General features: G+C 42.7%; 8 protein-coding genes and 1 long non-coding RNA gene across 36 annotated transcripts; 4 read left to right on the top strand and 5 right to left on the bottom strand.

Moving 5' to 3' along the window:
• Positions 1–8,007: 8,007 nt before the first annotated feature.
• On the top strand, positions 8,008–13,416 carry VMA21 (vacuolar ATPase assembly factor VMA21). The gene is made up of 3 exons (XM_038123035.1): positions 8,008–8,135; positions 9,737–9,846; positions 11,319–13,416. Exons 1-3 carry the CDS (start codon positions 8,008–8,010, stop codon positions 11,459–11,461), a joined length of 381 nt encoding a protein of 126 aa, XP_037978963.1. The 3' UTR covers positions 11,462–13,416.
• Positions 13,417–25,185: 11,769 nt separating this feature from the next.
• Positions 25,186–129,114, top strand: PASD1 (PAS domain containing repressor 1). 10 transcript variants are annotated; one of them, XM_038164458.1, is made up of 22 exons: positions 25,186–25,316; positions 95,946–96,037; positions 97,415–97,471; positions 98,790–98,944; positions 99,657–99,748; positions 101,565–101,654; positions 102,735–102,855; positions 104,028–104,141; positions 104,796–104,914; positions 105,677–105,759; positions 109,324–109,430; positions 112,085–112,232; positions 114,332–114,413; positions 115,895–116,018; positions 116,785–116,894; positions 117,369–117,455; positions 118,387–118,545; positions 119,062–119,265; positions 120,068–120,273; positions 120,861–120,953; positions 121,437–121,644; positions 122,881–123,051. In XM_038164458.1, the coding sequence occupies exons 3-22, from the start codon at positions 97,440–97,442 to the stop codon at positions 123,049–123,051; spliced, it is 2,505 nt and encodes an 834-aa protein (XP_038020386.1). In that variant the 5' UTR covers positions 25,186–25,316; positions 95,946–96,037; positions 97,415–97,439. The 10 variants fall into 10 exon arrangements, with proteins under 10 accessions (XP_038020386.1, XP_038020387.1, XP_038020391.1 ...); XM_038164459.1 differs by lacking the exon at positions 25,186–25,316 and adding an exon at positions 25,353–26,429; XM_038164464.1 differs by lacking the exon at positions 25,186–25,316 and adding an exon at positions 72,823–73,126 and having other exon boundaries at positions 104,031–104,141.
• On the bottom strand, positions 124,366–158,235 carry TBC1D8B (TBC1 domain family member 8B). 2 transcript variants are annotated; one of them, XM_038164455.1, is made up of 21 exons: positions 158,029–158,235; positions 152,625–152,735; positions 150,419–150,537; positions 149,573–149,798; positions 148,418–148,658; positions 147,157–147,364; positions 145,372–145,539; positions 144,680–144,829; positions 143,387–143,537; positions 142,538–142,752; positions 141,967–142,084; positions 140,968–141,253; positions 139,559–139,688; positions 135,949–136,047; positions 134,757–134,825; positions 134,313–134,553; positions 133,579–133,644; positions 133,380–133,463; positions 132,482–132,538; positions 132,068–132,165; positions 124,366–131,748 (listed from the first exon to the last, which is right to left on the bottom strand). In XM_038164455.1, exons 1-21 carry the CDS (start codon positions 158,156–158,158, stop codon positions 131,338–131,340), a joined length of 3,378 nt encoding a protein of 1,125 aa, XP_038020383.1. In that variant the 5' UTR covers positions 158,159–158,235; the 3' UTR covers positions 124,366–131,337. The 2 variants fall into 2 exon arrangements, with proteins under 2 accessions (XP_038020383.1, XP_038020384.1); XM_038164456.1 differs by lacking the exons at positions 152,625–152,735; positions 158,029–158,235 and adding an exon at positions 151,305–152,604.
• A 4,912-nt stretch (positions 158,236–163,147) lies between these two features.
• On the bottom strand, positions 163,148–190,116 carry RNF128 (ring finger protein 128). Of its 2 annotated transcripts, none has more exons than XM_038122942.1 (7): positions 189,544–190,116; positions 174,322–174,569; positions 170,251–170,322; positions 169,597–169,679; positions 166,956–167,052; positions 165,965–166,142; positions 163,148–164,590 (listed from the first exon to the last, which is right to left on the bottom strand). In XM_038122942.1, exons 1-7 carry the CDS (start codon positions 189,950–189,952, stop codon positions 164,454–164,456), a joined length of 1,224 nt encoding a protein of 407 aa, XP_037978870.1. In that variant the 5' UTR covers positions 189,953–190,116; the 3' UTR covers positions 163,148–164,453. The 2 variants fall into 2 exon arrangements, with proteins under 2 accessions (XP_037978870.1, XP_037978869.1); XM_038122941.1 differs by lacking the exon at positions 189,544–190,116 and adding an exon at positions 186,195–186,685.
• An 8,477-nt stretch (positions 190,117–198,593) lies between these two features.
• On the bottom strand, positions 198,594–326,944 carry LOC119712855 (serine/threonine-protein kinase PAK 3). 11 transcript variants are annotated; one of them, XR_005259888.1, is made up of 17 exons: positions 269,617–269,748; positions 236,351–236,547; positions 231,067–231,167; positions 226,348–226,501; positions 225,325–225,362; positions 223,967–224,098; positions 223,198–223,360; positions 218,862–218,925; positions 215,155–215,203; positions 213,361–213,473; positions 212,389–212,506; positions 211,929–212,028; positions 211,302–211,498; positions 208,814–208,951; positions 206,449–207,248; positions 205,981–206,071; positions 198,594–205,152 (listed from the first exon to the last, which is right to left on the bottom strand). XR_005259888.1 is itself a non-coding variant. In XM_038164599.1 (16 exons), exons 3-16 carry the CDS (start codon positions 236,523–236,525, stop codon positions 207,159–207,161), a joined length of 1,632 nt encoding a protein of 543 aa, XP_038020527.1. In that variant the 5' UTR covers positions 236,526–236,547; positions 277,821–277,939; positions 326,554–326,944; the 3' UTR covers positions 198,594–207,158. The 11 variants fall into 11 exon arrangements, 6 of the variants coding, with proteins under 6 accessions (XP_038020527.1, XP_038020528.1, XP_038020529.1 ...); XR_005259889.1 differs by having other exon boundaries at positions 206,505–207,248; XR_005259885.1 differs by having other exon boundaries at positions 205,981–207,248.
• A 17,462-nt stretch (positions 326,945–344,406) lies between these two features.
• CHRDL1 (chordin like 1) lies at positions 344,407–383,706 on the top strand. Of its 3 annotated transcripts, none has more exons than XM_038122885.1 (12): positions 344,407–345,346; positions 348,179–348,324; positions 350,040–350,152; positions 354,086–354,179; positions 368,977–369,122; positions 369,878–369,971; positions 372,019–372,086; positions 373,218–373,392; positions 376,633–376,827; positions 378,513–378,677; positions 379,740–379,829; positions 381,103–383,706. In XM_038122885.1, exons 2-12 carry the CDS (start codon positions 348,219–348,221, stop codon positions 381,231–381,233), a joined length of 1,377 nt encoding a protein of 458 aa, XP_037978813.1. In that variant the 5' UTR covers positions 344,407–345,346; positions 348,179–348,218; the 3' UTR covers positions 381,234–383,706. The 3 variants fall into 3 exon arrangements, with proteins under 3 accessions (XP_037978813.1, XP_037978811.1, XP_037978810.1); XM_038122883.1 differs by having other exon boundaries at positions 344,409–345,346; positions 368,980–369,122; positions 378,510–378,677; XM_038122882.1 differs by having other exon boundaries at positions 344,411–345,346; positions 378,510–378,677.
• LOC119695062 lies at positions 376,592–445,403 on the bottom strand. 2 transcript variants are annotated; one of them, XR_005255042.1, is made up of 4 exons: positions 445,012–445,403; positions 443,595–443,746; positions 436,176–436,225; positions 376,592–376,723 (listed from the first exon to the last, which is right to left on the bottom strand). It is a non-coding gene; the product is annotated as an uncharacterized LOC119695062 (long non-coding RNA). The 2 variants fall into 2 exon arrangements; XR_005255043.1 differs by having other exon boundaries at positions 443,668–443,746.
• On the top strand, positions 419,575–517,438 carry AMMECR1 (AMMECR nuclear protein 1). Of its 3 annotated transcripts, XR_005255041.1 has the most exons (8): positions 419,575–420,102; positions 444,363–444,888; positions 478,003–478,113; positions 500,618–500,732; positions 507,979–508,069; positions 509,782–509,878; positions 513,050–513,999; positions 514,389–517,438. XR_005255041.1 is itself a non-coding variant. In XM_038122886.1 (7 exons), exons 1-7 carry the CDS (start codon positions 419,931–419,933, stop codon positions 513,162–513,164), a joined length of 1,227 nt encoding a protein of 408 aa, XP_037978814.1. In that variant the 5' UTR covers positions 419,575–419,930; the 3' UTR covers positions 513,165–517,438. The 3 variants fall into 3 exon arrangements, 2 of the variants coding, with proteins under 2 accessions (XP_037978814.1, XP_037978815.1); XM_038122886.1 differs by having other exon boundaries at positions 513,050–517,438; XM_038122887.1 differs by lacking the exon at positions 419,575–420,102 and adding an exon at positions 443,827–444,038 and having other exon boundaries at positions 513,050–517,438.
• A 1,994-nt stretch (positions 517,439–519,432) lies between these two features.
• TMEM164 (transmembrane protein 164) lies at positions 519,433–555,140 on the bottom strand. Of its 2 annotated transcripts, none has more exons than XM_038122888.1 (7): positions 555,000–555,140; positions 554,250–554,791; positions 542,431–542,534; positions 540,854–540,920; positions 534,920–534,998; positions 525,391–525,491; positions 519,433–524,976 (listed from the first exon to the last, which is right to left on the bottom strand). In XM_038122888.1, the coding sequence occupies exons 2-7, from the start codon at positions 554,613–554,615 to the stop codon at positions 524,770–524,772; spliced, it is 924 nt and encodes a 307-aa protein (XP_037978816.1). In that variant the 5' UTR covers positions 554,616–554,791; positions 555,000–555,140; the 3' UTR covers positions 519,433–524,769. The 2 variants fall into 2 exon arrangements, with proteins under 2 accessions (XP_037978816.1, XP_037978817.1); XM_038122889.1 differs by having other exon boundaries at positions 542,485–542,534.
• Positions 555,141–576,716: the final 21,576 nt, after the last annotated feature.

Genomic DNA, 576,716 nt, shown 5'->3' with positions numbered 1-576,716 from the left:
GTAGAACCCTGCCCAGACTTCTGCACCTTCAGGTCCTCCGAGGCTCTCTGTTCTTCAGCAGCTTCTCACAACACACAAGTACCTACATGCAGACTAATTAGAGGAGCACTAATGTGTTTGCCTGTGTGCTGAAAAGACTAGAGGTAATAAGAAGTCTTTACCTGAAAGGAGGGGCCATCCAGTCAAAAGGAAAGGCTGAGAAACACTGGTTTCTGCAGCTCCCAGGGGGCTTTGCACCCTTCATGTCTCCCTGGGACTGCATCCCATCCAGCCAGGGTGTGTGAAGCAGGGTCCTTCACTGCCTGCCAGAGAGCCACTCCAAGAATCTCTATCTGTCCCTATGTTCACCAAGGGATCTTCAGTAGCAGGCTTGAATTTTTTTCTCTTTGTTGCTAGTTTATGTAAAAAAAATCAGAAAAAATTAGGCCTAAATCCTGAAAACCTTCAAAAGCCTCAGCTGTTTACCCACGTGAGTTTTAAAGGCTGTAACTTGTGGTCATGGTGAGGTCTCCCAGGAGCTTCAGGCAGGGTTTCCACAGGCCTAAGAAGAGGATCATCAGTTCTAGTCTGCAGAGGAACTGGTGACTTTCTCCAATCTTTTTGATATCTTCAGATATGAAAATCTCCAAAGCTTCAGATTTTCATATCCCTTATCCTTCCTGTGGTTAAAGACAAAACAGATCTCTATTTGCATTTTTAAGGTATAGAAATGAACCACCCTCATAGGTATTTGATTACACAGTTGTACAGCAACTGCTGCTCAGTGACATATGCTGCACTCCCCATTTTCCCAGAGCAAAGCTGTCATGGGTGCTTTGGATAACGCAAAGCACTTCACTGAGAGCCTTCCCTGAGTGAGGATGCTCTGTTGATTCACTCTGCAGCATTTCCTGGTGACTTTCTCCTCATTGTGCCTAGTGGGAAAGCTGGGCAAAGAGAAAAGCCTGACTTGCAGCTCTCCATCCTTCTGGTGGAGAAAATAGGAAACATGCTACTCAGTAAATTAAATCTATATATTCATGTGTCCTTTGAGCAGTGTTCATTCACCTGAAAGCCAAACTAAGTCTCTGGCTGGATTCAGATGTCTTCTGGGTGAGTACTGGATCTAAACAAATAACTCCTGTCACTGTAACTGACCTTGGAGAATGTTATTAGTTAGTGAAGATGCCAAATGCAAAGAACAGAAGTGAAGCCACAGTGTCAGTTAAAATTTAGCTACTCTATTAATTAAGTCTGGTTTACATCCTAAGCTGCTGGTATCCTGTATGGCTATAAGGGTACTACCATTCGTTTTACTGGAGAATGCAAATAACATCACTGTAATACTGATGGATGGCTTAGCATGTAACAGGATGGTGGAAAAGCTGGTAATTTTATAAAAGTATAAATTTTGTTGTGTGGATGGCCCAGTGTGCTGGATCTCTGCAATGCTTTCCAGGACACAGGATGAACAAGAACTATTTTTTGTGTCAGCTGCAATGAAAATAAAATAGAGATTTTCAGGAGCAGTGGGAAGGGGAAGCAATTTTCATGTAACTGATGTTGTGAAGCTCATCAGAAATTCTTCACTTTTAGGACTGTTTCAACAATGAAATGACAGGTTTTTAAATCCTCCTACACAATGCAGTCATATAGTAGTATCACTAATTGTTGTACTATGGTATTCTTTACTCCCAAGCACTGTCTTTCTTATTGCTGGTTTAAAGTACATGTGTATGTATGTATTCATATCTATCAATCTTTCTAAACCAAAACTTTCTGCTTTCTGTCTGCAAACAGCATCACCCTGTTTTCATCTGACCCCAAGTGCTGAGGAAGGTGGTAATGTAACCACTTGGTCAACCTGACTGCCAGCAATTTTCCTCTACAACAAAAAGAAAGCCACATGGGCATGGCTATGACCCTGCCTCTGCAAAGGACCCTTTCCCTCTTGTTCTCCAATAATATTGATCTGAAAGCCAAAGGAGAATGCTTCACGCCAGGCCCTACTGAAGAACTTACTGGAGACCCAAGTTTCTTCATGCTTCTTCTCACCTGCAAGCAGGGAACAGCTGAGAGCAATTCTGCTGCTGAGGGCATCTTTTGAAGGAAAAGGGCTGTCAACCCAGAGCTAGCAGGCATAAAGTATTAGAGTTCCCATTGCATTGAACAGCATCCTTTTATGAGCAGACAGTAAGCAAGCCATAAAATCCATGGATGTTTCTGTACTCTGTAAAATATGTCTTTAGATCTGTCCAGGGAACAAAAGCTTTTCCAGTTTATTTGTATGTGTGGAGTTGAGGAATGCATTCAATGTTTGCCGCACAATCCCCTGCTATTGTGACTGAGGGATCACTCTTCCCCTGCTACTCCCAGTGCACTGAGCCCTGGTCTAGAGGTTAATGTGCCAACCCCAAAACCTGCTCTGCTGATCCAAGTTATTGCCTAGTTGCATTTGCTCTAGCCACTCTCTTGCTTCCAGTGGTGCCTGTGAACTCAGAAAGAGAACAGGGTTATTTCTCTGTCACCTGCTGGGGCCTCGTGCTGCCCAGCTGTCCCTACTCAGAGCCTGCAGGGCGCTGGCTGCCACAGGACAAGCCCACTCCAGGAGCAAGCCAGAAAAGGGGGAATGGGGATAGTGACAGGTAGAGCTCATGCCTGTGCTTCAACCCTAATTGGTTTTCCAGTATAGGTCCAGACAGTATTCCTTAGAGAGTCAGATAAGGAAGATAAACACCAAACACAGAATAAATGCAGAAGATACCACATAACCCTAGATGAACAGTTTAGTGCTTCTGTGTTTGTGTATAAAAGTAGAAGCATCCCCAGGTTTTCATGGTTTTCCTGGGCTCTTAGAGCAGTCCAATGGTTCTGTCTTTGTTGAATGTTTTCTTTCTTACAAAATTTTTGTTGTTAACTAGAAAGTAATCTCCCCTTTGTGACCCATTTGGCTAAGGTTGAAAGTGTTCATGGTCTGCCTCAACTAAAACAATAATGTGAAATTTTATCTAATTATCTAGTGTGAAATTAGTCAGATGTGACTTTTTTGCCCATGTGATCAACTTGCAATCAAGAAACAGACTTTCAGCAAATGAACAGGTAGAATTTCTCTAAATTTATTTGTCATTGCACTCTTTTATCCTGCTAAGGTGGCAAATAAGGTAGTGAATTACCCACAGTCCACCCACCCCCTTTTTCTGTCCCACAAAGAGAGTTACACTTATGGCACAAAGATAAAATATAGCCACTATATTGTCTCAGCAGCTGGGGGTAATGAGCTGAGCCTTAGTCCATCCATTGGAAGATCCTGGAAGATAATGCTTTGATCCATAACAACATTCCTGGTGAGAAAAGAGGCACCCACTGAGTCTCTGCACAGCCAGAGTCAGGTGCTGGTTTGATGTTTCTGCACTTCGGATGAGAACAATCCCTCAGGGAGAGGGTGCAATGAAAACAGCCCATGAACTAGTGGAATGAGGTCATGTCTAGAGAGCTCAAAAACAGAAACTGTGGCCATGCAATGTAAAGAATCCACTAGTTAAAGACCCCACTGAAACTCCTGTCATGCCTTACCAATACTAAGATTTCTTCTGTTTCAAGAGCTTTGTTGTGGCCTCCTTTAGGCTGTGAGATTCCTTTCATGTATTGGATATTCCTGTTAATGTCAAAGCTAATTGTCATGACTGTTTTTAAATTGTTTAATGGCCACTGTGTCAGAGTTTCAATAATTCTGTACCATATTGGATTTTGTGGCAAGGTTTTGGTGGAGGTTGAGAAGACACCAGAAGCTTCCCCTTTGTCAGAAAAAGTCAATGTAAGCTGGCAACAAGATGAACCCATCACTTTTTGAGGATGAGGCCATCAGAAACACTGCCCCTATAACTCTCCATCCTCACAAAAACCTTCTGCATTTTCTGCAGCTAACTATAGCCCAAATAGCCCTGGGAAGGGGATGTGTTTTCTGTGCATTTCTGCTGACACACGCCAGTTTTTGGAAAAGTACCCTTCCAAACCTGCAAAAAAAGTGACCCTACCCACTTTGTAGTCAGCACTGTTTGTCTAGGCAGGGGTATAGAATGTCACATACTGGTTAAACTGCATATGACTTGTAAGACTTTGTTTACTTTTGCCTCTGCAGAAAAAGCATCTCTTTCCTTCAGTATCTAGAGTTTCACCTGAACTTGGTAAGTATTGGTTGACTTATATCAGCTGTGGGAATGAAGCCTTTCCCACTCTGTTTGTGTAGGTGCCACAGGTATTACACAATGCACGTGGAAGGCAGCCCTGTGTTTTCATTGCAAAATGACAGCAATACGAGAGAGAGGTGAAAATTACACTGTGAGACTTCCAAGTTCCATTAGCTAATAGGGGTGTCTCAGCTCTTTGCTCTAACTTACCTTGGGATGTGCAGTAACAGGGAATATAGCCCTATAAATGCTATAAATGCATATAAAAGCCCAGATAAATGCTCTCTTTGCCAACCCAAGCATTAATGTCTCTGTGGTTCTATTCCCACAGAGGATGGGTGGCCAACTGTGTAACATGCTCTGTGGTTGTTGGGCTTTCAGCCTGGACTATCATGGAGGATTCCAGAGTTAGCCGATCCATCTTTTCATCTTTCGTGAAACATCTTTCCTGGGGTGTAGAGGTTCACAGAACAGATAAATATTTATTTGTATATGATTATTTTTGATACATTACCATGGAAACAAGTAATGAAAAAATTACTCTCAAGCAGGTTGTTTTGTTTTTAAATACTGTCTTTTCAACTTTCACCTTTCCAGCTCTGCTTCTGTTGGGGGATTGGATTCTCTTTCTGCATCTGCCACTAGATGGTATTGCTTTAACAGGCACCTTCCTGCCTCTTCTGCACCCTTGAGACCCAGACCCCAGAAAAGCAGGGGCTGCCTGTGTTTTTAATATTCTTCAAGCATCTCCAGGCAAATGTTGAGGACACAGTCTTAGAATAGCAGATATTTAGTCCCACAGCTGGCAGCTTCTTGTGCTTGCAGCACAGTTTCTGCTTAAGGACAAGTTTTATGTTTGCTCCATAATCCAGAAGGTAAGATAGGTCTGTGGTCTGCCTGAAATTTCAGAATACCTGATGTATAAAATCTGAAGCAAACAGACAAAGCTTTGTATCCTTCAGGTCTTTTAGCTAATACAAAAATGCAAATTAATGGCTTCTTTTTCTTTCACAATTGTAAAATTTTTCCAACAGTTTTGTATTTCTTTTATGTGCTCACAAAAGAAAAGCAGCTAATATGCAGGAAGTCATTTAGCAAAATTGTTATTATTCTAGGAGATAAAAAAACATCAGTGTGGTGAGATTTGAAGTAACTTTATATTAAAAGTTAATTACTTGGACTGTTCAGCCTTAAATTATTTGTTACTTCCTAATCCTTGATATGCATCTTTATGGTAAGTTTATATGATGTGAGACTTATTCCACTTTTACATTTCCTTTTATATTTCCTTGTTTTGTCGTTCTGTTATTAAACTTTCTTATGTCATTGCTTTTCCTACTGGGGAAACTATCAAGAAAGTCAAACCAAAAGTGGAAAGAACATCCTGTAGTGATTAAATGTTCTCTGTATCCACATTCGTAATTTTTCAGTGATCCAATTTCTATCTTAACTCTAAATTAACTTCATTGATTTTCTAAAAGGATTTGTAATTGCTTTAATTGTTTATAAGTAAACAAAGCCTGTTCCCCCATTTAGGTTGAATGTTGGGATTGGCTAGCTGAAATTTTATTAGGTGTTTTGAAGAACTATTTGGAAGTTTTAAGCTTGAGTTGCACAGCACACCTTCCCTGCATCCCCACCCAACTGAGCAGGGGCTACAAAGGCCCTCCCTGGTCCATGCCAGCCCCTCCTGCCCCCTCATGCAAGCTGTCCCTTTGCTGGTTCAGGTAGCAGTGGATTCAAAGAGGAGGAGGGCTCTTCTGTTTTAAAAGAACATAAAATTTGTTGGTTTACAGTGAAAGCATGACCCCAAGAGCCAGACCTGACCCCGTAAGTGCTGAACAGTTTGAACTGTGCCGCATCTGAACAGACACAAGGGAGCTGCCAGCTGAGCTATGTTCACTGCTGGGAGAAAAAAAAAAGTGCTTTTAACAAAATTCACTTTCTTTCTCACGCATGTTAGAGAAAACAAAATAAAATGCCTCAATATTCGTAATCAGAGTGTAGAAAATCAATGCTGCAGACAGTGCTGCTCCTTGCCTTCCACTACAGCTGTTGATGCCCATTTAGTGTCCTCCAAGCCAGATGAAGGAAACTCACTCTGAGTAAGCTCTGAGAGGCAAGATCACAGCAGGAACTACCAAAACCAAAGTGCTTATTTCCTTGTCTTACTGATTGTAACCATCATCAAGGAGAGCAACCAGCTCATATTTCTTCTCTTCTCGGGTAGCAGGATGCCGTGGTGGCTCAGGAGGGAAAGAACAGGCCCCTGTGCCATGCCATGTGCTGTTTGGCACTGCAGCAAGGAGCAGGGCAGAGGCTGCAGGAATGCTGGATGGCTGCACCCTGCAGGAAAAGATGAAGAAGTAGTCGTGTGGAGTTAGTGACTCACACAATCAAGGTTTGGCGTGGCTGAGTGGCAAGATAACAACATGATTTTACCATAAAAGGGGCAAATATGTAATTACTGTGGCATATGAGATTCAATTAAATGGCAACATCAATTAAACAGCTTCCAGAGCTTTTGTTTGGAAGCTTGCAAGGCTTTATTTCCTGCAAAAGCTGTTCATTGAGTGTCAACAATTAGCTCCCCTGCAAATGAGACTGATTGCACAGCAGAGACTGTAACATTCTGGACTTCTGTTGGAAAGCTGGGTTCAAGTCCATCCTTTGGTGAGTATTTAAGCAGAGTAGCTTCAGCAGGAATGTGAATTAATAGCTTGAACAGAGTGTAACCTTGGAAATGCTTAGTGCTCATCAGGCTGGAGGAGAGTGAGCTCTGCAGGAGTCCTCGGACTCTCATTTGCAGAACCTGTTAGTTATGATGGGGATGGTTTCTTTCAGATTTTGACCAGAATTTCTTTCTTTGGCTGGAGAAGGAATTTCAATTTAGTGGCAGGAGAGCAGGAAAACCTTTAAGTGAACAAGCCTCCCTCCTAACAGGATGACATAGAGACAATTTGCAGTCTCCCTTTCAGAGAATGCCTTGGCCCTGTGTTATTTCATTTGAAGTGTTTTGTACTGATGAGTTCATCAATACCATAGGTTTTATTGGCTCTGAGACCATGGCCATTTCCTGGAGAGCCTCAGCCTTCAGCCAAGACATCTACAGCAGTTTTGCTATACACAAACACTTTCCATATCCCTCAAGGAAAGCACCTGTAAGCAGCACAGATGGCACCACTGTTCCAAGCCGGCAGCGAGCTTGCTCAGGGTAGTTTTCCCTGTAGAGATGATGACTTTGCTGAAGCCCAGCTGAAGCCACTGCTGTGGTCCAGGTCCCAGGCTGCCTTCCATCCCCACATCTCTCTGGCTCTCCTTCACTCCATCCCTCTGTCCCTTCATCCCTCAGTCCCTCTGTCTCTCCTTCCATTGGTCCCTCCATCTTTCCGCCCCTTCATCCCTCCATCCTTCCTGTCCCTTCATCCCTGCATCCTTCTGTTCCTCTGTCCCTTCATTCCTCATTCCCTTCATCCTTCAGTTTCTCCATTTCTCCTTCCCTCCATCCCTCAGTCTCTCTGTTTCTCTTTCGCTCCATCCCTCAGTCTCTCCATCTTTCCTTCTCTCCATCCGTCTTGTCCCGTCTTCCCTCCACCCCTCTGTCCCTCCATCCCTCACTCTATCTCTCTGTCCCTCCACCCCTCACTCTCTATCTCTCTGTCCCTCCACCCCTCACTCTCTATCTCTCTGTCCCTCCATCCCTCACTCTCTGTCTCTCTGTCCCTCCATCCCCGGTCTGTCCCTCCGTCCCCTTGTCCCGCCGCGGGTCCCTCAGCGGGGCGGGCGGGCCCGCTGCAGTACCCACCGCCCACCGCTAGGCCGCGCCAGCCCCGTGGTTGCCATGGCGACGGCGGCGGCGCTCCGCGCGCATGCGCGGGCAGTGCGGCGCTTCCGGCGGGCCGAGGCGGCGGCGATGGAGCGGTTCGGGCCGGGGCCCGTGAGCGCCGTGCCGGTGGCCGAGTTCAGGCCGTGAGTCCCGGGGCGGGCGGGAGAAGGGCCCGGGGGCAGGAGGGCCCGGCGGGGGGAGGCGGCGTGGGGAAGGCTGCGCGCTGGGCCGCGGGCAGCGCGCCCGGCACCCTCAGCCCGCGGTGGGGCTGCAGCCCCGGGGAAGGGCGGGAGGTGAGGGAGCGGCAGCGCGGGCCAGGAGGAGCCGGAGCGGGTGGAGGAGGAGGCCCCCGGTTCCCTTGGTCACGCTGCGTTAAGCCTGGGCCGCCCCGAATGCCGAGCGTGGAGGCTGCCGGCCGTCGGGGAAACGTGCCGAGCTAGGCTGAGCTTATACACGAATGTTTGTTTTTGCCGCGTAGGGAAGCGATGAGAGTATGTCAGTGTAAGAAAAGTATTTGTCAGCAGTGGAGTTTTTAACTTTGGTAATAAGCTGGAGGTCATCTTACTCTTCCGTGGGTAAGTGTTGATAGAATGGTTTCTAATCTCCCCAGGGAAATTTTGAATGCAGTTGTGTCCTCCACCCTGACAGTCCTTCATGCAGACGCTGATAAAGGAAAAGAATTCGGATGTTTTTCTTTTTTTAAGCTGCCTACATGCATGGCAGTACGTGAGCAGCCAGCAGTGCTGTTGGCTGCAGTGTAGAAGCTGTGCATGGCTGCACATCACTGTCAGATGATGAGATAATTTTTTCCCCATTTCCACTTTTTTTTTTCAAAGAAAAACACATATATTTGTGTTTCAACGCCCTAAGGACTCATGTCTTTGAATGAGGCGATCTTTGAAAGTCAGAAGGGTATTGCCTGGCTTACGTGTTTATTTAATCATATAATGGCATAAGTCAGCCAGGCAGAGTGAGTGAGAACTGGTGGAAACACACACAGAACCTGGCTAAATGTGGTGTTTTGTAAACACACCTGTTCTAGCAGGTCAAGTTCAAGGAGACCCTACCAAGTACATCAAATTTCATAAGCCCTCTCTTGTCAAAGGTCTTCTAGGTTTAGGTCTGAAGGCAGAGTTTTGGTGTAGTGGGTCTATGCTGTGACTGTTACTACACTTATTCCAGCTTTCTTAGTTAAAAACTGAGCAATTATTTTTAAATAGAGGAACAAGACCTAATAAAAAGGAACTTGGAGTAGTAAGCTGTTAAATTCATTCCGTGTACTTCTCTTTCTATCCCAGCCTGTAAGATTTGTCATTTTCCTGGACTTGTAGTTACTTTAAAAAAAAAAAAAAAAAAAAAAAGGAACTTGGCAAGTTTTAATGCAGGATACTGTCATATGACATGTGCATATGTAACTAATATTAGATATTTAATAATTATGCAGTAATGCACTAACATAACCCCCCTATGTTATAATGCTGGCAAAGCAGTAACAGGGAAAAGTGTAAAGATTGTTTTTAATTTTGTTTGTGAGCTTAGACTGGCAGAATTATTACATTGTTTTGAATACTCTCATTTTTATTGCAGCCAGCAAATGCATACGTCAAGTCTTTATTGCTTCCAAACAATACACTTACTCAGTTCTTGAAAAGTAATCAGCCTCTGTTTGGAACGAGTTCTTGTCCTGTTTCAGGCATATATATTGTGACTTTCTTTTGTGTGTAACTTCTCTTATTTATTTCAGAAATGAGGGTTCATTAACATCAACTTTAAGAACGCTTCTGTTCTTCACAGCTCTAATGATTACATTACCCGTTGGGCTATATTTTTCATCAAAGGCTTATGTATTTGAAGGTAATTTTGTTTCTGCCAATTCGCATTATTACTGCAAAAACAGAGGAGAAGCACAATCCTCTAATAGCGTCTTTGTTCTTCCTGTTTTGAATATTTGTTTCTGAATATAGACAAAAGGTCCTGTAATGTCTAATTAGAACAGAAAATTATATAAATGGTCAATGTATCTTTCCCTGCATTGTGGTCTGCAATCCAGAATTTGCTGTTTATTATACAGTGGTTTAGAGGTGCATTGTTCCCCTTACCTAAAGGGTTTTTAACACTACCTTGCAGAAGACTTTTGTCAGAAGCATCAGAGATATGATTCCTGCACGTATTGCAAACTAATCATGTGTTCAAGACATAATAATGTTGTTTCTGTGGTTTATATTTTGCTTTTTGAAACATATGTGCATTTAAACAAGTTATATGCAATTTCAAATATTGAATGTGGTTGCTTGTGGAGCTTTCTTTTAATTAAAAAAAAAAAAAAAAAAAGGAAGAGAGATTATGGCTGTTTGTTTGAACAAGCAGCCATGTTGTAGTCCTGATTCTGCAAGGCTTTAATACTTACCTCCTGCAGTTCTGGGAAGTTATCTCCTTCAGAGGTGGGGAGGAGGAGGGGAGAAAGCAGCTGCTTTATGAGCAGTTTATGATGTGTAACCAGGCTGTTCTGAATTGATTGTCCTTTGGTGTGTACTGCTGTATGTAGTACATGAAGGCTCAAAGCTTGTTAAGTAACTTTCAAGATCCTTTTTATCTTTTTTTTTTTCTTAATTTGAGGTGTAGCAAGCTGAGCTTTAACTTCACTATATCAGCTAATGGCAAGATCTGTCCATGCTGAAAGGATTGTTTGCAGGGTGATGGTTTTGGACTGCTGTTATGTGTAGGTTTTGTTTGCTTTTGGGGAGACTTTGTTGAGTTTTTTAAATTAATTAAGGGAAACAATATTTCAGTGTTTGGTCTTTTGATATTTGAAAGCTTATTTTATATGAGAGGCGTTCATGTGTCTTAACTGGTGGGGCATTATTGTTTATAGTCTAAATACAGAAGGTAATAGTCTTATAAATTTAATTGTTCTTCTACTGTTTTCTCCTGTTTTAGTGGCAAATTATTACAGAATCCTCCCCCTTCTTCCTCCCACCTCCCTCCCCATTTTATTGCCCCACAAAGAGAGTTGCATTTAGAAAAAAGGGGGTTGGGGTTTGTTTAGTGCTGGAAGGTACTATGAGAGAAAGTGAATATTGTAGAATTCTAAGCTGTTGATGTCAAATCTAGGTTATTTTATCTTAAATATTGAATAGTGCAGTGTTGCTTTGTTTATGAGATGGTTTGAAGGCCTTTAACTGTCACAATGAATTGTTTCCCGTGAATCAATTTGAGCTCACACTTTTGATACAGGAGTAAATGTAACTTTGGTCTTTAGGGAGAATTGTGACTTGTCAGAGTTCTTAGCTCATAACTAACGTTCTTTACTTTCTTTGTTTTCCCAGGTTCCTTGGGCATGTCTGACCGAGACAGCTATTTCTATGCTGCCATAGTTGCTGTAGTCACTGTCCACGTGGTTCTTGCTCTCTTTGTTTACGTAGCCTGGAGCGAGGGCTCGCGGCAGTGGCGCGAAGGCAAACAGGACTAAGGTGAAGATCGTCGGTGTCTGATGTCCACAGACTGTGAATCAGATTGTTTGTGAGCTGAAGGAAAAGCATTCTTCCAAATGTGTAATACACATGCACAAAGAGGAGGCTGGTGCCTCAGTTGCGGTTAAAATAAGACTTGTGCTCATCTTGACTCTGTACTGGTGTTTTCTGTAATGGTGATGGAAGTTGTTCTTTAGCCAGCTTCTACTATGTTGAGCTGAGGAGGCCTTAACTTGCAATGAAAGTGGAATAATTACATACTTTTGAAAACTCCCGTAGCTACTTTTGCCATGCCTAGTATTTTTCTGGCTTGCTCTGAAAATAATATTGGCATAAAGCAAGCATTACATTTTCGAGGAATTAAATTGCTGTTTAGAAAAAGCTACATTACTTACTACGCAGCTACAGTGTAAAAGATGGAATTTCACTTTGCTGTGAATAGTTTCCTGATTTATACGTGTTGTGGTTTAACTGCAGCCAGCAATTGAGCACCATGCAGCTGCTCACTCACTGTGACCCCCTCAGTGGGATGAGTGGGGGAATCAGGAAAGCAAAGTGAGAAAACTCATGGGTCTAGATAGTTTAATTGGTAAAACAAAGCTGCACATGTAAGTGTGCTGGTTTTCAGTACAAATTCAAACCATAGCCCCATGGTAGCTATTATGAAGAAAACTACCCCTATCCCAGCCCAAACCAACACAGTGGGATAGGTGTAATTAATCTTAATTTCTGTGTTTAGAAGTAATTTCAAAACCAGAATTGTTTAGAAACTCAGGTGATGTCTTTCTAATGTGAAGTACATTTTTTTTTTTTCAAATATATTTTTGTTGCAGTGTAAAATTCAATCTTGAATTTCCTTTTGGGAGGATTGGTATTATGCATTGCTCATCTTTCTCCTTTTCTACAGTTTGTCCTGGTAATGCAAAGGAAAGAGCATAGCATATTTTTTTGTATGCCTTTAGACAGGTATGTATCTCCTTGATATTTGCTGAAGTGTGCACTTGGATTTCCTGTCAGTAACAGTCATAAGCTGCTGTAATGGCTGGTAGGGGAAGGAGCAAGAGAAAACAAGCTGTAGCTATCTGCAAATGGTGTTCTTTTTGAAGCAGAGGACGCAAAAATGGCCACATGGAAAATTTACTTCTCTTCGTAACTACTTACTTGTACACTGTGAAATGATACAGTATGTTGATTGTTTTCTTTTTTCCTTAGTTGCGCATAGAACCTCTGTAGTCAAACCTTAGTGAGATTTCTGTGCTGTAAGATAACATGAATTTCATTCCACTGTTGTGAGCAAGCTTTTTAATCTCTGGCTAAAACATTTTTCCTAAAGTTCCAGAAAAGCAAACTTTCTTAACCCTGATGATGGCTGTTTAGCTGCTGTGCTTGAGATCATTTTGTTAATTTGAATTTTCCAGTTTATTGTATTCGTTTAGCCTTTTTTTGGAGGTTTTTTGCTTAATACAGGGCTTGGCATGGTTTTGGTGCTGCATGTGTCTTTGGTAAAACTTACATATAAATGAGGCAAAAATTGGTTATCTGTGCCCAGTGGCTTGAGAATTATGTCCCCAAGCCTCATTCCTGTCTTGTCCACCCCAGTCCCAGGTGTGCACAAGCGTATGCACCATGGCACACTAATGCAAATCAGTTTTTACACTTTGTTTCTGCCATGTTACCTTTTCTCATCCAGAGCCCCCTTGTCAGGTTGCTGCTGGCAAACTGGGGGGTCTTCTCAGAGTACTTGAAGTGCAGAGTTAGTTTGTAGATGGGCGTATTGGCTTCCTGTTCTCCGGTGTATGACATGTACGTTGTGGAACAAGTACTGCCTTTAATAAAGACCTACCCTGCAATACAAGATCCAGTAAACAATATGTGCTGAATGCCTTTTGAATAATGTCTTTAATATTCCACGTGTAGAGTACAGCTTAAAGCAAATATATAGCCCTGCTCAATAGCTTAGCTTTTTATTTATTTATTCACAGAGGAGAATAAAGGAAGAGTTACACTTATGAAATAAAGAAGTTTATTTGGTACTAGAAGACAGTCACAGAAAAAATGAATGTTACAGAAGTCTAAGATGTTAACTTCAAGGGGAACACACCTGCTATGCTTTATTAGCTGGGTCCTGTGCTATGTCTATTTTATGTTTCATGTAGCAGAATCCCTAGGCACAAAGTTAGTTTCCTAGGGATAACAGGAAAATAATTCCTTACTATAACTGTTGAATTAAAAAAATCTGACAAATTTGGCCTCTGCTGTTCATGCAGGTGCTGTAATGTCTCAGCAGTTGGGGGTGGTGAACTGAGCATTAATCCATCCATTGGAAGATCTTTGAAGGTAATGCTTTGATCCACCACAACATTCCTGGTGAGAGCAGAGGCACTGCCTGAGTCTCTGCACAGCCAGAGCCAGGTGCTGGTTTGATGCTGCCTGTGCTCCTGAGTGGGAGCAATCCCTCAGGGAGAGGGTGCAATGAAAACAGCCTGTGAAGGGTTGTCCCCTTGCAGCCCAGGGAGGTCCATGGGGAGCATTCTCTCCCGGCAGTGGGGAGCCACACTGCAGCAGTCTGCTCCTGAAGGAGTGCACCCTGTGGAAGGAACCCATGCTAGAGCAGTTCGTGAGGGACTCTCGTGAGGAGGAAGGAGGGCAGGAACAATGTGTGAAGAACTGACCACAACATCCATTCCCTGTCCCCCTGTGCCACTGTGGGGGAGGTAAAGAACTTGGGAGTAAAGTTGAACTTGGGAAGAAGGGAGTGCTGGGGGGAAGGTGTTTTATTTTGCGTCATCCTACTCTTATTTGATGGGTAATAAATTAATTTCCTCAAACTGTGTCTGTTTTTTCCCATGATTGTAATTAGTAAATGGCTTCCTTGTGCTTTTCTCAACCCAGGAGCCTTTTCGTTACATTTTCTCTCCCCATCCAGCTAGAAGGGGGAGTGTTAGCATGATTTTGATGGGCATTTGTTGCCCAGCCAAGGTCAATCCCACCACATTTAAACAGATAAAAGTTGTGGAGAGATCAGAATTCTTGTTGGTTTGATTTTTTAATTTTCTATAGATTGGTGATGTAAACTTTTTACCAGTGTGGTATTCTAAAGTGGTACTGTAAGCTTGTTAATTTTACTACTAGGAATGGATTTGAGACAACTCTTAAAAAGACAGCTGGGAAAACTGCATAAGTCTTTCAGTACATCACAGTTGCCTCTCACTTAATGGTCTATCATGTGTTTGCATGGGTTGACAATTAGTTTAGCTAAAGCAAGCAATTGTATCTTACAGTGAGCAAATACCTTGAGACAGATTGTAGCAGAAATTTTCCAGAACATTTTCCAAAAGTGAATAGACAGTGGGGGAATTGGGATGTGGGAAATGAGTGATTTTTCATTAGTTTTTGTCTTCTGTACTTAATATCTCTGTGTTTTCAAATGCCTGCAGGGCACTGTGGTGGTAGGTACCCAGCCTGTGACTGTGCAGGTGAGTGAGCAGCTTTGGTTTGTGCTTAGGGATGCCTGAGTAAACTCATTATTAACTGCCAGCACTGAGTAAGAAGTGTGCAGAGCAAATGGTGATGCTGGTCACAGGAATTATCATTGATTAAGGTATATAACTTGAAACAGTCTTTATAGTACATTTGAAACAAAAGAAAACACTGCCTACCTGTTTCTTGCATTGTAAGAAAGGTCCTAGTAATAACACTCAAAATAACAAAACAAAACCTCAAGAAAACAGCCAAACACAAAAACAGCCCTACCCTCCAGAAGGCCCGAGCTCCTGTGCTATTTGCACCCTCAGGCAGAGGGCAGGCTGTGCTACCTGATCACTCTGATGGGCCAGGGGAAGGTGTGGTGCTCGCTGAGAAATTATGTTCTCACCTAGTGCATTGGTGAACAATAAAATAATAAAATGTGTGATGTTGCTGCAAGTTTGGTGGGTTTTAGCCTGCTGTGACTGCTGTAGTTCCACAAAATGTGCTTAGGCTTCTGACAGCCCTTGCAGCTGGACAGGGTGTACTGAGAGCATCAGGCAGGGGTGTGGTTGTACTAGGTCAGGTGAGGAAGAGATGAGATAGCAAAGGGCTCTTAAATAACCAACTAAGCCATATACTGTGGTATTCCAAAATACCATATTTGGGGTATGACTGATGTAGGTAGGGTGCAGCCCATGGGGCAAGAGGAGAAGGGTCCTGTGAAGCGAACGAGTGACTTGGGGAGGTGGGGTGAGGGCTGGAATGTGCTAGCATGGCTTGATATATGATGGTGCATGCACCGTATGTTTTGTTTCGAGGTGTTTATTCCACTGTTTTTCAAGGGATTGTGCAGAACCATTGGTCTGAAATATTGAATGTAAATAATACAAAATAGTAAGCTAATTACATTTTAAACGTCCAACTAAAATTGTTCATAGGTTGACAGCTTTGCTGTGTGAGATCTGGGACACATTTATTTACTTTGTCTTGTACAAATCAGCATTGTTACTGGCTCTGAGTCATCTCATAGGGCATAGTCAAGCCCTTACAGTGTAAATATTTCTTTAAAAATACCAAAGAGCAACTGTCACTCTAATGTTTCATTACCTCCAATCAACTGTCAGTTTAAGAGTAATACAGAAGCTGCTTGTTTGAAGGTGACAGAAAGCAGAGCTTGTTGTGTCCCTGTAAGAGGAGGCCCTCAGGTGCTTGAATGGGTCTTGCAAGGAGAAATTGCTGTGTGATTCAGGGCCCCCACAGTCATTCTCTTATCTGAAGATACACCAGTGTCTGAATTTCTGAGCTGTTGGCATAGAGCTTGATTCTCTTTGTTAGGAGAAGCACAGTGTTGTGTAACAATGCTGAGCTGTAGTTGTAAAAGAGGAAATGGAGGTAAGCTCTTGGGACTTGAGTTCTGTTTGAACCTAAGGCAGTAAGAAAAGGGATGGAGAAAATACATGTGGATTCCTGTACAAAGCAGCTTTTTTAGGTGCTGGTCTCCCACTTCTGAAACCACAAGGCAAAGCCAATCAAGGTCCTGTTTCAAAAGGCAGGGATACAGACTGGGAAGTTTTGGGGGGAAGGATGCCCAGGGTGAAGAAATTGGAAAATTGAGTAGTTAATTTGGTGACTGGCTGGCTGAATGCCTGGGATGGAGATTTTTTTTAGTGCAGGTTTGCTGTCATGCTTCACAACTCTTTTGTCCTGCTGGTTTTGGATGGTTCTTGCTGAGATGATTCCCCTGTCGGCCCGCTGTTTGGGGGGGTGATTAGGTGCTTACCTGCAGCTGTGCTCTTAACACAGTACAAGCTCACAGGCCTGCAAAAAAAGCTGTTGCTGCTTTTAGTTGCCACATGAGACACTGTGGTTTAATAGTTTAAGTGGAAATGGCCCAGGGCATAGGCATAAGGGGTATGTTATTAATTAAAACTGTTTGTAATTGAGGAAGGATTTATGAGTGAGAGTAATAGCAGTCAGAGATTAAGAACAAACACTTCTGTGGGTGTGGGCCCATGCTGCAGGCACCTTTGCAGTTCTTCATCCTCAAGATGCAGTTTTTCTTACCCTGCTTAAGTCATTAATGTGGCTCTGCTAATGTTAGAGATCAGCTGGAAGTTTGGCTTCACAGCTGGAATGCTGCTTATTTCAGGGGAATGAGTCTTTCATGTGTAGGTGGTTTTGTGTCTGACAGAAGACAGAAGAACCCACTTTGCTCTCAAACCATGTCACACTTTGAGCCCTTTCCTAGAATAATTCCTACAGAATTAGCCAGTGTTGGATGATTCTTAATGTGAAGCATTATGATAGAGCATAGAGTTTCCTTTATAAACTTGTGTTATGTCTGCAATGCAATGCTTTTTTCTTCAGAGTCAAGTATGCCCTCAGCAAAAAATTCAAACCACAGGTGATTTTGATGATCTGGGTGTTGGAACTATTTTGATGGCTGCTTGTTAGGTGCAGCTACCTGTTCAAATGTAGAGTGGCTGTAGCTCATCATCTGCAGGTTTTGCCCGGTATCCCTGAGACTTGGATAGACCCCAAATCCTGGCCTTAATGCTTAGGGGCTTCAACCCAGCTCTCAGTTTTACTTTGTGAAAACTGGACCTTGGGTTTTATATTTGAATTATAATGGCCTCTTACTATATGATAATGACTGACTCATCATTAAGCCAGTTCCTTTATTCCCATCTAGCATTTATTTTTAACCTGTTACAGTTCTGCAAACAGCAGCAAGTCGCTCACTCCTTTTAGTACTTTTCCCTCTTTACCTTAGTAAGTGCTCTCCATGAAAGCAAATATTGCCTGTAGTGAGATATCTCTTGTGATCCCTGGTTAAGATTAGGTTGAACTTTGTAGGGCAAGATGAGTCTTTTATAATACTTGATCGGTATTTTGCTTTCCTACTCGTGTATTTTCAGAATAGTTTATTCTATCAGCTCTGATACTTAAGGCATGAAAACAGTGATTTCAGAGAAAAAATGTCCAGTTTTATAGACAATTCCTGTATCAGTTATCTATTTATTATGGGCCTTTGGTAGGAGTAATTAACAACACCAAAATAGCAGCATTTTTCTGTGTTGTCAGATACCTACTAGGTTCAGAACAGTGGTCAAACAGTGGTTCAAACTCTGTGGTCAAATGTAGTTTTATTTTAGCATATTACAGGACTGAAGAGCATGTAAGTACACTGAGTAGCATTGGCAGTGGGATCCAGGCTGCTTTCATTTCTCCAGCCCTAAAAAAACCTACATTGAGTCTTTAGGTCTGGAAATCTTAGAGATCCCCTCAGGAATATGTGATGGATGCAGCTCTTCAAGATGCCTGCCCATGCCAAAATGCTGTGTTTGCTTTATGTCAAGTTTATGCAAGGGATTCATTAGGAAGGAGAGCTGAGTGGCTTGTGAACTTTCTACCTCAGCTCAGCTGTGCTCTAACTGCGTGGTCCAAATTGCTCTTTGATGGGATAAATTATTTTTGTGTGCTTTTTATGGACTTTGTTCAAAAAGTGAACAAGTAATTAATCTCAGCAGGTAATTCTGCAGAGCACCAGAACTAATTTGCTACAGTTTTATTCAGTTACAGATGAAGCAATGGAGTAATGTGTCTGATTACATAAGCATGAGCTCAGTTGATCATATCTGTGTGTGGGTATAGTACATGAACTGATTGACCAGTAAAGCAGACCCGAGTGATATCTTTTGTGTTGTCTCCTTGATTTGTGACAAGACAGTTTTCCTTCAGTTCAAACTTGGCAGTTTGCTCATCTCAGAGATTCATGTACAGATTGATTGACCAGTAAGAGGAGTTGGTGTATTTGTAGAAGCCAGTGTGCTCCAGATTCCTGTGAAAAGCAGGTGAGGCTTTGCATTGTAAGGGAAGTCCCCTTGCCTGCAATCCTGGCTTTTGGAGAATTAACAAGGACTGGTCCTGAATCAGATGATAATTGAAATGCAGAAGATGAGGTATTGGAGGTAACTGTGCCAGGACTGCTGTGGTTTGGGTGGGTAAGAAGACTTTCCCATCAGTAACAGAATGGCAACTGACTCTTCTTTTTCTCATTTGCATTCCTAGCACTGGGAAATTAGTATAAAGCCATCATTTACTCTTAACAGTCTTTGAAAAACACAATCTGTCTGTAATATTTCCTCAGGAAAAAATTCTGCTTTAAACAAGGCTTTTGAGACTTGTTACAAATTTAAGCTGCTTTAGCCAAAAAAAGAGCTTTTGGATAAAACTGGTGTTGTTGTTGATGGATTTTCCTCTCCAGAACATACTGCATATTCTTTTTGTGTTAAAAACAAAGGTGAGTATCACAGAATACTGTATGTGGTACAGTATCCCGATACCACTTGCCTTGCATGTGCTGCCTGCTCTTCTTGCAGCTGTTTCCAAAGAACAGGGTAGGATGCAGCTGCACTCCATCTGTATGAGCACACAGGAGAGCTGGTCTCTGTCCTGAAGAAGTCACCACACAGCAAAATCAGTCTGGCTAAAGGGATTGCCAACAAACACAGCAGATGTGTCCAGGTGGAAGTGTTTAGTGCAGTTAGCATAGGATAGCTCCTGGAGTTGTTGGACCTGGCCTTGGAGCTATGGCACATCTGCCCTTGGAGAGGTAAAGGGATTCACTTTGCTGGCTGTGGCAGATCACAGGGTCAGAACTGGAGGGCAGGTGGGGGAAGGGACTGGAACTTGAATTTTTTACCCCCTGCTCTGCCAGCAATTTCTGCTATTCATTACTACCCATCCACAGGGATTTTCTAGGGATTTTTTCTGGTGAGAACTTGAATCAGTGGATACCTGGACTTTCACCTAATTTTGCATAATTTGAAGCTTTCTTCAAGGTCTGCAGGCATTGTAGCCCATGCTTTCCTTTCTTGTCAGTTCTGAATATTCCATTAAGTCCCTGTTTCAGTACTTTTTTGCCTTTATTCAGCTGGCTTTAGACTTTTCTGGGTTTCTTCCAGGTATACCTTTTCCCTGTCTCATCATTTCCTTCCATGTCTAAAAACTTAAAAGTAATAAAAAAGGCTCATTGAAATTTGCACTCCACTGGAGGATGGTGCTGCACTTGAATGGTGCCATTCCATTATCTTTTCAATGGTGTTAGGGCTGGGCTTTTGCCCTGCTTCACACTTCAAGAGCATGTCCCTTCATTTAGCCCCAAGGTTCAGCTGGGAATGAGTTCAGTGGTCAGGATGCAGAATATGCATATGGTGCTATCCAGAGTAAGGCTTAGCATGAGACAGGAAAATACAGCAGTGAGCAAATGATAAAGGAATTAAACTAATATACATTCCCTATTTTATCATGTATGCCTTGGGGTATGTGCATGTCTTAGTCTTAGCTCTAAGCAGTGCATTGTTTGGGAAAGTACATTCAAGCATGACTAATCTGCGTTTGTCTCCCTCTCCCAAAACATTGTTTCATTTGAAATGTTTTATTTCTCTGTATTTAAAGAATATTCTTTCATAATGCAAAAGCTATTTTTCATTTTTCTAGAACAATTGGTTGAAGTATTTCTATTAATCTTTTTATTATTTGAGCACTTCTATCTGCAATACACAATAGAAACGAATTTATTTTGTTTGAGACAAGCTTGCTTTTTATCCTACAGAAACAATGACTCATGAGATTCATCCAACCCTCATCTGTATTCCTCCCCCAACTAATAAGTTAAATGTGAGTTTTGTGTTTGTATTAAAGGACAGCCTGTGCGTACCTCACCAGGGAGCTTGTTTGAACATGGAGCTCACAAGAGGAAAATTCCTTGCCACAGTAAAACTGCTTCATTGGGCATTAAGGAGCTTTGCAAAGTTTGCTCCTTAAGTGAAGAAACAGCATTAGATTTAATTCATTGCTCACCCTTACAGTGACCCTAGTCTGGTGTGCACTTCACCAGGATGCCAGAAGGTTCTGATACATGAAGAGACTGCAGTAGGCACAGACCTGTAATGCTTTGTCTCTGGGCCTGTCAGTCCTGCAGATGAAGAGCATCAGGATGTATAAGATTTTACACTGATCTAGGATAAAAACACCCTCAATTTTTATTCTGAAACTGTCCTGCAAATGGTTGTGCTGGTCTAACTAAGAAGGGGGTGTGAAGGATGGGTGCGGGTGTTTGTAGTCAGTGTACCTGCTGGAGCCTTATTTGGTGAGGAGACCCCCTTAGCGGGAGCTGACTCCACATTAATGCAGAGAAGCTTGTTTAAAGCTAAAATGAGGTATGGGCTTGCAACTCCACGGTGTGGATGGACCATGGGGGTTTAGCTGGGAGGAAATAGACCCTGATCTGTACAGTTCACTGCATGAAAAATAGCAAATTTCTCTGCAAAGCTGTGGATTTTGCAGTGGGCTTTTTTAACTGAGCAAAGTCTTCTGGACATCCAAGCACTTCTTTTTGGTGAAATCTGGGGAGGATTGCAAAAGAAGCTTTCCAAAAATAAAATTATATCCTGTACATGAACTTGTTCCTGTTTGGACACTGCTCACAAAACACTGCCTTGCAGATATTGGGATAACTGGTACTTAACTAAGAGAAGACTCCTGAGATTGATTTTCTAGGAACAATAAAAAGCTTGACACATAATTATCTCCTCCCTTCACCTTTCCCTAGGGATGGCCTGTACTTGCAGCCGAGGCTGCACAATAGACATTTCTATTCTCTTTGCCAGCCAGAGCTGAAAGCCTCTTTCTGTATAACCCTAAGGCCAGGCTATCTATGGATTCCTGTTAAAAGGGTTTGTGAGATTTTGCAGCACTTCTGTTTTCCTGGAACTCTCCAAAGCAATTGTGCTTCTGTGAATGGACTTCTTGATAGGTGAATCTGCAGAAGTGCAAGTGACTGATCTGTACAGCAAAGGGTTAAGAAAACATACATCTGCAAAACTGAAAGATAAAAGCAACCTAGACCATTAATTTCACATTTTCTTATGGAGAAAAACGCTTTGAGCAGATGCAGCATATGGAAGGAAGAAAAACACCACCACTGGCAGAACTGGGAAACTGAACTATATGTTGAAGCTCAGAGACTGAAGACTCCAGAGGGTAATTCATACTCCTGCCTCACAGCTCAGTCAGAATTATGGTTGCAAGTGCAGTGGGAACCAGAAGCTTACATGAGAATTCTGCCAGAAATATGTTGGGCAGCTCTGTGAATAGGCAAGGAATGTCTTTGGTATGACAAGTAATACTTACTTTCTCCCATCCCATCTCCAGACAACTGCAAAAAAAAAAATATTGTGACTCACTGCAGGCCAGTAAGCCAAGAGAGATTTTTACATTTCTCTGACAGAGTGGATTTCAGTTGGCTTTGATGGACATGGTTTCATGGGCACTTCAGCACTAGGCCTGACCTAAGTTCAAGTCAGGCAGGGTTTTCTTTTGGGTGGATTTCTCTTGGCTGTTATTGACAGCTTTTATTGCTTTGATTTTCATGAGTGATGTGTTGATTTGACATAGTCCCATGCATGAGCTGAATGTAATATTCCAAATCTAAGACTGCAAGGTAAACAAATTGCCAATCCAAAAGGCAGTCTCAAAGACTTCCAAAGCCTTCTCATGATAAAAGTAATTTCAAAGTAAAAATCTGTGCTCTGAAAAATATTTAATTTCACAGAAAAGTAATTTAAGCAGCATGTATTTTGCAGTTTGATGGTTTCCATACAACACAGTATTAGTTTCCTTGTTCATTTGTAGGTGTCTGCTCATTAAGTAAGATCTTCAGAAAGTGTAGAGGCTGTTTAAATGCTTTAGGGGAAGAGTATATTTATTTTGAGCTGATAATCCTTGTAACTTGTTACATTAAAATATAAATGGATTATATTTCGATGAGAAGCATGAAAGTGATTACTAAACTGTGGAAATAAATGTGTTAGAACCCTAAATAGTGTAATAATCCTCTAAGGGGAAATTGCACCTCATTCATTTATAATGGTATTGTGATTGGCTTTGTTTTAGTCCAACTTTTGAGTCAATGCTTCCATGAAATTCTCATGACTTGCCTTCCAAAATGACATCAAAGACAAAAGGAGAAAAACAGTCTTGACAAAACCAGGTCACTACATCAGCAAGAGCAGAGTGGGCTGAGCAGCTCTGCTTCCTAAATCAAAGCCTTGCTGCAGGAGCACTGCTGTGCTCCCATTAGTGTGTCACAAATGCCGTTCTCAGCAGTGAAGGACCAAAAAGTGTCACAACTGCAGAAAAAAGGCTGAAGGCTTTGGCCAAAGCCTAGTGCCTGTCTCCTCAGAGTGCTGCTACGCTGAAATGCACATGTGGAGGTCCTCAAGGTATGGCTTTTGGGGGATGTCCTGGTCCCAGCTATACTTTGTAGCCAGGAATGCACAAGGAATGATGGGGAGTAGCGAGTCCTTTGTGCTCAAATCAAGCAAAAATCCCAGCAAGGGATCCGAGGTGTTCTGCCAGCCCTGTCCTTCCAGAGGTCCTTTCATAGTCTTGGCCAAACTCCCAGGTGTGGGAGAGACTAAGGGTCTTCTAGAGAATACACATCTGGACTGTGAGGGAAATGTATGGGCCAGAAGCCTACCTCAGTCTGCCTTCAGAGCAAGGAACTGTCCAGAAACCATCATCTCCCTCTCCTGCCTCAGTTCCTGTGTGTCCCCAGAAGAGCTGTCCATCAAGGGACAGAGAGGGGGATTTGAGTACACACACAGGACCACGCAGGCTGCTTTGAAATTGCCATTTCATCAGAATAACTCCATGAACGGTTTGGCTGTCTGCAGTGGTGGGGTGGGACCTAGAGTACGCTCCAGAAAAGGACTTCCCTCCTGGATCCCATGTGGCTGTATCCTCCAGGCTTTTTTGTAAAGGGCCAATATAGTGTCTATAACCAGAATTCAACAAGATAATTATAGCTGGCAGGGCTTGGTAATTAATGTCTAGTACAGCCTACTGTAACATACTGCTGCTTTCCATGTGTTTTGTGCAAAGTGGGAGTGCTGAGGCGTGCTCATTTGCTGCTGTCTGATGGGGAGAGGGTGACAAATCCTACAGGAAGAAGGAAATGTGGCTCCCATCTTTTGGGTTTTTAATTAAATGAACTGCAGTGGCAGAAATGGCAAGGTACCAGGTCTTCTCCTGCGAATGAGCAAGCACTTTGCAGAGAGGGAACCTGGGCACAGGAGGCTCACACAGGTGTCTGTGTTCGAGAACAGCATCTGTTCTGGCTAACAAGCCTCACTCTGTGTTGCGGATTTACTTAGTGAAGAAAAGACCCTTACCTGTGTCTGGGACCACGTGGGTGCAAGGATTTGGTGTTTCCACGTGAGTAGCAGTAACAGCACACGCTCTCTGGCAGGTTTCACTAAAGCCATCCAACAGCATATGGAGCAAATGCTAATGGAAGCCACATGGCACAAGCTTTGATCTTTCTATGGAACCTCAGAGAAGATTTAGCAGAAGCAAAGACCTTTCCTGGGGCTTGGAATGTCACGCTGTGCAATGTCTCCTCATGGAGCTACTACTGCCTGGAGTAGTACTGAAACCTGGAGTCTGCTTCTGCACTTGGGATCCAGAGTTTCCCTGGCTGCACCTTGGCAGAGACATCCCAGTTTCCAGGTGATGTAGCTCACAGAGAGGTTCACATCAGCTGCCTCTCCCCACACCCTGCAAGTGCTGCAGGGGCACGGAGAGGAGATGCCTGGGCATATGGGTCTGTGTCCAAGGGGAGGCTGTGATTGTACAAGGCAAATGCCAAGCACAAGCTGGCATCTGCTCTGACCCAACAGGTCATCCAGAGGAGGAAACTAGGGAAGGAAAAGAGGAACTTACTTTTTTAATGTTAGGAAGACCTGCCTATCTTTATCTCCATGCAAAATAGATTACTTCCATCACCTGGGACTTCTCTGTGTAGGATTTTGAGCAGTGCAAGCTAATAATGACTGAATCTCATTGGGGTTTAAAATGGAATTCTTGCTTCTCGGTGTAAATAGGAAGTGATAGTGTGGCATGTAGGAGGTCTTTAATCTTCTAGATTTACTACATTTTGTAGGATTATAATTTTTTGAAGCTTTTTGTTTCATCTTGAGCACTGACAGAGGCGAGCAGGTAACTGAAGGGACACACAGAGCATTTTAATGGGGATTTTTCCTGAATTCATCTGAAGCCAAGCCCCCTCTGACCACAGCCCCACCCTCTCATCTGCATTTCGTAAGGGTATTACCGCTGTAATTAATAGGACTTGTATAACAGTACCTAATTAAACTCTGATCATATAGTGTAAATTTAACTTGATTATCATTAGCCTCAGTGAACTCTGCAGGAGATTAATCCCGGTGATTCACTCAGCACTGAGAGCAACAGCAGCAGCTCTGCAGAGGACCAAAATATTGGTGAACAGCAATGCTCTGTGCGCCCAAACCCTGCAAGGTAGGTCTGGGTACCAACAGCTGCACCGGTGTCAGGGAGGGGGTGGGACAGGAGTCTCCCCATTTTCAAGTTGCTTAAAAGCCACTGGAATGCCAGCAGGCTTCTACGGCGCTGTTCTTAAAATCACTGAATAAGGAGTCTGTGAGAGGATTATGGCTTACATAAGAGTTTTATGTCTGTCCTAAAGCTACAACCCCTATGCATTTGTCCACTGCATAGAGTGTCTGCCAGTGATTCGTGGATACCAGAATGTCCTGAATTACTATGAACCACATTTTGTTTAGAATTATTGCAGATACAGGACCTGAAGCTGATGAGGTTTAGTCTGTGGGAAGAGAGCAGAGGCAATAATGTTATATTTCTTTATATTAATGCCTGCATGTTGAAATGCTGTATACTTTGCTTCTGCACATTGTGCTAGAGAATGCTTTGCTTAAAAAACAAGTAAACTTTTGGTAAAATAATGGGGGTTTTCTGTTTGTAGTCCTGAAGTACAGGGCATGGGGTTTGTCCTGTCTTTGGCTGAACACATCTGTTTGTTTGCTGCTAATAATAGTTTAATCAATGGGGCTGATTCCTGCATATTCTCTGTCTGACAGTAGCCCAGAAGACCCAGATGACAGCAAAAAAGGTGTTTTGTATATGTCACTTGTTCATTCTTTTTTGTTGTTGTGATGTTGTTGCTTAATTAAAAGCAAAGAGAAAGTTTTACTCCTGTTTGCATGAATGGTCACATCAAATGGTACAGGAAAATCTAGGCCAAGCTGCTTTCAGTGGGCTAAGGAACATTATACCATTGCACCACTTCCTTTCATAGTAGCAATGCCTCTTAATAAACATCAGGCACCTTTTGAACTTTCTTTGAAACCGTTAGTTTTGCTTTCCACAAGTAGCCCGTAGCCCACCTTGCCCCCCCGGCTGGCTGTGGCACCGCTGTTGTTGGGAGCTGTGTCCGTGTGGGATGGGGAGGAGAGGGATGTGCGCGGGGTGCATCCTCGCTGCCTGCAGAAATGGTGCTGGTTATATAACGCCCTCGCTGGGTAACGAGGTGAAACTCTGTCAACTCTTCTGCAGGAGCTTTCAGAGGGTTTGGGGCTGCTGGCTGGCTGAAGGGTAAGTCAGGGACGTGTTCCTCGGGGGGGCTGTGTGTTGGGGTGCGCACGCAGGTGTCAGTGTGTGCAGTGCTGAACAGGGGCTGCAGCATTAGTGACTGAGATGTCGGTGCAGGCAATGGTACCTCGAGCAAACACTCAGCACCTTACCTGAAATAGATAATTTTAGGATATTGCTGCTTTGTGAAACAGCTCTGTAATTTGTCTGTGCTGTTTGTCTGTTTTTGTCTAACATGTCTCAAACACAATTAAAAATAAGCTGTGCTAAAGCCACAATGGCTTTCCTCTAATAGTGGTAATAATATTTTGTGGGAGAAGGCTGTGCTCAGGCAGTGAAAATGCTTTATATCGAATGATCCAGGTGCTGTTACTATTCAAAATGTACCTTGCTGGGGCTTTGCTGTTGCTCTTTGCACTTGCTATTGTTTCTTGCACTTGCAGACTTGTACCTGTTTGCAGCACAGTTGCTGTGTTTGCTTGTCCGAGTGCAAGTGCTCATGTTGACTGATGAGTGCGTGCTGGATAATTGTGTCCATGAGTGCTGGATGTCTGTGTCCCTTTTAAGACTGGGGCTGTAGGTCTGGATGTGCTTGCCACTGTCATGGAAGAGTTACTCATATGCGTAGCACTCTCATGGAGCTACTGTCAAATGTGCGTCTCAGAGCAGAAAGTAACCTTGGTTTGCAGCAAGATGAACAAAAGGAATGCCTGAGCTTTTCAGGGTTATATTGTGGAAGCTGTGTTTGCACTGTGAGTACTGTATGTGCTTCAAGTACCTGAGAGCTACTGGGGGAACTGGGTCTCTTACAGAGACAGAAGCGCTGTGAGGAGGGGCTGTGCATCCACAGCACAGGCAGCTGTGAACTCAAAAGGTTCCAACAGCAAGAAATGGAGCCCGAATGAACCTAAATAAGCAAGGGATCTGAATTATTCACAAACAGAAATGCTTACTCCTGAACAGTCAGGTGTCTGAATCCAGAACAGCCTCGGGCCATGGGACTGGCATTGTGAGGGTGAGCGTTGTCCTGAAATGAACTGTGCAACAGAAAAATCAGTTGGTATGAGATACAGGCTCGTATTCCCCTGAGACTGAGAATCTCTTGTACTCAATTTTTAGACTCTTTTTGTTACTGTCTAAAAGGCACTTGATGTCACAATTCCTGTCACTTTGGCTTTTGCATTTGTTCCTTGTGATATTCAGCTGGAACAGCAGCCTGCCAGGGCCCACATCCTATATCCTATTTCATCTTTGTTCTCTTTCTCTTGCTGTGCTTGAGTCCAGTGGGCCCATAGATCTGGCTGGTCCCTGACTGGTTGAGTGGCCTTTTTGTGAGGAGATGAATGTAAACACAGGGGCTTAACCTGAGGAAAGTCTCTCGCTCCAGACTCAAGGGAGCTGCACAAGGACTGGTTGCCACACTGGACCTCTGGGCTCATGGGTAGTTCAGATGTGTGGTGGCCACTTCTTTTGCATCTGCCCATTTCTAGGGCTTCTGGTGTGTTGTTAAAGTTTTGCAGGGAGATTTTTACCTGCGATGTTTTGTACCCCCACCCAGGAACCTGGGAGGGATGTGGCAGGGACAGCCAGGGCTGTTGGCCACAGTGTCCAGGACTCAGACCCCGGGAGGAGAAATGAGCTGATGAAATGTCATTTTGGTGGCAGATGCGGCTATAACCCAGGGGAGGTGGCTTCTCTGTGCTGCAGAAGCACCCTGTCACCTGGAGAAGATCAGGAGAAGATCCCAGCATGGCAAAGATGGCAATGGGGTTAGGCCATGCAATGCTGCGAGCTCCCAAGCATTGAATCATCAGTGAAGACAGGCAGATTGCCATAAGTGATCACAGGTAGAGAAATATCACATAGCTGCATAGCTTTTCTGAAGTGATCACTGAGGTGCTGGTGGCTTTGTAACTTTTGTAGCCTCACAGCTGAGCTGCAGGGTCCCAGTTGCTGCCTACAGATGGTAAGCCTTGCCCTATATCAAGCAGACTTCTCTGTGCACACGCCTGTGTTTAATTACCATTATGAAATGGTAATAAAAAAGTCTAAAATGTCATTACAATGTGGAATGGGGCTGGGATTTGCAGTCTAACTGCAAGCCTCCTGTTGGCAAAACAGCTCCAAGTTTGTCTGAACACTGGACAGTTGTTGCACTCTGTGAGCTGCTCTCTAAGCAAGCTGATGTGGCTTGTTGTGTTTGTCACTGACTTGCCAGGATATGTTGGTGTCAGCACCTCTCCTAAGTCTTTCCTATGGTGGAAATTCTGCCTGGTTAAAGCTCCTACCAGCTGGATGCCTCAGCAAGAGCAGTGCTAGGGATGCTTTGCCCAAGGAATAACTTCCTTCTTGAAGGAGAGTTATTTTGATGTAGATGAGGGTCATTAGGACTGCACTGACTCCCTGATGCTGGTACCTGTTCTGAGAATGGGTGCTGATCCCACCTCACCAACGTAAAGCCTTTCAATGCACTTTGCAGTGAAATTACTCTCTGCTGCTTGTAAACCTTTCAGGGTATCAAAATAGCTTTAAACCCTATTAAAATAGCTTTAAACCCTATTGTGTTTCTTGCTTTAGCTTTGAGCTGGCCCAGAGCTGGGTTTGGCTGGCAACTCAGTCACTGCTTGCAGTTTAAGTTCCTTGGGATGGGGTGATGGATCCCTGCCCTCTCCCAGCCCTGACCCCCCGCTGCCTTTGGTGCAGGCTGAGCCCTTAGAATTTAGCTCCAAGCTGCAGCCAGTGACAGTCTCCACAAGTAAACCTCAGCAGCAGGATCAGAACCACATTTCTCAAATTGACAAAGAAAATAAAGGCTTTTATTCTGTGGGGAAGAGAGGACAAGAATTATTTCAAACAATTATTTCAAACATTCTAATAAGCCCCTAAAGTAAACACCTAAATGTTCTTCCGTTTCAGTGTTGCTCTTGGAAAATTTCCCAGGATGTCTTTAAAGAGCTCATTGTAAAATAGTGGGGTTGTTCTTTTCCCACAGGTGTATGTTAAAACAAAAACATTTCCCTTGGAATTATTACAGAATTACCTGCTCTTGGGATTACTGTGAGGAGCTTTGGGAAATCATTCACCGGGGCTGTGCTATGTGGGAGGTGCTGCCGCCGTGCAGGTCCATGGTTTGTATAGCAGGGGAGGCGGAGGTTCAGAACACGATCTTGCCTGCCTGGCTTTAAATGGGAAGTTGTAGGGATTCTTTTTCAGCACTGAAATTGGTTTTGTTCTTTGACTAGAAGTTTTAGCATAAAAAGGGAGACTTTACTACAAATAGTATGGTTTGCAACAACCTCATGGACTATGCCAGGTTGTTTTTTTTTTTCTAGCTGAAGTATTTTGTTGCAGGAATCAACGGAGGATTACTTCCAAACTTGTTTTAACATTGTAACACAAACACCTGTACATTAGAAGCAGAGGTCTTCCTCTTCCTTTGCATCCTTCTCTGTCTACCTGGAAGAGCAGTGTGGTCCTTACCTGCTGCCACAGAGCACCTTGGGGAAGGTGCTGAGCCCTGTCAGGGAAAAGAAGATAGTGATTCCTTGGGGAGCTGAGCCCAAGGCACACCAATGAATTGCATTGTTTTCATTGACTCAGGTAACCTTTTTATTAGATTACCATTCCCTTCAGAGACTCAGGGACCAGAGTAATAAAGGTAATGAAGGATGAGTAATAGAGGCAAGCACAGATGCTTATCTGTCCTAGTCCCTCTGACATGCTAGTCCATTGAACCTGTTTGCTGTTTGGACTTCATCTTAGTTAGAATTCAATTTTGAATCTCCCTAGGTTGTGAATTGGGAACTCCCCTGCTCAAAGCCCTACTTCAGCTGTATGGAAAATACTGTGCCAGGCTGTATGGTTATTAATAAGCTGATTTTGTTAGAGAATGGAGCACCATGTCTGAGCTCTTGTGGCAGGCAGGCTAATGATATTGGACAGCAAGCAACTGTCACTTTTGCTAAATCTGTCATATTGCGAGTAATCTGCTTACAGCATGCAGTGAAGGTGGGCAGAAAGACAGGCTAAGCCACCTTGGGGCTCTACCCAAAGTGAAATTTGGAGTTTGCTTTTCTCAAGAACACAGTTATCCCTTGGAAATTGTTGTCTCAGAAGCACAGAGAAAGCTAAAAACCTAAACAGGCATCAATTTAGCTGATAAAACTCCATCTGTGTGTCTGTTCCAGGTCTTCTAGACCTTTATTCCTGAGCAATGATAAAATAGGACTTCTGAGGAACAGAAGTGACATGGAATTTGTCAGAAAACATGTCCTTGCACGTTGCTTAAAAATGCAGCACAGATTTGGAAGCAAATCTGAGGATTTTCTTCTATAGAAAAGGGGAACTAGACTTGGTCAACAGTACTGGACTCAGCAAAGCTTTCATGGATGGGAGCTGTGGAGGTAGCATAAAAGGAGGCTCTTGGTTATCTCTTTGTGTTTCCAGTGCCGCCAGATGCCAGTTCCTAACCTAGAGACCCCACTGGAACCTCATCTGCAGCAGTGTGAGCATAGTCCATGGGCTCTGTGATGGGTTTGGAGAGGCAGGAAGGAGGTGCAGGCCCCCGCTTCTGCTGACACCTTCCTGCGCCTCCTCCGCTGGTGTTCAGCCCTGGGTTGTTCTTCCCTGTTGCTCCATTACACATGACTGTCTCTTCATGCCTCTGTGTAGAAAAGCAGTGTATTAATCCTAGGTTTCTCTCTCTTTTTGCAAGTGAGACTTCACCTGTGCATAACATGTTTTTCAGAAACAATTCCTCATTTTGGTCTCATTTGGCCAAAGTGCGTAGCAGTTCCTTGAATTGGAGTAGATAAATAATCATGTTGATGGAAGTGCTGCTTAATATTAAACTAAGTCTGTTGCTGAATCAAGTCCTTGATCTTTGGCAACCTTTGTGCTACAAAAGTATTTATGCGTGTAAACATTAAATTGTAGATGCAGTTTCTTCAGATAACACTGCAGCATATGGGGCACAGGGCTGAGTTTTATGGGGCAATAAAGCTCAATGCTAAACACTGGGAATTGTTTCCTCTTCACAGGCCTTTATATCCTCTTTTAACAACTGCTCCTCCATGGCATTTTGTAATTCTTAAGAGTATCTTTGTTCCCCTAAAATTGTCCTGTCACCTATGCAGTGCTCCACAGGCAGAAGGTGTTTGCTGGTATTATTGTCTTTCGTGTGGTTGCATGAGAAGTTCCACGCGATTGGAATCTGGGACAGTAGATCATGCATAGGATTTGAAGGCTGTCAATTACAATATGCATTTTGCAATGAGGAGGCTGTACAAAATATGCTTGCAGTGAGCTCCAGCAGATCCCCAACTTTGTGGCTCCCCGCAAGGGAATCCGCAATAGTCAGAGGTAGAGAGATGACTCCTTGACTTAGAGCTTAAGAAATTACAGCTTAGAAAAACAAGGCAGGAAAGTAGGTTTAAATGCTATCAGAAAAAGGAGGTGGGACATAAGCTAAATGGCTTATTAAAATCATTCAATGGCAGAGCTCTAGGTTCAGTGTAGAATTCCTGGCTGTCAGCCCACCAATGCTAGCAATAATCACAAGCCTCCAAGGCACAGAGCTGAGGTCCCTCCATTTCCCGCAGGTACCAGGGAGCATGTGAGACTCATTGATGGCTGTCACAGGCAATGGGTTGTGCCACCGAGGAAAAAATTGTCTTGGGATGACTGTATAATACTGTGTCCCCTATCATCTGTATTATGCCCAGACATGGCTTCTGTAACTTTAAGTTGGGGCAGGGGGGAGCCCCTTCTTTGGGCAGGATTTCGCACAGCTCCCCGTACTCGGCTCTGCAGGGAGGGAGAGTATGCTTGGCTTTTAGCCGGCCTCTTGTTTGTTAGCTGAGGCAGGGGGTTTCCTGGGACTGCACACAGCTTCTCCAGTAATTTCTGTGGCTTCTTCTGGAAATGTTCAGCTTAGCTCAGTCCGAAACACCAGACCATCACCAGGGTCCTGGCAGGGGGGGCTGCAGGGGCGCCACATCCTGGACCTTGGGAGAAGCCGAGCGGGACCCTAATGTCCACCAGCTTTCTCTGCAGCAAGAAGGTTTTAATATCTAACATTATTCATTGGTTTTCCCATGCCTGTGAGCACTCTGTGTGTTAAATAAATCATTTTTTTCATTTTCCTCCAAGAAATTCCTTTGTTTGGTGGGGAGAGGGATGCCAAAACCTGCCTTTTTTTAGAGGAGACATTCATTTCAGGACGTTTCCTCCTAACTTGTCTCAAACTAAGAGGAATACATGAGTAGCTGGTTTAAGACTAAAGAAGGCAGTTCCATCTTCTGCTCCCTGCAATCTCTGATGCATTGGCACAGTAGTGGCAAAGTAGTTGAAAGCTGATCTTCATAAAATGTCTCTCCAAGCATTAGCTTTCAACCTTGCAAGCCTGATTTTTCATGCAGAGGAGGCTGGGAGTAGCAGAAGTGCCTTTTCAAGGGTGACTTTTGCTTGAGCTGGTCATGAAACTGCACCCTGAGGGCTGCTGAATCAGGTTGCTTGTAAAAGTCAAGAGCATTTTGATGTACAAGATATTTATGTTCCTCTTGAAGTGTTATAATGAGGATAGAGTGAAAGCATCAGGGAAATGGGGTCACAGAGCAGAGCCCTGGGAAAGTGCATGCCTAGATCCTCTGGTGCTTACCTGGGGATGTGTTTTGGTTACCAGCTGCTAAACATAGCAAGCTGGAGCTGCAGTATTGCTCTACTGAATGTCAAAAAGTTTGTTGTGCCTTACTGGAGAGCACATCATTGTAACCTTAATCAGATGTAATACAGAAGCTGTTGAAAAGCACAGCTCTGTTACCATCACAGCACTTTAATTTTACATTCAGGAGGAAGTATTTGTTGAAATTAAGCTTTAATTCCCAACGATTAAGATGTTTCTAGCTGGAATAGTATCTATGAGTACATGTAACCTTTTTTGAGGATAGAAAAATGTTTTCTGGTAAGGTTATACATTTGGTGTGTGAGTTCTCTGCAGCCTTCACCACCATAGAATTGGGGTAGGGGTTTCAGATGGTTTTAACAATTACTTAGGAGGTGATGAAAAGTCTAAGGTTTTGAACACTCTTTAGATGATACTTTGGTATGAGGCCTATGAGGATGAGAATGCTGCACTGGCTCTGGAAAGATCCAATGAGGCATTTATCATTGCTAGAAGGTATCTCACTCTGCATGTGTGTTATTGCTGACTCTCACAAGCATGGCTGTTTTACACAAGTCAGGATATTTTCCTGGAAGTTGGAAAAGTAGGCATTGCTCCTCTGGGCACGTTATGAGGACACTTCTGCAGCCCGGCTTCGTCCTGCTCACTTCCCTGTGAGCAGGGCTCTACCAGAGGGTATTTCTGCAGTTCTGACAATCTGACATCCTCCATGTCAGGCTAAAGCTGTTAATTTTATTTGGGGTGGTTTTGTTTGGTTGGTTTTGGGGAGGAGATCTGGTGTGGGTTTGATCTTTCTGAGCTGGACACTGGGGTTAAGGCTTCTTCCTAAAGGTGCTAACCAAGGAAACTGAGCCATGTAAGAAATAACACCTGTACCATTTGCAGTCTTGCTTCTGGTGAGGGATAAGTACCGGAACACAAAACCTATGATTGAATTTTTTCAGTTGTGCAGCAGCACTTTGTTGAACAGGGATGAACCTAACATGAATTTAGTTTCATTACAGCACTTGCTGAATAAGGGTCTAAGTTAATAAAATCAAGTAATAGCTGGTGCCAGAACTGCCTTCAGCTAGGTAGGAAATTTAAGGCTATATTTCTCAAACACTCAAGCCCATTGCACTGCGGTGCCAAGAGGAAAACTTCAGTTTGCATTTACCAAAGCTGAAATTTGGTGGTTGTGATGGATCTGCTTTGCAGTAACAATGCACTGGGTGGCAGTGCTGTTGGAACAGAAGCTACCATTGGTGTTTGGAAACAGCTCTGGTATGGAAGGAAAAAATATGTTATTAAGATAGTCTTCTGTGAAATAGCTTCAGACAAAGCACTGAGTGCACAGCAGTGTGTAGGAGAAGTAAAATGTGTCTACTTTATGTGTTGCATGAGTAATCAAAACTTATGTAAATATGCCTTCTTATAAACTTATAGAGGCAGCAACGGTAATGCCTCTGTCTTTCAGATGTAGGTATGGACTATAGATAAGTAGCATTAAGTGTCCATTATCCCTGTGGATCATGGAAGAAAAGAAATCAACAAAAAGCAATTCCCCATGACCGTTCCTTGGAAACTTTTACAGAGTCCTGGACCCTCTAATCCAGGATGGGAATACTATCAAATCTGTATTTGAAATACAGCTATGAGAGTGTGAATAACCTGTCAGTTTAAGATCATCTTCCTTTTCTTTTTTTTCACTGGTACATTCTGCATGTGCTTCAGCAGGGAGATGATGTGAAGGTTAAGGGGCTTTGCTAGTATAGTTGCAATTTTCTTGAAATGTATCTAAACTGGCCATTGAGAAAAGGATTTCAGATTATGTTGATTCAAATTCAGAAAAGTGCTGTGACAGCCTGCCAGCATGAGTCATGTCTTTTGGGAGTGTTTGTACTTCATAGGCTGTTCCCCAGTTGAAGACACTTCTCTTTTGGACAACTTTCAGCCTTGTGCAATCAGTCCATCTGCTCTAAAGATAAATATATATTAATAATGAGAGGGATCCTAACAGATTGACATTTCTTGGGATTTTGGGGATGAACCTCTGTCTGCTGAAGTCAGAGACAGCTTTGCCATTAACAAGTGTGTTTGGTCACTGCCTAGTCTAACAGTGCAGTTGCCTTTATAGACTAGAGTTATCCAAAGGCATTCTGTAAATGTTGTACAGCATTTGACTGGGGGTTCCTTGTGCATTATTTTGTGAGTAATTGGGGTTTGAAACTAGGTTTTAGAAATCTGTCCATATGTAGAATACTTTAGAAATTCATCTAAAGATAAATGAGTAACAGACCTGATATTCCTTGGTTTCCAGTGCCTGGATTTTGAGAGCTGCAGTCTCTTAAAGGGCTGGCGTCTCCAAAGAAGAAAGGACTTTTTGCTGTGATGTACATTGAGCTTTGGAGATGGTTTCGTATTTGGACCATGCTTTCAACCACTGACACAGCCCCGTGCTATAACCTATAAATCACCCAGGGAAAAGCATGAGGTCTTTGATGTTGTACCAAAGTTCTCTGGTGCCATAGAGCTCTGCTGCCACAGAGCCTGGCGTCAGACTTGTGGGTTTTATCCCAGCTGTTTCCTTCCTGGTGTGTTTGCCTGATGTTTGAACTCTGTGTAAGTTGAATCAGAGGATCCTGGAGTTTCAGCTCTGGAGTCCAGGGGAGCAGAAAGGATGCTCTTGGCTCCAGTTCCCTAACTGGCCTGTCCTTTGTCTAGGATAGCGCAAATTATTCTTTCCAAGCAAATATTTACTGAGTAAACAGCGGGGGAGAGTTCGTATACAATTTGTTGCCATTACGTCAATAAAGATTTATTCTGTTGTGTGTTTTAGAGGTTTAATTAACATGAGCTTTGCAATATGTGCTGGAAAGTAAATAACAGGCTCATTTACTTGGCAGAAGTGTAATGCTTCTTTAGAGAAAGTTATGAAAGCTTTTCCTAGTGCGTGCGACTCTGTTCACTGGTACCACGCAGGCCATTCCTCAGTGCACACACTTTTTAAATCCCCTGTGTATCAGGAGACTAAAGTGCTGTGCAGATCTCACAGTGAACCCTTGCACAGGGAATGAGTTTTATCCCACTATCTGAACACCATGCAAACAAGCAGTGAGACCTGAGACTGAAGAAGATGATCAACTCCCTCAGTTTGGCTGTTGTGCAGAGCTGTTCATGGAAAACATGTCGGATGCACAGGCTGATGCTACTTAGCGGATTTTATCATGTTAGTGATCAAAAATATCCAACACGAGCAGAACTCCCACAACTGAGCTGTTTTCATTTGGAAGCACTTCTTGGCTGAGAACTTGGCTGTCCACTGAATTCTAAATCCCAGCCCGCAACATTTTACAATAGAGTCCTGATATAACCTTTAGCAGAGAACCACAGATGGCAACCATGTGAGAAGGTTACTGTGCTTTTGATGCTGTCTGCCCTGTAATCACCCCCATAACTGATGTCTCCTATCCTATCAGTGATACACCATTCTCTGATGTCTCAGCCATTGCCTGGTTCTGGGACCTTGCAGATTATTTGCATGTGAGGTTTCCATGGGGGATTCCAAGGTACAGGCTGATCAGTGATGAAAAGTCACTGCCAGCAATGGGAGCTCTAGTTAGAGGTAAGAAACCACACCTCACTGTAGCTGTCAGTCCTGTGAATGCCACTCTGTGAGATTTTAGCTCTCTGACCGAGGAACCCTCATTAGATTCCCTGGAGTTGCCTGCGTGTTCAGGGCCAGTTTTAGGTGTACATGTCTTCAGGACTTGGGCTCAGCTGGAAAGGAGGAAAGTCCTGTCCTGGGAGAGCTCTCTCCAACATGATCATATCCTGGGCTCACAGGCAAGGTCTCTTCTTACTAGACTGCATCCCCCAGTCTACTGGAAATGTTCTCATGCTTCTTCTGGTCCTTTTGCTGTAACATCTCACATCTGGGATAATGATGTCTTTGAACTCCCTTTTTTCCAAGACAACTTGCATCATTTCATAAGTAGCCAAAATGTGCATAGGCACTAACTTCACTATTAACATAACATTTATGACAGGCTTGACAAGGAACAGATTTCTTGTTCGTGGACAGCCCTGTTTGGCTGAACTGAACATAACAGTCAAACTTCTCTTACTTTTCTCGATACTTCTATTAGCATGTAACTGACCTTTCCCCCTGCTTCATTCCTATTCTTCTTCCTGTTTTGTTCTTCAAATATCATTTAAATGATGTTTGATGCAAGTTAAATTCTACAGAAACGCTATTGACTGCTCTTCTGTTCAGATTTGTCCCCTCTATTATTCTAAGGCATCAGAGTGATAAACAGGTTTATGACACCCTGAGGCAATGACTATTTTTCGAAGTTGACAATGTAGAAGAGTAGAGTAGAAGTATTTTTTTTCCAAGGTTGTGCAAGAATAGGCACAGTGTTTGTTAATTGTCTCTCATCTCCCCATGTATCTTAGTTGCTCTGCCACTGCCTAGGCTGTCACTGGTTGGTTTGTTTGTTGCCATCCCCTGCACTTTGACAGAGAAATTGCAGCGGGTGATAGTTTTTCCTCTGGACCTCTTTAAAACTCTTCTTTCATCTGCCTTCTGATTTTGCTCTGCCTATTGAAATTTCATGTATTCTGGGGGGCTGGCAGTCCAGATGTTTTCATGACAATGGTGTCTTTATCATCAGGATTTCATAATTAAGCAATTATTTTTTTTACAATACAGTCATTCTGAGATTTTTGTGTAATAAGCAGTTAGATACTATAATTTGCTAGAAATGCCTTTTTTGTGTAAGTATGGGCTAGAATAGATTTTAATTTTACAATTTCAGAGATCTAAATTAGACATTGTAGTGAAGAAAAATTACTTCTTATGTCTATTAAAACATTTACGTTTGTGTTGCGCTTATGCCAGCCAGAGTAAAATAGTTCCATATTTTTAATATTTGAGATAAAACTGCTGGTAGAAGAGATGGTGGGAAAATGGATTGTGATGATGCAAGAAAATGTAGCTAGAATTTTTAAGATACTGCACTGCCCTGTCCCCTCCAGCTCTGCAATGGGAAGTCCAAGTGTCAATAGAAATAAAATCATAGTCATTCCGAGCCAGCTGGAAGGTGGAATAACTTCAAGACACTTTGTTCTGATTTTTTCAGCCACTTCTTTTTGCATGCAGCTGGAATAATCAACCAAAAGCAGTTTTATTTCTACCTCTTCCTGTTTTGTGTGTGTGTGTTTCAGCTGAGAGATGCAGTGGAAGCAACTGCCTGCAAAAATAGGCATATTTTGGTGAAGAATCATTTCCCATCATTTCCCTAAAGAGCTCCCTTTGCAATGTTTCTCACTCTGTCTTACCACTCTTATTTCTTTTGCCTGATGTGCAGTAAAGTATTAATCCTTTCAAATGTTAAGCTTGAGTTTAGTCTTAGTTTATGTTTTACTTCTTAATGGCAAGTGTTTAACACTGATTTCTAAGGATGTTCATAGTGGCAGATAGAGTTGCAAAGAGCACTGGATGAGTATGATTTCGGTTTTGTCTTTGTAGTAGAAAACTGCCTGAAAACTTTATTCCTAGTCTATCTCTTTGATGGGAAAACTCCTGATGGCTTTAGGCAAACAAAATGCTTTGAAGATGAAGATGTTTCGCTGAACTTAAGCAACTGTTAGGCTTAACTCTTAAGCTTATCCGTTTCTTAACAGGGACTGTCTGAGGATGACAAGTGCCACAGGTTTCTTCCCTGCAGTCTGGCAACACTCTGTCCAGGTGCATTTCAACCAGTGATGCCACTCCTGTCATTAAAAAAGAAAGAAGATAAACTATGTATAAGTTGCAGGAGAAAATGCCTAGTAGACCATGAGTTATCCTGGAGAAAAGGGATGCTGCACATCCTTGAGAATGTATCTTTTTCTGCCATATTTGGCATTCCCCAAAATCCTTTACGAGCCTCATCAGAGGTGAAAAAGTATGTGAGCATGGGGTCAGCTTTGCTGATTAAAGGAAAGACTGTGGTGGGGGAGAAATCTGGGAAGGGGGAGACAGATGCCATCCCAGAGGTGGTGGGTTTTGATTGCTGCTGTTGTTGCCCTGTTGAAGGGAGAACAGGTATAGAGAGCAGTTTTGGCTATTCTCAGGGGTCCTCAAGTTTTTTCTGCCTTTTGAAACCAAGCTGTGAGCTGTCTGTGCTCTCATCAGTCAGACTGAGGGAGCTGGAATGAAAACAGCTAAAGCAGTACTGCAGAGGTAAAACAGGGGTCTTTCATGAAGGGTTCCCTTGGACAGTTTCTTTGCCTGTGACTGTGAAGCTGATGGTGGCACTAGTGCTGTAGACAAGATTTAAGGTTGCTCCGTGTGTCAGCATGATGGACTCCAAGGTCCAAACTGCCGCATGGAACATGTGTGTTCAGGTGGTGGCTGTGAATCACTTGAGGTTAGAAACCACTCACTCTGTGCCTTCCTGTCTAAACTAAACAGATCTTTGTGGTCAGCAAGAAGTAAATGATGATCACGTCTCGTCTCACTCTTTCCAACCAGACCCACTGTTTGCCTCTAAGAAGTTAAGTAAGAGGTGACGTCGCAGTCTGAGCCAGGGATGGCTTTCATGTTACGTGGTGCTCAAAAAGTAGGTTACTGGGTCAGGAACAGCAAGTTCTGACTGTTTGCCAGCTCGGCCCTTTTTTTTTCCCTGTGATGTTTATACTGCTGTGACCTGCCACGCTGAAATGAGTCTAAAATGAGCAGGAGCAGTGCTTCAGACCAGCGAGATGGGCTTGATTGAACTCCTTCTTCTGTACCTGCATCCCATTATCAGCCTGCAGGATGCTTGCTGTAAGGGGGCTCCTTTTTTGAAGAGAAAAGTAAAGCTAATTGGAATCCAGTGGCTAGGAAAAAAGACAGTCGTTTTTAAATGATTAGCTTGAAGCCAAAAAAATTTCAAAATTCATTGAAGAGTGGAGAGATGTGGGCTCATAAATTCAGTACTTGGAGAATTTACTCCCAAATCCAGGACTGAGTTAGAGAAGATCCCTTGGGACATCTGGAAAATTTGAATCTAGCTCACGAAAGTGAATCTTGGGATAACTGAGTTTTGATTCCAGTTGCGATCAGTTTGAAATACCTCTGGCTGTTTGCGCTGCTTTGTCCAAATCTGGTCACTCCCTCCCTCACCCTGTCCCTCCCCACCTCCACTCCCTCTCTGTGTTCTGTCCTTTTAAGCCTCCACAAAGCCAGAGCTCAAGACCTGCTGCAGGGCATGGGGACAGAGGGCAGCTGCTGCCAGGAGTCCCTGCAAGGGAGTGGAGTGCCAGGCTGAGGGTGGGAAACCTGGCAGCCTCCCTCCCAGACATAGCACAGGGCAGGAGGATAATGGTTGGAACTCGGTGATCTTAGAGGTCTAAAGGTCTGGAGCAGCATCCTAAGCACTGCTATAATTTTGTATTTCTGTGATTGCCGAGGGGAAGCTGACTCAGGCTGCGTGTGGGTGTGAACCTGTCCCAAGCAGTGGACCCCACAGCCCCATCTGTGCTGGGTGAAGGCAGCCTGGAGTAGATCACTCATCCCACTGCTGCCACAAGCTCCATCACGCCATGAGTGGAGCATGAAGGCAGCAGCAGTGGTTCCTTCGTTTGCAGGGCTGGCATGAGCCCTTTCTGGTCCTGGTCACATCCAGCTGCCATTAGCACCAGCTGCACACAGCTGCACTGCCCCAGCCTTGCAGCTGGACATACAATGTTATATCCAAAGGGAAATTCCTTTGAGTTGGAGGAAGTTTTCCTCTTGCTCAGTGCCTTTGTGCCCAGATTTCTAGAGCATGGTACTGCAGCTCTCCTCCCCCTGGTTAAGTGCAAAGAGTGGGGTACACAAGAAATGGGTGGCCTGGCTTCAAATATTTGAATAATCTCTCCAATGAAAATACTACTCAAAGCAAAGCCTCAAGATGTGTTCAGCAGCTCATTACCAAATCTGACTGAAGAGGAAACTATGTGGGCCATTCAGTCAAGGGATTTGTCAAGCTTTCAGTGCTTCTGAAAACTCTTCTAGAAGAAATTAATGTTAAGAAAAAAAAAAGCAGGATTCAAAGAGAGATTGCACCTCACAGCACCTCACAAAATCTGTCTTAAATCAGAGAGCTTTCTGCTGCTACACCAGATGTAGCAGGACAGAGAAAGAACAGCATCGATTAATGCTCATTGCTGAGTTAAAATGGCATCTAATCACTGTGCATCTGCAGCACTCCCAGAAAATGGTCCATGCAGCCCCCAGAAGCCACCCTCAGCACTCTGGTTTGCACATAGTCTTTATGTTCCTTGTCCATGACTTGAAAATATCTGCAACTGGAGGAAAACTGTTGCTCAAAGACAGGCAAGGTGGGTAATGCAGCTAGTAAACACACAAATCTCCAGATTTTAAAGCAAGGATCAGCTCATCTCCTTACTTTTTAATGCAATGTGCTCAGACTGCAGTATCTCATAGAAGACCTATTATTTATGAGACTACCAACCTCTCATAGCTGCAAAGGTTCCCCACTGGTGATGGCTCAGCAGGGCCCTGGTTATCACTGCTGACTTACAGTTCCCTCTCTGCTGGCAATCAGTTCAGCCACTACCAGAGAATAGATGTTCAGCCTCACCCCAAAGACCCCAGTCCTGCGAGGTGCCAAGTGTTTGGTGTGGGAAGCAGCATTACAAGAGGCAGGAGGGAGGTGAACATGTCACCCCCTCTGTGCCCCCTCTTCTTAGAAGGCTGGATCAGATTCTTAGCTGATAAAAGTAGACATGGCTTTGTTGCCCTCAGTGGAGCTGTGCTGATGTGTGCTGGTGCAGAATTTGGCCAGGTGTTTTTTTAGAAGCTAGAGGGTTAAGGAGAGGTGTGCATTTAGAACACAAATTAAGCCCTTGCTGGCCTTGTTTCTTTGGGGATTGTGTTGATATCAAATTGTCCTGGAATGAAAATCCACCTGTATGAAAATCCACATCTTTCTCTGGTGTGCCATTCTTGGTGGGTTTGCAGGCACTACTCAGCTCGATCCTGCCTTTCCCTCCCTGGTGTGGGGTTAGCAGAGGAAGTGATGGTCTCTTGGTTAGAGAGAGCTGCACATCACGTGTGCTCATTTCTGCCTCTGCCTTTGCACTGCTTTGGGGTGTGATCTGATGCAAAGCCTGTAGCTGTGCCTGCCCTTGATTTCTCTCTCTGGAAAACAATGACGACAGCACCATCGGAATGCTTTTACCTATCCTTTTTTATTTTTCTGGGTGTAAAGTGACACAAACAACCAGAAATCTGTGTCTGCTCTTCATTCCCTGCTGCACAAATACCTTTCCAGCCCAGCTTTGTCACTTCAGCAGCTGAAGCATTAAAACAAAAATAAAGCCTGATATTGGAACTCACAAACCATTATTACAGCAATGGAATTCTCTGGTAATACTCTGCTTCAAATCAAGGATCTGATGGAACTAGATAATCTTCAAGGTTCCTTCCAACCCAAACTGTTCTATGGTACCATGATACTCTCCATGTACAGGATTCTGATCTGTGAATATATAGTTACACTTAATAAGATGTAACAGTTGCTCAGGAGACTGATAATAGGATACTGAGTTCTTTATCTCTGTTCCATGTGTTGAAATCCAGACCAGGCCATTAGCAATTAAAAGGTCTTACCATCTGATATCTGTCCAGTGACCTGAGCAAAAGGAGCCTCAGTTCAGCAGTCAGAGCATAAACTCTTCAGGTTTTAGATTGCTGGATATTTTTTCTCTCTTTTCATTTTTTCTTTTGAAGGGAGGAAAGTGTCTTTTTCAATCCCATCCCTGCCTTGTTTAATACCATGACCAGCTGTTTGTAGGCAGGCAAGGGGCCAGGCAGACATGGGGCTGTGGTGTTTTCCCTCCCTAAAGATGGTGTTCCAAACCAAAGCTGAAGTATGTTAGACCAAGACCCTTGGGAAAGCAGCCAGCACTGGCTCTACTCGTACTGAGTTTGTTTTGGGACTAAATACACAGTTGCTTTTTCTTGACATCTTAACGCTGCAGCTATTTAGACATATAAAAATAATAGCTCATAAAGTAAGATTAATGGGTTTCCTCTCTGTCTATATGAAATATACACCAAATATTTATTTTCAAGGGTATTTGAAAAATGGAAAAGAAATATGAAAACCTTTACTTATTGCTGCATTTTAATTCAGACACATGCATGCTTGTATTCCACTTAATTTATGGTAAGGCTTTATATTACATATTTATATCTTTCCCATTTATTTATACCTGCTAAGCTTTACTTTTCCATCTGAAAACCGACTAGTGTGAAAGATTCCATAGTTACCATTCATTGTAACAAGTGTTGTGGGAAAGGAGGTTTTTTTTCTTTTTCTGTCCTCAAAACAAGGCCATGCTAATGTTCATACACAGGTGTTGGTGTTTGAGAGAGTTTTATAGCAGGAAAGCCCATTGTTACAATGGCTGGCCAAGCACAGAATTCAAATTGTCTGTGAGCTGAACCCAGGTCTGTGACTTCCAGCTGGGGTTTGAGCAGTGCCCTCGAAGTGATGGCAGCTGGGGCTTCTCAGGGGCTGGGCAGCCCCATCGTGGTGCCCATGTGTGACCAGTGAAACTGGCTGGTTCCTCTGCCACCTTCCTTCACCCTGCTGGGAGCACCAGGGAGGATCCATGGCTGTCCTTCCCTGCAGGACTCAGAGCCTGGCACTGACCTCCCCAGACCACAGCCAGCCTCTGCCATGGTCCCCACCAGCTCCAGAGGAAGGTCCCCCCCACCCCCCACCTACAGGCTCTTGTGAAACATCACCAGTTTTGGAGGAAAATGGAAAGCAGAGGAGAGGGCACAACTGAACCCTGACTGCCTGGAAATTTTAGCACAGACTGCCACTTCCAAGATGCTCTTGAGCCATATCTTTCTTGGTGGAGATCTGAGTCCTGGAAGATTCCCTCCGATGGGAAATATTGCAGTGATAGGACATTGCTTCTTTTTCCTCTGATCTGAAAAGTGCACCTACTCCCAAATATCCTAAGGTCCTAAGGAACACTTGCCAAATGGCATGCCAGAACAGCAGAGTTAGGAATCTTCCACTTCCCTTTTCTCAGTATCTCTGAGAATATCTTTGAATTCTTTCCTCACAGTTTACCCTTTTTGGACAGCCACTGACATATGCATCAGCACAGCCTTTATTTATCTCATGGGAAGGAAATGCAGACTCAGAGCCAGGCTGCTGGCTGATGTGCGTTGCTGTTGGTCTGCTGCTGGTGCTTCACACCAGTTGAAATCATGGCACAGCAGTCCCTGCAGCAGTCCAGAAAGTTCCACAATTATTTAGGTGTTACCTTTTAGTCATCCCAGGATCTAAAATTTTGGTCCAGAACCTTTAGTTTCATGAAAACCAAGCAGGAGAACTGGGTATTTCTCCCATTCCCATGCCTTTATAATACATTGTGATGTTCCAAAAATAGGCAAGTGTTTTCTTTCTGTTTTAGCAAGGAGGACCCCTGTTATACCAAGAGAAGGCTGGTAGTACAATCTCCCTAAGCTTGTAGAAGGCAGTTTGTAACAAATTCCTTCAGGTCATCTCTTTATGTAAGTTCTGACCTGGTGCACCTGCCTGAGCTCCCAGATCCAGGTGGAAAGATTAGCTCGTGTGCACAGCACAGTGACTGCTGGAGCTGTGTGAGCTGTTCTCACATGAAGAAACCCTGCCCTACATTAGACTGCCAGAAGGAATCATGGACTCACTTGGAAACTTTTGCAGAAATCAAGGTTGGATCCAGCCTTGCTTATCAAGCTCAATGGTAGCCACAGCTAATCTGTGCTGTTTCTATGCCCAGTGCCTCCCTTACCTCTGCACTGCACCCACTCACTGGTCCTGTTCCACCTCCCCAGGACTCAGCATTTGGTGTAGCTAAACTCCTCACAGAAGCTAAGTTGAACCTAATCCAGATATCCTAGGCAGACCCCAGTTCTTTTGCCTCCATCACTATGGCATGGCTACTCCCAGACCCTGAGGTGATGCTGAGTGATGCTACTGGAGACAGGAATGGTGCTGATGGAGCTCCTTACCCAGAGCCCAGGGGTGTCAGCAGTCCCACTATGTCCATTCCCCCTCTGGTGTTTGAAATGAAAGTCAGCTAACACCTGGAATACCTGTCTGTGACATGGGAGGAGGTTTGCAGAATTTACATCAGGATATGGTTAGTATATCTTCAGGGAGAATTCCTCACTTAATATTTTTGTTTCAGATTTTGGAACTTGCCAAAGGAGAGGAAAAGGAGAATCTCCACGTGAATGAACTAGAGATTTGAATTTTCTTCCTCTGTGGGTTTGCTATCCACCCGTCCATACAGGTGGATCCATACTCTTCTTAGACTGTTCAACACAAAAAGGGAAAAACACAAGAACAGTCTGAGCTGATGATGGACAGAGATGCCATTAAGATAAGCACATGTACTGTACACAGCAGGATCACAAGCATCCTCTTGAATGCCCTTAATAAAATGTTCAGCCCTTCTGAAGGTCAAAGAAGGCTGTGATACAGATCAAATCCGCAGATCAGCTCTTGACATGCTCACTTCTCAGCAGCTTCCCAGATGCTCAGTGGTGCTACTCCAGGTGAATTAAGTGGGCAAAATCAAGCTTGAGCATTAGCCACATTTTCTTAATTGCAGCAAAATATGGGGAGGGTTGTGGGTTTGGTTTTTGTTATGAATAGGAACTGATCAAGGCAAATTAATGCTAGAGTAGGCTTTTTTTTGCATTTTTTTGGCCACCACAGGTAGTAATTAACCTTGTAAATACCAGACTCATAGAAAAGTCTTAAGAGCTCACGGCAGGCTATCTTCATGCCTGTTGCTTCTGGCTATTTAATTGTCCCCCATGAAGCACCACATTAGGGAGGTTGACTGGAAATTGGGAAAATCAGCCATTTTCAGGGAGAGTTTGAGCATAGTTGCAGCATTTAGTCACCTAGCCCCAAGATTTGCCCAAAGACCACAGCGAAGGAGTAGTGGACAAGTGAACACAGTGAGCCCTGAACACCCTCTTTCCTGGGCTGTGCGGCAACAAAAAATCATTTTTATCTATATTTCACTTGAAATTACATAAATTATTTTCATTTCTACTGCTTGTTCTCATGTCTTTCAACTTTGTATTACCTGATAACAAGGTTTGAAATGGGGCTGGCATTGCAGGGGGTGTGTCCAAGGGGGGCTGCCCAGCTCTGGGGCTGCTTTTGGGGCCACAGCTGAGCTGACGTGCAGCAGCTCAGGGCTCTCTGACTGCTTGTGGGAGTTGATGGCTGAGGAAGGGGCACTCATTCCAGCTCCACATCTGAATCCCAATAGGAATAATTGCACAATACCCACCTGCAGAGCTCCCTGTGATTTTGGTGGGCTCTCCTGCACCTCCTGCCCTAGGTCAGTGTGTCCTGCACTTCTGCTGCTTCCCTGCTGCCTTTTGCCCCAGGCTTGGCTGGGCTTACCCTGGGGACGTGTGGCTCTCCATCCATCCGGATTTTTCACGGCCCTCTGGGTCTCCCTCAGATGAAAGGCTCTGCTTCAGTCTTTTAGGACTTTATTTCATTCCTCTGTGGCTTGGGGCTTTTTGCAGGCAGGGCACTTGCCACTTGTGCTCTGACACAGGCAGGCAGGGGTTACTTAACTACCCACATCCTCTCAAAATAGAAATTCACAGCCCCGCAGTACTTAGACACATTTTCATTAGTGTATACAGGGAGCTTTCTTCCAGCTATCCCAGTCTATTAATAACAGCTCCAGACCTTTGGTTTGCCCAGCATTTAGGAAAATTCACTTTTTCCAGACGGGGTATTTCTGTACTCTGAGATCAGAAGTGCCACCCTGTTCAAATGCTTGGTGATGGAGAGTGGGTACGTGGCTCACTCACCCAGTTCTTTCTTTCCTGTGATCTGCTCTTTCCCAAGGAGTATAAAAATACATGTCTTTTACTTATCCTTTAACTAAGAGCTGACCACAGAGAGGGGGACAGAGAGGAAGATTTGGATATACATTAAAGTGTAGGAAATGGCATGGAGATAGAAAAAATAGCAGAGAGATGAAAAGGTGGAAAGAAGGTGCCTTTTTGTTGTGAAGGGATTAGCTGAGAGTCAGCTTTTCAGATGCTTTTTAAATAAGGCAGTCTCCTGGAAAATACAGATCCTGATCGATTCCAAAAGCTTCAGGGATTTTTGAGGTCAGAGCTCCCCTGGGAAAAGGGACAAATTAAACTGAGCAGCAGTGCCATTTGCAAATGGACTTATTGCTTTTCAGTGAGAAATGCAAGCTAAAGGTTTCATAGAGTTCAACCTGAAGTTTCAAGTAAAATGTTCTTTTGTTATTTGCCCCATGAATAAGGAGAGGTTCTTCAAGGGTGGATAAAGAGGCTTGCCTTGGATGGTTAATACAAGGAGAAATGCACGGATGATGCAGGGAGAAATAGTTCTGCAGGGGGTGAGACTCACATGAACCCTTCTGTTCCACACTGGTGAGGGGCTGTTCTGAGCATCCTGCAGCCCCACAGTGCCTGTGGGTCACTTGTCCCTTTTGCCTTTCCATGAGGTTCAGGCCCTGAGCAGGGAAGTTTTTCCTTTCCCTGTTGTTTCACTGACACTTTCATAGAATCACAGAGTGATTTGGGTTCTAAGACACCCTAAAGATCACCTTGTTCCAACCCCCAGCCACGGACAGGGCCACATTCCGCTAGACCAGGCTGCTCAGGGTCTCATCCAACCAGGCCTTGAGCACCTCAAGGGATGGGGCAGCCACAGCTTTTCTGGGCAACTTGTTCCAGTGCCTTACCACCCTCACAGGGAAGAAATTCTTCCAATATCCAGTCTAACCCTGCTCTTTTTCAGTTTAAAAAAAGACTTCCTCCTTGTCCAGTCACTCCATGCCCTTTTCAAAAGCTCCTTTTCACCTCTCTTGTAAGCCTACTGGAAGGTGCTATATTTCCTCTGCATGCTTCTCAGCACTTGCCATAACCCAGCCCTGAGATGTCTGCAATCTGTGAGGTTCCTTCCCTCTCTGGCTTTTCTTATTTCTTTACTCACAGCTGGAAAAGTTTAGTTGACACACAGGTTGATTACTGACAATCCAAAAAAAAGCTGCCCTATTCATTTGTCTCAGGGTCCCACTGCTCATTTGCATTTTTCTGTACATGGTTTTTCCATTTCCACGCATTAACTTCTCTTTGTTAAGACTCTACCCCATGCTGAACAGAGGAGGCGTAAATGGCTTGATGCAGGTTTAGTTTTGGGTTTTTTCTACCCTTTAATTTCTACAGTCCATTGAACAGAAGCAAAGTTTAAGTTAGATAAATATTAAGTATATTATTTTCAATGGAAAGCGCACCCTGCCTAGCTGAACCCTCCCTAGCCTAACCCTAACTACTTGCCTAGTGCTCAAGAACTTTATTCTCAGGTGTGCAGTTGGTTGTGCTGAGGAAGGGATGGCGCTCCTTCTCTGCTATGGAAATCACCTCAGGCTGCTTGGTTCATCTCAGTTGGTTCCCCTGAGGTTAATTTTAGGAGAACCTTTGAAAGTCCTTTCTCCTTGGCTCTTATTTAAACTTATATTTATATTATATTTTTAAAAGCTGGTTAGAGGCCTGATTTATAAAACACAAACCTGTCACACTGACAATGTCGATTTTTTAATATGCTTAAGCTTTGAAATTGTCTGTTTTGACTTTTTCCAAAGTTTTCTTTTTGGCAGCTCAATTGCAGTGCTCCCTACTGGGACTGACTTATGGGGAAGTAAGGACATAATGTCCTCACAAGTGTAAATGGTGTATGTTTATTCCCCTGAATACCAAAATCTGAATAAGATAAGCTCATCAGCTATGTACTTGTAACTTTCTTCACACCAATTATGATGAAGTTTTGTACTTTTGTGTCATTTTTGACATATAATAATAGTGGGTAGTCATGTAGCTTTTATACTAACTGCAGAGAGTGAGGGCACTTATCCCAGCTCTGAAATACAGAGCTCATTTCAATGAGATTGAAGGCATTTAATATCAATTGTTGTATTTTCTATTTGTATTCAAAATGGCCAGCTTCATTATGTGGGGAAAATTCAAAATAGTTCTGTTGAAGTCACAAAGCCCAAATTTACCCCCTCAGAAGCACAAAATCAGTCTCTCCTAAGTGTTCTCGGAAAACTTGAGTTTCTTGTTTCTAGATGAGGTTATTTACATTATTTCAGAAGAAATATTTTTACAAATACAGAAAAAGAGAGGGAAGGAGAGTTCCTCTTTCCTACCTCATAATCCCCAGAGACTGAGCAAGGAGGGGCCCAGAGTCGGACACAGCCCACAGTAGATGGGATGGGTCAGGGTGCAGAGGGATATGGGGACTGGGCACTGGCATGGCCCAAGGTCCCAGTGCTGGCTTGATCAGTCCCTCCGTGCTGCTCATCCATCCATCTAAACCAACAGTGTCCTGCCCACTGCTGCCATCTCCAGCTCTGCAGAGAGGCTTCATGAGAAACCAGCTGTGCTTTAGCCACTGCCTGCTCCTCTGGCCACTGCAGGGCTGCTCTGCCTCCATCCCATCTTCCATTCGTCCCGGCGCTCATCTCAGCCCTTGTGGCACAGTCTCTGTCAGCTTGAACTCTGCTTGTACCCTTTCCCTTCTGAGCTTAGAGATCCGTGTTTTGGCACATCCTCTTGAACGGCTTTGACCAAGCATGAAGGGAGGCATGGTGCTGCTCTGCAGTGCCGAGGGACTGGTGGCAGCAGCTGTGACCCCGCAGGTTCCCAAACAGCTGGGCTTGCATCAGCTGTTCAAAACCCCTTCTGCTAAGCACTGGAGTCCATCTGCTGCTGGGGGATGCTCACTGTGTGTGGTCCAGGCTTGCCTGGGACATGATGAGCTTCAGTCCTCAGTTAGTTTGTAACTGGTCACTGAGACCAGCACTCCCTTCTGGCAGTTTGCAGGAGGTTGTTGGTCACCTAGTGACCAGCTTATTGTGTGGTTTTGGTTTCAGTGCTGAAGGTTTCACATTGGTCCCTGGTTATAAGGATTACAGTCGTCAGGCTCAGGGCTGTATTTTCCCTTCTGCCTTGCCATGAGCACAGAAAATGCGGTGCCAGGGCACAAAGAAGGTGATAATACTGAATCCACAAAGTGCATCCTCCTCCTATTCCCTGACCTGTCTCAGCTCCTCTGTACCAGAGCAGGATAGGATTTACAGGGTGCAAGTGGCAGGCAGAACGGACTGGATCCATGAGGCACAGGGGGACATTCCTCTGAGTTTCCCAGCATGAGATTTAACCCTGAGCCCAGCAGTGTTATAACTCCAGTCCTTACAGCTCTCCCATTGCCAGAAGAAGTTAGAGTTATGGTTATAAGTAATAGGCTCCTGACCTTGGAGTCAATGCTGGCGGAGTTCAGGTGTCCCTCCAAAGGCTGCTCTCGGGGCTGGCTGCCTGCTGTCAGCATGATGCCACTCATCCAGCCCTCACATGGATTAACCACCAAAAAAAATAATGGAAAAAGCTTCCAGAGCCTTCATAGGTGCAGTCCAAGGGTGCTGTAGGTGGCACAGGGATGCTCAGGAATGGTTTCTTCTCCCATTTACAACTCCATGGGACATTTGAGTTGGTTGTTACAATCAGCAGCTAAGAAAAATCAGCTGAATCTCACTTGAGACTTCTTTCATCTTCATGGTTGCAGCTAATATACACTTTTGTCCCTACATAACTCACTGAGAATTTGATTAACTGAAGACATACTTGGATGCCAGACCATTAGAGGGAAGAATTAAGATATTACCAGTGTACTCATTTCTTGTCTATATGACAGTAAGTACCTAGGCTATGCTGAAGCCCACACACTGCTTAATTCTTTTTCCTACCTGCCTGAAGACCTGTCTCCACTCTGAAAAGACAGCCCAGAAGAGGTACACAAATTGTCCTTCTGCCTGCTGAAGCCTAGCAACAGTCTTGTCCTCTTTGTACCTTTGAGAGTTACAAAGGTCTGCATGCAAACTCCTTTGAAAATACAGGGTTTAAAAGTTCATCATTCAGTTCAAGGAATTCAGTTCTTTCCTCACTTTGTTATTTATGTTCTATTTTCCTCACTTCATAATTTATGTTATGTGAACACAGAGAACTGTGGTTAAGAACACATCTTAAACACCAAAACTTAAATAAATGTAACCCAAGAAGGAAAGATCACAACATTCAGCTGGGGCTGAATCATGTCCCCTTTCCCTTTCCCAGTTGCATTTTTAAGTCACCAACAAAATACTAGGCTATTCATTAGTCAGATTGCTTTTCTTTTTCTAGGAAGGCAATGCAGGAAAATAAGATGTTTCTTCCCTTTCCAAATTCCAGGAGAAAAACATGCTGCCTTTATGCAAGCTGACTAATAAAGTTTTGCAAGACTGCTACTTCTCAAAAAGGGTACTCCCAGCTTTAGGAGTATCCTTTTTATATATATATATATATATATAAATATATATAAATATATATTTATTTTTATATATATAAATATATATGTGTGTGTGTGTATTTTATATATATATATAATACACACACATATATATAAAAAATACACATATATATATATCTACACATATATACACACACATACACACACACATTTACATATACACATATACACACATATATATGTGTGTGTGTATTTTTTATATATATATATATATATATAAAATATCTATATGTTTTATGCACACAAGTGCAATACGCATTTCAAAATAAAATGCACCGTCAAAGAACAATTTCCTGCCCATTGTGGAGGGTCTGTGAAGATAATGAAATGAACCCTCTTGCAATTGTTGTTTTGCAGCAAGTGCTGGTACATTTTTTAAGCTACTGACAAGCGTGTTAAATAACTGGCCATCTTTTAAGCTTAGGCACCCTGGAGTGTAGGAGGCGAATAATTCTCAGGGGGGATTTAACACAGTTATGTAAAATAATCTGAAGCCATCCTGGTTGCTCCAGAAAGATTATAATTAAGCATGGGGTTGTTTTTAAATGTCTGCTATCATCAGTTGATTCTCCTTTGCAACAAAGCAAAACAAAAGTCCTTTTCTCATTTGTTTGAGAAGCGGTTTCTGTTCCTCTCCTGAAGAGGAAAATGATTCGGACATGTTGCTGAAGTCTCTGCTGTCAGTCTGGGTATTTATGTCACAGAATATCTTTTGAATAGTAATTTTTTAACATCTGATTAATCTTCCATTCTGTTTGAGCAGAGAAGCACCATCATGCTGGGCGAGAAGCACTGGTACTAACCAGTGCTGTCCTCTGTAAGGGCTTGCAAGCAACATCCCAGGGGTTGTGTTCAGCCTTGCCAGTCAGGAGCCTGGCAGCTGCTTAGCTTAAAGCTGGGGGAACAGGTTTTCTTCCATAGGAGCCTATGGCAAGTAGATTTTACAGCAATCCTCTGGAATCCTAACATTTACCTAGGATACACACAGAGAGCAACCCAGGTATCCTCACATGCTGCATCCCTGTGAAGGGTGAGGAGGAGACCCCTGGACCAAGCTGTACCTTGTGCATTTTGTTACCTTCTGGTTTAACCCATTTCTCTCCTGTGTCCCCTCACTATGTGTCTTCTGTTTCCTTGTTCACATTACCCTGCCCTCCACGTTACAAGTTTTTTTATATCCTGGATAAAATAGCTTTTGAATTAACCTGTCATGATTTAAAGAGAAAATCCATCTCCATGCCAGCTGGTTGGGCTGGGAGTTTGGCTATCTGTGCCATTGCATCAGCTGCCACCTGTGCCACACATCTGAGAAGGAAACCCTCAGCTTGTGTTTGATAAGATCCTAGGCAAGGCAGATAAGCCACTGTGCTGCTGACAGTCTCCCACAGCTGCATGGTTTAACCACAGTGGCCAGAGTGGAGGGAGAATTGTGGAAGTTAATAGCTGGTACCCAGTTTTTTTAATGATGCTGTCATTTTTTTATTTCAATATAAGTGAAGCAGAACTTCTCACAGATGACTGTGTTTAGGGTAATTTGGGTGCCCTGCAATATGTTCACATATTTTCCACTGCTGAATGAAAAGGAGAAAATGAATGTGATACTTGTTGTGGGTGTCTGTCTTGCTTGCGGATGGTCCAGATTTCTGCAGAGCTCCTTTTCTGTTACATGGGGCTTTTGGATTCCACTATTGATTAGAGTGGCTGCTTTTCTAATTAAAAGAATTCTCAAGTCTAACTATCGACTTGGACAGTAAATGTGCCGGGTTATTAAAGATAAGAGGCTTTAGTCAGAAAGTATCGTACCCTCTCTCACGAAAGAGGTCACTGTAACTCGAGCAAAAGAGTGTCCTAAAAATCAGAAAACAAGCAAAGGAAACGAGAAAGTAGGAGCCAGGCAAATGCTGCTTATGTAATCACAGCAAAGCAAGTAGGACAGAGGAGAGAGCAGGGAGCCAAGCTCAGCTTTCGCCTGCCTGCTGCTCAGGGCAAGGCACGACTGCATCTGCGGCTGCTGTTCTTCTGCAGGGGGCTGGCCTCACCCAGAGAGCCTGCATGGCTAAACAGAGAGCAGCTGTACTTGCCCAAGGTGAAGGCGCAGTGATGGGAAAGTGTCTCTTTTTGGGATGAACTTTCGCAGGGCCTCAGTGTACAGCTGCTTGTAGTAGGTTCAAGGGGTTTTGAAGATACACTTCAACTCCTTCTGTAAAATATTCCTTCTCAGCTCTTGACACCTCCCCAAAATATTACAACAGCACATCCATTTCCAGAAAACAGAATTTCCTGCAATGAGGTTGAAGTCACCAGGCAGCCTCCCATACCTTGCCCAATAAACTGCTATGGCAAGAGAAGTTGCGTGCAATGTTCATGCCTCTGAGTCAAAGCCTTTGAAGGAGCCTTTCTCCCTCAACTGTTTCTAGAAACAAGTCAGCACAATTAACTGGGAGTAAGCATTGAGTTCTTAAATAATTCAGTTTGGTTGAGCTGAATCCTGCCCTAGGGAGCCTGAATTCCTTGAGGTAATGCATGATTACCCTTGCTGGAAGTTATTCACACCTCTGGGCATAGGTCTTGTATGTGGTTCTCAGTGTGTTGTGACAGTTACAGGACTTGCAACATTTTATTTGCATACTCACATCCATCACCTGGGGACATGAAATTCCTGCTTATAAGGGTCAATAGACAGGTTTTCACTGCTGGGCAAACAGAAATGTGTACAGTCAGCAATGATGATTCTAAGACCCAGCCTTGGCACTGGGGATGTGATGTGTGGCTCTGCTTGGTCTCAGGCTCATGGAGGCCCTCTTGATGCTGAGCAGAGGAGAGCAGCAGGCAGGACCCACAGCAGTGTGGAGTGCAGGATGCTGCTGGGGGCAGTGGTGCAGCCAGCAAGCCATGGGAGGGGGGCAGGATGACCAGGAGGTGTTGCCAGGGTAGCTCTGAAGGGTGTCTGGGATTTTGTGACGCAGCTGCTTCTGAAATACTCTTTCACAGTGACAGCAGGGTTGCAAACAGTAAGGTTTCAGTAAACACACACCCATACATGTAAGAACCAAATGTGGTCTTCACGTTGTTAACTGGTCTTTCTTTCCATTTTCCACCTCAAATTTTTCAATTCCCCTATGCTTTTAGAGAGCTTTACCTTACATCAGATGATTTTTTCCACTTTCTTGTATAAATTTTACCCTTGTCTCCAGTCCTGAAGTATTTATAGCTCAATGGCACACATAACCATTTGGTATACAGTAATTTCTCTTTGAATACTTTCCATATTTCTCCTGTGTGCTTTTCCACCCACACGTGTTCCATTGCCTCATCCCAAAGGATGTCTTTATTCCTCCTTTATGCTTCTGGTATCTATTGTTTTTTTCATGTCTTTCTCCTTGATGGGTTGAGTGTTTTTGCACATCACACAGCTTGAAAAAAAATTTCCCTTCAGACTCTTTCATTGAACCAAATCTTACTCATCTGATATGCACACAGACTGAAATTCAATCCTGAGTAAAAGAGCAACCTAGCTGCTGCCAAGGACCTATTTTTGAAGAATTTTTGTGACAAGGGCCTCAGATTGGCCTCTGCACAGGAGTAACTTCACCCACAAGAGTCCCTCTTGCCACAGTACTGTTATGACCTTGAGGGTTGTAATTGTACCTCAATTTTCTTGTTGGCATTTTCTTTCCTATGGTATTTTTGCGCCGAAGCAGAAAAATGAATTTTTTTTTAATGATGACACTTTTTTTTTCTGATGGGAAAGCAAATGTAATGGTGATTAAAATTGTGCAGTTATTTTTTTCCTGGTTTTATTTAGCCCTGTAAGGTAATACATAGGGAATAGCTGCCTATGGCAAGCACGTGGGTGCAGGCTGATATAGACTCATGCATCAAAAGACACAGATGGGAAGGCAAGCTCACAGGATTGAAAATAATGACTGGATGAGACTTTGGGAGTCGCAGTTAAATAGTCACAGTGCGTTAGTTAGAAGGACTACAGTCAGGGATATTAAGTGATATTACTTCTGTTCATACAAGCCTTTCATTCAAGGAGGACAATGAAAGTCTGCAGAGGAGCAAGAGTGACAGAGGGATTGGAAAATGCATAGGTTGGTAAACTTCCACCGGCTGCACTTGCCAAAGAGGCTTAGAGCTGATTTGACTGCAGAAAGGGCTAATAGTCCCTACAAGGAACATTTCTGGGCAGACACTCCTCCTGTTTAGCACATAAAGGCATTATGAGAGTCAGCGTCCAGAGCTGGAGTTCTCAATTCAATTTGCACAGATCATTGTGGCTCATCAGAGATCAGATCCTCCTGTGCAGGGCAGTTCCAAGTGCAGACAGACTTTTTAATGTGCTGGTGGCCAGCCCAAGTGTGCCCCAGCCAGAGACACTGGCAGCCCCTCCTCGGGTACCTCCACATAAGGACAACAGGGCTGCCAGCAGTCACGGCCACACAAGCACATCTCATGCTCTGTGTGTGCTCCAGCAGTAGTTCAGGGGGGAGTTACTGCAGACATTGTATGTGCTGCATCAATGCTGAGATGGCCAAGCTGAGATTTAGCTTGTAAGGGCAATAGTCTCTTTATAAAGAAATGCTGCAAGAAATATAACGCTCTTTGGCCTTACTTTTCAAAGATGAAGAGTGCCAAGAATGAGTTGAAATTTCCTTAGCATTTCTGAAAATCAAGGCATAACTCATTAACCCCTGCATGCCATTTGGGCTTAATTATTTTTTCCACTTGATTTAAAAGAGCAAAAGAGAAACTTTGGGCTTCTCAAAACTTTGCAGCAAGTTTGTGGTCAGAACTTGGAAGATCCTCAATTATCACCCCATCACTACATTTTTCCCCTTTCTAGTTGAATGAGCTTTTACCATCACCAGTGCAACCTATTGTGTAGCATAGACCATGTAAGCTACAGGACAAACTCCTGGAATACCCCTGACTGCATTCCCATTCAGAGCTGGGACATGCCAGCCAGGAGCACATCCTGCCTTTAATTACACTGAAGAAGTCTTGGTGATTTGGTGTCCTACATCAGTATTAGGAAGCTTGGGCATTGAATTGCTATAAATCAGGAGCTTTGCTGCTCTCACAACAAGCCCAGTGGGAGTCTGACTTTCTCAAAAGCTTAATTAAAGAGTGCTTATTGTCAGCTCACCCCTGTAGCCCATTAGAGCTCCGCAGAGATTTCTGTTCTCCAACAGAACAGAAAAGTGGGACAGTCCTTGCTTCTGAGGAAGCTCTGTGTTCATAATCACTTCCTCACATGTCAATACAGTCCTGGTGATCTTATAGTCATGTTGCAATTAGTTGGTGATAGTTGTGAACAGGGCATATCTGAATAATTGTTTATGGAGAGCCTATTGGCCAGCCAGTTATCCAACAGAGTCATAATTTTCCTTCTAGCTAGTACTTTCTCTGTCTGTATCTCAGCGTGCTTGAAAAAGTGAAAGTAATGTGTGACATTTCCAAAAACAACAATTTTCTTTCTTCAGAAGCACGTACAACCCTGCCCTCTGAAGGATGCTGCCTCTTGCGATTTACAGAACCCAAGCTCCCCTGTCATTAAGGCCCTTCAAAACATTACTTACTTTTGGCTTGAAATCCATGTCAAGGTAGAGTTGCACAGTAGTTACACGAATTATTCAGACTGTAACCTCTGCTGCTTGGCAGAACCAGCTTCATTTTTGTCTGTGCACAGGGCTAGTGTCCTTGGGCCCCCATTAGTCCCATCCACCTTCAGCAGGCTACTTGTATGCACTTTGCTGTTGAAAAAACAGCTGCTGTCAGACACCAGGATGCTCAGCTGCACAGTCAGGGGAACGGGTCAGAAGAGAGGGGTCGTGTTACACCACCCATGCTGCAAAGCCTCTTGTGGGCCAGTTCCTTCCTGGGCTTGTCCCCCCTGCTTCCCAAGCTGAAACCATCAGGCACAGTCATCACCATGTGTGTTCCAGGAGTGCTGAGAAAGAGTTTTTAAATTTGATTCAGAATGGACACTTCCCCCATTACACAGGCACAAACAGCCACCTCCCTGCACGCTGGACTCGGGCAGTGCTGCAGCCAGGCAATCCAGGGATTGCACAACTTCTGGCTCTGCTGGCTCACCCGTCCCAGAGGAGCTGAGAGGACACATTGATTCAGGTTTGTCCATTACTAAGTATGATTTCCCAATGCATTTATGGAGCCATCCTACCTCCAAATTTCAGCCTGGAGAGGTCAGAGATATTTGAAGGCTTCAAAAGAAATTTTGGACAGCAAAAAACAAGAGGAAATCTCACGGACCTAGACTTTGCAAGTCATTGTTAGAACTTTCACATCCTTCATGATTGCAGCCATAAATACATCCAGTAGTAATCAAACCCTGGGCAACTAAATGTGCCAATAAGATTAAGGAGTAAAATGTAGGCTGTCATCCTGCCAGTGGCTATTCCCAGTGCAAAACTGACTTTAACGGAGCCATCTGAGAGATGGGAAGCTTTTTTGCAGTGATACCACAAGGAAAAGACTTCTCTGACTTGTGTTCTTTGTTATTACAATAGTGTTTCAAACTTGATGAGTTCTTGTGTCCTTCACTCTGGGCTAAGCAATCCCTAAATTGTTTTCATTACATTGTGTCATTGTTGTCTGCCTGATGTCTGCTTCCCCACCCAGGAAGTGTTTACAGAATCCTCATGGAGGACGAGTCTACCCTAAAGAATAAATAAGTGGCCCTGAGAGGGAAGTTTTGATGTGATGTATTGTAATATGTGAAGCTGGCAGCCACTTGCTTCTGGCTCATGGCTCGTGTGGTGGTTTGTCCACACTCCCTCACCCGGCTGTTTCATCATGATGTCTTCTGTGCAGAGATAGATCTGTCCGAACACAAACTCTTCAACTGCCGTGTGGCACAGGTGAAGCACTGCAAACCCCGTCTGCACACCATGCCTTAAATGCCTGCAAAAACAAGTGGCTTTCTGGCATGAAGCAAACCCTTTCCCTCCTTGGCACTCTGCATACAGCAGATGCTGTGCCACAGGCTTCAGCGAGCCAGGTTTGGGAACCAGCTCAGGGTATGGAGCAAGGGAAGTGCCCCCCCTGGGCAGGGACACCTGCCTGTGGCAGAGGCAGGGCCTGAGCAGGGATACCCAGGGAGGCAGGATTTCCCCATGCAGCATAATTATTTTTCTCAGTGGAACTGGGGAGCAAATTTGACTCATCAGAGACAGGGAGATGGAGACCCCTGGAGCCCTGGAGAGAGGAAAGGAAATGCAGCTCCAGTCCTCCTGGCATGAAAGTGGTCTGTTTTTGCGGGTGGGCTCCTGCCTTTGGAGAAGGGATGTTTAGCAGCAGAAGTTCCTGAGCCCTCCAAAGCCCTCTGAAGTTTTGTGTATCACCTTCCACTGAAAATTAGCACCTGATAATTTTCACTGAAAATTCTATCTGATGAACTAACTGAAGAAGTTTCAAACTCCTGGAGTTTAGCTGTTCCTTTCCCCAAAAAAGGATTAACACTGAAAGCTCTGCTCAATTGATTAACCATCGAACACGGAATTAAGATCCAAAAGTTAGAGTACACTACATGTCACAGTACTTCCTATAAATGCACACTCAAAGGTACACCTTCATGCCTACTTTAACCAGATTATCTGTGATAGTAAGTAGGATAATATTTTCTTCCTTATTTACTAATATAATACTGGCAAGGAAAATGTATTTTGCATGATCACTTCTCAGTCTGAAACATTTCTAGGCTAAATATATTCATCCAAGATATGTGCTTTGGGCATCTGTTTTCAAGCTGCATTCTCCCTGCAAGTGGCACAGAAGATGCTGTTCTTTGCCATCACTGTGTGCAGCGTAGGTAGATGTAAGAAGAGAATTCTGCCTGAAGGTTTCTGTTATCTTTTTGTTCAGTTGGAGGATATAGCTCTACTTACTCCTCTTTTAAATTGCACATAATATGCAGTCATACACTTACCTGGCTGAAAAACTTGGTGATACCTTCCAAGTTAATCTTAAAATACAGCTCGTGCCCTGCAGTCCCAAAAGATAAAATCCAGTGCTCCAACATGCAGGGGAGCCTAGGAGAGAGACTGTCCTTCCCAGCCCACAGTCATCTCTCCTAGAAGAGAACTGATAGTGACAAATGCTTATTTCCCTTTAAAATTTTGCCCATTATATGTTTTATGAGGAAACAAAAGCAAAGGTCCCTCCTAAGAGGATTTAAAGAAAATGTGATTAAGTTCTCTCTCCACCGGACTTCATGAATGGAGAGATGCCTCACCCTCTGGGGAGTGTAAGCAATACAATTTTTGTAGTAAAAATACTGCCTGCTTGCTCAGCCTTATCATTAGCAGAGTCAGACTTATGCAAAGTTCATCTTTACTGGGCTCAGTGCACATTACTCCAAAACACTCTCCAAGGCAGCTCTTTTCAGCTTTAGAGGTCGTGTTGAAATGAGCCACCATGAGGAGGCTGAGTCCCACCCTGGCAGTTCGGTTCTGTGAAAAATTCCACATTTGTTTCCAGCGTTTGTGTCTGGGCTCTTGTTTGTCAGGTCGAGCAAAATGCTCATTTGCTTACACATGTCTGAGTGAGGAAAGGCCACGATTCAGAGATATTAAGTCACAGGATCATTGAATCATGGAATAGTTTGGGTTGGAGAAGACTTTTAAAGGTCATCTGGTCTAACTGTCCTGGACTGAGCAGGGACACCTCCAACTAGATCTGTTTGCTCAGAGCCCATCTTAACCTTGAATGTTCCTGGGGGCAGGGCATCCACCACCTCTCTGGGAAACCTGTCAGTGTTTCACCACCCTGTTGGTAAAAAAATTGTAGTCTAAATCAACTTTTTTTTTTTTTTATTTAAAGCCCTTACACCTTGTTCCATCACAAGAGGCCCTGCTAAACAGGTCATCCCTTTGTAACTGTGAACAGCAGAAAAGCCACACAAAGGAGGAAATTTTTCTCCCAAGGATGACAAATAAGCATTATCTGGGATACCTTGGCTCTGCCAGCCAGTCTTAGGATGAAGACTGTGTCCTGTGGATACCCACATTTCCAGCACCCACTCCACAGGATGCAAATGCTTTACATCTTCTTTCAGTTTACTGCGCAGGGTGTCAATGCTGCAGCCGCTGTGGGCAGGGGAGGCTGCACACCAAACCCTGCTTTGGCCTGGGCAGAGGAAAGCTTGCATAGCTCCTGGTAAAGCTTTTGAAATCCACTCTCTAGATGACTTGGAAAGACCCATGTTCAAAAGAATGGGCTCCACCTTCTGGTCCAGAAAAGCAGCCCAACAAAAAGCAAACAGACCATCTTTCATTCTTCTTATGATTAATTGATGGGCAGAAGCCAGTACACTAAGGTCTCTGGGTGTGGAAATCTGAACAATAAAAAGCAAGCGATTGTCATAGAGAGCAGAAGTTCTCCCAGCTGCCTCTCTTCCCCAGCCTGTCAGCACAACCTTAGACTTATCTGGGCTGGGTCACAGCCAGCTTGCCCTCATTCAAGCCCTGATCCTGGCAAGACAGTAGGTAAGCTGATCAACTGCTCCAGCCAGCTCCAGCAGCCAAGACCTGAAATAGAAACATGCAGCTGAATGTTGACCATGCACAGGGACATCTCCAGGCCTTCATGGAGGGCGGAGGAGGAGGAGATGTTCCTCAGGGATCATTTCACGGTTCCCTGGCCCCTCTGTGTTTTGATCAGTGATAGCAATGCACCTGATGTTCACGTGGGCAATGGGTTTTGCCTGTGACTGGCAGGAAATTACAAAGTCAATTGGTTCAGCACATCAAAATGTGAGTCCTTCTTTTAGAGCAAACCTGTTGAAAAGTTGAGGTTTGCCCATCTTCACCAGCACCTGTAACCATAGCCTGTACTGAGTATGAAGATTAAAAAAAACCCATCCAAAGCTGTAGTCCCATAGTCACTAATCTGTGATGAAAGCTGCTTTTCAAAAAGGACTGATCTGACTTCTGTGAGATTAAGAAATGCTCTCCTAGCTCTTAGGGGCTGTGATGAAACCCTGGGACATGTGCTGAGAAGTACAGGAGCTGCATGAGACCATGTGCTGCATCTTCCCACCAGGAGGGCAGGAGCTGCAGGCCTGGATGAATCAGGAGAGCTTTTGCTCCTCTCCAGGCACCAGCAGTGAGTCCCAGGCATACACAGGCAGGAGCTAAAAAGCTTGGGCTTAATCGTGGCTGTGAAAAACTCCTTGTTCCCTCCTAACATAAAGGTCATGTTTTCAATCTCTCTTCTCCTTTGGTCCCATCACTGAGGCTCCTGAGCTCTCAGCACTATCAGATGCACTGAGCAGCTACTGCAGTGCCCATGCAGCACCCTACCTGGGAGCACCCAGCTCAGCAGGGTGGTGAGACACAGGGAGTGTGCTTGCTGAGGGTTAATGAAAGGCACATGCAACAGGAACAGCCTGTTCCTTTCTCACCTTTATAGATGAAAGTGTAATCTGGTCCCTAGAACGAAATACTGATTTTTAGTGGGCTTTTTAGTGGGCTTTTGGGGCGTCTTACCACTTTAAGTATTCCAGCTTGTCTGCAGCATTTTTTGTACTAGCTCTCATACCTCAGTGATTCTTAAGAGGCTTCTTCAATCTGATAAAGACTTTTCACAAAAAGCTTCACAAAAAGCTACACATTTATTTACTGAGGAGAAGACAGCCAGAAGGGTTTCTGAGCAGATACAAATGCATGAACAGTTAGGCAGAGACTCTGAGAACAGCTTGTGTGACAGTGTGACTGATGGACAGGTAACATTTAGTCAGCCACCTGCTTGGGGAGTTGGGATGGAAAACGCTTCACCCAGCACTTTCTGAGGCATGGAAATCACACAGGCTGCTCCTGCCAGGGTTTATAGGTGCCCAAAAGCACCTCTCCTGTCGTCTTTCCTCTTCAGTGCAAAGCTGGTCTGTCCAGGGAATACAGGTTGAAGAAAATACACAGAGCTGGTGGCAGCCATTATGTAAAAGTGCTCCACGGGGAGATGGAAAAAACCCAACCCTTCAACCTGAACAAAGGCCTGAAGTCACTGTTAATTCTTTGCAAAATTTACCTCCCACGCGAGCAGGGAGGGTTAAAGACACCAATCAGGCAGAAACTTCTTGGCCATCAAGGCCACCATAACCAACTGAAATATCCAGGTGATTTATATGGTCCTGTTACTCATTCAGGGCTGCACATGAGCAGTTTTGCCTGAGATGCCATGAAAGGATATGTTGGCTCCTTGCATTACGTATTGGAGTCCATATCTTAAGAAACAATTTCAAGTAAAATACAAAAAAAAAAAAAAAAAATTGGAAAGGAAACTATTGCCTCCATGTGCGAATGGAAATTAATTTAATTATGAAACATAACTTCTATGCAGCACTGCCAAAAGGGCAAACAACTGAGAACTTAACTAAAAGGAGAAAATTGACTGTCTTTCAGCACATAACCATTTTGATCTGAACAGCAATAATTATGAAAATGGGCAGAAGAGTGTTTCAGTGATGATAAATCTGCAACATGCCAAGCAATATTTGAAGATTCATATTTAATTACTGTGACTACACAAATTAAACGTTGGAAAAAAGTTGTCAGTGCTGTTTTTTAAAGCAGGCAAATGGATCCAAAGCCAAAAGCAACATCGTTAATGTCGGTAACTCAAAGAGAGAGAGTTTCCCTCTAGGCTAAATCTTGTGATAAAGGAGAGATGTCACTTATTATGCACTTTTGAACGTGTCTGGCAAGGTTAAGAGGTAAATAGCCAGAATAATTATCATCTGGGTTGGTAATAGTTTTCTCAGTCACATATTTACTCCAAGCACATTCTTGGTGTTCCAGGTTACTCATAACTCTTGATCACAATTTGTTGTTTTCTCTTTTGTTTTTTCCCCTCCAGAAATTACTTTAAGGCAAATAATTTTAGAAAACTCCAAGCTCCACTAGTGGACCAGGCATGGCAGGGCTTCAGTCAGCTCTTAGGATGAAGTAAGTGCAGCCTGGCCACCCAAACTGGTGGCGTTTGCTCGCCCTGTGTCACCGGCTGTGCCTGCTGGCGAGCAGCACGAGGTTTGGCATGAGGAAGCCCATCTGCCAAAGGGCAGTGCAGGTTTGCAGGGTGCTTGGAGCTGCAGGTTGACCAGGATGAACTCAGCAAAGACAGCGTGTGCTTTATTTTAGCTCTGATCAGCAGCAGCATGCACAGCTCCACTGTGTGGATGGGGAAAGATGTTTTCAGAAGCATCTTCTGGAACAAAATGCTACAGGGAGCACGGTCCTTTCTCTGCAGTGCTCTGTCTGGCACAGGGAGGGCCCTTCATGCCTGAACTGCCTACAGTGTCCAGCAGTCATGCAGCCACCCAGGTGCACCCCAAACCAGGGGTCAAGGAGCTCACTGTGGCATGTAGTTCCTGTCTGATCAGAGGCACAGATGCCCTGGGCTCACTGAAGTTTTCCCCAACAGCTGTTCTGCCCTGATGGTGCAGATTTTGGCTGCAGAGTTCATCCCGCCATCTTGCAATGCTCCTGTCACTGGCCCAGGTGATGTGGGTCCAAACACCAGTCCTGATTCTGCTGTTCTGTGGGGACTCGTGTGATTTTTTTTTTTTTTTGCCTGAATTGCTCATCTGTAAGATAAACAGAGAAGCTTTTATAGAGATTACCTTTGCAAAGAGCTTTCAGATGTATTACTGAAAGGGATATGGAAGAACCAGGTAATAAACAGTATTAGACACAAGGAAATATGCCACGGTGAAGTGCAGATTAACCACTGTGCCTGAAAAACACACACTGAATTGCTCTCAAGGACACAGAATTTTGTAGGATGTATGAATGGGAGCGGTTGCTTTGGAAGATGCTCTGTGTGAAGTGGATTATGTGCCACATTCTGCTGCAGTTGTCATGGCAAGTATTCCTATTTTCCATGGCAACAGTACCATCAACTTTTTATGCAGTAAATAACTGCATAAAAAGCTACATTTAGTGACCAGGGCACAAGTTAATTCTCTCACCAGCATCCTTAACGTCAGCCCTTGTATGGAGATGAAACACTCCACTGGAATCAAGTGTTTCCTTCAGCTTGTGACAGGTTTCCTCTTCATAGTTTCATTATGATTCAGCCACCAGCTGCTGTGCTAGTGACACTATCTGTGCCGGGTATGTGGTACTGCATGGTGTCTGAATTCACTGAAGGAGATGATGACAGGGCAGCAAACCCACAGTGAGTGCTGCTTTTGTCGTGCTCTGTGCGAGTGCTGTCTAATGCAGGTCACCCAAAGTGCTGCCGCTGAAAGGACTGAAGCTCCAGAAGAAACAATGCACTTTTAAGCATTTCTTTTTGGAGTCTCTTGCTTGTGTTTTTTCTCAGCTGAAATTACTTATTCTGCAAACTAGCACCACCACTAGGGTTATGGGCAGGCATATGTGTTAAATGGACATGGGAAGGATGAAAACTCAGGGAAACTAGATGTCACAATTACAGCGATGATGGTCCAAAGAAGGACAGCCTTTTGCTTTATTGAAACAAAGTTTGTTGTAAGCTAGTATTTTCCTAAAAGTTGTTTCCAGTGCTCTGAGAACCCTCAGGCTCTGTTCTGCAGAACTGTATTGTTTGCATACTGTGCTTAAATTTAAAAAACCAAACCCTCAAAAAAAAAACCAAACCAAACAAAACAAAACAAAAAAACCCAACAAATTAACAAACCAAAACCAAATTTAAAAAAAAGCAAAACAAAAAATCAAACCCAAAATCTGGAAAAAACAGATCCACACCACAAACCTTATGAGGCTCATCTGGCTCCCTGCAAATGTGCTGGGAAGGTGCTGCTTGGCTTGCCAGACAAGATGGATGCTCTCCTGGAGTAAGAAGTGAGAGGGGGTTTCTTAATAAGGAGAGAACCTGAAACTGTTTCCAAGACAGTCAGGGGTGCAGTGAAGGTTTGGGGTCAGGGTGAGAAGTGTGGCAGTACATAACTGCCCTCATGATCACCCCCATATCTGGGCCAAGTAAAGAGCCAAGTCCAAAGACCAAAAATGCAATTCGTTTTTCACAGGTCTTACTTCTGCAGAACACTTCCTGACTTTCATGAAAACATGCTCACTAGATAGCTCCCCTCTCCAATCACAAGCCCTGACCAAAACTGATCTTGATATTCTCATTTAGGTGAGGAAACTCCAGCTGTCTCGTATACTCATTTTCTATAGACACACAAAAATGCCATTACTTAGAGCTGCATAATGAACCTGATTTCCCCAGGGAAAATCAGAGCCAGAGGTTCATTTCCTCTTATTAGGGATGACTTTTTGCAGCACTGCTTGTAGACAAAATCTGTCACATAATCCTAGTTTCCAGTACCATAATCAATTCACTGATGGTGTTCAGCACCTCCCCTGTGCCCAGAAAAACCATGTGCTTTTCTGCGAGTAGAGTTCAGTAACATCCCACGCAGTTCTGAATATTTTTTGGCACATTTCAGTATCATTTTGTGGTAAAACAGCGATAAAATCTCATAGACTTGCAATTTAACTTGCTTTTGTTTAGGTACGAGCAGAGTGGCACAGCCTCAGCAGCACATGAGGCTTTCAGTCCATCCTGTTCTCTGGGCAAAATCTCTGTTGAATATCAGTCCACCTATTTTATGCATTCAGAAAATTATTTAGGAAGTTTCAGTGTTTTTTAAAAAAGGCAGAAGGAAAACAGTGGAAATTACCCAAGAACCCTGTTGACTTTGGTGCAGGGATGAAGGACACTTTTCTTTTTTTTTTCTGTGTATCCTAAAAGACCATTAAGGAAGGTGTTTGGGGAGCTCTGCCCTGGGGCTTGTGCTTCAGGCTTCTGTCCTTTCCAGTGTCTGGGTTGTGTTGTCAGTGGTCCCTCGATACCATCAGGCTGCTTAGTTCTTCTGAAGAACCACTGGCACAGCTCATGCCTGAAAAGCCACTGCTTGGCATTTATAATCTGACTGTCAGACTCTGCCTGGCCTTTCCACAGTGGTTGTTTGAGGTGACTGAGTGTGCATGGTATCAGGTACATACACAGATATACACAGATATATTTGTATTGTTTTTTCAATGTTTTCCAATCAGGGTGCAGTAGAAGTGTCAACCTCACTGTCTTCCCCACTCAAATGCCCTGTCTGCTTTCTGCTGCATCCTTATCCATCTTAAATAATCTTGATTTTAGTGTCTTCTTGTACAGAGCTGGGAAGGGGCCACACAGGTCACTTAGTCCTGAAAAGGAAGATTTTGCTTTCCTTACAAAGTGAAATCAGCAGTAGCTGCTCTCAGCACCCCACTGCAGGTGGGTCTGCAGAGGGAAGGTGTTCCCACCAGCAAGGCTGCACGGGGGGCAAGCAGAGCCTCTGGACCAGCCAGCAAGGCACAGCCACCCTAATGCCACTTGCTGACCCAGTCACCCAGTTTTGGGAGGAGATTAGGATACAGCTGGGAGCCCTTTGGCCATAGCCCAGTCCAGACACAACAGAGGAGAATGACAGTGGCTGTGAGAAAGATGGGGAGGCATGGACGGAGCAGCTCCTGTACCAGCAGAGCCTTCCCTACAAGGCTGTCCTTTGTCACCCACAGGTACAGCCGAGGTCTCTGCTCAGACCCTGGGCTGTAGAAGGAAGTCCAGGTGACATGGGGAACTTGCCATCTGGCATGTTTGGCCAGAAGCCCGTTGGGTTTTATCTTGGAGTCAGCAGTTGCTGCTCTAATCCAATATGCTGAAAACTGTAAGATTATAATGTTACCTTTGCATGTGCCCTGAGCAAAGGCCCAAGAGGGAAAGTGGAAACCTTCAGTGCAAGGAATAGTTGACCTACACAATTCCAGCTGCTGTGTATGGGATCAAGTAACTAAGATGGACAAGTACCAGAGAGAAGCTTATGAATACCACCTCATATGAATAAATTTCAGCATAAGTATTAATAGGAAATATCAGTGTTTATCAACATGGATTTAGTGTGCTAAGTAGTAACCATTGATTTATTAGGAAGGATGCACTTGCAGATGATGGACAGTAATTCTGCACTGACTTGTCTGTTCTTCCTCTGTGCTTCATCCAAAGGCAATACTGCAGCTGCTGCTGTTGCCTGGTGCTCCCTCTGCTCATTTGTGCTCTGCCTGCTGAATTCAGTGGGATTTGTGCCTTTAACATAATTATTATTAAGTTTCTATTTTATGTCCCTGTTCAAGAGGCTCTTTGGTAGCTGATTATACTAATCAGAGGTGACTTAACCCATATTTGAATGCAGCAGTCTGAGTTAGTCTTCAGCACAGTCTCCAGAAGATATGAACCAAGCATCAAAGAAAATTAATTCATAGGTACATTATCCCATGGGATCAAGCTAAAATGTGGTCAAAGAGCTTTAGCTTTAGCTTGTATGCTCTCATGTAAGGATATGGGCAGGAGAAGGCAGACATGCTCTTGTTGGTGCAAGTTTCCCCCCTCCCTTCTTTGAGTTAGGCAGAATAACAGATCACAAGAATACTTATCAGAGAATATTTTACTGCAGTTAAGACAGAACACTTTATTCCTTTACAAAAATAATAATTATTTTTGGAAGTATGATCAGCCACATGGAAAGTATTCTTTAATCTTTTTCTGGGCCAAAAATATGACTTGGGGACTTCTCAGCTTTTCAAATAAACACATTCATTTATCTGGCCAAGGTATTACTCCAGCACAAGGCAATACAGGACCCGACCTTAAATACACACAAAATTTGGGTACTTCTGTTGCCTCTATAAGAACCATCTTAAACCATTTTCTGCAAAATAAGGTGCTGGATGATGGAAATGAAAAAATGCCAGTTGGTTCTCAAAAGCTTAGGTGGAATTTTGTCCTAAGTTGTGATTAACTCATTCATGTATGTTCATAATCCTTTTAAGCAGTTGCATAATATTCCAAGTGGCCCTCGAAGATGCTGTGTAGGACAGTGAGTAGCTCATTTCAGCCCACAGAAATGCAAGATCTGATGCTCGGGGGAAATCCTGTTCACACTGGAGTAAATGTATTTTTTGTTCTGCCTTTAATGGCGTTTCTGTTCCTTTTTCTGAACTTAATTGAGAATGGGATTTTACCCATCTCCTCACATGATTCTGGCTCAAACCTAGCTTTGAGCCTTTTTAAATGGGGAAAATTAAGGTGAAACTAAACAAGCCCAGTGAACAGATCCATCTCCAGGTGGAGGAGGACTCTGATACCTTCCTGAAGCAGACGTGTGCTCTAAGCAAACAGTCCCTGCAGTGCCAGCAGCGCTCAGGTCCTGGGGAAGCAGCTGTGCCACCTGCACTGCTCCTACAGGTGGGCAGCGTTGTCCCTGGCCAAAGGGCCCTTCCTCCTCCCACAGCAAACACAGGGGATGTTTGAGGTGAGGAGAAGGTCATAATGCCACAGAAGGGAAAATGTTCTATTTCCAGGAACTTTCAGTGAAACTTCAGACTTGCCAAAGATAAGGCTAGATAAGGAATTTCAGGGACAGAGTTCACACGGGTAAACTCTCAGGCAGTATATTTTTATGTTGCAAGTAAGTGAGACTAAAATATTCCATAAACTTTCAGTGTATTCTTTGCATTAACTCAAATAATTAGTTATTCATCTCCCAGCTTTGATTTTGTTAAATAACCAATACCCTAATTCAGAGGCAAGAATTTAATCCATAGAAAATTCTGTCCTGGGAGAAGATCAAAGTGAGTCCCGTGGTGTTAAGCACACACCTACAGCACTTGATCCTGAAAAAAAAATTAGGTGCATGTTTCAATCAGCCTATCCCTTCTTACTGGTTCCCATGCATTAACCTAAGCCTCTGTTGGAGCATTTTTGGTGCCAGGATCGAGGACCCGTGGAGATGCTCACACTGGGAGAGCAGGGCTCTGAAAAGGAAGCAAGCAAAGGGGTGAGAACCCCAGCAGGCTGTGATGGCAATGCCTCCTCATTCCTCTGCATCTACCAACGCTACAGGAAGAGATTGAAAGTCTCTTGGGCGACATAAATACGCACGATAAGCTCGAACAGAAAACACAAAGGTGAAATGGCCCTGCTTATCAGGCACAATTAAAATGAATAGAGGATGACTAATAAAGAGGCAGTTTAAAATCTTTACATGACACAGTGTCAAGGCAACAGTGTTGTGCAATAGCACTGACACAATTAACTCCGTGTCCCTGCCTTGGGCAGAGCCGGGAACGGGGCTCCCGCCGGCCTCGCCCGCACCCTCCATGGCGAGCGCAGGGTGGGCGCTGCCGATCTCCGCTCTCCGCCGCAGCGCCGAGCCCCGCGGACCCCGCGCAGACACAGCCGCTCCGGACCAAGGCAAGGGCGCTTCTTCCTCTTTGTCATCTCTGCTCCTCTCTTTCCTTCTCGTTTGCGTGATCCCAAGCCTCGCGGTTACTACTGCGTGAAAAGGGAAAAACATCACTTGGAATTTCTGGGCACGCTCTGGAGGGAGACAAGGCTGAGGCGCCCGATCCTGAACCGGGGCTGGTTGTTGACTTAGCACCGAGGAATGCAAGCATTTCCTGGGTAGGAATTTTTGTAGTGTGTAATTTACAAGCTAGTTTGGACAGCCCTTTGCTTGGGATGATAGATGGTGAATGGGAGTGTGATCTTCCAAAATACAGCTCAAGGTATGCTTCTAGTTCTGCATTTAATTATGGTGCTCCTTAGTGGTGCCTGTCAGGATCTCCCAGTCCTCTGAGTGAGTGCAGCAGGCTGGGCTTTATATACAAATATATAGTATAAATATACATATATGTACATATTTATATATACATAGATACTATATATCTATCTATCTACATATATATATATATATATATATATATATACACACTTCTATTCACACAGAAGAACATATATAAAAACATACACAAGAATATTTATAAGAACAATGAAGATATATTTTTTTCTTTGATGTTCTTATTTTCTGGCCAAAACCAGCTCTCTCTTGGTCGTATTGCTGCTGGCATGTCTTTGCAATGCAGCACTGTCAAAAACTAACAATATAAACAAATTTGAGGCTATGCCAACCATCACTGAGCACAGCCAAAGCTGCCCAATGCCACAACTTGCTGAGCAATGTGTGAATTTTGCAGTGACAGAAATGTCTGTTTCCCTGTTCTTTCTTAACTTCTGGAAAGATCTTGGTGGAAAGTGTGTTATTCTAAATGAGATAATTAAAGTAATTGATATGAAAACTCGTTCACCATTGCTGCAGGAGGAGGGTTCCCTGTATTTGCCCAGCTCTACCTGCCAGGGGCTGCAGGGGAGTTGATTGGAACACTTCAAATAAAACATGATTTCAGTAAATAATGGTTTTTTATGAGGTGAAGTGGTACTTCTGAACAGTTTGCTTTATTAGAAGGCAGTGCTGATGCTGTTTCCTATGCCTGTCAGACTTGTGGGATGGGGGATGGCCATGGAAGTGTCCCAGCAGTGCCAGCACCCCTGGCCAGCTGCTAGCACAGCTCAGGGCAATGGCTGTGGCACTTGTACCTTGAGGGGAAACCTACCACAGCGTCTTCAGGGCCACATCCTGCCTGCCTGTGCTTCCCACCCATCTGTCTGTGGGTGCTGAATCTTAAAGTGCCTCAGCCACAGAGTTCAATGTTCTCATCATTCCTCATCTACTTCCCCAAATGTGTATCTGCATGTCCAGCAGTGATGGCCACTGCTGGACAGGGCTGCACTGCGGGCTGCAGAGGCACACCTTAATCCAAGTAAAAGTGCAGAGGAACGCTGCATTTGATATCTGTTGGATCTTGCCTGAAAGCGAGCAGGACGGATTTTTACCACATGAATGAGGGAAGGGTTGCTGTGTTTCGCATGACGGGGCCGCGTGCCTCAAAAACCCACTCTAAGTGAGAAAAAGAGATTTGCCACTTGTGGCAGGCAGCGCAACCAAGCTATTTTCTTTGCCTCCAGTAGCAAAGTAAATAAGAAATATTAACTGTGTGCAAAGGCGCCCTTTCACTTGTCCTCATCAATAACAGATGAAGTTCCTCAGGGTTACTGCTGTAACGTCACTTCCCTTTCCTCACTGGCATCAGGTTCATATTAAAAACCTCATAGCCTCATAGCAAAGTCTTTTGTCCACTGTCCTGTTTGTGGGTTCTGCTTTTGTCCCCCATGCTGTGCTCTGGGGCACTGGCACGTGTGGGGATAGGGCCATGCAGGCTGCCTGTGTGCTTGCCCTTTCCTCCTGCAGAACGAGGGCTGGGAGAGGAACAGGGATTTTGGCTGAGCAAAGAAAGCCAGTGGTGAGAATGCCAGCTGTGGGAAAGGGCTACTAGGCAGTAACGTGCTCCCAGAGGGAGAAGGTCTCCCAGCATTGCATAGGTGAAGGAACTGCTTTCCAAGAGGAGCTGAAGTGGAGAGGGGGAAAAAGGACCCCAAAAAATTAACTTGCTGGTAAGGGAGTGTACTCAGTTTTGGAAGCTGCTTGGAGTAGCCCGGGGCCGGAGTTAGGGACTCAGCGATGTTCTCCCAAGCCGTCCCAGCTGTGGCGTCAACCAGTGGTTTCCCACCGCAGCGCTGGTCCCACCCGGCAGTGCCTTGAGAAGGGAGAGGAAGAGACTTCAGAACAGTCTTAATGCCCCAGCTTTGGTACCTACTGCTTCCAGATACAAGAGGAGCATAAACCACACTCTGGCGATGGGCAGGACCGCATGGCACGACTGTCCGGCGACACCGCGGCAGCGCAGGCGGGACCCCGCTGCTCCCGCCGCCGGCTGCGGCTCCGCGCCCGCAGCCGCGCACGGCTGCACTCACGGGCAGGGGAAAGGAGCTGCCCGCGGTCCTTGGAGAGGAGGGTAAACAGTTACATTGGAGAAAGGGAATTAAAAAAAAACAAAAAACCTTTGAGGAAGGAAGCGGCAAATGTTAAACGGGTGACTCACGGTACGGGATGACTAATCCCGTCAGGGCACAGCTCGTGCTGCGCAGGGAGCCGGTGCCGCGCTTCGGCGGGGAGCGCAGAACGGCTGCGGGGTCCGCCGGGGCAGCCGGGGCCGGGCCTCGCTCCGCACGGAGGGAGGACGGGCCGGTCCCGGCAGGGCTCCGCGGCCGCCCCGCGGCCGGTACCCGCGCATCGGCGGCGGTGACCTACTTTCCGCCGGTTCCTCCCGGCGCACGACACCGCCGCTGCCCGCGCCACCTGCCCGGCCCCGTCCGGGCCCCGCGCCCGCGGAGGTGCGCTGCTCCTCCCGTGCGCTCCTCCCGTGCGGGGCGCTCCGCTCCGCTCCGCCCCGCGCTCTGCCCGCGGGTGCCGGCGGCGGGTGCCGGTGGCGGCGGGGCGGGGAAGCAGCGCGCCTGTGCAGTGCCGGGGGCCGGGCCCAGCCCGCCGCGTTACACAACCGGCCGCCGCCACAGCCGAGTTTCACAAGTCCCGCCGCGGCTGCCCGCAGCCCGCGCCCCCCGTGCGCCCACCCCCGCGCCGCGCATCGCCGGCACTGCCCCCGCCCTGCCCGCGCTCATGCCATGTCACCGCCGGGCAGCGGGACCCCGCGGCGAGCGGTAACCCCTGTCGCCGGGGGGGCGCCGCGCCGGGGCTGGGCATGGCACTGAGAGCGACTCCGGGACGCGCATCTTCCTAGACGGTACGTACGGCCGCGGGGGCCGCGAACCCTGCCGGGGGGAGGCGTGCGGGAGGGAGGGAGCGTCCCCGCACTTGCAGCCCGTGGGGACCGGGGCCAGCCTGGGAAAAGCCCCCGCTGCAGGGCCGGTACGCGGCACTCGCCGCTCCGCCCTTCCTTCGTCGGACGCTGCCAGGACTGTCCCAGGTAAGTTCTGAAAAGGAAAAGTGACGGCCGCAAGTCCTCTGTTTTTTCCTTTAAAAAGCCGTGTGCCGTCAAGACGGGCACAGGACGCAGCGCAGGGTGTCCGGGGGGCTCTTGCTGTAGAGGGCAGGCGGGAAGGGGACTCCGGCACCGGGATGCAGGAGCGCGGCGCATCCCGAAGCCGGGCACCGGCATCCCCGTCCCTCAGCGCCCACGGACCTCGGCGCACGGAGCCGCTCGGGAGTAGCCACGGGCTGAGCGGAGCTGAGAGCTGCAGTGATTTGGGATTGAGGGAAGCTGATTTTCAGGAGGCTGAAATGGGTCTGATCGCAGGCTTCTCGCTCTGTCTTGGAAGTTCGTCGTTCATGGAATGTATTTGACTGAAATAGGCTGGAGAAAAACCTCCGAAATGAGTCTTGCACCTAAAGATAGCATCTAAAATCCAGGTTAAAAAGTCATTCTTCCCACCAGGGCTGTTGTGTCATTTGATTTTACAGAATGTTCACATTATAAGTGGGGAATTAAGAAGGCTTTGAAAGTCCCTCACACGTTTCAGCCACGGATTTGTGAATGATAACTCCACGCCTTGGTCCTTAGTGGCAGAAATTGTGAAGTGATTGCTCTGGGTCGCTCGCACTGGAAGCACAGGTCGGAGCTGAGCCCTGTGTGATTCATCAGTGAGGTGTTGCACGCGGTTTGGAGAGCTGTAGTCCTTTGAGAAGTACCACAGTCCCCGAAGGCAGGAGCAGGTCCCTGCTCAGTGGATTTTGGAGAAGTCCAGCCCGTCAGTCCCTTTTCGGAGACAGAACTGGCACCCAAGTGCCAAGTACCCCTGATCCGTGGATGAAGTTGTCCCCTTCAGCCGGGGGGTGGCTCAGGAAATAATGCCTCTGAAATCAAAGCTGTTGAAATGCCCCATGCCTTACCTGCCTGGGGAGGGTAGGGCTATTTATTAGCTGAAGTTTATTTTGCTGTGTGCAGTGGAAGCTGTGGTGCTGATTTCACTAGCGGGATTAGACTTTCTGGTGTATACGTGAGAAAATCTTAGGAGTCACTTCCTTCATTTTTGCGCAGAATGCTGGTGCTCCCCTGTCCTTATTTTGCTGGATCACTGCTGGCTAATCCCTAGCTCTAGAAATGCGAATTTGGCTTAAAGAGACAGCTAGCTCTTCATGGGTTTGATGTGTAGGCTTCACAGTCCTCACAGATCTGACGGATGTTGTTTGAAGCAGCAGACACTTTTGAGAGTACGCAGTGTGCAGCCCTGGTACTGAACGTCTGACAATGTGGTGTTTTAGTTGGAAATTTGTGTAATTTTTATAAACTTCCCAGGCTGCAGTCCCTCACCATAGTTATTCAGTCAGAAAAATACATTTGGATTTTGGGTTTTTAGAAACTGTATTTAAATTAAAAAAAAAAAAAAAAGTAGATCATTCTCCTGTAATGTGTTAATCAGAGTAAGCCAGCGTGTCAGCGCTGCACCAGGGAGGACCAGAACAACTGCACTCGGGACTCTGCGGCTGATGGAGCCCTGACAAATGCAGCAGGCACTAATGAGAACAGGAAGCTCCAGAGAAAGCCAAAAGTTGAAATTTGTGCAGAAGGGAGGCATTCATATCTCTTGGGCTAAACATGTGTAGTACCAAATTTTTAGAATTTTTCTGGAAGAGGTAATAGGAAAAATGAACATGGCTTTAGGAGTGGTTGCTTGCTCCTCACTTATCCTGATTGTTCCAAGTTGTGGATTACAATTAATTGATTTAGAGGAAAAAGTTAAATTTGTTTTAAATGTGTTTATAAACTGCAAACTTCAGTAAGATATGTGATGGTTCCTGGGTTTTAGCCACTGAGACTATATCTGTATTGAATTATTTTTCTGGTTGGAGACATACATCAAGTACACAAAAATAGCTCAGAGTTAAAGATTAAAATTAGCAAATGAGTAGTTCATAATTAAAATTTCACGATAGAGGAAGTGGCATTACATTGCAGAGATACTGATGTCAAATCCAACTTCTCTCATTAGTAGTATCAAAATATTGGTAGAACGTCTTTACAGTTTGGAGCCAGGGCTTGTCTGTGAACAGAAGTTGCTTTGTTTTGTCCTAAATTACTCAACTTCCCAAGATTCACATGTAGTGGTACAAAGGTTTTAATGCCAGCATAGATCATTCTTTCAAGACTGGAGAAATAAGCTGTGTGCCTATATCAGAATAACTGAATTCGGGCTTGTACTGGAACAGTTACAGATCCTGGTGCAATAATATGGCTTTAAACAGAACAGTAAAACTTACAAACACCAAAACAGTGTGAACCAATGCTTTCTGGTATTATTGAAATGATAGACCTCTCTACTACTTCAGTCACAAATCTCTGCCAGGGGAATCAGGCAGGTAAACAACTGTGTTTATTTGTTAGGACCTGCACGGCACCCTTCCTTCGAGTGAGTCCCGGCTCAGCTGGGACCATGCTCTTCTGCAGTAGCAGCTCTGTGCCCACCAGAATGGCCCTGGTGATCAGCTTTCCTGGCTGTAGCTCCACCAGCTCTGTCCCATCCTCAGCCCAGGCTGATGCCAATCTGGTTTTTTGCCTTGTTTCACTGCTACTTTGGTGACCAAAAGTGTATGGCCTATATGCCCTGTGGCCCATAAGCTGAAGGAGCAATGTCCCTGTAGAAAAGTCCTTCAAGACCCTGCTTATTGTTATTCCAATCTCACTTAAGCCCAGATTTAAGGGAGGCTGAGGTGGTGGCAGGCCCCAACAAGAGCTCTGTGCACAGCTGGGCTTGCTGGCTGCACATCTGCCCAGCCTCAGAATCACCAAATTCAGTGAAACCACAAAGGTGTGTGCAATTAATGAGAGACTTTGACCTATTTCATATTCCTTTATTGTCTTTGGCCTTGTCTACATGGGGAAATTACACCAATTTAGTTTAAGTCTGTTTTTAAAGTGATTTGATTAACCTGATGTGACCTTGTGTATGGACATTCTTATTTTGGTTCAAATGAGCTTATTTGGGTTCAACCAAAACCTCCACTTAGTCAATTTGCACAGAACCGAAATTAGACGTGCCTAAACTGGAAGGGGAACTGATGTCTCTAAATAATGACACAACTTTTTCATGAAAGCAGAACCTTCTGTAGAATCTGGAACAGAGTGTAATTACTGACAAATCTGCCGGCAAGTGAAAGCTATTCATAGCAAAGGTTTCAAAAAAAACCCAGGGAAAACAGGCAAAGCTTAAATATCTTGGTGAGACAAATGAAGAGGTGCCAATAATCCCAGTCCTGGAATACTGAAAGCAGTGGCTCAAGGCTTGCATAGCTTGCAGCAAGGCTCTCCCATGGCTCTTGATATGCAGAAGAGGGCAAGCATTCGTGTCCTTTACAGGGAGTCCCTAGAGAGTCAGAAAATAAAAAAGCAATGCAGGAAATGTTAGGCCAGCTGGTTTGAACACAACAGTACCCAGCATCTTATGACGTATTTTGTAGGAAAGAATAATTAGGCATGGAAATAATGAGGAAGCAGGCTAAATTACAACAAGATTTTATCAAAGATGGATTGTGCTAGACTAATCTAACATCTTTTTCATATCACAGATTGTTTAGATGGGGTAGGGTAGGAATGTCATTTATCTAAAGCCAAATATGTGATGCCATGCCCCACAGGATGTTATGGCTTAAAATGAAGATGGTGGTTCAAGACAAGAATTGAAAGGTAGAAAAGAACGTGGCCAAAGAGAAGATACAACCATTGCGTGCAAATAAAGTTCTCTAAATGGAAAGAGGTACTCAGAGAAAGTCATCAGGATGGAGGGAGATTGGTGGTGCTGCTCCCTTGGGACCAGGCTTGGGCCTGTTGAATGGATCCACTCTGACCTGTGTGCAGGGTGTGGGTGTGTGCCCAGGAGCTGTGTGGGATGACAAAAACTTGGGAGGAATTGTCAGTACAGAGGAGGGTCAGATTATCACATGAAAGGTATTTAGATGACTTTGTTGATTGGGAGTGATAGACGTAAAATGGCATTTAATAGTGCTGAATGCAAAGTCAAGTAAAGTCATAAGCATGGAGACCAGTAACAAGAATTTCCACTGTGAAACAGGAGCTCATCAGTTGTCCATGACAGAAAGGGAGAGATGTGGAGGTACTGGCTGCTCAGAAGATACCTGGGAGCAAGCACTGAGATACAGCTGGGAAGGGGACCACTGACATCTTTGGATACCAAAGGAAAAGAATGTGAGAAATTCAGGGAAATGTGATAACGATCATTGTACAGATCATTCCAGGGTGTCAATACGAGAGCTCCACGATGTTTTTGGAGTGGTTTACTGATGTTTTGCATAGTTGCAGACACCCCCGCCAAGAAAACGTTACATTCCAGTGGTAGGAGGGTTAGAGATGTGGTTACACAAACAGACCATCTGTTATACAAAGTGAGGTTAAAGAGCATCATCTCTTTAGCTCTGGCCAGGTGAACTAGTGAAGGGACAGGCTATATGGGGGTATTTTATACACAATTGGCACTATATAGCAAGAGGGCAGGAAAAAATAATCTAAAAGATAGCATCTGCACTAGGTCAAATTTTCTAAATTGGTCATGAATAAATTTGGGTGGAGAATTAGAAGAAAGCTTTATCTACCCAAGGATTGAAGTTGCGTAAGAGTCTTTCAATTAGGGTAGTTTTGAGATAGATCTTGATAATCTTATGAAAGAGGTTATACAATTAAATTAGAGAGTTCCTGGAGATAGGAAATAACATTTGCAGAATTAGTTCTTTGCTCTGCAGTGTAGTCATATTTCTAATGTATGCTTGAAAGGAGAATGAATCTTGTTTGTTTACATTTTTAACCCCATGTATCAAGTCTTCTGCTGTTTTCTTGGGGGATGAGGCAAGAAATATTATTCTCTGTTGCTGCAGGTTTGAATCTTTTTTCGCCCACATCTGAGTTCCTCTCAACACTAGCCATTGAAAATGTACAGTGCAGATTCCTTGTAGCATTAGACAGGCACAATTGACTTCAGATTTTTCTGGCATGCTCCCTGGTTCAACCTGTTCATAAGATTTTGGGCCAGAGACATTTTTCCTTCAGACTGTGTTGCCAGTAACCATATTATATTTCATGGTGTATTTTCTGGGATCTGTTGCTGGTGTAAATGAACTCTGTGTGGCTCCATGGTCTTGCAATGCTGGCAGTGATCTTCACCTGCTCTTTGCTGTGTCCCTGAACAGTTTAATCTTACATGCTTCTTATGTGAATCATAAGTTTACTGTATGATGTGAGGATGTGCTCTCGGGCTTCTGGTGCCTGTTGGCAGGTTGAACAGATGTTGTTGTTTTCCAGCATTGTTTTCCAAGACTGGAGTGCTGGGTTGGTGTTCCCTTTTAACCTGATATTCCTAAAGTAAGTCGGGAACCTGGACTTAGTATCAGCTCTGCTCTGGTGCTGATCAGAGTACAGTTCTCTAAATCATGCAGAATAAAATCTAGAAGAAAGAAATGACCATTAGTGATGAATTAGTAACTTTAAAAACACAGTGTGGTTAGTGTAAAGTTGAATGGATGATGTCCATATTCTTGCAAGAAAGAGAGAAGGAAGTAGATAAAACAAGACAGAAATGAAGCAGGCAAGGAAGGAGGAAAACAGCTCAACTTAGCCTGCAGCAGAGATCGCCTACCTGCCAATGTGCCTGTAAAGGGAAATTGAAATATTGAAAAACGTCAGCGCTGATGAGGGTAACACTGGGTAGAAGAGGAAGTATGTTAACCAAACTCCATGGAGCTGTTGAAATGCATTGAATCATCGGACTGACTTGTATTCTTAGGCAAACACAATTATACAATTGATTAATTTGTCGACATTCCTCTAGTGCATAACGCTATGGTAACCGAGCGGCTCGCTAAACATTGCCGTGGAGAGCGCTGCAAAACATCTTTGTTTGGGGGAGAGGGGGGAGGCAGAGCCAGGCCTTGGAGCTCGGACTCTGGAGGACTGCTGCACACACACAAACGCACACAAATACACACACCTGGGCATTGGAGCTGGGCTCCTGTTGCAGGTGGTGGAAGGTGAGCATCGGGTGGTTTGTGGGCCACACACATGTTCTGGGGCCGATCAAAAAGGTGACCCTGGCTGACAACTGCCTTCAACACACTTGCTACCTGATCTTTGCAGAGCTCACAGACTGGGGCAACTGTACCACCCTCCTGCTGGATCCCTGTCACCTGGTGTGACAGCAGGCAGGGGCTGCAAAGGATTTGGTCTTTCCTGCACCACTCTCCCATGGCGTGCAGGGCTCTGCCACCTGCACATCACCTTCCATCGGCTTCTGGGACCTCAGTTCTTCAGGGCTGCTCTGCAGGCACCTGTTGTGTGAAATAGAAATGTGTTTTCAGTTTTACACTGAGTTCCCAGGTTTTGGCTGGCTGCTGTGTGGAACCTGCACTTGTACCTGTGCTGTTCTCTGTGCCCTGGCTCCTGGCAGAGGCTTCACCCCTCTTTGGGCAGCATCACGGCTCAGCAGAGACCTCCACTGGGCCTCTGCCTCCCCATGATTGTGGAATATTCTGGGTTGGAAGGATCATCGAGGTGTTCCCCCTCACCTATAAGTAAATGTGAGGTGCTTTGTTGAGTGTCAGTTATAGGCAGATTGACTGATTGACTAATAGATAAATGCAAAGATATTTGTAGGTGTGTTTATTCTTGTTTACAAAGTGCCCAAGCCTAGGCAAGATTGTCGAGTATGTAGCAATGGCAGGAATCATATCTATAAAAATGCTAATCTCCTCTCTTGCTTCATCTGTTCAGCCCACAAACACACACATACACACATGCTTAAAAGAAATTAATAAAGTTTGTTAGTTCTTTTCTGGGCTCAGCCTACTTTAATCTTGGTTTAATGCAGAGCACAGTGCAGTGCATTGCTTCTGGACAATAAAGTTTTGATCATAAACAACATACTAAGTAAACCATTTTGTGGGGTAATTAATGAGCAATAGATGAGCTGATAAGAGCTCCCATTGCTGATAGGTATTTTGCATAGATATGGAAGCATTATAGGAAGATCTTCAAGCCAATGCAGAGGCTTTATCTGAAGGGGATGAGATAAACCCCTGGCCCTGATGATGACAAAGGTTGAACTTCCACCAGCTTCTTTGTGGGGAGCTCTCCCAGAGTATCAGCTGAAGAGAAAAATAGGAGTCAGTCCTTGGTTTTAGGCTGTTCAAAGCTCTGCTGCACAAACTGCAAATAGGTGTTTATGTAGAGAGGAGGATGCTGTGTGTTTGGTCCACTGTTGGCTTGTCACAGCAAAGGCAGCAATTAGGGAGGCTCTAATAGCTGGGGAGGGTTACACCCCTTTCCGAGGAAGTTTGACCATAAACCTGTTTGTCCTGTCTCTGAGTGCAATGTACACTGGCTCAATTTACAGTAACTTAAAAACATTCACTCTGATCAAACTGCTTCCAATCAAATTTTATTAAGTGATGTATTAAGTGTGTGTGTTAAATGACTCACATGAGACAAAAAGGTGGAACTTGGGTTGACTCCGCTACTGATGTATATATTAAAGATGAGTATTAATAGTTTGCTTTTACTCTTGAATAATTCTAATGGCTTCCTTTTGGAGCAGGCTTTCCGTGGAAAGGGCACAGCAGGAAGTATTAATAAAACAAACTCTTTGTGCTAATCTTGACACCTACATTTTCTGTTTAATTTTGCTTATGCAGAGGGCTGAGCCTTCTCATTAGTGGAGACAATGTGTCAACATAGGAAAAGCGAGTTACTGTATTTTCTTTCCATCATAAACTCTGGGGTTAACCTCCCACACGCAGCAGTGATGTGCAGCTGTGTGATTGCACAGGGAGCTTACGCTGGCCTTTGGTGCCAGTCCTGGGGCAGACCATTCCTATTGCTCATCCTGCTGCAGCATGGGCTTCTGAGAAAGCACTTCCTTATCTGAGCCATCCTCACACCTCATGGGACTTTGCCTTTCAACAGCAAGACCTCCTGGTGTCTGTGTCTCACTGGACTGGAGCTGAAGTCCATTATTTGGGGAAGGTTGTACAACTCAGGAAGCCTTGCTGAAAATTATTTTGAGTGAAAAAAAATTTCTGCAATTCTGTTTTTCAACTTTCTGGAAATAACTCAGAGTATGGAAGGAGAGACTCCCAGAAGAAGGTTGTTAGAAGGAAAGTGTATATGATTCTACAATAAGCCTGGTGTATTGTCTTGAAAGGGCAAAAATCCATTGGATTTTTGGGATAAGATGGGAGAAGAATAATTGCAAAAAAATGGACTAAAATTGCCACTAAGCCATTTGTAAACCTGAACTGAGGCTGAGTCATAGAGTTTTGTCTTATCCAGGGTACATGTTTTGAATCTGGACCTGAATTCCTTATATTGGATATAGTCATAGCTAAAAGGGCAGGGGGTGTTCAAATGGAGTCTGAAGTGTTAGAATGATGAGTTTGTTGGTAGTACGCTGTTGTGACTAGAGCAGAATTTCTGTTTTCACTTGGGGGATGAAAAAAGACTAATGCCAACAAGAACAGCTTCTGTGTTGTGATTTTTTTTTTTGAAGGAAAGCATGTGAATATTAATAAATGATCCAGCTGGAATAGCATTTTTCTTTTAAACTGTCCTTAGAGAAAGTGTATTATATTAACAAACATGAATTTAGTTGTACAGTAAGTAAAATTTTATAAATATAAATCATCAACTTATTTCAAAAATTGCAGTGCTGAGGAAATTTTTCTGGGATTTTCTAATATAGTCTGGTTTGAATTGTTTGAATAAGAAGAGATATTGGTGAATAAATCAGATAATGGGCTGCTTTACATAGGAGGCATAATGCCTATTTATGATGTATAGAAGTCCTAAGAGAGATGAATTGCCAGTTTAATCTTCTTTGGATTGTGTTTGAAATCTACTTTTATGCAGCATTTCTGACTGCTTTAGAGATTACTCTTCAGACACTTACATAGACTTCATTTCTATTTGAATTACAGCTCTACAAGGTCACTGGCAGGCAAACATTCATTTATTTCACTTGGTTTTTAGTCCCTTGACCTTGAGGTAATACTTGATAAGTGTTGCCAAAAGTTTTCTTCTGGCCTGGTTGCTCTTGTCAGAACTTAGAAAGCCCAGTTATCCCCTACCAGAAGGAGTAGTAGAGACCAATTCTTCTGTCATTGGAGTCTTTGCTTTTATTTGAGAAAAAATTTGGAATTAATTTTTGTCTTTCCTGACATGAACATCATGCTTTGTGAGGGTATAATGTCAATCAGCTTTATTAGCAGCTGATTTTTCTCACAACCTTGCAGCACTTGCAGCAGCTTCCATCAAAGGGCCCTGATGGGGAACCATTGGTGAAAGGATGGCACACAGTGCTGGAGAGTGGAGGAGCAGGATTGCTACTCTGCATAAAGGAAGCAAGCATCTGGGAGATATTAAAAACTTCTGACAGGGATAGGAAGATAATTCTCAAGCTAATTCTGCATTGAGCTCTGCTCTAGCTTCTGTCTCTTGCCAGGCTCCCCAAGCCCAGGGTTAGAGAAAACTGTGGGCTGGTTGTGTCATCCTTCAGCTGCAGATGCAGCAGAGCTTCCCCATTGCAGTACAGCACCACCAGACCCAGAGAGTCTGTTATCACCCTCCTTTGAGAATGATGGTTTCTAAAACATTAACATTCATGTCAGGTCTAGCTAGGGATCAGCAGAGGCTTAAATCATTGTCAGGAACAGATGTGAGACACCTAATCAGTTATTTCCTAAGGAAAATGAGTTTGATTGCATGAATAGTTGTAAATATTTCATTCAGCAGTTCAGCTACTACAGCAATGGTAAACAAGCTTCTGAGGCTGAAGAGAAGCATTTTGTGGCACTGTACTTGATTTCTTATTCATTTTAACTTCAGTGTAGAAGAAATAAGCTTAGGTACTTCGGATTACATTTTGTGGCAGCTCTGATCTGAACCAGGGGCTCAATTTGAAGACAGCCAAAAAGAAGCATTGAAAGGTTTGGGCTGGAAGGGACCTTAAAGATCATCTGATTCCAACCCCTCTGCTATGGCAGGGACACCTTCCACCACTGGTTGCTCAGGGCCACACCCAACCTGGCCTTGAACACTTCCAGGGATGGGTATCCACAGCCTTTCTGGGCAAACTGTGCCAGGGCTTCACCACCCTCACCGTGAAGGATTCCCTCCTAAAATCGAATCTTAAATCTAATCTCAGTTTAAAACCATTCCCCCTTTTCATATAAATATCTACCTATGTAAAAAGTATCTCTCCCTCTTTTTTTATAAGCTCCTTTTAGTCTTTGAATGCCACAGTGAGGTCTCCCCAGAGGCATCTCTTCTCCAGGCTGAAGAACCCCAGCTCTCTCAGCCTGTCTCCACAGCAGAGGTGTCCCAGCCCTCTCATCATTTTTGTGGCCCCTTCTCTGGACTTCCTGCAGTAGGTCCACATCTTTCTTGTGCTGAACACCCCAGAGCTGGATGCAGAACTCCAGGTGGGCTCTCATGAGGGCAGAGTAGAGGGGGAGAAACACAATCCTTAACATCCCTAACCCTGGTAACCATGCAGCACTCGTCCTCGGGATGAGCACAAAGCTGGAGATCCTGCCACTGGGAGATGTTCATGGCACCAGAGTAAATTCTGGCTTTGAGAGGAAGATGACAGCCTGAGCACCCATCCTCTGCCTCAGCTTTTGCAGCTGGTGCCAAGCTGTGGTGGTGAGCACAGCCACTGTGGTGGCTGAGCCAGGATCAGGTGCTCCATGCTCCTTCGGGCAGTGGCTGCCTCACATCTCTGCTGGCTCTTTGGAGGCTTGCTCTACGTAAGCAATAATGAGTGACACAGCTTTAACTTCTTGCTTGTTTTGCACTTCTAACTTGTTAAAACCAAATTAAATTGGAGGAACCTTAGACATTAAATCAGGGCGGGTGTAATACCAGTTTCGAAGTCGATAAGAGTTTCAGTACTGATCTCTTGCAGAAAGGCTGCTGAGAGGAAGGAAAGGAAGGAGGAAGTTAGCTTTTCTCTCTGCCTAATTGAATGTTTTCCCTGTTTGAGTTTCAGTTAAACTGCTGTGTAGTTTGCTTGTGATTTTTAGCAGATGTGCACGTAAGCAGTGCACTAAGGAAGGAGGCTGGGAGTACAGATGATGTTTACCTCTCAAACGTGGTGTGGAATTCTGAGGAAACTGGGACTGCCAGCTAAAGGTCATGGGCATTTTTAACTTCTGCTGCTGGCTTCATGCTCCTGTGTAGATGTTTGTCAGGAATCTTGCTGGTCTTGGTGGTCTTCCATAGTCAGATTATCACAGAAATAAGCTCCATGTGATTTTTATGCCTGCACATTACAATGTGACTCCTTTCATCAGCTGACTTTAATGTGGATTTTCTCAGCCAGCCTAATTTTGTTCTGTTAAATACAGTAACAGGCATTATTAGTATATGCTATTTAAGGTGCTTTAGTCAGGAAAGCCCCAGGTTAAAAACTCATGTTTACCCTAATTCTGGAAGACACAAATACATCCTGCTTCTTTCACCCAAGAATTACACAGATGGTTAAAAATAGAGACATATGCCAATGGATCTGTCATGGATCTGTCTGAATGGAGGGCCAAGCTCTGAATGCTATTTTCACTCTGTCCCAGGTGAAATATGTTCTCACACTGCAGCCTTTTCTGCTGAGCTAGTCTCTTACTTGAAAACCAGGGACCAGAGGTGTCAAACATTCAGATTCACCATCTTTGTCAGTCACATTCATACAGCAAGGATTGCTCAGCAGGATGGCAGTGCCCACTGCTACTGCCATTAACTAACTTAAGTAGAGGAGAGTTATCCTGTGAGAGAGAGGGGCCCACGTATTTCATTTAGTGTCATACTGGAGTGTTGATTTTGGCTGATACTAGGAGGATTCTTAGTACTGGACTATTGCAGATGTGAAATAAATCATATTTTACAATATTCTGCATGCTTGCACAATTGTAATAACCCACAGACAGAATTTAGATGTCCAGAAAAGCACATATGTCCTTAATATCAAGGATGCCCATCCTTGAGGAACGTGACCAGTTCTCTGTCCTGCATCCTCCCTCCACCCTGAGGAGGGGATTTTGGGAGCAATCCCCCTGTCCATGCTGCAGTGGGGAGCAAGGGACCCTGCACCCTACAGCATGGCCAGAGCTGCTGAAGAGGCCAGAGCCTCTTTGAGGGCACGGCAGTAAAAATGTTGCTGTTTGATCTATTCCCCTTCCCCTGACCTCTGTGTTTAATCAAATCTTTTTTACATTAACATTATCTGGGAGGGACACATCTTTTCTGGTCTTCAATAGTTAAAAAAACCCCAAAAAAACTCCAAGAAAATCCCCAAAGTGAATTGGACATTCAGCCATGCTGAGTCATATTTTGTTATTATGACTGATTATCCAGCCAGCCATGCAAATAAAACTGTAAGGGGGAAAAAAGGATGTGTGTGAATAGCTTATCTATGACAGAATGAGGCCTTGGGTCTTTGTGCATAATATGTGTAACAATAATGACCTAGTATGAAAGTGTTCCAGTGACTGACATATTTGCGGTCTAAAAACGATAAGAAAGTAATGAGAGAGAGATCTGTGGATGTTTATCCTCTCTTTTCTTCTTCCTGAAGGAAAGTTTTACTTTCTCATTATATTTCTAGTGCATATCTATGGTACCATGCTGGATGATGAGTATGATTGCAGTTAATTGTTTAAATATTCCTTTATTCCTGAAGCTTTCAAAACAAATAACCATCTTTTAAGGAGCTAGTTGAGAAGTGATGTGGGCAAGATACTGCAATAGGGAATATTGGATGAGAAGTTAAAAGTGCCTCAGAGAAGAGAAAGACAAGAGTGTGGGGGTGTTTTAAAAAAAAAGGAGAAAATACCTCAGTTATATTATTATCAAGCTCAGTTATATTATTAGCAGTACCAGCATAAGCAGCAACAATTCTTCTTGAAAAAAACTTGTAAACTTCAAGAGTTCATCCTTGGTGTACCAGAGAAGGAATTACAGTTGGGCCAACATCTTTTCTGCTGCATAAGTCTTCTAGTGTTACTTATTGCAAATACTACAAATGAGTATGACTTTGTCCAAAATACATTTGCTGACTATATTTATCATCTGCCTTCTTCATAGTAAACAAGAGGAGACATCTGTGGAGAAGGTCTGGTAGCCACAGAAAATATTTTGCATCACAGTCTCTAAGTGGTGCCATTGTGAGCTATTCTCAGCTCAAAGAGCCGTTCTCCAGGGCAGCTGAAACACAGATGGGTATTTGGTGTTGGTGCCCCTTTGCGACTGTATAATATATTTGTAATGCAAGGACTGAAACACTGGATGGAAAGTGCCACTTCATGACCCCGTGAGTGATTTGGGGAATTGCAAGTAATGTAGTAGGTTTTCTCACAGTAATGCTCAAGTCTAGCCCTTAATCATGCACTTGAAAGAAGTGGGCTCAGGCCTTATGAAAGGTGTTTACTTACTCAGCTTTAAGGCACAGGCCAAGAAATAACTTGATCGGATTAGCTGAGTTTGAATAGGAACAGCAGCAAATAGAATCAGATGAGTGTGAACGATGTTGCTGTGCTCTCTATTAGAAAAATATCTGCCAGCTGCCATTGCAGAGAGTAATCCTGCAAGGTGCTGACACCTCCAGCCCACATCGCCCAGGGGAGCTGGACCAGGGCACTTCAGCCGTGCAGCTCCCATTACTCACCTTAGCTGAACAATGTTTTTTCTGTGAAATCCTACTTTTCCCTGTTATATAAAGGCTGGCCCTTCTCTGCCTCCTCCTTCTTGAAAGGCTCTTGATGCTTACAGGGACTGAGTGCGTTGCTGGTTATTCTCAGCTACAAGATTACAGAGATGGCAGTGGTCAGGTCAGCGGGGCATGAACGTGGCTCAGCTGGAGCGCAGATGCGAGCAGATCAGTTAAGGAAAGCAGCTGAAATTCTGGGAGCCAAATGAGGATAAGACAAATTTTGGAAATCTAAGGGCTTTGTTTAAATGCCTTTTGAGTTAGGTACAGATTATACCTGAAATGCTCTAGAATTAAACACCAAGAGGGTAAGGATGTTTCTTATGCTTGAACTTGAATGCATGAAGCCAAAGATGGAAAATGAGGTCAGTTAACTCAGCTGCAGTGAATCCTTTGATATTCATTTAATGGATAAGTAGATATAACTGAGCTTGCAGGGAAGACTTTGAATTTTTACTACTAAAGCTCCTTATTATTCTCTCACAAGTCTTTTACATAAACTGGACATTGGGAAGCCTTTCTTTAAGGAGAAGGTGGTCAAAAACTGAAACAGGCTTCCTGGAGAGGAATTGTCAATTTCCCAAGCCTGACAGCATTTAGGAGGCATTTGGACAGTGCCCATAAAGCCATACTTTAACTTTTGGTCAGCTCTGGTCAGGCAGATGGACTAGCTGGTCATTGTAGGTCCCTTCCAACTGAAATATTCTGTTTTATTTTATTCTGCCAAGCAGTTAAACTGTACAGACAGATAGTGCTGTTCCACTTCTGCTGCAATACCACACAGGTCTCCTCAACTTGTGCTCTCTTTTCTTCTGCCCCTGAACCAGAGGTGAGAGGTGGTCTGGCTCTGGGAGATCTGTTGTTTTTGCAGTGTTTGGTTTGAGATACCGGTCAAAATTGAAAACTTGAACTCTGGATAAGGAACTGGATTCTTCTCTGATATAGGGAGTCTTTCAGTCTGGTTCAGTCCTATCTCTAATCCTTTTGTCGTAGTATTTCCTTTTATTGAATAGCTTCCTTATGTATTGAGTTCCAGAAATTCCAGGTTGGTGATACACATGGGAAACAGATTGCAACACAGGGCAGATGTAATTACTCAGGTCTAGAATTAATGAGGCAGAACATTTTTTTCTTCATGTTGTTCAAAAAGGGAGAAGAATCTTCCTTTTTTTATTTATAGGAAGAAGTTTGAGCTCAAATGACTCTGAGCTGCCCTTTCATTGGTCATTCAGTGATCACTTGAGGAAAAAATAATGAACTAGGTTTTTCCTCACCCTTCTTCATATGAAAATCAGGTCTTACCAGTGCTGGGTGTTATGGGGAGTTCTAAGACTATAGTCTTAGATGCTTCAGGAAGCTTATTTTAGGAGGGAAGACTTGGCTGAATGCCAGTAGACAGAGCTAATCATCAGGACATCTGGATTCACTTCTTAACTCTGCTGCATGACCTTGGGTCAATGATTTAGGTCGGGTTTTTCCAAAATGTTCAGTATTTGTAGGTGCTTATGCTGGATTTCAGCATTTCTGAAAATTGGGCTGTAACTGCATTCACTGTTTCAAATTCAGCTTCCCAAAACTGGGACACTTGTAAAAAGGAGACAGAAGTAAAATGTGTGCCCCTGTTTCCTCATTTGTACAACAAGGATGGATGACTTTGTTTGTACAGTGTGCTGAGACTTCCTGAGGTAAAAGCATTAGACAGGAGAAAGGATGGCAGCAAGCTGCTTGCAAAGAGTCAGAAAAGTAGACATTGTTCAGTAGAAATCAAAGGATGCTGAACAAGAACCAAACTTCCCAGAGTTCACCAGCTGAAGGCTCCCAGGAGTGTGCAGAGGACCAAGCAGACCTAAGGAAGTGCAGAAATGATGGGGCCAAAGGTGGCTGGCTGTCTGCAGACTGACTGTGCAGCATCCAGCCCATCCAGCTGCCTTCCCACCTGCTCCCAACAGCAGCAGAGGAGCAGCTGAATTGCCCTTTCTTGGAAGGGGGATCCAGAGCCATAGGATTGATCACAGTCAGGGTGATGCAGGTGTAGCAAGCTGTGTGCTTCTAACAGACTCTGATTTGTGTCACCCACAGTCAGTCCAAGCATGCCAGAGAGGGCCAGACCTGTTGTGCAGGTGTGGAGCAGTTCTGCTAAACATCTGCTCAGACAGTGGAAGAGCCCTGGTTGTATCAAGCTCCTCTCCTGAGCAGGGCTGGGAGCTGTTGGACTATTCCTGCCTTCAGGGGTGGCAAGTGCATCACTTCCATGGCTGCACCCTGACTCCTGGCGACTGTGGCTGCTGTCAGGCTTTAAAATCAGCTGAAGCACACTTGTAGAGTGATGGCCAGGGAGTAATGCTTGTAGACAGAAGACACTTTTGAAAGAAAATCCTGCAGTCCACAAATAGCTCCTACCATCTGCTGGTCCTGCAGACTGGGAGTAGATGCATCATGAAGCCAAGTCATGCACAGTGGTTTTGCCCCACTGGAGCAGAGCACTTCTGCAGCATGGTCCTGAAACCACCTAGGACCCACTTCAGTTGAAGGCCCCTGATTTTACTGTGCAGAGCAAGCAGCCCCTCAGGCCTTACATTTTATTTTTGCAATATGAGTTCAACCTCCAGCACAAGCAAACACAAGGCACAAGTGCTCATCTCCTTATCTGTACCATCCTCGAGCATCTGAAATGCATTTTATATACAAGATAGAGAAAGGCAAAGAAGAAACAATGCAAAAAATGTATTTTTTGAGGAGAAAAAGAGAACAGTTAAGGACATGAATGCTCTTATTGCCTCTTTCAATGAACTGGTAGTTGCTGGGAGTGTTCTCTTAGAAAAGTAGAGGAAAAGGTATTTAGTTTAATTAAATCACTGATTTTCTTTGTTGTCTAATGATTACATTTATTCTGTGGACAGGGAGAGCTCAAGCCATAAAGGTAGGCAGTTTAATGACACATAGACTTCATGTAGCTCTCTGCTTAGGATGAGTTTCACCCATAGTAAATAGAAGAAGAATTACAAGAGAGATTTCAGGGTGATGCATCCAAACAGGCAGCTTTGACATGTTTGTCCTCGTATCTACCTTGTTGCCAAAACAAAATCCAAAACCGAGAAAGGACCCAGTGACCTCAGTTAATGCCACCAGTGCAGGTGATGCGAGCTGTGTCCTCTTGGTGGGAGCAATGCACAGCACCTCCAGGGAGTCTGGTGATCCCTGCTCCAGCTGGCACTCCCTGAAAATGGAGCAGGAGGGGTCAGGGTGCCCAGCACCAACTTGGCAGGCAGTTCTGCAGAAGATAACCCTGCCAACAGAGCAGAGTGCTGGCTTCTTTAAAAACTGACCTTTGCTGGTTGGCTCTGGTAGTGTTAAAACTGAATGAAACCCTGAAATGAGCCAGAATTTCAACACCAGTTTTGTGATCAGATGGTGTAATTTTCTAAGCTGGAGAATCAATAGCTTGGGAGGAATTATTTTAGCTTGTTAAGTCACTGTTTTCATTGCTGAAATTTATTGGGTTAACCTCCCCACACCCCCCACACCTTTGTGATTTGCCAGAAAAGGGAATATGATAGGAAGTGACCTGAGGCAGGAGTAAGGGCTCTCTGCTCACCTCCCTTCCCATGCAGCCAGCAGCAATGGTTACTTAACTCCCAAGACCAGGAGGTGAGCACTGCAGCACTCATCCTGAATGTCACCACTGCTTTCCTGGTAGAAACTGCTCTCAGTATTTTTTGCAAATTGCTCTGAAGTAAAATATGTGTTTATGCACTCACCCCCACACACATGCATTTGCATCATTTGGATTAGCCAGAAACAGAAACAGAGCTTTAAGAGCTATAAGTTTTGGAGAACATTCCTTTCAAAAGACTTTTGACCATGCACTTTCAATGTTCTTGCCCTGAAAATACACAATCTCAACTGCTGCTGAAGGATTGACTGTGAACAACTACCTTTGCTCTCATGCTACATGAGGGAGAATCATGTTATTATTTGAGGATTATTTGGCTCTTTGTCTGAGTCAGGTATGGTAAAGAATTGTTTCTAGGTTGGATATCATCATTTCATATCACAACATATATTTATTTACCTTTCCTGTAGTAACTGAATGGCAACTAATGAACACAGGTATCTACCCAAGACTGCAGAAGAAATATTATTTTGCTTGTGCTAAAAGTACAATTTTGTATTTCTTAGGGTTGTGAATCAGCTTTCTGCTTTTTGTCATGTTTCGGGAATTTTAAGGGGCCATTAGACAAATTGGTAGAATTAATTAGATGCTTGTTCTTCTTGTTACAGAAACCCCAGAGACATTTTGAATAATATTCTACAATGTTGTGTCTTTACCCTGCAAGGTTCAGCAATTTGCTAGAACAGAGCAAACTCGGACAGCTATTTTCTCCAAGATCTGACAAAAATCCTGGAGAACAAAATGTTCCAGTAATAATCTTTTCAAGTATCTGTCAGTTTTTAATCCTTTTCCACTTCTCGTTTTGCAGAAACATCATGTATTGGTTAAAACCAAAACCAAACCAAAACAAAACAAACCTAACCAAAAAACCCAAAAAAAAACACCAACACACCGCCATTGTTCCTGTATCTTTCATTTCACTTTTGTGCTGAATCACAGTGCTTCATTACAGCCTTTTTTATGGTGTAATTGTTTTGTAAAATCCGTTTTCTTTGGACACTTTTTAGCTTCTGTCTGAAACTATTACTGCTATAATGAATGCAGTGGTAAATCTGTCACAGGTAACAAGCTGAATTTAGAGCTCGATAGACCAGGGCAGAGTATGCTGCAGATAAATAAGTGCTTTGGGATGCAACAGTTACAATAGGAGCACAAAAAGTCCACTTGTGGCAGGTAACAAAGGGGAAACACAGAACACTTGGTTCCCTCCCCACTGACCGCCATCACCCACGTTCTAGCAAACCAAGATGTTGTGAGAATTCGGTACAGTCACAGCAGCCCCAGGGAGCTGCAGAGTGTGCTGCTGCTGTGGACGGCTGTGCTGGGCTGGAGCACTTCCCTCAGCCACCCTGGGGGTGTACAGTGCTGCTTGTGTGAAGCTTGGAGCTGCTCAGCTCTCCCACTGACCTGAGAGAGGTCCCAGTTCCTCCAAAGAAGGTCTGAAACTGGGACTGGGAGCTGTCAGGCAGGAGAGGACCCAGTGCTCCTGGAGCTGGACAGAGGTGTCATTGGAGCCAAAAGCCATCAGATCCCCAGCTTGATTCCTCAGGCAGTGTGTCCCTAAAGGGAGCCTGTCAGGCATGTGTGCCTCAGACTGGGCTAGCCAAGGTCCCCCAGTGAACGGGCTGGGGGATTGTCAAAACTGAGATCATTGTACTTTTTTTCTCCTTTGAGACAAAGAAAGTGAGGAACATGGAGAAGAAAAAGCAGTGGAAAGATGAAGGCAGGTGATATAAGAAACAGCAAGATGGAGAGGAACCATATTCAAAAGTGACCCAATTCTGTGAATTGGGATCCAGGGGATGTTAAGCACAGGAGGGAAGGGCAGAAAAGAGTGAAGAGCAACAGAAGGCAAGGCATGGCAAGGAAAGGAGAGGGTGAAGTAGAGGCAGAAAAAATTAAGCAAGCAGATCAAGTAACACAGATAGGCAACTCCTTTGCCACACCTGGTTCAGTCTTTGTGTTTCTGTGTGATGCCTCCATGCTGGGCTGTGGCACAGCAGTGGTGAGGCCGTGCCCTGGGGGGTGCTCTGGCAGATGGGAATGCCACAGCTCAGCTGAGCTGCTGCTGCTGCTCTCGCCCACTCTGTGACACTGGGGCAAACATCTGTCTCTGTGTGACAGAGGATGGCGGGGAGCACGGGGTGAGTGGCACAGCACTGGCAGCAGGGCTTCAGGGCTGCTGGGCATCGGCAGAGATGCTGATCCTTCCTGTGCTAAACAACCATGGGGACTCAGCCACACTGCTTGGTTTTTCAAATGCCATCTACATAAGCATCTTATAGTTGAACCACCTCTTTACTGAAGAGGTTAAATTCTGCCTTTTAAAAATGAAACCTGCTGTTTTGCTGCCAAACACAGTTATGCCCTCCTGTTGCCTCAAGAATAATGAAACATTGGCATACTGACATGTAAATTCTATTGCTGGAGAATGTGTTATCTCTCTTATTTGTGACTGCATCGTGCCACAAAGTGCTGCATCTTGTAATTGAGGGCTCTCTGATGAATTCATTGCATGCAAAGTCTGTGAAAATTATTATCACAGCACATTTCCATAATTAAGGTGTTTCCTGTGGTATAGATTTGAAGACTCCCTTACTGCCATATGTTACTTTAATGCAAAATTCTATGAAAACTCAAATACAAACTGAACAAAGCTTCTATGCATTGAGAATGTTTTTCATTAGACCAGTTGTTATAGCTGGGAAAAGCAATCAAATCATCTGGGTTCAGGGACACTTTTAGGTGATGGATGGAAGCTTTATTCATTGCTGATCACAAAGAAATGGGCATCTCTCATAGAAATATCTTTGCCTTGCCATGAGTGACATAACCAAATAACTAAAATTTAACCTATAATGAAACATTCTGGAACTGCTGGGACATAGGAACTGTTGGTTTCAGGACACAAGTCTGACTGTTTCATTAAGAATTATCCTAAGGTAATGTTAATATTTTGATGGTTTGCAGCAAGTAAACAAAAAAACCATTTTCTTTACTCACAGGTTTGCAGTTTTAGATAGCTTCTGAAGTCAGATAGTTCTGTGAAACAGAAAATTCCCTCTGCTGCTCTTTCTTCAGTAAAACATGTGCCAGAATATAGCAGATAGCATGGACTAATGCTTTAACTATTAGTTGTTGACTGCAAAGTCCATTTGTCTTGTTGAGGCTGTCATTTGGCTACATTACCCCTTCTGTAACCCTGGAAACAACTTCAAATGCTGTGATATTTGAAAAGTCTGAAATATAATGTACCCTTAAAATGCTCTGAGTGCTTTTTGAGATTCCCTGTACAAAGGAAGGAAAAAATAATTTCCCTTTACAGAGGGCATTAAGTGGTGATGGATGTGCATTGCTTTGTGAGAAAGCTGATCCTCACCTGTTGCAGGTGGGGTGAGAAACGATGCCAGCAGCACTGACAAGTTTCCTCTTTACCTGCCCTCAGGATTCAGGAATTCCTCTCTGAAAGTGTTACAGAAGGGTATTTTCAGGAGGCAATAAATAAATTTTGATCCCTCTGGTTAATGCAGTTAAGGTCAAAGAGATTCTATCTGGATCTATTTAAAATACTCTTAACCTGCAGACATACTGCTGTCAGTAGTGCTAAGTGTCTTAGCTGGCTGAGGAATGTATACAACCCTTATGAAACTATTCTTAAGTATTCTGGTTACTATATTTAGCTCTGTCTTATAACAAGACAAAAAGCACTTAGCTAAATGCAGTCCTGAAGTGCTTAATCCAGTTAAGATTATTTTGTCCTTAGGTGTCTTCTGCTAAGACTTTTTCTTGCTCATCGTCCTGCTGCATCATGCAAAAAGCTGCTCTCTGTGGTCGGGTCTGTGAATTCTTTTATGGATATTTTTTTCTGTGAGCTCCTCCAAGTCTGGTGTTGGCTAAGGGCATTGCTCACTTTCATTAGGAAGCCTCATTCCTCTGTCCCTGGCAGCTCACATCTGCTGTACTGCAGCAGAGTGAGCTCCTCCTGGAGACTGGAGAACTCAGGCTTCATTTCCCAGTTTGGGCTCAGTGAGCATTAGCTGCACTGTTGACACTCTTGGTGAACCAAGACTTCCCTCAGCTTGCTGCTGTTCCAGCTGGGTGGGAGGCCAACCATTCTAATGAGGCAGAAAGCCCACCAGGCTTCCTGGGAGCTTTCAGTTGTTAGACAACCTGTGGGCAAAGTTTCCATAAAATACAGCTTCTATAAAATAATGCTTTGCATGCCAAGTTTGGGAAAAATCCTTTTCTTTAGCTGAATTTTTGCATGGTCAAGTCTGCACACTAAGAACTTTCCCTGAAAAATTTTGATAGATCTTTCTGTGTATCCACAAGCATTTTTTAATAACTTAACCCATTGCTTTAAAAACACTTTTCTTTATACCTGTGTATCTCTGAACTTATCCCCAGTCACCAGCTCTCCTTTAGGAGACATTCTTCCAGAGAAGAAACAACTGAGTGATTTTGATAGAACAGCACTGAGGGATGAGCAGTGGGGATAAGAGCCTCAGCTCAATAGGGTAACAAATAAGATCACATGCTCCTTTTGAACTGGAGTAAAGCATGACCAGGGTAGCACTGCTGTGAGAACAGAGACAGCAAATCCACTGAGTTTAAGTTTGCTATGCAGGTTGTTTCCAGTTGCAGCTTCACTGGGGTGTCAGGAGTTACACCATATTTTCCCTAGATTTTGTGTGACCCATCAGTAGCAAGTATTAAGGAGAGGCCTTGAGTCTGTTCACAGGTGGGTGGTTGTGGCTTGTGCTGGCTTTGCTGATCATGTTTGTCTTGAAGGAGATTTTGGTTGCAAGATTTGATAGATGACGTACAGGTTTTCACAGCACACCAGGTAAACTGTCATATTTGGAAAAACTCCAGTTGATCCTCAGTGTCTCCAAGCCAGTAGGGCTATTCTGCCACCCTGCTGGGTCACACAGCTTTTTGGACATGAGAGGTCACATTGGCCTTCCCAGGTGGCTTCTGTGGCAGTAGGTGGTGCCCACAGAGCCAGGAGCCCAAGAACTTGGTCCAACTCCTATTGCTTTGCTGAGCTTTCATTAGTCATACTTGAGCATGGTTCTAATTTGTGGTGGTAGACTTTTCTCAGCTTGAAGTGATTGCAGCTGTCTGAGCTGTCTTACCTGCAACTATGTTTTAACTGGACTTGCTTTTCCTTCCAGGATTAATTTTTCTCCGTCTCTATTTACATGGTGATAAGAAGTGCTAATCCCACTCTGTCAGTCTGGACTGATGAATCTGAGGAATAGAACAGGTAATTTCTAATTTGGCTTGTGGCTTTTGGTGACTCAGGCAGTGAGAACCACTCCCTCTCTATGGAGTGCATTCATAACAAAAGAATCCATACACTATCTTCTGCCCAGGTCGTCTGCAGGGAGGGAGATCCTTGCCCTGGAGCAGGGAAGGAAGGATAAAATTTTGTAGCTATTGCTGTGAGCAGCATCCTTGACTTCCTGACAGTTGTGGGTGGTTCTGTTTTGTGTTATTTTTATAGCTACCAACTTGTTTGAGCTTGGAGTAGTCTCTAAACAGAGAAAATCTTTTGGATGTATCTATTGAAAATGCCCCTTCAGCTCTGGGCAGCATGGGGTGTTTTGCAGGGAAAGTGCTCGGTGGATTTGGGGGGCAGATTGGTTCTGGTGTGGGGATGGGTGTGATTTCCTCTTTGGAGGTGTCTGAAGGGGTGCAATCCAGCAAAGCTGAACTGGGCAACGTGGTGTGGAGTGATGGCAGCTGCCTCATCTGCACCTCCCTGGCTCTCTGTCCCTCAGACTCAGCCCATCTGAGTCACAGAAAGCAAGGCACCAGTGAAGTAGTTACCCTTGTGTTGAATTTTCCATCATTTAATGGAGCTTGAGAGTACTGTGTCCTTACTGGGAGTTGTTGCCACTCATCTCCTTCCCTGGTTAGTGCCAGGTAAGGATATTTTAAATTGGAGCCTTGGGTATGAATCCCAGGACACAGCTCAGATGATGTGGGAGAAGACCACCAGTGCAAGCAGCAGTCCATGGCTGCCGGGTGCTCTGGATGAACCTGTCTATCATATCATCTCTTAGATATCCTGATAATACACTGCTGTTGCCTAATCCCAATCCTTTAGGGGATTAGCACAGTTTCTTTCTCCGATGTCTTTCCACTGGAAAAGAAATCTCAGATATGTTTCAAGCTGGGCAGGCAGTGATTGAAATCAGCCAGTCACCTATGTGATTTCCCAGAACAGGACCAGCTGTGGTGCTGCCTGCTGCAGACACCGGGTCAGATTTCTCTCTTTTTTGCTCTTGCATTTGGCAGGAAGATGCTGATTCCTGTGCAGAGATGGGTGCTTCAGCAGGATTCCCTATCCTGGCTCAGAGGGCAGGACAAAGGCAGGCTGAGGGGCTGCTTGCTTTTAGATCATTCCCTTTAAAGTCCTTGTAGGTGGATGTTTGGGCATGTAGCAGCAGTCTCACTTCTCATGCCTCAGTAGCTGACTGAACGAGCAAGGAAAGACATACCAAGAGTGGAATTTGGGAAAGGGAAGATTGAAGCATCCAGGAGGTCTTTAAGTACAAACCACTGCGCTCCATGTTTTGACATTCTGAGCAGGATCAGGGAATTTGTCTCAGTAAGTGCTTCTGTCTTTTCCTTGCAGAGCCCTGTGTTGTGTAAACGAACTGATGGATGAAGATGAGAAGGACAGGGCAAAGAGGTATGACAGCATGCATTCCTGGAGGAGAACTCTAAATGCTGTGTTGTCCAGTGCTTGACAATGAACTTGACCCCTCTGATGTCAGAGGCAAAGCTCCCACACAGTTTACAGGCTGTGTACAGCTGACCACAAGCAGCATAGTTTAAGTCACCGTTCAGGCTTCTCACAGAGTTTGGCCCCCCTACAGTGGGTTATCTGGCTAAGTGGTCCTTAAATTACACTGCTGTGCTCTCAGGATCTCCTGCTATCCCATGGCTATTTATTATCTTGAAGCAGGATTCCTGACCTGTGATTTTATTGGCATCAAGCAGTACTACCCACCTGGGGTAGAGTTCCCTTAGCAGTCCTGCTTTAGCTCAGGCCTGAGTTAGTCTGCTGTCAGAGAAGCACTTGGCTCAGTTCTGTTTAGTCACTGTACACTAGTGCCAAAACAGAGATGGCTGTGAACGTGAATGCTGGATCTGAGAACATCCAAATGCCAACCTGGATATGAATGGAAATGCTTTCTGCATACCACCCTCCGTCTGGGTCACAGGAAATATGCATCATCATGAATACACTTGTAAAGCAAATTAATTACTACTGGAAGAGATTGTATGAAAAGTGTTATCTCAGATATGAGCACTGGAAAGAAACCTTTGGAAGGAAATAAATGGATTTGCTTTCTCCTTTATTGTTTTTAATGGAGGGGGAAAGCCTAATAAATATTCTTGATTTGTGAACTGAAAACTAGTTGTAGTTCTGCAGCCAGACCTGTAACATTCCCAATTTCATATATCACAGCAGATTTTCAAGATCACATGCAAGATTTTATTCTGCAGTTCAGTTGCCTCTGCACAGTGCTGTCTCTTGATAGGCTCCTTTTGCAAGTGCAAATCAGAGAAATCCTTCTCATTTTGACTTTTATATGCGTGTGTACTAACTGCAAAACAAAGGTTCATAAAAATTAAGTGAGCAAAACATGAATATGCATGAACATACTTTTCTCTTACTGGAGGAATTTCTCCCATAACACCTTCACTATCACTGCTTTTGAAACAGTGGGAGCTGAAATGTATGAAATGTATATCAGGATATGATCTTTCCCAAATGAACCCAAATATGTGTTACCTCCAGGTGTTCCTTGCTGCTGGTGAGTTCAGTCTTGCTACCAGCAAAATCTTTGTGTGCAAGCCCAATTTTAAACAAATAAAGATTCCCAGCAGAGTTTAGATTCTTGTATTTAAAGTGTTTTGGTGGGGCAGGGTGGATACCTCACCCTGGTTTGTGCTGTAGGTCCTTCATTCTGTTTAGTGGCATTTATATTTTTGTCGCCTAGGGCGTCACGCAACAAATCTGAGAAGAAGAGGAGAGACCAGTTCAATGTCCTCATTAAAGAGCTTTGCACCATGCTGCAGGGCCATGGCCACCCTCTCAAGATGGACAAGTCCACAATACTGCAGAGGACCATCGACTTCCTACAGAAACAGAAAGGTACTGGAGGGTGCTGGCCCTGCAGCTGCCCAGCAGCCAGTTTCCACTCAGAAAGTGCAAACTGTTTTTCCCAAGCATCTCAGATGCCACCCAGAGAGGACATGAGCCTGAGTGAGGGGCAGAATAAGGCAAGAGATGGGCTAGGGCTGACTACATTGCTGACCAGTTAAACATAGATTTGAATAGATGCAGTGCTGTATGCCTTTTACTGTGGCTACATCATTACCCTCACTGGCCTCCACATCCTCTGGCCTTCTTTGTTCCCTCTCAAAAGAAAAGCTGAGGAACGGCACCCATTACAAAGGTCAGGGGAGAGAGTAATCTCTGCCATCTTCCCAGGTCTCTTGGATTAGGAGGTGATATGCCTGTCCTGCTGCCTGGGCACTCACAAGAGCAGCTTGTGAAACAGCTCCAGAATTGCAGACACCCTTTGCTCACAGAGATGCTCCACTACTCTAAAATTAGCCCGTTGATCTTAATTTTTTATCTTCGGGCCACCTATAATATCTCCATTTCCCTTTCTTGATTTCTAATGCATTTGTGTCACGATGGCATGGAAAATGACTGTTGCATGCAAGAAGGCTTTGTGTGCAGAATGATATGAGGATGATTCCTCTAACAGCCTCTTTAAAGAAATCTAGCGTTACTTGAAAATGAAAAAAATATCCAAGTAGCATGACTCATGTTGCTTTTTTGATATTTTCTCTTTAAGAAATCACAGCACAGACAGAAGCCTGTCAGATTAGACAAGACTGGAAGCCTTCATTTCTTAGCAACGAGGAGTTCACCCAGTTGATGTTAGAGGTAAGAAGAAATTAAACAGATTAGTGAGAAATAATCAGTTCAGTGGAGTAGTTCAGGGATATACAGTTCTTTTTCACCTGTAGGTCCAAATGTTAATGATTTCTACTCTGCTGGCACATACAATGCAAACCTGACAGAGACCAATGTGCTAAATGCTTTGCAGACACAGAATTAAAAATAAGATTGCTTCCCCTTCAAGATAAATGGCTTTTCGTTTGGGAATCAAGACTGATTTGGCCCAGATTGGCCTATGAGAGAAGAAAAAGAGACTTTCCTTTTCTCAGAAGAGCCACTAGAGCTGGCAGTTTTAGGAAAAACTTGAAAGGACCTGAAAAAAGCAGAGCAGCTCTGTTCCTCCCACATCCCATTAGCCAGGCAGCTCTGCCTGTGCTGCCTCTGCAGCTGCTGCCTGTGCGCTGCTGTCCTGTCGATGGGAGCGCTGCCTCTTCTGCTGGAATTGCCTTGAAGTGCATTCAGGAAAACATCTCTTATACTCCCACCTCTGAAATGCTTTGCTGATCTAGAAACATCCCCCAAACCTGCATTTCTCCCCTCGTAAGGATGTGGCCCTGGGTCTGTGCTGCATGCTCCTCTGGCGGGGACATCTCCTACCCTGCGTGGGCAGCTGCTGCTCTTTGCCCCACCAAAAGAAGGGTGTATGCTGGGCTGAGCTGGGAGGTGCTGCTGCCTCTTAGTTATTCCTTTTCATCAGGATGTCATGACTCACCTCTCTGGAAAAGTCTGTTCATTCTTTCTGGGAATCTCTCTTGCCAAACAAGCTAGATTATTCCAGCTGAATCCAAACAAATTCCCCCCTTAGATTGGAAGTGGTGGGGGAGAGCAAGCCCCACAATAACTGCTGGCCTGCTGGACTCTGGTAGACCATTGAACAGTTTGCTTAAAATCAGTGGGTTTTTTTCCAGAGAGGACTCAATTTGAGCAAAGGCAGAGTCTGGCAGTGAGGTGGGGGAGATGGGGAATGCTGCATCTTTGGCTCCCTGTAGTTCAGCTGCAGAGCAGCCTAACAGTGTCTTTAGAAGAGCTGGCTTTGTGCACAGTGCTGACCAGATATTAAACCTCCCAGATCTTGATGTTAGAGAAGAATAAGGACAGACACTGCATAAATGGTACAAGGAGATATTGAGAAGAATAGGAGAACACAACATCCAAGGGGAAAAGCACAGGCAGTGACTTAAAAGGGACAGAGAGGTTTAACTCTGGGACAGAAACCACTGTGGATGAGAAAGAAGAAACATAACAAGCCTTAAAATTGTTTTGTCGCTAACCTTAAAAATCAGTGCTTTAACCAAAATAAATAAGGCTTTAGATCCTTTTCATATTGTGCATAAACTGCTAAAAATACATAATTATATAATTTTTTCTGTCTCTGCTTATCCATCCACAAAGCTGGATTTGCCATAATGATATCTGGCATCTCCTTACGCACTGAGTTTGTTAACTATTGTGTAATTCAGAACACATAATGAAGTGACTGAAGTCAGCAGGATTGTGTGGGTGTTGAAATTCTAAGCATCACTGTCTCACTTCATGTTAAATAAATATTCACTGGGTGAAAAATACAAGTCAATTTAATAATAATGAGAATGAGAAAATAAGAATATAAAAAGAATGTTGAATTAGACAGCATATGTAATTTTTATTTTTCCACATTGAACTGTCATTTCTTTGATTAATATCTGCTAGGTTTAAGCTGTTAGAAGCATCATTAAAGAATCAATGAATCTAAAATATTTTAAGCTTTTCCATTGCATAATTATTTTTTTTTTATGTATTTTTTTCTGCCTGTTGTCATTAGGCACTAGATGGCTTTCTCATTGCTCTTACCACAGATGGGATTATTATTTATGTGTCTGATAGTGTTTCGTCTCTGCTAGGACACTTACCGGTAAGTTCTGACCATGCAATGCACTGAGGGCTCATCCCCCTCCTCAGTGTAAATCAGTCAATGCAGGGCTGGGGATTGGTTTTGTCCAACCAAAGAGGGGACTGACTGTGGGTGGGAGGTCAACCAACAAACTCTTGTGAAGTTTCTCAAGTTCCTATGAATAACAGATTCTCTCCCAGGGTCTATGAGTTAGCTTAAAAAAAACCCCAACTATGCAAAATCACTGTACTCACAGCTCATCACTTGGCTATCCATCTAAAGATCTGGGAGGTATTTGACCCACCAGGTTAATGGAAAATCTTATGATTGTGAAATGAGTGCTGGAGCTCTTCTTAGATAATGTAAATATTATTTCAGAACTGAAACTATGCTCTTTGAATGACATTGGGTTTTTCTACTTTGAGCCCATAGTCTTTAGTAAAAAATGCGTAGCCTCAGAGTTTTCTGGGAGAACTTCTAGAAACTAGTTAGTTGTCAGGTGCAGAAATTTCAGCTTGGCCCCTCAAAAACATTTTTCTCTTTATCTGGTGCCAAGCATGAAGCACCAAGGATGCCCTAAATGAGGGAAAATTTGAGTGCACAGTTACCTGAATGTCATGTGTGCAAAGAACAAATCATTGCTGACATTTTGGTAGAACCCCTTTAGTCAGGATGTGTGGGTTGATGAGCACTGAATCACTTGCAGGTCAAGCTGATTTTGCCAGATGTTCAGCCTAGAAGACAAATGGAGGGTGTAGGGAGGAGCTCTCCTTCTTCTGCATCGTGCTTTCAAAGAAAAATGTTTCACTTCTCATCATGTTATATTCCTGGGGTACCAGGGTTTCTTCTCCAGCCTGTATCTGTCTAAACTGAAGGGCAACCTCTGGGATTCATTCAACCTTTTGCAAATAGATAGTAATCCTGGGGTGAAATAGTCTAAGGGTTACATTCTGCCCTAGATCCATCTGCAGATTGACTGGGCTTCCTTGTCTTAGGCATCTGCACCAGACCTGCAGTGTCTGTGCTCTGCTGAGGGGTGAAAAAGCATGTGATTGTGTCAGGCTGTACTGCTGAACATGACAAAGCATTCTTTTGTATCAGTCAGATTTGGTGGACCAAAATATATTAAACTTTCTGCCTGAGGGGGAGCAGAGCGAGGTGTACAAGCTACTTTCTCCACATGTTCTCATGACAGATCCTGTTGCAGCTGATTTTCTAAATGGTAAGCTCTGCTTTTGTCTGTTGGTCAGAGAGGTTTGCCAAAGGTAAACTGCTCCCAGGAAAGTCTGCACAGAGCTCTCCAGCTGGCTCTTGCCTGCCACTTCTGTTTTGCTGCATTTGTGGGTTTTAGTGCATCACATCTAATGTTCCTCTGTGCTCCCAGTACTTGCTCTTTGACTAGGACAGTCTTTGTTTTACCATCTGCTTTGCCCCTTGGATGGTAGATGCTTTTCCCCAGATGGGATGCTAGACTAACCCTGGAAAGGAGTGAGGGCTCAAGGGAAAAAAAATTGATGGAATCCCAAACAGATTTGGCAGAGCCATTATTCCTTAGGAAGCTTGCATGTCTCAGGACACAAGAGAAACCCTGATGTAACTTGAGCAACTTCCTATCTGAACTGTCTGTCTGGATCTGTGCTGCTGGCTGCTGTCCCATGTCCCTTCTCCTCAGAAAAAGTCCCCAGGACCAGAGCAGGCGCAGCATCTTCCCAACACCTGTGTTTCATTAATTAGTGTTTCAGCCTGTGCTGAGCCCCCACGCCTTTCCCAGTGGGTTTGGCAAGGCCACTGGGCAGCACTGGGCTCCCCTCCCTGCTGCCCCATAAGCACCAGTGGGAGCTGAGCAGCCTGATGATGCTCTGAGTAGCCTGATGATGCTCTGAGCAGCCTGATGATGCTCTGCCTGGGGGTGGTTTCCCTCAGGCTGAAGGCCATGTGGTCTAATCCATAGAGTTCAGACTTGGGGCAGAAAACTGGATTAGAGCTTGGCACAGTGCCCTCCACTGCTAATGGAAGGGCTTAGGCTGAGTTCAGTGCCCTTTGGTTCTACTGAGCAGTGCCAGAGCAGAGAACTGCAATACCCTGTCACTGCTCTGCATGAAATCCTACATCCATGAAGTCAGGGGAAAATCCTGCTGACCAGTGCAGCCAGGGCTTCACACTCAGCTTACTGGGGTTACTGCAAAGACAGGAAAAAAGGGTGAGAATACACTTCCTTAAGCAGAAACAGATGATAATTGCTCCTAGTAGTTATATATTTACTTCTGGGTATCAGAAGCTTCCCAGCAGGGTGTGCTCAGATACCGCTTGGTAGATAAATTAAATATGTGAGCGAGCTCAAGTGCAGACTTCTAATAACATTGTCTGTGTCTCTCTCTCTTTCTCTCATTTCAGCAGAAAAACAAATAGAGTTTTGTTGCCATTTAGCAAGAGGCAGCTTAGATCCAAATGAACCCCTGATGTATGAATATGTGAAATTTGTAGTGGATTTTAAATATTTTACTCATGGTAAGTTACTGTTCCAGCCTACCTTTGTCTCTCCACCTCTCTCCTTTAAATTGTCTCGATCTGTAGCATCCTAAAGACTCTGTTTCTGCTGAAAATGCCCTGTAATTGTCAGGGATGGAATGAGCTGTGCATACATTGGATATATTTTTCATACAAAAGTGGTGGGGAGTCTGTTGATCAGAAGAGTGCACTCTCCTGCCTGTTGTGCCTAAAGCTGATACCAGACTGAAAAGTGCCTCTGCCACTGCCAATTGTAAAGCAGCCCACTTATTCAAATAGCCAGTAAAATACAGTATTCTGTTTCACAGTGAAAGCACACTTCACAGAGATTAAGTACTTTGAGGTGCCTGTAAAATCCTGAATCTTGCAGATGTTGACCTGGAGAAAGACTGACAAGGAGACTGCAGCTGCCCACTGTGAGCTGCTCCGAGCTGTCTTACAAAACTGCCCTGCAAGCCACAGGCAGGTGGTTACAGCTGTGTAACTCGGAAGCCTAAAGAGTTGTGCTTTAAATAACACCAGCGTGGAGCAGTGTGGCATCACCCTGCAGGCAGGAGGAGTTTGTTGCTGGGTTTCTCCAGTCACTGTACCTGTCTTAACACGAGAAGAAACCTCTCCTTCCTCTTCTTAAATAAATTGTCTGGTTGTTTCTAGTGCCTACACCCTCCTGTAATGGCTTTGAGTCAGCTATTGCACGGGCTTTCAGGTCAGCCACGGAGGAGCAGATCTGCCTGGTAGCGACTGTTCGCCTGGTCACGCCGCAGTTCCTCAAGGTGAGCCCGGCGCCCGCCGGCAGCAGCGGCAGCAGCACAGGCTGCCTGGGCACGGGGTTTGGAGAGGAGAGAGGACGTGGCTGGGGCTGGGAGCGGGAGATGACCTAAGTGTGTATTTTGGAAAGATAAGGGATGAAGCAGGAGCTGCTTTTGAGAAGAGGTGGTTTTGTAGTGGGGCGTCTTGGAGGGGGCAGCCTGGGAAGCTCCAGGACAAGGTGACCAGCTGCATTACTTGGGAATTTGCAGCCTTCAAAGACAAGCATCCACCACTCCTTTGTGTAAGGATCTGCATCTTGAAACATTGAAAATGTGTGTCATGGCCTCTTGCTGCTGGTGTGTAAATGTCCCATGGCGCTGATGGCAGGGATAACAACCCTAGGTGCTGCTTGCCCAAGAGGGCATGAGCCAGCTCAGTTAGAGGCTGGGCCTGGAGCTGTCATCCATATTCAAATGCAAATTGAATTCAATTCAATTCAAATTCAATTTGCAAAAAGCTGGGGAACTTTGCCTAGAGAGTCCAAGATGAGACTCTTTGACTATTTATCCTAGCTCTGAAATTCAGCTCAGGGTAAACTATTCAGCCATTTTTCATCAGTTCATGCATCTATAAAACAAGTCTTACACATTCCTTAGAGGAAAATAAGTCAAGTGCTTTAAAAGCACTGTATTTTGCTATGGTTTATTATATAAACAAGATGCATGCTAGGTTTTGACAGCAGGTTCCTTTTGTCATTTCACAGAATTAAATCCATTCTTTTGCAGGAGCTCTGCAATGTTGAAGAGCCATGTGAAGAATTCACATCCAGGCATAGTTTAGAATGGAAGTTTTTATTCTTGGACCACAGGTAAGAGATTTGGGTTTAGTCACTGAAGAATACATAAACTGTAGTTTAAAAATAGAAAAGTTTGTATACCTGTTGCCTGAGGTCTCAAATGGGATAGTTCTAATTATATGCAACTTAGTAAGTTGCAGTACTCTGAACTCAGCTATTAGGCATCCTTAAATGCTTCACTATTTTCCATATTTTAGGCAAGTAGGAAACAATGGAAAATGTCTAGAAAAATGTTTATCTCCTAACCAAGATAATAAGTGATTGAAAGTGAGCAGTGTGGATCCCAGTACATTCCCCATATTGGTTTAGCTCCTCTGGAGTTCTACAGCTCCAGCTTCCAGGAATCCTTTTAAATCTTTTGCTGTGTCAATAAACTTTTGTCTTTTCAGCTTGAGAAAGGATAGAATTTCTAAAACCAAAATAAAAACCAGTGGATTTTATTATTTAATTGTAGATCAGTTTTTGACAATGCAATAAGGTGGGCTAGAATTCAGCTTGGTGAATTAAACAGACTGGAACCAGTTTATTAAGCTGCTTAATTTAGGATTAATTTTCTTCAAAAGAAGCTGGAGGGTTTTATTCACTCTCTTACTCCTCTGTATTTGACATATGTGCATAAGCACATTGCAAAATCCTACCCTCTTCATTATCCCTCCCCTTGTGAGCTGTGCAAAGGTAGTCATTACTAAAAACAGAAGACTAGTAAATAAAGCTCCAAAGAAAAAAAATATTGGTGAGGAAAAAAAATCTAAATACCATCTCCACATTTAGAGCAAGAAAGACAAAAAGAGCAAACAAAAATGAGTAATAACTTTAATTTATATAGAACAGAAGGCATGTGCCTCACATCATACCTTGAAGCATGGAGGAACTGACCCTGCAACACCCCTACAGTTGATTATGTGTGGTTTGGGACAGTCAGATAATTTTTAATTCAGATGAGATCTTGTTGGAGTGGCTTTGTTAGACTTTAATTGGCCTGTCTGATAATGCACATTTTTAGAATCAGCTGATTAATGTTAAGATCTGTAAAAGAGCCCTAAGCCCCTCACGTCACTGATGAAGTGAGCTGCTTTTCCACAGCGCTGTGTTCCAGCAGCTCCTGTGAAAAAGCTGAGTAGGAGCTACTTTGAAACTTGTCAAAGAGTCTTTTGATGAATGTGGGTTATGACTCAGAGAGGAATCTCTGTGCTGGGTGCTTGCAGGCACTCCAGTCCCACTGATATCCCCAGAGAGGAAGCCATTGCTTCTGAGAGGAAATGAAGATGATGCAGATGCTGAGGCAGAGTTTGTGACAGGTCCAGATGCAAGCAGTGAGCTCAGACCCAAGAACGAGCAGGAGATGGTGGGAGTTGTCTCATTTAATCACTGATTCCAAGCTCTCTCCAGTACAATCTGCAGGACACTGGGAAATGTTGCTGTTTCTTGTTGATTTGCATCACCACAGGCTGCCTGACACTGAGGTGTGCTATCAGCAGGGGTACCCAGCAGATGCTGGAACCAGGACCTTTGCTGTCATGATCACAATTCAAATCAGAGTAAAGATAGATGCAATAAAAATGTTCCATAGATGTGGATAAACATGAGAAAGATAGGAGAAATCCGTATTCTGGGTCTATATGTAAATATGTGTAGAGGAAGAGAAACCCATCAACTTTGATAATGATTTGTTTCTCTTCTGCACTGTGGTACTGTTCTTATTTTCCCTTCATTTATTAAAAGACTGGACCCAAAAGACTCTCTAAAGACTGTGCATTCCCATTTGCACAGCAAGCTGCAGATCTCAGGACTGGAACTTGAGCTAACAAGACACTTTTAAATTGCTCCACAAGGCACCTCCTTGTTAAATGACAGATGAGGAGCATTTTGTGGTTTCTTTCTTTTATGAAAAGCTCTGGTGATATTCAGGAAATCATAATACTTTCCTGATCAGCTCAAATGTTTATCTGATGTGCATCTGAAAGACACTATTGTCTTGAATATAAGCATGTTAATAAAAGTAGGAGAAACAGTGATGCATTCTGCCAAAGAGACAGCAAGGACACTTTATTAAATACACATATTATCATCATTAACAGAAGTCTGGGTCACATGAGGAAAAGGAACAGAGTGCTATGAAAAGTTACTTAAATAAATAAAGCTGTATTGTGACAGAGACCACCATGTGCTCAGCACATTCTCTTCCGAGGGATTTGCTGTCAGTGGGAGGCCTGGCTCTCCCAGCTAACTCCTTGTGCTGGGACTCAGGAGCTGCTGCTCACACCTTGCTAAGCAGATTGTCCTTCTCCCCCATTTCTTGGTGCCAGACTGCTCACAGCTGTGGGGAGGAGGGAGGTTGTAGACCTGCCTGGGCTCCCTGTGGCTGAAGAACCTATGCCCACTGTGTCTCTCAAGGGGAAAAATATGGAGCTGGGTGGCTCAGCCAAGAGAGAATTTCACACAGTGATAACCAAGAAACTCAGGACTGATCCATCCAAACACATGGGTAATACACTGGAATAGCTTTTTCCTCATAGTCTTGGCCACTTTATGGCCTTCTTCCTTGAGAACACTCAGCTGACCAGGGGCAGCAGGAGAGGCAGGTTGGATAGGCACCATCACCTTCAGCCTGCCCCATTTTGAGTTATTTACCATTTTGCCCTATTCCTGAGAAACACACTGAACGTGGCAGGTGAACACTGTCAGCACACCCTGCAGCCACATTAGCACAGTCCTGCCTCACCGAGTGCTTGAGTTGGTGCAGGCAGGGTTGGACCTGAGCACTGGGAGATGGAGAGTGATGTGCTGATACAGGGAGCAGAGACAAAAACAGTGGTTTTCTCCCCACATTTCAGTGTTGTTTCATAATCATAAGCTCTCAGGCTCTATGGTGAAGTCTGTGATAGGGTACTTGCTTTAAAAAAATCTCATGTTTTGCCTAGAAGAAGGAACATCTAGAATTGATAGCAGTACAGTAAGTCATTGCAATGTGCCTGTCTAAATACTTCATCAATTCCTTCCCTACCAACCAAAGCACAAACAGCCCTAAATCAGCCCCATGCCTATTGCTGTCTGTGCTACCAGCACAGAAAGTTTTGTTGGCTGTAGTTTCCCAAGCTTTTCCAGAGGAGCAATTACTTTTTCCCAAGCTGGTCCTGACACACACTGCAGCTTCCCACTTATTCTCTCTTCTACAGTTACTACCCAGATGACACTTACTTACAACCTACTGGATAATTTTACTCTAGCTGCAAGTTGTTATGTGCAGGATCAGCCATAGCATTTCTCAAGCTGTGTCTCACAAGCATCCTTAATGAACTGAGTCACTCACATATGTACATGCCTTTCTCTACACCCACATAATGAATAGGCTGTGAAACAGTAAACACACACCTTTTCATTTTCTCAATTTTTACCTCTCCCTCACTGTCGGTTTTTTTGTTTGTATGTGAAAATTCATCACTGCCTATATGAAAACCCACTCCAGGCTTCCCTGCCAAGAGAATGTTGGTGTTTGTTGCTGTATCACAGCTTATCTGCCAGGATGTCAAAGAGTCAAGTTTTGTGCTCACTCCCTGCCCTTTGCTTCCTTTCTAGGGCTCCACCTATTATAGGATATTTACCCTTTGAGGTTCTGGGAACGTCAGGGTATGATTACTACCACGCAGATGACCTGGAGCTTCTTGCTAGGTGCCATGAACACTGTAAGTTGCCCTGCCTCTGCAATGTGTCTGTCTCTGATCTCCTTTGTCACTTGAGCAAAACCTTTCACTGTCATTGCAAAAGGCTTCTTCTTCAGGGACATGTGGGAACCTCCCTGTCCATGTCACAGCTGACACTTACCTGGGAGGTTGGAATCTGCAGAATTCCCTCAGATCAGGCGCTGTTAGTGCAGGTTTCCTAAATGGACAGACACCTTGTTTGAGCACAGGCTGTCTCAGAGTGAAATGAGATTAAAAGATTGGGAGTCAGAACTATCCCCCCTCTGCCCTGTGAGTTTTGTTGATTTGTCACAGTTCATGGGGTCTTGCCATTCCCCTGGGCTCTGGAGTTAGCCAGGAGGCTCAGCTCACCAAAACACCTTTTGAGAGCATCATTTGGATCACCTCCCTGTGCAATTAGGTGCTCTGAACCTCACTTACTCATTAGTAAAATGCTTCTGGAGATTCAGAATTATTTTACATACAAAAGCACTGAACACAGTTTCCCCGTGGGTGAAGATGGCTCATGTTTGGTCAGCCTAAAAGGAAAACAACAAAGCAGAAGAGTCAAGTTCAGGCCAATGTGTGAACACCAATGAAGGTCCATGAAGTTTATTTTCATGCAAGGAGAAATAGTGTGGCCTGTCAGAGGCAGGGCAGAAGGAGAACTCGCCTGGCTTCCACAGCAGTGCAGCCCAGTGCTGAGGAACCTTGTCCTGCTGAGGGCTGGGGCTAACGTGAGGAAGGGCAGAAGGTGTCTGCAGGTGTGGTCTACTCTTAGTCAGTGTGCAGTTCCTAGCATATGTGAGATGCTTTATCCCCAGGACCCAGATTTTTTCCATTTTATTGGGTGTATTTCAGACTGAGATATTGAGCCAGAGTTATGTGTGTCCTGTGGTGGTTTTGCATTGCCAAGCACTGCAATGAAAAATAACTACATCCTTTGTAAAATGCATCTAGATAATCAGGTATTTTGCTAAGAACTATTACGTACAGGTTTCTTGTGGGGGACACTGTCTGTGTCTCTGCTATCTCCACTTGAGAGCAGAGTGTTTTGTTCAAAGGAAAGAAGGACACCCCAGAGAGTAGAGCAAGCAGGATGCTGCAATTGCTCTGAGATGCAGAGCAGCACGAGGCTGGGACCAAGAAACTCCACCAAGAAACCCCACAGCCCACTGGAGAGAGGCTGAAAACCACCCTCATCTCTACCACAAACCCTCTACCACTTACATATATGAGGAGCTGAGGGACCTAGAAGAGAATGGGGAAGAATTCTTCTCTGCATGTCAGGTTTCCCTGCTCCACTTCCCTGCTGGCTGCTCTGCCCTGTCCAGGCAAAGCACTGGTGCAGCAGCTGCCAGGGGAGTGGGTTGCCTGGCTGAGCACGTAGAGGAAGCTGGGACAGGGGGACACACAAGTTGTGTCAAATGCAGCAAACGTGAATATTAACAGAGTATTTTAACTGCCCTCCAGTACAGCGCTTCTTAGTGCTGTTTGCTTAAAAGACAATTCAGATACAAGTGAGAGCCTCTTGGTAATGCATGTGCAGTTTGGTATAGACACAAACTGTACTGAGGGTGGGTCCGATCGTTCAGCAGAGAATCAACTTGATGATTTATATTCTACATCTCTATCATCCAGGCATTCTTCTTACCTATTAGAAGAATATTTTCATGACACACCTGTAGGAAAGGATTTTTTTTATTTTATAGCACAGGGAAACAAAATAAAGTGCTGGCAAGGTGACTTAGAGAAGTTGGTTCAGGACATGTCTGCCAGGAGTAGGAACTGAGGGATCCCCAGCATGTCATGTTAGCCACAAAATCTCTGCTAAGTGCTTCATCTAAAGCCCATCACTGTTAATGGTTAAATGTTAAAGAAGTCAGTCCTGATATTTTCACAAATAGAGGTGTGCAGATGAGTAAGAAACCACCTGGGTTAGTGTGGCTTGCTAGGTTCCTGTTTGTCATGTCGACACTTTAGGCAGACGTCTTGCCGACTGTCAAGTGAAATGGGTTTGTTTAAACCATGTTTGTATTTTACTTTGCATTAATTGTGGGTACTTTAAATGAACATGTTTCATTTTGTACTCCCAGCAGTCTGGAACAATTAGTGTGATTATTTAATGTAGCTCCCCTCACTATTTTCCAGTTGTATTACAGCACCTGAGGTTTTTCTGGACATAGCCTGATAAGACATACCAGGTTGGAGTAGGCCACATCTCAAAACAAAGCTCTCAGTTAAAACTCCACTATCTTGTTGTTTTGTGAAGTAAGAATTAGGATTCTTACTTCACATCTTCAATCTTTAAAATGCATTCTCATATACTTATGAAAGGCAAATAATTTGTTTAAATAAAGTTATTTATGCTTATTTCAGGGAACCCATAAGTTATAAAAATGTACCTAGTTATATAGTTATATCAGTTATAAGAGAAATCTCAAAATGGCAAAGGGCACTCTTGAAAGTCAGCAGGAATGACCCCAAACAAGAGCTAAGTACATGGTTATGTATCATCTGTCTTCTTTATAAAGCTCAAGAACCATTTTAGCACTGCTCCAGTCTGGGAGAGGGGTATGGGACTGAATGTGGTTAGATCACCTTTGCACCATAAAATCCCCATTTGCTATATCTCGCTTTCTCTTTTTGTTAAACAGTGATGCAGTTTGGAAAAGGAAAATCCTGTTACTATCGGTTCCTGACCAAAGGGCAGCAGTGGATATGGCTGCAGACACACTACTACATCACCTACCACCAGTGGAACTCCAAGCCTGAGTTCATCGTCTGCACTCATCTGGTAGTCAGGTAGGAGCAAGCACCAAACTCTTCACAGAGTGTTGTGTCTCAGTGTTCAGCCACTGCTTTTTCTAGTTCTGTTCCATGTTAGCCAAATACTTGCTGTGCCTACTGACACACTAAAATGATATGTAAGTCCATGAAACTATTCTGATAGGGAATATGTGGGTTGGTTTGGGGTTTTTTTGGGTTTTTTTTTTTTTTTGGCAACTGAGCCAAAAGCCTGGAAGCCAGCTTTGGCTAAATATATTGGTGTGTTCATTCCCCTTTTGTCTCTAGTGATGACACGGCCAAAGAAAGAATTAAAGCTGTTGGGAATCAGACATATCTTTCTGGGCATGAATGAGATCATATAACTCCTACAAAACCTTTTGATCAGAGCTTTAAATATTTATGACTTAAAGTTAGCTGCTGGCTTGCTGGCCTTATTCCTCACCCAAATCCAGCCCTGGATCCCCCCCTAGTGGGAAGCTGCTTGTGCTGAGTTCAGCCCGTGCTGGAAGGCAGTGCATGTGTAGGATGCTCTGTGAATGCACCTTCAGGAGGGGAATATGCTGGATTACCACAGCCATCTCAAAAAAGACTATGTGAAGAGTAAAAATGTATCTTCTGAAGGGTTTGAAAAAACAGTGACACACTGGTTTGCTCTATTAGCTTGAGTAAACTTATTACTCACTGTATTTTTGTAGTGTCAGGAATCAATTTTTTGTCTGGTCCCCCTCTTTTTCTGTCAAATGTCTGGAAGAGCACACACTAGTAAATGTGAAATATATGGGTCTGTTGGAGTGAGCCAGAGGAGGGCCATGAAGATGCTCAGAGGGCTGGAGCACCTCTCCTGTGAAGACAGGGAAGAGAGAGCTGGGATTGTTCAGCCTGGAGAAGAAAAGGCTCCAGAGAGACCTTTAGAACTTCTTCCAGTGCCTAAGGGAGCTCCAAGAGAGCTGGAGAAAGAGTTACAGAGTTGTAGAACAAGGGGGAATGGCTTTAAACTGTCAGAGATAGGTTTAGATTAGATCTTAGGCAGAAATTCTTCCCTGTGAGAATGGTGAAGCACTGGAAGCCCAGAGAAGCTGTGGCTGCCCCATCCCTGGAAGTATTAAAGGCCAGGTTGGCTGGGGCCCTGAACAGCCTGGTCTAGTGGAAGGTGCTCTGCCCACGGTTGAGGGCTTGGAACCAGATTATTTTTAAGGTCCCTTTCAGTCCAAATTCTATTGATTCTGATTCTATGACCTGTGGTATAAACTACATATGAAGTGTTAACATAAGCAAATGTTACACAGAGAGATTACTTCTCAGTGGTCTTACTTCTGCCATCCTTCAGGGAATTCAGCTTCACTTTAAGGGCTGAATTTATTGTGCATGAACTTGTTTCTTCTTTCTGCTTCCAGTGCCTCTTAAACCTAACAATGTAGTCCTAAATAGATTTTGAAGTTCAATTCTGTCTCAGATAGTTAAGGCTTGAAGTATGTTACTGAAGCACACAAGTTAAAATGTTCTTTCAGGATAATTCATTACCCCAATGATATAAGTGAGGTCGGTTCAGCAACTTCTCTTGCCTCCCACGAAGAGTGCAGCTCATTAATATTTCATCACCCTAAAGTCTGGCACCTCAGAGTGCCCACGATGCATGAACACTCAGAGAGTCTTTGAAACATCCTCTCCAATTTATCCCAGTGGTGAATCATGGGGCATTTGCAAATATTTCATTATTTCAGAGGGAAAAAAGTAAGGAAAGAAAATATACAATTCCAGAGGCGCTTATAGGGGTTCCTGCACTTCACATTGCACTTGTGTAGCTGCCTATTTGTATTTGGAGCTTCCACTGGAGTGCAGGATGTTAACTCTGATGCATGCAAAGTTCTGTGCACTCTCAGAAGGAGGGACCTACCCAAGGCACTGTCATAGGGATCACTCAACTACCATGCAAAAAAAAAAGATGCTTGTTCATCATCATCAGGTTAGAAAATGAATGTACATTTGTTGTGGGAGGATACCTGCACAGATGCGATAAAGTAATTTTTTGTTGTTTTTTGGGGTTTTTTTGTTTGGGGTTTGTTCTTTTTTTGTTGTTTTTGTTTTTTTGGTTTTTTATTTTTGGGTTTTTTTAGTTACGCAGAAGTTCGGGCTGAGAGAAGACGAGATCTTGGCCTTGAAGAGTCATCAATTGAACTGGCATCCTCTTCTCTAAAGGTACCATGTTCCTTCACAGTTGAATGAGGAGATGTTTAAACCAAACTGAGTAATAGCGTACCAATCTGAGGGAAATACCTGTTCTTCTCCATTTTCTTTACTCCCATCTCATTCCAAGCCTTGAACTGGGTCATGATTCAGGCAGGCCCTAAGAAGCTTTCTGGTGGAATTCTGGAAGCATGGCTCCAAATTGTCCATGTTGGTTTAGGACAGGCTGGATGAGCTGTGAACTGCCTGATCTAGTTGGCATGATGGCAGGGGGATTGGAACTAGATGGTCTGTAACACCACGTATTCTCTGATTCCACAATAACTGTGAATTCAGCAGTTGTATTGCTCTGTTCTGCTCCCTGTAATCTTTGTGGGACCTGGACGCAAACAACAGGTTAAAACATCTCAGCTCAGAACCAGAGAAGTAGAGCTGGAGCTGGTTGCCAGATTGCTGTACCTGTCACCCTTAGTAAGGCACAGAGGATCCAAGAGTAGGGCAGTACCACAGGGTACCTGTTTTGCTTGTGCCAGATCATCACTGATACTTGCATGAAGACGGGAAGACAAGGGAAAACACTTACCTAGACTTCAGCTCAGTTGCTGGATCACATCAAGTGTAGGATTGTGACCTATAACTTCCATGAGCAATAATTTCCACGGCTTGAGTCAGTCTGGCATCACCACACATCAGCCCAAGTAGCAGGGTCATTTTAACTACTTTTACACTTCTCCTCTTGGTAGTTTACAAATAAGACCAGCAATCAAAGTAATTTCAAGTGGGCTGTTGGGTAGTTGTCATTCCATCAGCCTCATTGCCTTTCAGACATTATTTTATGGGGGCTCAGGCTGTTCCCATGAAACAGGAACAGAACTGCTGCCCAGAACAGGCTGCTGGAGCCACTGCTCCCCAGGGAGCAGTGAGTGGGATTGCAGCTCTCAGCACTTCCCAGTACCTGTCCCCCTCAGGAAACATTTGCTGTAGGTCCTCTTGGGGCTGTAGCTGACGTCCCCATGGCACTGCTCCCTCTCCCTTCCCAGTCGTCTCCATCTCTTCGAGGGGTAAAACCGTTCCCTCTGCCACCTTCACTCATTCCTCCTGCCACCGCCCCAAGTGCACCACGGCCGACCAGCTGTGACATTCCTGAAGAGACCGGGCAGAGAGAGGCTGACAAAAGCTCATTTCCCGCTGCCCGCGGCTCTGTGGGCAGGGGAGGAGCAGGTGGGCACAGCAGAGTGCGGGCCGTGGGCAGCAGTGCCCCGGGAGGAGCAATCCCCCGGTGCTGCTGGGTGCCATCGGGGGTGCCCAGGGCTCGAGCGAGGCTCGGGGTGCCTGCGGGCTTTGGCGTGGGCGCGGAGGGCGAGCAGGGCTGGCTGGAGTGCGCACCCAGCCTGCTGGCTTTGCCTGCAGACAGCGGCTCCAGGGGGCCAGCTCCCTTCCAGGGCCATTCCCCGCTGCTGACGGTCTCCCCTCTTGCGCTTCGCTCCCCGCAGAGCCACAGCAGCTACCTGGACGTGGGGCAGTGCGGCAGCAGCCAGGACGCCAGCCGGGAGGGAGTGTCGCTGTCCTCGCACAGCTCCCGGCGCTCCTCGCACACCACCCTGTCCGACTCCACCTGTAGGTGCCGGCAGCGCAGCGCGGGTGCGGGCGGCGGGCGGGAGAGCCGAGCAGCCTCCGGAGTACTGGGGTGCGGCTGGAAGTGGCCAGGTCGGGGTGGGAGGGGAATGCTCAGCCCTGGGACTGACACAGAGCGGCAAGAGAGCCACGGCCACCTGCCGCCTCCTCCGTCTTAACCCACCCCCTGTGTGAGAGCCAACTTCCCCTGGCTTGTCACCAGCTGAGGGTCACGGCTGTTTGCTGTGCTCCCGGGGACAAAAGGTGGCTCGCTAGCTTGACTGAAACCAAGCTCACTGACGAAAGTTTTATGTTGGGATAATATAATTTTGTTATGGGATCTCTCCTGTGAAATCCCTGCAGAAGGAGCACAGAAGGATGCCTGCCGTGCTGGCAGCTTCATCCCAGCTCTCATCAGTGCCCTCCTCCCCCTGGGGGAGGCTGCAAGATGACTGGCCCTGTGTGGGGCCATGGGTAGGGAACTCAGGGGACTTTTCTTGAGATACTTGCCATGGGGCGAGTGATCTCATCTGGATACACCCATGGAGGGCAGGCTGAATAGGGGGTTAGCATCAGGAGGGAGCCCAGAAGTGAGGTGGGGAGCCAGAGGGACCACGGAGGGGCAGAGAGCCAAACTGCCAGCAGAGGGGCAGATTGGAGACCCACTTTGGCACTGTTTGGGTCAGGGCCCATCTTCATCCGTGGATTTCAGGCTTAGCCAGGGTACCAGGCAGAGTTTGCTGTATCTCAGTGAGCGTCTCTCTCGCAGCCACGTCATCCATGCGGCGCACAGACACCAGCACTCCCACGCGGCCCGCGGCGCCGGGGGCTCCGGGGGACAAGGCAGCCCTGCGGCTGGCAGCGCCCAGCAGCACCCAGGTCAGTGCTCCTCAGCGGCAGGAGCCTTTCTGAGGCTGTGGTGAAATGAGCACAACAAGCATTGATCGTTGATCTCAGCCTCAGAGATGCTGGATTCCACGCTCTGAGTGTGCCGGGGCTTCCTGGGGAGTGCCATTGGCTGGCAGAGCCAGTGGAGGCACACTAGAGGCTCCTCTGCTGCCTTCTTTCAGGATCCAGTTTGCTCCTCCAGGCTAAATGCCTTTTCACGGCACCAACCCTCTTTTCTTGGGGTTTGTACACGTGACCTTCATCCAAAATGGGTGCTGACTCCAAGGACTTGAAATTATCAGGGGTGTGCAGGAGCCTAAATTCTCCCTTCAGACTTATCCTCAGATCTCCAATCTCAGTTGTCCAATTCCCTGCACTTGTTCATCCCTGGCATGAGCTGTTGAAGCACCAGCTCTGCACTAGAGGTGCTATGGACCTACAGTAAGGCAAAGTTTTCATTTCTAGGCCATAGCCACTCCTCAAGCCCGTGGTGAGCACCTCTCTCAGCACCCCGTGGCTCAGCTGGCAGTGCCCTCCCAGCACCCTGTGATGGTATGTGGTTTGTTTTTGTTCAGTGCACTGGTGTGTCCTGTCAGCAGGGTAGCCGAGGTGGCTTTGGTTCACTGCCCTCAAGTCCTTGCTGGCTCATCCCAGAGTGGGGACAAGGTTTCTGTGCCCTTTCTGTTGCTGGGATTTACCTGCAACAACCTTATTGCAACCACTTCTTTCAGAGAGCAGAGAGAGCAGGTGGGACACCCAAAGAAATAGCATAGGAGAAGGTTTACACTTGTAAAAAGTGTTGTGGGCTGCTGAAGGCTTCTCTCTAAACCTCTAGCAGCTGCCTACAGGCTGATACAATGATGGAGAGTTTTAGTAGAGGAAGGGGATGTCATGGAAGGTTTGAGTTATGCCAGGAAAAGAAAAGAAAACAAAAACCCCAGTAACAATTAGTCATAAACCATAATGACAAGGTCTGTCCTTACAGGGCTTTGATATCAGTGCAGTAAATGTTCAGACTATAAAGCAGAGATTGAAAATGGTCAGTGTAGGAGTGAAGGATGGATCCCCAGGTGGGATTGCCGCCTATCTTGGGCCTGGCATCTGCCAAATATCATTAGCAGCACAACTGGAAGCCCAGCCAGGAGGTGTGGCAAGGGTTTGGATGTAGTGTCTGCCACAAAACACAAGTGGGCCCAAACCAGCAGGGAGTTATCCTGAGGGGACAGTAGAGTCCCATGTATAGACACTTCATCTGTGCAGAAATTATAGAGACCAACACTTTGAGGAAGGCACTGCAGGTAAGCCAGATGTGCTGCTGCTCTGGAACTACGGTGGCACTTTGGTTAAATATGCAATTGCCATTTTTTGTCAGCATCATATTTTTTATGGCAAAAGCTGAAAAGCAGTCATTTTCTGAATCCAGCATTGCTATGGATGTGAGTAGCAGGACTGGTTCCACTGTGTGGTTCTTTGTTCTCTGCAGCCAGTGTACCATTTCCCCGCCCAGCTGGGGATGATGCACCAGCTGAAAGAGCAGCTGGAGGAGAGGACTCGCATCCTGCAAGCTGACATCAAAACACAGCAAGAGGAGCTCCACGTCATCAAGGAGCAGCTCCAGCTCGTGCAGGACTCCAACCTGCAGGTACCTGCTGCCCCTGGTGCCCCCAAACTCACCAGCCATTTGCTTTTCCTTTGAGCACACAGAGCAGTAACAAAATTGTCTGAGGCAAAAGCATTTGGGAATGAACTCTTGACAAATTGGTAACTTGGTTTCAGCTGTGGGAGTGGTGTTTCCTGAGAGATGAATGATGTCAATATCTGGCTGAGTATTGAATCAGTAATTTCTGTGCTTTAAAAAAAGCAATCCCAAATTAATCCAAAGTCTCCTATGCACAAAAAAAGCTTGGTGATTCCATGTCTGGTTAGTGCTGCTGGATCCCTACTGCCAGTCCTGCAAAACACAGCAGGCACAATGGAGCTGGAACGTTCCTGGGTCTGAATAAGCATTGGACACTAGCTAACATTTGATTTTCTGTTACTTTTTTGAAAAGTAACAAAACGTTCATTTTGCCCCTGGATTTAGAGATACTGCTGCTGCTGCAGTGTTATTTCTGCCAGGCAGTACAACCAACATCTCCTGTGCCTCTTTCACTTAAAGATGCTGATGCAGCAGCCGATCCCCGTCATCTTGAACGCCGTGCAGCAGCCCAGCCCCCGGAGGCCACCGCCGCAGGGCACGCCCCGGCAGACCACAGCCAAGAAGGCACAGCAGCCAGCCCTCACGGGGACAAAGCACTACTGCAGCACCCGCCTGCTGTCACCGCACCCATTCCTCAGGGACCCCTGTGGCACAGCCCCCCAGGTCACTGGCTTCTTCATTGCCTTCATCATCCGCTTTTCCAGCTTCTAAACACTTGTCTGCCGTGTCACTCCTCCCCGTGGTGCCATGCAGCCCCTCTGTGTTGGTTTTACTGAACAGCTGGCATTGAGGAATTTGTGTCAGGGGTCGCTTGTGAACAATGTCACTCAACTGTAAAAATAAAAAACAGGTAGCCAAAAAGCATTTAAACCCCAGAGACTGCTGGAGCTCTCCTGGTGCCTGGGGAGGATGAGAATGGGAGGTCTGGGCTCTCATCAACACGGTGCTCATTATTCATAGCCAGTGAGAGTTGTGGTTCATAACACAGGAGTAGGTATCATTTTAAAAGATTACTTTTGCTCTGCCTGAGGAGTCTTGGAAGGCAGCTTTGAAAAAACAGTTTTGTCATCACTAGACCTAAATCCACTATTAAGATGGGAAAGACTTGAGTTGTTCAAAAAAGCCAAAACTGCTGCTTTAAAGGACCGATGAGACACTTTCCTTGGAGACTTCAGATTTGCACTTCCCCTCTTAAGCTGTTCTCTTCCTCCTCAAGACTTTTGTGCCTTACTCTTGTACTCTAATTTCTCAAAAGGCTGTCTGGGGATGCCAACACCTGCTCTGTAGGGACAATAAATGCTAATGGGTTGGTGGTCTTGAATAGATACATTGTTCTTACCGTTGTGTTCAGGGCCAATATCCTGTTGTTCCTTCTCCTTTTCCCATCTGCCCACTGTAAGTGGTTATTTTATCCTTCCATTAGGGAGCTTTAAAACTGAGGTGGGTACCTGTGTCTTCATTTCAGGTACAGCAGCAGAAGCAGCAGCACCCAATGAGAGGAAGCCAAGGCCAGCAAACGTGTGTGCCAGGGCAGGCAAGCATTTCAGTGCCCTTCTACAACAACCCCATGGTGTTCTCCCAAGCACACCCCATCACCGTGGCTGCCCAGGTGCCGGCTGACAGCAGCGAGAGGCAGCCACCAGCTGACTACAGCCAGGACAGGAGCCTCAGGTACCCAGAGCCCTGCTGGGACCATCCTGGGGGCACTGACAGAAGACAGCAGTACTTGGGCAGCAAGGAGGGCAGGCATGGCTGGGCTCGGGGCGATGGGCCTGGGATGCCACAGCCAGCATATGGATGTTCCCTGGGTGAGGGTGGGCCCAGTGTGCAGGCAGGCAGGGTGCTGTGCACATCCTGCTGTATCCTCAGGGGCCTTAAATCCTCTTCTCACTGTATTTCCATAAATTAATCTAACCCTACCCTCTGTCAGTTTAAAGTCAGTCCCCCTCGTCCTGCCACTCCACGCCCTTGTCAAAAGTCCCCCTCCTGCTCTCTTTTAGCCCCTTAGGCTAAAGGTGCCATAAGATATCCCTGGAGCCTTGTCTTCTCCAGTCCCAACAACCCTAATCTTCTCAGCATGTATTCGCAGGGGAGATGTGAGGTGATAAGAAGCATCCTATTTCATTAGCTTGTTTTCAAGGTAGTGATTTGCCTGCTTTCATGGAGGATTTTCAAGGAGTTGTTTTTAGAGACTGAGAGGACCTTGAACCCTGGACCTCTCCCTTCCCTGACCATCCTCTGTTTTCCTTACACCACAGGATGCTGTTGGATCAGTCCATCCAAGCCATGATGCCCACAGCCAACAGCAGTTGCCAGCCCGTGCAGAGCAGTGCCAGCAGGCAGCAAGGAAAGTGAGTCTCTGCTGGCCCTGATTTTCCTGCAGTGTCTTAGCAGGACACTTTATGGCACTGAAAAAGACATGAAAAAACTTGTGCCTGGTCATGCAAATACAAACAGTCTCAGTCTGAAGTGAAACAAACGTTTAGCCAGTTAGGAGAAAGATGAGAATATTTTTTAATTACAAAGAACTTTATGATAAATAAAGTGCATTTTTAAAAATTAACTATTTTCTGGATTTTGCAAAGCATAAAATGCTTGAGCAAGACATGGAGAAAATGTACAACCTTAAAAACCTTGATTTTCAGTAAACCTACTATTTTCAGTAGCTCCAGTCTGTTCTTTGTGGGCAGAGGGGAATCGGGGAGCTCCTGGGGCTGCATGGTTTGACCAGCCCTGCTCCAGGCTGGTTCCTGCAGCAGCTGGGCTCCCCAGTGCCCATTCTGAGGGTGAGTCTGGGTGTGTGTTCTCATGCCTGGCTTTCCTCCTTGTGGCAGGTTTGTTGCAGAGCAGCAGACCCTGCCTCCCCCGGCACAGGTGCAGCCAGCCACCTGCAGCACGGCCCAACCTGCAGCCCCGCCGCCCATCTTCTCCCCGTCTCTGATGATCCCACACACCAGCTTCCCCTCCCACCAGGCCAGCACACCGGTTCATCTGCACCAGTGGCCGCAGCAGCAGGTTCAGCAGCACCGCCTCTACCTTCAGGTATTGGAGCAGAAGCAGGTTTCTGAGGAGGCACAGGGATGGCTTTGGGATGGGTTGGGGTTTTTGGAAGAAACAGGGCTTATCTGGCTGATCAAACCTGGTCAGGGCCTTTGCACATCCCCTATTCCCATTGGATCTCCACATAGCCAGGTGCTCAGCCTTTCCAGGCTGTCTCTGCACCCACTCAGGGCCATACTTTCCAACAAATTCCATTATCACACAGTGCACAGAAGAAATACCCTGTTTTTCAAACACAGCTTTTCATCCAGATGAGCTCTGGTGGGAAGCTTGCTGTAGTCGTGAAAAATGATAAGAGGGAAAGTCTTTTGGAAGCATACCTCCTGCTGTTCCATCTCATCAGAGCAAGGTTTTTATCAGCTGCCATCACAGCTTTCTTTTTAAAAAAGGGTATTTCACAACACACATCTCTGGACGAGGTGATTTTGGTTTTTTAGCACACAGTTTACATCAGTACATGCTGAACTAGTGACACCACCAAGGAAAGGGGTTGTTGAAACTAATAATTCATCAGTAACACACTCTCCAAGCCTTGCCTGGATGGCAGAGGTTAAGTTACAGTTCTCCAGGCAAAGATAGAAAAGAAAGCAAGAGAAGTCAGTTCAGCTGAAAGCAGCCACACAGCAGGACTGGATTTAAAGTGAGAAATGAATCACCGTTGTCAGGAAATGTGGGCAGGAGCTGTCCCTGCTTTGTGTGAGTCCTCCTGGGCTGCATTGCTGTCCTGAGGACCAGCAGTGTGGACAGCAGAATGATGATGCTGGGACAGATAAATAGCTCCAGGGCCACAATAAACCAGAGCTTGATGGCACAGTGCCTTTAACAGGGGGTGAAACAGCAAGTGCAGGTCTTTGAGGTACCAGCCATGGGTGGGTACATGGTTACTCTAGAACCTCTTCCTTGGTTGTCTGAAGAGCTTTCCTGTGAAAGATTAAAGTTGCACATCCTGCAGATTGTACCTCCAAGTAGATTTTGGAGGTCTCCATTCCTACTGGGCTCTCCAGGAGCCTGTTAGGACAGATGGGTCTGTGCTCTCCAGGCATTGTTGGTTTTGCTGGCAGCAACAGCATCTGAGGAGCACAGCTCATACCCTCACACCAAGTTTAGGACTTGGTGCACACACTCTGGGGCATGAGTCTCAGCATCAGCCCTGCAGCAAGAGAGGCACAGCTGGGTGACGGGGCAGGTCTAACTGCTCCGATTTGTGTCTCCCAACAGATGCAAGGCCCTGAGCTGGTGCCTGGGGCTCCGACGCAGCGCATTTTCCAGCCGCCCCACACGCCGCAGCAGAACCCCTTGAGCTACTTCCTCCACCCGCAGCAGCAGAGCCACCACACCCAGGGCCAGCCCTGCAACCTGCCCGACCTGCCCGAGATGCAGCTGCCCTGAGAGTCGCTTCTGGGAGACGAGGAGCACACGGCTGCAGCCGCTGCGCCCGGCGCGCGCGGGAGAGCACGGCGCCATCAGAGCACGGCACGGGAGAGGTCGGGCTCCGTGGGGAGGTGGTGCCTGGAGGGATTGATGATCTCTGACAGGGATGCATGGCTGCAGGGGCCTCGTTTGTTGGGATTTCCATGCAGCCAGATGCATGGAATGTATTCCGTGATGCTGTTCCGGCAGCAGGGTGTGCCCTGGCCCAGCGCCGTGGTGCCACTGGAAGTGGTGGCATTCTTGCTGCAGGGAGGGGAGGTATCAGGCCGTCATGAAGCTCGGTTTGCAATGGGAAAAAACCTTTTTCCATTCAGGACTTCAATGCTGAAAGTCACTGTGAATTTAAGCCCAGCATTTGGAGCACATAGACTGTACCAGTCCGCAGGACACCATTGGATTACCGTGTACATAACTCGTTTTGCTGTAGTAGGTCCATTGTGAATTCTTTTTCCTTTTTCTATACCTCAGTCCCGCAGGTTTTTTTTCCAGGAGTTTGGATAATGCTGCTAATTTACATAACACCACTTTTGCCTGAATTTCTTACTGTTGTTATACCAGCTCACATCGCAGCTAGTTCAATATTTGTCGTGTTTTATTTTTGGTTAACAAGCGAAGATAAATTTGTATGGTTTTTACTCCCTGTAGCCAAACATTTTTCAGGTTACAGACAAAGAATCTTTACTCCTTTTTTTTTTTTTTGTTTCAAGTGATGTAGTTGTAAATGTTTCTATTCATAAAAACAAACAAACATGCATAGAACAGCATATGACAGCAAACTTTGTGGTTTTGCTAGGTCATGTTTCAATTTGGCGAACCCAAAATGTATAATCACAACACACGATGTTACAAGCCCATAGGGTCAGCAATAAATTGTATTTTTGTAAATTGTCACTTTTTAACTGTAAGTTTATATTTATGAATTGAAAAGCCAGTTTATTCCTCAGTGGGTGTATAGTTAAGTGTCCCTACTGTTTGTGTCTTTCCAAAGGAAAAATTTCAAAGTACGTTTTTGGAGTGTTAGTAGCTGAGTACTAACTTTGGGCATTGTTAGAGCCCAAATGTAGATGGGTTTGGCCATTACTATAAACGTTGCAAGGCAGTGGTTAGTTAGGACCAGGTCCATCTAGCAGTAAAGCTCTAGCTGGCAGACAGCAAGGTTTAGAGAGGTGTTAGTTCCTAATGTTTAGTTTCTAATGTCTGTTGAAACCAAGTGAAGAATACTTGGTTTTGCCTTTTTTTTTTTTTTAATATGGTGTTTTGGGGTTTTTTTTTTTTCCTTCTTTTCCTTCTGCAAGCCTCTTTCTGGGCCCCTTGCAGCGCTGCAGCAGCTGGTGTTCCTGACGTTACTGGTGGAGCAGCTTGTGGCACAAGCAGCTGCCCGTAGCCCTGTGTTTAAAGAAAAGGGCACAGCAGGGCTCCTGCAGCCCTGGTGCACCAGGGGCTGTTCCCAGCAGTCCCTCCTGAGGAAGGGGATGGGGTTTTGCTGTGCCACACTGCCGGGGGGAGTGGCAGTGGGAGGATAGGCTGCTGGAGCTGGGCTCAGCCAGGAGCTTTCAGGGACTGGTGCGAGGCCCTAGGGTGCTTTGGTGTTTTGACCAGGGCAGAGGTGGATTTGTGAACAAAAGCTGTGCCAACCCCTGGCTATTCATGGGTCCCCTCCCTTGGGCACAAGCAGCTGCACGGGTTAGCTTTGACTGGGACGTTGAATGCACAGCTCCCGGGGCTCCCAGCCACGATGGATCCTGGGTTGCAGAGCTGGCCACATGCAGCATTCTGGGGAACGTGGCTGGCCACGGAAGGGAGGCAGCGAGATGCCCGACAGCCTGGGGTCTACTGCTGGGGCTCGTGCCTTGTCAGCACAGACCCTGCCTGGGCTCACACAGCCCGTGCAGCCCCTGGGTGCTGGGCAGCTGAGCAGCTGCTCTTGGACACAGTCTGAGCCAGCCCCTCCATTTCAAACCAGGATAAGAAACCGTGGCTGCAGCAGAGCCATGCAGGGCCATCTCACTGCTGGTAGTGGGATTTGGAACACCTGCCTTTGGGGCAATCTGGGGCTGAAATATTAACACCTGGGGCTTTCCTGCTCTGCAGGTTTGTTCTGCAAGAAGGGCCAGCACAGAGCCTTCAGGGTAGAAACATTTGTTTTCAAAGCACTATTAGTTTTAGGGTCTCCTTTTCCCCATTCTAAGGCAGCCGGGTTGCTCATGAGGATGCAGTAGGAGGGGGTTGTATTTTTGGGAGTTGTTTGTGGGATTTTTTTCCACCATAGCCTTGGCACATAACATTAGAGGGGAGGCAAACATATATCTGTGTTAGGGCTCCAACATTGCACAGTTTGTGGCACAGGAGGGCTGGCTGGAGGGAAAGGCTGTGATTTCCCTGGCTTCCCCATTAAACCTGCATCACCCCGAGACATCCCCATGGCTGGTCTGCAGTGTCCCACCACCACACAGCCCAGCCGTGGCAGGTGGCAATCATAGATCTCAGAGGTGGTGGTGGTTGGGGTCAGGGTCTTGAGGGGTGTGTTTTTTAACAGGGCTTGGTAGGTAGCTGAGGCAGAGCCATTGCCGTGGCTTTGGCAGTGAGTCCAAAAAAAAAAAAAAAAAAATAGGGTTGGGAAGGGGTTCTGGGGGAGGTGGGGGCAGTGGGTGTGCCAGATAGGGCCGTGCCCTGGGCACAGCCCTGCTGAGGGCAGCCCTGGGCTGCAGGGACAGAGGGCTGGGGGCACAGCCCCTGCTCCCAGCTCCCGGCGAGGAGCACAGGAGCTTGGTGAGGATGTTTACGTGTTAGACCAGCCTCGCTAAAACCAGAGACCTAAAAATGCACTTTATCATGTGCCCCCCTTATTCTCAGAGCCCCCCCAGCCGCTGGCCTCGCTGCTGGTGGGTGGGGGCTGCACAGTCCCAGGCACTGCCTCATGGGTAGGGCCTTGTTTTCTCAACATATTCCAAAGGACAAAATCCCACCGACCCTTTCTGGGGCTTGCTTGGTCTTTGCTCAGTCTGCCTCCAGCCAAGGGCAAGGCTGAATCAGGGCCAGGGGGGTTTTGCCTTATATTGTCACTCTCAAAAAAATAGATGGATAAAAGATCTCTTTATTCAGGTTGATTTGTATTTGTTTACCTCGGTGTTAGCTATGACCTGTGCTTTTATGACTCATTTGGAATTGAGGGTTGCTGGTGGGTTTGGTTCATGCCCCCCCAGCCTCCTACAAGGAAACATAAGTGTGACTTGGTGATGAGCAGAGGGCAGGGACGTGACTGATGGCAGCAGGGTTGGCCTCCAGTGTCGGTGTTGACCTATCAGTCATAAATGTTCTGAGGTTTTCTAGTACACAAGTACCTATATACCATAACTATATATATAGATATACATATTTTAATATACACTTATATGTATGCAGATGTATATCTATATATAAATATATATAGGCCACACAATTCCAGACCTCTGAAAACACAGGCAGCTTTAAATAATAAAGTCTTGCACTTTTAGCATATTTGTACATATAAGCTAAAGCCTGGTGGGTATAATCAGGCTGATTTGACAAATACAATGAGAAGTTACTGTATATATTGTATATAGTCGATGCGAGAAAAAAAAAGAAAATAAGAAAAATTCTAGAATTGAGTATAAATCTTGGTTTATTTTATATGATGTTGAATATAAATACATTTATAAATGTTACTATTCTTAAAAGTATTTTGTAATGGGAAAAAGTAAGTGTCTTATGAAGATGAACAGTAAAGATTTTATTCTTGTTTTGAATCTATGTCCCTGCACAGCTCCATTGAATGGGAGCCCATGCATTTTGACAAGCTTTAAACAGATTGTACATAGTATTTAAAAAAAATTAAGAAGAAATAAAATAATACTTGTAGGACCTCTTACACACTATGTACTCTTGTTATTCCCTGGGTGGTGTGGGTCTGTTAGGGATCTGATCCCTACACTCCAGGAGAGACAAGAGCAGCAGCCATTGTGTCCATGTGCATGGACAGCTGAAGGGACAGGGCTCAGGACAAGGACTGGGATTTCCGTGACCAGTGCCAGAGGCAATAGGAGCAGCACATGAATTAGAAAGAACAAGGCATCAGGGTCTGCACACTGTGTTTGAATTTGGATGGAAAAAGCAAGTGCCAGTACGCAGCGGCTCAGCACTGAAGCCAGCTCGGGCTTCAAAATCTAGGTCTCCATTTTTCCTCCTCTTCTGGGAGGCTGCTGTCCCAGCAGGGGCTTTGGCTTGCTCCTTGTTTTGCAAAGCACTGACTAAAGGTGGCTTCAACATGAGCATCACTCTTGAAGGAACTTCCACAGCAGGCCATCACAGGAAATAATAATGCTTCAAACACAGGGGTTTTTTACTTAAGGGAAACAATATTTTATTTAACACCCCATTTGTCTTACAGTACCTCTGCATACAATACATTGTATAAAAGCCAATCTGTCAACACAAACATGTGCTGCCATCTTGGTAAAGTGACAAAGCTATAGCAAAAAAGACAAAATAACCTATTTTTCAGGAAACAAATCAGTATTTCCTTCTGTTTTAGTCCAGATAACAACAGCAATCACAATCAAGAACCTTGTATGGTACAATTGGATGAGAAACTTCTGATAAAATCAACACACAGCTATTTCTTAGTCACTATGGTAGCAAACTCTTCTATAATTACATTATTATTTAGCCATTAGAGTGATGAACAAGTGGCTTGTTTTAGAAATGGATGGAAACAGAAAGTGATTATTCTGTATCACATGGCAGCAGCCACTTCAATGTCTTGGAAAATGCTACCGGTTTAATTACCATCAGTTGTCCCCCATGGTGGAAAGAGCTGGTATTTTTATTATTTGAGCTATTCCCTCCCCTCACCTGCCCAAGCCCTGAGCTGGGCACGCAGAGGCCAAGCATCCAGTTCCTTGTGGGGGTCAGGGCTGTCACTGGTTACCCAGAGCTCAGGGAGCAGTCAGGCTCCAGAGCAGCACATTCCTTATGGCAAGACCAGGAACGTCCCAGCTCCGCTGGCTGTGTCCCCAGGCTACTGATTAGCTCTGACAAAAGTCATCTTGGCACACAGCAACAACGGCCCAGCCACAAGGAGGGACTGTGCAGTGTCCCCCACAGCCACTGCCAGTGTTGCAGGGTGACCATGACACAGCTGCCAAGTCACACTGCAGCAGGCACTGCAATTGTCAAACTGGACAAACACAGCAGTAGTTGTAGCAATCTACAGCTGTCTAGTTTGTACTGAATGATGCACCTTCATTTATTTCCTATGACTGAACCTGAAAATAAAGGCAGAAAACTTCATGGAAGCTTACAGAAAAAAAAAGTAACACAGGTGAGTGAAATGACACAACAGAATTCACTAAACCAAGCTGCTTCCTGTTCATGGGCACACCTAGCACCCTCAGGTGATGTGAAGGGAGTCTGGGGCCATCTCTGTATCACCAGCTTCACCTGGCCAAGAAGCAGCACAGCACAGAGATCTCTGACTGTGCAGGGGTCTGAAGTCAGGGCATCACTCTCCAGGAGTGAAGGAAGGGAATGAGCTGCTGTTGTTCTAGTTCCACCAGTCCCAGCCAAACCTGCATCTATTTGCTAGCCAGCCTGTCTGGAATAGGGATGGAAGGAGGTGAATAGGAAAGGGAAGGAAAGAAGCTAGACACTAACTCCAGAGTTCCTCTGTCAGAGCTTAGCTTATGGTGCACTGAGGTACTAGCTCAGCAAATACACCCCTGGGTGGACACTCCTTGGAAATCACTGGCACTTGCTACACCTCTCCCCAAACAATCAGCCCATGATCCAGAGGTTCCAAAAGGAAGAACCTGCCAGCTGGGCCATTGCCCGAGTGCTGCCAGCCTACTGGAAGTGACCTCACTCCACCTTCCATTCTGCTGAGACTGGATGCCTGGTCACTGTGACTAGTCCTCGTGGATCAGCCTGCAGGTGTATTACAGGAACAATTTAAAGACACCACCTCTTTTGGGAAAAAACAGAAAGAAATTTAACAAAAAAAAATCCATGCAGTTAATAAAAGTTAGTGTTCCCCCCTTCATCATTGCCTTAAATTTGATATATATGCTCTTCATACATGGATATGACCTCTGACAAGAGCTACTACCCAGCTGGCAAAGGCTCTACAGTCTCTTGGGTGGGGACTAACAGAAAAGGGCATTGTACAGACTGAGCACCTTTTTACAACCAGGTAACAGAAGGTTGTTGTACTTTGCAAGTTCCTTCACCTTCTTCTGCACTTAGATCTTCACATCTTGGCTCTCAATCAAAAAAGTCCTTAAGTTTTAAGACTTTCGTATCTCTTTTACTTTGATTAGCAAATAGTTTACAGCTTTGACTACTTGACATAAACAGTATCTCTCATAAACCTACAAAAGCTTTTGGTATGGGCAGCTGTACCTCTTCTGATGAGGTTCCATTAATTTCATCATGACTATCTGCAGAATTACTCACTGATCAAACCTTATCTGGGTACATCCTGGACTAGAAAAACATCATCTGCTTTGTATTTCTGAACAACTTTGTGAAAACATTTTTAAAAAGTAATACGGTGTGGCCCTATCCATATCCACATAAATGGATAAATTAGGGTTTTTTATTTTATACATAAAAATATAAATCAGCAGTATATTGTATCAACTGCAATCACTTTGTGAAGGCTTCTGAAAAAAGCTTCCTCATTCTCCACATATATGATACAGCTTTTGGACTTCTTCAGTAAAACTTTATTTTATATTCATTTATACTTTATACTATTTAACTGTATTTATAATACCTGAGAGCATTGAGGAGAGTGTAAGACATAATTCATAAATTTAACACCAACTCCAATGATGGCATTTCACAAAGTGCCTGTAACACAAGTCAGAAATTTGTTTTATTCTTCATTCAGACTAGTATTGCACAAAAAGCCTCCAAAATATACCATCCCCATTCTGCTTCTTTAAAAAAACATGCACAGTATAAAAATAATGCTGCTCTGCAGAGAAAGATTGTCATACAGGCTTTGGAAACAGATGTTTTAAACTAGTTTAGCAAGACTCTCCACTTACTTTGCTGTTGTTGTTAAAATACAAGCTCTTACCCTCCTTCTCTAAGTTCCTTCTAGCACCAGCTACCAAAGATTCAAGGCCAACATTACTCAGCTTTACACTGACAGAGCTTTCCTCTACAGGATCTCTACTATATCATATTTTATATATTAAACACTTCAAGTCAGATTCAAGGGGATCTTGTTGTTGCCTTGAATCCTGACAGATGGAAAATATTACAGCAGCAACAATCCAGAGTGCCATAGAAAAGCAATAGTAATTACTGGGTTGAGATATGGGCTCAGGGTAGGCAAAGAAGCAACTGCAATCTGTCCCTAAGCAGCTCAACAGTCAACACTCAGCCACAGATGGCCTGTGCTTGGGCTTTCCAAACACCAGCAAAACTCCACATTTCATCAACATGCCCCTAAGATGCCAACAATGTCTCCTTTTGCCAGATAAACTACAACCACCATGTGGTCAGACAGATTTCGCCTCCACTTTCCCTTGAATTTAAACAATCAGTTTCTGCATCCTTGTGCAGCCTGGATGACCAAATAAGCTTCCATCCTTTTCACCTTTTCATTGTAGGAGGATTGGCATGAAAATGAGAAAGAGGGGCTGGAATGTGCTAGAGTCCAGACCCATGGCTAACATCAAAGCAGAGGAATTGTGAGCAGGGCAACTTCCTTTTCTAATCTCATGGTCCTGTCATGCTACCACAGCCTCTGTTCTTAGTTTTCACTTTGCTTTGGCCCCAGTCCACAAGCAATTTGGAAATAACTAATTAATGTGGAAGACAACCTCCAAGCTGTTGACACTCCTTTAAAGTGAAAATGACATTCCTTTTATCACAGTAATAGAAAAGAACCTGGAGAACACCTATTCTAACAGTGATTCAGACAGGTTTGCAACAGGTACACATCCAGTATCTCCAAGCAATGCTGCATGTTTTAATAACATGGTAAAGGCAGTTCATTATTCAGTCCCTATTTTGGAGTGAAACTTATGAACAATGCAAGAAAGTGACTGTGCTTCAAACTATTTTTATTTACATTACATACCAGTAATCTGATACTTGAAGCTAATTCTTCAAACTTCATTTCCTATGTTAACACTAGACTTGATTTCCATAGTTACAGCCTTCATTTGTAAGCACTTTATGTGATTAATTCCGAGTCAAATGTAAAGAAAATTACACTCTGGTTCTTGCTTTAAGTTGTAAATTTTTAGCACTCTCTATTTTAGCTTTAATGTTATGAGGTTTTTCAAAAAATCTCACAAAGGCTGGCTCATTTAATAAGGATGCCAGAATCTGTTCAAAGGCAAAAGACCATTCATGGTTTACTTCCAAACTCTGTGCTCTACTGCTTTCAGTCTGCTCAGAGCTGCTTTCCTCCTGCCTCTCTCTGGGCACTTCAGCAGCCACTTCTGTAACAGCAACTGGACTTCTGACAGGTGACATGGGACTCTGCAGCCTTCTGCCAACTTCTTCCATTTTCAGCAGGAGGCTGGTGACCACCGCGATAGCCCGATACAAGAGCTCCTCCTCAGGATCCCCATGGAACAGATTGTAGAGAGTTTTTGAGAACTGGATGAACTGAGACTACAGAGAGATATAGAAGAGACTGCTCAGAAAAGAGCAACACAACTGTTCTGTTTCACTGCCTGTTGTGTTTTCAGTCCAGTCCCTGCTGTGCCTGGCACCTGGTGCAGCTGCTCTAACGGCAGCGTGGACTAGCCCCGAGACACCTGTGTGTGTCTCACAGTCCCTCTCTAGATACATTACAGCAGTTTTAAAAAGCCACAGGCTAATGACTGATGTGAAGATTTGAAATTAAAGGGATCCTACAAATCCTTCAGAAATATTGTAATAGGACTTAAAGGGTCCTAAAATAGACTTAAATGAGACTCAAACAGTTTACCTGACTCATTCTTGGCAAATCCTTGACAGTTTCTTCTTTTTTAAGAAGTTCATCTTGCCATTGCTTCAGATATGCCTGAATGTCAACCTTACCCTTCCCTTTTGAAGGAGAAGAAGTGCAAAAAAAAAAAAAAAAAAAAAAAAAAAAGAACAAACAAGAACTGAGACCTTCCCATGAGGGATGATAAGCAAAAGAACTGGCATCTTCAACATCATTCCTTCTCAACAGATTGGTGGGGCTTACAGAGGACCAGAGCTTACTTTTGCCCTTTTGCTCCCATGACGACACTTACATAAGAGGACAGAATGCTAGCAGCATGCTAAGGTTGATGTTACTTAATATACTCTGTCACCACACACTTTCCCAGCTCTACTCCCCCAAAAGACACAAAATGCGCCACCAGGATTCTTTTACCTTTTTCTGGGCTGCTCTTCAAAGAACCACTTCCAAGATGATCCCCAACAGATGAAACTACAATTTAGGGGGAAAAAAAAAGTTACTTATTTCAGAAAAGAGGACCAATGTTTCATTTCCCTTATCTAAAATTCCTTCCTTAAGGCACAAGACCCCCAGTGTTCTCAGCACAGATTAGGTCAAGAAGAAACCACATGGTAAAATCTGCATACTTTCTATAAAAATAGAAGCCACTGTGACGCAGAAGATCATCAATGAAACTGCCATCAATTAAATAATCTTTATAATGTTCATGGTGCACAACTTGAAGAGCAGTGGGAACAGTACCTATATATGGTCTTCTTTAGGTAGATTTTAAAACCAAAAAGGGATCTATCTTCCCTATAAAAATTCCACAGGTTTCAAGAGTATTTGAAACAGATTATTTTATCAACTCCATAAATTTACTAAAGCTTTTTCAGCTCACCTGGTCTAAAATGAAAGCAAAGAATTTTGAAGTGCTTATGTGCCTCAAAGTAAGTATGGATTTGGTATTTTAATTCTTGAGGCAGAAAATACCATTCCTTTATGGCCAGGATGCAAAAATGAAACAGCCATCACTTCAACACTGCAACAGGCTGCCCAAAATGCTGACAAATGCCAACCAAATACACTCCCCTATTTCCATGTAAACACCCACGGGCCTTTGAATTCAACCATCAGATGAGCTATCCACAACTTCTGCACAAGTTTATTAAATTGTAACTATCTACAGAAGATCTTCACAAAGGATTCTGTTAACAGGGATATGATTTACTGGATTTGCTCATTTTCAGAAGAAAGCTCCCCATTTTTCACAGGATCATTAACAGATTCCTTCTAGTATTCTGCAGGCAAAACCTCACACTCTGGAGCTTACCACTGAGTTGGCTGAAGTGCATCAGTTCTTCTTTTGAAAGATCATCACCTTTGGAAGGGCTTAGAGATTCTACTTCAGTAAAAGCTGCAATAAATGATTAAATAAAGTGGGTTCATGGTGCCTAGGCATTACCAAAGCAGTGATAACGATGACAAAACCCAAAGACAGCTCTCCCCAAACGCCACAGTTTCTCACTTACCTGGAGGGATGTGCAACTTGAAAAGAAACTTGAGTTTGTCAGTGAAGCTTCCATTATACATCGTATCTGTTAGGGGAAAGGACAGTCTATTCAACTGGACCAAACTTTAAAATACCCTCTTAACTTAAACAAATACAACCCAGAGAGGCTGGAACTGGACATGTGCCCTACCTTACAGGGAGTATAATTAGATATGAAGCTTAAAGAAAGCTCTATCACCTATGGCTGAGCCTGGGGTTAGCCTACACTGATGAAGGAACACTAATAATGTCTATGACTGACTAAAATAAAACCACAGCACCAAAAGAAATAAAGCACTAATGTCTCAGCATTTCCCTTAAATTTTTGTTTCCTGAACATACCACTTTGAAAACAAGATGAAAAGAACAGAGCAGTGAGCCAAGAAAACCTGCAGTTTCCCAGAGGAATAAGGCATTGGTCATCCTACACAATCAGTGTAAAAGATGACTTAGTATGAAGATTTATCGTAAACCAAAAAGGCCGGGCAATGAGATCAGGCCATTCTCCATTTGTGGATATACTGACGGCCAAGACATATTTAAATTTAATCTCCAAGAGGAAATTATTCTGCCTGTAATAAAAATCACATTATTTGACCCTGTGTTAAGAGACTAAATCTCCTTAGCTTTTTGTATAGAGTATGGAAGGTGGTACACCCCAGGACTACTCCCAGGAGCCTTGGGAATGTGCTCATGTATGTTTTGCTGCCATACCAAGAACACAGGCAAATTGTTTGAAGTTTATAAGGCAGTTGGTACTCTCATCCATCAGTCGGAATGTCCACAGAGCCAGAGAGTCTCTGTTTGCACAGTGTGACCAGGGGCTCAGGAGATGGCAGAGAACCCTGAACTGTTGGCAATCAATGCGGTACTGGTCAAGGTAGGGCAGGCTGGCATCATGGTGTTGCAGGACAGGACTATTTACACTCCAGTAACAGGAAAGAAAATGCTCCTTCTGCAAAGCAAACATAAAACATTAGGTTTCAGGAAACAACAAGTGTCTCTGGGGGAAAGATGTGAGGAGTTAACTATATAATGAGTAGTAAAGCTGGCATGTAAAACATACATTGAGTCCAACCTTTATCTCTATTTACTAAAACCATTTCAAAGTCTACTGTTAAGATGGCTGTTTGGTAAGTGAGGAAAATGACACATTACCTTGAATAATTCATAAAGCTCTTCAAGATCACTAGGACTGAATTTTACTTCTTGAGACACAACCCGTAGCTGAAACAAAGTCAAGAAAAAATTAATTAATGTGTCTTCCCTCTTTGGAATAACATTATGGGAGACCTAACACTACATTAAGAGACACCATTTGCGTATTCCAGGTTTTGGCACGTTACAATTAGAAGAATAGCACTTCTTTTAAAAAGTAATCGGAAGATTATATATTAAAATAAATAATTTATCAAAAAAAAGACAAGCTTAATGCTAGTCACGTTACTAACATACATGGAGCCTACACTATGAAACCCAGGAGATAAAACTCAATTATTTATAATGACATAACACATAGCTTCCTTTAAATGGGCAAACGCATGTTCAGCTCTCAACAGTGAAGCTGAATCCTCATTTTTTTAAATTTAAAAAAATTTGTTCACAGCTTTTAAAAAACAAAGTTTGCTGCAAGACCAGCTTCTAACTTTACATTATATATGTTTTGTAAAATTAAATACAACAATACCATCTTAGCATAACCACCAGCATTTAGTTTCTGTTGCTACAAGCCACATTTACTACAGAAAGAAGCACTAGGCGGTGGACGGACTAGTATTATCATCAGGTATTGGAAATGAGCCACTGAAAGAACCAGGCAAACAAAGGAAGCTCCTCACAACCTCCACCTTCACTGAGCAGTCTGAATTGAAAGGATGAGATAGGCAGATAGAGAGCTGCCACATTACCAGACATTCACACACAACACAGACAAAAAGCAACCCCTGTTGAATGCACTGCAATAACCTCTTCAGTGCTGCTTCCTGGAGTAAAAATGCAGGTGCTTAATTGTTTTACTGTATGGTGCTCTATGCCTCTAAGAGAACAGTATTAACATCAGCAGACAGAAATATAGGTCAGCCTGTTCCAATCCACACAAAGTGTGAGAGATGCTCCAGCCTTTTGAAGTGGTTGGCAATGGTGCTACTTGTAACGAGACCAGAAGGTCATGCTGTGATTTACAGGCTGAAAACATCACAGGCCAAGACTCAGTTAACAGACACCCTGCAGACACGAGGGGGTTCAGTATAAAATCATACATTTGGCCTGGAAACTGCAGCTCTTCTCAGAACCTTCCAAAATGGAATGAATTTTATCAGGGAGAAGGCTGAAACTCCTGCAAGTCACTCACCACATTCTGCTTGGTGGTAGCTTCCAGGGTCTGGATCACATAAAGCCTGTTCCTGCAGCGCAAGCTCTCAACGTCCTCATAGCGAATATCACCGTATCTCTAAGGAGAAAAGCACCATTCCCTGTAATCAGCTCTCGGGAGACACATCTAAACAAGTGTTTTTGTCTTTCTTGCATCTAAGCACAACATAGACATGGACACAAAGGAAGATCACAGAAACTCTGAGGAAAAAATAATTTATTAGAGCACTAACACTCTCCTTAACCAGTGTAACTTTTAAAAGGGTGTTTGAAAGGGTGTTTCAGAGACAGATGGAGAAAGAAGAAACTGGAGTAGCTCCCTGTGTGGGAAGAAAAAGGAAGGGATTTTACTGTGTGTTGGCTCTATACCCAACTCTGTTATCACATGGTGACTACTTCTGCAAGGCAGCAAAGTCTAAGATGTGCATGTTTTCAGGGATTGAAGTTCACTCTAGTGAAATTAAGAAACCAGTTCAGTAATTTCTGAATCATTCCTGGCTACTTGAGTAATTTCTGAAGGGCATGAAAGGTGTCTGAGCACCGGAGTGAATAAATGCATTTATCTTTAAGGAAAAGTGGGATAGGAGGCAAGAACTAGAAACAAATTACCAGAGAAATTGTGGAACAAATTATTAAACAATTAAAATCTTAACAGAAACCAGTTGATCAAAACAGGACAGCATTCCTAATCAAGACCACGTCAAATCGATTAAATTTCCTTTTATGAGGAAATTCAATAGATTCAACTTATCTTCTGTAAGTTTTTTGACACTTTTCAGCAGCATGGGCCATCAGGAAGACATGGCCTAACCATGACCACCATGCACCATGGGCAAAACTGCTTCTGATAACAAACTTTGAGAACAAATGAGTGATAAACAACCAAATTAGGTAGGACTTGCAGAAGTTCTTCTGCAGTGAGTCTGTCCCCTTATCAGCAATGCCCTTTAAACAAGATAGGAAAAACTGCAACACAGACAAAAGAGTCTGAGCACATTAACTTTGATGAAAGGTTAAAGGAACTGGTTGTATTAGATCTAGAATAAGAACAGATCTGGCAACTCCCTTTTAGGAGAGCAATCTGTTAAAACTCATTCTTCCCACTTAGAGTCATGATGAGGCTGGACTCCAACTGAGCAGCCTGATCTAGCTGTCCCTGCTCACTGCAGGGGGGTTGGGTAAGATGGTCTTTAAAGGACCCTGCCAACCCAAACTATTCTATAACTGATTCTATGACCAGACTTGAAAGGGTAAATGATGAACAACCACCTAGCAGCAACAAGGAGCTACGGAGAAAACCACAGCCAACTCTCCTCAACAGTGCTTTACCAACATCCGAGAGAAATTAACTCGATATTTTCCCACAGGGGCAGACAAACCCTATGATGGACTAGAGTTCGTGCAGATTTTCTTTTGTGGAACTGTTTTAACAACACTAGACTTTTTAAAGGATGATTTGGGAGGATGCTGGACAGGAAGCTGAACTGGATATGCTGGATAAACTATTCAAGTACACAGTTGAGTAGAAAACTCCACAACTGTCTTTCTGTGCTCCTGGGGAGACTGCTACCAGCATCCCTCTGGTTTGAAACAAAGTGGAAGCAGAGAGAAATTGCATCCCTGAATTGTAACTCATTCACTGGTCTGGCTTCTGAGCACTGGTATTGGGCAATGGCCGTAGTAAGAATATACATACAATACATAATGAAAATCTGAATTAATTTAAAGTGATAAAATGTTACACAGCCTTCCACTCTCTAGGTAAACATGACTTCTTCATGCCTGATTAGACTGCCAAAGAATCTGCATTTGTGCAAGACTAAAAGGAATGAAACTGAACTAGATTTTAAAATTCAACTCCATACTTTTTCACTTAAACTCATTTCTCTCATGAACACCTGTATAAACAATAGTATCACAGAGAGTATCTCTGTTCACTTCTTCATAATTTGTAACCTATTTGTAGAATGACAACTCTCCATTGCAGCAATCTTCCCATTTCAAAATTTGTTTTATTTTATTTCCACAGTGGTATGAAAATAAAACCCTTCACCAGACCACAACTGTGTTGAAATTAACTGTCTGGTCAAAATTGAAAGAAGGGAACTGACTCTTACTTTGTATGAGCAGTTCTCAAATATGAGACACTTGCCAGCACTGAAGACTTGAATTTGAAACTGAATTTGCATTAAAAAATGGGTTGTGAGATAGAAACTGGGATATGGGACTAAGAAGGGCTGTCACCTTGGAAGTGGAAGATTCAGGTTCAAAGATCTGCCCAAAACAATGTTCAAAAGCCATATCAGATACTATTGATTTGGTGCCATCTCCTGCAGAAGAAAGTGAGTTTTTGTTTTTCAGTCATGATTCCATCTCTGTGAAAGCTTCAACTTACAGTTCTGAATGCAATATATAGCACTTCATTACTTACTACCTCTGGTCTCTACTCTGCAAAGTAGAGTATTCACCCTCACTTTGAACTCTCAACTTTTTTTCAAGAATCTTACAGGGTTTTCCAAACATGATTCTTCACTATAACATTCTTTTAAAACAATAGCAGAACAGATTTTTTTTCATGATTAGCCCAGTGCCATAGAGACAGTTTCAAGAGAAATTGAGTTTCTGATTCTTGACCCTGTGTCTCCCCATTAAAAGTAGCATCCTCTTCTCAGAAAAAAAAATCAAAGAAGAAATTTTCTAAACTGTACAAATTACAGTTAGTTAATCTTTTCTGAGTCAAGGCCAGGACACTCTTTCAAAAGAGATGTACTGTGGATTTTTTTACTAAAAACACGACTGTGAATCAGAAAACAAAATAAGTATCACACAGATAAAAGAAAGCAGTTAACAGCAAGAGCAAAATGTGAACGTGTTTTCTCTCATCTTGCCTTTCACTTCTGGTGAGCTGAGCAGAAACCTATCTACAAATAGATTAATACTCTGATTCACATCATGGCAAGGGAAAAAAACTGTCTCTTGGAAATCTGGGGACAAAAAGGAAAAACTGGATTTCCTCCTCAATGCAGAGCTCCAAAGATTAACATCACAGAAAGTAAACTTGCAAATTGAAAGAAAGTACTTAAAGAGCATAGCTGCTCTTCCTCACCCAATACATCTCTAGATGCCATTTAACCCATACCATAAACTACTCAAGTACACAGCTTCCCATATGCATTGTTATGTCAAAAATTACCAGTATCTGCAATGTGCAGTAATCAGTCTCAAATTAGCATAACACAAAGGCTGTTTCTGCTGTATTTTATCATTTAGTCAACATACTAATAGTATGAATGAGGGATGGTAATCCATGACCTGTGATGAATCTTGGGAACTCCATTCAGGAAAGACTAGAAAAACACCTTCCCAGCACTTAAAAACCCAAAACAACAGAAAAGCAAATCTATCCCATAACCTGTAAGGTTTTCAGTGAGGCTCAACGAAGTAAAGAGCCAAATTTCTACCAATCCAGACAGATTTTCTACCCTAGTTTGTACAACTAGGGTAGAAAATGCAACTGCACTGTTTCAAAGTAGCCCATGAAACATTAACACTGCATGGGATGCAACAACATGCCCACAAGAAACACATACTTCATTTGACTCTCGGATCAGATCAGTGATGTCCACTTTTGGATGGTCACTCTTTGTGTCACTGAGGTTGGAGCCCTGCTGCACAGCTGGAGGTAAAGGACTGTCTTTGTTAGTGACACTGTCAAAAAATCTGCACAAAGCAAACACATGAGAAATCAGCAAGAACCAGTTTATGACAATAAAACAATTACATTGGCATCAACTGAATAAAAAGCAGAGAATGGGAAAAAACAAAGAATATCAGAGTCAGTAGCACAAATGTGCTATAATAGTAACAAAGATACACAAACATTGAAACTGCCCACCCAGAGAAGGCTGTAGAACTCCTAGTCTTGCGAGTTTTTAGGACTGAGCTTATGTGATCTAGTGCTAGCAGCAGTCCCCTTTTGAGTGGGAAGTCAAACTAGACTCTTTCCAAGGTCCCTTCCATTTGGCAATCCCCTAGTTTTCTAATTCATATAGCAAGGTTGTGCTAACTGGGACAGAGAAAAAGGCTTGTCCTGAACTGTGAACAAGACAATCTTAATTCCCCCTGATGTATAAGACAAAGACATGCCTGATCTGTACCTGCTTATCTCACCCACACAACCAGCCTAAACAGACCCAGTGGAGAAGCCAGATTTTACAATAAACACCAGACTGCATGGTCTCATAACAAAAAATACATTTTCTTCAGTAATTCTGTAGCTCCTACCCCATTCAAATATGCAACATGTAAAAGCCTCACTAAACAGAAATTCTTATTATCAGTTCTTAACAGTCATAACTCGTTAACTGCTATAGCACAGTAATTTTGCTGATCTAATACTCCATGATACACAACCACAGCATCAACAAGAGAATTTAGTTAGTGAAGAAAAAACAGTACAAGTTTTGTTAGCAGTACAGCTTCAAGTCAGTTAAAAGCACTCTTCACGTTGCTAACAAAGAACAAATATCTCATCATGACTGATGAGCTCATCACATTTTTTTGGTCTTATTTCTGTTTTAAATCATTAACAGCAGAGGATTCAGCAGCCTCAACTACAAAAACTAAGTTGAAGAACTTGCTGCTGTAAGTTGATGCCTGAACTGATGTCTGGAACAGTCATAATGGGCTTTAGATATTCTCATCAAGGCAATCTGCCTTCTATACATGATACAAATTCAACATCAAAAGCACATAGCTTTCTCTTTAAAATTCACAAAATAGTTATGGTTTTAGTAGAACTTTCAGATGGGATGTTCAGAGGATTCAGGCCCACTTTCCAGGCACCTCTTCCAGAATTTCAGCCTGAGATGAGCACTAATTCCTTTGAAGCCCTTAGAAGTCTTGGCTAGATGTCTTCTCAGCTACCTCAGAATGACTTATGTACATGCAATTATAGCAGCTGCTATGTAGCCAAAAAGAGCAACAGTTACACTGATACCTGTTGAGAACAGTGACTGCTTCTGCATCATCCTTACAAGTGAGCAATTTCTCCATGTTGTATTCCAGCACCGCAAGGCCCAGCTGCAAGATTGCCTTTATTCCATCATAGAAGAAACAGTCCACCACATTGACTGCACATTCAATTGGCAGCACACTGATAAAAAGGGTAAGGAACCAGGAGAGAGAGACCGAGGAGAAAAAAGTCATGTCCGTCATGTGGTCTGTCAACTGAGGCAGGTGAACCCTGATGAGCTCCTCAAACACTGCCTGATCTACCAAGGCACCTGCAGGGAAAGGATAACAAAACCACCACCCAAATCTTAACACAGAGAAGCGCACTTCTGAGAGCACCAGCCAGAAACAAAGTTCCTGTCCTAGTGCAGCATTGTTGTACAAGCACACACAGGCCCAGCTGCATGGAGCCATTGGCTCCTTCCCCCACGCTGGAAGCTGTGTTCTCCACGCCTGGGGCCAGAGCCTTGGGCATGCTCGAAGAGTGTTGGCACTTTGGTGAGTACATGGCTGCTTCCAGTGGCTCTCCTGACAGCCAGTACAATCCCTCTACAACAAGAGAGAAACTTCACACCCCATTTTCTTCTAACATATGCACCTGTAAGAACTGCATTTGAGATCAAAGTCCAAGTCCGGATCTGAAGTAACTCCTTCTCCTTTATCTAAACTGGCTAAGTTTCAAGTAAATAGCATGAATTGCAGTTATAATTCCAAAAGAACAGTATAATAGTCTAACTGACTATTTCCTGAATAAGTATGCCTAGAACACTGACAGTATCTGAAAATCACATCCATGCCTATTTTAAGGAGGAGTCATGGGATGTTCTCCATTTTCTACTCCACAATACTGAAACAAATGCAATGGTTTCTCTCCACTGGTCAGTCTTCAGCTCCTTCCTTACATCTGTACTTAATGAATAACAATTGACATTCAATACAGGTAGACATTCAATTCAAGACAGATAAAAAAGCAGATGGATGTTACCAATGATTCGGCGATTGAAATAATCAGGGAGCATCCTTTCACACACAGCAACCAAAAGCCAGAATGCTTCCTCCTCTTTAGCATACAGCAGAAGCACTGATGTCAGAATATTCATTGCCTGCAGGATTCAAACAGGAAAGGAAACATTTAAGAGAAAAGACAGTGAGAACACAACTGGTATTCTTTCTTAGAATTTATATTTCTGAAAGCTCTTTACAGCACATTTTTAAAGTGCTGGGATAACCTACAGCCATATCCAGCACAAGAGCTTTACTTCTATGTTATTAAATACAGAAAAGAATATCTAAAGTACATAAAAGTATTTTAAAGTGCTATATGTCTTGTTAAAATGCAAATGCATATATGAAGTGGACATGACAGCATTTATAAACTAATCCAAGTACAATGTGAAAACTCATTTTACACAATGGCATGAAATAAGCAAAGTAAGTGAGCCACTAAGCAAGAAACTATTCCACATTTCTGTGACAGATTTTATGAGGTGCTACCATACTGCCATCATGAGCTAATATTTCAACAACCAACACTAAGAGTCTCAAATCTTCTATACCTGACAATATCCAATTTGTGGATTCCTGAATGCATAAGCTGTAAGAACTCTCCTGAGGGCAGAAATTCCTGTGTCACTTTGAAAAGCAGGATGCTCAGGTAAGGAGCGACGTAAATCTCGTTCAATTTCATCAGTAGCCAAAGTGCACGTTCCTAAGGACTTCTCCACCAGCTCAGTGTAATAACCAGGGTTGGATGCCATATCATTTACAGCACCTGCCAATACATTGCATTGCACAGTATTAGAGGACAATAGTAAAGCAGCAATAATGTGGTGGTCTTCAGGGCAGTTAGGACTTGGTGAAGGGAAGGAGAGATCTCGACTCCATTTCAGAAGGATGGTTTATTATATTATGATATATATTACATTAAAAAGACCACACTATAACTATACTACAAAGAACAGAGAGAAAGATTCATCAGAAGGCGAGACAGGAATAGAAAGGAATGAATAACAAAGTTCTGTGACTCCCAGAGAGTCCGAGAGCTGCTGCCTCCTCGATTGGTCACCAAGTAGAAACATCCCACACTGACCAATCGAGGAAGCACCTGCTGCATTCCACAGTAGCAGATAACAAATTGTTTACACTTGAAGCTGAGGCCCTCTCAGCTTCTCAGGAGAAGAAAATCCTAGCAAAGGGATTTTCATAAAATATCATAACTACACAGCAATTTGATTGTTTGCAATTTGTATAAAGATTTTGGTGACTACTGAGGTACCTGATGAATCTCCAGATATTACTGAAGTAATGTGTCAGAGTAATTCTACTGGAATTAATGGAAACACTCAGCAATGAAAATTGCCAATGATGACTCCCAAAATGAACCAATTATACTTGTTATGCAATACCTGAGAAGAGTAGCCAGAGTTCTCCTCTTAATGCCTCTGGGATGCCTCTTACAACCAGGTCTCGAGTCTTCTTTGTTCGAAACATACTGACCCCATGGCCCCGTTCTGCAAACAGGATGTTCCACGACTGTTCCTTCATTTTTTCTTTCAACTACCAAAAGCAGGAGATAACAAGCATTAAGTATACTGGTAGATTCTCCTCAGGTTTCAGAGAACAGAAGTAAATTTTGCTCCCAGTTATATTCATATAAACTGGAAACTGCAGTGTTGGCATCCATATTGATGTGTGAAATGAGTGCTGAAGCAAATCAGAGCAAAATCCAGCCCATGTAGAGCACAAATTTAGCATAAAATGCCATCTCATACATGACCTACTATTCTTTAAAGTATGTTTAAACAAGATGAGACAGAAAGTAGATCTAATTCAGTATCCCATCTGACAAAAACCAACAACTGCCACAGCACAAGAAGGTCAAACAGACATTTCTCTGAAGCAAAGCAATTGTTGCTCGGGTGCTCCAGCTCACGTGAGGCTCCAGGGCTGAGACAGGGTGAATGTCACCACTACAATTTCTGTGCATGCAGCACTAAGATTTAACATTATTAAAGCAATTAAAGGTACTAAAAGGAAAAGTGGATTTTGTTCACTTTTGTTCACCATACTATAAAAAGCAGGAATTAAAAATCTGGACTCCCTTTTGTCCTACCCAAAGGGTATTTGTTTTCTGGTATTTCTAAAATAAAAAATTTCATATCCTAATTTACTCAGTTCTGCTGGAAGACTTATTATGAAATAAAACCTGTCTTCTTTCAGATACTATGGAGAAGCAAAAATTGGACGATCTGCTGCAAAAACAACTACATCAATATTCTCCAGAGCCTAACTTTGTTAGACAGTGGTGCAGAAGAAAGAAACAAGGAAGAAGCTAAATCAATTTCTTAGAACATTCTCCTTGCTCCCACAGAGTTTGTAGTGACTTTGTATCTTGAAAATTCAGACAGAAATGCAACATGTTCACTATCATAAAACAAACAGCCAACTCTTCCCTGAGGGGTAGAAGAGCAGGAGAAACTAATTCCATGAAGATAAGGCATACCATTATTAAACAAAATGAGCAGAAAATTGAATGGAGCTATGAAGAAGCACCCTGTGGACTCCAAATACAGAAAATGCAGATGAAAGAATACTGGCAAAGCCCCTGAGGAAATCAGCAGCCTGGCTGGAATTCATTTTGATATACTTCACTCCTTTCCAATTCAATTTGAAAAACTGTTGGCCATTTGATCCCTTACCATTTTAGAGTCAAGGTTCTCAGCATCCTGAGGATGGTAGACAGTCATAAGTGCTTCTGTACTGACAGTTTTGCTGTTATCTCTCTGGCCCACCTTTGACTGTCCTGCACCAAAATCCTTTGGACTGTCAGTGGCAGAACCAGCTGCAACCTTGAAAAAAATGTAACAGTGGTACTCGTAAATAACAAACAATCCTGCAAGAAGCAGCACTGATACCAGACCATCATTGTTCATTATATTAAGTTACAGGTGCCAGATACAGACTTCTAAAATAAGTGATAAGCAGCAGTTCCTGCTCTGCACAGCTGGGCTTTCAGGAGCTGCACTTGGGGGAAAAAAAGCCATCTCTCAAGCAAAAAAGCTAAATTATAAAAGGACAAATATTCATAATGCGAACTGAGAATAGGAGGATAAGGAGGTCTGACCATCCATCACCACCAAAAAAACCCATTCATACAGTGAAAACCTGAGAGCACTTAAAAACCAGCATTACAGCTGGAGTTGTTTTTCAAAACCTGATGAAAAACAAGGTAAAGGAACCCAAACAGAAACGCATTCACAGTAGCACCATTGTCTGACTCATTCTCTTTCACATGGGCAGAGTTATTTATTTTTCTAAACCTTAAAATCAGAGGTTCATGACTTATTCCTATGAGCAAATTTCAAGAAATTAGAATTGCCAGAGCAGTTACCTCAGTACTTATGATGTGTTGTGGACTTGCAGTTGCATTGCATTTCATCCTGAGTTTTGCCACAAGCAGTTCAAAATCTCTCACCTCTGTGAAACGAAAAGCTGTTTTCCCTTTGGTACTAATGCTGACTCCTCTGTTGGCTGGATCTCCTTTATCCACCCCTGTGACCTATGGAACCCAGGACACATAAATTGAGCAAGGAATTTTACCTGCTTACTTATAAAAGAGAAAACTTGTTAAGAATACATGTGTAAATGGAACAGTGCATGAAGCACACAGGCACACTAGGCAGCAGAAGTCACAAGCTGAAAGCTCAACTGCCTGTAGCTATTTTAGCAAAAGGCACTAAGTATTATGCAACAGATTTTTGACAGAGTACCAGAAATCTTCAAAAAGGTTTTCCCAGCTGTGAATGCTCAGCTTCTTTGAAAACCTTGTCACCCTCTACCCACTGAAGCAATTGCGTTTTTTCTTACCATCCAAAAGCAGAGAAAACATGACTTTTGTAAGTAATCAAATAAAGCAAGTTTTACAAGACTGAATTTCCACTGAGAATACCCTGTCAAAACAGCTGTCATAACACATGACAGCTAGAGCTGACTTTAATTGCCATGATGGAACAGTTACAGACTAGAGCAGTTAAAACAGTTTAATCATGCAAGTTCAAGTGTGACAATCATGAGAATCTAGACTGACTGGCATTGCTGATGTATTCATGTTGTTTAAGGTAAAGAATGGAAAGCCACTGAGCACATTGTTAAAGGTAAAGAAGGAAAGACCTCTGAAATGAGGTAACTGCAGTCCTGCAGAACAAATAGTGAGGGTCTGACAATTCATAAGAATAAATTTAGAGCCAGCTCCTTTAACACAGTCTCTTATGTTATGGAGGTCTCTATTGCTTGCAGTGCTACTTATAGGTAATCAAATAAATTGTTTTATGTAGGTGGGGAACACCAAGTGTACTGCTGAGATTAGTACAGCTCACCCCCTATGGCAGGTGCCTTATGTGAGTGTGTACACAGAGCATGTAAAGCAATTACAGAGCAATTATAGAACCTGGCTTATTTGTAGGCCATTGTAAAATGTGTCTGGTGATGATGAAAAGCTTTTAACACTGGACAACCAAAATGTGGTGATGTCCCAGACCACATGAAGTCAAGACAGAAATGAAGAGGGTTAGCTGTTTAGAAGTCACTCTGCAGTATACTATAGTTCTCTATTGAAATTCCAAAGCTGTGCACTTTGCTATATGGTCTTTATTCTGTCCTTATAGCCTGTTGATATTATCAGCTGTAATGGCATTGCTACTTGCTCAACAACTGGATTTTCCTAGGCTTTTGAACTGACAGCACTGCTCAACTGCTGCAAAAAACTGCACTACTGAGATAAGAAACACAGCAGCATGATTACTGATCTTCAAGGTCCTCTACTCACTACAATTCTTTACTTCTTACCTTGAGAATGTCTCATTAACTCACCTACAAGTACTCAGAAAAAGATTTTTCATTTACTTAAAAAAAAGTATTAAAAATTTTGGATTCTATACCAAGCTACAGAAACAAGAGTAAATAGAAAAGGGAAAGAAGACAGAGAAACAAATCTGAAACATGAAAGGAGTTTCAGAAACCCACAAATGGAATTGCTACATGTGGTATCCAGAGTAAGGGGAAATACATGACATCACATAAAACAAGGAGATTCTAACGAAAACCTGCTAAACTGGCATTAAACTACACAAGTGCAAAACTGCTGGTATAAGTGACTCTGATTTGTAGTTTGCATTACCTCTCTCAGTGGAATGATTACACTGCACAGGCTGCCATCCTGGCTAGCAAAGCAGATGTAGTTTTCTGAAATGCACATTTTCCCATGGGTGTTATAATGACTGAAAGGAACCCATAAGAAGCACTCATGAACTTCCTTCAAGGACTCTTCTTTAGGTAGCCTGAAGAATGCACTAAAATGCTTACTGTGGGCATAGCTCTCCAAGCCTCTGGATTAAAAACATAACACATTGGTAGGAAAGAGAAAAGAAAAATTAAGTCAGCTTTAAATGTCTTCACAAATACAAAAGTCAAAAATCTCTTGGGAAAATACAGTAAAATATCATGCTCTCCTCTCCCATAATCTATGGTATCAATTTGGAGGGTTCGATGTTTTCTTGAAGAGGCAGCAAAGGGCAAGACCACACCAACCTGTACATCCACTTAACAAAATATTTAAATATGTCACTAAACAAGACCAGATTCAATAATGTTCTTACACAGCAGAGCACTACAGGGCCTACAGGTAGTGCAGAAAAGATACTAATAGTATTATGTGCTCTCTTTCCCCACACACGAGAATAATGTATTTAAAACTAGAACAAGTTTTGGCTTGATGGAGAGTTAATTAGCTGGAAATGTAGCACATGTTGTAAACATCTGCCAGAGGCTAATTTTTCACAGATAACTGCAGCCAGAAACAGTATTTTGGTTGCAGAGCAGCCACATCTCTCTCCAGCATTGCTACCACACTGAGGAATCAAAGGAAAAGGAAGGACCTTAACCATTAGGTTACTGGTATTCATGTCCTTCCCACCATGCAAAATAATGCTGTACCTCAGGAAAGCGATGCACACATCAGTTAGCATTTATCATATGACTCATGCAGTTATCATTTACACATGTCTATTAAATGATTTCTTCCCCACCTTATCGTTCCTCATCAGGTATCTCTGGAGACACTGCAGCTCTAATTTGAACTTTCTAAGCCTTGATGCTGCAAGAACACCTTTTCAAAATTCAAACTAATATAAACCTTCTAGTTGGAAGGCCAACACTGAAGATTTGATCACCTCCTGCCTTCATACAGACTTTGGATCCTGACAAGTACCGACAAATTACAACGCCTCACATGGCTTTGGTCCAACATTTTAATGATTCGCTTGGTTAAGAAAATATCAGCTTTGCTAATATTTACAATCTCCTTGAGACAAGGATTCTCTTCCTCTTTTGCCTAAACAAATACTGGGCCCAGAACAGATAAATCATAAGCAATGCATTACCTCTTGGTGATCTGCAGAGGGTCGTGAAGGACAGGATCATTCTCAAATGTCTCCTTGTCAAAAAGCCTTCTAACTGCATAGTTTGCCAGCTGCTCCATGAGCAGGAATGTTTCACTAATGTGCAAAAACATTGAAAAATAATGATCTTCCCCATGGGAGCACACATGAATGCTCTCTGTCAGAATCACATTAGAAGTTTTCTCAAGTTTTGATATTTCATCCCAGGAGATAATAAGTTTTACTGAAAATAAAAATGTAAGGACATATGAGTCAGTTCTCAATATCTGCCTGTATTAAAAAAGAAATGCAGTAACAGCAGCTCTAATAGAGTATAATTAAACAACACAGTCAAATGATTACACATTTGGAAAGGACTACAAATTAATAAGCACAAAACACATTCTCTTCATGTTTCCTAAACATTAATTCCATTAGAAAGAATTGCATAGAAAAGCATTAAAACACAGACCGTGTATGACAACACAAGTTTACATCACCTTTTCCTTGCTCTTATTTGCTGCAAACAGCAAATAAATACCATCATACAAGCCAACCCCCTTCCACAGCTCACCAATAGGGCTTCTTAAATTAAATCCATCATGTACTGGCATGTAGAGGAACTGTGCCTTTTAGCTATGGCATTTCTCAATACAGATCAAAACCAGCTTTGAAAGGATCCTGTTTTCTGTATGTTTTCCATTTTTCACATAAATACATTTATAGTACACACTCTTAGAAGCATCTGTTTGGGCATTTCAAACTAATGTTACACAGGGAAAAAAAGAGTTATGTGCAATTATCACCAGTGTGTACTGCAGCCATGTGGAATATTAGGCCTATGTGTGAAGAAATAACTGCAATCCTCATAGAGTTAATAGTGCAGCATGAACTAAAGATGATGGACAACTTTTAGCTAACAGTCAACTTCTGGAAGTCTGCCTTCTCTCTGAAGCTTGAATTAAGGAAGCATAATAATGGATATTGAGTAGTATGTTACACAAACGTATGCATTTCCATAAATTATGTTGGCAGTTTCTGCTCATCTCTGTAGACATGCCAAAACAGCACCTTCAGCACACAGGAAGAATTCCTCCTAATCTGAAAGATGAGCAGTGCAGCATGAAGGGACACAGCTCAGCATCAAGGCTTACTTACTTTCTGCTCCAAGCAAAAAAGAGTAGAAGCTAAGGAAGTTGGTACTAAGATAGAGCCATCCTTGACAAGGCACTCTGCCCTTCCAGTAACTGCACGAGTAGTAGGTAATCAACTTCTCCTGCTCTGGTAATCCAAAGCACTTCTCAAACTTCATAAGACCTTCACGAAACTTCTCAGGATCATCTTCTCTTACAAAAGAATATTTTCCCTCTTCAGCAATCAAACCCTACAACAAAAAAATCACATTACTTTATGCATGTGTCTGTGTGGGTGGTTGTCATATATACACCTGCATGCACACAGCACAGTTCCTGTTCTCCCAAGAGGAGAGTAAGTTTTAGAAGGGGAAGAGTCTGAGGATCAAATCATAGGTCACAAATAAAATGTGCTATTTCAGACTCATCCACCAAGTCTCCGACACAGCTTAGGCAAGACACACATTCCTGTGTCTCCCCCTCTGAAACAGACATGTTTTCCTCACTTAATCCCAAGAGTTCCTGGGCTAAATATTTAGCATATATGGAGAAAAAATATATAAAAAAATAGACCATATGCTTCCCAGACACAGTTAAAATTACTGTGAAATAATTTATCAACTGTTTTAGACCACTATCTAAAGGCATTTGATGTGTCATTCAAGTGGAGTTTATGTCCAACAATCTTGCTTAGTTGTGGGGCAGAGACACAGGAACAATGGCACATGTTAAAGTGAAGAGTCACATACTACTCAATCAGAATAGGCAGCATTACAATGCTGTCCTTGAATATTCTATAGAGAACATATTATTTTTGTATAGTTAAAGGAAAAAGGATACTTAGCCTTTCCCAATTATGCCGGTTACTTACTCTTATCTTTCCCTGGACAAAGCTTGTAATGTCTTCATTTGAATCAAACACTGATAAAGTCTTCATAACATTGTGTTCTAACCACTCCCAATGTTCTGTTATTTCTTCTCTGCTGGATCCTATTGAAAAAGAAAGTATTACTTTAAATTAGGACAGACTTCAATCATTTCACCAAAACTATTCATCAAGAGAATACTTAGCAAATTCCCAAGTCACAGAGCAATTTAGATACACAAGTCAAAATCACAAGTCTTAAATTTCTTGTTACCTCTTGTGAACACTGAAAATGTATTCAGTGTACATGAAACATAAGCACTGCTGTGTTTTTATCTTTTACGTCCTTTATGCAGCTCTATTTCTGGCCATTAAATCCAAAAGCATCTCAGCTTTGCCAACATGACGTGGCCCAGCGCTGAGGCCTGAGTTGGACTGACAGTTCCTTCCTGTCAGCAGCACCTCCCCAACACAAGACAACACCACTGCAACAGTCCCAGTTTAATAGGCCAGAATGTGGGAAATGTGAGACCAAACCCATGAGGCTCAGCAGGAAATTAAATCTGTGCCTTTGATATCCTCAGCTTTGATCACTGGCCCACAACAGTTTCCAGAGCAGAACATCAAGACTAAGGCCTGCTGTGCAAAATCCTTTACACGTGTGAGGATGTAAAGCAAACATCACTGGAACCAGGGAGGCAGCAAGGACTGAGATGCCACGAGTGAAACCACAGAGTTTCAGCAAATTCAAAACAGAGTCAGCGCTTTAAAGACAGTGACTCCCCATCAGATGCTGGGGGACAGGGAGAGTGAAAGAACTTACAGAGGTTTGAATAAAGGCATTCTAGAATATAAATTAATTGGCAGTTTCACCCTCCACAAGAATGCTCACCAATCAAAGCAGGCAGAGTGATCACATACTGTTGATACCCTCAAGCAAGAACACACCTTGAACAATTGCTTTTTTCTCAGTTTACTTTGTAAAGGGCAATTAACCAACTTTCAATGGACTCCACAGAATTAAAGTGGCCCTGTGAATGAATAGAAATTGTTCTAAATATAGTTAAATAGTCAGACTGCATTACACTGGGTGGATTTGCAGTTACACTTAACAAATTATATGAAGAGTAATTAACATAGCAATTACATCTCAAAAGTAATTCTTTTTCTCAGACTACACATGTAGGCCAATTATTTGAGTCACAATGTGAATCAGAGGCACAGAGGTAACCTAGAAATAATGAAACCTTTTTGTAATTGTTAAAATGGTTTAAGACCATCATTTCAGACCCTTAATATGTAATAGTAGGAATAAAGTGTCATCCCTTGAATTTCTTCACAGAAGAAACAATCTAACACAATTAGGACAATAATATTATGCAGCTTTCTGTTGTAAAGCATATCTATGCAGCACAAAATCTACATAAATTCAGTCCTGAAATGAAGATTACCCTTTGTATTTTCCCAAGGGCTGACCTGACGGCAGTAGAATTCCCCGGAGTACACTTCCAACATACATATTAAGGTACTTTTTTGATAGCCTATCACCAGGTCTGATTTTCTCAGAAGTGGCCCTGAAATGTTATTTTTTGTCAATTCACAAACTGCTCAAATTCTTTAAGGCTGCCCTTTTAAAGTGACATGCAATTACATTAAATTAAAGCTACAAGAACAAATCTGTATTTACTTTTCCATTCCCTGTTGATTAGTAACACAACATGAGAAAGAGACAGAACTCATACTACAAGAGCAACAGCTACAAGGAAGCTCTGACCATGACTGTGAACCTGCATGCAAAGACAAAGTAAACAGAAATGTTAGGATAAGCATCTACTGTTATTCCTTCCTACAGCACACTTTGGAATAAGCTGACCCTGGGAGTCCATCTTGAACTGTGTCAAGTTATCCTTGCACCTTTCAAAAGAAAAGATTGTGCCTCTGTCACTGTAACAGTGCCCAAAGGCTTTGGCATCTGAAGGGCTCCTGCAGAAAGCAGGCAATCAGAAGGTGTAATAGGAAGCGTCCATAGATCTATTCTGAAAAACTGGAACCACACTCTGCTGTCAGGCTCAGGCTTGCAAATGCTTTTTAACCACTCAGAGGTGATGAGAATAAGTAACGACGTGAGAGGATCAAGCCAAAAACGCGTCCCATACGTGGCAGCCTCCCTCTGCACTCCCCGGGCCGGGCTGGCTGCCCGCGCTGCACGTACCGCACGCGATGGACCAGTACACCTGCGAGTCGGGGGTCTGGTGCAGGATGCGGAACGGGGCCACCTTCGACGTAGAGTCCAGCACTGCATCCAACGTTCCCACGAGGAGACCTGTTGTGTCCAAGAAAATGTACACAGCACAGTGAAACTCCAGTTTTGAAACACACACTCCCCTCTGATTCGTTTCCTGGGGAACAGGAGTGCTGCCCAAGTAAGCACTAATGAACTCTGAGAAAATAAGAAGCACAATTGAGAAGAGCACAAAGTATTCCCAGAGGAACTTCTTTGGGATGTGATATTTTGATCCAGTAAAAGCCACAAGGCACAAATGAGGGTGAAGAAGTTACTTGAGATGGCCCCTGTGGAAGCGACAGCCATGCAGTACAACCAGAAATGTAACAAGGCAGTCCCAGCCTTCAGTGAGCACAACCAATAATTGAACTACCTCTTAATTAGTCGTTTACTGTTGTTCTGTTTTCCAGGCACAGGAAAGAGCCCTTCAAGACCATAATTGGCTGTCACCTCCCTGCCTTAGTGGCAGTAGTATTGAATTAGCTCCCATTAAATAGAGTTCAGATGAAAAGATACTAATTCCACTAAAAAGACAAACTTCATCTCTCCAGAACCAGGACAAAAGCACTGTCTGGGAAAATGATTTAGAGTCATCATGAAATGCACCCTCATTCTCTCTCACTGTGCAGTAATAAAGATATTAGCCCAGATATCTTACTGATCCTTTAAAATCTAAAAATCTGGAAATTCTAAAAGAAGAAAAATCAATACTGAAGAAACAATTGAAACTTTTGCTTCCTGATGCACCATAAAAATCTTTTCTTGTTACAAGAGAAACAAAAATACAGTCAACAGGATCTTATGCTTCTTTTCTGCATTTCCTATGTTTGCACCCTTCAAGCATGGCCACAGAAACAGAAAATTCAATTGAAGCAAAGTTACCAAAGCAATCACACTGGGCTCTTAGTCTCCTACAGAACAGAAAAATAAGAGATGAAATTACCCAAAAAATCATGACACAATTACTCAGAGAGCCGCTGTAAAGTTGGTTTTAGAAACCTGTTGAGATCATGGAGGCAAAGCATTCCCAATAAATGCCAGTAGAGAGCTGGAATACAAAACTAACACAGCCCTTATAAAACCTTTACATCTTTAAATACTCGTCCCTGTTTAACAGAAAATGACTTTTTGATTTCGCTTTTTAATATTCTGTAGAAGCACTAGATTTAGACAACTTCAAATGCATCCCTCAAAAGTTATTTTGGAATTTTTAGGTTGGCTGCTTTGGTACTTTGGGTTTCACTTTCTTTCCATTAACCCGCTCCCAAATTATGAAAAATATAAATTTTGAAAGAATACAAGGAAACAAAATAAAGCAGAATTTATAAGTCTAGACATTCATCCTCAGAGCATGGTTTTCCTGAGGATACACTTTCAGCATAGAGCCTATGGGACTACCTCACTGTGGCTATTCAAGTTTCAAATGTTTTTGCTTCTCCTCAAAAACACGGAAGTAAATAATTACAACAAACCACAAAATAAACCCCAAAACCAACAACAAGAAAAATAAAACAAAACCACACCAAAACAAAAAAAAAATAACAACCCACAACCAGAGCGGTACACCTCTGGTCTTGTCTGCAATTAACAGATTGTAAGTTGCTGTTGGAAAGTAGAATTATTTTGTAGTTCCTGACTGAAGACGGACATTGAATATTTTACAACACTTATGTCTGTTTAAGCAGCTTTTGCTTACTGAATGAGTCATGACACTGAGCTGATCTCAAAGATGGCTTTGCTTCAGCAAACATTGCATTATTTCGCTCCCCAATCTCCTAACAGCATTTCCTGTTATAATATACAGTACAAGGATATTATGCACCATTTATAAGGCTAACTCAGCTTGAGGCAACGGTTAGCACAGTGCACTAGAAAGGAGCACTCCTCAAAATGCCATCACAGCTCCTGTCTCCTTGGAAGATCATCAGATTTCAGACACAATGAACTGTACCAGGTGAGTATCCATCACCTCAGCACTGCCACAAGTCATGAATGGGATCCAGACCACAGGTTTGAGCCTAAGGCAATGAACAGCCCCTCAGTACACTACAAACAAACTCCATGGCTATGGACACTGGCATAACTGCGAGGAACAAGCAGAGGCTCACTCATCTTCTCACCCTAGTCCTGGAAGTCCTCCACGAGCTGCCAGTGTTGGAATACTGCATTATTGGTCAGGGTTGCTATACCCTCAAGTTTTTATGTGTTTCTCCCCAGGCACTCCCTTGGATTGCTATTTTCCAATGGGAACCAAGGGACAACTTACAGAGGGTCCCCTACTTTCATCTCTGCTTAAAACTAGAGTTTTTCCTGGGGATTCCACCTAATCATCCTCCTGCTTTGCTCAGAGAATGACTTCAGCTGTATCTATGAAAAGTGGTGCACATTTATATGGAAAAAACGCTCTGCTTTTAGAAAACATTTTCAGTTTCATAGCTGCCTGAGTAAAACTACTGGGAAACACCCTAGATGTTTCACTAAATAGGGTAAAATACTCTAGAAACCAAAATAAAGGGCAAGGATCCAGAATAGCTTTGAAATACAGAAGTATCATTAACAAGATGTCTCTAAAAAACTTCGTTAGAAAAATATCAACTTTAGCTCAGAGACATGCCAGAAAAAACCAGCACTGAAATTTCAGTGAAAGGTTGGAACTTTATGACACCAAATACTCATTTGCATCACTACTCCCAGCACACCCATCTCCTAATCAAGGTCCTTCCTAAACTAGAATAAAAGCTAGAGCTCTGTGACCAGCATGCTTAATCTCACTAGACCTTAGTCACAGCACACAAATTGATAACTATATTCTTATCCATCCACTCTGGAAAACCTGATCTGCTCTCCCAGACTGGCTCTACAGGAGACAGAACATCCAGAGGACATGGTGACATGGTTGCATTGTCAGACAGCACACTTCGGGACAGCCCACTGCATGATGAATTACCCAGTGGAGCACCACTCAGACAGGGCACAGCATGTGAATCCCTCAGGAGCCCTGAAACAGAGAATGAAGTGTAAAGCTAAGCAGGCAGATATCTGCAGGGAGGGAGGCGAGGCTGAGCACAACTAGCACAAGGTATTTCCGGACCTGTTCACAAGTCACCCACACAACCAAACTCAAAAGGGTGGCGTGTGTGCACACAAACCACAACGGCTCCCTGTGTCACCTACAGACTACAAACTGGTCCTGCCCCCGTCAGTCCAGAGGGGTCACACAAACAAATCCAACTGCACACTTCATTCTGATCCGAGGACAGCACCAGAATTCCCAGCCTTCCTCCAGGTAGGCACCTCTGTTGACATCTATCTTTTGCTCCTTCATCTGTACCTTTCTCCAGGTACTGGCTGCTTCCTCAGAACTTCCCTCCTTAGAGCCTGTCTTACCAACTGTACTCCTGTATTTTTGGGAATCCTTTGTCACGCCCCCATTAGTGCTATTCAAACCCTGCAGCACCGCCCATCTTTGTTTCCACTCCTGTCCTGAGGAATTGTTCCCCTCTTCCCTCGTGACTCTTGCAGAGCTGCCTCCCTCTTTTCACTCCTCAGTGCAGCCAGTCACCTCGGGCCTTGTCCCTCCAGCTGCAAAACGCTCTTCAGGAGAACAGGATACTACATTTGGGATGATTTCATAACACAGCAGCTGTGCTTTGCTTTTTCCTAAAGAAGGGCTAATTTCCTCAAGTGACATGCAGCAATATCAAATTAATGCTGGCTTATACCTAGGAGGTTTGAATATTTCCAAACCTGCAAATATAAATGTAATTGCATTTTTATGCAACTGTTCTGTTACTCTTTCTTAATCAGAATTTTAATTCAAGAACATCTCACTTCTTTTGTTTCTGTCCAGAGAAAAAGGTAACTTGCACAGAAGAATCTGTAGGAATTTACAAGAAAAGTTACAGAACAAAAATATGCAATGCCACACCAAAAAAAGCATACTACAGCAACTATCCCATCCAAGTGTTCTTCCCACACTGGCAACAGCCACCAAGAAGAGGAGAGCAGTTACAGAAGCCTCACCTTCACCAAAACCCAAAGGGCACTTGCAGGGCCAGCTGCCTGTCCAGCTGTAAGCCTATGAGGAGGTTTTCAGAAGAACAACTTATTCCAGTTCTCATTGTTCCACTTTAATCACAGTCCATAAATTAATTTTATCATGCAGAAAGCCAACCTTCATAGGAACTTGGTTTCCTTGGCTTCCAAATATATCAAGGTAGAGAACAGACCATCAAGCCTGATCCCCACAAGACTCCCAAGCTTGCAACATATCACCCTTAGTTCTAAGCCAAGGCCTGACACCACCTATCTGCTAACAATACTATGATATGCTTAGCAACCTGGGATTTTGGGATGCTTTCTTTTACACTTTTCATGTGCCCTGCCAGTGGTTCAGGTGCCAATGAAGGATGCCCTACCTCCACCTGCAAGGGCCATTTCTACATCTGAAATTCACCAGCCAGAAGTTTGAACCTTGTGGTTTTATTCAATAAAAATAATAAATGTTCCCACATGACAATTATGCCTTAGGTTTAACATAGCTTGCTTTAGGATGACACAAATTAGAGAAAGCCTAGAAAAGCTACAGAAATGCAAAACACTCGAGAACCACATCCCACTGAGGAATGACTCTATGCTGATTCCCTGTAGCATTTCTCCTTGACGGGGTCAATGACAGACGCCACCAGTCTATAAAGGAGTCAGTTCTAGTCAGAATAGCTGTCACCATCACAGAGGTCTCAGCAGTAGCTGGGGCCCCTGCAGCGCCTGATGATACAAACAGGCAAGAATTATAAATAGAAACTCAGCTCCATACCTTGAAGTTCTCATGGAATAAAGTTTATTATACGATGGTGAATTTCCTGACCCACCACTGCTGACAAGCCCCATCAAATCATGTGCTTGCTTTTAAAACAAGCAATCCGAAATGCCTGAGCAGGAGTTCATCTCAGACGCAAGCAGAAAAAGGGATTTGGAAAGGAGCATTCTGCCAACAAAGCAAGACAGATCAGTCCTTCTTCAGACGCGTCCCCTTCCACCGAGCTGCCCAGAGCTGTGCCGGGGCAGAGGCTCTCCCGCCCGTGCCGAGCCGGGGCTGCGCTGCCCACGGTGCTCGGGGCACGCAGCGCGCCAGCGCCGCCGGACCCTGCTGCCCCTGCGGCCGCGCTACCCAGGGAAAGGAAGGCGAGAAGAGCCCCGTGAGAAGCCCAGGAAGGTCCGGGGCTCCAGAACTAAAGCGGGGCCCCTTCCTGCCCCTCTGGCTGGGAGTCCCGGGGCTGACAGACCCCCGTCCTCCCGCCCCAGCCCTGCCCCGGCCCCACGGGGGCAGTACCTGCCAGCCCGCCTCCGCCCTCCTCGCCATAGCCCCGCCGCCTCTGCAGCACGAAGTACTGGTTGGAGCGCTCCTGCACCCACAGCTTGAGGGCATTTTTCAGCAGCACCTCCTCGGGCTTCAGCCACATCGCGCGGCCCCTCACGGCGGAGCGCTTCCAGCGCCGCGCCCGCTCCGCGCTCGCAGCTGCGGCGCCAGGCGGGGGGAGGGCGGGGCTCCCAAGGCATGCTGGGAGCTGTAGTCCTTGCCGCCAAGGGGCCGCGCTGCGCTGCTGTAATAGGACTACAACTCCCGGCGGCTGTGCGCTCCCCTGCCTCGGGACTACAGCTCCCGTCGGGCCCTGCGGCTCCGTGCCGTGTGGCGGGGCGGGGCTGTCCCGTTGGCCCCGGCGGCCTGGTCCGGAGCGGGGCCGCGGTCCCGGCTGTGCGTGCACCGGAGCGGGGATCGAGGGTCCCGAGTCCCGGCTGTGTGTGCCCCGGAGCGGGGCCGGGATCCGGGCTATGTGTGCTTCGGGGAAGGACCGAGCCCCGCGGATGCCGAGCCCCGCTGTGCGGTGTCCCGGAGCGGGGATCGGGGGTCCCGGCTGTGCGGTGTCCCGGAGCGGGGGCCGCGGTGCGGAGCCCCGCTGTGTGGGCCCGGGGAGGCTCCTGTGCCGCTCCCGCACACGGCTCTGCCCCTCTGCAGCTGCCCTGGCCCCGCGCGGCTGAAGCCGCTGTGCCCGCTCTGCCCAGGGCACAAGCGCCGTTTCCAGCTCTGGCCGAACCTGACCCCGTTTGCAGTCCGCGGGACGGACAGACGTCTGTACGGACGGGGTTTGGCGCCCAGGGGTGTTTTCCACTGCAGGCGGGGTTTGGGACGCAGAGAGAGGCTGACAAAAAGCACGAACCGAGCTTCAGAGGGCTGGACGCCCCACTGCCTGCTCTGCTCCCGTCTCTGGTGCCGAGCTCTTCCCAGGGTTAGCATCTTGTCCCACCTCCATGTAAGATTCACTCCTGCTCCTGACACAGTCTATCATTCAGTACAAATGGAGTGACTAGGACTTCCTGATTCCCAAGAACTTCTGGGCACTTTCCTTAGCACTCTATTTCCAGCATAATTGACCTTCCCAGGATTTTCAAGGATAATGCTTTATTGATTGTGTGTCATACAAAAAATTCAGCAGACAGTTGTTTAAATTCAGCCTCTGCTTTGAGCTCTTTCTAAAAAAAAAATGCCCATAATGCACTAACTGTACATTGCAACCTTGGCACTTTTGCCTTATACTGCCTTCAATGCTTTGCAATGGTACTTCACTACCAAAACCGCTGCTGCTAGCACTGGGCTATTTGTGAGCACAGGCACAGTGAGGTTTTGCCAAGCAGTCATAGAAATTATTTGGCAATGCCCATCTCCTTCCAGCTGCACAAGCAATCACCTACGAAAGGACCAGCGTGAAGGCAGACCCAAGTGTGCAATCACATTTAACTCACAGGAAGCTTCAAAACAAATTGCACTGGCATAAGACTTTTTTTCCTTTTCAGTCACTCATTGCACCACAGCGATGGAAGCTGTAGAATTGAAGAGCCGTACTTTGGGGACTGACTATAGATTTAACTATTACAATTCTTTTACTTGTTTTTATAACAGAAGAGGAAGCAACAGATTTCTGGTGGTCTACCTTTACTAGAAAGGAAAGACAAAATAAAAGTCGTTAGCCAGCACGTGGTAACTAACACAGATCAAACATTAATGAGAGTCCCTGATACCCTGGCACACAGCTCTTCGTGAGGCAATGTCTTCAATCCCCCACCTGGAGCCACGAGTAACAGACATTGCTGGGGATTTACCAGCTGAACTGACTGAGTGGCTCCTGCATGGATCCTGCTCCTCTAAGAGCATTTCCAGAGAGAGTGTTTACCATTTAATTTTCCCCTGTTAGACAACCCCCTGGATACAGGAAATTAAGGACCTAACACAGATCTTCTAATTCTGATGCCAGTTTTAAGGAGAGATGCCCTTGGCATTTCCTACCCACAGCTTGCCTTTTGGTGACTCACACACACACTGGACACGTTAGGACATGTGTTACTTGCTTATATAACATTCAAACTTTGTTAATTGGTTAATATTTAACAGTAAAATGCTACTGCTTGGAAAATGTCTGTTTTGTATTTCTCACCATGTTTCAAAGTCTTTTAATGTCTTTCTCTTTTCCAGTTCCCTCAGGCACTGGATTCTTAATCAAATACTGTTCAGGTGCAAAGAGTGCTACTCTGTGGGCATGGAGGAATTTATTTATAGCCACTTGAAAACCTTCTTAATCAGTGCACAATCCTGCTGCAGTGTAATCAATGCCTTCTACAGCAACACAGATCTATTTAGTGCTGCAAAATTTTTCTTTCACTTATTTAAGACTTATCCTAGAAATTGTAAATTATTTCCCTCAAATAATCATGTCAAGATTACATAAATAAATAGCTATATAAATGAATGTTGCCTTCACTCTGTATAACCAGCAGTTGAACAACCAGTGCTGAGTTGCTCTAGGAGTATTACATAATTTTTAGTTCACACTGCATGAACACTGCAATTTGATTTCAATTTTCTCTTGAAATCTTGAAAATCTTGAAAAATCTTGAAAATCTTGAAAATGAATTGCTGAAGCCAGTAGATTTCCTTTGATCTCTTCCAAACTGCAGACATTACACCCCTGCAGGAGAGGAGCCCCATTCACATCTGCACAGGAAAGGCATCAGTCTAAACTTGAGGGAAAAGACAGGGCTGTCGTCTGTGCTGGTGTGTTAAACATGGAAAGAAATTACATTAAATCTCACAGGCAAGGTAGATGTCTTTATTTATTATGTCCAACTGTTAGCTCACTTGAGAAGTGCAGAATTTTCCCTCTGAAGACTGAGAAGGATTATATCTCTCCATTTTATGGAAAGAGTCTGACTGCCCTGATGACTCAAACTGCTCTTATATGTTTGCAGCCCTCATCACAAGTCCTGCTTAGGGACACCTGAAAGTTTTCCTCAAGATGAGAAAATGGTATTATTTTGATTTGAAATTTAAATTAAGCCCTGCTGTTGTAAAGCCTGAATTACAAGAGAGCACAGTAATCCAGCACAGGCAACAAGGCTTCCTCCTCTGCAGGGATAAAAAAACTTTCCCAGTCTCCCCTTTGAGAGCACACAAATGTTTGACTGAAGTGTCTAGATCAGAGCATTCCTGAGGGACAGGGGTAACTCCCTCCCTTTCCCTGGAGTGAGCAAACACTGGAGTGATGCCAGAGCCTGGTCAGTTTGCTCTTTGGGGACAGAAAAATTGACAAGTCAGTGTGACTCAGTGGGAATATCAACACAGTCAACAGGCAGACATTTCAGCAACTGTAGCACTTGTGGGCTCATTATTTCCATTTTCTTACACATGAGCAGTAGCATATCCATAGAAAACCCCAAAACTATTGCACAATAACAGCAGGTTTTTATTGCTTTTCAGGAACAAACCTAGCCCCAGGCACACTCCTGTTGCCTTCTTGCTTAGAGGAGAGTCTGTCATGCCACAGCACACACACACACACACACACACACACACACAAACATATATACACATGACCCAGAGACATTCTAACCTGTGGCATCACCAAAAAAATGCACATTTTGCTGCACAGTCCTCTAAGTAGGGTTGGTAAAGACAGCTGCTATCCATGGAAATTTGGAAATACAAAAAAAACCGAGAGTGGATCTTTGAAATTCTTTAAGGCAGTCTGACAGCAACAGACCCAAGTTTAGTATTAAGATTGTGTTCACAACACTTACACTTTATTTTTAAACCAAATCCCTTGCACAGCTACTAATTACAAACAAATCTGCACAGATAAGAACATGGCAGACTTGCAAGTCAAGCTGCAAAACTGGAGAACCATTAAGTTCTGCCCAGCATCAGCTCACACACTGCACAGGTACTGACCCTGCATGTGTTCCTTTAGCAGTGGTCACATTTCATATGAGAATCCCTCTGAAAATGCCCTTCTGAAATAAATCTCTCTCTGAAAATTAGCATAAGTGCCTTAGGCAAGCCAGCCTGCCGAGAGAGGTCCCACAGACTCCATCTGATCCTGGAAGGTTCATCAATGGCAGCTTCTGCACCCCCCAGTTCTCCACTGGTGCATCCCTTGAGAAAGGGCTGTGCATTCTCCTTACCCTTAGAAATACAAGTGCTGGGGGAAAGGCAGTTTGTTGCTCTAAAAAGGCAGTTAATGTAAAGCTTGAATTCTACAAACAAAGCAACCCAAAAAGTGCTTTTCAATGTACTGAATTGATCTGAATCCCCTCCCTTTTTCTCCCTTGAACATCAAGTTTTGCTCCTATTCAACACAAAACTGCCACATGATTTCATGAGTCTCTATTCTCATAAGATTCTACTATATTGCAGCTTACACACCACAATAAATTTATAAATTTACACCAACTTTGTGAAATGGAAATGGAATGAAATGATCAGGGGCTGTATATTTACTGCTTGGCTGTTCCTTTAACTGCTCTGCACTTCAGAGGTAGAATAAAAAGGCAATCACAGCAAATGACAGCTTCAGAGTGGAGTCTGATTATAGTCAGCTTTGCAACTGGAGCTCAGAACCAACTGGTATTTTCTAGACTAGACTTGGAACTGAGCTATAAAGAAATACAAGACTTACCTGCACCCAAACCAGCCAGAACAGAAAAAAAAACGACAAGAAATAATTTTTAAAATGTTTTTTCCTCAAAGCAAACACAGACTTTGGAGTAAGGAAGGCATGCTGAGCAACCTGACAAAGGAAAAGTCAGATGCAGCCAGTCTGGTCTGAAATTCACATGGCAGACTGCCTTGTGCTGAAGATGCCTCCAAGCACAATTCAGCAGCTCACTGAACACAGCCTAAGGTGGCTAGATTTTCTTCACAGCTACTAGCTTTCAGCACTCAATACAATTTCAATCCATGTAACAGTTGCATCCTGCATGTAACAAGCACTCCTTATTTCAATTACTTTGAGCAAACACTGCTTCTTTTTGGCCTCCCAAAAGAAGGATGTGTTTCGAGGTTGTGGGACAGGGCTAGTTCAGCAGCTGCTTCCATGAGAGCTGGTAATATTTTATGTCAGTCAGGATCATCAAAAATAGTGTTTTATTTACATTTACATTTTCATATTCAAATTCAATACAAATTACGAAATATTTACAACCATTTCTTTTGTACTATAGCTAAGAAAATGCATTGCTTTCCCCCCCCAGATTCTTAAGGTATTTATTGGAGGCTCTAAGACAAAATCCTACTAAACAACAGAAACTAGTCAAAGATGCAGAGGTAAAAAAATAAAGTGCATTTATAAGATGTCCTTAGTTACCTTCACTGGACAAGGCCAAGTCACTTACTATTGAGACACTCAGTGTTCATACTTGACCCCATCTCAACTCTACACAGAGGACAGACAGCTTCTCCAACCCTCTGTTACACTCACAGGACATCAGCTCTCCCTGCAGCTTGTGCACTTGAGCAAGACAATGTACAGCAACAGTCAGCATTTTTCAGAGACTGGATCATCTCTGAGCAAAACACAGCAGATCCCTTTGTAAGAACCTATCTTTTCATCTTCAGCTGAGTCTTTCCTGAAGTCATCCCAGACTCCCACAAAGCCAGGACTCTGGCATATTGCTGGTGCTAGAGATGGTTACAGCTCCTCAAATCACTCGAGGATCTTTCAGACTAGCAAACTAACGTTCACGAGGTTTGAAAAGTTCCTGCAGTTGTTCCCTTTACAGTAAGTGAGATTTGGCCTGTCAGCTTGCAGCTCTCTTTTCTTCCCCTTTAGGAATGTGTGGTTGGCAGGCTGGAGTTGAGAGGTAGAGAATCAGTCGGTTACTAGAGAACCAAAGACACTGTGGACAAAATCCAGTTTGACAAGCATTAGTTTGCACTTTCTCCTATCAAAATAGTGCACTGAAACATTAAATACCATGTTGCTTTAAACAAAACTGTCTCATAAATAAGTATCAGAGCAGATCAAAATAAATTTGTTTACAATGAAAATCCACTTGAATGAAAATAACAAATAACAAAATAACCCAACTCAAAATGATTCCCAGTGGACACAACTATGAAATGTAAAAAATCTTCTCACTTAACTCAAACATGGTAGAGAAGCTTTGCTGAAGATGGAATTTTTGTTTTAGTTAAAATCTGCTGGTTTTCTTTATATTTAAGACAGCTTTATCTGGAGAGTGTTAAGACTCCTGTAGGAAATACAGTTTTAAGAAAGGCAAACTCTACAATTACAATTTGGACAAGTCTATTTATCTGAACATTGCCAATGCAGTATTTTCTGCAACAGTCTTGCAACTTTTGGTTTATATGGAATGGCAGTAGGCAGCTCCTTGCAGAAGGCTTGCACCACGTTGCTGGGCATGTTCTTAGAACGTGACTTCACAAACAATTCTGCTTTCACAAACTTGTGTTTCATCTCCCTCAAAACCTGGGTTGTCACCACGTGAAAGGACAGTCACAGTGGAGGGCTGGGATTCTTCACTCACAGGATGTGTGTTGTCACCTGTCCAGAAGAAAACCAAGTCAAGACAAGTTAAAAAGTGCCACAGCCAAGCGTTACCATCATAAAGCAAACCACACAAACTTGATTTGCACAAGCTCAACTGCATTTTCCTGCAGAGATGGAAATCCAAGGCCATGCTCCCACTACCTCTCTCCTGCTGCCCCTTGTTAGTTTGGGATCCCATTCTTGCCACTGCCTGTCCTTTCTGGAGATGCCTGCTCAGCTCAGTAGTGCTGAGCAAGCTGTGTGCATAAGCCACAGAAAGCTACAGAGTCCACCTAGGAGGATATTAGTGGGTCTTGTATCTTAAGGCTGCTGAAGGCAGGCATCAAGAGCAACTCCTTGAGACCAGGCTCAGGATAAACTGAGGGGGGCCTGTGCTGATTTGGAGAAGGCTTTCTCCCTACAGACTAACCTTGTCTGGCTGATGTCCCTGTGTGTCCTTCCCACTTCAAGTCAGAATACATGAGAATGACCCAAGTAATTTAATGGCCCAGCATGCCTTGAGTTGCTTAGAGGGATGCAATTTCAGCTTCTGATGTTTAACTCACAGGAAGTGTCCTTTTCTCTACTGGAGTGCTTCAACAGGGCACTCCCAAATACACACCAGTTGCTGTAGCAACACATCCTGCAGGAGACAGGCAGCAAATCCCAAATTTTCCCATCAGCTAGGCTTCCCATGGGAAACAGAGCACCCCCTTCCTAAGGCCATACCACAATTCAGGGGATAGTTGCTTTCATTTCTTTACCTGCAACCTTTTCATTTTTTAAGCCAACAGCAACACTGAGTAAGTGTTGGTAAAGCTGAGCACTAAAAAGACATTTTCAATTTGTTTGCTCTTGTTCAGAAAGAGAAAGTATTTGGAAAATCTGATATTCTTTACAAATTAACACTCTCTAAAGCCAAGTATGACTCAGCCTTGGCAAATATAAAAATCAATTGAAGTATCTGTCTTCTCTATCTTGCACCATCTAAGCTAGAGCAAGACTGACTCCACACAAGCTTTTTGTAAGTAACTACTTAAAGCAGACAGATCTAGTAGGAAAGCAAAACTCTCTCATCTCAATGAAATCTCCAAAGAGACAAAGGGATAAGGGACATCTTTGGAAAAATCTCTTTGCTCTTGAAGTAGTAAGCCTGTGACTGTGAACTATTCTTTCATAGACTTTGGCTTTTAATTCACATTAAGATTGTGTTTCATTTGAAAACCAAGTGTCAGAGCCAAGGGCTAAAACAAAAGGGAAGATTAAGATAACCCTGAAAAACAAAGTATTCAAGCCCTGTGAGATGCTATGAATGCAACTCCCCCTAATTCACAGCCTAAGCAGCCAAGTGCAAATGATCTAGCAAGGCAGATGAAAGAGCAGACATACTTTGTGATGGTGCCTGTGCCTCCTGAGCAGATTCATCTGGTCCCTGTACAGAATCATATCCAGATGATGCTGTTTCACTAAGATTGTCCTCTTCATTAACTATAGTGACAGTGGATAGAGGTCTTTGGCCACTGGATCCTGGGGCTTGCACAGGCTCAGACCGTGGTTCTACATCCATCTTTGTGAAAAAAGAGAAAATGGTTAAATTACAACTTGGCAGGAGGGTCCATCTTTCTGGGAGAACAATGCCTGCAAGGACTGAGTCCGGAGCACTTTTAAGCAGAGGGAAAAACATGAAATGAAATAAAAGCTCTGCTGTTATCAGAGGTGCATCAGAGGTGAAATCCAGTTACTGCCCGATTTAGTGGGAAGCTCAGACACAGCTTCTGCATTGTTTGCCCAGTATCAGGCAAAGTCTTCCTTCCACTCAGTGCAGATCTGTCCCCCCAGGCAAACCCTGGCTCACAGTTTAACTGGTCCAGGCAGCATCAGGCACTGCCAACAGCATCTTCCTCTGGCACTTGCAACAATGAGCAATAACAGAACACATCAGAAACTCCTGATGTATCCTAGGAAGTCATGCAGCTCCAGAAATGTCATACCTGCTAACACATTCACTTTTCAAAGGCTCTGGGTACTGAGCAACTAAGAGAAGCTGGTTTCAGGAACAGTATGAGCTGTCAAAGTCTGCCTGAAGATTTGAGAAACACCCTTAGCTGTAAGCACAAGAGTTAAAAGCAATTCTGTCAGGCATGAGTCAGCTCTGACTGACATTCTGCCCAAGCCTTTAGGTGATAACTCACACCAGGTGACCTGCAGGCTTCCCCAAAAGGGACACCACAATTATTCCTATAGCACCTGGCCACAGACATGGCACGCCTGTGCTTATCACCTGCACTCTAGAGGCAGCATGAAAAAGCTGAAGGAATGGCCACAACAGCAGTGTAACACTGAGACTGGCAGCTGCCACCACGGCAGGCTGCTGGCTTACCTCAACACCCAACACTTTGAGGATGTCACATTTGCACAGAGGACACGTCCCGTGTTCCAGAAGCCAGGGGTCAATACAGGTCTTGTGGAAGACATGGCTGGTGGAAGAAGGTAGCCAACAGGTTAGGTTTCATACTAGGAAGATTGCTCATGTGCCAGCTATGAAGGACCCTTTTGTAACACCAAGAATTTATTCCTTCTAGAATGGATGACCTTATTTTGCCACAAGTTTCAGCTGAAAGTTATGGATAGTTGATCTTTCAACCTGTAGCTGGTTTGTGCTTATTAGTATCCCAATACAACCTGCTAGAATTCAGCATTAACATTTTTGCCACACCTCAACAGTCTAAAGCTGTTTTTCCAAAAGTGTGTACAATACATTCCCTTCCCAGCTGATAATTTAAATGACACAGCTATGGACATCTCAGCCTTAGCTTTAAGGTTAACTTCTGTCACACAGATGTAAACTAAATAGCATTTGTTTCTGTTGTAATTACATAGGCAAATCATCTCACGGAGTTATGTCCTCAAGATAAACTACTCCCACCGATTTACTGAGTCTGTGCAATCACTGTGTATTCCAAGTGGATATTTGGCAGGCTGTACACTCAAGAAGGTAAATATAGCTCAGCCATCACAGATGCAAATGTGTGCTTCTATTAAGACACTCAATTCCACAATGGGTTTAAATTAGGCCACAGATTTAGGAGGATGACTTGAAATCCTGTGATCTGCCTGTTCCCTCAGCCTGAATAGAAACAGCAAAGCAAACAAGCACTGCTCAGTATTAATCAACTCTATTATGAGGTAAGTGCAAAGATCACCACATCCAGTGCTCAGCAGCCTACACTCCAGCAGGATCCAAGGATTCTCCAATTCAGCTCACATCATCAGCACTTCCTTCCAGCTGCACCCCCGTCATGTTTAGAATAAAACCTGAAACTTTCTTAATGCCTGACTATTTTAAGTCCTTGAACTTAACACTGGACTTGTCAACTCTGCAACTATAGATGCCTTCAGTTTGACTCTCTGGGCAAGAATGCCCTTGGCAAATACCCACACCCCAGGGACTCAGATACCATCATTGTGATTCATAGGAACATTCCTTTGATTGGTTCTTTCACAGATACAGTTAAATGCTTTCAACAAGGAGGGTCTCAGTGTTGAGGTCAACCACCAAAATCAAGCATGTTCTTGCAGTAAATATTAGTTTATAACTCACATGAGGGAAAATTTAATATGGCTGATACTGGCAGATATCACCACTCGTGAGGATTATCAAGTCCATGAGTCATTTTAAGCTAGCACGCCTCTGAGAGCTGCATTTGGGCCACAGAGGAAGGAAACATCACAAAGGTATGTAAAAGCAGTCTCAGAGCAAACGCAGCAAATTTGTGTATAAAGAACACAATCAAAAGATGTTACTCCACTCTTACCCAAATTAGTCATGCTTTGTTTGCAGGTTCATACCAAGATTAGCAGGGTTTATAGGGAAATAATGACAAGTCAGGTCTCAAAGTGTCTGGAGCCTGTCTACAAGTTTCTGTACTCATGGCACTTAGTCCTTTACTAAACAAAACTACCTACGGGCATAAAACTGGATTATCATTAACATACATGCCTGAAAGGTTATTCGGTTTTGGGGTTTTTTAAAGTATTAAGCATTAGATCAAGGGAGTTGGTTGATAACACCTTAGCAGACCAACTTTGTATTACCAAAACAGCTTAGAGGTCCTACTGCTTGGGAGTAGAGAAAGCCTTTGCAAAACTGTAACCTGGTGCACAGCTTACTCAGGCAGCTGAGATTTGCCAGTGTTTGACAGCACTGCTCAGCACACAACAGCAGCTACCCATTTTTCTGTTCTTCAGAACTTCATTTTCCTACATCAAAATGTTTCCAAGTACTTTCTGTAACCCTCCCTGAGGGTCACGACACCTCTTCCTTTGCACAATTCAGGCAGTTCATGTGGCAGCCCTCTGATTTTAGAAGCTTGGCCAGAGCAGTCCCAGTCAGCAGGCACAGAGGGAAATCCCACAGAACAAGTTTCCTTAAGCCCTGAGGCAGCTTCATTGCTCACCTTAGGAGCAATCACATTAAAGCCTCAGTGCTTCACTCATGGGCTTCCACAGCAGCACAGCAGCGAGATGCAACAGGAGAGAACTGTAGAAAAATAAACTGCTACAGCTCTATTTTGGTCTCTGTTTCAGAGGATGCCTACAAGAATAGAAATGCTTTCTTCTAAACTACAAAAGCCAGCATGTTTTAACACATTTAGCAGAAACACAACCCTCGCAGTAAACAGTAATTAAAGGGACAAGAAATGGACAACATTTTGCCAATTACCTGCAAGTTAGTGGTAACATTCTGATACACCAGCAAAGGAAGCAATCCTTAAAAAGTCCTGGCGTCCCTCTAAGGGACACTGTGGCCTGCCAAGTTATGTGTGTCAATCCACTCACAGGGGAAGTGATGACCACAGGCCGATGGGGCACACTACAATTGTGTATTCACACTGTTTCTGCTGTACAAAACATTGTTTTGATAGATAGTCAAGAATTCTCACTGTACAACAACTTGAGGAAAGTTTGTTAACAAACATGGCAGAATTTTGGATAAAGGGCCAGTCTGGAAGACAACTTACTTGCAAGTCAGAACACGCATTACATCATTCGGCTTGTACTGCTCAAAGCACACAACACAGGAATCTCCATCTGGACCAGTTTCCTAAAACAGTGAAATGAAGTTACAGCTTTAACACACTTTGAAAGCTTCCTCTGAACTCCAGTCAGATTTGCTGCAGACAAAGGGGTCTAGCTAGAGTCATCCATAATGCTCCCAAATATAATCTTATATAAACACACTTCGTGGATTACTCACAGTCAAGCTGACACTTCAAAAGAAGCACTGAAAATTTAAACCCATGGTTTAGAATTCCAGCTGAAACGGTTATTGGATTACTGGAGGCACTAGTGTAGAGGTTTAGAAACTGCTGCCTCCAGTTTTAGTTACAAGAAGAGCTAGGGAAGCTGATTAGATACTGGTTTAAGCCTTCATGCCAGCAAATTAGGTCCTCTCACATCAACAAGACTACAAGCAAGCAGCTAACAAAATAAACTGATTTCTATTGAATAGAAATCTTGAGGCTTGGAAAAGGACCTGATCTGAAAGAGGAACTGTGCCACCATGAATTACAGCTCAGAGAGACTTCTGCCTCCTGCTCCAGTACTAGGGAACTGCCCAGGTTTCATGCCAAGGCTGTGCTGCAATGCAGGGGAGGTCACAGGGTCAGTCCTACCTTGTCCCCTTCCTTCAGGGTGCGCAGCTGCATTTGCTCAATGGCCTTCTTCGCCCTGGCCCTCAGCCGCCGCTGCGACACAAAGCAGTCCTGGTCAGACACAGCCACTTTCCTGTTCATTTACTAATACTTACCCAGGTGCCTACTGCAAGCAAGCAACAGTTTTAAACCCCAGATGTTATCAAAATAAGCCAAGTAAGCATGACCATACTATTTGGAGTCAACATGAAACTGAGTTTTGGGACATACTGATGCAGTTCCTGACTGGATGACATACCAAGATAGCACTTATGTCTGCTTTGGTTGTACCTAACCTTTTCAAAAAGCACAGGAATTATAAGGGTTTTTTAAGTTTGAGAAGATGCAAGATAATACCTTGATCCCATTAGACCCAGCTAAAACAAACTGAAGCTTTCAAACTGTCGTGGTACAGAAGACTGAACATGGAGTTCCACAATCAATTGTTTTGTTATACTCACTTTGGGACACCTTCCTGCCAATGAAAGGGACACCCATCCTCATGAAAGGTGAAGGATTCTTTACCAATCAGCCCACTCAGCACCAATGCACCCTGAACCACTCCTGTGCTTCCACTGCTTTACAGCTTGCCTGGCAACTGTTGCTGTCCAGCTGTCACTGCAGGACCTGGAACCAGCCCAGGAGCCAACCTCTGTGTAAAGGTCACAGGTTGGTGCTGTTGCACTGACTCAAACAATGGCACTGTCCTCTCCCTACCCGGAGCACTTCAGGCAGCTCTGGCAGTGCCATCCCCAGCACAACACCAACCTCAGGGACAGACCAGACTCGAGTTTTGCAGCTAACCAAAAGCTCTCTTTCCAATTCCACTGCTCCGTGCAGGAGCCCCACCCTGCTGCCTTTCCAGCATTCCATCTCCTTAGGGATTTGAGCTCAGTTACATGAAACTTTTCCAAGTGCAGTACTGGTGGCACAAGTACAGAAGGACAAGTGGGACAAGGGCTGTTGCTGACACCTAACAATCTTGTAAGGACTGGCCATTCAAGTCTGCACAAGATTCCTTGTGCTAAAGCAGTTAATAGCAAACAAGTTGATTCATACATCCCCCTGAGACACTGTCAAATAGGCCTAGCACAAAATGAGCTATTTTTGTATTAGTATTGGTTTTGTGCCCTAAGATAAGAGTATCCATGTGCATGCTTTAGGAGTTTAATAGCTGGCAGCTACTAACAGCTATCAAGGAAGAGACACATACAATCCAAAGGTGAGGGGTGCAGACATGCACATTTGTTTAGAAACAAGAACTACTGAGGTTTTCTTGTAAGTTTATGAAGTTCTGCTGAAGACATCAATATATGTTTCTGTATGTCACTTATGGATAACTTTGAAACGATGTTGCCCTTGTAAAGGTTTGAGACTGAAGCTGCAGGGCAGCAGCCACATGCTGCTTACTGAGGCCCCCAAAAGTCTGAGCAGCAAACGTGGCAACATCAACTGAGCAGGAATGCAGCAATACAAGCACTTCTCATACACAGCCAGAACTGTCACCACGACTTGTTATTAACTGAAAACTAAACTTTCTAGGAACGTACTCCCTCATACAGTATCTCATCTACACATCTAATGTCAGGCCAAGCATATTAGACAGGACCCAACTGGCTGCACTGTTAATAATTTACTTGAAACAATATTTTAAGTTTTGCATGGGCACCAGTTTAATTGCTCCTCATTAAATGCATCAACGACAAAGTCACCTTTAACATTGATTTTGGCAAGTACAGCAGAACACCCCTCCAGGGCATGGAGAAAGGTTGCAGAAGAAGCTTTATGTTGAATAGTCTACCAGGATACTCGAGCCTGGAATGTCAAAGCATTTTGTGAAGCCATGTTTTTCAAGAGAATGTGAAACACGAACTGTGTTAGAACTATAAAAGCCCCAACACAGAAAAAGCTAGGAAAAAAAGCTAAATTGAGGAAATAGAATCAAGATACTACAAAACACATCAGGTCTCAGCTCCTACCCAGGCCCTGGCAGGTAGAAGTAGTGAGGTACCTAAATGGGAAAATTAGGTTTGGAGTCACTCAGTCCTAAGTCTTCCTTGTTCAAAGCTGCCAATTTTACCTCCAGCCCTTTCTGCATAAGGGTGTCTTCCCAGCACCCTGTGAGCATGGCCATGGCAGTGCAGGCCAGAGAGCTCTGAGGAGGTTGGGAACTCCTGCTTTTCTCCTGTAAGATAAGGAAGTTCTTCCCCACAGGTAACTATTGCCATTGAAGCAGTTTTGAATTGTTGAAAGTTGAGCAATTTGCCTCCTCCAAAGCCATTAATTAGGTAATTTCTCAGCTGCAACATCTAATCTTTATGAAATCAAAGGAAGCAAAGACTTGAGCTGAAATTAGAAACCAGGCCACAGATAACATCATGGGTCATTTTGCTCTATTAAGAAAGGTTACTATATTGAGAACTGAATTTGTCAGTACTCCACTGACTAGAAAGGCAGCAAGCCACCTACCACACTTGCCTCAATTTTCCACCTTCCTGCTTACTGACCTCCCAATGCAGGAATAAACTGCAGAGGTGGAGACTTGAATTTCAGGCCCAGAAGAAAAGATGCATTCAAGAAGGAACTAGCAGGTTGCACAGCATAACTTGCTCAAGAGGAAAGAACTACTCTGGTTTAACTGTTAGGCTAGGACAGATGTGCTACAAACTTCTCTTTTCACTTGGATCAGAAGCTGACATGACTGGCTTTTCTCAATATTCACTCAAGTCCAAGCAATCCGGATTTTCAAAGGGCTGAACAGTGACAGGAAAGCCACCAAGATGTACCACACAAGCCAGGAAGCTGTTTGACTAATATTCAGTACTTCCTGGAGCCAAAGCACTTAAAACTCTCAAACTCTGGATCTACACTAAAATCCAATCAGCAGCTAACAGGGCACATGGCAGCATCACCTTTTACTGGTTCACCTGAACTAACAAGCATCTTCTTGTTATTCTGTACTTACCTAATCACTGTGAGGTCAGTCTGAGATGCCAGGGTATAAAAACAATTGAAAACAATTCTGGATTGTCTTTGAGTTTCACTTTGACAAAATAGTATATTTTTACACCCTGACAGCAGAGAAGGTTTCTTGTATTCTTATACTCTTAAACTCTACAAAGCACTTCTTGGGGCTCCTTGATTTCAGTTCTGCTGAAACCATGTGCAACTGCCATGTCATTTATCAATGTTATTTATTCAATCTGCAGCAAGCTCCTTGTGCACATGGAAACCAAGACTTCTAGCCAAGCAGACTGGATTCTCCCAGTACCAGCTATCACTGAGGCATTAATTACACTTGCAGTTTCTTGGAAGCCTTATAGCTCACAACTGCACTCTTAAGTACCTTCAAAGGAGGAAACATTTAAATTTGATTTAATGAGCAGTGCATAGGGCACCCAGATTTTCCTGCCCAGATTTATTTAGCATTGTTAAAGAGAGCTGTGAGACTAAGGCAGATGGCAGGGAATTGAAGGAGGGATTCATCAGCAGGAGACTGCATCTCTGTCCACAAATGTCAGCAAGAGAACAGCATCAGGTTAGAGACAACTCCACATTTCATCCAGGAGTGGCAATGCTCCATCTCACAGGCAAATGACAACTTCCAGTATTTTTCCCTGAGTCTGTCACTATAATTCTCAGAAAGCTTTCAACAAGCAGCAGCCTCTCAACCTGTAGCTAAAGTCATGCCCCATTTGCAGACACACTCCCAGTCGTGTCTCCTGTTCTGGCAGGCACGTAGGCAGTGCTATGTGGGAAGGATGAGGGTAAGCTAAAAGCAGTTTAGCTCTCTCACAGCCCCCATTACATCAGCATTAGGGCTACATTGCAGTTCAGGGAATATTTGTAGGAAACCCAGTTAGCTGAGCACAATCAACTTTTCTCCACACAGTTTACTCTTGGCTGTTCTTTAGGAAAGTTTTAAGGTGCACAAAGATGTATCTCTTAGCACTTTAAAGATCAAACAAATTCAGTAATTTTGGTACTTAACCAAAACTTACAAACCTCAAGATCCACACCATGGAGGGATGGGGGTATAAAGCACAAACTCACCTGCTCTCTGGACTGAGCCCTTGCCATAATGAGTCTCCGAGCAGAGTAAGAGACATAGCAGCCCACAGTTGCTGCTGCCACCACAAAAAAGGACACAGAGATGAAGAGGATGGTGAAGATATTCATGGAAAGACTGCGCTTTTTGCCCACTTCGATGACCATGGTGACTTTCAAGCCGCTCTGAATCCGGTGCAGGATTTCCATGCCCTTCAGGTTGCCAATCATAATTGCAACGATCTTTTCAGCACCTGCAAAGAAGGGGAATCCATGCTCAGTTCCCAGGTGTTGTATCAGAGGCATTGTCCTAGATGTCCTGCTTCAAGTGCTAAAGAAATGGCTGTGGGAAGTTTCTAAATAGTATTTATAGAGTCAATATGAACCAACGGAACAAGTGTCACCACTGTGTGTTTGTCCAGCTGAAAGTGTGTCCCATTACCTATGAGTAGAGTGAACCATGTTTAGGATTCATTCCTCTCCACAGCATTCCTCACTCCTATATAGGACACAGACTGTCCTATTTTAGACACAGCACTTTGGTGATTTACATTTTAACGTGCCTTTGAACTACATGAAGTTAAAAATAAATTCTCTGCAGAGTAAGGTCACTGGGATTGTGATATCTGTATAGGAATTGCTTCCTGTAATGGATCCAACTCCCTCCCTGCCCCACTGCTGCTTCTTAGTACCTCTTTTCTAAATTTGACAGTACTTTTGAGTACTTCCTCAGACAGTGAACAATCAAAGACATAGATCACCCTTCACTTCTGTATTTTCAGCAGCAACAGAGAAATTATTGAGGGAAATTGCATTGTGAAGTCTACTTATCTTTATGAGTTTCTACTGCAGATTCAGAGGGAAGCAAATATGAAGGGAGATGTGTTCCACTTTTAAACAGTTGGGGGCAAGATGCCAAATGCCATCCCAATTTTAACAATAGATTTTATTGGCTTAATTGAACACCACAGCAAGTCAAAGGAACCAAGGTGTTTATGGTAGGAAGAAATTTCAAGGAACTCCAGTCAAGCACAGACCAGAACAAACTGGTTTCCTTTCAGTGACATGCAAGGGCTTGAGGATACTTGATACCATTTGTAGAAACATTAGAAAGTCCCAATATAACAGAGAGGCTCTTAAGAGGGGGGAAAAAAGGGAGAAAGGGTGATGAGTAAATTATCACTGCTTCCTCTAAAGTAAATACAAGAAAGGTAGATTTGAGACCAGCTAATCAGGAGTCTCACTGCATTAAACCATCACCTGCAAAACATTCATAATAGACATTGCATGGGGGAAGAATAAAGACTGTTACAAAGTGCTATTTTTAGCTAACCCCCAGGCCAAACACTCTTTAATGGGAAGACCAATTGTTTTTCTCTCTGCTGAGTTACTCAAGTTCTTTCCCTCTGCTGAAAGTTATTCAATTTTCAGCTACCAAAAAACCCTAGGATTGGTGTTAAACCACAAAGGCTGTCATTGGAGAAGTGTTTATTAGTTTTCCAGCTTGTTCACATAATGCTTGTGATCCAACACAGCAAGCAACTTTCCTCAGTGGGACAAAACTCATATTTTATTCAGAAAGCTCCTCGTAAAGACAACGACATCACACAGAGAAGAGAAAAAAAATAAGTCTCCCAGACTGCAACTACTCTTAGGGATGAACTAGGGCTTATACATCACATATAAAATGAACTGGAGTCAGGTGCTAGCAGCAAGCAAACAAGTCAGAAGTTGAGACTTGCTTTCATAAGCATGGAAGAAACTGTGGAAGAACAGGCTGCAGTGATGAGAAAATAAAAAGGCTGCCAAAAATAAAAGAAGCAAAAAAACCCCCTATTCTCCTATATTTCTGCATGTCTCACAGTAAATCTATCTTGTAACCACACATGCACAACACAAGACACAGAATAGCAATTCCTATTCTATTAATGAAATGTCACCATCAGCCTGCAAAACCATTCCAGCTACTAAGCCATACTTTTTGAAAAAGTTTTACCCTTAAAGAAGGAAACATTCCATTTAAGTTTCAGACTCCATAGTTCACAAGGATGTCATCAGATGACAGCTTCAATCCTCACTGACTCTTCTCAACTGCAGAGATTCCTGCTGCAATTTCAGCTCTGCTTTAGATGAACACAAGCAAGTGGCCAGCTGGTGGCCTTGACACTGGCACACGGGGACAAGTGAGCAGCCATTTCCATCAGCACATGTTTGTGACAACTTCTGTGCTTCTATAACAAAAGCAAGAGGATCACCCCACCCAATACTTCCTGAGCTGCTACTTGGGTCCCATTATGACAGGTACTGAAACATGTTATGGTGGCCTTGAGACCACCAGCCTAGACAGAGGTCTGCCAGGGCTTGGCCATCATGCAGGAAACGAGGTACTGGAGGGGTGTCTTAGGTTGCAATGCAAGATGTAACCAAAAGTACATATTCTATTACCAGCTGTTAAAACCAGGTGGGGCAGTGTTCTTCATCTCCTTCACCACCCATCCTCCCTCCAGGGATATCTTCTGGAATGGGCCAGTGGGTCTCACTGCATGACTGGTAAAGTTACATCATCCCCGTGTGAGATGCTCCACCTGGGGGAGGAGCCAAGCATTCCTACCTGGATAGAACCTGACATTTGGAACAACACAGGTAGCCTTTTCCCACTGGATTCCCAGAGGAATCCCATCTACACCACCACTGGACCCTCAGAGGAAAACCACACCCTTCTACAGCATCACTGCTTCCACAGAACCACAGCTGTCACTCCAGGAGGGCTGCAGCCACCACTAATCAGACACAGGGTGTCAGGTTGTATCCCGACTCTCTCAGTGTTTTTGTACTACTGCATTTATTTTAATTTTCCTATTAAATTGTAGTTCTGACTTGGGATCTCTCACTGGTTTGCTGTCAAACCAGCACCAGGGGACATCTGCAGAGGCACCTCAAGCACAGCAGCTGCTCCCAACTGTCAGCTTCTTCCCCACCCAGACCCCACCAAAGCAGAGGGAAGACAGCTGTGCACAGCAAAAACCTCACAGAAACCCAAGTTCTTTGCCCATGTGTCAGCTTTTGTGTTTCAGCTGAAGCTTCTGGAACAGTTTTTAAGGGACACTAGAAGGTGAAATTATTCTGCTGCCTGTTTAGCTGTTGATGGGCTCATTGCTAAACAGAACCAAGACCTGTTCAGTTAAACATTGCCCAGCCTCTTTCCCCTTTCCTGTGAAACTGGAGAGGGAAAGTTACTCAACTCTTTAGGGAAACACAATCTGCCTCTTTGGGCACCTCCCAAACTACAAGGCAGCAGCTGGTCAAAATCTGAAGGAAATGGGTTGATGAAGCACACAAACCCCAATGGTTTGAGGCAGGGAAGTGCTGGGGCACAGCACATTGGGCCCACAAGGAGAATGCATGACTGGGAATCAAGCTTCACCTTCCTGGATCAGTTTGACTTAGCTGTAGAGTGCAGTTGCATCTATTTATAGCAGTATCAATACCTATACAAAACTGTGCCCTGCAAAGATTTCACTTGTTCTGCCAGTGCACTTCTGCTCCTAATCATGAAGTTACAGTTTGACAATTCAGTAGAGAAATGAGATGTGCAAGGGGGGCATAGAGCAGGGAGCTTTAACTTTTGCCTAGTACACACCTGCCTTTTCACATTCATTTAAGGTGATTATTGTAATCCAGTGCTACATTTTTGAGTGCTACAGATAAATCTATCCTGAACCAAGCAAGCTGTAGGGTCTGGAGAGCACTTGCCCCACAGCATTTAGAATGCAATGGTACCTAATCTGTGCCTTAAAAATCCTCACTTTTAGCAATAAAATCACAATCTATTAGTGCATTAAAACACATCAAGGCAAGGTACAGACCTCAAGGCCAAATAAATCCACTGGCCAAAGCCAACTCAAGAACTCCAAGTCACTTCCTCTACTCTCACTCAAAACCAACTTCTCAGCTCATTCAGGCATTGCAACCATTTTGCATTGTTTAAACCAAAAAAAATCAGCTTTAATTAAGTTACAAAAGACCCCTTCATTTTGGTTTTAAGGCTTCAGTGTAACTTTGGGCAAATGCCATAGATCTTTCTCTTCTTGGAGAGTGAGAGCCAAACCTCTCTAATGTCTCTATCACCATTTACCAAGGACAGGATGTAAAACTTATGGACCCTTTTTCTCTTTGGAAACAGACAGAGCTACAACACAATTTAGTGAAAATATGTGAGGAAGGCAATCATTTTGAGGGCATTTTTAAGAAAGAAGGTATAAAATATTCTAAGTAGGCAAGTTGTTTCAGAACAAGGAAGAAGCTAGCATGCCATACACAGCCTCCAACATTTTGGATCCCATCATTTTTTCCCCCCCAGTTTTCTCAAAGTGAAGTTTTGCCTCATCTTTAATCAGACTGAAATGAAGTGCCCACGGTTTTACCAGTATTCCTGCACTCTGTCCAGAGAGCACCTTGTGCAAACAGTGCCTCTGCTATGGCACAGCCACGCTGCTCCTCCCCAGGAGCAGCACAGCTCACCCCAGTGTTCCCAGCACTCCACTTGGGAATACCCCCACCCCATCCTTGATGCTGGTGGGATCACCAATCCACTTCAACAGCCCAGCTGGCAACCACATAAGCCACTCACACAGAAAAAGCAGAATGGAAGAAATTGCTTTTGATTTTGAATGTTTCATATATTAAAAAAAAAAAAAAAAAAAAAAGAGAAGTGCAGACTTTGGAGTTTGAATTCTCAAAGAATGAACAGGTTCTCCTTAACCACAGCACCAGAGCAGAAATGCTATCTGAAGGTTCTTTCAGGAGATCAAATACAACTCCAGCCTTGGTGCCTGGATCATTGTTTTTATCTACAAGATATGCTGCTTGCAGCACAGAGCAGTAATACTTGTGCCTTATGCCAAAGGAGCTAGAGGTATTCCCCTGGCACCCCTCCAACCCACCATCAGCAAAAAAGGCATTAGGAGATCAAGCTATCTCCTGTTCTTTAACATGAAAGTCACTGTCAGTTTACACTCCAACCATTTTGTACCAGTTCAGCACACCTGGCTCCTCAGGCATGTAAGAGGAGTACCCGATAGCCTATCTTTCATGTTCAGAAAAAACAAAAACACAATGTCTTGAACATTGCTTATCTCACTGTACTTGAATAGTAAGAAAAAGGATTTATGGTGGTTATCAAACAGGCTGGTACAAGCTTACTGTTATCTGTTACAGTAGGAGGAAAAATAAACTAACAGTGTACACAGGCTGAGCTGGTATTACCAACCTTACGTAATTCACCTCAGATGACAGGCCAGCACTGTACACAAAAGCCATCGAGTCTCAGCAGCACTCCCCACTCCAGGGACACGAGGGCTCTCCCTGGCCTCAGACACTACAAAACCAGACCCTGCAGGCCAGCTCTGCTCCCATCCACGGTACAGTGTGGATAAAAAAATAAAGTGCTGGTTGCTGTCATCCACACAAACAAGGCAAAATCTCATCAGGAATGTGCCCAGGCCTACAGTCATCCTCCATCCCAGACACTGTCAGAGGAAACACCTTTATTGCCCTGGGATAAGCTCTCCCCTTTGCAAGAGGGGAAGGTGACTGGACTCATATCAGGAGCAATACAAGCCTGGATAAGCTGACATCGTAGGCTTGTTCCTTCTTCCCCTGCTTTGCATGTTCTGCACAAACACTACCTGGCACCAAGATAAAAGAACAATTTACATGCAGCTTATTTTGCAGTTATTTAAAGCTATAGCCCCTTATGCTCTAAACTGTTTGACTGGACTGCCTTTTTCCTCACACTATTACCTAAGCTTAATTAAATCTACTTTCAGCTTGCTTTACTTGGCATATGGCACTAAGTCTGATCTCTTCCTCCTAAACACACAAGCCTTTCCATATACAGTGGCAAACATTCACACAAAATCATGGAATGGCTGGCGTGGGAAGGTACCTCTGGAAATAATCTAGTTCAACGCCCTGCTAAAGCAGGGTCACTCAGAGCAGGCTGTGCAGGATCACATCCAGACAGGTTTTGAGTATCTCGAGACTCCACAACCTCTCTGGGCAGCCTGTCCCAGTGCTCAGTCACCTTCACACTAAAGAAATTTCTCCTCCTATTCAGATGGAGCTTTCTCTGTTTCAGTTTGTGCCCACTGTCCCTTGTCCTGCTCTGGACATCAATGAAAAGAGTCTGGTCCCATCCTTAACACATTTGTGTCCCCTGATGAGATCTCCTCTCAGTCTTCTCACCTCCAGCCTAAATAGGCCCAGCTCACTCAACCTTTGGTTGTATGACAGATGCTCCAGTCCCTCCTCATCTTCACAGGCCTTCTCTGGACTCACTGCAGGTGTTCCACGTCTGTCTTGAACCAAGGAGCCCAGAACTGCACACAGAACCCCAGATGAGGCCTCACCAGGGCAAATCAGAGGGGCAGGACCACCTCCATTACCTCTTCCTAAGGTACCCCAGGATCCCATTGGCCTTCTTGGCCACAAGAACACACTGCTGGTCATGGGCACGAGTCCCCCAGGGTATGAGGGGTCTTCTTCACAGAGCTGCTTTCCAGTAGATCAGCCCCAGCCTGTATGGGGGTATTCCTTCCCAGGTGCAGACAGTTGCTAAACTTCATTAGGTTCTCTGTCCAGCTCTGCAGCCTGTCCAGGCCTCCCTGAACGGCACCACAGTGGAATACTGGAGGTGGACACCAACCTCCACTCTATTCAGTTTAAACAGTGTTATTATTTGTCAAGTGAATTCAACAGTTACCAACCCTTTTTTTCTCCCCCCCTCCCCTTTTGAGCCTAAAGTCTTAGATAAATGCTCCCATCCCCTAAATCTTAGAACATTTACAACATGAAATCATCCTCTAAAACAGCAGTCAGGACAGTAATATTTTTCAAGGGCAAAGAAATGAATGAGATCTTGTAGGACAGCTCTCTTCACATGCTGTTTGGTCAGTGGCAAGACTAAAGTACCACCTTTCAATCTAGCAAACAGCATCTAAAACCTCCTGGAGAAACAGCAAGCAAAATTCCTAATGAAAATTCTTTGGTGACTTTACTCAACAGTTTTCAGCAGTTTTGATTTAGTAAATACATTGCTCACCCTCTCTGAACGAGAAGGAGCTCACCACTAATATCCCTTGCTCTCCACATGCTGGTGGCAGCTCAGTGTTCACTGGGAAGAAGTGAGTTTGAGAAAGCTAATGGTAAAATGATGTAAATGGGCACAGTCTCAGCCAGAAAGCATCTGTCTGCGAAAAGATGACAGGTCACAGTGGACACAGTGGGGAACTGTGCTGAGCTGACTGCTGTGTGCTCACCAGCACATTCAAGGCTGGAGGCAAACAAGCTCTGTCATTGTTTTAGCTACATGATGTCCCTCACAATGAAGCCTCTGCTACCACAGCTGTCACTTAGGATTTTAATTCATCTCTTCACATTTCAGCAGCCCAATAAACCCAAAGTGCAAGGGCACTTCACAGACCTATTCCAGGCTACCTAAGGGATGATGCCTACCCTGCAGTTTTCCACGGCACAGAGGTACCTAGATTATGTCCTAAAGAGCAAGAGCAGGGATCAGAAGCCATCAATAGCACCAGTCAGTCTCATCCAGTTTCTCAATGCTCCTCCTGTTTGCTCACAGACTGCTGTGCTGGGGGCAGCCCCAGTCACGGTCACACCCCAGCATCCCCTGAGGCTGGGAGATCGGGGTCGCCAGCCAGACCCACGTGCTACAATTGCTCCTCTGAATGCCACTACAGCTGTGACATTAATTTATTCTAAACCAGGCAGCCAGGAGAACTAAATTGAGGTTGAGCACATAAAGACAAAGTTCAGCACATGCACATCAAAAAGCTATTTTCAGATGCAAAGAACTACAAACTCCAGACACTACAGACTGCAAATACCATCCAGGTACAGCAGATGCATGCAAGGTCCTTCTCAAAAAGGAACTGTAGCAAAGGTTTAATGATCTGCAGAAGCTCATCTGGCTGTGGCCAAGGAACATGAGAGAGGAAGCGTCATTAGTTAGATCCTCCATCCTCACATGTTCTCAGCACAAGTCTTCACTCACTGCAAAGAGAGGTGCACTGTTTGTTTACACAAGCCTTACAAAGTCTCAGCACAGCCTGCCTTGGGATTACCTTCTGACTCAATCTTTAACAGTTCAACAGCTCCCATCAGCCTTTTAATACCTTGGCAAAGTTTTAGCTTGTTTCTGAAGATCATACCTCACAAAAAGCAGTGGAGCACAGCAAGACACTTCTGCCAGACACTGTTTGCTCTAAGCATATGGAGGTAAGGCTTCACCTCAGTGAAATTCCTGCAGAATAAGTTAAGTAGCAGAGCTACATATTTAACCTTTCCTTCCCCTTTCACCCACTGATGCATGTTTACACTTGAACCAGATCTTGTTAGCCCGATTCACGCTGTTACTGCTTGAGGCAGAATCATGCAGTTGTGATCCCCCAGAATAAGCCCTCTGCAGATCAGGTGATGTTCCTCTCAAGTCTAGAGTTACACCATAAGAGAGAAACCAAAGAAAATTATCACAGCTGCCTTCTGACCTGCAAAGAATCCTTTTTCACCAGCTGCAAGGAAATACTGAACAGCAAAGAATGGTTCCCACGGGCACCACCATGCCCTCAAGGCAAAGCCACCCACCAGCCTGGTTCTACCTTAAAGCAAGGTCCACCTTTAATACAAACCAACTCTTGCCCTGCACTTTTTTCCCCACATGCTGCTGGTTTTCTCCAATCAGATGTCTTTTCCAGAAGGTCAATAGAGATTACAGAGAGGTGCAATTATAAGCACACAGAACTGTACTTTGAAACCCTGCTCAGCCTGACACAGAGCGGTACCATCTCAAAATGTGCATAGTTAAAACTCAAGTTTGCTAATTGATATGGGTTTGTGCTTATAAACCACAAAGTAAATTTTACTTTGGACTCCATTAAATTCTTCACATTCTACCTGTTAGAGATGATTAGGCAGGATTTGATCATATCTGATTTGGCTATTCACTGCATTCTATTGTTTCAACTGCCAGAGTGGCTGGCTTTTGTTGGGTTGTTTTTGTTATTTCATTTTTTTAAACTTGGCACACCAAAAGGTTATATGAAGCACTGATGCAATGAAGAATCATCAGACTAAACATGATGATTATAAGAAAAAAAAAAGTCTCTGGGAGCAGGATGACTAGGACAAACACTGCTGCAAATACAGGCCCATTTAAATCTGTAAACAAGAAAGTTGCTTCAAAAGCCAAGTCTGAAGGCCCCTTTTACTACACTTTCAGATAAGCTTCTGTTAATAACTGTGTGTTTTGTTGCTACCAAAGTTCTTTGAAGAAAAGTGTATTGTGCCATACAGAGCCCACCCACAGAGATCTTCCTTCTTTGCCAGGCAGATGACAGCTCCACAGGTGAGAGGAGGGTACTCAGTACTGCTGGTTTGATTCCCACCCACCCCAGCAAAGCCATCTCCTGCTACTTCCCAGTGCCTCAGCTTGGAGGAAGTGCTTGGCCTTGCTTGGTTTCATTTGATGGCATATGGCCCCAGACAGAGCAGAAATGAAGCCAAATAGGAAACCCAGACTGCAAAGTCACCACCAGCACAGCTACAGCCATTGCAGGCATGGTGGGAGGTGTAGCTGCACAAAGCCCATCCTTTAATGAGCACAGCCACCTTTCCCCCTGGCTCCAGGAGAGTCAGAGCACCCAGTGCCACCAAGGAGGCCAGGAGAGGGGAGCCATCCCAAAGCACAGCTCAGCAAAGGGCACTATGACCAGCTCTTACCTCCTAAGGTTGAGGGGCAGTGCTGTGGCTGAGCTCATCAGCATTACACAGGGAATACCAGCACCTGGCAAACCAAATGAGGCTGATGACTTGCAGCCAGCTCCGTCTTGGCCACGCTGTGTTTAAAGCCTGCAGTGTTCGACCAGAGAGCACTGGCCCCCAGCAGGGGCAGAGGGCAGGGGTGGCCCAAGCACAGCGTGTCACCAAAGCCCCGTAAGCAGAAGGAAGAGCATCACTGTGGGAAGAGCCAAGAACAGGGACTCACAGACAGACACAGGGATAGAAAAAGAACTCAAGTCCAGAGAATAACAAAAGGGAGGGTGGAACAGGAAAGAAAGGGAGGGACTAAAACAAGGACAAGCAGTAAAAGCAACAGCAGCAACAAGCTTAGCCCAAGCTTAGCTTAGCAATTGTGTTACGACGTGACAAGGAGGAGTCAGGCAGATTAAATAAGTGGTTTGATGGAAGCTGTCTTCTCCAAGGAGTCCCTGTCCTCTTTGTCTGCAGTTCAGCTGGGAAATTTCAACATGCCCTCGAGTATCCATCCCATCATGCAGGATAACCAGGACAGTTAGAGCCACTCTGACATAAGTGCCTCAGCAGAAAGCTTAAAGACAGCATAGGAAAGGAGGGAGCTCCTCTTGGAGCAAACCCTGCCAAGAGCCCCTGGCTCATTTCGAGAGGCAGCTCCCAGCAAGGTTAAGATGCTGTAAGTCTCCCAGCAGCCAGGATGGAGGAGGGGCATATGGTCCTTCCCCTCAAGAACAGGTTCAGCAGTGACCTACCCAGGCCAGCAGTGCCAAGGGAGCTCCTCCAAGAGCTGCAGGATTAGGCAGGCACCCAGTGAACAGGGCTCAGGGCAGGGACGCTCTGTCAGTTCAGCAGGAGGAACTCGCCCAGCAATAGTCAGATCTCAATAGCATTTGTCAGCTGATGATTTGATTACATAAGAAAGCCTTGCCTCAGAACGGCCAGAGCCTATCCAGACTGTATGTTTTGAATTCTTAAAGCAGAGCAGCAACAGTCCTACAGCTCATTAAGACAGCAAACCTCCAGAGGCAGCTACTGTTTTCTTGTCTCACCAGAACACTTGCCTCCACTGCTAACAGAAACCTTCTAAGGGGGTTGCTGCAGGGATATAATTATTTTTCAAACCACTCAGAGCTTTAAAACACAGTATTCATTTTCATTGTTCAATTTCTCTCCAGAAGATGGGGCTTCCCAAAGCAGTGTCACTTGACAGAACTCCAACACACACACAAGGGTGCACATCTGTCCAACAGCTGGACAGAGCCACCAAAGCCACTCACCCAGTCAGACACAGGGCACCTGCTTGGACTGTCACCAGAAGGCATTTACACAGCTTTCAGCCTAGGTCTGTTTCTCAGGTAGCATTAACCTAAAACACAGCCAAATCCCATTCTTCATTTGAAAGATAGGCAGGTCATGATAAACCTTCCACTAAGTAGGAGAGCGTCTATAGCAAGAGAAGAGGAGCTCTGTTATCAGCCTGTGCAAAATGAAAACCAGCCTTTAAAGACCTTCAGCTACTTGCATTAGAAGAGGCATTTTGCTGCTGAAAAGTTACCTACAGAAGAGTCTCATACTTTGCTTATGTCTGAGCTGGTTACTGTGCCGGGCACAGGGAGAAACATCACCTGAGCATAGAAACCCAGCCTACTTTACAGCCCCAATCAACTCCACAGTCTTAACAGGCATTAAAAACCTGAGCATCCATCTGGCGACTACAGGCTGAGGCCAGAAACCCAGGGCCCGGCCCGGCCCGGCCAGAGCCCACTCGTCCTCATCCCAGCAGCAGCCGCAGATTTCGGACACGGTTACTCATTAATCAAAGAAAAAACAACACCATCAGCGCCTGAAACAGCACTGGCCGGTCCGGGCAGAAACTCGTGCGGTGCGGGGAGGTAGCGACATTCCCGGCTGTCAGCGAGGAGCCGCGGCCGGGCCGTGCCCCGTTCCCGCAGCCCCCGACGGGAAAGAGAGAGGGAGGGAGGGAAGGGGCGGCTCCCGGCGCGGGGACCCCTCTCTTTGCGAGCCCCCCGCCGTTCCCCGGCGCTCACCGTGGTGGGACATGGGCAGCACCTCGTTGCCGGTGCCGCGGTAGTTGTAGATGACGGCGGCGGCGGCGCCGCGCTCGGCGGCCAGGCGGATCTTGTCGGCGAAGGAGCAGCCGCCGCCGCGCTCGATGAGGGCGAGCCAGCCCGGGGAGCCGCCGCCCGGGGGGGCCCCGCTGAAGTTGGTGAGCGCGCTGCAGGCATTGAAGGCGTCGGGGCTGTCGGGCAGCACCAGCAGCCCCTCGGCCGACTGCAGCGGCGAGTCCAGCCCGTACAGGCCGCTCTCGCCCGCCTCCCAGCCGCTCCGGTTGCGGTCCGCGCCGTTCTCCCACGACACGTTCAGCCAGGCGGTCCACGCCGCTGCCGCCGCCGCCCCGCGGGGACCGGGCGGCGGGACGGCGCAAAGCAACGCGGCCAGGGCCAGCAGCGCGGCCCCCGACGGCATCCCAGCACGGCCCGGCCCGGCCGCCCCGCCGCCTAAAGCCGCGCCGCGGCTGCCGGGGGAGGAGCGGGGCCGCCCCCGCCGCGGCACGCCCCCGGCACCGCCGGGACCGCGCACCACCGCACCGCCGTGCCGCCGTGCCACCACACCATCGCACCATCGCACCGCACCGCACCACCGCACCGCACCATCGCACCGCACCGCCCGCCGCTGCGGGCACCCCGCCGGGAACGGGCCCTCACCGCTGCCCGGGGAGTGGGGCCCCGGGCGCTGCGGTGCTGCGGGGGGTGCGCACCCGGGCGTCCCCCTCGCTGTATTCTCCCGGGCGCAGTGCGCCACCAACCCACGTTTCTCCCGAGGGGATGCGGAGGGTCACCCGCTCCGGCCACCTCTCAAAAGTGATGGCTCCTCCTGACATCGCCTCTCGCTCGGGGTGACGGGTGATCCCCCGCATGCCACCCAGGAAGGGTGGCTCACCTCTTCATCACGCCCCGGCACAGCGGCCTCCTCCCCCTGCCCGCCCCGGTGCCCGCAGTGCACGGAGCACGGGGGGCGGGCAGCGGGGCTCCTGGAGATGCCGATCTCCTGACACTCCACAGCGGCCCGGAGACACAGCGGCACCAGCACAAGGTGCTCAGCCGTGAGCCAGCCTGCTTCCAAAAGCTGAATGCATGGCGTCAATCCCGAGTGATGCTGTCTTACAAAACACTGGGTTAGCACTGTGCCCTCACTGGACTGGCCATTGCTGTCCTGATCATTTGACAGATGATACAAACCTGCCACTTCAACCAGCAACCCTTTTTTCTACTTATATATTAGTTGTGTTTGCATCATTAATTATTATTTGATCCATGGAACTCACAACAAAAGTCCTGTTTCTCCAGGGCCCTGCAGTTATTTTTGGGGCAGCCAGTTTGCATGCAGCAGTCCTTTGCTCCAGCACTTACACACTTTTGCCAAGTTGTCCTGCATCAGGCAGTGCGATCAGAGTGCTGGCAGAGTCATTGCAACCACGAGTGTGAAATGCTGTAGAGCCCTGCCAGGGAATTCACAAAGGAAAATAACACGAGAAGGAACATTTCAAGCTCCTCTTCTCCGGAGAGCCACTCTTTTGACTGAGAGGCCTTGCCTCCTATCAGCTGCTCTGCGGGAATCGCCCCCAGCCCCGGGAGCCTTTCAAACACATCCCAAACAGCCACATCACTGTGCACAGGCTGGAGCTCTGGGTGAGAGCCCATCACCGAGAAAGGAATATTCGGGGGCAGGGATTACATGGCCCAGGATCAGCTGCTGCCTATGGAAGCAGCAACAAAGACTGGTGTAAACAGAGTTCAACCCTTTCTCACCCGAGTCAGCACCACTCAGTTTTTACCCCAGGCTTTGGGCTGATAACCAGTACGTGTGTCATCTGTCTGCGGTGCCATTGCCTTTCCCTTCCCTGAGCTAAGAGCAGCACACTGAGTATCACACAGCCAAACCCAGCTCAGGTTTGAATTCCCCCCGGGGACAGGGGCTTCGGAACCAGCCCACTCCCCCTGCCAGCCTTCAAAAGGCCCTTCAAAACCAACCCCTCCACCAGCATCCGCCCTGCCAGCACAGCAGCTACAGGTTTTGGCAGCTCAGTAGCACAGGGAGATTGGTTTGGTTTTGCTACTGCAACAGCAGCATGCAGAGCAAGTAATGAAGAGCAGATGAAGCAATTTGCTCAAGATCAATATTGCTTACTAAGTGAACACTTTTGTCCTAACCTAAACAAACCTTCATTTTCCCATTGCACATCTAAGTAGACAACTTATTTCAACAGTACTAGCTCCAGCTATAATGAGAAGTAAATCCATAAGCAATAAGAGAAACGTGCTTTTGTTTTGAAACCTGTTCCATGTAGGGGCAGAGAAAAACTTAACACACCTCTGAAAACACAACCAAGCTTTATGCACTCAACAGCAGCCAATCTGCTCAGACTCAAATGCCTACAAAACTTTAAGGATGTTTAGCTCTAGCATTTTCACTCAGACAAAACTGAACCAAAGCCAAAGGTTGGAACCTTCTCAGAATACAAAATTTCCTATAGATCTGGGGATTTTGAACACAAGGCTTAGCCCACAGTCTCTTACACATGCACGCATTACAGTACATCATATGATTAAAAAGCACTAATGAAGAAACGTGAAGAATGCATTGAGAGCAGCCCTGAAAAGGATTGGTGATGGAAGGAAGGGTGGTGATTGAGGAGAAGCTCAGCCAGCCTTGCTTGGTTTGGCAGGGAAGCCAGTTGCAAGGGGCCAGCAGCCCCTGTGCATCCCAGCCTGGCCAGCAACTCCTCTGGGCCAGCGAGGAGTGGCTCAGGTGGCTGGGAATCCCAGCAGAGCTGATATGTTTTAAAACCCACATGCCAGTTGTACCTGTTTCCTGTTTGAAGCCACATATCTCACACCGAGAACTTCCTGGCTCTCAGAATTAGGAAAATTCAGGGGGGAAAAAAAAAAAAATTAGACAAGATCTATCTTGCAATCTGCAAAGCACAAACCTATGCTGCAGATACCTGTAGGTTCATTTGTGTCCTCTCACCTCGAAAAATAAATAATAAATACACTGGTGCCTTCAAAACAAACACTAAGTGCTGCTCCGCATCACTGTCTAAATTAATTTGCAATTTGTGCAGGTAAAAAACAAGACTAACTTCAGACACTCAGCCCTTTGCCTGCACTGTACCAATCAGAATGGGACAGCAGGGTCTTGCTGACTAAGCACTGAAGTCGAGATTCAAATTGCATAACATTACTTTTCTAATTGAATCTCTTGATCAGAACAACAATCACCCACAAACACCCCTGATTCCTCAGAGCCTGGCCATGCTGCCCCGAACCCAACTTCAGAGGAAGAAATGCCGGGGTGCTGCAGCCTCTCACTCACCGTGATGCGCCATCAGGAGCGTGCTGTTGCCTCTGCCCCGTGAATTGTAGATCACGGCCGCTGTTGCACCCCTTCTGGTTGCCACCTGAATTTTTTCAGCAAAACTGCAGTTGCCTCTCTCGATCAGGGCTATCCACGGTGCTTCCGTGACAGTGAAGTCGGTATTTTTGTCGCAGGCGAAATGATCAGCAGCATGTACTGGAATGCCCACCACCCCCTGAGCACCAACGTAAGGAGAATTAAAGCCATACAGGCCACACTCACAGCGCTCAAACACAGTCCTGTTGCTGGTGCTGTTGAAATAGAATAAACTGAGAGAGGCCATCACAGAAATTGCCTCCGTAGCGTGGAATGAAATTAAAAAATCCATCAGGAGAAAGAGAAACCAGAACTTCTTGACTCGCTTCATTGCTTCTTCCCAGCTGCAGGAAACGGAGATGTCCAGAGGTATTTTCCGCTGCTGGTGACCACAGTGCGAGCACAGAACGCTGCCGAGCCCCAGCGGGAACCTGACACCGGCCAGGTGAGCTCCCGCAGTGCCGGCAGCTCAGCGGCGCCGGGTCCCGAGCCCCGGGGACACGCCCGCCGATCGCGGGGCAGCGGCGCAGGAGGAATGTCCCGCGGCCCAAACTTCCTGCTGCTGCTGCCACACAACGCCCATCCTTCTCCTCCTCCTCCTCCTCCTCTCCCTGCACGGCACAAATTCCACCTCCGTGATGCCTCCCCGGAGAGCGCTCGGGCGGCCCGCTCCTGTTTCCACCCGGGTGTCACTGCGGAGGAGCAGGTCATCTTTCACGCAGTTACATAAGCCCGCGGGTCCCGCTTCGTGGGGAATCTGCGATGCAAATGGCCTTGTTAAGAAGGTCAAAAGCAAAGGGAGTGCATTAGTAATTATTAGAAAAATTACCCTTCTTCCAGGCAAGGTTAATCAAGTAATTTCCGGCACTTTTCAAATTCTTTCAGTTGTCTACTCAGAGAGGTCCAGCTCGTTCTGGTGCTTCGAATGAGCTGGTTGTGCTCTTGATTGATGCACCAACACATGAGATGTGGAATCATCTACACTGAACTCGGAAACAAACTGCTTCTGTCAGACCATTTTCACATTCCACCTGACTTGAAAGATGTCCACTGAGAGGTTGGAATGATTATCACCCAACTCTCCACTTCTGGCTGCAGGCTCTGGAGATTTGTTCTCCGTATTCAGCCAGGCTTGTATTCCCTAACAATTCCTGGTACCACCTCCTGTTTTCTTAGCGTAGAACAGTAACAATGAAAACCTTACCCACAGCACACCTCCCCAGTCCAGCAGGAAAAGAAAGGACAAGTTGTCAAGTTCTCCAAACCTTTGTCCTGCTTTGCTGCAAGAGTCCTGCTGCATGCACAGTGTGGAAAGCAAGAGAAGCTGCAGTTGGTGGCACATCTTGTGACAGGAGCTCGAGCTAGTTCTCCAGAAAAGGGTCTTGAAAAGAGCAAACATCACTGTGGAGAAGATTCTTGGAAAAGCCAAACAGCTCTCCAGGGGTGAAATGAAAATGGAAAGAAGGAATCCAAGATGTTCACATCTACTATTAATTCCCTTCCTTATATGCTCCCCTTTCCTGTGTTGCACTAGTTCTACATCACAGACATTCCAAAGTCTTACCTCGAAGACCGAGGACTTAGCAGTTTTCTACACTCTACAGTATCATTAGCTACACACAGCTTACCTTCCCTCTGTTTTGCTTTGAAAGCAATGGAGAAGACACCAGACAACTGCAAATGAAAGATTTCAGAGCACGGTGCTTTGGTCAGCCATGGGTCCTAGAGACAGGCCATGTGCTCCCCCAGTATTTCACCCTCAGCAGTGACAATCCACAGCAGCAATAAAGGTGATTCCTGGGACACTGTGCAGGGGTCAAGACTCCATGTCTGGGCTTACCATGGCAAAGTTCACCTGTTCTGACAGACCCGGGATCCAAACTAGTTGGCTTTTCTAGCTGTGTCAATGAACAGCAGGAGAAATAAAGCAGCCAGCAGAGAGGGCCTTTGCTCCAGGCTGAAAGTGCTGGATTGGCAGGGAGAAGGCAGACAGGCAGAGTGGTGAGATCACAAACTAACACTGCAGCGCTTCACGAACTGAAGTCATCATATCAAGTCCAGCATAAATTAGGGTGGTGGTGCCTCCATAGACTGATTAGAGTAGTAAAATGTCAAGTTCACTACAAGGATTGGATATTGTCCATCTACATACTGCAGGACTAATTATCTCTCCTTCCCAGCTTTCACCATGAATATTTCAAATAACACTTGAGCAAAATAACATTAAATCATTTGAGGTCTTTAGCAGATTGTCTATATTCCGCACCATTCTGATATTTCTTTCAGAGTTAGGATGTCCTAACATGTAAGATGAAATGTTCAGTGCTACATATTTTAAATGTACTAAGCAGTGCAATGCCTTTGATGCATTTGTATGACATCTGCCCAGGGAGAGGTCTACTCACAAATCAACTTATTTTTTTTTAGGTACCTGCTGTCCTGCTTCTACCTGAGCACCAGTCTGGGAAGGTCCATCTCTGCTTTCCTGCCATGCCACGAGCACAAAAGACATCTTGTACACCAGCACAGACTGAAGCTCAGGGATGTTCAAAGAAGTGAAAAAAAGTTACTTCTTATATAATTCCTTGTTTGTGCCCTCTGTTGGTTTCACTAGGCACCAGTAAAAGGAGTCTGCTTCCATCATATTTATCCTCCCTGGCCCCCTGGGGGATTTGTATACGTGGATGAGAACCCCTCAAGCCCTCTCCAGCTGGTCCCCGTCCCCCAGTGCTCCCAAGCTCTCCCGGCAGTGAGGCTCCTGCTGCTGCAGGGCTGTGTGCTCTGCCCTTCCAGCTCTTGCCCTCCCTGCAGCCACACCTTACCCTCACCAAAGACGTGCAGACAAGTGGGTAATTCTCTTGGGCAATAAATGGAAGAATTTAAATTACACTATGAGAACATTGAGTTCATGGAGGCATCTGGATGACTGTTAGCCAGGTCACTGACTTCACAAGAAGTCAAGAAAAAGGGAAGTTCATGGCACCTGTTTTTACATGGATGTTCTTGGAAGGTAATTTGTTTTCACATGCAGGTCCCACAGACTGCGTTCAGAGCGCGAACAGAGTCCAGCTCTTTCTATAGGAAATAGAGGAGTTGGTGCAAAATGTCCTCTAAAACATAAATTACTCTGAAGATCCCCTAAACAGTATTTCAGAGAGGTGAGATGGGGAACCTGACCAAAATTTTAGACCAGCTTTCAAAACAAAAGATAAACTCAAACTCCTTTGTCAGGCATTCAGCCCACAATTTTGAAAAACGTGTTGCACGAACAGTTAATAAGGTCCTACTTCAAAACGCTTCTGAGATAACAAAAGTTAGACTTGGAGAATGCAGAATGTCCCGGAAACAAGCTGGAAGGAAAGGCAGATCCACAACCATTTCTTTCGGGTATTGTTAGGCTCGCCAATGATTCCTGTCGCACGGCAAGCAGGTACCAGCCTGTCCCCTGCTGGGCGCTGCTCCTCCCGAGCCGCGGTGGCTGTAACCGGGAGAGCGTTCCCTTCCCCCGCGCCTGAGCAAATCCCTGGGAGAAATTCCCACAGAACGCACCGGGCATTTCCGCTGAGCTGCTGCTCGGCCGCAGCCGAAGGGCAGCAGGGATAGCGGGTTCATCCCGTGGTTTATCCGCGCACATTCCCGTGGTTTATCCGCTCCCCGCGGCCGGGAGCAGCAGCGCTGCGGCAGCACAGCGCCCCCTGGCGGTCCGTGCCGGAACAGCGCTGGTATTCCATCCTTCCCGAGAAAATGGGCTGCGATTGCTGAAAGCGATGTTCCTCTACTCGCACGAACTCAGCCTCTGCAGCGCTGGGTCAATCTAACTCCGTGCAAATAAGACACGAAACACCTGCAGAAAAATCTTCCGGATGACAGCGGTGATAGGACAAAGGGGGAGGCTTCATACTGGCAGAGGACAGGGGTAGATTAGAAAGTAGGAAGAAATTCTTCCCTGTGAGGGTGGTGAGCCATTGGAACCGGTCACCCAGAGAAGCTGTGTCTGCCCTAGCTCTGGCAGTGTTCCAGGCCAGGTTGGATGGGGCTCTGAGTAATCTGGACAAGTGAAAAGTGTTCCTGCCCATGGCAGGAGGGTCAGATCAAGATGATCTCTAAGATCCCTTCCAAGCCAAACCATTCCATGACAATTCCGTGATGTTTCCACCAGTGATTTCTCTAATCAGAGAGGAATGGGAAAGTTGTTATGAATATCTTGACCTCTAAAATTTTCCATAGTAAAAGCTATTAATATATCAGTTTTATCTTAGGGGTGTGTGTGCGGCAACAAACCAGTAACAGGTAAAACTGATAGCAGGTAAAAGGACTTGTGATAAAGGATGAGGAAGGAATCATCATTAGGGAAGTTTTTTCTCTTTGTTCCTTCTCAGCAACTATAAATTACCCGTTTTCCTGCACATCTGGACTTTGCCCAGAACAAACTACTTCATTGTTGTAAGGGTAAGTGGGTGTGATATGATGTGAAAACATACCCAGTGTTGTCCTGTTGTATCAGAAAATAAGGTGGGCTGGAAAGTTCTGTTGATTTTATGGTAAAGTCAGCAGGAAGAGAGGAGGATGGAGGGAAATTGTGACCAAGGCCTGAAGGCCTAACACACAGCCAAAGTGCTACAGTCCCTGTAGCCCACACAGTAGCAGAGAATACAGATTATGGCCAGGGATGTCTGGTCTGGCCCCAACCAAGACTCATCTGATAACCCTGGAGGCTGCTGTTCCTGCTTTCCTCATGAGCCCTCAGACTGCTGTCAGCAGCAGCACAGATTTTTCTCTTACTCCTCTGCCAACAGGGCATCTCATATGCAAAGATGTCCTACACAAATGGCAGAGAGGATTAACCACCAAGTCTCCTCAGACCTCTCTGGGAGATGCCACCAGAGCAGATTCCAGCCAAGAAGGAGTCTTCCTTCCTCAGCCCTGTGAACAGCTCTGCTCTTCCTCCGTCCCCAAGCACTCTTGGCTCTTAGCACTGTGCTGCAATCACCACCTCTCTTCCTTCTTGCTTTCCCAGTTCTGCCTAAAGGACCTACAGCTCCACACTTTGCCCTGAGGGAAATAGAGACAGGATGCTCTTTTGTGCTGATTACATGAAAAACTCATCTCACTGAAGTATTTTGTCCTCACTGTGTATAACACAGGCAACTGATTTATAAACCTTCTTTGCCACCAAATAAATCATACTACCCACTAAGGTACTACAACACAACTATGGGAAATAGTCTTACAAAAATCACAATCTGTCTTTGAGAAAACTAAATGAATTTAGAAAGATGGGATTTCATTCATGTCTCATGAAGTACACTCACTCTCAGGTGATACATCTGTTGTTTTCAAGATTTAAAATATCCTTTTAGTTCTGGAAAAAAACCCAAACAAATGTGAAAAGTTGGGGTCTGTTTTCAGAGCTCATCTAGTTATCTTCTCTCTGGAGCCTAGTCTAATGGCCGAGTTGGTGACATCATAGTCACCAAGCATTCCATCCCCAGGTCCCAATTCCCTTTTCCTCAGCTGACCTCCAGAAGAACTGGCTGCCCTGCTGCCTTCACCTTGGGCCAGCTGGGGCCAACACTGATTGCAATTAATGCAGCTGGCATCACTTTTGCAGCGACATAAACCCAGTACAATTCTTTCGTTTTTCATCCAGTGTTTGTAAACTCCAAAACCAAATTTAAAAAGCAAGTTAATCTGAATTGTGACGTGCCAGCTGTTGTAGTCAAAGTCACTTTCTCTAGAGGTAGAACAAAAGCTTTGGTTCCTTTGCTACACATTTCCAGTAACACATTTAAGCACCATGTGCAAGCACTGGCTCTGCCATGGTATCAAGAAGGTCCAGGCCGTTGTAGTAGAGCAAGCCATTGCACTGCCAGTACCCCACAGCTCATTTTTTATTGTGCTGTGTGATACCTTTTAGGAAAACAAGCCTTGAGCCAAAGGATTCCAATGCAGCTCCACCAAAGTACAGTTCAAGGAAGTAGCAAAGCAGACATGAACTTTGTACTGAAGCACTCAGTAGACAGGTTGACATAGAGGAACTCGCAGAAATAAAAGCTAAACAATACAGTATCAGACCAAGGTTCTCAGAGCTATGCTGGAGCTGTGTGAAAGTGATTGTGCTGGGAATCAGGTTTTACAGGCAAGGTGGAAGGTCAGTGTGTGCTTTCTGTCCTGGCATACCTCTCAGTCTGATCTGAACTGGAAACACCTCGCTGTAAGGATGGTCTCTGCTGCCTTGAGAGAATGTGAGGGTGCTCTCGATCCAGCTGAGAAGGAACATGCATCTCTCCAGGGAGCTGGATGCAGTTCAGTGAGCGAGTGTCACATGTTAAGACAGTAATCACAGAAAAGGTTCTAAAGAAAGAGGCTGTGCTAGAACTGCCTTTTCTTTTGCAGCCTACAAACTGCAAAGCCAACAGTGAAACGGCTCCTCTTTCTTCTGTGCCGGATGCAGGATCCGATTCTGTCGGTGCCCGAGGGCCAGGATCACAGCGGAGCTGCTGCCCGCCCTGCTCCCGCACGAACGGGGCCGGGCCAGGGAAGCGCCGGGCTTGGTCCGGGCACTGCCCGCGCTCATGGAAACAGCCGCACGATGGTGGTGTCGGCTCGCCAAAGAGGGAAACGCGCCGAGCCCAGCTCGAAACCACCCCCAGGACACAGCCGAGTGGGAAACGTCCCTGCTCCCTAATCAAAGGTGTCAGGACAAAAACATTTCCCCAATCTTTCCCTTCCAAGTACAAAGCCTTCTTTGCACCCCACTCAAAGAGCAACACGAACTCCTTTGCCCTAACAAAGCTTTGCACTCTCCCAGAGTCCGGCCACCACCTTGAAAACATCTGGCAAAAACAGAGCTCAGGGAGAAAGCTGCCAGCTGAGAAAGCTCTTGCTTCAAGGGCTTTCAACTTCAACTGCATCCATCAATTTACCAGCACGCACCCTGCTGTCAGCACTTTCCTTCCCAGCTCTAGGTACCATCTGAAGCCTTCAGTCTCACAGAGTCTGGATCCAAAGAGAACGGCACCAGGAACTGCTCACACACTGAAGGTCCTAGGAAAAAACCTCAAGAGCCTGGCGTATGCATTCCCCCTGGCAGTTGGAAAGCTCTAACCCAGAGAACTGCCTACTGGGAAAAGCCTCTAAATTCACTAAAAGTACCTAATGTGTGGCTCCAAACTTGCTTTCCTTGCCAAAGAGAGCAACTACAAGCCCATCTCACAAGAAATGGCATCCCCTCCACTAAATTACAAAACATCCAGGGACTGATCCCATACAGAAGTGCTGGAGCACTGTTACTGGGCATTACCTACCCAGGGCACTAGACCAGCTGCACACCAAGACTCTGTGTCGCTGCTTACCTTGTCCAAAAGATGTGTGCTGCCAGAATTTCAGAAGACCACCTCTGAGAAGTGGAAGCCACATGCCAAATTCAATCTTTCAGGAGACCACCTTCCTAAGATGGATACCTACTCCTTAATTGTACAAACTGAGGCAGTGTTTCCACACTGACTATGCCAGGCCAGCTCTCCCCACTGCTGAGTTCCCACTCCCTTTCCTCATCCTTCCAGCAGGATGAGCTCTGTGAATCCCCTTCACCCTCCCCACTCTTCCCAGTCCACCCCCCCACATCAGTTAGGCAGAAGCTGAAGCCTCTTTGTCTCCTCTGGCACACCAGTCCAGCCCCCTCTGCAGAGAGCCCCAGCCCCAGAGCAGCACAGACCAGACCTGGAGCAGCTCCCCTCCACCCATGGCCTGGCTGTTTGTGGCAAGGGAACGCTCCCTGTTTCCAGCTGTCCCTGCAGGATGGCCCCAGGGCAGAGCCCAGCCGGGTCCCACTGCAGCCCCTGGGGCTTGGGGCAGACAGTGCTCCCAGAGCTGAGGCTCATGGCGAGCACCATTGACTGAGGCTTGCAGTCAGTGCTGCCAAGTGTGTTCTCATCTCCTGCAGCCTGTGGGGAAAACAACCTGTGCTGCCAGGCCAGCACTGCCCCTCTGGGCAGGGACAAGGCTGAAGGGCTTTCCTATTGCAGAGGAGCCAGCATGAAGCCTGAGCAAGGCCTGGCAGGGCTGGAGCCAGGTCTCGCTGCTCACCAACCGCCCCCACGCACCGTGCCCTGTCCTCCAGGGACAGAAGGGTCTGTGTGTGCCAGGGCCTCTTGGGTGTCTCTGTATCCATGGACAGAAGGGTCTGTGTGTGCCAGGGCCTCTTGGATGTCTCTGTATCCATGGACAGAAGGGTCTGTGCGTGCCAGGGCCTCTTGGGTGTCTCTGTATCCATGGACAGAAGGGTCTGTCTGCGCAAGGGGCCCTTGGATGTCTCTGTGTCCATGCACAGAAGGGTCTGTCAGTGCCAGGGTTTCCATAATGTCGTTGTACCCATGGGTATGGAATGAACATGGACAGTCAAAGTGTCAGTCACATTGCTTGCACACTCCTTCCTTTGTATACAAGACACGTCAATGCACACGTATAGATATATTCAAAGGACAGGGATGGACAGAGATTTCCCCCAGAGCTCTAACTTTGGCATAACTCACCTTGAAAGCAGGCAGCCACAGGATTTTTTTTCCCAGCTCTGTGTGAGAAAGTGTCCAAGAGCTGAAGGAGCAGCATTTGGAAGCAGTTTCCAGATTTCTAGGCAGGAAGCAGAGCTGACAATCATCCACGTAACTCGCCGTAGTCATCAGGATGAGCTGCTGGTTCTTTAGGAATACAGCCCAATGGAGACAGGAGACTTGGGAAAATCCCAGCTCTCTGTGGATTTGTGCAAAGGGGGAGCAGCAGAAACTCTTTGTGTCTGCTTGTGTGGACACAAGGTCCAAGGAGCTGCGGCGGCGGAGGGTGACCTGGGCTGGCAGCAGGTGTCATGACAACAGAGAATGGCACAGAACAAAACTAAAAGCATGCACAACCACACTGATGAAGACTTTCTGATGCTGCACATCCCATAGGAAATGCTGCTGTCACACAATCCATTGGAATTTATAACTTTTATTTGCAATACTTTAGGTCCAAGTTTCAAACTGCAATATTTTTACACTCAAGACACAGTCATGCACAATCCATATTTCAATTTCCTATTGCTTCAACCACAATTTAAAATAACTTAATATTGGAAACAAAACCCAAAATCTTTAAAAAAAGGATGCTGAGGTCAATAAGATGGATCCATGCCCTCAGCACATTTACAAAGTAAATAACTTAGTTCTCCTTTTAAAAAGATCAGTTACCTCTTAATCCAAAGTTACAGAAGATTTTTCACTACACATTTGTTTTTTGTTTTTCTCTTTCATATTTTTTCTGTTTTTTCTTTTCTTTTTTCTTTTTTTTAAACAGATAACACGTCCTAAAAAAGGAATGTACAGCAAAATGAGATACATTTCTGATAAACAATGAAAATGTAGGCTCCTCCTCTGTTTACTTTTGTCTGGATACCCTGAAGAAAAAAATCTAGCACACACCAGCATAGGTGTAAACTGGTTGCTTTGGACTAAACTGGAGTTTAGCACTGGTGACATCCTGATCCAGTCAAGAGTTGCAGAATTCCTTTGCAGATCTCAAACCATGTGTTTGCAGGCACAGCACCTGCAGTGCTGACGCACCAGTGCACGAGAATAACTCTGTGAACGTTCCCCCCCAGAATCTGGGCTCTGCCCAAGAAGGAGGTGCTGCAGTCCTTAGCTCCTGGCTCCCGTGTGGAGCAGCTCCCTTTCTGCTGGCTGAGCTGCTCAGGCAGCTCCTGGCCCTGCAGGGCTGAGGCCTTCCCCCCTTGCTGTGCTACAGACGCATTTAGCAGCATCGATTAACGTGGGGATACACAGAGGGACCAAAAGCAGTTGCCTTTGTACAGCTTAAGCTCAAAGGTTAAAAATCTCAAGAGACAAAGTGGAAGAGGCTCACAGGCTGCCTGTTTGCTGTGCTGACCCACTTGTGACCGGCACAGTTTTGTGTGAGGCAGACTGAGAAAAAGGGGCAGCTCCCACTCACCCAGGCAGCCAAGGGACCCATCCAGCCCGGGGCTTGGGGCACTGGCAGCACCTGCTGCTTCAGCAACCAGTTCAGCTGTCACTGAAAGCAACAACCGAATTTTCACTGGCTCCAGAGGGAGCAGCAGCAGTGCTTGAATTTGATCCCTAAGCCTGGGGCAGGGCTGGACACACACAGCATGCAGCAGCAAACAGACCTTTCAAAACAACCTCCTGCCACTATTCCCTCCCATCTGCAGTGGTGTCACACCAGCCTGAGGCATCTGGGAGCCCTCAAGGCACTGACTTCAGACGGCAGGCCCTGGGCTCCTGGAGGTTTTGCAATGAACACAGGTGGGGGCTCCTTCCCCATATTGAGTTTCCAGATGGAAAAGGCTGCTGTGACCAGGCAGCTCAAAGGACAGAGAAATGAGGGTCTCAACCACTTTATCTGTGCCAGTTACACAGTCTTGGGTAGCAGCCACTGAGCACAGAGGGAGCAAAGGGCACAGAATGGGGGACAAAACTAGTCAACTGCAGAGACTAGAAAGAGTGAGACCTGGGAGAAGTAACATGCTGCTTAATTCCACCCTTTTGGAAAGCTCTTTCTTGCTTCAAACCCCTGAGAGGCATGAAGGGCAGAGAGGAGGTTACACATAAATGATACTCATGTTTTCACAAACTCACCCTCCCAGCGTTCTAGAAGAAACTGGATGAAACGTATTCTTCTTCCAGAGGCATCTCGTTTAGCATGAGCAGCTCAGCACTAGGAGCTAAAGGAGCTGAAGCCTTAGGCCGCAAGAGCTGACCATGAAGGAACTTTTTGATCAAAATGAAGTTGCTAACATGGACCTAGCTGAATCCAGCAGACAGAATCACAGAACTATAGGATACTTTACGTTGGAAAAGACCTCTGGATATCAGGGTCGGAACCTGTTCTAGTGGCTGGCATCCATAAACCTGTAACACCAAGGAGCTGTGATTCAAAGGTGTGTGCACATGTGTCTGACAGCTCTTCTGACTGCCAACCCAGGCCATGGTGCCCAACCCTGCTCCTTTTGGCTCTGTACCTCAGTTAGGCGAGGCAGGTGCTGCTCACCAGCCTCCAGCAGCTACAAACACGGTGCCACCAAACAGAGCAGAAGGTACCTTACACACAGGTGCTGAAGCTGATGTGTGGTCTGCTTGAAAACTGTGCAGGGCAAAGTCACTGGCTATTAAATCAATGAGCAGTTTTCAATATTATCAACTTTAACTAATGATATTGCCCGCAGTTTCCTCAGTCAGGGTCAGATTCTCACAGAACTCAAGTGCTTGCCTGGAGGAATTGTTAAGCAGCAAGAACAAGGTTTGCAGGCTTGTGCCCACGTGGCAGCCCAAAGGGCACTCATACAGAGCATATGGGCATCCCTCCTCCTTTAGCTATGAGACCATTTCTCTTTTGAGATAACTCTTGTAACCAAAGGTCCATGCAACTGTTGGTAGGCTCAGGCCAGTGATGGTTTGCAGGCATGATGCACACCTAGGATTATGGCAATCAGCTCTAAACTGCATCCAAAGAGAGATGGATAAGTAAGATTCTTCAAGTTTCAGTGAGAAAAATAAAATTACCCTGTCAGCTCAAGGACAGACACAAGCAAAGAGAGGTTCTAACGATCCCTGAAGTGCAAATCACACTCAAAAAAGCTTGGATGGTTTCTCTTGAAAGACAAAGGTTATCCTTTGTCTGCTTCCTGAAAATTTGGGATAAAATTGGAGATATTTACCTGGTATGGGGAGTGGAGAGGGAAAAAATAAAGGGGATGAACACTTATATTTATAGGTCTTCATCAACCCATCGTTAAGTTGCTGCACATCTGGGTATGAGTGAACGGTCCAAGAGGAAGCAGGAACACCACAAAGGTGTATGAACTCCTGACCTGGCAGCACTTAGCAAGGCAAAGCTGGCACTTGAGTGCATGTCCTGGGTGTCAAGCAAAGAAACACTGGCTCCTGCCTTTAATGGTAGATGCCACAGGGCTCTCTCTGGCTCTTTGCTCACTGGATTTGCTCAGGACTGGATTAAGAAATACATATATTTACATGCTCAGTGTGAGGAATAGTCAGTAGCCACACCAAGAATTACATATTGGAAATAACTGCTGTATGGATAACAGAGTATGGTGGCATTTCCTACAGCTAGAGGACAGGAGACAGGTACTTCCCTTCTCATGGTGACTGGAGTGTGCTTAATTTTTGGTGGCAGGACATAGGGAGGAACTGACACAAAGACCTGCCAAAGTGCAGCCACAGGCCTCGAAGAAACTCAGCACAAACCCTTGAGTTCTTTTGTGTGTAGTGGAGTGGCCAACCATTAGCCAAAGATGATGAATAAATATATTTACAAAAGCAGTGGACACAAGAAGTGAGAATGTAACCCCGGTCCAAGTTTGGGATCCAACCCTGAGAGCACTGTAAGATCCACCCCTGTGCAGGTTCCCAGGAGCGCATGCAGGAGCTGTATGGAATTTTACATAGGTATGGTTATCTTTTTAAAATTTTTTCTTAAATAAAGAAACTTTTCTGTGCTTCGCAAACTTCCCTGACTTTACTGCTACCATGCTTTTGTCCCAAAACACATTTAAACCACAGTGAGCTATCGGCTCATTTTCACATGTCCTCATTGCAGGGATGGGAATCATAGCCAAGTTCTTGGTTAGGGTATTTCACTGTTTAATTTAAAAATGAAGACAATTAAGAATCTTTTAAAACCTTGGAATAAAAGTGTCGGAAACTTTTAGCTTTCATTTTGCAACAGAAACAGACTACTTCTAATACTTCAAAAATATATATAACTAGTTGCTTGATCTGAGGATAGCAGTCAGAAAACCCAAGGTGGCTCCAGAGATTTTACAGTATTTGTCTCTTTCCTTTCTGCCAGGACAATGCTATTGTCAATCCTAATACACTCTGTGAGCCTGTTAAGAAAAAAATAACGTACAAGACTTGACCCCCTCAGGACTGTTTTTTTGTGGGTTTGTGTTGTTGGGTTTTTTTAAAAATACTTGTGTCTTTTCTACATGTAATACCAGGCTGGGAGGATACAAACAGAGCTGCCATCAGTGAGTGTGAATCAGCACCACAGACTGCCCCAAGCGCGGAGCCACAGGGATACTGGAGGTACGTTCCCTGCCTGTCACACAGTCTCAGCTGGGCAGGTACAGTCCATGCTGGAAACAGCCACAGGCAGAGATTATTTCTGCTGAATCTTGTCTGCCTCCCAGGAATTGGTTTTAAAAGCAAAATCTCTAGATTTGCTGATGCAAAGAAAAAGGAATATAGTATTTAATAAAATTAAAAGTAAGGCCTCTTAGGACAGCAGCTGTCTTTAAAAAGTCAGTGCCAACAATATTCTGTATGCTGAGGCATACACTGATTAAAAAAAAAAGCGCTACCATTTGATTTGCTTATTTTTCATACCTGCTGTCTTCTGGAAAGTCGTGGTGGTGGGGTTTTTTTTGAAGTAGAGATGCTGAAATACTTATAGGTAAAGGAAAAAAATAGGAATTTCCCCCCTTCCCCAATCAAATAGAGTAGTTTGTCAACAGAAGTATTTAGACTCTATGTCCAGCAAACATGTGCCATTACAAAGTGCTTTCCTTTTAAAGGATGGTTGTCTGCTCTTTTGTGGATAGGAAAAAATAAAATACATACTGGAAACAGAAACTGTCACTCATTTCTTCACTTCTTACAGGAATACAAACATATTTCATCCTGCTGAATGCTTTACACATTAAGGGCAGCCCATCTCCAGCCCAAATTACTCTTTCACAAGGAAGCTTCTCCTACAGACACAGATCTTGAGCTGACAGACAAAAATGGGACCTCACAAGAGAAACAAAGTCTTCTAAACAGAACAGAATCATTCATGTTGGAAAAGACTTCTGAGCTCATGGAGTCCAACCATCAACCCAGCACTGCCAAGCCCACCACTAAACCTGTCCCCAAGTGCCCTATCTACAAATCTTTTTAAATCCCTCCAGAGATGGTGACTCAACCACTGCCCTCCCCAGCCTGTTCCAATGCTTGACCATCCTTTTGGTGAAGAGATTTTTCCTATATCCAATCTAAAGCTTCCCTGGTGCAACTTGCAGCCATTTCCTCTTGTCCCATTGCTTGTTACTTGGGAAAAGAGACTGACTCCCCCATTGCTCCAACCTCTTTTTAGGTAGCTGTATACTGCTGGCTCATGCTCAGCTGCTCTCAACGAGCACACCCAGGTCTTTTCCCACCAGGCATTCTCCAGCCACCCTTTCCCAAGCCTGGAGCTGCAGGGGGTTGTTGTGACCCAAGTGCAGGATCTGACACTTTGCCTTGTTGAACCTCATCCAATTGGCCTTGGACCAACAATGCAGCCTGTCCAGATCCCTCTGCAGAGCCTTCCTGTCCTCCAGCAGATCAACACTCCAACCCAGCCTGGTGTTACCTGAGGGTGCCCTTGATCCCCTCATGCAGATCACTGATACAGATATTGAACACAACTGGCTCCAGCACCCAGCCCTGGTGCACCCCTACTGACAGCCCCAGCTGCATGCAACTCCATTCCCCACGACGCTCTGGGTGGGCCCAGCCATCCATCCAGGTTTTTTTCCCAAAGAACAGTGTACCCATCCAAGACATGAGCAGCCAGTTTCTCCAGGAGAAAGCTGTGAGAGACATTGACACAGGGCTTACTAAATTCCAGGGAGGCACATCCATAGCCACTCCCCTCATGCCCTAGGCAGGTCATGCTGTTGTAAAAGATCAGGCAGGTCAGGCAGCACCTGCCCATCACAAACCCACTCTAGATGGGCCTGATCCCGTGGTTGTTCTGTATGTGCCATGTGATGGCACTCCAGACGATCCCAGCACTGAGGGCAGGGTGACAGACCTGTAATTCCCAAGATCCTCCTTCCAGGTCTTCGTGTAGATCAATGTCACATTTGCCATAGTCCAATCACCTGGGATCTCCCCCTTAGCCAGGACTGCTGGAAAATGATGGAAAGGGGCTGAGTGAGCTCAGACACTCGTGGCCCTATTTACCTCCTGCTGTAGCTCTGGCCCAAAGTGGAGGAGTTCCTCTCGCTGGGCACATGTCCCACAGCTGTACTCACACTGCTGCCACCAGGACTGGCCTAAGAGCAGGGCACAGCCCACAGCTGACACCTGGCTGGCAGCCCAATCCCACCAGAGCTCTGTCTGGGTGGCTGCACGGATTGTGGTGGGTGCAGGGCTTTGAGAAGCCAAGTCTTTCTGATGGGTGGACACCATTGCTCCCTGGTCAAGCTGGCAGGGCTTCAGCACCTTCATGCACGCTTTTCTACACAATCTGCTGTGCTATGGCCTGTTAGCCTGTCCTGGCCACTCTCACTCCCCAGGGGCTTCTTTTATGGGGGGAAAGCTTGGCTGCCATTGATCCAGCTCCTGTCAACCACTGTCGCTCCAGCTGTGGGCTTCTGGCAGCTTCCTCAGCTCCTCCCGACGTTCCCCCAGTCCAGGAAACCAGAGCTGCTTGCCTCGGTGTGTTATTTGGCCATCTGAAAAATTGGACCTGTTGTGCTCCCCAGGAAATGAAAAAAAAGTTAATTTCTACTTAGCTGTGGTAACTCAAGGAGGGCTGCCTCTGCCGAGGACACTGCGGTGGCCAGCGTGAGCCAGGGGAGCAGCAGTAAGGACACTTGCCACACAAAGACTGCAACCAAACAGGATGCCAAAGCTAGACATGCTCCTGGCCTGATTCAAGAACAGCCCAAGCATCCTTCATTCTTGCTGGCCAGACATAAAGGCAGTGAGCACCTTAAAGGCTACTTAACCCTTGGCAGGACCAGGCCAACGTGAAGATCTATTGCAGAAAGCTGTTTTACTGTGGGGGGGTTTTGCTCACTGGGTGCATGTTGCTTCAGTTGCTGTTTTGAAGATCTTGCATGAGTTGTACTCCTAAAATACAGCAACAAATATGCCATGCAAATGCTTTTACTGAGTGAAGCCACACTATGTCTTTCAGAAACAAATAAATAAAACACAAATTGCATACTGAAAGTATTTTGCTCCCTTCCAAATCTGCTGACTAGTCAAGCACAATCCTCAGGCACATCCCTAATTCCATCTCTTGCAGGAACTCAAGAGCTTCATTGCAGAGTGCTTGCCATAGAAGGACAGCAGAAAGCAGGCTGGCCTGGTGCCTCCAAGTAATTCTGCAATTAATTTCACTTTGTGATTTCACACCTTTGTTCTTGCTCAGTGCACAACTCCAGGTTTTAAGGCGCTTTCTTCCCGAGCTGGCTGCCGCACTGGCTCCTGCAGATCTGAACTGTGCAGGTTGTTCCCTGTGTCAGCCTCGGTTCCCAGGGCAGAACTCCTGTGCCTAAAGGATGCTCACCTGTGCAGGAGCCTGCAGAGCAGCCTGGTCTCCTCCCTCTCTGCTGAGAATTCCGCAGACACTAGGAACCTTCCCAGGAGCTACAAGACAGCTGGGAGAAGAACAGGCACCCTCAGAAGCGACACCACCGCTCTGCTCTGTTTGCTCTTCTCTACTCCTGCAGAGACTCAGGATGGCCAATCCCACCAGGCTGTGCACTTCTCAGCATGGCTGAGAAGTTTCCTGATTTCCCTGGAGAACAGCCCCCACCCAGTTTGGCTCTGAGACGGGAGGATTAGTCCTGTCCCAGGAAGAGGCACCCACGGCCAGGCTGCTGCCACTTGTCATTACCAGCGCCTCCTTCCAGCCTGGCTCTGCCAATGCTCAGGTTGCTCTGGGCTCCGCCAGGGCTCTGCTGGGGCTCAGCCCCAGGCACGGCTGGGCCCACTCTCCCCTCACATTGCTCTGACAGCTTTGCATCACACAAACCTGTTCCAAGCACACCGACTGATCTTTTTGCTGTTTCAGCTGAGTAAGACTCTCACCCGGGCAAAGAGATTGCAGTCAGGGGTACAAATGCAATTGGCAAGAACCGAACCACTACACAGTCCCAGCTGAACGCCTTATCTCCACAGGATGTTTTGTCTGTCCCACTCTTCATTCCTTTTTGGCTGGAAATGCAATTGCACTTTCTTCCTCATGTAGAAGTACCACAGCTGGGCAAAAACTGGCAAGTGGGCCGTATTCAAAAGGCAGTCTGGAGTTGATGAATGAAGAATTGCCCTTCTCCAATTCCAAACCGTACCAAAAACCCCATAAACACGACTTTACATCGTTAAGAAAGAACTGACAATTTAAAAGTGAATGTACAGCTTATTCACAGGGTGAGAAGGAAGGGAATCTTCCAACTGAATTTGCTTTACCTTGGAAATGATTGAGGCAGCAAAGCATTTTCTGTCATTACCTCTCTGTCCTTAGCCCCGATTCATCTTAAAAATAAATTAAGGAGCCAGAAAGCAGGAAGAAGACAAATGATAATTTTTTACTCCTTGAGGAACTGGGGTGGTCCTACCACCATGACTGTGACCGTTGGTTTGTTCATCCATCCATCTGTCCCGCAGCATGAGAGTTGAGGTTTTACAGAGTTTGTGTTCTCAGTCCTGCTCTGAGCTGGCAGGGCAGAAAGCCGACCTGCAGTGCTAGCGGCTGCTGTTCTTAATTGCTTCCTTCGCTGCAATGATCAGAGGAGTCAGGCTCGAGAGCGGCTTGGCTAGTTTTAAAAATGGATGCTGCCCAAAGGAAAAGAAATAAGAAAGGTACTATTACTTTCCAAACTCAGTTCCTCACAGGCTCAACCAGGATTCCACTCGTTACCAGAAATACTCAGAAACAGGACTGCAGGGACCATCTGCACTTCCACCTTCATGTCCAGGGCACTGCTATCACAGGCAAACAGGGCCCACACACCAATCAATCCATTTTTCCAGGTGTCTTCAGCTTGCTGGGATTTTTGCCCTGCCAGTGCTCTGGGAATGCTGCTTGCTGCCCCAGAGCTTTGTTCCTTTCAGGAAACTGAAAAGACTCACTTAGGTTCCCTCTTTCTAAAGGCACAGACTGTGTTAATTGTCAAAAAAGGTATGTGTAAGTCATTCCTTAGGAAACTCCAATACCTCTAAGAAATGTGTAACCCAGTAGGATTTAGGCTCATGTGTTTTCTGAAGACCTGTACTGAGGTACAGGTTTTCAGCAGCAGGTCAAGAGCAGGGACACAAGTGGCAGAGTACTGATGGACTCAGCTCTGGCTTGCAGGGAGAGCAGTGTCTACTCTTCCATCCCCTGACCCTCCTGTGCTGGCTGGCACCTTCCTTCCCAGCAGGGACAGTCAAGTGGCATATTCTGCAGCTCTCTCTCTGCCACAAAACCTGGCAACAAACCTCAAGCAGCTTGACTGTGCCAGGAAGCAAACAGGGCTGAGACAAGTTCAGCTTTACCTGTTTTGGGGGGCAGAAACTTCTAAAAATGGAGCTTAGTGACAGAAACCTCTAAGACAGGAGCAGGAGGGACAAGCTGGGGCTCCCTCTGAGGCTCACAGTGATCTCTCCACAGCCTCCTCCTTCCCACAGCCAAATCTCTGACAGCTTGGCTGGGACTGCTTTTACTGGGGGTAAAGTAAAAAAATTGGTGGGGGTTCCTCCCCCACCAACACCATTTCAGGTCTCTATACCTGGTATCATTCTCCTTCAGTTCTTTTGTCAAAAATTAAAACTGAATTTACTCCCAAAAGTGTAAAACAGAAATGACCAGGAGATGGAACATATCTCCTCTGGGGAAAGGCTGAGAGAGCTGGGCTTGTTCAGCCTGGAGAAGGGCAGGTCCTGGGGAGACCTCACCTTGCAACTCTCCAGTACTTCAAGGGGGCTTGTAAGAAAGCTGAGGACACATTTATTAGCAGGGCCTGTTGCAACAGATCAAGAGGGACTGGTTTTCGACCCAAAGATGATCAATTTAGATTTGATCTAATTAAGAAATTGTTTACAAGGACAGTGGTGAAACACTGGTACAGGTTGCCCAGGGATGTTGTAGGGGGAAGTCCATCTCTGGAAACATTCAAGGTCAGGTCAAATGGGGCTGGGCTCTGAGCAACATGACCTAGTTTAAGAGAACCCAGCTCAGTCAGACTAGATGACCTTTAAAGGTCTCTTCCAACCCAAACCATTATAGGAGTCGACTTAGGTTTCATTTGAAAGCACCAAGACTGGAGATTAATATGTGGGGGAGCCACCTGATGCCGTTATTTGACAAGAAAACTGATCCCCTGGACATCTGTTTCAGCTGCAGTTGCTTCCCATCCTACCTGCAGAAGTTCCTTGGCAGACCCTCGCCTGTCCACATCCATCTCCAGGCAGCAGTTAAGGAAGTCTCGGAACACGGCCGAGAGTCGCTCTGGGTTCTGCAGCTCCGGTGTCCCGTTTGTAGCTATCAGATACAGTGCCTGGAGACAAAGGAAACAGGAGACTGTTTCATTCATACCCAGAAATACTCACACACCCCCTATTTTTAAGCTCCAGTCTCCACTGGCAGTTTCTTCCCTAGCAGAGGGCTGGAGATGACTTTCATATATCAAGAACAACAACAAAAAGCCCCCAAAAAACCCTGATGCAGTCACAGCTATTCCAGCATCAAAATTATCTTGCCTTGACAGCTGATTTCATTGGCTGCTTTGGTTAGTAGGAACTACATCAGCACATTTTACTTCTCCAAGTTTTTACTCAGCTTTACAGGCCATTTTAAAGAGTCAATGTGGTCTAAATGTATTATTTCGAAGGATTATTACACAAAATGCAACTGTGCAGTGCTCACCGGTCCCTAAAGTATGGCTTCCATAAAACAAAATTAATAAAGTTTTTTGCTCTGTTCTTGATAAAGAATGGTTCTGGGATAAAAAAGAAAAAGAAATCCGTCAGCTTATACCTTGGATAAAAAACCAGAAACATTTGCAGTCTCATGTTCAACAAACATGTCAAGTTGCATGCACAAATATATTATGATGGAAAGGCATAATTGGGCAGACAGGACCCACCTTCAACTACCTTTCAGCAGTCTCTAAATTCCAAGTCAGCTTCACTTATGTGGTAAAACTTTTAACAGTCTCATCAGAAAAAGGAGTAATTCCATCCCTATGGTAACCCTCCACTAATTTTAATACTCAAGTAAATGCATTAATGACATCCCCATCCCAGAAACTGCCAGGCAGGAAATAGGAGGTTTTGGCAACTGGACTACTGAAGGCTTAGTGACATGGAGAAAGTGGCTTGGGCTAGGAAAGAAAAATGTTCACTATATATTACAAGAAATCCAACAACCAGTGTGAGCTATCAGCTAAAACAATTTTGCTGTTAAAAGCAGTCTTGCTTTATAAGCTCTTCTGTTTGGAGGCAGCTGAGACCTCTTACACAGATCTCAAGCATATCTGACTGTGAATTTGGTCAGAAACAGGAAATCCAGTTATCTTTCTAACAGCTGACCTGAGGCTTCTTGAGAAGTCCTATTCAACATTTCAGATAAAGAAGCAGGGAATTTTCAGCATCCAGATCGACAACACTAATTCTTTTCACCTGCTTTTACTGCCTTATACAAGGCAACTGCATTTTTTGCAAGTGAAATATGGGTTCACAGGAAACAGAAGCGAAACTGTGATGTGCAAAACTCTCTGCTGCTACAACAGGGCTGCAGTGACAGAGGCCTAATGCCACCTTGCCACTACAGTGCACTCTGTTTATTCAGCACTACTCTGAATCCAAACCTGTTTATTTCTTATCCACCCTAACGAGGTGACACAGTGCAACACTCCACATGTATGCCTGGAACCAAAAACCCCGGGCCACCTATCAAACCAAAGGAAGTCTTCCAAGAAAACTCAGGAACCTTCTTCAAAAGTGGGAAAGACTTGTATAATTGAAAGAGTGAAATCTGTGTAATTGGTGTATTCTTTTCTTGAGCAGCTGGGAAATATGTCCTGACCCTTCTGTAGTTTCTTCTGTCAGTCTACAATACACAGTCTGGATGCCACAAATCAGAGAAAGCACAACCTTACAGCATGGAAAAGCTGAAGATCATGCTCTATTTTAATTCTAGCCTTAACAAAACATATGTATGTATACATATAGGTAAAAATTAATTTTCTCATAAATTCTCCCAGGAATTAACTGTGCAGCATTTTGTTTCAGCTGTCAGTCATGAGGTTTTATCCTGGTATACATTCCTCCACTATTACACACACTTGGTGTAAGAACTGGCCATTTCATTTTAAGATATTAGGATAAAACTGAAAACTTCAAAATACACTAGTTTACTACAAGTATCTATGCTAAACGATACTTTAAGAAATGTGTTTGATAATAAATAATAGCATTACTAGAACCGGTGATCTTTCCTGGAAGGTTCAGGTCATCAACCAGCACTGATCTGACCCTGAAGAGAGTTTTGTGCCTGCAGGTACAGCTCCAATGCTTATCATAAAAATTCCCCAACTGGAGAAGCATGGCACTTAAAAATTTTGGCATTTGGAGATACAGCGTAAAAAAAAAGAGTTCATAAAGGGCATGAGAAATTTCAAGCATCGCTGAAGGCTGAAGTGGCAAGTTTCTGCACATGTCACTTTGCCTCTGAGGTTCTCACAGTGATGCAATCAAAGTTACAGCAGATGCTGATGTGCTGTAGGAACATTTTTAGAAGTGGGCCTTTGTAGAACTAGTTCAAGCTGATGTGAATGGCATTTTATCTCATGGAAGACAAACGGATGACAAATCGGAAAGACAACAGTATCTGATATTTCACCCTACCCTGAGAGGATTTTCGTTAAGGTAAGGAGGTTCTCCTTCCACCATTTCTATTGCCATGATCCCAAGTGACCAGATGTCCACCTTGGGGCCATATGCTTTTCTTGTTACAACTTCTGGTGCCATCCAGTAAGGAGTCCCCACCATTGTGCTCCGTTTACTCTGCTCAGGGGTGATCTGAGCACAGAAGCCAAAATCAGCTGAGGAGAAAAACAAATACTGTTAAAGCCAGCTTGAATTACAAAATCAAGCAAAAGAACCCCCACTTTAAGTCTGAGAATGCACTGTGGAATCTAGCTGGAAAAACAGCCATGCTGTGTTTCCTCAGGGCTGTAGCCAAGGTAATATGGAACTGGCCACTTAAAGAAACCCTCATGTTTCATCCACTGGCTTTTACTTAATCACTTGGAGTTTTAGACTGTAACTCCCTCCACTCTGGAAGAGTCATACACAAAGCAAAGCCACTCTTGACACCCTGTTTCTCTCTAGACCTCTCTGCACATTGCAGCTGTGCCCTCATAGCAGGGGTCCAGGTGCTCCCACCAGCACCACTTTTGGAGAACTGGCTGTCACTCAAAAGGAATCCCCCACCCACATCCAGGAATGCTGCATGTGACCAAGAATACCTACTCAATTTGACAGATCCGTCCATCCCAAGAAGAATATTGTCGCTTTTGATGTCTCTGTGGATCACTTGGTTGGAATGAAGGAAATCCAGGGCTTGCAGGCACTGAGAAGAGAAAAAATAAATGTAATGGTAAAAATTCATGACATGATTTCATCACAGGAGAAAGGAAATGGGTTTACAAGATTTCCTTTTTAGGGGAATGGTGAGGAATGGCAGAACACAGTGCAGCCAAGGGAAGAGCTTGCTGCTCCAACACTGTTAGAGTCCTGTCTCTCTAGGGGAAGGCACATACTAGCTTTTGAAGGGAAACATCAATTGTTGCTACAGGCTGTCCCCTGCAAACACAGACTGAATGACTGCACTGCAGTGGATCTGCTCTTTCTTCTCCATGCAATGACAACACTACAGGAACAGAAGCATCACCATGTCCATGCAGACAGAAGCACAAGTGGGATCTCTCACCTCCCGACAGACAGCAGCAATCTGTCCTTCATCCATACACGTCTCGGTGACAACATCGGTCAAAGAGCCTCCAGCCAAGTACTCCATCACCACCCAGAGCTCATCACCAACAAGGTAGCTGAAAGGAGAAAACAATGCTGTGGAGATGCATGTGCATAGCCCAACTAACGAATAATCATAATCTAAAACTGATTCTTGTCTCCAGGTCACTTGCAAATGAAGACAGAACAAAATGAAAAGGATGTTCCTTCCAGCTACACAGCTCTTGGAATCTGCGCAGTGGAAAAAGGAGATATCTTAGGTGACAAGCAAATGAAGAATGCACTTTAGTAAGATAAGCAAGCAGAGATAAATCTGGAACCAGGACACATGCCACCAGCTAGCTCATCATCTTAACTCATGAATTCCACCATTAACCCCAGGAATGAGGCAACATAACTTTCAAAGTTATCCATGGCAGGAGGGTGTGCACCACTGAGGACAGAAGTTGGTCCAGTGTTTGGAAAACCTTGCAAAACATACATTCAGAAACAGCAAAGGCCATTAAAAAACTGTCAAATTAGGTGTTTCTGGAAACAAGAACTTAGTCTTCCTGGCATCCCCAGCAATGGAAAATAGTGGAAACCACCCAAAGGAAAGAATTTCTAGGATGGTTTGTCAGCACTTTGCACAAGACACAGAAAATCTGATCAACTTTGAAAAAAACAAACACCAGAACAAAAAAACAACATAGAAATACTTGGGACATGATGCTGACAGACTGTTGTTTTAGTAAGATATGGCTGGTCCAGGTTTTTGAAAAGTGACTTCAAACTATGTACGCCAGAAAAGACGAGCCAATGCAATCTCCTCCCATCCACTGGAGATGAGTAGAGAAAGAATAAAGAGCTCCATACTCTGCAGTGATCAAAGGGTTTTTTTAACCTTTGGCCTGTAAACAAACACTCACATGATAATACCAGAACAACTTACCTGTCTAAATAGTTAACAATATTGGGATTCTTATTTTCCCTCATGACCAGGATTTCATTGATAATTAGTTCCTTTTTGGGCTGCTGTTGGAGATTCATTTGCTTTATGGCCACCTAAAATGACATTAAAAACCATTAACCTGAGTAGACTGTTGCACAAGATCAGACTGAACATGCAGTGGACAGTTCCACGATTTTTGACTGTACCACCTGCTATTCTTGATTACATAACAAAGCAAACACAGACATACATTACAGATGTTGTTCCACAAGAAAAATAACAATCCTAGCATTTCCCAACTTCTGAAATTTTGATTTGCTCCTCTAAAGAACACTCTTTAAAACAGTTTACATTTGCAGTTATTGTCAGGGTCTAAAAAGAAATCCATGCACTGGTAATTTATGGATATGCTCAGGGTTATAAGGAAGGCTTAGGGCTTTTGGACCCCTTGGAGACTCCAATTTAAGTGTGGTTACCAAATGCAGCACGGCAGGTGTATAAGGAACTACCAGTAAGATTCAGATCTGAATCTCTTCTCAGAGCCAGAGATGAGAATTCAGGAATCTGAAGCTGGATCCCCAAAGAGCAGTGGGATTCTCTGAGACATGACCTCGTCTGTTTTTTACTAGTATGATCACTGTAATGGGCTGTCGCTGAGACCAGACCAAAACACAACTGACTTCTTACCAGCTGCAGTGGGACTGAAAAACAAAACTGAGTCCACTACATGATTTCTCCTTAATTATGTCTTGCATTATAGTTTATGGCCAAACACATGATGGAACAAATGGCAAATCCTGCAACTGTCTGAACCTGGGATTGAGATAAATTGGGCCTGAATGATGGCAGTTGCCTTGAGCTCATGGATGCCTTAACAGATTTAGTAATTAAGAGCGAGACCGTGTCCTCCTCAGACAGATACCACGGCCCTCCTTTTTTCTGGCAGTTCTATGGACAAATTCTTTCTGAAATCAAGCAATGTAACAAAGCTATTTATTTCTCACAGCAACAGGAGAATCTGTGACCACCTCCAGCATTCTCCCAAGGCCTCTAATCATGACAGATCTTTTGATTTTACAAGTTGCATTGCTAACCAGTCTGTGGGCACATGCACAGGCAGATTTTATGGTAAAAAGGTACAGAGTTAAATTGTGTGTCCAGATCAACATTCTCTGAAAAGCACAACTTTATGCCCAATGGGGAATTGAGACAGAACAACTTCTAAACCAATACATTTATATTGGCAATAAAAATTATCTACTTTTTATTGGCACAAAAGCTTGTTGGGATTTCTTAGCAGATTTCTCTCCATTAAAAAAAACATTCAAGGATAATGTAACGTGGTACCATGGTGGGATCAACAATACTGTGGAGACCACCAACCTATTCTGAAGACAGAGCAAGTAGAAAAATTAATCTCTTAAAATTAGACTTAAAAGCTATGGGTGAAGCATCCAGCCAAACACAGAGAGTACCAGGGGTCTTATTGATTCTAGGAATTCACAGGCACCTTTTCAGGCACTTATGAAAACCTCAGATCCAGCATTGCTGGAAAGCATATGGCCACAGTAAATGTTCAGTTACTAAGGCACAGAACCACGCTGTCCTTAAAGACCTTTCACTGAAAAGCTAAAGACAGCACATGATGGATTTTGCCAGTTGACATTTGCCCATGCTTCAGAAGAACAGCCTTTGCAGGAAAGCTCTACTGGCCACCAAAGCTCCAGCCACAGCTCATAGCAGAGGGGAAAGCACTCAACAGCTGCAGAATCTGCTGGGATTTTTGATACTTACCTCTTGTCCTGTGGCGATGTCAATCGCTGTATAAACAGTTCCTGAAGCCCTAGAAACAAAACAGCAGGAGAAACTGAGAAACACTTTAGTCCCTGGAAGTGAAAGCCAGCCCAGACAGGAGAGCTCTGCTGCCTGGAGTGTTTATAAGGGTTCACCCACTCCTCAGCCAACAACATGGCAGCCCTCTGCTATGCAGAGAAAACTGAGGTCCTACATGAAGAAGAAGGGCTGATGCAAATGTCCTGTGTACACGTCACATTACTCTAATTCAAAACCTAAGGAGAGGGGGTCTACAAAAACTGAAAAACAGTACATTCAATTCTTACCCATTTTGCTGTGGTGAATTTAGTTCCCCCCCCCCTTTTTTTTTTTGTGTGTGCCTGAGAGTGTGTTTTCTCCATGAAATGTAACACACAATCCAGCTGGGCCTTCTCACACCTTTAAATTGAATCCATCTGCCAAACTCAGGCAATGTCACACAGTCACTCTGAGAACCCTGAACATATGACAGCCATTTGAGGAAAAGATCTAAATACAGCTTTCTCCAGCATGCAAGTAAACAATTTTCCAGCCATTCTGCAAGGTCACAGCTAGAGCAGGTTAAGGCATCTATTATTTCACACATAAATTGAGGACTCAAAACAGAGGATACTTAGGGAGCTTCTTTGTGTGTCAAGAACCGTAGGCAGCTGCTTCTGTTGAGTGCACCTAACATGTGAAGGACTCTTCATGGTGTCCATGTGTTGCTTCTGTGGCACATAGAGGTTGTGTTGGAGAGCCACCAGAAATAAATTATGTGCTCACCTGCAGACTAGACAGGGTGGGGTTTGGTTTGCTATCTGCCTCTCCATCAGAGATGTTCTTCCCCATAATGACATGAAGGGCTGAAAAGGCCCCAGTCAGAGGCAATTCCTTTGGGTTTCAAAGCAACTAGGGGCTTGAAAACCCTTCCTTCTGAGCTAAACCACAGCTTTACACTGCCATCACTTAAGAAGCCCATGTCTGCAGGAGCAGTGAGGCAGTGGAGAGCCAGGGAGAGAATTTCTACAAGCAGGAATGTGCATCCTGCAAGTGTCCCAGTGACTGAAAGTGCCAAAATGAGTTTGCTCCTTCTCACATGATGCCCTGGCTTGTTTGTTTACCTGCAGGCTGAAATATTTCAGAAGCAGTTCAATTCAACAGAGACCTCACGTCTGCATTGAGAGCAATAGTCTCATTGGGCATGCTACGCATTCTTTTAATATAAAGGCAAATACATTTTCCTATGACTAATTGACAAGATTAATCCAATTTGTTTTCATAAGAAGTCAACAACATTTATTCAGAATTGCTAACACTGTGATGATTCTCCTGAGCAAAGTCGTATCAGGCTTTATTTCAAAACAACTCCTGAAATTAGAATGCTTTTGGAATGCTCCAGGCCACCTACTTGTGAGGAGTTTAGATAAAGGTAATTTAAGTAAAGCTGTGAATTAATTGCAAAGGCTTTGCAAGTCTGCATTACAAACTTTTACTTCTAAGTAACTCATTTCTGACCAGTAACTTTTAATCTGCTCTGCAGCACCTGGTCTTTACTGCAGTGAGGCAAGTGCCAGGACTCACCATTAGATCTGTGTCACTGTGATGCAGTGCAGTACTAACCAGGCTGCTCATGGCTCCACACTAATTTGTCTTGCTACAAGAGCTAACACTGCTTGAGCAAACACAACCTCTTTATCAAGTGCTAGTTAAAACTAAGTTTCCTCTGGTGTCAGCAACATTTTCAGTCCTCAGCTGGAGACAGAGGACAAAACAGGGACTCAGCACTGACCAGTTCTGCAGCACAGGCCTGCTGACTACTATTCACTGCAAAGTGGCTGTAAAACCATCACAGCCTTTATTAACTTCCCAGCTGTATGAAGCCACGAAGTGCAATGTGCTGGCCAGTTGCTAAGCAGCTGCTCTCTACCTGCAGTTCTCTGAGCAGCCACACCTCTCCCTGCCTTGCAGGGCTCTCGTTAGTAGGTACTAAAAACTTGCTCACTTCCAACACTACAACACTTGCCTTTAGCACAGCTGCACCCAACTCACTGCACAGGTGGCAGCTCAGGAACTGGCACCTGCATGAACTGAGAAAATCACCTGCCAAGGCAGTGCCACAGCCCAGCACTGCTGCAGACACCCAAACCCCAGCCATGCAGCACTTTGGGTGCTCCTGATCATTCTGCTGGATTACTTTTCTGATCATCTTTCTCTTTAGGATCTTTTCCTATCACAGTAAGCTGGCCTGCAGTGTTAGAGGCATGAGTTAGTTATGGCAGCACACTCCTCTCCAAGGAGGCTATGCAATCTTCAGGCTGTACTAAAAAGCTGGAGGAAATCCATTTAGATACCCTTTTAGGCCACATACCAGCCACTTGTCTTTCCACCAGTTGTCAAGGCACCTTTGTACAAGCTCGCTCCTAGGACTATTGAAATAAGAGACTGTCAGGGTGATGGTCACATTCTCACAGTGACAGCAATAATCTGCTTCACACACATGTTTATTCTGCTCTCACTTGTTCAGCTGACACCTCTTTTTTAAGAGACAGGCACAGCTTGAAGCTTCCACTGACATTTTACAAATGACAGTAAGAACCAAAGCTTTGGATAGGAAGCAAGTTGGAATTTGAAAAAGGGTTTTTATACAATGAATGGAGCATAAACACCTTCCCACAAGGGCCCTACAAAATCACAGAGATCTTAGATAAAACTTGCCAGAGAAAGAGCATGGGTGGGTCAGCCTTATTGCAGTACATTAACTATTCCAGGTTAGCAACAGGCTACTCTGAGCTCAGACCTCACAAACAGTTAAGGCAGAAAAATATCTCCTGATGCCAGTGAACAGCTTCTGTCCTACACTGACAGCAGTGTCCTGGCGTTACACAGATGGTGCCAGTCCTCCTGGAACAACAACACTGCCAAGGAAACGCCAATGGTGCAGGCAGTCCATATTTAAAATGCAAGTCAGATACCTAATTTTGAGGTAAGTTCTTTTGTTCTCGCCTCCTCACATAGGAAATATTTAAAATTGATCCAATTTACCATTAGCAAAGCTGGGTTTCAAAAGGGAATGGCTTGGGTGATTATTTTCAATAAATGCCTAGAACCTGCAGGATCCACAAGGGATCTGCCATGAGGCAGATGATGTATTTTCTTCTGAAGTGCATTAGCACTGTGTCTATTACTGAATTTTTGGGTTTTACAACCCCTGCTAGAAAAAAAAAAGCTTATTATTTCATCTCTGGTTTCAATTTATAAACTATGTGGTTATAAACCTGACCACTGAATATTGTTTAAAGCAAATATTTGAAATAAACATTACTGAGAGCTGTCAGCTGACAGCTATCAGGTGGTAAGTTATTCTTTTAGGTAATAATGTTTTTTCTCCTTTCTTCAGCATGGTCGCATTATTTTGAGACATACAAAAATGATTTCTCTGAAGAAAATAAACAAACAAGAGATATTTCAGGCCTTTCTCCTTGCTGCAGATGAGATTCTGTCAGCATCAAGTTATCTTTCAATTACCTTTGACCACAGTTATAAATTCTGACCAGTACTGAGAGACAGGAGGATCTAAACCTGATCATATCTGAACACGTTTGCAGCTTGCCTATCTGCATGCTTGATGCTCCACCAGCAAAATACCTGGCCCATGGTTCTGCACAAGTAACTGGGACATGACTTACCCTTGGCCAATTTTTTCAAATCGAGTATATTTCTTCTTAGGATCTCCCACACTCACAATGCTCCCTGAAAGAAACAAAATGCAAGATTCTCACTTCAAAACAGAGATTCCACCTTCCAGCAGATCCAAAATGCAGCCCCACTGTCTGGGGCTTTGAGCCATTTATGGTCAGCTGGGTAACAAGAACAGCAACAACAGAGGCAGCTCCACAGCACAGATGGCCTCCATAAACACTGATTTGCTACAGTCCTTTAGGGTTACCCTGACAAGAAACTAAACACAAGGAGAAACACTCAGACAGAGATCAGAAAACAAGAGGCACCACTGCAAGCATTTGTTCTCTACAAACATTAAAGAGAGATGGAACAACAGTCCCTGTATTTTCTTGGCAATAAACACTGTGATTCAATAAAAGGTTTGCTACTTCTGAAGAGTAAACGTACTTTGTGTTCACTTTTTTACGAACAGGTACCATTTTTGGAACAGGAAGAGTATGGCAAGTGCTTCCAGAAGAGGAGGAGATCATCTCAACCTTTCAGCAGTTTGCCAAAAGCATGCCTTCATGTTTGCAGTGAACAGCATCTCATTTTACCATCAAGAATGATGAGGTTTCAGAACCAGGGCCCCCATCACTGGTTTCCAGGCTAAGTTCTGAAGCCATCCCTGCCCTGTGCCATTTCAAGAACCACACTTTGGTTTTCAATGTGACACAGCCCCATCACTCACACTGGACTCGCCCTCTCACCACCACACACGCACAGTGTTGATGTTCTCCTGAAACCAGCAGGATGGTAACAAGGACAGCAGTGCTCCTGGAGCGCTGGTGTGACACAGACAGCTGCCCAAAGGGATGCTGATCCTGAGCACAGCTGATATGATGCAGAAGACAGACCAAACAAGGGGCTGCTGCCTCCTGGAAGCTCCATGCTGCAGCAGTGGGATGGTCAAGCTCCACAATGTGAGCAAGAGGTTTATACCTTCTCATCTCCTATCCCTCCTTCTAGTCAGCTAGAAGGGAGCCCCAGAGTCCTCTAGTCATCTTCTTCTTTACTGAAGAGTTATGACTGACTCCTGCAGGTTAGCACAGCAGGGCACGACCACTTCAGGGCACTTGAGACTGTGTGGGCATCCCAGGGAGTTGGCAGGCTCACCCTGCCATCAGCCCTGGCTGGCATTCCCAGAGCACTGGGCAAGGGGAATGAGCATGTGGGGCAAAGGAAACCTCTTCTCCTGCAGCTCCCATTAACACTCTTGCCAAGGGCTGCACAATTGCTTTAGCAGGGAGTGTACCAGATGGTGCTGATGCCCTGTCTTCTCGCTGTGCTGGCAGGCAGGATTCCTGGCTAGGCATCCAGTCAGATGCCCATTTGGATGCTGAAGACCTCTCTCTGCTCCATACAAATGGCCTGGACAGGGGGAAGAGGAGTTTGTGACTGCTAAGAGGGAATGGCGCATCATCTAGTTTTGTTTTGGACGCACAGATAAAAAAATATGTGTGTTTGTATTTGTAATACAGGGATACAGCCAGATCAGTCACAGGAAATAAGCTGCAGATCACTGAAGCCTTTCCTTCTGAACTCATCTTCTTAAACTAATTCTGTGATGTAAATTCCAAGGTAAGTCCTCAGAAGGCATTTGCATTGAGCCACCTCCTTAGGCTTCATTGTTTGCATTCTATCAAGGAAACTACTAGACCAGAAAAACCGGTACTGATTATTTTATTGAGCCTTTCGACTTGTTTGAGTCTATCAGATATTGGCTCTTTCATTAGACACAAACAAAATATCCTAATTACTGCTTTTTTCCTTCCCATTAGATTCCTGACATCTCCAAATGGGCAAGAAGGTGTCAAGCAGGGCAAGGTTTAACTTCAGCTGTCAGTGGCATGAAGTCCTCAACGGGTGATGGGGCCAGACTGTCCCACATGGGACTGTCCCACACCCCGTGGCTCACAACCCCATGAGCTCTGCAGCAGTAAATCAAACACTGCTCTAACTCTGTGCTGGGCTGGACAACACTGTGCTGCCAGTGCCTGGCTGGCTGCTATTTTCAGCAAGTTAATGGAACAGTGTATCTACTAGAACAGATACCAGAAGTTCATGGAAGTTCATTCACTTCAGAAAAGAATACAGAGAAGGACTGAAGAAGAAAGATTTTAAAAAATAATTTTCCAAATTTGCCACTAATTTTTAAGTTCAGATTTCCAGAGTTTTTCCTCGAGACTTGAGCAGCTGCTTTTCCAAGGCAGTTGTTTATGGCTGGTTCCCTGTACTTAAGCCAATGTAAATCAAACATTACAGCATTAAAATCAAGGAAATGACAGGTACACATCTCCTACTGAGACAAGCACTCCCTGCTCTGGACAAAAGATAAACCTATCAGCTATTTTGATGTCTTTAAGCACTTTCCTTTATCAAGTCCTAAATTAAGTGGATAAGAAAGCTGAATTGGGCCAGTTCTGTTTTAAGTTATCACTGGAACATAGTCATGATTTCATTACAGACAGAATTTTATTTGATCTTATCTCAATATTACAGTCTTTACTCACTAATAAAACTCTAAAAGCTCTAAAAGAACTCAAGCTATTTCAAACAGAAAAGAATCATGAAAGTAATTTTAGATAAAAGAGGGCAGGGGACATCTTCCTAAAAGTAGCATAGAAAGAGTTGTGAGAGAAGTAGGCAAGGTGGAGCAGTCATGCGAGTTAAAATAGAACAAGCGCCACACTGCTTAAATATAATTAGTTCAAGACTCTAATAAAAAAGCATCATGCCTGTTTTCAGACAGCTTCATGAAGCACAAAAATATTTTCATTGTCCACATCACAATTTGCCCAAGGCAGACATTCAGACCTTGTTCACTTGGTAGCAAATTGTTAAGAAAGAAAAAGCATGAAAGCATGTAACATTTCAAAGATATAACTCCCCAAAACTCCAGGGCTCAGTCCCAACCTGGCATATACAGCAGCTTGAATAAATGATAGACATACTTGAGCTCATGGATGCAGGGTACCTGTAGATCTCAGGGGGGGAAAGCCCGCCTCAAAAATCTAGCATCAGCTGAAGAAGCAGAATTCCTCTCTTTATAAGCTGACATAACTGCAGGTAACCACCTGCTCTGGAATTTATTTCACTGTGCCCCCAGCTAAAGCTATTGAATTTATCCTTTGGATACTCCCTAATGTCACTGAGATTCATGTCAACCTGGTAAGGATGCAGGAAGCTCTGCAAGCAGCTGAAATCTCACAGCAAAGGAAGGCTTCAGCCTGTGCATTCACAGCAGCCATCAGTGGCAGGGCAAGTATGACAAGAAGGTTGAGCAATGGCAACCACTGAGAAAAAGCCACAGCCACACAGCACTCTATTGCAAGCAGTTGCCTCCATTAAAGACACATTATTGGCTTTGTGATCTGACAGAAGGATGTGTAGATCAATCTGCTTTTTTTACTAACAATTAATGGTAGACACAGAATAACCTGGGCTCTGTTCTGAACCCAACCATTTAATTTGAGAACACTGCACTGGCAGCTATCACATGCAAGAAGCAAATTAAATTGGTTGCACTGCAGAATCAGGAAGGGCTTGATGTGCTTCAGCAGAGTATGATGTGCACAGGGGCTGGAGCCAACAGTCAGGATTCTAATAGTATTAACTGGCTGGGAATTAGCCATGAGAAAGTGCCATGTTGTCTAAGGAATATATAGTGGATGTTCCGTCCAAAGGAGAGCTCACTGACAAAACTGTAAAATTCTCACAAAAACTAACTGTATGAGGAGCAATAACAGTTATGAAAAGGACAGCAGGAGAATACCTGGAAAACGTGTAACTGTCTGAAGGAGAGCTTATTGAGGCTGAAGGAGCCAGCTTAGTGCTGCAGTTGTCTACTGGTAAAAAACCCCACACCAATAAAAAACCCCCACAAACAAAAACCCAAAAACCCAACAGATTTTTGCAAAGTATTTTGACTCTGATGAACCATGATAAGTTAGGAGTCTAGAGAGAATTTAGGAATCCAAACATTCTGTTTCATTTGGCCATTAGCACACAGGAGTTCCCTACGTCATTTACTAGGTCACAGTCTTTTGCTCAACCAAAAACAATCTCTGCTTTTGCCTTAAGCACAGAAGGAAGCTCAGGCAAACCCAGCCCAGTCCCAGCTGCCCTCAGAGGCAGCAGGAACACCCCAAGTGTTCTCTTGCTGCCTCGAAGCACAACAGTTTCTGCAGGGAGTTGTAAATGACTCTGTGACACTAAACTGTGAGAAACATTTGGTACAGCTAATGCTGACACATGCAGGAAATACACTGCTCTAGCAGACTCAAAATACCCAATACGTACTCAGTTTCTCTAGGATCTCCTCATCTGTCATCTTGGATTTTTTTCGCTGCCGGTCTGTGTTTCTGTACAGGGTGTTTGTGTTTGAGTTTTCAGGCTGGGGAGTGGTGGCTTCTTTAGCTGGTGCTGGTGCAGCGGCAGGTTCAATAACAGAGCGTGTGTAGATCTGTGACAAGAAATTATTTTGTGTCAGAAATGTGGTTGGCAGAGATCCCCCTGACATCATATTCCAAGCACAAACCCTTAGGAAGATCGTGTCAGCCACATCCAGGACTCTAAAACTGGTTTTGCTGTCCACTTCTCAAACTGAACAAGCAAAAATGAAAGGTAATAAGTTCTTGGCCAGTTTCATGTTCAATTTTCATGGATTTGCTGATACAGTCCATGGAGAGGGGCAGGTACCTCCAGAGGACAGTGTGTCCTATGTATCTTGCCAGGATATGAACTGCATCTTTGGACTGCTATTGCTGCTGACAGAGAGCCTGCACAGCTGGAAAAAGTGGCTCATTTTCACACCTGTAGCATTAAAGGACATGATGGTACCTCTTACCTGATATAAGAAGAAAGCCATGGCCCTCACCAGAATCCCAGGAAACCGACATGTGAATATGAAAGTTCAAACCTGATTTTCCCAGTGTCAGTGGCTGGAATGAAACTCTGTGTCATGACAGGACTCCAACCCAAGCACCTTCAGCCCCTTCAGCGCTATCTGATCACAAACTTGCAGCTCTGCACTGCACCAAACACAGACCTAACCAAAGCTGGCACTTACTGATTTTGTGTGTTCAGGCCGTGGGGCGATAACAGGCGGAGGTTCATTGTCATCTTCCTCCTCTTCATCATCTTCATCCTCTTCTTCAGACACAGAGGGAGCCAGAGGAGGTTCTGATGCTGTTTTTGTGCTCTGTGGACAGACAGTACTGTGAGTGACAGTCTCTATCCTGGCACTTTGAAGCTTTGACAGCTACACCCTCAGTCTTCCTAGACGTCAGAGGCCAATCTAGACATGCACATGCTCCTATGGGCCTAAGTTCTAAGTTAAACTCAGCACAAACTCAGCACAACACTCAAAGGTTTAGGTGCATTGAACTCCACCAGTCCCAGCAGCTGCTCAGAGGCAGGATCATGTCATCCCAAGTCTGCTGGTGAAACAAAAAAATGAAAACACACCTTCTCAAGTTTTTACCAACTGCTTTAAAGCTGGCTACAACAGGCCACTTGGAGAACTGATGCAAATCAAAGGCATCATTCAACATATTCACATCTGACTGTCACTCTTTAAAATGACATCCCTTTGGTCAGTAGAAATACCAGTAAGGGAAGCCCATAGCAAACAGGGAGACCTGAGTGGATAATTTTGGAAAGCTGTCATGCTGACTGTCTCACTACTGCCTCTGTCTGCTAGACAAAAATACTACAGCATCTGCCAAAGTGTCATATCCACTGGAAAAGCTACTGGGACGGCTTCCTCTGCTCTAGTGAACACCACACTTCCTCTGAGAAGTGTGTTTTATTAAAGATAAGGGAAGTGGCATTGATTGAAAATCTGAAGTGTGAATATTCAAAGATGATTTTCATTTCATTATACACAGTTGGCTGTGTAATCACAAACCTCACATGAAGCTGCTTAACACTTTAAAATAAAAGCCGAATCCCCATTCAGTCACTTGCTATTTAATTCACTAACAATAACCCTAATAAATTTGGTCAGTATTAATGTGTATGTCACTCCTACATCTCTGGGATTGCTACTGCAATCCAGCATTAATTAGAGTGGATGGTTATTTAAAACTTTCTTTCAACGGTTCCACTGAGTTACATATCAATTATAACCTTATTTTTATTCACTTATATATCCAGCAGTACTAAAGAGAAATCATGAAACTCGATAGAAATGGCATTCTAAATTTTTAAAACTAAATTAAAATGGGCTCATTAGGTGGTGCTGCATATTATTGTGAATGATATACACCATGGCTAAACCAGCCAGCAATCTTCAGTCTGCTAAACCAGACTTCCACCTTTTTAAAAAGAAATTGAATGGAAAATCTTAAATCAGCCAGGGAAAGCTCATGGCTTGCTCCACAATTCTTAAACATTAAGAACATCAAAGGCTACTTTCTCACTCACCGAGGGATGGGCTTCTATGTATCCATGGGCGCTTTTATCTGCAATGAGCAAAGGAGAATGAACCAGATGTTGTTAGGAAAAAACTCTGCCTGTTTTGGGGAATCCCACATTACAAGTCAACCCAAACAGAGATTTTCTTCCACACCATCCCCTCAGGAGCAACAGCAAGGAAGAGATCTGGACAAAATTCCAGACCATGTCTATTTTTTGGCCTGTTTGCCAGTAAATAAAGTACAAAGAAATTTGGTCAAGAAAATGCAAATTTTTCTTAAACTGTCAATGATTCTGTTCCACCCAAGAGCTAAAGCAGCTTTCTTTCCTCTTCTTCCTTTCTTTTTTCTTTTCCTTTTCAACTAATTGCATGCAACCATTCTCATTAGCTTGCTGACAACATTTCCACAGAAAAGCTTCCTCAAAACTCCCCTTAGCCATGGCAGCTCTATTCTGACAAAGCATGAGAACAGCTCCTGGGTTCAGGAGCACACATGAACTTAACAGGAAGTCCACATTTCATCACAAAGGGAATTGCTATTTTAGCACACAGTAAGCATCAAATGAGTAAAATCCTTTAATTATGAGATTTGGGGGAAAAAATGCTTTCTCTCAACCCTGGAGATAAGTGCACAGTTTTTAGAAAGATTTCTGAGAAGCTTCAGCATTTTGGAAGTTGTCTTGGTTGAACCTTCAAACTGAGGGAATGACAAACTCCACTGCCACTCCATTTCTTCCATCCTGTGGAAGAAATGGAACCCCAGCAGGTGACACTTGACAGGCACTCTACCAAACTAATGCCATCTTAACGGTATTTTTTTACAAAATCCTGGTTAGTTCTAAAAACCTGCAACAAAGCAAGGTCACCATTTTAATGACATTTGGGGGGACAAAAACAAGAAATTGAATTAATTTCTGGAGTATTCCACAATGAAGAATTCGTTCAGGTTGCCTCCTGACAACTTGAATGTTGAACTTTGCTCTGACTCATTTTTGGAGCCTGACCTCCCCTGTTGGGAGATGTCAACTTACCTCCTGACGTAAAGCTCATGTATTTCTGGTTGTTAACTGTTTCTTTTGAATCATAAAATTTGAGAACATCTAAAACAGCCTGTGGGTTCTTCTTCTGCTCCAGTTTTGTTATGTTGGAGGTCTGTAGTAGCCTGGCCCACTGCTCTGGAATGCCCTGTAGACGTCGAGTGGAAACAAAGTGCGTTTAGAATATTTAAAATCTGCAGTCTCACAGATCTTTACCAAGATCCCATGCTTGCTGTAAGATTACTTGCAGAAATTTTGATTGACACCTTACAATTAAAATCAGATGCAATCATTTCTTCTCTATCAAAAATCTAGCTAAAACCAGGACCCAACTTTATAAAAATAAAGTAATGACTGTGAGAGGAAAAAAAGGGGATGAAACTTCTCTGGAAATCAACTCTGCTCTTCCATGGAGTAATGATTTAAGGCTTAAGCTTGTTTGCCTGGTGATTCAGGGCAGACATAAGACTATTCTCTATTGGTGCACAACACCGTGTTTTTTAGGAGCTTTACACTGGACTTCTCATGCTTAGGAATGCAAACACATTTTGCTGAAATGATCACTGCTGTCTGATTCAAAGGCAAACCCCACCCTGATACAACTCATTTTCAGTATACCAGGGAACACTGCAGGGTAAAGAATCTGCCTTTCAGCTCTCAAAATCATGACACTGAGGTATACCACAGCTGCAAAGGATGTCTCTAGATTCTCTACTGCAAACATACACAAACCAGGGATTCATAAAACAGGCTGAGAGTTCATCCAAAGCTTTGGATGAATTCTTGGACATCTTATGGATGAGGTGGAATTTGAAAAATCAATCCAATCACTAAAAGCCCCAGCTCTACACTAAAATTCTATTGATGAGAACTTGCTTCAGTTATCCAGGATAATTGCAGCATGTCATTTCCCCCTTTACTGCATAGCTGACACTGACCAGAGAATTTCAGGGCTCACTGAAGGAAAAACGGGCCACCCCAATCTACCTCCATATAGCTTCTTCTCAGAAATTGTCCACAAAACAATGTGTGACATGGGCCTCCAAAGTTTAGGATTGATGAAAAAAAGTGGGAAAAGCCAAGCAACAAATCTACTGCACACACATCAACCTGCTGCTGCAGTGCTATGACATCTCAAAGAAGCATTTGGGGCCTGTGACGCACCTCTGGGAGCTTCCCTGGGCACATCTGTGAGCCATAGAGATCTGGCTGTAATGGACGTAAATAAAGAAAGAAAAGAAAGTTAAAACAGAATGTGGGAAAACTTAGAAGGTGGTAGGAGGAGGAAACCAATGGGCCAGAATGGGCAAGGCCCATCTAAAATGGGAGTTACGAAGTGGATACCAAATAGATCAGGTGGTAGACAGGCTACAGGAAGGCAGATTTAGGAAAACAGAAAAATTACAACTGTTCCAAAGTTTGGAAGCATCATTCCCCCTCCTCTCGCTTTTAAACAGTTTTTCTCTCCTCATAAAAATACATTCCTCAGAATTAATGGCAATTGACTAGAAAAATTACATGTGATTTCTCTTGTCAATTTAAAACTAAACAAAAAAAAAAAAAAGAGAAGGATCTGGGATTTTGCTGTTTGACTAGTTTTGAAGCCAGATTACCATTTCTGAATGGCTCTATAAAAGTTTTTTCCAGGCTTGGGTGTTCTCCAGCCCTGAGATCACCATTTGACCAGTGAAGAGAGCAGATGGTCAAAGTCAGATTGTGAAATCTGGGAGGCTGTGAATTGCCACAACACAAACAATCTGTGTGTGTCAGACTGAAAATCAGGACAATTGTAAAGAAATGCTTGATTAGATTAAGAACAAGCAACTTCTTTGGATCTACAGCCACAACTTTTCCCACTTACTAATGTCATAATCTAGAAGCTTTAAAAGTTTGGTGGGTAACCACATTTTCTTCTTGGCTGGGGATGAGGAAATGGTTTCAAACATGCATGCCTTAAAAAAAAACACGCCCCAAAGGCCTGCTAACCACGCTGTCCTTCATTCAGAAAATGCAAATCCTTTTTCAAATAAAGGAACATAAAGCTCTAGCAACATGCTCCCACCCAACAGTTCCAACCAATTTTATTCTCTGCTTTAAAAGCCCTATTTCTTAGCAAATGTGGTTGCTCCAAGCACAGTGAAATGGAGATGTAGTATTTTTTCATGATGGACAACACAGGTTGGTGCTGAAGCCTGAAAGCCAGAACTCAGGAGCCCATGCAACTGTGCATTAGGATGCATCTAACAGCAATCAGGGGATGCAGCTGGGGGTGATGGTTTGGTGTCAGAAAACGGCCCGATGCATTGCATATAACCAGGAGAGCAGGCACTACTGGCACGACAGCTGCAGTAATTCAAAACAAAAAAAACCCTGTACGTTTGCACATTGATTGGACACTCCCATGGCACTTCCAAACTTTTGAAAGAGGCAGACAGTGTGACCACTAGACAGTGGGAATATCAGAACAAGGTACGGGCTAGTGGCGGTCCCTCTGCAGGACGTACTAACCACATGAGTACCCAGCTGATACACAGCTTCTATCCAGGTTGGGACAAACCAAACATGCCTAATGTACTGTGTCATGCAATGCCTGCATCTGGGATTAGCTGGGACCAATGGCTAGTTCTTAATGGTGCAAAAATTCCCTTCCTTTGATTGATGCTGGACTCCACTGAGAACTACAGCATTAAGCCCTGAGCTGGCAAGCTGTGCACAGGAAGTCACCTGTCCCTTTTGTTAGTTTTGAATTGGTTACAGCTTTCTCAGACTGCAGCACTGCACTTCCACACTTCAGGAACAAGGGTAATTGCAAACCAGCAGACATCTCACGTCCACTGTTTGGAAAGGGAAAAAGGTATTTAAAAAGAAACTGTGCTGTAGCAACAAAGCTGGACCTATTTAGCCATGTAGAATTGATTTGCTTTGTGTTGGTGGCATCTGACAGTGAGAAAACCCAAAAGGTCTCTGATGCTAGAGACTGTTTTGAAACACTGGTAGATAATAACAACATTCAAAATTATCTAAACCTTGATCCCTGAAATACAGATAGTGAGTGTTTGTGCTTAAAACTGAAGTGTGTTAACCCTGATGTCCCTCCTTTCTGCTCCAGCTGGCAGGGACATGAACTAACAGGACCCTGACCACCAGTCAGATCGAGAGAAAATGAGTGTGATCCATTGTGTTTGCCTGGAGTCAAAAGCAAAAAGTCTCAAACACAGGATAGAAATGAAGGTAGAAGGCTGAAAGGAAGAACAGATATAGAATAAGAACAGCTGAACATCCAGTGGGAAGAAAAAGGAAAGTGTAAAGGTGAAGACAGACAAGTGATGCAAACACAAAAAGGAGAGAAACAAAAGCATAAAGTAACATATGATATGAAGATAAGGAGAATGGCACTGAAGATTAACCTGAATAATAAAGTGGCTACAGGGAAAGAAAGAGAGGGAAAAAAAGGAAAAATCAGGATAGACAGCAGGGAAAACACAATTTTAAAAGCTTTATGCAAAACTTCTGATCAAAAATGACCACATCTGGGCTTTTTAAACATGAATTTAGTCAAGCCCTAGGGTTTGGCACAGAATAAAATTCGAAGTAAGATTTTATGACATCTATTTTAAAAATCCTAATTAACTAGTCCACGTATTTTAAATGTAGCTGTATTTCATAATTACTACGGATAATTCAATTTCACTACTCCTTTGAAGACATGCTGTAATTAAATGTGTCTTTTTTCTTCTACTGTTATTCCTATTGTTGCAACTGCTACTGTAGGACACAGAAAGTTTCCAGCTTTCTGAAGCATCTTTGTGAAACAAAAGTAGCAATCAAAGTAGAAAATTATGAATAAATCACATTTAGGGCTCAAATTCTGAAAATTAGCCACCCTTTGTCCAGGCAAATGATTTGTCCCATCCTATTTGGTGTATGCAGCCAGTCAGCACTAGCACAGTCCACAACAGTGATTACTCAGTCTGACCACTCAGCTCATGGGGCACTACTGGTGGCAGCAGAGTTGCTAATGCTCCCTCTCACCTCCACAGCTTAACAAAAGGTAAGCTCACTGCCATCTATCTCAGCTTCAAGGAACAATGGTTTCAGTACCCTACTAGTTATCAGAGAAAAAATGCTCTGAAGCCCCCTACACACTTCAAAGAGCTTCCATCAATTCTTTTTTCCCAACATTTTGTTGATATTCAAGAAGCAAAAGCTGACAGCTATTTTATTAATAAATAAAGGCTAGAAACACTGATCACCTAGTGTATAAACATATTTTGAAGGATACTAAATTAAAATGAATGGACTTCGACAGTGCTGCAGCTTTCTGAGTGTTTCCAAGGGTTACCTGCAGAGCAGCTGGACTTTGCACTTGAGGCTGGTTGTCTACTAAGCATTTGGGGGGAAGCTTTTTATGCTTTCCAAAAGACACTGAATAACCAACCCTTGTAGCAGCTTGGGGGACTGGTAAAAGCATACACCTACATTCTTCCTAGTTTTCATTTCCCACAGACACTCTGCTGACAACCCTTGAGAAAAAAAAAAAAAAAGGCAGCCTGAATCACAAGTTAAACACTCCAAATCCTAAGCCAAACAAATAAAAGTCTCTTTCTTCACAGCCTGGCTGCTGTGCTCTGACGTTTCTGGCAATAGGAGGTTATTTTACCATCAAGAAACTAGAAGTTCTGGTAAGCACAAAAAAATACAGCAATTACTTACTGTGAATTCTCCAGTGACGGCATCAAATCCCACATGAATGGTGTGTTCAAAGTCTGAAGGAAGAGAGATCTCAGGACGTTCCTTCTCTTTCTTCTTGTTGGCTGGAGGCAAAAATGTTAACAAGCACTTATTTTCTGAGCAGGTTTTCATTTAAAACTTTTAACAATCAGGTGTGCTCAAAACAGTGTTTTAAAAGTGGAAAACAAATCAATTAACATCCATCCAACTTGAGAAACAGATCTAGGTTAACACAATGCCAGCCTGTCAACCCCTCTTAGGGAAGGTCTACAAGGTGCTATTTTATTTTGTTTTTCTTTCAGCCAGTGTGACTGCTGCCAAGCAAGCTATTCATGAAGTAGTCTTCTTAGGCTATCTCTAAACCAGTATGATTTGTATTTTCAGTTCCTTTTTTTTATTGAGTTTTCACATCTAGAAACTAATTCCTATTTGACTTTGCAGTTCCTGCAGAAGTAAATCACACAGGACACACCATGTGTGTCTGCTCTCCAACATGTGTGTATGTGTGTCTGCTGTCCAACATGGTTTGAGTCCATTTCAAAATCAGCCAAATCAGCCAAATCAGAGGAGAGGCTTTTTTAGATAACCATTTTTTTCCTACAGGTTCTGTGAAAACCAGCAGCTCATGCGGTGACTCCTCTTCCAACTAAAAGGCTGAAACAGCAGCTCTGTTTCAGGAAAGACAGAATCTGCCCAGCAACAGAATCCATAAATGTCTTTGGAAAAGCTTTGAGCTCTCAATTAACTAAGACCTATGATCATAAAATGCAGGCTTTATTAGTCTCCAGATTTTTTTTCTTTTCAAATCACTCCACCAGTATTCCCAGAGTGTGGAGTATCTTATTTAAGCAGGCAGACTTGAAAGTCAGTCAACCTGCATTTGCTTCTCATCTCTCTCCCTCTTTACAACATTTTGAAAGTAACATCCCCTATGGTCATCCATCTCCTGCACTTCTGACTACTGACAAATGTCACTTCAGCCCAGTTTTACTGACCCTGATAAAGAATGAGTGGAATAGAGGCTGAGGGAAGCTGTCTTCACTTTCCTGCAGTGTTTTAATATTATGTTTGCCAGCTCCATAGTTCATCTAGGGGTCTCATCCAAGGCTGGACTCACTATGTTCCAGCAGCCCTCCCAGCCCAAGTTTGTCTTTGCTCAGGCAGTAGCTCCACGAGGCCTCGAGGCCTCTATTTGCATATTTCTTATTCTACCTTACAGCCTCCTTTAAGATAAAGATGCTCTGCTCTTTGTATTTACAGTCTATTTGGAATGCTTCTAATCTTTTCTCTGTACTGCTGCATTTATCCTCATTAAATAATTGTCATCTTTTGTCTTTGCTGCACACCATTACACATTTTCCCCAATGAAATATTTTCATTTAGCATTCAGTAAAGTTGGCAGCAATATATAAAATACAAATGCAAAGGCTCTCCCCTTCTTTTATCACTAAGATGATGTTGTTTAATTTTCAGGACAGACACTGCCAGTTAGAAGATGTCATCTGTGTGTAGATAACAAAACTGGCTTCTTCTACCTCGTCATTTGCAAGCTATTGCAGTGAAAATTACATTTAAGGACTATCAAATTCAGTTCAAAACAGCAGTCAAATCTAGAAATGAAATAAGGGATTATATAAAAACATTCCACCAAAAGCAGCATTTGTCCATTCTAGGATTCTCCTGCTGGAGGACTACTGATCCAGCTCATTCCCCAAGATCTGGCTCATTTGCTTCATGGACCTGTGTTTCAACACCTATGGTCCAAATGCTGATACACTATAAATGAATTACAGAATTAAACATCTCTTTACTACACCCTCACCTCTTCCCAGTGCAAAAACTTCCATGTTTCTGTCTGGGCTCTGCAAATCATATCATTCCTATTTCACACAAGCTGGCAAAATGATATGAAAAGACATGACTTTTTGAAGCACCCGACTAACTCGATGCAGGGGGTTTATACTAAACATTCCTTGTAAATGCCCTTCACAATACACTTCTGCTGCACAAAGTTAGCCGTGAGGTATGCCCTCCACACCACCTCAGCACCTGTGACAGGTTAAAATAGACTAAGGAAAGATTGTTCTGTTTTCCACAGTCCGCATCACCATCATCACCAATATGTTAGAAGAGCAGTTTGGGAGAAAAATGTGACTCAGCTAAGTAGCAGCTTTTCTCAGAGAAAAAGGAAGGGTTTGACCCCATGCTTATGCCTTCTTGTTTGTTCGCCTCCTCTTCAACTCACTTTGCTATTTCCTCCATTCCCTCCTCCTTCCACTGCCTCTCACAATTGTCCTCCCATCCTCCTTCCTAACCTGCTCCTCCTGTAGCCTTGTCCTCTTTTCTTGCTCCATTGATGTTTACTCTGCTGAGTTTTTCTCCTTCCCTCTTTTCTTGTTTTTCTGTCCAGGAAGTGACCAGATGCCTAAAGGCCAGATTCTGCTCCCCTCTGCAGCTTCAATGGAAGTGGCATCATTCACTCAGGAACTCAACATGGACAGACATCTGAAAGGGGCATCTAGCTGTGCAGGTCAGCCTCCTCCTGACTCCCTACAGTGCCCTCATGGAGTCCCCAGTGCACACACAGAGTGAACTTATTTCATAGCATCACAGGGGGTTTAATGAAAGAACAAGCCTGTATCAAACAACTGGAAGAACCAAGCCATTTCTGCTGAGGTAACATCTCTGCTGAATGAAGCACTACTGCTGTGGCTCCACTGTGGCTCCCATCACCATGATGATCTCTGAGGCAGGAAGGCCAATTTCACAGCTCCAGCAGAACAACTTCAGCTCCTTATTCCACACAAATTGCTTGCATGACACGGGAAGCTTATTTCAGTTCTCTGCCTTGGCTTCCCATCCTCAGGAACTGAGGTACCTTAGCCCAGAGATGGGAGTTAGAGGAGCTATACAAGGAACACAAGGAGGTCAGGTGTTAGGGGAAGGGGCAGGACACTACTGCCTAAATGGTTTATTTCAATTCCAGATCCACAGAAGGGTTCCACAGAGCCATCAGTGGCTTGCCAAAACAAGGTTTTAAACACAAGTGCTCAAACGCTAACTGAAAATGCTGCACTCCAGCAGGGGAGGGACTGCCAAAGATTCCTGGTGCCCAGGCACAGCAGTCCTGACACACACAGGAGAGAACACGTTGTACCATATCCATCCTCACATCCCTCCTGTCTGGTGAGCAAATGAAAGACAACGAAGCTCCTGCAGGTTCAGGCAGAAATACCCTGCCATGTTGTTTTCTTCACATTCTAGTAACTTGCAACAGTGATGAACTATGGATTTAACACAGTGATGCTGCACAGCACTGTACTAGATGAGAGCAGACATATCAATCACATTCTGTTTTATAAGCAGGAGTCTCAAAAATGTGTCACAGAGTCTATGAAGCATACACAGGCCAGCTGATACCCTGACCCACAAACCAACCCTGCAATGAAACTACCTCAAGGGACTTGGCCAGTCAAGCTAAACTTCCTTCTTTTATTATTTCACCCCACAAAATTAAGCTATAAATCTTACCTGACTTTTCCCCAGTCACATTTAAAATCGTGACACTTGTATGTTCCCTAAGATTGCTCTGACTGGTAGTTAATTACATTTTTAATGTCACTGATTATTTCCAGGAGGGGTTGTTTCTGGGTCTCCCCTTCTCTGCATGCATTTTACACAGCATCTCCTCATTAAGAAATGCTTCCTTGGAAAGGGATAATACCATCCTGCTAGCACTTAGGGGAAGAAGCGATCCAAGTCTTTCCAGGAATTAAGCAAGCTGGGAGAAACCTTCATTTTGACCTTTAAAAAGAATCAATTGAAAATTAATTTTGTTCCCAGAAGGGGACATTTGGGGGAACAATCTGCAGAGTGAACTGGCCAGGTCTGTTTAAGAAATGGGCCCATCCAGTTACAGTCCTCACATCAAAAATGTCATCAGGATTGCCTGTGGCTGAGGGGAGGAATGGGACTGCCACTGTGCTCCTGTGAGGAGTTTTGAATGCCAGACTATCTCCAGCTGCTCCACACAACCTCATGAAGCCTCGTGAATGGGGCAGCCCAGGTAAGCTGGAGCTCCAAGGGAATGACCAGAGTTCCGTAGTTCTGAGCTGTCCTTGGAGGGACACTGAAGACAGAATCACTCCTGAAATCCAGCTGGACTTCATGCGGCTGACCACAACCTCTGAGCCCAGCATTTCAGCCAGTTTTCAGTCTACCTTACTGTACACTTACCTATGCTGTACCTCACCAGTCTGTCTGTGAGGATACTGTGAGAAGCTCTGCTGAACACCTTACTAAAGCAGAACTAACAACCACTGCTGTCCCTTCACCACCAAGCCTGTCGCTTCGAAGTAAAAGGCTGTCAGTATAGTTCAGCATGAATGCCCCTCCACAAATCCATGCTGACTATTCCTGATGACGTTCTTCCTTCATTTGCATGGGAATGGTTTCCGTGGAGGATTTTCTCTACCACCTTCCCAAGGACCAAGGTGAGACTGGCTGGCCTGCACTTCCCCAGATCAACATTTGCTTTGTTTCCATGATCAGGAACATCCCCCAGTGACCCCAACCCTCCAAAGATAATCAAGAGTGGCCTTGCACTGACATCAGCCTTGCAGGTGCAGCCCACCAGTTCCCATGGGACTAGAAAAATGAGATCCTTTCCCTTAAACCTGTAAATTAGCTAACTCAAAACACACTCCTTTCCACAAATGCATTTCAAAGAATGCAACAGAAATGCTGTTTGCTGCATGTTTAGAAGACTCTCTTGCTGCATCCACACCTAGCAGGTTATAAACCAAGCCATTCTGTATCCACTTTCACTGCAAAAGGAACAAGCAAGAAGAGCTTTGTTTCTGTTCTTGGAATGTAAGTGCATTAAAAGACCCCAAAGTGTCAGGCATACTGCCCTGTCACTTCTGTGAATGTATTTTCACAAGGACACATTCTCATCTCTGTATTTACTGCTAATGCAAAGCAAAGTCCAAAGGAAAGGATTCCCCAGCATAACTATAAAGTTATTTTTAAAAGGCAAGTTGCACAATGCGTGCACATTTTAGTGCCTTTTCATAGACAAGAAAGTAACTGACTGAACACCTCCTCCTCTTTTGCAATGTGTTTCTAGAGTAATTGGAACGGAAGGCTTTGGTACCATGGCCTGCAACTGAAACAGAAAGAAAACAGGGCAGAAAATAAACACGAAAACCAATGACCACCAGAAAGCCCAGAGAAGGAGCCCCCATCTGCACTGCTGATACTTTACTTTTATCCCCTCCTCCTGGGAAGATGGAGCGCAGCCTGGCTTTCTTGTTCTTCTCCTCGGGGGCCATGGGAAGCGGTTTGGAGCTGTGGTTTAACGCTGAAGAATCGCGATTGTTGCTGTTCATTCTCAACGGTGGAGCTGGAGGTTTCTCTTCAATATCCAGACTATCGGACATCTTCAGCAGCCCTCACAGCCTCCTGCAAAGCACAACACAAAACATCCCTGTCAAGAGAGGCACCACCTTGGGCAGGAAAGAGGGCAGGAAAAGCTTTCTAGTGGCATGAGAAAATCTCTCTGTTAGAAGCCTGCTCTGAATAAGTCTGCTGGTTGCTGTAAATAAATTAACTGAGTGGCTAATTCCTAAAAAGCAAGGTATTATCACTAAAATACAGCTTTTTCTTTATTCCTGTTACACATTTTTGCAGTTTTTAGCTCTAACTATTTCCCTGTAGCTGTTTGCAATCCAAATTTTCCTCTCAAACAGACTTCCAAAGTAAAAGTTAAACAACTTACTGAAACTACCTGGCATTGTAGTCAATAATTTTTTATTATGTACAAAACAAGGTCCTCGTTGAGGGGATATGGGTAGCCAGCAACACTTCATAAAATTAACTGTTTTAAGACCCAAAAATAGAGTATCATTTCAGACAGATCAGAAGTGATGTGGGCTATACTGCATTTTTTTAAAGGTTATGATTCTATAGCATCTCTTCTGCTGCAAAGGCAACTAGCCTAGCTGCCATCAGTACCCTCGGGGCACAAGAGAGTGCTCCCCTGCTGCTGGCTGCCCCGGGGCTGCGCCCCCACCATCTGCTGCCCCAGGGCTGGCCGGGGATCCTGAGAGGCTCGCAGAGAGACAGAGACACCCCAGCATGTGTCTGGTTCCCAAGAGAAGGCCCTGCTCACACAGTCCCAGTGTCCAGGTAAAGATGTGCTCTGGTGATGGAGGAACACAGCTCACCCTCCTTTAGAAGCACATACACAGGCCACGAAGTGCTTTGCATCAGCCAGAAACAGCTGTAATCGTGCAGACCAGAGCTTGTGCCAGTGAAGTTTACAAGTACAGACTAGCCTACTTACCTAGAGAACTAAATGCTTTTGTAGATTGAGGTCAAAAACAGTTACTATTAGTAATATTTGTGATTTCCATCCTGAAATGGAGAAGGTTTTCTAGTAAGGAACATGTCAGGAGGGAAGCCAGTAATGAAAACCACTGTATGGTACCAGGGAGATCCACACATGCTGTGTTTCTTATCCTGGTGAAGGGAAGGTCCACGATGCCCAGGAGAGGCATCTGGACACAGCTCCCTGTATCTCCAATTCTCAAAGTCTAGGAGCTTATGCAAGCAAGGCTTTTATTTTCTCTGAGCCACCTACAAATAGTTTCCCAGTGCCAAACACAGCCTTCCCTCCCAGGATGATTAGTGTGAAGATGACCACAGGAGCACCAAGGCATGTTTTCAGCTTGTTATCAAAAGCAAGGCAGTTGAGAAGTCCATTATAGGCCACAGTTTCAGTTGTCCCTCAGAATGGGACAACTGTACCTGTCACTGCATCTATTTGTAAACAATGCCAGTCTGCTGAAATAGGTCCTCCCATGGGATTTCATCCCACAAAGAATACTATTAACAGTTTCTGGCCCAATTTGCCTATGATGTAATTATTTCCAAGATTTTGAAAGGAACACTATATTTTGTTCAGAGCTGTTTCAGGCTCAGTTTCAAGAACTGTACAAAGCTCTTTTATTCACTTCTAAACCAGAAAAAAAAAAAAAAAAAAAAAGCGGGGGAAGATAGCCTAGAAGGTTTAACGGTTGATATTAACTTTCTAAAGCTGGTCTAAATAAAGACTAAAGCAAACCACAAAGCAATACACACCAAAAGACTTAAAATTTATGGTTTTCCTGATCAGAAGAATCTATCGGCTTTTCCATTAATTCTAATTTTGAGATTTTTCATGTACCACTGCCTCATGACAAAAGAACATTCACTATCATGTAAGACTTCATATTTTAAGTGTTCTGTACTGATTTACTCCAACCCAAACTTAGAGAAAACCTGTAATGAATGGAGGGGCAATAAGATATATTCAGCTGGGAAAACTCTCAGATTTACATTGCAGAGAAATGTCAACAGCAGACAGCTCAAGTTATACTCTATTCTGGGGCCAGGTTTTCCTGCCATTATAACAAGTCCCTGGTCCTGCTAGTCTACTTGTGACTAACTCCATCAAAACACACTTTCTGTCTATTGGAAATTACTACAGCATATCCATTTATTCAGTCCATCAAATTCTGGTGTTATTTCTCTTTTTTCGTTTGGCATTTTTTTATTGCTTGGCAGTTTTGGAGTGTGGATTTTTTTTGGGTAGGTTTGTGCTGGTTTGTCGGCTGAAACAACACAGCTACCAGAGCACTCTACCATACCCACTAGGGCCATGAGAGCCACCCAGGCTGTCAGCAGGGACAGCTTCTGGAGAGGCCAGCTGGTGCTCACCAAGAGCATGGAGTGCACAATCAACAGGATTTGCCTCATCTCAGTCCTCATGGACCCCATTAGTGCAACCAAGGCAGTGCTGGTAACCCTTCTAAAAGGGATTTGTAAGATAATCACACTTGTGGAACAAAGAGGACAGGTAACCAACAACCAGAGAAAAATCTTGTCACTGCCCATTGGCTTTAAAGAAGTATTTAAAGAGACAGAGCGTTGTACCAAAATACAACAGTGTATTTGAGTGTGTTAGCTGGAGTTTCCCAGACAAATGGCAAAAGCTAAAATTAAATTCTCAGCCAGGTCAGTTGCTTCTGCATAACTACTACAGGGTTATATAAGATGACCCAACATCCATTTCCTTCCTCCTTACCTCTTCTAATCATCAGCTTTGTTAAGTGAGAAGACAAACATTGACTTTAAATACATGGCATTCAGCTTCTCTGTGACTCAATTCCCTCTTTGCAAAAGCCTGTCTCATAATATTTCTGCATCTAGTCCTTGACAAGCTAGGGAGGAGAGGAAGGAAGGTATCTGAAGCACTCAAATGTCTTCAAAACATAATATACACACAAAAGATTTGTTCAATTCAGTTCAAGTTCAGAGCAGAATCTCATGCTGGGCCTTGATCTCAGTAAACTCTTTACCCCTGTGTATCTGGGGAACACTGTGGATAGATCTTGAATAGCCTTCTTAGGTTAGCCCTGCTATTTCAAAGTGTGCATCCTTCAAACATGACTGGTTCCAATTAAAACTCACAAATAGCATGTTGTTTGCAGAGACACTGGTGTTCATTTCCAAAGCCTCAGAGATACTACTGCAGCTTGTGATGCAGCAAAACTGTCTCCAAGATCACTTGACTGGAAGGAACCATGCCAATTTTCAGGCAGTAGCTTTGCAAATGTAACATGAAGATCCAAGGCTCACTCTTTGTTTATAAATATACTTCCTCCAAAAAGATATTTATTACTTAGTTGTATGGGCCAAATTTTGCTCCCAGTGACACTTATCCATTTCCAAAAATCAATGGTGATGTAACTGAGAAGGATTCTCCCTAGATACTGAGTACTGAGACACTCTATTCAGGTATTTACAGAGTATTTCCCAGCCCAGTTCAGACCTGTATCTGCTCTCCTATATCTGCCTGTTCACTTGCAGTTTTCCTACAACTCCTTTAAAGAGCAGACAGTGAGTTGGACAGAACAGATACAGTCATGATTTCACTACTTTTGTGGAAGATGTTTACTGTCTTCTCTGTAAAACTTGGATAAGTTAAAATACAGTACTGAGACCTTTTTGACAAAAAATGGCCATATTCAGTATCAGCTGAAGCAGAGACAATTCTGTCTGGGTACTCAGGGTCTGTAACACCCCCAGAGCAGTCTGTGCTCAGCTGCTTCCACCCTCGGGTGCCTGCAGACTGTGCAGGTGTGTGCGGCTGGCTCTACAGGCAGGGCACACATCCCTCTGAAGTGAAGCCATCTTTTGTAAGACCTCCCCCACATGCACGTGGTGCAAAATAACCACTGCATCCCTTCTTTACACAACCCTGAAGAAAAGGCTGCATTCACACAAACTACAGAAGAATTATAACCCTAGAAACAACAAGAACGCTTCCCTTTCATACTGCCTTTCATACAACTGTCTCAAAGCACAATACAAACATTTGCCAATTAAACTTCCCCATTCCCCTCACAGCCAGGTAAACATGCTCTGAGCTGAACAAATTATTCAAACTCAGTAATTTCTTTGATGAATGTACTCTCTGTTCCTGTTTGCAAACACCCTGTTAGCAGCTTATGATTCCCTCCAATATATTAATTTATTCAGAAGTTATCCTCTGTACTTGCTACAAGCAACTTTTGGCCTCTGAACCAGCTGCTCATAAGAAGCTCTCTGTGTGGAGGGCATATTTGGAATTCAGGTTGTACCCCAGTAGAACTACCTTGGTCCCAAGTACTTGAAATGGAAACATCCATTCTGAGATGGGATAAACAAACTTCTGTTAGGAATTGCAGCATTAAGAGTTTTACATAGTGACTTAACTAAGATTGGTTTAAAATTCCCTCTTGACAGTGTACTTGCAGCAATAATGAATACAGAATGTCAATGAATACAGAAAGTATATTCAAGCAGTAGCTATGAATTTAATGCTTTTAACAAAACATTTCTTCAAATTTAAATTATTATGTCCTTTGTCTGGACATTGAATCACCCATTTTAATTGCTAAGAGCTGGGAATTAAACAGTGGAGCTTGTCACAACTGATGGAAATAACCTGAAAATAAACCTTCCCCCCTGCTTAACTAGCATTCGACAGCATTCTCAGTTTGTGGCCTTCAAGGATCCATCTCCCCTCTTCAAACACATAACCTACCTAACTACATTTCTTTCCACAACTCTTCAACTCTTTCTCTGCAACTGCCACTGCAACCACAGGCAACACTTTACAGAATAGCCCTGGCTTTCATCTCTGAACGCCCCTCAGCGCACCCACTTTCCGCGCCTCTTCCCACTGGCGAAGCTGCTGCTCTGCAGAGTCCCAGCAGCCCGGACCTGCTCCCACTGCAGAGGCTCCACAGCTCCTCACACAGCTTCACTCTTCCAAGTGCAACTAGTACTGGGACTTGCCCAGGTTTTCTCACTTTCCTCTTCTGTACAAAGATGCGGCCGTTCAGGCCATGGCCCCAGAAAAGCAGAACAGAATTACTTTTGCATAGTAAAGCCAGCAATGTTTAAAGTTAGGTGTATATTTAAGGGCTGTGCTTAACCAGTGCCTAATGTGAGATAATATCAACAAGGGTGCTGAGGCTTCAGCATAGCTGCAGGACACTATGAAAGAAAAACTGGAGAGAGTTCCTCTCCACCCTGCTGGAGAACACCCCTAACCCAAAATATTTTCTTTGTGGGTGTTTTTTGATCACATCAAAACAAAAGCAATCCATTCAAATCGTGCTCCTGCTGGAATCCTGGCCACTTATTACCCGATTGAGCTTTGGGATGGTTACATGACCTGGGAAGGGACGAAGTGTGAGTACAGAGGGTGAGCAGCAGGGAAACAGCTTTCCCCAATAAAACTTGTCCAGGCATTCAGTAATGGCACATCATCACAGCACAGCAAGGAAAGGAAGTACATTCCTACAGTTACAGAAGTGAGCACCTCGCACCATTGTAAACCGGTGACTATTTCGATAGAAAAAGTGACTTCACTTCATATGACAAAGGCTACAGACACCCTGACGATGCAGAAAAGCCAGCTGGATCACAAGGATGCTTCTGCCACCCAGAGAGAGCAAGGGGAGAGCTTCCGCTCTCCTGAATGCCTCGGGAAGAGCCACCAACACCTCCATCCACTCATACCCAAAGCCAGACAGCTACATGGGTATTTTTGTCATGTGTTTTTGAATCATGGTTTGAAACAAAAAGGTTGTGCTCTAAGTTACTGAATCTGGAGACACGCCAAGACTGACAGAGCAATGGGCACTCCAGAAGCAGCCAAAGGAAAAAACAGTGAAGGATACCACAGACCAGTTTTTTTTCTAATGTAGTAGGAAACACTTCTCTGGGATAGATAAGAAACTATGAAAAAGTACCTAGAAAAGGCATTTATATGCAAGGAAAAAAAAAACCCAACAAAAAAACCCCACTCCCTGTTATGCTTTTTATTTACACAGCTGAAGGGCTCCACAAAGCTGGAAAAGATGTCTCAAAATCAACTGTACTTCTCAAATATCCCACATTCCACAGGATTGCATCCTTTGCCCTTGTCTACACATGAAAGAGACTGTGTGAAATGAAATGCGGATTTAAACCATTGCAGATAGACTGAAATAATTCTCCATATGGACCTTATTATTCCTAGTTCAGAGCTTAGGCCTCAGGTTCACTTTTGTTCTCCAAGAGGACTCAAATGTAAACAAAAAGCTACTTAAGAGACACCAACATCACAACTGCCTCAATAAAAATTTCATTAACTTAATTCAGATTAAAAACAAGCAAGACAAACGGTTTGAGTTCTGATTTGAATCAGCAACTTGGAGCTAATCTTGAAGCACTGTCCAAGATCAGGTATGAGACACCAGTCCTTACTGTAAGCTACAGACAATTAAAATGGACCAGTCTGATTCCAACCTACCTGATGGGCAGCAATCCCTCATCACAGGAAGGCTCTGTAACAAATTGCTGGACCTTTGGCAGCTTCAAGCTGAACACTTGTGGCTCACTTAGCTGATCAGTCAAAGCCCCAAAGTGGTCCAGGAAACCCAAATTTGGGCCTGCTCCTGAAAACAGTTAAGAGTGCAATAGCACCTTGAATTATTGATCTGCCAGGGTTAGAACAATACTCATATTAATATGGTGGGAAGCAGACTCTCATTACATTCAAAGATCCCAACTGTTGCACCTCAGTACAAAAATTTCACCCCTTCTCTCATCTTCTCTGGTAAAGGCATGTTGAAGCTGAATCTACATTAGCCCAGCAAGGCAGCAGGCTATGCCACATGCTCCACCTATATGTGAGAAATGCCCAGGAAAAATCATGCTGTGATATTGCAATCATTCTCTTTTACCCATCCTGCATGTCCCTTTCTGCAGAAGATACAAAGCTCCATTACACTGATGTATCTGGAACCACATAAGGACCATGCCATCACTTCATGCTGTCAGAAACACTCTGCTTTCTTCTGTCAGCACAGCTTTAGGATGTGCAGGTTGAACTGTTATTCTTCTGCTGGCCTTTGCAGCTTGTGAGTCTCTCTACCATGTTCTCCTACCTCCTATCTGCTCTTCTCCACCTCCTGTGCTTCCCCAGTGTGGATCCATTTGGGCGCAGGGTTTGTCTCCAAGTTCCATGCACAGGACCACACAGGGGGCTCTGTCTACACTCTCAGAAGAACAACATTCACCCACTAACCTCACAGAATCATCTTAAAACGGAGCCAGAGCACCCCAAGACAGGCACCTCATGTTTTATCCACACAGCCTGTCCCTGTTGCAGCACAGGAAAGGCTCACACAGCACTACAAGCCACCAGTACAGGAACTTGAATTTGGTCACTCTCAAGCAGAGTTTTGATCCACAGCTACACCCATGCTAAAAAACAGCAATCAGGGCAAAGCAATCAGAGAGCTTGGCAGATGTAAGCTTGCTCCCATCACTGTTCTCTCTCTTATCTTGTAAAGAGTATCAAAGGAACCCCCGTCGTGCCTGGACTTCCATAATCAAAATTAGATATATAAAGAAGTCTTTTAGTTCGTATTTTTGGGCAGCCTAAACTCCTACTGAACTCCAGCTGGTGCACTAAGGCCACTTTTGATAAACCACTTGTCATCTTGCCTATTATGTTCTTCATTTTGTTTACAATAACCAAAAAAATCAAAGTTTGGAAAAAGAAGGAAGGGTAAAAAATATAGGACCAGTTTCCCTGGTTTCTCCGCAGGTGTTGTTGCTTTCTCTGCTTTTCCACAGTTTATTCTCTGCTTGACACACTTCCAGAAGGTGTGCCATGAGAAACACGACCCACTGAAACCCCAGGCTAGCACCACTCCAGCCCACACTCACAGTGCTCAGCAGAGCAAGAGCCACGGCCCTTTTCCCTGCAATGGTCCCCACAGGCAGGGCAGGAGCTGGCTTTGCCTCGAGAGGAATGCAGCTCTCCAGGAAGGCAACAAGAGAGAAGGCAGCCTGTCCTGACTACAACTACATGCTGATAAACCACTGGCCCATGGCTCAGCAGACACATGCAGGCCAAGCCAACAATTACCACTGAACTCTGGAAGAGACAAGGAAGCAGCAATATAATGCAATAATTGAAACTTATAGACAGTTGCCATTTCTAGCACCTTCCAGTCACCTTTTAGGTCATTTTGCCTTTGCAAAAAATTAGCTGAGGAACTTGCTGTAGTAAAGAACACTAAACCCATGTACCAGAGAATGAATCTGATATGTAAGACTGAATTCAAGGCCACCCCAGGACTGCTATGCAGAGTTGGGAGACAAATCACACTGCAAGAAGCAAAAACAAAGAACGGGGAATCCTCTGGATACAGTTACTGGAGCTGGATAACAACCACTAATAAGGAGAGTACAGGATGAACTTGAAGCCACCAAATCCCACAAGCAGTGACAGAGACCAACACCACACAAGAAGATTTGCTGTACCAATCTTCTCAAGGCATTATGGTACGTTTGGAAGGACACAGCTCCTGCCTCCAAGGAAGGAAAAGGCAAAGCCCAGGCTGCCACATGTCTTTCATGTAGGAGGTGAATATGGTCCAGATCTTGCATCAACTCTTTAGGGCACTAGGGCAGGAAGGCATCATATCCCAATTTACTTCCTCAGGGACAACGTTTTGCCTTTTATTCTTAGCCAGGCCTTTTATTTACAGCCGACTAACTTCATATATCTAATATTCACCTGCTACGTTAGTGATCTTATTGTGCATAATGGCCTATCTACCTTGGGGGTATCATGGATCTGGAGCAGGCAGAGGGGGAAATGGAGCAGTCACTGCATGCACTTACTCATTTTTAGTTGCCAGCAAGACTTTGCTTCAGAGCAGCAGGATAGGACGATTAGGAGAACAAATATAAAAATGCTATTCTTAAATAGGTCAGGGAAAAAATGACACCTATATGCAGAAAGCAAAACAAGATCCACATACAAAATCTGTTGTTTTCTCAGCTACCACAATGGTATGGTATTTTTAAACTGCTTAAACAGGGATTCAGCATTTATCGCTTCATTGCTCAAAAAATCATCTGCTTCAGAGTAGTGCAGCAGTGGAGATTCCTTCCTGCCTCACTTCACATTACAACAGGAAAACAGTTCACTGTCCTCTCATGGCCTAAATGAAAAAATAAAGGTGTTTGGGGATCTAGTCACAATTCCTCTGTACTTATCCATAGCCTCCCGCAGAGAGTCTGCAACCACCAAGGTAAGGACACCAGACTTGAAATGGGACAAAAAGCCCCCAAAGGTGGCGGCATCCAGGACACCTCAGCCTCAGTCCCTGTACGGGACAATACTTGAGCCAGCAGGGACTATTCTGGTTTTGGAAATCATACATGCTACAAATTCCAGTTAGAGCAACCAGCAGGTATTCACACTTCTGGGATTCACTCCTGTATCCTGCAAATTTTTGCTAGGACAAGCCACTGACCTTCTCTGTACAGCCACAGATGCCTTGTCTACAGAAAGTGGGAGCACTTTTCCAAGTCGCTGATGCAAAAGGACCCAAAGTTTTTTAAATAAGCAGACAAGAGCCAAGACATTTCCATTCCTAACACAACAGGGTACTCTCAAGATCTCTGTCCAAAATGTGTAGAACCATCTGCAACAGCTCCTGTAAAAGGAAACTGCCTCCATTGCTCAGTAAGTGCTTCTAAAGCAGCCTTAGATCCTACTGCAAATCTGTACAAAAGTACCAACTCCCAGAGCAGCAGCTGACACTAATGCAATCTTGTATCAAGTCAAAGGTGGCCAAAATAAGAAACCATCAAAATGCACAGAAACAAGTAAACAAATAAAAGAGCAAGGGAAGAGGAAAGGGAACAACAGCAGGACCCAAAATAGATTCCTTGTGCCACACATACATCAGATCTATGGCATAAAAACTTTGCAAAGAAACTGCATCAACACTCTGCTGCTGGCTGAAGTTTACTACTGTCTGACACCCCTACCTACTATTTACAGCTTCAGGCTTTAAAGAAAACTGAAGTACATTAATTGAGGCTTTTATGAGGCAAAAAATGATAGCTACATTGTTACATGTTGTAGAAGAAGAAAAGCAGGCTGAGAAATGGGGAGGACATCAGAGAAGCAGCACCCAAGGAGAAAAGTTGCCCAAGAAAACCTTAACAGCTCCTCTGCTTGTCTTTATTCCTCAGTCAATACAAACAAGGGCAAAGGGTCTGGAGGTGCACTGCTGTCCCAGGCACAGATCCCAGGAGGAACACAGCCTGCTGAGCCTGTGTGAGGGCACTGACACAGGGCACAGCCAGAGAGGACCAATCCAGCTGCAGAGACACAGCACCGAGGCATCGATGGCTCATGACCCTCCAGCCTGGCCAGCACACAGGATGAGAGGTCTCCAGGCTTGCTTCATACAGAACCACAGCTGGAACCTTCAACAGGCCTGTGCCCCAACATGTCCCACTCCCATGACAAACTCCAGCTGATTTTTGGAACTGTAATGAGTATTTCCACGAGCACACAGACAGCAGCAAATCTGCTGCTCCTCAAATGGGTACCTGGCTACAAGATGCCAACACCCACAGTGAACAGCACAGGCATATTTCTTTCCAGACCCCACTCCAGAAGTAACAGTAGAAGCAATGGGAAGATGGGACACACTGCCAACCTCCAGGCTCACAGCACCCTCAGCTCTGCCTCCCGACAGACCAGTGCCTGGAGCTGGTCTTCACCAGGGAAGAGGAGCAGCCTCTTGTTTTGTTTCCTTGCAGAACACATTGACAGGCAGAACCATGTGCTGAGAGTACAAGCATGTTATACCTGCCACAGACTTCACACATCACCCATGTTATACCTGCCACAGACTTCACACATCACCCCAGACAAGTAACTCACTGTCTTTGTGTGTTCTTTATGGTTTTGTGAGGAACTTGGCTCTTTCCCTTGCTGTTAATGTAGATAAGAGGTTGTTTCTATTTTGCCACATCTATCAGACTTTAAAGAAATATAATAATTTAAAGAAAGATAATAAAGAGCCAGGTTAGTTTCAGAAACCTGAAAGCAATAATGTTGTTAGTCATCAATACAGTGTCCACAAATTGGATAGCAAGTGAAGAAGAGAAAAAGAACAACAAAATATCTCCAATAAGCTGAGAAAAGAGAGGGGGAATACCAAACCTCTGGAAATGCTAGATTGCTAGGAATAAAAGGTTAACAGGCATGAGAACAGAGCCTTTACACTGATCTGTCCTTGAGGAGGAAAAGACAAGAAAACTGAAGGTAAAATAATTTTACTAAGTGGCAGAAAATGATGAAAAATGAGCAAGATGCTGTCGCCAGGATCACTATCCAAAAAAAACCCAACCCAGAACAGCTGATATATTGTCTGATCTCAGACAAAATGAACCTGTCTAAAGGCACTACTGTTTAGGCAAAATCATGAAGCAAAGATTAAATGCTCTGGTTACAAAGCTGTGCATCACCCTGTCTGTGTGTGACTGAAGGGATACCAGAGGTCTCCCAGTGAAATGGGTGACAGCCCCATGCACTGTAAGAATGTGACTAAAGGAACCCAGGGCACAAGGAGAGGCTGCCTGAAAACCCAGGCTCTGTGGTCTGGAGAAAGCACAGTACAGAGAGAGATGCAAAAAGAGCAAGGCTCAGCTCAGAGCAATGGGGTAAACACGCATAGGAAACAGAATGCCTCCACTGAAGGCAGTGCCTGAGGATGATCCTGTAGAAAGAAGGATCTCTGCAATAACACCTCAGGAGACTCTCAATAGCCAGGCTCTGCACAAGAAGCTGCCAACCATTCTACAGCTACATTTGCCGCTCTGCCATTAAATCAAAGATGATTCTGATTCCAGCTGGATTATAGAGCCAGCTGCAGCGATAAGAGGCAATCTTAGACGGGAGAAATGCCACTGAATGCTGAAGATGTAGAATAAAAAAAATGTTCTGAGATCAGTGGGCTGTTGATAAAAAAGCCCCTCACAAAATCAGAGGTATTATCATTTTAGCTTGCTAGAAACTGGCAGAACCATCCACTGCTTGGTAGCAGGACTGTGCAAACATGAAACGATAAACACATTTGATAAAGAAATAGTATCATCTTTGTAGAAACGTATGTCCTGAAAGGCCTTAAAAAAGAGGTTTTGATTAAAAAACTGTAACATAAAAGGAAAACCACAGAATACACTAAACCAATTAAAAGCCACACTAAATCACAGGCCACAAAGACCAACCATGATCTAAGAATCATCACTGAATGAACTTATTCTCAGTGAGATTAATTCCTGGCCTGTATTTACCTCTGAGGCCTTTAAAGAAATTCTTGGAACCAAAGATATGATGAGCATCTTGAGCTGCAGCAGCTCTGCAGACTCTGAAGTCTGGGAACATCTGAGGCCATCAGCACACACTGCAGCGCTCAGAGCCAAGCACCTTCATCCCATGGGTTTCTCTGCAGCAGTGGGTGGGGTCAGGGCCACTGCAGGGACCTGGCCAGACATGATCCCACCCCAGCCATAGGGCTGCTCATCATCCCTCATCATCCCTAGTCATCTCTCCTAAGCAGGGCAAGGCTGGAGGCAGCCACAGCCAGGAGCTGGGGACACAGCACAGCCCCACGGCCTCTCCCTGAGCTGGAGACCTACATCAGCCCTTGTCCCTTCAGCCACTCAAAGAGGCTGGCATACAAGAAGCTGTTCTGCTACTGGCTTGATTTTGTCAGCTCCTCCCTAATTGACAGCCTTGGGCAGATCCTTGCTTTTCCCTGCCCAGCCCTGAGGTACTAAAGTCCTACACAGCAGCTCACAGCAACACCAAGATGCCTCAAGCAGCAAACCTAAGAAGAGCGAGTATGGAAAGCCAGTGTCCCACTCCATTTACCAGCTGATGCCTTAGAGCTCACAAAGTGCATCTGCTCAGACAGAAAAGGAGCCAGGAGCTACACTCCCTGGAATGTGACACGTCCATGCACATTTTACTAGTCACCAGCACTGTCTGGGTCACAAGCCAGGAGAAAAGACCATGAAAACAACCCCATGAAGTACTTTCAAAGGATAATTGCCCCTGCTCTTCAAAGAGCATCAGCCCTCAGCACTTCCTGGTGGTCACTAATGGCAGCAAAGACTTGCAGAAAGTGAAACTTTACAGAATGATGTGCCCATGGCCCAGTCGAAGAGAGGGCATTAACACACCAAATGATCACCCAATTATAATAGGAGACTCCAAGTGATTTCAGAGTGTCACAGACAGTAATGCAATACCATCGCCTTGATAGGCCAGGTCACTGCCTTCTATTTGCAAGACTACATGTCATGATACACCAGCCAGCACCATCCTCAGAACTTCTGTCAACAACGTGCACCATTAGAGTGCCCCTGTCCCCAGCAAAACAAGTTACAGCAAGAAAAAGTTACCCTTACTCCCCAGTCTTTTCCAGGACTGCTTGACAGATTAGAGATCCACCCCCTCATGGAGATACACAGACCTAGGATAGGAGAAAGCTACAGTGGAAAACCAGCCAAGGATCCACTACTGTAAATGTTCAGAGTTTTGTTTCCCCCTTGTGATAAATTTCAGAGGGAAACTTAAGAGCAGACTCTAGGACAAGGCAATGACCACCCATCTTATTTGCTTAGTCTTTATACCTGAATGAAAGCATCCACTCAATTTTAAGAGAGGAACAGTTTTTTTTCAAAATTAATAATTTCTTGCACCTCAAACAGCTTTTATTTGTCATCAGAAACAAAACAAACCAATAAAACCTTAATGCACTAGAAGAGAGAAAATATTTACCTTGCATTGAGTAAAACTTTTCCCATGGCACAGGCACAACGGTAAACAGGAGGAAATTTTAAGAGCCATCATAGAAGCTGTTTGCAACTACACACTTCAAAGCCAAAAGGGATAAGAAACTGGATCTCCTTCCTTCAGGAGTAAAGAAAAATTGTCACAAAGAAACACAAATTATTTACTAAAGAGAGTATGATACCACAGGGAAACAATCAAAACCTGAAACAATCTAGATGCAGACACTTCTAGAGACTCAAGAGAAACCAGGTAACAGCACAGGGAAGACAGCTCTCTCTTTTATTATCTTTAATTCAATTCTGCTTATCAGCATCGTCATTACAGCTAAAAGTGCAAAGACTTTAGCACATTTCAAGTCTTATTCAATTTCCACCAAACTATGTGAATAGACTCCAGTAATGTTGTATCAGATTTCTATGGACCCTTCCAATCTGTGAGCCAAACACTCCTTTAAGAACTAAATGAATTCAGCTTCCTCGCCTTTGTGAGGAAAAGCCCTGGCTGCCTGCCCTTTCTGTGACTCAGACACACTTGGCCCAGCCATGAGAAGGGCTGCATTCCCTCTGCTCCCACCGAAGTCAAGGGCATCTCTCAGGCTCTGCACGCTGAAAACCAGGCTGCCTGCCACGGGAGCCAAAGCCAAGCTGCCAGCTAATAAATGCACAAACCCTGGGAGGACAGAAAGCGTGAAGGCAAAGCCCGTGGCTCAGAAGAGGCAGCCCTGTATCATTTTCTGGGCATGCCAGGCACATGGAAGTCCTGCTGAACCAGTGGGCACGCTTCTCCATCTCATCCTAGGACCTGCAAGTCTAATCTGGGCTGATGCAGGATGGTGCACATGGAACGAGCCTCTGCTGGAAAATGTGGGCCATCACATCATGGATTATTACTATTTCACTATCTTCAGATTCTGTTCAGCCTGCAACAACTCCTACATAAATTCAGCATTTACAGATCTTGTTCTGATATTACTTCCTGTGTTTTAAAATATTTTATTCCATTGTCTAGAAACTATTTTTATGGAATGCTAACATTTTGGGCATCTGAAGTTTATGAAGCCCTTCACCAGCTACAATTAAGTAATTCCAGTAATCTCAAAGGACTTCTGGAGTAATCAGTGACCTCTTCTTAGACAAATCACATTTGTCTGTAGAGCAAGGGCCAGAATCCGAGGCTTTCCACCGCTGAAAGTCTCAGCCTTTTAGCCTAAATGAGAAAAGGTACTAAGGGCAGACCCTGCAGACTGTACACACAGCCCGCGCCACACAGAGCTCACCCTCAGCATCAGAAGCTGAATGAAGCTAACCTGAGCCAGGCCAGAGCACAGGCACCAGTCTGCAAAGAGCTTACAAATCAGGAAATCAATGCACAGAGATCAAATTACCATTACAAACTGCCCTAATAAATCTATGGATGCAAAAATTATATAAATTAACAAACAAGCCATCATCACCTCTCCCTGATATACACCTGGAAAGCCCAAACTCCTCCTCTTGCAACCCAGCATTCACCACCAGCAGTTGTGAGGTCCCCAGCTAAGAAATGCAACTGAAGTGCTCTGGTTCTGCCTCCTGTACACACAGCAGCTAAGACATCAAATTTCTATTCTGAATTAAATTTTACAAAGCATCTCCTGTACTCCACGGAATAGCAATCACTGTCAGTTTAAAACAATGACAGCAAAACCATCTTTTGCCCTAGTGTACTGCTGCACATGTTCACCTTCTTATTCTGACATTTAAGTACTAGCCTATAGGTGTAGGAGCAAATGCAGCTGGTCACATTCCTTACTGAATACTCTGCTGCTATGTACATTGATCACATCCCCTCTGCATGTTTGCAGACTGACACCCAGTCCCTCAATCTTCAGCTACATCTCTTTGCAGCTGATTTCTTTCAAAAAATTAATTCTACTATTGACATCCTCATAATTTCTTAACGGGAGCTAAAGCCTTTCAAACAGCCTTCAGTACCCAAATCAAATCCCAAAATCAGAAGGACTTTTCCCATCCTGCCTCCCTGTGCAAGAGCACAGGAGGAAATGCCAAGAATCAGATGTTCTCCTCTGCTCTGTAACTGACTTATCATGGGGACTCAGGCCAATTGCATAATTACAATGTGCCTCCATTCCCTCATTTCTCCGTGGCTACAATTATGCTGTAACAAATCCCTGGTAACCTGGGACTGATCCTGTGCTTCAGATTCTGCCTCCCTGAAGGCATCTGATAGTTAACAGGCCATGCTCATGGGAAAGGCAAGGTCTCTGACAGGAACTGGTCATTAATTTTTCAGCAAGTTACATGTCAATGGCTTGAAAAAGAACCTTTTCATGGGAATATGCCACTGTTTGGGAAGGCTTCATCAGAAGGATGTGTCTCTGGAGAAAACAGAGAAGGAAAAGCATTCCTATTCTCTTAAAGAGCAGCTGAAGGAAGCACAGAGTTGGGGCTGGGAAACCTGGGTTCAGCACAGCCACCAGCACTGTAGGTGCAAGGCAGGAGATCCAGATTCCCCAGAACAATTTTTACAGTCCTCCATGAAATCTTAATAGCATGTCTTCTTTTCTCAAAAGCTTTAAAAGATCCTGGTTCCAGGGAGATACCAAAGACAAAACTATTTCCTACCTGGCCTCACAACGGGGCGAGCTCAGATTCCACTTAACTATGAGTGATGATGCTGTGTATCCAGACGTGTATCACAGATGAGCTCTCAGGAGACCAAGGATGTCAGATCTCCACTCAACCTCCCTCCAACAAAAAAACAACCTGCTGGCCACCTCCCAGGGATTCTGTGCAGATTATTAATTCATTAATGACTGGCGAGTGCTAAAAAACGTAGAAGGTGAGGGACTGCTGTTCTTTCCCATTGTTATCATGGCCATCTGACACACACGCTACAGGCAACTTGAATCTATCCTTTGTAGGAACCTGAGATGCTGGACTCAACATAAATCAGTTTATCCAAGCACAACATGTGAGTTATAACAAATGAATGATGGTCTTGGCCTAGAACCTTTTAAAAGAGCTCTGGAGATGGGCACAGGGCCACACACTCTTAACATGCAAAGGCAGACGTGTGACATTGCTGTGTCCCGTGAGACTCTTTGAAGCAGCCCTTCTGCCAAAAGCTCCTGTTCACCTAGAAACACTGGCAGATAGGAAGATGTCTCTGTACTAAACCATTTCTGTGTAACATCTGCTGACTTAACTTAAAGTGCCACCAAAGGGATTTGGGATAACTTTCCTACTCCACAGCAACAAATGCTGAGGCAGACATTCTTGCAACTTGGCTCTAGGGATGAGAACTCCCACCAGAGGGGAGGAGAGGACCACCAGGACTTTGATCTACTGGAACTCATCAGCATTTCCTTCAGCTCTTTCACCCAGCTGACAACACGGAACACACTGGCCAGACTCTCGCTAGAAAATTACTTATTATAATCTAAACTGCAATGCAAACACATCTAAACTCCATACTAACTTTCAGCAGCCAGTACTACTTAGTTTGACAATCCAATTGCACAAAATGGATCAAGGCAAAGGCTGGAATTTGCACAAGCATGTTTACACTGGCTGTCTACAACACTCAAAGCAGGGGACTTAGAAGTGAAACAGTTAGGCTGCTCCCATTTTTCTGACAAGCCCAGAACTTCCTTCCAGTACCTAAATGGGTTACAAGAGAGCTGGAGAGAGATGTTTTACAAGGACATGTAGTTATACGAGGAGAAAGAATGGCTTCAAACTGATAGAAAGTGGGTTTAGATTAGATGTTAGGAAGACATTCTTTACTGTGAGGGCAGTGAGGCCCTGGCACAGGCTTCCCAGAGAAGCTGTGGCTGCCTCATCCCTGGGACTGCTCAAGATCAGGCTGGATGGGGCCCTGAGCAACCTGGTCTAGTGGAAGGTGTCCCAGATCAGGGCGGTTGGAACTGGATGGTCTTTAAGGTCCCTTCTAACCCAAACTATTCTATGAGCCTATAATGAACGATTCCTCCTCCCACACTGACAGCATGGATCACCTTCATTTTTTTTGTAAGACAGAAGACCAAAGAAACATCTACTCTGCTGCCAAAGCTGTGCTAGCAGTTCTGAAAGGTGCTCCCGAGTTTGCCTTTCCAGCTGGCATATCAGCACAAGACACAGACACCTCCAGCAACAACTGCCCTATCAAGCAGCTGACCCACGCTGACTTCTGTGGAGAAGCTGGAGGAGAGATGCACTCCCGTCCAGCTGCAGCATCACCACCTGCCCCAGCAGAGAACACTGCAGCTGTTCTGGTGCCCCAGGAATTGCACACCTCTACACTTTACCTGTTGACCCTCAGAAAAAAAACTTGTTTTGATGGTTTGCTGGCAACAGCTGCCAAAAATTCAATTTATGTGTATGTATGTGCACAAATCAAAATCAGTGTTTATCATTCAGTTTTCTCACTAATCTCCTTCTTACCAAACTCTGTGGATGTAGGACAATGTGACATTAAAAGGACTCGGCAAGATGATCAGTATACAACACCTTTACCTCTAGATGTGCAGTTGCCCACAATTTCTGATAATGCACCTTCCCAAAGGCTTTGGCAAAATATCTGTCTGCACTGCAGAACATCAAGAGACAGTGAGACAGTAAATCTGTCCTGCATTCCAAGATATTAACAACTTGGCAAGTTGAGTGATAAAGAACCAATACAATTATGTGTCATTAAGCTGCAACTAATAGTGGTAGGGAATGGATAAGAGCCTAATGATCAGAAATGCTATCAAGGAAACTCTAAGATGTGGCATTAAGGCATGCATTGAAAATAGAAAACATTTCATGCGTCTCCTAGAAATTATTAATTCTATTTCAAGCCACCACCTCTTGTTTTACTTGGCATGATCACTTTCCACCATAAAAAAGTTCTTTCCTCCATCAAGGATTTTATGAAGCAGTCAACAAATAGCATTTACCACAAAACAGAGAGCCTCTCTGTCATCTTTGTCAAAACAAAGCTTTTCTCACTCCTCCTTCAGAAAGACATACCAGCCTGATCAGAAAACACTTCCAGACCTCACTGCATAGCTCATTTGCTCTTCATGCAAGGCCTCCACCTGAATCCATATCTGGACCTCCCTGGGACAAAATTCCTGTGCTAAACATCTTATCTATAATTTCCTAAAGTATATGATGGGATTCAGTAATACAGCAGAGAAATTACTGCCCATTTCAGGTGCACATGGAAGGCAGTGCTCATCTCCCATGGGAATCTATCTCCAGTTGCATGTGCCTCATCCATGTGGGAAGCAAATACTTCTACTCATCTTCCAAGCAGAAATTACTTAGACTTACTGAGGACATATACCTGGCACATAACCCTCAGAACCGGGCCAAGATTAACATCTTCACTACCAAGAACCCACCTAAATTCATGAAGCATTCCCTATTTTTAACCGGTTGCCCAGAAAAGTGGATGTCCCTGTCATGGAAGCGTTCAAGGCCAAGGTGGTTGGGACTCTGAGCAAGCTGCTCTCCTGAAAGGTGTCCTTGCCCATGGCAAGGAGTTGGAACCAGATGATCATTAAGGTCCCTTCCAACCCAAGCTATTCTCTGATTCTGTGACACTACATGACTGAGACAGCTCCTGGTGCTTCCACAGACCATTCAAGATCACCACAGCAGTAGGTAAACAGTGGTTCTGGTATCTGCAATGAAAAAACTGGGAGCTGCTGAAGGATTTGGGACTGCATTCCTTTAAATCTGAAACAGGATTCACATCAGATAATACAAATCTCTGATGACTTGTGAGCTGAAGAGGAAAGCTGCTCTGCCCCTTTGGCTCTGACTAGTAGTTCCACTGACATCTATGGCATAGAAGTCTGAGGGAAAAAACGCATAAACCCCGTCCTAATCTATCTTCTGATCCCACAAAACATTTCCATGTGGCCAGTATCTGAAAAGCCACCAAGACAGAATCTGTGCCAGTTTTCTGGGCTTTCACATTCCCAGCTCAGCAAAGTCTCACAACGGTTGCAAGCTGGGCCCTTTATCAGAAGGTGAGTGCTCAGCGTTTCTGATGGAACTCAGCCATGATTATCTGGGTAATCATTATACTCTTTCAGCAATTATCATCAGCACTAATATAACTTTGGCTGCTGCAAACTGTAAGAGTGTCTTGATCTAATTTACATTCAGGGGCGTCCTACCATAAAGTGCAACATATGATCCCAGTCTGACAAAGCTGATACTGAAGACTGTGTAAATGGAGATGAATATGGATCACTCCCCAAGTTTTGCAGAAGGTTTTTTTGCCCTCAAAATCAAGTTTCCATTCTTCCAAAGGCTGCATGGAGAGCAGAACAATGTATTCTTTCCTCTATCTATAAGGAAGCACCTCCAGAGTTGAAGCCCTATTCTGAGCAACTGGCCTATGCCTGTGGTGATCTGAAAAATGTCTGTCCCAAGAACTCTCGAGAAAGGAAATCTTGTGAGAGGGAAAGGACTTTGAAGGTAGCTACAGAAAGGAAGAATGTGTGCTGGAAAACAGTATAAATCCTGAGACCATGTTCTGATTGCAAATGCCATCTAGGATGTTACATCAATGCAAGAATTGATGTGTTATTAAACACAGCTATTTTATAAACCCCAATTCTGTAAAATAAATGAAAAGTTGAGGTCAGACCACATAATTGAAGGCAGAATTTGGCCAATAATCATCATTTTTTCATAAGGACTGTCCTCTAGGCTAGAAGGTGTGTCATGACACCCCAAGGTAGTTAACTCAGACTAAGAAAACGATACTCACAGACTATTTTTTTTGCTGACAGTAATCTCTGTCAGGTCCTCTCCATGAGAGCTCTGACACAGGCCTGGAAATCCATTCACATCCCAGAAGTTTAATTGCAAAACAATTCGACATAGGGCAAGACACACATCCTCGATATCTAAGACTTAGCTGGGATGCTGCTTAAAGTTTGTTTATTTTCCCCTGCTCTCTCAATTCTAACCTGGTTATAGGCCTAGAAATTAAAGCTAAAGGGCAGAGAGATAATGGCTTTCCCAACATGACTGAAAAAAAAACCCACAGAAAACCTGGCTTCCTCTGAAGTATCAGGCCAGAATTGCAATTGCATTTTCACTTGTTTTACAAGACTCATAAAACACCACTTGTGTTAAATGGTTGCAGGGGGAGACATCCCAAGTACTGCTCAAACTTAACAAGAGCATGGGCAAGCCCTTGAGTTGAGAAGAACCAGCCTTCAGGAATGCCACCAGCACAAGCACAGTGTGGCAGTAATTCAGGCCCTACCTTCTCTCTTCAGAGTGTGAGGCTCAGACATTAACACAGAAATGCAGCTCCACAGGCTGTGGGATTCTGGGTACCAGAAATTCTGCTCAGGCAAAGCACAGGGAAGGGAGAGCCCACAGGAAGAGTCTCTAAGATGTGGTTCCAGCATCCACAGCTGGCCTAAATTTTACTCCATGCCAGGAACAAGCTCCTTTCTCACAGATGGCTGCTGTTACAGAGCACTGACACCCACCATGGAGCAACTGGGCATGCAATATTAATAGCATCAATGAGAAAATTAGGCACCCACATCAAAGCACTGAGAGTTGTTTTTATAATATTTGGCTTTAAAACTAAGTGCAAAAGGAAAGGTGTTACTCTCAGCTAAGCATGTTTAGAGGACTTTGCTTTTAAGATGTGATTCTGCAGCTTTTAAACACACACACATATGCAGAACGACCCCTTAAGGATCAGGGAAAGCTGCTGTCATCTGTAACTCAGCAAATCACAAGTTACATGGAGAAACAAAAATCAACGCTGCTCTGAAATTCAGCCTGACATGGAAAAAAAAGTCAAAACTACCGAAATAAATGGCTGCTGAAAAGTCAGTCAATGGGAAGTGCTGCTTTGGCCATGGTTTTTCTCAAACATGGCCATCACCACAGAATTTGAGTCCCAACATTCTCATCTGCACTACACTGACACGCTGCACTGAATACAACAGATGCAAAACAATAATCCAAATAAATTAGTACACACTTATGTGCTAGAATTTTTCTAGTAATAGAAAATTATAAAAGAAGATAATCAATTAATCTAACTTATAAATCTTCCATTCTCCATTAAAACATTGACATTGGACCAAACTACACAGAGCCCACCTGCATCAACAGTCAGTATAGATAAAACATGGATACAAATACTGTCAGCCATGTAATCTCCATAAGGAGACTCTTGCATTTGGGGGTTTAATAAATTAAGGACAAGTACAAAGCATAGAAATATTATCTTGAGGATATAGTGGTTATTACTGGTGTCCCTTTTGACTGGAGCAGGGACTGCTCAGCCACAGCTAAGTCTCCACAGATGGGCACAGCCTGATCTGAGCTCTCTGCCTGCACTCTAAGCAAGCTGATGCACGTTGCTGCTCTGAGAGCTGCAAAAGCATGTGAGTGCAGCACTGTGCCCACGCCAGCATGACCTGCAAGGGGTCCATCATAGTCCTGTCCTGCTGACAGCTACGGGTGTCTATCACTTCCAGCCTGGAAGACACATGCTCTAGCACTGCCATAAACCTGGCATGATGCTAACAGTGAAGTCTTCATGTGATTTTAGATATGTTGCTCTAATAGTTCTGCCACTTTAGCATCCACCCACAGAGAGGACCTGACATCTTTTTAAGTAGTTTGTTGAGACACTACAACTTGATGACTCAACTTAGTTATTTGTCTTAATCTGCAACAGACACAGAGCTGTTCAGTAAAATAAGCACGGGCTATTTTCCCTCGGAGCAGGTGGAAGATGGAGTCAACAACTAATACGCCTGCTCTACTTTGCTCTGTTACCTGGTTTCATTTTGAATTAAACTCTGTCTGTCTTCTGCTTCAGCCTGTCTTACACATGTGCAGCCTCCCTGCCTTCACTGGTGCTCAGGCCAGACAGTCTGAAATTACATCACTGGCATCTTGCTGCAGCTTAAATGGCATCACCTCAGGTTACACAGGACTGGGAGAGACCCACTAGGTCACCAAGCACAGCCCCTGCTGTCCAGGCAACCACGTCACCTAATCCCTTTGTAAGTGAATCAAAAATAGTTATGAGCCATACCTCACTGGGCACACCCCAGGCTAGCCATAAATGACATATTGTGGTGTAAACTGACTTGGGAAAAAGCGCACAGACACATCCAAGACAAATTAGAAACTGCAACAAGCAGGGAGGCAGCTTAGCCTAATGGTCAGGGAATGAGACAGGCAGCAAGATGGTTGGGTCCTGCTGGCTCCTGTTCTTCCCTGTTCCACCCACAGTGCCATTACTCCATCCCTCAGCTTCCTCTGGGCTGAGACCAAGATAACAACATTGTCCCTCTTTCCTTCACAGATTGCTTTGAGCACTACGACAAAAAGAGGAGCACAAGAACTAAATATTTTTATCCACTTAATCTCCCCAGCAGGTTTTTAAACCCCATTTTAAAGCCCTCCTTTGCAATTCAGTCTGTGGATAATTTGCTACCTGCATCTCCATAAAGTTTAACCTGTCATAGCCTGACAAAGGTGTAATTTCATCCCCAGGCTCTTCTGACTTGAGTCTGTGGAGCTTCTCTTTGTGGATAAAGTATCAAAGCAATAGCTCTGAGACAACAGCCCTTTGCATCTCACAAACCACATATTATTCTCACTAAACACAGTTTAACTGGCCAGAATCAAAACTTTTTCTCTCCCCTCATGCCTCCTCCCCACCGTGCACATAAACATAGATAAAAGCAGCAGACAGAGACACAGAGAGAGGATGGTTTATCCCACAGACAGGATTACTGCATCATGATGTAATGACCTTGTTCAGGAAAGAAAAAGGTTAGTTATATATCAGCTTGAGCTGTAAAAATACCAGTTCCTTTTGAAAACGGGGTAAAATAATGTCCATTTAAAGTTATTCTTAAGAAAACACACAACACTTGTCCAGTGAACTGGAGAGAGAGAGAGCACAGCCCAGCTGGCCTCGGGATAACCCCTCTGCAGTCACATGTAAGGCATTGAATCAAACAAGTAGGAGTGTTCCTCTGCAAAGCATGCATGGAAAGGAGCATGCTGCTTTCTACCTGTTTGTATCTTCAAACATCCAAGAGTTCTTTCTGTACCCTACAAAGGCACATGGCAAAAAGAGCCATTTCTGTTTCATTTCAGGTGCAAAATGCTACAGAGCCAACTGATTCAGCTGCCCCTTGAGAAGACTTTACATTTGTACCTGTTATCTTCCACCTCAGAACAACTAGAGGAAGGAAGGCCATATGCTGTCTGCATATGAAGCAATCCCATGAAAGAATAATTCAAGGCCATTATTCTCTCTTTTTAGACAACATTTAGTGAAGCTTTGACCATGACTAAAACTCCAAGGCTGAGATAATCACATTTGTGACAACAGGTTCCTCAAAGGGACTTATTTGTAATGAACTTCCAAATGCTTTGAAAATAATAGGTACAGTATTTGCCACCGAAAACACTAAAAGAACACTGATGTTACTGCCCCAGTACAGCACACTTCTTTCACTGCACTGCTGATATTCTGCTGAAGTGAAATGCATGTTATTAAAGCCAATATTTACCAACAGATACTACAGTTGTGAAAGTAATGTAGTCCTTCGACATAAAAATAGGCTTCCAACAGGAAATACAAGGCATTTGGCAAGTCTTAGCCTGCCAAGGGCAACTTTTCCATGTCCTGTTTCCAGGACAAGAAAGCCCTCCAGTTACTCCAGATTCTTCCAGTAGTGAATGCTGAGCTTGTCTGGTAAGTTTTCCAAGCCCAGTGGAAATCCTAGAGCAGACACAGAAAGCTCTGAGTCTGAATTGGCACCAGATGCTTTAGAAAACAAGTGATTTTCATTTTGTTACAGGAATATGAGAAGGCCAAAATGCTTTATTTGTCAGCACAGGAACAGCCACTCATCTAAGAGCATGAATATTCTGTTGAAGTTGTTATAAAATCAGACTCTTCCAAGGAAACCCTGCACTGAGTAACAGTCCCATGTGCCAACTTACAGTGCTCTCTACACGTGTATGAGACAGGAAATGTATTTTCTATAGCAGATGAACAGCAATGACAGCCTTCAGACTAGAGTATGGAATATCATTAGCATCAAATTCCAACCTCTCAAGGAGCAGCCTACAGTATCTCCCTACTAGCTCAAAGACTCCATACAAAGGCCAGCTCAACATCATACATCTACTGCAGTGTATCTTCTCAATTAACTAAGGAAAAGTGTATTAGGCATACATCAAAACTGCATTGCAGCTAGAACTGCCAATTACTTATGGCAAAAGGGAGGCTGATTCATCCGACTGTATGTGGGCCTTGGCTGGAGTTTTCCCAAAACGCAACAAGAAAAGAAGAAAACCTCGGTGTACCTCCCCCTCATTCCCACTCCTTCCTCCCCCACAAATCACAGTCAAGAGGCCTGCGCTTGCAAAAGCAGCATTTCCTGGAGGATTCTTTCTTCAAATCACTCTTTTTCTAAATTCAGACAAAACACACAACTCAAAATCCATTTGCATATGATATATACGCATACGACACCTCTCCCAAACACTTACAAGCAAAAGGCAATGCAAAGGGTCTAAAGCACCTTTAAATCCCCAGTACCCAGGGATCCCTACATCTTCCACTCCAAATCTCACAGCATTCTGAGACCACCGGTGTAGAGTGCAATGGCTACCTGACAACACCTGGCTTGGCACCAGCCTGTAACAGCTGAGCAGGGGCTGGAGGGCCTTGTCTTTCTGCTCACAGCAGTCACAGAACAGAACATTTGTGCTAAGCACAAGCACATCCTGAATCCAGACCTTTTCACAAGCTTCCTGTGTCAGATGCATTTAACACCTAACATATCACAAGTAGCAATTCTCCATCCAACATGTCCGTCCTTCACTTTGTGTCTCTCAAATGAGCCTTGTGGCCTCAGGGGTGCCAGGGCTCTTCTCTCCCTGGCACTGCTGGATGGCAATTGTTCTTATTAGTTGCCATGGACCCATTCAGGCACCTACTAGCCTAGGTTTTAGAGGTCCCCAGCCACACCAACACCACTATTCCCCACAGTGAGTTCAGGACACAAAACCTCAATCATGTTTACTTTTAACTGCAATCTTTCATTGCTCTGACAGCACCCTACTGATGACCTTGGGCATCTGACTCCATCCTTTTGTTTCCAGTGTGTTTGACATGAGTCAACCTGGCACCCAGCCCCCCCCTGGAGCAGTCAGCCTTAACACATCTCTGATTTTTTTTCCAGGCCTGACTTTTAGGCATTTATTGCAGATCTTTACAACAGTTTTCACAGAAAATATGCTTTGAGATCCTCAGAGTGCAGAATACTACTAGATGCATGCACCTACTGCTCACTGCCTTCTGGCACCAACATTCAAAATTCCAGTGAGCACACAAGGGAGCCTGAGCTGCCTCTTCCATGGCAAGAGGGAACAGGAGTCAGACACAGCCAGCTCCGTGCATCACAACACCACAACACAACACCTCACCACAACACCCAGCACTGCAGGGCAGACCAGTGCAAGGTGTCGTCTGCCCAAGGACCCCACCAACAAAAGCCATCAGTCTGATGAGAACTTGTGCTTTAGAGGCTGCTGGATTATGCAAGAGCACAACTTTTTCCTCTCCTTGCCCAAAAGCCAGTCCTTTTATGGGCTGATTTTGGGATTATGTTTACCAGACTGCTTGTGGGTACATAGACAGCTATGTGTAATTCCTGTTTCAGTACACAAGCAATTACAGTCAGGATAGATGCAATCCTCAAACAGAGTCACATGTGCTCAGGTATACCCATGTGGGCAGGCTCTGCCATTCTGCTGAGATCAGCAATGCAAACAACATGAAATGCAGCTCAAAAAGTACTCAAGAATCGGGTAACAGACCTGTGTCATGTGTGGGCCTGGGAACTTCATCCACAAGCTGCTGAGTTCACTAGGGGAGAGGAAAGAGAGCTGACCAAACCAAGGACTTAGAACTGGAAAACTACCTTTAACCAGATTCTTATTGCTTCTCCTTGCTACATGAAGAAGACTGGCATTCACCTTGAGTGTCCAGAGTGCTCCACAGACCATGGGAGAAGACAGGGCATGTCCTGAAGATCAGGCTGTTCAAAAGCTCTGTTCGCATTACAACTTATGGCGTAGAAGTGCCCCCTAATTAGAGGTGCTTTGTGGACAATTTACTTCAGAAACACACAAAGAGAGCAGAAGTTCCAGCATTTCAGTACCACAACAGTTTTCAAGAATGGTCCAGGACACAACCTCTGAGTGTGATCTGTCAATATACTGCAGAAAATAATAAGACTCCACTCTCAGCTTATTCCTTCTGAAATGCTAACCATTATTCATCAGGGCATCTAAAGAGGAGGATTCTGCATTCCTCTAGTGCAAGAAGAAGTGGAGAGAGAAGAAGAGTAAGGAGAGAAGTTGTGGCACAGATCTTGGGGCAGAAATTAAAGAAGACTATCCCCACAGAATGCCACTCTAGATACTTCCAAATATTACCCCACCTCCTTCTGGTCCATGCATCCTACAAAGTGCAAGGCACCTTCCTCAAAAAATCAACAAATCAGGGAGCAAATTCTGTCTGTTTTAGTCTTTTGCTAGAAATCTCACTTTTTCCCAGCTTGAATTCTCTGGAATGAAGAGAGTCATATAGCACAGCACAGCTGATGCACCCCATATCTGTAGGAAATGCCACCCTGAGCTGCCTAGGCTTGCTAAAGAGATCAAACGTGGATGTAAGCAGCTCTTTTCTGGAGCAGGCATCATTTCAGTTGTTAAAATATTCATGCACCAATAGGAGCTGTGGTATCAATGTCTGTCCCTGATACAAACAAACCTGAGCTTAAAGCCTGACAATCTGTGTTATGCAGAGTGGAATCACAATTAAAAGCATTTCCCAAGCCTTCATTTCTGCAAACACACATATGACAGCTTTTCTGGTGACACATTAAGAACAACCCAAATCCAAGTCCACAATCTTCTGCCTGTGAGGGCAGGAGACATTCAAAACAGCTTTAGCAAATGCCCAGGATTTTAATTGTGTGCCTTCAGTTTTTCCCTCTCAGGTTTACCACGCACCAGCAGCCCTGTGGTTCATCTGGGGAGTGGCTGGATGCACCTGATAAATATGAGCTGGCATCTGGGCACTGCAGGTTGAATCAAGATTCTCTGCGGGGAAGCGCCTAGAAAATTTCTGATCTGGAGGATTTTCTCCTTCACAATAGGGAATAGAGAAGTAGCAGACAGAAAATGGAAAACATTAGGCCTTTCACTCCCCTCAAGAGACACAGAGAAGTACCTTCCAGTGCCCTTTCTAAATACGGAAACTGATTTTTTGATGCCAGCAAATGGAGAGAGGCTGGGGGGGTACAGCTGCTGCCCCTTCAACAATTCTGTCTGGAGAAACAAGTCCACCCAGGTGACATGGCAAGAAAATGTTTTAGTACTGCCCTCGTCACATGCAGCGAACTGTGCATACACCCTGCAGAGCAACATTGGAGCCTGCTAAGGTGCCAGAGCACTTTCAACACTCGAGGATTAGAAAGGAAATGAGAATGGTTTGGCTCTGGAGTCTGTGCCGTACTGCAATGTTGAAATGGCAGTTTCTTTCAGGTTATGAGGATCTATGGCTGGAAAAAAATGACACTACAGTAGGTTGAGTTGTGGCAAAGCGAAGCATGTGCATGAGCAGCAAGCTGGACCACAGCACAGAGCTCAGTGGTCCATGTGCCAGGTGTCACTTTCAGAACTCAAAGAGTCACATCCAAATCTTCGTTTCCATTCCCTGAGAAAACACACTTTTACCACCTGGACAATAAACAAACATGAAATTACCCAAAGATTCTCCAAGTATGTTTTGGATCCAAAATACCTTAATCTGCTTCTGATGGCAATAAGACAGTACACAGTATACACGACCAGAGCAGAGCAAAGGATGTGTATCCAACCTCACCTTTGCCATTCCCCAACTTTGACCCTTACAGAGCTGTACCAGAGCACCACACCGAGCCCCAAACCCAGCACATGGAGGCACTGAATACTATTCCAACTGTGGAACTGGCAGCACAGACTCCAGGGAGAGAAATGCTTTGCTCTGCATCACTCAAGACTCAGTCACATCTGTCGGTACACTACTAAATAAGCAACTGACAATAAAACTAATGTTGGGAAATGAGCACACTGAATATATAACAACACAATTTTACCCTTGAACACTTAATGCACACAGCCATAACAGTAAGCCTTTAGAGCAAAACAAAGCAACATTCGTAGCAGAGGTTTCCTAACTGAGCAGGACATGCCCCTCTTTAAGAGGAACATGATTTCCAAGTCTGCCTCTGGAAAGAATGATACAGGACAGGACACCAGAGTACCTGGAGGTGCACCTAGCCCAGTGCTCCAAGAGCCAGACTTGCAGGTAGGGCTGGTGCCATATGCTGACACAAAGATCCTCCCAACCCAGAAGCCAACAACCTGGAGCACTTGTAGGCCTGTCTGTCCCCTGCCCAGGGCTTCCTGGGATCAAGAGCTCCAGAAGGGGGACATGAGACTGCATCAACAACATCACAGGCTTCCTGGATGCCTATCAGCAGCACTGCCATTGCGGATGCCATGGCGCTTGCCCAGAGCAAGGTGCACCCAACCTGCCACATCCCACACCACCTGAGGCAGTGAGTGCCACCTTGCAGCCTGATTCCCTGTCTCCGAAAACCTAGGAAGCCAACTTATAAACAGTGCACTGTCAGAGCTAAGTTGGAGCAGTGAAATTGAACATGCAAAATGAGATGTCCCTTGGCTATCTCCAACAAAGCACAGTGACACACTTGCTGTTCAATGCACAGCTGCTGATGTTCACCTGGAAACAATCTCCAGAACTCCAAGCACTGAGACTATCCACTAGCAAACCACACAATTTTATCATATTTTTCCATTATAAAAATACTGCTAGGAGCAGGAGACAACCAGCGACAGCAGTTCTGAGATTAGACATTCACATCAGTGTCTCTATCTGTGCTGACCCCGGCCCAGTGAAACCTACTAATTACCACTTGGCCTAATGCCATTCTTCAAGTAACGGGAAAATCAAAGCCAACATAAGGGGAGATCCACAAGCTCAACTATTTGTGTCTGAAAGGTAAAAGGCAAAACAGAGCTACAGGGAGAAAATGCTAGCTAAACACAAAATAGCAGTAGTGAATGAAAAAAGTTTATTTCTGCAGGTGAAAGTTAACTCATGTTCTTCTCTCTCCTTTCTACCACTGCCCTCCTCATTAAGTTCTTGGAGAAAAGCTTCAAGCACCTTTGGCATGAGCCAAGGATGGTAATGAAAGAGGAAGGTCACAGTGGGCTTCTGCCTGCCCACTGTGCAGCACAGCAGGAACAGAAATCAGTACTCAAACCAGAGAAGCACAAAGTGACAGCATTGTTAATGTCCCAAAGTCACAGGGAGTCCAATCAGAGAGGCAGCGGAAGCCAAATCTGGCAACATCTCCCCTGCGACCGGTTCTGTGCAGGCATGGCTAAAATGAAGGAGGAGCTGCAGGCAGATCTGAAAGACTTTCAGATTCCCAGCTGGTTTTGATCCCAGAACACAGGCAACTCCAGGGACACTTGGATCCACAGTCACAATTAAAGTATTAAAAGAAAAAGAGAAGAAAGCTTCAGGCAAAGGGAACAGGAACTGAAAATGGGACTATCCCCACAAACCAGCTCTCCTCAAGGAACAAATGCTGCCAGGCCAGAAGATGGCTAACACAAGAGCTGGATTTGCTATGGCCAACAACATGTTGCAGAGTTGAATGTGTCTGATCTATCCCTGTAATTGTATGTACACAACTTACAAAGAAATACAGGGGGTTGGAGGAAGACAACCTCTTGTGCCCAATTTTGTTTTTCTAGTCTTTGTGAGTCAGCTCAAGACACACAGGACAATCTAAACTCCAACTTCCATGTGTTTTCTGAGTTTCAGTCAGATCCTTACAGAGGAATTGCCCTGTCAACAGTCTACCTGGAAAGGTAAAGTTCTCTTCCCTGTACTCAGCAGTAAAATGCTCTCCAGCTTCTGGGAAACCCTTCTACACAGTCTCGCTGGGCCTGTTAGCTTAGAAGGCACAAAGCCCCTGTAAGTCCCTACAAAAAGGCAGCACACTTGTGTTGGAGCCCTGAGGTGAACGAGGCCCAAGCCCAGGGCCTGTGACAACCAAAGCAGCTCACCCTGGCTATTGCCCCCCGCAGCACTGCTGCCACAGCTGTCTCCCAAACTGTTGCTGTTGCAAGTGGTGGCCCATGAGGCCTGAAACTTAATCCTGTAACAGGAGCTCCTGAGACTTACTTTTAGTTATCCAGAGACACTCAGTGAAGAAATGCCATCCATGCACATCTTGGTTCAGAGTACAACCTCCTCTGCAGCCCAGAGAGGCAGCTGCTTGCAGCCCCTCGCCTATGAAGCCAGCCAGCCCCCAGCCCCAGCCCCAGCAGCGTGCCTGCCACCGGCTCCTCTGCCCAGTTCCACACTCAAGGAATGCAGCTCCAACCCATGCAGCTCCATACACCCACAAGCATCACCCTCCCTCACCAGCCCATGCTCACCACACAACACCCGGCTCAGGGCAATCCTTCCCCTCCATGCACACGACCTGCCTGCCACGGCAACCTTCACTGCCGGGCCTCGAACAACGCACCTGTCCATGTCCCAGACCTACAACCCATAACCGCTGACCCCTAATTTACTCTGCATTCTGCTCACATCGTCGGGTAACCTGTGACTGGAAGGCCGAGGCTCCACTGCAGCCATGTGCCACACTTCCCCCGGCACAGCGTCCTCCTCCCGGGTGGCTCCGGAGCCGTGCCCGAGCCCCTCCTCCCCGCCTGACAGCCACAGAGAAGGTGGATTCACACGACAGGAGCCAGGAAAACCGCACTCATCGCCCCTCCGGCCGCAGCGTCCTCTTCTCTCTCCCGCTCGGGCAGGCAGGCAGCAGCCTGGCTCCGGCCCTCCCGACAGCCCGTCCTCCTCCCCCTCCTCCTCGCTCCGAGGCGGTCCAGGTCAGCCCGAGAGCCGCCCAGCAAAGCCCGTGCTGATCTCCGGCCTCCAGGTTCCCTGTGCAGGCATCCCCGACCGTGCCCGGAAAGACAAGAGAAAGCAGCGTCCCCTCTCGGGCGGCCCCGGCGCCGGCTCGGATCCGGGCAGGTGGGGCATCAGCGGCACGGAGCCTTTAAGGGGCTTTGCCAAACCCTCCGCACGGATACCCAGGCTGCTCGCTCCTGGCCCACGCTGTGCCCACCCCGCCAAGGGAAGGGCGAGGGGAGAGGCAAAACCCAGCTCCTCAACACCCCTGGGGCTGCAGGGCCCCAAACAACCCCGCTCTTCCCAGCCTGGGCCCACCATCGCTTTCAGATGTTGCTCGCTTTGAAGCCACGGCTTCTCCTGCCTGAATTCCCTCAGCCTTCCACGTTAAATACCTCGCTGTGTTTAAAACAAGGCTCGTTTTCTGGCATCGGTGAAAACTGGATCTGAAAACTGCCTCAATGACCAGCAAAAGGGGCCACCCGTGCCGAGTGCACCCCCCTGCCGGAGGAGGGAAGCCTGGAGCGGCCAGACATCACGCTGGAGCACTTCCTCGGCTGGCTAGTGTACAAGTCTGGGACAAAGGGACAACCCAGCACAGGGACCAGCTCCAGTGTGGCATCAGGCACCACCATGCACGCACAGAGAGAGACCACCCTTCCCTGAAGGGATTTCGGGAAAAAACTTGGCAGGTGCCAAGGTCAATCGGATGCGCGTTGCCAATAACGAGTATCAAAAAAAAAAAAAAGAAAAAAGAAAAAAAAAGGAAAAAAAAAGGCGCGGTTATTTATAGCCCAGAATTTCTCACTCCTCTGCAGAAGCGCAGCCCAGAGGCGGCATTGTTGGGAGATGGGGAACACACGCACCGCGGCCGCGTTAATGGCCGGTGCCGGCGCTGACACAACTTCAGCTGCGGCTCTGCGGCTCCGGGAATCCTTCCCGCAGGACACCGGGCTCCGGCCACCGCCGACTGCCCGGCAACACACGTGTCACTGACGGCAGCGGCACCCCGGAGACGCAGAGACAACCCCGCCACCGGCGCACCCCGGCCCTGCCCGCGGCGTCATCCTCCCATCGTCGGGAGGAGACGGGGCGCCGCAGACGCGGCCACGGGCACCGCGCTTCGCCGGCGGCCGCAGGGCCCGGCCGGGGTTATCTGGAACCGCCCCGGCCGAGGTTACCTGGAACTGCGGTCGTTCATTGCTGCGCGGCCGGGGTTACCTGGAGCCGCGGCGCTCATTGCCGCCCGGCCGGGGTTACCTGGAGCCGCCGTCGCTCATCGCCGCCCCGCCCGTCCCCCGCCGCCGCCGCCGAGCGCCCCCCGGGCGCGGCCCGTCCCCCCGCGCCGCCAATCGCCGCGCGCGCGCCCGCCCGCCCCGCGCGTCGCGGGGCCGCCGCAGCGGCGCTGGCGCAGCCAATGGGCGCGGCGGGCGGCCGGTGACGACACGCGGGCCGGGGCTGGGGCTGGGGGCAAATCTCGTGTTTCAAGGCAGCGCGCAGGGAAAGCGCGGCGCGGGGGGGTGCTCGCCCTCCAAGCCCCTTCCCCGGGCGCCCCCGCGGAGCTGTGCGGAAACCTGGGAGGCGGCACCGGCGCCGGTGCGAGGGGTCCTGAAAGGCATCGTCGCGCTCCCTGGTCTTCGTCCGCTGGGAATAGGAAATGCACCGTGAAATTCGGGGCTTCCCCGGATGACGTCTGCGTGTGATAGCCTGTGGGCTTCTCCTGTCCGCATCCAAACGTGGGAGAAGCCCAGCGGGAGTGAGGCTGGAGCAACCAGCTCCTGCGACAAAGAGGGCACTTCCTTGCAAACATCTCCCAACGCACCAGAAGAAAAAATCTTATTCACGGTCTGTGTTTTCCATTCTCCTTCATTCTTTTAGAATTATGCTTCCCTAGGCAACGTGTGGTCCTTCTGCTCCTTCTGAATCCACGAGTTCAGCTCCTCCATGAAAGGTATCAAACGTAGAAACAGCCCCAGCTTTGATGAGGATGATCTCACATTCACAATATTTCCAGGAAAAAAAAAAAAGTGCCGATAAAGGTGACCAGTTTTACAGTCTCTGAGGCAGAGCCCGCAGGGCCCTGGGCATGGAGCCCTGCTGGGGCTGGGAGCACCAGCCATGCCCTGAGCTTGGGGCTGTGCCCGCTCCCAGGGCTGGCAGGAAGCTCTAGCAGCTCCAGGTGCCACCAATGGAAAGGACTGTGCTGTTACATACCAAAGTGAGCATACCTTTGACCATTTTTTTGTTTGATTTGTTGGAGATTTTTTCCTGATGGGGATGCACAGATTATGTGTAATAGCACATTATGGAGCAGCCAAGGGCAAGCAATGAAGACTTACCTTCTGCTGGTTGCTATTGCCAAAGGTAAGGCAGGCCACATGTATCCAAGAGGAGACAGCAAACTGTCCCAGCCCCACCACACGACATGTGATCTTCTCTGACCACAAGTGATCAGGCTGCTGCCTTACAGCTCGTTCAAAGGACCGGTTCTCCAGAAGCAAGAACTCACTGAGTCACCCAGTCCACACTGACGTGACAAGCAGCCCTGACTGAATCACTACCATCCCCTCCTGCTGTAAGCCGACGTCTCACCAAGGTTTTCTTCCCCAGTGTGAGTCAAATCTGTCACTTCGCTGGCTGGTTCTGCAGTGATTACAGTCAAGCCATAGAGCAAATTGTCAGTGTTCTTTCCACTCCCACAGAGAATTACTCCGGTGGATAGATGACTTTCAGGATCCTCTAAGGTAAGCAGGAATTGTGAAAATCTGCTGTCTCTCAACATTGGAAGAAGAGGCCTTCCATTTTCTGCTGCATGCAGTGTTCACCCCGGTGACAGCACTGCACGCGTCCAGGGGGGCTGGGACAAGCAAAGGGGTAACTCCAGCAGAGGACACACTCTTTCTTGTTGAGCCAAAGCAGGTTAGTTAGCAGAGAGTGCAGGTTTTGGCCTTTGGCTCTTCTCCCATCAAAGTCCATGTAAAGGTTTAGGAGGAATGTCCTGTGACTGCAGCGAGGAAGGGAACGCAGCCGAAGGAGCTGTCAGGGTACCTGCAGGCTTACCCAGCCCTGCAAACCACACTGGCTGCTGCAAACTGCTGTTTACAACAGCCCAGAGCTGGAAAGGACTGAGCAGATGGGGGACCAGCAGTACCCAGCCACCTTCAGAGTAAAAATCATTCCCAATGGCTTTGGAAAGACTGGTGGGTCATTTACCACGAGCTGTGGGAAGTGCAAGTCCTGCTCACAGGCTTCCAAAAGAGGGAGGTAGCTCAAGGAAAGGCTGCAGATAGAGCATGAAATCAGGCAATTATAGTTGTTAGGACTGAATCTGTGAGTGAATCACTTCCATTCCTTTTTAAAAGTCCAACTAAAATCTAGTTTTAGCATAAACTTTTACCAGAACTGCCCTTAGTAGCACCGTAAGAAAACTGCAGGCTCTCTGAAGCACCAAGCCCAGGTCAGGCTGCCCTTTGCCAAAGGCTGAGCAACAACAGATGAAGGAAGAGTTTCAGTTTCCTTTCCCCTGTGAAAGAACAGAAACTTGACTCTGTGACTGCACGCAGTAAAAAAGCAGATCAGATCTCTTACGCTCAGTCCTGTCCAAAGCTACAACTCTCCTGGGAGCCAGAAAATTTTGCAAGCATTGACTGTGCACAGTGGAGTTTTGCCTGAAAATCAGAGGGTTTTTAAATGTCTGTGCCTTTCAGGTTGGCCTTTGGAAACCACAAAGCCCTTGAAGCTGTGTGTTTCAGCCTTCCGGGGTTCTCCAGCTATCTTTAAGCTGTTAAATGGAAGCCAGCTGTCCCACACCTGATAGAAAGCTGACTGTGCACGCCTGTCCCATGCCTTCCTGGCAAAGGAGACAAAGAGTGGCAGCAAAAGCAAAGGCCACAAAGGGGAAATTGCCCAAACCGCAGAGCTCCGTTGCTCCTCATGGCAGCTGTAATGAGGCTGACCCTGTTGGAGTCGGAGGGCTCTGCTGCACACTATAAGCAGCTGCATGTGCTGACAATGGGCACATTGCTCAAGCACATTGCTGGGAGAAGAAAAAAAGAAAAAATGAGTGACTGCATGGTCAAGGCACCTACACAGTCCCAGGGTGCCAGGTTCAGCAGTACAAGCTGAACTTGCTCCATGGGTCCACCTGGGATGGTCTGGGCTGTGCCAGACATGCAGAGTGTGGCTGGGCCCGACCTGACCCAGACATGGACATGGTGATGGCTTTGTCCTCACAGGGCATAGGAAAGCAGGTCAGTCCCTGCTAAACGTCAATTCCGTGTGACTGTCACATGCATGTCCCAGCGAGTTGGAAATGCTTCGAGAGTCCGCACGCCCACCTACGAGGTCCAGCCTCCAAGACCTGCAGGGCCTGCCCAAACCCTGTTTTTTCAGGAGCCATCTGGTGTCTGAGCAAGAATCTCATCCTGCAAAAATAACTTCAGAAGCTGCCCTAATTTGAGCCCCAATGCACAATGCTTTAGGTGTCTGAGAAGCAGGAGGAAGGATCTGGCTGCACCATGTGCATCACCCCAACAGCTCCTTTCTTGTGTACCAAAATAGGCAGGATTGGCTGTATCACAACCATCTGTGCTGGAGTGTCTCTGTGATGGGCTGTGCACAAGCTTGCCAGCCCTTCCTTGGGGTATTCCCAGCCAGGAGTGGCCCAAGGGCAACTCCTTCTTGAAGATGCAACCCCACGGAAATTCAGGGCCAGGTAGCCAACACCTAGCAAAGCAAGAGAAAGCAATTTTAGCTCTGAGCAACAAATAGCCTTCTTGTAGCCTCCAAAATGTGCCTGAGGACTTCAAAAGCCCAGTGCCAGGTAACCTCACCTCTTAAATATAATCAGCTAGAACCTCCCAAACTGACTGCAGAGCTGCAGACTTGCACTGCCTGACCAGCAGCCTTACATGAGCCAGAGTGCTGTGCGAGGCTGAATGTCTCAGCAAGGGACACCAAGCACCAGATTTTCAGAAATCAAAGGTACACTCATCTGGGATGGCCAGTGAGTTAAGAAAGTCCTTCTTGAACAAAAAGAGGAATCCTTTCAAAGAGCTGCCTGATCCTGCTTTCACAGGGAACGCGCTCAAGCAGGGCAGGAATTCAGGAAAGCTCTGCAGATACGCATCTGCTGGAAGCCTTGTTGAGTGCTATGCAGGATGTAACCTTAATGGGATACAAGGTTCCAGAGGTGGCTCAGACATGCCCTAGCGAAGGCACAAGGGCACAGAGTAAACCCCTCTGCTTCAGCAGGGCAGGAAGGTGGACACAGCCTTCATTTGCACCAGAACTGGTCCTGCCACATTTATCACACCTTGCTGGCAAACACGAGCAGTCTGAGCAGTAAGTGTGATTGCTGATGAGGTGTCAGTAGGTTTTTATGGGAAGAAGTTATCCCGTTAAGGATCCCAATAAACCCCCACACTAGTTGCCAGAGAGCTCATCTTACAGATAAAATTAACTCTGACCATCAATCCATCTCCATCAACAAAACCCCAATAAGAAGAAACCTATTCTGTCCCCTAAGAGCTGTGGGTATTCCAGTCCCCTGCAGTTTTCCCCCATGCCAGACTGCTGAGGCACCAGCACTTGGCCCCACGGTCCCACTCCTCCCCGAGGCTGCATTACATGGGGGACTGTGGGAGCCCCTGTGCCAGCCCTGCAGAGACCAGCCAGCTCCAGGGGGGTCTGAAGTGGCACAACAGCAGCCCTTGATTAACTGTGCCAGGGGCTGATGTGGAGAGCACTGGGGGGAGGGGACACGGAGGGACGCTGACAATTAAATTTGGAGGCCTGCTTGGCCCATGATGTCATGGCTTCCCAGCGCCCCGGCGATTGGCTGTGGGTGAGCATCTGCTGGGAGCTGGGGATGGTTATTTGCCTGAGGTTCAGACCTTTCCCAGCGGCTCTGAATCAAGCTGGTTGTCCTGACAACCTGCATAGTGGCAGCTTCTGATAACCACGTAATGAGGTTGTCACAAAAAGGAGCCCCTCCATCAGAGAGGTTTAGGGATCATTAATGTTTCCGAGGGAGTGTGAGAGAAGAAGAGGTAAGGGGACCATCTGGCGATGCTGGAGCACGTCAACAGCCTCCCTTGGAAAGGAGCTTCATTAGACAGGAACCACCTACCGACACGTAGCGATGGGAACAGGCAGGCAGCCTGCCAGGAGCCAAGGGTCCCAACTGCTCAGCTGGGCAGCGCTGAGATCCACGCAAAGACAGAGCAGGGAGGATGCACAGGGGCTGCCTGGGAATGATTCAAGTTCCTGAGCAGTGGAAGTGCCCAGGGCTCACGTGGGATCAGGACAGTAACAGCCTGGGACAAGTGACACAGTGAGGCTGGCACACAGAGGCCTTCCCACGATGCTGTAGCTCTCACATGCTGTCTCCAGGAGGGTAAGGCACTGAGAGACTCTGTGCCTTAGCTTCCCCCATTTGCAGGTAGCTTCTGTGAATGGTTAGAATACTTCCCACTCCTGTCCTGCAGTCTTGCTCAGGGCAGGGCACAGACTTACAGCAATGCAGCTCATTCAAAGAGAATCCACGCATGACTCTGCTGTCCTGAGGATCCCTCTCAGCTCCGGTGCCAGACGTCCCCTGAAAACTGAAGCTGTGGGATCATGCAAGGCACCAAACACCGTGCCTTCCCCTAGGATCTTCTCAACCCAGGAAACTCTTTGTCCTTCACCATGTCCTTGTGAAACATTCAGCCTGTACTCAGACCTGCAAGGTACCTCCTGTGGCTGCAGTAACAGTGGATTGAGGTGCTGCAGTGGGAAACCTTTGTGGATGGCAGTAACACCATAGCTTGGAGAAGCTCAGTTGCCAAACTACTGATCCCCACGACCAAGTTCCTGGAGAAGAATGCCCGCCTTCATGTTAAATAACACACTTTTTAAAAAAACTTGCCTGTAAAAATGATGAAGTCTGAATCTTTCCTAAGAGGAGACAGAAATTACCTCCATAGATAAGTCCTTATGAATCTTTCAGCAATAATTGACAGAATGTGTCTTTTATGTAATTTTAATCGGTTTTAAAAACATCTACTAAGTGTAAACACTTGCTAAAGTCAGTATAAGACTTTATTAATACACTTAACACTTCATTTAGTAATAAAGTTTTGATATTAAAAACTGCTGTACTTTTAGTACATATTTTTACCTCAAACCATGATTTCCCCATTCAAAATTAGTGCTTCAACTGTGGATTTAACTGAGCTCTAATAGGACTATTAACACATGTCAATTAAATACCAATCAGCTACTAAAGACTTTAATAGATACATTTCTTAATATACTACTGCTATACCTCATTAAAATTGTGTTGAATCTTCACAACTGTTGTAAACAATCAAGTGGGATATAATCCACCTCCAGGAGCTAGTAAAACTGAATGTAGTGCTCTCCTACTCTGGGGATGCGTGTGATATAAAATTCAAAGCTAAACCAAAGACCCAGTTGCTAACACATAACTGAAGCACTCCCAGATTAATAGTAAGCATCAGGTTCACAAATCCTGCCTCTCTCAGAAAGGACAGGAATGTCTGCAAGGAGATCCCCAACCTGGGAGAGGGTTTTGCCAGAGGGAAACAATAGGAGCTGATACTGCTCATACTGGTACTCTGCAATCTTACCTGAGCTGGCTTTAGTGATTCTTCCCACAGCATTGCTCCTCCAGTTTTGGCAGAGGGGAAGCTGAGGCAAAGAGCAGCTTAGGCTGGGCAGTAGCTCAGTGGCAGCTGTACAGTAGCTTTGCCTCCCATGGATCCCCAGTGTCACTCCCAGCCCCCTTTTTGTTTTGTGAATTGCAATTTAAATCACCTTCCAACAGGAGTAGCAGGACTAGCTTGAATGTATCGAGCCCTACCTTAACACAGCTTGTAAACAGAACACATCACAGCTTCCTGCAGAAACACCAATGGGATCCAGAATTTTTCAGGAGAATCCTTGTCAAGTCCAATCGTGTCTGGCTTGCACTTAAACGCCAACCATGCTCCTTCATGGGGAACATCCCGTTTGACTGAACGCAAGCAAAGATGATCCACCTGCCTGCAGAATTTTATCTGCTCAAGATGCTGAATTCAGTCTGCTCGAAGGATTGAGAAAGCCAAGATCCACCCTATCTATCCAAACAGCACAGAATGGTTTCCAGTCCTTCCTGGCCCCAGAGAATAAGATTCTTGACCCAGAGGAGTGTGGGCAAGGGGTCACAGCCCAGCACAACACCAGATTTCCCAATACATGACCATGCCCAATCCCCTACACCAGAAAATCTCAGCAGAGGTGAGAGACCCCTTCCCCTGTAGGAGCATCTATACATGACTATGGTGCAGTACACTTTAAATGCACAATCTGACAGTAAAACCACCACAGCAAGATGGGCAAGTGCAGCAAATTTATCTTCTCCAAAAATAGTAATTCAACAGTGATTCTTCATTGGAACAGCCACACATCACCGTGCCTCTGTTTTCAGCTTGCAAAATGTCTAGAGGTGGGTGAGACATAGAAAAAACATTCTCCAGGCTGTTTGTTATAATATGAAAAGCATTTGACAACATACTAGGTTTTTACACAAGTCATTCTCCATTTTCTCCTCAGCTACTTGTGAGCAGGAATGATACAAATTTTTGTGCCTGCCAAGAGACATCAAAATAGAGAGGCTCAAGAGGTGAAATGTCACCATTTTACAGGCTGCCACACTGTGGCAGTTCAGGCTTAACCGTGCTATGGCAGTGTCTGTGTCTGGGGTTTTAATTTACATTCACCTCGATGTAATCATTAAGACTAATTAATGAAGCACTGAGGTGGAGCAAGTGTGAAGCTGCCCTACCTGCACAGCCCTCAGCTTTTGATAGCTGAGCTCAACTCTGTCAGTGGGAGACCTGCTGAGCTCCCACCTTGATGTACAGACTTGAAAAGGGTAAACCATTGGTGGTACCTGGCATTCTAGAGTTTTAGAAATGCTGAATATGAAGGCCAGTATTAAGTCTGTGACTGTCCAGAGCATCTCAACATCCCAGACCAAAACCACATGAGGGTAACATCCAAGCAAAGGTATGAAAATGAACTGATTCAAGCAAATCAGGCTGAAAATTAAATGGAATTAACTGTTTTTACACTGGGGCCTCTATTGAATCTTTTTAAAATGCCTGTTTCTTGGCTAGACATGTTTGCAATAAAAAAAATCTTGCTCTCTGGCTCTTTTCCACTGAATGCAGTTATGATTCAGGAGCAGAAAGGGCTTAGGCAGGGATTCAGAGCTCTTTTTTGCACTCCATCACCAGAAGATTTCACGTGGGGATGATTCTGGCCTGAAGATACTAGAGTGCTGTTTTCTGTGGAAGGGAAGCAGTGTTGAACAGCTGCTAGGAAAACTTTGCCATACCTCATCTCCCGCTGCCTTCAGGGTATTCTGGTGAAAGCAGAAAAGTCTGTTGCCATTGAAGTCCACGATTTCCCTATGAGCCCTGAGACAGGCTCCATGGGAGCAGGAAGGGAGCCAACCTGTGAAGGAAGCAGCAAGGCACTACAAAACAGGGTAAAGATACAGACTCATATCCAGAAACCAACAAGCTGAAGAGGAAAGACTCTATTTTCAATTCATCATCCCATAATAACCCAGTCAGAAAGACTCCAGGCCTAGGCTGAGTTACCTCTGTCTGGCCTGTAGCACAGACAAACTCATAAAGGTTTGCACCCTTCACAGACCCTAGACCTCCAGCTATGGTATCACAGGGGAGGGTCTGAGTTAATCCTTCAAAGAAGATGAGACACCTGAGGCTGCTTTCATCTCTGGTGGTTCCTTCCCCTTCCACACATGAAAGTGGATCCTTATGTCCATGTGCCTCCTTCTGCTCATTCAGCTCTCCCTTGAAAATCCACTGTTCCCACAACAAATGTTGTGAATCTGCACATTAACCTCACCCTAGATCAGTATGAACTCTGATTTCACAGCTCCACGGGCGTCATGGGCGAATATGAACAAAGGTGCAAACACACAGCTCTGCACCACGGCTTGTGAGAGCTGGAGAATGCAGGTTCCCAGCAGGCTGCAATGCAAAGGTACCACAGGCATCAGGATAACAGCAGCCCACAGGGCCTGAAGAAGAGAAAGGTCTTTATGTGGCTCCCTTTCCACAAAGGAAGGCTTCATTGCCTGGAGAATATCCCATGACAGTTAGAGTTTACTACTAGGCTGGCTCAGGCAGTGCTCTCCCAGCACTAGAAGACCAGAGACAAGGGTTGTCTGTGCACTTCCACACCAGCCTGAAAGATTGAAGCCTTACAGTTAGCAAAAGCATGATAGAGAATGCCTATCTTGACTTAGAGAATACCCTTCCCAAGCTTACTGGGTTGTGACCTGGAAAATTAAGATGCAAGAAACTCTCCAGCTGCTGACCAGGCAAAGTGGTTGATACTGGATTGGATTAAAGATTCTAGGCTCTCTGCTGTAGCACACAGGCACCAACTGCACTGGCTGAAGTGCCCCTCTCTTCTTTAGTGTGCCCAATACCAGCTACAGCAGCAGGACTGAGACTGTCTTTGTGATATGAACAATTTGCAACAGCTGAAGAGAAAGATTCCTCTGAAACCTGATTGAGACACTTCAAGCAGCATTTCAGAAAGCTGGCCCAGAGGAAGGACTACTGACTTAGCGAGACTGACCACATCACCATAGTGGTAAATGGAGAATGTGCCAAAAAGCAAACTTACATGTACAGATCACCTCAGTGCACTTTAGAGGAGACTATCTCCTGCTTCTCTAGACTGTGAACCCTCCAGCACCTTCCTTCCCTTTCTCCCCTGCACACACTTGCAGCTCACTTTACATCAGGACACAGCCAGTAAAATGCGCGAGATTTGTCCATGCCAAGCAGCATTTCTACTGTTTGTCTCCAAACCCTTGGTTTTGTTTGGCCACAAAGGGAACTCCATAAGCAATAGTGAAGGCTAAGCAGTGTGTAGGTACAAACACAAAGGAGAAGTTCATTCCATAGATTTATCTTCCATGACATTGGGACAGCTACAGTCTGCTTTGACATAGCACAGATGGACCCAAATATTAGTTTGAAGACAGAAAGCCACTATCCCAGAAATAATCCTTTTATCACAATTGTAGAGTCCAGAAAGCAGTGCAGCATGAGTTTCCTGACAAAAGTAGTTTTTATTTCTCACGATTCTTAAATTATGCATTTCAGTGTACAAAACAACACATGTTTGACAAGTCTTACCAGAACAGTAGAAGAGTTTTGAACCCCAAGATTAAGAAAAAATATATTCCTGAGACCCTGGCCACATGACAGTCTACAGGAAAAGGGTAAGACCTGTTGGACATCTTTTCAAAACACTTTCAGTGACCAGCTTCTTCAAGAAGCTCAAGGAAGCACCAATTTCAGCGTGCATCCACAGGCTGCAAGAACACAATTCCTGGAAAATCGGTGAAAGTTTTATTCTCCATCCAACATGGATCAAAATCAAACGTGGTAAGAAAAATATTTCAAGAATTGTAAGTATGACCTTTTGGCCATCTTTAGTCAAATGTACAAAACATGACAGTACATTTCAACCCTCACCTCTGACTGTGAAGGTAGGGTGTATAAAGAATACAGTCAGTCTTATTAATCTGGTGCTCAAAGATGTCACCTAATCAAGAGATGGGGTCAGGAAGACATCCTCAGCTGACATGAAAATGTTAAATGCAATGGACTGAATCCAATTATTATTTCTATTGCAATTGCTAATATATGAGATGGGGCTGGAAGGTCTGATTACCAAGATAAACAGGTGCCATCAATGCCACTAGGAACAGACTGATTGAAGCTTGGACTTGTTCTGCTCTGCAGTGCCAGGTCAGACTCTCCTTCCACTCCAGGCCTGCTGATATTTGGGAATCCAGTAAGCTCCCATGGGCTCAGAGAATCCCTGTCACAACAATAGTTTCTGGGTGCTCTCATGCATCACAAAGGCTACAAACCTGCATGGTTGCCCAACTATTCTGCTAACCTCCATGTTCCATGAGATATTTCCTTCTTTTGGTACCCATAATATTCAAAGTTGAGAGATGTATGATCCCTGGTAAACCCAGCATATAAACAGAGAAATCATCTCTTTCCATGAGCAAGTTAATTTCTCTTATAAGAGATCTCACATCAAGCCTTCATATCTTCAGCCAAGGTACCAAGACAGCCTTCCTTGTCATGGAAGTGCCCTTGCAGTCAGCTGGTAAGACTCCTGCCTGTCCAAGCTCTTCAATGCAAAGATATGTCATAAACCTTCCTCGCAAAAAAGTCCTTCACTGAATGAGAGGAAAATGACTGGGGTGCATTGACAGCTTTCAACTATCTGAATTGACTTTGTGAAGTTTTATAGGGACTCAACCCAGCCAAGAACAATCACCCTTAGAACAGAAATTAAAATTAAATATCTTTATTTTCTCATGAAGGAAAAAGCAGCATATTCTACTGGAGCACCCACTTCACCTCTGTGTCACTGTGACACCTCCACTGACAGTCACACTTAGCTTCTGCCAGTGCCCCATGGAGCCCACCAGGATGGGGCATCACACCCGGTACTCACCTGCCAGTATTGTATGGAGCAGGTAATGATTCCATACAAACAGTCTTTTCAATGACAGGTCCCATCCCACATGGAGGCCACTGTCAGAGAGGAACAGAGCCAGAGGCCAGTGATGGATTTGGTGGTAACCCACCTGCTCTCCTGATCCCCTGTATCCACACTGCACTCCAGCCAACAGGATGCAGCCAAATGTACTAGGTGACTCCATGACATTACTCCAGACTGGGCTCCTGCCCTCCCTTTCCTGTGCTACCAGTGTGGCTTCACTGTGCAGCTGCAGTCTGAATGCCAACCCACGCTGCCTCTGGCTTTCTGCAGGACTCACAGTCTCACGCTTCAGTGCATCCTTGCAGTTGAAACAAGATGTTTGCTCATACATATTTTTAATCCTGCTGCTACCCTGGCTCCTTGTTAGTGGCCGTGCACAGCCATTGGTTCCACACCAGGGGAACAGCCCAATTATCTTGCACAACTCAGGGGAGAGCCACTGCTCCAGGAGAAGGGTGCTTGCCCCAGTGGGAACAGCTGCTGTCCCGTGGTGAGAGAAGGAAATCCCAGAAGTTCAGAAAGTCTCAACAAGGCAAGGGAAGAAATGCCAGATAAATTCCTCATCACCAGAGGAAGAGAAACACCATCCTTCTGGCACATGCTGTCTTTGTTACATCTCAGAGGGCTGTGCAGGTAAGGAGTGATTTCTGAACAGAGCAGCTCCCTGGTGCAGAGCTCCGGGGGTAATGTGGGCTGGGCAACTCCAGGGCACACTCATTCTTCACAGGGCAAAATGACACGTGGTCACAGACTCAGAGCTGGCCAGTAGAGACATATGTTGCTGAACAGGAGGGGCTTACCCATCACCAATATTTCAGCTATTGTTAACTTGGACTGAAGCTCAGTCCAAGCCCAGGCACACTGACCACAGTGTCCCCTAGGAGCTGACACCTACAGGTCAAGCTACAGTCAGGGCTATCAGCAGACAGCCTCATCCCACTCTCCCTGTGCACAGGGCAGACATTTCAAGCCTGGGTTGCAGTATGAGGCTCAGAAGAAGGTAAGACAAGCATTATGCATTTCAGCTAAGCCAAAATCTCTCTGTTCACTTCTCCACACAGACATCACCACAGAGACCCAGCGCTGCTCCTTCAAGCTTGTCATCACATGAGACATGGGCTCCACCTCCCGTAAGAGACCTGATCTGTCATCTCAGGCTGAGGCACGTGAAACCCAGCTCCTTCTCCTCCAAGGAGATAAGTGACTGTACAGCCTTAGCTACACTTACTGGTGTCTGTAGTGAGGGAACAGGAGGCTGACTCACCCTTTGGAGGTCCAGTCCCTTCACCACCTGCCTTCCCCAAGCTCTGCACCAGCAAAATGGATTTTCCCTCTCAGTCCTGGACCCAGTCTTGGGTAATCCCACGTGATTTTGTGTGGCAGCCGTGCTCTTTTTGAAATACTGCATGGTCCAGAACAGATTGACTGCACAGCAAGGTGAATCACAGCTGTGAACAAAATGTCTGGACAATTGCTATGGCAAAAAGACTGGCATTGCTTCATACTACTGCTGCCAATTATCTCCTGGTTGTACAATGAATCCCTTATCACCTTCTCTCACCAGTGCTGGGCAGGAGGAGCTTTACAGCCTTTGCTTTTGCCTCACTAATCTTTGTTGGACTGACAAGTCCCATGGACCAGGAACAGACTGCTCTTCTGGCTCAGAAACAGAGCCCATACATTGCCTTCACTGACTGTTGAAAATGTGCACTCAGATGTCCTGGTGTGCCCTTTTTGTCTTCTAATGAAAGCTGAATGTCACTGCTCACCCCACCAGGAACAAATGCCAGCAGCATGAAGCCCCAATTCTGGCCACTTCTTGCACCAGACAGCAGCTGGACTGACTGTCCCAGGAGAGGGCACTGGGCAGGAATGTGCCACCCCATCTGATGCCAGCATGCCTGGTGCCGTGTAGGCCATCCTGTAGTCAAAAACCCCAAATTTTGGTGGTGACACCAGTCATCACTGAACTAGCAGGGCTGCATCACTACATGCCTCCATTGTCCTTGTACCCACCAGGCCTAAAAATACGAGCTGCCCCGAATGGATACAAGGTGTAGCCAGCCCCAGACTGTGCTTACTGCAGCACTGGCCACCTGCCCTGCAGCAGGTGAATGCTGCCCTATTCTGCACTTCTTGCTACACACGCCAGAAGTGATTGGGGCCCCTGAGACAATGTTGTGCATTCATGAGTGCCATCTGCTGGCACCTTCTCCTTTAACCTTTCCAAAGCCACTTAGTGGAGTGTGGAGCTCTCCAGACCCAGAGCATACAGGTACCATTGGCTCCTGTCCTCTTCCTAGCAGGGGAAAAATTCTATGCCTTTTCCAATATCCCAAACTTTCTGGACTCATCAGCTGCTGGAAATAAATCAGGTAGATCCATTCTACAATCTGCTACACTAATTGTTTAAGTAAAATGAACATGTTTCCTGGTAGGGTTAAGCACAAGAGCTAAGGAAACACTTGAGACCTCAAGAGATTCTTAGTGATGCTTCCACTATCTGGATAACAAGGCATCAACACAAAAAATGTCCACCCAATATATATGTGTACTGGCTTCTTCCTCAGAAGACTGCCTGGCCCTCTGGAAATTCAGTGTCTAAGGATTGTAGCTGCAAAGAGAATCTCACAACTCAGAAAGCCAGGAACCTTGCAGAGTGCACTGAGGGCCAGAAAGAATGGCTCTGCCCTGAGTGACTTAGAGCTTCTGCATCCCCACTGGATGTCTGTCTAAATGACCTGCTCTAATATGAGCAGAAATAATGAGCTTGAAGTAGAAATCTTTGGATGAAAGTTTGTGATCCATTTTGCATGGCAGGTCAGACTAACTGGTCAGAACTGTCCCATTCTCTTGTGACCAGGGCCATGATGGGAGAGCTGGAATCTGAGAACTGGCAGCCAAAGAACAGCAGGCCACTCTACGAGTTTCCCTTTACCTGGGATCACAGTACCATTAAATCAGTACTTTAGGAGGGAAAATATTAGTATTTTTCTCAGGCAGCAATGAAAAGTTAAGGAGATATATAGTATGATTGATATGGACTGTGTGCAGTAAACAAATAATGAATAGAATATGCAGTGTGGGAACTCCTGTACCATATGCCCTATTATTTATTAATTATATTCCCACAGCAATATACATCTGCAGCACGCTGTAGTCTAAAGCCCCTTCCTTTCTAAGTGTTAATTAGGGCTCACAATCAATGCTGAGAAGTGGAGAAGTGTGTTAGTTTCTCTCCTATGTTTGTAAAGCCCCAGAAGCAAAATCCAAACAGACTTGCACAAAGTCACAAGTGAAGCAATACACTGCCACAAACAGAGCTCAAAAGTCCTGGATTCCAGGTTCTTCCCACAGAGAGAGGAAGAGTGGTAACAAATCCCCATAGAGGTGGGAATGAGCAAGAAAATCACAGTGTGCAGTCTGCCTGTTTTCACACATGAGTTAATTAGATTGTAGCCTAATTAAAATACAGCCTTTGCATCTTGCCTTTCTTCCTTGATGATGCTGGTAGCAGGTATAGGTTGTCCATAGTTTTAAGCTGCAAGCTAGGAAACACCTCCTAAGTGTGGAGAGCGTGGAACAGCCCAGTGATGGGGCTGGAAACCCAGCGACTGCAGTATGGCACCAACTGTGCTCATGGAAAGCACCACTGGATATAGATGCTGGCAAGGCAGAGGGAGAGAAATGAAAATACAAAAGGCTCCTCCTCCTAGTGCTTCTTTCCACAGTAAACTTGGTTTTAGAAGCCCCAAACACTTGCCATTTCACATGAAGTTTCCAGGTGTTTGGTGCCTCTAGAAATCAGCTCCTACACCTTAGCAATTAAAACCAACACGAGTTTAATGCTTTTAGGGGCTGGAATTAAAGACTGCTTCTGCCCAAAACAGCAAAAAAACAACTGGCTATCATGTATCTCTGTATCACGGGGAAGCTGGAAAAATGAGGGCATTACTTGTGTTCTGGTACCTCTCCTCCCTTTCTGCCAGGAACATGGTAGGAATGGAATGGACACAATTTCCAAAAGGCCATAGAAACGAAACATTAACCAAAGATTTGACCTTCACAGACAACACCTCACAAATGGGACAGCTCTGCCACAATGAAAAAAGGGTGTTTTGTCTACAAGTCATTTATAGAGGGCAATGGTCTGGTCAGTGAAAAAAACCTGGATTTAACTTGCTTAATCTCCAGGGAGGTCTGATGAGGAACTCACAGGAAAAACCCAACTGTTGCCACCTTTGTGCAGAGGCAGATGTGTCACAAGCACAGGCTGTCACTGCTGGGAGAACCAGGTGTTCAGGTACCAAGCCCAGGTTCTTATGGAAGCCTGCAGTTCATGTCAGGATGAACTGTTACAAAATAAAATACCAAAATCTCCCACTAAAGAATCAGCTCATGAGTGACCAGAGGTGAAATGCTAAAACCAATACAAATGTGTGGAAGGGCTGTCACCCAGGCTACATGTCCAACATAATTCCCTGCCAAGACACAAACTCCAGATGCAGACAGTGCTGGAAAGTGTAAGTATTTGGCAGATGAAAAGGCAAAAAAACATCTGTAAGCTCCAAAGGTAAAAGACATGACTCTCACCCCTAATAACTTACAGATGTATTTTTCCCTATCTTGTCTGCAAACATTTCAAACCAGCATTGCAATTCTTACTGAACTGTGATGCCCACGGAAGGGAACTCAAGTAAGATGATACAGTACATTGAAGATGAAGTTTCCAAAAGCATTTGAGATAATGGAAGAGAAAAGAAGGGATCAGAAGCAGTAATGAATGAACACAGAGACAGGATTTTGCTGTACATCAGAACTCTGAGCTTCAAAATCACATGGAAATCCCAGCTTTCCTAGTTGTAACAGGAAATAGCTCAGGAGACTGACTGAAGGCTCTGAGGCAATTCATTTTTCAACAAGACAATGCAGTCTGCAGCCAGAGCATCACACTGCAGTCATGCTGCCTGTTACTCAGTGTGAAAAAAAGATCAAAGAGCAAACAGGAAATAATCCAACAAGGCGCAGTAAGAAGCTGCAGCCACATCACTGTTCTCTTACAGCTCACCTCCCTGAACACAGGGAGTGCCTGCACTTACACAGAGAAGAAGCTGGCAATGCCAAGCAACCCTTTTCCTGCTTGCTGCAGTGCTCTGCATACACTTGCTCAGAGCCCCCCCACAATCCAGCCCAGCAGCACTGCTGGGCAACTCCAGCACAGCAGGGTCAAAAGAGCCAGAACTCCAGAAATGTCTGGCTGGAAAAAAAAAAAAAAAAAAAAAGCCAAGGAAGTATATGTCTTTATGAACTTTGATCAGCTTCCATTCCCTTTTCTCTTCTGTTTTGCTGTCACCTATCATTAAAATTAAATAACATTTGGTCTTGTTGCCATGTTAACCAAGAGACACTGCAGACTCAGAAAGTCAAACTCAGTCCACCCTGCTGGATACTTGCTCCTGGTTGATGGAGAAGCACAGTATAAGATGGAGAAAACAGGGGATTCATTCCTGAAAATATATATGCCTGATGCCCACCCAACTCATAAAAGAAATATTGCAAAGGGGATGGAGACACATTAGATTTAAAATTAGGATGATTCTATGCAGGTGTATCAGTAGCTACTGTTAAACAGTGTGAAAAAACCTGATTTACAGATCCACAAAGGATCTGGGACACAGAACAGCAGCAGCACAATGTCCCACTGCCTTCACAAGGAGCAGTCAATATTCCTCCAAAGGTGCCTGCTTATGTTTCACATCTGTGTTATCTTCCATGCCCATTTCGGTCCTGATCTTGAAAAAGTGCTGTTCATTTCTTCTTCCCAAATATCACCTACCAAGTTCTGCACAGCCATGAGTCGATCATATATTTCCTTGCCTTGAGAAGTCAGGATAAGGACACTCCAAAATCCTAATTAAAATAAAACAGTGCTGGGTGCTCCTCAGATCATCAAAAACACAGGGCAGTGCTGTAGCACGGGCACAAAGCTTTCTGCTAGTGGGACAGCATTTTAGGAGGATTTCTGATTTTCTTCTCTCTTCCTGATGCTTCCTTACAAATCAGACTCTCTCCCTGCCGAGGTCTCCTGTGCTAGAAGTCTCATTGCAGCTGCAGGGAAAGACAAGCCATTTTGCTTGCATGGCTGCCTCTGCATTTCAAGCTGATTTGTATGAGACACTGCCACCCAGCACGATTTGCATACATACCAAAATGTGAGACCTGCACAAAATGAAGCAGGAAAACCATTTGTCTCTCCTCTTGGAAAAGGTTATGGATTCTTTGCAAATGTTTACTAATAAGTGTTTTCTAAGCCTCTGGGCTATAGAATTTGTACATAAAAGGGGGTTCACCCTCTTCTCCCAGTCCCACAATCCTATTTGCTTCAGATTAACATGAATGACCTCTACTTCACTTGAGCTTATTCACTGCCCACAGAGCAGGGTCTGGTTGTACTGAATTATTTCCCTGCCATCATGAAATGCTATTCAGCTGCATAGGAGGGGACAAGGCTGCAGATGCAGGTGTTAGCTTTCTGGAATGTTAACTGTTCAACACCCAGACAAGACTCCTATTTAAACCTTACTCAGATCAGAAGGGCTGCAGAAAACCATGATATTAGTATGAGGTACCTGAACTTAACACAACAGAACACTCGGCCCAAACATGTGATAAAGAAAACAGGGGTGAACTACAGCCTGTAATCCATGCAGGGGACAAAGCAGCCCTGCCATGAGAGCTTCATCTCAGCTCCTCCTGCTGCTCCCTCCCTCTCTGTCCTCAACTGTGTCAGTCACCCAATGTGCCCCACACTTGCTGTCTTAGGAGAACATCAGAGGCTCTGGGGTGGGTGCTCTTTGAAATGGCTTAATTTAAATTGACATATGAAGTGTCACCTCCAAATTAAGCCAGGCTGAAGAAACCCCTTCAGGACCTTTATGTCCCTTTTCTCTCTTTTTCTTCCTTCCCCTCTCATGCTACTTTAAAGAGAGCTTGCACATCATTCACCATTCTGGTCACCAATAGGAAACAACTCCTACCTGAAAGGTGTCTTCAGGTGCATACTCTAAGGGCAGGGAGGATATGTCCTCATTTCCCCAGTCCTCCAAGAGTAACAGCCCAGACTGAAGTCCCTCCACAAGTCAGATCTCCTGTCAGACATAAACCCAAATTATTCTGGCATATAAGCACAGATCTGTGCTGAAAGAATGGCCATTGGGCAATTAAAATCTGTTTTGCTCCTTTGTTCTCTAGGCAGGCTGCCTGACTGACTAGACCCTTTTACTTCGGAAAACAAATATTAGGCCCAATGTACAGCTGGCAGAAAGCCACACGGTGCCATCAATTCCTCTGCTACCCTGACTGAAATTTTGACCCATGGCACACAACTACATTGAAGCTCTTAGTGCCTACCTGCACCTCCCATAGTTTCAGATGGCACAACAACTCCCCTCACTAATGTTTACAGACCAGGGACTGATTTTCTCAGACCTCAGTGCATCAGGCTCACAGTGGTTACCCTGTGCAGCACGTGGGCTGCCTGGCAAAACTTACTCTGATATGGACTTTATTGCATTGGGTTTGGGAGCTTTTGTGGTGATTTGCAAATAATCACAGAGTTCAGACACAACCAGTAACTACTGTATTTAAATGTTCCATTTATTACTACAAAACAGGACCCTGCCTAGAGAAGCAGAGATTGAAACTTAAAGTAGAGCAGACAAGTGTAAAGGACTGATGGCAATACCTGTCCTGCTCTCACAGAGCAAGGCAATCAAACTATTTAAATACTTTCAGCACCTGGACTGTCCCAGCAAAAATTCCATCCTCAAACTCACTAAAGAATTACACACCATTCCTTAGTCTGCACAGGCAAGAATTTGTTTTTTCATTCAGTGAATGGTGGTTGGGGCTTCAGTTTAAAAAAACAAAACCACATATTTACTGAAAATCACATGTGACTCTTGTGATGAGCAAAGCCATTTAAAACAGTCAGAACCTGGGGGAACAGCCAGGACACAGAGGTGTTGTGGGGGCCCCTCTTCAGCACACACATACTGATCTTCACTACGTATGTGTTGTAAAAAAAAAGCCAGAGTCTGACAAAGACTGGTAGGATAATCAGAATAAGGCACATTCCTCTCTGAGAGACCAGAGTAGCCAGCTTTTTTTAGCTTAACCATACAGAGGCTAAGAAGGGTCATCACTGCAATCCAAAAATAACTAAAAAGCAAACACCAAGGAAGAAAAATAGCTAGTCAAGATCAGTGACTAGAAATAACCAAAGAAGAATAAAAAGGCCATGAGCAAATTTGAACTGGAAATTATAATGTTTCTATGACCAGAAGGATGAAGCAAAAGCTACTTTTCAATAGAAATAATGGGGGAAAGAAACATTTACCCATCTTTGGGCATTTATAAAGCAGACTCTCGGACATGATACCTGCCATCAGTAGAACTGAATCTGACACCCTTGAGCTTCCTCACTCCAGTGTGTGCTCAGTCAAACCCAAAGAAGAAAAAAAAATAAAATAGAGGAAAATGTCAACATTCACAACTATTGTAAAAATCTCTCATTAAAAATAGGCCACAAAAACAGCAAGCTGTGCAAGGAGGAATGCCCAGAGGAGAAAAATGGCATCTTGCTGAATGCAGGCTCTCAGAGAATTTGTGCCTCTCCATCACAGACACTTGCCCCACACTTGCTCTCCAGCATGAATTGCCAGTTGGAATTTTCCTGTGGTATATCTACAGGGAGGCATCAGGAAATTCTGTAAATGCTGGGAATAACTACCCAAAAGCACTCTCCTGCAGTGAAACAAACTGTTAGAGAGGAAAAGGAGAAGGATTGTATGCTGGATTATCTGATGGTTTATGCAGACATTCTCATTAAGGAAATGGTTATCTCTGCCTGTAGATCTCTCCTCTTCTGCAAGCCTGGCAGTGCCACTGAAGGACTATTTATCGTGATCAAAACACTAGTGAACTCATCCTTGTCTCCATGCAGGCATGGAGCTTGTGATGATCGCCTTACTTGCCTCATAAGGTAGACATATAAAAGGAAAATGAAAGGAGAGCAGGAAATCAAGAAAATGGACAAAACATATGTGGGGAGAGACACAACTGAGAAGAACTCACTGTTCAAAGCACACTGGTCAGCAAAGGAACAGATCCTCTAAAGACATCTGTAGCTCATTCCTACTACTATCACCCCAAGAAGGAATTAATCAATGTATTTGTTTCCAGGCACTCACTGAGGGATCACAGCAGCATTCTGTATGAACCAGCAGGAAAGATGCCTGCCCCTGTCCTCCACCACTTGCAACCCCAGTTACTGGCAGCATACCCATAAAGGAGATGAAAGGACAGAGAGCTGAAGCAATGGAGAGCCCAGCAACTCAGCCTCAGTTGCTGTCTGCCTGATGCCAGGCAAGTGCAACGTGTCCACTTCCCAGCTGAGAGGGGTTTCGAGAAGCGTCAAAGGAAAACAAGCATGGTGGTTACCTCACCAATTCATATTTGGTGAGGTTTTCAGAGGCACAGTGATGTGACCAGAGAATCAGCAAGTGGGTTCCTTGGGACTGACAGAGCAAAAATAATGGTGAACAGCTTGATCCAGTCACAGGTGAGACTGCTTAGAAGATACTCCCTGTTGAAGAGCTCGAAAGACTGAACTCTCACTTGAAGGAGGCAGCTTTCAAAGGGCAGAAGCCAAAAGCCTGTCCAAAAATATGATCAACATCCATTTTAGTTTAATCACAGGAGCAAACTCAATTAACATGGCTGGTATAGTAAAAAGTTGTGCAAAATAACTTACTGGATTTCTCTTTCTTCTTTCCAACAGAAAAAAAAAGTTGTTTGTCAGTCCCATCGGAATGCCTTTGATCTCAACACTGATCTAAGCAAAAAAAACCAAGAAGAAATCAAAGAAAAAAATGAAAAAAGCTCCCTGCAAGAGAGCATCAATCTTCTCTCCACACACTGCTCCGCCTCCCCAGGCATGAGCAGGTGACTCCTGAGAGCTGGCAAGGTGCAATGCAGAGAACAGCCTCACACACCCCACTGTGCCCTGGACACTTTTGAAAGGCTCTGCCAGATCCTCCATTCTGCTCTGGTTTTGCTAGATATGTTAATAAGTGATCAAGGTTTATTGTGCTGTAGTTACATTTGACAGTCACACATTGTGCTCCTCTTAACAGCCTTCTCCCTCTTTAAATTCCCAGAAGTAGGGAAGCACAGTCCATACAGTTTAAGGATCTTCTGTATATTGAATTTTGAAGCCATCATCATTGCTAGATTAACTGAATAGGCTGGGACTATCTACAAAACAAATTATCAGCCCTCCTCCATGGCTTGCAGAAGGTCAGGGTTGCCAGGCAGAGAAACCTAAAATTCAACAAAGGCTGTCTGTGTATTAGATCCTAATTTCGGCATGATTTGGGAATTTCAGCACTTTCTGAAGGTTAGACATGCAAATCCTCTCCCTGAAGTCACAGGAGCTGTTAGTGAGCTCAGAAGTTAAACACACATTAAGCATCTCCTGACTTGTGGCCAGGATCATAACGTCTGTGGAGCAGTCTGATACTGCCTTGTGCAGCCCTTTCTTTACAAGATGATCTTATCTGCTCAGGGATCTCAGAACCACTGTATAATAATTATTCAGTTTAAATTACATCAGTTAACATCAGATTAGCCTTATTTTGGCTTTTCCAGGAAAAACCTGAAAGCGTCCACACACGCACATTGCCTCTTCTGATGTCAGCAAAAATGTTGCTATTGATTTCAGGAGAACTGGGATTTCATTGCAACATTTAGTGCTGAGTGTCACTAAGCAAAAATGGGACTGCCCCAGATTTCCCTACAGTTGTTAAACAAGAGAGCTATCAGTTCTAAAGACAAAAGCAGAACTGTAAACAGTGCTACTTACAGTGATGATGATAACTGGAGGAAAAAAAAGAAGAATTAATATTTTTCTGTGGCACTGGATGTTCCTAGTAAATGCTAGAAATTGCAACAGTGTTCAGTGACAAGACATAGTTTATTGTTCACAGAAGTCTTTCTCACAATCACAATTCTTTACCTCTACAGCATTTAATTACCAAAATTTCTCTCTGGGGTTGCACTGGCCCTCTGCAATCTGGAAGCTGTTCAGGTGATCCCACTGCAGCAGAGAGCCTGAGCCCTACCCCTGAGACCTGGGAAAGGTCCTCAGTCTGTCAAAACCTGTTGCTTCAGAGAGCCCAGAAAACCTCCTCCATGGCAGGGCTGCCATGCCTGGCTGGTGCAGGAGCAAGCACCAAGTCCAAGAAACAGGCAGACAGTTTGTGATCCTTTCGGGAAGAACACTCCTATAATTCCTACAGACTCAATAGGAATTAGAACATTCCTGTTAGGGGGAATGGAAAGTTCATCTACAGTCACTCCCAATGAGGGGCTGTTCAGCCACCCCTCCTGCTGAGCATCACACACCCAGGATCAAACCACAGGCACTGGATTGGTAAATCACAGAAACTCAGTCAACCTATCCAGTTTTGGGTCTCAGGAGAACATTCAATCTTGAGAGTTTCCCCAGCCCCCCTGAAGCTCTGTTTATGATTGATTAATCTAGACATACAGCAATGGCAATAACTTGATAAATCTCCATGTGCAGGAGGTCATTTTTAAAGCATCATTATGTGCATTAGAAAGCTTTAACACTCATGACACTATAATTATAATCAAGCCTCATCTAGCATTACCTAGCACTGGGGAAGAGTGTGGTGGGGGATAGTTTGCTTTTATTCCCAATCTAATTAAAATTCTCTTTTGTTCCAGCAGCCAAAGCCATCTTCCTTTTTAAAAGCATAGCAATGCCTACCTGCAATTATGAAGTAAGTAATTTCATTTAAAAGCAACTACTACCTACAAGAAACTCCTGCACCTTGGATATCCTGGTGGAAAAACATGAATTACACATCTTTATCACAGAGCTGGCCATTTATGGCTCCCTATAGCCCAGTATTACTGTAAAATAAAAATTTATAAAGATGGAAAGCTCATAGCTTCGCAGGGCAAAACCACAGCTGTATTTCATACCTCACAAAACCTACTCTGTGCAGCACAGACCTGAAAGAATATTTTTGCCTTAAGGCTAGGGGAGGATGCTTGGTTCTCTGCACAGCTGGCTGGTTCAGTTACGAAGCTATTACCCTCAGTGTGAGAATTACAAGGCGAAACACCACATCTTGAATAATTCAGGAAGTCAGCTTGAAGGACAGTAGCAATTCCTTCTTACTTTAAATCCTGTCCCCCCTCTTCCCCACACTGATCTCCTGGGACTCCACTAAACATAAAGCAGCAGGCAATAAACGAACCAGCAATTACCACAGACAGATGCATAAAGCCCTGCCCCCCCTTCTCCCCTTATGTGCCCATCAGAAAGGACCCTCCCATGTCTCTTCTTTTCTGCTGAATTGGGAGTGAGAAAGGGAAAGCAAAAGATTATTTATCTGATCTCCAAACTCAAAAGTGCAGAGCATCCCCAGGCCCCAAGAGAAGAAATCCCTGGTAAGGTCATGTCAATAGTGTCCTCTGCCTGGCAATACTTCTCACAGCTGACAGAACTTTCAAGGTGCCCAGCATCAAAGCTACAGGGTGAAGTCAGAAACTCTGACTGGGTTTGTAAATCCCAGTTTAACACATGCTCACTGCGATTTATGAACATGGTACATTAATGGCTGGGCTCAGCATCACTAAATCAGTCCCTCCTGCTACAAGTAAGCTGGATAAATCAGACCATTTTATTTAGGGTGATTTATGTTGCAGATAAATCAACATTCATCTCTGAGCGATTTGTTAACACATTACAAGATCTTCTAATCACTTTCTGGCTTTCCATCAATCAAAACTTTTGGAAATTACATCACTAAATCCCAGACTAGAAGGGCCAGGGCCATGAATCAAGTCCTGGAGGCAGAACCAAGCAGGCTTACAGTGCGGAGTGATGGTTTGGTTAGGCTGGGCTGGTTTGGTTAGGACTCACTGCACAAACTGGAACCCAAACTCTGCATGAGGTCCGCTCTCCGGTCTTGTTCCACAATTCCTCAGTCCCATGCTTCCAATTCTCAAAAATGAGATGAGAGCATGTCCCCCTGAGGGTTGGATCATGAGAAAAAACACCTTCAGAAGAGCACAGGGTGTTCAACGCTATTCATGTCTACACTGCAAGGCTAGCAAGGAGATGTCAGAGGGATGCTCCAGAGAGGGGAATGTCCCAGCCAGCACAGAACAGGCAACAACAGCACTATTCCCAGGGCTGGGCACAGCTGCCTCCTGCAGCCAAGCAGGATGCATCCCTCCGTGCCAGACAGACCCAGAGCTCATGGCACCCCAGGCAGTGACAAGGGCACAACCACCCCCTCTGCTGCCCTCACAAAAGCATCCCTGTTCCCTTCCTCACCCTGCTCAGACTGGGAGAAATACAACTGCCACTCAACAGTGCTCTGACTGTTGTAAAATTTATATAAGCACACACACAAATACACTTTTATGTATACATATATGTGTACATTGTGTTGCTACATCCGTGTACATATACATACACACACATAGAGAGATAGAGAGATTCTGGACATAAAAGCAGGAAGTGAAAGAGCTCATGGTCAAATGCTTTAGCCAGAGACTCTTCCAAACCCAGAGTGTCTGGTTGTTCCTCCCCTTACTCCCAAAGCCTCAGCCTCTGTAGTCTGGAACAGCCCCCTTCAATTCCATAATTAATTTAACAGTTTGGCAATCTAGCTGGATTTTGCCAGTTTCAGAATGATTTTACGATCCAGAGATGCTGCTGAGGACAAAACAGAACCATTTTAAATACAGTTGATTAGGTAACTTGTGCCTTTTAAGCAGACTGCATGACTATCTGCACATGAAACACCCCAGTACTGACGAGCTCTGGTGAGACTTAGCCTTGCATTAACTGCAGGAGCTGCAAGCCCAGAACCAGTGTGCTCTGGCTCCTGGCTACAGGGCAGATTCAAAACCTTAGCAAGTGCTAGCACAGTTACAGCACCTTATTTGTGTAGTCTCGCTCCCACACTGGGGACTTGAGATCTACCCTTCAAATATTTACACACACACACTTCACACACCAGACTAGACACTGTGGAAGCAGAGCTGCAGATATGCATAATACACCTTTTTTTCCCTATGATATTGTTATGAAGTAGGAGGTGAGATTATTCACATATTAGGCCTTCAGTCTCCAGGGAACTGCCTGTGATTTCTATATTTATACCTTCAGTGTTGTCACAGAAAACATTGCAAGAGATTTTGATCTTGAATACCGATGCAAATTATGAAGAAAAAATCTGGCATTTAAACCTCATCCCCAAAGCTCAGGAAGACATAGGCTCTCAGATTTTTGCTCTCCTCTTTCTTAAAACAAAAGGACAGAGTAAAGCAGCAGGAGGCCATCCCACAAATGGCAATCATAAATCGATCAAGCTATCAAACAGCTGTCATCAAGAAGCAGAAAACAGATTAATGAGCATTCATTATTGACTGGTCAAGTAACCTGGCAACAACTTCACTTCAAAAGCTGACAACAGCAGGACTCTCTAATCACTTCCAAGCAGGACAGGACCTTTCCTATGCCACTGAGCAGCACAGCTCTGGCCTTTTGCTCTTCAGCATGTGGGGGATATTAAACAGGACTTAGATACAATACTGGCTGCTAAGCAGAAATATCCCAAAATTTGAATTCCCAGTCATGTAAGCACTTAGACAAATGTGCACATCTAGATCAGGAGATGCATAAATAAATATTTTCGACAACCTATTGTAGGTTGCTGCCTAATAGTGATAATAAAGTTTTAAAGATGAGCAACAAAGAAGTGGTAAGAAAATGTAAGGGTTCACGTGGTGGACATTTATGTCCCTGCGCTGTCAGCCCCACTGTGGTCAATGTAACTGTTCAATCTGGCTCAATGTTATTATAAGGAAAAGGTCTGCAGGCTGGGCAGACTCTGAGAATATTCCTGCTTTCCAGTGCAGTGCCCAGGTCTCTTTTATGAGTCTGGGCTCTGAACTACCCTAAATTTACATATAGCCCAGTGAATGTAGTATACATGCAGATTACCTGTTCTGTATCTGCCCAGTTCAGACAGGCTGCAAACACATTCCAGGTCATCAACCCACGTGCTCGTGGCTCACTCCTGGTCAAAACAGCCCAGCTCCAAGGACCTTTGTGGTCCTTACATTCTCTTACCACTTCTTTGTTGCTCATCTTTAAAACTTTATTATCACTGTTAGGCAGCAACCTACACTAGGTTGTTGAAAATATTTATTTATGCATCTCCTGATCTAGATGTGCACATTTGTCTTAGTGCTTACATGACTGGGAATTCAAATTTTGGGATATTTCTGCTTTGCAGCCAGTATTGTATCTAAGTCCTGTTTAATATCCCCCACAGAGCAGAGGATATTTCTTTTATCAAGTTTCTGAACAAATTCAATTTTATCAAATTCTGAACAAATTTTCCATAGGGCAGTGAAAGGGGTGGACAGCACCTTATGTCAGCAGTTAGCTCAAGACACATGGAGTTGATGGATTGAATGGTGCCAACACTGGGACTGTGTTGCTCTTGTGCAGCCGATGAACTGAAGCCTTGCATACAATGGGTGCCGGTGGCTATGTTAAGAATGTTCTTCAGCAACAAAGGAAAAGTGGGTGGCTTTTTTGTTTGCTTGAGGGACTGCTTCAATCAGGTAAAAATAAACAAAGACTCCTCTTCTATGCACAGTGACACCACAGACTCACGTTACTCTACCGCATGTGTTACACGTCTGACTCCTTAGGTACAAAATGGGAAAAATGAGTGTCAAAAGGTTAGTGTGGTCCTCCATAAACCTCTCTGTCCTCTCCCCGGTGCTGCTGCCCCTCTCCTGGAGGAACTGAAATACACAGCAGAAGCAGGTGGCACTAATATATATAAAAATTCATTAAAACCCCGCTTTGCCTTCATGGGGATCCACCTCTTCTCCCCTGCCCCACATTTCCTTGTTTCATGATTCAGCAGGACCTGTGAGGGACAATAGCACTAGTGGTGCATGTTCCACACAGTAAGAAGCTCCCTCAGCCTCCATTTCTCAGGTCACTTTTCCCTTAGTGAGATGTCCCATGAGCTGTCCTCCAGTGCCAATGTCAAACAATAATAAAGGGATGCAGGGCACTTCTGTCCGTTTCTACCATTTAAAGATCTACCTTGCGGGTCACATTTACTCAGGAACTTTACTGAAGTGATCTGGAATATGGGTCTATATTTAATGTCTCTTGATATTAAAGAGATTGATTGTAGCAGGGGGAAATTAACAGTGCAGAACATGCAAGTGTGATCCAACAGCAGCAAGTGCCTTTTCCAAAAGAGCTGAGATGCTGCTGCACAGAAGGAACCAGCATTTATCCAAGTGTCCATAATAACTGAAGAATTCTCTACCTTTGTCAGCCAACTCTAAAATAAACCTTATCACCAGTATGGCAGCAGGGCCTGCAAGACTCACCTTCAAGACCAGGACTGAGGGCCAAATGACAACAAGCAGCCTTCCCCAGAGAGCATGAAGGAACATGTGGGTACAGCTAAGGATGCATAAAAAAATAACAGGAAGATTTGGGTCAGAAATGGAAACGGTGCTGCCCACTGTCAAAAGAAGCTAAAGAATACTCTTTAATAAATGCTGCTGTGGAAGACAGAGTTTTGAGGCAGGATAAGAAGGGAGAAAACAAAGTTCTGCTGGGGATCTTGGAAGAACAGCTTCCCCCATTAGAGTCAAAGTCCACCAGTCAACGGTCAAAGACCCCCCCATGAGACTAAACAGCCTTTATGGTTAGTTCAAGTGAGATAATGGGAGTGATGGAGTGAAGTGGCTCCTCACTGCTTCCCAGCTGCCACTGCCCTCCAGAGTGGATGAGCTACTGCCTAGTGTTGGGCAGGGTGGCTGGAAGCAGCTTCAGGAGAGTGCACAGGTAGGAATCAGGGAAAGGACGATGAGCAGTTGATGTCTGACAGAAAGGAGAAGGTGGAGACATCTTCAGAGAGGAGGACATGCAGCCATCAGTCTGGAGAGGTGATGTCTGCACTACCAAGGGAAGTGAGGTAAAATGAGATTTGACAAATTTCACTGCTTTCTGGGAAGGATGATACAGGGAGCTGAGAGAGAAGAGAGTGGGGACCTGGCTGGGAGAGCTTTACTTGTACCTCACCTTAAAAAACCATCCAAATAAACCAAATCAAACCAAACCAGCAGCAGCCTCTCCATATATTCTAGATGCATTTGAGACAAATATCAAACTAAAAATGCATCTGGAGATAATTCAAGCACAGATCATAATTTAATCTAAGCCAATATCAATTATTCAGGTAACTCCAAAGCTCTATCTTCACTGAGATAAAACACCATTATTAGCACAGAAAATTAAAGCCATTTGCTCTGATCTCACTGATCTCAAAGTATGTGAGGAGACTGAGCTCTGCTATCTCCTTTTAATACCACATATTTTCCTAAACTAATAAATCTTCATGCTGCAAACCGCTATTTTCTGCAAAGGGGGCAAAGACCTTCCCTTCATCAGTTCAGTACTTCCTACCTGCATCTTTCTTACCAGCAGCATATTTTTTCCTAAACTTTTAAAAGTAGAGGTAAAAATACCACTACCAAAAAGAAAACCAACCAAACTTAAACAGAAAATCCCAGCTGCCACAAGGAATCACTCCCAAAGAGAAGATGTTCTGCAAAGCTGGTATTTCAGTGTTATGAAGTTCTGTCTGGGACCAATTTGAGAATAACTTTTCACCAAAGATCCAAAAAATGCCCCAGGATAACCTTTAGCCCAAATTATCATTCGAGGTCCCAATGGCTCACACACAGAGTAACCTCTTTCCCTGCCAACACCCTTCTGCTTCTGGCTTCAGATTTCCACAGACAAGAAATTAAAAAACCCAATCCCCACAAGCCATTTTATTTATTAATGGGCAAAATTCTCTCAGTTCCTTCACTGCTTTTCCCATAGCTACTAGACAATGTTCAGACACCCTTCTGCTTGTGTTATCCATGTACAGCTAAATTACATTTAATTCAATTATAAGTGAAAGCCACAGGAAGCCAATATAACAACTCCACTAGATAATCTTCCACTTCTCTGCCACAATTTCATCTATAAGGTCCTTTTCTCATTTTTTTTTCAGGATTCCTGGCTGCCTCAAAGTCTGATTTGTTTATTTTAAGACAAAAGCAATAATGTGTCTTTTTAGAAATGTCAGAGATTTTAAGTGTAAGTAGAGATAAATGAAGTCTTGAGAAACTACCTTTATTACATAGTAAAACAATTCCTTTTTATACAGTTAAATTAGAAAAAGTAACTGGTTAATTTTCAGCACCAGGAGGGCCATTCCTCTTGCTGAGTGCTTCTAACAGAGATGCATGCACAAAAATCACTGCGCATTGCCAAAAATATAAATAACTAAAATAAAATAAAGCTATTTAATTATATGGCATTTTAATGAGATTTTATAATTATATTGCATTTTAATGGCATTTGGACAATTAACTCCCTACAGCTCTTTGCAAATCTCTGCCTTAGGCAATGACCCTGCACCAATGTCCACCCCAAATCAATGTGTAAAGCAAAGTCCAGGGTAGCTTATGTCTCTGCTGAGGTACAGTGACCCCCAGAATGAAAGCAGCCACTGTGGCCAGCACACAGCAGCGTGCTCCCTTTAGCCACAATGGAGATTTTGCCACACAAGATGAAGCACTGGGAGCCTGGGACAAGTAGTTGCATGCCATCCATATTCCTCTGCTCCACAGGCCAGCAAGGCTGACTGACAGGGAGGAGCATCATCTCATCAGACACTAACAGCACAACTTCAGTGAATGTGGAGGGGGATGCTGTCCCTGGAATCTCCCTGGTGAACATTAACCTGTGCCAGCCTGTCTCTCTTTTAACAGCTGGGAAGGAAGGACAAGTTCACAGATGCAAACTTAGGAACTTATGGGTCAGGAAATCTAAGTTCTCCCTGGGAGCTGCATTTCTAAATAAAACCCATCCTTTCAGTGCAGTGCTATTTATAAGAGCCGCAAGTTTATACTGCTCTTTCCCCATTTAGTTTAGCCTTTCTCTAATATTCATTATCTCACTCTCGACTTCTCGCTGTCTGCATATCCATTGTCACCTCTCATTTAGGAGTGACTCATTCTTAAAAGGATTTAGTCAGCTGTGAACAGCCAAGCTGAGCACTGTGCATGGCATAGCCAGGGAAAGGGAAACTCTAGAAATGTCTGGACAGATCTATTCAGATAACCTCCTCTGCAAACAGAGCAAGAAGGCAGCCCAAAATAACCCACCTTGAGTCTTTGGGAATTTCACTCCAGAATTTAGGCTCAAATTATTGCTGCTGTCATGCAGACTTTAGATGGGTAAAGGAGCCTTCTCCTCCACTTCATCACTGCCCATCACACCCTTCCAAAGCAGCAGCTATTTATCTCGCTGTCCTTTGCATGCAGGAAGCGAACCAGAACATTTCACCATCTGTCCAGCAGCAGTGTTAAAGAGCACAGATTTGACCCACTATCCTGTTCTTCTACATGCCATAGAAAGCCTTCCCTGAGGAGGTGACCACCTCTGCCCCTTGTTGGGAGCTGCTGGGACGGAGCTGCCTTCTAGTGGGACACATGGCTCTCATCTGAACACATGGCTCTGTTAGATCTCATCCCCAGTTTACAGCACCTTCTCTCCTGATGACCTGGCTGGGTTGGTGGCTCACAGGTTTGCAGGGGAACTGGGTGGGGGAATTGCAGGTCCACTCAGGAAGCTGCTTATGACACAGGAGATGAAGAGAAGCCAGCAGCTCGGCTGGGGCTTCAGGGAAGGGCATCCTGTGCAACCCTTACATCTGTGGGAAATGACAAGGCAGCCTTCGAGTCGAAGATAGCTGGGTACTGCACTGTACTGACTTGGGAAAGGAAAAGTAAGCCCTATATTAAATGAGAATTTACTTTCAGGTTTATGAGTGTGGCTGAAGATCACAGAGGTGTCCAGAATGCTGTGCTAGCAAAATGCATCCAGCTTCCTCTTCAAATGAGCCTAATAAACTGGGAAAACCCTGTCAGTCTGAATATACTGTAAGTTAGTGAGGCGCACATTTAGTCCCTGACAAGGCTGATTTCCATGGTGCAGTCATGTGCAGCTCAACCAGAGGATGACAAGTTATCCCAACACCTCACCTCTCTTTGGCAAAAGTGCCCCTGCTTTGTCTCATCCTGCTTTTGGGGTTTTGTTCAAAAGGATAAAGTAAGTCCACCTCTTTTCTTCATCACCCACACCCCCTGCGCCTGCATGGGCTGGCCATGCACACAACTCAGCTCTGTCACATGAGAACAGCTTTCTGAAGCCATGGCCATTACAAGGTCAGCTTGCCCTGGGATTCTTCTGCCAATTATTGGGACAGAAAAGTCAACCCTGTCTTTCAAATTCCAATCGGCAAAACAAAGCCATCCCAAAAAAACCCCAACAACCCCCCCCACGAAAAAAAAACAAAACCAAAAACAAAACCCCAAACAAAAACAAAAACAAAAAACCCAAACAAAACCAGAGAGAGATAAAGGACTGAAAACAACAAATATTCACCCTGTTCTTCTGTCCTTCTTACCAGAAAAGGACAAAAATCAGAACTGGTTTTGATCAAGGCCCTGTGGCTGAAAGTAGTACATTTGCGGGAAGGAAAAGACAGGCAGATAAATGGTTCTAATTTTGGCATATCCTGCTAACAAATGCACCACACAGTATATCACCCCAACCAAAGCAGACACAGAACTGGTGTCACAAGAGCAATGCTGAACCCAAAGCCTGGTTTCAGTACCCACACCCACACAGAACAAACACTGCTCACAGATGTCCACACCAGTACCTTGCCTGGGCTATGCTCGTGTCCCTTTCACGTTCCCCTTGCTCGTGTTTCCTGGCAAATTATATTCCTCACCAAAAAAACCCAGCCTGCTGAAACCAGAAAACTGGAATGTTTGCTGAAACCAGATTGTAAAACAATGAGAGAGTAAGTGTTGCATCTGCAAATATGAGCATTTCCCTGCAGAACTAATTCCAGAAGCCATTTTCATCCAATTAACAGGGTGAAACAAACTGCTGCTAGGCCAAAGGAATCTGGCTAGCCAATCTATTTGGACCTTGTTTCCACAGCTTTCACTGTAAGAAGCTGGCAACATGGGTTCTTTTTCCTGAAATCAGTAGGATCAAACAAGAAATAGCCTCTCATGGATCAAAACCACACATGATGGCAACTGTTACTATCCAAATAACACAGAACTGGACAAATACAGTCAAGCAGACCGTGAAACTAAACAATGGGTTCTGTGGATGCAATCCTGTTCAGATTACAAATCCTTAAGAATTTGTCACAAGGTTTAGCTCCATAACACTTAAAAAAAAAAAAAAAAAAAGAAAAGAAACAGGAAAAAGAAACAGAAAAGAGAATGGAGAACTAATTTCTTAAATAATAAGAGTTCCCCAAGACAGGTTCAGCTGACTCATTTGCTCCAGTAACAGCTTAGTATGTGACAGGCAAATCTTGTTGATAAGCGATGGACAGAACCTAGATCAACCATTCTTGTTCTCCCCATTTAAAGTAAATTTACTTTCTACATCATAAGTATGCCAAATTTAAAAACACTGGCCAGGATGCTCAGCAGGGAGCCCCCATTCCCGCTAGTGCTTTTCCTGCTACAGTTTGTAAAGGCCTAGGAGAGTACCAAAAGAGATGAAAAATCTCTTCTCACTAACCTCTGCATTATAAGGAAATGCTTACCAGTCTGGGGTGTATGTGACGTAGATCATATCACAAAATATAGCAAGAGCTTGCAAGAGGAGTGCTGTGACTCCCCATGGTGGTTGCTTCAGCCCAGCATTAAGAAACAAATTCATTTGCACTGATCTCTTGCAAAGTTGGAACATTTAGATGAGTATCTCTTTTGCACCAAGCAATCCAGTTGCATCTTGAACCCTTCCCACATCTTGCAACATTGAACAAACAGCCCTAAGCAGAAGGGACTTTTGCTCCTAGAGAAACTCTTCACCCCTCCACCCTGAAACGATACAGAGAGTCTGAAAAATAAGCATTGTAATTAGCAACCCAGTCAAATTAGATTCACATTGTTTCTCCTTCAGCTCAACCACGCCTGCAATGCTCTCTTCAGCTCCACTTAACCACTGTTTTCAGTCAGGCCCGGCACTCAGATGAAATCCCAGCAGCCTCTTCCCCAGTGGCATCATCAGCCTGGATGCTCTGCTTCCTCTCGGTGCTGCTGGAGGAGCCAAGGCAGGAGCGCACAGCAAACTTCTTCCCAGGAGACAAAAGCAGCCAAGGTGCTTCTCATTAGAGCTTTCTGAAACTCACACCCTTCTCTTGTCTTGCAGCCTTCCTCCCTGAAAGCATCCTGAATACAAAACATATGAAAAGCACATGGGGAGGCAGGAGGAGGGAGAGGAGTGGAAGTTAACATTGCTATAATGAAAATTTCTCAAAGCTCCTTCTCTTTTCTGTTCCTAGATACAAAAAATAGAAGTAAGGAGATTGATTTTCTTGTCTTTTATTGTCCCTCCCTTTTTGTTTTCTACCTTTCCAAGCCTCTCCGATTTTGGCAAAGTTACAGAGTAACAAAATTACACAGCTGCCGCCTCCTTCTCAGTTTCACTTTGGAAATTTTACACAGAATGGGTTTCTTTGGTTTTGGATTCTTTTTCCCCAGAAGAATGGGGAAAGGAAAATGCTAAAGAAAATATGCCTAAAATTACTCTAAGCTTTATTATTTATTCGTACTAGGAGTTCAAAAATGCTGAGGGTGGGGGAAAGGAGCATTCAAGAAAACCCAACGTAAGGAAAAAAAAAAGTCAAACACAAAAGAAATGCTCTCTTTATAAATAAAACTAGAGGTTTGATTGCTTTCCACCTGTCTATCAAAGAACAGGCAAGTATTTTATTTAAATTATGCATAATTTTCCACCAAAACCTTTTGGGGGGTAATAAAAAGTAATTTTCATTCTGCTTTTTCAAAGCACAGCTGCTTGACATGCCTCACGAAAGGTGCCTGGTGTGCCATTGCCAAGGCTGTCTACTGTGTCACATGCTGAATGTCTGTCCAGTGCACTCGTGGCTAGAGGGTACCTCCAGTTTTCCTCTACCTTGTGAAAATCATGGGACTAACAAATGGCAAACATCCCTGTCCTTCTCAGGCAGACAGAACTGATCAGTGTGATCACCACACACAGTAAAAATACTGCAAGTGCACTAACAGTTTTCCCCTGAGTCCCTGAATTCCAGTTAAATAACCAGTAAGTTCTGCACTGGACTGCTGTGCACACAGGTTCTATCAGAGTTTGTAACCAAGTCAAGATTTTCAAACAATCCAGGGACCCATTACGGAAGCCAAAAAGCAGATTAAACTTTTAGATCAAAAAGTCCTGTTCTACACAGGAAAAATTTTATTACCAACATGCTCACTTTCCTAAAGGAGCCCACACATGCCCTAACAGTTCACCTTGAGTTAGGAAATTCCCTTTCACCAGCACTCTGAGCACACGTGCTGCTTGCTTTCATCAAAAGAAAATTCAGCAGCCAGGAAAGGTATTGGTGTTGGGGAAGTTTGTCAGCTGCAGAATCAGAGAATAATTTCTAAAGCCCCCAACACTCGAGCAATAAATGTGTATTCCCCAGGAGGTAGAGGTCCTGTCATGGCCTCTCCATCCACGAGGAGGCAAAACCAGGCTTGCTGAAGGACAACCAGGAATGGGAATTCACCTGGCAGAGTGCACAAAACACAGCAGCTAAACAAAGCTTGGTATGGAGACATCCTGGGATTCGTGTCGTAACCTGGGCACACACTCAGCCCCCAGCAGTGAGGAGCAGGGCAGGGCCAGCCCCACACTTGGGTCACATCCCAGACCTTCCAAGCAAAACAATCTGGTGCTGGAAACCTCCCTCCAGCACTCACAGAGGGTAAGGTACCAAATCCAAAGCCTTGCCAAGTGAAGTGTCCAACAGGGAGAGCTGGAAATGGAAACCAAAAGCCAGGTTTCCAATGAGCATTTGTTTGCAATGTGGCAAAACCAAGGCGACCCTCAACCCCTCACTGCTCCCCCTGGTCACACACCTGACCTCCCACCAGGTGCCTCTTTCCTGGAAGAGGATGGATTGAAGACTGAAGACACCCCCGCTTTTCCTCCCTCTGCTAGAGCACAACAGCCTCTAGAAAGGCAGCAGAGAACCAAGCAGAAAGAAGTGACCTTTAGTTTGCCCCAGTACTCACTGCCAGCATCTCCTGCAGCTTCCCACTCCACCCCTGGGCCAATCCAGAGTACCCAGTGCCTCAGCCAAACCCCTGCTCTGGGAGCAGCCTGCAGCTCCATCCTCAGGGAGTTCTGAACTGAAGGTCTAATCCAAGTGCCTTTCTTCATAGGCAAATTCAGATCCAAATGAGCACCCAAAGTCAGGCCCCACACCCTGTGCTGGTGTGGCATCCAGGTGTGACAGGAGGTGTTTGGGCCCAGGCTGCTTTGGCAGCTCTCCTGATGCCATGAGTGAAAAGCCCACAACCTGAGGAGCTGGTCTGAGAACCTCCCTTCACCCCACTGACCAGAGGGGGTTCGCAGGAGGTTAAGTGGCCAGAAAACAAGGACCTGGACAAAGGAAAATGAAAATCAAATGACAATGAAACATAGAAAGATGGGGAAAAGGGAGACATGGGATGCATGACTAACATTTTATTGTCTCCACCTCACTTTGCTGTCCCCAAAACCCTTCATGGTGGCAACAAAGCATTTATGGCCCACTCCAAAGCTACCAAGAGCAGTGGGAATCCTGTCACTGGGTTTGCAGGGCTCAGGTTCACAAGGCAGCTCATAGTTGGGTTTCCCTGAGGGTGTGGGCAGGATTGCTGCCAGATCTCAGAACTTTACCCCTTTCCCTGCTGGAGGGCTGGGGACAGCACTCCCCACCAGAAGCCTCATAAGCCTTATAAGGTTCTCCTGGGAATGGCAGATCTTTCCCTGTGGATGTCCAGGAGCATGGACTATCCTCCTGATAACAAAGCCATGTCTTTCTGCTTGAGACATCCTAGGCATTTCCCAGAAGGCCCTGTGTAGCTCAGAGCAGTTACCTTTCAAAGTAGTATCTTTTTAATTTGCTCAAGGATGCTTTGTGGTGCCATTAAAGTTTCTCTCCAGCAAACATGCTATTACACAGCTTGGAAACTTAATTAATTAAACAACATGCACAATTTCTTTCAACTGCTAATGCAGCACAGAGGAAGAGATCTGCCACGCTCTTGGTTACTTCACTGCCACTTCCAAGAAGCTCTGAAGTCTCTGGGCAGAGAAACAGCCCTGTCCTGCCCCCCTACTACATCTGTTATCACCATGCAGAACAGTTCTGTGCAAAAGGAGATCCTCTCAAATAGCAGATGCTGCAGCAAACAAGTCTCACAACTTACTGCCCTCCACATTGTCTTTGCTTCAGAGCTGCCAAAGCTGTTAGCACTGGTAAAAGTTTACTGTGTCCTCAAATCCCATTATGTGGTTTTCCTTGAAAATGCCTCTTGGCAGATAATTCTTGTAGTCCAGCCCCTCATATGGAATAAGGTCTTTCCATTGTTACTCGTGGCACACTTTTCAGTTGAAATTCCCCCCTTCTTTCTCAAGATAAAATAGAGAAGGAAAGAACTGATCAGGTTTTCTAATGAGATTCTTCAGACCTCCTCTATTTCTCTGTGAGCTTTAAAAGTAGGCAATGAAAATATGAAAAATTAGCAAACTGCAGTTAATTTGCTACAATTTTCTGAGACTCTAAATACCCATTTCCATTTTATCCTCATTTGGATTTCTCATATCATTACTAAAAACAAAGGGTTAAACTAAGTCAGAGTTTAATCCATTCGCAATCATATTGCTGAAATGAGCAAAAAAAAAGGTCAGTCTTGGGGGGGATCAATGCTTTGCTTCCATAGCACAAGCTCCACTCAGCAGTTTGCTAATTTATCATCGTTCATTTAAAAAGAAGCTTTATTGGAAGTGCGATACCTTTTGTTTCCCTGGAAATGCAGGGTTTGCCTTTCCTCTCCTACACAGAGTGAGAGAGGAGAGAGAGCAAATTCACCCAAAGTGATCTGACAGCTCTCAGTGTTACTAATAATACTTCAATACAAGCAGCTCCCTGATTGTATCACCAGAAGAAGTCACTGATAAAGAACACCAAGAGGCAATATCCCCTGTGGAGATTGGGAGCATCAGGTAAATTCCTTCATTCTGGCTTAAGTGCCATGGGCTTATCAGTAAGACCATGAGGACTGTGCTACCTTGTCAGGAAAGAGTCTGGACCAGCTAGGGCAGAAAACAAGTGAATCATTAGAACTGAGCTGAGTAAGTCATTTAACAGAAGCCCAGATAGTTGCACTACATTAGTCACACAGGAGGTTTCCTCTCACACCTGGAGCTGGTGGAGAGCACAGCTGTGGAGGATCTCTGCTGGGATCACACAGCTGGACCCCCACACTACAGACAACCAGCAAGGCAGATGTATTTAGTAGTCACCTTCACACACCTGATGAGATGAATCCAAAGAAAAGTTTAAAGTCCTTAAGGCTCCACCTCTCCCAGAATCCTCCCTCGAGTTTAAACAATGCTGCAGTTCAGCAAAACGTTCAGCACCGGTTTGACACCAGCCCTGTCTGCAGTGAGCAGGTACAGCTTCCCTCCACCCCTCTGCCATGGCCGAGCCTCGTCAGAGGCCCATGGAAACCCTCTCAGGGAGCAATCCCCAGCTGTCCTCCCCACCCCTTGGAGGGGCTGGGAAAGCAGGAAATCTTCCTTGCTCTTCTTTCAACAGGCTCTCTGTCACAAACCCATATTCCAAGGCCAGGGGGAACACTAATTAAATGAGCAAATATGCCTTGGTTTTGAATGTGCAGGGGCTCAGGGACACAGCCTGCATTTCCAACCAGCTGGCTCCTTGTGGGGCAAACAGCTGCTTGATTTTTCAGGCTTCATTGCCTGTCCAGCCCAGCACACTGAAAGAGACTTCCACCAACACATGCAAGATGGGAACTTCTCCCTCAAGCAGGCACAGAAGCCATCCCTTTAAATGGGGTCAGTGTTAATTAACCCACTTTAAGCCCCTTTATGCAAAAAAAAAGAATACTTTTCACTTTCTGTAGACAGTTTCATCTGCCAGCTACCACTACGTTGTACAGAACAGCTCTCTTCTTTCAGTTGTAGGAAGAGGGGGTTTGTGTACCCTCAACATTCAGAGAGATCCCCAGCAAACAGAGAAAGGACTCCTACAACAAGAGAACACATAGGTGGAACTATCACCTTATTTCACTGGAAAGCATGAGTACAATTGTAGAAGGAAAGGCACTTATTCAGAGGCACTTATTCAAGGCTTTGGCTTGGCACTGTTCACAGAGGGCCTTTGGGTTTGGTGTATAAATATTAATTAGAAAAATCAGCAGGTAGAATATACAGCATGCACCCACAGGACTCTACTGCTATTTACACACACACATTTCTATTGTCTTCACTCAAAAAGCAAGTCATCTTTTTTACCCATCAAAAGACTTGAAAAGTCCAGTGAACATGCTGGAAAAAACGTTTCTATTAGCATCTTTTAAACATAAAAAGTAATTCAAAGCAAAGACTGACCATGTGACTTACTAATTTCTTGCAAAAAACTCAAACATAGAGCCACATTTCACAACAGGCTTACCTGTAAAAAATACAAAGAAACAAAATACACAGATTCCCAAAAACTTATGCTGGGAAATTTCTCCCCTTTTACTTCTGTTTTATGATTTTAGCTTATTTTAAAACTACAGAACATTCGAAGCTTTGAGTACTTCTATTATCTCCGGTTATTTGATGGCCTTGAACCTGAACTTTCAAAAAAGCCTGCCTTCACTGTAAAAAGACCAAGAAGTGTCATTACAGGGAAGTGTTATCCTTAGATTAAAGTGCAGCAGAGATGCAGCACTGCCATCCCAGCCTCGAGTGTGCTCAGTGAGGCAAACTCCACTGAGAAGAGTACAAGGTTCAGTCAGTGACCTTGGGATAAAAACTGGAATATCACTAAGCACAGACACTTGAACATCAAGAGTCAGGATTAAAAATAAATACACACAAACAGCAGTCTTGGGGTTGGGGAGAGAGTGTCTCCCCTTTGGTTCAAATTTCCACTTACTCTTCCATGGATGGGGAGCACAGGAAATTACTTCCTTATGGATGCTGAGAGACACCCCTCAATCCGAGAAGTGAGACCTTAAGGAAAAACCCAAACCAGCAACATCTGTAATAAAATAACACTTCAAGATGCACAAATTAAGACCTTGTACAAGTATCCGCACACCTCCTTTTCCAAACAAAGACAAAATTCCCAATTTCCTCAATTTTACTTCAGGATATTCCCCAGAGAAAGAGCCTTTCTGACTTCCCTTTGCTATCAATGTTGTTTTCCTCTGCTTCCCCCTCCCTTTCACCTAATTTGTTCTTTAGATATAAATCTCAGCTCTGCTGATTTCATAAGCAGTTCATAATACTTTCACATTAATGTTTTACATTATAAGAGACAGTGAAGAAGCCTCTACTGTTATTTCTTGTTTCTGCCTAAGAGACAACAACATTGCTTAGCCCAGTGGACATTTCCACACTACAGGGCAGGTATGGTACAGCTCTGCTTGTGCTCCATACCTGCACTTCTCCTCTCCACCCCCTGTGGATGTCTGACTGCTGGACCCCAGGCATGATTTTAATGGGTGGTTTTTATAGGTGTGACAGCTGGAGTAAAGTACTTAGCACTTGAGAAGAGCAGGTCTCTTGGCTCCAAAGCCAACCTGGGCATTGAAAAATCATTACTCAGATCCTAAAAAGTAATGAGATTGGCTTAGCAATAAAGATGGGTTTAGATATTAAAGGTTTTATTTGCCTCATAGTGTTTCTGCCTTTTGCATCGTCTAGCTTTTTTTTTTTTTCTCAGAAAGGAGAATTGGAAATTGTCTTTTAAACGAAAACAGAGATTCTTCCCATAAATCACCTGACTTCTGGAGCTAGGATCTCAGGAAAAATATTCAGCCTCATCAGACTGATGGCTCATAGAAGTGATTAGCAGTGCATAGAACCTCATTAGAACCTCATCAGAAGGTTCCTTCCAGGTAAAAAAGGTATCAGAATTGTCTTTTCTCCTTGTGGATACCGTTACCCAGTCTCTCAGAGTTATCACAAAGGGGATACCTACATTCAATAAACAGGCACATGTGCATTTGGACTTACAGACCTACACAAAATATATTTCAGAGGAAACCTCTTATTTCATCAGAATTGTCACACTCACTTCATGCAGCCTGAGATATTAGAGGACATCTGTACCCTCTGGCTGTATGAGAGAGACATCAAGGCTCTCCTAAATGTACATCTGCCCAAGTTCTGGATGCAATGATCATCAAGGATTCTGAAGCCTGGCTCAGTTCATGAGGCCTTGATCCAAAAATTTCCAAAGCTCTGGGGAAAGTCTAAGGCAAGATTTGGCTTTGTTTCTTACACATTGTGAGGGTGGGAGATGAGGGAGTAGAACATTAACTGTATGTATCCCAACCCATCAGCAAGTCTAAACCAACTTCATCCTCCAACACTTCCACAGAAAGCAGGACAAACCAGCCCTAAGCTGATGAAAGCCTACCAGACATCAGAGAGGCTGATGAGTGGCACACTATGGATGGACTTGCAAGCTCCCTCTGGAACTAAAAAATGCAAATTATTCTAGAGAGAGGGGGAGATTTTAACATACATTAATATATTTCAGACTTGCCACATTCTTTGAGTTCCATTGTTGAATTCTTTGCTGGGAGAAGGGGGATGGCAAAGTGACCTATTGGTGTAAATAATCAAATACAGGCTTGGCATGACGCAAGACTCCATCCCCACTCTCAGGATCTCAAACTAGAAGGAAGGTCACACTTCCATCTCCTCCCTTATCCTTCAGAAGGGACACCCCTGCACTGCTTAGCAGTAGCCTGGCCAAATGGCAAGACTTGGTGCTGCCACATCACCCTGGAATGAGCACTCAACAGGTAACTAACCTGAAAACTTTCAAAAGCCACCGTGGCTGTTTCCAAGCCATTCTTCCAAATGTACCTCCTCTTCCAAGAAGCTTTCCAAGAAGTAGAGCAGCCAACATCCCATTACCATGATGAGGCAGAGGCCCACAAGCCAGGCATCATGACTTGGCAGCTCTTTTATGATGCTTCACTTCCAAAACTATTACCAGCGTCAGTTTTGGCTGGAGGTAGTATAGCTAAGGACTTGTCATGTTCCTGCTGAAGTTAATGGAAGCTAATTTCCCCATCATTTTCACCTGTGTTGAATAACTTAAGGACATTCAGCTATCAGTGCAATCACTGATGGAGTCATACAAAGATGGAGAAAATGGGATATACAGCCCAAAGAATAATTCAGGAGCAAAGATCATCACAATCTATCCTGCTTAAGATAATTTGAGAGGCCTACCTTTACGTCACCTGGTTTGGGAAGAGATAGGCACACTTACTGCCTCCCTTTCTTCCCTGCAAAATCCCCATGCTGCTCTAATAAGAGTCCCCATACAAACTAAACACACACAGCTTTTCAAAGAAGGCATCAATGCCCTAAAATAAATAATCCTTTAAACCCTTGTGCATTGCAGCACTTGCTGGGCCTTAGGCAGGGAGAAAACAAGACAAACTGCAGCTGTGAAATATGAAGTAGGACAGGAATGAGAAAACATTCCTTTCTCCTGAGGAAGCAAGTGTTTTGATCTACCAGTTTAAATGAGGCCTTGCAAATGAAGAGCCTCACACAGACCCAGAGGAGGAAGAGCTCTTGCTGAGCTCATGCAGTACGGAGCTGCCAGCGGAAGGTGTCCCAGCAGCACCAGGAGAGGAACAGAACCAGCAGGAGGTGAAGAGCAGCCCGGCTCTTCCCAGCTCCTCTGCTGTTACTGTTTCATTCAGCTCTCCTCCTTGCCTGTATTCTGCTACGATCTTTTCTGCTTAGAAAGGAACCACGACTGTGCACAAGCGCAAGAATATAAATCCCGTTACAAGATGTTTCTTAAGGTTTAAATATGTTTTAATCTGCAGGTATAAGGTGAGTACTCACAAGAATTCTGGGAAAAGAGAAGCTGGTCATTTGGGAGTACATAGTGTAGCTCTCATTTTCCAGCCAACTCACCCCAACATGGCCAGGCACACTCAGCTCAGGTGCTCTATTGGATGCACTGGTTTTGCAAAGTAGGAGGAAGGCACTGCCACTGCTGTTATAATTAGTAGCTCCCAAAGCCCACCCACTGTATCTAGCTCTATGTGATGTCTGAAAAGGGATGCAAGAACAAGATCCAACTTCCTAGTGCCAGTTCCTGGTTAACCATGAGGCTTTGAGTCCCAGCTGGGACACTGCACCAAGCAGCAGCAAATGTCACTGTGATAGGAGAGAAGGATCATTTTTCAAAGTATTTGTGTAACACTGATATCTCAGCATATCAAAACACCTATCTATAACCCAAGTATCTTGTTCAGCTTAAATCAAGTCAGAGATACAAAAACAATTGTAAGCAAAACCGAGCCACTGTCAGCATCAGTGTCTCTGAGAGCCATTCCTGTCCTCTGGCCTCCCCAGCTGTCTTTCCTATAACAAGGGGAACAGAACACAACCTGTATCTACTGCCCAGGAACAAATAGACTATACTGCAGCAGTAAGTTAACTCAGCTCAAAGGAACTGATATTAAGCATTCCAAAAGCAAATAATTACACTCCCTCTAACTAAAGTTGTCACTCTAGAGAGTCTTGCATAGAAGAATGAAGACTTGTTCATTGTAGTCCTGTCATCTCTGAATGTGTCTCTCTTCACAGCTTATTTTTAACTTCTTTAGACACAAACTTTCACTTGCTGCTGTTTGTGTCCAAGAATAAACAGGATCTTTCTGAAGATGGAGTCTTCCAGGCTGTGACCAAATCTTGGAAGGTTGTCTAGCACTGCTGCAGTCTCTCCAAGAGCTTATGCAGAGTCCTTTGCAGAGATGTTACTTCACAACTTCTCAAAGCCCCTCAATAGATTTTGACAGATATCCCTACACCTCATGTTAGCACCAGCATGCTAACAGGACTGCTTTTCATACCCAGTCAACAATGAAAACATAGGGAACACTGCACTGACATGTGTAGACACCAGCTCTTAATTTCTAACAATAGTTGCTTCTGGTCATTTCTGATTTCCCTCACTCATCAGAACCGAGTTATTGCTGTCACTTATCTTCCAATGGAGTGGCACATGTTATTTCTAGGGAAGAAACTAAAAATATATTTCAAAAGTGTTCAATCAACCCTGTCAGTATCGTTTCTGTCAAGAGAAGAACCAAGTAAGAACACCAGAACTTGAAAGGTTTACTGTTTCACGCCATGTACTGCTGTAATTATCAGAGTACACAGGCAAGGTACAAGCAGAGCAGAATTCTTCTGCCAACCACTAAAAGAGATTGGCATCCCAGATGATAAACATTTCTTTAAGTCCTCTCTCCTCTGCATTTCCCCATGCCCTGCAGATACTCTTCAGTCCCAGCTTGTGTGACCTGAAGGTATTACACACAAGACTTGATAAGAAGACAATTTTGCTTCATGGCACTTTATGAAGCTTCAGTAATTCAGTGCCTTTTATAGTGAAAACAAACCTATTCTGGTAGTTTAACGCAGCAAAATCATTCTGAAGCTCCATCCACATTTAAATGGGAATCTTTCCAATCAGGACAGGCAAACCCAGAGATTATTGTACTAAACTGAAATGTGACAGATTCAAACACTTGTCCCTGATTTCGTGAGACGAAATTGTCCTGACAATGAGGAATTCTGAACCTGTCATACCTGGTTCAATGCTTGCACTAGCTCAGCATGGCTCTATAGGACCACATTCTTAAACAGATGCACCTACGTGCTGAACAACTTTGTGTGTGCAGCTGCCAGAGCAGCAGCCCCTGTAACAGCCTGGCAACGCTCCTCTGGTCAGGAAGGGCTCTACTTCACAAGGATTTGATTATCCTCAGTCACTGAGAAACAGAAGAATAGCCAGATAACTGTAAGCATGTCTGATGTACTCAGATCTCTGCCCAAGTTCAGCACTTCAAATAAGAAGAGCCAAAGGGGACATTGTTGTCAGCTTTCCCTCATTATTCTGTAGAAGGCCACATCTCCCCTTTCTTCACCTCTGTTTTACACCAGCATTCCACTAAGACCGTGTCCTAAACAAGAACTCAGAAAGTAAAGAAGATGGATTCTGTGATTCTATTGCCCAGAGTGATTTCTAGGACAACCTTTCATATCCCAATGTTCCACTTCGTTCTCGAGATATAAATATTTTTTCCTCTATGCATGTCTCAGGGACTTCCTTCTAGATTTTACAGCAAAAACTATTGAAATACAGATTCACCCAGAAACTTCATGAAGTGCAAACACACACTGTTCTCTCCTTTCTAAACTATACACATAATATGAGATCCACCTCTGCTGAGGTGAATTTCACTTGATCTTGGCATGACTTACACAAATGCTGACACCAAAAAGAAGCCTGCTCCCCACTGTCTTCATTTAAGGGAAAGAGGTTCAGCTTTGTATTTCCAGTGCTTCCAAAATAAGCAAAAGATATACTGAAGAACTCTGCTGGCTTTGCTGTACTCCAAAGCACCTGAGACAAGGATGGGAATGAACCAGAACTGTGCAACAATCCCGTTCCACAGTGTAATTAACTCTCATTTTCCCTGGCCCTGGAGTGCTTGTCTCCTTCAGCCATAACTGAAAGAAACAACAGAAAGCTCTGGAGGCAAGGGAGGGGACAAAAGCAGCTGCTGAAAGTTGTTCTCCCTGTTGGCTGTATTGCTTATTAGGTATCTGGCTAATTTCTTTCATCACAGAGGTCATCATAAATAAATTCTGCATACAGATCAAGTTGAAACAGAGCAATTAGGAGTCAGGAGAGTCAGCCCCCAAAATTACACTCTCACTTGATCGCCCAACAGCCTTGGGGGACCTGTACCATGCCCATTCTGCCATAAAATGCTATTTTACTGGGATACCACAAAAAGCCTGACATCAGCTGAGACCCAGCCTGTCCCACTGTTCACCATGGCCTCACTGCCTCCCCATACCCTGAATACCTCCAGTTCCCCCTGCACCCCCAGGGAGGGGTGCTGAATCTGGCACAGCCCCAGTGCTCCCAGTGCTGGCTCAGGCTTGGGGACACAGGACACAGCATTAGCCGTGCCCCACTTCCCTCACCTGGTAAATGGAAAGAAGCCACAATTCTATTTCCTAGAGAAGGCTGTGGACTGGTGTCAACTCAGGAACTGCCCTGCACCCCTGACAGGGATAAAGCAGGAGATGTGCAGGTTCTGAGCTTTGTGTGCTCTGCTCCTTTCCAGACTGCGGGCCCAAGCAGCAGGGCAGGAGCACATGGCTTGCTGGCTACCAGTTCAACTCTCCTGACTTGTACCTGGGCAACTTTACAATGCAACGTAAAGAATTGTTTTCTAATTAGCCATGCACAACGAAAGAAGAACCATGTAGCTAATAAGCACAAACAGAATCACCATTCCATGAGACTTTATTAGGTACTTACAACTGAGATTGTAGCCATTTGTCCTGACAATAAGCTTTGGCAAAACTGATGCACAGTGTCCTTTAAATCTCAACTGGTTTAATTAGACTAGTTGAGGATATTTGATAACCCAGCCCTTTAGCCCCTCTAAAAAGAATCACATTGTATGCCCTATTTATTAATTTTTATTTATATCAAGATACTCTTCTGTTTCTCTAGGGGGCATTTGCAAAAGTTAAAATGCAGAGCCAGACAATAAATCCATCAAGTACCTAATGAAATGACCTTCCAAGGAAGTAAAACCCCATCACCCTGAAAAGCCAGAGAGGCCTTTGTTGAATTTGCTGAAGGTAACTCCAGCTTGAAAGATGGCATCTCTGCCTGAGAGGTTGGAAAAAGTGGTGGCTATCATGTTTGAGTGAATTATTAAAAGTGACAGTTATCTCTGTATGCTTACAATTGGAACTTCTGATTTCACAGACTATAACAAATGCACTGCTGCTGTTCTGAATGGCCTAGCATTAATAAAGCAAACCAATTTTGAGTGCCCAAGGCCGGAACCTCAGGGACAGCAGATGGTGACCAGGACACCCATTCTCACATTAGCATAAGAACAGTATGGAGTGGGTCACAGATTGCCTTTAAGCAAGCTTTCAGTTGTCCACACAGTCTCTGCTTCCTACCAAATGAGACAACAGCATTGTTTGGGATTTTTAATTTAGGTAATCGGTGCTTCCTGACATAAAATGTATTTCACAAACAAGGCAAGCAATAAAGAAATCTATCTCCTTTGTAACTACTTGCACTCCATAAGCACCTGATTTAAACTTTGCACATGCAACAAAAGGAAATTAACAGTCCTTGTTCACATGTGCTAAAATATTTTGGACAAATTACTTAAGAGCTCCTAAAATTAGACCTTTCTTTCCTAAAATTCCTTCTAATTTTGTGAGCAATTACAATTGTAATTTCTTGTAAGCACAAATGGCATATACATTGATTTCCAAATTGATGCTCTCATTGAGAAGCAGAGCAAATCCCAAACAGAAAATTGGAAACTGTGCCTCAAATTCTTTGAAGAGTATGAAACCCATATGCTTATATGCTTACCTGGATTCAAAATTAAGACTGTCCTGATTTCAAAACAGGCAAAACTTCACCCCATTCCTAATTTAAGCCTCAGAGTTTAGTAAAATGCAGCTGAGGACTGGACTCTCCAGAAAGAAGTTCAGAGTGAGACTCAGGATACCATATGCAAAATGTTATAAGACATTTTGTCCTTTCTAAACACAGGTAAGCTCCACTTTAAATAAAGTCTCACAGAATGTGTGTTTGATACATTATCAGTAATGAACAAAGCCTTTGTGTTTACATGTCTGTCTTCTTGGCTGTGTTAACTCAGATTTCTGAAATAATAAATTAATAATTAACTCCAGATTTCTGCAAATATGACTCTGTATTCCTCACACTTTGTGCTCCTTAGACAGGGATCCTCAGCTGAGTTTGTTTCCCGGCTGTTTATTGACCATCAAGAGAATGCTTCAAGTCTACTCATCATATGCATCAGTCAAATCAGATCTGAAAAGCCTTGAGGAAGAACCCCATTTTTGAAAAAACAGAAAGCACATTAATTGAGAGATTCCCTACTACCTCACAAGCTCTCTGCAAGAAAGATACAGAAGGGCAGAGATAATTTCTTTATTTTTTTCCCCTCCATCTGAGAAACAGGAAGGAAAAAAAAAGGGGGTGTTACTTCCACTCCCAAACCTAAAGGATTAAAGATGAGTTAAAACAATCCACACACATACTGTGTGCCCACATACCCCCTCCTTAGCACTGCACTTACTCTAGAAATTGCAATCATGGCTTCACCTGCCTGGATCCCCTTTGAAATCCCCATGATGGGAACTTCTGAAGCAAAGACTGGTATTAAAAATCTGCAGGATGCCCAATAGATGGTCAACCTCATTCCAAGTCAAAAGTGCAAAGCTCCAGCGGTGACAGTGCCATGGGTTCCCTAGAATGGATCTTGGCAGGCTCAGCCAGCCTCCAGCTGCCCAAGCTGTTCTCCAAAGCGAGCCCAACAAGGAGCTAGCAAAGGCAAGTCACTCCACACCACAGGCACACCCCAGATTCCAGACATGGTTGATGGTAAGGCAGCTGAGAATTACAGATTTACACACAACACAGACTGGCACAAGGAACAGACGAAAATCTTTTGTTGATGTTGCTGTTCTTGTTTCTCATGTAACACAGTTTTCATTCCCTAAAGCAAATGTATTAATTGCCAACTGAAAATAAGTCATCTCATCATCTTACTTGAATAAATACCAGTAATTCTGGAGCTTGACTGGAAAATTCAAGAAGCCATATCTGAACAGTTAAAGCAAATATTTATTCCTGTGTCTTGATCAGCACATTTTCTTCTCTATGAACTACTTGAAAATTATGAATTCTCTAGAAACTTCATGGAATTAAGGAAAACTTTTTAATAAACTGGAAGATATTTTGGGTCACATGATCACTGGACTCCACTGAATTATGAGGGTCCCTTCCTGGATGAGGTGCTCAGAAGGTGCCTGAGGATTTTGCAGTTGATAGACGAACTATGCAAAAACACCAAGGAGAGGGACTAAAAGCTGGGTCATTATGTAATCTTGAGCAGAGCTGCTTAGGGCTTAATTTTCTGAACTGTTTGGCTTCAAGAATTTCAATTTTCATTTAACTTTCTTCCAGATACTTCTGGGGATGAAATTTCCAAAAACTATACCAAATGAGAATTTACAATCATGCCACTGGAACTTGGCCCCCTGATAAGACCCTCTGCTTAACACTCAGTGTTGTTTTACAGAGAGAAAATGTAAATCTAATAGCATTTCTTGATTCTGCCTTTGGGGGAAGAACTATCCACTGCTGCAGGTATCTCCTGAGTGGCTCTAGAAGGAGAGGGAGAAGAAGAGTGATAGTAACTTGTGCTGGAGAGGAAATGTCATCTTGTCCTGTCAGTGCCAAGACTCCTTACAGTCATCACAGAGTGAGAATGAGTGAAAGGAGGAAGACAAACATAAACGTTACAGTAAAACACTACAGAAATATTTTACACTGCTTTCATGATGCATATCTATAGCCAGAGTAGGGATGTGACTGTAAAAGTATTATTTTAAAATGTTCTCTAATATCTAATATATTCTGCTCAAATTCCATTGGGGTGGTCTACAGAAAAAAAAAAACCACACTGTAGCCAAAGCACTGCAGGCAAGTACTGGATGTTCTGTAAAAACATTAACAGTTTTTTGCCTGCAAATCTGCTCTCCATCATATTTCTCATATTCCATTCCTCAGTTCCCAAGATACTAGAATTTCCTCAGTTCTGTGGTTACCTAGAGTTTTCTCATGGAGACAAGCCTCAAACACATAATGAAGAAAATAAACAACTATCAAAAATCCCCTAAAAACAACCCTTTAGCTTATTATTTCCTTATTCTTCCTGTGCAGGCTCAGAGCCAAAGACACTGCAGCCACTGCTGGGGAGATCAGTGGTAAACATTGTTAGCTGTTAGCAGAGGAAAAATCTTAAAATAAATAGGTCTTCAAGGTACAATTTTTCCCCTGATAAACATTAAAGAGGGGCAAAGCCATCAGACCTCTTTATCTCTCCTCTTCATTAAGCACTAAGAAGCACTAATCTGAAAATGAAAAGGACAGTTTCTTTGATCCTATGGGAAAGCCCCACAGAATAACCAAAAGGCTCCTGCCCCATTTGTCACATGGCTGCCACGATTTGCAGGTGGTATGGCAGAAATGAAATCCCACACTGATGAAACCTGATGTGGGTATGTGCTCTCCCAGTGCACTCTGTGCTGGACAATGGCCTGGGCAGACACCTGCCTGAAGTGCCTTTCTGAATATGCAGGAGGAGGATATTCCATTTCAGTTCTTGCAGCTATTAAGGAGTCACAGTGAAATGGTCATTACAGACCTGTCAGGCCAAAATGTGCTGCACTTACAGAGCTTTTATATGATTTGCCTCTAGCTGACTATAAACAGTGAAGATGATACATAGCATCCTTTTTACAGAGATCTCAAAAGGATAAATAAAAATAGTTTTCTATCTGGAAGATGCCAAGTGCAGGTAGGTTAAGTGAAAAATCCAGTCTCTCACAGCAGGGCAAGAGAAGAATTGGGGCCAGAATCCAAATCAGCTGACAATAGTCCTGTGACCTCAGCACTAAATGGGGATCTTGCTGTACTTAAAGCCTCTTTCTCAGAAAAGTTTGTCCTGCTGAGGTGTTCTCCAAAGAGTACCACTGGTCTGGGAGTCCTGCTGCAGGAGCCTGTGAGGATGAGCAGAGGAGGCTCCTTCAGTAACAGCCTTTCCAGGGCTTCTTCCAGAGGTCAGCAATCTTACTGCCTTCTTTGGTTTTGGGCACTTCCTGACTTTTAATTTAATCTGAAGGCTGTGATTCATTGTTACTCAGCAATAAACTGTTTTCCTTAAAACGGCTAATCAAACTTTGATGAGGCCCTTGAGCAATGGGAAGATTGATTAGATACATTAAAGGTTAGGTGTAGAGCAAAACTGAAGACTAGGACATAAACTCCTACTGAGTTGAATAGAATTACTAACTGGTATTTCTACACATATCTTTTTCCTCTGCTCTATCCCATATTTTTATATATTTGTGTAACTACCCCAGCATCCTGAAAGAGGGAGGTAACCTCTCCCATGCTTTGCTTGGCTCCACACCTTACATTTTGTGAACTAGTTAACATGGCAGAAAAGCTGCAGTGCCACAGGCTCTGCCCTGCCTGTCAGCCCTGAGCTGTACGTTCACCCACAGGTGGGATGAAAGGGATGTTTTTGATGGCAAGGGCTGGGAGGTGGGCAAGGAAGAGAGGTTGTCCTGCAGACATCCAGGAGTGACCACCTCTGTGTGAAACAGAAGCTCTCAGCAATGTTTAACTGTTTAAACTGATGTTTAACCTGAATCCCCCACTTGAATACTTATGTCCTTAGCAATGCTTGCTTTCTTACTCCCCAAAATCTTCAGCAGAGAAGATGTTGCATCCTGCCTAGGTAGCCTGTTGTAGAATTTACTGTAACTGCTGCTGGAAAGCATCCTTAAATTGATACGGATAAACTTCTGAAAAACATACTAATCTGTGTGCTGATCTATGAAGGCAAGAAAATGAGCTACAATGTGGGGAAATGAACTGACCAGCAAGTTCCTGTTGTATGGTCTTTATACTGTCACCTGAGCCACACAGGACAAGTCATATCAGGCTAGAACAGCAGAGCAGGTGACCTTCAGACCTACTCTAATATTGCAGTCCTTATGCTACCACAAAAATAAAACATTCACACCAACTGTCAGACAGCAGGTCAGTTTTTCCAGCTGATCCTCTGCCTTATTATGTAAGAGACATTGTTTGGTTATTGCTCTCTGCTAACCTCTGCATAAATCAGCCATTACGGACTAGAACAGAAATTGTTACTGAAAATTCAATCATTGTTTCACTGACTTTTTAATACACCACCATTGTGTACATCAAAGTGCATTAACCTGCTTGAGCCTATCAGAAAAGGTTTTATTAATGAACTCCATATTACCTAACAAAAAAGAAAGGAGCAGTGGTCCAGGACTTGGGAGGGATGGCAAAAATTAAACACAAATTTCTCAACTTCAGAACTCATAAATGGTGTATTTAGGAGAGGGCATTATCCTTTATTTCACCTACAAAGGTGTTTTTATCTCCTACACAATTTAATTTCTGTTTTGCTTTGGCTGACACGTGTTCAAGAATCACAAAACCACAGAATATCCTGAGCTGAAATGAACCCACAAGGATCATCAAATCCAACTGGCCCTGCCCAGAACAACCCCATTAATTCCACCATGGGTCTGAGGACGTTGTCCAAATTGAATGTTGGCTTCTTGAGCTCTATCAGGCTGGTGCTGCGACCACTTCCCTGAGGAACATGTTCCAGTGCCCAACGCCCTGGTGAAGAACCTCTTCCTAATATCCAGCCTAAACCTCTCCTTCACAGCTTCATGCCATTTCAAAGCCCTTGTCTATGAGACCTAGTGACACGTGAGGCCAGCACAGATGATCCATACCTTCTCTTTCCCTTTCCCTTTCCCTTTCCCTTTCCCTTTCCCTTTCCCTTTCCCTTTCCCTTTCCCTTTCCCTTTCCCTTAGAAATTTGTAACTCCACAGTGTTTGATGCTCATGGGCACAAGCTGCCTTGCAGATAATGCTGCCACTTGATGGTACCCAAGGTTTAAAATTTGGGAAACTGCTGACACTGGTCAGTGACTTTGCTTGGGGCACACTTGGTGTCAGGGAAGGAAATATCTTACACCATACAAATATGACAGGATGGATCCATCCCAAAATCAAATTAATCCCTTAGGGGAAAAAACATGCCAACAAATGGGTTTCATTACTGAAACTGCAAGAAGCTCCTGGAAAACCCCACAGGTACAAAAGGGGACACATGAATTCAGCACTTCAGTCCAGTAACACAGCCCACAGTCTGTCATTTTAATGCTGCATTCAAAGGCAGGATTTAGGAGACAGGTTCATTTCAAGGCTACAGCTGTGACAATCTTAACTTCACATCAGAGTAAACTACAAGGAAGATCTTAGCCTTAGGAAAGCTGCCTGTAATGAAAAGCAGCTATGAAAAGGCCCTTTTCACATCTCTTCTATCCTCACTCTCTCTATATATCAATCTATTTACATATATACTTCTGCCTACCAAGAAGGTATAGAAGATGAAACCAGACTTTTCCAGGAGGTGTACAGTGAAAGGTAACAGACACAAACTGAAACATGAGGAATTCTGATTAGATTTTTTTTTCTCATGAGGATGGCCAAACACATGAAATTGCATCAGAGAGCTTGTAGGATCTTTATTTTTGGAGCTATTACTAATTTAACTGAACCAAGCCCTGAGGAACCTGCTAAAAATTGGTCCTGCTTTCAGCAGCAGGTTGGACTATATCAACCCCACAAGTCACATTCAGCCTAAATTATTGTGTGTTTTTTCTTGGGTAAATTTGGAACCAGACCATAGGTCCTTAGTAAATATTAATATATTTCTATAATACTTAAACTGACCCTCTGCACTGCTCAAGAATGGAGAAAGGCTGCCAGTACTCAGCTAAAAAAAATAATGGCACTACCCACAAAACACCCACAAGGGCCAGCACCCACACTGGAGATCTCTACATTCAGAAACCTCCTCCAGTGCACTCAATGAACACTTCATCCACCATGGGCTCAAAGTGTCCAGGGAGATTCTATAGATACCCTGCTGTGCTCAACAGACCTGTGACTACAGACCCCTGGTTCCACAGTGAAACCTTCTAGAATATGATGCACTGAAAGAAAGATTACTGGGGAGTTTAAAAAAAAATCCTATAGGATCTCAAAATGTATCTTATTCTATCTGAAGGGCTAAGGCTTCAACTAGGAGGATAATTTCAAGGCACTCAATCTTAAGAGAGCACTGTGAGAGACTGAGAGTATTTACATATACTGAATTAGTTATGATCTGATGATTTAGTGATATCTATTGATTCCCAAAGGTATTTTTGGGCCCATACTTTCTTCACTGACTGTTTTTATGTAGTTTGCCAACTACTGACAATCTGTTCAGAAATATCAAGGAACATGAAATCTGGAGGTGTATCAGTGTGTGAGCGTCCACTCCAAAACCTCTGTGAAAATAACCTTCAGGGATGGCAATCGGCCAGAGAAGCTGTTTGAAGCCAGCTAAGATAAGAATAAATATTCATGGCAGCTAAGGATTTTGCATTTAATACCATTCTGCTAATGCAGATAAATATTCAGATTTCCCTGGCTTCTGGAGAGTAAACCCGGTTTTAAAGAGAAATCCACACAACAGCATTCAAATAACACTACAACTGCTGGTAAGGGTTTTGGGTGACGTGTTATCCTAGTTTTTACAGACCAAATAAAATCTCAGCAATTTAAACATCTACATCAGACAACAGATGCAGAAAGATTCATGCTCTGTATCACTGCTGCCAATGGCAGAGGGATGGCTCTACCTGTACCATCCTGTGCACCACCACACTGTGCTTCTACCTTTCAGAACTGTACTCCATTCACAGGTAAAGCACCTCTCACTTATTTTGACATCTTTGCACTGAATAGTATCATCCAAAGCTAATATTTTACTACTTTTACTCCTATCCATTTGTCTCTGTGCTAAGGCAAATGTTTCTGCTGTATAAATCCCAAGATCACAGTTGAGTGTAACTAACTCTGAAGTGATGACTACCTTCACAAGACTGAGTTTACAGGGAAGATACACAGCTGAATTAGAGTTAACCATGCTATTGCAGCTGTCAACCATGTTACAGCAGCAGATCTACAGAACTTCCTAACCAGGAGGAGGTCAGCACTTTCCTCTCCAGATGACCAAGAAGCCAGAGTTGCATCCTGTCTCCACCACAAATTCAAGTTACATCACATGCAGAAAATAACTTAGAATAAATTATTCAAAGGGAAGCAGAATCAAAGAAGATTATTTCCCTTCCTCTGTAGATTCACAAGCAAAAGAATAACTTTCTTCTACAGCCCATTATTAAAAGTCTCCACAAGTAACCACACCACAAGACACTTGCACCCCAGCTGGATGCTACATGACCACTGAGAAGTCACTCCACTTTCTCAGATCTAAGTTAGGAGTTTAACTGAGAACATGATCTTTAATCTGTTTTCAATGCACCTTCAGACTTCATGAAAGGAAATGTGCAAGATGACGGATGGACCAGTTGTTTTTTATTTTTTTCAAGAAACAGCTCTCAGACTGCTTTAGCTTACTGCATCTTATTCCTTCTGTGCCATACCTTCATTTCTGGATGTCTCTTTAGAATGAACAGTCACACTTTCTCTTCCCTCTTGTGACCATAGTTCTTGTAAGAGGTTGTAAAGGAGGGCAAGTAGTTCCTAAACAACTCTAGGTGTCACACTTCTGGCTGGACAAAAAAGGGCAAGAGGAATGGAATTGTAAGCGAAAGTGCAGGCACAGGGCAATGAGAGGGCAGGGTTTTTCTTCCCCAGGCTTTCACTAGTCTTAAGCAAATCACTTCCCTTATACATTGCTATACAATAAAGTAATAGTAAATTGTGCAGGTTTCTGGCAGGATTTCGAAAGTACAATGCTCAGCTACTAGTGCACAGGTTTGAGGCATCAAAGCACTCTGGAATTCAAGATGTTCAGCTCTCTTAGACATCAAACACAAATTTAAAAGAATGGAGATAGATATAAACAGAATCAGCACATTTATGATTCCCAGTTAAGAAGTTACCTTCCGCATCAGAGCCATTGGAATAGCCCTACCCATTGAGCTTGTCAGCCTCTCTACCTTTTAAAAGGATACCAGAGATCACAGCAGTCAATACTGCTTTGTATTTATTCTCTCATTTATTCTCTCATTTAACATATACTTATCCTAACCTGAATCGTTGCATGATCCTGAGAATTCTCACTCCAGTGAGAATGACTTGAAGACATCCAGACCATGGGTTTCACCTTTGTGAAGAAAACTATTTACATGCAGGGGTGCAATATTTTACTACGGCAGCTACTTTTTAAAAAATAATGGGTAAAGAGTGTTCCAGCTGCAAGAGTTCCATCCCTTCTGGGACTTCTGTCAGTGTTAGAGACTTTGCTGCAGCAAAGTTTTTACAGGATCTCGGTGCTCACTATATCTGTTAGACAGAGTATGCCCAAAGTGTGCCAAGAGAGAAAACCTGAATGCTACACTGAAGTGACAGTAACAGGATAGAGGGGAGCTCTGCACCTGACCCAAGGGGAGGATGGCTAATTTAACCTTCTGTCTTGTTTCAGTGGAAGTCCACAGTGCTCATCTCCACTTCTAATATTGTATTTACCATCACCAGTCTCTTAAACTGCTCAGCCACTTGATGGTGATCCCTTAAACTAGGGCATCAGATCCAAACCGAGAATGGCTAGACAGGCAGATGGACTATGTCACTGGCAAAATGAGAAGTTTTAGGCTGCGATTGGCTTCAAAGGCAGCGTATTCCAATTACTGTCTTCCTGTAAGTCTGGAAGTGACTCGTGTAAAGACACTCAAGAACATCCCGCTGAGCCTCCAGATTAAAAATGATAAGTTAAAAGTTGGGGAATGTTTAATATGTGAAAAGCAACGATCTTAAGATATTTGAATTGCAAGTTACTGAAGGTGCATCTGTCATGGGAAGGTGCATCTATGGCACTCAGCTCGGCCCAGCGGGCAAGCAGCCCGGCTCGCCGGCGGCTCACACGAGGAGCCTGCAGAGCTCTTGGCCTCCCCTCCCCTCCTGCCCCCCGCCAGGCATCCTGCGCCTGCCTGCAGCGCCAGCCGGCAGCGCGGCATCAGCATCCCGGTCCCGCAGCATCCCGGTCCCGCAGCATCCTGCTCCCGCGGCATCCAGGCCCAAGCGGCACAGCCAGGCACATTACAGAGCCTTTTCCATGGAGCCACTTCTCCCTGAAGCCTCAAAAACCAGACCTCCAGCCCGAGGACAGAGGTCGGGGCGGTTAGAAGGCACAGATTTGGGAATCACCGAAGAGAGCCGGGTGCTGACAAAGAGCTCGGGGCTCTCCCCAGCCCCCCGCAAGCTGCAGCCCCGCTCGGACCGCCGGCTGGGCTTTGATGCCCGGCTGGCTGCAGGGGGGCCGCGGGCTGCCAGGAGCCCGCCCAGGGCACATCCTGTTGCCGGGCACGCTAGGTACAAAGGCAAAGCACAGACCTTCTCCCTGGCCTCTCCACGGGGAGGCTACGCTTGTCCTGCCGGCCGCGGCCGCGGTGCCGGCGGGGAGCTGGAGCCGGCCGCGGTGCCTCACCGGCTCCACATCGATCCGCCCGCCGGCAGCCTCGCTGCTCTGCTCTCCACCCCCTCCTTCCAGGGGGACAAAAACGGGGGTGGGGGGGAACCTTTCTATTATTATTATTCTAATATATTCTGGGGGCTTGTGGTTCCTGCAGCCAGGCGGAAGTGAACCCGCTTTCGCCCCCCTCCTCCTTCCGCGATGCTCCGGGGCTGGATGCGGGCGGCCCCAACAGCCCGGGCTCCGGTCCCGGCTGCCCGCAGCCCCCGGGCAGCAGCGGCGTCCCGGTCCCTCGCTCCCCGGGCGGGGTGGAAAGGCGGTTCCGTGACGAGAGGCAGAGGTTACTTGGGAGGCAAAAATGAGCGAATAATTTTCTCCACCCCAGTGATGGGAGGGCTGCCCGGTGCCCGCCGGGGCGAGCTCGGCGGCCCCAGAGCCCGCCGAGGGCAGCGGTGCCCTCAGTGACGCGCGGTCACAGCACCAGAGGAAAGGCTACAAAAAGCACCGAAATAGAAAGGTGTCCGCTGGCTCCTTAGTGACATCCCGTGGTGCGCGGACACTACTGCCGATGGCAGGCGGGGCCCGGGGCTTGCCCAGGCCCCCGGAGCTTTGCGGGGTTCGGCGCTGCCCGCCGCCTCCGTCCGGAACAGCGCGGGGGGTTCCTGCAGGGCCCCAGGCGGCGGCCGTGGCTGGCTGGTAAAGCGGCCTTGAGGCGCTGCTGCAGAGCGGCGCTGCTCTCGGGCGCTGCGGGGGCTTGTGCCTTACGAACGTATCGCCTCTTCCACAGAGCTGCGGAGAGCAGCGAGGGCTCCGAGCTGAGCTGTGCCGCTGTGCCCAGGCTGAGGGGCAGAGTGAGAGACGCCAAATGAACATCCATCTAACTAAGGCAAATGTCAATTTCCTAATTCAGCATGTGCCATCATGTTGAATCAGACTTGCAGAACGTCTGCCCTAGCCAAGAGGCACAATAGAGATGAGGTGGTGAAACTGTCCCTCCCTAAGCCTTAGCTACTCTAGAGACCTCTCCTATCCACCTTCCATGGTCACACAGCACAATGGGATGTTCTGATGGCCTGTGGCAGAAAAGGCAAGAGAAAAGACAGTGAAAAAGACCTGAACTCGGGGACCAAACCACCACAACCTGTCCACAGTCAGGAGGAAAGCATGAAGCCGGCACTTAGGCACCGCTGAGCTGAATGGATTCCCACTTTCAGGATGCTGCTTGTAATGAGGACGTGGTGGCATCAACCTACAAAGCCCTTGGCAAGCTTGGTAAGATCCATGCCATATGCGCAAAGCTCAGACTGCCCAGACCAGAAAGATTAAGGCTAGCCTAGGCAGGCCTGAACACATAGCAACTGAAACTCCTGATAATTGTTCTGTGGCATATGGGTGCAGGGTTGTGGGTATAGATGGGTTGTAAAAGGCTCTTCTAAACTCTGCTGCAGGAGTAACTCACATCAGATGATGCACATGCTCACAAGAAATTACTGGGACACTTTACTCAGATCTCAGTTGTCCCCAGAAGTCAACTGCTCTCAACACCATGGTGGAACTTAAACTCTATAAAATTCTGTCTTGTGGGAACAATGAAATGGTCGATGAAGCTGATTATCTCTTTGGTCCAGTGTCTTGTTTAGGACTTGCCATTCTGGACTGTGCAGATTCACCTCTGTGCTCAGTTTTGTGTTAAACATTTCCTTCACATCGCAACAGTGGCAGAGTTTCTTAGTCAACTGCTGCATCTGTCTCACAGCCTCAGGGGGTCTGTGTCCTCCACATTGCCAGTGGATGGCTGAACAACCATGTCAGCAGAAATGCCCTCTTCCAGGTGGGACTGGCCAGAAGATTGCACTTCATCCTAAGGAGTGCACGCCTGGACACACTGGTGCATAAATCGTGTCTTGCAGCTTAATTACTGCAATTCTCTGTGCTTTGAAATAAACCACAGCAGGTGTAAAATACAGCAGATGTCTGCATAGCAAAGGAGAGCAGTGTGGTGCTTTGCTCATTCCAGATTCTTACCAAGTGCAGACTTTGGTCTTCTTTTCTGATATTCAAAGCCTTTCATAATCTTCCATAGCCAGCTCCTGCTGGAGCACTGCCACCATTGACCAAGGGGTGAGAAAAGACTGTGGGAGTTTCACATTTCCCAGGCAGTATTTATGCGCTGTGGAACTTAGTTTAGAAATAACCCAGATCTGAATGCAGTCCGAAGCAAATGCAAAATTTCTCTCCTGAGCTCCATTTCTTCACACACAATCATGCAAAGGAGGCTGGTAGCCAGCCCAACAAATCCAGTCCCTATAGTCTAATCAAGCTATTCCTATTAGTGGCTAGATAGAAAGGTGAAGGAAAGGATTTTTTTCTGTTTTAAAATACTTGGGAGGCACACAAGTCCTACAGAGATGGGAACCATCTAAATATATATAAAGACACAGTGAGATAAATTAACCCATCTGTTGTAATCTAGTAGTTTAATAAAACCAATTTTAAAAAATAACAGTTTCATGAAGCCACTAAAGCACTATTGATATTTCCAAGTTTTTAAAATTCTTCTCCAAAGTGTCTGAATGTAGGAAATCAAGCATCTCCTGTCAGATTCCTGAACTGCATGAAAAGGAACAAGGCTGTGCATGAAGCTGAAGCAAACAAATCGTGGTGTTATTAAAGCAAATTGCCACTAACACTCTAACCCAGACCATTGTGAATTGCTCCTCACACCCCAAGACACATACTGATTTCCATGATATGTCAGCACACACATCCATCACTATCCTTCTTCCATCCCAGAGATCTCAAAGCACCTCACAGATGGTGCTTAAATGAAGGCCTAAAACACCTTCACTCTTTTTCCACTGTGAGCACAGAGATGTGCTCGTCATCCAACAGGAAGTATTAAAATGACTGGAAAGATGAAAGTGTCCTGCACATATGCCTTGCTCTTCCAACTAGATGGCACTTCCAACACATCTGCTCATAATTAGAGAAAATGGTTTCCTCGAAGACTGCCCTGAGCCATCCACTGACAGCTTTACAGGCAAATCAGGGCACAGAAGCAGCGTTTTGCTACATCCCGATGGACGATGCCATTCAGTTCCGTGTCTGCAGAGCCACACAGCAGCTACAGAGCAGCACTCAATATACTGGGAATTCACACAAGCTTTTGTTGGTTTTGAATGCTCATCTTCTGGTACAGCCAGGTGACAGATACAGGATACAGTCAAAGGTCATCCATCAGGGAATCCTACAAAACATACAGGAAGAGAACATAAGCACCCAGTGTATCAGCCATCATCTCACAGGCATGTTGTGTGTGCTCTGAGACCTCCCAACAAATCAGGATCATCTGGGAAGTGGAAAAACAAATGTGCACTGGCCAGAGAGCTGTAGAAGGCCAGTGAAGTACCCTTGGAAGAGTCTTCCAATAAATGTGCAGGCAGATTGAGCTTCCTCTCTTCCCTTTCCTCTTCAATACATGCACACAACTAATCTCAGTGTGATTTCTGTTGTCATATTTCTCTGGGTAAACCTCCATGCCCAGAGTACAATCTGAGAGCAGAAGTCTGAGGAACAGGCAGAACTGGAGATTTGATTTGACAGTTCAGCCCTGAAAAATGTCTTCAATTAAATTACAGAGATACCCCACAGACCTCAAGAGGCTACCAAAACACACATCCAACAACACTGTCCATTAAAAAGACACCAGCTGTGCTACTCAGGGTGTTTGGTTACTGTCTTCCTGGGAGAGCAGTGAAACTACCCAACAATCAGTCTCACAGCCCATGAGGCAGCCCTGCCCTGGTGTGAGGGTATGTGTAGAGCATTACATATTCCTGTAATTCCTGTACAGGAATACCTGTGGCTATGGGCATCATGAATGTTAGAACAAAAGAGAGAGTTGGCCATACCTGCTCACTTCTTGAGATCGTGTCTGGGTTACCTCTGTAACATCCTCTTCTATGTTTCTGGTTTTGTTTGAGTTTATCTTCTAGAACCTGGTAACTGATTCTCACTGTTATTATCAGTAATGCTGCCAGAGTCTATAAATAAAATACATATTTCAACTGATAAATTCCACAGTATGAAGAAACAATGTGCTGTTAATAAAATGCAGATGAATTCTCAAAGGAAATGAATGGTCTTAAACCCCACAAATTTGAGATAAAAATCCATTCTGCTGCATTTCAAGTAATTACAAGAGAAAAATGCTGAAGACTGTTTCTTCTCAAAACTTGGCAATTTTTATATTATGCTACTATATTCTTATTGAAAAATGGTGCTTTTATTCACTACCACTTTTTTTTTTTTTTTTTTTTTTTTTTTTTTTTTTTTTTTTTACCTTGTCCAGTGCTGCAGCCAAACATCTGCCTGTTAATTTAGCAAAGTAAGTTAATGGTTAGTAACTCAGGAGTTTCCAGAGAAGATCCCCACAGATATTTCCTAAGGAAAATTCTCTCTAAAGCTTTGTAAGGATGCACTTAGGAGGGGAGAAGATTGAAGAAATAGAAAGATCCCGACAAAGCATCCATGTGATTGTTTGGATAAGTTGGGCTCTTCTCCTGAAAAGCCTCAGTGGAGGATTTGGGACAGGTTTTCAGCTGAAGCCAATCAATAGCTCAGTGTGCAAGTTTCACTCTGAATATGCCACTGTGACTGAAGAAAGCTGGGAGTGCAGGAAATGAGGCTAAAAGCAATTGTGAGGTAGCAGATAGTTCACTGCTCAGAGGATTCATTCCTTCCTGTCTTTAGAGAGCTACAGAGAAAAATTAATCATGCTTATTACAGTTGCACATTCTGAGCCTCTTCCTGCTCACATGTTGACCTGTCTCTATACCAGAAAAATTCTTAGGAGCCAGTCCAGCTTCACCAAATATATCCCAACAGACGGAATCCTGTATATCTGGGATTTAAGAGACAAATCCCCCAAAAGCCCACTGTCTAAGCAGATACAACCTAGGCAGTCATCAGCAAGCCTCCCAGATCCCTGGCTTACACTGTCTCTGCATGCTGTGCTGGAGTAATGGAGCAGTGTCAGGCCTTGGGACTCTCAGGTGCAGGTACAAAAAAGGCACATTACATTGCTAGACTCCAACAGCAGCACTCCCACCAAATGCCCTTTCGTTCATATTGTTGACAATCAGTTATCATGTACCAGGACTGAGACAAAAAATTACTGCTGGCAAAAATGGTGTATTGATAGAATGATTTTTAAAAATCTGAAAGAAGCCATGCAGATAAGTGTGTAAGTAATCTTACTATCCTTACAAGGCAATTACATCTGTTAAGCTGAACAGATAAATGCAGAAAATGACAAGTCCTCATTTTTAAGTGATAATGAGTTTCTTGCAGGCAAACTACCCAGCTCTGGAGACTGAATCCTCAGACTATCCATAGACCATGGCTACACAGAGAAAAAGGAGCAAGTTTCTCCAGAGCAGTGCCTGAAGCCCAGGAATGCTTATCCCAAAGGCAGTAAGGAAGCCTGGGTGCCAAGAAGAAAAATTTTGTCTGTCTGTGACATACCTGCCCAAATGCACACCAGCTTTTTTTCATCCACACTAGGAAGTGAAGGTGTGTCATAAGGGTGTCACACAGTGAGCTCAGGACCACTGATGTGAAAGTGAGGCACTCACTGGGGTACAAATTATGTTGGGATCAAATTTTGTACTTTTCAGCCTATTCTGGAAATAAATAACCTCTGAGTAGTGCTGGCCTTCTTTTTCCAGACTCCATTAGTTTATGTACAATCTCAGGAGATAACCCAAGGCTTTGCATGCCCTGTGCTGTTATTAATTGCCAGCAACAGACATTCACTACAATGTACACAGTAAGATGAGCAAGTAGTTGTGCAGCTATTTCCTAAGCAATACTTCCTCACCACCACTAAGGGACAGTGTTCCCTACATTTCTACTAAAAAGAATGCCATATCTGCAAGTTCAGTTTTAATTAGCAATGGTTAATGCCTCCTTTTAGTGCTTCAAGGGTTTTACATTCTCTGTTAGGTTTGTTTAATAAGTTAGTTCTTCACAATGCAGTGAATTACAGGCCCATTTAATGTACTTTCACTACAACTGATACACTGAAAAATAAAACAAAATGTATTTAGTGAAGGTAATTCCTCCTATGAGCTCCTAAGCCTAAGAGGATGGCTAGTCTAAAATAAATGGTTAACAGTAAGGTGTCAATTAAAAGGCATAAACAGCTTTGCAAAACACATCCACTTTTGCACATTATTTTTTTCCAAAGACATAATTTGCATCTGTGAAAATCTCCTAAACTGTTCTTATCTGTGTTGCCAATGCAAATATTGGAAAATCTGCAAATATTATGCTCTTTGATAGGTACTGCTTCCTATTCCTTTTACACCAGAGACACTTCTGCCACTGACTTCACTCAGAGTGAAGATACTGTCCACTATATTCAGAGGCAAAACTTCACTAGCAGTCCCATTTCTCCAGGCATATTTTGTGTTCTGGAAAACAGTTTAATCAGCTTGAAAGACTCTGCTAAATTGCTTTCTCTCAATCTGTGTTCCTGAAGAATACTCAGAGAGTCCCACTCTCATCAGAAAGTAATTTAAATACGGTAAGGCTGTGGCTTATTTACAAAAGGCCAAGTTTTTACAGGGCAATATAGCAGAGGTACCTGGTTATCTTTATTTTCACACTCACACAATTAAGAAATGTCCATGAAGTAGTTGTTACAGTGATAACAAATGACTGTACCAAGCTCAATGCTGTAAGATTTCAAGACCACATTCCAGTACCTTTTTTGGTGTCTCAAACATTCAAATTTGTTGGCTACAAGATCAAGAGCTGTACACTGAAGTTGATAGTGTAGCTGTACAACCAAACTTCATTCTCTCTTTGGTGAGAGAAAGCACAAGGCACATCATATCCCATTAATAAAGAAAAATTTTAAAAAAAGAAATCATGAGTCCCATGAACAGAAGGCTTCCACGAGTATGTATTCTTCTGAACAGTACATCTAACCTTATCTGTGCAGATAATCCAGTGCAATTAGCCTCCACTGGTTCTAGCAGGCAACAGTGGCATAGCCAAGAAATAGATATTTTTAGTACCCACCCTCTAACCTTGCCCTGTAATTAACTGCAGAGCCCCACAGATTTCTGCCTGATTAGCTGTTCAGCTAATGAGAGGGTCCAGACTCAGCTACCATGAACCTTGAATTACCTGCCATTCATGGACGGCTCTTTGTGACCCCCAGAGCAAAGCACAGGTGCAGAGCTGTGCTGCAGAAGGGACACAAAGAGGAACAGGGGCCCCCATGCAAAGTGTGCCCAGCTCCTCCAACTCCAGTCACACGTATTGAATGTTTTGGATGGTTACACACATGGGAGCTAAACCTGGCAGTTCCTGTATGGTCATTACCCAAGATATAAAATGTTTGGCTTTTAGTTAAGATCTACAATATCAATGTCACAAAATGAGTCTGAAATTACAAGAGCCGAAGCTGATCTGATTGTAAAAAAGCTCAGCTATTCAATTGAAGGCCAATGCTTGGTCATAACCAGAGAAAAGTTGAGGTCAGGAGTCCAAGTTCAGGAGTGGAGAAAATAAGAAGCTGAAGGAAACATTATATCCTCCAATAATCCTTGCAGGAGATATGATTTCAGCATGAAAGGATGCAGTCCAGCTTTCAAGTCTCTAAGCAAAAATCATTCTACTATAACTCTGCTGTGAGATAAAAGCAGACATGTGATCTAGTAATACTGGCCTTTCCCTGGTGTTTTTATTGGTGCTGCCTTCCATATTAAAGAAAACAAACACTCTGCTTTTAATTTTAAAGACAACTCCAACAGGTCTGCTTTACAGAACTTTTCTGTTTTAATCCATGCCTTGTAATATAGTTAGCCTTGTGTAAGTTTGGAAGATGGCCTGTTAAAAAAAAAGTAAGCAGAAGATTTGTTTTTAAAAGACTTTTACCCCACTTTTGGGGGCTTTGTTTTGAGTGTTACTTTTTTTCAGTGTCAGCTGCTTCTCTTTTCTCTTTTAAAGGGTCATCGTAGAAGAACAAGGGGTTCTCCAATTTCTTAAGTGAGGAAAAGGGAGATTTGAGTCCTCTTGAGATCTGAAATACCCAAAGCAATGAGTAAATACATGAAAGAGCATGTTTTTTAATAGAAATATCACTCAGCACACTAGGCCAAAACTTGAGACAAGATCTGTTGTAATTCTGCTCAGAGCTGATGGGTACCTCCACACAAAGCATTTCCTCTCACTGTGTCTCAATTTCTGTTTCTAAAAAGGATAACCTGAAAATTCCACAACTTTTAAGGTTTCTTCAGATAAGACAGTGCAGTATAAGAGCAGTGCCAGCCATGAAATCACTGGATGAGCTAAGGCCTGGTAGCCCTCTTGTCAGCAGAGCCTCTGATGAAGCACCTACATTTGGGCAGAGCAATACAGAACTGAGAGCTGCTGGAAGTCCTGTTCCCTTCTCCCTCTTCATGCCTCTGGATTCAGGTGTAAGGATTAGTAGGGATGCTACAACAATAACAGTTCTGCTCCGTACTGCATCACTGTACTGTCAGATGGTAACTTTTGTAGAATCATAGAATGGTTTTGGTTGGAAAGGGCCTTAAAGATCATCTTTTTCCACCCCTCTGCCATGAGCAGGGACACCTTTTAGTAAACCAGGTTGCTCAGAGCCTCATCCAACCTGGCCTTGAACACTCCCAAGGATGGGGCATCCACAGTTGCTCTGGGCAAACTGTGTCAGGGCCTCATCCCCCTTACAGGGAAGAATTTCTTCCTAAGATCTAATCAAAGCCTGTTCTGTGTCAGTGTAAAAACATATCCTCTTGTATTATTAATTTTCTTGTACTTAAATCAGATATTGTCACACATTCCTTAAGCCAGTTCTGTCAGGCAGTCAAAAACTGCAGCACAGAAGAACCCGAAAGTAAGTGATTGCTGATGTCAATGAGTGCAAGTAAATTGAACTGGTGCTTTCCTGCCTGCTTCCTCTAGCCATGAATTTGGCCTGCAAAATGTCTCAGGAACGATCAGTGGTATAATGTATCTCTGAATGCACAGAGTAGCATGGAACTCTTTGAGGATAGAATCAGGACAGAATTTTCCCCTCATAAAGCCTGAACACACTGACTGATATGTCACTTTTGTTATTGGTATAATTCTGCCAAGAGTTTAAGTTATTGAGTGTTATTGAACAGAAACCCAGGAAGTCTTGTTAACAGTTATGGAAAACAGTGTCAATAGAAGAAAAGAAAGGTGTATTTGCTGAAACAGAAGTTAGAAATATCTTCATTTCTCTTTTTGATGCATGCTTGTCAGCTGCTTGTAACGATGGACATCACAATTTACATCAATGATGAATCCTTGGGTGAGCTGGATCACAAGACAGGATGCTGTTGTCCCGATCATTTCTGTGACTAAAGCAGGTCACATGTCACTTTGCAATGTTAAGGACATCCAGATTCCAGTTTTCCACAAGGGAGTCCTCATTACTGCCTGAGGACAGAATTTAACACTATGTATTTGCTATCATGACAACAATCTGGGGAGAAGGCAATGAATTAAAAGTGAAAACATTGAGGAAACCATCTCTTCTTCAGAGTTCTACAGAGTGCCACAGCTGCTGCCCAAACCATAACCTCCTACAGGAGGGGGACAGTGGCCTTGGCAGTAACCCAGACATCAAAACCTTCCTAGGGCACTCCTCCTCCTGAGAGACACATGCAGATCAGGACAGGCTGTCCAAACACAGCGAGCCTCCTCTCCCTTGCTGGGTTATTTTTCTTCTCCCTAGGGAGCTCCAGCCAGGGGAAACTCTATAACAGAGGTGGCTTGGTTTCCTCCCTGTTTTTATAGCAAGAACAAGCTACAAAGGCACCCTTTTGATAATGTCCAGTTCTTCAAAGTCAAGTTCCCTGCAGTACTGAAACATATGAAACTTCATTTCTGCTTTCACTGCAGTTTTATCTAGCTACTGTATTTCTAACACAGCTGGAACACCCGTACCCCAATTTGAAGTGTACAGATGTCAACTAGCAAGAGACACCTTATGACTCCAGACTCTCTGCTTATTCCACAGAAATGCCTAGATCCTCACTCTCACAGCAAATAACGTATGTTCAACAAGTCAGAGATGCAGTGCCAGTGGTGACTAGAGACAGACAGGGACCCAAAGGAATGAGGGTGTCACCTCCTGGGACTTGGGCTCCAAGCAGCTGAACCCCTGCTCACTGCAGCTCAGATGCCAGGCCTGAAGGTACTTACAGGGAAATTGTATTGGCATTAAAACCATCAAAATTGGATTATACTTGGACACATGCTGGCAAAGTATTTGCAATGGATTCAGAATAGCTGGAAATTGGCCACATCCACACAATATTCCTAAAGTTGGATAAAATTTAACAGCAGTAAATTAGGAAACTTTGCCAGCTCCAAAGCACTACCTCAAACTTGGGCCAAAATGATGCACAGGCACCCAAATGCTCTAGAGGGATTTTTCCCTTCTGCCAAAAACTGTTGATCAGATAAGAGCTGGGCTATGAACCACGGGGATAGGGATACTGTTTCTCAAGAAGGCTGGGCTTTGGAAAAGAGCCCTTTTGGCAAAAACTAAGGAAGTTACAATCAAAACCCTAAAATATTTGCAGAGCTCTGTGTAGAGGGCAAAGGATTGTGGCTGCTGAGGCATCTCTGTCAGGGAAGAGCCCTCCAGACCACGAATGCTCTTCTTAGTCACCACTTTTGTGTCTCTCCCTGATGAGTCTACAAAGGAAAACAGAAAACTGAATTGTTACAGAACATAGAAACATTCCTTTCATAGAGATATTTGGAGCACAATAAGAGGTGGGAGGGAAAGGAGAAGACAGAAAGAACAAAAAAGTGTTAAAGGGGTGAGACAAGCTGCTAGTACCTCTGTCTTTTGAAACGTCTCAGCTCTAGTGCCTGTTGAGCTGAACTGTGAAATCTGTATTTACATCACAGAGCCGGGAAGCTGCTCACAAGCAGCAGTGCTCCCCCAAGCACTTACACCGTGCCCTGCCTGGCCCCTGGCACCCCTCAAACCTGGGAGACCCTGGAGAAGCAGCACAGCCTGTGAGAACCCTTCCCTCCACTGCAGGATTATTCGGTGTGGTATTTAAAAGATTCTCCCCATGTCTTAATAGTGAAGGGGGGGAGGATCTGTCTGATTGTGTCTCTGACCCTGGCAACTCTTCACAAGCAGAGACAGCTGAGTCACTAATATTTAGAAAAATAACATAATTGACTGTATTCAGGCCTGTGGAGGACCCCTGCTGGGTATTCACAGTTAAGCACCAGCAACTCGGTCATTCCTGGCAGCCTTTGTGAAGGGTTGCCAGGGCTGTAGATTCAATTAGATGACCTCCAACAAACTGATTTCCACTGCAAATATCTTTTAAAAAATACATTAAATCCCCAGTAAATACAGTGAAATTGGAGGAGACAGCCCTTCCTACCTCATTGAATGTCCCAAATCACCCCAGAGCCCCAGCTAGAGGCTTGCTGGGATGTTCTGCATGCCCAGGCTCTATTATCACTGCTGCCTAATGTGATTTAGCCCTGTCTGTGGATTGCACTCTTTAAATCTGAGAATGTGACAGTGTCGCGCTTGGATGCAGATCAGGATATAAAATGATGTTGAAAAGGTAAAATATTTTCATGTATCTTTCTTCTCCTAGTCACTGGGCAGGGGTGACAATTCTATCACCACTAGTTTTTATCTTTAGACAGCTTTTTTTCCAGTACTAACCATTTAATTATTTTGATGTAAGGAGAACTAAGATGAATCAGATCCTGTGTTTTGTACTACCCATTACAATATGCTGCAGTGGTACATTACACTGAGCTGGAATACTTTTTTTTCTCAGTTATCTATACTAAAGGTGATTCATGTGCCACTAAGGCATCTAGGAATGAGATTTTTAAATTCTGCCTTATGCATAGACTTTTATGATAAGCCTTACAATAAAACAAACAATGTGGACACTATTTGTTAATACTGTCATAATAAAATCAGCTAACACCTAAATTACACTTTGTAGTTACTTTTCATAATGTCTGCCTCCTCAGAATCCAGGATTTCATTTCAGTCAACATACTCTGCCCTGCTAAATTGCTTCTCAGCCCAACTACTTGTTTGCTGCTTTTCTATCCTAAATAATTCTGAACAACTATCAAACACTCATTTTTCTTGCACACATGCATATTTGAAGAAATATGAAAGAAGGGAACAGAGCAGTGCTGGATTCTCAATGTGTCCCTCCAGAGAGAAGCTTAATGAAACAACGTTTTAAAATAATATATCCTATTGTTGGGGTTACAATGAGATATTAATTCAGTAGCAAAAAAATATGTAACAAGATAACACCTACTATGAAATTATTATCCAGATAGCCAAGCATTTTCTCACATGGCATTGTAATTATTCTTTCTACATGATGCAAAATAATAAAGTAAGGGTATTTACAGAGAAGAAACTTTTCTTTACATATAATGTAAATTGGTATATGGAACAGAGAATTCATGGAGTGTCATGATTTTTTTTTTCTCAATGTTCCCTGCTGAGCAGTGCCACAATTAATCAAGCTTTCTAGGTTTTAGTTAATTGCTGGACTCCAATAAATTGGTTTGTACTGGCACTGGTCCAGGTCTGATAATTTCACAGCCTTGCAAACTGCAGCATGTTCACACAAGAACCTTGAAAGCAGGGAGCTGGGATAGAAAAGAATAAAAGAAACTCTTGTTCTGTGACGTTCCATTAATACTTTAAAAGCCAGCCTACTAGCAACAGTGTCTTCACTGTTTGTTTTTATCCACGTATTTTATACTGATGTTTTTAATGATGAAATTAAGTCTCCCCTTTCCTCACTTTAAACTTTATTTTGTAGCTGGTTATTCTCAAAGAGCCATTTCGAATTTCACCATTATCCTCTTGGACATTCCCACTGTTCCCATCCTCTGTTGAACAGTCCTTGTGAATTTTTGACACAGCTCAGCTATTTTTTCTGTCTCTCTGCAATTTTGTTCATGTGAAAGGATCCCCATCTTCTGGTGAAGGGAAGTTCGAGACTGGCTTTATGAACTAGAAAGGAGTGGTGTTCCCCTCTGGCCCAACTCAGTGCTGGTGAGTGCCCTCCCAGTCAGTCAGACCCTGAGGCAGAGCCCAGCTAGGATTTTCCCAAGCCTGCAGTCAGAATCAAGCAGGCTTCACAGTTTAGTGCAAGTCAACATGTTAGGGTCTGTTATAAGTACACACCAATGTTATTAGAGGGAATGACAGCTCCACAGCCATTAGTTCATTTTACAACTGAGCTCAGTTACACCAAGGACTTTGTGTCCTCAGCTCTCTCTGGTAGCAATAGGATTTTCAAGTCCTCAGCCCCTGGCAGACTCTGGCTCCATGCTGGCACATATTTGACGTTGCTCTCCCTAGAGAAGAGATCAATCATTTGGCAACTTCAGTTTTACTAATGGGTTTCAAAAGCACTCTCACACCAGCAAATTTCTAAGCAAAAGAATTACATAATACCCAAGGTGTTCAGTAACTTTGTTATTGTCTTTGGCTTACCCCAGTGAGATTAGCAGCACTAATCACAGTTTATAAAAGTGTATTTGAATTGCAATTGGAGCCTCATTCAGCCTGCCTTGACTCCTTCTGTCATGCATTGGGAGACAGGACTGACTGGGTTCATCTGGTGGATGCCAGCTGCAAAGAAATGCCTCAGCAAGTAGATCTTTATCATGGTATGAATAATCTGTGAGATTTATTCCAGCATTTCTTGTGCATAGCAGGACTAAGAGCAAATCACTGGGATTCTTTTAAACTCCTGAAAAATTTTACCAAGTGTGATTCTAGTCAACAATTGCAACAGCAAGAAAGAACATATGTTGTTTTTATGTGAACTATGCCACCTTCTGCTGTTTTCAAGAATGTGTGGTAGTGAAAAAATAATGAAGGTGAAGCTCATCCCAGAAAGAATCACTATAATCACTTATACAGATTCTCTGATGTTGCTTTTCAATTGCTGAAAATAGTCTCTGAGATGCATGTTATATGGATTTACACTTTTCTGGAAGCACTAATTGTGCTTCCTGCCCACAAAATGCTGCCCTTACAGCAATTATAGATGAAAGTTTGAACTGAGGATTTGAACTTGCTATTCATCCATCTCATGAATGTACCAAAGAAATCTGTATTTCTGCAAATTGTCTTGAAGTTTTGTGACATGACAGATATAAGAGAGAATTGTAGGATCATAATTACAGCTGCAGACACACTGTGGTGGTAATAGGTATCTTATAAATATCTGAGATAGATTAGATTAGATTAGATTAGATTAGATTAGATTAGATTAGAAATATTTGCAGATTAAGACTTTGAGGAAATGATGAGCACATGCAAAATTCAGGAGGGCCTCACCTCTGAGTGCATGTATTTATTCTACACATTGGGATTCCCAACACCCCACCTAGCAAAGTGTCAATTACTCTAGGATGGAGTAACATTGTGTGGTTGCCTTCTCCTGCATTTTCTTTGCTGCTGGCAGGTTTTGTGAGTCTCTTCTCACTTGTGTATTTGGAAGTTAAATTTAAAGAGATATATTTTATTTGCATTTTTTGACAGAACAATGAAAAACTTTCAGCTACTCTTCAGTCCCATCTGAATATATCCACAGCAAGGTAATGAGGAATTGGGCTGCACTTTGACATTTTGCGTAATGCTGTCATTGTTTAGCAAACTGAATTGAAATCTCAGGCTCACTACATCCATCTGTCTCACTGGCAAATAAATAAATTAATTTCTAGTGCTAGAGGACCGAAAACACACTGTGGATGAAGTCCATGCTACAGAAAAAATAGGAGGGTGGAGAATGCTCATGACCATCCTATGCCAAAATCACAAAATCATGCACATCTGAAGCCCTTTTTGTTGAACAGCATATGTGAATCCTACTTGGTGAACATCCAGATTGTATTCCCAGTATGATAACTGGGGGGGACTGATCCAAACCACAAGATGTAATTTAGAGATTTTTATAAAACCCTGGGAATAATTTTTAGCATCTTAAGATACTTTTTCCAAAGGGCTTCACTGAATTTGTGGGAATGCAAAAATCAAAGGACACTCATCATTACACTAAGAATTTCCTTTCATACATTTTTAGAGTGAAAATTTGACCGTAGATAAACAGAAGAAAAAAAATAGACAGGGGTATTGTGTCATGTGTCTAATATCTCTCAGAGCTCCATGTCTGTTGCAATTAAGAAAACTCCACATGGTGTGTAAACATGTTAGCATTGGCATGAATCTTTTAGCCTGTTTTTTTTTCCCCTCACAAGAAGAGAAATAATAGCAGGATACCTTTATGCTGCTCTGTCACTGTGAGGCACAGCACAGGGACATGGACTTCTTCTGGCAGTGCCACATTATTTATCTGCTTAATTTCCATTATCTTTAATGAGAATTGCATGGATAAATCTCTGTGCTTATAAAAATGTAGGGCATCCTTCAGTCTTGAATGCTCACTATCAGGAGCAATTCTTTCCTGTCTGGACACCAGAATACAGAGCATACTCAAGCAGTGAGTTCTGCTTGGCAGCATGAAGGGCAACACTGTGGATCTGATGCAGTAACAGCCCGCTGCTGAGCAAGAGCACAGAGCAAGGGGCTTGCTAAGTTGTCAGTGCTGTGTCAGCCCTATCATGGGGCTGTGTTAGATGTGAGACAAGGCAAACCATGGGGCTGTGTTAGATGTGAGACAAGGCAAAGCATAACAGGCTGTAGTGACACACAAAGAGCAGTGGCTTGTCCTTGTCCTTCTTGGTTAGACTTGGCCAGAGCTGGGAGAAAAAGACCAGCTCGGACGTAGGTGAAGCACTCCCAGGATCCAGGGGCACTGGCAACCTTGCCAGCTCAGAAGGGTCACTCACCAAGAGACCACCTGTGAACATTCTGTTCATGCACCATGTCCAGCATGTGCCACATTCTCCTGTGGCCTAACAACCACAACCCTTGCTGCAGCACTGTGCCATGGGAAGATGAAGGACAAGAAACAGATGTAGCCATTGTATGGGACCAAGAGAGATGTCAGACTGCACCTTCAGTCAAAAGTCCTCAGGGACGTCCCAGCAACTGATGAACAGCTTGAGCAGCAGGACCAGGACTGGGAGTCAGACTAGAGCAGCCTGCCCTTGGGTGTCTGGGTTTCCATCAAGTTGCCAGTTCAGTGAGTCCCAAAACCTCACTTGAGAGAAAGGCTTTTTCAGCCAATTCTCTACAACCTAAATCTGCCAGAATGGATAAAGAACTCCAGTTCAAATATCAAGATGTTCAGCAAAGGTCTTGCACCTGAATTAGTGTCTCCAGAGACCATCAGACAGCAACATCTTCTGAAACAGTCTTACAGAATGCAGTGGAAAGTGCTGGCATCTATAGCAACTTTCCCAAAGCACTCTTCAAGCCAAATAAGGAATTTATTTTCAAAGAATCCCTCTGCAAAAGAATTCAGGTCACACAGTCTATAGAAAATATTTAACTTCTCATTATTACTACACTGACTAGGCATAAAGACTACTGCAACAATTACTGTTGTCTTTACACACACTGGACCTTGTATCAGCACAGAGAAGAAAATGCATGGAGAAAAAATATGTAGAGAACACTGACCCAGTTTGGTGGACTGTTCTGGAGGATGTCTCTGCAGTAAAACTGAGCTCTGCCCGGGCCCAAAGCTGCCTTTACTAAAGTCATGTAGCTGCTATCAACCCAAACTATTAAACCTGTCTACAAAGACCTGTGGATTCCTACTCACCAAGATTTGCAACAGGGTCAGTTCAGTCACACATCTGAGTGTCTATGCTATTCAGAGGCAATTTATCTCACAGGCTGAGCCTGTACAGTCTAACCCAGCACAACACCTAAAGGAAAAACATTCCTACAGCCCCACAATTTAGAAGCACACACATGTGCTTAACTCTGCTCCATGAGTATGGGTATCCCTGTGTGGGACTGGTGCTGGCACAGAGCAGGTTCTCTGCTTCCATCTGCAAGTTACAATCATACTTCTGATTCAGAGTTACTGTTTCTTCCTCTGTTTGCCCATCCCTGTTTCATACAGTGGCTCTCCCTAAACTATCAGTCTGCAACTGTAGGCATCACATTGGGAACGAAGAGCTTTAAGCAATGGTTTTTCCTTAGGAACATGGATGTGCACAGCAAGACAGAGTGGCAGAGTGACAAAAAAGTAGGCATGGAGCAGTGTTTTCAAAATGCTTAGCTCCAGAACTTTCTCTTTCCATTATTTAATATTAGAAATTATATAGTTGCATTTGACTGACACACAGCCTTGGTTACTCATAAAGTCACACTACAAAAGCCTTAGCAAGTCATCTATTCTTTCCTCATGCTAGTTTAAGGTTTCACCATACACTGTACCTTCAGTGTTTTGTCCAGCTAAGGTACAATGGGAGAAACAAAAGTTCTGCTCAATTTTCAGCCTTCTGAAAATATCTACTAAGCCTGTGAGGTGTATGACCTCCCAGCAGTGCTTCCCAAACACCCTGGTCCCAAACTAGGGGAAATAGGTTGTAATTTGTTTCTCCACATGATGTCTTTTCATACCTCACCCTTTTTCTCAGATCATTTGTCAAGAGTTCACTGATCTCTTCTTATTAGTTACAGGGCTACAAGAAGACAGAAAAAGAATGTTTGACCAAGCATATAATGAGTCATGGGTTTAATTTAGTTCCACCAGAATCTCAATGTGACCTTGAAACCTTCTAACACAATAAATCAGACCAGAGGGTATCAGCAGAAGGTGTGGGGCAGATCCCAGTGGATGCTAACTCCGTAGGGTCTGCTTCGGGGGGCACCCCGCCTAGGAGAAGCCTATTAAAGAGCCATCTTGGTGTGGAGTCCGCTCTCCAAGAAAGCCACCGGTGGGGCTCTGTTCCCGCGGAGGAAAAAGTGGCCCCGGTCACTCAACCCGCAGCTGATTTGAAGGCACCGGAGCATGGCCCCACCGCCCGGGCGCGGGTCCCGCGGGCCGCAGCTGGCTCCGCGGGCGGGAGGGCAGCCCGAAGGGCGGACGGGCTCCGAGCCCCCGTCCGGTGTCGCCCCTCTCGGCGGCCCCCCACGGCGGAGCGGCTCCACCCCAGCCGTGTCAGTCACGCCGCTGTGCCGGGCGGCGGGCGCGGGGCGCGGGCGAGGAGGGGGCCGGGGCGGAGGCGGACCTGCTCACCCCGCCTCCCGCCGCCGCTCGCTGCCGGCGGGGCTGCGGGGCAGGACCCGCCGCCGAGCATCCTCCGGCCGCGGGGCCTCGCTGCGCTCCTCGCCGGGGCGGCAGGCGGTGGCAGGTGCCCCGGCCCGGGACCTTCCGGAGCGCCCACCCCGCGGCGGCCCGCGGCTCGGGCGTAGCGGATCCCTCCCTCTCCGCTCCCGTCCATCAGTTGGGGGTCGAGGGCTGGCGGTGGCGGCGGCAGGACCCCGTCCGTTCCCTGCTTGCCCCCCCGCTACCCACTCGAAGGGGACGCCTAAAAGCCGCGGGAGAAGATTATGGCAACGTGAGTGAGCAGCGGAGCCGCCCGGCCGGACCTCCCCGTACCCGCGGAGCGCGGAGCCGCGAGTTGCCCCAGCCCGAGCGCTGTTCGCGGCGGTGTCCGTGCGGAGCGGAGCGGCCTCCAGCCCTGCCCCAGGTTTGTGATCTTTGCCGTCCGAGACGAGGCCCCGGGAAGGCGCGGTCCCGCTGCCGGAGCTACCCCCGAGGCCGCGGCGCGGGCAGCCCAGCGCGGGGACTCGACGCCTCCCGGCCGTTCCGTCTGTCCCGTTTCGCCGCTCCGCGTCCCGCCGCCCCTCGGAGCAGCGCCGGCACCTGGCCCGGCCCGGGCAGGGGGCAGCCCCGAGCCGAGCTCCCCTCCCGGCCCCGGGCGGGGCGGCGGGCGCTCCCCGGGCCGGCGACCGAGGGGCGGCTGCGCTGTCAGAGCAGCGGGAGCCGGAGCCCGCGGCCGCGGCGCAGCGGGAGAGCCGCCCGCCTCCGGCCACCTCCCGACGGCGGCGGGCGGACGCGGCGCAGGGATGAAGGCTCGGGAGGAGCGGAGGGAGAGGGTTCGCGCCGCGGGTGATGCGGGGAGCGCGGCCGTCGGGGCTGAGCTGTCCCCGCCGCTGCTGCCCCGCGCCTCGCAGCCTCTGCCAGCTGCCCTCGGCACTGCCATTTTTGGATTTTGCTGGTTTTTTTCTCTAATCGTAAAACGTGGCGAGGCCGGACATAGCCTCTTGTGGTTACCAAACCGGGCTTTTTGGAGGGCGAGGCGTTAAACAGAGCCCCTTCTGCTTTATTTCACTAAGTAATTCATGTAAGATGTGGATGACTTTAATTGTTTCTACAATGCAGAAAATACACCAATAATTAACAGGTTAATACTAACTGAGATTATTCAAATCCAGGAATATTTTTAGGACATTGCCCTTTGGGGAAATAAAGGGAGTGTCCTAATAGTGAAAAGTATGTGTTTATATTTGGAGTAACAACAATACAGAAATTAAAGAGAATTAAGAAAGACATCAAAAGTCTCCATCCCATTTCTGTTATTAACTCCTCCATCTCACATTACTGTGAAGCATTTCTAAAAACAAGCAGTCCAAGTTTTGTAATGTTCTTCCTTTTGAAGACCTGACCTTTAAAATGTGTCGATTTCCGAGCCTTTCTATTCCAACTAACCAACCTAGCTAACAAATAAGGTGCTGCACAAAGGGTAATTGTGCACCATTTATAATTATTGTTTGCTTAAGCAATCCCTAAGAAGGCTGAAATATTTAAACATTCACATTTCTGCTAGTCCCAGTGATGTGCTACTGTTGTTCTGAATGCATGCATGATGTCCTGGGACTAAATTATGAGGTTTTAATGTTAAACAGGTTTTTAAAAGCATGTTTGGCTTCAAAAATGTCCTATGTGATTTGAATATTGGAAAGGGAAAAATTACTTAAACTCTTCTGAAATTGAAACTTTATTCTCAACTAGAAAAACAAATGGAAAGTTATGTTTTGATTCTGAATAGGGACTGTGCTTTAAAGAAGGGGTTTCTTTAAACATTTTCAGAGGCAATTTGCATTGTTTTGAATGAGCTTACTGAGTAGAGAGTAGTGGCACAGGTTTAGTTAGTTAAGGAAGATGTCCATTGTGGTTGTGGTTTGGGAATACAGAGAATTCTTGAACAGTGAAGGTAATGAAGCTGCTGATAAAATCAGATCTCACACCCTTTGTTACAGTATCCTAGGTCTCAACAGTCTTAATAGGAAGATCTTCATTTTAAGGACTTCTTAACTCACTGTTTAGTTTCTTTAAGTTATCCATCACTTTACTAATACATATATAAATTATTATTTTTCCTTGATTATCTGTAAGTTTGAACATATTATGTACAGTTCTATTATTTACATGAAATCTGAAGACGCCAAATTAGTTTACAAAACTGACTGCTCATTTTTCCAATAGTGACTCTTTTTGGGTTTTTTCAGCTTCTGTAAAACTCATGGTGAATCCATATCAAGGCTTTTTAAATCACACCCAAATATTTCCAACATTGTAAATTATGGACAAGTGCACTCTGGGAAGATAACACTTTTGCAATGAACACTTTTGCAATGAACATTTTTGCTCATAAACATTGGAGCAGCAAAATAGTAGAATCTTAAGTTTGCTGTATTTTTAAAAATCTACTTTAGTTAATTAGTTAATTATTTCTGTAAAATATTCACTTTCTAAAACCCAGAAAAAGATAAACAGAATCGCACATGCAGCAAGTACAATACCAGCTCTGCACCACACAGAGAAGAACAAATTAAGCTTTGCCCCACATGCAGGATTTTGACATTAAAGATCCACAGGAATGAAGATGACAAGTCATTCCCCCACTCTGCTCTCAGCCATCAAGGCAGCAGAAGGGTTAACTCTAGAAAAATTAATTATACACAGTGCCAGAACAATAGTGGTGGGGAGAGGGGCGAAGGGGCGAGCTGAATAGTGCTGGAAGCCTATTAGATGTGCTAAGGAAGACTCCCACTGGCTGCAGCAGGGCCAGGGCTCTCCCTGAAAAGGGATTTCCACAGTGCAGGACCTGTTCTCCAGGGAGACCCAAGGTTAACTTTAGGATGAAGCAAACATGTTGCAATTGACACCAAAGATACATCTAAAGATGATGCTCTACAAGAACATGGCCCAAACTAGTTTCTTGGGAAAGAGAACTTTTAAGAATTTAGATTGCTTACTTGCCAGATTGCTTTGAAAAAAAATAAGGACATTTTAGAAGGAATATCCAGTTTTCAGCTTTCATGAATAGGAATGTTGCCCCATTTCCAAAAATCAAATTATCTGAAGACAAAGCTGTTTGCATGAAAGGAAGATGCATGATACAGATTTTTTTTTTTTTTTTTTTTTTTTGTTCTGGCAGTTTAAGAATTCTGTGTGCTGGATGAAATAATTGAGTATCTTACAAGATTTTACTTTAATTAATCTTTTTTCCCAACAGCTCAACATTCTCTTCTTGGAGGCTCTTTCTTTTCCTGTTGATGATAAAGATGGAAAGAAAATGGATATTGGAGGATTTCCATTTTATCTTTTTTGGTGTCCTCTGTCTCCTTTTCATAGATGGAGGTAAACTAGAACAAGTAAAACGTAAGTAGACTTCAAACAAAGCTGTCACAGTCACCTAAATTGGACATTTTCCTTCTATTTTCAGATGTGGTTCAGAAAAGAATGTCCTAAACCTTCTAACGTTCTTCCTCCTTCTAATCCTGTATTTAGTGGAATCAGGCCACAGCCACACTTGGGGTACATCTTCCTAAAGCTGTACAGGTTATAGTGCATCATAAAGAACATAACACATTTGGAGAATCTGTTTTATTTCAAATATTCTGAGTCAAGAGTGTGCTTAATTCTATTTAGTAACCTCTGTAAACATCTGACAGATTATCTGGATCTGTCCCATGTGTAAGACTATGGTGCTGAAGTTTTCAGCTAGTGTAAAGCTTGTCCAAGACTGTTCTGTTGTGTTGTAAAAACAACCTCACATGAACTGGATTATATTCTCAACATCCTTTGAGAAAATCAAGAGTCTCTCTCTTAAAAAATTATCAAAAAACTTGATGAGAAGAATTGAAAAGAATACAAACAAAATAAAGGGAGCATTTCTGCAAAGCCTGTCATGCGTGGGAGATGTTAACATATTTCAGAAATCATGGCAAGGAGGAACAGCTACCCAAATAAGTCTAGGAGTTATTGACTGCTTCAGCCTTGTTAGTAGGTCTCTGGAATGCTCTCCCTACCTGGACAGGTTGGGTTTTGGCCTCCTTCTTACAAAAGACAGTATTTGCCCTTAAAAATTTTTAGCCTCAGCATCAGCAGGTTCTGTTTCCAAGGAAGATGGGGGAAAAACAAAAGGGGGTGAGTTTCAGAAAGGCCCTCTGCCCCATTGAACTCACTCACAGGAAAACCATGTGTAGGAACCTTGTTCAAAGAAAGAGCAGTGAGAAATTGCCAAACTCCAGCTGTCTGCTTTTTCGCATCCTGTGTTTCATTTGTCATGCTCCTGTGTGAAGGGAAAGCAGATCACAGCTTCTGCTAACAGTCCCTAGCTCTGGCTGCTTTCTTCTAGCCCAGTGAATGTGGAGACTGTCCCTGGCTTGGATTAGCACATGGAAGATGGGTATTTTGTTAAGATATCCTGAAGTATCATCTATACTGTGGGTAATGAATTAAACTGAACTTGGATATCATTAAGATAACAGAAAGGAGGTCCCACATGGAAACACATGAGAAAACACCCTTTTATTGCAGAGATTTGAGGTTTCCATGTGAAACCATAGTGTGACAGAAGAGACAGGACAATAATGTCTGACCTGCATGTGGATTTCTGCAAGTCTGTAACTGCAAGATCAGAAGTGCTTAGTGAAGAAAAGATCTTAAACTATTTTGAAAGCTGATGCATAAATTATTTCAACATCTCTCTGTGGTACAACGTGGGATTTTCCTGAGTTGGACCAATTGCTTTGGTTTTGCAGTGAAGAGGTTTTGTTTCCTATAAGCCTGTCTGAGTGATCAGGCACTTAAATTTTCTTACCTAAACAGGTGAAAGGATAAACTTACCTGTATGAAAGCCATTTTATCATCATTTCAGGAGTTGCAATTTTGGAAAAATGGGAGGCCATGTCATTTATTTTGGTTTGGAAGTTAAGAAAAAACAGCATGTGGAATTAAGGGTCTTTCTGTTGTGTAATTCTCCAGAAAAAGAAAAAGTAGTTTACAGAAAATTCTGCACATCTAAATATACTTCATAAACATGGAATGGAAATTTTCATTCATAGCTCTTTCAATTCTTTACTGTTTTACAGATTCAGATACATACTGTGTGTTTCAAGATAAGAAATACCATGTAGGAGAAAGATGGCATCCTTATCTAGAACCGTATGGCCTTGTTTACTGCGTTAATTGTCTTTGTTCAGAGGTAGGACTGCTGAGTTATTGATCCTATAACTCCTGCTTGCTTCATTGACTACAATCCTTTCTCATGTAGCTACAATTTGACAAAGCCTAAATCTATTTTCACTAGTGGGTCCTGGTTGTGCTGCAGGAAATAGAGGCAGGTGATCCTAGTGAAAGGAAAATACTAACAGAGAAGGCCAATACTGGCAAAAAATACTTGCATAGTGTAGATAAAACAACTCCTTAATTAGCCAGAAGCTTTGTGGATGCTGGGCATTACAACTCAATTGATCAGGCCCCACTACCTAAGTATAATCCTTGCAGTTCCACCAGTATGGATGATTATGCTGAACCTGAATTTGGTACTTTGATCTATGTACACTGCCAACATCTTCCAGTCAAAGTATCTGCTGCCCTAAAGTGCTGAAGGAACAGGCTTAGATATCACTGTTAGTAAAAGTCAGTCAAAGAAGAATGAGATGATGAAACATGAGAAAAGGTTGTGGGGAGCAGAGAGAATTGGATAGAACATGAAAGGGCTCCCATCAGTTGATGGCTGATGCAAAAACACAGCAGTCAGAGATCCCCACAGAATGTCATATACAGCTGGGAGGAGGCACAAAAATGAGGGCAGTTTATGTCCGTTAGAGTACTTTAAAATAAACAGTAAGGGATCCTAATCACTAACACATGAGACACTCCAGATGCTGAGTTCTGTCTGCTATATTTAATGAAGAATAAAGTATTGCTCGCTATTTTCCCTCCCTGCAAGTGTAAAATATTGGGCCCCTGTGCAGCATTTGCTTTGAGGGAATCTGCTACTACAATTCAGTACAGAGATGCACAAACAGTAGTCCCACAAGTTTAGCTGCAGAATGCAGCTGTGAGAGAAAAAACAATGTAGTAGGAAGGAAAGGAAAAGTCTTTGTTTAGAGCAAAAAGGAGTTTCCACTCTTGCTGGTGTATATGCCAAGTTGAAAACTCCCTCAGAGTTTGTATGGAGTAAAACACTCATTAAATCACTGGAAGAATGTGTCTTGGGTGGGGAAAAAAATTAACTGGAAATCCTAGAGATCTGGATACAAATAAATGCTCCATGGTTTTTAGAGAGATGTTGGACAGTTTGGAGGGATGGGAAAGTGCCTGGTCAGCTCCTCTAGACAACAACATTGCTGGGACCCAGACACACCCACACACTATGAGCCTCCAAAAAACAGAGTCTGTTTTGTTTTTTAACTTGGGTGTGGAAGACAAAGTGATAGTTCAGGGCAGCAGGTTTAGTAAAGAAGGAAACTGCTTATGGTACCTTCCAGTACATGCAGCTCAGAAGTGGATTGGACTTTACTCCCTTGTTTGCTGTGTTTTACCTTTGGTGTACCATGAGGCCGCAAAATGTAACCTGGGATCATTTCAACAGTGAGGATGCTGAGGGATCTCATGGATGTGACTCTTGTTGTCTAGAAGGAAGATGATTGCAAATAACAACTGTAGCATCCAGCCACTCATTTGATCTTTGTCCTGGCCAAAATCATGCCCTCAGAGCACTGATCTACAATAAAAGCTCCTGAAGCTTCAACAGTTTCATGAAGTTTCCTTCAGGAAACCCTCAACAATTCATAATTTTAACAAAATAAAGGCATTAGAAAACATATCATGACATAGCACAAGCACAGACCATAAACTGAATATGACAGCATAAAAGATAAAAGGAAAGTGTGTCACAAAATAGCAAGTCAGAGAGATCTAAACCCCATATGAGTCCCTGGCAGGTAGGCAGAGGATCTGTAGAGAGTCTGATGCAGCAGCTGATTCCCTCACACTGCAGAGAAAAGCAAAAAAATCCCCAGGGGTCTTTATGTCCAGTGTATCAAAATGTCTTCGCTGGCCACAGACATTGTGATCCACGTGTTGTCAGCACAAAACAAGTCACATCAGCCAGGCAGCAGACAGAGATCTCTGCTCTGTCTCCAAAGTCTGTCTGTCCATCCCCCAGCACACACGCTTCTGATGTTTAAGAAAAAGGCAAGGCAAATTAACTAAACAGAGGCCAAGTTAAGACAGCCTGGCACAAAAAAAAAAAAAAAAAAAAAAAAAAAAAAGCTTTTCTGTTTTTGTGTGTGTATAGTATTGTATTTTTACAAGTTATAAGTTACACACTTAAACCAGAATAAAACTAAACATAATTCAGTGTTCTCACCCTGCTCCCCCTTCCTTTTACAACCCCTCCTCCCCCTCAGTTCACAGTGGAGCCTGTTGACTGTTACTGTCAAGTAAAATAGAGCACTCACAATTTGTCAGATCATTATTTTACTCCCTAAAATACAGTTTTTTAAAGCAGTTTTTTGCTTTTGCTTGTGTTCGCAGTCATAGCTGCAGACCTCAGGCTAAATGACTGCTCTCCACCCCCAGCACTGATAGCCCAGCTTTGGGAGAGAGATGCATCAACACTCTCTGGTACCTGATGCAGAAATGTGACCTTGGCCCTGGCTTAGAGACACTGACCAGCACTTGAGTCCTGCTCTGGCCAGGGGGGCTGTTCTCCCAATTATCACTGTGAATGCAGGTGCAAGATCAGTCTCACTAAGCACAAGATCAGTAAAATAGCTCGGTCCTGCAGCAGACAGGGGAGGCTGGCTGGCAGTGTGGAGCAGCAAAGTTGGCCTGCAGAATTTTATCACAGCTGACCATGCACAGAAAGTAAACATTCACCTCAGGAGATTCCACAGGACCTAAAATGAAAAACAGTGAGGCCACAGAATAGGACAAGTCAGCAACATGGAGACAGGTCAGCAGGCAGTGCCAGCCTTTCTTCTCTAGCAGTGCTTCTCAGGCTCCTGTGTCTGCTGGGCAAGCAGCTGTGCGGACCAGGGACAGTCCCGATCTGTGGAGATCCTACAGTCTAAAATTTGCTCCTCTTCTACAAAATCAGTATATTTCATTTCAATTCTTATTGGAAACAGATGGTGATAATCATTTTTAGTGTCTCTTTCCAAGGCAGATGCACGACTGTAGTTTGTGGCTAGCAGTGATCTAACAGTGGGATTCCAGCCTGTGGTCTGCAAATATTTGTCAATGAATTATTTTGAAAGGGATGAATAGAAAAGCCTATACATCTGCTGTCTAGGGAAGTCTGCACATCCACTGAAAACATTTCAGTGCTGCAGAAGGCATATGAAAATAAAGTAGGTTTAGTCCTGACACCACCTAAAACTACAGTCATAACTTAGAGTCAATGTTCATGCTGAAAGATCTTTCTTGTTATAAATATGAGCAACTCAGAGGTAAATTAAGAGGATGAATTATAGATGGGAAATGGGAATTTGAAATGGATAGTCTTTTCTGTTACAGACGCTGGAGAATGAAAATTCCCTGTGTTTTAATTATAAATCAAACTTAGATGTGGTCAAATAGAATATTATGTTAATGACATGAATAATGATCCCTATTCCCAAGACTTAACTCATGTTTCTTAGAAAAATGGCTACTTACCATCTGGGTTTTTTTGTCTACTGGGAAAGCAATAAAAGGAAAACAAAAGACTCTCCACAGTTTTCAGGAACAATTACAGATGCTATTGTCTCTTGTGGTCTTGAACTAACCCTCAGTAGGGGATATCGCAGAGATCTACCATTTATCCACGTCTTAGTTTTGGAAATGCAACTCCTAAGCATAATCTGCTCAAAAGAAAAAGACAAATGGATAGAAGAAGAGAAATGGAGATCGTTGCTATCCATTTTTAGACACTTCCTCCGATTTTAAAGTTTTTAAGGATTTCTGACCTCCAGCATGAATTCAAAGGCAGTGGAAGTATCTGGGCATATCTCGGTGTGAGTGAAACCAGAATGTTGTAAAAAGGCTTTTTTTAAAAAAAAAGTTTGGATGTAGAATAGAGAACACTGAAATTTGTAAGACAGCGCATTTCATTAAAATACTATGTACTATGTTCCATCTGCAGAATGGAAATGTTTTGTGCAGCAGAATAAGATGCCCAAGTCTACACTGTGCTTCCCCTGTGCATGTACCCCAGCTGTGCTGCCCACGATGCCCAGGTAATTCCTATTAGTGACAAATAGTCCTTTCTGAAATAGTTACTTAATATGCTGAGTAACAACAAAATTAAATATTTGTGCTGGAAAACTTCTGTGAAGTAAACATCCTCCTGTATCCATTCAGGTTATGAGAAGTTTGTCCTACAGTAAGTTACAGTATTTCCCATGGTGTTTTCTGTATAGGAAATCAGCAGAATAGATTCGTGAAGGGATCAGGTAAGCTACCAAGTCCAATCCCCTACAATCCAGGTAGAAAGCAGCAGTCCTTTCATTGACTGTCCATTCCAGAATCCTTATCTCTAAACTCTATCACAATAAAACACCATCCCACAAACTTCCTAGGTTTCTGGTTTTGGTGCTTTTCATAAGAGCACACCAAAATATATGGTTATTTGCAATGGCTGTCTGTTAACAAGGAATTCAAAATTGCTTTGGCAAATGTGCATTTGTATAGTGTCACTGTACAACCAGTCTGGTAACGTTTACCTTCTACATCTCAGGTCCAGGCATAGCTTCATAATTAGTAGAGACTGTTGTAAATCATGGAAGCAGTGCTGTAGAAGTTTATGACTATATAAATCCAATTGGATACTGTATAGTAAATTCTCCAGACTGTACATTTATTATATGCTCATTATTAAGAGCCACTGTATGAAAGAGACTAAGCAGGATCTTTCACGAGCCTGTTCCAGCATTCCCGACATGGCCTAACGGCTGGCAGATTTGACTGGGGCTTTTCCCTAAATGCCTGTCTTAGTGGCACCCCACATTTCTATTTATAAAAGAGTATTCATCCAGCATCATAGAAAGGGGTTTTATTTGGCTTTCTCCAGAGAGTTTAATTGTCTGAGGAAAGCAGCTATTCCCTGAGCACAACCTGTCAGCAGGAGGCAGTAAGTGCACAACGGCACAGGGACATGGGTGCACAAGAAGGTTGCTGTTCAGGTGGGACTGGTGTGTTGACTGCACCTACTGGATAATAAATGGTATCCACATACCATACAGTGGTATCCACGCATCAGTTTTGGGTTGGAATTCATCTGCCCTGACAATTGCATATTCTCTCTATCAGATATGCATATCAATATCTGATCTGGGTATCTAGAATCCTCTTTTTAAAAAGTGACAAGGAAGAACCATTTTGAGCTTATAACTCATGTGATGCTGTGATGCTGCTTTTGTGTCTTACGATGAGATTGAGCCCATTCAACTTTAAATACAACTCTTTGGAGTTGGAACATCCAGTGGAATTTTCTTAAAACATCCATTGGAATTTTCTCTATAACGGTCTACTATGTAAGAAAGAAAATTTCTAAGGCAAAATGCTTTCTTTGGCAAACTAGAACTTAGTAAAATAGTAAGGTGCTGGGAACACAAACCCCTCTTTTGTTTCCAGATCAAAGGAAGGATTGGTGTGCTGGTGTGCCCAAAATCTGGTCTGTTTTTCCAGCTAATCTAAGCTTCAGTTGGGAAGACAATAATTTAGATACCCTTTACAGCTGTTGGAAACATGAGGGTGATTCATCCTGTCACCCAGAATGAGAAGACTTTTTTCCCTGGAGATGCCATAATCACTTTCCACTGATTATTGAGGGAACACGGGAAAACTGGATGCTTACTTTTTGACAATTTAAGTTAAATCACAGAAGTCCTACTCAATAATTGGCATTTGCAGTCAGGAACTTTTTCTATTATTTTTTAGTATGTCTGTATTGTATTTACTATAGAAACATAAATGCTTCTAGATTGATTGGTTTACTTCAAGCGCTCCATGGCAATGAACTCTTTTGGCTTTTTTCTGTTCATGAGCTTGTAAATGTAGTGATACCTATGAAGATTTTAAAACATTCTACAGTGATCTAGTAAGGAAGAGTAAGACCCCATGTAAACTCTCATATCCATTTTATCAAGTTAAGTTCTTCCTATTCATAGTCTTCAGCTGGAATATTGTTGTACTCCATGTTTAAACTGAGAAGTATGGGAAATTATCAGAATGAGCCTTCCTTGAATTGTGATCTGTTATCTTCTCGCAGCTGTTCATAAAATCTATTTTTAATCAATCTGCCACAAATGATGGGCTATTGCATTGCTAGCTGTGCATCATCTCATTAAAAACATGAGTCCCACTAAGGTCTGTTTTTCCCCTGATTTGATCTATAACAGTGTTAGGTAAAAGAGGACTAGGATTCTCCTGTGATTTCAGGGGTTATTTACATTCTGCTTTCTGCAGTGATCATGTGTATAATACTTAATGCTCTGTCTTCAGTGGTAATTGTTCATGCCTGATCTGAATAGGTATCTCAAGCATTCTTGCAGATCTTGTGCCAACTTTCCATTCCTATGTGCCCGGCATGCAATGTCTTTTGTGCGACATCCCATGATATGCAGGAAATTCACTTCTCTGGTTTTCCTGGTTATTTTTTAATGGAATGTGTGAGAACTCTGGCCATTGGCCATGCATGTGAATTTCTCTCATAAATGCTTGTTTTATTCTGTCACATATGTTTCCCCTCCATTTCTCAAGCTGCATTACAGAAATGAGTAATGCTAGTCAGAGCGACCTGGGGCTCTTCTCTGGCCTCTCTGCAGGCCTTGTGGAGTGTAACTGCACAAATCACTGTCTCCTTATTTATTGAAGCAGAGGTAATGCCAGGAGGCAGCATCTTTCATTGGACATTGAACTTCTTAGCTACCTAAGTGAAGGAGCTGTTGAAAGGATTCCTTTGAGAAAAGTTGGCACTTCTCTCCCCCTGGAATTAATGTCTTCTGCATCCATAGTGACACTGGACTCAGTGACACAAAGAGATGCAGTGTTTGTATCCTGTCTCCCTGGCACCAGACATCATGAGTCTTAAGTAGTTTTCAGACATACGTTATGAAGCATCTTCTACTTCCACCAGTGGTTCATCAGCTTCTACCACAGATTCCCTGCTAACCTTTCTTTTTAAAAATGTATTCTTTCTACCACTGGCAAAATCCAGACCTTGTTTCATATACAGATCCAGATATTTCTTCCTTTTGCAGCTCTGAAAAGTATTTTACCATCTGAACTGGATTCTTCTTATCATCACACACATGTAACCAAAAACCTAGGGTCACAGGAATTGAGACTCTTCTTGCACAATAGTGAGACTCAAAGAACATCACATGCTTCTGAGCTTGATCTTCTTCCTTCCACCTCAGGATGCTCCAGACATCATCAGAGGAGAGGGGATTTGTAGTCAGGGAGAGAATTCATCTGGATCAGCTCATGACCTAGACTGGACTTCTGAGCTTCTGCCTCCTGTCATGAAAATAAACTTCATGTACAAGTTCTTTAAGCATTTAGCTGTGGCTGTCTTTTATGGCACTTCTATGGACAGTGCCTTTAAAGCTGGAACATTTATTGTACATTTCTACATTCAACAATTATAAATCAAAGTATTTAGAGTCTAGTTAAAGATCAAATATGTAAACCTAAGAAAAGCTTACATCAGAAGCAAAAATTCACAATTGTGGGATTCAGAAAAGGCTTCCACATTCCACTTGCTGGTTTGATTTCTCAGCAGATAAGGCTGCATGCTGATGTATGAATCAGCCCATCTGGCTCCAGTGTTTTCTGAGCTTGCTGCCCCGACTAAACACACTGCCTTCCAAGAACATTCAGTATTGTTAACATGTTTAAGTTTAAGCTCCTTTGGTACTATGGTTTCTCTTTATCAAATTCAAACCACTTTTCTGCTGTACTTTTGTTCCTCTTTAGATGCAGAAATGCCAGGTGTCACCTATATACATAGCTGGTCTAAAGATGTACCAGATGAGGCATCTCGCAACAGCGGGCTGAGAACATCACCTAAAAACGAGTGAGGCTCTGTCTGCATGGTAGACTGCAGCATGGCCCAGTAATACCTGAATCTTTGAACTGGCTATTTTAGATCCTGGGACAGTGCAGAACTCACTGCACTGCAAAACTCACTGAAGAAGCAGGAAAAATGTGCCTGCCATGAGCTCAGTGCTACCTTCACTGAGCTAGTCCAGGTGACAGCCTGCACTCTGCAGTGTAGACAAAGACTGAGCATTGCAAGGTGCAGGGCATGTACAGCACCTGTTGACCTGACAGACATTACAGAACATGTATGTAGTGCAGCACATCTTGCACTGAATTACATTCAAAATCTTCAACCCTGGCTGTTGGAATGCTCTGGTGGAGTGGTTTTTCCATTGCAGAATGTGCATACATTAAACCATTTGGTGAAGAAGCTTTGGGTTCTACCCGTCTCACATACCAGAGCTGCCAGGCTCTCAGTTGCAGTCTTACCCTTCCATTCATAAACATTTTTGGGATGGAGGAAGGGATACTGTGCCCAGCTCTTCCATTCTCTATGCAACTCTTCTTGCTACCACCTACCCTTCTCATATCAGTGAGAGTCCTACAATGGGTAGTTGTCAGATAGTTATAATTAATTTTTTTGTTTGGAAGTAAATTTGGTTTAGAAATATGGTATAGGCATTCCAGGGAGATCTCTAATTTTTTTCTTATTGATATGTGCTTAGATAATTTTATTTGGTTTGTGATTTGCCTTTGTCACTACCTTCACAAGGAATGTTTGCTATCACAGCCAGATTGAGGTTGTTGCTCGTTTCTATTCTGCTTTTTTGACCATAAAAATTTTTAAAAATCTGTCTTTATATCAGCATCCAAAACGTATGTGAAAAAAATACGTATCTTCCCACATGGATGACAGAACTTCAATTCTTTGGACTGACATGATAGGATAGGATAAGCTGCTCAGAATTTTTCCAAGCTAACTTCCAAGACCTTCAAAAAGACTTCAGAGAGAATTCAGAATGCACCAAAGCTTCATTTAATTTGTTTCCTCAGTGGTAGAGAGATTGGTGGATTCATGTAATATTTTAACTTGAGAGCAGGAACTAAACTAGAGCAACTTAGAAAGTGTTTTATGAGCCCTTCAGAGTTTCTGGGCAATTGATAGGCAATTTTTTTTGCAACTATAAAAGAAAACACAGGAAATTAATCTGTAGAAAATATATTAAAATGATGTGAAGTGCTCGACTTTAGCCCTAGAAAGCTAAAACACAAGCAACAGTCTTTTGAATGCTTAAACTCTAACTACATCTTTGCCTTGAATCTGGATGGAAGTTCATAGTTTCTAGATAAGGTGCTACTAGTTCCTTCAAGCAATGAATTTCATACACTTTCTACAGTCTGACCATATTAAAGACTAGCTGTGGTGATTAACTCCAAATTACCCTGGAGTTTTTAGAGCTTAACCTGGTCCTTAAGGTTATTTTAATGTAAAGCATTTTGTGGCTTAATATCGTTGACACCTGCACCTCCAAGAGGCACATATGGATTTTATTTAGAGCTGGTGTTTGCAGTTTTTGGATAGTGAACAACTTTTCCATCCACATTTATTGTCAGCCTCCACCACTGCTTGAAAGACAACATCAATGCACAGCTTTGGTTGTTTTTAAAGGAACCTGAACACATCATTTTAATTTGTAATATTACAAATTTACAAAACATATTTATAATAATATGGATTGTGATGCATGACTGAGGGAAAAGGCTAAATGCACATGGACTGAGGTTTGATCCACTTTCTACTGTAGTCAATCAACAGATTTCTATTAACTTTGATCATTCTTGGACTCAGTCTTCCATGAGAACAGATGCAGTTCCTGATGATGATATGGTCCTTCTCTCTAGAAATCCTAAGGAATATGGTAGAAATATGAGACAGAAGATGAAAGGGGAAACTGCCTTTTTGCTGTGCCACACAGAGTAGGTGTTTGGGCCAGGTTCCAAATCTATGTAGTTCAATGAACTTCAGATCAGACCTCGAGGTGACACATTCATGTAGAGTGGAAACAAAAGCAGAGGGAAGAAATTAGGCAAAAGAATTTTTAGTAGGAAAGAAATCCATTTGGTCTCAAATGCTGTGCTACAATTCCCCAAGGAGCTCCAGCCACAAAGATTGTTTAAAATAATCCTAGCTGACCCCTAGAAGCTAACCCTGCACTGAAATAGTGTAACAGGTTTTCTCTGTCTGAGGTTCCAGTATTTTCATGAGATGATCAATCAGGGCTTCGTTCTGGTGATGAAGTAGCTCTAGAATATTTGTGTTTTACCCTACTTGATGTGACAGTGGTAAAAACTTTTTTACTACTGTAAAAAAGTCTCCTGTCAGCAGTTGGTGGTTTTGACCTTGAAACAGTCAATTTGCAAGAGCAGTTTATTCCCCCATGTGCTGCTGGCTCTCTGGGCTCAGTTTAGATATCCAGCTCTGAAGCTGCACTAGGAGCAAGTCTGGAATACACAGAACTGAGTTAAAGGTGCTGACAGGTTTCCTGCCTTTCCAAGGCAAAGGTATGCAAGAGGCTTTTACAGATACTGAGGAAAGTTCAGTAGATAGGAAAATTTCTGGAAAAAATGGAGCACATTTTATCCCAGGTCACCAAGAAACTTGTGCTCCACGATGTCCCTCACTGCCTGGAAGACAGAGATTCCCTATCTACTCTATTTTCTTTAGCACCTCTGCATTTGGCCCCTCCCACCAAGTAGCCCCAGCACAGCACCTCATACTCAAGTGGCCAAAATATGGTCATGGAACATTTCCTGCACTGAGGGTCTTTCTGGGGATGTGAACCACAGTGGCAGAATGAGGAAATCCATGTTCCCAGCTATCTGCTTTTTTTGCACTGGCCTTTCTGGTACAAGTGGGTCAGCAGACAAACATTAATTGGATCTCTGAGTACAAAGCAAACCTACTGTTCTTACTGTACCTTAGTTTCACTGGAACTGCAGGAAAATAAGCAAATGCTCTGTGTTATATAAAGTACTACTATTTCTGCATGAAATGCACTGTATAAACACAGAAGAATATAATTTATGTGATTTTTTTCCATATACACATAAGGATCTTTTTTTAAAGAATATTTTAAAAATACAGTTTGGTTTGCACACATAGCTTCAAGGTTAGTACAATCAACAGAGTTTTTCCAGATTTATTCAACATAACTATGATGAAAATCTCACTGTCACTCTCCTAGCAAGCTACATAATCTCTGCAGGATGCTTCCCTCACCTCTTTTAAGTCTTAGGCTGCTCTGTTTTGAATTTGTAAGGATCAGATTATAAACACATATTTATTCCTCCGTTCCAAATATGTCTCATACTGAAAAGCTGTTCCTTACATTCAATAACCATATTCTATTGTCTTGTGCTTAGGAGAGGGAAGAGCCTAACATAGAGGATTTTTGCCTGGAGACAGGCTTCTTTATCTTTTACTTGGAATGTTACTAGAACCTCGATTTCTCCAGGACTGGGAAGAGCTTTGGCTGAAGAAGTCAAAGGACTCATTACCACTTTTTCAGAGCTCTCACTCCTTAGGTGGAAAAAGGCTAATTCAGACATTGTTAATCTGAGCAGCTCAACAACTGTTCACATCTTTACATGCTTATCTAGCTGTCAAAGTGGCTGTTCCAGCAACCAGAAGAAGCATGTAGCATTTTAAAAGCTGGAGAGAGGACTTTAGCCCTGGACCCCTCACAAAGTGAATTTTGAAGTCCTTCCATTTACTCTGTGCTCTCCTCTCCTACATGAGGGTGGCAGAGGCTCCAAACATGTTTCAACTGTCTCTGCAATCAAAAGTAACTAGAAAAGTAAATTTACAGAATCATAGAATGGTTTGGGTTAGAAGGAACCTTAAAGGTCTTCCAACCCCCTGCCATGGGCAGGGACACCTTCCACTAGACCAGGCTGCACAAAGACCTGTCCAGCCTGACATTGAACAGTCCCAGGGATGGGGCAGCCACAGCTGCTCTGGGCAACCTGTGCCAGGGCTTTATCACCCCCACAGTAATTCATTTCTTCCTAATACCTAATCTAAACCAAATCTCTTTCAGTTTGAATCCATTTGCCATTCAGATTCTGCACATGAATAAGTTATCTTATTACTGTTATTCCAGACTGCTTCAGTATTTTTGGGCCTCCTAGAATTAATCTTTAGCAGTGGAGCATGAAGCCTATTTTGTGAGCCTTTAACTCTGCTATGAAAAATACTAAGAGACTTAGTACACAAAAATCATCCCTGTATCTTTCTATGTGTATATTACCCTACAGAATAGTTTGTTTCTAGGGAAAAGACCTGGACTCCATGAAAGAGGAAATTAACTATATTTTTTTTAACTAAGAGACCTAGGGGTATGTGCAACCCCTACCTGAGCCAAGTGTTTTCCAAAAGCAGATGTCAGGTAATGAAAGTACTGCCCACTTGTGTTGGGCAGTGTGTGTGCCTGAGCTGATTCAGGTTTCACAGAATTTTCAATATGCAAAATAGGAAGAAGTACTTTGATATTCAAGTCCTGTTCCCCTCTGGCATTAGAAATGCTTGTGGTGTGCATATTTCCAAGAATTGCGTTTTATTTCGTGACTGCTCTTTATGTGTGGCTTCTGAATGGGTAACCTATAATTCTTAGGCAAATTTTAAGTTACGAGGAAAGTAATGCAGCCTTGCATGGTGCTTGTTACAGTTTGAGGGGTACAGAGAGCAGCCTGTGAGATCAGCTGGTGTCCAAGGACAGTTTCCTGCACCAGGATACAGCCCAGAGAGCTCTAGAGTCCCTGTTGAAACTAAACTGACACTTCCAGTTGTGTACATTAAGTAGCAGAACTCACTGGGAATACTAGGAAATGTGCAGAAGAGATGTCAGTGCAAACAGTTGTCCCAGAGTTACAGCAGAATCCAATTGCTTCTCTACTGAATATGGTTCCAAAACAATCCTCAGTCTCTTGGTCTGTACATGCTTATGCTCTGTGTTGATTCAGAAAACATATTTCATAAAATCCTCTCTGTATTCAAATTCATAATCTATCATCTGTCTGCTTTAAAAAAACCCCAATAGACTATCTGCAAAACAGTTCCCAGTATGGTAAGTTTCTTAAGGCATTAGACCTTGTGATTAATTTCATATTGTTTAGCACTAGATTGTTTTTATAAGGGTGGTTAATAAAATAGACAAACTGTAAAACCCAAGCCAGGCTGGGCACCCAGCCTTTCTGCTGGACACTAAAAGCATATCTTTTTCATTAAATGACACTAGGTGATTCTGAATGTTGCAGTTTAAAAATAGTTTCTAAGTCAGCAAGCCAAGAGTCTGTAGGATTTTTAAAAAATGTTCTTTGCCAGATGTTCTGATACTAAAATAAGCAATAGTGAGAGTGTTAAGTACTAACACAAACGGACAGAACATTGTAGGAGAAAGCACCTCACAGAGATGCAATAAAACCCCACAGACCCTTGCTGAGGTGCTGTGCAGGGTCCCAGCAGACCCTGCTGAGGGTTAGGAGTGGCATGAGCTTGGCCAATGAGTGCAATCTCCATTTCAGGAGGATGCTCACTTCAACCTGCCACTGGCTGCAGGTCAGTAGAGCTAAGCACAGTGACTGTCACAAAGCCAAGATGTCTCCTTGTCCCCAGTGGCAAGGAGTGCCCAAAAGCAGCTGAATTTTTTGTCTTTCAGATGTCACATCATAAACACTTCACTGATTACCGTGCCATGACTGTACTGATTCTAAGGTGGTTTTCCCAGTTTGTTAGGTAGTGTCCTAAATTGTTCATTAGTAATTATACCTGTAGCTCTTGTCTTTATCCAGAAGGATCCAAGTTCAGCAATTAATTGATTGTAGTGACGCCTGGATCCTAAAGCCATTCCTCCAATAAGTCATCTCCCATTTCCCAAAAGGTTAGATTGCTCATAGCTGGTTACTGCTTTTCACTCTGCACATAAATACTTTTGCAGAAATTACCAATGTTTTAAACATCAGGAACTGCCCATGGAATTTGTCTAAGCTATTCAAGGGATTAGTAGCAAATGACTGATGCTCTTCTGTGTTATATCCAAGTAAGGGTAAAGCATCTCAGGACCAAGTTTTTATAACAATCCAGGAAGGAATAGAATTGTAAACATAAAAAGCTGAAAGATGGTGTTTCCAAAACTGACTGTGATCCATGTGGTACAGAATCTGTTTCTCCCAGAAGACTGGAAAGTTGGGTATGTGTACATTTTTGACTCTTCCCTCAAACCTTAGCCCTTGGACATCTCAAGTATGGGCAGAGAATCAGGAGTCCAGACAGGCTTCCATGAAAAAATATGTGATTGGAGCAGATTCCATTGAACCAGAAAATTTCCATTAAATTTCTGTGGTTTATGAAATTCATATCTAATACTGTTTTGCCAGACTATCACTGGTGCTGCAGTTCACACTGAGGTAGCATCCCTTCATGGCAAAATTTTTGCCATACTGTTTCTTTGCATGCTCTGTCAAATGAACCACAGTTCATGGAATCTGTGAACTATACCTGTATGCACTTCTAGTTCATAGTTGACTTTCACATCAAGTTGTACTACAGGTCTTAGTTGATACAAATCCTGTTTGTACAGATCAACAGTTCCACACAGTACAAACATCAGTCTCAGAAAAGCAGCATTCAAGCACATATATTGGCTGAATCCTGAAGGAAACCTTTCTATTGGCTTCATCAAGCCTGGAATTTACCCTGTGTGTATGGGACATCAGTGAAAAACAGCCCAGGCAGACAAAAGAAGCTGGACAGAATCCCATGTTTGGAAGAGAGGAATGTTTGGATACAAGGATTCAAGCATAGCCACTGTATTCTTCAGTTGCTTTTTAAAAAATAATTGGTTTGAATGTAATCCATTTTTGATACAGTTGTATTCTGTTGTCTGTTTGTAAAATCTGAAGGATTTCTTCAGCCAGATTTAACCTCTAAAGTTACTGACAGGATAAACTGAAATCTGTATCAGGTCATGTGATGCCCAGGTTGTACATCTTGGCTCCTGCCATTACCTCATGCTAATGATGGTGATAAAGCACTGCTATCCACATTGCAGACTCATGGTCTTATCTTGATCACACTAAAATTGTAGGCAAATATAAGCATGACCTCTCAACTTCTATACAGAAGTCTGAGCCCTTACAGAATAAATGCCAACCACAGAAACAGAGATATTTCCTTTACAATTGATGCTATAACATCTTTACCCTTTACATTGTATGTTGCTTCCACTGACATGCTAAGAATGCCAGAAAAAAACCCTTAGATTAATTAACCTAGTTAATTAAAAGGATTCACACAGATGGTTTGCCTGGTACTTTACAGAGGCAGCTAATTAAAGCAATGTTAGTCAGCACCATTAAAATGCCAGATAAAGCTTTGGGAACAGTCCTGATTAGGAAGCAAGGTTTACAAATAGAGCTTTGAGCAATGCAGTATATTTGCAGTTAATTAATCTGATTCTAACCTGTCTTTTCTAAGGCACCGAATAATGTATGCTGGTATCAGTATAAATGACAAAATTTTTTAAAGCTCAAATGTGGCACTTATTAAAACAATCCACAATGACTCTAATTTCACATTCTACAGGAGAATATGATATTGTGGAGGAGTCTGAACTCCTCTAATTAGCCATGATTTTAAAAGCATTAGAAAAGAAACCAAGTCTGAGTTAAGAAAATCAGTCACACACCAGCAAAGTTAGAGAGAGAGAAAAACTGCACCAGACAGAAATTATATTTGGACACAAGAAATAAACAAATCTTCCTTGCAGCTCCAGGCAAATGCTGTGTTTGGAGAGGATCAGTTGTGCTCTTCAATATGCCATCTCCAATATATGACTGTATATATTTTTTTTTGCAATAACAAGTAATGTGGTCTTGATCTGAAGACTTTGAAGACCTGACTCTTTGCAATAATGAAATATGTCCAGTCACTTAATGTGCTAAAAGATGACCATATGGATAGGTCTGAGCAGAGGACTTAAATAATGGTCTTATGTCCTGTAATTGAAACTGACTTTTCTTAAAATTATTTATTCAAATAAGACTTCAATTCCTTGAAAGGAGGTTGTAGCGAGGTGGGTGTCAGTTTCATCTCCCAGGTAACAAGTGATAGGATGAGAGGAAATGGCTTCAAGTTGCATCAGGGCAGGTTTACATTAGGTATGTTTAGAATGTTTTGACGGACAGGGTTGTGAAGCATTGGAAGAGACTGCCTGGGGAAGTGGTGGCATCCTCATCCCTGGTAGTCTTCAAAAAACATGTGGGTATGGCACTTGGGGACATGGTTTGGTGGTGAACATGGTGGTGGTACTAAGTTGAAAGTTGGACTTGACTATCTTAATGGTCCTTTCCAACCTTAATGATCCTGTGATTCTCTGGTTTAGAACAGCCATAAAATTTCATCCCAAATTCCAGACAGGCAGATGTACATGTGTTTTGGGCTGCATGTAATGATTTAGCTGTCACAGGCCCACCTTTGTGATCTTAATGATCCTTAATCTTTGTGATCCTTTGTGTTTCTAAAAGAAACACAGATGAAAACAACTACGTAGTGCAGCTCTCTCTGCCATCATTTTCCAAGCAATAAAAGTTTCACCGTCCTCCTTCCTTATTTATAAGCCACCGTTTAAGGGCATTTGGTGATTTCCTACAGAACTGAGGGATGTGGCATATAGCAAGATAAATCTGCAGTAAAATTTACTCTCTTCATCCAACACTCTGAAGAGTCATGGTGAGTCATTCAGGTATTGGTCTTAGCAAAATGTCAGACCACAAGCCACACACTGCTTTTGGACAGGCGTCCCACATGGGCACAGCAATGTCCTGCAGAGGCTCTGTGAACAGGGCCTTGTCTCCAGTCAAGATCATCTGTGTTATCCTTTCATTTCTCCTTCCATTTTAATTTCTTTCCAGTCTTCTGCTCTTCCAGTTGCTCAAGGGGCAAAGGGATAACTAAAGGTTTGTCAGTCTTTCCTCCATGCTTTCCATGAGACGACTCTCAGAAAACCCAAGAGATTTAAGTTTTGGGAGGCATCACAGTCCTGAAAAGTGCCTCTTTATCCATGTTTTCTAATATTTGTGCCTAAATAGAGGCTGAATTTGTCAATTGAATCTTTTGCTGATGACTTTTGAAGGATGTCTTAATTAGAGCATACATCTTGCCATTCCAGACTGTGCATTACCAGCAAACCATACAGCAAGTGCCAAAAGCAATGCATTTCTGTGCCAAGCACAGATGTTGTCAGGACTCTGTACTCTTTATAAGATTTTGGAAAGGTGTCATTCGACACTCTTGATTCCTTTGAAATAATGATGAATCCAGTGCTTCAGCTGTGGAAGTGCAAATACCAAGTGTGTCAGGCAATGAAATGTCAGGCAAGGAAACCTGACTAGCTGTCTTCTGCCAGTCTCCTACAGAATGGACTTAGCTGACCCCATACACTCTCAAATACTGTAGTGCATGTATGTTCCACAGACAGATTTCACATTTGCCATTTAAAGCATTAATATTTGATGGACCAATGTAGTTAATATATGTTTTTATGGAAAACTAAATGACTGTATTTAATGGCAGTGCATACCAGCAGATAACTGCTTTTTCACTTGAGCTCACAGCAGAAAAATGTACATTCTGTGGTGTCATGGTTTCACAGAAAAATATCTCCAGGTTTATCTGATAGGTAATGAAAGGGACTGTCAGAAAACCTGAATATTCAGGTTTCTTTTACGTGAAAGCCCAAACCCACTGATTGAAATTTCAGCTGCATTCTTAGAAATTTGCTGTGATTTGGGCTCCAGAGAACAAACACTCCATTGTTATTTCCACAGAGCCCTTGCTTGAAATGTCTTTTCCCATGCTGAGATGCTAAATTCATGTGAATATAAATATGTAGTGCCAGGTTCACTGCCCAAGCAGTATCAGATAACTTACATTTCATGGGTAAAGTGTACTCCCTTTGCACAGCTTTTCAACTGCTAACAGCTAAACAATCTAGGGGATGTTTTAGCATAAGGTATGGATAGTTTTATGTTTTAGAAAAACATTTAACCCATGTGGTGCAGAACTCAATATGATCCTGAGTTGAAGCAGGAGGTTTCAGAGTTGAATTGATGCTGCCATATCAAGCACTTTGTCACACGCACCAAATTCTGCAAACAAAGTTCCTTCATCTGCACATCTGACATTAAAATGCATGTCAGAGAAAAATCACATTTTGGTTAGCTTTTGGCATCTGCCTTTGACAAGTTTTGCCCGCTTTGAAAACAGCAGCAGCAGTGAATTGTGAAATCCACTAGAAACAAACACTTAGTACATAGCTCTCTCTTGGCAGTCCCATCATCATTACTGCTGCTCCTCTCCCAAAAGGTTTGTGCCTGTGGATGGCAGAGAATCACCCATGCCCTGTGGCACAACTTGCTAACCTGCAATTAAGTACTTTCTGGGCTGTAATACTAGAAATCATTTTTAAAAAACCCCTGTATCAGTAGCCAGTACTAAGAAGGGGGAAGCCCTGCTAGAACAGTGCTATTGATAGTGGGATTCTGTGTGCACGCAGTACCTAATGCCTTTTACATTAAAGCATGAAAGAGCCACGTACATGTAGCAAGTAGGCACAAAATCACACCCTTCTGTCCTAATACCAAATGCTACAGAACAAGGGCAAACACTGCAGCCTGAGACAGGGCCGTTAGTGCTGGCATTGCAGTTGGTTGTCAGCATCCTAGGATTAACTGGGACAGTCATCTCAAAGTGTCATTTACCAAAGTTCAGCAAGACAGTAACATATCACTTGTACTTTGCAGCATTACAGAACTTGTCCTTCCATAATAAAGAGAAATTAAGGAGAAGGGAAGTTTTTCCTGCCCTGTATTTATGATATTGTGAATTTTCAAGAACATTTTCGTGAAATGTTCCTTTCCCCTTGCTTCCAGAAGATTCCCTTTTCTCTGTAAGCAGCAAAATCACCGGGAAATCCTGTGAATACAATGGCACCACCTACCACCATGGAGAAATGTTTGTGGCTGAGGGGCTTTTCCAAAACAGGCAAGCAAACCAGTGTGCCCAGTGCAGCTGCTCAGTAAGTAACACGATTTAACAGATCCCTGCTCTGTCTATGCTCCAGTTCTCCTTTCTAGAAGATATGACACTGAAATATAAGCAATGCATAGCAAAGGCTGGGAATTGAGAATTAATGATGAAACTCGTGAGAGTGCTCAGAGTGGTGAGAGTGTGCAGTACTTGGTAAATAAATGCCGGATGACCTCTTAAACACAGTGCACAATGCATACCCTGCATCTGCTGTGACTGAGCTTAGTGTGCACAGGCAGCAGGTAAAATATTGCTGCTTAGCATATATAGAATATTTCCCTTCAACCTAACTGGAAAATATAGCACTAAACCAAAGACTGATTTCATTTAGACTGAGCTGATAAGTAAAGAGCCCGAAGGCTGGGAGGGGACAGCACTGAGCTGGCACTGGGCCACAGAGCCATTCCTGAGATGTCACAATTCAAATCCAGTATATTTGAGCAGTCACCCAGTGACTCTTCAGAGCGTGTCTGAACCAAAACATCCCTCTCAATCCAACCAGCTCTCCAGTATCAACTACTGGCAGCTCTCTACTTCCTCTCATAAAATCATCATCATAGTCTTCATGAACTAATAATTTCATAGGCCAAGTACTGAACAGACTGTTCTAATCTAATATTCTGCTTTTTGCATAGAGTGTCATTTATGTAAACACAGATTTAAGCATATCCATAAAAAAAAAGAATATACAGCACCAGACAATCAACAACTCCTTCTAAATTCCTTTTTGTATTTTACTGGCAGGAAGGAAATGTGTACTGTGGATTGAAGACTTGTCCCAAATTAACTTGCTCTTTCCCAGTTTCTGTTCCGGAGTCCTGCTGTCCAGTTTGCAGAGGTACGTTCAAGCCCAGTCGCAGAAAAACGGGCTCTGAATTGACTCTTCCCCTTTCAGAGCCTCGTCTGTGTACCAGCAGTGTCACTCAGGACACTTTCTCCAAGTTGCCCATGTAATTACAATCCAATGCATATTGGTAAATTACTCTGTGAGTGCCAACAAGGTAACATTGCTACCTTTGTTTTCCTAAATTGAAACAAGGTGAGAATGCTCTGATGATAAAGTTACATCCCGCTAATGAGGTAAATCAAGGCTTCAAATGATGTATTGAAATAGCTGCCATTAGTCTGGGTAGAGAAGCTTTGTAATAAAAGATGAGTTCCTATCTGACAAGTTAGCAGACCTACTCAAGTTGTGTAGACATGAGAATTTCAATTCAGAGGCAAGGGCAATTACTCCAATTTAAATTAGGTGTCAGATAGTACTCAGGTGATTTCAGTATTTTACTAGCAATTGCGTTTTAGATCTTGTACCCACAGGACACTTGATTCTAGGGGCCTTCCCAGCCTCTCTGAATGTCTAAACCTAACTATCTGTCTAAAACCCCAAAATGTCTGAGAATTTCTAAATGTATTTCATCTCATTATTAGTATAATGGCACTTGAACCACCACTTTCAGGGTATCTAAGCATCCATGGCCTGTTCTCAAAGATGCAGATAAGCACTTAAAGGTACCTGTGCTTTTCAGAAGAGCCACTCAAAATATCGGTGATGCCAGGATGCTTTGAAAATCTCCCCTTTGTGCTGTTGCATACTTTTGATATTCTGCTTGTTTGAACTCAGTACTATTGCATGGTAAAAATAAGGAGTATTATCTAGTTGGTTGTATAATTTTCCCTATGGTGCAAGAGCTGCGAAGCACAAACCAGCACAGTCCCACAGCCCCTGACCTGAGGAGTTGGCTGAGGGCACAAACTGAACCAAAAGCTCTGAGCCAGCAGGAAGGTACTTGAGAGTGCATCAGTGCTGATAAAGGATGGAGAGAGAGCCCTGCGCAATTTGAAGGACGAGGTCCTGCACAGAAGCTGTGTAGTCCTGTCAGTGCAGCGGGGTGACAAAGCTGCTTCCTCTGGGGACCATGCAGTGGTAATTAACTTATGTGTGCCACCATGGAGGACCTGAGCTGAACTCTCAGGAGGGCAGTGCTCTGTGCTGTATGAACACTTCACCTCAGACAGAACAAGGGTGAGGATCTCTCTGCAGTTCTCCTTTGCACAGAGATTGCTCCTCATTCTTTGGCTTTGCCATGTTACTCCACAGTATCTTTACAAGTCTTGAAACTTTCTGCCAGGCAAACTGCTTGTGAAGCCACCAGATCTCAAACGAGCAAAGTGATAGTTCTGTTCCCAGGAGGAAATACAGTGATATACTGTTTTAAATGTAATACACTGACAGTTAATTAAAGTAAATCCTTGTTAATTGTCTGATGTCAGTTACCAGGTAGTTATTTGAGCTATATCTGAAACCAGCCTCTTCCAGTTACAAAAATCAATCTGTCTTTCAAAGTACAAAGTATCAAACATAGCTATGCAGTAAACCAGCCTTACACTGGAGAAATCAGTCACTTCAGACACAGTCACTAATGAGAAACTGGTTCATTAGCATTTCCATATGAGAGGTGAGATTACATCAGATTATGCACTAGAGGCGGCCCACTGTCTGCAGTGATCCAGGGCTTTTTTTAATGTATTCTCCTGTCTACTGCTCTTATTTAAAAATGGTAAAATGATCATTTATCTCATAATCTACCTTTTCCATATGGCAGAAGCTCTTTTATCTCGCTGCTGTGTTTTCTACGAAATGCAAACCTAAACAAAATATTTGCAAAGATCTAGCACAGCTCACTGGGAGGAAACTGTGAGTCAGTTTCTGCTCCCTGCATGGCCAAGTATATTACTATCAAAATTTGCTGATTTTCATATTAATTCCTCTGCTACTGACTAGACCCTAATACAGCTGTAAAGCCAGGTGAGACTTTTCCCCTCTGTATCTCCCAAGGTGTTGCACAGTTACTCCTCTAATGGATACTGTTCTGCTTCATGCACAGGAGATGGAGAATTATCATGGGAACATTCTGATGGAGACATATTCCGGCAGCCAGCCAACAGGGAAGCTGTAAGTGGGACCTACAGTTTAAACACATACTTTCTTGCTGTGCTGTGCATGGCAGTACATTGGGGAAAAGGAGAAAAGGACGATAATGGGTCTGAATACTTACTGCCTCTGAGTTCTGTTAATCTAGCCCAAAATAGGTTTCTTTCACTCAACCTGAATTCATTAATAATGCTGAATTAGAGCAAGAGCCCCTGAAGTCTCTGGATTTGTTTTTTTCTGTATATGCTCTATAAGAATAAAATTTGACAGTATTGGTTTGCTATGCAAGAATTGTTTCTAAATAATAATTGCAAATACTTGCTTCCCAGTTCACATACACACATATATATTTACTATAGGGCTTCACTGTCTTTGGTGGTAAAAGTATCCATTAACAACATACTGCTCAAGAGATCATTTTTGTAAGAGCATTTGGAAAGAATCTGAAGCACTTTGAAGCATTAGGTGCACTACTTAAATACATGAACCAGCGGATCTTTGGGTGAGGGAGAAGAATCATGTCTATAAAACAAGGGCTCTAATATGAAACCTTCAGGAGTCACCACATTTCTCTTCACAGAGAAAAGCAAGGCACAGTTCTTCCCAAGAATATTTCTGGGTTTCACATTCTCTGAACCTCAGAGAAAGGAAAAACAATTCTTATCATTTGCTGTGCCTGTGTTTGTGCAAAAGTAGAATGCAATATGGAGATTGTTTACCCAGAGTGATGGTGTTTTGTTTCCTTGGCCTGTCAGGGCCAAGTGTGTGTGTGTGTGTCAGGACTGTCAGCTGACAGTCACAAGATTCAGTGCAGTGGTGTGCAGAGTTGAGTGCTTGGCAGATTTAGTTGAGATGTAATGTCATATGGTGTAGTATAGTGTAGAATAATATAGAATAATAAAGTAATTAATTAGCCTTCTGATAAGATGGAGTCAGATGCATCATTCTCTCTCCTCACACGGGGCTGCCTGCGAATACAATATTGAGGTTCATGGGCATTTTGGAAAATGATTCTCTGAAAAGAAGCAGTGTTTTTAGAAAACATGCTATGCACTACTACACCTGCTTTTACCCAGCAGTACTCGTTCCCTGCTCGTACCCCTTGTTGATTGGAACGAGACATTTACTCTCCTGCTGTCTTTCTGTCTCCAGAGACACTCATACCATCGCTCCCATTACGACCTGTCACCCAGCTCTGCTAGGCAGGCAGCCAGCGTGCCACGATTTCCCAGTGCCAGGAGTAACCGCGGAGTCCTGCCGGACCCCCAGCAGGCCTCCGGAACAATCGTACAAATCGTCATCAACAACAAGCACAGGCACGGACGAGGTAAAGACGAGCCCTTCTTCCACTATTGCTCTGGGTCAGGAATCTGTCACCTAGAGCTCAAAAAGACCTCTCAAAAGATACAGCAGAATCTTGAAAAGTCACACTGGTATTGAGAAATCCAACGCAAATCAGGGAAGGCAAAAGCAATAAGCTATGGAGGATATGGGATTCCTTCTTAACTGAGATCAGGTCTGCCTACATGTACAACATTGCATTTCACTCTGCAAAAGTACTGTTGCTCTCTGAGTTACTTTGTGGGATTTTGCCCCATAATTCTGAGATCTCATGTGGTGGCTGGCAGGGAAGTGAGTGCTTTGTGTCACAAAGGACATCACAATGCCTTTAGATTCACTAACTTGTGACTTGTCCTGGAGGAAATTATTTGTGGCTATTTTCTTTACATTCTCATTTTGTAACTTTTATAGCTGCAAACAGCTTATATTTCAACTGCCCTGCAAATCTCAGACCATAAAGCTTTGCCACAGTATCAGGAGGTTCTCTGCCTCCGAGACTTAGCAAATTATTCTCATGAAAGACAGTCTCATGTCTTCCCCCACCTTAAACAAGTTTCCTGAGACAGTGGGATGCAAGGGATGATCTCCCTCCCCAGTGACTAACACAAGAGACAGAGTAGGCAATTAGCCTGTAGTGGATGCCCGAGCTGTAGAGAAGCAAATTTAACCTGTAATGAATCTCACCCTAAGACTATTTAGTGCCTTCTGCTAATAGAATATAGGACATGCTACATTTTGGGGACAGCAAAATTTTAAGCCCATGTGGCAAACCATATTCAAGTCATATTCCTCATGCACTACAGGAAGGACAAAAATAAAGGGAAAATACCAGTTCACTTAGTGGGACATCAGGTTTTGTACAGTAAAAAGGGTGGAATGCTCAGTTCCCACAGGGAGTGTACCTCTGTGAACAGAGGTCTGCAGGAACAGGCCTAGGGAGCTATAAAAGAAATAGCTGTAAAAACACATGCTCAGAAGAGCATCTATCCATAAATACCAGTCAGCATACTTAGAAACTACCACAAAGAGTTAAAATCCCTTGTATTAGGGCCAACTAATCTTTTAAGGTATTAACTAACAGAAGGAATGTTGGCTATAGGATCTTTATTATCCACCTGAACAAGCATGAAAAAGCATTCAGATCATGCCAGTGTTTTATGGTGAATCTAGGAGCAGGAATCTCCACACAGTGCAATGTCTTTGACATGTAATTTGCACATGAAGACATCATCAAAGCAGTTTCTAACTGACTTGTTTCAGCAAATAAAGGACATACAGACGAGCAGCATATTTCTGGATGCAGTATAACTTCAGACACTCACTGCCTGGAGAGTGTCTGAGAGATCCCCATGATGGAAACAGGAATGCTGACCATGTGTTTTCTTTTGTTCCTGTGCAATTAACAAGTGTTTTAGTAATTAATGCACTTGTCCCTTGAGACACATTTCAACAAGTTACTCACAGTTCTTCTGACATGCAAATACTATGTGGTTGTGTGGATACAGATTTCTCACTCTGAGCATGAAGAGCACTAAAAACAGGGTAACTAGAAGTTATTTGCCAGTATTTGGCTTCTACCAGAGTCTTCATCTCCTGCCTCGGAGTATTTATTTAATTGTTCTGTGTCAAAAAACCCTTAAAAGACAGAGAGTATGTATCCATACAATGTCATGTATTATCCCTTCACCTATCAGGGAGAACTCAGGAAGTATTTATGTCCATAAAGGATCTGGAGAACTCTGGCTGGGGAAAAAGAAGTCTGTGGAAGCATACAAATTTGCCATATTATGCTATTTAAGCACGTAAGAAACCTGCTGAGAAGTTGAGTACTTACTAGTTTTTTCATTTATAGTTCTTTCTCCCATGCTCTTAGTTTACAGATAAAACTTCACTTTTAAGAAACAAAACTGTTTCCTATCTCTAAAAAAAACCTATGTCTTAAAAAAAGAGCTAAAAAGTAGCAAATTACTAACCAAATGATAGCATAAGCTCATGGAAGACATTGCAAAAAACACTCCCTGTAAATCTCAGTAACTCACTAAAATATATAAACCAGTTGGTTACATCTGTTACCAGTTAGATATAAATTTCAGATTACAGATAAAATTTAAATTGCTTTTGAAAGTTACAGGGAAAATAGGAACATATTTTACAAATAAAAAACATTAATAAAAATGATGGCATATTAGAAGAATTGGAAATATTTACAACATATCCCAGCTTCACTTTTGTTGCTTTTAGAAATCAGGCAGTGCCCTTTCTTTCACCTTGTTAGGATTAGTTTGCATTTTTCTTTGTGTTTATAAAATATTTAAAAAGAAAGAAGTAGGATTTATAGGACAAATGGAAACATGGTGTAAAGTGATTTAATTCCCATCAACTGCTGGGTGACCCAAAGTGGCTTCTACCAGGCATGGATTTTTCCACTCTCTTTGTGTCAGCTGTATTTCTCTGACTCCCAGGGGCTTTGATGAATAAATATTCTGAAGTTCTTAGAAGCTTTTGGAATGAAATTTCAGTCCCTAATGAATCTTTTCATGTTTTCTAGCGATTCCAAAAGCCAAATGAATTTATATACCTATCGACATACATATTTCCACAAAGGGATTAAACTTCATTTTGCAAGTATTCTGTGTTTTTTTCTGTGTGCTAAGTAGCAGAACTCTCATGTACGAGCAATAAAAGGCCCAGGTATCACTAATCCAGCCAGCTGATAGCATTGCTCTCACTGCAAAGGCTGTGTTCAGCAAATGGCTGGAGCTGAGCAGATGACTCAAATGCCATCAACCTGTCATCTCCAAATTCAATTCAAATGCAGCCAAAGCCACTGTAGCAGGCTGTGTCCTGTGTGTGGACTGAGAATATGAAGGGAGGGAGTGAGTTTTCTAAGTTGGTTAATGCATAACTGAAATGCATGAACTGGGGTGGGGGGAGCTAGTCAGACACTTGACCTTCACTGTTTTCCTCCAAACTTAATGGACATCAGCGCCAGCAGAGCTGGCATCAAGGAAAAACTGCTCGGAAAAGGGTGACCCTGGGAATTTTAAATAAAGGAACTACAAGTTAAAATTAAAAAGCAGAGAAATGGGCCTGAAATGCTAACAGATGATGTATAGAGACACTACTTTAAATAATGTGCATGAATCAAATTAATAGTTATAGACAGGTAGGAAGTGAACATATCTTCTCCACTTGAACTTCTTCTTCTTTTTCTTTTCTTCTGTAGTTTGTGTTTCAAATGGCAAAACATACTCACATGGTGAATCTTGGCATCCCAACCTCCGGGCCTTTGGAGTCGTAGAGTGTGTGTTGTGCACCTGCAACATCACCAAACAAGAATGTAAGAAAATTCACTGTCCAGAACAATATCCCTGCAAATACCCTCAGAAAGTAGAAGGAAAATGCTGTAAAGTCTGTCCAGGTAAAACAAAGTTGATCACAGACCACCTTTTTGCTGTGCATGTTAAAGGGCTTGGCTCAAGCCTCCTGATCACAAGCTCTGATGTGAACAGCAGCAGCTGTGCCATGTTCCAGCGTGTGTGCAGAGGCCTCAGTGTGACACAGGCAGAGCTGCCTGCCACCTCTCCTCTTGCTGCTGCTCCTAACACAGGGGACATGCTGCTGGCACATGTCCTTAGCAGTCACTGCCTTTCTCTCTGCTGTTAACACGACTTCCTGATGCTCATTTCCATAGACAGTATTACAGAAATGTATACAGAAAGTTCATTACTGCCAAAAGACTCCCATCCTGCCCCCATCACAGTGCCAACAGAACCTTCAAATATTTTCTAGCTTGTAAAATCCACATGGAGATAACATCATTTCTGCTTTTTAAAATGTACCAGAAGGATTCATAACTCTGATTGGTGTCAGTTACATAACTTAATCCTTAAAATAAATACTAACTTATCACAGATTTAGCATTGTGTCTATGCTGCACTAATGATAAAACTTATGTAGACATTACTAAAATAAATGCTTACAGCTAGTGAAAAATCTCCTAAAAGGATTCTGCTGGTTTGCCAAATGAAAAACCATGTTTCATGTAATACAAATGGTAAAGGACTGTCCAGTTCCCTTATGTGCCTTTAAACAGTTCCCTCATGTACCCATTTATGTGTTTGTTTGGTGATGTACTGGCAAGAATGCTCTGGGGAAATGAGTTGCTCAGCCACATACAGAAACATTTGTAAAATGCACACTTCCCATCCCCTCCTGCTAATCTTGCTTACTGGGAAAAAACCACGATGCAGAGGCAGTAGGCAGGCAGGAGGTGTATATCTAGGTCTTTGTGAAGCAGAGAACCACAGATTTCACTGGAAGAACAGCCAACAAAGCCTGGCTAACAGGCTTCAATAGAAAAATTAATGGCAAAAAGGAGGTTACTGCCTTGGTTTTTGAGATCCTAGGTACCCATTTTTAAGAAACCTGAACCTTTTCATGCAATCTGTCTTGTACATGTGGAGATGTGTTAATTGTTAGATGTTTCCACAAAAAGTGGTCTGAGCCTCTAAGTTGCATCATCTCTCTTATATTCCTGCCCAACTTTCAATTGCAAACAGAATAATTACAATTTCTACTTATGCTCTACAACTTTACCAGGTGGGCTAGAGACAATGTCTGCTGTGGCTGGCTCAGGTTTGTACTGGCCACATGGCTGCTGCCAAGCAAAATGCAAACCTCATAGAGTCTTTTCCTCAGCAAAACATTAATTTGTGTCTCTTTACTCTAACCAACCACCAATTTTCATTTAGTTCTTTTATTACCCCGAGATTTCTAACATAATTTCAAATATGCTTGAAAAATTGACAACAGGTTCAAGACTTGTGAGGAGTCTCCCAGACCACATTGTTGCACACAGCTCATTCCCTTAGAAAACTGGATTACAAGTAAAAATACTGTCTTAACGCTATGGACAGGCTACCAGAACCTGGAAGAACACTGTTAAGTGTCTGTGTTAACAGCTGGAGAAGGATTTGTGTGGCCATACAAATGAACATTCTACTTTCAAACTAACCGTTCTTGGCTGTTGATGCCAAGTAAATTCTGGAGGACTTGATTATAGCTGTAGTACGTGTTCTGTCCTTTTTGTTTTTTAAACAGAAGATGTGCCAAGTCAAACCTTTGACAACAAAGATTACTTCTGTGGGAAAGAGACATTTCCTGTCTATGAAGCCATTTTCACAGAGGAAGGAGAAACCATCAGGAAAATTGCAATAGAGATTGAAAAGCCACCTCAGATAGAAATACATGTGTGGACAATTAGAAAAGGTGAGTTGAGAAAGTTCTTTAAAGTAAACAGTGCATCACTTTCCATTAAAATCCCAGGACAGTTTACAGATCCAAGCATTTTGCTGTTCTTTTGGCTCTTTAGGATATCACTATTACAGCCACCTCCAACATATTCGAATTTTTCTGTACAAAACTCATTAGAAACAAAGCTGTAGTTCTGCTAACTCCTACCCTTCACTGGGAGCAAAAGCACAATGACAAACAGGTTTTCAGTATTACTCTGTGTAATTTATTTCAGATAAATGGGTAGCAGGGTTTGAAACGAGTTCCTGGAGGCTCTTACTTAGGATGGACCAAAAAACTTTCCTTTGAAATCAGTCTGCCCTGTCTGCCATAGTGATGATACACCCATGGAAACAATATATTTTACTAGACTAACTGGTAAAATTAGAACAAAATAGAGAAGCATTCAGAAGCCCAAGCACTTGTGCAAATTGTGAATTTTCAGTGTAATAAAAATTATCTCCAGCCTCATAAAAATCATCTCTATCTACTTTAAGCAAAGAGCATATGATCCTCATGGGAAACCCTCACACAGTGCACTCTTTTGCATGGAGATGATACATCTCTAGATGCTTTAAAGGAGAAAGCCAAGGCCAAAGTGGGAGCAGAAAAGAAATCACAGAGCATTGGGTGGTTCACAACTATCCTGTGTGTTAAAAAGCTAGAAAGCCTAATAATGATTTGACAGTCATGTTGCCTGCTGGCTCAAAATGGTATCTGACTGCAGAATTATGCTGTTTTTCTCCAAGACACTGGGACTTTGGACTTCTGTTGTAATCTTACATTTACTCATAATTAGGAAGGATTCAGTGTTTTGGAAAAGAATTGGCTAATTCTCACACCCCTCACAAACTCGCTGCAATCCCAGTTTCACAGGAGAATAGTTTTACAGGGGAATAGCAAAAAAACGGAGGGATGGAGAAACAGAATTTCAAAAAAGAATAGACTGAAAATTTTACGAAAAGGCAGGACAGCACTCCAGGTTTAGAACAATGAGCACATTTCCAGTAACATGCACTTCTCATTTCTTTGCTGAAGGGATTCTGCATCACCTCTATGTTGAAAAATTGTCTAAGAGAGAATTTGAAGGACTTCCTTACTTCAAGTTGATAACAAGGACAACCCTTAGTAAGTAAAATTCTGACCTATTGAGGTTTCTACTCTCCATATAATCACAGTCATGAAAAACATTCTCTGTTACTCATCCCAGTCAAATGGATGTACTGAATTTTCCTCTAGTATATGATAACAATATTTGATAAGTTGAGATTTAAGTAATCAAAATATAGCAATTTAGATACAAATATAGATACATATAACAGTAGTTCATGTACATGCTATCTTAGTCTCTTGTGTTTTGATAAGGTACAATATAGGATCTTTTCTGCCCATGCTAGCATGAGTCTGAAATATGACTAATGTCAGCACAGCTGCAGAATTTGGATTTATTTATGTAACATGTCAAGTTACCCCAGTGTTTTAGAAAGTAATTTAGAAGGGGAAAAAATCAGATCTTTTTAAAGGGGTTCAACATGCCCTTATGTTGTATTTGAAAGATTACTTTCCTATGTTCTTAACAACACCTTCATTATTAAAATGTGTTTTATGAAAGGACATGTACTACTTTTACACTCTTGACTCAGTTTAGTTTTTGTATTTCATCCAGTTTGGGATTGTGACAGTAGTTAACAATATGTAATTCAGCTAATTTGCTAACTGAAATAGGATATAGATATTTTTAATTCCTAGTTCTTTTGTATTACAACTTGAAATTTTTTTTCTATAACTTTTTTCCTAGTTAAAAAGTCTTTTTCCCAGAAATAATATATTCTTAATTGTTACAGACCTATTGAGATACAGATATGTTTTCATATTGAAAATGCCCTAGTTTTTTGCTGTCAGCCTTCCATAAGCTTGTCATTGTTATCTGTAACATATTCTAGTAGGCAGTAGTATTCTAGTTACCAGGACAGCATGCATTTCTGTTACCACTATCATAAATGTGTAGAAATATTATTTTCCATCACACTTTGTATTAGGCACAGGTAGGAGGAGGTCACAGAACATGAAACATTTAGCTGTGTTGCTTCCCAGCTTTTAAATACTTTGGTTTACCAGGGTATCCAGTGTCATAAAATGGTTGAATAAATAGAGCCAACTTACAGGACTACTTAATTAAAGAAAATAGTATTATTCTGATCTGTATTTTTTTAACAAATTTATTTTGCATGGAATATGTTACATGGTTGTAAGATGCTTTGCATATTTTCCATGGGAGGATTGGACGTTCCCTCTTTGACCATTGTGAATCAGTTGGTTTGCAGAGTGCTTGTAAATGTCTTCAATGTCCCTGTGCCCTTTTCTAAGTCAGTATCTCTCTCCTTTGTGTTTTTGTTTTCAGGCCAGTGGAAAATATTTAGCGAGGGAGAAGCTCAGATCAGCCAAATGTGTGAAAGCAGAGTGTGCAGGACTGAGCTCGAGGATTTGGTAAAGGTTTTGTACCTTGAGAAGTCTGAAAAGGGTCACTGTTAAGGGAGACAGCACTGGAGGGAAAAACACAAGAAAACTTCTGAAAACTTGGATCTGCAGCTGGACTGCAGGCTTATTTTGCTTAAGTCAGCAGTTGCCCTAAACCCCAAAACTATAATGCAGTAATTATTCACATCATGCACAGCAAATTTGCTGCTTTATGTGTAGTGGTCTGTGTCAACTGTTCAAATATATCCTCCAAAAGACTAGAAGTCTCTGTGTTACTGGTGGGGGAAGGAGAAAGAAAGACTGTGCTTTCCTAGAGTTGCATTTCTTTACAAGTTAAAAAGAGAAAACACAATAGTTTTACTATTATTATTTGGCAAGTTATTCAAACTAATGAAAAGAAGGACACCTAATAAATGTGCAGGAGCTATGGAGAGCATTATATCCTGTCCTGAATTTATACCATTTCTGGTGTTGAAATTACTCATGGATTTCTTGTAGTAGTGGAGGAAAAATAGGAGCGATACAATATTCATGTTGGAGACATAAAAACCAGATTTAAATGAACAGACTCCTTAGCAGCCTGCCTTTGGGATGATGTCTTGTAGTTGAGCAAACAAAGTCCATAAACTGAACAGCAGGTGTTAGTGGCAATCAATGTATTTTTGTAGCAATTGGAGCAAATGTTGGCTTTCAAGTGGTTTTCACTGTTTCTTCCACCCACTTCTCTAAAAGTGTTAGCTGCCTATCATAACCCTAATAACTTCATTCTTCTGGGCCCTATTTACACATGCTCTTGGCTGGTAAACCACCTTCTGAAGTGACGTGGCAGAAGGTGGTGAAGTACTTGCAGTATTTTCAAAACACCTGAAGCATTAAAACTCACGATTAATAATAACTTAAAAGTTGTGACAGAACTTAATTTATTTGTTCTGGTTTGTTACAAACATAATCTTCATTTTTCTGAGGGTGACCTCTCAATTCTCATGTTCCAAGAACAGCTCTCTCCCATGACAAACAGCTATAAGCTTGTAGAGCACAACAAGCAGCTGCTTGTTGTGACAACTGTTATCTTCAGGAAAAAAACTCAAATCTGAGAGATTCTGTTAAATGTAGTATGGCACGTCTACAGTGTGTTTAAGACAGGTGACTTTCATTTGCAGAGTAATTGTAACAATTTGAAAACTGTTTTCACCAAAATCCTGCACTGCCCTGTGGCTGCAGTATTGGATTAAATCCCAAGATGCAAGTGACTCTGCCTGCTTTTGCTCCCATTTTCTACTCCACAAGCAGACAGGAATAGTGCTGTTTAAACACAAGCTAGGAAACAAAGCTTTATGGAAATGGCCTGAGCCAGGGGCTGGGGCTTCACAGGGAGTGAAATCATCAGTGACAGCAAAGATTTTGAGGTTTGTCGTTCTGCCAGTGACAGCACTCAAGGGTGTCCACATTCCTAAAGGGATGAAGTTGTGGGAGAGGCTGGTGTTGAATGCCAAAAGCCCCTTCAGGCAGAGCTTCACCATCGTGAGGGGATCCTTGGCTTGGGCAGCAGACCCTGGCAGTCTCAATCAGCAGGGCAGGCCTCAGGACCTTCTCCATGGCACCCAGGGCCTGGCCGTGCTGCCTGAGCCTCAGGGCTTCTCAACAAAGAGGAGCAAGTGAAGAGAACAGACATGAAGGTGAAGGAAAGGCTGAAAGGAATTAGGAGAAAAAATACAGGGTGATGTCAGGACCACCCTGCTGTCCCTAGGCCAGGACAGAGAGCAGGTGAGATTTGGGCATACAGGCCATTTGAAAGTGCAGCGAGTTGAAATGCAGGAACACCTGGCTAAGAGAAATCCTCTATCGCTGTTCATGAAAAGGAGAACTAAGTGAACTGTCCTGCCACCTTTCCAGGGGACTGTAGCTTCCATAAGTCCTGTCCTGGTGTTGGAAAGGGGTGTAGCATATCTAAACAAAGGCCCTAAGACCTCACTGCACCAGAGCTGCAGTGTAACTATAGAAGAAGCAGTTTGGCATGAGAAGCACTGATTGCACATGGCAACTACTGGGTTGAAATGTGCTGCAGGACCGTAACATTATATTATAAATCTTTAGGAAGAGGTTCTGAGGAATTGTAGTGTTCTGGTGAGAAGACCAGCAGTTGATTTCTCACCTAACAGACAACGTCTGTTTGTAGCAGTAGCTGGTGGCAAAAGACTAAGTGGAAAGTGTACAGTGTTTGTAATTTTTTTATGAGGAAGGCAACCTGCTATTTTGGATTTGTGACAGGAATGGTGGAATCCAGATTGTGTATTTATTTTATAATAAACACTTCTTAAGAAAAGCAAAAAACAATCATAAGCATCATTTAGTAAAATGCAGTGTTGCATTCTTCCGGTTTCTGGTCACTAAAGACAACAAAATACACAATGTCATGTTTTGCATTCTCTTCATGAGATGTATGTCTGTTACAGTACTTATTTATGTACTTGTTGTATCACTTTGACCTGGTTTGATAAATTAATAAACTCTGAAGTTGATAATAAAATAAGATGGTTTGCCTAGGGTGGTGTTTGTTCAAAATGTTTGGTTCCATCTCTCTGTTTGCAGATGGCTGCTGGCACCTCAGACAAAGTCTGAAGCCATGTGCCCAGCTGGGTGCAGTGCATGACTGCCTGCTATGAAATCGATACTGAGATATGGAAGACTCAGACTAGAAAATACCCAATTTAATTCAGCTTTCACCTACCCAGCAAGATTAAAGCATTGACATCCATATATGGAAAACAACCCAAGAGGAAATCAAGCATTGCCAACTGAGAGAACAGTACAGGACTTACTGCTTTCTGGGCAAAACATATTCTGAAGCTCACAGTAATTGGGAGAATGTTGATGGAATCAATCTGTGCTAATGCGTAAAAATGAGATGGTTTTCAGAAACATAAGGGAAAAAAAGTAACTCTTACATGGCTAGCAGTGTTAACTAAAATGGAGATCATCAGCCTTGGCAAAGATGAGTGTTCAAAGTAAATCACTTTAAATCAGTAGGTACATCAAATCTGAAATCCAGAATATCTCTGGGAATTTCTAATGAGACTCGTTGTTGTTTCATCACATCCTGTATATTCATTTTGGCCATCTTTTAATTGTAGAAGAAGTCTGTTAGGAGAATCCTTTCCATGAGAACACACTCCAGGCACATGGGCCTGCTCTGCTCTCCTAACTCAGTCAGGGGCATTCACCTTCCTACTAGCTGAAGACTGAAAGTCATCAACTGTCAGGGCTGCACAGCTGCATCCCCATTGAATGTATTCTCTTGATTTCATAACATCCAAATGCTTTTTAGCAGCACACTAAATTTTATTGCTCACTTCACTCCTATTCCCTTCTCACGTAACAGGATCATCTCTGGCTCCACACGATTCCACAGGTCAGGAGGGGCTGGGTATGGAGGCAGGAGCTCTATTCACTGCTGTGTTCTTCTGAATACTTTGAAATATACCCACACAAGTACAAGAGAAACAATGTGTCAGCCTAACTAATACTCTCTTCTTCCTACACTCTTCATTTAAAAAAAGGTCAAAGCATTTCACAATTCAGATGATGACTCCTTCCAAAATAATTGATAGCACATGAAGTATTTGCGTAATGTTGGTATGCTCTAGTGCCTATTGTGTTATCCATCTAAGATAAAAGCCAAGATTTTAGTGATTTATTGAGGGAGGGGTGAAAATTGACAAAGTTAATCCTTATTTCCATTTATTGCTTTTGTTAGAGGTTTAAAAAATGTCTTCATCTTTTGATCTGAGGTTTTGGACTGTTTTACTTTTTGGGTAAAGTATGTCTGCAAACTACATGAGTATATGAGTAGGAACCCACAACCCTCCCTTCTCACATAGCACCAACCCAACTGTGAGCAAGAATGCAAAGCATCCAAAGCAAAAACAAGTAATTGATCTTAACCCTGCAAAACACTTTTTAGTGTAGGCACACTGGATGATAGTTCATTCAGTAAATGCAGCGAGCCTGATTGCACTACCACTTAAAGTAAAAACTCCCAGTCCGTCCTCAAGTGACCTCAGCTCAAGAGACAGAGACAGTACATCACACTAAGCATAACATGTAGCTAACTACTACAAACAGCACCCATAGCTAGTTATCTCTCCACCAAGATCAAATCTATCTCCTATAGATTTACATTCCTCTTTCTCTCTGCTTTGTTCCAGAATCACAACACCACAAAATCAGATGTGTTAAGGCCACAATAAATTAAAACTGCATTCTATTCCCACTGATGGAAACAGAAAATCCCAATCTCTTTAAAAAGGGGTCATACTGCTACATTCTGTACTGGCATTAAACCCACTGTAGTATAGTCTAGAAATTCACGTGTACCAAAGGTACATTTTATACTTTTCACAGATTCCCAGTCACTTCATGTTCCCTGGACAGAACTGTTGCTCTAGTCTGGTTCTCCCCAGCTAAGTTTTCTCCTCTGCCAACAGCTAGGATGGGACAATGAATGTGAGTTCTAATTATAGAGGTATAAATAGAAGTCTAGTGATGCTTAAGGTTTACTGGGGTATTTCTGTTCCACATCTCTAAAAGGGAAGAGTCAGACTTCCCAGTTAACACATCGAGCTTGACATTAACATGGCATTTATTTCCATTTCCTGTACTGAAGTGTTGGGCAGTGTGGCCAGCTTTTATGCTGCTAAATGCAGTTTGTGGTAGCTGCAGCTCAATAGAGACTGAAATAGTTTCTACACAAACTTTTCTTAGTGTACTGAGGGTGGAATGGGAAGTGTTATAGAAACATCAAACAAGAAAAGTGAGCTCTTGGGCCAGCTTTTTCCTTAGTGAAATAAAAAGACATTATGTAGAAGCATTTATAGTTATGGCTGCACAGCTATCCATAACCTAATAGACAACAGTCACCAACTAATCAATCTTCACAAAGGTCTTTCTAGAAAAAGGAAGATTAGACTTTAAATGTGGTTATTTTGTTAACCAAAAAAATATTCTTAGAGACACATATACTATTCCAAGTGATGATATGTTCCAGAAAGCTGAGTTTTCATATCTGAGATCATGTTTTCAATTCTGTGCTATTAGAAAATATTTCCTTAGCTTTGAGTGCCATGTTATAAATCCACATAAGCCAGGTCTCACAAAATCTTTGGGTTTAGATCTAGCCAGGCAGTGGCGTCCTTTCAAAAATGGTCCAATGACAACATTAAAAAGCATTAGGGGATGTTTACAATCAGAACTGATTATCCACTAAGTTTAACTTCATTTATATTAACGCAAACCAGGTGTAATATTATGCAAGCAAATCCTACCAGTAGTCCTTCTCACTCACTTCACACTACGTAAATTATGATAAAAAATAAAAGGAAAAGAAAAAAAAAAAAAAAAGAGTGATTTTGAGCTTCAGCAAATGTGCCAGAATTCTGGAAAGAAAACTCCTGCTGCTGTTTTGCTTGAAAGACTAAGTTTATAAATTATGGATTGTTTTCACAAACAAAATTTAAAAAAAAAGAAGCAGGTTTTCTTATTAATTTGGCCTACAGCCTCTTTCATTTTGCAATCATAAGCAACTGAAAGGTTCTATTGATAATAATGGTCAAAGCCCACAGAGACTTAAGAACTTACACCAGCTTTTCCCACCCTGATTTTTCTTCTTACTTCAAAGTCAGATGTCTTTTAGAGACCTTTATAAACTGATGAGTCCCTGCTGAAGAGACTAGGCTCTTCCCATGACATCAGCCTATAACAAGCTCCCAATGTCTTTATGGTCTGCATGTGTTGGGAATTATTTACCCCATCTAAATGATGTCCATGATGAGATCACTCTTATTAAGACAAAACTATCATAACCGCTGTGCTCATGATGATTGCAGCTCACATTAATGCACTGAGTGTCTAGGAAAATATACTTTTCAAGCAAGAAGTTAAGCAAACCCTAGAGAAACTGAGGAGCAGAGAAACTCTTGACAGCTGCCAAACTGCATTTGAATACTGATCATTGCAAACTGCAGGTCTTTTTCCTGGCCTCTCCACCAAGTAGTGCATTTCTTAAGAGACATGTTTTTTGCTGTGATCAAAATATTGTAAGGAGCTTCTGCTAGAGCAGTACATCTAGAATAAAGCTCCAGCAAAATCTATCTGCTGGAAGACTTTCAAAGCCAAGAATTCACTAACAGGTAAATGAGGTCTCCCATTCTTAGATTACACAGCTCAAATACAGCAGAAACTCACTGCCTGCCACTGTTCCCTTAAAATACATTTCTCCATAAATCTACATAATATTCTCTGAAGGCTTTTGTGAAATTTAAGTAGAAAAAGATACATCAAGTAGTATTTCAAAGGAAATTATTATATCAAATTCTGTGCAAATCTGTCTGTTTGCACATTAGAGGGACATCTGACCCAACAAAGGAAGGAGCACTTCAATCTGGACAGAAGGCACAAAAAATTAGGGATAATATGACATTGTCTATTATAAGTGTAAAGGAGAAAGACTTTTCTCATCTTCTCGTTCTCATTTTAAATTGCAGTTTTCAGAGACATTGCAAATCATTAATTGGTACTCCAGAAGTTGCTGAACAACTTGTGAAATCTTAATAGATTTCCAAACAGAGGATCCCAGGGGACTGCTTAGCCCAGAGGATTAGTAAAGAGAGTAGAGCAGTTGTCACTTTGAGTTTTACTTCAGGGTAGTGGGCTGAACCCAGCAGACTAACTTTTATTTCCATCTTAGAAATCACACCCAAAGACCTTGCTTGTACAAAAAGATTGCTCTGGTCTAGTACCTGAAAGGCAGTCAAGGTGAGCCCCAGGATCTGCCTCCATCAGCCTTAAAGCCACTGCTACTGTTCTAAATTCAACAAATTTCTAAAATTTGTTGCCTAACATATTTTAACAAAAAACAAAAAACAAACAAAAAAAATCAAACCAAAAAACCAACCAACCAAAAACCAACCAACCAACCAACCAAACAAAAAACCAACAAAAAACAAAAAAAACTATAGACTGCTGGCATCAAAATAACCTGACTTCTATCAGGTATCACCTCTCTATCAGCTTCCCTCCCATCCCAGAGCTAGGGACACCTATTCCGCTGTGAAAAAAATTCTGGTAAAACAAGATTTTGTGACCCAAAAAAGCAGAAGAGCCAAAATCTGCTTCCTAAGAACTTTTGATGACCTTGCTTGGAGAAACTCTGTAAAATTCCATCTCTGCTGCCCGGGAACTCACAAAGGATCCTGGCCCATTTCTAAAAAAGCTTCTGAAAAGTTAGTCTGCCCCTGCCAACAGCATAACTGTTATTGTCAGTAATTGCCATCTGAAAGAAAATCCCAAAAGAAAGTTGGCAATTAGTCTTAGGAGAGCTCAGAATGATGTAATGTTTGACAATAAGCTTTTGACTTAAAACAGGTAGTCCAATAAGTTGAAAGAGCATTCAAATGAAATATTTTATAGATCAAAGGGTTTTTCTTTCTGACAAACTTTCAGGTGCCTCATAAACTCTTCAATTTGAAGATTTGACTGCTGCATAAGAGATAGCAAACTTGGGGAGGAAATGGGAAAATTTGACATAACCCCTTCAAAATGAACTTTTAAGTAAGTTAAAACAGATTTTGTGCTTTTTTTTTCACCTTTAATTCTGCCCTATAAGCTAACTACTTTGGATATGCTTAGATCTTTTTTCTCCATTATAAAATCTCAGTAACTCCTCACCGAAAACACGTCACCTTCCACTATCCTAATACAACTTATTTTTCCAAAATAGTAAATAAAATAGGGTAAAATCAAGCTTAAGGTAGTGATGGAACTCTTTTATGAAGTGAATAGGTGCTGTGTGTGCCAATACTGTCTGTTTAATCACAGACTAACATTTTAATTATGTATACAGCTAAGGATTTGCTTGCATTGGCTTAATTATTCTGCATGATAATATGAACAAAGGGCCTCTGTTAAAGTAATCAACAAGAATTTTAGCTGGCTGAGTTTCCTCAAATGTTCCAAGAGCAATGAGAGATCTGATCATTAAGCATTTACTGCCCCTGAGAGCTATTTTAAACCTGTTCCCTTCATATCACAGCTGGCCTCAAATTCTTTTTATCTGAAAGCCCTAGTGAGACAGAACAAAAGAATGTTTCTCATTTGGAGTGAGCTGTCTGTGTCATCTGTGTGATGTTCACTAGCAGGAGATGTCTATCTTAATGAGCTTTTGGCCAGGAACAGCACTGCCACTTTCTAACTTTTGTCCAGTTCACAGGGCTCCTGATGCAGGGTGCTCTGGATGTGTTAGAATTGTAAATGAGCCCCAGAAGTGCACATTGCCCAAGGATCCCACAGTGACAATTAAGCAATAGTCTCTGCTCTCGGGGGCCTCTCCTGCTGGATAATTGACCCCCCTGATAATTGACCCCGACGGGAGCTATGCAGAGAACCCACGCTGAAGGTGAGGACGCAGAACAGAAGTGAAGGTTCATTATCTTTCAATGAAAGGCAAGTTAGCACCAACAGCAACTGGCTTTTAAAAGACCAAAGGCTCAAACCTTTCACTTTTTGAAGGATTTACCATTAATTTCTCCTTTGCCCAACAGAACCTGACTGTTTTGAAATACACCCTATTTTAGTGGGTCCCAGGAATCAGATAAATGGTAGCCAAGTAAACACTCCGAGCCTACCCACATATATGGAAAAACAGAGTCCAAGAATCCTAGAAAGTTGTATAGAATAAGACACAATAATAGTAATGACACAGTTTAAATAGTAATGTCTTAGTTTAAAAGCTAAACATTCTACCACTATAAAACTTTTCCATGTAAAATCTGGAAGCACAGGAAGAAAACCAACAGTCAACGTATTACATCAGGAGAGGATCTCTGTGGTACCCTGCAAGAGCTGAAGTCCAAGGATTTTATGATCCTGCTTCCCTCTCTAAGTCTCCACCATCAGATCACATTGCCCATCACACAGAACCTGCTCTCGCAGTGGTGACACACTACAGGAGCACCTGTCCATGCCACATCTGAAAGATTCAGCTCACCTACCCCACCAAGATCAGGGATGGGGGGAAGAGAGCTACAAAAGTAAGCCAGTACCATGGTGGACATTAATGTAATTTCTATGTTGTTTTTATTCAAACATTCATTTTCTCAATGAAACAGAAACCTTCTTATCAAAATACACCAAAATGTTTGTGATAAACCTAATAAGAATGACTTCAAGAAATTTTAAAAACTTGTTAACTTATTATATGAGAGGCAGATGTACTGGGGGGAATAGGGGGACTACTATACTTGAAGGCAGCCCTGTGGAGTATATGTTTCATATGACTTAGCAGAGGCTGTAGCACTATAGAATCCCCATGTGTCCTAGGGTGACTTTATGATGCCTGTATCCCCAGCTGTCTGTTCTCTTTCTGCTGGATATCAAGTTCTGTACCTTTCAGACCAGTTCCAAGAGTGAAGGGGGGCAGAAGAAACATGCAGATTGTCTGCAGAAACTGCACTTGCTCCCACACATTCCTGCTCCTGGACTGTGCTGTCTGCAGCACAGACAGACAGTGGGACAGAGATCTCTTTTGCTTTTTAGTTAGGGTTTTTTTTAGATAGCTGAAGCAGAGAATTTCCCTGAACTATGGCTTTTCTTGTTCTTGGAACTGTTCAACCCTGCTCTGGACTGAAAACCCAGGAAAACACCGGGAGCTCACGCCTGTGGGCCACCAGGACCCGGGATGAGGCATTTGCCAGCACAGGAGGGACTGATAAGAGACTGAGCGAGCTCAGCTACATCCCACAACAAGGACTTTCTCAATTTGCCATCTCTTCAGAACAGCGAGAGGTTTTATTGTTTAATATTATTTTTTTATGCTTGTGAATACTTTGCTTGTTAAATAAAGAGGTTTCTTCCACTTTTCTCCAAGGAAAACTTTTCCCAAACCAGTTGGGGGAGGGTTGAATCTGCTTGGGTTGGGCTGCTTGAATCTGCTTTCTAGAGAGACCCCTTTGGAAGTTTCCTCCCAAATTTGCCCTAAACCTAGACACCATGTCACCACTGCAGCTAATTCAAGCCCACATTCACTGTGGATCAATTTGATATTTCTCCTATTCAGTACAGATTACTCCTGAATCTTTGTTCTTGTTTGGCACTCAGCCTGTTGTGCTGCCCAGCAACCTGAGCCCCATACCATTCAGCCTCATTCCCTGCCCTATCACTCCTGCTAACAGGCCTTATCATTTTCCCTGGGTTTATAATTTCTCCTTGCTTTTCAATTCCTCTGCCCCTCAGACTATAATGCACATTCTTTTTCAAACATCTTATTTATGCAGTTGACCATTTCAGTGAAAAGGCAGACCACTGCCTGATGGATTGTGGTGGATGGTCTTTTTGAATAAACTTGTGCCAAAAAGAATGAGCATAGCTGAGGGGAGAAAGTGTGGTGTCACATTGTACAGTGGGGAGGCACCAGTCCCATAAGCCTGTCCTGCTGTTCAGGAAAGTGGCTCGAGGTGATAGTTATATTGTTAACAAGTTACGTCATTAAACAAGGTGATAATAAATAGGTATTTTTCAATTCCCACTCATTAAAAAAGTAAAAGCCATTCCAGAGCTGTCTATTCCCAGGATCCTACTTGCTTCATCTATATTCTAGTCCAGTCCCTGAAGGTTTTCCCTTACCTAATCTGCATTTTTCCTCATTATTTTCTCCTTCCACAAATTCAATTAGTTTTGGCCACCAACTCAGAAACGCCAAAGGCATTAGCAGAACAGTGTGGGGCTTTTTGTCTCATCTGATTGGCAAGGGCTGCTGTTAAAAAGCCTGATAAATAAAAGGAGAAATAAATTGAGGCAAAACAATGACTGAAACTCCTACAATGCACCTGTGGTTTTAGAGAGCTGGCTGTTTGTAAGTGGTTAGTCGGCTTTCCTCAAATCTGCCCTTTTGTGACATGAACATTCACTCCTGATAGGAGATGGTGAGAAGGAAAGAAGCAAAACTTTTAATAGTTGTGCAGATGGCAAATATGAGGGAAGGCTCTGTAATGGAAAGGAAAAGGTAAAGAAACTACCACACCAGTCTTGTCTTGTGTCTTCCTGCACACGTATGGTTGATTTACTTTGCACATTCTTGAGCAGTTTCCTTGCAGCACTTTGTTGCTTGCTTTCATGCAAGCTGTGGTCTTAGCTCCCATGTTTGGCACAGTTCCTCTGTAGCATGAACCTGATTTCCAAACATACTTCCCCCACCACAGCCATTAGAGTGGACTACGAAATATTCACAGCTGCACAACTGGTCACAACAGAAAAAGCTATTCCCTAAACTGTTCACAAATGCCAATATACATGGCACAGTAATGGAATGATGCCTTTGGGGAGAAGGGCAGATATCTGCCAGTCCTACCATAAGAGCTACACTGGGCCAAGCCCCAGCTTTCACAGCTCACATTTCACTGTTGTTGAGCAGATGATACCCAGAACATGCTGAAAAAAACAAACAAGACATCTCAAACCTCATTGTGGTTTCCAAAAATGCAAATCCCAGATTCTATCTGGATCATTGGATTTCATTTGGGGATCCAAAATTATCCATGGAGCTCTGTAAACATCAGAACATCACCAGAAAATGCACAGAAAAATATTTTCTCATACCGTCTATTTCTCTGGCTTGCAAATTTCAAAAAATTTTGGCTAATGGAAGAGTTTCCCCACTGAAGTTATTTTTATGTAATTCACAATCATTTATTAATCCTGGCATCTGAAAATACAGCTCTCTATTAGATATGTTCTTAGATATTAGATACATACAGCTCTGCATTAGATATGTTATTAGATTTTCATTCGGAACCAATTACAGAATGAATTGCCTTTCATTTGGGAGGAAGAACAATCCCAGTTCTCTATAGTATGGATTTGCCTCAGTACACTGCAAAAGTCAGCAAGAAAATCCCCAGGACAACAGGTATGGATGTGATGTAAGTGTCTCACTATGTTCAAACAGTTAGCACCAGGAACTATGTACACTCTGAGATGTTAACAAAACCGTGCCTTTCTCCTTCTCTGATCTAGAGCAAATTCAAAACTGGTTCTGCCAGCAGTCTTCAAAACCACTGTGGCAGGAGACCACACACAGGAATCCAGAGTGTTAAAAATAGATTAGAAACTTATGTGAATAAGAAAATCAGTATTTAAACCCCTAATCATTTTCATAATGTGACAGCAAGAAAGAAGAAAACCTGAACTGATTTCTGGCAGTATGCAGTGTTAGCATTCTGGCATCAGTTTCCATACACAGATCTACCAAAATAGAAACAACTACCATTAAAACAGTTTTAAAAAAATAAACTTGCTTTCATTACAGATAATAACACTTCTCCCCACCCTGAAAAAACATCCTTTTATTTGTCAAGTCGGGAAAAAAGGTCATGATAGTTTTCATAAAATTTGGATGATTTTCAGCCCAGCTCCAATGACAAATGACAGCTGAGAGCCTTAAAGCTCTTAAAGTGTAGGAGGAAGGGAGAGCTCTGCACTGAGGGATTCATGCTTTCCTGTATGTGCATTTCTGTATTATTTCTATTTTACATGTTTATAAAAGAATTTATAGATGTAGATCTCCATTCCTTAATTTATGCCTGTTTTAAGGAAAGTTTTATCTCTGTCTTTCCTGCCTGCCCTTCCAGTTCTCTCTCTTAATGCCTCAACCATCTGTGTTAATTTCTGAAAAAGCCCCAACTGCAGTTTTCTGACAAGAAAAAAGAAAAAAAAATGTTTTTGAGAAATATTATATCAATTCTGCTTTTCTCCACTTAGCTCTCTTTTCTTACTGCCCTGGTTTTGGCTGGGGTAGAGTTAATTTTCTCCATAGTAGCTGGTATGAAGCTGTGGTTTGGATTTCTGCTGGAAACAATGTTGATAATTCAGGGATGTTTTCCTTATTGCTGAGCAGCGCTGACACACAGTCAAGGCCTTTCCTGTTCCACACCAGCAAGAGGCTGGGGGTGCACAAGGAGCTGGGAGGAGACAGGGCTGGGGCAGCTGCCCCCAGCTGATCCAAGGGATATCCCAGACCAAATGGCACCATATAAACTGGGGGCAAGAAGTAAGGGGGGCAAAACACACCCACACCTGAGCTGCCTTCTTGTGTGTAATGCTTACAGACAAATGGACTCTGGGCAGCAATGACCTGCAAGAACCAATTATTTGGAAGCCAACCACACACCAAAGTTTTGAACACATCGCCCAGTGCAAAATGCAGCCTCTTCTGATGGAGCATGTTGAGTAGCACAAGACAGAAGCGTTGCCTGCCATGCATGTAAGCAGGATCCTTTCTGCCAAATGGGTTTTTTCAGAGTTGTAAGATGGTGGGTACACAGTTCATTTATGGACTGTTGGAGCAGCTGCTCAATCTAGCTGTGAGATTCTACCAACAACTTCCTCCTAAGTGAGGAGAAGACCTCCATCAAGCATGGTTAGATCCACTCCATCCCAGCCTTAACAAAGCTCCAGAGCCGAGTAAGCCAGAACAACGTTTGCAGGAGTTTTGTCCTACACTTTCAAAGTGGGATCTGGCTGTGCAGATTCAGTCACCTGGCAGAAATCTCAGAGTACCTGTTCTTTAAAAAGTAATCTTTCCCTGGTATCTAAAACTAGACACCCAAAGAATAAACAAATCTGCAGCACTAATATTCAACTTCCTAATTTCACTAGTAGCAGCTTTTGCAAGGATAATTTAATTCTTCTGTTTCATCTGGGATTGCAGCTTGTAAACTCCTTTGAGGATCCCTACCAGGAATTCATCAGCATGAAGGACATATACTTGGAAGATCATAATCAAGTCAATCAAGGGGAGAAATTCAAAAGCTTTGCCACTAAAGGAGTCAAACATAAAAGCCTCCCTGAGGGGGGTAGAAGTTTATGCACCATGCCTGGCCTATGTTAAGAAAATTAAAACTTCTTTCACAACATAAAAGAACTAAAGTGTCAAGTCACTAAAACCAGTTTCCAGTACAGATACCCTGTTTGAGACTGGTTTATGAGGTAAATACAAATTTATAATGCATTCAAAGAAACACAACTGACAAAAACATAACTAAGGGATATATACAAGGCAGACAGCACATAACATAAATTAAACAAGGACAATTTAAATGAAATTTAGCAGCCATCCATGTTGTTATAACAAAGAACACTTCTATTTATATCCATGGCAAACTTCTTACTTTTTTCAAAGGAAACATTTGCAGAGTGGATTTTTCTAAGTATCTGTCTAACATAAGAGTTAAGGTTTGCTCTTATTATTTCCCAAAATCTTTTCAGATAGGGTAGCAGGGCTTGAGAAAGGGAGCCCAGATTGCTGCTGGGGAATGTGTGTCAGTGAATAGAAAATGGGTTTGGGTTTGCTGCTTTTTGGTTCTGTTGGATAAGGTGATTCTCCTCTTCCCTCCCACTCACTCAGCAATTTTATTTTGAAAGCCTGCATATTTAAGGTGACACATGTTCTAAATACATCATTCATAGAAGGATGGAAAGAAATCAGTTTTCTGAAGAAGGCTGTCGGTGTTCTCCAGGAGAGAGCAGGTTATAAACTGATTGTTACAAGGCACAATTCAAAAAACAAGGTATCATTTTTCCTTGCATGCAAAAATGATAATCCACTAATCCCTTTGAAACTGTGTCATTTAGAGGACCCAGTAGAAATGAAATAGAAATGTGGCTGTATAACTAGGTAAACATTTTGTTGCCTCCAAGAAGACCCATAAAGAATCTGGTGGGTATTTTTCAAAGCTGCCTTAGGGAAAGGATGTCTAATCCCCATTAAAATTAACAGAAACCGGCTCCTCAAACCCAGGCAATGAATGGCTTTGAAGAACGAGCTCTGTGGGGGTAATACATAGTATCAAAGAGCAGGGATGAGTTGTGTGGCTCCCTGCATCGCATGGGAGTCACCTGTAGGTTTGTTTGAATGAAAAGGCAGTGAGGGGAAGGAAGACAAAAACAACAGCAATAGTAACAATAATAACAGCAACAACAACAACAACAGAAATAATAATTATAGAGATTGAACTAAAAAGCCAGATAGAAATTCCCAATGGACTCTAGTAACTTCAAACATTGTGGAAGGTTTTATAATGGTAACTGGAACTGTCTGACTGAACTCAAGACTCAGATCTGTTTTGGTATGATGATACAATTCAACAAATCATTATTGGAAGAACCTATTTTAAAGTTTGCTCATTTTCTTATTTAAATCTCTTAAGGTTAAAGACAAGCTAGACAGTCATTGGAAAGAAAAACATTAAAATCTGAATGTAAATGGTGAGAATTTCCAGCTCTCCAAATGACAGACACATTAAGGTCCCTTCCAGTCCAGCCTATTCTATGACTCGATAACAAAATTTAGAGATAGTAACTTATAAAATTATAAAAGGAAAATATTTAATGCAGAACAACAATCGCCAGAACTTACAGGCACAGGACATGGTTGAAAAAGCTTAATTTGATTTACTGAAATATTAAATAAGTGAATAAAAATATCAACAAATAAAAAATATGAACAGTTCCATAAGATTGGATCAACAGTTCACATTTAGGAATTTGTCATCATTTATTTAGGTAGGATTCACAAAAAATGCACTGATAATGGACATCACATTTGCCTCTCTCCCTGAATCCACCTGCACCAGCCTTTGGCAGTGCTGAGAAAAACAGGCCTGGTTTGAAAAAAAGCTTCAGCACTGCTGCAGCCAGCTCTCCCAGCCCCACTGAGAGATTTAAAATGAGCTCTAATTTAAAAATCACATGCTCGTACTTTTTTTTATGGTAAAAAACCGTTCTCTGGAAAGACTCCCACAACAGAAGAAAAAATTACTTGTTTTGAGATTATGTACAAAATCTTTTTCCTTTAGCCTCTCTCAGTATTTGGAGGTGGTGTTTGTTGCAATGCAGAAAAGCACACAGGAGTTGAAATGAGAACTCTGACATTAAGTTTCCCTTTCAACTAAACAGCCCCTGCCTTCCAGACAACTCACACTTGGTTGGGAGCTTTTCACTCAGCTTTTCTCCTGACCTCTGGCTTAAGGGGTTTTATTTCTACTGAGTAAAATGAGAGTGGGTCCATTCTTAGGTGCCAAATTGGGGTGAAAATCACCACAAAAACATCAATAATGCTCAACATTACCAGAAGTAAATTAAGTCTAACTAAACAAGCCATGGCAAACAGAGTAAACTCACACTCTAAGGTGGACTTTCACACAGAAGGCAGCTATAAACTGAGTGTGGCCTGCAAATCGATCAGCCCCCTGCCTCTACCTAATGAGACTCTTTTCTTTATTGCATTTTTATAGACTTATAAAAGCAGCATAGGATGGATTATATGGGCTGTCTGTCTACTCTGTCCATCTGTGGCTCTATTGGTGTTCACTCCCATAGACCACGATAGTACCTGGCAGGGGCTGGAACTTAAAGAAATACAGAAGTGATTGAGAGACTTCTAAAAAAATAACAAAACAACAGACATACAGCCACTTCCCCAGTAAAACACTGATTCCAACAATACCAGTTTGTAACAAGGACTGTAAAATCAAAATGAGTCAACAGGAAAACTTCTCTACAATTGCAGCACAACACTTCAATAGCCTTTGTGTGAGATCCATGTGAATGTCAGTCCTAATTCACGTTAAAAACACAGGCAACTTCTCAGAACTCTAAATGGAACATAATTATTAAAAAAAAACCAAAACAGGTCATGTCTATTTGGATAGACTTATTTCAAAGTTCTAGGATAATGACTTCATTTAATATGCATTACACAAGACATTTTTGGAGCTATTCCCATAGAATCAAAGCCTTCCTGTTCACGTAACTCAATTTTGTGATTCTTTATTTTGTCAGTGTTGCTGTAAACAATGTGCTGCCCATGGCAGGGAGGGGAGAGAAGAGATTTCTTTAAGGAAAAGTAGTCATCTCTGCTCAGAATTTTGTTGTTACATTTACCAGCTGCATAAGTGTTCTGATAAACTGCCAAAAAGAGTCACTATAAAGCAACACTCCTTTAAAGTTTTAATCCTTATTAAAGGAAATTATCTGGACTCTCTCCAGAAACATTTTGAGGGGGAGAAAGGGGCAAAAGCTTCCGCAGAAGATCAAATGTTGTTGATTATAAATTCATTACCAGCATAACTGCTAACTTCAGTAAATTAACAAGGAACTTTTATTATATCCAATCAAGCTCTTGTTAAAGATAACAAGTTCTTTTCATTCCTCATATATTTGTATAACAGTCACTTTTCTGGAACACATCAAGTTTGTTGCAAATCCATGTAAATGTACCACTCTGTCTTTGAACTCCTTAAAAATAATAATGAAACCTTATGATCAGAGTAAAAATGCACTGGTTACATTAAAATATTTCAAAATAAAAGATTGGGAATTACAGAAAAATTGGGTCCAGTATCAGCAAAGAGACTGATATTCTACAGCAGAAGCATCCTAAAATGATAAGTATTTCACACTTGGTTTTTATTGTTTTGTTTGTACAGAAGAAGCTTAGTTAAACAGTCTTTTTAGGAAATCTGATAGTGCAACAAAGATCCATTATGGTTTCATTTTAGAGAAGGCATTCACTCAAATATTAATTACTAAAAAGCTATTTTATATAATCAGTTCAACCATATCATTATGTTAAGAATCCTGTCTTTATCAAATAACCAAAAGTGGGAGGGAAGAATGTTTTGCTTTGAAGCTTTTCACTAATAATACATTTTACAGCAAGTTAAGTACTTTCTAAAAAATAACTACTTCAAAAGCAAATATCTTGGTGACAGGCTGTTGCACTGAGATCCCTTTCTTACATGCCATGCTCTAAATACATATTTTTCATCCATTTCATTTGTCTGCTGTCCAAATTTACGAGTGATGAAAGAAATCTTTCTGGAAACTATTTAAGAAAGTTCCAATGCCCACTGAAATCAATGTCTAGACTGGATTAGTCTAATATGAGAAGTTTTCCTAAAAACTTCAAATTATCCCTCCAATTAAGCATGATAAAAGCACACAAAATTGATGAGAATAATTTTTAAAAAGGCAATGCAAACCAGTTTTTCTCAGTCCCTCTTCTCTAACAGTACTAAAAGAAAATAAAACCTAATGCATAAACTGTGCATTTTTACATAGATCAGCTAAAAATCTGCCCAATTCACAGTAATGCATTTCCACAATTGTAAATGTTTTTTTCTGACAATCAGTCATTTATTGCTTATTACTAATATTGCTCAAAGCCCTTTGTTCTAACAGGCTAAGTAGGAGCTTTTACTGCAAGTGTCGTTCTTTTGTTTATTTCTTTTCCATTTCTGTTGGCCAGAATGAAATGGTGATGCACAGAGAACATGAACATGAAGATGGGCATTTCTTCTCCTCCCAGTAGGACACAAGTTGTATCTGGGCAGCTTTCCATTGTCTGATGTTCCAGGATAGGAGTATTTGAAAATCATCTGCAGCAGCACAGTCCAAAAGTCAAGAGGTGGAGCAGAGAGAGCAGCCACCTGCAGTCTTTTTATTTCTGTATAATATCAAATATATTCAACTTAAAATGTTCTTGGACAACTCTATCAACTTTTAACTCCCATGTAATTTATCCCTCCTTCAAAGTAGTCTAAGGTTCATTGGCTCTGATTAGATGAAAACAGTCATTGCTACTAACATCATGTAATGAGCTTAGGGAAGGCCTATGAAGCAGCACTGTGGTTTGCAGCACAGGCACTCATTTGACTCAGCAGAGTCAGTGCTCAATGCTGTCACTGATTTTCTGCAGAGTCTCAAGCAAGTCACTTCATTTTTGTGACATCTTTATGCTGTGCAGATCAAAAAGGAAGGGTTCTAGCATACTGCTGCTGGTTTGGGGCTGGTTTGGCCCTTGCTCTTAGCCAAGGTCTCTCACCTTCCTCAGGACATAAACAGAGCAGTTTTTTCCTTGGAGCCAAAGTGCTAAAGCACAGTACATCTTGATGTCTTTGCCCTCTATCCTGGCTTGTTCCCCTTCAGAGTCTGTTGGTGCCACTTTAGTGACAGAACAAGAGGCCTCAAGCTGTTCCAGGGAAGTTCCAGATGGACATCAGGAGAAACTTCTTCATACAAAGAGTTGTAAAGTGTTGGAGTGGACTACCCATGGAGATGGTGGAGTCATCATCCCTGGCAGTGCTCAAGAAATGATTGGACAGGGCACTTAGTGCTGTGGTCTAGAGGACAAGGTAGTGATCAGTCCAAGGCTAGACTATGTGATCTCAGAGGTCTTTTCCAACCTCACTGACTCAGTGATTCTGTGATTCATGAAACCCAAGCAGTCTACTTGGACAATGACAGGTACAAGGATAATTCACCTTGGTGCAGGAGGAGAGAAAAGTCCTGGATACAACGTGGGATTTAAGAGGTGAAAACTGGTGTCCCACATACACCCCACTGTCCCACATTTTTCATTGAGCTGGAAAGTCCTAGCTCAAGCTGAACTGAGCTATGTTGTCCCAGCATCTCTGTAAGATGTGGTTTCCTTGCAGAAGCAGGACATGACATGCTGCTCAGTCACCACAGCACTGCTTCTCTCCCACAACTGAGAGGTTCTCTGCAAAATACATCAAGGCAATATCTGTATTCACTAAGTGAATGCCCTAGGGTGACTTTATGATGCCTGTATCCCCAGCTGTCTGTTCTCTTTCTGCTGGATATTAAGTTCTGCACCTTTCAGACCAGTTCCAAGAGTGAAGGGGACAGAAGAAGCATGCAGATTGTCTGCAGAAACTGCACTTGCTCCCACACATTCCTGCTCCTGGACTGTGCTGTCTGCAGCACAGACAGACAGTGGGACAGAGATCTCTTTTGCTTTTTAGTTAGGGTTTTTTTTAGATAGCTGAAGCAGAGAATTTCCCTGAACTGTGGCTTTTCTTGTTCTTGGAACTGTTCAACCCTGCTCTGGACTGAAAACCCAGGAAAACACCGGGAGCTCACGCCTGTGGGCCACCAGGGCCCGGGATGAGGCATTTGCCAGCACAGGAGGGACTGATAAGAGACTGAGCGAGCTCAGCTACATCCCACAACAAGGACTTTCTGAATTTGCCATCTCTTCAGAACAGCGAGAGGTTTTATTGTTTAATACTATTTTTTTTTTACGCTTGTGAATACTTTGCTTGTTAAATAAAGAGGTTTCTTCCACTTCTCTCCAAGGAAAACTTTTCCTGAACCAGTTGGAGGAGGGGCTGCTTGAATCTGCTTTCTAGAGAGACCCCTTTGGAAGTTTCCTCCCAAATTTGCCCTAATTCAGGACACCACCCAAGGATGCACAGTCACAGTGAGATCTAGGAAGGAGGAAAACAGCAGATACCTAAGAAAAGACAAAGGAGCTGAAAAAAAGCTGTCCAGAAAAGATGAGGGATTGATGATGGAAGAGAAATTGTAGAGAAAGAAGACAAAGTGGACTTGATTCACAAAAATCTCTCATAAACAATAGCAACAATAAATTGGCTCTGTGTGCCAGAAATTAGCTACGACTCTTCTTTATATGTGTTTAAACAAATCTGCTGTAATCTAAGTTTGATGATACGTGATCTGTAACACCAAGAAAATTCAGTCAGCCTTCCCTTTAGAAGCAGACTCTTGCTCTAGCAGCAGCCTAGGTTCACAGGTGTTCTCCTTGGGTTAGGGACTCTTCCATTCTTTGAAGCAGGCAAAATGTCAGGAAAGCTACTCTGCCACAGTTAGCACATAAAGAAATACCTTGAAGATTTTTCTCACAGCAGCAGGCAGAAAGAAACATTAACAATATCTGGGCAATTCCCCAGACCAAAGACAACATAAAGATTTGCTTGTGTATTAAAAACTTTAAAATGCAACAGCCTATGAACAGAAAACATTTAAAAATTAGGTATATATAAGATAGGTAACAACACCCATACATACATTTTTCTTCTTTGGACCACAGATTTATTGGCTGATGCAGGTTACACATGTACTCTACACCTTGTACAATTCAGAAGCAACAACCTCTGCCAATGATATTTATCATGTGTTGAAATGATGATTGAGATTCGAACATTTAAAACTGTAAAATGACCTTAGTAGGTAGGGGGAAATGTTTCATTATAGTACAAACAGCAATTACACATCATTAAATATAAGCTAAAGCTTCTACATTTCTTTTCTCTTGTCTTTGTTTGCTTTGTTTCTGCACTTTCATCTCATTAAATTCATTGGCCAAGTTAGTCACTGTTATGTGTTTTAATAATAATTTCATAATTAACCAAATGGAAAAAACCCACCAAACCAGAATGTTTCCAATTCCCTAAAATCCAGATCTTATCCACCCACTCCAACATCTGCAGATGGTAAGCACAGTCTGTCTCTTCTTTAATATCAATAATGTTAGCTGCTAATATCTACATACAATAATCTTTTGATCTATACTGGGACTACTTGTCTGGCCCAGTTCTGCACTCACTGCTCAGGCAAAGCTAACCCTTGAATCAAAGAGAACTCAGTTCAAGTAAAGGCTAAAGGAAAGAGTTTTTGCTTTGCTCTTGGCAGTAAGTGCACTGGAAGAGTCCCATAAAACACAGCAGTGTTATGGGGATATTTGCCTTTGCATTCAGCAGCTGCAAGAAGGTGTCTCAACTCTGAGTCAGCCCTACTTCAGTAAAGCAAGCCATGGAAATACATGAACAGATTTTTTTTTTGTGGAGCCAACAGGTTTTAGTAGGAACTGGTTATGTTCTGCTAGAGTTTCAGTATCTCTTACAATTTTAGAATTTTAGAAAGGACATAATTAAGCAGCAATGAAGTGTGAGAGATACTAAGGACTTTCAGTCTCAAGCATTTAAAAAACAAGTCAAATCCAAATACACTTTTTCATTGACCTTGGACTTTTAAAAAACAGATTTGAAGTCTTTGAGGTTTGTGTTTCTGAGTTTTTCTCACAAGGGGCTAGAGAACATTTTTTGAAAACCAAGATGCTTGCAGAATCAAATTATTCTAGGAGCTGAGGCTCTAGGAAAAAAATTACTGAAAATCATCAAAAAGCCATTAGCTATTTCTGTTGGTGAGTTAGCTATTTCTGTTAGGTAGTTTAGTGACCTAGTTCCCTCCACAGATGTTCTTTTGAGGAATGTTGCTGCAAACATTCCAGACAAAAGAGATGCAAGAAAATTTGGGGTTTTGTGACCAGAGTGGTGATTGCATACATGCACTGAAGGCTGAGCAGACTGTATTTCACCAGTTGATGGTTATTCCCAGGACATGCAATTAAAATGCAGCTGTTCATTAGAAAAATGATACACTATTCTTGCATAAGTAAGGTGTGTCGTGAGCAAATAAAGGGGTCATTTTTGGTCCAAAGCCAGTATCTGAATAAATGCTGCATAGGAGATTTGAGGTACAATTTGACAATAAGTAATAAAGAGGCAAGAGTTGAACCAAAAGCAACAACAAGCCTTTGAAAGTTGAAAACATCACTTGGAAAACATCTTCAAAAATACTTTCAATAGACAAGAAAAATCAATACTAGCAACACTTGTAGTAAATTTATCTAGTCAAAGCATCACGTAATTCTAGGAACTTTTCTTTCTTGAAATAAATACCAGCCCAAATGGCGGCTGATCTGGTTGTTAGCTAAAAAGAAAACCACTTGCTGCTATGCGCTGTATTCATCTTATTCATCACTGACTCACATTCCTCCAAGCATTTGTACCTGGGGGAAAGACATCCCCATGTTTGCGGTTTGGTATTAGCAAATTCTGAAAGGGTGCTATATAATCAAAATTGTACAAAACCGGCAGGATACTCTGTTCATGGGACACAAGCAGCCATTCTCCTAAGATCTGTGGATTTATCCACAAGTAAGCTCTTTCCAGTCTGGGTTCCCTCACCAAGGTAGCAGGTGTGTTTTTGCATTCTTCGTTAAAACTTTTTTTGACTCTGTAATTCAAATATTCATCAGTATGTTTAGAGAGGAAAGATTGTTCAATACACCCTCTTATGGTCCGTGATAATCACAGCTCACATGCTACAATGAAATCCATTTGAAGGCATCAAAACAAAAATCTGACTTTAGAGACCATCAGTCACCTGCATCTTACGTTGACTTCAGTATATTTTGCAGGCACTCATTTCAAATAAAGACTTTCTTCAGGTGTACACAACTCCAGTCAGCCAGAGTGCCTTCTCTTTTGAGTGTTTTTGAAAAACCACGTTGAAAAAGCATGTTCCTTCCACCTTCCAGTGAATGGATTCTTTGAGGAAATGGGAGTATTAACTGTGATACAGCTACCCTTTTTGTCAAATTCTTTCACAGAGAGATCACTGCTTCTGGGACCCACAGGCCCACATATTATTCACAGACCACACACTGGGAGGAGATGCATTGACCTCAGGTCTGTTACATCACTGTTAGTGTTACTCCACCCAGGATCTGAATAGTTCATTTGGATGAAGTGTCAGAAGTTATCAAGAACAGCCATGAACTTGGGCTGATTCAGTTTTGAAAGCCCAAACAGTGCTCAAGGAGCCAGAGAGGCCAAATTTTCCATAGTTCTTCTAGTGTTTTGTGTTTGGATTTTTTTTTTTTAAATTCATATTACAGATTCACTACTTTATTGCTCACTCCCAAGGAAACAACAGAAAACTTTCATCTGTACTCATTTATCTTCTCTGTCATTTAGGAGAATCATACAAACATCCCTTCTGGATGACATGGCCTCCTGAATTCTACAAGCTGGCTGTGAGCAAAGGCCACAGTCTCCAGGGCCAGACCACAGGGCTCTCCTTTTGTGCAGCTGAAGAAACACAGAGCAAGTGCGAAATTACCAAGGATTCCTTCCCTTGACACAGGGGATCCTTTGGGTGGATGGATGACAGGGTAACCCGCTTTACTCAACAAATGCACATGCTTCCCAGAAGAGGCTTGTCAGAAGTTTTAAGCAACTAAATGGATTGGAAGCAGACATAATAAGGTAAAAAGTTTTTGGGCAGCAGAATAAAGGACTGCAGCCCAGCCTTGAATGTGTGCTAAATTAGACTAAAAGACAGAATCTTATTAAGCCTGAGGGAACAGAGAGACCTAGCTTCCATGTCCTTCCTTCTTCTGATGTACTGAGCATAACCCCAGCAAGAGAGAGAACTGTGCTTTTGGGTTTTCATTTCTCAATCTACTTAGCCTTCCATGTGCCCATAGGACAAAGCAGGGAGAGTAACAGAGAGGGTTAATGGCTTCACAACAGTTGACTGGTGTTAAAGCCGGGGCAGATGTGGGCTTTAATTAGAAAGCAGCTGCACATACATAAACCACAGCAATCTTAATCCAGAGAGTGACAGCATGAATACAGACCCCTTGCAAAAGCACATACCTTTAATCCGCATTTGTCTGTGGTTTTAGGGGGAAGGGTTTCAGCAGAATTCTATCCTCATAGGAGAGAGAAGGAAAAAGTACACATATGTCTAAAAATCAGAAAAGGGCACTTAAAATGTAAACAGAAAAGAATAAAAATAGATCAAGTACCTCAGCACCAAAAGAGAATATTGTTTTCCATTACCTTCCACAGAATAGATCTCTCCCACTCTGAGCATGGCTCCAGCTGTTCTCATGGCTTTCCCTCGAGCATTGATTATGCTGGATATCCTGTGAGCCCCCCCACAACCTGGTAATTATATCTAGAATTGAGCCTTTTAGGAATTCAGATACCAAATTTGATAGGAATACTGCCAAGGAGGAAATAATGAACATCAAATTCACTCTACTAATTTTTACTATGGTCCACTGGGCTGAATGTGGAGGTTTCCTTGTTGGGAAGCAGGTCAGTGCAGAAGAAGCAGTGCTGCTGGACAAGCCAGGTGCTGCATACTCCTTTCCCTGCAGGCAGCAGCAAAACTGTGCACAGCAAAACCCAGTATAAAAACTGTGTTACCTACTGAGGCCCAGAAGTCCATTAAGTCTGAAGCCCACAGGCTTGTTCAATCTATGTTTCAGGATATGCCCAAGTACTCCAGACAGGACAATGTCTGGTTCTTCCCCATATCCACACAGGAGTGTTCATAGCTTGACCCATCATATGCTCTGCACATCCAGTGTCAAGGGGTGCAATGCACTTCATGCTGTCAGCTCCACTCAGCTCCAAATGGATCTGAAGGTAGAGGGTGGTTAAGCTGGGAAGTTTTATGTCTCAACATATACTACAGTAAAACATTTCCCTTTCTGTCTTGAGTGATGGTCCATATGCAGTCTTAGACTCTATAGATGCTTACTATCCTTACTTTCCCACTCCACCAGTGTAGATTACTTGGATGAGAAGTTCCTGGCCCTCAAAAAGAAATAGACAGAGAAGGGGACAATCCTCAATCCTGTCAAGAATTGCAGCAGCCTCAAAAGCTTCTGTATTAGGACTTTGGGTACCGGCAGGACCTGTGGATATGTGGAGAGAGGAACGCACACTGGAGCAGGTTTGCTGGCAAGACTTGTGACCCCATGGAAAACCCATGTGGGAGTAGTCTGTTCCTGAAGGAATTTATCCCTTGGGAAGGATCACACAGGTGTAGTTTGTGAAAAACTGTAGCTTGTGGGAAAGATCCATGTTGGGAGAAATCCTCATAATCAGTTAAAAAAAAAAAAAAAAAAAAAAAAAAAGCAGGGCAGGGAAATCTTGTGTGGGATCTACACAATGTCTAGGCAAAACTGCTTTATTTCTAAATCCACATTAGGGCCCATCACTTGAGTAACCCTGGTACACATACACTGACAGCATGACCTTGAGTAGCCCTGGTACACATTCACTGACAGCATGACCTTCAGCTGACAGATGAGAGCAGTCCAGAGTCTTGGACTCTGTTTAAAATTCATCAGTGATTCACTGCCAAAAGACAGCTCACTTCTGGCCTGGTTCAGTGGGGAAGCCACTCAGGCCCTGAAGCTGGCTGGGTAATACAGGTGACAAAGCAAGCCATGATATGACACAGAGGGGCAAGAGGGGAAATACCTAGTAGTAACTCCAATACTAACTCTTTTCATTTTTCAGCTGTAATTAAGTGTCTATGCATCCATATGTAACCACACTAATGAGGGGCCTGATTTCCAGGAACACTGAATCTCCTGTTGTTTCTGTGGAAACTGCTATACAGAATCTAGTTTTACAAGGGACTACAAATGCATTTGCACAGCTGAAGCCAGGCCACTGTTATTAACAAGAACATCTTGATATTTTGGTTTCCATATCATAACAGCTGGGGATGGCATAAGGCTGATCAGCAAACTGAAGTGGGATTACAACATAAACCTAGTATTAATTGTATAAGCAAAAGCCAAGGTTGGCAACCTTTTATGTGGAGACTGTGCATACAATAATAAAGGGGAAAAGCTCCAGAGAAACCTGACAGACATGCTTTGCTGCAGCCACTTGAGGGTGAGAAACAGGAGAAAACAGCTATTCCTTTGGTTGACTGATAGGCTGAAATAATTCAGGATCAGAACATTTTTAAATTCCGCACAAAGATTTACATACACAACTCTAACACAGGAAATCTTGGAATCATATAATGGTTTGGATTGGGAAGGACCTTAAAGACCATCTTTTTTCAAACCCCTGCCATGGACAGGGACATCTTTCACTAGATCAGATTATTCAGGCCCTACCCAGCCTGGCCTTGAACATTTCCAGATATGGGGCATCCACAGCTTCTCTGAGCAACCTGTTCCAGTGCCTCACCACCCTCACAGGGAAGATTTTTCACCTAATATCTAATCTAAAGTTACTTCCTTTCAGTTTGAAGCCATTCTCTCTTGTCCTGTCACTCCAGGCCCCTGTAAATAGTCCCTCTCCATCTTTCCTGGGGACTCCCTTCAGGCACGGGAAGGACAAAATTCAATCACTCCAAGGCCTCTTCTTCAGGCTGACCAGTCCCAATTCTCTCAGCCTTTCCTCACAGAACAGGTGTTCCATTCCTCTGATCACCTTTGGTGGCTTCTGCTGGATTCAATTCACCAGGCCTGTGTCCCTCCTGTGCTGGGATCCCCAGAGCTGGGTGCAGCACTACAGGCGGGGTCTCACCACAGCTGGGCAAAGGGGCAGAATCCCTTCCATCCCCTGCTGCCCACAGGGCTCTGCATGCAGCCCAGGACACATTTGGCTTCCTGCACTGTGAGTGCCCGTGGCTGGCTCATGCGCAGCCTCTCACCCAGCAGCACCCCATCTGTTCATCCCCCAGCCTGGACTAGTACCAGGGGTTATCCTGACCCAGGTGCAGCACCAGAACTTGGTCTTATTAAACCTCATGAGATTTCCATGGGCCACTTCTCAAGCTTGTCCAGGTCCCTCTGGATGGTATCCCATCCTGTAAGTGTGTCAACCACATCACTTAGCTTGGTGTCATCTGCAATCTGGAGTACAAGTGTAGATTTCATGGATTTGGAATTCCTGATGATATTGTTACTGAGATTAACAACTCTTCAGAAAGGCAGATGAATCTGAAAGTACTGGTCACCCACACAGTCCTTAACTGCGCCACTGCTTAATGAAGGTTATGATTTGCTCCCATCTGTGGATATGTACCACATTTCCTTAATTCTCCCAAAATCCCAGTAGTGACTGCTGGCATTTCTGTGCACAGAAAAGTAACTAGCAATATATATTTAATACAGTGCAGCTTCTTCAATTCAGCCTAGCTGCAGAAAACACCCATTTTCTCTGTCAGTGCTTCTGAGACCAATTGCCAGCACCTGACAAAATTCTGGGAGACCTCAGAAGCAGCACAGGAGTTACCAGCACAGAGTGAATAATCTGTGAGTGAATTGCAGTGCCTCCAAATGAAATCTTTCTATCCCAATCTTCAGCCATAAAATAAAGTGCTGCAGTAATTTCCTAACCTCCATATTATGCTGCAGCTACTTTTTCATGTATCTTCTTTCGTGCAAAGCACATTGAAGTGGGGAGTGATGTGAAGGTCAGATTTGTTTTGGAAAAGCCCAAAAGCTCTTTCTGCTGTTATTAGGAGAGCTGTGAGAAGGCCCAGTGGCAATGATATGTAGATAAACATCTGCATTCCTTACATACCACAATCACTTGTGCTTCAAGCCGAACTTCACACTTCCAATGCTAAGCAGATTGTGTATGTGCCCATTAGACACCCAAATGCTCTCTTCTCCATTTGGTGTCAGGTATCCATTTGATAATTTGCTTTTGCATTATGAAGAGCTATGACTGATTCAGTGATCCTCTAGATTTGTGAAAGCTCTCTTGCGTGCTGAGCAAACAGTTAGTCCTTTTACAATACTGTATGAACCGACTCTTAAGTCAAAAATATTCCACTACCGTACAGTCGCATTGCAAAGATCCTCAACTATTTTATGCACTGCCTACTCAAAAAATAAATAAAGATTGAATTTCATTCCTGAGCCCAGGATCCTCTTGCACTATACAAATGTAAGTATTTAATTTGGCTTCCCTGTTTATGTTAGTTTGTTTTAGTTGCTCTGTGTCTTACTCAAACGCAAGAATGCAGTATAATTTGACTTACTCAGAACTGTGTGTTTTTGGCTGCTTTTTGCTTCACAGTAAAAAAAAAAAAAAAAACAACCAGGTTTTAAAGAAGGTCTAAAAGTGTTTTTTGTTCTTTAGTTGTGAAACTAAAAACTAGACAAACAACCAAAAGAAATTTCATACTGAGAGCCTGCAAATAAAGGCCTTGACTTAAAAAATGAACTGTTTCTAGTATTGGGGAAAGGAAGCAGATTGCCAGCCTGCAGAGACTGTTGCTACCCCCTACAGAAAAATGTTGGAGGTTGGAATAGTGCAGTATCCACTCCAAAACTCTCTTGCCAGCATAAATTGGTTTATGGCGAGTACAGGGGAGAACAGGACAAAGCTACATAACAGTGATGGGGGAACTTTCCCTGGGAAAGTTTATTCTAACCAAAGAGATCTGGGAAGTACCAAAAAGCTGTTCCAGCTCTCACTGTAGGAAATAGGAGGAAATTAGAGCTGCTGGCTGTAGAAGGAACTGCCACAGGTCATAGGAGGTTGTCTCAGCACAGCAACACTCACGCCCAAGCAGCAGGACTGACAATCCCAGTCACGGAGTCACAGAGTCAATTAGGTTAGAAAAGACCTCCAAGATAATCATGTTCAACTTTGGACTGACCACTACTTTGTGAACTAGACCATGGCACTAAGTGCCATGTCCAGTTGTTTCTTGAACAGTTCCAGGGATGGTGATTCCACCACCTCCATGGGCAGTCCACTCCAATGCTTTACAACTCTTCATATGAAGAAATTCCTCCTGATGTCCAACTTGAACCATGCTGGTGCAGCTAGAGGCCATGTCCTCTTGTCCTGTCACTTTCTGCCTGGGAGAAGAGGCCAACCCTACCTGTTTATAACCTTCTTTCTCAGATCATCACAGATCTCAAAGGCATCAGCGGAGCTTAAAGATGCAGGGACAGCATCTGGGACAATATGGAAGAAACTTTGTGACTGGTGCTACTTCTGGAATCTTCACTTAGATCCATATTAGTTTACAAGTACATAAAGTTTCCCTAAAAAGACATTGAGGATTCTCCTATGAAATGTGGTTTTTCTGGCAAGGTAAACTGAGCTTAAGCAATCACTCACATCCAGGTCCACATCAGGCTGGAGAGCTGACAGCTTTTCAGTGCAAAGTGCACGGTCAGGGTCAGGGCTGGAATGTGAAGCCCAGCCCTTCCCAGACACAGGGAGTGTCCCTGAGAGCCAGCCTAGCTGAGAGAAGCTTAGGGCAGCCCTGTAGATGCTTTTGCCTATCTCTGTGAATTACGTTAAATGAATAACAACCAAACCAAAATAAATCTCCACAGGAGGCTGAAAGTAGCAGCATCCAGAGCAATTACAGTCAAATAATCAGAAGTAGCTCCCAATTTGGAGATGTTCTTAATTTTTAGATGCCTGAGAAAGACGTACCACATAGAAGCCCCGCTTGCCATATTTTAAAACACTGATTTTCTTATGCTGACTTCTACACCTCAAAGAGCTCTATCTAGCCATAAAAAGCTGAATAATTTTACTGAAATTGCTGGTGTTACAGATATTTACATTTCATAATAGTTTACAAATGAAAATTGGGTCGTAAAAGTATTTGAAATGAAAATTTATTCTGAGTATTGTTCTAATGATTGGTTGTTTATGAGCACTGTGCAAAAAACTGATTCTATACTCAGTTTTAAAATGCATGTACAGCAAGCGCTACATTAGCAAAATAAGGAATAGTCAAAGAGGAGCAACATAAAGCAGAGGCACACCCTTCTGAGACAGAATGCAAAGCAACACCCATGAGTAATAAATAAATAATTGGTCACAAATTTTATACCATACAGTTTTCTGTTTCAGGGGATAATACATGAATATTATGCAGATGCCATATACAGGGGGAGTGGAAAATCTTGTAGTAAATAAAATAAATAAGGAAACAGTTCTTAAAATCTCATCATTTCTTTACTTATGTTAGCTGTTGCAACAGGAAGAGTGACCAAGTCAACTGTCTCTTAAGCATTTATGAAGAGCCAAAAAGAAACTGGAGAAATGTGGACACATGGATGTTAACATCACTGAGACATAAATCAAAGTAGAAATAGGGGTTTCTTAATTAGATACTGATCATAGAACTAAGAAGCCACCAATATCCTTGAAAAGTACCCCGTTTAAACTCCGAGAGGTTACACACTCACAGACCATAAGGTCTCATACTCTTATTATTTATACCAGGCTGCCCTCTAGCAACGAAAACCAGTGCACAGCATTCATGAAGGGCTTTCTGATAACACAAGTTGTTTTTCCATTACAAAAAAAAGTTTGCTATTTGCCTCTACTTTAATCTGCATTTTAAAGCTCTTATTTGGTAATTGTTCTCATTAGTTTAATAGAAACAGCAAAATTGGCTGCTTAATTGCAATGGTTGAAGCTAAACATATTTGGAGACAACAACTGCTTTATAAAGATATATATATATAGATAGATAGATAGATAGATAGATAGATAGATAGACAGACACTTGACTGATCTTTGCTCCATTAGACCACCTTAATGCCTGATGTATTATCAGGGAACCTGGCTCCAGCCTTTTCTTACTCAGTGCAAAGTGCACTGTATGAAAAGCAGTCTAGTGCTAGTGGAATCCACAGTGGCTCTCCACATCTCCAAAAACCTTGCAGGATCCCTTAATTTTTTCTAGCACAATTTGTACAGGGTATATTTCAGTTCAAGACTGGAACTATAAACCCCCCCACACTAGACTACACTCATGGGGTCTGACACATCTCAACCCATTTTGCCTCTCCCACACCTTTCCCAGCAAAATGTATTGTCACTGTCTGCTGCTAACTCAATCTACCTGGAAAATAAAATGCCAATAAAATACATAGTCATTGAAATAAAATAAATTATTATTTTTTAAGGGAAGTTGTAAACCAAGTAGTTGGTGCTACATTTCTTCTTCGGCTTGATAAAATACATGAAAATTCCCAAGCCCTGTGTTGATATTCAGGCCCTAGGCTAGGAAGGCATTGCAGAGCATATTCACCTCTAAAGCCACCTTGAATAGAAGACAGTAAGAGCTAAAGACAGGCTTACAGACCTTTCCAAGTACCTGACCTAAACTGGAGTTAAGATTCTGATCTCTAATTGAGTTGAAAGCCACTGCAAAAGGGCTTCATTTAGAAAATCTTGTTCAAATTAAAAGTACTCCAAACTGGCTCCAGTCCTAAACTGGAAGCATAGGTAAATATTCTGATTAAATGGCTTCTATTATTACAAACAATAAATAATCACAAGTTTTCTGTTAAAAGAAAAAAAAAAAGACTATCTGAGGGAAAGCACCAGAAATGCTGACAAAACAACAAAGGTGAGCTGGCAGCCACTGGGCTAAGGGAGGCTCTTCAGCTACCTGCAAGACCAAACTGTTCTTTGTAATGATGCACAGTTGGAAAGTTATAGCAAAGTAAAGGTCAGACATCAACAGAAACATAATTCAAAAGGCAAAGAAATTTGTATTTTACAGAGTATACTCCCTAAGGACTTAGCAAAAGATTACTGCTGTCATATTGAGCTGAGGAAACACTGAGAGGAAGACATCAGTAAGATGCATTTGGCTCCCTGCTTCTCTCCCTGCCACTACCCCAAGCTGAATTAGCTGCCACGGCTATAGCACCCACAGGCTGGGGGCCTTGGGATGGCCAAAGTGACCTACATGTCTTTCTTCCCCTCTTTCCTTTCAGCATCTTTTGTGGACAGCTGAAGTGGAGGGGTTACGACTACCAGAATAGCACTTTGCACTAGAATATGTCAGCTGTGTGTTTGAGGAGGCTTTTGTGTTACCCAAATAGGACAGCAAGGTTGATCACTACATATCCAACATTAAATAAACATATGAGGGGTGAAGGCATGGTAATGTGCCTGTCTCAGGGACAGCAATGTACTGACACTTCCTTTTAGAGTAAACTGCTGCTTTGCATCTGCTGTGAACTTCATATTAAACTCAAAGCATTTCCATTAACCTTTTCCCCATAAATTTAAACCTTGGGAGGGGTTCATACGTGACACTATTGAAAAGCATGTTGCAGTAGTGGAAAAATATGTTACATGGAACAAATCAGTAGGTTAAAACCTCCACTCTATTTTTCCAAAAAAATACTCTTTTCCATTAACCATGGGACTGGAATCCTGTACCACAGTCTTTCAGGTTGATTATGTGGAACTGCTTTTAAATATTATTTTTGATTTTATATTTTTAACTAACCAGTGGGACATCCTTAAAATGGTATTCTTAAAATACCATCAAATTATTTCTCTTGATTAATATAAATAACGACAATACTTCTTGAAATGTTCAGCTTCTTGCCCACACCCAATTTCTGAGAATTACATCCACTAGGGATTCACACTGGATAATTTTTCAGTGTGTTATAACCAATAATTGTCAAATAGCACAGTTAAATCTTAAAGAGGATTCTACAGGCCTCAAGCAAAATTCTTACTGAAGTCATGAGAAATCTTTCTTGAGAAAAGACCAAGGGCTAAAACTGTTGAAGGAAAGAATAATTTTATGAAGCCCTGCTGGCCAGTTTACACATTAGATAAACTGGTGTTGGAACAGGCAGGCTATTTGGACAGGAATGGAAAAACTTACACAATTAGACCTTATTCAGCTACTGCAAAATCTCTTCTCTGGAAATCAAAAGTCTGCATATATACAGGGACACAAGAAAGTTCTAGTACTGCAAAAACTTAAGAAAATTACATTGATTCAAAATAATGATTAAATATAGTCCTAATAGTCCTGAATGAAGTCCTACTGCAATGTATACTTATCTTCAGGTAAATGCTTCAGTTCTTTCCAGATTCAAGATATTAAAGAACACAAAGTTTTCTATTAACATTGCTTTCTAAACTGAGAAATACAAAACTTCAAGAAGACCTGTAGCCACAGATGTTTGACAGTCATAGGAAAAGCAGCATGATCTGATAAAAATACCACTTCCACAGAGACATCAGATGCAGAGCAAAATGCTCCAGATGACAGAAAAGGTAGCAAGGAGTCTCTGAGGTAAATGATGGTACACACCATGAAACCCTAATTTTGAACACTGCATTTTATTCCTCTTAGTTTGCCTTTTTTTCTTATTCATAAAAACTCTACCCTATCTCAAAGGCCTAACATCATACTGCTTTGCTATGCATACTTTCCCAGGATATGTAGATAGTCTGACTGCAGGCAGCAGAGATACAAAAAGTATGTTTAAAGAAGAGGGACCTCTAAGCCATCTTAGAAGAGAATCACTGCCTGGAAACAGATAATGATGGTGAGGGAAGGGAAGGGAAAGGCAATGCAGCAGCTGCAATAGCAAATTTTCCCCACAGTCAAAATATCAGACAGAATGACACTGATGGGCTTCAGGCTGCAGCTGACTTTTAATGGAACCTTTCCTGATTTGTACACTTCAGAGAAAAATCAAGTTCAACAACAAAGCCATAACTCTTGTCACAGAAGCCTGTGCATTAGAAACTGGGTTAATCACCACTCTGAAAAAAAGATTCTTTCATTGTGTAGCTCATCTCAAGAAAGGATGTATCAATTACAAAACTTACCTTCCTCACACATCTGAAATGTGTAAGTTGAGAAATAATTACTTGGATTTATCGCTGTTCAATGGATTAGAACCAGGACTATTTTGCTCAATATTGTCACTACCATTTGGAACAAAATTTTTGGTAATGGAGTTGTTAGTATTCAGGAGTAGGTTGCTTTGGACTTCTCTAGTTTATCCTATTGTACATATAAAACTGAACAAATACAGTAAGGCCAAATTGAACATATCATAGAATGGGGATAAGTGTGGATTTGATGGTTATAATAGCAATTTCTTAATATAGTGTCTTATTTTGCTATGTCAAACCTGCAATTCTTGGGCCAGACAGAAGCAGAATGTATCAAAGCAGTACCTTAGGGCAAGGAATACAATGGGATGTTTCATTATAAACTCAGGGAAGCAAACTACATCCTTGACATACTCTGCTTCCAGACATTGCTGAGGTAATTGATAATTCTTAATGTCTCATGAGAGGATCACCAGAGGAAATCTCTGGAACTAGTCATTAATCAAAAAAAAGCATAAAACAGAGCTAAAATTTTCAAAATGGTGCCAAAAGCATTTGTGGAAATTTGCAGTGACAACTGATGAGAAACTCAATGCCTAGAGGGAGGGAGGGTTGTGGCTTTCCTCTGGTTTTGTTTTGGCTTTTTTAATTTTGTTTTTTTACTGATTGCTATAGAATCGTTACGGGGAAAATCTTCCAGTCAATCCTTTGTAGAAAAGAAAATCAATTTTACAAACAGTTCCAATTATACTGGCAATTTTCCTGTAGTTATACAGAATGAGATTTATCCATTCCAACAATAGGTTTCCAACTAAAGAAGAAAACCAAAATATAAGGCAACAGAATGGGTCTGGAATAGAGTAGGGTGGTATGAGCCACAATCAGAATGCACTTGGCAAGAGAAAAAGGTACTAAATTTGCTTTAAAATATGAAGGAGAATGTCCCAGACAGTAGGGCAAAAAGGCAAAATATAGGAGAGAAGAAATGAGTGAAGAAACTCTGGTAGATAGCAGCAACTGCCTATGTCTAATTAGCCTTAGCTAAAATGGGAGAAATATATTCTACCAAACTCTTGCGAATCAGCTGGCAGGTACAAAGAGAGACCTCACTTCTCAGGTACTTGGCATAAAATTATATATTTTGCACATTTTTGTACATTGCCTAGAGAAACAGGGCTAGCTATGCGACACTGTACTCTAACAGGAAAAAAGACAGTTGCAGTAATCAAGGCCATTAGTCTCAGATTTCCCTATGCTACCAAACCCGGATCCTTAGTGTTCAAAAAATCCAGTCAGACACAGTCTTCAAGGCACTAATACTCATTCTTATGATACTCCCTAGTTGTTTTTTTAAATTCCAAGTTACTTCAGGTAAATTCATCCTTAAAGTTTTCACGCTGCAGTGTCAGGTACAGTGCTTTTTCTCTTCCCACTGATTTTACCAGGGCTGCCATTCAAGGCCTAATTTCAAATTATGGTGACAGCTTCGGATAATGCAAAGTGTCATTTTTGAATCAGCTCTGTTATTGTGATAAAAAGATAATTATCTGCCAATCCACTGGAAATCTTCCAACTTCAGTGATTTATATGTGCCAGACAATTTTGAAATTCATGCTATAAAGAGCTCCTTAAAAAAGAGACTACCTTATAAGAAAAACAGTTGGTGACGTCCTGCCTAGTGAAGCTCAACAAGTTTCTGTAATGGAATTCCCATCTAAACCCACCAGTCTGGTGACTCGACTGCACTGGTGGAAACAAGACTTTGTTTTTCCAGATCAACCAGTACTTACAGGCAAAGACTCTCACACATTCCTGGATGCTCCAATTCAAACCCTGATGTGCAGACAAACACAACCAGAGATGATTTATGGATCACACTAGAGTCAGGATAGGCTCACTGATAAATCAGTCCTGGTAGGACAGGACTAGTTCCAGGTACTTTGCCACTTCTTTCCAGGGAAATGAAAGACAAAAGCCACAAAAGCTTACACTGTGTGCTCAGGCAAAACTTAACTCATATGATATCAAAGAAATAACTGAGATGAAGAAAAGAACAAGAACATTCAAACATTAAACTCTCAGGAGCACATTTAGATAATTTAGAGGAATCATGACCTAAAGTATCATGCTTAGGGGAAGCTGTGTCTTCTCCATCCATCTATCGGATAAGCACCATAAGCATTAGCGTTTCACTGTAAGGGCAATGAATGTATGCTGATACCTTTGCTTCCACGCCAAATCACCCATTTGGTCTCTGCTCAGAATTCTATCACACTTCTTTCTTTTCATTTTTGCCCTATGCTATATTTAAGTCAAAAATACAAAACTATGCATTATCACATGCATGTGATTTGTGATCTAGACTCTCAGAGTTAATGAAATTCAACAATAACAAAGAGAGAATGGTTTTGAATACTAAGATTGTTCAAGATGTAGCACTGTGTTATTGTGTTCATTGTGTTATTGTGTTGCATTAGCAACCTCTTCATAACAAGGAGAGACAAAAAGTGTTTGAATTAATTACCTCATTGGCAGAAGGGAAAAGAATCTCCTTTTTTGATGCATAGTTCATTCATCTGCTAACACATGAGACACTGATATTGTCTCATGCTGATATATCACTAGCACCACCATACATGGTAAGTTACCTACTAGCCATCATTACTACTGGATTTAGGTTTTATTGATTTATTATAAAGGTGCCTACAAAGTCTTTTGTATTATCACTTGCTGTTTCAAATATGGGAATAGAAGTTTGCATTAGAAGTTTTTAGGAGATTAGTAATCAGACTTCCTGCACTCACCACGAAATTTATGTGATATATTTATAAATTGGCACTAGATGCGTGTAAGTGCTTCCTGCCTGTTGTCTGAGAGTGAATGCTGCAACATGAGACATAATTATCCACACCATAATTTATGATATTCTACATTTCCTTTTGGTCAGCAGAAGTACTTCAGAAAGGCCCTGCTGGGGTATAACACAGATGAAATGACCAGCCTGCTTCAGGGATTGTCTCCTCTTCTAGCTTCTAGGAGAACATTTATGATTGGATCAGTTGGAACTGAAGGCAGATGAAAAGACCTGATAATGGGCCTTTTTCTCCAAAGCACCTACAAAAGGGACCTTCATAGTTGGGCATTCTCAGCTGCCCTTGTACACGCGCAACTTTAATGGCTATTTATTGTCACAGGACAAATGTAGCTCCTTAGCCCCAGAGAATGTGATTATGTGTGGGAAACTACAGCTATCAGTATACAAAATACATTCACATCTTCATGGCATCTTCAAGATAAAGTGCTCACACACTCTTAAATACAGCTTCCTTGCATCAAGTAGACAGTCCCATACCATGATGATTAAGTGATTACACACCATTATGGTTGAAGCACAGTAAATATTGTGTTCTCCCTATGAGTCCATTATTCTTTTGCACATATCAAAAAACTGATGTTAAACCAAAAGCACATCCCGAATTAATGGTGATATTCAGCTCTTTTCTCAGATGCACAATTGCTTTCCAAATAAGTAGCTTCTCACAATCCAGTCCCATGGGGCTCGAATCTAACCCAGTTACAGCACTGAAACCTTTTCCCTTTTCAGTGTCAGTATGAAGAAAGCTGGGGACTAGCTCCTAGTCCATGCTCTGGCAGCTTTAATACTGGCCTAAATAGGTTACTGAGGATTACTTTTGGCACTGCTTGGGAAACTTAACTGATGTTAAGCCAATGTACCCCACTTTCTGCCAACTGCTTCTTGTTCTCTTCTTAATCAAGGAAGTACCATTAAAAAGCGCCAGGGAGAAAGCTGAGGACTGGTCTAAAGCATGCTATGCTCTAGTGAGCTGGGTAAGCACAAGGGATCCACAGGGAGCACTAACAGATCAGAACAACCTGGAGTAGCCACTGTAATTTGTTCTGGGCACCATACAGAGATGCCATTGTCTCCTCCAAGACTGTGCCAAATACTCTGGCAAATCTTGACATTTTGTCCTTAAGTCACTGTTTGCAGAAAAGTTCCTAAATGTTGTGTTTTCCTTCCTTCCTCCCTGCCTCCATTCATTCATCCATCCCTCCCTCCCTCCCTCAAAACTTTATCTGAAATCCATTCCACTCTGTGGGACCACAAACAACTTTGAGTATTTAGCTCACACCTTACACCAGACTGAGCTTTCCAGAAGTCAGAGATCTGCAAAACCTCAGCTTCCCTTACTGCTATGAAATTTCAGAAATAGGGCACTGCTGCAAAATACTGTCACTACATTACAGGTGAAAGAAGGTTTTTTTGGATCATATTTCCTTTTCCATCTGTTATTGAAGAACTTTCTTCCACTCTGAACTCTTAAGGGTTAACTGGCACTGGGTGGAGGAGGGGGAAATCAGAGGTCAGCTCATGTTCTGATATCAGTGAACTCACAAGTTACTCCTTAAGCATGTGGTTTCATCCTAGGTTCTTCCTGCCAGCAATTTCTCACTTTAATCATACACCCACAGCAACCCAGATCTTTAAATTCAGCAATTCTTTCTCAGGTTTCAGCAAGTCATTGGCAGCCTGAGCTATTTTTGGGATATTTTCTCTACTGCAGATGCAGCTTAGGAAAACGCAGGGAGCATGCTAAAGACCTGCAGCTATTTGCCTTGTACAATTTGTTCATTTCTCTTTATTTCTCTGTTTTCCTGCACTCATCACTTAAAGGACAATCTTTCTTGCAAACAAAATCCCTGGAGCCTGATTAGAGGGACTGAAGGCTCCCAGGCACGGATTGCCTGCCAGCCACAGCACGGTAAGGACATGGACACTTTTGGCTAGCCTTGCATTGCAGCTTTTTAAGCTTTGCTGAATGTTTATTTGTGTCCATCGCTTCCAAATCAACACTGCTGGCATGGCAGGCAGTCTCCAGCTCCCGGTCTCCATTTTCATTCCCTAAAATCCTCAGCACTTGTAAGTAACACATTTATACTCACCGTCTCTTTGTGTGTTTTAGAAATCAATGACTGACACTAATTTTGATCAGTTCCAGGGGGCTGGGATTTTTCTTTACATTTTACTATCTTTTGGACATCTGTAATTTGCAATCCTGATTGAAACTGTGGATATCTTATTGCCTGATCTTCCCTGTTGAAGGTATATTGTTAATTTTGTTACTTAGCTCAGCAAATTATTCAAATCAGGGAATGGTTTTATGTATGGTAGACGCAAATGTTATAAAAAAGCCCTGGTCCTGATGATTTACAGTTTTATACATTGCCTTCCTGTCTTGTGCTCTGGCTCTGCTTTAATACCTTGAGGCTGCTAGAGCAGTACACTAACACTACAAAGGAATTGACAGCATAAAACCAATGCAGCAGACAGAGCTTTACTAAAAATGACTCAATTTTATCACGCAGTAATTTTATTTGCTCACAGAAATGCACCAAGTAACCTCTGCAAGAATGGTGAAATTTCAATATATTAATGTACTTTAGATTTAGCAGATTCAGAATCAGGCTCTGGAGGTGGTATTTTTATTTCTAAAAGTCTCTTAATAATTTTTAGGCAATTTCTATTATAATGTCAATGTTGCTTTGAACATAAGGCTGATACGTGAGCCTGGGTCTCTCATGCAGCTTGTGAGTCTGCCTCAGTTTCACTGAAATCCCTAAAACTAAATTAGCTGAATGATAAATAGGCATCAGTCCTTTAATCCTTAGTTCAGTTTTATACCCAATCCCAAATGTTAGTACTCAGGTTGCTTGAAATCTTGAGACTCGGCACATTTCCCAGAGACCACGGGAAGAAAGATGGATGTGTTTTAGTAAAAGTTAGCAAAGCACTCAATTGTTTACGGTTAACAGAGAAACTGTTATGTCATTAGACAAGTTACAGAGCACATATATAAAGCTAGATCACACATTTCTCTCTCAAAAAACCAATGTTGCTCTCAGCACAAACAGAAGTCAGGTGAAGGAAGTTTCGCCAACAGGACAGGTCTGTGCAGAATTGAGTCTTTTGGGAACTCAGTGAGATAAACCCAATACAGGAATTATACCTGTACAGACAACCAGTGGTGCTTGTTGGGGCTCATTTTAGAAAATGTTGTCCCAAATTGTGCCACTGATAAAAATTATTATTAAAAAGACAGTGCTTGTTGTCACAAGATGTGCAGAAAGAAAATAATCTGAATAATGAAAAAAACACATGACATATAACTGTTTCTTTTGAAAACAAACTGTTGCATACAGGAATTCTCTGAAAATTTAAAACCTTGTCTTTGTTAGAGGAGGAATATGGACCATGAAGATTAGCAACTCTCCAGACCTTCCCAACTCAGCATACACTCTTACTATGTTAATACACTCAATTTTTGGCATGCGTATATACCAAATCAGCCACACACAAGATACTGAAAATTAATTTACTCTATAAATGAACTAATTTATAATTCAGCAGCAGCCCTGCACAACTCATACTTGATGATCCTTGCCTAGAAACCAGAATATAAAAAAGACTAATGGATATCAATAATGGCAAAGGCTGAAGTGGAACCCATGCTGACGTAAAGTAAAACTTGTTCTAGAGTCAGAACATGAGTCTAAAACTTGGTTATTCCTCAGAATATCACGGAAGTGGGTCCCTCTAATTTTAGTGACATTCTCAGACACACTAAAGCTGCAACGTGATACTGTACATGAACACAGCCATGGTAATTGGCCAGTTATATTCCATTCAGCTTGTTTGGTTTTTTTTAAGTTTACACTTTACAATTGCAGCTTAAAAATCAGTTTAGAAAAGGTTCATTGGTCCTGTACTTCTCTGCAATTGGCTAGACTAAAAGCACCCACTGATATGCAGTAACTTACTACACTGCAACAATCTGATCAGATGGTTGAGCCCTTCATTAAAATTGAAGGGACAGTTTAATTTTTCCTGTCTGTCACTTTGCACCAGAAAAATTCTATTAAATCCAGTTGAGGATCTGTATTGAAAGAGGAATCATCAACAAAAAGTGAATAGTAAATGTTCTTCAAGGACTGGGTCTTAATTTTAATAGTCATGCAAAGCAGGGCTCTGCAACAAAAAACTAACAAATTTAGTGGTGTGCTGGTGTATGTTGGGAGGCAGCATCAGTTTAGAGGAGGAATAACACAGAATTGCAGAAATGAGAAAAAATGTAGTGGGAAAATAGGGTCTAATTGGAGGCAGGAATAAGCAGACAAGGGGGCAGCTGAGGTGACAGGCTGCAGACTTGTATGTGAAGGGGCAGGAAGCACTTGCTTGGGGAGTCTGAGCAGCTGGCCATTGTCTCCTCTGCAGCTGTTGAGCCCTGGCAGCATCAGCACTCCCCAGCCCTGTCCCAGATGGCAACAGCAGGATGAAAATGCTCTGCAGCCTGTTTCTCTTCAATCCTCCCATCTCCATTTCTTCCCACATCATCCCACAGCTGGAGTAGGCCTTGGCCCACTTCTGGATCTCATTTCAACCTAAACCTCAGCCTGATAACAGTTAGAGAAGCACCAGGGTAATAAGGTCTGCTTGGGAAGGATCAGAGAGAGGCTACAGGGCCTGGACAGCAGGGAAGTAACAGAGGAATGGAGAGGTAACAGACATGCTGGAGGACTGTGCAAAGAGACAGGCAGACAAACAAAAGTGCAGCTGCTTCCACCTAACACTCCGAGTGTAAAACAGCCAAGAAAAAGACAAAACCGTATTAGAGTACACCATTAAAGATAGAGATACTAGAGACAGTACAGCACTGATGGCATCGTATGGGTCAGTCCCTAATTAAAACATCAGATAGTTTTTGTCACTCACAACACAGAAAGATCAATGTGTATCCTAACAATGAGGCAGGAGTATGAAGGCTATTGGTTAAGACATTGTCATGGAGATTAATTATTTAAGATGTATGAAAATGTTGGCCCAAGAACAAACAGATATAAATCAAACAGAGCAATTAGAATTAGGAGAATACAATCAAGCAGTGAGATGGGAGCAAGAAACCTAATTATCAGTTTTTTATGATGAAGAATGATCAATTACCAAAAGCAATGTCTGTTTCTGCAAGTTGCTGCAACATTATAATTGCTCCAGGACTGTTTCTAGGTCACTGTCATACATGTTAATTTAAGTGAGATACAAATCAGTCTTGGGATGTGATGAATGGATAGGTGCTACAACTTACTTTAGCAATGTTGCTCCTATTGACGTAACTTCTCTCTCTGTACAAAGATTAAGATAACAAATGCAGTAACATCAGCCTCATTCCGATACTCAAATAAAACTAGCACTTAAGGAAGAATGAATGGAGCAATCTTGGTTCTTGTTGATATTCTGAAGAATCTTGGAAATCTGTTATGAGACTGCACAGATTAGGGTATTATTAATGTATTTTAAGTGTAAATAAGAACCAAAATATAACTTCCATGTTAAGTTTTTCCTCTATTTTTTTGAAAACCAAGTTGGTTTGACCATTGTCATTAATGTTACATGAATTTCCATGATAATGCTTTGTAGGCTGCAAGTTAAATATAATCCCTGACACCACCTTTTGGCATTTCTAGATATTGGCTTCAATTAAACATAGCTGCAATGGATTCCTTAGCTGTCCCCATCAAATATGTCAACCCTTTATTCAGTTCTCATGGGTATTTCTATAATCTTGCTGATTCTTGACTGACTTTTGTTTTACTACATATAATGATCAAGATAGCGATCATAAGAAATAGAATAACTAGCAAAGGCACCCAAAATTATATTTATAATTGAAAGTCCAAGTCACTAAGGCAAGTCACTGACAGATACTAACAATATCCAGCAGCTCCTAACTCCAACTTACGCAACTTATTATGCAACATCTTTTCCTCTGCCATGTCCTGTTAGTAACTGAAGCCACTAACTTTACGTAAAGCTAGATAAAATATAAAAACTCAAAGAATATAATCTAACAATGCAGGAATGGTCTACTAAATAGAAATACTCCTTTTATCAAGGATAGAAATGCAAGTAAAATTTGGCTCTCATTAACACTGCCTCACATTGATCCCTAAATCTTTTATGTTATGACTGTCTTTTTTGACACCAGATACAGTATTAACCTGTCAGTACTCAAAATTTGAAGGTGAACAAATAATTTTTATGTTTGGGAAAGAAAAAACAAAAGGTCTCAGTCAGGAGGGAGGAAAGAGATTACTATCCTTAAGTATGAGAAAGCCTTCAGGTAAGATATTGATCCAGTCATATTCATGTCCAATAATTTCACCATTTTAGAGTTAGATGGAAACAAACAATATCTCAGTCTTGCAGAGCATGCTGACATCACATGGCCCCCAATTTTAGTTCTTTAATGTAGTTTGTCTGTGCTGGTGTTATTAATAGACACACTAAAATGGGAACTTCGCCCTGGCTCAGCTTTGACTCACTGCATGGCCTTGGGCATCACATAACCTCTGTCTCCAGTTCTCTATCTGCATAATGCATTTGTCTATCTAGTGACTTTGCAGAGTCATGGGTCAAATAAATGAGTCACTTCACAGAATTTTTAAATTGAAATACACTGGCTTCTCTTCTGCACTTTTACAATATATTTCCCTGAATTTTAACATAAACTCGCCTTTTTCATAAAGGTAACCAAAGAGTTTAAATAAACAGAAAGAACTTTTTAACACTTCCAAATTAAAACCTCCTTGAACTAAAAGAATGGAACCACAGCCACATAAGGCAGCTTGTCCTCTCACAGCCCAAAACACCTTTATCTGATGCTTTCTATAAAGTTCTTTACTGTCCAGGGGAGTGGAAAGAAAGAAGGAAGCCTAATTTCGCACCATGCAAAGAAACAGCAGATTACACAGTTAGTAAAATCCACACTGCAAAGTATGGTCTGGGAATAACAGATGGAAGAATCTATCAACCAATCTCCTTTATTACACTGGCAGTCAAAAGATCTGTATTTTTTTTTAAATCTAAACTGGTTCTGAGTGCAAGAGAGTCATATTCATTTGACTGCACCAGGAGATATAAATCCTCATGTGGCTGAGATGACTTGCCCAAAGCTAATCAAGTTAGTTATACGCTTAGTTAATTTTTTTGCTTGTTGTCCATTGAAACTAATCAAATTTTCTCTCGAAAATAACTTCTCTGCTGCAATTCTAACCCTTTGTGTCTTAAGGAAAGAAAAAAACCCTTCTGCCAAGGCAGCCCCTGAGGGGACTTTTAAGGCATTGACATGCAATACTCAGATGTTCATTTGTTTGTAACGGGAGTCTAACCTAGATGCAAAACTGAATTACAGAGTCATCTGGCATTACTTTAAAATGCAAAGATGGACAAAACGAGCACATTAATTATCACAAGTTGAAAAGTTCACCACTGATTATTGCTTCAGTGGATGCTGCATCTTTACAAAGCCCAGACATCCAGAGAACAACTGATGTCTCATTAGATACAAGCAATTGTATCTTTCAAGGTGGTTTTTTCGGATGCCCACTTGTCCATTGCTGTCTTATTTTTTTCTTATGATTTGGTTAATTCTTTGCTTGGATTAGGGTCGAGATCAAAAAGGGACCTTATATAAAGGAATGTGTATAATCTGGGATACACGAGGCACATGCTGACCAGTGTTGTTGTACTCAGCAAGCAGTGAGGTGTTCCCAGAGTTAATCCCTTTCAGTTCTGCTAACCAAGAGCATGGATCTCATGATAGCACAGCTACCAGAGAATGGTAAATGCCATTTCATTGCTAATGATATCCCGACAGAACAGTGAGAAAAAATAATATATTGCCCAAATGTATGTAGATATGTTCGTATGCACAGCAGGTTCCTGGTCTTGGAAGTACCTTGTCCATTCCACAAGAAAAAAGAATTCAGAGCCCCAACCTAATTCATAGCTTGTGTCCTCATGGAACTTGGCAACAGGACAAAGAATAAAAAAACCCTCTAAAGCTGATCTAATCACTAATAATGACATAATCATTATGACATAACTAGAAATTTATGATAGATCTAGTCTGACAATGATATTTGAGGACAACAGGTCAAATGAGGATGCAAAAAACCCAAGGTCTAATTCATTCCCAGTGTAAATTGGCAATATTCCCTTTGACTTCCATGACAGATTTACTTGTTCACTCCAGCTCTAATTTTTAGTCAGCATCTTCTCAATATGTATGATTGAGTCGCACCAGCCAAAAAAAGTATTTACTTTTAAATCCAAAGCAAGAACCTCCAGAGAGTTGGGAAAAGGCATATTTTCATATAATGGTCTTCATTTGGATAGTACATTTACATTTACAGGAGTAACTTTCCCATATAAAGAGAAAATTTATTAAGAAAAAATTGACACATTTCAGAGGCACAGCAGCAAGAGCCAGTCTAAAATATCTATGTTGCTCTTTTATGTCCAGATAACCAAAAACTAACATCCAAGGAGGAAAGAATAGAAGGAATCATTGAAATAGAGAATAATGAGAAATAATGAACAAGCAGATACATGTAGATACACATAATCTTGTATTGTTTAAGCAGCAATAATAAATTCAAACATTAAACCAGAAAGAGATGATTCTATGTTTTTGTTTTGTGGAAAATAGGATTTTTGTTTTCATCGTGACACAGCTATTTGAGAGTTTCAAAACAGCAAATTTTGGTGAGGAAGGGAAATGTTGAATTGTGCAAAATGAAACACTTGAGTCACGTTAGTGTATAAATTGCAGTAAAACACAGAGAGATACTCCATCCTTCTTCAGCTCAAATGGTATCAGCAAAGAGGCCAGAGGATCAGTACTAGTCCACAGTCAACCCAAAAGTATTGCCACAGAAAATTCTTTATTCTGGAGAAAACACGTCACCATAGGTTGGACTGTGATGATAAAGTGTATATTTAAATTCTTCACTGTATTACCAGAGGGATTTTGCCACAGCATAGCCCTGAAGTAAAAATGAAGAGAGAACTGAGGCAGCCAAGTGGTCCATTATGTCTTCTCAGAAGACAAAACAGTGAATCATTTATGATAAGTTCAATCAGCAAAACCACTTTAAAACCAGTGGTTTTAGAGCTTATCTAGAAATACATTTTTAATGTGGTTATTGATTTAGCATTTAATGATGGTTGATTAAAAGATGAGGTTGCCCAAGATCTGTATCCATTACTATTAAAAGATAAGTGTTGAGGACTTGTGGATAGGTGCTGTTTACTGTCTTCCACATATTGTATAAATATCATGGCCATGCCTCAATGACTCAGGTCAGGGTGTGCTGCTCAAAACTCGGTACAAATGTCAAGCAAGCAAAATTCCTGATTCAGTAGTTTAGCTATCAAAATATAAAAAAGAAATGTAAGTTTTATAAAAGCACAGCTCTTGAATGGCAGTTTCTGAGCTACCACGTTACTTTCAACACTGATCAACTAAATTTTCATCCAGGGTAAAAATTGCTTCACATCAAAAAGGAAAGAAATTAACTGGGCTCCATTGTCTGAATGGCACTGCGAGCTTCTGCCACTAGAGTGTGTCAAGGCATTTGTGAGGAATAAACCTCTTCACGTGCTGTATCATTCAATTCAAAGTATTACTACAGCCCTGGACAAAGACAAGTAGCTTGAATGTACCATTTATTTTTCTAATTTCCTGCTTGACTGCTAGAACTTGTCTTAAAGATTATACTACTAAGAAAAGGTCTCACCTCATTAGTCTGCTTATGCTGTGCAGAGGGATTTTTGTATGGATACTCAACACAGGCATCCAGAAAAAGTCCCAGCCAATTTTAGGATCCATTACACTGTGCCTATATTTTCAGTTCAATGTCAATGAAACATCCCTTCCAGGCTAAGACTCTTACTTTGATGCAGTACAATAACCCTGCTATTTTGTATTGAAAAGTCAGCACTGCCAATGTATGTAAATCTGTCCTTTCCTGCTTCTCTCACTGCTGGATGTCTGCAGTTTGCAGTTGCACTAAAATTGGGGGGGGGGGGGAGGGGGGGGGAGAGGAAGGGGAAAGGGGAGCCCACACATCTATAAAAAAACTGCTGAAAATCTGAAAATACACTGAAAATCTGTGCTGAGAATAGAGATGCTCCAGCATATTTAAAAAATCAGTTTGAAGAGAAACTATAAAAGCCCCTCTCTTTGATAGTAAAAAAATCAGAACAGTTAAAATTAGAAATGCGTAGGCATAAAGCATTTCCAGGATCAAACAGAGTATGTTGAAATGTACACATTTGGTAATGCTAAAAATCAGGATCTGCCTCCATACTTTTCTGAATCAAGGTTTGTCCCCTTCGCCATCTGTAAAACTGCACCAACAGCACTCCCTCTCTCTTTTGGCTCACTTTTGTCTTTTCAGATTGCAAACTCTTATTAGCTGTTTTGACTACAGAAGTTCTTAGTAAAAGTTTTTTGCTGTCCATAATGTCATCTCCATGCTGAAGATTTTACCTACTAGACCAACCCTAATAATTTTTCTTTAAAAGACATTAAAAACAAAACAAAAATTAAACAACATCCAAACAACTACTTATAAGAGATAGGAATCATACACCCAATCTGTTGTCATTTACATGCTCAAGTGATGTCGTGAATGGAGACACATAGTAGCACTTTATTTCATCACCTGCTTTACTTCTCCTAGGAAAGGTCTGATAAGCCTTTTTTGGGAGATTGCAGCAGCTTTCTGAGCTTCCAGAGGTTGACACTGTTAGAGTGACAATGACGACTGAGCAAAGCAGCTTCTGAAATCCCTAACCATTCACACAAGTCAGCCATATAGGGTCAATGGGAGAAGAGCCACAGATCAGAAGATTCTGCCTTGGAATTGCCCAGACCAGCCTGAGAAAATGAGAGTCTGATAGGGCATCTGGAGTTCTCATCACCTGCTCTGTAACTTTAGATGAACATTTTGAACATCATATCTATTTGAAATGAACTGATGGCTGACAAGAGAACAAGGAACAGGAAAGAAAAGAATAGAAACACAAAGTAGAAGGAAAAGATCTGTGACCAGGTCTCTTTTACTCAGTGTATGCTGAGCTAATGATACCTCATGCAGCTATCCCACAATCACACTAGAATTAAGAGATCCTACTTTTCATGAACAGTCAGCTGAAATCACAGATCCCTACCCACTGTATTTTTGTCCCAAGGAATCAGAGCACAGCACAGGAAGAGCATGAAGCAAGGCTCAAGGTTCAGCATGGGCACAGTACAGGGAGGAGCTACACCCTTATACACTAATAGTCACCTGAAAACACACAGGTCACCTGAGAACTCCCAGGACAGTGTCTCGTGAAGATTTCATAAACAGAATCAAGCAAGTGAAGTTTCTTCCAGTTCAATAACAAAATGAAAATGTCAGGAAAATGAAGCATAAAACTCAGTTCATACAGAATGCACACAATATTTTTTTTAACAAAATAAAACCCCAGCAATTTCCATTTGGGGTAAATCTGAAATAGTACATGTAATTAAAAATAAAATTCTTTGTTACTTTAAAAAAAAATACACATATTTTACTATTTAATTTATATTCACTTGGAAGGGGAAAATGTTATTTCCGTTTCAAAAAATGAAAAACTTCATTTCAGCATGTTAAGATATTTCCTTTAAAAACTAAGAAAATGTTTCATATTTTTCCTATATTTCAGTTGAAACAATTTTAGCTCAACCTAATCTCAAGAATGGTCCCAGTCCTTTCAAACCTCTGTTATTCTAAGAATTTAAAAATCATTCAAAATTTTTGTCCACCTCTATTCATAAATTTAAGCATCATTTTGGCCCTAGAGTCTTGGGAAAGGAAATACGCAAGAGCCTTTCTAAAATATCTTTCCATTTCCCACCATTGTGTCCCTAGCTGATATTCCTTGTATCCTCATGCAGCAATAGCTCTACCTTCACTGTGGCAGTCCCTCGTAAAATGTTTTCTAGAATTAGAGTGTGAAGGCTGGAGAGTGAACTTGCTGCTTTCATAAAGAGAGAAGAACACCCAGGAGAAGGTATTTAAATTACGGCCCGAGGCAGAATGAAGTTGATTTATGTCAGGGATTATTTTTATCTCTCCAGTCAACTAGAAGTTATGCAGCAAAGCCTGCAGAGGCACAGCCATGCAGCATGGTCTGTACCAGACTCTGACGGTGCTAGGGAATCAAGGCAGCTCAGCAGCAGGCGGAGCTCTGCCCTTGCCAGCCCTTGGCAGGGCTCTGCGGGAAGGGCTTCCCCGGCCAAGCTCCCAGGGCTGCTCTCCGCTCAGAAGGGCACCCCGGGCCCTCTGCAGCACCCGGACACCGCAAAGCCGACCGCACCCGCAGGTGGCCCCTGCAGCTCTGGGGACTCTTGGGTTTGGCTCCTGCATTTAACACTCCACTCGTGTCCCGGCGTACCGCTGAGGGAAAAATGGGATGGTTATGATGGATCCCCATGCCCCATTCTTCAGTTACGTACTGCCTCTACACATCTCTCATCTGTGCTGAGAGCAGGTGATTTCAACCATGGACACCTGGGACGCTTCTCCTTCCTTTTTCTGGTCTGGCTCTGACACAGAAGTGAATATATTCTTCCATGCCTGAGACCTCAATTCAAAGCACATGACCTTTGCATTGATTTCAGAAATCCTTACATAGAACTCCAACCAAGTATCCCTGCAGAATATCATTAGGAAAACAAAGCAAACCCCCGCGACTGTGAAATTACCTCTGGAAAAGAAATGTCTATTTCCTCAAGATTTTTTTTTCTCTGAAAAAGGCAGCATATTTACTGAGTTCTTAACATGTAGATAGATGCATGTATGCAGTTGCCTGAAAGCACATGCTCTAAAACATTAAATCTCTGCATTTAATTTTCATGTGTAAGGAAGGAAAATCAGTAAAAATTTTGAATAAATAACTCTAGTGTTTAGAGTAAAAAAATAATTTTTTCCAGGAGCCTGCTATAATAAATAAATTACTTGGATTTTAAAATTCTTTTGCAGTGTTTGAAATTAAAACATTGCATCACATTTCCAGTGCTTACCAGCAAGAACAAATTCATTATAAACTAACATATAACTACATTTTCCTCTACCACTGGTGAACAAGCAGCAATGTGCAAGGTCATAAATAAGAAATGTAAATGAATTTGTATGTTAATAAATGTAATTATGGATCTATCTGAATTTTAATCACCTAATGAATGTAACTCCTAAATTACACAGGGAAAGAAACTAATTGGATTCTCTGTATCTTTTCTGTTGTGGCTACAAGTAGTGTATTGTACATTTCCTAGCACTGAAAAAGGACAATGCTGTGCTCTGGAAGGGTTCCATCCAGAGGCCAGCAAGTAGCTTGAACTTTACAATGTGCAGCTATTTATTCTTTTTCTTCTTTTAATTTTTCTAAGTAGAAATACCACGTTTTAAGAGGCACCCCCCCCCCCATCCTTTGAAACAAGTAAAACTGAGGATCAGTGAGATACGTTATAAAGAAAAAGATAATGATCAAAATAGTAGCTAAAAGGAATAGTTTGGAGCTACTCACGTATTTCAATCTCTTTAAAATTTCAAACAGCACATCTTCACAAGAGCCAAGCAGTGATCTTACACTATTTAATACAGTGTAGAGATGCAGTGGATATATGTGTTTTCCTAATAAACCTGCCTCTGAATTCTCAACATTTTGGATCAGAGCAGCAAAAAGCACTGCATGGGGTAATGCAAAATTTAAAATAAATTTCAAAAATTCTTTACGCTTTTTCTGCTAAGTATACAGTATGTCTGAATATTATGCTCACAAGCTTTATTCCTTTCTTGGTATGAATGTTTATGTCAACATTACTTGAAAGTGGAACAGAAAGCTTATAGCATATTACAGATATAATATATAAAAATAAGATCCTGTCAATTAAAAATCCAAAAATTCATATAAGTCCTATATTATAGTTGGTTATCTTTTCTTCTGTTATGAGAAGAATCTCATATAATTCCTACAAGATAATGACATCTAATAAAGCAGATTAAATTTGCACAGCAGTTTGCAAGCAAGAGAACTATTTTTTAATCTCCATCTGATATAAACAAAGCTGATAATAGCAAATCTTCTTGTGAATAAATTATTAGCAATTACACCTAATTTTGGTACCATACTGTCAGAACTTTTCAGCAGTAGAAAAATGCAATTTGAGTGAGGCTTGTCTCTAGCAGTAGAATAACAGGCTGAGGCACTTTAAACAAATGTTTGAAATGCAGCATGTTATTAGTATTTCAAGCACTGCCAATTGTATTTACTTACTATAATTATTGTTTCATAAGATTTAGAGCAAGCATGTTTTGCTATCTGCTGCAAGATACCATACCACAAATTGAGGGGATTCAGATTAAGACTTGTCTTATTGTAAGTACATTCTGAAGCCTAGACTTTAATCTTTATAAATTATTCATTTCTCCTCACGACTGTACCTGTTTCTTTTAAAAAATAATCTTGTATGGATTTTCCCTTTCTTCTCAGAGATGGCTGTTCCTCTGATTATCTTAGTCAGGACTCACCCATTCCAGGTACTAATTCTTTCTACCACTTTTCCTTTCTTAATTTTCCAAAAGGAATCCTAGTGACCACAGTTCTCTGATGTGAAAGAAGTGTCTAATTTTACAGATTTCTACAAACTTTGTGGAGTGAATTCCCTTTTTCCACAGAAGGGTGGTGCAACAGGTCACCCTGTTTCACTCAGTAAATAACAAGCAAACATTGGAATAACCTATGTGCAATCTAATGTGGTGGTAATGAACAGGAACCTACCTGATAAGGCATGTCATGCCAATTTTTTGTACGCTGATGTTGGATGATGACCAGCAGTGGCCTTGTGAGGGAGCATATGGCCGGAGAAGTCATGATGTGATATTGACTTGTGTGATTTATCCAACATTTTGAAAGCAAGCTGTCTTCTGATGTCTTAACTTTAAAATGGCTACAGTAAGATAATGCAATCTGATTTTTGTAAATAAAAAAGTACATACACTTTCCCTTTTCATCATCTGCAGAACTATCACAGCATTTCTCTTATTGCACCCTTGTTTATAATAATGATTACCTCAAATGTCGACAACCATAGATACATTATAATATTAAAAGCTGTATAAACAAATAACTGTCTTTCTGACAGATGTTAAATGTTTTAAAATAGAAACTTTAAAAGTTTTATAAATAATAGATTAATAATATATCAGCTTGGAAAAAAGCCAGAACAAACCCACCAAACAAAATACCCTCAAACAAATCTCCAAACTTGGATTTATCCTTCAAGGAAAAAAAGTTGTATGTAGCATAATCAGCAGTCATGGCTTATGTCCTTAATTATCTCCCAATCCCTTGAAATGCAGACTCATGTATGATGTGAATGTATGAATACAAGAGTTCATAGCCCTCACTTCATACATCACAGAACAGCTTTCCTGCATTGCCCTCATGAGGCCCATAAGAATTGAAGGTCTGCATTAAGGCAATAATCCTAATCAAACCACATTCTTCACCCAGCAATTCACAGGGCTCAGGAAGGAGTTCGTCTCCCTGATGCACAATTAGTTTCTCTGATACACATTTCGTTTTTATCTGTTGGATTTAGGTTGGGTATTTCTCACCACCCTCTGAAGCATCAGCTCAGACCTATCATCTGGACATACATCCAAACTCTATCCACACAGATCAAATCAGAAATTAAATCAGACAGAACCAAGACTTTTAAAATTAAAAGCAATGTAATTCAGCCGCGCATAAATCATGTTCCTCTATTGGCAGCCATGCAATTTCTAAAGCTCATCTGGTAATTCTTGTTCCAAAGCAGAAGGACATAATTTTATCTTCATTTAAGTTTCTCAAATAATTGCCCACATTTTCCCACAAGCTTAGTATACAAGTATAGTACAAACGGCTTTTCTGATATTTTGATTAAATTTTTCCCTAGTAGTAACAACTAAATAATTGGACTAGAAAAGTATATGATTATCTTACAGAATTCTGTTATGGCAAATATATTTCTAGTCTTCATGACCATTTTCATGACTCTGCAGCATGTTCCTCACCCTCCACAATCCTGAGACCCTTCCTTCCCTACTTCCTCCCTGCTCTGCACTTTTTGGTTTTACAGCACTTTTTCTCAAGCCCACAGCCTAGGCCTCTCATGGAGTCCACCTAATGGCAGACTGCAGCTTCAGACCTCTGAGTGAAAGAAAACATGAGCACATCTGATGTGGCTTTTTTCCCCTCCTGATCAGCATGACAACATAGTCAATGGCAACACAATTGTGTTAGAGTCTTGGCTGTTGCTAAGGAGAAGGGAGCTTGGAAAAATGTGGGAGCAATGTTACTTTAAAATCTGCGTGTACACAAGGTCCTTCATACATCTCCTTACCTCTATACTGGGAAAAGCAACATGGCATTATAGTAATGATGTTAATATATCTCATATGACATTATTTCTCTACTCCCTGGATAACCAAGGAGGGCTACCCATGGGGTCAATATTTATACAGAAGATAACTATCTCCTTCACTCATCAATGTTACTTAGATCTATGTAAGATTTCGGGGCACAAGAATTTTGCATCTCTTTGGGGCTGACAGCACTTGGAACAGTCTTAACTTGATCTACTTCTCATCCTTTTCTGTTTATGTCCTTGGTGCAGGCAGTACAAAGAAAAGGATTTTACTTATCCCCCTTCTCTTCCTCTGCAAGTTCTCTACGCTGTTCTCTTGACTTTGTTCTCAGAAGCTCTTATTTTCCTCTCTGCCTGGCAGACAAGGCAACCTTTGGGACCCTGTGCTGCTCATGTCATCACAGGGCAGAGGTTCCATTCATGGAAGAGCTTTTTCCTGCCTGGCTGTGAGCTGTATGCTAATGTGACAGCCTGGCAAGTATTTGAGAATGTCACTTTTAGCAAAATAACTGTCCTGAATGGCATTTATCATACATAAAACCACATATATATCAACAAAAAACCCAACAAAATTCAACTCTAATACATATTTCAAATGAGATGCCCACAGGCACTTACAACATGAGTACATGTCAGTAGCCATATGTGCTGTAATCCTCCTCTTTATACATAGACCCAGCATAATCCTTTCATGCACCATGTATCTAATCTGTATTCTCTGCTTTGGGAGCAAGATTAATCTCAAACTTTCAGAATTAAATCAAAGGCATTAACTAGCTTTCAAATCTTCATTATTTTGGCAACCAAGTAGTTAAACAATGTGGCAAATGACCAAACCATTTCTGGTACCACTTCATTTCAGGTTCTTTAAAGCCCTGCAGCTGAACCACAGCTGGGTACTTAATACAAGGTTTTATCTTTTGGGGGAATGTTACTTTTAAATGCTTAATAATTATGAATTCATTTCCCATTTTTTATAAGCAGGGGATCATAATGAACTCATTTGTTATTCATGTGAATGTCAAATGTGTTCCCATGGGAGTTTCATTCTAATTCACTATTAGTTACTGGACTCATAAAATAAAATGTTATCCATTTTTTACTTTGAGCATGTAATGCTTGGTAATTGTTCATCAAAGGGCAAATGTAATATTTTCCTTTGATAACTTTCAGTTCTGATTTAACTAGAAAGAGAACTAGTTTTACAGTAAGGGTACCTCTAGAAGCAGAAGTAGATTTGATAAGCTGTGAGCCTTCCATTTCAAATGCAATGAATGAGATTATCATAAGCTAGTATTTTAAAAAGCAGATGTATTATACTATAAATGTACATGTTTGAACTACATGGATTTAGCATAACAAGACAAGCCATATCCAACATATATTGTTTAATGATAATTCAATGAAAGTCATATTTCAGCATTCCACAACAATTTTCAGGCAGCTGTTCTATTGCAATAGAACAGAAAATTTAGAGGTGAGAGACTTACAGGTCATGGCAGAATCTGAATGTGAGGACACTGGACAGCTGGACTTTAACCTGTGAAAACAAACACAAAGTAAACAATAGAAAAACAGAGAATCCACATTCTTAGGTATTTTTTAAGAGTTAAACACATAAGATTTTTTATTAATTTATTTTTAAATTTCTTCTATGTCCCTAATCTAAACGGAGCATTAGCTGGAAGGACCTGCCCCATGTACAGATAGCCCTGAAATATTTCAGTGCCTTAGATCTGATATGCTGTGCTAGGATTCTGCACAACCGTGTCACAGGGATACTTCCAATCTTGAAATGCTCTTCAGAAATGCTAATCAAAACAAATGAATTATTATTGAGATGCAGTTTCAAGGGAGATGGTAATAAATCCAGAATCTCATTTAGAATTGGAGCCTGTAGATCAAAAAACTTATATATTTAAAACACATATTTAAATATCTAAAATACACAAGAGAGGTCCTTTTTTTTAATTGAAGTAACAAAGATATGCTTTTTAGTATTAAGAATGGAAATAAAAATTTCCTCAAATCATATGTATGGTATTTAAATCAAAATATGTTATTATTGTGCAATCTCTGGCAGTCAGTAGATTATTAGAATATTAACCATGAAGAAACCACTGAGAAAAACAAACATGCAAATCAAAGCTCAGATACAAGTCTTGATCATCACAGATATTTCCAGATGTTAAAACTGTAACTTCACCTTTTATAATGGTTAGCAGGAAACATAATAAGCAACAATGCTTCCTGAATGCTATGAGTTCCTTCATAGTTTAAGAAATAGTATTTATTTTAATCTTCTAAAATATGTTTTACTTTATTTAAATAATGATCACGTTAAAAAGAAAAGGTCTACTTTTACTTGCTGTAATAGCAGACTGAGTATATGGAAAATGTGAAAAAGGAATATCAGAATTAGTGAATGAAAGGAAAAGAGCACAAGACAGGTAACACTTCTGAAGCTTGCACGCTTCTCAGCTGCTTTTAACTCAAAATTATTGCAATTTGTTTATTTTACACATTAAACAACTATGACAGAAATGATCACCACCAGCAGGCAGCCTGAAGGCCCTTCCCTAGAGTGAGAATACAAATGTGGGAGACAAGAAAAATGGGAAGACATAAAGTTTTGTGGCGATGGATATTGATCTATGAAAATATCACTTACCTTAAAAACAGAGGATAGCTCAGGACACCTAGAAACTGACAAATCCTTCATCAATTTACAAGGGGACCTACCAGTTTAAAAGGCCTGGGTTTGAATTCATCATTCTGTAACAGTGAAATTCTACTTACCTCACTGAAGTAATTTGATTTACACATGTCTGAAAGGACAACTGACTTTGCTGTTCTTTGACAACAGAAAGAAATGAGAAAATATGTTGGAGAACATGAATTCTACAGAAAGGAAGCAATAAAATTAATGAAAATGTAACTATGAATAAGTAAGGCACTGAACTCTACCACTTCCAACAGACCCAATTTTATTCAGAAACTTGCAGAAGTTGGAGATCAGGATTGCTAGTCCCCTCTAAAGCCATAAAGATATAAGAGTTAGGATTTGGTGCTCATGAGTTGTTTGGGTTTTCCTACCCACTTGAAAGAAAAGAAGAATTTGCAGGACTGAATATGAGAAAGCAGATAGGGGTGGGGGTGAGGCTAAGCCTCAGCCACACTGGGGCTGCTCTCACAAAGTGTCAGTGAGGAAAGGAACAACTGCAGTGACAAGGGCTTTTCCAGAGCCCTGCTGGCTTTTTGCCAGAGAGGCTAACAGCTGCTCTTAACTAACATTCAATTTGTGGCAAGTCTCTTTCAAGACAATATATTTAGTGATTTTAGCAGTTCATAGTGCTGAGGACCAGCACCTTTATGGCAACACACTGGCATTTGTCAGCTTTTACTTTGCACAGGAAAAGAGAGAAGTGCAACAAAGCGACATAAATGGTGATTTTATTAAACCAGTCACAGAAAGGAGGACCAACATATCATTCAGGGTGACATGTACAGATCAGAAGTACTTGAAGATACAAGGGCAAGTAATTTAGGCATTGAGTATAAAGAATGCTAAGACTTCTAGGGAGAAAGGAAAAAAATACAGTTGATAAACAGTAATGTATTACAATAACAAAGATGGAAAAATACTCAAGTGCCCCGCTTGCATATTTTTAGAAGCCGCAATAGTCTACCAATGAACATACTTTCAAAACAATAGCCAGAATATTACACTAGGAGAAACTAAACCCATCCAATATCAAGTGACTAGATGTTTCCACCAGGAACAGTGGAAGTAGTCCATGGCCATCTTAAGACTCACAGATTCTTTTATAGAACAGAGAATGGTAAAGGGCAGCAGATGGATTCGCTGAGTTTTCACTGCTCACAAAGATTAAAGAAAAAAGTTCTTCAGTCTCTGGAGAACAGTATATCTCATGTCTTTGAAAGGAACAGAGACATGACAGCTCCAATGCTATCTGAATAGTGTAAAATACCAGGGCAAGGGAGCATGAACCTGAGCTAAGAACTGGACATTAGAGGAATGGAGGTGGAATTCCTTAACACCAAAAGCTAGATAACATGTGCAAAAAGATAGCAAAAGCAGCAGCCAGAAGAAATCAAATCATTTCACAAGAAAATTAAATAACACCTGAAAAAGGAAGCTCAACACAGTCTCATATTAAAAGGAAGATCAGAATTTATGCCTGTTGGCTTCCTCACACTGGAGCATTTCTGTCATCCTCATCAATTAACACCATTAATAATAAATTGGTATTGTTAACATTCAGCCCTTTCCTGAAATTTCTGCTCCCTGCATTAACTAAATTTATATTAAAGTTTCATATTGGTATTTTTACATGAGATACAAAATCAAGTGCTGGCCCCTTGGGACGGCTAAAGGAATAAGCAGACTTGTAATTGTGGAATCCTGATCAGATTTTAATTCTTAGCATCCCATCATCATGCATCTTATCCTCCTAATCCACGCACACACTTGAAAATTAATGATTATATTTTTTCCTTATATTCCAACACTTCAATTGTTGTGTCCTATTTGACTGTTGCTGAGGTTCATTGGTGGTGTCTGTATAACTGCACTGGATAAAGAGACACTGATATTGTTCTAATTAACTTACAACTCTCAAAGCTCTCAGTCTTCAGAATGGAGAAATGCTATTAATACAAAAGGTTCTCCACAGCAGTGGCAAACCTTTTGTGAAGGAGGCTAACTACAAACAGCCATGTCAAAAAATATATCCTAAGGCTTATTATTAATGTATCAGCCAGCATAAATCACTGTAGCTTCACTGACCTCAATGTAGCCACGGTGAATTTATATTGAGAATACAGCTATGTAAGCTACATCTCCTTTTATCACTGTACAATGGAAAAATACATTGCAAAAGGATAGGATATGGCATTAATATAATATTTGAGAAACATTCCAGCTCGCAGAATTAGTTTAAAAGAATTCCATTTAAAAGCTACTACTAGTCTCACCTTCCATTTATTACAAGTGCTTTGAACTTTAGGTTTTTAATTAAATAATTTTTCTGATTCCATTGACACATTTAATGCTTTTATCTCTAGTTCAGAAACCGTTCAGTCCTAGATTATTTACTTTGACAAATAACATTTTAGAATGCATGGTTATTTTTTGCTTTACTTGTTTGTTTTGGAGGGTTTATTTAGTGGAGTGTTTGTTTGGTTTGTTTTGTTGTGTTTTTTTTTTTTTTTTAATGCCCAAAATAATGCCCAGTTTTACAGTGCAAGTCCATATGGCTTAACAGGACCAAACTCTAAATTCATATTGGAGTGAAAAATGCCTGTAAACAATGTGAATTGTAAGATAATACAGACTGGATTCACAGTATGGTAAAATTATAACATAGTCCAAAATATGAAACAGTACCAGGATTCCAGTAAAATAACATGTGAGGACCTTTTGTCTGCTGGCTGTTATCACATCCGGAGATGATTTTTTGTACAAGATTTTTTAGAAGAAACTTCAATAGGGGTTTGATATATGGAACAATAGCAGGATATGGCCTCTAAATGGTAGGAACAATTGCTGATCTCAGACATGTGCAAGTTAACTTTCATTAGCTTTGTTAGATTTTGTGCACACTTTCTGGCCTAGATTCAGAACTGCATCTAATTTCTCCTGGGGACAGCTGAGACACTGAGTGTAAGTGAAGAACAGTAACTATTCTGTCTAAGCAGAATATACTGAGGAAAACTCACATGAGCCTCAAGACTGTGATAGACCAGTTTGGGAATAATGTGAGAAAGTAATACAAGCAAACCCACTTTCTTTCCAGCTACACCCTTGATGCCTTGTAGGCTGCAGAGCAAGGGAAGAGTTGCCTAGACTGGCTCTACAATGGGTGGGAACTCCTCAGACCAAAGGAATTTTTAGCATGTAAATATTCCAGTTTTATGGCAGGCCCATCCAAAAAAAGCTCATCAGGATGGGAAGATAGAAAGATAGAATTTAACCTTTGAATTTTGGAAGATGTACGTACAGACTTTTCTCTAGAACAGTAACTAACAACTCCATAGACATGGTAGCTGTTTGCACGGTTCAAATTTTGAAGGGATTTTCTTTTTACAGAATTGTTTGTAGTACAATATTTCCTTCAGTTCTCACAAAGTATATTCTGTATTTTGAAAAGAGGGCTTTCTGTTTCCCTTTCCTTCATTGTCTGCCTCTGACTTTTCTACAGTCCCAAGCATAAATGAATTTCCTCCCCATTCAAGGCCCTTTATATTTCCTCGACTGGTTTTCTTTACCTATTATTTAAAATTTAAATATTTCTGTGATTTCTGACAGTGTCCCCATAAATATGTGAAACACTGCTTTAGGCTGTATCTTCTAATTTTTCACCAGTACTGTTTCAGCCGCTCAAAGCCATTAATTCTCAATTTTGTGTTGCCACTCCAAGAGGCCAACAGAGATTTTTGTGCAGCCCTCTGATAAATCAGACTGGAGAACTGATTTGGCTGAAAAATAATTGATGGAAAAGTGTTTTTAAACTTTTATTAGTGTTTTTAAACTTGATCTTCTGCCTCACATCTGCACAAACAGCTGCATGACCACATCAGAATGGGTGGGGCAGGAAAGAGAACAATTAGCTGAGGTAGAACTGCTTAAACCAACATTACTACTCCTGCAGAAGTGCACATGGAGCCAAACAGCCTAAATGTGCTATTTTAAGTACTCTTTTAAATCCCTCACCTGTTCCAGTGCCTATTAAAAGAATTGATACTAATAAGGCAAGGATTATATCACTCCTGCTTACTGGAGCCAAATTTTGGTTCATTGTTTCCTTGTTCTGGTTGATTTGTCTTCTAATTAGATTGTAGGAAACATAATGGGGAAACATAAATGGTCTTTTGGCCAATTTAACAATAATCTGACTTCTACTACAGTCAGTGCAAATTTTACCTCAGATTCAAAAGGAACTAGATTGTGTCTGCCAGGATATCATTTCCCCCAGATATTAATCATTCTGATTATTTTGTTTAAGAACGGCAATCCTTCAGAGCAGCCTCAGATTACTGAGAAATATATTTCTGCAAATAATTCTAAGTTTACTATAATATTTTACAGCTCTTTTCAAGAATAATGAGCTGTGTTTTTTAATTAAACATTAATTTTAATCTGTTACTTGGAATAGATAACTTTTCTGAAATCACTGCAGCTTTAGAACATAAGGTGAGCAACAGTGCTAAACAACTGAAGTCATAAAGGAGAGCTTCATCACTCCTAAATTGCATTGACCTAATTGCACCACCATTCTGATTCTTTTGCTAAAGAGTTTGTTTTTCATCCGGTGTTCACTTAGGATATTTGACTGCATGAGGCACAGCACTGTCATCAACCAACAGGAAAGAATCTGCTAAAGTTTGCAGAGTATAGAAGTACATTCAGGGTTTCTTGTAGTAAGAAATGTAAAAGGCCTTGATACTTAACTGAAGCAAAGGACCAATGAAACACATGTTGCAGTTAACCAAAGCCATATTATCCAAATAATAAATACTCCTTCAAATAGAAATGGAAAATTTCCATTGAGCTATGAAGAACATTTTGTGAGGCTGCAGTTCTCTGCACTTCAAGATATTTGATAATGCAATTCTGTCTTCCTGATTCCACTAGTTTCCACAGCTGTGTTTGTGTATTTGTTGTTGTCTTTACCTAGAGATTGGGTATGCATTACATGCACTGAGGTAAAACAGGAGCACAACTACAGGCAAATACAGCAGAAAACATCAGCAGAAGTGGAAAAAGGAAGGGTTTTTTCTAATTATTAAGTAATATACTTAGTTTACCCTTTCATTCAGGGACCATTTGCAATACAGTATTTCATCAAAAAGTTATCACTATTCATTACCAGTAGTCTTGATGTTGCATAAAGGTATCAGTCCTAGCTCTGAGCCTTACAATGAATCTTCCAAATATCTGTCCCAGTGGCGTGAACAATGAATCTATCTGCATTGTAAGCTTTGGCAGTTACTGAGTATTTTTATAAATATTAGTGTTAAATAAATAGGATGTCAAAAAAAAAGAGAAAAAGACAGAATTCAATACCTGGAGAAACTATTTTCCCAAAAGCAACAGAAGGTGTCACTGCTAACTGATTTTAAACAAATGAATCCCTCAGTAGAAAACACTGTCTTTGTTTTAAAGAAACTTGAACATCGTTTGGGAAGGTAACTGGGTTCCCTTCTCAAGTAGTCGCCAGCTCCAAACATAAACATTACATTTAAAAATGGAAAAGACTGCTTCACACCATCTAATTCTCCTTTCTGTTTGCTATTATTCCCTGCAGCTGTTTTACTTCAGGCTATGATTCACAGTCAAAGCAAGAGGAGTTTAGCCAGTATCTGGACAGAAACCTCCAAAGGGCCTTTTAACCCATGAGTATAGGAGATCTAGTAATTGGGGATTTTCTCTTCAAATACATCATTGAAGATGCTGCCAAAATTAATATGAGGATGCTGGAGAAACCATTTCCATCAAGAAATGTAAAACTGAGTCTCCAAGTAGTTTGAGACTGAAATCTTTCTGTATACTGCATTACAGCTTGTGTAATGGCTGTCTCTCTAAACTTGTGATATTAACTGTGTGGTAATCCTCACCCCCTTGTCTTCCTTGACACTGTAGTGTTGCTATTCTATGTTAAGCAGCTGTTACATCCCATGCCAGGGATGGCTGCATAACACTGACGGGTGAGGTGTTATTTTCTAAATATACTTATAGATTTTGAAGCACTTGATGGCTGTTTGCAAGTCTCTCCATCCATTCAGATATATCTATATGTGAGGCTAACGAAAAACAGTAATATAAAACAAATTTTCCCTACTTAAAAAGCTTAATTTTGTGTTTTTGGAGAACACCAAGAACTCACATCCTTTTTCCTCTGGACTTCCCTTCCCTAGAGGTCCCTCCCGCGCTGCCCGCACCCAGGGCCGTGGTCTCACCGGGTCATGGCTGCTGGCTCTGCAGCTGCGGGCCTATGCTCCAAGCTGCTATTTACTGGTTGTGAAGTAATTGCCAAAGCTGTAATTTAAAAAAGATATGTTTTATATACTTATATATATATATATATATATATATATATATATATATATACACATATACATATAAAGCCCGTGGCTTTTAGCCATCACGATTGCATGCTTAATAGCTGCATCCAAGCACTCTCTTCAGGCTCCCAGCCTGGCGGCTCCAACACAGCCCTCCCCTTCTCTTCCCCAGAGAAAGGCATTTCAGGTCACTTGAATTATTTAGCGGGGTGTTTTTAACCATCTCAAGGGCTTTGCTCCTGCCGTGCGGCGCCTGCAGAGCTCGGGTTTGTGGGTTTATTTTATTTTTTTATTTCTCTTTTTTAGCACGCGAGGTGGAGTTGCTCCACTTCCCTGGCAGAAGGAGGAGATAAAGCGCGGGGGGAAGGCGAGAGGGGCGGCTTGGCGTGTGGAGGGGAGGGGAAAGGCCGCCACACCTGCGGGCCGCGCTGCCCCCTCAGGCCCGGCCCTGGCCGCCGGGGCCGCTCACCGGGTCGCTCTAACGCAGCTCTCTCTGTCTCTTTCCCGCCCCCCCCCCCCTTCCCCCGTCAATCCTCCTTTCCCTCCCGCTCCTCATTCATCCTCCCCTCTCCCGCCCCCTCCCCGTGCAGGCGAAGCGGGCGCGGCAGGAGGCGGAGCGGGCCGCCGCACGTCCCCCGGCCGGCCGGCCGGCCCCCCCGCCATGGGTCGGAAGCGCTGCGTGGGGGGAGACGGCTCCAAGATGGCGGCGGGTTGCTGCGGGGTGAAGAAGCAGAAACTCTCCAGCTCCCCTCCCTCGGGCTCGGCCGGCCCGGGTGGCGGCGGCGGCGGCTCCCACTGCGGCGGGGCGGCGGCGGCGGGGGGCGAGCCGGGGGCGCTGCCCCCGCCGGGGGGCCCCCGCCTGAACGGCATCGGGGGGCTGGCGGGGGGCGCCGCCGGCTGCGCCCTGTCCCCGCCGCTGCCGCCCAGCTGCGGCGGGGGCCCCGCCGGCCTCTCCCCGCCGGCCTCCTCGCTGCTCGCCTCCCCCGGCTCCGGCGGGCCCGGCTGCAGGAAGATGGTGGTGTCGGCCGAGATGTGCTGCTTCTGCTTCGATGTGCTTTACTGTCACCTGTACGGATACCAGCCCCCGCGGAGCCCCCGCTTCACCAACGACCCATAGTGAGTATCGGCGCGACCGCCCGCGTGGGCGCCTCGTGCGCGCCCGTCCCGCCCGGCTCCCCCCCGGCCGGGCGCCCTCCCTCCCTCCCCGCCGGCTGCCGGCTCCCGCCTCCCGCCCGGCACCTTCCCCGCTGCCGCCGCCCGGCCGCTGTCCTCGCCTGGCCCCACGCCTGTCCCCGGGCCCGGCCCGCGGGCGCCCCCGCTCCCCGGGAGCCGCGCTGCCCTCCCGCGCCGGGCTCGCCCCGGGGAGCGCCGCGCTGCCCGCCAGCTCGGTGACTCCTCCCCGGCCCCTCTTGGCCCGTCGCGCACGGGGCTCGCTGGTGACATCTCCCCCGAGATTCCTCACACCTCTGACAGCGCCCTGCTCCGAGCGGCCGCCTTTGTGGCAGGCTCCGCGGCCACGTCCGGCCGCCGCGCTCCCTGGGCAGTGCCCTGTCCCCGCTGGTGGGCTCTGTTCAGCAGCCCCCGAGTAGCTCGCTCCTCGCTCGTTTCACCAGTAGTCCTTACTGGGACCCCTTCACTAGGCAGCCTCTCGCTGTCCGTGTGTTCTGCATGAGGGCGGGCCTCTCCTTCACCAGTGCTGGATGGTGAGTACCCAGTGTAAGAGCCCTGTCGTGCGAGTCCCGGATTTGTGAACACTGGTGTACCTGTACATTCCCCGTGCCAGGCACTTGTAACGCTACTTTGGTCTCATATCGTTCAGAGTCCTTGCTTTGTAATGACTCCTGAAGATCACCCAGTGTTAGACATCCCGAGTCCCTGAGTAATCCACCACATCAAATTCCCAGACTTTTGAACAGATCACATAAACACCTGTTACTCCCATCCTCCCTCTGCCTCCCAAGCTTCCTTACAAGAGTGTCCAACAAGGGCCTGTTATATTCCTGTCCCTGGCCACTCTTGTTCAGTGTTTGTCTTGAACCCTGTGCCACACTGCCTTCAGAAGTGACCTGCCAGGACCGTCTTGCCCAGCATGTCAGCACCCGCAGCCTGCCTGTGCTGGGGAGCCGGGCATGCTGCTGCAGATAGAGCTCAGACACTTCAGGGAGTAACTTCTCTCTGACAGGAAGTTCCTTCCTCTCAGCCGGGATGAGTTACTGAGTTGCTGCATGATCCAAGTCCGTTTGATTGCAGAGTTAACGTAAGGGGTTGTTGAAATTGAATTTCCGCTGTTTTACTTTGCTTTTAAATGGAATGGAGCTCATGTGGTGCATTTTCAAGCTCCAGCTGAGACTTGACTGTGTTGGTCCACCAGAGTGCATGTCACTTTTTTCCTCTTATGTATAGCATGACTATCAAGTTTGTGAGAACCTGTGCTTTCTCAGTACTTAATGAGTACAAGTTTTCTGTGTATGTCCTGGACCCTCGAGCACCTTCACCAGTGCAAACAGTTATCGTGCAGTCTGTGTTTCATTAATGAGATGTAGTGTATGCTTCTTGGTGTTTAAAAATGTAATGTATTGATAATCTTATTTGTAGTCCTTGCTGTTCTAACACCCAGGATCTATACATCTCTTGCATACTTTCAGCTGCTGTCATGACAACCCAGCTCTGTGGATTCCTACTTAACCTGCCACCCCAGCAAGTCTTCCCTATATGCTCTTCATAACTCCTGTGTGATTTCACCAGAGTACCAATAATGAAAGGAGGGCAGGGAGACTCCACTGTGAGTTTCTTTACCCAGGTCTTTTGCAAATCCATGTCTGTCCTTTTGTAGATACCAACTGTTCAGCAGCTGCTGCTCTGAGTAGCCATTTTGCTGTGCGTTGTCCTGTGTCTGTTCTTCATCCCAGACCACTATAGGTTGCAACATCAGCTTTGTGCTCTTTCACTTTTTCATTGCTGTAAGAGAGTTGAATTTTGTCTGTGTCTCTGTAATAATATTACATTGGTGTTATGGTTTTTATCTGTGTTGCAGAATGATTTGTTGAACAGGTTAGTTCTACTGTGTTTTATTAGTAGAGGAAACTGAGGCAGGGGGAAGGATATCAGTGCTAAAATGTTTCCCAGTAAGCATTTTGATTCCTCTTAGTAAGCAGTAGATCAATTTACTTTTTTCCTCCTGCTTTTTACTTTAAAAACAACACAATTGCAAACTAAGTAAAATTATTTGAATTTTTCTGAAATTCATATGTATTCTTCAGATTTAGTTGCTAGACCTGGTGAAAAGTTGCTGCATCAACTTCTGAACTTCTAGACTTCAGAAAGCGGCACTGTCATTAAAATTAGTAATGTAATTTCTGTTTATTCCCATGCTTGTGCTGGCATGCATGGTTGTATAGATCAGGAAATGATCTAACAATAATTTTATATTTTTCCCCAATTGGTTACAGAGTTTGGTTCTCTCTGGATCATTGCATGGCTTCACAAACATTTGTGCCTGCACAATTATGAGGTGGGAATAAGCAGACAGATGGCAGAACTGCTGCTTTCAGCAGCCTTGTGAGCTGATTATGTTTGTGCAGTTGGGGAACAACTTTGAAAAAGTTGTTCAGTATTACACGTAAAATTTTAGGTCGGTGAATAAATTGCTATTGCTAAGTGTTCAGAGGCAGCATGATTTCTAGCATTCACAAGGTTTGCAGGTAGTCTTATTGATAACTGGGTAACTCACAAAGATGAGATGTTGGCTTTGAAGCTGGGCTTCATCCTGTACAGCAAAAAAAATCCTGAATGAGAGCTGGTGTTTTTCAGTGAATGTGTGTTGCAGCTTTCTGTCTCAAATTCATTTGAAGGTTTCGTCCATGGACTGAAATATCTGGTGAGCAGTGAAAGAGCAGTGGCCTAAAATAAGGGTTTGTATGTAAATTATAGAATTATTTTTTAAAGTTATGTTAATTACAGGGAGGATGAAAGACCCGTGAGCAGGTATCCTCACACAAACATGACTCATGTTCCTTGCAGGTCTTTGAACAATGAAACTGGGCATGATCAAAGAAAAGCAGGTGGCTGAATCACTTGGACGAGGGGTTCTGGCATGTTGTCTTTAGAACAAAACCTGCTTGTGACACCTCTCGATTTTCCTGACTTTCTGATGCCAAGATGAGGACAGCATCAGGGCAGCAAATTCAAGGCAGTAGCAATGAGTCGAAAAGCTTGTTTTGAAAGGGTGTGGGCTTTGAACTCCAGGGCAGCCCATACATGGATGAAACAGTTGGCATTTTCCTATCTCTGGAGTTCTTAAAGCACAGAGAATAGGGAGTCGAGGGTATTGCTGGGGAGGTGTTGGGTTGGAGGGGGTGGTGACTCATGGAGTTAAAAGAAGATAGCTGGAAGACACTGAATCTCTCCAGCAGTGTTTTGTTGAGAATAGGCTGAGCAAGTTCTTCAGCCATGGACTTCCTCTCCTCTTGTAGGCTCCATGGATGTGCTGACGCTTTATTCTGTCACTCTTAATTGAAGAACTTTTTCATACCTTTAATTTCACCTCACTTTGGGTTGCTCTCTAAGCGACCCCTGCCCTTCTTCACAGGATATGTCCTGCAGGGCCTGTGCCTGGCTTCCACCAGTGTGGTGGCTCTCAGACCACAGGTGCTGAAGGCATGTAGAAATTACCCTGGCAGTGTGAAGACTGATACAAAATTTGAAAATTGCTGACCCAGACAAAATTGCCTCTAGGACTGAGTGTCATTTAAACATGGTTTTTGAGACTCAGTTTGATGGGTAAAGTTACAAAACACTGAACTTGTCCATAGAAATGAACTGTAAGGGGTTGCAGAAAGAATTGTATAAGTATTTTAGCCCACTCATTTATGGAGAAGGAAATCTGAGTAGCCTTTTTTGCTGTGTTTCTTACCTTTCTGACAAGTAACTCCTATCCCTTTATTGCTTTTCTTGGTCTTGTTTGGTTTGGTTTGGTCTTGTGCAGTACACAAGATGGGCCATTATGATTAGTGGAAGCAATACCATGTCCTGCCTTCTGTTGTGAAAGTGGAAAGGAGGTGTCTACCAGTGTGAAGGGGCTCAAGGTTTACACTGTTGATCTCTGCTGTTTTCCTTCTAGTAGGGAAGTGTTTGAGTGGAAGCACAAGAAGGTTGTGACAAGAGAGGGAGGGTAAGTGTGTGAAGAGGAGTTCAGTTGAAGCTGTGCTGTGGGGAGTGAGGAGGACTCTTTTCTTAGAATCTCACATCTGTGCTCACTGTAATGACTTCCCTTGGCACACAGAAATCATCTTTCTGAGTTTTTGTCCTGCACAGTGTCTGCTTCAAGCTCTTCATCTTGCCTACTTAATTTTAATGTCGGCATCTTTGTGGAGAAGACATTGTCTGACAGTCCCTCAGGTTAACTCCTTTGCCAGTTGTTTGGTTTTTGTAGTCCGTTCTTGAAGGTTTCCTGCTAGTGAGCAGGATTATTTTAGTGGTGACCACCTGTACTTGATACAATTTGTAAGGGGAATCATTTTTTCTATCCCTGTCGTCTGGTACTTGGTAACCAAGAACACGAGTTTGCAGCTGGAGTGAGTGATGGGACCTGTGCCCTGCTTCCCATCTGTCTGAAAAGCTCTTTGGAAATTGTATTCAAATGCCCAGGTGAAGACTGGCTCACATCTTCCTCATCTGTTGGAGACTGTGCTGGCTCACATCTTCCTCATCTGTTGGAGGCAGTAGGTGGTTCCTGTAGCTGACCTCTGTACCTGTGGTGGTTCTGGTGCTTTAGGGAAGCTGACAGCCCCATGCACATGAGGAAGTGTTGCTGGCTACCACGTTCTTTGCTAGGAATAGTCTGTATGGCTTGACCATCTTCTGTGATTGACGACCTCTGGATTAAAATATTGTCCAGGTGATAGCCAGTTTTGAGCTAAAGACTTAGCTCAGAAATTTATCTGTTCCTTCCTTCATTGATAACTTGTGGTATTTTGCAGCAGCTGTTTGTTTGGCTGCAGGACAGAGATGCAGATCTGCAGCCATGTTGATGACTGACTTCAGTATTACATTGTGTTTTCAGGTCTAAGATCTGTTAATTTACATACTCTGAAAGGGTATGGGGTAGCACTACTACACTACCTTAATATTTTGTTGGTGAAGTTTGGAAACATTTCAGTTCAATACAGTTTAAAAATACAGAGTTAGCTAGTCTTGTGCCCATTAGTGCCCACTCAAAGACTTAAAGTTGTGATTCTACTCAAAATGAGTGTAACTTAACCTTGTAGTAAAGAGACAGTTTGAGGGTTACTGGATATTCAGGATTTTTCCTTAGTTACTGAGTCTTGGTAAAGCATTGGTAATGGTGGAGAATTGCTGGTAATTTAGATTGAAATAGCTTAAAATCTTCTGTACAGCCCCAAAGCTGATTTTCTTGCAGTGTTTACTGTCCAATGCTTTGTATTAAGGCATTGAAGAGAGATGAGACTTGCTATAGGTGTGTACATATGCTTACACATACATGTCAATAAAAATGTTATGTCTTGCAGTTGATAGGATTTCATGCTTTTCTCAATTTCTTGTTTCTTGGCTGCAGCCTGACCTCCAGCTTTAGTCTCTACAACCTACTGTATGTTGGAACATTGCACTTAACTCCTTGCTTGCTTTGGTATATGCTTCTTTACAAGCTTTTTTTTTTTTAACTTTGTCTCGAAACTTAGAATTTCATATTGTCTTAAAAACCCAGCAGTGTTCTTTCTCTGCAGTCCCTACACAGAGTTGAGCTGTACTATTGTCATTACTGCTCTTGATGCCAGGAATATGAAATTTTGTTGTTTCTCTGCAGGACTTGGTTGTATGGCAGTGGAGACTAAGGCTCTTTTGTGGCAGACTCAGTAATAATTTATATATATTGTTACACTCCAATATTACACAACAGCTATAATGATTGCTTGGTGATGGCCAAAGATCAACAAGGAAACACACAGGGAAGTGTTCTTTCACTTCTGTGTGTCTGTCTGGCTTCATTCTGGTTTTCATGTGCATGTCACGTGCATTTGTAGAAGGTTCAGTATTTTCTTCTGAATTAACAGGGTATATTGTTCTTTACTGTTGAATTTTAAGTGTTGGAATATGAAGTAGTGGTTCTTTCAGAGTGGCATTCTGTGATAGATGCTTTGGAAATATAGTACAGTAGAGAATGTGTATTTTGGCTGGCATTGGCAGTGCTCAGCAGGGAATTCCCAGCATATTTGAAAGCAGGTCTGGTGAATGCATCTTGGTGCAGCAGAGGGGCAGAAGGGATAAGGTTGCATGGCTTCAGAAAGAAGCTGCCTTTGCCAGTAGGCTCATCCTCTGATAGGGTTGGTGAACTGAGAAAATAATGCTATGATGAACTCCAAATTAAGTTATCTGTAATTTGAGAACTTTTTCCTTCATGAGTTCACTTTAGTGAGCTGTTCTTGCATACAGATGAGGTAGTTTCTATTAATACAGTAGATCAAATCATTGGTAGTCTTAAGGATAGACCCTGGTTTTGTTTCTTTAGCTAAAAGCAGTCACCACAAAGTTGTACTAAGTGCTCTGATTCTCTGCAGTACTAGTTCTGTGGAAGTTAATTTTTCTCATACTTGTAGGGTGAAGAGAGGTCAGCAACAACCTCTCCTTGTGTCATCAGTCTGGTCATTCATTTTTATTGCCTCCTTTGGTTTAGTTACATTCATATAGTTTGTAATATTTTCTTTATTCAATTTGGTGCTTTATGTTCCTGCTAAAGATTTTCATGAAAATTCAAATTTTAACATTGTTTTTGACATTTAAACTCTCTGACTCTCAGAAAAATGTATTTTGTGTCTAGATTTGGTTTACTTCACACGTACATCTAACTTCAGTATTTTTTAGCTAGAAATTGTTGAAACATTAATGATTTAGGAATGCAAGTATTTTATTTGGAGCTGCTGAAAGAGTATGCAGTTCTGCCTTCTCTTCAGTTTTGAGTTGAATATAATAGTAATGTTATCTAGCACTGAATACTATAACAAGAGAAATTTAATGTTGGCACTTTTTGATTGCTGACAGTTAAGAGATAACCAGAAAATAAAAGTTTGGGACCCTGGGCTAGCTCATTTTGCTTAGTTTACAGATCTAGACTGTGACCAGTTAATGAATGAAATGTAGTCTTTAGTTTTTTGTTCTCTCAAAACTCATGCTACAATTAATGGAGCAAGCTCAGTCTGTTAAGTTGTTTTTGCATTAAGTAGCTGTTTACAGTTAAGTGCAGGTTTTCTGTAGCATCAAGTTATTGTCTTCAGAAATAGAAGTGTTAGTTGTTTGATACATGCCATATACTGGTGATTTGTGGCAAGAGTCTCCATGGAAGGCAGGAAATATGTAAATTATTTAAAAATAATAGTAGACTCACCAGAGTTTGGCCAATACACAAACTGTTGCTAGGCTGGAGGCCAAAACAAGTCCAGTCAGGCCCTGACCCTCATTAGCAAAGCATTATGAAAATGCTTGACTTTTTTTATGATGTTTATGCTCCTAAGGAGTGGGTTATTAAGATTAGTACTCAGCTTAGCATTGCAAAGCTTGCATTTAAATAACAAGATGGGGCAGCTCTACTGTGGTTAATTGACAAATTCTCAGAAACATGTCCTTGCTGACAAAGCATGCTGGGAGTGCAATAGTTCTCAAATGGAATATGGCTGTTGAGTTGCTCCTAGTGCTGTTCCTCACTGTGTAATAGTACTGTGGTATATGCTGGCTGACCAAAAGCTGGGCGGTTTATCAGTCCAGCCCTATAAAAAAAGTCAGCATCTTTCCTGGGCTATTTTTGTGGCCTTCCAAAAAGCCCTTCATTTTCATGACTGGGGTGTTGGCTAAAGCAATCAATGTAAAGAGCTTCATTTCTGAAGTGGCACACCTTCCTGTTCCATTGGTCAGAAACATATTTGCTGAGATTGTTTTTTATTTTTGCATTTGTCATCCCTTCACATCTGGTGTCCACTAACAGACTGCACCTCTCTGTCTGTGCCTTACAGGATATGCCTGAAGTTTTTGTAGTCTGACTGGGCTTTGATAACTTCCTGGAAGGCAGTGCTTGTTGTGAGTACGTGGATATTGCTTTGCCACACTGAGTACTTGCAGCCAGGGTTATTAAAGTGCTAATTTCATGAGAATGACATCGTATGGAATGCACAACAGCTCCATGGAGTTGTGGCAAGGTCACTGGGACAGCAGCCATATCAAGATTTGTATGTCTTCCCAGAGCACTCTTGTGTTACAAAGATGGAGTTCTCACAATCCTTAATGGTATATAAAATCTCACTTTATGCTTTTATTTCCATCAGCTTGAAATCTGTGGCACCTTTGGCAAAGTTGAACCTAGGGCTGCAGTGGTTGTAATATATGTGCTATAGACATTCTCCTGTAATTTATCTTTTGCCCCTCTGCCACCAAAGATGACTCCTCTCCAGGCTTTGTTGGCACACCATGGATTCTAGCATCTGGGAGGCTGTCTGCTTTATTTACTGAGTGGTACTTGGGGGCCATGTTTGAGACAGAAGAGAGAGGAAGAGGAGGATCCTTGTCGTAAGTTTTTTATCTTTAGCATCATTAATGCTTATGCTTTATCTTTTCTGAAAGTTAAAACACTTTCCCTGTTTTCCATGTGATGCTCTGTACAGAGATAAGAATTCTATGGGTGAAGCTCAAGAATTCATGAGTTTTAGGTGTATTAAGGTAGAAAAATGTGTGTGATTCTCCACTGGTGGACAGCAGTCTTGGCCTGTGTAAATCTGGTTGCTTCCAGTCCCTTTTTCTAGGTGACTGTAAGAATATAAGGGTTGGGTGCCACACTGTTTTCCTTACTCAGTAAGTGAGCACAAGGGTAAGTTCAGCTGCCAAGGAATGGCAAGTTTGCAAGGCTTTTCTTTTCTGTATAAATAAACTTGCTGAAAGATTGACTTTTGGGAAAGATGATGTGCCAGGCAGAGATCCCTTGTAAGAACCTTGATGAGGAAGAAAAAACATATTTTTGTAGTTTTCTGTCCTTTGACTGCCACATTAAGTAGGCAAAGAAAGTGCTGCACCAATCTTCTTGTAAGTAGTGTTTCTGCAGAGAGAGTGCTGGGGGCTGAGCTGGTGCTTGAAAAACCCACAGACAAGGTGCGGTGAGGAAAGAAGCCCTCTTCAAAGAGTGCTGCAGTGCCTGAAGGGAGGTGGCTAACTGCAGTTGAAGCATCTCGTAAGCATGAGAGGAACAAAACTCCAGCAAGCCACTGGCACAAATTAAAAACTGCCGGCCAAGCAGTAGTAGGCAAGTTCTCTTGGTACAGTGTTACAAGCAGTTATCCAAACTCTAGGAAGACCCAAATGGTAATGGAGTATTAAAACTGATCCCTAATTAAGATGCTGATAGAATGCACAGTTGTAGTAATGAGGTCACTCTTCCTTAAGAAATAAGAGCAGGATTCTGGCGCTGATTCAGTTCAGCTAAAATTGAAAAATAAACAGGTAGAGAAGAGGCAGGTGGCAGAAATCTCACATGGGGTATTTCTCACCAGAGTACCTGAATTCTTCTAAAATACTGGGACTAAAATTTGAGAGAGTATATGATTGGGGCTATTCATTGGGAAGAAACACTCAATAAACCCAAGCATTAAAAATGAAGTGTTATAAAGAAGGATAAATGGAACACATATTACCTTTTTCTTAATTCACAGGAAAAAGGTTCATGTGAAACAAGTATTCCTGTGTACATTTAACCACTGTGGTCTCTTTACACCTCAGGGATGAATTATTGCAGTTTTCTGTACTTGGACAGTTTGAGTTTTTAAGGTAGAAAATTTAAGCCACTGCACAAAGTAGCTTCCAGCAGTAACTCTTTTTGGGAGAATATGAAATCGGTGCTTCAGGTTGTTTAGTGCCAGCTGCTTCTTTTTTTCCCTTCCTTTTTTTCCTTTTGCACAATTTCAAGGTGCTAAGTTTCATCACGTATGTAATGTAAATGTCTTGGAATAACCCGCTCAAAGACTACATACTACTCTTTTCCATCTTGCTAATTTAAGAATGCCTTCTTCTTTTTTAAATGTGTTGAGATGCTCAGCAGCAGCAGATTGGTGCTTGTCCTGAGCTGAAATAGTTACACTAGACAGGGTAGATGAAGATAGAGGAACATGATGAACACTCTGCTGCTACAATGTGAGATATTACTCTTTCTCTGTCCAGTGGTCATATAAATGTATGGATGACAGATATACATCCAATAGTTAGGCAACAGAAGTGTAATATACTTTCTTGGTTGTCGTTTTATGTAGAATGTTTAGTGGAAATTGCTCTGGAGGGGAAAACTAGGCCAGTTCAGAGTGGTCTCTGACATCTTGGCACTAAATTTTAGGGGATTGAAGATGCCAGAAATTTCTTGGAAGAGGCCATTGCAGAGAGATCAGTAATGTTCAGATGTTTCCACTGGTAAGACCTCTACTTGTTTTTAAGTGATTGCATTAGTCAAAAGAAGAGAGAGAGAATCTTACATAAAAACATGGAATGGCTGTTGGACCTTTGAGTGCTTCTGGGGCTTTGCAGGTTCTGTCCAACTTCTCTGTATCCAAGTTATTAGAGGAGGCAAGTGGGACTTAAGGATGAATCACTGCAGTGGTGTTTGGAAGGGTTATGCTTTGTTCCTGGCCATGTGATTACGGTGGACAAACCCAAATGAGGTCTTCAATCGCTCTACTTTGTTTTCTTAATGTAAAAAATAAGGCACCTCAACCTACTTTTCCTTGTCAAGTTAGTATAGAGAGAAATTGGCTGTTATTGCAATTGTTTTTTCCCTTGACTGGATTATCCTGCCAAGAAGCTCTCCAGACTCAGCTCAGGATATTTTTGCCTAAATTGGCAACTTGGAGGCATTCACTTTTTTTTTTCCTTTTTTTCCCCTTCTTTTCCTTTTTTTAAACTGTAATCTACTATATCTGAAATGAATCACAGTTGTATTTGTGTTAGCTTGACTCCTTTAAAGGCTATTGTTGCTTCTCAAATAAGTCCCAGAATTTGCATGATTTGTTTTTCAGAATAGTTTTTTTCATTTGGGGTTCTCATAGTCACAGTATCCTCCTTCATAGTTTAGGGTACTGTTCAGTGAATCCTTTCCCTGAGAATAGTTCAGACAGTTTAAATTCTGCTAGTACAAACTGAGGACAAGACCTTCCAAAAATCCTACTGCATCTTGTGTTCTGTTCAAGTTGCATGAACACCATTGCTTTATGGACATTTTGAAACTGTGAAGAAGGAAGATGTGGTTACACATTCCATGCCCTGCTAGAGCCAGTAAGTTATGGTTGTGTAGAGAGACAAGATCTCTTGATTTTACAGAGTGTTGAAAGTGGAGATGAGCAGAAAGAAAAGGTAGGATGGCAAGGAAGTACAAGCAGTGACTGTATAATGATACTTCCCTAAATATTTTTCTAGTCTTCAGGAACTAGTAGTTTAGGACATCTGGAGCCAGAAGTGCTGTCTTTCACCAGTAATTCTTCCTAACACCCCACCCACCTAACTAGCAATGAGTAGATTATAAATGAAGTTTTATGGAGGAGAAGTTGGAAGAAAGATGAGACTGTTTTGCAGGAATGGCTGAAGTACTTCAGGGGCTATACTGTTAGAAATGGAATGAAATTCAGTGTGTTTTAGAACAATGCCATGTACTTCAGGAGTACATAAAACCTGATTCTGTAAGTTAGGAGGTTTTTTCTCTCCTTAATGGTATTCTGGTATTACCAGTTGACTGTCAGATTGCTTAGCTTTCATTATGCTATAGATATATATATATAAAGGTAAAGTGGCTATTTTAAAGAGTAATTGTAAGCAAGAATAGAAAGAGTAAGAACAGAAAAGTATTAAATACAGTTTCAAAAGGGAGTGGCTAAAAGCTTACTTGTAAAAGTTTATGGTTCTGCTGCTCTCAGGAGAAGGACATCTTGTGTTTGCAAAGCAGGGCAGCCAGAGTGCTTGAAAGTGTGAAACCAGCTTGCAAAGGAAGATGAGAAGGGCTGGGCTGCTTTAGAGGATCGGAACAATGACTAAAAGGTACAAAATTTGATTGAGGGGAGGTGTGTATGTGTGTATACATACTGGTCTGTCTATATATATATATATATATATATATATATCTCTTTGTGTGTGCATATGTATGTGTGTATAGGAAGAGAAAGACAAAGGGACACAAATTAACTCTTTAAACCAAATGCCAGTACTGTTAGAAGAACAAAAGGATATTAAAAGACTGAATTCATTTTAGCTAGAGCGTAAGGTTTCCACTTTCTGGAGTAATGCGGCGTTATTGTAGCTACTAATAGGATTACAGGAGGGAAGCAATCCAAATAGTTTAGATAGATCTTGATTACTTTATGATAAGATATATGTGACACATTGCCTTCGGTAGTAAGCTTACTAGATTTGATAGTTTAAAAGGTCCCTCTGAGTTCATTGGAGTGGACTTGGGCTTTAGGCATCAGTGTGGCATTTTACCTTCTCATGGGTCCCCTATGGAAGGGGATGGAGAGATGGCATTAATCCTGGTCCTTGGTTGTTTCTGCTTTGGTAATATGTTCTAGATTGAGAAATCTTCTGATGATGAAGTTCTCAAGAATGAAGAGAGTAATTTTGCCATTGAAAGTCTCAAGTTATCAAGATAATGTCACAAAGCTTGTCTTCTCAATATCATCTTATTGTCTTTGTTTCTTGTCTGTAAATTCTTCTTTTGTTTTTTTTAATTGACACTGGCAATCATTGCGAAGTGGTTCATGGCCTCATGTGCAGCCATGGTAGTTAGTAATGATCCACGTGTGCTCCTGACATGAAGTTGAATGCTGTCACCGTTGAATTCTGTCTCTGAATATAGGGATAAGTCACAGCTTTAAACTGTGGCACTGATGCTTTTCTTGTATAAGAAAGATTGGTTTTGGAGAATAGTGATGATAGATAAAGTTTATTTAATCTCTGAGGACTGTTAGATGAACTGTCTTTAGGCAGCTTTTGGTAGAACTTGTTTTTGGACAGATTACTTGTTTCACTGTGGGTTCAGAGATGCCCAGGTTGGTGCCCTCTGATCTGGTTGAGTCTAGCAGCATTACTAACTTACTTAGTGGAGGTTGTTGTCTAATAAATTGTTTCGCATTGACGGAGAAGCTTTTACCTTTCTTTCCAGCCTGCTTTTGTTTTCAGTAAGATTTATGGTTTTCTTCAGGTGGAGATGAATAGAAGCAAACATTGGTCAATAACAGAGCTCTGTGGAGGTAATGAATTTGGAGAATGTTATGTGTATAAATAATTTCCCACTAAATTGGAGCTGAACCATAACTCTGCTATTGTTCATGTTGAACAGGGAATGGGGTATTGGTTTTCTGAACACAGTATCTTTTGCTCTTAATATGAGTGGTTGCCAAAATAAAACTCAAGGAAAGGATTCAAATGGCAAACAAAGTATATGTTAAGCAGTAAGGTTTTTTTGAATAGTGATACTGGAAACTTTACTGCTTGAATTCAGCCACCTAATAAAACGGATTTTTATTTGCACACCATTTCATGGCAGCAAAGAAATGGAGCACTGTAGGAGCACAGTTTCTATGAAAGGGAATAACAGGGAACTGAACCGACAGGCTCACCCTGAGGTGTCAGGGAAGGTTGAGGCTTCCATGTTTATGTTGAAATGTCACAAGACTTCAAGTTGATAATTTTGAAATTGTGGTATGTGAAGGACTTTTAAAGCAAAGCTGCAGTTTGGTGGGTTGTTTGTGTGTTTTTTTGTATTTTTTTTACCAAGGCAACAGACAATAAACTGATATAGTAGGTGATCATTGCTTCTAGAGCTGGTAACATGGCTGTTTATCAGTGTTTTTATATGGTCATCCTGCTGCTCCTCCTCATATATCAGTTTAGGTTTTCCCCATCAGCTGAAATATGCCCACTACTACTGTGTTTTAGGGTTGGATGCAGTTGAGGGAATGGCAGCCTCTATGGAGCTAAAACTGGAAATGATGATCAGAGGATGTCTGACTTCACACCGTGAGGTAGAACATGGCACCAACTCATGTGTGATCTGGCACAGAGCTCAGTGCTTTTTATGGGGTGAATGCTGTGCAGTGGCTGTATCTGAGCAAAGTCCAGTGTGTAAATCCATGCTTTAGTTTCAGTAAACCTTGCTGATCACAGTGCAGACCCACCTTTCCCAGGTTACTGAAAGAAAAATTGGTGTCAACCTCCAGCTACCAGATCTGAGGTTGCAGCCTGAGGTCAAGGAGCAAGGTGCCACAAGAGTGGAATTATTCTGCCTTGGAAGAGGTGAAAATAGGAGATCTGGCACCTTCAAGCATTGCATTGGACCTCTCTGTTGTTTTCAAAGGATTTATAGTGTTTTTCATAGACCTTTAAAAGCTATCTAGCCTTACCTGTGTTGGTTAAAAAAAATAGGCAGTAGGATGGTTGAATGTTTAGAGCAGTAAAGATTTTTGGAGTAAGATAAATCTTTTTTGGAGTAAAGATAAATCTTCAGTTGTTTGACCTTTAGAAACTTCATTGATTAGCCAATATACAGATTTAATAACAACAAAGTAATACTCATCTTTAGATCAGTGATTTGGTCTGCAGCTGTTTTATTTTAGTTAATTCCTAGAATGATTGAATCATGGTCGTATGGGATCTGCTCATAGGTGGTGAGTTGATTTGGGGCTTTTTGGTAGTATACCAAATACCTGTTTTTAACAAAATTAGAAAATTGATATTAAATTAAACACTACACATATTTTTGTGCTTTAGTTGTAGGATAAAGTATTTTCAGAGAACTCCAGGTACTAATTTTGAAAGTCTATATATATACATATATACTTTTCTGATGTGCAGTGTAGTTGTATTTTGTGTTAGCTTTAGAAGTGTGTCATTTTCAAGGTTAGTTTTGAAGATGTCATCAGCCTTTTGCTTTCAAAAAATGCCTAGTGAACAAAACCAAAACATGAAGACAAAGATTTTGGTGCGTCAAAATTAAAATGCTCTCTGGTTATTTTCCAGAGTTTTCAGTCTGATAGGATGCTTTTTAAAATTCAGCTTTGACATTTGAAGGGATCTCACAGAAGGTTTCTCTACATAGTTATGAGAGGCTGTTTGCATCTCATGCAATGTTTGAGAGAGTATTTAATTTTTAAAATAAGTATTTAAGCTTTGTTGTGGAAACATTGTAGTGTCTTTGAGATTAATTCTGGGTCTTTCAGAATTTTTTCTTTAGTCTTGTTAGTGTTGAATAGCTGACTATCTCATACAGTGTATTTGTGTCCTGCAAGCCACTTGAATGACATTATAGAACTGGAGTGCAGTTTCCCAGTCTGACTTCACTTACATACCAAGACTACTGCAGGCATAATTAATGCTCTGACTATAGTTTACTGGTTTGGGGAAGTAATGTGGGTGGAATGCAGCATTTGGATGAGACTCCAGGGCAAACAAAACAGCCTCATACATGTGCCCCACACCCTCCCTTGAACTACTTGCATTGATCAGTGCATGCTGGCTGTGCTGTTTCTGCTTGATAAGTCAGCAGCAGATACTCTGCTGCTTTTTGCTGGGTTATTTTTTTGCTGAGTTTTAAGACTCTTTTTTGCTGAGTCTTTTAGCATGCTAAATGCCAGAGCTGGCTTAAGGGATAGGATCTCCCCATGTGGTCTGGGGAAAGATGGGACCTTGCAACCAGCCAGTATTAATTTTAGGCTGAAAAGAACTGTAGCTCAAGTTGTTTCAACCTGGATTTTTCCTCTGCTCTGAGAATGTAAATGCTCTCCTGGTTGACACTGTAAGCCCAGTGCTGTACCCAGCAGTGCTAAAGATTACAGTGAAGGGAATTTTTTTTTTTTTTTTTTTTTTTTTTTTTTGTGGACTCATTTCAATTACTTTTTCCAGCTTTTGGCACATTGAGGAGGTAGGTTGGTGCCTGCAAGTACATCCAGAAGCTGTGGAAGAAAAAGCAATCACATAACAGATTTCCTTTTGTGATTCTGCTGTTAACAGCATTGCCTGTTGTTTGCCCTACATCTAATTCCCCAGTCATCGGAACAAAGCTTACAGACTAGAATATAAGACTAAACAGGGATTTTTTTTCCCCCTTGTTGAGTTCATCTGGGTACATCATAGTGCTTTTATGTATGTAGTTGCAAGCATTGCAATGTACAGCAAACCTTTGGATTGTGATTTTAAGATAGTGAAGGAGCCTGCAGTATGTAGCAGAACCATGTGCAGGCTGTCACAGAAAGTCTTGATCCCATTTTGGGTGGCTGAGGATTACATTTACAAGTTTGTTTTTTTTTCAAAATAGTCCTGATGGATTGCTTCCACAAGGCTATCTGGTGTTTAGCCCAGTAACTCAATGGATCCAACAGCTGGATGCTCTAATTCAGAGGGATATATAAGTTGCCACCAGCATGGGGGAGAAGTATTATGGCCTTGGTAGGATTTTCTCTCAGAGAAGCTGTGTGCACTCTTTCCAGCAGGCTGTTTGGCTGTGCTCAATGATCTGCTGCTACTTTGCAGGGATGGAAATTGTGTTTGATTTTCTGTAGTGTCAGTTCCTTTAGAGTCTTTAGTGTGCTCTGGAATTACACTGGCAACCTGTTGCCCAGCAGTTCCTCAGTGTCAGGTTTGGAACTGTCCTGTGCTGGCCCCAGTGAACTATGTCTGACTTGTTCAGCCAAATGCTTCCCCTATACTTAATTCAAATTTACCTCATCCCTCTGACCTATATACTATGAAGCTAGGTGTGAATGTCTCCCCAGTTGCTTCACTGGTAAGTACTGGGAATAGTGTTCCACTGAGCTTCTCTGCACTGGTGTTGTCAATCCTCCATTCTTTTCTCATTTTGGTCTGCAGGAGACCCTACTGTTTTTTCTAGTTGGTTTCCTGCTTTTGATGTAGTTAAGTAACTTTGCAAGGTGCTACCCAAACGTGTTAAGTTCTATTTCCTGTTTACTTTTGACTAACCATATATCTTCTAATTTCTTCTATTCTCATTAAAAGCTGACTTCTCAGATTTACTTCCTGACTTCCCCATTTAATCATGCAGTATGTAGGCTTTTATTGCAGGGGCTGATGTATTCCTTTGACTGCTTTTGTTCCAACTCTGAGGAGTTTTTACTTGATCTCCTAATACAGAATTTTGTCTGCTTTTTTTTGGTAATTTTTTCCCCTCTCTTCAGGGTTTTGTGGTTTTGGGTTGGTTTGTTTGTTTGGGTTATTTTTGAGGGGAAACAGGTTTGAGAGGATTGCTGATTACTTTTTTTTTTTTTTTTTATACTGTTCCCTTAACATTAATTATCCATGTGCCAATAGTTTTTTGTCTCACTGTATTCAGCTGTGATGTCGAAATATAATTGCATTGCAGGCACAGTTACATAGCAGCATTCTTATCCTTTAACTAGATCTTGTGTACTGCTAAAACCAAGCCAAAAATTGGATCTTTTCATGTAGGTCCTAGCACTAATTTTCAAGGTAGAAATCATTATTTGCGAAAAAAAAATCTGCGTGCCATTCTAATGAGTCACAAGCTTCACTTTACATCAGGAGATTTCAGTTGCCCATTGTTATTACCTTTCTTAAAGTTGAAACTCTGTAACCTTTCTGAACTGGTAGTGTAGTTGATCATGCATCTTTATTACTTGATTGTGTGACTTCTAGCATAAGAAGTTAATTGGACTTCTCTCCTGTAACACTTTATGCCATTAAATGTTTATGTAACCTTCACAGACAGTGCCATTCCCCACCTGCCTGTTGTTTGTTGCTCCTGTTGGAATTGCTGAGTAAGCTGGCAGGCTCTCAGCATTATCCTGTTTTGGTTTGTCCTTCCACCAGGTCTTGGAGATCCTTGTTACTTTGAGGGTGTCAGGTGAGGCCAAGTATTTGGGCTTCCCATGTGTTACTTATGAAATTCCGACCAGTAGTGTAGAAGTGTCTGTAAGTTCCAAAACTCTTATTAGCATGCCAGTCTGGCTGACTCTGGCATGACTAATGTGCATGCTTAACAAGTTCTTCCTGTTCCCATCATGCCTGAATCCTTGCTGTCTGTATCACTGACTTCCTTTCTCAGCCTCACATGTGAATCTGGCAGCACTTAAGAAAGTAAAACCATGGAAATCCTGAGTGTAATGCTTCTGTCCATCAACCTGAGTTTACTTTCCAGAGAATCCATCCTGTGATTCCATACACTGCTGTTACTAGTGTGGATTCAGTGGACTGCTGGGTTGTTTGGTTGGGTGGTTTTTTGTTTTGTTTTGTTGGTTTTTTACTGATTCACCAAGTAGTCACTGTTTAGTGTAGAAGTCCTGTGAGTTTGCTCCCTTTCCATCTGCTGGCTGCTGTGCCAGCCAGTTGTCAGATGTCACAAATACAGCAAGCTGTGTGTCGAGTAAAGTCATCTGATAACCACACCTGCTTCTTCCCACTCCTAAGTCTGTCTACTCCAAGGAGGATTCCTGTGTCAACAGGAAGCAGAGGGTGGATTGTTCCAGAGATTAACTCTGATCCATCCTAGGTCTATATGAGTGCTAGGGATGGCAAAAGGCATGATGAAGAGAAAACAAGTAGGCAACACGAGAGCCTTTTTCAATGGTACTGCTTGTTATCTATTATAAAACTGCAGTGACATTCATATAAGGTAGCGGGCTTTTTAAAACTTTTTAGATTTGTTCCCTCATTATGAAGGCATATGCCTAAAATTGTCAGTCTTCAAATAGGACGAAAAATGCATTTTCAGGAAGCAAAATTGCAGACAGCATCTCTGTACTTTTATGAACTTGTGTTTGGTAGAAGACTGGAAGAACTGATGTCCCCAGTGAGGATCTGCTTTATTACTGTCCCAGGGACTGCCAGTGGAAGATTCTGCTGGAAGAATGTAACAACAGGGAAAGCCTGTAAAGCTGCTTCTGTATCCTCCAGTAGTTTTCTTTACTAGAGCTGGTGTCTTTGTGTTTATGGTTTTCTAATTGTATGGCTGGTGATAGAATGTAGTAACCAGTATACTTGCTCAGAAAATGGTGCTCTGTTATCTTGGATGTCTGAAAGTAACCCATATAATAAGCAGCCATATATAAGCAGCCATATATATTGCCTGCTTAAAATTGTAGCCTCAGTACTGGCTCTGTGTATTACTGCATCTTTGTGTACTAACTGCAGTGTATTCTCTTCCAAAGGGATCAGTGACTATTCACCAGGCTTATTGCTAACACACCTCTCTGCTGCCTGAGTGCTTACTGTGTTCTTTTTCAAGGTTAGCATGGTTATGTTTGCCTCATGACCAGTTTTGTTCTGCTTTGTGTGTTGCATAATCTGCTAAAGCAATGTGTCTGAAAGCTCCTCTGCTTTTTCCAGCAGTATAGTCTGTCCTCACGAAAGTAATTACCTCTCTTTAATAATCTTACTGCTGTTTCCTGTTGTTTAAGCTGTACTGCATGTGTTTCTTCTTGTCAGATGCAAATGTTAGCAGTCATCTCTGCCCTTTTTTACTGCCCCTTTTGCGTCTCCTCTTTTTGAGCTGACATCCCTGTGCATGCCCCCACACAGAGAAACAGAGGAGAGAAGCACGCTTGGTTTAGGCTAAACTGGCAAAAAGGAGAGAGATATTTTTAACCAGATCCGTTCTTCTATCACACGTGTTCATTGCAGAGCAAGAGAGGAGGCTGTCTGGGGATGGGAGGTTACAGCGAGTCTGTATTTATTTAAGCAACAGCTCTGGACTTCGCTGTTACTCATACCCCTGGTGCAGTCATCAGTGATTTAAGGAATGGGAAGACAATGAGAGATCATCCAGTGCATCTGGAAGCATGATATCCTGTATTCTATACCTGTGCTGTCTTCCTTAAAAGCACCCAGTCTCCATAGATTTCCAAGCAGTGAGAACTCCGTGGATTTGAATCATCTTTGTGCGTCTTAGAAGTGCTGTCTTTTGTTACATCTTTATCAAAAATATAAATGCCATTTGGCTCCAATTCCAGCCCTGTATTTAGACTATCTTAAAAATGTCATTTCATTGCTTAAATTACATGGCTATGTTCTATACAAGCGGTGCAATCTAGAATGCATTGATTCAATAGTAATTAATTTATTCCAGCTGTTGAGTTAGTGAAGTCTGAATTAGAGGGCAAATTCAGATTCTTCTGAGGCTTGTGTTTTTGCTCCTCTTGCATTATTGTGAGCTTCTTGAAACCACTTCCAAAATTATTGAATGTTTACTAAATTTTCAAAGTAAAACATTTTGAAAATAAATTCTAAAAACATGAAAGTAAATGCTAAGGTATCTTCTTGTTTGCGTCCTCATGTTTCAAGTCTCCTGCAAGCTAATGTTATGCAGTGGACCTTTAAAATAAGTAATTTAAAATAAAAAAGGAGCAATGATTTTTAAAGGAATAATTTGGAATGTTTGGCTGAACTGTAGTCTCTCCTGTCAGCTGACACCTTGGCACATAAGTTTTATAATTTATTATTGCTATAAAAAATCCTGTGTAGTTTCAATTTTTTCCTTAGTTTTTTTTAAATCTTTCTCAGTCCTTTGAACCAAGTTCCACTTAAACAGAAAACTCCTGTGTGTTAATTTCTCACAGGCTTGGCAAACTCTAAGTTATTGGCATAAATTGTTTGTTCATCTGTTTATGTTGTGCCCTTAGGTGTTTCTGTCTCAGCATGCATCATGCATTTGGCAACTAACAGAAAGCATTCTAAAGGTCCAAATGGATGCCTTTATGACTATACCTAGTGTCTTGTTTGTATAAAGTGTCTGAACATAATTAAGAAAGTTATTTTCCAGAACAAATTGCATACATTGCATCGCCTTTTTCTACTCACTGATCTAATATTTTGAATGAACAGTGTGTGTCACAGTTAGCTGAAATTCATTAAAACTTAAGTTATGATTCGTCTGTAGCAGGAGAATCCCAGATATATTTCTAATAAAATTTTGTGTGACCTTTTGTTAACTGTAACTCCTGATTTTTCATTGATGGTTTGAGTAACTCCTTCAAGTAACATTTCAGCAGAACAAAAAAAAAACCTGTTTATGAAAATCCAGTGGTCACTGGCAATTTGGGTAAAACTGGCAAGTCTAATCAGAGTGAAATATTCAGTATCTTCACTGGCAGTGAGAACAGACTCTCTTTTAAGGTAGTCTGTGTAGGCTCTGAAGGTAGGAGTAATTTGTTAAGGTGCTGTTTGAACTCTATGTAAAACAATGTTTGCTGGCTCCTGTTTGTAGCAAATATGCAGCAACTACTCGTGAGCATGGAATTGTCTTCCCTCTTAAAAGAATGGAAATAATGTTGTGGCACAAAGCTTCCAGACTTTTAGTGCTTGGAGAATGCTTTTTCTCTATCAATTTTAAAAGTAATCTTATGCCTGCATCATTCTGCTAGTGATAGAAGGGGAAACATTATACCAGTGCCTCAAAACTAATGTTTGCTGTATTCTTGCTAGTGACTTCTAAGGAAATAAAAATATAGAAGCTGAAGCTATTTTTACAGATTTCCTTAGCGCTGTCTTCTGGTGTTTTATGGGGTAGAAGTTCTGGGGATCTTACACAGCTTTCTAAAACATGTTTCATGTGGTGTTCTTAAAACATGTGGGTTTGGATACATTCATGGAATTTTGGAAAAGTTTTCAGCTGAATCCTTTCATAGTATTAATTGTGAAAAAGTTACTATGGAAAGGAAAATACTTTCAGTGGAAATATTTTGTCTCAATTCCAGTCTGTACCTAGAGTGATCACAAACTATATTTGAGATCTTTGACGGTCCTGAAATTGCTTCAACTTTGACTTGCAAAACATCCAATTATGTTACTAGGCTGACTATTCTGCCCCCTTTAAAATGCTTTTCTTTGACATGTCAATCTCTAATTCAGGACTGTTTGGTCCTTCTGGAGAGGACACTCCAGAGTGTTGCTTTGGATAAGTAGTGCCAGTCCTTGATAAGTGGAAGACTTGTTAGTTTGTTAATGGGTACGTGTGTTAGAGCTAATTTTTAGATATAAGAGCTGCTTGTGGTTTGAACTTGCCCACTTTCTTTGAAACTTGGGTGGGGAGGTGACTTTGGCTGGAACCTATCTACCTTGAAAAATTTCAAATGTAGCCAGAGTTTCTTGATAAGTGTTTTCCTGGTGTTTCTGTTAACAGCTACCTATGGCAACATAAAATAGTGTCATGTTGTCTGAGGAATGAGAGAGGTGGAAATACCAGTTTTGCTTTGTGAATAGTTTTTCTTAACAAACAAGAAGTTTCAGTGTATAATCTGAAGTTTGGTGTGATTTAAAGGAGTATAATGGATGACTACTTATAAAGGTATCAAGGAAACAAAAACATATTTCTTCAGAACATTTTAAAGTGTCCCATAGAAAGACATAATTAGGTGACTGCAGATTCTGAAGTAATAATTTTAATAATTTGTAATGACACTGAATTGATTTATTAACTTCATAAAGTCTGATTTTTCTGCTCTGGTTCATAATTGTGCAATTGAGGAAAAAGAATTGCTTAAGTAGGTCAGAGCATAAATGTGAAGAGTTCTATAATGTGTATATATATATAGTTACATAATTTTATTAAATATTGCAAATTATGGTGCCTTAATAACCTGGAATGTGGTGACACTTGTTCTTGGGTGGTTTTGACAGTAGAGAAGAATTGTATCTGCTCTGGAGTTACAGTTCTTACCCTGGATGTGTTTAATAAGCATGTGTACTGTCTGGAAAGATTAGGCATTACTTTGGTAAGAGAAGTTCCAAAGAACCTGAAAGTCTGCATTTCAAAATTCAGACCCTGCTTTCTCATAACCTTTTGCTGATTTTTTGGGGGAACATGCTGAATGCTCCTGAAGTTTTAATCAAAATGAAAGTTCCAGAATTTATGAAGCAAATAGAGACTTATTTAGTGAGGGTTAAGAACTTTCTCCCTGACTTGTGATGGGCATGTGATGGGCACATGGAGTGCAATTTCTTCCCCCCCCAAATCCTTTTTTAAAAACTGGTTGCAAAGGGAGATTTAAGTGTGAAAAAGATGGAGGACAGAAATGGAAGAGGAAATTAAAGGAGTGGGGGTAGGGAAAGAAAGCCTAAAAACACATGGAATAGAGAAATGAGCACAATGAGCAGAAGAGTGACTTTTGAAATGTAATGAGTTCAGAGTATGATGGAGGAGGCAGGACTACACGTTTATTCTGTAACACCTTGTCACATCTCAAATTGTGTGAGGGTGATAATGTTCATCAGAGGAGTGTTACATGTTAATGTCTTTGTTACAAAACAGTGTACAGTTCAGCAATTCCTGATCTAGTGCTTAATAAGAGCCAGAATCATCTAGGCCAAGTGCAGAGCCATCCTATCTGCTCTCCCACATATGGCACTGTGCTGCTCAGATAAACACGCTTGCCTGGAAATAGTCAAGGGATGTCTGTCTTCAAGCTGCAATGCCCCAGACCTGTGCTGAGAGACTTGTAGGCACCTTTAATGAAAAGAATATTTATGGAACAATAAGCCTTTTTAAAAAGCAAAGCTGATTAATTGCTGTATTTTAATTTTTTGGTGTTGACATAGAGATGGTTGGTTGGTTTTGAGAAATGGGTTTCTGTGTGTTTATCCTGCTGGTCAGGACTTGGATAGGATTAGCAGAAGTTTGCAAGATTGTAGGCTAAACCTGGCTAGTCAGAGGTAAATATGGAAGAGCAAGGAATCATGGTGTGCATGATCACAGAAAGTACTGTGAAAATGCCCTGGTGAGGAGCCTTGGCATCACAAGTGCAGTGACGTAAAGAGGCTGTAACCCTTTGTCCCATTCTGGTAGCTCTAGTCTACACTGTTAGCTTCTGTTATTTAAAACTAAGAGACGTGTTCTACTCGACATTCAGAGGAAGGTGAAAAACTCTTCTCTTTCCCCACAGCTCCTTCACTTTTGTAGTCTTTTGAGGAGCATTGAGTTTTCCATTTTATTCTTCCTTGTTTTTTGATTCCTCCTATCTGCTCTCTAATCATGTCCTCCCTCCCCTCCCTGTTTTGTGTGGGTGCCGGCTTCATGCCACTGTTCTTCGTCATTGCAAAGAGTATTTTCAATTTGAAATGACTAATGGTTTCCCTGTTGCATGGATGATTCTGACAAGAAATAGTAAACATAAAGGCTGTGCTAACATTAATGTTGCTAAGATCAGCAGCCAAGGAGCTGAAATAACCTTGTGATACTGCATTGGCTAATACTTGGGTCATACTTGGAAAGCTTTCTTCACAGCTGTATGGGTTAGAAATATTTTTAAGGTTTGATTTATTTATTATTGTTAATTTAGAAAAAGACTTCTCAATTAAATAACAGCCATATTTACATGTATCCATTCTGGCCTAACTGCAGAGGATCTCCATTGGATACTTATTTTAACTGATCTTAATTTCTTGGAGATACAAATGGCTTTAGTGACTAAAGTACAGCCCTGGGCTTTGATGCTCTAAAGCTACTCAATTCTAGATTACTTCAGTTAATGGTTTAGCATCTTTCCAGATGTATAAAACTGATACCTGCTGATTGAGGTATTAAACAGCTTGATTATCTTGGAGTTTGTGGTAGAAGAGAGCTGTGGTTGGAACATTGTTGAGGTGCTGTAATTTGAAGCAGTCTAGCTGATGAACTGGTGTGTCTTCTTGGTTAGTGTGTGCATACTCAGCTGTGTGACACATCAGTCCCTTGTACAAACACAGTTTATATCCAGTTGAAGTTATAATGTTGGGAATTCTGGGAAGATCAACATTCCATTTTAGAGGACAATTCAAGTGTCTTACCTTAAAACAAGTTATATAGGCCTAAAGATTCATCAGTAACTCTGAGCAATGAAGTGAGGAATTAATTCAGCTATAAGGAAGATGCCATCCTGAGGAATTTCCAGGTGTGCTGTGACCTGTAGGACTGCAGACCTTAAGTGACTGTACTGGCTGGAGAAATATCACTGTGGAGAACATTATGATTTTGAAGGTTGTTTCTTGAAAGTGCAGTCTGAGGAACTGTAGATATTCAAACTTTTTTTAGTAATGCTTAATAAGCTATGCATAACCGATGTGTGTGATTTCTGAGGCACTCTGGGTTTTGTTACATGTAAATACGTATTTCAGCAAAGTGAACAGCAAACTTAGGAACATATGTCAGAGAAACTCAATTTGTTTCATGAACTTGGGTTGTCTTCTGAGAGTTAAAGGGAGAAGGTACAAAATAATGACTTATTCATTTGTTTTGATGTTTTGTTGGTCATGTCTGACTGAGCATTCAGTCTGAGCATACCTAAAATTTCTTGTCACCCCCCTATAAATTGTTGCTTGTACCTCTCTTACCTGGCATGCTGCCCATGTTGCCTGAGCTCGTGTAATAGAGTGTACAAGAATAGCAGCTCTGATGCTGCAGCTGAAGGAGCAGACACATATTCTAGCTGTATTTGTGAATTTATGTCCTTTTTTGTCCGTTTTTAATGTGACCTTAATTAAAGTGTTGTAGGTTTACTTTAGAAAATTACCTACGAGGCAGCAGTCCTTTTATTTTTAACCCTGATTATACTCTTGTTTAAACTAGATATTCTTAAAATAGTAGCTGCTTTCCGACCTTCCTTAAGATTAGCTGCTTAGATAAGCAGAACTTACTAACAAATTCACACCTAGCAGCTCAGGTTTGAGGCTGATCTCTCTAGGGCACACGATCATTTCAGGAAAATCACCGAATATACTAAGTGGTTTATATGCCTAAAGAAATCAGTCTCTAAATGTTGGTTTCTGAAATACAGTAGTTGGAAGAGTGGCTCATTTAGTCCTGAGAATGACTGAAAAAATATGCTGTACCCTCAGAAGTAATTAATGACCTTTCCAGTAATTGTATAGTATTTTAAATTCAGAAATTGCAGTTCTTCTGACTTCTGAAGCCAGTAGGTTGTGATTGTCTTTGGATCACCATGCATTGGCAGCAATGAGCCTTCTCCATTGACTAAATGTGTTGAAGGAGTAGTGCAATGCAGACTGTTTCTAAGAAGCTCAGCATGTTTCTTCTCATGGAAGAAAAATATTATCATGGAATAAATTTCCTTCTGTTTGGGGAAATCTATGCTTGATGTGCTCCAGTTTTTGTGGATTTTGCTGTAAAAAAAAATTTTGCTGTCCTAGAAAATTGAGGTTTCTTACATATATGTGATTTGACATAGGGAGGGGGATGGGTTTGAGACTTTACTCAGCAGCTAATTATTTTTTTGATTGTGTAAAACTAGTCAAGCAAATTGTGCTGTTAACAGCTAGTGTCAAAATACGAGTTAAGTGACACTGTAGTGAAAAAAACCCCAGCTTTTTGTTTGCAGCTAGCCCAAAAGGCTCTTTAGAGCCTTTCAGGAAAGGAATAATTGACTTTCAGAACAGGAAAAATCTAATATATGGACTTCTCTAAATTTTCATTTTAGAATGTTTTTTGGACTTGAGATGAGGAAACTGGTTTCTGTTCTGGATTCAGAAAAGTTAAAGAGCACCTTGAACCTCAAGAAAGCTATTGTGTTCTTCTGTTCCTTGAAGCAATAAATTATGTTTTCTGATCTTTGAAATATGGTTAATACTGCATATCTCTCTTTGTCTGCTCAATTCTGCAGTAGTGCTACATAGGAAGAAACATACAGAAGTATAATATGAATGTGGGTTTTTCAGATTTTTTTTTTTACTATGGGATTTGTAATGACAGTTGTCTCCCACAGTTTTACAGTTTCATGTGGGAATTGTCCCTCTGTTCTCTTACCTCACATCATACAAAATTAGAAAAGGAGTCTGCAGTGAACATCAGGAGGCCATTTGATCTTTTCTCTTGTTAAAGGATGGAATCAAATATATTTACAGCATTCCTGACAGCGGCCAGTTTTTGGAGGCCTTTGAGGATACACTGGTGATGGCAGCTGTACATCTTCCAAGGCAGTCAATCCTAACATTCATGTTTCTTGCCATTAGGACTTTCTTCAATTGAATATCTTACAGTGTGGTTTCTTAGCATCTTCTGTTGCCAGATGTTCCCCTAAGTTTCTGAGTAGCTGGCAAACAATTTCCTTTTCTTTCTCTTTCTTCTCATAAATGATATTGTGAGGAGAGTGGGGGTTTTCCCTTTATACTCATTTATATTCATACATTGCAAATTGATTGTCTTAGTTGTGCCTCTTCTTGTGCTTTGCTGTTTTTCTGTCTGTCTTCTCCAACTTTTCCTAGGGGATATATTGCTGTGATTGTCAGTATTTATGCACTTGAGCCTTTTTCCTTTGAGGAAGAAGCTTTGGGCTCCTGTGAGAAGCTACTGACTTCTTCCTTTTGTTGCTTCTCTCAGCTTCTGGAAAACTGTATGTATTAATTGTCTGCATTTACCAAATTCTGTCTTTATAAATGTGGATGGAAGGCTGTTGCTATTCTCTTATTATCCATTGGAGATTCGTGAACTCCTGTCTTGACTTTCCTTGTGTCTTAGCAGACTTTTCCTGGAATGTATCTGGTGAGCTAAAATGTCTATGCCCCACATTGTGTGCTTGTATGATGATGAATGAGAAAGACAGCAGATGTCTTTGTGTTTGTTGACCAGCTCTGTAGTTTTATTCACCAAGTTTCCCCTTTCATCACAAACGAGGTACTTCCAGCATACCTCAGAGGTCTGCAGATGCCATTGATTAAAGCTGCTGGGGGAGGTGTGCTGCCTCCTTCACTCCTGAGCTGTGTGCTCTGGTATCGAATAATGAGAGCTCACGAAATTGTGACAGCTGGAAATGCCCCAGCCTGGAGAGTGCTGCAGTTGAGTGCATCAGTTACAGGAGGGAGGCAGCTCTCCGTGCTTCCAGGAAGGGCTGGCACTGCACCTGTACAGGAGGGCTCGCAGCACACTGTTCCAGTGACGGACTCAAATTCCTTTTCCTCCAGATGCTTCTAGTTGGAAATAGTATTATGGGAAGGTTTAGTGTTACTAAAAGGTGTAGCATGATCACAAATAAGACAGAGTAAGCTTCATGTGAAAGAATATAAATCCTAAAGTTTCTGGAACTGTGGGGCAATAGCTCATTCACTTGTGTGAAACAAAAAGGAAAATGCTGGCAGTGCCACTTTGCTTGTTCCAAGTGCTTCCTGGGAGTGTGAGAGCTTGGAGATCCTCAGAGCTAAAGTGGAAGCACTCCGGTCTTACAAAGGGATGAGCGTGCAGCTTTTCCAAGTGTCAGATCCTACAGCTCTGGGTGTCAAGTAACATGAGGGCTGTAGAGGCTGTCTTACCTTCTGTGGATATAAAAGGTAGTGGTTAAATAACTGTAATTAAAGTGTCTGTCTAAATATCGTTTTACCTCCTGGTTCATCAAGTTTAATCCTTTTCACTTCAAAGTCCTCTGAGTTTTTTATTACTTGGAAGTCTTCAAATTAAACAAATATTTCTCAATCATCTTTTATAAAAGTAAAGAAATATTCTTTCTCTGTTACCCTTTCTTTCCCCTTTTCTTCTCACCCTTTTTTTCCTCCATATCCACAACAAGGAAGAGAAACTTTTTATACTGATGGTACCAGGACAAGACCAGTTTATTCATGGTTCTTGTTTTCTCTCCCGTACCCAAACTTAAAGGATCCCTTCACTTTTTTGGTAAATTAGAGGCAGCTTGTATCTAGTGCTGCTTTATATTGAAAGAAGATATTTTTAACAGTGCATTCTGCATGATGTCAGTGTAAGTTATTGGCATGATGACTCTTAACTGTGGTAGCTGACTGATTGCTAAAATAGCTTGCAGACTTCTGCTTTCAGTCTAAATATTTTCAGTAACATATAGCAACAGGTGAGTAATTGGTTTAGGTGATTTTGACTGTGAAGCGTTACTGATGCCCTAAGCACACTTTTTAAGCATGATGTATCAGAGAATATTCTGATACTTGCTTTCAGTGTTTAGATAGGTTTATACACTGTGGCCTGTGGGGATTGTTCCAGTTGTCCAGGAGCTGTAACAGATTAATGCTCCGGTGAAGTATAGGGCTGTCCTAGTTTTTTCATTAATAAGAGTATGGTAGTTACTGGAGTCTGACATGGGCAGCAATTATTGGGTGACCCAAGCACCTGGGTTTCAGCCACACATTTTCTGGCTTGCCTTTAAGGTCAGTGTTCAGGGTGTTGGATGTGTTTTAGAATCTGACGAGGAGACAGACTGTGTATGTATGCCCCTTTTGATGACTGCAGTTGTATATAAGGAATATAATTTTAAACACACTGTGTTGCAGCAGTCTCTTTAATTCAGTATTGCCACTGAAGGGAAAAAACAGTTTACATGATCAGCTGGTTTTCATGGGGTAGTGCCTGACAACCACTATAGCAAATATCTGAAACAGTTCCTGCTAGTTAGATTAGAGCAGAGCAGGACTTTTTGATAAATAACAAGTCATGCAATGTCTGGATGATGAGTTTATAGTCTTCAGGTTGCTTGTGAATTTGCTGTGGCACCTGTAAATATTTTTGGATAGAAATACTTTTTCAGTTTCTGGCTCTCAAACAAAAAAATCAAAATGTAGATCCTTATGAAGGAAGATTGATTGTCATGTTTACAGGGGCTTCAGGGGGTCTGGATTTGGTCTCTTCTTCTGTTTCTTTATGGTTTGAAACATCTTCCACCATCTTTCAGCTACTGATACTTGGTGGTGCTCTCCAAAAGTCTGTTAACATTGTCAGCAGCATGTTAGAGGTTCCTGGCACCACAATGAGAAGCTGAACAAATAAATTTCCGAGTCTGGTGGTTCAAGATAGCTTACTCCCAAGCTTGGAGCTGTTTTGCTTTTATGCTTAATCCTTAACTGAGTAAGAGAACTGCTTAAGGCTGATTATTAGAGCACTTCCCAGGGAAGTGCAAAGTCTGGTTTTGTGAATATTTTTTTTAAACTAACAAACAACAACATCTGCAGCTTTCTGACTACATCAAGAGGCAACCAGACAGAAAGGTGAGAGCACTCCACTCAGTATGCTCTTTGATTCTTGTGGGATATGTGACTTCAAACTTCCTTAGGCAAAAAGAAGACTGATCTCCAGGATGCCGTGCATATCCTTGCTATACATCATTAGATAACAAGGAATCCATGCATGAGCCATCTTTCCTGCTTCTTACTAAAGATTTTTAGATCTAACAATGTGTTGCTCAAGAAACTCTTGTTTTTATTTTAAGAAGAACAAGTAACAGATTAAATATTTTTTTTCTAGTTGAAAATGAACCAATTTACTTAGCTGCTTTTGACATCAATATCTGTAGAGTTTGGGATTTTAGCTTTAAATTTGCAGTTATGTCAGATAGCAAGTTTATTTGTGGGTTATTGGCTTGAGAACACAAGAAAAGAATTGCAGCCTTGAGGAAGATGTGCTGGCAGCTGAAGCCAAGAATGCCAACAAAAAGCAAAAAACACCACTAGTAAGAAAAGTACTCTTTTCTCTCTGTAGCTTGTCCAGCTTCGGTGAGCAGCTTTTCTATGGTCTTTGTTTAGTGTAAGACTAGAAATGCTCTCTGAAGGTTTTGTATTAGGCTGTAAGAGTTCGTACTAAAAAGTAGCAGTCGGTGTTTCTAGTTCAGAGATGGAGGCATCGATTCAGATGCAAGACCTTCCTCTGTAATTCTGTCTGCAGTTCCAAACATGGATGTTCCAGAAGGCAAATTTAAACTGGAAAAAAGTGTAGAGAAGAGATGTAATGGTCAGAATGGAAAGGTTCCCTTTGAGAGGAAACTGAATGAGCACATCCCACTCAACTCAGCAAAGTGAAGTCTGAAGAGGCATGTGAATTATTTCTATAAATACTTTGGGGAATAATAACCAGGAAGGGAAAGAACTATTTAAACTAAAGGACAATGTTGGCACAAGAATAGATAGGTACAAGCTGGCTGGGAAAACATTTTTCCATGTTTCCAGAGGTTCTGAACTTCAGCAAGGTTTTGAGGCAAGCTTCAGATTTTTTATTTTGGGGATTTTGTCTCCATTATTTCTACTGCTGACAGTAGAACGTAGATCATTTATGAACAGAATTATATAGTAATTTCTTACAATAGCAGGAGGCCTGAAGGTCTCTTTCAGCCTTATTTCTTGAATTTTAAGAGTTAGAATCCTCTTGGGTCACTGGCTGTTCCGAACCTGTGGTCCATATTACGCTTTGAAGACATCTGTTAAGGATAATTGGGTAATTCTGTTCAGTAGGCTTAGATTTCCTGTGTAGACATCCTCATACCTTTAGTGGCTCCTGGGGAGCAATACAGAAGTTGAAAGGTTGGAAAAACATCTATAGTCAGACTTTGTGTTGTATGGTAATAATGGCTACCAGTGGTGGTTCATTTACCTAACTCAGTTGGAGCAGTATGTTTATACTCCTACTACCAGTAGTACAAAAAAAAAATATATAACTTTTACATTTTGTCTTGGTACTCATTGACAAGGAACTTGAAAGTGTATGCAAATATTTCAGTGTTATTTGACATACAGTGTTCTCTGGTCTTCTCTTGTCCTTTTGAAGTAGCAGTAATGATGCACCTTAGAAGAAATTTGGTTTTGACAGGGAAGTAAATATGTATATGTTACCCTGAATTACAACCCTCCACTAAGTGTATTACAGCTAATAAATCTCATAATCCAAAGATAAAGGTCAAGAGAATAATCCTAAAGTCCATTTTGAGTCTTACTCATGCTTATTTCTGTTCAAGGGGAAAGACTGGTTTCAGTGCCATTACAATCCAATAATTTTGTTGGTAGCATTAAGAGTGACTGGAATACCTTCCTTGAAAATGTAGTAAAATGCCAGTTGTTGATCTGAATGTAAAATAGTGCAATAACCCACATTTTATTAAATGTTTGGTAATGGACCCTTTTGGCATTATGCTTTTCAGTACTTACTAAACAACTTTTTAAAAAGGGAGAGGGGTGGCAGTAAAAAAGAAATAAAAGGAAATCCAAAAGAAAACTATGACTTCAGCTTCCTCTTTTATTCATCGTCATTGAAAGAAGGGAACTTGTCCAGCTCAGTCAAGGAAGGAGGAAGTTGCTGTACCAGCAGGTGATAACAGGTTTTAGCAAGTTAGGAGAGGACTGGATGCTGCTGTGTTAGTGCTGCACACTGAGGCATATCCTTTTCTGCCATCACAGGACAAGTATCTTGTGCCACACCAGACAAAGCTAATGATGTGGAAGGAGAAAAGGGATATGGGCTGTTCCTTGAGAGTCCCAAAGTGCACCCATCCCTGTGTTTGGATCCCCAGGACAGTTACACCCATTTCTGCTACACTGTGCAGTGGTGCAGTCACTGATCTCATATAATACAATGCACTCTTCTCTATGTAATGCACTTTGATTTGTCACCTTTCTAGAAAAAGAGTAAATTTTGCATGCTTTTCTTCTCTGTAGACATCCCTGTTCATCTCAGTATTAGAAATCTTTGTTAGAGTTGGTATCCAGATGCCATGTGCACTCCCTTGAGAAATTCAAATTAGTGCAGTTTTCTCTTGCTTGTATATTGATTACTGCAGTTCTCTAGAACTGCAAGGAAAGGTTTGGTCCCCAAGACTGTATGGTTCTCCTCTTTCTGATTAATTTAGCATATGAATTGGTTTGTTATTAGTATTTCTTTGTAACTGTCATGGTCATGTGTTCAGCTTAGAGATTTTGCTCTGCTTCTGGTCATTTTTGATAATTTTAAATGCTAACTTGGGATTCATGGAGAAATTACCCTTTCCTCTGGTAGTTCTTTAAGTTCAGAGCGTGTTCCTAAATTTTGTTGTCTTCTAAGGATTTCTGTTTCTAGCTAGCACTATTGGGACCAAAGTATTTGTGTTCAGGAGGATGGATGGCTAGTGTGGCAGGGGTACTTTTCTCTTCCATAAAGGGTTCCTTATATACAGATCTCTAAGGTGAGGCTTTTGCCATTCACAGAAGAAGGTTAATGGGTAAGGTACACTGAGCATATTGGATCTGTTGCCAAGCAGTTTCATTCTGTCCCTAAACTATTCCAGTAATCTTATTTTCTATTATATCACACGAACAATGTTTCTAGAACAGTCAAAAGAACTGCCAAGGACATTTCTCACTGCTATGTCCTGTTCAGATACAGTCATTTTAGAGATTTGCCCCCTGTTGCCTGAAATGGAAGGGCACTGTTCCTGAAATTTCACACCAGCTGTCAAAATTGCTCCTGTGATCACGTGTCTCTTTTCCTCCCTACCACAGCCCACTGTTTGTAACGTGGAAGATCGGTCGAGATAAGCGATTGCGAGGATGCATAGGTACTTTTTCCGCCATGAACCTGCATTCAGGACTCAGGGAGTACACACTTACTAGGTAAGAATTTGTTTTCTGTAGCCTTGACTTAGATATTTAACTAGTCTGTCGAGGAGATGATAGGTGTGCTTTGGTTTGTTTTGGGTTTTTTGGCTGTGTCACTGTACGGGTCAATGAAAACCTGTGTCTCCTTTTGATGCTGAGAGTATTGTCTGGATATTTGACTGGTGTCACGAGGCCATGCTTGCAGTTAAAAACCATAAGTTGAGCCTGTTCTCATTTTATTGGTCTGTAAACTACTCTCCAGTAGCTTATTGTAACTGATTATTACAATATTTTTCCAGTGTTCAGACAAATTTTAACCATAGTAGTTAATGTCAGGCCAGAAGACCAGAAAGTCAGATTTGGGGATTATCCTATTCACACTTCTAAAACAGCAGGTATTCTCACCTCTTCTCCATCAGGTGCTTCCAATCAGCTGCAGTTAATTTAATGCTACAAATTTCCATTACATGTTACTCTTCAGATACATCCCAGCCCCTGAGTGGGAAGCTTCTGGATGAGGGAGGTAAGTGATGATAATCCTTCACTCCCTGGCAGCATAATCTTCATGTTTTGATCTACACCTAAATTCATTCACCTTAATATTGTTCCATTTCCTTTGCATAGAGTGAAAACTAATAAGTTTATCACTAGAGCTAGTAGCAAGCTTTCTACTTGTTTTTCTAAGAGTTTTCTTAAGTTTATTCTCTAAAGAATCAATGGAATTTTGTTCCTTTCAGTTACAATAGACTTTATTGTGCTTTAAAATAGAAGCTGCATTCTGGCATGTGTAGACCTCTAAAATTGGCATCACTTAAAATATTTAGTGCTTCCAGATCACTTTAGATATGAGGCTTTTGTCCACTACAGGATCTTCCTCTTTGCTGTTAAAATGCCTTGTCCATCCTGGCATTAAGTAATATTAGAATGGGAGATGTTCTTTCTTACATGTCTCTCTAGTTAGTTGCAACCTGAAGCTGATTTCATGCTTCTCTGCTGAGCTTGAAGAAGATAAACTGCTCATCTCCTGGAGCCCTTACAAACCTCTGAAAGACCTAGTTACCTTTATTGTGTTCAGTTTATTTATTATGCACTCTGGAATGTTTCTGCTTGTGTCCTTTAAAACCTCGGCATTCAAAATGGTCAGTGAGAAGAACCTTTTGATAAATTCAAAGCAATTTCTTTGTTGAGGGTTAAAAGGCTTAAAATCTTGAACATTAGTGAGCCAAATTTAATGAAAAACAACTTTCCCCCTGTACTGGAGAGTGTTTCATTTAGGTGTATGCTTTACAGTGCCTGATCAGGAACAGTGAGCTTGTACAGAAAATTTCCCCCTGAGGCTAGGAATAAGGTGATAGCTCAAGAAAATAGTTTTTGTTCTTCATAGATTTTTCCATTCTCACAAATCAGACAGGGCTGTACTCTTAAATACCTTTAAAACTGTTTTTATAATTCCTGACTGCATTCTGACTGTGAAAGCTGAAGTCAAAATACATAAAAAGTGATGAAAATTAAAGGGAACTGAAATAATTTCAGCACAGTATTTACAGGATGGCCACATGCTGTGGAAGTTTATACTTGGCTATTTAGAGGACAAATCAATAATTTTCAAGATGAGGAAAATGGAACTGCATACCAGCCTATTTCTTAAAAAAAGTCTTCAGAAGCACATACATTGCTTTAAAATAAAATATAACATTTAGTGCATATTGGATTTTGTTACCTTTTATGGTAAATCTTTTTTATGCTTATGGTACCTAAAATGTTTCCAGGTTGCTTTATTTTTTTAAATAACAACCAAACTTCAAACATGATCACTGAAATGTAGAGTTCATATGGGAAGGTACAAAAAAGGTGTTCACTTCTATCAGTCATTATACAAAAAATGAAAGAGAGGGTTACCTGTGATTAGTTTCCTTCTTGTGGTCAGTCTTTTCAACTGTGGGGCTTCCAGAGGACAGCATTTGAGGAATAAAAGAAGCGCCATTGAAATGTCCATGGGCTTTCAGAGTTTGGAGCTCGACAGGCCTCCCTAGGAAGGATTAGAAACTAGGACGTGATAGCTTGCTCCAGCAGTATCTGGTCAATAGGCTGCTGCAGAAGACATGGCAATTCCTGAAAGGGAAAAACTTCTTCAGGAAAGGCAAAAATTAATCAACAAAGTAGGTAGAATGAGAATGGGTTCTACTGCAGAAAATGGAACTTGACCAAAACTTTCAGTTGACAAATGCTGTCAGATAACTGCTGACTTTATTTTCCTTTGACACTGGGAGGCACTTTTCTTCAGTTATTTTGAAGATACAACACGGATAAACAGAACCAGGTTGTTTGTCTAATTCATTCTTACTCTTTTCAGTACCTTCTGTGTAATTGTGGCCCAGCTTTCAGTCAGTAAAATGGTACAAAAGAACAGCTGTTTTTAAATGCCCTGGTGCTTAGCAATCAAAATATCCACAATTCCCTTCACACATGATTTTATTGCAAATCGGCTGAATAGTCCTTAGGATCACAGTAAATAAATCTTGTTATTTGTGGTGATCTCTGGCTGTATATCATATCCAATGTGTAGCATACACACCTCTCTCTGCATGCAGTAGTGTAGTTCCTTTGAAGCAGCATAATGATAGTTCATCTGGGAATCTGGAGTGAACAATTTGTTTCTTGGGACACCCCCACCCTACATTTTTTTGGGTCTGGAACCAAAAATGGTGGTGATCTGTTACCATTTTGAGCTCTGTAGGTTGTTGTGCTGATATTGCCAGTATGTTCTAAACAGGAAATTTATGTGGAATGATTCATCGTTAATTGGATGCATCTGCCAAAGTTCTGAGGAGGGATGAGAATACCCATAGTTAAAAAAACTATTACTGCATTCCTTATAAAATCTACATGTTAAATTCAATTTTCTCTGCCGTTATATCAGTGAAACACAGGGGAAAGGATGTGTAGTATTAAAATCTTCTACAGAACTTTATGGAGAGAGAGATTCAGACTTGGTGATTCGTATTTCATTTTACTAGGAGGTAAACCATGTCCAAATGTTCTACAGTGTTGAATATTACATTTTAGAATGAAGAAATTTTACCATGGCTAAAATAGTCCTTTAGACTGAATGTGTTAAATTGACTATCCCACCTGAATGCATAAAAATAAACCAGTCCGGATTATGAAAAATACCTTATGTTTTACAGCTCCTTCAAGAAAATGCTCTGAACTTGGAAGCAGGTTACCACAGAATTTCATAACAGGTTGATAAATTACTTTTTCACGTATTCTGTACAGCAGTAAGATTTAGGTTTTGGCACTGAAGTTTTAAACTCCTGCTTTTAGAAACTTGAGATATTGAACAAAATGGTTTCGGTTCTTTATTTTAGTTTTAGTTTTTCATCTATTTCATAGAATTTGAAGTAATATTTTATGGCTATTGGATGTAAAAGTATAGGTGCATAAATTTTTAACTCTCTGTTGGTTTAGCCCATCAAGGCTAGAATATGTATCTGGGGAGGGAGGTAGTAGAGAACAGGCAGGTGAAGGGACATGTTACATGGCAGAGTTTGCTGTCCCAGAAGAAAGTAGTAAAGAGACATTGGAGGACTCCAGGGCTTAAGTGTATTAACCTAGTGGCTGAAAACTGGGTTTAACCCTCCTTCCTTTAACTAGCACAGACCTGTCTCTCCTGACTGTATGATGTAATCAGTTTTTTTGTTGTGTATTCTACTTACCACTCCACCTGAGGGAAATAGGACTGCTGTCAGACACTCAGATGTGGCTGATCAACAAAAGAAAACAAAGAGAAGCTGGGGTTGAGAAGCACAAAATGGAAGGAAATTAAACCTTTGACCCAACTTGCTCATAACTGAATTTGGGCGTACATTCCGTATGAGGATTTGGCTACTGCTGGCATCAAGTAATGCTCTGTCCTTGTCAGCAATTTCAAGAGTCACTCCTTGTTGCTACAATACAGCCTGCTCTCTCTGTCAAAAACACTAACCCTTTCTTCCTGTTCCAAATTTTCCCATCCAGCTGTAAAAGAGCAGTACAGCAAGCTAATTTAAGGGGTGAAATTGAAAAATATTTAATAACTGATCACATTAAGATTGATGCTGGCTGTACTTGCTGAAGACTAGTTTTCTTGTCTGTACAAGCTTTTGTACAGACAGGACAACTTCCTTTATGTATTTAGATGAATTTACTACTCTAACCCTGTAATCAGTCCCACGGGTCAGCCCTAACTTCCCAAAACCTTTACTGCTAAGCAGTGTTGCTGTGGGTGTAGGTAGTCATTACCATTGATCCAGGTCAAGGCATACTCATTCATCTGACTGCAGGTTTTTGAACTGTATAGCTGGGGTAATTACATGTTTTTGACAGCTGTTGTGGCCTTCGTTGTTGACAGAAGTCATAGGTTGAATTAATTTGTGCAAATAGCACCTCATGTAATATTTCAGAGCATATTGTTGCTTCTGTTTGCCCACTGATAATACTTTGCAGGCTGTCTTGCTTTTGGCTTTAATTTATAGTATACCACTGCTGAAAGTTGGCTTTTTAAAATTCTGTTAATACACTGTCTGGTGGCCATCAGTGGGAAAATGCCTGATAATTGTGAGATGAAGCTTACATTATCACGCTTGGAATTAAACTCTGCAGAGAGCAGTGTAGGTTCATGACAGCCTGCACTCACCAGGGTTATGCTGTTCTTCTATGTTTAATATTGTTTTTAAAGTCAGGGAGCTTCCTTTCCATTTGTATGTGTCTGAAAAGCAGGTGCCTGCTGCTCTCCTCTGAGTTCTCAGGGTTGCCTTACTGAGGTGGAGGGCACAGATCTCCGAGTGAGAAGAGGTGCTTAGGGCCATATGTGCTGACATGGTTCTGTGTCCAGTTGAGTGAACAGACAACCACTGTGTGCCACAGAGCATGTGAAAAGCCAGTGACAATAACCCTCTGGAATGAGTAACTCCTACCTACCACTTAACAGCAAGTTGCAGTCATGAGGGGTAAAATTTTTAGGGGGGGGTTCAACCTATAAAATCCACTAAGTTTTAAGAACAAAAATGCCCTACATGCTGTCAGCTGGGACTCCTCAGATATTCATCTGTCACATTGAATCATAGAATTGCTTACATTGGAAAACACCTCTAAGGTCATCAAATCCAGCCATTAACTCAGCACCATGAAGCCACCACTCCAACATGTCTCCAAGTGCTAAGTCTACATGGCTTCTAAATCCCTTTAGGGTTGGAGACTCCACCACTTGTTTGGGCAGCCTGTTTCAATACTTGACAACCCTTTTGGTGAAAAAGTGCTTCCTAATAGCCAGTCTAAATGATGCCTGGTGCATCTTGAGACCATTTTTTCTTGTCCTGTCACTTGCTGTTTGGGAGAAGAGGCTGACCCCACCTGCTACAGCCCCCTTGCAGGTAGAGAACAGTAAGGTCTCCCCTGAGCCTCTTCTTCTCCAGGCTAAACATCTCCAGCAGCTCTCAGTTACACCATCATATTTCCTTACTGTGTTACAAGGTCCTGGAGGAGTGATTTCAGAGCATCCTACATTCCTGGGGAGGTACGAAATGGGGTGCCAAACTGACACTTTAGAGTGTGTACCGAGTGCTTTTCCCTCAGATCAAGAATGGGGGCTCCCTGGCCTAAGGAGAGTTCAGGAATGCTGAAGAGGTAGCAGGACTGCTGTTGTGCTAATTTGGGCCCCCCTGGGTTGGTGGTTGATAATGTTGCTGTGACATGGGCATCACCCAGTGCCCACTATAAGGCAGGCTCTACTCACCTGCCAGGCAGCAGCAGAAGGAGGGGTTTATTCTCATCACTAGAACTCCTTAGGAAAAGAAAGAGATGTCTGAGCCAAAGCTGTGCTTGAAAGACATTTGGAAATATATAAGTACTGAACACATTTATTATATATGCATGTGTACTTGTATATAGGATATAATATTTAGCACATATGTCTGAGTCAGAACTGGGCTGAAGTATATTAAGGCAGTTCAACATTCAACTTCACTTTACAAATTAGAAGATGTATATAGATATGTATATATTTATGATGGTGTTGCCCTCCAGAGGTATTAATAATGTTGTATCTTAGAACTCCTTTTTGTTTTCAAAAATGCTTTTGTTAAAATATAGAATTAAGGTATTTAGCACTGTGATCTTGAAGTATTTACTGATTACCTCTGTTGAAACTGAGGCAAAATTATTTTAACATATAGACATTTTGTAGTGGCTCATGGATTTGCCTGCCATATCATCTGTATATAGATGAGATTTTACTGAAACTGGGAGCTGTTCATATTTCTAAATTTTATCCAAGCCAATAAAAGCAAGTTGCTTTGAGTCTGCTTGTAGACACTGACTTTACAAATAACAAGCACTTCAGTTTGGGTACATCCAAAGATCTCTTCTAGTGGAATATATGTTTATTAGTAAAATGGTTTGTGGTGTAAACCCACAATAACAGAAAGTCCAAATGAAGTATATAAATCTGAATTTATTGAGCCAGACTTAGTTACTCTGTGTGAGTCAGTTCAGTAAATAGGTCTGTAATGATATTGTGCACACAGTGCCAGGTTGTTACTTCAGGGATCTGTTGTTTAACAGAGCTGTTTGCTGCTTTCTCTCAAAGGGCAAAGCTAAATAACATGCTGGCTCTTTAAGTGGAAAAAAACCCCAAATTTTTGTTTTAATGATGGGTTTGATGCTTCTCCTCATTTTGTTAGGAAAATCTTGTTGTTTAGAAGAGAGGAGCATGCCCTAGGGAATACGTGTTTTTTGCATATTGCACATGTCGAGAATGTAGTCATTCTGCCTTAATTGTTTTCTTTATTTAAAAATAAGCAGTCAAAACAAAATTAAAAACCCTGGTTTTGTAATTGTTACTTTTATTATTCCTGAGAAAAACCTTGCTAGACCCTTGGACCTAATGGTAGATGAGTCTGTTTCCTTAGCAACACTGCTTGAAAGAAAGCAAAGGAAAATGCCACAAATGGAAGGACAGTCCTTAGATTATTATCTTTATGAAAGGAGGAGAGCGTAATGATGCTCTCCCAAAGCTTTTTCAATAGAACCAGAGTTATCAAATATTGATAACCATTTTACTGTTTTGCTGGGAAAACTGAATTATAGAATATGAATGCTTTGGCACAGGAGAATGCATTACTGTGTTTTGTAGAGTGAACTTACTCGTGGAGCTGTCTGTTTACAAAGGTCTCTGAAAATCAAGGAAAAATAAATTTTATAATTAAAAATTATTACAAAATTGCTGCATGTGTATAAAATGGCTCAATGACGTTTAGAGGGCATTTTACTGAGACTTAAACTTACTGTCGTGAGTTTAAGGTCTCAGCAGTAGAATTTGGTGTAACTGAGGAAATGGCCATATTTGAAATACTTACTTCATCATCTTATTTAAAAGACATGCATTAAAAATTGGGAGTTTCAAAAATGTGCTTTTATAAAATGTATGCTTAGAAGCTCAAGCAAGATAACTTTCATTAGTTAATGTAACTTGTGGTATTTGGAATAAATCAGATGTTGCTGGAATTTGATTAAACTGGCACTATCCAGCAGTTACTCAGACTTCCCAGATAGGTTTCAGGGAGGAGCCATGTCATTTGTGAATCCAGTCTTTCCCATGATGATCTTGCATTTCATGTTCTTCCCACACAGTCTCCTGTTATGTGAACAAAATGATGCATGCCCTGTAAGTTCAAAGACAGAGTTCTTGTTGAGTTGAAACACTAGTTTGGTTCTAAGTCAGATATTTATTTGTCTTTGGATATTACTCGACAGAAATGTTTGGGAGGGACGGTGGAGGTAGGGGGACTGGCCACCCTGGCTTTCCTAGCAAAGCTGTATATTGCCATAACTTACTTTTCCTTTACTAGTACAGGTAGTTGTTGGTACTTTCATGGGTTTTAGTCAACTTTTTAATCTCTTTATATCTTTTTAGGGGAACATCATCAAAACATTGCCTAAAAACCTTTTGTAATGACATTTGCTTTCTTTTGAGACTCTTGGTGACTTACTGATTTCTGAAGGGCTACAAAGGTGTGCTGAGCTGTGGGCCAGTGCTGCAGAATACGAGATAGGACTGCTCACAGCACACAGAGGCATAGGTGGAGTGCATCTCAGAGCACTAATGTTGTAAAGAAAGGATTTGTCTATTTGGAAACAGGACAGAATGGAAAAAGTTAACATAGAAGTTACCTGCTTGTGGGTGAGTTTTTCTCTCTGGCTGTTGTCAGCTTAGCAGGTGTTAATTTTTAATATAGAGCAAGGGATGTTTTCCACAACTTTCTTGTGAGGGTAGGGAAACATCCCACTGCACAGAATGGCCAGTGCTAAATTTGGACTAAATATGAGACATCCTAAGGAAGACTCTGGGAATTGAGGTACAGCTGTAGTGTATTACATAGCTTGCCCAGTAGAAGTACACTTTGGCTCAAGGAACTGGTTTTTACTGAAATCTGATGTTTCAATACCAGTTAGCAGAGATTAGGCAAGGTCACAGGAAAAAGAATTGTCTCATGCTTACAAGCTGTTAAAATCTTTAAACTCTGCAGCTTTGTGTGGGAGGCACTGTGGGAAAGGAGTCTCTATTAAAGTTTTCAGTCTGTCAGCACCTCCTCCATTTAGGTGTTTTCTGATGCTTCCTTTTAAGACTATAAAGAAGAAATAGCACAAACTGGGTGTGGGGAACTGGGCTCCAAAAGCCCTTGTTATCCCTGTTCACTTTGACACAAAGGTGTTGAAGCTTTTGAAATTGTTTTTTACCATTTTCTATAGATCAGAGTAATGAGAGTTAGAATGCTCTTATAAACTGTAGCAGTGTTTTCTGGAATTTTTAAACAGTACTGACAGATACCTGTTTCTAAAATTTGTTCCTGTTGACACCAGGAAGAAAGAAGTTATGTCCTTTACAAGAGCTGTGCAGTTAAGATGGTGGAAAAGCTCTTGGAAGAAGAAGAAATAGCCTATCCACTGCTGGAAGACAGGCAGCCATATAAATGCTGAAGAATGTCTGAAGACATCTGAAGTTAAACACATTTCTGAGGTAGTTCCTAAAGTCTTAGAGGCCCAATCACTCTGCATTATTTCAGCTTGTATCATGTGTGTATTTGTGAGCAAGTGACCTCAGAGTGGGGAGGGAGCAACAACACGCAGGAAAGTCTTGAAAGATTTCTTGAACTTCAGAGTTAACAAGTGGCTGGAGTTTTACTCCAGTTCATCTCCAGTTCATTGTAGGGGGTATATGTACTTACCTGAAAAAAAACAGGTTTTTCTTTAATTTAATTAACATATATTATATATAAATATAAATATTAGGAACAGAAGCACTCCAGGTTTGTCTCTTTTCTTTGACTTGCAGATGCACTTTTCAGATTCTGCCATTTTCAACTGTGTTGGGGTGCTATATACACTCTAAATGAGTGTATACTTGTGATAGCCTTTTTTTTAGAAACAAACTGAATGTACTTTGATTATTTTTTTAGCTCTGTAAATAACTGTGTATTGATGCAGTTCACAAAGCATCAAATGCTGTGAAAGTATGTAAATAAACCATTACCTAGGAATATTTGTTGTATAACCAAAATATTTCTAATCTCAAAGATTCCTACTTTTCAGTTTTCAAGACTTTAATTAAACTTTTCTAGATATAGTTGTAATTTACATGTGGAGAATAGCTTTTGATCATGGTGGAGAAGGGCTTTTTTTGGCCATCAGTACACATTTCTTTAGGACTGGTAACACTCAGTTTTTCAAGCAAGGATATTTTCTGTGGGGGAATGGTGACATGTGCCTGTGTCGTAAATATAATACGTAGGCTACAAAGTGTCAGCTCACATGCTTAAATTTAGGTTCCCTGTTCCAGTGCAATGGTATAATCTTTATTTCTTAGTGCAGATTACTTGTATTAAAGGGTCAGTTGTCAGGCAAGCAGTCTCTCAGGTTGGAGAAGTACAGTATATAAATAACTCCCACGAGAACTTGGGGAACTGGTACAGATGTTAAGAAGTGCTCTGCTGAGCCTGGGTACAGCTCCTGGGAACTTCTCATCTGTCAGAAGCTGCAACCCCAGCTTCAATGAAAGAGCCCTTTGTGATCCTGGCAGTTACTAACAGTTGTGGTTTAAGTCTGTATATGAAATCAGGTATTGCAAACTTTTACCAGCAAGGAAAGGTGACTTTTTATTTTTACTGTATTTTACTGTGTTTCATTGGAATTCCCTTAGTTCTGGTTTTACAGGGGAAAAGAAGAAAAGCTCCTGGGATTTTTTTTGAACAGCACAGCTTTCTAGTACTTTCAAGTAATTTTATGACTTCTGTAATATCACAAACTGAAATAGGTGTCAAACTTCTTGCAACATGCAAATAATTTGCTGCTTTAGATACCAACCTAATTGTGAGTAACATTCTCAGTGCTTTATTGATGAATAAAGGTCAGATTAGAAATACATTCACACTGGTACATTCACATGGTATTTCTTACTTCAAGAGACTCTTAATTTCTTTCATTTAATGTTGCTAAAGTGAATAATGTAGAACAAAAATACATTTAGTATGTAATAAAAGGTTAAGCAAGTATTTTCTTCAAATATTGGCTTATATCCCATTTAACTGAAGCATCAATGTAAAGCCAAATTATAATATGACTCAATTGTACAAATGTTGAAAGAGATATGTCTGGATGAAAAAAAATGTTCTGTGTGCATATGTATATGCATTTCACAGCTTCAGTTCTTACTGAATTAGAGTTAAAAGAGCTGCTTATGTTATCTCTAGGCCAGCTACTTCCAGGTATTGTTGTTAAAGCCCCACATGTAATGTGTTCGTTTGGCCATGAAGAAAAAATGCTTGTTATATAAGTGAACACAAAGAAGAAAAAGGAGAAATGTAATTTTCAAGTAATTGAGAGGTCATTGTAACCTTGGTTCTACAGCAGGGCATCACTGCTTTTCACCAGAAATATTTTACATGCTCTGTCAAGAAATTGATGCTGGTTTTGTTTCTGTTCCAGAAACTTCTGCACGATTTGCAAGCTGGTTAGCTGGCCCTTTCTCATCTGTGCTGAGGATGCATTCTGCAGTTTGCTCACTTAGCTACAGAGAGGCTTTTTTCCTTTGACCTAGACTGCTAATCCCTCATTGCAAAGAGCAGCAGCTGTGCTTTGTCTGTGGAGGTCTCTGCACCGCATGCAGCCTCGTTTGCCAGAGCCACCCCTCTTTGTGTGCTCAGCTTTTTCAGTCACTGAAAGGGTGACTTTCTGGTTTGTTGCTCAGAAAACCCTCTTCAGGTTTCTGGAAGTCTACAATGCATGTTCTTTTTTTTTCCCCCAGAAATGTGTATTTCCGAGAGCTGTTACATATGATTTCACAAGTCTGTGCTTGACTAAAGCATTCCTGACATTCAGGAGGTGAAACATTTCATGAGTCACTTTTTATAAAGGTGATAATCTATTTCCATTTAAATATTAGCCCCTTTAGATAGATGTGTTGAATTGCATCTCTAATGATTATGACTAAACCAATATTTTGTGTGTCCCCACTGTATCCTCATTTAACATTATTTAACATTGAGTAGTTGGGCTTCAGCTGGTCTTGGTACAAGTCCCGTAGTTAAACACGTGTGGCAATGCAAGATGTTCATGGTAGTTAAAAGCTGAATAGACACATGGACAGAACAATCCATTCCTGGTTTAGGCTTTACTGCAGTGAATGGCCAGACTCTACTACCTTCAAAGGCAGAAGAATTTGGCCTGTAGTTTCTGTCAGAAAATGTGATCTAAATGCATTCCTTGAATACTTGAGTTAAGTTTCTGAGGATACGGACAGATGTAGCCTAACCTGGACCTTTTGCCTTTATTTCAGAACTTCTTTTTCATTCCACTTCAGCTGTTTTTATTTGCTACTCAAAACCTGGTTTAGAGTGAAAAACATATACAGAGTGACAGCTGGCAGACTTGGAGCTGAATGTACTGTTTAGCTGAGCTTGCAAGCTTTCTGTTGCTTGGGCATCTTGACCTTAGATAAGAGGGGTTTGTGAGTGCCCCATTCAGGCAGTTCTGTAAGCTGAGTAGGTTGCAGGTGGTACAGAATGTGCCACCCCAAGTAGACAGAATTGTGACAGGAATCTGGAAAGAATAAAAGGATGAAATCGTGACCCGCTCTCATGAGCGAGAGAGAAGTGGCAGAGTTGCTAAAAGGAGAATAAGAAGATGGCTTACAGACAACTTCTTTGTGTGTGGAAGGTAGAGGGAAGGAAATGCAGGATGCAAAGCTTCCAGATACATGGAATGTGTTTCTGTATCTAAAACATACTCTATTCATAGCTTGATCTGCTCATGAGATTTATGTATGAAATAAAAACCTGTGCATGTACAAAATGAACAGAAAAAGGCCTTTTTTGTTGCCCTAAATAGGAATTAAATTCTGTTGATGCAGCAGTTCTGATGGCTGCATTCTAGAATAGTAATCATAATAGCAGGAGCAAGTGCCTAGAAACCAAAAGTCTCATGAAGTAAGGAGGGACCATTTCTTTCCCTGAGGTCTTGTTACATGTGATGTGCCACAAGGGACTCATCTTGTGCCTATCTTGTACTGTATTTATAAAAACACAGAATTAGTAAGATGCTATGAGCTCATTTATCATCCTCTACACTGACAGCACTCAGATCTGCTTCTCTCTGCAGATGTACTTGCAGGATGTGTAAGAGATTGTGTTTAGCTAAAAACCAGTTGGTTTGAACATAATCCAAGTTGAGTTGTGATACTGATGGAACACATCTTGGGAAACAAGCCAGGATATTATTCTGTGTTCTGTATTTTGAGTGATCGTATTCCAGTCTGTAAGGCAGTGTGGACCTTGGGTTATTCTCAGTTTGTGTTTGCTGAAGAATTTCAAGACTGGATCTTGTCACTTTTTATTTCTCAGACTATATTTGCTAATACCTTCATATTTCAGCATTTTTTTGTTTTAATCTTTTTCTATGAACCATTTACTTTAACACCTCAGGTAAGCAAATATGGTTGAGCAACCTGGTCTGGTGGAAGGTGTCTCTGCCCACAGTAGGGGGTTGGAATGAAATGATCTTTAGGGTCTCTTCCAGAGCTATTCTGTGATTTTGCAATATTTGTCCTTCTGAATTGATTTACTGCATAATCTACCATACCTTTTGCTTTCCTTGTATTTAACCTGATTATATATATTTAATTTTTCCATCACTGTGATTTCGAAGTCCTGATGGAAAAACAGTTTCAGTGTTTGTGGCAAACAGTACTGAAACTGAGCAATAAAGATTCAACTATCATATCTTCATATAAAAATACAGTGTTTCTGGTGGTAGAAGAAATGTTGAGAAAATGAAGTTCTCTTTTGTTCTACAATCTCAGCAGCATAATTTAAAAAGACACTCTTTTTTACAAGCTGCAGGAATTTAAGATGTAAATGTTTAAATTATCTTTCTGTATTTATATATAACTACATTGCTGACATATTTAGAAATGTTTTTCTGTATGTACTTAAGATGAGGTCTTTCCAAAGTTCATAATAAATTAAAAATACCCTCTTTTTTTTTTTTTTGGTAAAATTACGCCTTGAATGCAGCTTTAGAGGGAGAGCAATATATTGTGAACTGCTTAAATGAGAGTTGAACTCAGCTATTATGCAGCCTCAAAGATTTTTGTCTTGACTTCAGTATCTGTTTTGGAGTAAAACAATGATCTTAGGTCAATATTGAGAGATGTGCTGGAGATGTAAAGAATTCTAGAGATTTCTTTTTATGTTCCTAGAGATTTGAGTGCTTAATGTTTCTCAAGCTGTGTGGTTCTAAGCGTAATTGAGCAGTTCATTTTTGTTCATTATCTAAACTTTGCCATCTGCTGGAAAGCCTTTTAGTGACATTATAATTTAGTCCAGTTGGAGCTCAATTAAGGTTTTCTGACTAGTCTGTTATCATGTGTTCACCAAACAAAAACCTACACACCAAACCCTGGTCAGTTTTGTTGCTCAGTTTTTAAACAAGCGTCTGGAATCACTGTGACAAGCCTACTGTGTTATGCTGGGAGAACGTTCTAAGTGCTGTGGATTTAGTTTTTATGTAGCAAACCAAGACATTTCTGTGGAAATTGACGCCTTTCAGCTTCCTGAATGTTTATGACACAGGCTGCTGCAGATTTTTGAATTCCATTGTCATATATCCCAGCAGGATGCATGATGCAGTAACAGGTGAGGGACAATACAGAAAGGAAAAGGCAGAAAAGGAGCTGCCCCCATGAAGACAGTCCTGTATAAAGGTGCTGACCTGTTCCCTTGTAGTCAGGAGATGTTTGGGGTCTGTGCTGAGCAATTCCCAGTGCAGGCAGCTGTGGGGCGGTGGGTGTCCCAAACTGCCTCGTTCTGTTCCTACAGGATGGAGTGGATGGAACAAGCAGTTGCAGCTGTCCACCTGCACCTGGGCAAATGCACAGTAACTGCTCACTCTGGGCTGTTGTGTGCTCCAAGCTGTCCCTCTCTCACTGTCCTGTGTGATGGGAAGATTTTGGATTCAGCACACCTCTGTCAGGGTGTAGCTCTGAGCTGTTGCTGAAGCTTTGCTGTATCTTGAAGTTAACGTAATTGAAGATTTTTTTTTTTCTGGTGTAATAGAGTATATTGTATAGTAATGCAAAATGATACCTCGTGCCCTGTAGGACTAAAACTGTTAGAAAGTCTTTACCTTATTTGGCCTTTTGAAAGGCCAGTAAGTCCTTTAGTACGACAGATTTCTGGTTTCAGGAAACAGGAAGGAAGTTAAAGCCGTAGAAATTTGACTCTTCTGAATGTAATCAGGAACCTACAATATCACTTTGTGGATCTTCTCAGTTTTAACTGAACTTTTTGATGGGAGCTGGTTGCAAGTGCTGTGACTTTTATGATCATACTTTTCCACTTGAAGCCCGTAATAGCATGTACACAGGATTCTCCTAAACTTTAAGAATCTATCTATACAAGTCTTTGTTGTTTCCCTGATACTTTATGGCAGAAAGAAAGAGAAAATAATTTCAGGCATCATGTCCACACAGTGTAATATATCATCATGGCATAATGATGAACTAGGTTTATTTGGAAGAATCCAGCATGATAGAATATTTCTCTGCCTAATTGTCAGAGCAGGAAGAAGAAAAAACATGTTTGTTTCATTCTGCTAAAAAAGCCCTGAATTTATGGGAGTGTTGGTTTTTAGAGCTTCATGCTTATGAGCTTGCTTTTCTTAAAAGAAATTTTGTAATGGTGAATCAGTAAGTTTTCATCTGCTGTGTACACAAGGCTGACAGACCCAGCTGAAGAACCAGCAGTAGAGAAACCCCCAGGAGTTTCAGCCCATGGTCACTTGGCAGGTGCACATTAGCTCTGTGTCTTAACAGGTACTCACAGTGACTGCAGAGTCCTTGAGCAGCATCTCAGACCGTGTCAGTCCTTCTGTGTGCTCTGGAGTGGATCTGTACCATGTAGCCAGAATAAGAAATCAGATAAGGATTTGTCTGGAAATTTTAAGTACTCCTAGAAATATTCTGTAAAGGCTTCTTTTGGTTTATACAACTGGTGGACTCTTTTATGGAAAAACAAGGGCCCAGAAGCTTACCAGCAATACCAGTATGGTTTGATTTTTAATTGTGAATGTGGTTTCCACAATACATGTGTACATAAAAATACTCTTGAAGCCATTAAATAAGGAGAACATACAGACAGCTTATTTTTGGAGCTGCTGGCTGTCTAAAATAGAGACTTAATTGTCTTATGTAGCCAGCATAGGTTGCCTTCTCTGATGAGCTTTTCTAAATGCTTAATTTATATACATGCTCTGATTTGTCTTAAAAGGAATGGTATTTTTTCCAAGCTAAAATAACTCTCTAAAATAGAGCAGCAGATTTTTCCTTCTTCCTCTTAAGTTACATGTCTGATTTCAGACAGATTGGGAGAAGAGAGTCTTTCTGGCATACTTCATTTCTGTGGAGTAAAAAAATAAATAAATTTATTCACGAGAGAGAATGCCAGATCAGTATTTTATTTGTCCCACCTGGAATGCTGTTGCTGTTACCTGCTGCACTGTGCTGATAAAATCAGCTGAGAATTTCAGAGATGTACTTCTGTGCCACACAACAAGTGTGTATTTCTTTTTTTTTATCCTCTGACTACCACTTAGCAGCATAATGTGCAGGAAGTATAAATGTTGTTCTTTCCCTTTCTGTCTCCCAAATGTAAGGGAGGGTTCAGGAAAAACACGTCATTCACAGTTGTTTTGTTTCCTGGAAATTTTTCCAGTCTGACCCAAAAAAAGAGCAACAATATAAATAAATGCTTTTCGCTTGCATTCAAGTGATTTGATGTTGTGTTTAAATTACTCCTTGAAATTTCCATTTAAATTGGCAAAATTCTGCTGGTCATAAATAAAAGTCGGTCGAAGGCTGACCTGTGGGTTGTGTTGCGCTGTCTGATGGTTTATGCTGACAGCTAGGAGGATTGTATTCATAATAATTTCTACTTTCTGAAGTAGAGCACACTCTGCCCTGCTTTTCTGGCTTAAAAATTAATTACATGTCGTGACTTGGAAGCTGTTAGTTTTCTCTGGTCTCTGCCAAACGGAGCTATGAGAGCTGATTTTCATTAGGAAAATACTGGTGGTCTGCTTAAGTGTTCCTTAATTTCTTCCTCTTAAAGTTACTGAATGAAAAAGTAAAAATGTGAACTAACTTCACTGCTTAGTAACCCAGCAGTGGAACAGTAAATACTGTCTTTTTTCTTGTTCTGAAACCCTGGTACCAAGTGTCTTTTGCTGTTGTCTTTTCTTCACTGTTCCCTAAAATCCAGTGAGTTTGCCACTCACTAATTTAAGGAAGTTTTGAATTAATTGAAATACAATATCTTGGCCTTTTGGGCTGAATTCATTGATGAAGGGCCATTTCTTTGTTAAATACATCTTCAAATGTAATTCTACTAAGCTTAGTTGGCTCAGTGAAAAAATTGCAAAATCTCAGGGTTACACTTACTGAGCTAAATAAAGAGCTGGTAGGATTTAAGTCTTTTCCCTACCATCTGAAAGTAGTGCCAAGGTACTGTTTATCAGAAGAGGGTAATAGTTTGTAAAATAAGATCTTCAGCCTACTTTTCATATGTGTACTGATGATACTTGAAGAGTTGTTTAGATGCCATAAAGTTGTGGTTTGATTTAACTGTGTTCAATACCAGGAACTGGTAAAGAGAAAATTTATTACTATAAAGTGAACTAAAAAAGTAATGGAAAAATTAATTTTTAAATTGGATTAAATTTATCAGTTCTGTTTGATTAAGCTTTTGGGTGCTAGATTTCTGTAGGGTGGGTTGAGCAGACTGAAAGAGAGGCTGTCACAAAAAGTAGATTTTTAGGAATTGGGGATCTTGGATTATGTTCTCAGTTCTGTCACTGACTCAGTGTAAGCCTCCTAAATTGCATGAGTCACTTAATGTCTCTGCCTCATTCACACTTCCTATAAAAGCGAGTATTACTTACATCATGCCCAGTGTTTGACAGCTTCCTTTGCATCTCCTCCTCCCGTGTCATGTTTGAACCCTCAAAGTAACTTCCAGCAGTGTACAGAACTGTATCCAGTTTTATCTAAACTCTGTCCAGTATAGGTCTGTAGATGTCTCCAAAAAAGAGCTTTAGTGGGAAATTTCACTTTTAATGTTTGTTGTTTATTAACAGTGAATAAAACACTGGGAATTCAGTTCATTTAATGCCACCATTCATCTTTATCAAAATCCTTCTTTACTATTTTTGATGCTTATATGTTATCAAACTTTTTAAAGGATTTTTTAATTCAATCACAAGGATTTTGAGGCATTTCTCAACAGAGTAATTAAACTCCAGTACTACTACTTATTTCCCTAATTTGTGTTCTACTGTTACCCATCTGCCACATCACATGTAAGAGCCCTAGGTTCTCAAAGACTGAAGCTGACTTTTTTATTTTTTAAGGCATTTTTATAGCCTACAGAAATTATGGATGGAGAACACAATGTATTTCATTTTGGTTCATTTACACATGCTATCATTTCAGGTTGTTCTAAGAGCTTCTCTAGTGATACTTCATAGAAAACAAGATGTAGTCTTAAGGAACATAAGTATGTAAGGAATATAATTTTTTTTTCAAGTCGTCATGCTGGTTGTCACAGCAACTCAAAATACTTCAAACAATTCCCTTTTCTTCTTATACTTTCAGTGTCTTTGAAGTGTTTGCAAGCTTTTCTGTATCCCATATACAAAGAGGAGGGGTCCTTGGCAAGTGAAATTACTGATAAACATTTCCTATAGCCACATAAACTTCATTTGAAGAAAAGCTGAGATTTATATAGTATGGCTCAGCTGAAGAAAAACTGATAGTTGAGTAACACTTTGTTTTGGCTTATTTCCTAACTGGCAATTACTTGATCTTAGGACATCCAGGGCTGCATAAATATTTAACTAGAAAGGCCATGCATATGCGTGCATGCATTTAGTATCTAGAAATAGTTTTCCTTGAACAGGATTCAACTCTGACTTTACTTGCTTCACTTTTTACATGGAGCAGACTGTGTGTGGAAAAATGAATGCCCTTATATTGGCCAGCTAGAATTCCTCTTGCTTGGCACTACCTCTTTTTAGTACTATGTACTTCCACTTAGTCAGCAGCAATATATGTAATCTATTTCTGGGCATGAAGAAATAAAGAGCAGATGGCCTAGGAAATGCTTTTACAATTATTGGGCTTTTTCTTTAAAAGTAGTTTTGAATGCCACCTATTTTTTTCCAACTTCTTTTGCTGATTATTTCCACTTACCCTTCCTTAATTCTAAGTTTAACATAAAAATTGTGGAGTTAATATTTTTTAAACATAGTATTTAATATGCCAGATTTCATTCCATTTTCTAACAGAAGAATTGACAGAAAAATACAACATTGAATAAAACTATAAAATCAAATTCTAAGGCTACAAAAGTACAGACATGTACAGATTCTCCTGTGCCAGATAAGAATGTTGATGACCCACAGTTACATAGTGATTTTTTTTATTCCGAGTTCAGACCAGTGACAAGCTTTTAAGGAAAGCAAGCATTGCCTTGTCTTGTTTTCTGCTTGCTGGGTGGTGGTTACCAGTAGGCACATGGCAAGTGCAGTGATCTGTCTGGGGAGGCCCAGGTCTGAATTTCCATCCACGGATGTTTGTAGAGTGTGTAAATTGGATGGTAAGGGCTAAACTGCTGTCTGTAGAAACTGTTTCTCTTTCTTTCCAGAACAGGAATGGCAAAAATAAAAGCTCATGCAAGGGTTTTTTTCCTTGCTAAGTGTTTACATCTATTGACACTTCTGAGGGCGATGCCAGTCAGTCAAGCATTGAGAGCTGAGACTTGTATAACGTGGAAGCTGCCCTTGAGCAACCACTGGGCACCATCCACTTGTTCCACTGGCACCATCAGAACAGTCACAGATAGTGATTTCTTCACTACCCACAGAGATGAAGTTTAAACTCAAGGATAATGGCTGAGTTCTGAAGGGAAGCATCTCTAATGCCTTATGTCTCCTGCTAACCAGGCATTGGGAAACGCAAAAATGAAAGCAGTTCATCTGTGAAGAGGTTTTACAAAGCTGGTGGGCTTTTAGGCTTTGCAGAGGTATCTGGAACTTGCTGTAGAGTTTGGACCATGGTAGCAATAATAGGATGATTGAGAAGATGACTGGTATTCTAACTGTAATACAGAGCACGATAAAGCAGGTCTTGGTTTTTAAAGTAGTATGTGATGTCCAGACTCATTAGGAAAAGGTTACAAAGTTTTAAGGTAGTTCTTCCAAAGCTGTCACCCAGTAAAATTTTTGTTTTATAAATTTTGTTAGGAGACAGTATTTCATGTGTAGCTAATCAGTACATGCTCTCTTGTTGGCATTTCCCTTCAGTAGTTTTTATTCCAGTTCCTGATTGTCAGCACAAGTTTCTCCAGGTAAATTTCAGTTGCACTCACAAAACAACAGAGGCAAAGCTATTTTGAAAGATGGAAAGGGTATGAAGACAGGCCAAGGAGGATTAAAATCTCAGCAGTATCTGTGTACAGTAGTCACAGTGGTATCAGAGGCAGTTACTCAAATCTCTGGTCTTACTCTGCCAGGCTTCTCACTTACCTCCAGCCGCAGGAGTTTTGAGACAGGATCTGTGCACCAGTGTCAGTAGCTGTGGAGGTGTTGAGGAGAAATTTTCCAGCATGCTGTACAGATGGAATAGCACCTGGCAGTTCAGCAGGAGTTAGTTATAATTGAAATCACTCTATCATTTGATAGCAATATTTTAGTTTTCGTGAGGTGATTACGTGAAGACAAGATATTTGTGCCAGTGTCATTGCTGAAGAATGGAGTAGGCCAGCTGAGCTGCTGCTCAGCATGTGCTGGTCACTGCATGGCACTGCTTTCTCTGGAACTGAACCACTTGGCTGTCTCTGTGTGCCCAAGGCTTTTTCACCTTTGTGTGCCTTCCTGCTCCCACTGTTCACCTGAAGGTTTCATATCTCAGCTTTTTATCAGTATTTAAATATGTCATGATTTCACTCATCTTGTTTCAAATTATTAGCTCAGCATTTAGGTGGGGTAGCTGAGCTGGGGTGTCCTGCACAGGGCCAGGAGTTGATGATCCTGATGTGTCCCTTCCAATTTAGGATATTTGGTTCTATGAGACATGGCTTAAACGAGCATGGGATGAGGTTTGTTTCTGCACAATTTGAAGAATGTTAAATTACAGATGGTTTATCTTCTAGCAATGCTAGTGCAGCAGATCTTCAGGGGAATTTGGTGGAGACTTTTACTGCTACTTTAGTTGGGATCAGGCTTACACCCACAGCACACAGACAACCTTTGCCTCAAAAAGTTGAAAGTTACAGTGGCGTTTGGCAGCTATAGGAATTGAAATTCAAGGACAAATTCCTAGTAGCAAGTTGTGCAAAAAAGAAAAAAAATCTTTTGAAGGTTTTAAATTCTTGCAATATGGAAAGTGTTTTGCTTGGTAAGATGGTTGCATAAATTTCAAGAAACAGATTTAAAGTAATATTAACAGTATCTGTGCATACAGTTGTTTGTGGGGATAACTGAATTTGTAGTTTGTTGATGAAATAATGCTTGTCTGTCTGGGTGGTGCTCAGTAGAGTGTTCACATAGATTGGTTATATGCCAGAGACGCAGCAGACCTCGGGAAAATGAGCCATCTGCAAATAAGTAAACGTGCAGTAGCAATGTATTTGAAGAGGGTTAGGGGTTCCAATAATAATTTTTTATTAAAAAGGGGGGAGTAAAATGCTATAAGTGTGTATACATGTCCTTACGTGGTCTGATGTAATGAAGTTCTATTTCTTTTTATAAAAAACGGTGAATTCTGGTGCAAAGCCTGCAGCCATTATTCTAACACCTTGGCTCTCACTGTGATTATATCAGCTAAGGGGCAGCCACTGGCTCTAGGCCAAGTAAAACGATTAAGAACAATCTAATTGTTAGATGAAACAATGAGACATTTGAAGAGTTTGGTAATATTTCAGTAAGTCTCTTAAATTCTCTTTACTCCTCCAAAAGCTCAGTTAGCAGATCGCTTTTTTTGTTGGAGATGGGCATGTTTGTATTCACATCATATTTCAAAGCTTAAGAGAATAAAAGATTGAGATGCCATCCTCACATTAACCTTCCCTTTGCCAATTTAACTGGTTCTTAACCAAACTTATGCAAGTAGGTTTATATAAGTGTTCTTACTCGTGTGTTGCTTGCTGTGTGTTTCCAGGCGTGCTGGCCTGTGCACAGGTAGCTCCCTCGGTGTGGATTTTACCCCAGTAGGTGTGTTTGTCTGTAGAATGGTACGTCATCCGTGGATTAGCTGTTTGCAAGCTTCCCTGTTACTAATCATGACATCTGCTTTGCAGAACTTCCTCAAGTCCTGTAGGCTTACAGGTCTGTAGAGCCCTTGGATATTTTCACCCTTTTAAATTCACCTTTGCTCGTAAGCATGAATATTAGTCTTTTTTGAGAATATTCTGCTTGTTTGGGTTTTTTTTTCACTGAATAATTAAATTCTACTATTTGATTACTCTATTAAGTGTTTGATCACTGCAGGCTATAGAACTTCCCCCTTCACTTTGTGTTGAGAAGTTTAATCCTTTTTGAAAGAGGTTTACAAGTTACAAGTGGCAGAGCTGTTGCTTTTGTAACTGTTTTTTTAAAGCTTTCTGCTTTTGTAATAATAAGATTGTCACAGTAGCAAAACCAGCTCAGGAAGGAATGACCCTCAGAACATCATCTGATTGGCCAGCCAAGAACCAAAACAAATGTCTAAGGAAAAAGTTGGAAATGTTGATCAGAGTGTATGTTACATTGGTGACTGGGTAATCAAACTGGTCATCATTTCATCAGGATTTTTCTTCTCCTTTATACTCTTCAGATTAGTTCTTTGAAATTAAAAAAAAAAAAAATCCTTTGGAATTCTGTTTGTTTCCAACAGTGCCCTTAAAGATAGTCGTTTCCCCCCCATGACGAGGGATGAGCTGCCGCGGCTTTTCTGCTCAGTGTCTCTACTCACTAACTTTGAAGATGTATGTGACTACATGGATTGGGAGGTAAGAATGTCACAGATCTTTCGTGAAAATGAACATCTGTAGCTGAAGTAACGCTGTTTAAATGATCTGCCTGTATTAGTGTAGCTGTCACTGTTTTGTGCTCTGTACACATGGTTACGTGCGTGGATTCAAAAAAGACTTCTTGATAAAATTGTCATCACCTCAAGAGTCTGAGCCCTACAAATGGAAGAAAGGTATGGTTTTGTCCACAAAGGCACTCTGAGTGGTCTGCATAGGTGTCTTGATGTCTAAGACTCCATCAAGGAAGTCGTTGTCTGAGCAAGGGTGTCCTGAGGCCTCATTTGCAGCATCTACCTGGTAGACCAGTCCATTGACTCTGGAAAGGGATGTTCCAGTATGGAAGTTACCACTCTGATGTGTACTTCCAGAAACAAGTACTGCACAAAATTGCAGCCCCAGAACAAGCTGCTTCATTTAGCTTGTAGAGACATTTATCTTCCCCCAAACTTTGTTTGCTTTCAGAGTGAGTGTCCTGCACAGCCCTCCCAAAGCCTTTGTACAGTGAGGCCACGGAAATCATTGCTCTCACGCTGCTTACGCATGGAGCTGAATCTGTTCTAATTGCCAGGTTCTAGGAAACCTGCAGGCATCCTCTTGGAACAGCAGCATAGAAGAGATTAAAAAGCAGATGCTGATGTGTGTATGACAGTGTACACTGATGGAAGTGTTAGTCTATAATGTTCTTGTCCCCAAATTATGTTGCATTAGATGCTTGCAAAAAACGAGGTACTTGACTCAAGATGAACTCCTCATCTTGGTCATCGTTTGCATTCCTCATTCCTCTTTGAATCTATTTTTGAGTGGACATAAGAAAAATTTTGAAATTGCCATAGAATAGCAGACATTATAATGCCAGAGACACCAAAAAAGTTACAGTATTTCCCTTTAATAATAACTTAGCCTGACTAAATACTTAGAACTTCTTAGGAGAAAAACAGGCTTTCTCTTGTATTTAGAGACAAAAAATGTACATTCAGTAGCAACTGCACTTGCTAGAACTGTAACAGGCCCCCTGTCTCAGAAGGAGGGTATCAGCAGTAACCTCAGCATTACGGATTTTACAGTAGCTGAAAATTGACAAAGATGTGTGTCATGTTCACCTCATCGTAACAAGGGCTTCTTACCTTCTGCTCTGTAATTCTGAATTGAGATGAATCCATGTTTTCTTTGGGGTTTATGAGCATTTCCACCATAATCAGAAACACTCATTTTTATGTAATGTCAAACCAAAAATACACCTTAGCAGAAACTGTGTCTGCATTCTCAACAAGAAGCTTTTACAGAATCGTCTACCTTGTCACTGAGCCATTTGACACTTTAAGTAGTGTTTTCAGGTAATCAAACTATTAACTGTTAGTACTAAAGCTAGAAACCAAAATTGTAGAACTTTTTCTCCTCTATTAGGTTGACTTCTGGTAGCCAGCACTGTGATGTTTTTAATTTCATTTATTGTAATTTATTAAAAATCTGACTGTGAATACACTCAGAAAATGTGAAGTGCATAATGAAATAGCATTTAGCTCTTTGCATGCCATAGCCTATAAACATTATTAGGTGCTGTTTCATTGTCTCAATAATAAACATCTAAAATGATCCAAGTACTCATCCTTAAGGAAGAACTGAAAGCAAAGCCTGAGTTCAAAAATCCACTTTCCCTTGGAAAGAATGGTTTTAGCTTTGTTCCTTGGGTGACTGCTGATTCATAACTAATATTAAAAAAGGAGGCTTTTACTTTCTGTGCCCTTTCTTTATTTTGCTGCAGAACTTGTGAGACTTTACCAACAGTGTAAGTAAGCATAATGCAGAACTCAAGTGTTTCTGAATTCTGATTGATTTTTTGGATTCTTACAGTTGTTCTTATTGGAAAGCCCTGACTTACAAGGGAAGAATGCAGGGGTCAAAAATGTAAAAGGCCTTGTGTTGCTTAGTTGCTCTCTCCTATTTAATTTTAGGTTTTCTAATGATGTGTTGTTAAAACCCTTCATAAATTCCTACAATTCTAAGAAATGGTCACAAACTAGGTTTCCATGCAAAAGGACCCAGAGGAGGGAGGGTGACATATAAATACGAGATTATAAAATTTGTGATTGTTAGTCATTAAAAGAGTGATTCATCACTGTGTGTGCCTGGCAGTGAGATAGCTTATGTCACCCATGTGTCTTTTAAGGGAGCTGCAGTTATGCAATATTAATGGCAAAAGGACACTTCAGGATGCCTAGAGTGTGATATAAAGACAGAGTCTGCATCTTTCATCTCCTGTCATGCTGGGATCATCCTGAAAAACATCAGCCTAGTTAGGAGTTCCTGCTTTTGTAGGTGTGCTACTGATGATCTTGTGGGAGCCAGGTCAGCAATTTGCTGACACAGGTCACAGTATTTCAAAATTGTCAATTCAGACAACTCAGTGTTCTGAGAGACTTAGAAACAATATCATCTGAAGTCAGGAGTGAAGCTGTCTGGAGACAGCTCAGGAGTGTCTTCTCTGTGCTGAAGCAGAGTGATGGATGTTTTCTCACATTAAAAAATTACCTTTCCAAACAAAATAAATGAATACTTCTGCTGTAAAAAGCAATGTGAAACCTTTTAGTGGCAGAAACTTCCATCAAGTAAACAGGAGATCTGTGTGAATTCATTGCTGTTAGTTCCCACATGACTTCTCAAATGACTGCATTTTCATCTTTTATAAGAGTAATTAGGAGAGAGTACACATCTTTAAAGGACCACTTCAATGCCATGTTCACAAGGATGCTTCCTGAAATACAGCTTAGCATTCTTACATACCTGTGACTTTGAGTGCTAAACAGATGTAGGGCTTTGAAAGGAACACTGGGAGTGTAAGAGCTGCATCTCCAGTTCTGCTTCACAGAGCCCATGAGAGACTGCTGTGGTGCAGTTGCTGCCTGGGATCGAGCTGCACAGCCTTTCCACCTCAGAGAAATGGAGAGCATGAAAAACTCAAAGATGTGGGGGTTTTTGGTGATGCTACTGCTCTTTAATAAAAGATCAGACAGCAAAGGACCAGTTACAGGACAAGTCATAAAGACCACTTATTTTTAAACAGATGCTATTGATAGCAGTCATTCCTTCCCTACATAAACTAATTCAGACCTGCTGATTCAGATCCTCTCCTCATTTTTTATGAGGAGGTCTTAAAGCATTGCAATTATATGTAATTATAACAAAGAACTATTTTGCTAGACTTGAGCAGTAGCTCTTCCTTAAAATACTTTGAGAGAGCTCTTTGCCCCAAAGTTGCTGTTCTTTGGTAAAGTAAAATCTGCAGAATTGTACATGCTGTCTTGATACAAAAGGCCTTTAACCTGTGTGCACTGGTTTAAATATTAGCTTAAATAGTTGTAGCCAATAATGTTGACTGAAAGGCAGCTTTTCATTGTTGACCAAGTGGGTATATTCAAGAGTTGTGGAAGTTCTTTCCTGCCTGCAAATGCAGCAACACCAGTGGCTCTCAGATTCTGTTCTGTAGAACTGAGAAGAAAGTCTGGATCTCAATATGTTATTCTCTTTGGACAATATGCAGTGATTCCATGTATGTAAATGAATGATTATGCTTGACATAAAGTAGAGAACAAACCTCCTGAGGAGTCTTTTTCCTCTGTTGTTAAATCAGAATGTAGTATTTAGATGCTACTAAAGATGGTCAGAAAGAAGCCAGCATATTTGCTGCAAACGTGGGGCTAAAAAGCTGTAGAATTGAGCTAATGCCCAGTGGGATCAGCTTCAAGAAAGTAGCAATAGGCACTTAATCTGAAGGTTTCCATTTCGAAAACATTTGTGTACAGCTATTTCCATAGTGTTAGTGAGGTAAATAAAGGGGAAAGTTACTGTTCTGTGGTATCACAAGGAATACTGGGCAAGTTCCAGGCCAGCTTTTTTTGTTGGGAAAAAAGGAAAAAAACATTTTTCTAGGTTGCTGCAGAGATTGAGCTGACAGAAGAAGGGCTGCCCTAACCCAGAGCAGGGTGTCACAGTGCCACAGGCATGTGGGCACGGGCTGTGCAGCAGGTCTGGGGGGCAGAACACAGAAAGTGAATGGACATGAGGAGCAGGCAGGTACTTGTTCCTGTCACCAAGGGAGTGTTTCACTGCTCCAGCTCTGGAGCATTCCACGTGGATTCTCCTTTACAGGCTCTTTGTTACCTGCTTTAATGTATTTCTGAACAACTATTTTACAATTAATTAATTTAACTCTAATTAGTGGTGATTGCATGCAAATAGCTTACAGATTTCAGTGCAGTAGATATAACCAAACACAACCATCATTTGGATAATTTACTCCACAGTGGAGTCCACAGAAACTGAAATGTCAACAAGGCCTGATGTTTAGGTGCTTATCCAAATTCCCTGTGGACAGTCTAATGAGAATAATGTTATTTCTTCCTCTCAGTATGGTTGGAGAGTCGGTCCAAGAGGAGCAAATTAATGAACTGGTTTTGGAGCCTTGGGGCAGAACAGTCCATCAGGAGAGTTGCTTCAGCTTTGGTGTCAGAGGGACCTTTGGACCCATTTTTTCTTAGATATATAAAGAGAAGTATTGTGGGCAGTAATCTGGCTAGTGCCATAGGCATTTGGCAAAACAATAAATGTGGCATGTACGTGTTTTCTCTCATCCCACTGTGTATGGGAATAAAGAATTCATTAAAAATAATGTCTATAAATTAATATGAATGTGTTTAAGTACACAACAAAGTAAAGTTTTGTAAACATCATTTCAGAAGTAAAATATAATGTAGTTTACTGCAATCCTTAGATGTAATGAAAGATCTATTAATTTAATTGATACTGTCACAGAATCTAATTTTAGGTGGCCTCTGGCCACTTACACAACTGATCAGAAAGTTTATATCTACAAGTACTGCTTATATAGAATGCAGTATTTCATGCTCTAGAAATATTTCTGTTGTCAGAGATTGTTTTTTGCTTAAGTCCCTCTCCTTATCTTGCTTTCCTCTCCCAATAGCAACAATTTAAAGAGGTTCCTATCCACATGGGAAGCTGAAGCAGCAGTGTGGTCCCTTTTCAGCTCCAGAGGCTACCTGTAGGCAGATTTCCCTAATGAATGGTAATAGGTGAGGCAGAGCTCCAGCTCTGTCTGCTCAAGATTGGTTTGTTTTTCTAAATTTCACAGACAGATGCTGCTGTTCTGCAGAATGCTGCCTGTAGTGCATCAGCATTTTTAGTCTGAGAAGCAGACCTGAGGCTGTGTAGGAAGGTGTGTGCTGGTCTGGTAGCAGGGCAGTTAAATGCCATCCACAGACCCAGCCCTTCCCTCCCATCTTGGAGAGGGCTATTTTGGGAAATCTCACAGAAGTTTGCATCAGTTGAACGCCAGTCTCTTGAGGAAAATAGATTCCACACCGTGCCCATGCCAGTCGTAGTGTGGATCATTTTTATTTTGCTTGTGTGTGGCTTCCATTTATTTGACTCAAGTCTGCTAGCTGGAATTGAACAATGAAAAGCTGTTTGTCCTGCTCAGCTACACAGTTGGAATTCATGCTCCACAGGATGCTGTGAAATTCTCCCCTGCTGTACATCCCTTTTTCTGCAGACATGGGCCTAAAAGTCCATTAAAATGGTTAATGGGAAACATCCAGAGCAGTGATGCAACTTGAATGTTGCATCATACTTCAATACATCACTAGTGCACCTGGTTATTATGCAAAACACTTGTGTAGCATTTAGAATCTCATATTCTGCAGGATTTAAAGGTGAGCAAACCCTGGAAATATTTAATCTTGGTATTGAATATACACAGTTACAAAATCACCAGCTGCAGAAGCTTGCTGGTTTGGGCACAAACTTTGTAGGCTGTTTTCAGCTTCTAATGTAGCTTCACTTTACTTTCAGGCCTTTGGGCTTATAATTGTATCTTCTGAGTATGCAGATTTGATCTTCTAGTGATTATATGTATATCCTTGTAATGAAACCTGGAGTTTAGGAATGTTTGGCAATGAAATAACATGTTAAAAGTTGCAGTTAATTAAATTTGTTCATTACAAAGTTACATTTTTCCTGTTTATGAACAATGTTAGATTCTTAGGGAGGAATGGTTGTGGCCATGGCCAGCCACAAGGGACTCTTCCTCCCATTTTGCCTGCTTAAAACATATATAAAGAGTGAAAAGTTTAAAAATTAAAGTCTTAATACAAGCAAATATGTTAATTGAAGAAGTGGTAGAGCTTTGCAAATATTCCTTGTTTGTTTTTTGACTGTCCTGCTGTTATGCTGAAGTAAATTGTCACTGGAGAAAATGTTACAGCATTTTTGATTAAATTTGTGTCCTCAAGGATGTGCCACACCAAACAACATGATATCCTTTTAAAACATTGACTCATTTTCACATGCAGTGTTGGGTTTCAAATGGAAATAACATCTTGGTTATGTGGGCATAAAAATGTCCATCTAATAATGCTTTGTGTTTGTGCACAGAATTCAAAAGCAGCTGAAAACCTGCTGGCAGTGGATTATCTTTTATGGCCTGATCCCAGTGCAGGTACTCTCCACAGAATTATTGTAACCTGAAAACAGGGGGCTTGAACAATGCCCTGGAAAGGTGCCCAGCCTCTTGGTTCTTGTTCTCCCAAAGTTTTCGGCATTTTGTTTTTTATCTGCATCCAGCTCCTTGGTATTAGTAATCTTGGATTCTGTGCCGTCATGTTGTCACCTTACAGTTCTTAGCACAGAAACAGGAGTTTGAGGCTGGGCACTTTGTAATATTTCCATTTCCTCCTCATACATGAGGTGAAATTTTGAAGGCTCCAGGCTTGAGTCCATAGTGTGACAAATCTTTGATTGTTCAGTTGCTGCTTTGAACAAAATTAATGCTTTTAATTGAAGCCTCATTAGATTTGGCAGCTGTTTTGCCTGCAGATTATAGCTGGTGACCAGGTGATTTTATCAGCAACAACAATGGTGACAGTGTCAGAGGAGACAGAACAACTTTAGCTCCTCAGCTGGATTTCCTCCAGCCCAGGAATGAAGCTCCGTGGTGGGGAGCAGAGGAACATCCTGTGTACCTGTGCTGCTGCTGAGCTTACATGGCAGTAAGTGAACACCTCTCAAAAACATGACACCCACTGCAGTGCCACCTCCTTGAAACTGTGTGCAATGCTGTTAACCGCTGTTCACGTTTTGGGTTTTGCCATGCCAGTTACCGTGTTGTCTCTTTGCCCTGGTGATGTACTAACAGAGTGCCAATCTCTTGCAGGTGGGTGTGCATGGCATTAGAATAGAGTTCATCAACGAGAAAGGATCCAAGCGCACGGCCACCTACTTACCAGAGGTTGCCAAGGAGCAAGGTCATTGTTGCACTTTATTTCCTATGATCTGGTGAAGAATTTAAACATACCTGTAAATCGAAAATGCAGTATTTGACCTTGCATTGATATCAGATGATGGAGCAGTGTTTAATTGTAAGACTCTTGTATAAAATGCCAGTTCCGTGCCTGTGTCAGTCTCCTAGAAGGCTTCTGTAAACTGTCGCTGTTTTTTGAGCCAGTCATAAATGCAGCAGAGCTACAGGAAAATAAAATGTGGAGGGATGGTACAGTGCTGTCAGCCAGGCTAACAGCTGCTAAAAGCTGCCAATTTCTGTGTGGCTGCTAGGCTGGGATATAAGGGAGATGTAGAAGCTCTGTTAAGCATTGGGATGGCTGGGCAATTATTTAACCATTATTTATTCCTGAATCCTGATGATCAAGTTGTTTTTCAGTTAGGTACTTTCTGCTAGTACTCAATTCCTGTTACAGACACTGACTTCCCAGGGTTTTTAATGGATGGAAGGAAATTATTTTCAATATGGAAGTACAAAAGAAGGTTGTTGAAAGTCCCTTTTAATAGAGGCACAGACTTAAGTTTGTGAATTTAAAAATCTAGAGTAGATTTTGTTGAACAGTCTTTTGCTGACTCTGAACACTCACCATGTTTTTTATTTCCAAGGTTGATAGTGTGTCTCAGTCGTTTATAGTTTGCACTACTGCTGCTTTTTTTAAACCTTTTTATATATGTTTGTGTACAAAGAGTTCAGCTGATCTCTTTACTGAGAATTCCTTTTAATTGATAATTCTATTTCTAGATAGTTTCATAAAAGTCTAGGGGTGTTCCAAGCTTTTTTTTAAAATTCAGGAATTGTGGGGGGAATGTGTCTAAATTAATGAATAGTTTTATTAGACCATGAATTGCAATCTGATTCTTTAAAGTCTCCAGAACTACTCATTTGTATTTTGTATGTGCCCAAATCTACTGTGGTTTTTGCAGGTTTTTTAGTGTAACAATGTGACTAATCTTTAGGAAATAACATGTCGAACAGCTATTTAAAATATGAGAGTTTTATTAAAATTAAATAGGTTTGGATAGCATGAAGATTTTATAGAGAACAGTAATGAACCTGTATTTTAAATCCATCACTTCTTTCATTATCCAGACACCTATAATATATAGTCATTCTAAAATCAGCCCTATCTTTGTAAAGTGAAGTGATATTTGTGAAGAAGTCTGATTTCAATTTCTCTGGACATGTTCAACTAATAATTTTATTATATATAAAAATATTATTATATATTATATATTATATATATTATTATATATTATATATTATATTTATAATTTTTTTACTAATGCTATGCATAAATTTAGTTTTCCATATTGTTATAACCATGTATAATGTCTAAAGTGGCTGTGATGCATGATCATACCTGAATGTTTTGGAAAAGTTTAGTTTTGTATCACACACCCCGTTTAGGACACTTGGGTAGAGTGGGTTCACTTTTAGTATATTTCAGGTATGAGATGAGAAATACATGTTGTTTGTAGAGTGAGCTATGTGCGTAAAGAAATACGAAATGTGGTATTTGCTTCAGCTGTTCTGAAGTAGAGAAGAACATTTTGGTTTATCCCAAATGCCAGCAGAGCCCTTGCACTCTCAACAGCACCACACACTGTACTGTGCTTTGCAACATCTGTTCCTATTGCTTCATTTCTCACTAATTTGTGCTACTGTAAAATTCAACAGGATGGGACCACATTCAAACCATAGATTCCTTGTTGAGGAAAGGAGGCTACAAAGCTCCGATTACTAATGAATTCAGGAAAACAATAAAGCTAACCAGGTATGCACTGGGATACCACACAGAGCCCTGCTCTTGTAATGCTGGGAGGTGCTCCTTCCTGGTAAGTGCTCCTGCAGATGGTAATGGTAAACTCTCCTGGATGTATCATTCCTGATTGCTTTGTTCCACAAGAGCAGTACAGACTTAGGAGAAGCTTTGCACAGGGATGAGTGGCCCTGAGCAGGGAGTAAGAGGCAGCTGTTCAGTCCCAGGGCAGGATATGTCAGGTTCCTGCAGACCTGGGCTGGTAACTCTGCACGTCCACAGCAGTGTTTTAGCTCTGGCTTCTCACAGAGGGATTTTTGGCCGTAGTGGGTGTTCAGGGCTGTGGTTAACAGGGATTACTTGCTCTTGTTAGATTTATTTGGGCAGATGGTGCGTGGTGGGGCTGCTGCTGCATTGTCATGGAGGTCCCTCAGAGCCCTAATCTGCTGGATCCTCAGAGAAACCTCTGGGTTATGCCCTGTGGAGTGCAGGTCTCCCTAATCTTGAGGGGTGAGACCTGCGAGCCGTGCACTGCTTCCACAGCCAGTGTTCTAGTGAAACTGTGTCAGGGTATTCCCAGGAGTGAGGACGAGAATTTAATATTCTATTTCATACTAGTTCAGTTTGGTCTTGCTAATTTAATAAAACGTGTTCTTGAGGGCTCCTTGGTGTGTGGCAGCCAAGGTATTTCAGAATTAGCAGCAGATACTCTGCCCATAATATTGTCCTTAGGTGGTGAAGGGTAGAGGAGTCTGTATGAATGTCTGTAGGAATGGTTTAAAGCTATTTATTTGTATAAGCCTGCAGTGTAAAATAACTGATGAACTCCAGTTATTTAGTCATGCATGGGGAAAGAGGATTTTTTAAAATCTCAGGTTATAAGGAAGTTTTGACCATTTGTCTTCTTCAAGGAGGTAGACTTTGGGTCTCAATGAGTGTTTGGAATTCTGGATTCTTATAGGAACCTAGCTACTGTGGAGTAGCTCTGAGTAACGGAAACATTTTATTCTGAAGGTTAAATTAGGGAGGAAGGATTTACAGAAACCAGCTAAATTTCCAAGTGCAGAACCCAGTCTCCCTTTAATTTGTTTCAGCTGTACACCTTGTTACCTTATTTTCAAAAAGAGTATCTGGAGATAGCTGAGGGCAAGAGTAATAATGCAATAGATCATTTCTGTACACCTCAGCAAATAAGGAGTGTATTTTTACATTAAACAAAAATTCTATATAGCACGCGTGTTCTTCCTACTGCATGATTTTGCTTTGAGCAGTGGCATGGAGCACAAAACCAAACAAAAAAACCCTGAAGTTCACCCCTACTCCTCCGAAAAAAAACCACAAAAACCCTTATATTTAGTGTAATTAAGTTCACAACAATGAAACTGCTACCACAGTCAATTGCCTGATAAGTGAAGTGAGCAGACCATAATTTTTTTTAACGTTCAGAAAAAGGGGTTTTTTGACTGTCTGTTTTACTTGCTAAAAATCTCAGATACTGCTGACAGATTAGAGACAGTATTATTAAAATACTAATTGTGTTCCAGCATTAGACAACCTGTTTTAGAACCTCATTTTAATAATTTATTGTCATACATGAAAATATCTACTGGAGGAGTGAATAAGGGCTTTTAACTTCTTTTTCAAGTCTTCTGAATTAAAATAAGCATCCTGTGTGTGAAGAAAGCTTTAGGCTGATCATGAGTCTGTCACTCCCTTCAGGTTCACACCCAGCAGTTCTGGCCATGGTTTAAAGACAGAGCTAAACAGGGGCACAGAGGGACTCGGAGCAGTCAGAGGGGTCTGGAATGCAGAGGTCAGCAGCTGGGGATTCTCTGCCATCTGCAGAGCTGTGCAGGGCTGTGCAGCTGCCCCGATGGTGCACACTGTCACCTGCAGAGCCCCTTGTTTCCCTAGGTGGGGGAGTTCCATTCACTGGGTGCCATGTACCATCCCACAGATTCCAGAAGAGCTGCTGCTTTCTCAGCAGAGCCCAGCAGCCACTGGTGCCTTCTGTTCCTCATTGTCAGACAATACTGATGCAGATGTATTCAGAATATTATTTTGTCAGGACCTGGATTCTGCTTTTAGTTACAAGGAGCTGGGCGATGTTCTTGTGGGACTATTCTTCATTATTTTTCAACTGACTTGGGAGTCAGGAGAGGTCCCAGTTGAATGGAAGCTGGCAAATGTTATTCCATTTGGAAGAAGGAAGAGCCTTGTTATTACAGGCCTGCTGGTCTCACTTCGGTGCCTGGTAAAATTAGTTTGGTGCTTCTCTGTAAGGACATCAAATTCCAGAGTGTGATGAGAGCAAAGTGACTGGAAATGGTGAAAGGCCTCAAGGGCAAGACTCAGGAGGAGTAGCTGAGGTCACGTGTTTTGTTCAGTTTGGAGAGGGCTGAGAAAGACCTCACTGGGGTCTACAGATTCCTTGGGGAGGCAGTGGAACAGAGCTGTTTATCTCCTCTTTCAGCAATAGAATGTGAGGGAAGAGAATGAAGCTGCCTCAGGGGAAGTTCAGGCTGGACATTAGGAAAATATTCTTTACTGAGAAGGTAGTCAGGTGCTGGAACAAGCTGTCTAGGGTCATGGCATCAAGCCTGTTGGAGGCCAAGGGGTGTCTGAACAATACTTTTAACCATATGGTTTAGCTTTAGGTAGTTGCGTGAGGAGTAGGGAGTTGGACTCAGTGTTCATGATGGGTCCCTTCCAACTGGCTATGTTCTGTGATTCTAGTCGAAAAAGAATGTAACTATATTTAATGTGGCTGGGATAATTTTAAAAGCAGAATTTGGCAGACAGTTGATACTGATTGTTTAAAAACAGCCCAAAAATCTATAGTGCTTGTTTATGGTTTTTCCTACTATATTTTTGCAGAGGGTTGGCTGAAGCTACAGGGCATTCTCTATTCCCTCTGCCTCAACCAACATAGTAGCCAACAGTTTCTAACAATTCTGTTTGCTTAAAGTGTTTTTTTCATAAGCAGTTACATTGCGATTTGTCACACGATTCAGGAAATGACCCTGACAATTGTGGCAGTTCACTTGTGCAGCTGAAGTCAGTCTCATTCCCAGCATCAGAAGCACAAAGCTCTTACCACTAAACAAACCAGCAGTGCAGCATTTCTGGTGCCGCTCGCAGCTTCCTGCTAACAGTTCCTGAATTGGCCTCTCTGCTCTTTGCCAGGTACCGCAGTGAGAAGATGACGATGAGCTACACAGAGTACCTTGCCCATCGTCAGCATCATCACTTCCAGAATGGTATTGGGCACCCCCTTCCACCATACAACCATTATTCCTGACACTGAGCCGCATGACCAGTCACTGGACCTCTCTGCAGACCTCTTCCCAGGAGACCCTGCCCCCTCTTGGTCTAGCTATCTCTATTACTGTACCATTTTATGATGATAGTTTCCGTTGCCACGTTGAGGCTCCTTGGTTGGTTCGGCTCATCGTGGCAACGGGAGGGAAAGCTGCATTACTACGAAGATCCCATACCTTTTTATTATTGATTCACTGCAGATTTTTTTGCAGCATATACCCTTGGGTTTTTTATGGAAAATTTAAATTTCTACTTCATTAACATTGAATTATATCAATCAAGGCTTTCTGTAACTGTGGATGGAAGGAAGAGTTTAAGGATTGCAGTTAGGGATGCTTTGCTTAGCGAAAAGGCGTTCATGGCTTTTGCTTTAATGGGTGTGATAGGGAATGAAACATATCAGATTCAGGTATTGAAGTAGACAATTAATTGCATTTTCATAACATTCTTAATGACGTTGTGTGTACAGTATCTCACCTTCACAGTAAAGATTTCATGTAGCTCTGTACAGGATCTCCAGATCCAGCACAAACAGCCAGAGCACCAAGGCTGACATACAAAATGCTTTTTTGGGATGAAGAGAAGCAACTCATGTACGGCGAGAGGTGATGTTAACATGGCAGCATGTTCAGAATCAAGTGGCCTAAATGATTTGGGCACAATCCAATCCAGGACCCTTTTGTGTCCCATCCTGTGCTGGGAATCACAGGCAGCCCAGGCCTGTCAGGAGTAGTCACAAGAATGCATTTGTAATGAGACAATGCCTTTCTGATGACTCGAATTAGGAGTGACATTTGTGTCCTAAAAACAAATTGGTGAGTAGCAGATGTCATATTAGGAAGGAAATGGATTTAGATTTTAGTGCCTTTGACTATAACATAATTATATACTTATATATAAAATTCATAGAAAACATATACTCCAGACATTTTTGCAAACCCTGTTGAGGCTGCTCTGGCATCAGGGTTTTGGACACTTTTTTTTCTCTTTAAAGTGAGATTTACTTTTTTTATTATTATTAGCAAACTTATTTTGGAAAAGAGAAATCCCTGGTTTTTTTCTTCATCTGCTCTTGAACTTACTGAATTTTATCAAGTCATAAATAGTTGGATCAAGTTAACTTTTGTTTAAGAAAAGAAAAAAGACTGTTGTGAGAGAGCCAGGACAAGTATGCCATAATGTTACATGTTTTCATCTATTGCAGGAATAGTGCTTGAGAAGCTGTAAGTACTGTGTAATAATTCTGATACCCTTCCACACGGTAGAAGAAAGAAAACCGATTGGAACTTTTTCCTGCTGTAAAAATAGGATTTAGTAAAAGGTATGTGTGGTGTGTTTGCAAGGCCAGTCGATGGCAGGAGCTCACTGCTTCCTCCTGTGCCTGCAGAACTCCCACTGCTGCCTGCTGCAGCACAGGCCCCCTGTTACAGAAAAGACCTTCCTAATCTGAGTGAGTAAACCACAACAAGCAGAAATTCCAGTTACTTTGAATAATGAATGTTTGTAAATACATAGATATATAAAAATCAAATAGATAAAAATCAGTTTTAAAAAAATTGGATTAACTGTAAAAGTGTTTCAATAGGGTTTCAAAGTCGGATAAGGTTAAATTATGTTCATCCCTTATGTGAGGTTAGGTTTGCCACATAATTTCTATGGAGGTTCTTGAAGAAGGTCTTTGGTATTCCTTCATCCACAGCATTTATGTCCAAATATTACCATTTTCAGTTGCGATGCCTTAATTTTTAAGCAGAGGGCCTGAAACTTCAGGAGCCAAGAGATGCCAGCCAGAAGCTGCAAAAATGAGTAGATGTTTATACAGAGGCTATTTTGGATGATACTGTTGTCTTGTTTCTACTTGGGGAACACTTTTAGACGAATTAGTCTTCAAGTGGAAATGTGAACAAGTGGCTACCTGATAGAGTTGTGTTGGTTTTTTTTCTTGCCCTTATAGGGAACCTGAGCACAAACTGAATCATTCTGCTGCGAAAAAAAGTCATCCAACCCCATCTTTATCTGTCATCTCGTTACAGCTCGCTCGTGCTTCTGCATGAGCTCATTGTTAGAAGTTTTTTAAAAAGATCTATTATATATAAAAATATATATGTATTGAAAGGTGCTAATCAACCTCAAGAAGGTCACGTGACTGGTCATGCGGATCTAAAATCATATCAGATTTTTTAAGAAATCTTTGATATATGCAGATGTTATACAGAATTTCTTACCAGTGTAATAATGATATACTGATGAATAAACAATCCTGCAGGATTTTAAGGACAAGGTCAGCAATACTTCCCACCATGGCTTGGGGGAGAAAAGGATAGTTTTGTCTCCTTTTTGTATACAGCATAATGCACAATGCATTTTTGTCTATCTCTTAGTAGCTGTTGCTTAAAAATATAGTTCAAGGGTGTTATACAAACTGTAAAGGTGTGCTTTTGAGCCGAGCTCATGCCAGACCCTTCTGGACCAGAGTTTCGTATCACTAATTTAAAAACTGTTACAGAGTCTGTGGTCAATCAGATTGTATGGGGTTTTGTTTTTTTTTAATTGGAATAATCAGTCTACCTACAGTGTTTCTAGGGCACCTACCTCCTCAGCACACTGTGCTGAACTGCTGCAGATTGTTTCTCTGTAATTGTGGGATTCTTTGTACCAAACGTGCAGCTCACTGTGACACGCACTGGCACAGAATAGGTCTGTTTGCTTGAAGCTGATCAGCGATTGCCCTCACAAATGTCATTCCCTCGTAGTTACATTTAGTAGCTTTTAGCTGTATTGTTGGGGTTAGCTACAGATTTGTTTTCATTTGGGGTACTTTATAGAAATTAAGGTACAACCAAGTAGCTTATTTCACTGTTTGTTAAGTTGAAATGCTGATTTATTTTTTTTTACGAGCACTACTCAGTTTGCCTTATTCCATTGAAGAGATTGTTGGGTTGTTTTTTTTTTCATTCTCTTGCCTGATGTTCCTAAAAACTCTGTTCTGTAAACTGAGTTAGACAACCAAACCATAGACTTGACACGAAGCTGTTACTTGGTGATGCTTCAAGTGTCCTTCCTGCTGCCATCCCAGCGGATGCTGCTCCGGCAGGGGTGGACGCTCCGGTCCTGACCTCAGCCCCGCTCTGGAACCAAGGTGGGCACAGCCCTGGCACACCTGGAGTCTGTATATGGACCTCTACTTGTCTTCAACTGTGCGGGTTTTTAAAACTGTTGTCTGGAGTAGGTTACATCTCTTATGTGTGTTAGATCGAACCAAAGAAGCCTCCAGCCATGCCCAAATGCTGCTCCTAAAGCCTGCCTTCCAGTCCTTACAAAATCCTTGCAGGATTAAATGTGTTAACTTTTTTATTTTTGTACAGTTTCTAACTGATTTTTCCTAGTGATGTTAATTGAATTAAGTTTATTTGAGGAGTCTGAGTATCTCCTCCATTTAAATAAACTGGTGACTTTCATTTTATGTTAAAAAAAAAAAGTTTAAAAAAAAAAAAAGAGAAACCCAAAGTGTGCCTCTCAGATTTAAGGGTTTCTAGTTACATTTATTCTTAAGACCAGCAATGATTCTTTATATACAAAGATATGTTTTCCTCATTTTTTATTACTGTTAAAGAAAAAAAAATAAAAAAGAAAAACCTCTTTCTTTGCTCTGGACTCAGTAATTGCGCTGGTACATAAACGCACTGAGAAAACAAACTTTTGTTTGGAACTTTTGTAACAACTTATGACTGTTTTTGTATATCAAAGTTGATTCTTTTCAAGATATTTGGATCTAGTTTCTAAGTTATTTTAGTGTTTTATATGTTACAAAAAAAAAAAAAAAAAAAACAAAAAACAAACAAACTTACTTTGAATTGTTCACCAGCATCTTGAGTTCTCTTCAGTGCCGTGGTGACACACAGTGGGGTTAGAGCTACCTGGAGTAGCTTGTGAGGCCTCGGTCTTTTCCTTCCTTCCTTAGCAACTCAATTGATTACAGTAATATCACAGATTACCCGAACCCCCTTCCTTTATAACTAGATCCTTCTTCCTTCCACATTTAATTGCTATTAGTGTGAAGAAACTGTTGAAATGGGCATTTTAATATAAGTACGGCTTAAAAAGAGAAAAATGAGGAAAAAAGAAAAAAAAATGCTAGAAGGTTATCTGTGGGTCTGTGAGATATGGCTGTGGAAAGATATTGTAGTAGTTTTAACACTATTGTTATTACCTTTTAAATCATTTACCCAATAAAATAAGGAAAAAGAACCACCATTTCTTTTTATGTTTCTCTGCTTAACTGTGTGGCTCGGTCAATGAAGCATTTGTACCTGGTGGTAATGTCCAAGGCTAATGGTGTGTTAGAAATATCTTCCTGTCTTTCCCTCTTGTCTGCTGTAGGAACAAACTGGGAACAGGTACGTGCAGCTTTCACTGGACAGTCCCAGTGAAATCACCGTTTATATCAGCTGCATCATTTATTTATCTCAGTATATTTATCAGTATTTATATCAATTTCCAGTTCACTTTTATACTTCTTGTCTAACTTTACACATGGAATTCTGTCCAGGCCTGAGCTCCCTCCTGTGTGAGAGGCAGAAATGGTTTCAGTCTTTGGAAGCAGAACTTCTTTGCAGAACTGATTATACCGGTGTCAGCAACACAGCACCAGTGCCCTTGAGGAGCCAGATTGTTCAACAGAACGTTGTGCCAGTGTGGATTGAAGAATCTCTGTCAAAGCAACAGCACAGCCAATGCCAAAACTGAGTTGGAGAACTCTGGTCCCTCAGCCAAATTCTTGGTGCACTGAGACACTTTCTGCTGAGTCTGAGTTAAAGGGAGCATATTTTCTCTGTAGGATAATTCCTGAGACAAAGCATTCCATCTCCCTGGAACTCAGCTCTGAGTTCAGAAGGGCTTTGTTTGCCTCATGCTGTATTAATAGCTCTGCTGGCTGTAAAAAGTGCCTTTGAAAGCAGAGCAATGGAATCCATGTAACCTTTGGATGTAGCCATTCCTTCACTTGCTCTGAAGCTTTGATTTAGGAGATTAACAAACATCTGAAGGGAAACCTGCCTGGGTAAATACCAAACCAGTGATGGAAGCTTGGCTCACAGATTTGGTAAAATTTAGTGTAACCCTGAGGCCATTAAAAGGCAGAGCTAGTTACCACTTCCTGCAGTGAGTTTCCACTCTTCTCACTGCTTCAGCCAGCTCTCCAGTTCCCATGCTGGAAAAATCAAACCAAGGCAGTAGCATTACGGGTGTTTTAGATGTAGAAACTTGCTTATTTTTACATATCTGTTGGTATTAAACAATAAAAGGCTGATTTCCAATTAGTTATAGAGGGCTGCTGACAGTAATCAGCAGTGCCTGCAATGGAAAATTGCTTGCTTGGTTCAACTCAGGCTGCCATACAGCACTTCACACTGGATTTCTACTTAAGCTCTTTCATCAGTCTTTGTACTCTTCCAGAGAAATTAAGCTGGAGAATTGATTTTTTCCCCCAGCCACATGAAAAATTGGATCCTCTGCACTGGATATATAATAACACAGGGTGGGCACATCCAGTATGTTCTTTTTCCAAGAACAGTGTTTGCCAAGAACTGCACACAAGGCAATAACCTGCTTGTCTGAGATGTACTGGGTCACAAGAATACATTTAACTATGCTGCAATTATGTTTATTACAGCCAGAAGCATTTGCAAAGTACATTATAACTGCTTTGCCATCCTGTGATGTGGGGCTGAGTGCTGCTGGAGCAGCTTTCTGAACAAAGGTGTGAGCTGAAAACGTCTGTGCATGTGCTACCATCCTCTGCTAAAGTGCTGTGAAATGGGAACTACAGGACATTGCCCAAGCTGGGGTAGGGACAGTGAGGAAACATGGAGAAAGCATCCTTGTACTGGAACAGTTCCTTGAGCTTTGCACCTGAAAGACAAGGACAGGCCCTATTTAAACAGGGATTAAAGGATTTATACCCTGCAGTGAGCTCTGCCAGTAAACTGCTGTTGACTGACAGGTAGCAGGCAGAAGTCAGACTGAACTGCTTAGAATTCCAGAAATCCCAGTACCTGCTGCTCTCCCAGGAGCTGCTGTGTGCAAGGTAGACAACATCAGATTGTTTCAGACAGGAGCCTCCATCTTCTTACCTGATTTATAAAGAGCTAAAATGACATGCCTCTGTGCATCTTACCTCGTTATAAAAAGTCCTAAGCAAGACAGACTGAGACCTGGCACAATTAGAATGATAACAGAACTATCCAGTATCCAGTAAAATGCATTTATTTGTTTTAATTCCAAGGTTTAACAACTATTTGCCCAATGATCTGGACTTAGGGCACAACAACAAAAAAAGCCCACCAGAGCAAAATACAAAAACAAGTACACAAATTACCCCTTATTTGTAAATGTTACCTCATAATCAAAGTTTAGCACATTAAAAAGTTTACAAAATTTGTAGCACTCTTACAAATTATTCAGAACTAACAGCATATGGGCAGTCAGTGGGCAGTTGAGCCCATCCACATCCATCCTTGCCCTTTCCAACCCGTTCTGTGCCTGGATAATGCCATGCTGGGACTAGAGTGGGGGGTGAGCAGCCCTGCAGGTTCCTGCAGGCCCCCTGCTGCTCCAGCCCAGCCCCTGGCACAGCGTGGTCAGGGAGAGTGGGGTGTGCTCGCTGCTCTGCCTGCTGTGTCCTCTGCAGCATTGGGATAATGACTCAGGAAATGCAGAAATAGTTTTTAAAAGTACAAAACTGACCCTGAAGAAAAATAAAATTATTTATAAAACAGCTTGGCTTTGACTGAGTTACACCAACAGCCGCAAGAGAGATTTACAGCAATATCACTTGAAGTACAAGGTCACAAAAATCAACAGATTTGTTATGAGTTCTGTCACTGTAGAACTGAAAACACCAAAGCTGACCTGTCTGCCTGCAGAAACCTCCCACCAGGGCTGACATACGCCCTCTTCCTGGGTTTTGGCTTTTTCAGAGCTTTGTTAACTATAAGGATGAAATTAATTCCTAAGGATCCACCTAGAGTGAAACAGTTGTCACAATGAAAAAAACACCACAACTCTATTTTCCATTAGCTATGGATGCGTAGGAAACAAATGCTTCTGGTTTAGATGCAAGACTTAGGACGTAAAAGTACAGTCAGTTAACAATTGGAAATAGCCATTTCTGAAAATACAATTGAACTTTATAAAATTATCTCAAATATACAGAAATATCAAAACTCTGTGGCCAGAAACACAAACCTACTATTAGGTACTCTGACCTCAAGGTTTGACTGGACTGCAAATGGACTGACTTTTCCTCAAGCACACAGAAGTTTTGCTGAGGGCAGCATCTTTGAACTAAGAAGCTGAACTAAACCAGCTCTAGGTGCGTGTTCATAGACTCTGGCTTTTCATCGGCTTATAAACACATGGGCAAGAGCTATTAGTTTGCACCTTTCCAAAGAAACTCTGCAAATTCTCCTTTGGTGCTTAAAAGAGGAAGTGAAACAAATAGATCCAGCTTAGACACTGTACAGTGTCTGAATCCCTGGAAAAAGAGCACTGCAGGGATCCCGGACAGCTGAAGCCATGGCACAAGGTGGTGGGGGCAGGAATGTCTGGAGGGCTACTTACTCCAAGGCTGCATAAACAAACCCATCACTAAACAGGTTTATTATAGCTAATAATGCTTCATTCACGGGTACACTTGGAGGGAAATGCAGCCAGTGGCAGCTGGAGTAATGAGTTTGTTTCTTTTGAAATGCCTACAATACTAGCACTTGGTGGGCTCTGTTCAGACCCCCTAACCCATGCCAGCATCTCTGAAGGCCAGGCAGTGGCACTGCACAAGAATTTTTTGGGGTATTCTGGCCAGCAAACGAAGTTGCTCTGGGGTGAGATTTTAGACTCTGCTTCAGCTGCTGCTGCTGGGAACAGTGGGTCTGGCTGTGCACCCCCACAGCCACTGCTGCTGAAATCCCCAGTGCCACGACACATTTGGGCACATTCGACCAGGAGGCCCAGAACAGCCCTTTCAACTGCATTGCACTGCAGCACTGTAAAATCTCATCACCAGGGACTGGGCAACAGCTTCAAGTTATCTTGACATGGATTGAGCGTGTAACACCCCAGGAGAGAATGCAATTGCCCCTAAGAACAGCAGTAAGAGTTTTGTGCTTTCATTTCCAGCATAAATAAGCATAAAGCAACCAAAGAAATCTGTATAGCGTAACTGCCTAAAAAATAAACCATTCAAGGAAAAGAAAAATCAGCCTCTGCCAGGGAAAGCAACAAATAACTGCTATAGAGATGAAGTACTCTGCTTTCCCATTTCCTGCACGTATGGCAAGCTCTGGCTAATGCACATTCCCAGCAGATACCAGAGACAGGTGAGGAATGAGGGATGGGAAGTTCCATGACAATCGCTTCAGAAGTTGTTCCTTTTCTGCTCCCAGTCTGACCTGTCCTTCCCCTTCTGTGGAGCCTGTCTCAGCTACACTGCTGAAGTTTTGAGGGGTGGGTCACCATAAATCAACATAAAGTGTAAAAGCCTTCAAAGAAGGGCATGGGGAAGGAGGGAATAGCTTTATGGTTTGGGCCTGTCATGACAGGAAAGACGCTGAGGCTCTGGAGCACATCTAAAGCAAAGCACCAGAGCTGGGGAAGGGTCTGGAGCACACATCTAAGGAATGGCTGAGGGTGTTCAGCCTGGGGAAAAGGAGGCTTAGGGTGGACCTTGTCACTGCAACTGCCTGAAGGGAGGATGGGGGTCAGCCTCTTCTCCCAGGAAATAAACAACATGACAGGAGGAAACAGCCTCGAGTGGCACCAGGGAAGGTTTAAATTGGACATTAGGAAAAATTTCTTCACCAGAAGGATTATCAAGCCTTGAAAAGCTGCAGTGGAGTCACCAACCCTGGAGGGGTTTAAAAGACTGTAGATGTGGCACCTGGGGTAAGGGTTAGTGGTGGGCTCAGCAGTGCTGGGTTAATGCTTGGTTTGATGAACTCACAGGTTTTCTCCAACCTAAATGATTCTGTTCTAACTCAGCCAGCCTCACTGATACTGCACAACAACAAAGCAACAGCTTATGTTCAAAAGGTGAAGGTTGCACTGCCTGCCTTCCCACCTGACTGCTGCTGCACCATTTGATTCCTTCACTGCAGTTCCAGCTTCTAAAATCCGAACTGAGTGCAGTAGTTGGTTACCTCTCTACTTTTTTGCCTTGTTCAGTGAGACACTTTCACAGCTTAAATTGGTACAAAAGAGTCAACGAGCTCCAGAATGTGCCCACACAAGGTTTACAAGTGCCCCACTGGCTCTGATGAGCAGCTCCATCAGCAAACTCCATGTGGTGAAATTACACCTTGAATTCCTGTGTGACTCTAAACAACTGGAGCAGCGTAAGAGGGAAAAGCACAGGTGGGCCAAGTGACCACCAGGGAGGGAGGGAGGGCAGGGGCAACCACTGCCAGCAGCTCTGCACCAGGAATCCCTCTCCACTGCCCAGGGATGGGCCTGCCAGCTCTGTTCACATTCCTGCTACTGAATTTTAAGTCAGCCAGAAGAGCTTGCAAATTCTGCTTTCCAAGCAAAGAGCCTGCACTGAGTGAGACACCTGAGCTCATTTAAATGCTCCTGCAGTTTTAATTGACCAGAGGCAGTCAATGGTGGCAAACAGCAGCTGCTTTGTACTTGTTTGGAATGCCCTGAAGCAGATGATTACAGATAGGAAATGCTATAGTTTAAAAAAAGGAAAAAAGAAAAGGCTTCTACTTGGAGAAGTGTTTCCAGTAACTACAATATCCTGACAGGAAAAAAAGGGAAGATGCTAAAAAAAAGGCAATTTTAAAAAAAGGCAATTAAAAAAAAACAAACCCAGAGACCATAAGCAAATAATAATGCTAAGTAGTATTTGCAAAATTTGTCTTAAGTCCTTCTATGGTAATACTAACACCAGCTGTTCATGCCTGAGGGATAGTTTAGGTACATGCCGCATGTTCTCAAGTTGTGAGCATACAGTATATTTTTATATATATACACACACACATACAGCAAGGTATGGAAGAATGCCAGAAACCAACTTGTAAATCAGAATATGGGACAATGTACTTCTGATTGAGGTGTACTTTTTTAATCATATGGAGTAAAAATATTTGAAGTAGCCACTTGTTCCCTCATGAAAGAAATTTTTTTCTTTTTTAAGGAAAAAAAAAAAAGTCAACTTACTTTTGCTTCCTGAGGTATAAACATCTGTACCTTAACTTCAGCACATACCTTCAGGTGATCCAGCTGGAGGAGGTATGATGGTTTTGGTTTACAAATCACAGCTTTGACAAACACAATTTATCTATAAATTCCCCCAAACTTCTGTACAAGAAAAATCTACAGCCCTGAAACACAACAGTCTGCATAATGGACTCACAATTCTGGAAGAACACAGTCAGGATTTTCTGTCTTTCTGCTCAATGGTTTCTCCTCCTGCATAATTTGAGCAGGTGCACACAGTTGATCATTCTGCCCATCTACATCCTGTTCTCCAAAAGCCATGTTGATGGGTCATGCTACTAAACTGGAACATGCCCTTTGCAGAGAGGCCTGTGCTGATTTGACATTCCTTTTTATGCCTGTATTTTAAAATCAATACACATGATATAGCAGAGCTCTAGGGAGAGAACAGCACCAACCAGTCTGGTCTGTGAGGATCAGCACAGATGAAGCAGGAATGTTTCAAAAGCTACTAAGTATATAAAAAAAACCCAACCTGATGTTTTCATCGGGCTCTGTATCTCCACTCCTTCTCCAGTATAAGGTAAGTGAAAAAAAACCATTTTGTTCTAAGTCAAGACAGAACAGTGGATGCAATATCTTATCCTGGCCTATACGTAACATGGTCATTTGAAATTATTTCAACATTCTTTTTTTCCCCTCATCAAAATAAAAGCATCTCCAAAGCATCATGATGGGACTTCACTAGATAGGTACTTATCCACTGCAGCTTAGAAATTAAGTTGTTGATTAGTTGGGTTTTTTTATGAGTTATTGTTCCCCAACATTTTCAACCAGCTTAAAGCAAATACAGTAGAATCTCACTGTTTTGCACTTCTGATTGGCAGATTAAGTGTGCATGATTTCCTGTGACCATTTTGGAACATTCAAGCTTTAAGAGTTAAGCCAGGTGAGATGCAGTTCAGCATGCTGGTTCACACCAGTGGAGTGCTACAAGTCAGCATTATTTCCTATCCTAGAAATGTACAATTCTTTAATGGAAAATGAGTCAAAACGAGGTAGCACTGCCACTCTCTCTGCTGGAATGTGGACAGACCCTGGCCTAATTTGAAATGGCGGCTTAGCAAGATTCTACTGTAATCTATACAAAATGTATAAAACATGAACCTTCCCCAGAATAAGGCCACTAATTTTGCCATTGGCAATAGGCAGTGAGAAACAGCAGGTAAAAAAAAACTCACTTCATTACAGATGTGTTTTTGAGGCAAAAAACTCTGGGAAGAAGTATAAAGCCATTGTCCTCTCGTCCCCCCTCTTTGTTTTCCAGTATATCTCTGCTTCCTGCATGAGCTACTCTGTGGGGAGAAATTTCAGTCTATTTTCTTAGCTGGGAGTCTAAGCAAGTCCATGCTCCATTTGAAGGTGGGGACAGCACTGTGAAACAGCAGGATTATGAGCTTCCCATGAGTCATGGTCATGACAGTCTGATGTCCAGATGCCCAGATTCGGTACCAGGGCCCATAAAAAGGATCTGAGATGGCTGGGCACAACATGTTGTTCAAATTCACTTCTGTAACCTGAGGAAGCAGCAATAAATGTATCAATTAACAATATCTTTATCTTGCACTGATTCACCTAAAAAAAAGGTGAAAATTTAGAAAATTACCATAATAATAAAAAATGTTTAGGTGACACACATTTGCTCAACACAATTAGGGCAGCTTTCAGAAAAAAAGCAGATCCAAATTCCATTGTGTATTTAATAAATGGAATTGTGCAGGTACATAACCAATCTATGAACTATTTTACCAGTACTTGCAAGATATAAGATACAAATGTTCCTTAGAACATGCAATTTGCATACAAGTAGCCTTATCAAAAATTTGCATGCAAGTAGTATTATCCATGTAGACCTGGACACTCAAAGGACTCAGTGTTTTTACTCTGAATGTACTTGCAGGCTATCCATTTATTAACCTGGGTTTACTTACCAATCCCAGAATCTGCAAGATGCTAAAATGATACACAAACATAAACCCCGTGGATAAAAGAGCCCACCAGAAATTGCAGAGCGGTTCAGGGGTGTAGATACCTTGAAAAGAAAGGAATACATTAATGTTCAGCTGCACTGCTGTGCCCACCACGCTCTCAATGAATAATCCTCTCTCTCCTGGATGTCAGGACATCTGGCTTGAGCTGATAACCTCCTCAATACCATTACAGTAATTAATATTTGAGAGCTTTATTTCTTACCTGAAGCATCCTGATCAGCTTCTTCCCTCCTCTTTGTCCAGCAGTGAGATGTACAATATGTTAGCTCACTAAATCTGTCTATTTTTCACCAACATCAATGATTTTTATTTCATTCTTCTTTCTACCACAGAAGTAATAAATGCAATAATGGTGTACAATGAATCTTCAAAAAATCAGGTTATTTATACTTAAACACCTGCTTCTTGCAGGGATTGTGATTTCAGCAAGCACAGAACTGATTTAGGCAGCAGCAGGTCCTGCACAGCCTTTATTAGAGCACAGCTTAACTGTCATTTCCTAATTTTATGGTTAACAACTCTTAAAAAGGAACTTGCAGCAATAATGCCAAGGAACAGAAAAGCTGTATCAGGTGGTCAATCCATTAATGACAGGCTGTGCTTTTAAATGAAAGCTGCTGTGGAGATATTTTCAGATATACACTACAAACAGTTTTATAATCAGTAGATATCACAGATACTGTAAAATACTTTTTCCCTTCAAATGAAGTAAGAGATATATTATTCCAACCTTTCTCTATTATTCCAACCCTCTCAAAACCAGGCTTTACTGACAAAACACAATGTTCCCTGATCTAGAATGTACCAAGGGAATCAGATTTAATAAAGTACTCATAGATACAAGACTATCTTGGGAATTAAATATTCACATTTCATATGGTGAGAACAAAACCAGTTTACAGAGTTCTCTAGACTCTTACTAGCAGACATGAAAATTGCACTGTAAGATATGTGAGAAAATATTATTTTCCTTATGACTTTAATAACAGCCTCAGAACACGAAGGGAAGATGCACAATGTCATGCAGTTTGGCTGCTGTAAGAGTTTCAGAGGATTATAAAAATACACTGGCAATTTTTATCTGCCTTTATCTGCTCTCTGATCCATTAGATATTATTAAATACTGGAACATGTATCCAGTACTCAAAGGACAGCTTAGAGCACAGAGTGCAATATTGATACTGGCCTTGGCTAGCCAGCACACTCAGTAATTACCAGGAAGTAATGAAACCCTTCAGCATGCACTGCACAAGGCTACTGGAAACTTAAATAACTCCACCCGCAGAGTAGCTCCCACAGCACCCACCAGACCACAGCTGCCATGAAAATGCCTGTGTATGGCATCCTGTGAGATAAATACAAGTAACTCCTGTGACCACATCACTGTTTAATGCTGTATCCCAGCTCAGGTTTAAGGTCTCTAGAGCAATGCTTCCTCAAGTTCTGCAGCCTTTTCAAAATTATTTTCTGTATAGTTTCCTTCATAATTTGTACCCATCATGCCAGTTCAAATTGATTTTGCAGTAGCTAGCTGAAATAAGTTCAATTAAATAGCATTTTGTGAGTGCTAGATTCAATCACCTACAAGCTGTTGTGTAAAACTGCACATCCACTCCCAAGAACACAAGTGCTGTGCTGCTGCCTGCACAAGGTAAGACTGTGTGTGTGTGTGAGTGCAGCAGCACATCTGCACCCCACACACCCCTCCTGCTTCTAACGAGGAGCCAGCAGCAGGGTCACCATCCCAGGTACCTGTGACACCATGGCTCAGTGAGCAGGCAGGGATGTGGGGAGCCCATTTGGGCACAGGAGCTACTTGGAAAGCACAGGACAGCTCGTAAGGTTTCTTATGCAGTGAGAAGGTGAAGGCCAGAAGTGTCTGAACAGCAAGTAAAACCAAAGGTAAAAGAGAACTCTGCAGGAATCACTTGGAGTTCTGCAGGAAAATTCCCAACGGTAATTCTTGGGATGCACTTGGCAAGTGGGAGCTAAGAGCCGGCATCCTATTTAGGAAACAGTACAGAAGTCTTGACTTAGACAGCAAAGATATTCATTAAACTCCATGGCCTGAAAACATCAGATAGGTGACACCACCTTGAATATGGTTTTTCATTACAGAGAGAAGAGGAGGAGGAATGAGCCTTGGTGTCAGAGTGCAGGCTCTATTTTCTCAGTCGTGGCTCTATTTTTGGCTGCACCAACTTTAGGTGACCTGGTCAAGCTTTACAGAAACTCTTTGTACTCCCTCCTCTGCTGTAAAGAAAACACTGCTCGACTCGCAACATTTATTTATATTGTCCTTGCAGCTTTAGGTGCATGTTTAACCTAGATACAAAACACAACATGAAATTTAAATAAGGTATCAAAGCAGCTCCCGGGAACTGGCTGAGCAGTGCTAAACCAAATTAGGTTTCTGTTGGCAGTTGCCTGTGTTATTTCAAAAGTATTTGACAAAGCCCAGTGAGAATCTAAAGGGGTGAGCACCCAGGAAAGCTAAAATACAGACACCTCCCTATCCAGGTGACTTACAGTGCAGGTAGGGCATAAACACCAGCACAGGCAAGTGACCCCAGCTATAAAATGAGACTGGAGGAAGTCAACAGTCATTAAAAGACAAAGGAAATTGCACAAGATGGCAACACAGGTCCATGGCACGATTTGCCTTTGAACCCAGGCTGCTCATGTCCAGCTTCAGTCTAATCAGGGAATGGAATTTCAAAGGTCCCTTAGCAGAGCTGTTCAGGTTCCCCCAACAAGGAATTTCCCTGTGCTACATCCTTGCTCTGTTGCAAAATTAAAAACAAAAATACATCAGCAACTTTCGCTCTCTACAGATTTTTGGTCTTGCTTCCTACTAAAAATATCCCTCCTTATTAAACTTTGCAATCCTGAAAATAATGGTGTGATTTTCAGCAGTAGCACTATTTGGACATCAAAGGACAAAAAGGAAACACTGACCTCCAAACAAAAACATTTTGGAGCACTCTAGATTCCACAGTGCACTTTGGGAAACTAATTTTAAATTCATACCTGGGATGTTTTCTGTACATTTCTCGTTATATAAATACCCAGTATAGATTTTATTACTCTACAGCCCTGCTATTCAATGGATTGCTGCTTAATGGAGCAGTGTGGTCTATTTTCCATAGTACAGTCTGTTAAAAGAAAAACACAAACAGGAAAACTGAGAGCCATCTGAGTGGCTGTTTGAAGGGCCTGTGTTGGCTTTGGCAAAAGCTACTTGCTGCTTGCACAGGAAACCAATTCCAATAGGTGCGGGCAGAGAGTTTCACTCTCTCTTTATGAGGATCATGGGCAGTTCTCATACATTAAGCACTTACAGAAATTTAGTCCAAGTGCCAGTCTGGCACTGATCTCATGCTCAAAAACACTCACTCCCCAGACAGCTGAGACCATTCCATGGTCTGGGGCCATCCAGGTAGGCTGCATGTTTGCTCCTGTGCTGAAAGAGCATGGCAGGGGATACCTCCGTTTAAATTACCCTTCAACAGCATTGATACGAAGGATTCCACAGAGACTGAAGAGTTTGGCATTCTTAATCTGCTTCTAAACAAGACTCTGTTGACCTTGAATATACCAAGTTGATCATTTTGCCATCTAGGAAATGGAAGCATGGCTTTAAAAAACTAAACATTAACAAAGAGATGCCGTTTTTTCAGACTGTTCCCTCCCCACAATGTGCTAGTTCAAATGTTCTTATGAACTATTATTTTTATTTAAAATTCTCAATATACAGGCTTCTGAAAACTTGAACACAACTTAATAGAAAGCAATACTCCTTTTGTATTTCTGTGAAAACATAATGCAGGAGAAAATTACTCCTCTGTTTGAATTAGAGAATTAGAATCTAAATATAGTACAAATTTTTTAATTTAGTAGGGTTTAAAATAATCTCTTTAATGTCTTGCTTTCATTCCCACTACACTTGATAGAGCTTTATGAGTTTTCCAGTGCTGCACACTCTTTCATTTGTCTTACAATTATAAGTAGACCTGCTTAATCCAAAACTCAGAGCAACTATTACAATTTTTTCCTTTTCAAGCTTACAAAAATATGTGGGCAAATTTATTTTCCTTTTATTTCCCTTGATCAGAGAATTAATTCCAGTTGAGTGGCCTATTGAGCTAACCTAGAGATAAAACTTTCTTTCCATGGGAAAACAGGAAAAAAAAAATGTTTTCAAGAGGATGATCCTGAAATCCATGTTTCCTCTACAGCTGTTCTGACTTCATGTGTAGGTTTCAAACTAGTGCCTTATGCCAGGAGGTGTCTGTTTCCCCTCAGTGCCAGCTACTCTCATCAGAACCAGCTCAGACAGAGCTCTTACAGTACCTGCTTCTCTCAGGAATAATTTTTTATATTCCATAAAGCAGCAGCAGTAGCTCTTCCTCTACCTTCATATAGTAGCAGTTCTTACAGATACTGGCACCTGCCCTTCTAAATTTCTCCATCTCCTAGAGAGATATTTCATTTTTCAAACTAACTGTAACTGCCCAGTGCATAAAGCTCAGAGGGTCACAGGACAGGGACACATCCCTTCCTCTTCCTCTTCATCTCTCTTAAATCATCAAACAAGATTATCCTTGAAGATTCAAGCTACAGGAAGAGGCTGCAGCCTGAGCCTGCAGCCAGAGCAACAGCACACAGAGCTACCCTGCTGCTCAAGGTGCCACGGCACAAGCACAGCTCAACAGCAAACCACACGTTTATGTCTGTCTAATACAGGACATTCGGCAGGTAGAGAAATCTGGAATAGAATATGGAATTGGTAGAAGCAGAGTAGGGAAATAACATGCAAGAGTCGACAGGTCTCCAAGTAACTCAGTTTCAGCAAAAGAGCTGTACCATACATTATCAAGTATTTCAATGAAGATCGAGATGGACTGGATTTATGACTGCCTAAGTATATCTAAATATGAAGTGATATTTCTCCTGGATCTTCTGGATATATAAAGGTATATAATAAAGCCTGCTTGATAACTCCTTCAGAAAGCTAAGGAAAGAATTAGCTAAAGGCAGGGAAGTGGGAAAGTGGCTGACACAGGGTGCAACAGCTAAAAAAAGGTCTTTAAATACAGTAATCTCCCACTCTAGCCAGCAAGTGATAAGAGCCAATGGAAAACACAAGTTTAGTGTTTTAATTGCACTTTCCTAATTTACAACCAAAGGAAAAATGATCGTTTCATCGGCACTCGGTATCTGCGTGCCGCACCTCCCAGCAGGCCCAGGCTGTGCCGAGGCGGGAGCGCTGCCCTGCTCTGAGGGAGCTGCGGGCGCTGGCTGCTCCGGCCCGGCCGCGGGGCACAGCGGAGGCACGCTCCGTGAGAAGGGAGAAAAGGAAAATAAAATCAACAGCTTCAACTGACTGCGTGACAATGCCACAGAGCTTCTCTTCTGATGCCACCTCTGAAGACAGATCAACAAAGAAAAGGGCTTCGGGACTTCAGACAGACACTGGCTCTTCTCTGCTTACAAAGATACAGCACTTGTCTGAGAAGAAAATTCTGCTTCTATTCCCAGTAAACAACTCATTTATTTAGCGGCAATCGGCTCTTCAGACACACGGGGGCAGCGCTCAGGGCTGCCCGGCCCGCGCCGGGCCATCGCGCCGGCCCGCCTCACCAAGGGCACTCCCGCGCCCCGCGCGCCGAGCGGCCCTGCCTCAACGGCGCCGGGCACAGCGCCGCCTGCCGGCCGCGCCGCGCAGCCCGCCGGCACCAGCCTGCGCCGCGCCGAGCGCCGGGCCTGCCTGCGGCCGCGGGACACGGCTGCGGGGACACGGCTGCCTGGAGCTGCGGGACACGGCTGCGGGGACACAGCTGCGGGGACACGGCTGCCTGGAGCTGCGGGACACGGCTGCGGGGACACGGCTGCCTGGAGCTGCGGGACACGGCTGCGGGGACACAGCTGCGGGGACACGGCTGCCTGGAGCTGCGGGACACGGCTGCGGGGACACGGCTGCCTGGAGCTGCGGGACACGGCTGCGGGGACACGGCTGCGGGACGCGGCTGCGGGACGCGGCTGCGGGGACACGGCCGCGGGGACACGGCCGCGGGGACACGGCCGCGGGGACACGGCTGCCTGGAGCTGCGGGACACGGCCGCCCGGAGCCGCGGGACACGGCCGCGGTACAGATCTGCCCGGATAGACCTGCCCGGAGCTGCAGGACAGACCTGTGGGACAGATGCTGAGCATGGCTCCCTGCAGCCACAGAATCCTAAACACCTCAATGACAACAGCCTCTTCTACCTACTGGAGTTACTAACTCGAATAAATAGCACTGCGGATGTCAATACACAGGGCAGATTATCTCCTGAGCTCTAGGGAGCTGCTACAAATTCACCCTAATTTCAATCTGCTGTGCAATAATGTAATTTAGAATATTGTTTGATCACTGCACTAAGGAAATAACAATTCCACCTTGATTAACTTTCAATATGATTTGATGTTCTGAAATAAGGTGCACACCTGATCTTGTCAAATCCATTGGAAAACCTGACCAAATAAGCTTAAGACAGTCAGAGTAATGATCATTAGTCTCTAAACCTGATGTAGTGCAAAGTGGATTTTTTTTTCATTACCTTAAGAATATACAGTTTAAGAACGTAGCTGTCCTGATCCCACTGAAGGTCTCTGAGAGTCTCGCTTCTTAAGGACAAGAGAAAACAGTGACCTGCAAGGTCTGGTTCAACTGCTCCAGCAGTTTCTGGAATGCTGTGTCCTGCTCAGATGCATACTGCAGTTTTGGGAGGCAGGTGACACAAGGTGACATTCATCCAGTAAAATAAAAGTGCCAACTGCAGATGTACTTTATGTAAGAATTGACTTGAGGTAGGAATCTTGTGTGCTCGCTTGTTACATCCACACTACATCTATTTTGCATGAGAGCCTCTCAGTGCCACCAAGAAAGATGAGCCATGGTGTAAAAGCATTAATCTGTCTAGCCTGGCATATATGCTATGTATATGTGCATATATGCACTTAGAAAGAAAATATGTTAAGAAAGGGAAGTATGGAAATTTATAGTTACTCAGTACAGAGAGGAGTGAGAGGGAAGAGAAGTTTTTAATCCCCAAAAGGGATCCATGTCCTTGAGCTCCAGTGAGTTCACTGTGCAACACTGAACGCTGAGCTCCAAACACCTCTCTCACGCACGTGCTGCTGAGAGTGGTCAAGCCCCCTCTCTTACAGGGTCAGGAAGAACATGAAGGTTGCCAGTGCCACATGACCAGTCTGCACCACTGTAATAAGTAGCAGGAAAAGACAATAAATTATTACAGCCCTTGCTTCCTGTCACCAGTTTCCTTTCAAAGAGGAAACACTTCAGCAGGCAGTTGGATGTGTGTGCATGGCTGGTGCAATACCTGATTAGGTATTTTGCAAGCAAACTTGAGGGTGCAGTTCTCTATAGCCTGAGCCTCAAATCCACTCTGCCTCAGGTGTTTGCTCACCCTATCTTTGGGAAATATTTGATGCTATCAAGGCCACCAGTAATACAGGCAGATTCCCAATAAAACTGAAGTAGTATATTTTTCCAAATACAATCCATTCTTTTCCATTTTTTTCAATTTTCTACCCTTTGATTACCTCTCTCAGTCATAATCCACAGATTCACTGATGGAAATTTCTATTTACAATACTGAAATCAAGCTGCATGCTGATCAATGTCAGTGATGAAAAAGCGATTCTCACAAGATACAGAACTCAGAACAAAGGCCCGTGTGACCTACTCAGAAAGTACTTAAGCAGAGGTGCTAGTGAAATGACAAAATTAACATTAAGAAATATTTTTAGGCCACATAATTTTTCCACCAAAAATGATACATTAGGTCATCTGTGGCAGGAGTTCATGGGTGTTTTCTTAATTACAGCCAGTCAGGTGATGAGGAGCCAAGTGCATAAGAAATGGAGCAGTTATTGGTTGAACAGCCCAGAGCAATCTCAATTGACAGGTTCAGCCGAGAGTCCTTTAAGCAATTTTACTGCCACCACGTGAACATTAGATGGCAGCAAATACCTGTACATAAATACAGGGCAGGAGTTCAGAACACTGAGCCAGGGTGACAGCTGGCTAACATCAAACCCTCCAAACTGCAAATCCAATTCTTGTCAGTCCCAGGTCCTGAAGAACCCTGAGAACCTCTACTTCAAAACAAGCAAAAAGCCAAACCAAGCCACCAAAAGTGTTCTTAAAAGAACACATCAAGCATCATCCAAGGCCAAGCGTTTTTAAAACAGAGGACATACATGTCTGAAAGCGACCTCAGATGTGAGCCCCAAGGCCACCAAGTGATTTAATGACATCACAATAGCTTTGTTTGTCACTACCTACAGATCACTCCATGACTGCTTACGTTTACTGCCCCCTGCTCCTCACCCTCCTCCTGCAAAGATTATGTGTTTGTATAACTCCTTCAACTACCCTGCACTTTGGCATTATTTGCTAGAATTTTAGGCTATCAAGGGTGGATTAAAATTAAAACATGGCTGGCATATTTCCCTGATAAAAGAAAGAAACAGAATCATCTTTTTTAAGTACAAGACATCACTTTTCCTTTGAATAACTTTTTTCACTCAGCAGGTCACAGTACAATCAGGTCACTACAACACAAAGGTAACAGTGAAATAGGATGAAGGACTGGAATAAAACACAATTAATTCAGCAGGATGGAAGAGCCTGACTGCATCCCATTGCTTGACATCACATCCTCAGGACTTTCATTAAAGGCTACTGAACATGTGGATCACAAATGATCATATTTTATTTCCTGGATGGAACAATCCAGCTCTGCTAGAAAATGCAGCCAGAGGTATGTCAGCACTAGAGGGGGGCAGAGCACCACACCAGCTGAAGGTACAGTGCATTCCCTTTGAGGATCCACAACTGGAAAAATCACTGGCCAGGGAAACAATTTAGGATTCCCAGCCTTGCTGAACTGTTATGGCATAATTGAGTGCAAGACAGCAATATTGTTAGAAGGGATTACAAGCAACCTAGTTCATTTTAGTGATACATGTTACTACATTCCACTGGAGCTTCAGAATTTCTGGGATTTATCTAACTAGACAACTAATTTTATTTTTTTCGGCTCATTTTGAGTTCCAGTACTTCTCAAGAGACATCCAAGAAGGTAAAAATCTTAAAAATACATCCCACCAACAACTGAGAATATTGCAAGATGGCAGAGATGCTGCTCAAGAAGACAATGCACATTGTGCAAATACATTTTAAATATCCCTTCAGGCAAAAGACCATATTTTAAATTTTTTGTTTAGTGCCTGACACAACTCATTACCAACATTAGAACACTAGAACATCAGGAACTAATAATTAAAAACAGAGAAAGCTGGTTTTAAAAGGGTAAGAATAAAACTGGTGGTATCCAGTAAGCAGTGTTTTCATTCCATAGGACCACTTCAATCCATAGGGAGTAAACTGTCTACCTACCTCCTTTGTGCAGCAGATAGATGGGCACAACATAGAGCATCACATGCTGGATGTAATAAATCTCCGTTTCAAATGGAAGCTGTGGAATAAGGAAAATATTTGTAAGTATTTTAAATTGCTAACAACCAAGTTCCAAGGAACAATTCTCTTTCTAACCCATGACAATGCTTTCAGTTCAGTTATTTTATCACCTATGTATAATAACAAACAGTAATGGTCAGTGCTGAGAAAGTGCAGCTGACTGTACCCATTCCATCCCCCTTAACACAAACACAGCACTTCCAGCAGGTAATTCCCAAAATTAGCCAGAAGCACAACAAAGAAGGAGTAACATAAGGTTGCTCTTTCCCGTTCTTTGCTAGCATGAATTACCAATAACAATGCAAACCACTCAAATAATTAAATCAGAAATTATGCACACCCCCACAGCATAGAAGTCTTTTTAGAAAGAAAAGATACTTGCCACCTTGTGAGAAAACTCTATAAATGAGATCTTTTATATATAAAAGTAGACAAATATATATATGCAAGTAATATAAGAGAAGGTCTGTGCAAAAAAATCAAAATATGTGATTTACAGCAACCTGCATGTACATAACTGCTAAGCTTGACCAAATATAAATTAAAATATAAAATGACCGGTCATTTATTGGTTTTAAAGACAAGCTGCAGAATTATGTGTAAGCAAGTTACTAGTTAATAGTGAATCAGGTATTTCTCACCTGCTGCCAGCTTTTGGGAAATTACAATTAGTCATTTGTGCGTTTATTTGAATTAGTAAGTAACTTCTCTTCTAAGAAGTCAGACAACTAAAATAATACCAAAAATAACTCCAGCCATAACTCTGTGTTTGAGCCTCCTAATCCAGACATAACTATTTCTAGCTCTTTATCAGTTAGAAAAGGGGATACACTATATTTGAAAGTTAGTCCCATCTATAATTACTGCAGCCTGTATCTATTTATTACACTAAAGCAGCACATTTAAAACTGATCAATAGTAGAAAACACTCAAAAATGCAGAATTCAGCTTTTTACTGCATCTGACTTACAGAGCTGAAAAGTCACACTGTTGCATTATTTTTCTGAATTGCAAATTGGACAATACCACAAGTAAGAAATCTCATGGGAATAATGAAAAACCAAATTGGTTCAAATGCAGACTCATTCTGTCATTTTCCAGCCAGAAGAATTCAGACACGGGACCTACCACTGTGGCTTGTGTGTTGGGAAGCAGGGAGTGGGGAGAAAAGCCTTCCTTTTCTATGACTCTTCTGAGACAATGAAGTCACAGCCTTGAAACTGAAACATTACAGAAATTTCTACATCAACAGAAGAGAGGTTGAAAGAGTTTGATTTTCTTCCTAACGAATAGTCTAACAGTTGGTAAATAACATTGTGATCTTTTAAATTCAACTAACAATTCTTATACCCTATTTTGAAAGTAGAAGATTCTAAACCAAACAACTGAATTATGCCAGTCCTGGCATTCGCCTACTGGACACTGGGGGTGTCCTGATGGCAACCTCCAAGGTGGTCAGCCAGCTCCTGCAGGGACTAAGCTAAACCAACCCTCCCACACAATCTGTTGGGTTATTTCATTCTAAGTATACCATACCAAAATAAACACAAACAAGGTAACTATGCAAAAGCAAGAACTTCATGAAAATTGTGAGGTTTCCTAAACCTGAACCTTTCCTATTGTCCTTAATTGAACAAGACAGAGAGTAAAGTGAGGGAATTAAAATTATCTGGGATGGGGCTGAAGCAGTGATCCTAACAGGAGAAAAAACTGTACCTCTCCCACTTCAGAAACAATTGCTCCTGATATAAACACCACAACATGAGGCACTCACTCCTGCCAAGGAGCATTCTCCATTTATCTGTGGTGTCAAAAGGGCTTCCACAGCAGTGGAGTTGTGAGGATCTGTTACACAAACACTGTGCTGGGACACTCCTGAGAACAGAGTAACAGTTGTTATGCTGCAGTAGTGTTGACAATAATTTTTTGTGTGTAAAACAAAACATCTTTTTCTCACTGTAAAAGACAGCTTGTTCTGAAGCCTGGCTGATTCTGCAAGTGCATTTCCTGCTATAGAGCTGCAGAGTTGCTGTACAACCAAGCACTCAAGTTGTACAGCCAGGCTACAACAAACACAAAAAGCAAGCTGTACTGAGCAACTAACTCACCTGCATCTCGTGCCTTGTCTATAAACAGTTTTATCAATAAAACACTCACTCAGCATGAGCACCTTTCACATGTGAGGAGAAACTGGAAATGAAGACAAGGCACAAGGGATCTCCCGTCAATCAAGGATTTCAAGAATTACTTGTTTTCACAAAGAAAGACTTCATGTTCTAACTTAAACCAGCTACTGCCCAAAGAGAACAATGAGATCTTTCCATGCACTGCACTCAGCTTTAGAAAAATCTCTTCAAGGCAGCAGTAGAGTGGAGCACAGAAGTCAGATATTTTGAGTTCACCCCAAAAGAGTATGGACATAATACTAATTTAGATTAAACATTCAGACACAGAAGTTGGTTTTCAGTGGGCTCACAGGTTGACACTTTGCTCTGGTTTCTGACAGTAGCACTCCACTCTCTGTTAACTATTTATACCCTGGCTCAAGCACTGCAATGTGCAAGAGCATCTCCTCCATCATTCTCTACAAAGATTGCAGAGTGCGGCAGAAAAGGAATAGAAGGGACTCAACTCTCAGATTCTAGTCTTTCCTGTAGAACACCTAGAACACAGCCTAATAAACACCCAACTGTTCTGTACCAGCCACCTTCTTAGACATTATCAGTAAATGACAGACTCATACCATTTTAATGCACACAGCATGTACAAGTGCCCAAATATGCACAAACTTTGTGCCTGGGTGGCTGGTAGGTGATAAAGCCAATCTCTCAACAGCCCCTCACTGTTCCTGTTGTTTTCCCTGTGCCAGTTAGATTAAACCAGTTTAGAGATGACAATGTACTACCAAACCTCTTCCATTCTGCTGTGCAGGCACAGCTATTACAGGCAAACTATTTAGTGCAGCGAATTATTACTCTTAACAATCAGCAACAACACAGCAGCCAATGACTGGAGCATACATGGAAAGCACTCAAAGTCCTGCTCAGAGTATGATTCTGCCCCTAACACAGATTTAGAATGGCTCTCAGGCCAAATACTTCTAATAATAGAATAAAGCAGCTTCTGGAAACATTAAAACTGCACCATTTCGGCCATGTGAGCTGACACCCATGTATCCAACACTTCTAGGACATGTCCTTTTTTTTCTCTTTATCTATATCAACATTTTCAGGACATCAGCTTGCAAAAAAAACCCACTTTTAAACCAGTGGAAAGACTTTTCTTTAAAATGTGATTAATGCAACATGAAAGCTCCAGCAAACCCAGTTACTTTCCAAACAGCTGAGAGTCTTTGTGGCAGCTAAATGAATTTACATGCACAGCCAGGTTATCAGGACCTACACTGTGCGCCATAAAATATAAATACAGAGTAAAAAGAAATTTTTCTACTCCTGTATATCCTCTTATACCTTGCTGGATCCCTTTTGGGAGCCTAACAAGCCAAATCCCTCAGCATCATCTTCTCCTGTATTTCTGAAAGGATAAGAACTCACAAAAGCACTGACTGGACAAGAAAAAGTTTTATCTTTATCCAATGTTTATCCCAAAGCACAGGGTTTCATTTCATCAGCACATGGCAAATAATGTAGCAAATAACTGCAATATTTAGGTGCCAAACAAATACAAGTGGGTGCATCTGTTGCTTAAGTCTGTTAACTGTTGGCACCTCAACCTCATGCCAAGGCAGGAAAATATTTTCTTGGAAAGAACAGAATAGACTGACCTCACCTTTCAGGCTACATTTTTTTAAACACCATCCCAGGGGCCTGTTATAGTCCAACAAGATTTTTAACTGCATTGTTCAGCATAGTCTGACTGAAAGATTAAAATAACAGAAGGTAGAAACTTTCTACTGCAGTTTCAGTGAATATGTCAGCTCTCCATTTTCCCTGGCAATACACTACTATTTTAAAATAATTTTGAAATTACTGAGGCTCTAAAAAAACAACAACAACAAAAAAATTAAGAGATACATTACAAGAAAATGGAAACCATGACATTATGCCAGAAGCTTCCACTTCAGGATAATTTAACAGTGAAGCATATTTATAAAAAACACTTGCATTTCATTAAGTAATGTAATTGGTTGCAAAAACACATGACCCTAACAGACTCTGCCACAAAATGTAAGAGGTGTTCTGGAAATCACTTTGAACAAATTAACACTTACAACCTAAATCCTGATACCCACTAAAATATCCATCATTTGCTGAAGCAATGATTGTCTCTCTTTCTGAATGACTGAATCAAAAGTTTTTCATTTAGGTATTAAAAAAACAGAGCAGCCAGGTTAGAAAAAAATTGAGGGTTTGGTTTTTTGGGGTTTTTGTTTTGGTTTTGGTGGTTTTTTGTTTGTTTGTTTGTTTTTTAAATTCCTACTAGATTTTAGGAGCCATTTCCTGTTTCAGGACAATGTTGGTGTTAAAACCACAGTGAGAGTTGTGGAGCAGAATGTGTGTCAGCCATGAGAGTCTGGATCAAGGCAGAGCTGTACATCACCCACATATCCTGTGCCAGAAGAAACACGGAAAAGTGAAAAGCCTGGCAAGCAGCTGTTAGGCCAAAAATATCCTAAGTTGTAGTTATTCCAAAAATATTTACTCTTGGACAGTATCTTTTGGCTACTCTGTTCCAAATTACAGGAACAATTTTATAAGTAGTCTGTATCTTTCTTGTTTAATCACCACTGCCCTAATATAAATGAGATCTGTGATAATGGCAGAGAAAACACAGGCTAATGATTTATTAAATACTTCAACATTTTTTCTTTCAAAGGTTACCCAGACCAATGTTGTCCTGCCTAAGGTTATATATACACTTAAAAACTAGATGGTTTTAAGTACAAAGCAAGAGTTTTCCTTATCAGGAAAAGAACACTTTTTTTATTGATTTGTTGCCTCTTCAACAGTACCAGGTTTTAATAAAATATAATTGCAAACTGCACATAAACATAAGTTTATACTTCATCTTATTTAGACAGTCAAGACTTGCAAGGAGATCGACCAACAAAATCTGAAATGGAGTCTGAAGCCCACAGCCATTTTGTTAATAATATTAATTCACTCTCTATGACAGACATAGTTTGCTTAAATATAAAATTCTCATATGTGTCTTAAAACAGATATTAAAATAGCTGCAACAACAGATTTTTTTCAGATAAATCATATGAAAAACATTAAAAGCATCTGTATGTGCATATACATATACGCCCCCTCTACATATGCATGGAGAGCAGCTCTTGAAATAATCCTCAGAAATACTTCATTCATCTCACACTCAAAATAGCTTTTTTTACCTTTAAATCTCAATGGGTTTAAGAATCTCACTAGGAACACCAACAGGCTAATTTTTTTTGTCCAGGAGACTGAAGTTTTACAGCAGATTTGAAAACTTGTATGGGAAAAAAAAAATCTGCTGGGAATGACAGCCAACAACAACATTTGGCATTTTCCAGGCCTGAGGAATCTTACAGAGTTTGAAAAGTCTGAAATTGAATTTTGACCACAGGCCACAAGGCTAACCTGTGAAAGCTTCTTTCAAAGCCATCAAGTTTTCCCTCCATTAGTGGCTAGAATGGAGCTAACACTCAACACAGCAGTGCTGTCTTCTCACACCAAGTTATAAACCCCCAAAAATCCAAGATTGCTATTTTGGCTCCACTGTAGTGACCAGGAGTCTACAGCCTGGTAAAATGAACTTTAAAAGGCCAAGCAAAGCAAACATCTGACATCTCTCCAAAGATAATCTTTTAGAAATAAATAAAAAGGAGAAGGAAACCCACAGTACACTCACCAGGCGTGTATTAACAACAGGAAACAGCAGTGCTAAGAGAGCCCCATTCAGCATATGCATCTGCAACCTTAGAAAAGAGATGAGATGTTATTTTCACACATGGAAATAAAATGCAATAATAATATTTCCATGTCTTTTATGTAGTATCTCTTCAATAAAAGATAGCAAGACACTTTAAAATGGTTTAGGCTTGAATTTGAATTAAGTCACTATTAAATGCAATAAAACTGGACAAAATCCTATCTTTAAATACACACTTAAATAACTTCCTAAAGTAGGACTGCTTTCTATAATGAGCTTTGGATTCCTAGAAAGCCTGGGCTGCCCATAATCCTGTTCATGATGCAAACTGCTAAATAGTTGGAATTCTGCTGTTCATTTGTCTTCCAGAGCTTAATATAGCATCTTTGATAAAGGGTTTTACTCCTCTTTGATGCTGTACATGAACAGCTTCAAAGTAAAGCTTTAAGAATTTGAAAGAAGTCCTTTAATTTATCAAAATGCAACAGCAAGCCCTAAGCAAAGCACAAGGCAGGAAAGCAGTATTATACACCATAATTTGTACAGCTTTCAGCCATCTTTTTTCTGAACTACTGTTGGATCACAGGAACAGAAAATTGGTACCAGAACTATTTCAGTCTATTTTACATTAGACACAAAGTAAAGAATAAACTGTCTCCCACCACTGTCTGTCAAACTCCTAGGGATTTAAAAGTAACTTGAGGGAGGAAAAAGTACTACAATTTAAAAACAGATTTTCAAATATAATTTATATGCTGTCAGAGTGTTAGAAAATAGGTATACCCATTCTGAAAAACAACAAATATTGTGGCCTCCACTTGACAACTGGTCTTTAGGAAAGATTTCCTGGACAGCAGACATACTTTTCACACTCTCCAAGACAGAGATGCTAATACAGAGTCTTTGTTCAGCATAATCCCTGCAGAAATAAGGAACAGCAGGGAAAAGCTGCAGAAAGACTGTCTAAGGCATTCCCCCAACATCATCTTTGCCTAGGCTAAGACAAGGAAGAGCAGAGTTTAATGCCATGGTGGCAGCTACAGCCAAGTACCAGTGCCCAGAAGTCCCTGACCCTGCCCTTAACACATTGGCTGCACCCTCAGCTGCACCCTGGGCTCTGCTGCTGCAGAAGTTAGTAACAATATGCAGTACTTAAGAAAAGACTGCACAGATCTGAGAAATACCCAACGAAACCAGAGAGAATTTGCTTTGCCTATTTAACTTTAGCTATCCACAATTTTGAAATCAGACCCAGACTGCCTGCACAGCTTCCAGCAAGGCCCAGTTACAATTTCTCCTGAGGATGGTAAAAGGGTTCAAGGCCCATGACACAAATTATAGCAGCTCATACATTAATCTGCATTAATCCACTGTTACTGAGCTAATTCCTGCTCATCAGCGAGGCCAAACCCACCAACACACAAGAAGCAAGGATAAGGGACCCAACACCCTGATTTAAGACCTGACCCTTTTCAAAGTGTCAATTTTCAATCCAACCAATATGGCTTTCCAACTTGATATTTCCCTTAGTATTTTATAAATTAAGCAGTGATTACCTTCTAAAATGCATTGTACGAGCAGACAGAAATACAGTAAGGAAGAGGTAATACCTGAAGAGAATCATTGCAGTCCGACATGGGGGACAGGCAAGAAGAAAAATCTGAAATGTTAGAAACAAATTTAAATTAATGGCAGCGACTTCTTTTAGAATCCATTTTTAAAGTCTTTCCTACTCAGTTCTGTATGTTACAAATAATTTCTTGCCAGAAGACGTGTTTTACAGCAGAGCTGGAAAAGACTTAAAGTCTTTAACAAATCAAAAGGTCTCCCACTACCTACATATAAAAAGATTTAAACAGCACTGAGGGTTCAGCCTGGGCCAGTGCCTACAAAACCAGTCAAATTATAGACAGTTATGAGCATTCTAAGAGGTCTCTCATGAACCAGACTACTGTATCACCAATGTTCTTCTACAGCAGCTCCCTCAGTTATGGTGAGGTCCTTTCTGTGCTAAACATCAGCATTTACAACATCACCACTGTCCTTCCCTTCACCAGCACCAAAACCTCACACAGTAACTTCATATTAACAAGTCTTGCTCTAGATATGAGGAGATTACTACATAAATATTCAGTAATTTTTTTTTATGTTGCCCACTACTGCAAAGAAGAAACTCTGGTTTACTGTTCAAAATTTCAGCAAAATATGGATCTCAGTTTTTACTGCTGTTCCTAAAATAAAGTCACAATAGCTTATTTCACTGACAACCAATAAAACAAATTATCACTGTCACCTGTTATATTTTCACCTTACAAATTAAAGAAGAACTAAAGAATTAGCCCAAAATAGGCAAAATTAGCTCTTTTGGATGGGAAAAATTAACTACAAAATATACATTGTCTGATAGGCTGGATTATGAGCATAGTTCTGACCACTGCCTTTCCCTTCCAATGCTCAAAAAAAAAGTTACAAAACACCTTCCACACAGGGATTAATATCTGTAAAAGACTGGAGGCTAATGGGTGCAAGAGAAAGAGGAAGTACAAAATCGTGCGTGGCATTGAGGAAATGCAAAGATAAGAAGTCCTAGATGGTGACAATACTGAGAGACAGGATGGCTGAGTCTCTCAGAAGCACAGGACCAGAAGATTCTACAACTGTTCTCAGGCAGTAAATTGCAGAGAATCTCATAACACTGGTTAATTCACAGAAGTTCACTTCAACCTTGAGGACCCAGATGAAAATGAAAAATCAGAAATTCTGTCACTCTACTTTGCAAGACCATAAGTACAACTATCCATTCCCTTGGGAAATGTTTCTGGCACGAAGAACTGCATGGCCAGCACTGCCTCGCACAAGCCCAGAGACAAAGGTCACACCACCACACATGATGGATCAGCAGGGCTGGAGAGTCTGGGGACTCCAGGGTCCAGCACAGCATTAATTAACTATTCCTTCCTTGAGGCAGGAGCTTAGGGCCACTGAACTCATGGCTGGTCTGAACTTATGCAGGACTGGGCTGCAAATCATTTCTGGCACCTCAAGTCAGAAATGTAGTGCATTGCATGTGCTGCAATTATCACACTCATTTGGAGATATTAGTGGGTTGGCCTTGTTTTTTAGATTATTATTAAAAAAGTTTTATTCAAAAAACCTAATTTACAGTTTGCATGTCTGGACTTCAGCAATGGGTAAGTGCACTACCCAAGGTGGAAAAAAGTGCACAAACCATCAAATATAGCTAGTTTCCTATTTTACATTTAATTGTACTGCTAGATTGAAACCAGTATAAAAGGAAAACACTTTTCTTGTTCTACCATTGCAATTTTTTAATCCAACAATCCCTCTACAATACATTTGTAGTCAGCTATTTCCTACAGTAGCTAAAATCTACAATACTAGAATGCTTGCAAGCATTTTTCCTTTGGATTATGAGCCATGACTTACCTAAAAACAGCTGATGAGAGGCTGTGGAACATGCTAGATTTACGTCTAGGAAAATTCTCAGAAGCTGACAAGGATATGTGTATAAAGATACATACATTATGTCACAGGTTCCAAAAGCTTTGAGACCATTTCCATAAGTTTTGTTAGCTGCAAATTTTCATTTGCCAAATATTTGCTAGTTTCTTTGATGTCAGCATGCCATTAGTTGTAGTAATCAACTTTTCAAAAATAAAAACTAGTAAAAATCTCAACAGCTGTTCTCCAAAGATATACAGTCTTTTACTCAAAAAGAGTTTAACAGCAATACTGTCTCTGAAGAAAAATACCTCTTCAAATATCTAGTAATTGAATGCTATTGCCCCACTCCAGGTGTTAAACAGGGAGACTCACTGATTTGTTTGTTTGGTCCTATGAGTTGGCTGCATCTCTGCTTTTCTGTCATTCCAGACCATTCCAAATCTCTACAAAATACTACATATAGGAGCTCCCCTCAAAAGCATTTTAATTTTGACACTAATTTTCAGTCAGTACACTGAGGCAGAGTGCAGTCAAAACTTGTCATGAAAGACTTTTCTTCTGCCAGTCCTAGCCCTGCTGAGACAGAAACACTCATTACAAAGATCACCTTGTTTGATCCAAAACCTACAGGGATAGAAGACAATTCAAAAGGCATCAGAGAAGAACAGAGCGAGTCACACGATTCCAAGCATTCCAGATGTAACATCACAGTAGCCCTGGTGGGATCAAGATCAATGGGAACACTTAGGGATGCCTGAGTAGTTACTGGCAGAAGACAGCTGAGCACACTGCCCCTAAAATCCCTGCACCTGTAGCACGTACTTCATTTACCTTTAGAACAGCAGCTTGTCTCTCCCTCAGCAGCCTGTTTGATTTAGTAGCTCCTGGAAACACATTTAGTAGCAGACTGGAAACACATCCTTCTTTCTCAAACATTTCAGTCGTGATTACTTAACCAGATCTTAAACTGATTGGTTTATTGTACTATTTCAAAATGAAAACTTGAAAGGTTATATTTTAATTTCTACTGGCAATATTCAGAAAAAAAAAATTCATGAAAAATTCATGAAAACGGGATTAATCCAAAACCGAAATGAATTTCAAACTAAAAGGAAAAAAAGGGATAGAGATAGGCTTTAACAAATCTGCATTGAAATAAAATTTTCACTCTGTTAGGTCGATCAAAGTACTCTCCAGAGCAGGAGAGATTAAAAGGTCTGTTTAAAAGGCTAAGATATAGTGAAGTACACTTACCTCAAGGTGGTAAGTTTAAGTGTACTTTACTGTACTTGTGAAAATCATCCATCTTCCCTCACAATAAGGCAAGGAAGATCCAAGCAGATGGGCAATTTAAAAGATGTAAAAGATTTTGTCAATCAACTCTAAAATTTATTTTAAAGTAAGTTCAAAACAATCATTCTGTCATTTATCAGAAAGCAATAATTTAACATCTCCAGCATGCAGCTTTGAGTCAGCATTTCTTTCTGTACAAACTATCAAGTCAGCATAGAACAGTTATCACTTAAAAACCATCACTTGCCTTCTAAAAAGGAGTTTAAATAAAAAATAAAAATCATATCTGTGTTTTGACAAGTTCAGACCGCTAAAACTGGAAAAAAAAAGACACCAAAACATGTTACATTCTAATTGCTAAATAGGAGCATGTTGAATGTATTTCATATTTTAGCATAAAAATCACTGCTGCCTCGCTGCAGCTGTCAGACAGGTTCAGGGATTAGTGTGTCCTATGTTAATCTAGTGCTAAGGATACTCATGATTCAAAGCAAAACTGCTGACAGAGCATTAAGAAATACTACAATAAAAGTAGTTTCTGTGTTACATAAACCAGACTGTGGAACACAACAAGCTGCCTGTCCCAGGTTCCACCCCCCAGCTTCCCAGCTGTACCCAGGGATGGAAGATGTGTAGCAAGCTGAACAGCTTCCATCCTCTACACTCTAATGTATTGTACATGATCCACATCCATTGGGACATTCTAGGTTAGTCTCCCCTTCCACAGGCTTAGTCTGTTTAATCAGCAAACCCATATTCACCTTCTTCCCTTTTAGAGTCTTAGGTGAAAGATTTCTAGAGTTCTCATAGTTCAAGATTAATTATTAACACATGACTCAGGCCTTTATGAGTGCATTAGCTATCACACCTTAGGAATTAGTATTTCAGAGGTCATTGAAGTTACTTTTCCTTTTTCTCTAACTACTATCTGCACCAGCCCTTCACCAGTGGTGGGTTACTTCATTCCCCATTCTTAAATCAGCGCTTAAACAAAACCTGACAATTAAAAACATATCTAAGATAAAAGAACAAAGAGGCTGAATTTAAAAAAAAATTCTAATTCCAATTTCTTAAGAAAATTTTAACTTGCATTCCCTCTGTCAGTGACACAAGAGTTCACAAGAAGATTCTCTCATGCATATTCACTTTTGTTAGTTTTCCCCCCGAGAAGGATGTTTTGTACTGGTTTTCTACAAAAGCAAAATCATTATAGAAAAGCCCTGCTCTGTCACCAACACCTTTTCTTGTCTCAGTTCGAAATTCTTCATTTTGTAGGATTTTACAATAGAAATTTTTAGCCTTTAAAAACACAAGACAGTAAGTAACTAATAGCCTTACTACAGCCAGCTCCTACCAATGAAATAGTAACACAATCCATAAAAAGCTACAGCATACAACACTGCATTCCTGATGATTTAAGTTGGCATTTCACTAACCAACGAAGTGTTACAATACAAACCATTACATTTGCTTGACACTAATTACTTGGCCATCTGAATAAACAAACGCTCACCACCTCAATGCAAAGCCTGAGGAAGTGCCACCAGAAACATGAGTCCCATTACACTCTGCAGGTTTCAAACCCGTGGCTCAGGACTTGTTCCTGGAGAACACGGACATGGTTCAAACTGCTGCAGGGGATGTGGCTGGTGTACAGTAAAACTCAACAGCTGGGACTGGCACTGTCAACATTGACAGCAGGGCAAGGAGACAGCAAACAAGGGCTTCTGAGACTGCAAATCATGAGATGAAACACATCCCAGGCCCTGGAATTTATAAGGTGTCCAGTGTGGTTACTGCTGCTGTTTTCATTCACCACTCCACTGAATTCCTACTAGATGTAGGATTTCTGTTTTGCCCGTTTCATGCAGCTATTCCTGAAACATCAGTTTAAGTTACCAGCAAACAACCTACATGCAATGGTGTGTGAAACTGCCAAATAGGACTAAAAAAATCCATCCTAAAATTATATTGCAGCCAACAGCAATACATCATAACACTGGACAGTACACTGAAAGGTCTGTTCTGGAAAAAAAATCTAAACAGAAGAAAAAAGAAACAAAAAGAGACCTTTATCTCCCTAATATCGTGCTCCAACTACACACGTCACACTTGGAATGATATTTGCTTTAAATCTGTGATGATCTCATCAAAACAAACCAATATCTGGTTACCTAATCATTCATCTAGTGGCCTTTAGATGATAACACTCAGTGTAAATATTTGGGGTCAGAGAAAGCTAAACTTTTTCATCCGATCATGCAGTTCCTACTCCTGCTTAGAGAGCAAGATATCCATTGTCAACTCCCCACTTTTTATGTTCTTTTCTCCTAAGAACATTCAGAATACAGGAGAGAATTAGCTAAGAATGCATTACAGCCTGAAGCACATCAGTACTTCCAAATTCTAGCAACTTCAAAACAAAGGCTTAACTAAGAGCTTTAGACTCCAATTCCTGAACTAGAACATTCACCAGCACCATGACGTGTTCCTGTGGTCCCTGTCACCTGGACTAAAGCTTAGGATAAAGCATCACTGGCCAAATCTTGTTTAAATTAAAAAGGGGGTCCATAATCTCTCCAAACAAAGAAAACTGAATCACAGCCTTAGGACGCATTTGCTATCCTCTTTATTTTTTACTCTTATTTCTGACTAAGAAACCCTGCCTTGCCTCATATTAATATTTTCCCATTTCTCTGCTATATGCTGGGATTGACCAAAAGTAAACACAATGGTGAAACAAAGTATATACAGTTTAAAGCCATCACAGAAAAGCTTTTCCCCAGTCGTAGATGTAATTATTACAATAATTCCTGTATGAGTAAAAGCCTCTAACCTCCAGTTGATTGTGTTTTTCAAACATAACAAAATCATTGCTTAAAAACAAGACAAATAAAACAAATAAAGACAAAAGTAACAATTAAGAAAAAAACTGTCAGTTCTGGGAACCAAGGACAGATTAAGCTACCCAAGCGTGTCCCGGTGCTCTGAAGGCCAGACCAATGGTTCTGTAGCACTGCAGACAGGGGATAAAGGAACTGATGGACTGTCCCCTGAGCTGTCACTCCCTGTGTCCCTGAGGCTGCTATCATCTTCCTGGAAGGAAAATGCACTCCTTGGCAAGAAATGAGGCTTGCCACCAAGAAACACCTGTCAGTGCTTTCAGTGCTTTAATTCTTCTTCATCTGCCCTTTTTCACCACACACCGCATGAATTTCCTCTCTAGCCATCAGCTGTAAGGAAAAGCATCACAAGTTAACTTGCAGCTGTAAAAAAGAGACTTATGTTCAAAAGAAAGTCTATGTTCATAGACTTACACTTTGAAATTTCGTAAGAAATTTTGTCCCTTTAATTTTAATTCAAGGTTTTGAAAAGCCAGAATATAAAATAATATATACAATTTAACTGATTCTTCCAAATACTACAAAGCACATAGGAACCATGTATGCAAAGTAAAAGAAAAAAAAAGGGAGGAAGAAATTAATTGGATATATTTTGGTACATATTCCCAAAATGACGCAGAACTCAGTCAAGCTATGTTTATTATGTAAGTTCTGAAAACAGCCCATTGTTTCAAAAAACAGTAACCTCTTTTGCAGAGGACAGAAAGGATCCAGGTCTCTAAAGAAGCCAGAACTGAAAATAATGAACACAGAATTCAGTATTCACTGAGATGCAGATGCACTTAGCACTCACTTTATTTATGCAAACATCAGACCAAAATCACCAGGTGAAACGTGAAACCTATCCTTCTTTCCACCTACTGCTTCACTTCTACTTTTCTTTGCCTAAAAAGATCACCAAAGCAATAACCCAGCAAAACAGGTGTTTTCTACAAACACACTTTTCCTTATTCCAAACAAACGTCAGTCCTTAACTGGCTGAAGTGGAATAATTCAGTGAAGAACTGGAAGATAATTACAATAACTGACCAGATGAAATTTACCACTGAGAAATTATTTTTGCAAAACTCTTTCTAGAATAAAATAGAATTACCAAATTTTAATGGTATTAAAGCACCATTCTGGAAGAAGGCCTAGATATACTAAAGTCAAGTTCAAAATCCACAACAGTTTACAAGAACAACTGGCTGTACCTATCATTTTAGGATTAGACTACAGTCATGTTTCTGCCACTTCCTTAAGGTGTCAAAAAAACCAATAAAATAATTCAATAAAATTATACGCATTATATTTTAATTTCTACAGACTGGTCAGTCATAACCTTCTGTTTTTAATACTGAAGATCCTTTAATAATCACATAATCAAGTTGGAAAGGACCTTTTGAGATTACCTCACCCTACCAGTGTTACCTACAACCTCTGCTTTAGATGGCTTTTTCCTTACTTTTTTCTTTTTTTGGCTACAAGTTCCTCTTTTGCAATACAGACTAATTTTAGCTCTGGCTCCTGTCTACACCTAATCTTAATTGCCTGTTAACTCCACATGGGTGTCTTCAGGACATCAGGAGACACCTGGGTTTACTCATTTGCATTAAGTTACCTTGATTGTGACTAGCAGGTTACATATTCTGTGTGTCAAATTACAAACCGGGGGTACAGGAACAAATAATGGAGAACAAATTTTTGGTATAAATTCTAACTCTTCCTCCACTAAAGGTGAAACAAAGAACTGCTACGTGAACACATGGGTTTTGGCTGAAAAGTAACATATTAGGTTACAATGTAAGATGTAACCAAAAGTACATATTCTATTACCAGCTGTTAAAACCAGGTGGGGCAGTGTTCTTCATCCTCTTCACCACCCATCCTCCCTCCAGGGATATCTTCTGTAATGGGCCAGTGGGTCTCACTGCATGACTGATAAAGTCACATCATCCCAGTGTGAGATGCTCCACCTGGGGGAGGAGCCAAGCATTCCTACCTGGATAGAACCTGACATTTGGAACACCACAGGTAGCCTTTTCCCACTGGATTCCCAGAGGAATCCCATCTACACCACCACTGGACCCTCAGAGGAAAATCACACCCTTCTACAGCATCACTGCTTCCACAGAACCACAGCTGTCACTCCAGGAGGGCTGCAGCCACCACTAATCAGACACAGGGTGTCAGGCTGTATCCCGACTCTCTCAGTGTTTTTGTACTACTGCATTTATTTTAATTTTCCTATTAAATTGTAGTTCTGACTTGGGATCTCTCACTGGTTTACTTTCAAAGTAGTACAAGTGAAAAAAAAATCAAGTTTAAAGAATACAGAATAGATAAAGAAAATTGGTTAGAAATCATTTGGTTTGACATTGCAAAGAGTGAAATTTTCCTTTCACCTCACTAAACCAATGCTCATAGACAGGGACACAACACTTGTGTGCATGCTTCTCAACAAGCACACTCTGGCTGCTGCTCAAGGTCTCCTTCACAAAGCTTGTAAAGAAATCAACAGTGCTGTGTTGGCTCTCGAGGGAATCTTCCCTCTCACACAGCTCAATCAGAAACTTTAAACATTTCCTTCACATAGCCAATTTCAACACCACAATGATGTCCCCTAAAATACTAGAAAGGATTAATGTTTTGAAAATATAACACCTGGCTCCTTAAATATATTCTGATTTTTGTTTCCTGCTATGGAAAGGCAAATACGTTTTGAACAGCCTAGAGATTTAATGTTTCCCTTTTATGTCAGGCCTGCAGCAGCACCAGTCCAATCATATTGCCAATCCTAAAAGGAGAGTGGTCTGTGGCTTGTTTTTGTATTCTTTTTTAATAGAGGTATTAAAATAATTTTCACAAAGACCATTTTTTATGTAAAGGAAGAGTTCAGTATGAATTCCTTCACAGACTTCTCCCCTTGCTGCACCACACACAAACTAAACACCACCATGCTGGACAAACAATCCCCAGCTTCATCCCACAGCTGGCAGAGAAACCACACCAATTTCCATTCACCTTTGTTACAAATCTATATAATTTTTTAGGACTTAAAGGATTTCTCTCTCGATGCTGCATGAGTGACACTGGTGAAGAAATACCCTTCTTCCTCCAAAAGCTAAGCAAGAAGCCAAAACCCAGAACAGGAAACGAGTGCCACACCTTCTAGTAATTCAATCAGATGACAGGATGGCAACAAATTCTGGGAAGCTGGTTAGCCATGAGACCTGTTGAGGCAGCCAAATACATTCACTTGATCAACACTTCATCCTTGCAATGACACATCTAAACTAGTTCTTTCCACTTAGGAAAAGATTTGAGCACAGGTTGGCATGATTGGCAAAAATCAGACCCCTGGTCAGAACAGACCCATTTCTAAAACTCAGTAGCCATTGTATGACACAGTTTTGTCTGCCCAAATGCACACATACCTAACTTCCCTTTTACTTTGATCTCATTTCAGTCTTAGGTCCTTTAAGAGCAGGAATTTTGCTTTTATGCAGGGAAAATCTGAAGCATAATTTTCAGTTTCAAATATTTTTGGCTCAGAGCCCAGAGTGTTTGCTGCTGAGGTGAAACAGTCTCAGCTGAAGAAAATGAAAACAGAGTGAAAGAAGAGACCTTTATCAACAGCTACTGTTGGCTTCCCTTTGAAGTGATCTTGATTGTTGTAGCATGTTTCATCTCTTCACCTTCTACTTTGTTCATACTATTATTTAGACGCAGCAGGATTATGTACACACTACTGCAAGAAGAGAAGGACAAATTATATTTTCATATATTTCATCTTACAAATCTGTTGCCCTCAGCAAATTCAGGCTAGGAAAACAATGTTTTCCAACTGTGCATTACTTGCCTGCTGGTGGAGGTCATTGACTATCTTTGGATCTAACTTTTCTTTGTCTGCTGAAAGCCATTGGTTTTGCCATTATTTTTTCTTTCTCTACATTAAGCCTAGGCCTATTCCTAATACATCTTTTTGAGGATGAAATGGCATGATTTTTATATTTTGCCCATAGGCTCACATTCTCAATTTCACAAATGCTGGAACACCGTTTCTAGTGAGTAATTAGCATAGGATTATTTGTAAAACTTCACAATTAGTCAAAAAGAGATTCAGAAATGGCAATGCCTGACTACAGAGCTTAACTCTCAACAGATTCCATCTCTCTTTCAGGAGGCACTATTGAAAGAGGTGAACAGAAGTAGCTGTCCCAGGTCCGTGTAAGCATTCAGCTGAATAGTTATCATTAACATCATAACATAAAGACAACTAAACTCTCAAATCCTGCTGTTAATATATCCTCACCTCTTTTCCAGAGAATTAATAGGAAAATTTTCCAGTTATCACTGAGTGCTGCCTAGAAAGGGAATGTGGCAATATTAATTTATTTTAAATATTTCTACATAGTCCTTGCATACCTTCACCCCAATACTGACTGACTGATTTCACAACAATCCTTATCACTTCACAGGAAGGAAGTGTCCTACGCTGTAAATGACTGAGCAAACACTGCATCACAGCCTAGGAATTTACATAACCTACCAATTATTTCTGGAACTGTAAGTTAATTGCTGTAAAGGTCTTGAATATTGCTGTATCAGCTTGTTTCGCCCCTGCCCTTGAAATAAAACCCATCTCTCAAACCACCAGAACAACCAGAAAAGATATTTCCCTGCCTTTTAGGAAATGCTCTCCAGGTGTGAATCCAACAACTGGCTAGATCTGATTCTGCCCAGATCACCTCACATACTGCAATAGGAGACCAGAATGGCATTGATCTGATTTTCATCCATTATTGATCTTAGACAGACATTGCTATCATGGCACCTTTTATGAAAGCCTTTTTGACATTCTTTGCTTAATTCTTGACCTTGAATTTTTTAAGCTATTCAGTGCTGAGGGTGCAAAATCAGCAAAATAACAATATTTTTGATGTCTCCAACACTCCTTAACAAGCTCAACGAAACTGATAGTTAAGTACATGCACACAACTATTACAAACACAGCTTATAAGCTTTAGATAGCCCAGTTCAGTAACAGTTTGTCTACGTATCCATTATTTTGAAATCTACACAAACTGCACATTATTACACATCAACAACCACACCACAAGTTATAAAAGGAAATGGTTTATCCACACATACTAGGCCACATCAGTTTGTTCACCTCACATAAGAGAAACAGGTAACACCTGTTTCTTCACTGTTCAGCCTCTAAAATTAGAAAGGTAAACCTACAGTGTCTGCACAATGAGTAATTTGTTTCTCCAACACCTTCACAAAATACAATCACACCCCTAGAAGGCACTTACTTGAAAAAGCTGCATGTGAATTACATAGCTCTTTTTGCATTTAATCTTGTTTGCATGAAATTTGGTGCAAATTTTAGCAATGCTGTCAGTGAGAGCAGCACCTTCTATTCTTGAAGCAAGGATCAGGTGAAGGCAAGTGATGAGAAAGCCTTAATTATTTACACTTTCGACCAGAGATCTGGACATTAGTTATAGCTGCAATTTCACCTTTTCATCTGACTTGGGTTTTTTGATAGATTTTGATTCAACTGACCCAAAACCTATGTTTTAAAATATTTATACCATTCTTGGCATTTGTATTTTTGCTTGGCACTTTTGGTCCACAAACCAACTGTGGGGGAAGAAAATACTGTTTTGCAAGTACATCACAAAAGCAAACTTCCAGGTGACCCTGGAAGGGGTCACAAGCCTTACCTGCATCATGGTGACCACGTGGCAGGGATTCAGGAGGTAAATGACAGTCCTGGTGGCAAACTTGAACCCCACCTCCAGCCCAAAGATGAGGCAGAGCAGCACCAGCAGCACGTTCTTGCCCAGGCTCTCCTGCTTAGTCTGGGGCTGCTGCAACAGATTCTCCAGCTCCTGGACATGCTGCTGCCTGAGCTTCCACAGGGACACGAGGATCTCCACGGTGCCCACGCTGAGGAAGACCAAACTCTCCAGCAAGCGCTGCTGGCCGGAGAGAAAGGCGGCGCATTCCGGCCCTCCATTGCCGGCAAAGCTGGGGTCCACCCCGCCGTACATCCAGTCCAGGAGGTTGTGGAGGCTGTAGCGAGACATGGCGGGGACCTCTTCCCCAGGAACAGGTAGGAGCAAGACGGAATCAAAGCCAAGACGCTGGCGGGCTGACGAAGCACGAAACGCTCCCGCTGCAGCCCTTCCTCGCCAGGCTCCGTGAGAAGCGGGCAGCTCTCCCCTTCCCTTCCGCTGCCCGGAGGAGTCCCGCACGCAGCAGCCTGAGGGGAGGCAGAGGCCGCAGCTGCACGGAGCCTGCCAGCTCCAGACCCCCACCCCGGGACCCCTCCTCTCCCCGCCCGGCTCTGCCGCCCACCGCTCGCCCTTTCTCCCCGTCCCGATCTGCCCTTACCCGCGGCCAGCGCCGTACCCGGCCCCTCAGCCCGCCCCGCTGTCCCTCCGCGGCCCCCGCATCCGCGGGCGCGGTACCTCCGCGGGCGGGCGGGTGTCAGGGAGCGGCAGGCCCGGCGCCCCCGGCCATGGCGCCGGCCCCGGCGAGGGACGGGAAAGAGGAAGCACCGCTACGCTCAGCGGCAGCGCCGGCACGGCGGAGACTCCGGGCCCGAGCGGGCGGGCCGCTCCCCGCGGCTGGCCCGGCCCTTGCCCGCCGCCGCAGCATCACCCCACCGACGTGCCTGACTCACGCCGAAAAATGGACGAGTCCCCCGAATTGGCTGCGCCCGGCCGCCCGCTCCTCCCTCCTGCCTGGCTGCGCCCGCCTCCCTCCGCTCCCCACCGCCTCCCCTCGCCGCCGCGGCTCCCTCGGCGGGCGCGCTCCCCGTGCCCGGCTCCCTCCCGCCCGCTGCCGCTGCTTTCGCCCGGCCGCCCCTCTTCCTCCTCCTCTTCCTCCTCCTCCCCCCCGCGGCTGCCCGCGGTTCGCCCCCTCAGTGCCGCGGGCCGGGAGGGCGGCAAGGAGCGGGCGCAGCTCTGCACGCCTGTCAGCGCGGTCCTGTTCGCCGACCCGAGCGGCAGCGACCTTAACTCGATAAACGAGTTTTTCAAGTGCCATTGCAGCAGATATAGGTAGGTCGGCCGAGGAAGGACAAACCCGAGCGGGGCTCCAGCTCAGCTCCGGTCTGGACATGGGCAGGTGCCCGCAGCCGGGTGTGCCCAGTGCCGCACACAGGTGCCCGCAGCCGGGTGTGCCCAGTGCCTTGCACACAGGTGCCCGCAGCCAGGTGTGCCCAGTGCCGCACACAGGTGCCCGCAGCCAGGTGTGCCCAGTGCCTTGCACACAGGTGCCCGCAGCCGGGTGTGCCCAGTGCCTTGCACACAGGTGCCCGCAGCCGGGTGTGCCCAGTGCCTTGCACACAGGTGCCCGCAGCCGGGTGTGCCCAGTGCCTTGCACACAGGTGCCCGCAGCCAGGTGTGCCCAGTGCCTTGCACAGAGCGCAGACCCCGTTTGCCTTTGTGCTTAGACGGTTTACTGCTGTGTGTGCCCTGTGCAGCCGAGCACGCGTTTGGTTCCCGGTTTGTGGCATTGTGAAGAGGTTGTATTGCAAGTATGTAACTCTGTCTGAAAGGCAAAGGTCTGTGGAGATCCCGGGAGAGTAGCAGGTTAAGGGGATATTTTCAATGCAATCAGAGCCAGGTCATCCTCTGAGAGCTGCCTCCTACAGATTTTATTTCACATGAGCTGCATGCAGCACATCACTCTCCCCATCCTGATTATTTCCGGGCTTTCCTTCTCCACAGGAGAAGGACAGCATTAGGACAGCACCATCACTGGCCAAATTGTTGAGCCTGATAAATTGAAAATAAAATCTTAGTTCCACAAATACGTTTGAAAAGACCAGTTAGATCTCAATACTGGCTGAGTCAAGGTGATTTCTATATAGACACAGCAGCAGCAATACCTGGTCTGTAAAGCTGGAGGCTGTATGTCACTGCCACTGCTGTGGAAAATATTACTCCCTTTTGGGGTCCAAAATCTTCAAGGATTCCTTTCCACAATTTGAGCTTAATAAGAATTCTATAAAATGCTGTTTTTTTCAGTCACTTGCTGATTGATTAAAACACCTATTGTTGATCTAAACCTGCAGCACAATGTTCCTGTAAATTCCAGCCCCATTAATCAGACACACACGTACCTGCAACACACCCAGGCTGCACTACCCTGCTTCACAGCCTGAATCCTCAAAACAAGCAGTTCAGCACTAACACAAATATTTGGCAGTTTTCTTCCTCTATTTCTAATCTGTAGGATTACTGTTCAAAAATATATTCTCTTTCTAAAACACAGGATTATTGCTCACAAAGCACAGAGTATTGTCTCTTAGGGATCTACCAATGAACAACCTGGGACAGACCTGTCCTTTGCACTCCCTCAGTCACGTACAAGAGGACAGCTACTGCTGCTGGAAGCAATCCCAGGCAGTTTTATACCTTGTCTCTGCATTTCAGTCTCCCACCTTTGGCAGTGACTGGGGTCTGGGTCTCTGACTTCTTTCTTGAGCTTATCTTTGGTGAAGTGAAAACCCCTTCCCATTAGAGCAGCACTGCATTGTCAGGTGCTGGTATTTCAGATGCAGTGATTTCTTTAGAATATGACTAGCTTCAAGAATATGAGGGCTGGGTTGGGTGGTTTGGGGTTGCTGTGTTTTTTTCAGAGATTGCCAGTGAAGCATAACTGGCTGAAAACTTGAAAGTGGGCAGCATTTTGCTCACAAAAACAGAGTGTTTGCAAAATAACAGCTTGTTGTCCATTGAAGAGGAAGGAAAGAACACAGCTAAATGAAGACAGAAGTCATGAAAGCTAAATATTTAAGCAATCAATAGTTAAGATCTCATAGGAAGAAAGTTTAAAGAAAGGAGTTAAGAAAAGGAATGATGCTTTAGGAAATAATTCAAAGGGCCATTTATCCCAATTGTGAGTAGAACAGAAATAGCAGTAGGCTTAGCTTGGCTACATCATGAGGTCTCTATTGATCTTAAGCACATGAAGAAAATACAAAGGAAGATGGGTCAAATCACTAAGAATAAGAAAGAAATACTGAAAAAGGTACTGCAAAACCATTGAACTGTCAAGAGCTACCAGATAAAAGCTGCTCTTTACATATATTTGTACTAAGAAGGATATAGAGAAATTATTAACCCCCTACTCAACAGAGAAAAAAATCTATCAACAAATTATGAAGACAGCTGAAGGAAGGGATTGGTGTCTCTGTTGTATTAGACTTACAAAAAAGACCATGCACAAGCAGATAGTTGGGACTGGTGATGCTGAGAACAAAATTACCTCAGCCTAGAGTAGGTAAAGAACAGATAAGGAGCACTCAGATGAACCAAGTTTTTTGAGTCTAGTGAATGTGAAAGACAGTTGAAGAATTAAGAAGGTAAATGAGATGCTGGAAAAACCGAACAGGCAACTGTACATTGTTGTTATCAGAGGGGGGATGGAGCCAGAGAAATACAGCTCAATTTGAGTGTAACTAACTTAAATTCATTAAAAAATCCTTGGACAAATAAACCTCACAAACTATTATTAGCACCTAGATGATAACCAGAGAAAAATTGCAGTCAGCATGGATCTGTCAAAAATAAATCACACCAGATAACTTGATTTTTTTCCTCCAATAGGGAACAGGCCTTATGGATATCAAGAGCCTGTTGTCAGCTTGATTATGTTTATGACACTTACGTGACATTTTCTTTAAAAAGTTAAAGAAATACAGTCTGGGTAAATGTATTATGAGGCCTGTACAAAACTTCCTGCATAGCAAGGAGTAGTTCACAGCAAGAAATAATCCACTCATGAAAGGAAAGGATATATTGATGGTTTTTTAGAGCCTGTCTTCAGTCTGGATGTCTATGTTATTGATATTAGAAATTTAAATAACGGAACAGAGAAAATTCTTATTAATTTTGCAGGTGATGCAAAGCTGGGGGGAGGACACACAATTACATTTCAAAACATTTTTGACAATTCAGGAAACATTTAAAATAAATAATAAAGATGTTCAGTAAGATCAAGCAGAATCATAGTTCAGCACATTATACTGGTATAAATCACCTCTGCCTTTCCTCCTCCCCTTGCTACTCATTTTCTGCCTTACTGTCTTATGCCAGCATTAATTTTTCTGGGGCTCTGGTTGACTGTATGAGGAAGGTGATTAACTTTACAACTATAATTCCAGAGTTGGGTGTAACCTGGAGCACTTTGCTGATCTATATGATCCTACTTTAGGTTGTGGCAATGGATAAGGTGACCTGCTGATTTCTTGTCTTGCTGTGATATTCCACTCATTAGAAAGAAGGAACATGGTTGGTATAAAATTGAATATCTTGGTACAACTGGTACTTCTTTGCAACAACACAATATGGATCATTCATGTTCAGACTGTGATCCAAAATAAATCCAAAATATCTGCTTCTCTGATCTCAGTCTGCTGGATGGCTTATGCACAGTTCATTCCTTCCCTCTGAGTTTCTTCAGCTTCTTGGAAAAGCACCCTGAAATCTGTGAATAACAATTCAGTATTATTGACTGAACACTAAGTCGTTGCTATTTTCTCTTTATTAACCATTTCTTCTCATCCTTTCCCTAAGTAAGTTAGGATCTTACTATGATCCACTGTAAACATATGTATCTCCTATGTCAATAGAAATGGTTCTCTAAAAGCAATAAATTCCTGCAACTAAAATGTTTGCACGAGAGCCTGAGGCTTGTTCTTGGATCTGGCATGAGATTTATTTTTCTGTCAGTGGCTTCTTTAAATATAAAAATGGTGAAATCTCATGTTAATCCATGAAGAAATGCCAGGTCTGGGCATATCAGGAGCCCCGACCAGCCAAGCCCCAGTCCTCTCCCAGGCTGGGCTTTAGGCACCATGTTCTCAGCTCTGCCCTTGGCTGTTCCTGACTTGTTGAGTGGGCTGCCTGGCCTCACCCTGCACCTGGATGTCTCCCTCATTTTCTTAATGCTTGCTGGGCTCTTACAGCCCCTGCCCCCATTCCAGCCCTGTTCTCCTGGCCTGGCTGGATGCCCTGGGATGAGCCCTTGCTCAGGTCAATGCCTCTCCGTGGTTGCCCTCAGCTCTTGGATCACTGCCTCTGTGGGGCAGCCCCACTCTGGCAAGGTATGAAATTTAAAGGCAGCTCATTCTCTCTCTGGAAAACAGAGCTCTGCATCTTGTCTCTCCCTAATGTATCATTTGCAAATTCCATCTTAAGTGAGTCTGAAAGTAAAGGCAAGGCCCGAAATCTTGCATGTGGTAGGTATCATCAACAAGCATCACAAGTTGGACTTCAAAGCAGAAGGAATAAACAACCTTAGTTCTTATTCAAAAAAGCATTTAAGCACATGCTTAGCTTTAGCCTGTCCTCAAATCCTTTGACTTTAATTATATAAATTTCCTCAGCATCACGCTCTGCTGCTGTACTTTAGAAATGTGATTGTACACATGAGTATGTAGTTACACCTGCAGATGTACTAGAGACTTTGTGTCCTTGATGTAAAGGAGGTATTACAAAAAAACCAAAACAACAAAAACCCACAAGCAAAATGGGCAACAAAGTTATGTTTTAAGTCCTGAAATGTTTCTGGTGAATAAGGATACTCACAGATCTTCGTTGTTGGTAGTTTTTTTGGCTGAAGAACAGTGCTGCGCACATAACTGCAGTCTGAAAATGCTTTGAGCAGTCAAAATGAGACTTACAACAGTTCTGGGCAGCACTTGCAAACTACGGGCCCGAATATATTCAAGTTGTGTATGCAGAAAGCAACAACAGCTGTAAACCAGAAGGCCTGTTTCTGTACAAAACAGAAACCACTGTCTCTTTGGCTTCCTACTTACATCCTACCTATTTTCACTTTTCACTTGGTCTTCTTGTTTCATTCCTTGTAGCCCATGAATTAAATCAAATGTACTTTTCCTTCACAAATTAGGACAATTGCTTCCCTACTGAGGTTGAATCTTCAGAAGTCTGTACATCTACATCCTTTCTTCAACCTTATTTTCAATGTGCTTTTTGTTGTTAGGATGGCTTTGACACCCCGGGCTGAGTTCTACTAATTCCTGAGGGGCTTTTATAGTCTTAATAAAATTCTCCTCATTTTATCCACTTTTCAGAAAGTAATCAAACCCTGGATCACTTGTGAAAGCAGTGGGGCCACAAGCAATGCTTTACTGGCTGTGGCAAGGGCTGCTGGCTTGCTTTGAGCGCAGGACACGGACTGTGACAGCCTGCTGGCACTCGGACACTGCTGCTGGCTGCCCTGCTCTAGTGTCACCTTCAGATGTGACATCAAACATTCCTACCTTGCTGCAGCTATGAGATGCTGGTAAGGGCTCTCCCAGCCTCGAGGGACACCCTGAGAGTGTCCCTGCCCCAGGGTGATCATCACCACGAGCTGCCATGCAGGATACCTCAGTGGTCAGGGGGGATGCATCTACTCACAGTAAGCCACTCACTGCAGGATGGATTTGTTTGTTCTTATGTATTCTGTTTTGTTGGGTTTTTTCTTCTTGCTACAAATCTAGGCTCATAGAGATTCTTCCATCAGTTATTCTGACTTCCTTCTATTTCTATTGAGTCATTTGCTCACATGCTTTTTTTATGAATTTAAAGAAAGGCTTGTGGTTGTGTAATTGCTTGTTTCCTCTCAAGGAATTTTCTTGAGAGAAATATGAAAGTCTGTTGCATTTATCATATCTCTCCCTGTCAGATAATTTAGCTAGAACATATGCTAGACAATACCAAAAAAAAAAGTAAATGTCAAACTACGAACATTCAAAATAGAAGCTTAAAAATCATATCAAATTGTCGTTTTTTAACTTGATGGACTGAAAATAATATAAAGCACCAGCAGAAACTTGCTAGATGACAACTGCATGAACCAGCTCCTCACTGATTCACATTTCTGTCATGTTCACACTATTAGATTCAGTTTTTCCCTTACATAAAATGCTGCAGTATTAATAGACACAAAAAACAGGTGGATGTAAATGCAGGGGAAAGTACAGAACTATCATGAATCAGCAAAGTTTGCTCTGAGATAAAGAGAATCATAGTTGACAGTTTATCTGCACTTCGATTACTTGTGTTGAAATTAAGAGGTCAAACAGTACAGTCAGTCTGCAATACAGGTGCAGGGGCCACCTGAAAATTGGGAATATTTCTTTGTAGTTTCATATTCTAAATGAGTAAACACAGTCTCTGAAGTTGTTTGGAGCTTGAAAAAAAATTTTTTTGTTGAATCTGAAAAAAATGGATCACTATAAAACACATGTTCTTAAGAAAACTTAAGTTTCTATCCAGATGTTCTCCTTAAACTTAAAGTATCTTGAGAACTAACAAAAAGAAGATGACTGCTCTTTTCACACATCAGTAACCAAACATTTATGCCTTAGAACACTCCCTTTTGTGTTTGTGTCCTGTGTTCTTCAGCCATTTTTCAGTTTTCAAGCCATGTGCTTTATGTCCAGTACTAGTCCCATATTATTGCTAAGTATAATAAAATGGCATTTTACAAAGAACCATCCAAACTCTTTCTCTTGGAAGCTGAGCACTTTTCTCAGTCTCAAATTGTTTGTTAGAGTTGAGTTAAGCTGTGACTGGTATACGTAGGAGGTACACTCTAAATCTACAGAGATATTAAGGCAGAAGAATGTGTGCTTTCTATTTTTGTTCTGTTTTGCTATAGTTGATTGAGCACACTGGCATCCATGATGAGTTACTGAAAACCTTTTTGGCTACAATTGAGTTTTTAGTTTTAAAACTAAGAATTAATTTCTGATTATGAGAGACTGTCACTGCTTATGAGCCTCAACCCGAGGGATGCAGAACACTGTGTCTTCCCTAACCTTCTGTGTGAATTTGCCTTTGTTATTAAAACCGCAGTGATATTTGGTGTTCAAAGTCAAGGAACTGCTACATTTAACATAATATAAAACAAATGTAGCAGCAGTCTCAGAAACAACATGAAAGGTGGGAAGGAGAACTATAACATGGTGCAACCTCTGGTTAATTAAATTGTATGAAATTTGTGCCATTTCATTCTATCATGGAATATTATGTGGTCAGGTCTATTATGTTACATAATCATGTTATCACAGTGTGTTTTTATGTCTTGTGATATTTGGGAAGGAGGTGTTGGATACCTCAGCTTTACAGTGAGTGATAAGAAGTGTCCATTTTTCACACAGATTTCTGAGCCAAACCTGGGTTCTGTTAGATCCTCCCATCATTTATTAGCACGCACAGGTGTCAGTCACACACTTGAACATTTCTGTGAATATAACCCCTGAAATTAGATGCTTTAAAATACCAAAAGGTTGCTCTTTTATACCTTTGTATTGGGTTTGCATGACAAGGTTTTGGTAGTCAAGAGGGCTACAAGGGTGACTTCTGTGAAGCTGCCAGAAGCTTCCCAATGTCCAACAGAGTCAAGGCTGGCTGGCCCCAGGATGGACCCGCTGCTGGATGAGGCTGTGCCCAGCACCAACAGAGACAACAGCTCTGGGATAACAGATTTCAGAAGAGCCAATAACCCCTGTGCAGCTGCAGTGGAAGAAAGGAGTGAGAACAAGTGAAAGAAACAACTGCAGACACCAAGGTCACCAAGGTGAAGAAGGAGGCGCTGGAGCAGAGATTCCCCTGCAGCCCGTGGTAAGGACCATGGTGTGGTATGTCTTTAGTGTGTTTTAATAAGTTATTGGGGAAAAGTGAGTATACTGGCATGTTTTCTGGGCAAGCTAATGCATTTCACAAAGAGTAGGAGCCTCACAGGACACACACAGGTCCCGTTTAACCATTTCATTGAACAGCCTGGAAGGAGCCATGAGCCCTCTGGTGGTTGGTCCTCCCTGAAATTCTCATCCCAATGCTCTATAACTAATACAATAACCCACCCCCCCCCCCAACTTTGCTTTCAGTAGCAGTACAAGTTTTGTTGGTTTATCCCTTGAGAATGTTGCTATGACCACTTTTCTACACCTAGGAAATGAAATAGTAACAATTTGCTATTAATCAGGGTCAGAGAGTTGGGACAGTTCAGTCTGGAGAAGGCACCAGGGAGGCTTTAGAGCACTTTCCATTGCCTAAAGGGGCTCCAAGAGAGCTGGAGAGGGAGTTTTGACAAGAGCATGGAGTGACAAGACAAGGGAGAATGGCTGTAAACTGAAAAAGAGCTGGTTTAGATCAGGTCCTAAGTAGAAATTCTTCCCTGTGAGGATGCAGCAGCCTGGTCTAGCAGGAGGAAGGAGATTCCAACCCTGATCATTCTATGATTCTATGTTTCTATGAATTGAACTAGTTTTATTCTAACAATATATATACAATATAGTTCAATTCTAACACACCTGCATGAGACACAACACTCTTCTATAAGGGAGTTGTACTTTAAATTCCAAGAGTATGTGCCTGTTTCTGCAGAAGGGATGATGGCCATGTGGCCACTGGGAGCTTGGCTGGGGCCTGGGCACACCAAGCATTTTGACAGAAGAGGTATTGGGAAAAGGAGTCAGTGTTTGCAGGAAGGAAGGCAGGAACTGTGTTCTCATGTTAGACCTGAAAGAATGAAACAGGTTTTGTAGTTCTCAGATGAGATGAGGTAGAAAGGAACTAGCTCTAAACTGCAGCAATCAGTGGACTGAAATTTAGTGATAAATAACTTGAACTAAGTTTTCTTGAAATATGTAAGGATTGCATTTATTGTAAAGGTGGTGATGTTTAAATATAAGACGGGTTTTTTGGTGTTTTTTGCTGAGGCAAATGTGCACTGTGTTTGAAGGAAACAAGAAAATATATATTTTGTTCAGATTAAATATCTCAGCTTATGTTCTGATCTTGGTATCCAGATGAATCACGTAGCCATTGGCTCATTTATCCATCCCACATCAGTGGATGGCTGCTAAGAGTTTCCAGTAATAGAACAGAGGATGCAAAGGAGTTTTTCAGGTCTATGATTTCCAGATTGCTCAGCCCCTCTTAGCCTTTTCAAAAATCTTAAAAATATTTAGCTCAGAGCTTTCTATATTTATCAGGATTCATGGCTTGTGTACATGTGAGCATTTTCACAGCTTGGCTGTTGGTATTCACATGCTTCAGAGCTGGGGGCTGAGTTCTCTCCTGTGGCTGATTATGTGGAAGATTTCTTCCACAGTCCCAACCCTGACACCATCTCTTCCTGCCTGGATGGGAGCTCAGTGCTGTGGTACTCAGCACAGGTTGTTACCCAGCAGATCATATGGACTCAGCAACAGATTTTTCTGTTCAAAACTCTAACTAATGTGGAACAAATATGCCCAGATTATTTATGTAAAGCCTTTACTAGAAACAGAGACAAAGAGATAAGATGAAACTGTTGTGTGGGCACATAAGCTCAAAGGAGCTCCGGGAGCATGTCATTGAAAAAAATTATCCAAAGAAGGGGGAAAGAAGAACAAAATTATATTCCAGCTTGAAACACTTCAGGTTATTCCTGTTTTTCAGATCTGTTTGCTGCTGTTCTGTTAAGTCCAAGGAGCACAAATGGCTGCTAGATTTGCAAAAAAATTCTAGAGGTTCAGCCACACAAACAGAATAAAGTACAGTTTTCTCATTAAAAGGTTCTTTAAAATCTTAACCCCAATACTAGTGCATGCTTTCTCCTATTTCTGTAGTGCAGTGAAATGCTATGATCTGTACATTATGTAAGTGAAACAAGGATATTTAAAAAATAGAAAATCTGCTTTTCTTGAAACAAACCAAACAAAACCCAAACCAACAGGAAAGAAATAATCAGTCAAGCAAACAAGTGCAATTTGGTGAACATTTAGCAGAAAGTTTGTATTATCTGCAGGGTTGCAGACAGTTCTTATGCATTCATTCACGTGCTGTATAAAATAGTTCAAATGCCCCCAGGAGCTGGTCTTTTGAGATACTTCTTTCATAGAGGTTGAAGTACATTGGGTTGAGCACATGTGGACAGTACCCACAGGAGCTAATGTCACCGAGCAGGTGTGTGTGACCCTCTCAGGTGAGGCTCCCACCGCTGTGACCTTGCTGGAGACCCTGTGAGCGTGCACCAGTGAACACGCTGTGCTTCAAGACGTGATTCTCCCCATTTCCACGTGTGTCAAATCCCTCTCCTCTAGATGATTTCTTATGAACAAAAACAGGCTGCACATCGAAGTTCTGCAATTAACCTTTTGTTACAAAATTACTCACTGTCGTAACAGAGAACAAAACTTGCACAGCAGGTGGCAGCCCCGGTCCTGCTTGGCTTTAGCCGGGTTTGCACCTGGGAGGAAGAGTCTTCCAGAGCTGGAGTGGTTACTGCTCTCAAACAGCTGTGCTTTCCTGTGGGGTTTCACCCCCGGATTGGGGTGACCCCAAAAGATGGAAAAGTCTCTCCTCCAACTCGTGCCTTCGAAGAAAGACTCAGTAGTTTTCTGTTGTCTGTTCTCAAGGTAGTTTATTGTTGGTTATTTAAAAGATTTTTCTCTTGAACTGCTGTGGCCCATTCAGCAGGTCAGACAAAGGCACACTGCCCTCCCAGGGGGCCGGTGCCATCTTTTATATCATATATTATGTATTACATGTTTATACCTTTTCCCCAATGCCTACTATCTATATTGAATGGTGACTTTCTACTCTAGACCAATCTGTGAGTGCTAACATTACTAAAGACATGGAGGCTAGGAAGGAGAAAGAAAGAGGACAGGGCACACCCAAATCCCTCCATCTTAGATCTCCTTACCCCCATGTACAAAACTTGGACCCCTGCGTACAAGGCTTAAACCCCCCTGTACAGCACTCAAAAATCCTTCCTTTCACTTTGTGACTACTTCTAATACAACACCTAAACTTGTGTGTGTGGCTTGTAATTCTTCATACAGAGTTGGTAATTTCCTCCATGGGCTAAGATCAAAACCCCACGTGTGTGTTTGGCTGCATGCCAGGGTCTCAGAGCCCCCTGCCAGCGGCTCTGGCCATCCAGGGCACCCAGAGGGATGTTCTAGATTCCGACACTTTCCTTTCTGGGAAGCAGGTGATTTTTAGCAAAGAAGTCATTAGTCGATGCCATATTACAAAGGCAGAGCGGTTCAAAAGGAGATAATTTGAAAATAAAATTAGTGAACTAAGTGAGCAGCACAACCCACTGGCAGTTTGGGATGGTACCTGTGCTGTAGATTCAAGTTGAGTCAGTAGAATGTCAAGATCAAGCAGTAAGTCAAACTCTTGATAATCCTGCCTGAGTAATGCTCCACAGCCACCCCAATACATCTGCCTGTTAGCAGAAGCAAGAGGTTCCCACAGTGTATGTTTGGATATTGAATGGCCTGAATAATCTGAAATATTTTGGTTAAATGGTAAGGAGTAGAGTGTAGTAGTCTAAAGCTTGTAGAATCAATGGTGTAAAATTCTCTAGCACATTAATTAATTAAAATTAATTCCTGAAATGTAATTCTTACCCTCCTCTCTTCTCTGAGCCTTAAAAAGTGTGTTAGGGAAAGGAAGAGGATGGAGTTTACATCTTCTCTGCAAATGGGGCAGTTTGCTTTGAAATATCATGAATAATAATTCTTAGAAAGCCCCCTTATCAGCTTCAGATGGATTTGCACCAATTCTGTCTTCAGACAGGCCTAAAACCCACGATGTTGTCATTGAATGTTACACATCCTTGTTCCATTTCCTCACCTGGCCTGGGGGGGAAAGAAGAAGGAATCCTTCTGGGAATATGTTTATCATGAGATGAAAACTTGACAGCATTTATTTATCATTATTTTGGGTTGGCAAAATAATGATAAAAGTATAGCCTGGGTGGCAGGCATTTTAAACTTGATTTGCTAAAACTATTTGTTCATTAACTGAGTGGGACATTTCAGTGTTTGGCTGAACTATCACCTAACAGCCAGGGGAATGTCCTAGACCTACAGACTTAGGTGGTTATTAGGCTTAATTGGTATTATTACTGTAGACCTCCTGAGATATTGAATATGGCTTATTATGGTTTATTTAAACTTTTAAATCCAGTATTAGGAGGCATTGCCATTAAGTTATACCATAGAAAAACAATAAGTCAAGTTGAATCTTGCATTGTTGGTTTAAAACTGTTTAAGCCTCCTGTTCATCACAAGTCCTCTAATATTTTTACTGAACTTGCTTGTGCTTATGCCACCACTTTTTATAGCATGTGAGCCAAGCTTGTGCCAGTGTAGCACCAGAGAAGTCAGTAGGGTCATAATGGAGATTAATTTCACAATACTTCAGTCATCTAAGCTGATTCCCTCCAAGTAAGCCCAGAGCCCTGCGCTGCCAAAGTCAGTGGAAGCTCATTAAATGCCTGTTGCAGTTCTCATGGAGTCTTTTTTGTGGAAATACCTGTTCTTGTTCCTTTGTTTTGTGTGATAACTTTCCCAGGTTAATTATGTCTATTTGCAAGATCAATTCTGAAATGTCCTAAATTCTGTGCACGGGATGTAAGGTAATGGAATTTGCATTGAGGGAGCATTTGCTGGGTTTGCTATGTTAAAAAAAAAAAGAAAAGAAGTGAAAACTGGAAACAAGAATCAGAAATTAATTGATAGTTTTAGCATTAAATGAGTAGCAAAAGTAAAAGGAAATACTTAGAAATTAGGGTGCAATTTCTGTCTGTAATGTTTCCCCTCTACTGCAAGGACTCTATGTACTTCAAATGCTTTTGTAGCAGTTTGCAGAAGAGTATAAAAGTGTGTAATGTTTGAAATTATTATACAAAATAGGGAAACAGATGAAACAGTAGCATTGATTATAAATCTAATTTTGTGAGTAAACTTGAACAAGAAGCTGATGGGTTTTGTTATCTGAAATTCCTACCTGAAGCATGGAACAAAGCAGCTTTCACAGGATGACTAGGAGAGACTCAAGACTTGACAATAAAAGCTCTGTGAGGAAAGGGTGTCCCACCTTACAAATTTGCTTTTTTGATAAGAATTTGATATTGGGTCAAAGTTGAAGACACACAGGATTTGCATGTGCAGTCACATGGCAACCTAGTTGAGCATGGAAATGGTGAATAATGTTGAATGGTCTTTTATAGTAACAACATTAATTGAGCATCCTTATTAAACAGGGAATCCATGGAAGAAAAAGAGCTAGGGTTTCAAATCTATTAAAAGCCTGTAAGGCTTCATCAGCTCTGCTGCTCGTAGGAGTTCTTGTTTACTCTGCACAGCAATATTTCAATCTAAAGACCCTGTCTCCTGTGGGCAACCATTTCTGGGAAGAGAGGTGAATGGCACTGTAACATTGAATGACATGGAATAGGGACATAGCTTTTAATTCTCCAGCCACAGCAGTGTTTTGTCAAATGCTCAGTATAAAACAAAATTTGATAGGCAGCAGGGGTAAAAAGGGGAAAGAGTGAACTTATGTGGTTCATAAAAAGGGGAAAGAGTGAACTTATGTGGTTTGTCTCCAAATTACAGAATTCCTTTCTAATATGAAAAGTTTGCTTATAAGAAGGAAGGAACCTATTATACCAGCCCAACAGGTAGCTGGTATTTGGGGAGCTCAGATCTTACTGTAGCACACGTAAGTCCAGTGTGAAAACATGTCTTAGAAAGACACATAAAACTGCTTTACTTTAAGCAACCCTTTAAATTCTGAGAACTAGGACTGGTCCTGTGCTACACACTTTGCACACATTCTGTTTGCTGAGCAGCCTCTGCAGTCAGAACTGACCCTCAGTCAGAACTGAATTTGTGTGTGAGGGGAGAGAAGGTGCTGCCACTGCTGTGCTCTGGTGTCCTGGGCTGACACTTGGGCTGCTCCCAACTTTTCTCCTGATTATTGTCAATGCTGATCAATAATATTTAAAGGAAAACCAGCCCTACTGCTGTTTGTATCCTTGATAATGAGGAGATAAGAAAGGCAGCTCTCGTTAAGCCTGATAATACAGTTGGATGAAGTAATAAAAAATAATATTCTAAAACTTGGTAAGAGATGGAGTTGCTCAGGCTGCTTGTCCAGTGGATATAATGTACCTTTGTTACCCTGCCTATTTTTGCTCTGCCTTTTTCATTTTCTCAAGCTGCTACAAGTCTTTTATGTGAGGATGCTTCCATTGTATACCAATGAAGGGGTTGAATTATCTAGGTAGCAGAGGCTAAAGCTGAAACTCCCTAGCATCATCTTTCTCAAGTATCACTGTCTGGTAAGAAAATAGGTCTGTAAGTGATACTATTCATCTGAATGAGAAGAAACTGTTATCAGGGTACTTGTCAGCTGTGTAATACTGATACCTGGGCTGGCCTGTGGCACCAGATATCATGGCAGATAATGGGGGTGGGTGTTTGGGGGGATGGTGTCTGCTTTCGGGCAGAGTTGGACCCTGAGTACCAGAGTAGCAGGGACAGAGAACACTTCACAGTGCAGCCATTCCCCTCCCCAGCCCCAGGGCCTGTGAATTTCAGAACTCAGCTTCATCCACAAGCATTTGCTTCTTCTGTAGCTACTACAACAATAACAATTATTTTTTGCAAACAATTTGCATATATGGTCATGTGAATAAATTAAATAACTGACTCCAAGAATTAACTTGTAATGGAAGTACTGACAGAAACAAAAGCATAGTCATTCATAGCATTGTGTAAATGAAGTATATTCCATTAATATTTCTTGCATACGTGACGTTAATTATAAACCTGAGGAACAACGTGTACAAGTAGGTAGCAGCCACTGATCTGACAAGCTGATTGTGCAAGTAGAATTCTCTTCTGTTTTGGTGCCAAAAGGGAAGTCAATGTTACAAGTGCAAGCATTTAAGAGTCAGAACTCTGTTAACTTTACCACAGCATTATGGACTGACTTTCACCTGGACTCTTCATTACAAATGCTTTTACTTTACAGATCTGAGTGCTGAGTCAAATCCTCCATCTCACAGGAAGAACTTTTTAAGGTAAGAATTTAAACACCTTTTTTGTACTTTGAGCTGCACTTCCCATATTTATATGACATTTCTGTTTTTTTCATGGACAAATGTTTTGTGTATGACAGATATTATGAATGGAAACAGACCCATTTAGACCCAAAAGATTTTGGCAACGAAGTTACTATGCAAAGGAAATGACTTGTAGACTGAAGAATGCTATTAAGAATGTAGAAACTTGTTATTCTGGTATCTTTGTTCTTGTAAGCAAGAGCTTATACAGACCTAAATGGATGAGAGAGGTAAAAGTGTATGTGGGACATGTTTTATGGGTGACTCCTAAAGGGTCTGTAAAAGGTGACCAAGCAATCATATATCTTTCTTAAACTGTTCAGTGTAATAGCCAAAATTGCTGAACAGGTCTGTACCACTACAGAAAACTGTCCACAAATTACATTTTAAAAGATATTTCTCCTGGAGTTTGTGTTCCTTTTCCAATGCTCCACAGTGCTATGGAGGTAATTGTGTTGGGCTGATGGAAAACAATGTGGTGATCAATCAACCTCTGGAGAAAGGGGTTATGCTGGGAAAAACAAGCTGACTCAAAGCTTTGCTGCAAAGGCAGAATTAAAAGAATACAATTTGAATTCCAGCAAAATCCTGACTTTTTGACAAGCTGGGTAAATGAGATTCTTCTTGGTGCAGCGTCTTGTAAATCATTAAAGAATGGAAGCTGCAAGACTGTCTTGTAAGTGCTCCTTTACCATTTCAGGAACAGGCAGAAACAGAACTCCTGGAGCATGTCAGGGCAGACTGGCAGCTTGCTGGAACTGAGACAGGATGCACAGAGTATTTTAGTACTTGAAGGCTACCTACTTGCTTTAGAGCACATGCAATACTTCTGTCCTTGGGCTAGAGTTCTGTGTTGCCACTCCATAGTTTTACCCTCTGGGCACAGCAATCTCTGAAACAAAAAGAAAGTATACTTGATGAAAGTAGGATTAGTTTGTACTGTTTTTATAGGGAATTACAACCATAGAAACACATGTTCCAAGAGGAACATTTACAGGTTGTTTAAAAAAATCACACAACACAGTTCACAATAACAAGAAGGCTTTATAAGGCTTGCATACAAGTAGATTGCCAGTCTATCACCAAATAATTTTTAGAATTTCTCTTAGATTTTTATATCATTATGTATAGAAAAGAGCTCAGTCTCTCAATGTTAAGGACTATGAGCTGATTTGGTTTTTCACTTTAAGAAATTAAATATCAAAACCCAAAGGAACACACCATTAAATCTTTGTACAATAGGTAAATTGTTACACAGGAGGCTAGTTACTCTAAAATTAGTTAACTACTCCTTTCTGCACCAAAATACAGTTTGCACACAAGATGATATCTGTCCTTCACGCAATCTACTGATGTTTTTGCCCCCAAGGCTTACAGGAATGGCTACAAACAGATAAGCAATGAGTTGAGTCATTCTAACCTTACCAACATTACTTCTCAATTGTGCAAATTTGGAGGAATTCATGCACGTGCAACTGCTCCCTGTGAGAACAACATGTACAGGAGCACCACAGAGGATATTGTTTGTTCTTCCCTGTTCCCTGTTCCTCAGAAATGCAGCTGAAGCAGCAGCCAGCCCACAAACATACATGCTTAGGATTACCTTTACTTTTGAAAATGGAGTATTTTATTTTTTTAAAAATTGAGCTCAAATTAAAATTTGGAGCAAAGTTAAGGTGAACAAGTAACTTTTTTTTCTATCTAGGTTCTAAATTAAAAAAAAAAATTGTGAAAAAAAAATCAATTCAGAGCTGGCCTTCCTGTTCCTGTCAAAAACTTCTGCCATCACAGATGTAAACAGAAAAACTATTGAAGTCAAGGTCCTCACTGAAGTCTAGTGTTTGCTCTAATGAATTCCCCAAATGGTTTCATACTAAATTAGGGCACCATATTTAAAATGTTATGATTCCTTTGAAGGAAACTATAAGACTCAAGAGATCCCGGTGAGAAGAATATAGAGATGCTGAAAGAAGACCATTTTTAGCCATATTTTTAGCCTAATATATCCTAATAATGTATAATAATACATTAATAATACATACATAATGTATCCTAATCTCATGGGCTCTTTGTAGTATGTCTGGCCTGTTGTGGCTACTGTTAGCTGAGGTTAAGCACTTTAGACTGGATCTTGTGAAAAATTAAATGAAACATTTTATTTCCATAGCAATTAATTTTCTTTCCTGTGAATGTCTCTAGGCAGCATAGAACATATTTCACTATGTGCTAACTATTCAATCTTTTTTTGCAATGGCTGTTCAAAGTTTCCTCTGAAGTCTACTTTCAGGCATTTTGTTTTCTGTGGTGATCTACTGATTGTTCTGCTGATAAGAAATGTAACTGTTGGCACCAACAAAATTAAATTTAGAGTTCCACATCTTTCCCTAGATTTATTGTGGTATATATCAGAAATCTCTCTGTCAATACTGCTTTCCTTTCTTAAAATGTATATCCGTCAGTCAGGAATTCCTGATCCAACACTGCATCCTATTTTTGATCTAATATTTAAGGCTGTGCTTCAGGTAGGGCTTTTCAGTTTTGTGATAAATTGGACAGTGAGAGAACACTGAAACTACATTCTCCTTTGGCTTTGTGTAGTGTGTGACCCAACCAATGGAACTGCCTGTGAATGCTGATTTGACCCAAGATAGTAAATAACTAGGTGCCCACTTGGAGGAAAGAATCAGGGAGAAGAGAAAAGCAGAACACGAGTGCTGTCACTGCTCTGGTGTCTTGAAGCCTAAGCAGAGTGTTACTGGCAGGAGTTACTTCTGGAAAGCAAAGTAGCTCTAACCTCTGCACACATCTGAGCAGGTAATGAAGCTGATGGTTTTGCAAAATACAAATGTTATGTCTGCAAGCAGGTACGTGTTTCTGTTTCACGCATGGAATAGGGCTTAAACCAATGATTTAATTATGTAATGCAAGTATTTGTTCAGTGCTTGCAAGCTGCTGTTCATTTTTCTGCACAATGACTCAAAGTGAGAAGTCATATTTGGGTACATGAGGGGGAAGAAAACTGCAGATTTTTTGTTCAGAGAACCCCTCAGACTTTGTCTCTACATTCCTCCTGCTCCTTCCCCCAAAGGCCCAGTTTTATGGTTGGAGACGCAATAAAGGATTTTTTGTTTTTCCTATAAAAATACAGAAATTTATTTATTCTTTTTATTCTTTGACAACCATTATAAACAGATTTGCAGATCATTTTAAAGTCTGGTTTCCTATATAAGACTAAGGGAGGAATGGCTCTAGCTTGAACAAAAACCATTAAAAACCAAAACAATTCATATGTTTGGTAGCAGCCCCTTCTCTTAAAATGCTGCCTTTTATTCACAGCCATCCTTCAGTTTCCCCTACTGGAAACTCCCCTTGGAGTGCACATACTTGGAGATATCAGTAAGCCTTTGTGTCATCAAATGTATATGATTGACTGCTACGTTGATTTTGGTTTTTTTTAAAACACAAGAGTCAGTTTAAAAAGGTCTGGAGTGAACAAAAGTCAATTACTCTCGATGGGCAGAATTAATGTGGAGGTCCTGTGTGCAAAAAGGGGCACAATAAAACTTCACCAGCCTGAGATGAAACTCAGGCAACTTTTCTGGGAGAATGCTTACTCCAAAATGGCCAAGTTTGTGTACAAATTTTGTTTTCTGTTGTTTTGATTCCAACTGTACAGTCTGTGAAGACAAACAGGATTGTATTTAGGAAATAGTTGATTTCATCAGTCACTTCTCCTAATATAAATAAACAACGCACAAGGCTCCAGATATTGATTTATTACTCAGATTAGAAGTGCTAAGATTATGCAATCCTTTTGCTGATACCAGGAATGAGGTGAGAAGCTCTTTCCTCTTTGCAAGCTTGCACTGAGTCCTGGGTGAAAACCAGAGGCCTTGGCTTCAGCCTCTCTTCAAGATCCCTTTCTCTTCTTTTGACCTCTGTGTTAAGGCTGAAAATCAGCGTCAGTACAGAGTGACTTCACTGTCTGGGAAGTGCTGTTACACTCATCACATTCCCCAGAGATCTTCAGTGAGTGTTTCTTACCGGAAAGATACAAAGGAGTTGCAACACGAGAGACAAGGAAAATCCTTTCAGTCAGATTTGATTTTGAGGATCCTGCAACATTTTGTTACATAAAGATAATTTTAATTTTTGTTTAAAGACTCCTCTAAAAGTTTGCAAAGACATTTTACACATCTTGTAGTGAATGTCAGCTTCCTGACCACAGGCTTCTTTGTCTTATCTTCCTGTTTTAAAGCCTTTGGAAGAATCACACATCCTCAGGGAATTACTAGTTGATCACAGTTTTATTTATAAAGAGCAAGTAAATCCATTTCTGCTTTGTTTTCAAAACAGAATGTTTGGTGTCTTTCAAAGAACTGGTTTAAATGAAAATGTATCTTATGACAAACAAAAGAGCATATTATATATCAGTAAATCCTATGAAAATCAGGCAGGTATTTGCATACCTGTAGCTGCAGGAAAGGTTTCCCATGGTGCTCTTTCTAAAGCCTCCACAAAACAAGGTGACTCTTCACCCTGTCTATAGTAAGTATAATTTTAGGACTCATTATTAAATGATAACCTGACAGGTTACATTTTTACCTTTATTGTAATTAACCAAAAAACCAAAATTTGTTTTCAACTTTGCTGAAATTATTAGTTTCACCTAGATGTTCATCCTTCTGAAACAGACAAAGTATTTTGTTGAGCATCCCCAAGAACACCACTAATGCCTGGATCAGTCAGTGGTGCCTAGCCTGGGGACATGAGTGGACAAACCCTGCAGACATTGGGGCTCCCCACAGAGCTTCCTGCTGTGGCACACAGGGCCAGCTTGTCCAAGGCCAAGAAGAGGTTGATGAGGTGCTCCCATGGATAGTGAGATCTCCAGCAAGGAGGGCATAAAAGGAGAGGAGAGGGAAGAGTTACACTCCGCAGAAATGCACAACCTGAAGCACCTGGAATCCAGGTGGCAGCAAGGACATGCAGTCTGCAGTAGAGAGATGGAAGCTCCAACTCGTTGGAGGTACTATGAAACTGCTCCTGGAAAATGTGAGACTTGTCAGCCTAGAAGAGAGATGAGTACGGCAGTAGTGCAAGGAATCTGTGTTACAAATCTGTAAAACAAGGAGTGGCATGGAGAGAGGTAAGAGAGAATGGTTAACTAATGCAAAAGTCAGGGGACATCATATGGAAATACCAGACGGAAGGCAGGGAACATACAGAAGTGATTTCCATGCAGCATGAAGTTAGACTGTGGAACGACATCAAGCTGTAGATGCTGGAAGCTTAGAGGACTAAGAAAGCAATTGGATTTCTTTTCCAATGTCTATCAAGATCAGATACAGGCTACTTCTAAAGGTCTTGAAGTTGCAGAAGTCCTCAGAAGTCCATCTTTCCAGGAGACGGCCAGCCACTGTTGAGAACAGCATCATGTTCTACCTCAGGCATTGCTCTGATCCACTGTGGTCATTCCAGTGCTTTAGCTGGCTCAGGCACAAGACATGCTTCCTTGCCCACCAGCAGGATACATCAAGGTAAATCTGTACCCACCTAATTCAAAATCTAATACTGTAAGAAGTACAAAATAGCTGGAATAAATTACAAGTAGATTTTCTTACCTATTTACTGTTCATGACAAAGATTTAGAAAAGAAGCTGTGTCAGTGTTCTGGTTGGAAAAAAAGAATTGTGGCAAGTTGGTTTGCCCAACCTTTTCTAAGTATTTAGGGAGGTTAGATCAAAAAAGTAATCTGCATGAAACAGATATGCCTTTGGGCATCTTGTGCAATCCAGGTTCTCTTATTAGTGATGATGTGATATTAAGAAAAACAATGGGGTTTGAAACAAACAAGAACAAAGTGAGAGTATAACAGACTGCCCCAAGTGTTATATAGTCCAAAGAGAGGAAAACCCACACAGTGATTCAGCTCAGCCTCTATCCAAGGAAGTGATGTGCTTTTTACTTCTCTGGGAATTATTAAATATAACATCCACAGTGCATGTGCAGTTGTTGCCAAAACCTTTTAGCCTCCTGCAAGGTGCTGTCTTTTATGGAAGCAAACCTGTTACCAAATATAGCAATGGCTATGTAATATATGCCAATTTTGTTTTTTCACACTCTGTGCCACTCCATATGGGGCGGGGGAGGATCCTGCTGGACTTCTGTTCCACATAGATGGAGCACCAAATGTTTCCTCTTCCCTTACACACCATTAAGAAGTGGCGTTGTCAGAA

Source organism: Motacilla alba, chromosome 4A (genome assembly GCF_015832195.1).
Source record: "Motacilla alba alba isolate MOTALB_02 chromosome 4A, Motacilla_alba_V1.0_pri, whole genome shotgun sequence".
Taxonomy (NCBI): Eukaryota; Metazoa; Chordata; class Aves; order Passeriformes; family Motacillidae; genus Motacilla; species Motacilla alba.
Note: the sequence above shows the minus strand (reverse complement) of the source record. Positions and strands in the feature narration are given on the sequence as shown.

Excerpts from the sequence above, each read along its gene's own strand:
- VMA21 (XM_038123035.1), top strand. The coding sequence starts at position 8,008 with ATGGCGACGGCGGCGGCGCTCCGCGCGCATGCGCGGGCAGTGCGGCGC. Across the intron at positions 8,136-9,736 it reads CCGGTGGCCGAGTTCAGGCC|AAATGAGGGTTCATTAACAT; the intron begins GTGAGTCCCGGG and ends TATTTATTTCAG. Across the intron at positions 9,847-11,318 it reads AAAGGCTTATGTATTTGAAG|GTTCCTTGGGCATGTCTGAC; the intron begins GTAATTTTGTTT and ends TTGTTTTCCCAG.
- PASD1 (XM_038164462.1), top strand. The coding sequence starts at position 97,440 with ATGGATGAAGATGAGAAGGACAGGGCAAAGAG. Across the intron at positions 109,431-112,084 it reads TGCTAGGTGCCATGAACACT|TGATGCAGTTTGGAAAAGGA; the intron begins GTAAGTTGCCCT and ends TTTGTTAAACAG. Across the intron at positions 116,019-116,784 it reads CACCCTGTCCGACTCCACCT|CCACGTCATCCATGCGGCGC; the intron begins GTAGGTGCCGGC and ends TCTCTCTCGCAG.
- TBC1D8B (XM_038164455.1), bottom strand. The coding sequence starts at position 158,158 with ATGTGGCTGAAGCCCGAGGAGGTGCTGCTGAAAAATGCCCTCAAGCTG. Across the intron at positions 147,365-148,417 it reads CCTCTGCAGATCACCAAGAG|AGGCTTGGAGAGCTATGCCC; the intron begins GTAATGCATTGC and ends TTTTTAATCCAG. Across the intron at positions 145,540-147,156 it reads TAATCATTCCACTGAGAGAG|GTCACAGGGGTGGATAAAGG; the intron begins GTAATGCAAACT and ends TGGGTTCCATAG.
- RNF128 (XM_038122941.1), bottom strand. The coding sequence starts at position 186,633 with ATGCCGTCGGGGGCCGCGCTGCTGGCCCTGGCCGCGTTGCTTTGCGCC. Across the intron at positions 174,570-186,194 it reads GCTGCCCATGTCCCACCACG|GTGCTGAAAAGATCGTTGCA; the intron begins GTGAGCGCCGGG and ends CCTTCTTTGCAG. Across the intron at positions 164,591-165,964 it reads GGCACAGGCACCATCACAAA|GTGACAACACACATCCTGTG; the intron begins GTATGTCTGCTC and ends TCTTCTGGACAG.
- LOC119712855 (XM_038164599.1), bottom strand. The coding sequence starts at position 236,525 with ATGTCCGATAGTCTGGATATTGAAGAGAAACCTCCAGCTCCACCGTTG. Across the intron at positions 223,361-223,966 it reads GGCCTGAACACACAAAATCA|ATCTACACACGCTCTGTTAT; the intron begins GTAAGTGCCAGC and ends TTCTTGTCACAG. Across the intron at positions 208,952-211,301 it reads TTAACGAAAATCCTCTCAGG|GCACTGTATCTGATAGCTAC; the intron begins GTAGGGTGAAAT and ends CTTTGTCTCCAG.
- CHRDL1 (XM_038122882.1), top strand. The coding sequence starts at position 348,219 with ATGATAAAGATGGAAAGAAAATGGATATTGGAGGATTTCCATTTTATC. Across the intron at positions 369,123-369,877 it reads GTGCCCAGTGCAGCTGCTCA|GAAGGAAATGTGTACTGTGG; the intron begins GTAAGTAACACG and ends TTTTACTGGCAG. Across the intron at positions 379,830-381,102 it reads GATAACAAGGACAACCCTTA|GCCAGTGGAAAATATTTAGC; the intron begins GTAAGTAAAATT and ends TTTTGTTTTCAG.
- AMMECR1 (XM_038122886.1), top strand. The coding sequence starts at position 419,931 with ATGCTAAAGACCTGCAGCTATTTGCCTTGTACAATTTGTTCATTTCTC. Across the intron at positions 444,889-478,002 it reads CGCTTCACCAACGACCCATA|CCCACTGTTTGTAACGTGGA; the intron begins GTGAGTATCGGC and ends TCCCTACCACAG. Across the intron at positions 508,070-509,781 it reads AGAGGTTGCCAAGGAGCAAG|GATGGGACCACATTCAAACC; the intron begins GTCATTGTTGCA and ends AAAATTCAACAG.
- TMEM164 (XM_038122888.1), bottom strand. The coding sequence starts at position 554,615 with ATGTCTCGCTACAGCCTCCACAACCTCCTGGACTGGATGTACGGCGGG. Across the intron at positions 525,492-534,919 it reads CTATCTGCTGCACAAAGGAG|GTATCTACACCCCTGAACCG; the intron begins GTAGGTAGACAG and ends TTTCTTTTCAAG. Across the intron at positions 524,977-525,390 it reads TCTTGCAGATTCTGGGATTG|GTTACAGAAGTGAATTTGAA; the intron begins GTAAGTAAACCC and ends CTGCTTCCTCAG.